The sequence below is a fragment of the Apis mellifera genome, linkage group LG13, assembly GCF_003254395.2.
Source record: "Apis mellifera strain DH4 linkage group LG13, Amel_HAv3.1, whole genome shotgun sequence".
Classification (NCBI taxonomy): domain Eukaryota; kingdom Metazoa; phylum Arthropoda; class Insecta; order Hymenoptera; family Apidae; genus Apis; species Apis mellifera.
The window spans coordinates 4189721-4762190 of NC_037650.1; the positions used below are offsets into that span (position 1 = coordinate 4189721).

At 39.3% G+C, this 572470-nt stretch overlaps 43 protein-coding genes, 2 long non-coding RNA genes, 3 other non-coding genes and 2 pseudogenes across 97 annotated transcripts in view; 29 read left to right on the plus strand and 21 right to left on the minus strand.

Annotated features, from left to right (window-relative positions):
* Window positions 1–206: 206 nt before the first annotated feature.
* On the plus strand, window positions 207–91116 carry LOC408411 (transcription factor Sox-2). Of its 4 annotated transcripts, XR_003305953.1 has the most exons (4): window positions 208–2546; window positions 49582–49647; window positions 76459–76585; window positions 81363–81522. XR_003305953.1 is itself a non-coding variant. In XM_026444696.1 (3 exons), the coding sequence occupies exons 1-3, from the start codon at window positions 1177–1179 to the stop codon at window positions 90939–90941; spliced, it is 1521 nt and encodes a 506-aa protein (XP_026300481.1). In that variant the 5' UTR covers window positions 207–1176; the 3' UTR covers window positions 90942–91116. The 4 variants fall into 4 exon arrangements, 3 of the variants coding, with proteins under 3 accessions (XP_026300481.1, XP_026300482.1, XP_026300483.1); XM_026444696.1 differs by lacking the exons at window positions 76459–76585; window positions 81363–81522 and adding an exon at window positions 90857–91116 and having other exon boundaries at window positions 207–2546; XM_026444697.1 differs by lacking the exon at window positions 76459–76585 and having other exon boundaries at window positions 207–2546.
* Mir9887 (microRNA 9887) lies at window positions 79229–79316 on the plus strand. Its single transcript, NR_127368.1, has one exon. It is a non-coding gene; the product is annotated as a microRNA 9887 (primary transcript).
* Window positions 91117–117412: 26296 nt separating the features above from the next.
* On the minus strand, window positions 117413–119107 carry LOC408412 (protein l(2)37Cc). Of its 3 annotated transcripts, none has more exons than XM_006559327.3 (4): window positions 118984–119107; window positions 118467–118565; window positions 117956–118377; window positions 117413–117872 (listed from the first exon to the last, which is right to left on the minus strand). In XM_006559327.3, exons 2-4 carry the CDS (start codon window positions 118549–118551, stop codon window positions 117564–117566), a joined length of 816 nt encoding a protein of 271 aa, XP_006559390.1. In that variant the 5' UTR covers window positions 118552–118565; window positions 118984–119107; the 3' UTR covers window positions 117413–117563. The 3 variants fall into 3 exon arrangements, with proteins under 3 accessions (XP_006559390.1, XP_006559391.1, XP_016771285.1); XM_006559328.3 differs by having other exon boundaries at window positions 118951–119075; XM_016915796.1 differs by lacking the exon at window positions 118984–119107 and adding an exon at window positions 118834–118852.
* Window positions 119108–119571: 464 nt separating this feature from the next.
* TRNAN-GUU lies at window positions 119572–119645 on the minus strand. The gene has a single exon. It is a non-coding gene; the product is annotated as a tRNA-Asn (tRNA).
* Window positions 119646–119858: 213 nt separating this feature from the next.
* On the minus strand, window positions 119859–125870 carry Vhdl (larval-specific very high density lipoprotein). The gene is given in 16 exon segments (NM_001331117.1): window positions 119859–120233; window positions 120343–120661; window positions 120747–121029; window positions 121104–121451; window positions 121521–121754; window positions 121846–121963; window positions 122043–122941; window positions 123024–123646; window positions 123732–124060; window positions 124155–124532; window positions 124629–124771; window positions 124843–125013; window positions 125080–125220; window positions 125293–125585; window positions 125686–125724; window positions 125825–125870. Coding segments are annotated over 16 exon segments (4524 nt in total). The 5' UTR covers window positions 125841–125870; the 3' UTR covers window positions 119859–120043.
* Window positions 125014–125081, minus strand: Mir6001 (microRNA 6001). The gene has a single exon (NR_127303.1). It is a non-coding gene; the product is annotated as a microRNA 6001 (primary transcript).
* A 1308-nt stretch (window positions 125871–127178) lies between the features above and the next one.
* LOC726205 (inosine triphosphate pyrophosphatase) lies at window positions 127179–128075 on the minus strand. 2 transcript variants are annotated; one of them, XM_003249429.3, is made up of 2 exons: window positions 127873–128075; window positions 127179–127782 (listed from the first exon to the last, which is right to left on the minus strand). In XM_003249429.3, exon 2 carries the CDS (start codon window positions 127779–127781, stop codon window positions 127209–127211), a length of 573 nt encoding a protein of 190 aa, XP_003249477.1. In that variant the 5' UTR covers window position 127782; window positions 127873–128075; the 3' UTR covers window positions 127179–127208. The 2 variants fall into 2 exon arrangements, with proteins under 2 accessions (XP_003249477.1, XP_006559389.1); XM_006559326.3 differs by having other exon boundaries at window positions 127857–128075.
* Window positions 128076–128419: 344 nt separating this feature from the next.
* LOC408413 (26S proteasome non-ATPase regulatory subunit 7) lies at window positions 128420–130389 on the plus strand. The gene is made up of 4 exons (XM_391960.7): window positions 128420–128658; window positions 128822–128914; window positions 128994–129172; window positions 129265–130389. Exons 1-4 carry the CDS (start codon window positions 128484–128486, stop codon window positions 129778–129780), a joined length of 963 nt encoding a protein of 320 aa, XP_391960.2. The 5' UTR covers window positions 128420–128483; the 3' UTR covers window positions 129781–130389.
* On the minus strand, window positions 130198–136756 carry LOC726248 (protein artichoke). The gene is made up of 10 exons (XM_016915790.2): window positions 136558–136756; window positions 135319–136489; window positions 134545–135251; window positions 133702–134026; window positions 133347–133613; window positions 132828–132981; window positions 132517–132729; window positions 131725–132445; window positions 131318–131649; window positions 130198–131252 (listed from the first exon to the last, which is right to left on the minus strand). The coding sequence occupies exons 1-10, from the start codon at window positions 136722–136724 to the stop codon at window positions 130765–130767; spliced, it is 4545 nt and encodes a 1514-aa protein (XP_016771279.2). The 5' UTR covers window positions 136725–136756; the 3' UTR covers window positions 130198–130764.
* A 2642-nt stretch (window positions 136757–139398) lies between these two features.
* On the plus strand, window positions 139399–141517 carry LOC410432 (L-threonine 3-dehydrogenase, mitochondrial). The gene is made up of 5 exons (XM_393912.5): window positions 139399–139618; window positions 139772–140035; window positions 140304–140564; window positions 140920–141186; window positions 141255–141517. Exons 1-5 carry the CDS (start codon window positions 139465–139467, stop codon window positions 141413–141415), a joined length of 1107 nt encoding a protein of 368 aa, XP_393912.3. The 5' UTR covers window positions 139399–139464; the 3' UTR covers window positions 141416–141517.
* LOC551739 (DNA primase large subunit) lies at window positions 141407–143986 on the minus strand. 2 transcript variants are annotated; one of them, XM_016915791.2, is made up of 8 exons: window positions 143679–143778; window positions 143549–143599; window positions 143105–143442; window positions 142800–143033; window positions 142542–142676; window positions 142106–142484; window positions 141890–142045; window positions 141407–141808 (listed from the first exon to the last, which is right to left on the minus strand). In XM_016915791.2, exons 3-8 carry the CDS (start codon window positions 143357–143359, stop codon window positions 141549–141551), a joined length of 1419 nt encoding a protein of 472 aa, XP_016771280.1. In that variant the 5' UTR covers window positions 143360–143442; window positions 143549–143599; window positions 143679–143778; the 3' UTR covers window positions 141407–141548. The 2 variants fall into 2 exon arrangements, with proteins under 2 accessions (XP_016771280.1, XP_624130.2); XM_624127.5 differs by having other exon boundaries at window positions 143549–143986.
* On the minus strand, window positions 143862–146012 carry LOC413491 (nucleoside diphosphate-linked moiety X motif 19). The gene is made up of 5 exons (XM_006559323.3): window positions 145789–146012; window positions 145197–145533; window positions 144849–145084; window positions 144589–144747; window positions 143862–144522 (listed from the first exon to the last, which is right to left on the minus strand). The coding sequence occupies exons 1-5, from the start codon at window positions 145861–145863 to the stop codon at window positions 144244–144246; spliced, it is 1086 nt and encodes a 361-aa protein (XP_006559386.1). The 5' UTR covers window positions 145864–146012; the 3' UTR covers window positions 143862–144243.
* Window positions 146013–146520: 508 nt separating this feature from the next.
* LOC100579038 (succinate dehydrogenase assembly factor 3, mitochondrial) lies at window positions 146521–147314 on the minus strand. 2 transcript variants are annotated; one of them, XM_026444709.1, is made up of 3 exons: window positions 147183–147314; window positions 146980–147100; window positions 146521–146742 (listed from the first exon to the last, which is right to left on the minus strand). In XM_026444709.1, coding segments are annotated over exons 1-3 (303 nt in total). In that variant the 5' UTR covers window positions 147185–147314; the 3' UTR covers window positions 146521–146562. The 2 variants fall into 2 exon arrangements, with proteins under 2 accessions (XP_026300494.1, XP_016771434.2); XM_016915945.2 differs by lacking the exon at window positions 147183–147314 and having other exon boundaries at window positions 146980–147162.
* A 6785-nt stretch (window positions 147315–154099) lies between these two features.
* LOC726371 (cysteine dioxygenase type 1) lies at window positions 154100–157274 on the minus strand. Its single transcript, XM_026444708.1, has 6 exons — window positions 157256–157274; window positions 156841–157177; window positions 154904–155045; window positions 154712–154817; window positions 154446–154615; window positions 154100–154335 (listed from the first exon to the last, which is right to left on the minus strand). Exons 2-6 carry the CDS (start codon window positions 157068–157070, stop codon window positions 154300–154302), a joined length of 684 nt encoding a protein of 227 aa, XP_026300493.1. The 5' UTR covers window positions 157071–157177; window positions 157256–157274; the 3' UTR covers window positions 154100–154299.
* A 9407-nt stretch (window positions 157275–166681) lies between these two features.
* Window positions 166682–172966, minus strand: LOC726434. The gene is made up of 16 exons (XM_026444792.1): window positions 172818–172966; window positions 172229–172379; window positions 171973–172132; window positions 171615–171878; window positions 171339–171552; window positions 170956–171271; window positions 170587–170894; window positions 170177–170503; window positions 169760–170098; window positions 169404–169518; window positions 168954–169274; window positions 168534–168835; window positions 167827–168468; window positions 167242–167752; window positions 166918–167163; window positions 166682–166807 (listed from the first exon to the last, which is right to left on the minus strand). The coding sequence occupies exons 1-16, from the start codon at window positions 172964–172966 to the stop codon at window positions 166682–166684; spliced, it is 4491 nt and encodes a 1496-aa protein (XP_026300577.1).
* Window positions 172967–180328: 7362 nt separating this feature from the next.
* Window positions 180329–196593, plus strand: LOC726456 (unconventional myosin-Va). Of its 7 annotated transcripts, none has more exons than XM_026444776.1 (22): window positions 180329–180881; window positions 187385–187809; window positions 187920–188220; window positions 188292–188609; window positions 188705–189193; window positions 189270–189476; window positions 189569–189688; window positions 189802–190100; window positions 190186–190804; window positions 190909–191100; window positions 191205–191570; window positions 191653–191952; window positions 192038–192143; window positions 192697–192883; window positions 192982–193008; window positions 193250–193448; window positions 193522–193615; window positions 193752–193808; window positions 194054–194224; window positions 194296–194971; window positions 195036–195318; window positions 195405–196593. In XM_026444776.1, the coding sequence occupies exons 1-22, from the start codon at window positions 180855–180857 to the stop codon at window positions 195522–195524; spliced, it is 5583 nt and encodes a 1860-aa protein (XP_026300561.1). In that variant the 5' UTR covers window positions 180329–180854; the 3' UTR covers window positions 195525–196593. The 7 variants fall into 7 exon arrangements, with proteins under 7 accessions (XP_026300561.1, XP_026300562.1, XP_026300564.1 ...); XM_026444777.1 differs by having other exon boundaries at window positions 192985–193008; XM_026444781.1 differs by lacking the exon at window positions 180329–180881 and adding an exon at window positions 181075–181090.
* Window positions 196594–196673: 80 nt separating this feature from the next.
* On the minus strand, window positions 196674–200125 carry LOC409825 (T-complex protein 1 subunit epsilon). The gene is made up of 7 exons (XM_393315.7): window positions 199863–200125; window positions 198976–199400; window positions 198707–198899; window positions 198116–198385; window positions 197632–197817; window positions 197072–197390; window positions 196674–196995 (listed from the first exon to the last, which is right to left on the minus strand). Exons 1-7 carry the CDS (start codon window positions 199968–199970, stop codon window positions 196862–196864), a joined length of 1635 nt encoding a protein of 544 aa, XP_393315.2. The 5' UTR covers window positions 199971–200125; the 3' UTR covers window positions 196674–196861.
* A 2521-nt stretch (window positions 200126–202646) lies between these two features.
* Window positions 202647–204602, minus strand: LOC726472 (prohormone-3). Its single transcript, XM_001122204.5, has 6 exons — window positions 204454–204602; window positions 203949–204146; window positions 203481–203607; window positions 203254–203403; window positions 202972–203060; window positions 202647–202904 (listed from the first exon to the last, which is right to left on the minus strand). Exons 2-6 carry the CDS (start codon window positions 204120–204122, stop codon window positions 202752–202754), a joined length of 693 nt encoding a protein of 230 aa, XP_001122204.2. The 5' UTR covers window positions 204123–204146; window positions 204454–204602; the 3' UTR covers window positions 202647–202751.
* Window positions 204603–204711: 109 nt separating this feature from the next.
* On the plus strand, window positions 204712–206409 carry LOC102656072. The gene is made up of 2 exons (XR_001705370.2): window positions 204712–205697; window positions 206227–206409. It is a non-coding gene; the product is annotated as an uncharacterized LOC102656072 (long non-coding RNA).
* LOC409826 (proteoglycan 4) lies at window positions 206280–222733 on the minus strand. 3 transcript variants are annotated; one of them, XM_026444783.1, is made up of 8 exons: window positions 222611–222733; window positions 213197–213284; window positions 208406–210951; window positions 207904–208345; window positions 207641–207827; window positions 207275–207540; window positions 207047–207201; window positions 206280–206965 (listed from the first exon to the last, which is right to left on the minus strand). In XM_026444783.1, the coding sequence occupies exons 1-8, from the start codon at window positions 222638–222640 to the stop codon at window positions 206804–206806; spliced, it is 3876 nt and encodes a 1291-aa protein (XP_026300568.1). In that variant the 5' UTR covers window positions 222641–222733; the 3' UTR covers window positions 206280–206803. The 3 variants fall into 3 exon arrangements, with proteins under 3 accessions (XP_026300568.1, XP_006559394.2, XP_006559395.2); XM_006559331.3 differs by lacking the exon at window positions 222611–222733 and adding an exon at window positions 218200–218897; XM_006559332.3 differs by lacking the exon at window positions 222611–222733 and adding an exon at window positions 215792–216065.
* Window positions 222734–225718: 2985 nt separating this feature from the next.
* LOC409827 (serine proteinase stubble) lies at window positions 225719–238370 on the minus strand. Of its 2 annotated transcripts, XM_006559334.3 has the most exons (12): window positions 237691–238370; window positions 237526–237634; window positions 234715–234820; window positions 231961–232283; window positions 230433–231822; window positions 229046–229192; window positions 228823–228966; window positions 228206–228282; window positions 227817–227917; window positions 227387–227658; window positions 227141–227295; window positions 226852–227016 (listed from the first exon to the last, which is right to left on the minus strand). In XM_006559334.3, the coding sequence occupies exons 3-12, from the start codon at window positions 234818–234820 to the stop codon at window positions 226852–226854; spliced, it is 2880 nt and encodes a 959-aa protein (XP_006559397.2). In that variant the 5' UTR covers window positions 237526–237634; window positions 237691–238370. The 2 variants fall into 2 exon arrangements, with proteins under 2 accessions (XP_006559396.2, XP_006559397.2); XM_006559333.3 differs by having other exon boundaries at window positions 225719–227016; window positions 237526–238368.
* Window positions 238371–240538: 2168 nt separating this feature from the next.
* NPF (neuropeptide F) lies at window positions 240539–243645 on the plus strand. Of its 2 annotated transcripts, XM_006559303.3 has the most exons (3): window positions 240539–240767; window positions 242646–242887; window positions 243138–243645. In XM_006559303.3, exons 2-3 carry the CDS (start codon window positions 242685–242687, stop codon window positions 243382–243384), a joined length of 450 nt encoding a protein of 149 aa, XP_006559366.1. In that variant the 5' UTR covers window positions 240539–240767; window positions 242646–242684; the 3' UTR covers window positions 243385–243645.
* Window positions 243646–244982, minus strand: LOC113218574 (mucin-2-like). Its single transcript, XM_026444639.1, has 2 exons — window positions 244864–244982; window positions 243646–244632 (listed from the first exon to the last, which is right to left on the minus strand). Exons 1-2 carry the CDS (start codon window positions 244868–244870, stop codon window positions 243854–243856), a joined length of 786 nt encoding a protein of 261 aa, XP_026300424.1. The 5' UTR covers window positions 244871–244982; the 3' UTR covers window positions 243646–243853.
* A 1821-nt stretch (window positions 244983–246803) lies between these two features.
* Window positions 246804–249578, minus strand: LOC100576248 (balbiani ring protein 3). Its single transcript, XM_026444638.1, has 2 exons — window positions 249507–249578; window positions 246804–249357 (listed from the first exon to the last, which is right to left on the minus strand). The coding sequence occupies exons 1-2, from the start codon at window positions 249511–249513 to the stop codon at window positions 247364–247366; spliced, it is 2001 nt and encodes a 666-aa protein (XP_026300423.1). The 5' UTR covers window positions 249514–249578; the 3' UTR covers window positions 246804–247363.
* Window positions 249579–250610: 1032 nt separating this feature from the next.
* LOC409829 (F-box/LRR-repeat protein 20) lies at window positions 250611–262048 on the plus strand. Of its 2 annotated transcripts, XM_393319.7 has the most exons (9): window positions 250611–250784; window positions 254127–254357; window positions 254576–254643; window positions 254895–255024; window positions 255282–255743; window positions 256077–256268; window positions 256368–256469; window positions 256568–256783; window positions 256975–262048. In XM_393319.7, the coding sequence occupies exons 1-9, from the start codon at window positions 250755–250757 to the stop codon at window positions 257080–257082; spliced, it is 1539 nt and encodes a 512-aa protein (XP_393319.2). In that variant the 5' UTR covers window positions 250611–250754; the 3' UTR covers window positions 257083–262048. The 2 variants fall into 2 exon arrangements, with proteins under 2 accessions (XP_393319.2, XP_006559398.1); XM_006559335.3 differs by lacking the exon at window positions 254127–254357 and having other exon boundaries at window positions 250618–250784.
* Window positions 262049–263812: 1764 nt separating this feature from the next.
* On the plus strand, window positions 263813–267795 carry LOC726598 (pre-mRNA-splicing factor ATP-dependent RNA helicase DHX16). Its single transcript, XM_026444565.1, has 11 exons — window positions 263813–264060; window positions 264145–264313; window positions 264397–264638; window positions 264701–264897; window positions 265004–265299; window positions 265431–265735; window positions 265821–265978; window positions 266081–266354; window positions 266423–266964; window positions 267110–267286; window positions 267422–267795. Exons 1-11 carry the CDS (start codon window positions 263898–263900, stop codon window positions 267551–267553), a joined length of 2655 nt encoding a protein of 884 aa, XP_026300350.1. The 5' UTR covers window positions 263813–263897; the 3' UTR covers window positions 267554–267795.
* Window positions 267796–271138: 3343 nt separating this feature from the next.
* On the plus strand, window positions 271139–279082 carry LOC113219205 (annotated as a pseudogene).
* Window positions 279083–279348: 266 nt separating this feature from the next.
* LOC113219206 lies at window positions 279349–282314 on the plus strand (annotated as a pseudogene).
* Window positions 282315–291808: 9494 nt separating this feature from the next.
* Window positions 291809–292968, plus strand: LOC107965436. Its single transcript, XM_016915877.2, has one exon. The coding sequence runs from the start codon at window positions 292410–292412 to the stop codon at window positions 292773–292775; it is 366 nt and encodes a 121-aa protein (XP_016771366.1). The 5' UTR covers window positions 291809–292409; the 3' UTR covers window positions 292776–292968.
* An 8-nt stretch (window positions 292969–292976) lies between these two features.
* Window positions 292977–293455, plus strand: LOC113218541. The gene has a single exon (XM_026444857.1). It carries the CDS (start codon window positions 293006–293008, stop codon window positions 293435–293437), a length of 432 nt encoding a protein of 143 aa, XP_026300642.1. The 5' UTR covers window positions 292977–293005; the 3' UTR covers window positions 293438–293455.
* Window positions 293456–293491: 36 nt separating this feature from the next.
* Window positions 293492–294209, plus strand: LOC100578886 (odorant receptor 46a-like). 2 transcript variants are annotated; one of them, XM_026444859.1, is made up of 3 exons: window positions 293492–293708; window positions 293788–293943; window positions 294026–294209. In XM_026444859.1, the coding sequence occupies exons 1-3, from the start codon at window positions 293514–293516 to the stop codon at window positions 294080–294082; spliced, it is 408 nt and encodes a 135-aa protein (XP_026300644.1). In that variant the 5' UTR covers window positions 293492–293513; the 3' UTR covers window positions 294083–294209. The 2 variants fall into 2 exon arrangements, with proteins under 2 accessions (XP_026300644.1, XP_026300643.1); XM_026444858.1 differs by having other exon boundaries at window positions 293788–294116.
* A 125-nt stretch (window positions 294210–294334) lies between these two features.
* LOC100578751 lies at window positions 294335–300562 on the plus strand. Its single transcript, XM_026444793.1, has 10 exons — window positions 294335–295397; window positions 295666–296001; window positions 296186–296390; window positions 296476–296631; window positions 296861–296913; window positions 298192–298563; window positions 298651–298992; window positions 299080–299281; window positions 299360–299515; window positions 299859–300562. The coding sequence occupies exons 1-10, from the start codon at window positions 295039–295041 to the stop codon at window positions 299907–299909; spliced, it is 2232 nt and encodes a 743-aa protein (XP_026300578.1). The 5' UTR covers window positions 294335–295038; the 3' UTR covers window positions 299910–300562.
* A 44-nt stretch (window positions 300563–300606) lies between these two features.
* LOC100578685 (odorant receptor 94b) lies at window positions 300607–302240 on the plus strand. The gene is made up of 5 exons (XM_016915872.2): window positions 300607–300996; window positions 301091–301429; window positions 301498–301699; window positions 301771–301926; window positions 302013–302240. The coding sequence occupies exons 1-5, from the start codon at window positions 300635–300637 to the stop codon at window positions 302067–302069; spliced, it is 1116 nt and encodes a 371-aa protein (XP_016771361.2). The 5' UTR covers window positions 300607–300634; the 3' UTR covers window positions 302070–302240.
* Window positions 302241–302848: 608 nt separating this feature from the next.
* LOC100578617 lies at window positions 302849–309204 on the plus strand. The gene is made up of 10 exons (XM_016915873.2): window positions 302849–303741; window positions 303823–304164; window positions 304238–304439; window positions 304513–304668; window positions 304942–304988; window positions 306402–306782; window positions 306914–307306; window positions 307388–307592; window positions 307801–307956; window positions 308042–309204. The coding sequence occupies exons 1-10, from the start codon at window positions 303380–303382 to the stop codon at window positions 308096–308098; spliced, it is 2301 nt and encodes a 766-aa protein (XP_016771362.2). The 5' UTR covers window positions 302849–303379; the 3' UTR covers window positions 308099–309204.
* Window position 309205: 1 nt separating this feature from the next.
* Window positions 309206–315065, plus strand: LOC408414 (tropomyosin-1). Its single transcript, XM_006560083.3, has 7 exons — window positions 309206–309343; window positions 311555–311845; window positions 312148–312281; window positions 312368–312556; window positions 312624–312699; window positions 312763–312895; window positions 314666–315065. The coding sequence occupies exons 2-7, from the start codon at window positions 311606–311608 to the stop codon at window positions 314746–314748; spliced, it is 855 nt and encodes a 284-aa protein (XP_006560146.1). The 5' UTR covers window positions 309206–309343; window positions 311555–311605; the 3' UTR covers window positions 314749–315065.
* A 976-nt stretch (window positions 315066–316041) lies between these two features.
* Window positions 316042–321342, minus strand: LOC724205 (protein AF-9). Of its 2 annotated transcripts, XM_001119975.5 has the most exons (4): window positions 321037–321342; window positions 320571–320956; window positions 320227–320495; window positions 316042–320153 (listed from the first exon to the last, which is right to left on the minus strand). In XM_001119975.5, exons 2-4 carry the CDS (start codon window positions 320707–320709, stop codon window positions 318336–318338), a joined length of 2226 nt encoding a protein of 741 aa, XP_001119975.2. In that variant the 5' UTR covers window positions 320710–320956; window positions 321037–321342; the 3' UTR covers window positions 316042–318335. The 2 variants fall into 2 exon arrangements, with proteins under 2 accessions (XP_001119975.2, XP_006560145.1); XM_006560082.3 differs by having other exon boundaries at window positions 320571–321342.
* Window positions 321343–321495: 153 nt separating this feature from the next.
* On the plus strand, window positions 321496–322391 carry LOC408415 (biogenesis of lysosome-related organelles complex 1 subunit 1). Its single transcript, XM_391962.7, has 4 exons — window positions 321496–321701; window positions 321786–321858; window positions 321924–322141; window positions 322221–322391. The coding sequence occupies exons 1-4, from the start codon at window positions 321641–321643 to the stop codon at window positions 322253–322255; spliced, it is 387 nt and encodes a 128-aa protein (XP_391962.1). The 5' UTR covers window positions 321496–321640; the 3' UTR covers window positions 322256–322391.
* Window positions 322392–322490: 99 nt separating this feature from the next.
* LOC410434 (splicing factor 3B subunit 4) lies at window positions 322491–324398 on the plus strand. Its single transcript, XM_393914.6, has 4 exons — window positions 322491–322598; window positions 322852–322935; window positions 323020–323294; window positions 323391–324398. The coding sequence occupies exons 1-4, from the start codon at window positions 322565–322567 to the stop codon at window positions 324237–324239; spliced, it is 1242 nt and encodes a 413-aa protein (XP_393914.1). The 5' UTR covers window positions 322491–322564; the 3' UTR covers window positions 324240–324398.
* Window positions 324399–324486: 88 nt separating this feature from the next.
* On the plus strand, window positions 324487–328541 carry LOC102656244. Its single transcript, XM_006560081.3, has 4 exons — window positions 324487–324767; window positions 324858–325247; window positions 325406–325616; window positions 326012–328541. Exons 2-4 carry the CDS (start codon window positions 325026–325028, stop codon window positions 326026–326028), a joined length of 450 nt encoding a protein of 149 aa, XP_006560144.1. The 5' UTR covers window positions 324487–324767; window positions 324858–325025; the 3' UTR covers window positions 326029–328541.
* A 1397-nt stretch (window positions 328542–329938) lies between these two features.
* LOC100578649 lies at window positions 329939–336054 on the plus strand. 3 transcript variants are annotated; one of them, XM_006560080.3, is made up of 6 exons: window positions 329939–330787; window positions 331051–331195; window positions 332114–332331; window positions 332664–332853; window positions 334855–334938; window positions 335421–335526. In XM_006560080.3, exons 1-5 carry the CDS (start codon window positions 330691–330693, stop codon window positions 334910–334912), a joined length of 708 nt encoding a protein of 235 aa, XP_006560143.1. In that variant the 5' UTR covers window positions 329939–330690; the 3' UTR covers window positions 334913–334938; window positions 335421–335526. The 3 variants fall into 3 exon arrangements, with proteins under 3 accessions (XP_006560143.1, XP_003249619.1, XP_016771441.1); XM_003249571.4 differs by having other exon boundaries at window positions 329940–330787; window positions 335436–335559; XM_016915952.2 differs by lacking the exon at window positions 334855–334938 and having other exon boundaries at window positions 329942–330787; window positions 335436–336054.
* A 2952-nt stretch (window positions 336055–339006) lies between these two features.
* LOC724378 (BMP and activin membrane-bound inhibitor homolog) lies at window positions 339007–360613 on the plus strand. The gene is made up of 3 exons (XM_001120213.5): window positions 339007–339514; window positions 358925–359197; window positions 359602–360613. Exons 1-3 carry the CDS (start codon window positions 339382–339384, stop codon window positions 359853–359855), a joined length of 660 nt encoding a protein of 219 aa, XP_001120213.2. The 5' UTR covers window positions 339007–339381; the 3' UTR covers window positions 359856–360613.
* A 63-nt stretch (window positions 360614–360676) lies between these two features.
* Window positions 360677–363398, minus strand: LOC408416 (suppressor protein SRP40). Its single transcript, XM_391963.6, has 4 exons — window positions 362939–363398; window positions 362119–362575; window positions 361544–362032; window positions 360677–361453 (listed from the first exon to the last, which is right to left on the minus strand). The coding sequence occupies exons 1-4, from the start codon at window positions 363145–363147 to the stop codon at window positions 361217–361219; spliced, it is 1392 nt and encodes a 463-aa protein (XP_391963.3). The 5' UTR covers window positions 363148–363398; the 3' UTR covers window positions 360677–361216.
* An 876-nt stretch (window positions 363399–364274) lies between these two features.
* LOC408417 (CTD nuclear envelope phosphatase 1 homolog) lies at window positions 364275–369447 on the plus strand. Of its 3 annotated transcripts, XR_001705430.2 has the most exons (6): window positions 364275–364760; window positions 365556–365622; window positions 365700–365901; window positions 366058–366275; window positions 367217–367391; window positions 367683–368062. XR_001705430.2 is itself a non-coding variant. In XM_006560076.3 (5 exons), the coding sequence occupies exons 1-5, from the start codon at window positions 364662–364664 to the stop codon at window positions 367826–367828; spliced, it is 732 nt and encodes a 243-aa protein (XP_006560139.1). In that variant the 5' UTR covers window positions 364276–364661; the 3' UTR covers window positions 367829–369447. The 3 variants fall into 3 exon arrangements, 2 of the variants coding, with proteins under 2 accessions (XP_006560139.1, XP_006560140.1); XM_006560076.3 differs by lacking the exon at window positions 367217–367391 and having other exon boundaries at window positions 364276–364760; window positions 367683–369447; XM_006560077.3 differs by lacking the exon at window positions 367217–367391 and having other exon boundaries at window positions 364285–364751; window positions 367683–369447.
* Window positions 369442–371602, minus strand: LOC552256 (peroxisomal membrane protein PEX14). The gene is made up of 4 exons (XM_006560079.3): window positions 371393–371602; window positions 370879–371202; window positions 370578–370813; window positions 369442–370090 (listed from the first exon to the last, which is right to left on the minus strand). Exons 1-4 carry the CDS (start codon window positions 371441–371443, stop codon window positions 369904–369906), a joined length of 798 nt encoding a protein of 265 aa, XP_006560142.1. The 5' UTR covers window positions 371444–371602; the 3' UTR covers window positions 369442–369903.
* Window positions 371603–372107: 505 nt separating this feature from the next.
* On the plus strand, window positions 372108–375398 carry LOC408418 (AP-2 complex subunit mu). The gene is made up of 5 exons (XM_391965.7): window positions 372108–372244; window positions 373060–373440; window positions 373540–373790; window positions 373868–374124; window positions 374263–375398. The coding sequence occupies exons 2-5, from the start codon at window positions 373101–373103 to the stop codon at window positions 374741–374743; spliced, it is 1329 nt and encodes a 442-aa protein (XP_391965.1). The 5' UTR covers window positions 372108–372244; window positions 373060–373100; the 3' UTR covers window positions 374744–375398.
* Window positions 375399–376462: 1064 nt separating this feature from the next.
* Window positions 376463–417309, plus strand: LOC724592 (calmodulin-binding transcription activator 2). Of its 9 annotated transcripts, none has more exons than XM_026444838.1 (16): window positions 376599–376874; window positions 385324–385773; window positions 386109–386385; window positions 397236–397327; window positions 404278–404466; window positions 404562–404960; window positions 405038–405817; window positions 405933–406268; window positions 406347–406594; window positions 406670–406869; window positions 407152–407259; window positions 408382–408539; window positions 408694–409193; window positions 409896–410051; window positions 410206–410230; window positions 410984–413556. In XM_026444838.1, exons 2-16 carry the CDS (start codon window positions 385540–385542, stop codon window positions 411077–411079), a joined length of 3798 nt encoding a protein of 1265 aa, XP_026300623.1. In that variant the 5' UTR covers window positions 376599–376874; window positions 385324–385539; the 3' UTR covers window positions 411080–413556. The 9 variants fall into 9 exon arrangements, with proteins under 9 accessions (XP_026300619.1, XP_026300623.1, XP_026300624.1 ...); XM_026444835.1 differs by lacking the exon at window positions 410206–410230 and adding an exon at window positions 382997–383175 and having other exon boundaries at window positions 376600–376874; XM_026444834.1 differs by lacking the exon at window positions 410206–410230 and having other exon boundaries at window positions 376463–376874.
* On the minus strand, window positions 417287–461831 carry LOC408420 (RING finger protein nhl-1). Of its 9 annotated transcripts, XM_016915808.2 has the most exons (15): window positions 458033–460793; window positions 440142–440323; window positions 439218–439451; window positions 434852–435201; window positions 432788–433063; window positions 430154–430475; window positions 428341–428555; window positions 426911–427176; window positions 426497–426812; window positions 425807–425932; window positions 419977–420507; window positions 419742–419900; window positions 419491–419647; window positions 419124–419405; window positions 417287–418258 (listed from the first exon to the last, which is right to left on the minus strand). In XM_016915808.2, the coding sequence occupies exons 2-15, from the start codon at window positions 440319–440321 to the stop codon at window positions 417827–417829; spliced, it is 3846 nt and encodes a 1281-aa protein (XP_016771297.2). In that variant the 5' UTR covers window positions 440322–440323; window positions 458033–460793; the 3' UTR covers window positions 417287–417826. The 9 variants fall into 9 exon arrangements, with proteins under 9 accessions (XP_016771297.2, XP_016771298.2, XP_016771294.2 ...); XM_016915809.2 differs by lacking the exon at window positions 425807–425932; XM_016915805.2 differs by lacking the exons at window positions 417287–418258; window positions 419124–419405; window positions 419491–419647; window positions 419742–419900 and adding exons at window positions 424321–425719; window positions 461316–461831 and having other exon boundaries at window positions 420112–420507; window positions 458033–458143.
* On the plus strand, window positions 436679–475483 carry LOC113218548 (cilia- and flagella-associated protein 251-like). Of its 4 annotated transcripts, XM_026444843.1 has the most exons (11): window positions 436679–437148; window positions 437888–438039; window positions 438132–438345; window positions 467832–467890; window positions 469584–469770; window positions 471960–472386; window positions 472949–473244; window positions 473446–473559; window positions 473650–473758; window positions 473857–473948; window positions 475152–475483. In XM_026444843.1, exons 3-11 carry the CDS (start codon window positions 438181–438183, stop codon window positions 475413–475415), a joined length of 1713 nt encoding a protein of 570 aa, XP_026300628.1. In that variant the 5' UTR covers window positions 436679–437148; window positions 437888–438039; window positions 438132–438180; the 3' UTR covers window positions 475416–475483. The 4 variants fall into 4 exon arrangements, with proteins under 4 accessions (XP_026300628.1, XP_026300630.1, XP_026300629.1 ...); XM_026444845.1 differs by lacking the exons at window positions 436679–437148; window positions 437888–438039; window positions 438132–438345 and adding exons at window positions 462008–467193; window positions 467273–467444; XM_026444844.1 differs by lacking the exons at window positions 436679–437148; window positions 437888–438039; window positions 438132–438345 and adding an exon at window positions 462008–467444.
* Window positions 475484–477889: 2406 nt separating this feature from the next.
* On the plus strand, window positions 477890–482543 carry LOC113219202. Its single transcript, XR_003305972.1, has 3 exons — window positions 477890–478116; window positions 478197–478450; window positions 478650–482543. It is a non-coding gene; the product is annotated as an uncharacterized LOC113219202 (long non-coding RNA).
* Window positions 482544–490133: 7590 nt separating this feature from the next.
* 5-HT1 (serotonin receptor) overlaps window positions 490134–572470 on the plus strand; it is a 106152-nt gene continuing 23815 nt past the window's right edge. For 2 of the 6 annotated variants that reach the window (XM_006560049.3, XM_016915677.2), the window contains exons 1-3: window positions 490134–490460; window positions 495645–495911; window positions 563900–564366. In XM_006560049.3, coding sequence (XP_006560112.1) covers window positions 564246–564366 — 121 coding nt within the window. In that variant the 5' untranslated portion in view covers window positions 490134–490460; window positions 495645–495911; window positions 563900–564245. Of the gene's footprint in view, window positions 490461–495644; window positions 495912–496588; window positions 496819–551703; window positions 551719–563899; window positions 564367–572470 lie in introns of those variants that run through there. The other 4 variants (XM_006560052.3, XM_006560054.3, XM_006560051.3 and 1 more) reach the window with 4 other exon arrangements.

Sequence of the window (572470 nt, forward strand, 5' to 3'; positions counted from 1 at the left end):
GCAAGAGGGAAATATACGTCGAGGAAGAAAAAAGTGTTCCCCAGTTCTCGATCGGACTTTGCCGTGAAACGTGCAGATTCGTGCATTTTCACCGTTCGAATCGCTCGCAATTACGAGGATCGAGACGTAGAGTCACGACCCACGAGGAACAGGAGGAAGAGGAGGAGAAGGTGGTGGAGGAGAAGGTGGTGGAGGAGGAGGAGGAGGAAGAGGAGGAGGTGGAGGTGGTGGAGGAGGAAGAGTGCGCGTCCAGAGGAAGAGGAATGAAATCGGTGTTGATATGAGGAAAGAAGAAGAGTGTTCGATGTTCGTTCATCCACTCGTGGATGCGCAACGTGGATGACTTTTCACGATTCTTCGAAAAAGAAAAAAAAAAAAAAAGAACAAAATCGGTGATATCGCAGTGATCGAGCGGAGAGACAGAATTCCCGTATTCCGATATAGGAATGATCGTGCGTTGATAATTCGTTAAACGAATAAGTGCACGGTGATCGTGTGCTCGATTGACTGACGATTAGTATACACGTACACATATATATATATATATACATACATATGTGTATATATGTATATATATATCGTCTGTGCTTGTTCAACGAAGTGAGTAGAACGTGATTAAACGAGGATTTATCGCACGGTGACTCTTTTTTATATATCGATCGCGGGCAAAGATTCTAACGAGACCGACGAACGAAAGGATAGAATTTCGTACACGTTCGCGTTTGTCGCGATCGTCGCTAACGCGAAAGAGGAAAAAAAAGAAAAGTGGAAGGGAAGAGTGTCGGTGCAGTGTCGCCGACTTCTCGGTGGTGCGATAGAGAAGGTCGAAAAAGGGCGAGCAACTTGTTCCTTCCTTTTTTTCCCCCCCTCCCACTCTTTTCCTTCTTTTTTTGCTTATGATCGAGAAAAGATCGGTTTCCATGCCATCCTGTTGCCGCGTGGAAGGGAAAAGAAGAAGGGTATCGTTATTCCTCGTCGCGTAGCGTTCGCGGGTAGCGCGCAACAGCGAACACGCCGCCGACTCGTTTGCCCGGCGTGGTGGATAACGGAGGATTCGGCACGAGTGATTAACCGCGTTGAACCGTGCACGAGTCCTTCTCGGCGTTTCGTCGAATTTCTTGACGTCGAGCGGTACAAGTAAACGGCGGCAAACTGTACGGGCACCGGGAAGAAGAAATGCTCACGATGGAGACGGACCTGAAGGGCGGCAGCCTGCACGGTCAAATGCCACCGCACCAAGGTGTATCGCCAATGGGCCATCATACCGGAGTTTCGCCTTACGGCAGCCTCGGCTCCATTGTGCACAGCCCGGCATTGTCTGGAAGTCCTCCGAGCACCGGAGGCCTGGGCCTAGGCTTGCCGCACCACCATCAGACCCCGCAACACCACTACGCGTCGATGCAGGCGGCGCAGCAACAGCAACAGCAACAGCAGCAACAGACGATACACTCGTTGGCCCAGCAAAACGCCGGCCAACAGCAGCAGCAGCACCAACACCACCCTCACCAACCCCCCCAACAACAGTCTCAAACTTCCCACCATCAATCCGCCAACAACAACAACAACACCAGCAAGAACAACAACATCGATCGCGTGAAAAGGCCGATGAACGCGTTCATGGTGTGGTCCCGCGGGCAACGGCGAAAGATGGCCCAAGAGAACCCCAAGATGCACAACTCGGAGATATCGAAGCGTTTGGGCGCCGAGTGGAAACTGCTGAGCGAAACGGAGAAGCGTCCCTTCATAGACGAGGCGAAACGATTGCGCGCCGTCCACATGAAGGAGCACCCCGACTACAAGTACAGGCCGCGGCGCAAGACAAAAACCTTGCTCAAGAAGGATAAATTCCCCCTCGGTGGAGGAGTGGCGGGCGTTGGTGGGATGTTGGGTGTGGATCAACGGCAAGTCGGCGGTAACGGCGGGCCCCAGCAGACCCAATTGTCGCGCGACGTGTACCAAATGCCCAACGGCTACATGCCCAACGGATACATGATGCACGATCCAACGGCTGCTTATCAGCAGCACGTCGCGTACGGGAGCCACATGGGCGGCGCGGCAGCGGCAGCGGCCGCTTCGGCGGCCGGTTATCCGAGGTACGACATGGGCCACCACATGGGCGGCGGTAGCCCGAGCCCGATAAACAGCTACATGAACGGTTACGGTGGTTACGGGAGCACCACCGTGCCGGGTGGATCGCCCTCACCTTATCATCAAGCGCAGCCGGGATCTCAAATGTCAAGCCACAGTCCCAGCGGTAGTAGTATAAAATCGGAGCCGACGAGTCCCGCGAGCGGTGGGATACACACACCGACGCCCACGGGCGCGTCGTCGACGGCTGCCGCCGGTGGCCAAATAGTTAAACGGGAATACATGGGCCAACAACAGACCCAACAAACTCAGGGTGATCTCAGGCAAATGATCTCCATGTATTTGCCTCAAGGAGTGGAACAGGGAGTCGTCCAACATGGCGCCGGTGTCTACTCACCTGGACCATCTCCCGATCCCTTGGCGCAGCATCACACGGCGATTCCACCTCTAACGCACATGTAAGCCCAATTTCTTTTTTTTTTTTTTACCCTGCCCCTTCCCCTAATATCTGTTACATTCTGCCTACCCGCGGGTGTACGACTTTTCGTATCGGCGTCTTGCCGGATGAAACGGGAGGATTAAAAGTTTCTCTGGAAATGGAAATTCTTTTAGAGTTCGTCCGGGAAGGCTTCGAGCTCGCATTTCTCTACTCCCTTTCTTCTACCAACGAGGGATAAACGGGATAAACGTTGATCGTTGAATTCGAGATTAAGATTCCAAGATTCTAACCATCCGTCCTCGATTTCCGCGCGATTTTACTTTTCCATGGTGGTTAGTCGAGTCGCGCTAGTAGTTCAGTTTTATCGCGAATTAGCGAACCGGTTTATCCCTCTCTCTCTCTTGGTAGATGTTAAGCTTGATCCAACGTTCGAGTTTTGATTTGTCGAAGGTATATTCGTGGAGAAAAAAATGTTCTTACTCGCTTTCCTTTAACGCTCGACGTTTAAACTCGAACGTTGGCACGATTATATGTCGCACAAACAACACCCTCGATAAAGCAATTCACCACGCTTTCTATACGCAATTCTTGCGCCTTTGCATTTGCATACTAACATTATCGCCACGACATTTCCACTTCTGGACCCTAATGATCAATCCTGAGTACATACGTAACAATTAGCACCGACGCGAGAAAAAGGGAAAAAAAAAAAGGAACCCTACCTCCACGCTCCGTAGTTCGAGCGTAATGGCGAGACCTACGACTGCGAGCAGATTTTTACGTAACGAGATAACGAGTCATCCTCGATCCAACGCTCGAATCGAGCGAAACGCATGATTTATTACAGTAGTAGCTGTGATTATCATTATCGTCGCTCTTTTCATTTTTATCGAATAATCGATCGATTTCGAAAGAAAAATATCTTAGATCTTAGATTAGTCAATTAATCGTCCCTCTTCTATTATCCCTTCTATTCTCCCCAAACGAAGGATTCGTTCGAACGTGAATTATCGTTATCGTGATAAATTAGAGAAAGGCGTTCCCGTACTTCTTCTCCTTCTTCTTCTTCTTATAACGCGTGTTTCTCGTCTCTCGAATCGGAATCGGAAGAACGATCGTCTTTTTCCAACGATTTAAGGTCTTAGATGGAACACGTAGAAATATTAGGACGCGTTTACCCGATCAACCAGACTATCGACTTGACGAGATTAATTCGTCGTAGCTAGGCGCGATCGCTAGGGTCGTCGCGCGCGAGATTAACGGTATTTGGGAAGATTTACGAGGAAAGTTTTCGACGACGACGGTCGACCGACGTGGTTGGTAAACAGAGAAACTCGTTCGATGTGGCAACCAGCACGATGCAAAGAGGCTCAGAGAAACACCTTTGTTTTCCTCTTCGTGGTCGAGCGAAACCCTTTTTCTTTTGTGTACATTTATACCTTCCTTATCTTCTGTTTCCAAGATTCCAAGTGTTTCTTCGATCGATCGAATTTTTCTCCATTTCGATTCGTTTCTTTCCATTATGCCTTTATATACTTTTCTTTCCTTTTCTTTTTCTTTCTTTCTTTCTTTCATTTTGTTTTTCTTGTTCTCTTTCCGTTTCTTTCTCCGATTACTTTCTCGTTTCGATCCGAATTTCGTGCGCGTTAGGGTCCAGAACGTAGGGAATTTCGAGCGGTTTACACTCAAGATTTATTTCTCGTGAGCCTCGGTCTATCAAGAGATAAATGTTGAGTTTAAACGTGTCGGGTTTCGCGGGTTGAGTCAAGAGAATCTCGTAGGCCGTTCTCCCCTTCCCCTCCTCCCTCTCTCTCCGCCCTTCCCTCCCCTCCTTCCTCCCCCTCAACGTTTACTTCGATCATCGGCATCGATCGTCGTTGTATCGCTCTTCGATTCCCCTACTCCACCTACTCGCGCGTTTCCTTTCGATTCGATTAAGATTTCGTCGTGGAAATGAACGAAATGGTCGATCGAGGATAAATAAATACAACATTCTTCGCTCGAGTTTTTTTTTTCCAACTCGCTCTTCCGATCGCGAGACGAAGAGGCGAAGTGAGAAATGGTGCCGGCCACCACGAGACTTTCTTCTGACTCATCCCACGTCGTCCCAAGTACAAATAAATATCCAAAAACTGCAATTAGCAACCTTGCAATTACCTAACATGAAACCAATAACCTCGTAGGATAGCTTAGATACAGAAGAGAGGACAACGTGCGTAACACTTTGGGACAACTTTGAAAGTATGAAGATGATGTTCTAACGAGAGAGAGAGAAAGAAAGAGAAAGAGAGAGAGAACGAGTACAAGTAAAAAAGAAAGAAAAAAAGAAAAAAGAAACAGAGAGAGACAGAGGAAGAAGAAAAAGAAAATATAAAAAAAGATCGACCGCGAGAATAACATATTGGGATTGTTATAATACGCTGATGAATTCCGGAGACCGTGGGGGCCGAGACGAGATCGTCGAAGATTTCTCGCAATCTTTGGAGAAACGACGAAGGACTGAAAGAAAAGAAAAAAAGAAGATAAAAGAAAAAAAAATAATAATCAAGAGAAATGAAAAATGAAAAAAAAGAAAAAAAAAGAAATTCTTCCTTCTCACGATTCAAGCGCGATCCGAAGAATTCAATCATCAAGGATTCGAGGAATTATTCGTGTACTATCTAACGAATTAGATACACGGGGAAAAAAAAAATAAAAGGAATAATCGCGTTCTCGAGCGATCGATATATATATATATATATATACGATTCACGGAAGAAATTATCATCGTTGGAATCGCGCGCGTCCTCGATCGAGGACTTCCGATCGTTTTCTTCCCAAGCTTGCGACGAATCTGCGCCCCCACGCTCTTTTTCGCGCCTCTTCTTCTCTGTTTTGCAGGGAGCGTTCTCTACTTTTTTTTTTTTTTTTTTTTCTTTTTTTTTTCTTCTATCGACGCGATGACACAGAGGAGGCACGATAAGTCGTTTCCTTGAATCCAACGGAGACGCGAAGGAAGAGGGAGGGACAAGAAGAAGAGGGGTCCTCGCGGAATAAATTCGGGAAAATGGGATGGAGATGTGATCGGTGATTCGCCAATGGGTGTTTACATTGTACACGGGCAAAATGCGAGAAGTAGAACGAGAGTAGAAAAAAAAATGAACGATAGAGAGAGAGAGAGTGTGTGAATGAGTTAGAGAGAAAGGGAAGCGAGAAGGAACGCGAACTGATTAAACTTCTTACTGTGATAAAGCATGAAAAAAAAAAAGTTGAATGCTGCACAATTTAGCTCGCGTGTAAGAAATAGCAGGGTATAGTCGCCGTCAGGGATTCGATAGGAAGGGGATGATGATGTGAAAAGTAGAGGAAGAAGTATATCGCGGGGGAAAAAAAACATCGAACGAGATATAACAATAAGCGTAATCGTGTGTGTGTATATAAATATATATATGCATATATTTATATATATACATATTTATATGCGTATATGCATATATATATATTGATAGATTATAACTAGAATTATATATTATACTATAATTAGAATTAGAATAAGAGATATGTATCATATTTTCTACCAGCAATATTCTCCTCTTTTCTCTTCGGCGACGTCTCGTTCGACGTCTACTACATTTTTTTTTTCCCTACCATTTTTAATCGCATCGTTCATCACTGAACGAACGAATATGTGTATGTATACGGAGAGCAAAGAGAGAGAGAGAGAGAGAGAATGAGTGAGAATGAATGAGAGAGAAAGAATGAACGAGAATGAACGAGAGAGAGAAAAAGTGCGCGTAGCGAGACTCGATCGCTAGAGATGATGTTGATGATGATTTAAGCTTGAAGAAGCGAAATCCCAATTGCGTATCGATCGAAAAAGGACGAGAGAGAGGAAAGGAAAAGAAAAGGAGAAAGAAGAAAAGGAAAGGGGGAAAAATGGAACGGGAGGAGAAGAAAAGAAGAAAACAATATTTATCGCGCATATCGTGCATCCCTCCCCCACCCTCCCCCACAGTCGATCCTGCGAGCGTAGTTCACATAGACGAAAGAATCCTTTTCGGTGTGATGCCGAGAAGAGTTTTGTGCGTTCGTATGCGAGAGTGGGAAATTGTTGTGGAAGTAGATTGGTCGTTGATTGTTAACCCCGGATCCTTCTCTTTCTTTTATGGTATTATAAAAACCTTGTGCCTTCTTTGTCACGCGAGAAAAAGAGGAAAGGAGAGAACTTCAAGGGTACTCATTACAATAAAGTACGTTTTATCAGCATATTATTTCGTTTACTTTATTACTGTGACGTCGTTATTAATGTTATTACCATTATCGTCGATGATTTTTTTTCCCTTCGTTATTATTATTAATATTATTATTATTATTATTATTATTATTATTATTAATATTATTATTATTAATATTATAATTATTATTATTATTATTATCTTTACTATTACTTATCTTTACCATTGTAATTATTATAATTATAATTATCGTTCTCATCTGCGACTCGGTTACACGCGCACCTTCCCTCCTCCCCTTCCTCTTCCCATTTTCGTTCGAGTGCCGCACCGCCATCCTTCGTTACCACCTTTCGATCGTCACACGATCGAGCAATCTGTGAAAACGCGCGCGTATATTCTTCCGTTTCTCTACGCTTCCCTGTTCCTCGCAGGGCTTGAAATACGAAGATTCGAAAAGCCGACTAATCGCCGACCGATCTGTGTCTGACGTTCAAACGAAGGGAGAACGACGGGATCGAAATCTGTTGCGCGAAACAACTTCTTCTTTCGTCGTATTTTAATAAATTCCCATCTCGCTTGTAACTCATGCCGTGAGTTACAAGAGGCTTCTGAAATCCCGGGATCGATCGTTCGATTCGGCCAAACTTCAACCGCGCGCAACTTTACAGATACTTGCCAGGGAGCCAGTTTCTCGAGTCCCTAGTTTTTCACGATTCTCGTTGGAATACGAAGTTCGGTATCGAGCTTTCTTCGAGTCGTCTCGAAATCCGATCGGCAGAAAGGAGGGCCCGATTTGTTTTTTTTATTATATTTCTCTTATATTTCCCCCTTTTATTCTTTTTTTTTATCAAGTATCAAGCAAGAGTATTTGTTCCTTTTTTTTTTATTTTTTGATCGCGTAGCTTGAAACTCTTCTCAAAGAGTTGATCAATTGTGTTGCCACGAGATCGAGATTTTTGGATTTGTTTAAGAACGAGTTTTTTTTTTTTAATAACAATAATTTTCACGATAAACGTTCGTGAATGCAAAAAGATACAAACGTCGTTCTCCTTTCTTTCTTTCTTTCTTGTTATTTTTTTTTTTTCACACGATATAACATCTCATACAACATATATTTACGCATACGAGCATGCAAAGCGAAAGAGAGATGGTTACGAAAGCTTTGTATAAATTACCGATAAACCGTAATTTTTTCTTTTCTTTTTAAATCGTAAGCACTGTAATGTAAATACATGTTTTGCCATGGCAACGAATCGCCGTGGTAACTTTCGAATATATTACAATATACATGTGTATATTAATCGAGAGCGTATGATTTCTTTGTTGTTTCATTTCTCAATTTTTTACCAACAATACAATTACCCAATTGAACGAAATATCGAAGAGCCGAAAGATACGAATCAGGTAATTCAATCTTCCACAGAGAAGAGCAACATCGTTACATTCTTGTGTGTGTGTGTGTATACTTTGCATGCATCATACTCTGCGTGGATCATCGTCTTTCGACTCTTTTTTCCTCTCTTCTCTATACTCTACTTCTCTTTCTCTCTCTGTCATTCGTTTTTCAATCATACACCGCGATACACGATGAAACGACGCGCGATAGATCTTCCAATCGATTTCGCGGTTGGCGAACTTTTTCAAGTGCTACGCGTTTAAAATTTTCAAGCAACCGCGTTGAACCGTGTTTACGAACGATTTTCCAAATCGTTGTCGAAGTGGATCGTTGGGGGAAATGCATCGTGATTACACACGCGAGGAAAATCTATGGACGATCAGGCGTGGAGAATGATGGAGATACGAGGGAACGAAGGAACGGACGAACGAGGAAGGGAACGGACGAGACGAACGGGTTTTTCGGTATCCTTTTTCCCGGTGGATAGCTGTTTTTATTCGCCAGCCCGGCTCGAATAGCCGCCGCGAAATGTCCTAATAAATATAACGCTCGCCACGGACGAGTGGAGACATTAATTCGCGCCAATAAATATTCCCATCGTTCCGGCACATAAACCTGGCGTTTGTCATATACACGCAGTCATTTCGGTTAAAAGGCATTCTCTCTGCCACTGAATGCAAATGCGAGTGCTCGTTGTGCGTGCCGTAGGGTTTCTAAAGTGCTTTCAATTACGTGTTCCACCTAACGTCCTGGCCTGGAGGGCCATTTTCCTATGTTTTGCATAACCGGGATTTTCAAGTGTTTCACGCCCCACGAGGACGCGCGACGCGCCGCGCCATGCCACGCCGCGCCGCGCCGCGCCGGTCCGCCAGCTATACGCTTCTTTATCCTGATTCTTTTCTCTCTCTCTCTCTCTCTCTTTCCGTCTCTCTCTAACGAGCCTTCCTCTAGCTTTCTTGCCGCTCTTTCGTCGCTGCTTTTCCCTTTCTTCCTTTCTTTCCTTTCTCTATTCCCTTGTTTTGTTTTCTCTTCACTCTTATCGACCGACAACCCTCCAAAGTGCGTGCGCCAATTGGGCCTCCCGCGAGGGCGAAACAATTACCCGCGGAGGGAAAAAAAAAGAAATATCAATTTCCAGGATTTTCGACCCGATCGACGCGCTTTGGCGATAAAGTTCCAAGCTTTCCAAATTCTTTTTTTTATTTTTATTTGTCCTATTTATCATGTTCCGTGTTGAGAATCCTTCTATCTATCTTCGCATGGATTTCATATTCTTGGATTTCACAATTTTTGCGACAGTGCGCTCGATTATTAATTTTTGCGAATCCTGTTCTGTTCTGTCGCATCGCGATATTGCTAAAGCGAGCGCTAACTAAAGTGCGCTCGATAAGGAGCACTTGTTCGTTGTTAATGGTAATGGAAACGACGGGGGAAACAACCACGCGAGAAGTATTCAAATTATGCCCTAGCGACGTTCGACGATCCGCCTTGCGGATAGAATCGGCAGACCGTTCGATCACCGAGGCGGGGAAGAAAGAAAAATTAGAGAAATGCGGCCGGTTTTTGTCGACGCGGATCAATCTTGATGAAACACGAGCTGCCGCTCGAGAGATACGTATCAACCGACCATGTTACACGCTACGATAACGCGGAAATCTGTCGTTTGGAATCAACCATCGTTCCCTACCACCATCGTAATACATCGTATAACATATCCCGATGCACTAACAAATTAATTATTATCTCGTACCGTAATCAAGTTCAATTGATCGAATAAAACCTTTTGATCGATAAAAGGAGAAGAAAAGAGAAAGAAAACTCACCGATATTAACCAGTATTCGTTCCTCGAGCGTATTCGTTTCTCTCCAGGACAACTTCGAATCGAGTCGAAACTGGAAAAAAGGAATCCAAATGCAAGATCGATCGATTTTTTTCGATTCGAGGAAGGAGGCTCGCGTCAATATTTCGATCAATGAATAAATCACGCGTTCATTCTTTTTCAACCGATCAGAAACGGTCAGAAACAAATCGTTATGAGTTACAACTCTTTCCCCGGTTTAATCCCCAGCCACGATCCTGCAATTTCGTTTCCATTTCGCTCCACGTTTTTCCACGCGGAAACCAACTCGCTCGGTGTCCCGGCCGGTCAAACCGCCATAACGCCCACACGGTGTCTCGCACCTGACTCTATTCCTCGACTGATTTACACTCGGCTCGGCCGTGCCTGCTCGGGGGAGGAGGGGAAGCGAGTGTGTTTGCGCATACACGAGCGAGGAATTTTCTCGGTTCGCGGGAAACGAGAGAAACGCGGGTGGCAAAGGGAAACGGGCATTGATAAAGCTATCTCGTGAATAGAGCCGGCTCTTGCTAAACCGTGACCGTTTAATTAATTGCCGGCCGGCAAGGAACGATCCGACGCGTGATTAATCTCACCGCGCGCCAAGGTCGTGGGCCCTCTTCTCTCCTTACCGGAATCGAAAAACTCTCTTTAATTGAAACGTCGCGCTCCAACCTCTCCTTTCTTTCCGATTTTAACTTTCCGGCCCACGCGGAATGCCAGCCTTTCTACCGCGCCAACTAATTCCTAAATCCTTCGTGTCATTTTGCTATTTTACGAGAGATTTCATTATACATTCGCTGTTCCATCTTAGATTCAAAAGATCGGTCGGAATAATTATTTTCTCGGATCGGCGGTCGCTACGTTTCCAGACGGATTTTCCTGGCGCCACGATTAATTTATAATTCCACCGATTCTTATATTTATGATTATATATCTATACGTAATCGATCGATTCGAGCAATGGAAATATTAATCTTGCAAGAAGAAAGCGCGAATCTGGAAATGGGTCGAAACGGCACGTGGGCGATCGACGAAAAAAGTAATCCCCCTCGTGAACGTAACGGTGGAAGGTATCGCGGTTTGGTTTCTCCCTTTCTCGGCCCGGGTTAACCTCCGGGTAAGATAATATTCACGGCCAATTACCTAAAACGCACTCCTTATGGAGGAGAGCGGAGTTATTGGCAGGCTGCCACCGGTGCAATCGAGTATCCGGTGTGAAACGACCTTGTTATTAACGTTCAAGTAAGCTTTACCAGCCAATAACCCCGCAAGCCACGGCCCGAAAGGATCCTCGCCGATCCTCACGCGATATTTTGCGCCACGGGGGCCGATTAGTCGATTACCTGCCAACTTCGGATCTTGTTACTTTTTCCTCTTCCTCCCCTTTTTTCCTCTCTCTCTCTATCTTCTACGAAATTATTCCACGCATTTCTGGAACAAAAACAAGTCGTCTTGTTGCTGGACCGAAGATATTTCCTTTTTGAGATCGACGATACTATCGGATCGGTGTGTAGCGGATGAATGAATTTCGAGAATTCGCTCGAGAAATATTCCCATCTCGCCGCGGCTTTCCTCTCGTCCCTTTTTTTCTTTTTTCTTTTTCGAGGCTGGCCGTGTTTATGGCACGAGCAAGACAGTTATGGCAATGAACGGCGGTCATCGAGAATCCAAAGGGACCCATTCCAATTTGTTAATTGGCACGATAACATACGCGATCGTATTTTCGAGCGGAAAATACCGATATACCTTTTTGCGTTTCGTGCTCGGCTTGCATTTATTCGCTGCTCCTTCTGCTCTGATTAAACTCTCGTGGCGTAAAAAAAAGAAAGAAAGAAAGGAATAAGAACAAATTTCGCCGCTCTTTCCAATTTTCTTTCCCAATTTTTCAAAATTTCTATCTAAATTTCCATCCTCGCCACCCACAGGCGAGCGAAGAATTCACCTTTCTCGAGAGGGCCACGCGACTCCGTTCCGCCGTTCCATTCGAATTTTATATCCCATTCCACGGGAGGAAATCTAATCCTCCTCCAGCGACATTCCTCCCGTAGTGTCCTAGGAGGAGGATAGGCGAGGGGCAGGAGGGATATGCTGCAGGTATCAGGAGGAGAGAGAAAAAGAGAGAGAGCAAGGGTGAAACGACGGTGAGAGACGATGGTTGCAGACTGGTTCGACTAGCTGCGGGGTCAGTTTATCGCAAACAAATGGGTTACGCTTGTTCGACGCCGTATTTCACCGAAATTTATTGTTTATTATTCCGCAGGCCCGGGATGATATAGGGCCGTGTTTGCCCCGAGTAACGTTAATGTCGTTAATAGCACCACCGGTTCGACTGCCAACCACCACCGGCAGCCGATACAGGGACAAAACTCTCCGAGGACGGGTTTCACCTCTCTCGTTCTCTCTCCCCCCCTCTCTTTTTTTTCTCTCTCTCTCTCTCTCTATCGTCTCCGCTTTCGTCGTTCCCCGGTTTTATTTTCGGATCGTCGCGCGTTCCTAGTGAAATTAACCAGCCTATCCCTCTATCCCCAACGTGGATAGGAGCGTTACTGTCTCCTGAAAATGACGCCGTTCTCCTTCTCCCCAGGTATTTATTGCCTGGTCGGGGAAACGATGACCCGTTCGTTTCGGTGTATCCTCGCTCGCTTACGCATGTATACGCGTGGAATGGCCGTGATAACAGGATGATCCGTGTATGAAGATATTAGAGCGGGCGACAAGCGATTGGAATCCTTTTTTACATTTTTTAATTTACGTAATGCTCGTTTCGAAATTTTTTGGACTAATTGTACGTATATACATATGTGTGTGCGTATATATCCAACGTGTCTCGAGCGTTTCGACGCGATTCTCGAAATTCAGGAAGGTTCGTTAACCGGGTGCGCGAGCGGCGCTAATCAGCAGGTGCTTTAATTAGACGTCAATCCGGTCATTACGATACTCGGAGCGGCGTACACGAGAGTCGATTTCCTGGATATTTTCTCGCCCTCGCTTTTCTCGAGCCGGCGCTCGGCACGGTATAGGCCCCCGCATCGCAGCCTGCATCGCCATGCCAATCACTTAACCCAACGTGGACTCGACGTTAATGCGACGTTCTTAACGCGACGAGGAGGAGGAGGAGGAGGAGTGGCGGTGGAAAGCATCGCGAGGACCGAAAACCCTTTCCCTTTTCGTAGGCCGAGGTTTCTTAAATTGACCCTTAGGCCTCGACGATTTGTCGCACTTCTGTTTAGGGCCATTTCCCGTTCGAGTGACTCGGCACGGAATCAAAGGGGATCGAAATGATCGTCTGGGTTTGGAGAGAAACTCGTTCCTTGGCCTCAGCTCTTTTCCTCTCCTCTCTGTCTCTCTCTCTCTCTCGGTTAGTCGTCGCCATGACTACGCTCACCAACGCATACCAACGCTCTCTCCCTCTCGGTATCTTGGCCATCGCGAGCGTTTATGCTTCCCCGCGCGAGCCAACCATAAGCCCCCATAAAAACAAACAAGAAATCGAAAAGCGAGCAGTGGACAGGGGCCATAAATCGCGGCCAAGGATCCCGGCAGCGGTTTCGCTATCTCCCCCTCGACCCTTTTTCGTATCCACATCCCTGCCCTGCCCCTGCCCCTGCCCAGCCTTGCGTTATTGCGCTAATAAAGCACTTAACAATTATTTTCCGGCCGGTGATTTTTCAGCCGGCCACTGATAAACCGGTGTCCCGGCCGATAACCCGGCCGCGCACCACCAACCCCTCTCCCCTCCCAACCAACTCCTCTACACTCTCCCGTCCATAACTCGACTTCTGCTACCGCTGCTTTCCGAATAAAATATCCAAGAGAAAAAAAAGAAGAAAAAAAGGGAGAAAAGGAGAAAAAATTGAATTCCACTCCTCCCCCCACTGTAACGATATTACTAACGTTATTCATCACCCTTTTGTAAAGGTAAATAATCGTTAATCGTCAACAACGATATATCTTTCCCCTAAACGTTGCAAGAGTTGGGTGTGACTTATGGCCGAGATTGTGCGCGCGGCATACGTGCACGAAGCAGTTCGAGTTATCGTTCGCCGAAACGAAACGAGGAGGTGGGGGAGGGGGCGAAGCCACCCTCCTCCCTGGCTAATGCACGATTCGCATGTGACGGGCCGTGGCGACGAATCGCGCCGCAACAACCGCCACCGGCGAGCCGAGAGATCCGTCCGGGTTAATTGAACGCGATCGCAATCGTTGTTCCCCGATTTGTCTTAATTTCGGTGGCTTTCGAGCCTTCTTATCGGTTCTCGCCGGTTCCGCAACCTTCTGCCGTGGAGCAACGCCTTTCTAACGGCGTCACGCGTCCACCCTTATCGCGGCTGGCCATCGTCGTCGGGGAGATCGCCACGTCGCGATTGGGATTTCGGCCCCGCTCGGACGCTAATTTTCGCCGGTGGACGAGCCCCTATCGAGCGATATAAACGGCGCGGCCGCTGTCTCAATTATTCCTTCCCTCCCTCGCCGCCGGATATCCTCCCGATTTCCTCTCCCACCCGATCCTTTCAGAATTTCCTGATGCGAGAATCAAGTATCCGCGAAAAGAGTAATCGAGAACTCGTGCATCCGAGAGATAAAAATACTCGGCATTGATATTTCTAGCGGACGGTCGAAGAGCGATTAAATTGTTTCAAAACGTGTGTGTGTATATATATATATATATATGTATGTTCGATAATTCGATTGCCACCTGTGGATCCGTGAACGAACAAGACTCGTCTCGATCGTTGGAAAAGGATCTTGAATTGTTAATAATTCAGGGAGGAATGATCGATCTTAAACGTTATTGGGAAGTGAGATTTGAATAAAAGGATCGTAAAGAACTTTCCTCGGCACAGTTTTTTGCTCGCGGAATTACCATTAATCAGACGGTGAGGAATATTAATATATATATATATATATATATATATGTATATATACACATACACATAAGTTGATGCGTACTAATTTCCATCGAGTTGCCGGAGTAATTTAACGAGTTCGTAGCCGTGTCTTAATTACGAGGCCGTCTAATCATCGCCGCGATGCGCGCCGCGAGTCGGAAAATCTTGCGCGCGAAAATCATCAACCTCTCCGAATCCCATTCCACTGTTTAATATCGATGATAATTGCCTTGTTCCGCGTTAGGGAAGGGGCAGGGAAGAGAAGAAGTCACTCAAAGAACAGAGAGAGAGAGAGTTTAACGTTAATTCTCGAACGAAAAGGAAAAAGAAAAAGAACGAAGCATCCAGAAAATCTGTGCTTTAGCGGCCGCCTCGAGGAGGAGATATATTAGCCGCGAAACGTGTCGAGATTCACGCCGATATCCCAGCTATATAGAGGCATGCTCTCTCACGAGAGGCTGTTACGAAAGACGCGCGTTCCCAGAGACGAGTTTGCTAGAAAGGCACGCGTGTTGGTACATTTCGTAGTTGCGTACGGCGTCCGCGACAGGCCGAACCGTGAGTGTCATCGTATTTAATTAAAATGTCACACGCGTGATAAATGTCGCGTGTGTCGCGTGAAAGAAATCGTCGTCGTGATCGTGGTCGTGGTCGTGGTCGTGGTCGTAGTCAGTCCTCGTCGTGGTCAGTCCTCCTTCTATGGCGCGTCCTTTCCACCGCGGCGGGGGCAGGAGGAGGCCGTCCGAGGCGAGAATAATAAATGAAATTTGCTATCGTCCTGACATCTATACCCGCGCCATCGAGTCGCGCGTCGAGAAAGAGGACCAAGATGGTCGGAGGGGGCGGAAATTAGCGAGACGAGCATTCATCTCTCTCTCTTTGTCACTTTTTTGCCCGCCAATTGCGCAACGTACAACCGTAATTTTTCAATATCCCGTGCTCACCTTGATTCGCCGCTTTCTGACCGCTCCTCTTTCTTTTTCTCTTTTCTTTCTTTCAACGTTTTAAACAATGAACGTTTCAAAGGAGGCTCGTTCGAGTTTGCCGGTTCAATTTGGCGAAAAGAAAAAAAAGAGAGAGAGAAGAGCGTCGATTTAATCGGTCGCGAAAATGGAAATAACGTTTCGCGTTTCCCTTCCCCGGGCATCGATCGGTGCCGAATCGGAAATTTAAATATTCGACGACCACCGGTTAACGTGTGCGGATGTCACAACACGAAACGATTATCATAATGTTCAGCCAAGGCAAGGTCGTATCCTGTGTTTGTATACGAGAGGAATCGATAGATTTCGAATATCGAGTGTCTGTATCGCTGTTTTCGTTCGAAAATCATTTATCGTCGAACGGAATTGATTATTTATATATATAAGAATATACATGTATATAGGAAGAGATATAGGGGGAGGGGTATTCTCCGCAACGAGGAGAGCAAACAAACGCGCTTCGTATCTTCGTTTCCTTCTCGGATTTCGATTTCGAAGAAAGAAGGGAAGAGAGAAAGAGAGAGGAAGAAAAGAGAGAGAGAGAGAGAGAGAGAGAGAAACCGACGCGGAGAGGACGCATCGACGCCTATTTCGAGCGTAAATGCACCGATGCGCGGCTGATGCATATTTATCGAGCGTGGCCCGCTCGAGGGACTCTTATGCAATTTTCCATTCTCTGGGTAAGCGTTAGGCAGGCTCTCTAGCTGCTCGCACGGCGACTCGACGTCCGCGTGCACTTAACACTCCGTGAAACGCCACGTAACACACCGATTATGCCTCGCTTCTTTCGGATAAGTGGGAATCGTTACCATCGAACGCACACCGGTGGAAACTTCTTCTCCGGTGTCGGTTTAACGGTTTAACGGAGTCGGCCGGCTAAATATTCTCCCGTATATAATATATATATATGTTATACGTGTATATATATATGTATATACACACACACACAATCTCGCAATAACAAGTAATTCGACCGAGTCCGCAACGATTTTTATCCTTTAAGTCGTATACCGGTCGAGCACTCGTTAAGGTTCAAGATCGATGAATATTTGTCGAGGCGGTAGAGCGACGATAATTGGCGAGGCCTGATCGGGCTCGTTGATCGGCGGGGCCGTCGATATCGCGCGCATCGCGCGATAATTTACGACGCGAGGATAACAATGATGCCCGGATCGATGGACGATCGGCGGAGAAAGCGCGTACGTATCTTTGTCCAAATAATTGTAAAATCGCGGCTTTGAAAACGGCGTATATTTCGCAAGGGGGAATTAACAAGCGATCGAACTTCGGCACGTAGTTTGAAAAACGTGAAATTTGCATACAGTGTTCAAAGATGAAACCTGTTTACATTCTCAAGCGAATAATAGGCGCGAGGAGACAAATTGCATTTAGTAGATAGCAAACGAATGTATATTCTGAAATTATTCGGTGGAAAAAAGGAGAGACCTACTTCGTGGATTCAACGATTTCACGGAATGCAAGCGAAATTCAGCGTGTATACGTATATTCATCGACGTATCGTCGAACCATAGCGATCCGTTCTAACGCGATTCACGTTACAACCCGCCGCTCGATGCCTGATGAATGACTTTGCAATTATATTCTCATCAACTCTGCCAGCGACGTTGCCGTTAAGAGCCGAAGAACCAGCGTGTCGTAGACGCGCGAGAAACGCGGATCGCGGATTCGAAAGCCTCGTAAATTATTTGTATAATTGATTCCCGCTACGATTCTGCTCGCTACTTTGCCGGTTAATTAAAGTACCGACCCGGCTACTCTTATATGGAGCACAATTTTCCCAAATGTTCCTCTCCACCCCTCCCCCGAACGATCCTTTTCTTTTCTTTTTCCAGCAACGATGATCGAGCAAAGACTCAGGTGCCCGCCTACAGATAACGCCGGGACAAGAGTAATTTCTTCGGGTTAATTATCGTCGCGACGTTTGAACGCGACGCGCGAGAAAATATTTTTCTCCCCGCAAAGTCGGGGAACGATAACAGTCACGATAACACACATCCATCGCTGGAAAAACGCGACGCGAAGAAAAACCAATCATTACGACGAAAATTATATTATATTATACTATAATGAATATGTTCGTGTTAATTGTTCGAACATGATCAATTTTCGAGAGGGAACGAGGGAGATTTCGAGATAGATTCGTGGTTAAGAATGGAAAATGAAACGAAAGTCGCTCGAGTGTCGCTCTTTTCCGACTTCTTTCGAGAAAAGGAGAAGAAAAAGAAAAAGAGAAGAAACAAATCTACATCCTTCCATCCATCCATCCATCCATCCGGGAAAATACGAGAAATTCGATATTGGAGAAAGTTAGAATCCGTTCGCGATTGGCAATTAAATATTCGATCGATCGATAAATGGGGGAAGAGGTCCGAAAACACGAGATACGAGATACGGTTCGCGACTGATAACGCAATTAATTCGCGCGCGCCGCCGTGTATAAGAAACTCGGCGACGATAACGGGATATTTTTCTCCCGGCATCGCGCCGCGTATCTCTGCACGGTGGACGCGTGTCGCGCGGATACGTGTCGTTTTATTCAAACGATCCGTAGGAATCGCCGCTGAGAAAAGAAGGCGAGAAAAGAAGGCGAGAAAAAGAGAGAGAGAGAGAGAGAAGGTGGGGAATGGGAAAGGAAGCTGGCAGTCTGGCAGAAACGGACGATGCTTACAATTAGTAGAAAGTCGCGCGAGTTGCGCGTAGCCGTAATTAATGAGACGACCCAGGCTCCGCTCGAATCTTAATTATTTATCGCTGCATCGTTGATTAATTACAGCGAGAGGCGAGCGTTCCAAGCGCGGGGTGATATATCGCGCGGGACGTCGCGCGGTGACAAATTATGCCACTTCTTTTCTTCTGTCCGTTCAACGTTCAACGGACAGAACGTCCCTCGTCCCGCCCTCCCCACTCCCCCTTTCAAAAGAATCACGAGAGGGGCTCGAAAAGGATTATCCTCGCGTTTCCGCCAACCATCTTCAACATCTTGCGTCACGCGTCCGTCACACACGGGATAATATTACGCATATAGATCAATGTCGAATACTTTCTACCGCTTCAACGGAAACTATTCTCCTAGTTTTCTTTCGATTTCGACTCCAATGTCCGAGGGGATTTCGCTCAAATCCTGCGTGCCTTTTTGTGGCCACCTTCTTTCTACCTTCTTCCGTGGGGACAAGAGGCGTAAAATCGCGTGATAAGTGCCGATACACATCTTGTTGATCGTTTCGTGGAAAGCGTGGTCGGTCGGTCGATCGGTCGATCGGTGGATGCTACTCGTCGTCCCCTTATCGCGGCCAAGTGTTTGCATTTACACGCGATAACGCAACGTTGGCACAGATGCCGTGGTATAATTAAGACATCGGTGCCGGGGATATATATATATATATATATATATATATATATATTATTTTGGATCGGAGCGCGTATGTTTGCAGCGTCCCTTCTCTCTGTCTCCAAAGCAAATTTCACGAGCGTGGCGTGATGTTTAATGACGTTAATTGAAAAATTGCCCAAGCGACTCGAAACCACCTATATGCGGAACCGTTCGCGCTTGCTGTTCGATCGTTCAACGTCGAAATTTATTCTCTCTTTGTGCCGGAGGAGGAATGATTTTTTCGCGATTTTTTTTCCTTTTTTTTTCTCTCTCGCTCCGATCGTTTCCGTTCACCCATTATTTCCCATTTAATTACTTCGCATTTTTACTTCCCTCTCCCTCTCTCGATACTCCCCCTCGTGTTTTCCCTCTGGCGAACGAAAATGCACTGTTTTTCTTTCTTCCTTTCTTTCTTTCTTTCTTTTTTTTTCGAGGGCGCGAAGAAAGGCTCGCTTGGAGGAGAAAAGAAAAGAGCGGAGAGAAGAAAATACTTTTCATCCATTCGACACAATCGCGGCACGGTTGAACAAAAAAAAAAAAAAGAAAAAAAAAGGAAGGAAGGAAGAAAGAGAGAAAGAGAGGAGCCCTTCTCTCCCGTAGAGATTCGATAAACTCGAATGACGCCCAGGCTCACCTAATTACGCAATAAATGCGTGACTGCTCGCGCTGGATGCACAGGGTGTCGCTGCTAATTACTAATTACTCATTAGAGCAGCACGTGGGCGCGAGCAACCCGCCCACTCGCTCCCTTTCTCCTCCCTCGCTCCTTCTGACCCTCTCCCGTCGAAGGTATACGCGAAAAAGTGTGCATTATCTTGCGCCGAGAGTGAGAGAAAGAGAGAGGCGCACAGTCAGGGATAGATAGAAAGAAACGAACGCCTCGGTTTTCACGTGGCTCGCGCGTATGACGTATAAGCTCGTCGACGTGTAACTTGCATCCACCTCCTCCCTCCACGTGCTCCTCGGGCCCGTTGCACGCCACTGTAATTTTTTGTAATTATTTTATGGTAATGAGGCTAATTAAAAGATAGAATGCCTCGAGGGGCTTCCACGTTCATAGAGAGAGAGTAGCAGCGTGAATTGCCAGCCAGAATATATATACCATATATATATATATATCGCGAAGTGGCCGCGTTTTTCTTTTGTCTTCTCTCGTCTCGGGGTAGTTTGGAAAAAAGAGCGACGAATCTCGAAAAAAATCTGAGAGGGGACGACTGTGTCTTTGTGACGAATCGTCTCGTTCCCGATCCGACGATTTCTAGAGTTTAGATTTCTTTCGTTTCGAATCCTGACCTTTGAAACCTCGTTTCTTTTCTTTTTTTTTTCTTTCGTTCGAGTGCGAGAAATTGGGTTATCTCGCGAATCGACGAACTCGATATCGACGATATCTCTAAGAATAAGAGGAAACATCGCGTAACGAAAGCGTTATCAAAGTGACGAAGTGGCGTTCTTATCGATGCAACGCAACTTTTGCTTTTCTTTTCTCCTTCTTTTTTTCCTTCATCGAACTTCTCTGCCGCGAGCGTTACGCCACGAGGCCGCGGGGAGGGGGGGGGAGGACGGAATAACGAGGGAGGAATGCACCGTACGCGTCGAAGCGGCGAGCTTGAACTCGCAACTTGCTCATTACACGTCCTAATACTCGACATAACTGGCACTCCTGGCACGCCTCTCCAAGCCGTCACCTCACGATGGTCCTTCTTCGCCTGAAAAGTGGCGAGGACGTCCGAAATATCATTTTATAATTACAATCCGTCGTCGCAATTATTCGACGAGGACGCGGCGCGGCAAGAGAAACAACCCTGTTACCGTTCCAGCGTCGCTGCCTGAAGAATCCTCTAGGAAATGAAAACGAAACGAGAGAGAGAGAGAGAAAAGGGAGGGAGAGCAAGAAAGAAATAAAGCGGTTGGTCGTGCTCGCGGAACCGAGCGAGCGAGCGAGCGAGGACGAATGACGCGCTTCCAGCTCGCGTACTAATTACTTAAACTCGCAATTAAGTGCACCCTCGCGGCGCCGGAGAAAGGATTCGCGGGAGCGTGATTCGCACCTTCTCCCTTTTTTTTCCGCGCTTCTCTCGCCTCCCTTATCCCCCTTCACCTCTTTCTCTCCCTCGCGCCTTACCCTCTTCCCTATATCCGCCCCCCTCCCTCCGCCCCTCTATTCGTCTTTACACGTTCGCTCATACGTGCACAGGTGCGCCGCGAGATTTTTCCTTTCTCCCCTTTTTTCCTTGCGACTTTCTTCCCGCCTCCCCTCCCCCTCTCCGCCTCCCTTCTTTTGAAGCATTTACCCACCGCCGCCGTCGCCGCTGCCCGGGTGTTAGAGTTTCATTTTTTAGGAAGCTTTCGCAGCTCCAGCACGGAGGGGGTGGAGGGAAAATCCTTTGACGAATCTCATTCGCGCTCTTTCTCTCGCTGACCTGTTACGTTCCAACGTAACAGCAGATAGATTCAATAAAGTCTCGAGGTCTCGAGATTTGTTTTTTGCAAGCGGAGCGGAATTCCTCTCTCTCTCTCTCGTATGAAACGTACATATCGAGATTCGTTCGAGATCCTCTTCTTCTACTATTCGAATCTTTGGTTGGAAAGGGGGAGGGGGGACTAACAAGGCGAGATAACAGGCAACGAGTAACAGGTTGAGCGTGTATAAATATATATATATACTCGGAGCTGTCGAACAGATGGCCGAGCGTCCATTCGATCGGTGGGTACGGTAGAGATAGGCAGAGGGGAATCACCGTTACCTCCGCCGATCGTTCGCCAGTGTGGTCTCGCCTATGCACTATCGGATGCACCGCGGCGTCTGCGCATTTGCATCGTGTGCGCATTTAACAATCGTACGCGCACACGTACCGGTGCACGTGAACGCGGGCCGTGAATGCGTGGTCACGCATGCGCCCGGAGGAGAGCCACTCGAGTCCGGATTCGCGGCCGGCGCGGCGCGGCCGGCTAGGAATGGAAGAAAAATGGCTTTTTTCTTCCTCCTCCTCCTCCGCTTCTTCTTCTTCTTCCTCTTTCTTTCTCTTCTTGTCTCCCCGCGTCTTGGCTCGGATCGCCGCGATATCGAGACGCGGACGAGTTTCTCTCTTTCTCTCTCTCTCTCTTCGATGGCGGAACGTTTCGTCGAATATTTTCCGCCTCGCGCCCGCCTCGAGTGCCCTCACCTTTTGAAGGGCTCAAGTTGCCGGCAAAAAAGGCCACCCCTAACGAGTCGCACGCGAATTTCTGTCCGTTAATATTTCAATTATTCTCTTATTCTGCTCGGAAATTCTCTTTCATCAACGCGGTGGATCGGAACAGGGCTCTATATATTATAATCATTGTGGAAGAAGAAGAAGTTCACGTGGTAGGACAGATTGAAAAGAGGGATGAAACGCGTATCTGTATATTCCTCCCTTGTTTCTCGTGATCGTTTTCATAGAGCGTCAATTATACCCCGCGTACGAATTCATCGTAATGAGAAAGAACAAAAAAGATAGGCGCGATAACAAGTTAACCTGCTCCTCCCCCTCCCCCGGAGAAAATAATGCATTCACCGTGTCGCGCCACTCTAACAATTTAAACCCGGATCCTCTCCTTTGCCAGCAAATGATCCATGCGCGTCACGCGTAATTGTAAACGTCCCCATAAAGACGTCTCGTTACCGTGCTGGACTACAAGAAGGGAAGGGGGATGAAAACGTTGACGTTATTAAATTCCCATTCCGGTCGTCGCTTCGTTTCGCGACGACAGATGGGAAAAAAGAAGATAAAGAGAGAGAGAGAGAAACGGCGAAGAAAGTGGAGGAAGTGGGGGTGAGAGGGGAGAAGGAAGGAAAATCGGATGCCGCGTCTGGGCCAAGCTGGCGCAAAGGCGAGTTTCCAGCGATCTCATTGTCCGTAACAGAGGCACAAAGGGGTGCGCGACATCAAAGACGAGTCAAAGTTATCGCCGCCGGCTGTACATCCCCGATATTAGCCCTGCGCGCGGCTAATAAACCTTTTCGCCTGTTCGACACACGCAATTCCGTGTTTCTCGCGATCGTATTGGCGCCGGGGGGAAAAAAGAAGAAGAATTTCGCTGTCGGAATTAGCGACGACTGGTTAAAAATTAACGTAGCCTCTCTCTTTTTCTCTCTCTCTCTTTTCTCTCTTTTCTTTCCTTTCGAAAGAAAAGGAAGAAACGGTCAAAGAATTTCGTCCGCTCGTGCGGTTTTCGCGAGGTTTTTGTTCGTCGGTTGGTTAAGCTTCGCCAAAGCGTTTGATGATGCGCTTTGTAATTCGATGGAGTTATTACTCGCCTCGTTCACCTCTTTCCTTTTCGTCATCGAATCGAATATATTCGATTAATCAGGGAAAAAGTATTAACGAATTTTCCAAGATTGGATTTCACTGGGCCCCCCCTCTTCGTTATCTCGATTTCGTGCACCGAAATGATTGATCGATCGGTCGAAGCTGCAACGGTTAATCGACACTCGCGATACTCCCGAAGGGGGGAGGACGAATTCTCATTGATTTAAATTAGCGTCAAATTGATTATACTCGACGTTCATTCGAAGCCTAATCACCCTTCGCGTATATCGAGATATCGGTTCTCGCGAACAATAGCCCCTCGCGACTATTTGCGAAGATATCTTATTTGCAACGAGCGAGTAAAAGGAATGTGCAACGTCGTACATCGGCATCGGGCATTAATTGCTTCTCTCCGCTCTTCTGCTGGACGATGATAATTCGTGACGCGACTCGAAAAAAATACCGATGACTCGGCGATCATAGTCCCATCCTCGATCGCACACCTTCTCGCTTTGTTCTTCCCTCAAACTTCTTAGGCCCGGCCTAATTAATCTCATTATCGGTTTAATCGGTCCGAGATGCGTATCAATTAATAACACCGCGAGTGTCGATGAGTTGCAGCTGTGTGCGCTCGCCTGCCCGAAACAGCCAGAGAAAGAGAGAGAAAAGAAAACAAGAAAAACGGAAAAGAATTTCGAAAAATTCGCGAACGCTTCCTTCGAATCGAATCTCGTAACTTTTTACAAATTATATTTACATCTTGTATGATTCAAATAAAATAAAAGAAAAGAAAGAAAAAAAAGATACGTATAAATTATTTACGAATTATTTCTTTCACCGCGAAACAAAAGATTCTTCCTTCTCGCGTCCAATTTCGAATTTCTCATTTCGTGTAATGACGACACGCTTCCTCCTTTCCTAAACTTCTCTCGTCCGAATAGCTTTTCGGTGGAAATACCTCGCGAAATACCTAGCTGTTCGAGGAGGAGGAGGAGGAGGAAAGTGGGGGAAGCACCGCTACAAATCATTCCCTCCGAAGAAATCTAATTTATACGGACGCGCACGGCTTAGGACTCGTCTAGAGAGGAGCCGGGCCCGGCTCGAAACGTGGGAAGTTGAAAAATGCGAATACCTATTAAAGATATTCGGTGACGTCCTTCGTTGGGCCGCCGAATTTACCGGTTACCGGTTTCTCGCCCGGCCTGATCGTGGTAATTTACTGGTCAGCTTACCGCGATTAGCCGGATCCTCCTTTGTCACTATTAATCCCGGCCGGCCAACACCGATGCTATTGACTCTCCCCTCTCCCCTCCCTTCTCTAAGTCGAGGAACGAAGAAAAAGCGCAGCGTGCAACTCGCCATTTTCTCCCAATTTCGATCGTAACACAAAACCCTAGTTTTCGTTTTCTTTCTTTCGTCGTTTGTAAATTCAATGGAAGGAGGAAAACAATCTTGTTAACTGCCTAATACGTCTATGTTCGGCCAATCTCTCTCCTGTCGAGAATACTTTATATATTTCTTTATATACCTGGGGATCCTTTCTTCTAGAGGTTGAAATTTACAGGCTTACAATTAACTGTTGATGTTGGGATTACGGTATTTCACGCGTATTTCTTTTGTATTATATTTTTCGTCGAGGAAAAGGAAAAGTGGAGAAGAGGAAAGAGCGAGTCCGAATTATCCGAGTACAGAAGATAGATTTGGCGGAACTGGGTCGGTCTAATCGAGAACGATCGATTCGACAGATATAACGAAGAGATCGCGATAACGATGAGGCACGATAGGCGCGAGCCTGTTCCCTCTCCTGTGAAGGAGAAGGAAAAAAAAAAGGAATACATCTGCTGTGGTAGGATTGGCGGCCGAGACTCGGTCACGCGTGGCCAACGACAGGTGAGAAGCAACAAGAAGGAAGAAATAGTGGCCCCTAAACGTACGAGGCGTTACATCGTCTTCTCTTTAGCGGCTATTTATTATTTCGCGCCGCTCAACGATCATCGTTAACAAATGGTGGCGCGAATTATGTGAAACGAGAACGATCGTACCTGATATACGAGTCACGTGGCAATGCGTGAAAAAAATTCATTACCGCTCCCTCCCCCTTCCTTCAACGCGGTCGATCGATTAACGATTTTTATTAGCCCGTCCCGCGCAACAATCCTCGATATTATTTCACCGGTCTGAATTTCACGCTTTTCACTCCCAGACTCCCCTCCTCTCTCTCTCTCTCTCTATTTTTCTCTCTCTATTCGCGCGACATCCAGGTCGAACAATGTACACGAATCGGCGGGTCTCTCTTCCGTCTGACGTAATCGGCCGTATTAAAATGCATGAGAAAAGGATTGATGCCGATTGACGTCATTGGCAACAAAAGAGAAAACGAGAGCTGGAAACGCGATCGCGGGAACATGGCCGAACTCGGTCGAAAGGTGACTCCAGTCGAAGCTTCAACTTTCGAACCGACGAAACTTTAAAGGCTACTAAAGTTTAAATTTCGCGGAAAAACAAATATATATATATTTTAATCGGCGTTAATTCGGTGGTGGGTGCGCGTAAATCTATCAGAAATTTCAAGGGACGCGCGAGGTCGGTGAAATAGTAGGAAACATTCCAGCATAATTCCCGCCGCTGCTCTTCCTGCGGAGGAGAGAGAGCGAGCGCGGCCGGGTCTCTCGGGTGGGCCGATATTATTTTTGAAAATCTCGCGCAAACGACGGCATTCCAGGGTGGGGCAGCCCCGGCATTAAATCATCCGGCTCGCGCGCCAGCAACGCCGGCAACGGCAGCAACGGTGGCTGTTGCTCGAGAGAGCGGGAGAGGCGAGCGGCCGGGTGTCTGGGTGCTAGTTGCCAGCATCGCCATAACCAACCTCACACCGTAACCTACCCATGACATACGGTTTATTGCGAATGTACTCCAGCGCCGTTAATAAATTCCTTTTTGGCCAGCCACCGACCTATTTGAACAGTGGCTGGCCGTGCCACCGACCGTCCACCTTTTTTTTTTTTCTCGTTTTTCTTCTTTTTTTTCACCGCCTACCCGCGATTTATCCATGCGCGTTCCGTTTCGTTTCCCAACTCAATTTTCTTCCGTTTTTGGGAAGAAGCGGCGTTATTTTTGCTCGTCGATAAAGATAAAATTTAACGTGGTTACGTTCGTCTTTTGCTTTCCTTCCCTCGACAATTCATTCGATGGATAGAACGGCGGAGTCAGATCAAAACCAGATTCAAAATTGTACGCGATGGAATCGGTCCAACCGCAATCCCTTTTCACCTGTTTGGATCATCGATGAATCGGCGGGGCCGGTTGTACAGAAGCGCTAATAAATTCTTGTTTCAAAAGTCGTTGCTTCCCATTGGGATGGGATTCCACTCGTGGCCTATCTCGTTTTTTTTTCCTCTCTCTCTTTATTTCCGCCGATTTACCGGCCGCCTCCCGTGTCGCTTTCCAACTTAATTTTCCCCTGTCAGTGCTGTCCATCGATAAGGTGAAAAATCTCGTCGATCCACCGTGTCTCTGATCATTTTCATCGATCCTTTATACCGCGTTTCGACGGTGAATGCCACGTCGACCGCTGTCTATTTCATTCGTTAGAGAGCATTTTGTCCGGTTTCAATGGTAATTCGAGCCTGTCCGCTCTCGCTGATGGTTTATCGGATGTGTCCTTTTTAGGTGACGATTCGTTTGAATATCGATGCGTTTTCGGTGACCCTTCATTCGGCTTTTACCGGCTTCTGCCCATTCACTCGCCACTCCCCTCCCTCTTCCCAAACTCTCTCTCATATTTTTGTCTTTTTCCCCACTCTTCTTTTAGCCAACGACTGTCCTTTTGCCCGACTCCTACCTCCTCTCCCCTCCCCCCTATTCCATCCTCTCGTTATCTCGTTTTTCAAAAATTCGTCAAATCACCCCATCCCTCTATACTATTCTCTTCCCTCCTCCTTTTTCCCTGCCACCATTCGATAACCGATAAATTTAACCGATTTAAATAACACGAAGAAGGAGAAAAAAAGAAGGAAAAGAAAGAAGAAACTCTCTTTCTCGATCGCCTTATTCGTTCATATCACTCCTACGACACATCTATATAAAATATTCCCCGATGCCGAATGATGTAGCAGAGGAAGCTCTCTCTCTTTCTCCTCTCCTCTCCTCTCCGAAACGAGAGCAAACACTCGTCCCACGGGCGATCGTTACATACGCGCGGATGGAAGCGTGTGCGCAACACGAAACGGAGGGCAAACACTCGGGTTGGACGTTGGTCGTCGGGCAAGGTTGTGGCCCGGTCCGAGCGTGGCGCGAGAAAACGCACGTGGCACGGGGGCCCACGGTGCATCGACCACCGCTCTCTGCCCCATACCCCTAATTAAGCTCGGTGTACAGGGGGTTTAAGTATCGCGGTGGAGTGGTGTTCGTCGACGTCGTGCGCGCTCCGTTCACGCGTGTTTGCTCGCGACCGTTCTCGCAACTTTGGTCCGGCGCATTGGTGGAGGGGGAGGCCGCTCGACCAGCTTTCGAGGATCCTCGAAACGCGGCTCGGTAGTCGGACGCGAATCAGAAATGCCCGGGGATCCGCGGGATGCACTTTGTTGGCTTTTCTTTCTTTCTTTCTTTCTTTCTTTCTTTTTTCCTTCTCTCGATCGTTGGTAATCGCGAGAAATTTTACGCGAGTAAAATTTTAAAGCTGGATGGATGGTTCGTTTATACGCTTCTGGTATTTGAACTTCGATTGTGTAAACGCGTAATGTAATGTAAAAGAAAAAGGAAAAAAAAAAGGAAAATACGCGTCTAACGGAAACAAGCGAGGAATCGACGATTGTTGGTAACGTTTTGGATGTCGGTTGCATTCGCGCGAAATTTATTTGTTTCCACGGAAATTTTTTTTTTTACAAAATTTTTGGTAGGTAAAAATAAAAAGAAAAAAGAGACACAAAATAAAGAAATAGTCATTCGACGGGATGTATGGAAGATTCAGAGAAGATTCGCGATTTTCTGACACGGTAAATTACGCGTTTCGAAGCACGATCTATTTCTGAATAATACCGTGTAGGTTGTAAATTTCGCAGCGTCTGCTGCGCTATATACATACGTGGGTGGAGTTGGGTCGAGTAGTAGCTTTGGGAGGATGCTCGAAACGCAGTAGTCGGCCATGGATTTACATAGGAAACGCTCGAACGTCGAAGATGGACTGGAGTTTGTTTAATTATTCATAGAACCGGGCACAAGTCTCTGGCTGTGTTTGCTCGAGGAAATTTCCATCCACTTTTAATTGTTTTTCCACGAAACGAATTTTTATCCTCGACATTCCGCGTTATATAATATACCAACCAACCGAGCCATCCTTTCCTTTACGAAACACAACGTTCCTTTTTTCCTCCACGTTCCGTGACCATAGCCATCGGGCTATTGATCTCTGGACAAAAAAAAAAAGAAAACAGGAACCAGATACTTAACCCATTGTCACCACTTCTCCACCTTCGCCCTCCCGTCCGTCTTTCTTTTCCCTCCGATCGTATCGATACCAACCAATCGATCGTTTCCTCCGCGAATCTCGTCTTCTTTTTTTTCCCATCCCCTCCCCCCCCTTCCCTTTCAGGGAGGGAAAGGAGGAAAGGGTCCTCTTATCACGTCCTACCGACGAATTCACAGGTGGCACACTTCGGTGAAAAGAAATTCGGTTTACGTGACACGGCGCTCCGCCCCGTGGATCGGCGGGATTTGAATTTGTAATTCCGAGGCCTTTGTCGATCCCGTGGAAATTGAATTGCGTCGCCTGTTAATAGGGAGGGGAAGAGCAGGGGACACACCTCGACGATACGACGGCGTGTTTGCACCTACGGGGACAACCAGCCGTTCGAATCGGTCTCCCGTGAAGGAAACGCGACAATTTACGTGTCGTCGAGTGTGTGCTCCGCCACGCCACGCCACGCCACGCACAAAGCCAACCCATTTCCCCTATCGATTCGATCGACCGGGTGTCTCAACTATCTCGCCTCGCCGGTTAACCACCGATTATCCATCCTGGTTCGTTATACAGAAACAAACGACATCGATCGATCGATCGATCGATCGATTCGAAAACGAAGAAGAATACACGCAATATATATATATATATAATCGAACGAAAGAAGGGGGTGGAAAATTAGCGGAATCGATTCAGCCTTAATTCCTCGATTGCTCTCGAGGCTGATGGAGAGGAAGGAAGAGGGGGAGAATCGTTGGCGGTAATTTCCGTGACAATCGGGGAAAAGTCGATCCCGGCCGGGACGAATACTCTTTTCCCGTGCATTAAACAAACTCGAGATTCACCGCCGCTCGAGAGGTCCCAACCCCCTCTCTCTCTTTCTCTCTCTCTTCGAGGTTTCTCCGCTCGAACGGATCGAGTTGAAACGAGAGAAACAAGCGTGGTACACTCGCGGTGAAATCACCGAGTAACAAGTGTCACCGTCGCTTCTAATTAATTAACGCGCCCGTCTGCCGACCGAGGGAAGCGATATCTCGTCTTCCTCTTCTTCGTCGCGCCGCCACTCGTCGGCTCGTCGTCGTCGTTGCAGCGATCGGGCCACGAGGCCCGATGTTTAGTCGACGACGGCTCTTTTCGAAAACGTCAACCGTTCCTCCCTCCGCTCGAGGGAGCTCGAGGGATCCTCGTGCTCGCAATGAAACGTGAAGTGGGAGACGCAAAGGGAGAGGAGTTAAGCGAGAACGAAAAGAGAAGGAATTAAACGTTGCTCGGATCGGTTGAACGGCGGCCGAGGATCAATCCGACGCGGCGGATTCATCCTTTTCGCTCTCCGCGCTTTTCGACAAATCCACGCTTCGAGTCGTTCGCACCAACTCGAATTCGATTGAATCTCGTTTCGGTTCAAGTTTCTCGCGCGTCTCCTTCTCTCGATAGATCGATCCCTCTTCCCTCCCCCCCGCTAGCGGTTCAACTCGCTCCACTATTCGCGTGCGATGCACACGCGAGAAAAAGGAAGGAGAAAAAGGAAAAAAAGGATTCGAAATGGCTCCTCCTCTGCCGGGACAAATTAACGTCGAGCCGTTAGTCTTCCACTCGTCGTGGCAGAGTGATAGTGACGTTAAATGGGATGCGACGACGAGTCACGTAATATTCCTGCAACTCGATATCGGTAAGGTTCTGGCCAAGTGTAGTAGGGACTAATGGTTCGTCCATTACTCAACGTCTAAGATTTCCAGTTCGTAGGACGGATGAATTTTTGGATTATTCCCGCAGCTCGGATTCTCTCTATGCCTATTCCATAGGTTTCGTTCCGATCAGATCCGTGCGATTCGAGTCGCATCGAAAAATTTGTTTCTTCTTTTCTCGCTTTCGATTTTTTTAACGGAAAGAAAAAAGAGCAAATACGCGATACAAACAATCACTGCGCGACAATCGTAGAAGGGGATTCAACGTTGGCCAAGGAAGATAAGACGCAACCGCGTGGGGAGGAGGAAGGCGTTAGGAAAGGCGAGTTAACCAGACATCAGAGACGTTACGAACAGTTTCGAGTTTCACCGGGACAAGGTTCTCGCTTCTGGCTCCTCGATTACGCGCGCGAGATGATGCTAGTTTTCTCTAACCCTTTTCTCCAACCGACCGACAAATTCATTGTCGTTGTTCGAACGAAACGTAATTTCCGCGAATCGCGAGGATTATTAAATCTTTTCTCATCTCGGAAACGCGGCATGGAATTCTATTCCTTGGATAAATATCTCGTTCCACGAAAATCTCACGGATTTATCGTCCGGTTTTTATGGACGAGTTATGGTGGCGGCCAACTTGGATTCACGGTCGAGGGCATCAAACCCCTCCGAATATTTCAAGCCGGCGAGTTCGGCTTCGTAGAAAGATCGATTCCACGGTTCATCGATGACTCAGGAGGCTCCTTCGAGGTGTTAACTGCCCAGTCACGATGCACATGTTCGGCCAACAAAACCTGGCGTGTTCTTTGGCGCGCGCGTGAACGCAAAGTGTCGAGTGTCTCGAGTGTCGCGCGTCCCGAGGTTATTGACATTATCGACCAAATATACCCCATGTCCATCCCGAATTCTCCTAATCTTCCCTCTTTCCCCCGCGAATTTTTCCCCTTCGAAGGAATTTTCCTCCTCCTGAAAAAGAAAAGAAAAAAGAGGACGCGTATTTTCGCGTGGAATTTCTCGCGTGGGAACGCGCCGGTTCCGGGATAAAATTACGAAGAATAATTCACGGGTGTCGGGGATATCGATTGCCGGCCGGCCGGCATCCGCGATTCACGGAAACCGGAGCGAAAGGAAGCGAGAAGGTATCAATGACGATACGACGACGGCGGCGATCCTAGGAGAGGCGACGCGCCCACGCACGTGTAAATCCGCGCGTGTGTCGGAGCGGAGACACGGTGGGTGCGTGTCGCGCGAGCAGCGTGACCGAATCTGAATCTGTGAAACACCGACACCACCGGCGTCATGCGTTGCCGGCGTGGTCGCCTCGACGATCCCTCTCTCGAGCCGTGGGGAGTCCACGCAAATTTCTTTCCTTCTTTCTTTCTTTTTTGAAAAAACTTCTGTATCGATCGCAACGATATAGATACTTATTTGTTTCCATTATTCGATCCCTCGATCCTCTTCTCGAAGATCGAGGGAAATTCGTGGGAGGAAGGAGGGAAGGGAAATCGGAGAGAAGCGAAAAATTCCAAAGTGTTTGCGCGTGGCAAATTGTGGAAACGAGACGCGGCTTTTTTTTTTTTCCCCTTACCAGGTTCACCTGTTCGCACCTGCATAAGCGCCACCGCGCTATCGGGCTTGCGGGCATAAGTGGCGCGAGAGCGATCGTCGTGTGTGCGACCCGCTCGTGTGCGGACTCGTGTGATGTGTCCATTGTGTAACTGGAACTCGTCGTGTTTTCGCAGGAAACGGAACAGGTGTACGCAGGTATATACGACACTGCATATGCAGTTACATCGGTTTCCGTGCTGCGCCTAGAACCCGGCTGGAACGCTTTCGAACGATGCAATTACGGAGAGGCGTACGGAGAGGGAAGAACGCGGTCACCGCGGTTTAAGGTTTCGTGGTCACGCGTATCGCGTTTAATCGTTTTTCGAAACACTTTCCGCGCCAGGAGAGAGAGAGAGAGAAAGAGAGAGGGAGGGAAAAATAAAGAAAGAGAAAAAGAAACCTTCCTCCTACGATCCCTCCTCCTCGATCCACGCGAACCAACATTCTTCTTCTCCGATTTTCAGAGCGGTTAACCAAAGCAGCTTCGATCCAGCAGCTTGCTCCATCATTCTCGCTGCGAATCGAAACGAAATTTTTCGTTTTCGAAGAAGTTTCTCCGTGACGCACCTTTTCTGCTTTCCTAAAAAAAGGACAGGTTAGAGGTATAATCGCGTTACAGTAGAGGCGAGAAAGTTCGCGTCAACGATCTCGACGATCCGCGAGGAAAATTATCGGCTCGTCCGCGGGATTCTCGCAATCGCGCCGTCGCCCGCCCTCTCGTTAACGCGCCCGCCGACTATTTCCCGGCCGACGAGAAGTTTGGGGCAAGGAGGCGGGGATTTGAATGGGAGTAAAATCTTGGCGGAGGCGAGGGCGGAATAAACTGGAGCGCGCGCGTTTCCTACCTTTTCGCCGCTATAAATTCATAAACTACAAGTTTGTAGTCCCTCGGCCAGGACTCGCGCCTCTTCCCCTACCTCCGGATCCCGCAACCCTCCGCGAGTTGCCGCCACGGGAGAAACTGTTGGAAAGTTTCCTACGGTTACCTTGCCGCGCTCGTACTCTCGAGGAGAGCAGGAGGAGGAGGAGGAGGAGGAGGAGGGGCCGGGGATGAGGTGAGAGGCGGCAGGCGAGAGAAACTCGAGAGTCTCGGTGCCTCGATAAATTCACGAGTAGTTAGTTACGGCAAGAAACTCCGCCGGTTTTGACGCACGGCCCGTGGAAGGAGGGAGGGGGCGGGGGTGCACAAGCGTGGGCGTCTTTCCCCGTTGTAAGGCGCAAGAGACTCGAACTAGCAGTAAATTCGGAACCGCGGAAGTCGAGTTCTCTCTTCCTACTTCTCTCCTACTCTCTCTCTCTCTTTCTCTCTCTGATAATTGATTCGTTTTTCGATCCCTTTGTGCGCCTTCTCTCTCCCTTGCCTCGCCTCTCCTCTTCCCGATTCCCTGTTGCTTCCGAACCGTCGTTCGAAGCGATGACCGAAATTCCAAGCTCGATTCAATCTCGAGATTAATCGCGATTACAGATTACCGATTCGTTCGTCGATTTCCAATTACAGATTCGATTGGCTATTTGAAATTCCGACGGGGGACTACTTTGTCGGCGGTCGAACACGCGGTATTATATAGCCGATATACCCGAGAGCTTTATATTTAGCGGCGCTCGGATCCTCCTGGAATCACGCGACGATTTATTCAGCGTGCATAGCGAAAGGAGAGATCCCGTGTTTCTTCTCTCTCTCTCTCTCTCTCTCTCTCGAAGAGAATGGTGGAATGAGTAAGTGCGCGTGGTCGGCATTTCTCCCCCCTGATTTCGAATTATCGAGAGGAAGGTATCGATGCGCGTGAGACGAAAGGCAAAGCGTGCCACGTGGCGCGGCGCATTAATTAAACGATCGTAAGCGATGGCCGGGCATGGAGCACGTAGGCGAGGCCGAGGGAAATTACACGAAAACGGGCACGTGCCATCGTACAGGAAACGGGAGTCGTTGATTACAGGGAAATCGGATCCCCTTCGCGGAGACCCGTCACGTAATTTTCACGTGGGAGGCTTTCCGTAAACCTTTCCGACAACCATCGGAGGACAAACTTCCAAGAACCGTGTACAAGCCGTTCCACTGGATTTCTTCCCGAGACGAGATTATTCCCCGTGTTGCGAGAAACGCGATTTGTGGGACGTTTATTCGCCTCTCTACGAGGGGGAAGTTTCGGTTTCTCGAATCGTACCGACGAGCTTTTACCTTAAAAATCCCTCGTACCCGGCCTCTTAACCTTTTTCACCGTTTCCCCGCCTCGCTCTCGCCGTCTCGCGTAATGAACCTTAAATCGCGCCCGTAATTGGCGTGTCCTGGTGCAAGGCACACACTCTTCGCGAGCGGATCGTTCGTACTTCCCTTCGTGCTTGCCACGAGAATCGCAATCGTAAAAACTTGGTGAAACTTGTTCTTCAAAAAATCTCCCTTTACCGAGAAAGAGTAGTAACTTGCTCGCGACAAACTCGATCGCCCCCCCTCCCCCGCCCTCTTATCGCCGTTTTTCGATACGAGCGAGGGAAACGAGGGATGGACCGAGGCAGCATTAACGGAATCCGAGGAATTGCACTTCCTCGAACGGATCCCAGACAGCCTCGTGGCGCGCGAGGTGGCCGTGACAGCCTGGAAATTACAACTCCATCGCGAGACGTATCTCTCTCTCTCTTTCTCTCTCTTTATCTCGCGTACCGCCCACATCCCTTTACGCATCGATGCACCCTTTCGAACTCTTCGTCTTCGTTTCACGTATAATCGCAATTATCGCGTTTATTTATTCGTATATATATATATATATATATATATATATATATAAGGAATGTTTTCCTTCCGAATTGTCGATTCTCTTTCCGTTTCGAGACGAGGAACTGATGGTCCAGGCCTGCGAGGATCGAAATATCGAAATAACCGGCTCGTCGCAGCAATCGACGAAGCCGTTTTGCGCCCTGTCGAACACAAACTCGGGTTGGGTCGACGTGACCGGGCGGCTACCGGATTTCATCCCTGGCTACACACTCTCTCTCCAATCCACCATATTTCTTAGACCTCCTCCGTTCTTATACCGCCATTTGATCTGGCCCGCGATAGCCGGAGGAGGAGAAGGCGCAATTCAGCTGGAATATCTTCGTCTCTTCGGGACGTTGGTTCCGAGCACCGAGACGAAACCGGGAGAAGAAAAAGGGAGAGAGAGAGAGAGAGAGAGAGAGAGAGATCGGGGGAAAAACGTTGTAGGTAGGACGAGAACGAGCTGAAAGAGACGGGAAGGAAAAATCATCCATCCTAACCGACTTCTTCTCCTCCTTACTTCCTTCCTTCGAGAAAGAGGACTCTCTTCCTTTCGTCCATTTTTATTTTCGGTTTCGACAGATTTCTCGTCAAATAGGTTTTATTTTTTCTTTTTTTCTGTTTCGAGTCTCCTCTTTCGAAATTTTGCCACGCTTCGAATCTTTATTTTCCCACCCTCCTCCGCTTCCAGTAACGCGGTTTCCTCGAATTCCTCGAACAAACTAGACCGTTTCCTCGACCGTGAAACATTTTCTTAACCGAGATAAAGAACGCTGGTGTTGGACCAGCTCGCGTAATTATTTTACCTTCCCCCCTCCTTGTCAGGGGTACAAAGATTCGTGGAATTGTTTCGACTTCGTTCCTAACCCTCCCCTTTCTTTCTCTCTTCTAAAACTAATTCCAATTGTTTTCCTTATCTCGAGACAAATACATATATATATTTCGTGAAATTTTTCCCGAAGAAAAATCCTGATCGACGGAAAAAAATAATCTCGAGGGGGGGCGAGATACCTGAATCGAGATCCGTATAGATCATCTTGTATAGATCTACAGCAGGAAATCCTGTACGGTCGTATGCGATCGTGCGCATGCGTTAGTTGCGTGATTCTGGGCGAGGCCAGGCCCGCGACCACGCTTAATTCAGTAGGCGGAGGACTGTGACGGAGGTTGGAGCTTTTCGATCTCTTCTAATCGAAAAAGAGACGGGAGGAAGTGTGGGTAGGTAGGGAATGAAAGAGACAGGGAGAGAGAGAGACGGGCAGGAAAGTGGGGGGCAGATGGGTTCGCGCGCGCTTGCGTGCCTCCGCTTTTGATTATGCGGCTCCACGATAGGATCTGACACCGGGCCATTTGCATGGCTATCAAGATACCGGCCGTTCAAGGGACACCAATACCAACGGGATCGCGCGCGCGTGTGTGTGTATACATATATATATATGCGCAACACGCCTGTTTTTCATTCCGAGCCAAGCTAGTTACACGAATGATCGGTCTTTTCCTTCACAAACACCGTGTCGGAGGAAGTTCTCGTTGCTAACTCGAACAGATGATTGCCCACCCCCTCTCCTCTTCCTTTATTCCTATCTATTACGTTCTTCAGATTTTCTAGAATCAGTTTCGGAACTTCTTTTCATCGTCGAGAAAGAATCACTCAAGGAGGAGATTTTTCGTCGATATTTCGAAAGGCCTCTTGGTAAATCCAATTGGATTTTTCGATGTTTGTGACTTTCTTTTTTTTTTAATTCGATTCGATTCTCGAAACGACGAGAGAAGAAGAGAGCGACGAGGAGGGATAGAGATCGAGATTCCTGGAAATTGTGGAGCGTTGTCGAAAATTTTCGGAGCACGGACGGGAAGGGTTAGAACGCGCGTGGTCGTGGGGCCGCCGGTCGTGGCCGAGCGATATCGGCGAACGCGGCGGGATGAAAAAGAGGCCGTCACGCACAAAGTGGAATTCCCTGGGTGCTCACGTACGTGCGATTAGCATGACAAGTGGAAAGTAATTGTTCGCCGTAGACGACCTGTAGACGAGTTTCAGGCTCGACCCGCCGGACCCCCGTGGCTCCTGAATCGAAACAAAGTTTCCTTTTCACCGGCCACACGCTCTCTCGGCTCCAATTCCTCTCTCCCCCCACCCGCCACGGTTCATCGTTCCTCAATTAATTCGATTATCGTACAGACGCGACACCGCTCCCCTCTGCGGTCAATTAAATTTGCAAATCGGCCCGGAGAGATACGTCGAGATACCGCCGGTTCCGTCCACCGAATTATCGTCCACCAACGAAATCGAGATACTCTCTCGCTCGTTAAAGCGAAAAGAGAAGGAAGAAGAAAAAAAATTCTCGCTCGAAAATGATTTCGTCCATGTCGCGCATGGAGCAACGAGTATTCTCTTTTCTCTCCTTGTTTTTCTTTTTTTTCTCCTCGAAGCAAACCGGCTCGAAAATCGATTACCCAGGTTTATCGATTCGAAGACTCGTTCCGGAAGAGACGAGATCGAGAAAAGGGGGAGGAGAGAAGGGAGGAGGAGGGGAGGGTTATACAGCCTAGATTTGATTTCGAATCTGAGATCATTGTGCCTCCCACTTCCTCGTGGAGGAGAAATAGAGAAAGAGAGAGAGAGAGAGGACCTGCTGGTATTCCTGTGATTTCCATACAGGAAGCTCTGTAACGAGAAACCACCAGTCCTTCCCCCTTTCTCTTTCTTACTGGCTGCCGCCCCTGTAGCGCGTCTCTCGAGCGCGCCACCCGCTCGAGGCTGCCGGTTCTCGGTTTGTCCCGGTGTATGATTACCAATTTCAGGTTACCAGGTACAAGCATCGTGCCGACGAGGCGTCAACCTCAGCCTCGTCGCTCGAATGAACTCGACCTGAGGGAAGGACCTCGACGGATTCGTGAAAACTTTCCCTCCACTCCACCTCTCCGAGTTGCAGAAAATCAGAGATACAACTTTTCTCGAGAATCGGGAAAAGAATGCGCGGAATAAAATGAAATGAAATAAAATTTTATATCGTTCTAAACTCAACACTTGAAAAGAAGCGAAAGAAAAAAGAATCTCTCGGTAATTTTTCGAAAACAATTATTTCGAAAAAATTATTCGAAGATTGAAATTAATCGTCGAGAGAAAAGAACGGGATCAGAGTCTCTCGACCGTGTCTTCGCGCGTAAAACGGTTTCGTAAAAAGGAGAAATAAAAAAGCTAACACCGAGATAGATTCGTATCGAGAGCGGAAAATCATCAAGAGATCGAGTCCGAGCATCCTCTGCCAACCAACCCTGACCAGGATCAGGCTCTCTGCGCGGCGACCAGGTGCGCTTCTCCTCTCTCGCCGAGGAGAGAGGCTCGAAGGGGAGGAAGAGATCAGGGTGTTGACGAGGATAGACCGGGATAGGGCCTCCCCTCGCTTCCCCTCCAACTCGAAAGCGGAGGGGGACTCGAAGGTTGTTAGGGACAGGAGGCTACCTGAGGTCCTCGCGTAGGACCTTCCCGGTACGAGGTTTGGGCGCCCAACTGTCTGCCCGATCCTTCTTCTGTACGCGTCGGTGGATCGGTGATTTTTTTTCCACCATTCGAACGGGTACCTGACCGACCTCCACCACATCCTGCAACTGTCGAATTTCGCCTTTTACGATCTGCGTTACTTTCGTCTCTCGAAAGAAAGAGGAAAGTGGACGAGCCACCAGTTTCTCTCTCTCTCTCTTCCTTTCTTTTTTTCTCTTTAAAAAGGTTAAATTTCAAATTCAAATCGGAAACGTTTGAATTGATGGATTTTTGAGATCGAATTTGAATTTGAAAAAGGGGGGGCAAAGTTGGCCGGCACCAGATTACCATCGAGACGTTAAATATCGAATCGCGCGAGGCTGGCTGGAAACGCGTGGGCGTGGACCGCGTATAAGTTGCACGTACGCGGCGAGGTGTCGGCAAACACGGTGTACGGATAACCTCCGGGTAAACGTGTAAACTCGGCTACCGGTGTTACGAAACCAAGCAAGCTCTGAGAATCTCCTCTGTTTCCCGTGTTAATATTTGAACAGAGGTGTTTCGTACTTGCAGTCGGTCGAACCGAGCCGTGCACGGCTGTGCCGATTCCTCCGCGACAACCAGCGACCAACAGCTCTGGCAAACTCTGCTTTCTTCTCTCCCTTTCTCTCCGCGCGCGATTAGCGATGAGACGAATCTTCTCGCGATTCTTCGAAAACGCGACACGAAACGTGCGTACGCCAAAAGCTCGGCTCGTAGATTAAACGAGAATCGTAGTCGCAATCGTGGAAGAGGAGAGTTTTCCTTTTCTTTCTTTCTTTCTCTTTTTTGGTTTTCAACTCTTTCTTCCGCGATGGATTTTCGAGAGACTGGTAATTGTTCCCGGTCCAAAGTCCCGTGGGAAGATAATCCTGACCGTGGAGAGAGAGAGGGAGAGAGAGAGAAAGAGAGAGAGAGAGAAAGGAAAGTTGCTTCTCTGGCTGAAATTCTCGGAAGTAGGATTTCTTCTCTGGCACGAGAAGGTTGTAGTTGCGAAGAGGTGTAGCTGGCTCAGCGATTTCACCGTTCATGCTTGCAGGATTTACCAGCTCCTTTCATTCACCGGCCCCGTTCTACCTCTGTGTCTTTCTGCCCGACCTAATTTTTTTTCCTTTTATTCAAACTTTTTTTTCGTCCCTGACCAAAGTGAAAACAATTCGATAATACAACCGTCTCGAATTATCGTATCGACAATTATTCAAACTAGAGATACATTGTATCATATTTTTATTATATATATGTATGTATTTTCAAAAAGTAGAAAAGGATTTGAAGAGATCGAAATAAAAAATTCAGTCGCGCGTCTATGAATATTTATATTTTAGGGGTGGTGGAATTCGTCAGGAAATTTCCACGTGACGCGCGGAGAGATGACGTTGTATCTGGCAGAACGGTTCTCTTCGGTGGCTTTTCTATGAGTCCTTCGTTACGTGGCCACCCGCAACCCCCTTTTCCAGGGGGCGGGGGATTATTTCCTATTAATATGCATTACGCCGAGGCCGACAAAAGGAGCGAGAGACCGGCCGTGCCACTGTAATGTAAATAAACTTAGGCTTCCGGATCTTCTTCCTCGAGGCGGACACGCTTCTTCTTTTGTAATTGCTCCTCCTTTGTCTCTCGGATTAATGCCGAGACCTCGGCCGGCCACCAAACATTTTTCACCCACCCCCGTATTCCCCCTACTCCCCCGATAATAATAACAATTGTCCAAATGGTGACCGAGAAACTCCATAGTTCGTTTCCACGATATTATTACGCGTAATAAACTACGTAAAATTGGAATTTTCCGCCGCTTATCGTGGAAACTATGTAGAAACTTTTTCTCGATAAGATATAAAATATCTCGAATCTACGTGATTGTTTACTCGTAAACAATTATATTTAATTTCGTTGCACGCTCCTCTTCTTCTCCCTCTTTCCTTTATTTTAAATAATCGGTTCAACGTATCGTATCCTGTATCCTATTTTTTTAACCGTTTTCGATCACCCACGAGTTCACCCGCGACGCGATAAAATATTATATACGACGAAATATTTCGCGACGCGAGTATCGTAACATGCGACTCGCACGACGCACGACGAACTTGTGCCTTGTTAATAAACAAACCCGCGTCTTTGGGCGTGTCGCTTAACGAATAATCTTTCCGAAATATTTCGTTCGCTCCGAATATAAATAATACGTGCGCTACGTATGTAAATATTGTGTAGCGCTATATTTCGACGCTTGCGTTGTTATCTGTCTTTCTATCGACGCGTACGATCGTGTAATAAATTTTTCTCAAATTATAATATATTATAAATTATTAAGACGAAAAAATATCCGTATATGATATTATTTTTTTTTTGTATAGGCGTTCTAGTGCATCGTATGCATCGTATGCATCGTATGCACAATCATTTGGGATTTTTTTTGTTGTTTTATATTGTTTTATATTATATATATATTTTTTGTTTGTTTTACTTATTGAAAAATCGTACGAATTCGATTTTTGGCGCAGTCCTCTTTTTTCAGATGGTTTTCATGGATAGATATTCTCTAAAGATGCATCATATGCATTTTTCGCTGTTTTATAATTGTATATTTTATTTATCGAAAATTCGTATATATGAATTAAATTTTTATTTGTTTTACTTATCGAAAATTCGTACGAATTCGATTTTTGATGCAGTCCCTCTCCTCTTGAATAGATTTTATCGGCAGATATTATAGAAAGATGCGGTGCATCGTATGCACAATCAATTTGGATTTTCTTTTCTCTCCATTTTTGTAATTGTTTCTTTTACTCATCGAAAATTCATATTAATTCGATTTTCGATGCAGTCCTTCTCTTCTTGCAGACGAATTTCATCGAAAGATCATACGAATTTTTCGCTGTTTTTTATAATTGTTTATTTTATTTATCGAAAATTCATATATGAATTGAATTTTTATTTGTTTTACTTATGGAAAATTCATATGAATTCGATTCATATTCGGTGCAATCTTCCTCCTCTTGCAAACAGATTTCATCAACAGATATTATTAAAAGATGAGGTGCATCGTATGCACAATCAATTTGGATTTCCTTTATTCTGTTTTATAATTGTTTCTTTTACTTAACGAAAATTCATATTTTATTAATTCATTATTTATTAATTCGATTTTCAGTACGAATTTCTTTTCCTTTTATAGACGGATTTCATTCAGCAAATATTACCGAGAGATGCATGCACGATCAATATGGATTTTCTTCTTTTTCTTTGTTTTATAATTGTGTTTCTTTTACTTATCGAAAGTACATATAAATTCGATTTTCGTTTGTTTCACTTATCAAGAAGATTCACGTATGAATTCGATTTTTGATCCCTCTCCACGAGAAATCTTCTCCGTTGGACGGATTTCATCAGCAGATATCCTCGAAAGACGATGCGCTCCGTCATTTATAAACAAATTCTCGAATCGTGCATCATTGTTCCGGCCGCCCCTTCTGAGGCGGGCTTACAAAAGGATCGTAACGCGGATGACAAAGGAGGGAAAAAAGAGAGGCAGAAGTGCTGGAACCGCCGTGTCGATGAGTGTCATCCTTCTGAATTGATCGGCATTTGAATAAATTCACCTGCACTGGTGGTTCTTGCGTACAGAGAGAAAGAGAGAGAGAGAGAGAGAGAGGACGTTCGAATCAATTAAGAGAGAGATTTGATTAAGTAGAGTCGATTCCAATCGTCAGATTCGAACGCCTCGTTTCGTTTGGAAACAATATAAATATACGCGCGAGATAAATTTTCGACATGCAAACACTTCTCTCAAAGCGAAATGCATGCCTGAGAAAAAAATTTTAATCCAACGTATAAACATCTTAATTTGAAACGTTTATTTATCTTTGACATTTTTCGATTCTAAAACAAAAATTATGATATACGAAATTATTTTTGTTCGTTCGAAGCGAAATAAAAATAGAACGAGACACCATCGTAATCTCGCTTCTTGAATTTATAACTTAATAATCAATATTTTTAGAATTTCGACTTTTAGAAAATAGATTTTTGCGAAAGATATCCAACATCTCGAGAGGATATTGCTTTTCACTCGACGAAACGAACAAAATCAAAGAATTAAAGAACGAATACACACGTTTGCAACATCTAACGAAAACGGTAGAGAATTAGAAACAAAAAAGAAGAAGAAAAACAATTATTCATTTTTACTGGCTCGTTGGAGGCTGGAAATCGTTGGCTAGCGAACGCTGAGTAACTGAAATCTCAGCATCCATCCAGACTAACCTCCCCCTTCGAGCGGGCCAGTGTGGAACCCGTGATGCCCCGCAACGACCCTCCGCCGGTGCGCTCGTTTTTCCCTCCCCTTTTTCATCCCCATGTCGGTGACGGGGGGGCTGTGGCTGCAGCTGCAGCCTCGGCCAGGTGTGCTCTCTCGCAATGTTGCCGCAAGGGTGAATTTCTCTTCTCTCGCCCCGCTCTCACCCCCTCCGCGACTGTTGGAGCACGGCAAGACGCGCGACGAGAGGACCCTCCGATCGTCGAACGGACGATTTCTGCCGTCCAAACATCTCCCCCCTCCCCTCCCCTCTCCGCAAACGGATTTCCCGATCCGAATTTTTCCCCAGCCTTGATACAGGGGGAATAAATCGATCGAGTAATGTGTTTATGAAATTATTTGTTATATAAAAACCTACGAGATTTCTAGAGATAACAAATTGAATTCGATTTCTCGCCTCTCGAAACTTGAACGGAATATTATTCTCTTTCTCTCTTTTTCTCTCTCTCTCTCTCTCCGCTATACGATTACTCGCGGAACTAGTTGATTCGCTTAATCGTACGCGGTCATAACACGATTATTGAGATTAATGAGATTAATAATCGGTTGAATTCATCGCGAGTCATTCAACGACCGTGAAAAACCAGACGGTAAAATCTTATCGGTTCGAAGCTTAAGATAATAAGCCATCGAGGACGGAGAAGGAGGAGAGGGCTAGGAGGGAAGAGGGGGTGAGGTAAGGTGAGGCGAAACGAATTTTTAAACGATCTTCTACCGTCGAAGCGATAACCGATTGAAATATTCGGATCGATGCGATGCGGGCGGATCTCTCGTGGAAACTCGAGGTATATTTTTATTGGGGGCCGTGCGAAACCAGCCGATATAGATAGGAAATTGCGGAAACGAGAAACCGGCGATATCTCGATAAGAGGTTCGCCGGGCAACGCTCTCATTGCCTCAATTTCCACTTCCACTTCCACTTCCACTTCCACTTCCACTTCCACTTCCGGCCGCGATCGCTTTTTCCCATCGGCCGAGCCTAAAAAACACGCGCGCGTCCCATTGTCGCGTGAAACCGTGAAGCAGTAAAAAAAAAAAAAGAAAAAAAAAAAAGAAGGAAAAAAAAGAAAAAAAAAAAATGGCCGGATCAGAAACAGGCATATGACATATCGACGATAAATGGAATCGTCATTTAAAATTATTTCCACGGTTGTAACATTCGTCTCGCGATGTTAAAAATTAATATTTAATTTAAACGATTCATTGATCGGAGCCGTCGAATTATTTCATCCACGAACGAACACTTAATTTTCTATTTTTCTATTTTTACCTTTTTCTTCTTCTTCTCTCTCTCTCTCACTCTTATTATCAAGTTACGCAAGTCAGTTACGGATTTTTCGCACGGATTTTTACGTCGTTCATAGGAAGGGGGGGGATCTCAGGGGCGTACCTAATGGCGACCCTGGCCGAAGTCAACGAGCCGGTACGTTTCATCAGCGGGTAATCAGTGCGAGCCGGCACTGTCCGCCACTGTCGTCGGTCGCCTAGGTTCCGCACCCTTCCGGTTCCGGTGTTCCGGTAGGCTTGCCTTCTCTCTCTCTACGCAGGGGAACCCCCGGTTTCCTGTTTTCAGGTGGGATACACGCTCAGCCGAGCGCCGTCACGTTTCGGATCCATGGATCCGTGGATCCTCCTTCCTCCGCCCGTCCCGCTCCGCTCTTTCGCCCCCCCCCCTCCCCGATCGATCTACGCCCCTGCGGATTCGTTTTCCTTCTTCCTGTTATAATTCATCCCCGCCGCTATTAGCCCATTTTCCAATTTACCGGACACAATTCCTTCCCAAATTTTCGAAACGGACGCCCTCCTCCGATTTCCAAACATCCTCTTCCTTCTTTTCTCTTTTCTCTTCTTCTTCCCTCGTGACGAACGAGCCACTCGAAGCGTACGAGTGGCTCGTACGCGTCCACAATATTGGCCGAGAAAACGATCCTGACGGGATCGAAGGGTGACGAAAAGGGTACGTTCCCCGAGTGCGAAACTGCTAATGGACTTGGAGCTCGAGGCTGGAACAAAACCCGTCGCCGAAGCCCCGTGAAATTGGCCGGCCAGCTACCGCATTAGCGGCTAAACAAGAGAGGGGCCGCCTCTCCTCCCCATTAGAGCTAGAAATGAGCGGAGGCGCTCGTGATTAAAAGGTCGATTTGTTACACGGGGCCGACGAGTCGCGCGAGTCGAGCAACGAAGGAAGTCGTGTCGTTCTTCCCCACCTTCCACTCCTCGATGCGGAACGACACGAGGTCGCTTCGTTTCCACTTCGCTTTTATATATCGGGGCTGCCCCCGATTCCGGTCTACTTAATTACTCCCCATGCGTGATTAAAATCGATACGATAACGTGTACATATGTACACATATATATGTATCTAGTTTCATTGAAAAAAAAGAAAAGAAAGGAAAAATTCATTATCGTCGATCGTATATATAGGGATAGGAGTTGTGAATGAAGAAAGTAATCGATGCGCGGGCAGTCGGCCATTTTATGAGAAAACCCATGGGCGCACCACCTGCCAAAACGGTTGATCACATGGCGGAGAGCGACGTGATTCGCCTGGTCGTTTAATGACGGCGAGGTTGTGGGAACCCGGTCACGGGTGGAGCGAGCACTCCCCTTAAGTACAGTGATTATCTGACTGGGGACACGGTACTTGCGTACCACTCGACGATTATTAACATGGATCGATTCGACTCTCTTTCCTGTTGGAAAAAGGAAAGAAAGAAAGAAAAAATGTAGCCGTGGAAAATCGAGAGAGGCGATGGACATTCTCTCCTCGTGCGTATCGAGGGAAAACGCGTATTCATCTCGAGCTCATATCGTCGATTTCGAATCTCGCGTTGATTTCCTTGATATTCTTCAATCCTGAACGAATTGTTATATCATGTTTCACATATAATAATATAAACGCAAAATACACCGAAGATCTGTCGCGAAGAATTTTCCTTCGAGTCTTTTTCGCGTTTCCCTTCGTTTTTTACTCCTTATTTTTTATTTCTTCCCCCCGGGTTAATGGAAGTAGAGGCGTTTGCCGTTTAGCTGGATGAGGCAACCACTCTTCCTGAGTGTAACGATTACGTCGCGAGGAACACGATATTTCAAGTCGACGACTTTTAGCCGGATTGCCGGTAGATCGGTCCTCGAATCCTCTTCCCTCCTTCGTTCCTACAATCTCTCTGAAACCCCTGACTCCTCTTTCTCGCGGGGAGACGCGACTCAACCTCCTCGTCCAAATTTAATTTTCTTCTTTCTCTCTTCGAAATACACGCACATATACACATACACACATATATATAAAATATCTCGAAAAATTCGGTCAAAGAAAAAAAAAAAAGAAAGAAAGAAAAACGGTATTTCGTCGCAATAACAGCGCGGACATCCAATCTTCGAATAACTTTGATCGATGACATCGACGTAACTGGCGAACGAATTCGCGTTTCGTGGAAGGGGTGATAGCGCGGAGGGGTGAGATTGCCTTGTCACCTTGACAAATGGTTGGAGAACGAAAGGTACCAACCGGCGTACGAGCCTCTGAAATTTTCGCTCCGTCTCGCTTCGGCTCGCCCCCTCTTCCCTCACCTGCTCGTCTCTCACGATACCCTCCAAGACAGAGGAGAGGACGAAATACCCTCCTGCTGACGGCTGGTCATTAACCATCGACAGACTTGACAAATAGCCACGGTTAGAATTTATTAAACGGCAACCGAGGGGAGGAGGGAATAACACGAAGGAAATCTGGCCGAGAAAATTTTTCTCTCTTCGAATCGGAAGCAATCGAGATTTTCTTCTCCTTTTTTTTCGAATCCATTTCATTTTCCCAATCTCCAACCCCTCCAATCTCCCTTTTAATCATGCATCGTCTAATTACTTTCCCGCCGATGAAAGCGGCTCGATTGATTTTTGATTAAAAGCCGGGCGCGCACGATCGATTTGGATTTTCGGGTGGTGCGCGAAATTTTATTCCCCGTTTGGCCGCGGTTGCATAATTGAAAGCCCTCGCGGAACGGTCTCGCGATTTCGGCCGCGAGCATTATTCTCGCAACCTGTCGACGAATTGAAACGCGATCCGATCCGCCCGCCCGTGTAAACTCCGTGTTCCTATCGGAGCACGGGCGATCCTTCTCCGGTTACGTGAATTAAGAGCCGCTCGTCACGTTCCACGATGGTGTTCCGGGAACACAAGCATCGCCGACGCATCAGCGATTCCTTTTCGTTACCGTTTCTCTTTCGCCCGTTTCCTCGCGGGATCAAATTCGACAATATTCCACGCCGAAATTATGCAACAGGGAGGAAGAGGAGGAGGGGTCTCTCCTTTCTCTTTCGGAATATTCGTCTCTCTTCATTTTAAAAAAAAGAAAAAGGGATCTTTCATGCTCTGAACTGTTTTTCTTGAACGAGATCGATCCATGTATCTCGATTTGTCTGATACAGCGAACAATGATGATGATATTTTTGTTTTGAGGAAAGGAGGGAAGGAGTTATTCGTGATTTTTCACAGTGAATAATTTTATAGTGGAAGGAGGGGTGTTTGGATGAGTGGTAATAAAAAAAAAAAAAAAAAGAAACCGCAAAGAATCGACGGGTTCAAACGTCACGCGCAAACCTGGACGCATAGCTGGAGGGGGCGGTTCACCCTCGTAGCCAAAAATCACATTCCTGCCGACCCCTCGGAATTACCACTGCGTGGTACCGCAGTAGAATTCGCATTCCCATACGCGCGCCAATGTACAGTCTCGTGCAATAATTATACATCGTTCCACACGCAAATAAGGGGACAGAGCTTGAAGAGAGAGAAAAGAAAAAAAGAAAAGGAAACTCCATTCAACACTCCTATCATCCTCTTCCTCTTCAATTTTCAAACGATCGATACTTTTTTGACCAACAAAAAAATAGACAAATAAATAAAGAAGGAAAATTAAGTAGAATTAAATAAAAATTCTTCCGTGAATATCAAATATTTACCTAAGAACGAAAAATGAAACATGTTGAAGAGGGCTGTACGACACGAAGAGTTACGCAAACTACACGAATAGTCACGCAAGTTGCGTGCACGGGCGCGTAATGCAAGCGCGCGCAGTGATTTCCACCCTCGATGACCGCCACGACGATCCCTTTCCACACGACCAGATGGGGTTCTCACGAGTCACCCTTAATACGTACGCTCATAATCGGGCCCGATAATGCGCGCTGTCACAACACGCAAACAATAGCCCGCGGCCGATTGAAGAATCAAAGAATCAAAGGATTACCCGGGATCTTCTCTCCTTTTGGGGGAGGAAAGAAGGAGAGAGAAATGGTTTCGCTTGAGCGAGAGAGAAATAGAGATAACGAGCAATTCCCCCGTGATCCAATTTGATCGAATAAAATATTTATACGTTTCCCTCCAACCAAGAGCTAAGGAAAAGGAAAAAAAATAAGAGGGCGGGAGAAACGGGCGCGTTTCACGTGCATAATTCCGATTTAAGGAATTAAGGAAGAAGGATAGCAACAAGTGTAATAAACCCAAACGATCCGTGCAATTTTCTGTCGAAGAGTGGCAGCTCCGCTCGATGCCGAACCGAAAGGGATGCAAGAGTTTCGAGCGTGGAAAAATTACCCCGTGAAATTTCACGATCCGCGTCTCTCGAACTTGTCTCGTCGCGAGGACAGCCGTCACATTTTTATCTGTCCCCTCGTTGTGATGGTGGTGGTGGTTGGTGCAACACGGAAACGTGTTTCTGTTCTGCGTGAGAGAGAGAGAGAGAGAGGGGGAGGAGGCTGACACACGGTTTAATCGACGATACACACGGACGACAATAACGGTGAAAACTCGCGGTATTCGGAAAAGGGGAAGGGGAAAAAAGACAAGAGGGAGAAGAAAAAGAGCGCGACAGGGGGGAGAGAAAAAGAAGAAGGAGAAGAATCGAGGAGGGTGGTGGATGGGTTGGGTGGGTGTGCGTCGAATAAATTTCCCGCGTGGATAATGTATCGTTCGCCGTGAATGGCCGACGAAAGCAGTGGCTCGTTTTATCGTAAAACCAACCGCGATGCGAATAAATTTATCGACACACGTCGTCCCGCTCGACGACGTGCCGTCCGCGTCTCGCCTCCGTGTCCATCGTCTTTGTCCTCCGTTCTATGCCCACTCGAGTTTTGTCGGCGCTGATAATGACCAGTTGTTGTTGTTGCACTGGTTGCACTTTCACGAGTGTGTATATACTTTTTCCTCTTTTTTCTTCCTTTTCTTTTCTTTTCTTTTTTACGACAACTTGAGATCATATTGGCGAGATGAAATATCGATAACGAACAGATGCTTGACAGCGATAATTAATTAATCGAACGCTTAATCTTCGATAATCTTCGAAAGAATTACTTCGAGGATCTCTAAAGTATAACACCTATAGTGTAGCAAAATTTCGTATTCGAAATTCGTTTCATGCTTGAAATTTGTTTTTTTTTTTTTAAATGATAATGATCACGTTACACGTCCTTCGCGAGAAGCATAAAATTATTAAACGTGTCTCGTGAACGTGTCTCACGATGCATCACCTGCATTCTGTTTGTATATATATATATATATATACATACGTGTATACAGTGTTCCAAGCGTACTCGTTACTTTTTCTCTCGAACTCAAACATTTCATCGAATTATTATTTTATTATAACGCGAGGCACAACGTGATGATTAATTTCGGATCAAAGGGGGATCCGAGAATTCAATTTTCTTAATTAATAATCGTATTTTTTTCTCTTCTCTGTTTCCAGGGCCGAGAGTGAGCGCAAAATGTTGAATCCAGAAACCGGCTGTTACTCGGAATCCGTTCGGGCATGGTGAGTAAACGCGATCAGATAAAAAAGAAAAAAAAAAAAAAGAGAAAGAAATCGGAATTGGGGGTTAATTTACTTTACCCGGGGACTCGGCCACAAGAATGCGTTCACGTTCGAGCCGAGACGCATAAGCGTCGCCCCCTAATCTCCCTCGAATATCTTGGCTCGCGTGCCGCGCGTGTTCTCATCGGCGCGTAATCTTAATTAAGTACAAATCGCTCCGTGTACGACGACGCGTCCACCTACCGGGGCCAGCCACCTTTTTAGATAATCGTTCAACCTTCCCTTCCTTCTCGCCGGCAATTCTATACTCGCCGGGAGTTTCTATACTCGCGCACGCACTCTTTTCTTTCCTTCTTCTTCTTTCCTTTACCGAGTAATTCTATCCATTATCCCGATACCTTTTCATTGTCACGACGAAATCGCGAACACTGTGAAGTGAAGAAAACGGAAAAGTTTTGAGATAGGAACGGGCAGAGAGTAGGCAGGAGCCTGGTGTCTGAGCGATTCACTGTTATTCGGCCGTCGTTTTATATTTAAATAGCGGTGGAGATGAAAGGAACATAATTATTACAAGAGTAAAGGAACTCTTTGTGTGTCAGGTCAAGCCAGGTCGGTTCAACTTTATGCTAACCAGGCGTGAATCGATTCTTCGAAACCAAGCTCAACTTTTGCGATTATCGCTTCTTGTTCTCACGTTCTTGTTCTTCTTGTCGTTCTTGTTGTTGTTGTTGTTGCGTTCATTATGTAATCATCATAGATTTTTAAACATCCTCCTTCCATTTTATTCTTCTCGTCTGTCTAGGGATCGATTTAATAAAGAAAGAAGAGGATCCAAGATTTGTATCGAAAAAGTTGCATCGGAAACGAAGTATCGGAGTCGATCGAAACTTGTATTTCTGGTTCGAATTAACGCGATACGTTTTCACGGATCGAACGAGATTCTCCGATTAACTCCCGTTAAAAAAGAGACAGGTTCGTTCAACGCGCGGAGAGACGCGTTCCTCTCTTTCTTCTCGTCAAACTCTTCCTCGATCCTCGTTACAACAATACGGCGTCTCCGTTGATATTGAATGGCCACGACTCGGCCACTCTTTTTTCCTCTTATCTTCTTTATATCTTGCGCTTAAAATCGCCGGAAATCTTTTCATCGTGGGGGGAAAAAAATGTCTCTCTTTCTGGCAGTTAAAAAACGCGAAAGGAGGAGAGAGGAGGGTTTAAAAAAAATTCCTTTCAAATTGAATCATTAGCGAGGTGGAGGAACGGTCGATCGGGCGCTGGTTTTCGGCTTAATTGAACGATAATTCGCGGAACGGTGCATTCCCAGAGAGAGAGAGAGGGAGGCGTAGTTTTCGCGTTGCGAACAGGAACCGGCCGGATCAGCCGTAAATATGCTGGCAAGGAAACAAACAGGGCCGCGATTCAGTCCAAATTGCGCGCATGAATTTTAACGAACGGTGGTCGGGCCGATTTTGCACGGCAGACTCGAAATATCGAACCGATTTTTCATAATTCAACCCGTGGCCAGGCGCAAAATTCAATCGGTCCCCGCGCGCCCACCCCACACGCCCCTGTGTTATTTCCGCGCTCGTTTTCGTGTTTTTTGCCATTATGCCGGCAAAGGTAATTTCCCAGCTCCGACCGCTGCTGATGTATTTATAACGAAACGAATTAAACTCGCCGGCCAGCGAATAGGTAACAAAACGCCCCTGGAACCGGACCCTCTCTCTCTCTTTTTCTCTCTCTCGCGGCCCGAAAATAAAATATCCAAATATTTGCAGGTTTAATTTGAACCACGCTCGCCTCCAAGCAACCAGTTTTAATAATGAAACGTCGTATTGTACCTGGCAAGGGAGGATTGCCCGTTGTTTGCCCCTCTCCTCCTGTTCCACCTCCTCTCTCGTCGTCCACCACCGTCGTTCGCCGCGTGATTTTTCAATCCCTCCGATTGCCCGCACTCTCCACGAGGAGGGTGGAAATTTTCCCGAAAAGTTTCGCAAACTTTTGGATAACGATCGATCGATCGATCCTTGTCGTCGAGAATTATTTGCGAGGAAAGAAGAGAAAAAGGAAGGGAAGACAAAATAACCGCTGTTACTAAATTAAAATCGAGCGATAATTTCGAGATAATTATCACGCCCGGTATTTATCCATTCTTCGAATTCATGGAATGCGAAAATAAATTATAAAATCCTTGGACGATCGAAATTACAATGAACAAAATAACAACGATAAATACCAAGTGTGATGCATACCTAATAATAACTGACGATTACATATGACGCACACGCTGCTATACACGCGTACTTAAAGCAAAATTCATTGTAGTATTAACAGCCATTTTGACAAATATCTTGAAAACTGACTGACTCTATATACATACATACATACACATATATATATATATATACAAGGAAAAAGTTGTTCGAAATCTCGTCATCTATAAATAATTTAAAAACCCACGTTATCCCTTCAGATTCTTTTCTCTCTCTTTCTTTTTTTTTAAACGCACGCTCTCGAAGAAACGGATAAGAAAAGAATAAGAGAGAAGAGGAGGGATGATTAAAGCGTTGACCCGGTGAAAAATTTGTTGACGCGTGTTTCGCCCGTTCATTCGTATCGGCGAGAAACCGCTTGGAACCTGGGGAGAGCAAAGAAATATATATTTAGGCGAGTTTGTCGAGGAGGGATGAAAGGAGGGGAGGGGGGATGGTCGATTTATCCGCAATCGCGGCGTTGCTTTTCTCGGGACATTAGGGACACACGATCACCGCCAGCGGGGGTGGCGGTTCGGGAGAAGGCAGGATCGTTGGCAGGAGGGGGAGGGCGGGGGTGGTTTCTCGGGCCTTAATGCGATTAAGGCCGTTATCAGATGTCGCCGATGGCGTTTCTTGCGCGATGACGTCGACGCGCTCGTTTGTCATCGCGCGACGTCGTCACGGGGGTTGCACGATTTACTTCCGCTTCCCTCCTTTCGCGCCCTTCGTTTCCTGCCGGCCATTTTCTTCCCGCCTACCCCTCCTCCCCGCGCCGATCTCAATTTTGACACGCGACCTTCCATCCTCGTCGCTGCAATTTTGTTTTTTCTTTTTTTTTTTTCGTAAGAAAAAGAAAGCGGTCGATTAATCTCTACAATTTTCTACGTAAATCTTCTGCAAATTGTAATATCTATACAAGTATCCAACGATTTGCAATGATGAAATCTTCTTAATAAAAGAGGGGAGACGGAAACGGTTCGAGAGAAAAGGAGGAGAAGAGAAGGAAGAGGAAAAAAGATCGCGTGCCGGAAGGCATTTCGAGATTCGTTAAACCTCGTCCTGGACACCCACCCTCAGACGCGTATAACGTCGCATTTGCCGCGAAGAATGGGGCTGAAGTCGTCCAAGGGGGAGAGAGAGAGGAAGGAGAGAATACGAACGAAGAAGGCGATATTTATTTTGCCCGAACGGGAGAAAGAGAAGGAGAGGAGGATCTTCTCGGTGGTCAGATCTCGCGACGAAGACGAGGACGACGAGGGTGTGGCCGGGAGATGGGGACGATTAGAAGCTACACCCCCGAGGGCACGGAGGGCGGAAAATTCATGGAGTTACTTAGCAGTCTTCTAGCGGGCTTCACTCGTTTATCTTGCCACCGGGGGAGGGGGAGATGAAGGAAGTCGTTACGTCGTCGAGAGGCAGCCAGCCCTACGGGGTCGAGGCTGTAATCCTAATTAATAATTAATTACCACGGTAGGGGAATAAATGGCCGATTGAATTCTTCCTGCGCGAAGGAAAGGGGGCCTTGATTTATCGGGACGATTTTCGCTCCGCTCAGAAACTCTACTGAACAACGAGGAATCCCCTCCCTCCCCGATTCATTAACGACACCGCTCTTCGCGTTTTCCCGCGAAATCAGATTCCACGGGTCGATTCGATTATATACGGATGTGCTTATTGTTAAACGGTCCACGATAATAAGATTATCCATTCGAGGATATTAATCTTCGACGAACAATTCGCGGAGGAATTTATCGCAATGATGTATCTTTCATCATCGAATCTAAGAAAGAATCGAACGGTGTGAGGAGGGCAATGAATTCGGTTCGAGCTGAATTCGGAGGAATTTCGTAACCGATTCCAACCCTCGGCCGAAACCTATCATCGGCTATAAATCCTGCGACAAATAACTACTCTTCCTCGCAGACTGCTTTACCACTCTCTTTCCAAGGAAAAAAAAGAAACCTCGGGTTCCAGGATGGTTCGGTTTGGATTGTCGGATCGAGTTGGAAGAACGGACGGGAAGAATGAACGGAGGAGAGGTCGCTCGTTTCAAAGATCTTTGGGCGGACGAAAAGTTGGTACGCGTGTATCCCGCGCGTAACCGACTCCTCCCAGAAGCACCCCAGTTTGTCAAGACGACCCTTCGGTGTCGTTTACAAGACGGCAAATTTGTCCGAGATAAGCGAAACAAACGGAACCTTCTCCCTCCCCTTTTATTTCTTTCTTTCTTTTTTTTTCTTTTTTCAAATTCCTGCCTCTTTCTGTCTCTCCTCCCCCGGTCACTCCTTTGAACAGGAGGATGCGACTGGAAGGGTTTAATTGGCGACTCGTTTCATCGGGGAATTTCCGCGTTCGACGAACTCGTTAGGAGATTTGCTTTTATTGGCTCGGACGTTCAACGAACGTTTGCCTGCCTTTGACCCTTCGTTTTCCATTCCATTCGAGGGAAGAACAAAAAAAAGTCGCGATTAGACAGCGATCGAGTAATTATCGAGTGATCATCAGTTGCGGTGATTTCGACAAGCGTGAAGCGTTTGTGGCGCGAAGATCGGCGAATATTCTAAATTATGGATCGATTCCGCGAAACCAGTGTTTCAACAACCATCCCGAACGCCGGCCCGCTGCGGGGATTTGCATACATTAGATTTTATCCTTCCGAGAACGTTCGTCTTCGAGATGCGCGTATTTATGGGATCCCCGCGCATTTATGGGATCCCGAATTCGGGAATGGAGTATCCTCTGTGATAACTTCATTATGATTTCCGATCCTCCACCTCTTCGTTTCGAAACGATCGTTCGCAAAATTTTCCGGAGGAAAACGTTCTTTCTCGCCAATTTTATTTAATTGAATCATTCTTCCCCCCGCGTAAGAGTTTTGAAGAAATGATAGTCAACTGTTGATCCTCGACTGTTTCTATTTTCCGTTCCACCAGCTTATACGAGTCATCCTCGTCGTTCTAACGACGATTTAATACACCCCCGAATAAAGCGCAGAGCGAATTCGATGGAGAAAGGATTACGCGCGAGGGTAGGGACGATAAAGATCGTGGAATGAGAGAGAGAGAGAGAGAGAGAGCTGTGCTCGATTAGCTCCGGGTGAAGGGGTGGTATTGCACAGCTGCGCGAAAAAAGGGGGATCTGGTTCGGTTCCACAGCTGCGAATAAGGTCATCGATGTCATCGTTCAGACGATTCGGAAACGATCGAGCGCGTGTCGAACGCGACATCGATCTGGCATTCCATTCGATCCGCCTCTCCTCCGGATCGAATCGAAATGTTTCATTCGGGTGAACAGGTGAAACGAACATGAACGAAGGAGACAAGATGCAAAGTGGTGTGTGTGTATGCGCGCGCGCATCAAGTTGAATCGGATTTTTTCTTTTTTTTTTTCTTTAATCGTTGTAAATTTCAATTTGCACCAAGGAAAACGGATACGCGATTACTTTTCTTACGGCGGATACGATCTACGCACGAGTTGTTGAGTCGAGTCGATCGAGACACGCAAGGGGTAATTCAATGGGTTCGTTTCACGGCCAATGCAATCACGCGAGTCGAGCGAGGAAAAGAGAGAGAGAGAGAGAGAGTGAGAGAGAGAAGCGATCCTAATCGCGATCACTGAATAGGATATTCTTCAACGCCTGGCATCAGCGAGATTATTAATTCGCCCTTCGCGTCCAGCGAGCACGCGCCTTGCCGTGCTTTGACACTTCAGACGAGATGCGAGAAAAAAATTGCCCGTAACCGAGAGGATCAAAATCATCGAGAGAGAGAGAGAGGAGAGAGAACGACGGAACGAGAGACGCGAGGAGGAGAGGCGTTAATAGGGACCACCGCGCTAGGGGATTCGATCGAAGGGCATTCTCCGCGTTCCTCTTGATGCAATATAATGCACGTGTAGACGTATACATACGTATATATGCACATATATGTATGTATATATATACATATAAACGTATGCTCCACGAGAGCGCAGAACCAGCCCTCTAGGGGATTGCCGAGGGGTAAACATGGTGTAACCATCGCGGGGAAAGAGCACGAGGGGTTTGAGGTCGATTGTGCGGCTTGCATACGATTCCATAAATATTTTATTGGCTCGTCATTCGATTTAATTAATCGGCGGCCAATCGAATGACGCGACAACATTACACCGCGCGCTCGACCGATCGATCGATCGAAATCACGGAACTCGCTTAAACGATGTCACATTTCCCCTCTCTCTCTCTCCTTTCGTTTCGAAAGGCGATTTCATCGTCGCGAATTTTCACCGTATCACCATTATCCACTTCGCGATTCCCGTAGAAGATCCATCGATCCGTCCTGGCTAATTCGTAGACGTGTCAACGCATCAACGTTGTACGACGAGACACGGTCCTCCTTCCGTTCACCCGGAAACTCGAGGGCCAATTTTCCGAAACTGTTCGCGACTCGTGACCGAGACAAAGGGAAATGAAGCGACCGGTGATTTCCTTTGACGCGTTTCGTGGAACTATCCTTTGGCGGCCGAACAGCGGAGAAAGGGGATAGAACCGGGGGAGGGGGAAGAAGAGGAGAGGGAGTGCAGAGCGGAGGCACGGAAAGCACGAGGATCGAGGTAATCGGGGAGGGAAATTTCAAAGGAAAACAGGCCGCTGTCTAGGCGATTTTCCGCGAGATCGCACCACACCGTAGTATAACCCTCGGCAGGAGGAGGAAAACATATTTTTCAGGATCCGAACCGTCCGTCGAAACGCCCTGCAATTTCCTTGGCTCCCTTTCCTCTCCCTTTCCGTCCGTGCGCGCTTAATTAAGCCGAGCCACTTAGTACCGTTGAATGCTTCTTGATTGGCAGACGAGGTAGCCGACGACGAGCGAAGCTGGTCAGGTACGTAGCTATCCGCGCCTCTGGCAGCCGCGAGTCGGCCACTCAGTCAACATCACACACGAATGCTGAGTTATGTCGAGGGCCCGAGCTCTTTTAAACTCGCCAATAAATCGGCTGCTTCTTCTCCACCAAGTTTCCACCTCCTCCTCCTCCTCCTTTTCTTCCTTCTCTCCCTCCTTCTACTCCTCCTCCTCCTTCTCCTCCTCTTCTTCTTCTTCTTCTGTTGCCGCGTTTTCTACTCCCCCTTCTTCTCGGTACTTCGCATTTTTCTTTCAAACGATCGTGTCCATTATTTTTCTACGAGCCCTGTGTCGTAGAAATATACCTTGCGGCGCTTATTTTTTTCACCACGATTTCTCCACGATTAGATGGCACGCCACAGCTCTTTATCTTCATTTACAGCGTTCCGCGTTATTACGGGTTTATCCCTCCCCTCCCTTCCTTCCTCTCTCCCTGCTTTAATCAATATCTCTGTTTGCTTTTGTTTTCTTCTTCGATTTATCTTACGTACTAGCTTTTTATACGCACACACACATATAGTACCACAATCTTCTTGAGAGGAGATTGTTTGTCTTTGCCGCAACTTTCCACCTTTGTCTCTATCGGATAGCTTGCTTGGTAAATTCTATCGACGTTTACCCGTTCGCTACTGCCTTCTTACCCGTATTTCTCCCAAAATTTTCGCGCTTGCCACTCGTCAGGTAGCGTGAAATTCAGTTGCAGACGCCTACCTGAATCGGTCGGTGGGTGCGAAGAAGGTGCGAAAATATCAGCTCGTTTGCCCGATGACCGAGCAACTTCCTCTTTTCCCCTTTCCTTTTTCTTTATTTATTCCTTTCTCTCTCTCTCTCTCTCTTTTTTTTCGGCCCTCTTTCGAACTGTTATCCCCCCTCACGACGCCTCGAGGATCGATTATGTTTCCGTTAGAGATTAGAAACGGATCTGTATATATATATATACACTATCAAAGCCTGTATTAATTTACTCGAGCCACCGCTGTTTAATTAATTTTCTGATCGTAACATTCGATCGAAACGTTCCTCGACCATAAATAAACTCCTTTTCCTCGAGTGTCGAGCGTTTAGAATAATGCTCTTGACTTGAAACGCGTGATAAAATATCGTTTGCATTCTTATAAAAAAAAAGAAAGAAAGAAAAGAAAAATAGAACGCAATTTCTTCAATTTCTTCATTGCCACGTGTAATTAAAATTTTCCTATCTTAGAAGGAAATTCGTTTAAAAAAAAAGAAAAAATTTGATCTCGATAAAAATCGTAAAATTGTAAAACATAATAAAGGGGTTGTACGCGGAACAATTTAATTTTTTTTTTAAATTTCGAGGCACTCGAAATCAAGCCTCCCCCTAATTTTTTTTTATTACTTTCTCATGTTCCCCATATACAATTTCACCTGGCATTGCAATTCAAAATTGTATTCTATCTCGTGCCATTACCTGGTTATATTTGGAAAAAAAAAAATAATACGGAAACTTTAATGATAGTTCCATTAACGAAAAAAAAAAAAAAAAAAAACTGCTTTGAATGTATCACTGGTTATACACTGCCAATGTTACTACGTACGAAACAAAATTATTATTCGAATGCAACTTATTAATTGAAACTCGCTTACAAAGATATCTCTGTACGTTCGATATTTCTTTTTTCCTTATTTCTGAAATGGAAAAACACGATCGAGAGAAAGAGAAAGAAAGAATCGAAATCGCGTATATATATATCGAGACGTGGACGTGGATCGGAATCTTGGCTCGGCGTCGTCACCGATTAATAATTACGACATTGTCGCCGCCGCTAAACGCTTTAATCAATGTCATCGGGCCAATTTCCGATCGCCGTTGGCTTCCACCAGCCTGCTCCCTCTCTTCCTCCATCACAGGCTGGCTACTCCGCAGGAAATTACGATCGAAACGCAGGCGGAAGTCGCAATTTATCAGTTTCCAGGCTGGACGCCGCGGCTAAACGCCGGGGATCGCGATTCCCGATTTCCCAGGTGTGGACAACGCGGAAAATCGATCGACTCGAGCCAAGTGTCGGCATCCAGTCTCGCTCCGTTCATCCGTCCCGGCCGCCTTTTGTTCAACCGCCCTGTTCAACGGCCGCGAAACCGTCGTCTCCTCGAAACGACTCCGAGCTTCGGCCGGTCAATTATTTACGCGGTAAATAATTGAAGGGGAATAACACATGATGATTTTTCAATTTATACACTAAGAGAGATTGCTATTTTTATCGCACAACGATAAGTGTGCGACGCTCGAGAGATCCCTTCGAACTCTCGACGAGTTTCAAGGCTCGCTCATCCTCTTTCGCTCATCCGGATAACGAGGTTTACTTCTTACTCGATCGCGCGGGCGGTTGATAATTAACGCCGACTTTCCAGCTTGCTCGTTCGCCTCTGATCTAACCGTTACGGTACCATAAATTTACACCAGGCATTTCCAACAACGAGGCCCTTATCTCTCGATCAACGATTCAACAGTTTAACAGTTTCTTCACCACCGTTCGTTGATCCCGCTTGTAAATTTTCTTCGTTAATTACAAGTAGCCTGGACGTTAAACGTTTTTCTTTTTTTTTTCCCCCCCTCCCCTTTTTCCTTTCTTCTTTTTTTCCACGGGAAACGGGGGCTGGTTGGCGGCCTCGATCGTGTTCGATCGATCGATCGATCGATCGATCGTGAAGCCGCTTTCGCGATTCATGGCACGGAAGAATCAGCGCGATCGGCCGGCGATATTTTCGCGACGGGATATAAAGAAAAAAAAGAGGAGGGGGGGGAAGAAAAGCGTGCACTCGACCTTCCATGCATGCGCATACGTTGGAATATCGCCAGTTCCGCTGGTTTCGAGTGGCCGACGGGTTATTCGAGTGGCTGGTTGCTTGTGCTCGTGAATATTGCCGGCCCTCTTATGCGAAACTCTCGCGAGTGTCTACGATTCAGTGCATCCTACGTGCAGTTTTGCACAGCGGTTGCGTTTCCTGAACGGCAAATGGCCGGCAGCGATGTGTCGTTCCGTCTCTTGATAAAATCTTTCCAACCGTTTTCTTCTGTCGATCTCCATTTGGGGGGGGGAGGAGGGAAGAGGAAAAAAAAATCCTCGAAAAAGGAGGGATTCCAAAAAACGCTCGACTCCTGTTTTCATCGATTTTCAGTGTATTCGGTAAAAAGAAAAAAAAATATCGTCGATGATTTTAAAAAAAAGAAGAGAGAGAGAGAAGGAAAAAGAAAAAAGCAATATTTCACGACGCGATGAACGGACGCAACTACGTACATTCGTGTTGTTGGAATCGTCGAGAATCTTATCGATCGAACGAATCGAATAAATTTTTCGAAAAATAAAACGAATAAACGGATAAAAACGGATCGATGCGCGACGCGTGCAACAATTGAACAAACGATAAAGACGCGTTTCCTTAAACTATAATCAAGAGGCGGAATTCACGCAGGCAGACAGGCAGGCAGGCAGGCAGGCAAGCAGGCAGGCACAAAGGGCTGCACCGTAAAATCGTCAATTTTTATCCGTAATTCATCGAGGCAGGCGCCCATTGCCCCGACGTTGTGAGAAAAACGGGTACACTAACGCTTATTCGCCAGGAACGCCCTGCTTGTGTAGCCAAACGAGTCCGTATAGTTGGTGCAACGAGCCTCCATTCAAACTGCAACGTCATCCAACCGTCCAAGAGTGCAAAGAATTTTCACGGAATTGCACGCTGCTTTAAAAGCTCGTTACAATCGGCCAATTCCTCGAACTTCATCCGTTGACTTGGCGGAATCGAGGGAAACGACGATTTTCATTGAGTTTTTCGTGACGCTTTCGACGAGCCAAGTGGCGAAATTTGAGACACACCGAGTGCCAATTGTCCGAAAGGATCGAGGAAACAGAAATCAATATTCTTCGAGGATCTCGTCGAGATCTCGTTTTCCCCGAGGAAGAGAAAGATTATATTCAGCAAGATTATCGAACAATTTCGTATCGACAATTTGTTATACACGAAGCACTCGAAGCGTTCGCCTCGAAACGAGGGTCTCGTGCTCTCTGCGCAAATAAATATTCGAGGACTACCTGTCGCAGGTGGCAAAATCGTGTATACACGACGTTTTCTACGACGGGAACGACGTTACCCTCTTCAAAGATGAGGAACCATCTTATCCTTACCGTAAGCCTTTTCGGTATTGCAGGTGGTAGCTAAGCCGATTAGACGCAGCGCCAGGGAACAATTTGTTGTTGACGAAACTTAACCCTTGTTTCGCGCCGGCTTTCCACCCTTTTTTCCCGAACGTCTTAACGCCCGATTGATTGATTAATGCTCCCGACGACATCTGTGGATCGCATTACTCGGATCTCTTACTCCTCTCCGGATTATCAATTGTTTGTTCCCCGTTTCGATTTTTTAATCGATCGATCGAGAGAGAGAAAGAGAAAGAGAGAAAAAGAGAAGAGGAAAAATTTTAATTTTAACGATACTGTTAATCGCGCCCGCGGTAAAAAGCTACAAGTCCAAGTATCCAATATATTTTCATCCAGTCACGGTAAAGACAAGACACTGTGAAATAGGTTAACGATTGAACGGTTTACGAGTAACCGCAGGATTTCACGTTCTTAAGAGGCGGTCAACAGGTTGTTCCTCGATCGGCCGACTTCCGGCGAGTCTTCTCTGGAGAGAAAGAGGAGCACGGGGGGAGAAAGGAGAGGAGCGACGCCTCTCAATTGCGAACGATTTAAAGCCGCCATTGGCCCCGACCTCCGTTCTTCCACGAATGAAAACTTTCTCCATCTTCTTCTCTTCCTTTCCTCCCTTCGTCCCCTTCTACTTCTCCTTCTCCTCCTCCTCTTCCTCTTCCTCCTCCTCCTCCTCTTCTTCCTCTTCATCCTCCTTCCCCTCCTCTCCTTCTTCTCTAACTCAAACGAGAAGAAGTATTCTCGCGGCGGAACTTCTTCGTCTATCCTTCGAGTTCTGCTCGGTTTCCTTGCTTCCGCGTGCGAGCTGCGGTTCGACGAGCAATTACGTTCTACGTAAGGAGGAGTGCTCGCCTCGAAATTCTCACGAGAGAAGCGGCCCAAGTCGTTGCCGATGCGGTGGCAAACGGCTCGAGAAAATTGCGTGGCAAGTTTTCGAGCGACGTCTTCGAGGAATTTCTTCTTCTTTTTTCCCTCTCCTTCTCCTTCCTCCTCTTCTTCTTCTTCTTCTTAACGCTTAATACGCGCGTTACACCGCAAATCTTCTCGACGTGTTCGAAAAATATCTCGTTCGAAATGTATATATATATATATATATAAGCGATTCTCGAGAAAATTCTTCTTCCTCGTATTCGTCGATAAGAACGCGTTGCGAGGACGATTGCGAAACACTCACGAAACGTGTCCGAAAAGAACGAAGTCTCGAGAGGAAAGGAAAGGAAAGGAAAGGAAAGGAAAGGAGACGTCGAAGATCGATGTATCTATCTATAATCACGCCGGCCGAAGGTCGCGGATGGGGGAAGAGAGAGAGAGAGAGAGAGAGGGAAAAAAAAGAAGGAGGGAAGAAACGGTAGAGGCGTCTAATCTGTCGGCAGTGATCAGGATCCAGTATCGATGATGAAGTCTCCGGCCTCTTTGAAGTCCGCCGTGGCTCGCAACGGGGGTGCTCGAAGCCGCCTCGAATCCCTCGATTCCTCCTGATCCTGATCCTGCAGCGCCGCCAGGACCGCTCGCTGTCTGTCCGTCTGTCTTAATGCGCCCGTCAGAAATTAAGGCGAGGGAACGGGGATCGATCGGAATGCTAATGACATCGATACTTGTCCATAATATCTCTTGGCAAGAGAGAGAGAGAGAAAGAAAGAAAGGAAGGAAGAAAGAGAGAGAGAGAGAAAGAAGGGGAAGAAAAACAAAATAAAACGAATCCTTGTATATTCGGACCGTTGAACGAGTGACGCCCGCGATTCGAGCGATTCGTCATCTATCCAAAAATATACCGAGCGAAATTTGAGTCGAATTCGTCGAGCTATATAATATCCGTCCAATTATGGAATCGGGCATGGAAAAGTACATTTTAAGAGAAGTAGTAGTAAAAATTTGCGTCTCGATTCTTTTTCTCCTTCTTTTTTAAATCCCAATCGAAGATTTCTCCCCTTTTCTCTCTTCATGCACAAGAGTTCCATACGACGAGCTTTCCTCCTCCCCTTTTTTCCAAAGCGAATCTGATCTCGCGACACGAGATCTCTAACTTACACGAATCGACTTACATGATCGGGAGGGAATATCTTTTACGAGGGAGGAGTGGGTGCTCGTTGGTTGTTGGCTCGTTCACGGAAGGTCGAGGAAAGAAGGACAAAAAAAAAAAGAAAAAAGAAAAAAAAGGCAGTGGGTGATCGATTGGGGCAATCCAGCCTGTTGTGAAACGTGGAAACGTTACGAGTTCCTTCTTTCGTCTCGCGTCCACCCTCCACCAGCGGTGCACAGCAGTATTCCTCCGCAGTGTCCCTGGTAGTCCCGCGGCGTGCCTCGTTCTTGCCCTCTTCTTCTTCTTCCTCCTCCTCCTCCTCCCTCCTTCCCTCCTCTCCCCCCCTCCTCTCGCCCCCACCCCAAAGGGCTGTATTGCAAGGATACTACGACCCATAACGTGGCCAGGCCGTAGCCTAGACAAAGCTGCCGACCATAAAAGTGTCCACCCTGATGCTCGATGCCTGGTTTATGGCCACCGTGCCAGGAACACCCGGGGGAACGAGCAGGTAATCGGCAAAGACTGGTTGGCTCCTCTCCGGCTCCGTCCGGGCATTGGCCATCCTGCTCGCGCCGCTTCTCACCGCTAATCCTTCTTCCCTCTTCATCTTCGTCCCGCGTCCGCTCGCGTCGCTTTTTACTTTACGCCGTCTTCCTCGTCGCCTCGGCTCCAAGCGTGACGACAGGACAGGCCACGCCTACGAGCCCTCGGCCCTGACTAATTGCCGTTAATCCTAACGCGATGAATTGTCCTTCCTTGTCGCCACTTTTGTGCCCGGGATCGTGCCGCGCCACTCTGCCCGCCAGAGATTCCGAACCATTAACCCTCGGCGGTGACGATCGGCGGGGTGAGAGAGCGCGAATCCTCTCCGCGAGCAACGATTAATAATTCTCTTCTTCGAGATTTATATCGGAATAATGATAAAAAAGAATTTTTCTTCCTCGAGAATAATTTATTCTTCGAAACCTTTATTTCGAAGAAGAAACAAAAGGATAGAAAATATTTGGTTCGATTGGTTGGGAAACGGAGGGAGGAAACGGAGGAGGATGTTGTTATGCAAATAAGGAGCGTTTAGGATTACGCAACGGGAAGTCCTGGTGGAAAACGTTTAGTCGTCGATTAGTCGTCGTAGTTGCCCCAGAACTTTCCAAAGTTCTTGGATGGGCCCGTCTCCACGGGGGCGATGAAAATTTGCCTGAAACGAATATCAGTGACGATGAGACGAGGGAGGGGGGAGGGAAAAGGGATCATCGTAAGGAAAAATAAAGATGCCCTGTTTTGTCCAAGACATCCGAGTCTCTTTGTCGATTGGAAGTGGATGGGCGGTGCTGTCTTCCCGAAACCGCAACGACGCATTGGCCGCCCGTGAAAGCTTGGAAAGACAATGGACAGGGTTAACGAGAGGATGAGATTGTTTTGGTCCAGAAAATGGTTGGAAGGGCGCGAGAGTTCTATCGCGCCCACCCTCGCGCGGCGCATAAATTTTCCAACTTTCCTTTCCACTTTCACCCGTTTTCTCGCCAGAGTTGCCTGCAACCCGAGCATCGAGAAATTTATTAGACCAGGTGCATCATTTCCGCGAATCTAAACGGTCGAAAATTCCATGGATGGATGATCGTTTCCTTTTTTCTTTCTTCAAAAAATAATCAACTTACTTCCACTGGTAATTCTCTCGCGTTGCAAGATTCGTGAAATTTTTAATTTCTCGATTAATGATAGTCGAGTTGTTTCGTAAATTCACGAAGAAGATCAGAGAGGAAAAAATAATGGCGAAAATTCGACGTCGATAACGATAACGTTCGATCGAGCGTTACGTAGGAAGTTGTGGTAGTCGGTCAACACTGGTATCCTCGTATCTCGTATCTGAAACTGACGTAAACTTTTCCTATTCTCCTATTCATCGTACAACCCCGATACCCTACAATTTCTCGAGAATATTCGCTCGCGTGGTCAAATTTTCTATCAAAATTTCCGACATTCCTGCAGCAACAACTGGCAACAATTTTCGATCGCGTCCATCTCCCTGTATATAAAAACATTTAAAATATACAACGTATATACATACATACATACATACATATACATATATATATATATACTTGTTGACCATCCCCTGACAAATTTCTGACGGTCGAAACGAAGCGGTCTCTCGGAAAATTCCATCGATGAAAATCGAAATTCCGGTCCGCCCAAGTCGGCCGAATATATCGGGTCCGACCAACTATCCTGGTGGCGGTGGCCAACTTCCGGCGATCGATATTCCGAGTGGCGAATGCACGTCGAGGGACACAGGACACGCGGAGAGGAGTGGAGTCGAGCAAGACAGAGAAAGTGGGAAGTGGGTGGAGGGGAGGGGAGCAGCACGTAATTTTACGCGGTCCATTGTATCGGGACGAATCAGATAGAGGCTACGCTGGACGAGAACAATCGAGCGGGAACGGAAAGTGTCCTCATCTGGCTCCTCGGTTCCTCTCCCTGAAAGCCGAGAACACCGTGTTCGTGGACCGGCTTCCATCCGGTATCTCGGACGACGACGACGAAGAGGACGAGGACGAGGACGAGGACGACGAGGACGACGACGTGGACGCGCGTTATCTGCCCCGTGAAATCGGGCAGATCGGGTTGGATGGACATCGACAAAGTTTTACGCGTCCCTCCCCTTCGTATCCGACGAATGCCGATTTACAGGCATCGCCGACCAGTTATCGCGTACCGTAGCCTCGTTATCGAGTACGTTTTCACGCTTGTCGTTCGATTCTTCCGCGCTCGTAACTTCCATCGTCGTAAAAATCACGCGCGTCGCTAGAACCGTGAAAAAAACGATTTCACCCCTTTCCGTTTTGCTCTTTTAGCGGCGAGCATTGTTGGATCACCGCCCACCCTTTGTGGATATTCTTCATCATACGTCATCGTTTTGTTACGCTTCTTTTTTTTCTTTTTCTACGTTTTTCCCTCTCTTTTTCTCCTCCCCTTCTCGTTCGCTCGATCGTATCTTTTTAAAATTGAATAATTATTATTAGACGATGCAACGAGAGATCTCTTTCTTTTTTCCTTATTCCCCGATACGATCGTAATTAAAAATTCGTTGCTTTTTTTAAAATTTCATGTGAACGTTAATTTTTAAAATAAAAAAGAAAAAGTTTAGATTACGTGTGTGTATATATTTTCGTTTCGATTGTTATACGTAAGACACGTAATTCAAAGCATAGCAGAGGAAATGCGAAATATTTCTATCGTGCGCGATCTCTGTTTGCGCAAACATTCCGGTGTGCTGGTCGAACAAGCAAGCTCCGGAAACGCGATAATAATTCCCGCGTTCAAGAGCAGCTGTTCGCTGATCGAAATCGGTGGAAAACCGCAGCTATCGGAACCTATTTGGGACATCAATCACGCGAAATGAGTTCTGGTAACAAGTCTGTTTCAACTATATATATTTCTCTTTCATCCCATCCCCTGAACTATTCTTCTTCGCGCTGTGTACACGAATATACACGCGAATTTCAACCCGTTCGAGAAATAAAGAGGCTGCTGCTTGTGCATGCTCGATCGGGGAGAAAGTATCGGGGAGAGAGAGAGAGAAAAAAAAAGAAAAAAAAGAAGAAAGAAAAAGAAAAAAGAAGAGAGAAGAAAACAAAATAAAAAAATCATTCGCGCAACTTTGAAAGCCGCGGTTAGTTACTCGACACTGCTGACGTTGCCGATTCTTTTCTTCTTTTTTTTCTTTTTTTCGCGACAACGGCAAGTTTATTATTGCAGAAACATTTGGTCGGGCGCCGAAAGACGAGAAATTTTCCAGAATGCAAAGCGTCGTACATTGTAGCGTCTGGTAACGCGGTGCAACACGAGGTGGTTGCAGAACACACAGCTACGACGTGGTGCACGTGTAGTCGCACGTACGATTTGTGCACGTGCGATGGTCGCGCGCGACGCGCGAACGGTGACATTTCGCGAAACGACAGCTTCTTGGAACCTATTCGTAAGGGGATACCCGCAAGCCGACCGCCGAGAAATTTGCTCTACGTTCCTCACCGTTCGCCGATTCGATGTAGGAATTTGCTTTGGTTACGACACGAGCTACCTCGTAATTTTTTCCATCCATCGATAATTATATACCGCGTCGAAAATACGGGATTTCAATGTTGAAATAATAAATTTTCCCTCGAATAATATTTTCTTCGAAACTCGTTCGATTTACGAACCAGTTAATTTTTACCTCGTATATTAATTTGTACGGAGGAATAAAATTCTCGAGAATTGATTTTTACGAATAATTCTTCTCTCCCTTCTCTCTCTCTCTCTCTCTCTTCTTCCTCCTTTTATGGAAAGAAAGTTGGCGAGGAGAAGCTCGAACGTACGTGAACATCGAGCTTGTTCACGGAACAGATGTTGTGACGGGACTCGTAACGTACGTATTCGAGTAATTTTCCAATGTCCTTAAGAGGAAGCTAACTTTTAAAAGAGTTTACCTCGAGGAGAATAGAATTTAGAAATAAACCCGTGAGGAGATTGTTTGTTGCATTACGAGGGGTTGACAACACGCGACTCAACGTTTTTTTATTATCTCCGAGGGGATGGAAAGCAGGACGGACGGCGGCCTGTGAACCACCTGGAACACTGACATTTTGGCACATGCGACTGGTATGCGAAACAGATGCTTCCAATACCCGGATATACGAGTTCGATTTTCATGCTTGCGCCTCCGTGAAGCTTTCACGTTAGAGAGAGATATTTAAAATGCGAAACGCGTACGCTCGTTCCGCTTTTGGGGAAGAGAATTTCGGGGGAGGAGGGGAGGAGGGGAGGGGAGGAAACGGAGCAACGTATCTATCTCGGACGGCGAAGGAATTGGATCGGTTTCCATCGAATTTCGTCGCTTTCTCCAGCACGCAGCACGCGATATTCCACAGAGACACGCAGACGTGGACTAACACAGGTCCCCGGCTCCGAGAAATCGTAACTTGGCGTGTTTATCACCGGCAGGCCGTGCACGGTCGGCGGCGTTAGCACGAGGAACGACTTCTTGCGTGGGGCGTTAAAATCATATGAGACTTTTTTAAAAGCCCGCGGCCACAGGGACCTCCCGTCCTGTTTGTCCCCACCGTTCGCTATTCTTTCTTAACCACCACCATCACCACCACCCACGTCATCGGAAATTTCGTAGAAAATTTCCGTCTTCCAGCGATAATCTTGCCTGTGTTGAACTGTGATTGAAAATAATTCTGCTCGATCGAGCATGACGGATCCTATTCGCCGTTTCAAAATTTTATATATTTATTTATTTATTTATTTATTCTATATATAGAAAAGAAATAGAGGGAAATAAATTTCCTTTCGAAAAGGAAAGGAAGATTCGCACGGAACGGAGAGATGAAGAAATTGGAGTGAAAGGAAGTGGCGATTAAAGTTCCAGGAGGAGGAAAAGTTCCAGGAAATTTGGAGGGAAGGCCAAGGACGGGCCAAGAGAGAACCAAGGATTCTCCTCCTCCGGTCTCGTCCTTCTCCGTTCGTATCCCGAAGGAGGGCCAAGAGTTCGCGGTGGGGCCGTTCATCAGCGGCAACTTGTCACGCCGCTGGGCATCGGACATAAATTCCACTCCGTAATGTGACAGGTCCTCGCTCCTACCCCCGAGAAAACCATCCTACGGCACTGCGCTACTATCCACCGGGTGTCCTGGAATTTTTTCCTCCGGCTATCCACACAGACGCCCGCAACTCGTGATTTCGATCGTCCAAATCTTTCCAAATCTTTCCAAACAATTCACCCGTTTATTATTCGCCCAAAAATTCCATTTCGATTAACAATATCTCCAATTCCAAAATACACGATATACAATTTTTTTCTCTAAATTTTCGATCAATTATATATCGGATCGTTTTTCTCCTTTTTCTTTTTTCGGAGAAATTTTCACCAGAGAGAATTCGAGAACGAAACTTATCCTGTTGGGGATAAGCAGGATGGTTCGGGAGCGTCGACTTTGAATCGATAACGATACCTTGCGGCCGGATAATGTCGTCGATGGAGTTTCCACCATGGGAAAGATGGATCAGAGTGGGCGGTTCGTCGCGACGCTTCCTCCTTTCCGCCGGAACCCGATAGCAATCGGATAAGCCAGCAGCGTAGCGCGTCCAGCGTAGTCGACGGACACGCGCGCCTTCCATCTCGATATATAAATCAGTCGCGAGCAGAAAAGCGCGCGGAGCTGATGAAACATCGCGCGGGAATTCTTCTCTTCCTCGTTGTCGACACTTCTTTACACGGCCCGATGATCGATGCTCGAATAATGATTATTTCCACGAGGAAGATTTGTACTTCTCCCAGACTAAAAAAAGAACGGAAAAAAAGAAACTCACTCACTCACTCACTCACTCCTCCTCCTCCTCTTCTTCTTCTCTCCGAACGAATATTGTTCTCTCCTCTTTTTCCAAAGTTGGGATATCTCTTCGATTCGTTTTTTTTTTTTTTATAAGTATCGTAAAATATTTTGAAATATTAAGTAAGAATGCTCGTAAATTTCCTCATCGGGAATAAACGTCGTTTGAAATTGTCAGCGTCGAAGAAAGGCAAATTACGCGGGATGCGACTATTTCTATTTCAACGAACGCTATTCCTCCGATTGAAAAATCAAAATCCCTCCGCGAATATTTTCCATTTCGATTCTTCGATTTTTTGGATTCGTGAAATATTTTGGAACCCTTTTTGATGAGTTGTTACATTCGAGGAACGAACGATGCCGTTGAAAAAAAGAAAGAAAGAGAAAGAAAGAAAAGAAGAAAGAAACGATGAAATTTACGTAGAAGGGTGAGGATTTCACGAGAGAGCGTGGTGGTGGTAGTAGTAGGTACGAAATGTATCCAGAAATCGCGGACACGTGGACGGGAAGGAAGAGAGAGTTGGAGGGAGGGAGCGGTGGTGCATAGAACTCCGGTAGCTCTGGTACCAGGTCGCAAAAGCGACTTAATGTCCCCATTTGTCCTCCGCCTCTCCGGAGGCGATTCATCCTCACCCTTTGTCCGTCCGCAGGACATGGCATCCCATATAAGCGACACACCGTATCACCTCCACCCATTCCACGCCCGCCCTTTCATCCCGAAAACTCGGTAACTCGGAAGAAATTAACCGGACTGGACGCGCCGTTGCTTCTTTTTCACGGCCGTCCGATTTATTTTTTTCCCTTTCTTTTTTTCTTTCTCCTCTTCGTTAACGCCACAACGTCTCTAACGTTCGAACGAAACGGGAAACAGTCCCGATACATTCAATGAATATATTTGAAAAATAGCTTGGGACGTTTATCTAAAAATAAAAATGTTACATACAGGCTCTGTCCTGTCTCTGAATTATTTAACGACGTTTTCAACAACGTCGTTTTTTTCGTTCTTTCCTTTTTCTCGCTCTCTCTTTTTTTTTGATCCGTCTCAAAATGGACGGAATTTCGCGAAACGTCCACGAGAGGCCAACTCGCCAACGCTCGGTTATTTATCGCCGCTCCTTTTTCTCCTTTATTCGAATTTTCAATTCAAATTATGAACGGGCAATCCGTTAAATAGGCTAAAAGATACGGGGGGGGGAGGGGGAATTTCAATGGTGTCGTAATTACATTATTTGTTTACCGGTTGAGCGGCACCTGTCGCCATAATGGCCGCCGTGGACGTGTCTATTATGCGGCTAGATACGCGTACATTAAGTCGCACCGCGTGGCGAACACGCGAATCGCTCATCAGAAGGATTAGGTCACTAATCTGGCGTTAAGACCCGACACTCATTAGCTCGAGAGACAAATCATTAAAGTGTGTTGGGCATGGATCGAGGGCCCCGTTAGGCGCTAGGCCAACCTGTCGACAGTTGGTAATCGCCTTTAGGCTAATTCCCTTAATAACTTTATCGTCCTTTCGCCCCCCCTCCCACCCCCTCTGATACGCCGATTACTACTCCGCGACTCCAGCGTACATTGAAAACTCCGCGACTTCTTTCTCTCTCTCTCTCTTTCCTCTTCTCGATTAATTCGATCGATTTTTTCAAAGAAAAGGAAAAAAAAGAGGAAGAACGCGCGTATCGATTTCCTGCTCGTCAAGAGAAGAATTCGATTCCGTTTCGAGGAAATCGTGAAAGAAATAACGTGAGAGGAGAATTGGAAAGGGGGACGTTGGAAGCGTGGCGGGGTTGAAACGAAAGTGAACGATACGTATTAATCTCCCGCGTTACAATGTGGCGAGGGCTCCGATCTCGGCTCCGAGTCGTCTCATTCTTCAGCTAGCTCCTCATCGCTCTCCGGACCGAGCCGTGACCAATCCGGAATAAATATTGGCGATTATTAACGCGGCACGCCACGCGGAGGAACGGGCCGGTGAGATGGACCGAGAGATGACCTACGCGGCTCCGATGAGATGCTTGAGACGTTAAGTGGGCCCATTAGCCCACGTTCCTAGGTGGACCGTGGCTCGATGATGGCATTCCTTCGATGGCCCTTCCTCACGAATCTCCCTCTTCCGAGACCACCACCCGATAGATTTCTCTCGCGTTGCTACGCGTACCTGCCTCTCGAGGAATCCCGCCGTCGACATTGTATTTTATATCTCGCGAGATCCTCACGAATATTAATCTCCCGAATCTAAATACACGAGTCTGCCTTTCTCTTTTCTTTTCTTTCTTTTTTCCTAATCTTTTTTCAACTTTGGAATCGACTCCAACTCGCGATTTTTCTCTCTCTCTTTCTCTCTGGAAGAATACCGGCAGAATGGACAATTGGAACGAAAGGATCGCAACCCCTTTATCGCGTAGACGTCGTTGGAGGATTAATTGCCTCGGCCGTGGCCGCTAATCACGGCGTGTTCGTATCGAACACAGCACGGGAGAGAGGGAGAGGGGAATACGTCCGCATAGACAAACCCTATTCACCCATACGATCGATCATTCATAAATCTCGTCAGCCGGGAGGGTGTCAAAGGGATAAAGTCGTCATCGTGGATCAACCGACGGAGAGAGAGAGACAGGAATTCGCTGACTCGGCCCAGAGGTCACCACCGTGGCTCGCCAAGGTGACATCTTCATCGTCTTCCTCCTCCTCCTCCTCGTGACCCGACTCGAAAAGGACCAAAGCTTTCCCCCTCGTCTCTCTCGCCTCTTCGTGGCGAGGATGACTCTGCCGACACACGTCTTTGGCCGCAGTTTCGATGCCAGTTACGCCGTCTTCCAAACGATCCTTTGTCGGCCGATCACGAGACACCTGGACTCCGGTTATCTTCTTCTTCTTCTTCTTCTTCCTCCTTCTTCTTCTGATTTGAGGTCATCGAAAGGGTATCCTCGATCTCGTCTCGAGGAAAAAAGCACGGGCCAGTTAACACCGCAGTGTCATTCTTTGCCCGTTGTGTTTGACCGATACTTTAGCCCCAGTTAACACACCAGGCGTTCGGCGCTTGTGATCCGCTCGAAACCAGTTCTTATCGATTCCTCTCCGATTTTCCGCTCACCCGATACTTTGGAAAGTGGAGAAAGGCGGTGTTTAAATTTGCTTAACCCGTTTCGAAAACATATATCCTCGATCGGAAATAGCGGTGTTTAACCAGTTTATCGCTACATCAGCGAATACAGTGTATATATATATATATATTTCCGTATTAACGTACAGTTAGAAAATCTAGGCAGAGGCAAAGAGAGGCCGTAAATCATTTTGGAACGCGTTCGAAAACCACGTTTCCCCTCCCCCTTTCGCGTGGACGTGCAGCAGCACGTGCAGACGGTACACTTATTTTCGAGCTTCTTCGGAAGATTAAATTTACACATAGTAGCGGCATGAAACAATACCGGGGACCCGTTTGCACACTCCTGCAAATATTTGAGCGTCGGTGTTTGCCTTCTATTCGCGGTGGCCAAGGCCCCCATGTGTACACCGATTCCCCTCGCGCACTCTTCCTGATCGAATGTTTGCCCCGGCCACTTCGCTTTAATTGCTCGCGAATCGCGCCGTAATGACCGTCCAATGAAACCGAGGTCGAATGCGAGACCGGGATGCAGTTTTCCTATTAGCTCCCCCATCCCTCCTTGTCCCCAAATTATTATAATTATCGTTACACGATCCATCCCCATATCCCCGCGTTTGGAAATCGTGGATGGAGGGAGGGGATGATTTTTACGACGACGAGAAAAGCAAAGATTTTCGTCGCTCGCGTATTCGAGCAAACGAGAATCTCGAGATGAAATGGAGAAATATCGGGGGATGCGCGTTCGTTGAACGCGTAGGTTAAATCTCGTCGACGCGACAAATTAGAGGGTAATAAAATGAATTTGAAGGGAGAGGAGGAGGGGGAAGGGTTATAACGAGAGACGATCGACGAGGCGGAATGCGGTGAAAAAGTATCGGGAGCGGGAGCCGGTAGGATTAGCAGAAAATAGAGGAGGAATGATGGATCGATGGCGATAAAAACGGGGCGACGAGTAGCGTGGTCAGTTATTAATGTAGCTGGACGATGTGACGGCCGATCGAGAATCGACTCGAGGTCTGGCAACGGGGAAAACGGAGTAAAAACGTGACTGGGCGTAGGATGGGGCGGTTTGGAGATGAGGTCGCTAGCCGGAAATCCCGTCGCACCGGAATTCATAAAAACTAGCCGCGCGGACCATCGTTCCGCGGATGGACCTTTCTTCCTCGACCGGCTCGTCGGGTTGAAAAGTCAGAGCGTGGCCACAAAACGTGGAAACCTCTCCTCTCCTCTCCTCTCCTCTCCTTTCCTCTTTCCGTTTCCTAGGAAAACGAAATTAATCGAGAGAGAGAGAGAGGGAGTAAATTTTTACTCGACTTGGTTGAAGATCGTCGTGAACTCTTTCCTTTCTTCCAGGGAAATTTCGAAACATTTTTTTTTTTCGAAGCACGTACCATTTCCTTTTTTCGTCCTTTGAATATCGATTTGAATATCGTGGTTGGGAATTCGTGGAAGAGAGAAGAGGTATGAAATTTTGAAAACGATCGAACGTTGGTATTCTTATTCGGCGGTAAACCAAGCGGTGCCCTCCTCGCGTGTTTTTTTTTTTTCTTTTTTTTTTTTTCCCCCCCGTCGACGAGGGGGAGATGTAAATTTCGCGATCGATCGGTCGCGTCGTCTCGTCAGGGTCAGAAACGCGAGCTCGAACGCCGACCGGCAGGGTAGTAAATAAAAGTCCAGAGTTAATTTTTTTCGAACAATGGACCGAGCTGTTGTGGTCGCCGGAGGAGGGTAGACACCCCCGCGTTTTTTACATCGGTCAGTCCCACCCAACTGGACGCAATCCCGTGTCGCCGTATAAATCGAAAGCTAATGGGATTCATGGCCCGGTCGGTTGTCCGCCAAAAAAGTCCTATCCCCCGAAAAACGAATCCATTTCTCCCCCCCCCCCCCCCCCGTGAAAAAATATCGATACCGATATTTTAATCCATCTTCCGCGATCATTTTTACAAACGATAATCTCATGAAAATCTTGCCAAATCTTTTTAATTTTCTCTAAAATTGATGAAGAAGATTCGACGAAAGGGAAAAAAAAAAAAAATCGGTGGATAATTTTCAAACTTTCGATCCTCGATTCGTCCAAGGATGAACGATCGCGAGATATTTTTTTTAAGAAACGGGGGGGCATCGTGCACAGCGACCTGAAGCGAATCGAGGAAAAATCGCGGAGAAGGCGCGGGGAAACGTGATTTTCGGCCGGCTCTAATTAACGGAGCCGCGAATCAAAGGGAAACGAGGAAAAACGAGTAAGATCGCGGGTTAAGCCGAAAACTGTGCGGTAGACGTCATCAAGATGCAGCGTTGCCAAGGATCCCGTAATTAGGGGAAGCTGATTTTTCATTTGTCGGGTATCATTGAGGTTCTGCTCATTAGCCGTCGGCGTCGACAGCGTCGGCGTCTACGGGTGCGCGCCGCTCCGTACCAGCTGAGCATCCGTAGCTGAAGGATGCCTCTGGTTGGTTAGCCTGGCCCCAGTCTGGTTGGTCTTTGGGCTGGCTGATAAAGGCGCATCCTCCTCTCTTCTGCTCTCCTTTTCTCTCCCATCTCCTCAGCCTCCTCTTGCTCCGCCGTGTCTCGTCTCGTCTCCTTTATTTACTCCCTTTTCTTTCCCTTCTTTCCCTCCCTTTTTTTCTCTCCTCCTCTCCTCTCTCCTCCTCCCTGCTCTACTTTCTTCACCGTCGCTTCGATCTTCGAGTAGTATTTTTCGAGTAGCCCGTCGTTACGGAAATTTTCTAGCGTTTTGTACATCGAATGCTTGTACTACGTTAATAAATAACGTTCGATAGATCGACGTCGTGGAATTAACATTAAACGTGATCCTCTCTCTCGATCCTCTCCGTGCGTACCGAGAAGTGTTATAACGAAGCGAGGATCGTTACTCGCTGTCACGCCGACGCGGCTGTCATCTTTCTCATCATTCAACAATCGAATTGTTGAAATTCGATCCTCGATCAAACACCCTATATAAATATTCCTTCCTCTTTCCCTCTCCTCTCCCCATCGAAGCAAAAGAAACAACGAAACAATACTACGTTGAGAGAAGAATTAAATAGACGCGTCTGGAAGAATAATTTTTCTTCGAAAATGATCATCGACGAAGGAAAAATGAGAGAATTTAAAATCTGATCGACGAAATAATCTCCCTCCTCCTCCGCCGCGAATTTATTAACGTCGATCGAATTTGTTTCGCGATCTCCTCTCCCCATCGAAGCAAAAGAAACAACGAAACAATACTACGTTGAGAGAAGAATTAAATAGACGCGTTTGGAAGAATAATCTTTCTTCGAAAATGATCATCGACGAAGGAAGAATGAGAGAATTTATCGAAAATCTCGAAATAATCTCCCTCGAATTTATTAACGTCGATCGAATTTGTTTCGCGAAACGCGACGTAAATACGGCGAACGATTTCGAGGTAATAAAGAAGGGGCGACGATGGGGGAGGACGAGAAGTTGTCATTCTCGAATCAATCTGGCCCCCTCGAACTTGTTTCTCGCGTGGGCGTGAAACGACTTGCGTGGCGTTAAGTAACGAAGCCGGCTCATTACTTCTTCTCGCGTGACGTTCGTCGAGCCGGGGAGTAAATGAAAGGAGGCGAGGAGAAAAGGAGTTTCTGCCTTCACACTCTCTCTCTCTTTCTCTCTCGTTACGGCCATCCGTCATTTTCACACCTCGACGAAGATCTATAACAAGGGGCCTCGAACGCGTGCTCGATCCCCGTGCGCGAGAAATTTTCAAGCTTCGAACTTTCCTTTGATCCAAACGATTGTCCTTGAACCCGATCCTCCATACTTCTCACGACGTTTATCATCCTCTCTCTCTTCACACGCGCGTGAAACGTAACCACTAACGAAAATTAAAGGTTTCAAATGTTTTAAATGTCGTTAATCGTTTCCACTAACGATATATATATGTCACTAATTTTCACCAAGATGACGTGTCTCTCGATCACGATGATTATCCGCAAGGAATCGACTGATCGCTCAGACGTGTTCGTGTGTGTGTGTTTCAGGGATTGGAACGCGACGAGCAACGTCCGCGTACAAGAATCCTGGCCCACGTGAGCGTCCTTCGGCACGGCCAACTCGAACCTCTTCAGCACCGAAGGATCAGGCTCCTTGATTGTTTCGCGCCTGGCGGTGAGTTTTCTTTTCCAATCCAAAGAGCGCCAACTTCGGACGAGCCACGAATATTATATCTCCCTCCCTAATTATTATCCGAATTTTTTTTTTTTTTTTTTGCTTCCCTTTTCCTACGATTCTCTATGCAACTCCGAATTACATAGATTTCTCTTTTCTCTTTCTTCTTTCTCTTCGACGATTAAAAATAAAATAGATGATGAAAAATGCGATACGAAACGACAGTTTGCTCGCGATATGTGTTATTCTAAAACGGGTTTTTCTTTCTTTTTTTTTTTCCGTTGGTTCGCATACGGCGCCGATCGGGGAAGCAATTACACGGGGATTAATTGATTCGAGGCAAGGGAACCGAAGCGCCTCGCGATCGGGATCACCGTGACATATCCGTGCATCTTCGTGCAATCGAACAACTGGCCGAAACTCTCTCACGCCGTGACCGATTACTCGAGTCGGATTAAAATCGCCGTTCGAGTGTTTTGCCTCAGTTTCGGGCTTAATGGAACGAGCTCGGCTTGGCTCGGTTCCGCTTGGCTTAGGCTCGCCACGATCGATCCAAAATTCCCCAACCCGTTTCCGCGCATTTCCAACGCTTTAATCCGCGATAAATGCAATAATAATAGTAATAATATTAATAATAATAATAATAATCGTTTCAACGACGCTTCTTTCTCGTGGAGGAAATTACACGCAGAAGAGAGAAGAATTATACAAGGTTCGAAATAGTTTTCTCTCTCTCTCTCTCTTTTTTCTCAACGCGAGGCGTCGAAGCCTTTGATTAAAAATTAAATCGTCAGGCAGAGCGGTCGAAGAGGAGGCGTGCTCGTAGCGCAAGGTGTCATCCGGAATTTTTTCGAAAGGGAAAGCCTGGAGGAAGGATGAGGGACGGAGGGAATGCGCCTCGTCATTCTCCGTTTGATACAGCGGGAAACCTTGAAACCGGCCTCAGAAGCTTCCAATACAAACGACAGCTATGAAATCGCCGATGATTGCCTCTCTCCTCTGTTTCATCCCCCGTTGGGGATCGATCAATGTGGCGAAGTTTCGCCGAAAAGGCGTTCTTCCCGCCATCGTAATCTCCTTCTAATCTCCCTCGTTACCACCAAATCCGTGGAATATTTATAAAAATTGCTCCAACGGAATGGAATACGACGGAGTCGGGATAGCTTCATCGATGATCGGCCCGGTAATCGATTTGCGCGCGTGACGATTCGATCGAGCGGCGATCGAAGGTTGGGGTTCGCGACGCCGATTTTCCTCGGTCGCGAATTTCCGCTGATTCATGGAAACAACAAGGTCCAAGGCGAGAAGAAGCGAAGGCTCGGCGGTCAGGCCGCAAAGGCAAAGATTGACTCGTCAGAGATGAAACATCTATCCCTTTGTCTCGCTCTTTGCTCCATAATTTCTCGTGTATACACGACTAATGGGTTATTTCAGGTAATTAGCCGCAGAGGCCGGCTTCTTCACCCTCCTCCGGGCCGGCAAAAAGCCACGGGATACACAGCTCCCCGGCGATTTCGCGCGTTCTCTCCGTACACCTCTCTATTTGCGTACACCGGCTCCATTTCTCCACGCCCCTTCCAACAATCATCTCTCGGACCGATTCCTTTCCACCTGGTTAATTGCGATACAACCTCCGCTTCGCCAAGGATATTAAACCGTCTTCCAAATTGTCCCGTGATAAATCGTTTCCTCCACACTTTTCGCTCCCCTTTTTACCTCGCCTCCAACATCCTCCTCTCCATCCTTTTCGAGATAATTTGCCAAATCGGCGCACACACATTTCCATCAATTCGCCAATTTTTCTTCGAGACCGATCAAATCAGATGACAACACCTCGAGTCAACAATCGATCTCGATCCTCTTTCCTGAAGAATCTAGATCGTGGGAGGAGGGGCGCGATCTCGATACGATAGGCACCGTTTATCGAGACGAGTCCCCTTTAGCAAGTTTCGCCTAGGGGTGTGAAATCGCGCCGATTAAGCGCGGCCGCGGCCCTCGGGCCCCGCTTGAATTTGGCAATTACGGGGCCCGGTGCTAATGACGAGCGACCCGACGCGAGGTAAAAAAGGTGTCGAAGGTGGCGGGGGAAGGTGTCGGGCACCTCTCGGAGGATCCAAGCCTCTGCCGAGTCACGGCGTGTAACGAACTTGAGCTCCAACTCCTCTCTCCTCCCCCCTTTATCCACGATGCCAAATCCCGGCTGACCGTTTCCCTGTCACAGGATGAGGAGGCGTCATTAACGTTGCCCCCTCTCTCCCCCGACACCTTCGAACGAGATTACACCTCGATTTCTCGATCCTAACGTTAGTTATTTTGTTTGCTGTATACGGATAGAAGGGCTATTGATTCGATGGCTCGTGTTTCGAGATTGGCCGGGGTTTAAACTCCTTCTTCGATCATTCAGATCAGAAATGTATTTCACGTTCGAGCGAATATTTTCTCCCACCGGAAGGAATTAATCTTCGATTAAACGAAGAAAAAAGAAAAAATTCTCATCTCGGATCGTTATTTCGTAGAGAATTTCCGACTGATTTTTAATCGTTGAGAAGATGGTTAGTTGGGGGGAGGGGGACAGTAGGGAGGATTCGTCGGTGAACGATTAAAGACGACGGTAGTAGCAAAATCGTGGAAGAAGAGGAAGGAGGAGAAGAAGAAGGGCTGGGAAGGGCGGAGAAGGCGAAGGTGGCTGGTTCGTTAATTACTGATTTTCCTCGGTCCGCGTCACTTTTTAATTGACGCCAGAAATTGAACCGGAGAGCGAGCTGGCACATCTCGCTCGATGCGGCCTGAACGCTCGTTTCTCGCCGAGTCATCCTTCGCCCCTCCCCCTCCTCCTCCTCCTCCTCCCGAATCATCCTGTTAGGATCGAAATAACCCGGCCGAATTCTCCAACGAGTAGCCCCTTTGGAGAACGAGAAATAGACGTATACTTGCTCCCTCGGAGCGAGTCGGATAAAATCCAACCCTCCTTCCACCTCCTTCCGAAACTAGTCCCAATCCGATAGTTGGAATCTCGATATTTCCAACTTGAAATCAACAATTCCGCCACTGATATATCGATTTAACGATATCCATCCGTCCATTCATCCATCCATCCAAGGGACACTGGTCTTTGAAGAAGTTACAGGAAACGAAATCCGCGGGCAAACAGAATTTTCAATCCGCGAGCACGTTTTCCAACATCCGGACAGGTGTTCGAGCCACGTGTCCTCCCTGGCTGTCAGTTCCCTTTCCCCCCCTCCCTCGGACAGGAGAGACGCACTGCCAATGACACGGATCCTCCTTTTGTCTCCACCGCCTTTTTGCACCCCCGCCTTCGAAGGAGCGGAGCGTAAAAAGCGTAGAAAGGGGTGGGGCCCGCCTCCACTACCTGTTTCACTCGGCCCGTGTCTCTCTGTTTGATGGAACGGTTCATTGGTTCGTACGGCCTTCGTACTCGCTTCGTGTCTCCGTCAGCTAGTTCTCAACCGCGAGGCTGTCAGCGGCAGCAGGCTTCTCACCCTCGTAAAAATAATTACAGAGGGTGGGCGAGGTTAGATCTGAGGAGAGAGAGGGGAAGAAGAGAGAGAGAGACTCCTCGATATTGCGGGAGTCTCGTTCATTCGTGGCGGTATTGTGCCAATCGGATCGGCTGATAAGCCGCGGTGGGACGGGGCTTAATAAAAATTCATTTGTCACGGCCCTTTGGAGATGATGCGCGCTTCTTATTCTACGTAATCTTCTTCTCCTTCTTATTCTCTCTTCTCGTTCCTTTATTTCGCTACTCTCGCTGCTCTTCTTTCTCCCCCTCCTTCCCCCTCCTCCTCCTCCCGTGTGATCGATTGATTTCTCTTTGCCCGTTTTATTGCAAACCCGCACGCTGTTCTTCTTTCTCGAATTTTTCTCGAAAAAATCGAGATTGCCACGATATATTTTTCCGTTATTATTTTGATCGATCGGAAAAGGAGAATCGAAAGAGAAGGATTTATATATTTTTATCATGTACAGAGGATAGAAATATAATTATCGAGAGAAAAGAAATCGATATCTTCAATACTCGATCGCGCGAGTTTTCTACTAGAACTCTGCCGAGGGAAAAGCGCGAGATCAATACCCTGAAATTCCGAAATCGCGAGGAACGTCATCGGGGAACGAGATAAGGGTAATTACTCGCAATTATTAATTACGGGATATACGCGTGCTGGCTGCGGAGAAAACGGCACACGCAACGACAGAGGAAGAAGCGTCGTCCCCGCGGGACGTTCGAACGGGGTTAATAATAATGCTTCTTGGAGATCAGATTCTACCCTGACGCCCCGGAACAATCGATGATCGTCGATCCGCGGAATCGCGAGGACGATCTTTCTTTCTTCTTTCTCTTTCTCTTTTTTCTTCTTTTCTCACCCTCGCTTCAGCTCGAATCCCAACGGAACGGGGGAGGCATTTTGCGATGGAATAAATTAATATTGCCACTTGGACGGTGGCACTGAAGGCTCGATCACCGATCGAGCGATTGCCTCTCGTTTGTTCGCGTCACAAAAGTGGAATCCCCGTGTTCCTTTCCTCCTCCTCCATCCCTCTTTCCGTCGTGGCTCTTTATTATATTGTTCGCGCGAATCTCGTCGCGCGTGAAATCTTTTTTTTTTTTCAACGAGCGTGTCACACTCGCTCACTTTAGTATTAGAACTTACTTTTTAAGACGCTTGTGTTAATTCGATAAGTGAAAAAAAAAAAAAAAAAAAAAAAGATTGAATCGAACAAAGACTAGTAACAATGTTGGTGCTTTTTTTTGTTTTAGAACGGAAACACCGTGCACCGAAGCGTCACGCGAAGCTGCCCCAGCCCAGAACCAGTTATGAACATATGATTAAGCTCGTTTTAATAAGTTTTTATGTAGATCTTACGCGTAAGGATGTATGATAAAAGTAAGTGTTGAATAAACGAGATACGTTGAGACAGGAGGCGGCCAGTTATTTCCCGTTCTCTCTTTCTTTCTCTCTCTCTCTTTTTCTTTCTCTCTTCGCGGCCACGAATAATCGTTCAACAAAACAAAGTAAGCAAGATGGAACAAGGTAGTTCGATTATTCGAGGAATCAATGAAGATCGTTCCTCTCCCTTCCATCCTCCTTCTCCATTTTTCGAGACGCTCCAAGTTCGGTTCACCATTTTCGAGGCGTTTCCCTCGAAAGACAAACACGGAGGGAAGCGGACACAAATATAGACAGTGGTATAGGCGTAGACGCAGGCACAGCGCGGAACGAGCGGAGAAGAAGCCGTCTTCGCCATCCGAGTCGTAACCCTGGCGACGAGACACCCTGGCCATCCTTCGTTCTCCGAGTTCCTCTCCTACAGGGATGAGCAAACTCTCTCTCTCTCCCTCTTTCTCTCTCTCTCTCTCGCTCTCTCTCTCCCCCCGCGGTGTAACCCACCCTCGGCGGATGGCAAGTTGCAAGGACGAGGGTTGCCGGCGAGGTCTCGCCTGATTGGCGGCCGTGGACTATCGACCAACCCGCGACCGGCCCTTTGTTTTAGCCACCACCCTTCGTTATATCGAAGGTACCCGAACCCGAGAACCCGAGCAAGATGAGCACTCTCTCGTGAACAGATTTCTTTTACTGGTTACGCTCAGGGAAAAATCTACAACGACCTGGACGGAGGAGGTTTTTTTCCACCCTTTCGAGTATTTTTTACCAGACAGATATCTAATCGTCGAGTAGAATAATTGGCCAGGATCGAAGAAGCGTTTTTAGAATTAGAATTCGATCCGATCTATTTCCGTAGTTGGAGAGAAGTTCGGTTTCTGAAAGTAAGAAAAGAAATATCAATATATATAAAAAAATAAAGAATGAAACGAATGCAATAAATAATCCCGGATTAAGATTAAGAGAAGGGAAGAGTACGAAGAGAGTAAAAGCGCGTGCGTAAGTCGAAGTTGACGAGTAGGGAGGGTGTGCGTGACGATAAAAAAAAAAGAAAGAAAGAAAGACAAGAGATTTTTCCAGCGACATTAAGGAATGATTAAAGAATCATTAGGAGCGTAGTTAGAGCAACGAAATCTTCATTCTTCCCTCCATCCCTCTCCAATTACGGAGGCGTCGATGCGCTCTCACCCCCTCGCTGTCGCTGACCAGCATTCCTCGGAGTCCCCATTTTTTTAATTAATAGAGCGTGCTACAACGAGCCGGGGATGCCTACCGGGTATACCGCACACACACCCACCCACACCCACCCACACACACACACACGCGTGTATACATCGGCGTACGCACGAAGATAGACGAGAAAGCGCAGCCGCGCGTCGAGCAGTTTTCAACGTCGGTGTTTGTCTTCGCGTTACCAACACTGGGACAATCGAGTCGTCGTCCATCGTCGTAGTCGTCTGTTGGCGCGCGAAGAGAGGGGGTGGTGCGATTCGAATTGAAGCAAGAGGGAAGAGAGGAGAAGGAAGAGGTACAACGAGAGCTGCAGGCAGGGAGAAAGGGGTGGGCCGCCAAGGGTTTTAATGAGGATGAGCGAGATAAACCCACCTCCGGCTCCGTTTCGCTTCCCATCCATCTCCACCACCTTCTCCTCCACCTTTCTTTCTCTCACACCTTTCCTTTACACCCTTCTTCCTCGTCCACCTTCTCGTCTCTCTTCTCCTTCCTTTCCTCCGCTTTCTTCTAACCGTAACGTTTCCTCTAAATTTATCCTTCCTATAGAATGGAAGAATTTTTTATTTTTATTTTATAGATAAATATATATATATGCGTTATATAATTATTTAATTAGACTGGAGCAAAAAGAGAGGAAGATCCAGGTATTATTTATTCACACGATTCTTCGAACAGACATATTTTTACGTCGCCAACTGCAATTATCGATTAATAAACATCGAAACGATGCATCGATTCGTCGGTTTAATTAATTTCGAATTAAAATCGATCTGGCCGATTTTGGAGTAAAGCCGACGCAGCAATGATTTGCAGCGAGCGCGTATTTAAGCCGAGATATCACGTATCTCCCATTCTTCCCCTCCCCCTCGATATTAATATTTCCATCGATACTTATATTTCCATTGTCCTGTAACAAAGGAAAGTCGTATTATATTTTGCCCGTGTCGTTATTTTCCGTCAAAGTTATTTTCCGGCTGTCAAGGGGTGCTGCCTACGTCAACGTTCACCAGTCGTATAAATTTCTTGTCTTCGTTGTCCACTGTGCTCGATGGTACTTTTTCCGCTTCGTCTCGCGAAATTCCAAGTATCTCGAACGTGACTGAAAAAAAGAAAAAAAGAAAAAGAAAAACTCGTAGCTTCGTAGCAAACGTTTAACTTGTCCAACTTTTTCCAATGTTAATTGACGGAAGGAGAGAAAGGGAGGGGGATGAGGGAGACGTCGTCGTTTTGCGTTTGCGGGAAAAGAATCTATTACGTTGCGGTATACAATCGATACACGTCGAAACTCGTGTACCATCTCGCGTTAATTAGGGGATACGATCAATAATTTAGCAGGCATTCTTCCCGAGACGCGCGACTCACAGCGACTCGAATAATTTAAAAAAGGAAAGAAGGAAACGGAAAAGAAAAAAAAAGAAAGGAAAGAAGGACGGGACGAAACGCATCGTGTGCATCATCGTTGCGCGAACTTTAATTAACGCGTGTGGCCGGAACATGATCGTGGACCAGCCATCATCCTCGTCACGCTTTCCTCTTACCACGGCGTCGAAATGATCGAAGAATTGTCAGATCGTAAAAAGGGTCGGAGCCGATCACGCGTCACGTCCTCGCCGCGTGTCTAATGAAATGAATCGACCGGGTGGCATTACACGCGCGATTTTGTGTCCCGTCGAAATCACTTTCTATCTTCGCCAATAAGATTCCCTCCTCCTCCTCTCTCTTTCTCTTTTTCTCTCGCTTCGTCTAAGGGAATGACTATAGCAATAAATTGTTTCATTTCATTCAAAAAGAACGATCCATCCAATTTTAATAATTCGATTTATAAGAAAGTTGAAAAATTGTTGCCTCGCTTTTTCCCCCGATATTAAACCTATGAAGTTAGAATTTTTTTCTCGTCGACAGGTGTCAAAATTGTTCAACAACGTAACAAGACGAGATATCGATTAATCTTTAATCGATCAATCGTTAAAAGTATATATCGAAAGATCTATACACGTTGGTACAGATACGTTGTAACGCGCAAAGTATTGTTGGCGTAGACGAGAAGAATGAATAGAAAGAGAGAGAGAGAGCGGGCGAAAAGAACGCCTTGGAGCGAAACTGACTGTCAATCAAACCCTCTCTCCCTTGCCAAATTACTGTCAAACGCAATTAGAATTGACATGGTGAGCCACAACTCGGGATCGCGAGGCAAACCCCTCGCTAACGATTTCAACCCCGGGGCCTATCTCCTCGCTATTTTCTCTCCCGCCACTAATTAATACACCTCTCTCGCGCGTGTACGTCAATTTTACCGCAACTTTCACTTTGCCTCTGCCTCGCCCTCCTCCCTCCTTCCGCCAACGTTTGCCCTCCCCCTTCCCATCCATCTTCTTCCCAAACGAATGAAATTTTTCCCTTTACCCACCACGAAGACGATACCACCGCCTACCTACCTCTCTTCTTCAAACGTTGAAAAATATCCGGTAAAAGGAACACGCGTATATATAAATCGTGTGGCGAAAATAAATAAGCGTATATCCAGGATTAACGATCTCCCCTTTGTACATGTGTGTGCGCGCGTGTATGTATAACAAAATATTCGGTTTTGTCGCGTAAAATCAAGTATTGAAAATCCAGTTTGGTGGCCGGCAGAGAAGTTTGCGGAGAGGACGGCAGAGGACAGAGAAATAGAGAAACCAGTCTGCGCGCTCGAAGAATACTGAATGTCGAGTGTTATTAATGCACGTGTCTAACGGCACTCCTGTCCGCGTGGTCGTTTTGCAATCACTGTTGATACTCGACGGTCTGTCGCACCGACACCGAAAGGGAGGAGAGAGGGGGAGGGAAAAAAAAAAAAAAAACTGTACCCTTCTCTCCATCAAACGCGTTCTACGAACCTGGTCGAAATATGATCGACATTCATTAATCTCGAATCGTTCCCATTCACCCCCTCCCCCCTCCGTAACGAGTTCACCTTTCGCGCACAAAGGAGTAGCAACCCTCGACGTCGCGGATTCACGGAGCGCGATTAAACCATCGCGTCTTCGACAATTTCGACGAGATCGCAAGACGACTCTCGACCCCGCCTTTGTTCGCGTTTTATACACGCGCACATACATATATACCTGGATTTACACGGATAAAAGTTTAAGGGTTGCCGTTTCGTTAGGAAAGAAGGGGGAGGGAAAGAAAAAAATCTCGATCCATTCGTTCCGTTTTCGCGCCACCTCGATCCTCGCGTCCTTGCCACTTTTTTATTCGAACGGAACGGGGCGCAGAGGCGATGATATATATTAAAGAGATGCTTTTCGGCAATAAACAATCGGCCGCAGGCAGTTAGCAGGAGCATTAGGGTGAATTATTCCGGCCACCCAGCGTAAAAAGTCTCATGAATCACGGGAATCATGGGCTTTTTGCCCCTCGTTCCCGGCATAGGATCTTGTTTCTCGCCGTGTGGAAGCGTCCAGACTACTACGTCTTCATTTTGTAGACACGACAATCTCGTATATCTCTTTCTCTCTCTCTCTATGCGTCCCTCGACCAATCCTCGAGACCGATTAACTGCTATCCCTCTTCCTCGTCGTAATCCGGGTTTGTCGAAAAATATGACAGCGAAGCGATTACTATCGCCCATCGATCGATCGATTTGGCCTCTTCGAAGCCCCATTCCTCGAAAGCAATTGAGAGATCGTTGCGAGATCGCGGCGAGAGAGGGGAGGAAGGCGTACATCCACTCGCGAAAGACGAAGACAGAAGAGATGTACGTACGTGGACACGATGGAATAGGAGGAGGAGGCATCGTTCATTCGAATTACCCGGAGACGGTTCTTTTTCATTACGGTAAGAGCCGATTGCATTTTTTTACGTCCCTCTGCGGCAAGATGAGGGGGCGGGGTGGAGGAGGGGTGTCCAATCCGGAGAATCATGTGGAAAGAGGGCCATCTAATCACTGGTGTTCCCGGCAATCGTGTCCTGCGTCCGCCTCCCTCGGCTTCCACCACGGCTTCGCGACCCCTCTTCGCATCTTGGACGCAATCCTGGCACAGAAAAGGAAGGAGAGGAGAGGAACGGCGGAAAGGGAGATGTCCCTTCTATTCGAGGGCCGTAGGGACACCATCTCCTCCATTTCTTTCCCTTCCTTTTTTTACACTTCTTCTTTCTCTCTTCTCTCCTCCCTCTTCTTTTCTCCTCTTCACGAGAGATCGCCCCCATCTCCCAGGATAGCGAGATCCCCTTCGATCGGCCAGCTTCGCAACCTTCGGCCAGCGTAATTAAACCTCGATTGAAAATTAATCATCGCGGATCGATTCCGTTCGCGGATCGTGAACTCGCGAACGGAGAAAGAGTTGGGGTCCGAAGATTGAGGCTAAGGGGAAGAGGAAGGAGGCATCTTTTGATGTAACCGCGCATTTTCTTCCCTCCTCCCCTCGTCGTACTTTCTCCGTTATAAGCTCCTTATGCTAATTATCTCGCGGCCGTAGAATCATTATTTTCGCGTCCCCATCGAATCGTGGGTTTCCCTGCGATCTCCTTCGCTACGTGCCAATCTTTTTTCAACTTACTCCTCCTCCTCCTCATCCTCGTCGCTCGCCTCTCCCTCCCCGTAAGAGGATCATTTCGTCGGTTTATGACGAGCCGTTGAACGAGAGGAACCGTCTTCGGGATTACTTGTATCGCGACCAAGATCTTCGCAGGGGCATCTTCGATAAAATCCATCTGTGGAGGAGGGCGGAGAAGGTTGGAAGAGAGAAGAGGCAAAAAAGATCGTCGAAACGGTGGAAGGAAACGGAACGTGTATTTTTAAGCTTATAATTGGGATCAATCCCGATCCCGCGTTAACGATGACCCTCAACGATGTTCGTTGAACGTGTATTATTTAAAAATCCCGTGGAAAGGGGAAATGGGATAGCCTGAGCCTCCGAGCCATCGACAGATTCGCCAAGAAATCCTCGCGATTACCGGCGGCCGGTGCCGGGCCAACCGAAGAACAAGACGAAATTAAAAATCCTGCAATTCGAGCTTCCGTGTCGGCCGACACGGAAGGAGAGGGGGAGGGAGGAGACTTAAAAATCCAGGATCCCGGTGCCACTTAACGGAGAGCGGGAGGGTAAATTGTCAGCCGGGACAATTCGACGAAATCACCGATCAGAGCGGAGCTCCTTATTTCGACGGGGAGCGTCCCCCTCCGTCGAACGTTTCACGGAGGAAAAGAATTAAAGTCTCGCGCTGGTCAACCAGTCTCTTTCTCCTTTCTTTTCTCTCTCTCTTTCTCTCTCCTAACCGATTCCCTTGGCGCAGACACGGGAGTCGAGGCAAGCAGCCAGCCAACTTCCTCCTCCCTTCCTTCCTTCCTCCGCCGAGGAAATCCCAATAATCCACGATGAGACACAGATTGAGTCTCTCCGGGAGAGACGTTGGAAGAGAAAGAAAAAAAAAGAAGAAAAAAAAGAGAGAAAAAAAAAAGAAAAAGAGGAAGAAGAAGGAAAAAAAAGAGATAGAATGGAAGAAGCGGTGGATGGAAGAGGGTGAAGAAGAGGGTGGCGTAACGGGAGAAGAAAATTGGAATCCTTCCGGGACGAAGGATGATAAAATTGCGGATGGCCAGGTGTTACCGTAATCCGGATCGAGACGAGCAACGGACCGTCCGAGGATGCTACGCGCACACACACCTGCAATCACTTTGTACGAACCGAGTATCCTATACCCGTTTCCTTGTTCCCGCCTAGCTCGCGTCCTTCTTCCCCCGCCACGTGGGATTAGAGAATCGTCTCGGTTTTGGCTCGGGAAAATAGAAGAGGGATTCGTTTTCGCTACAAACGCGCCCCAAAATTCTCCCTCCTCCACGCGATTTCAAATCGTTTCGCACCTCTTGCTCCGATTAAAATCAGATAAAAAACTATCTAATTTCGCAATGCTCGAAGAATTTTGAAAGAGATTCTTCGAAGATTTTTGATCCAGCAATGCGAATTTGAAAGAATTTGAAAGTCGCTTGAACGATCGATTTATAGAAAGCGCGTCCCTTGATCGTTCGGAGACCAATTTGCCTCGATAAATGTATCAACGCGGAGAATAGCGAATAAAAAGAAGGAAGGAAGGAAATCTGTAGCAACCATTAGATCGTTATCGAAGCAAACTGGTATCGAGGCGTGGAACTTTAATTCCGAGGGAACTTATTACGCTATCCGTGCGTATAAATCCTCGACGGGGAGGAGGACAACGATACGCGCGCCGATTTAAAAAAAGACGCGATCTCGTTCGGCCCGCTAACGGGCGGCGATTATTCGGATTACTCCAGCTGCGAAGGACGAGCAGGACAGCGGCGAGCATGCTTCGTAATTTGTTTCGAGATCTGTATCTTCGAGGCAGCAGGTCCCCGAGCGGCTACCGTCGATAGATATTTTCTCGGAACGATTCCAGATACGACTTTACGAAGGAAACGAAGGAGGGCGTATCACGAGTGGGAGAGTACGACGACCACGCGTGTTCCCGCGGCATGGAATCCGTTCGCGGTGGTAATCCATTCATCGATCGACAAAGACGATCTCGAGTTCGTTCTCTCGCTCAAGCCGCCGAGGTTGGTTCGAGGGACGGATTATTTCCGCGAAAGAAAATCACGAAAAAAAGGGTAGGGAGATAAATTGGGGATAAAATTCGTGTGTCCACACGAGGAGAAGAAGAAGAAGGAGGAGGAGGAGGAGGTTGGAGAGGAGCGGTCTTTTCGCGAACGAAGCAGGCAAGATCGGGTCCTGTATCGTATATCGCCACGTATCGCATCGAAAGATCGGTGTAAGCCGGTAGCGGTCGGTTCTCTCCTCTCCCGGGTCCGGAGAGAAGCAGAGAGAAGCAGCCAGCACCGCCACACTCGATGCGCACAATTAATATCGGCCCGTATCTCTGATCTCTCATTATTACCTGGTGGTTGGCGGTGTGTGAGGGTGTAGCCGTTCCCGCAGGAACCAGCCTCTCGGATGTCGGAGGCACGGGTGTGTGTTGGTATCGGCTACCGTACACCCCGGGACACCAGAGTCGGCCATGCATCACCCTAACGAGCCGGGCATCGCGTGCCGATCTGTATTAAGGATTTATAATCCTCCGGACGCGGGAGAACTCCTAATGTCCCGGCTGAGCGAGAGATATTTGCCTATAGCCTCGCACGATCGCGTTCCCTCGCGGCTTCCACGTCGCGGAGTGACGCCCTCCTCTTCCAACTATTGTAACAGCCGCTTCTCTCTCTTTCTCTCTTCTTTCGCGATCGAGACGTCCGCCCGTCATCCTCGATCTCCTCGAAATCGAGATTCTTCCGTTTTTTCTTTTTTTTTTTAAACGCCGATTCTATGAATTCGAAGGAAGAAGATCCTCCCTCCTCCTTTTCTTTTTAGAATATCTAACTAGCCGACGCGCATATATACATATGTATATATATATATTCGTATACATTGTCTTTGGCTAAACACATATTAATTAGACCCGCCGCCAGCAGGAAGACATAACTCGTGGAGGGATGAGTGGAGGGCGACGTGGTCGCGGTGCGGTACCCGAGTGTCGTGTTACGTCTACGGTGCGCGCCGTTTCCTCGGCTACCCCACCCGGTCGGTCGTCGGGCCGACCGACCCGTGGACCGCGATCGAGGACCCGCGGGTGGCCCCAACCCGGCCACGGGATCGTAGGCACCGTACGTGGGCTCGGAAGAAACCGGGCACGACGCTACCGGCGCATTAATAACACTGGTAGCCGGTCATATGTTAAACGTCCACCCTGTTATGCGCGCCGCTACTGCCACCGTCGGTGGGTCAGATCCACGGGAGGGGCAGGAAAAAGGAGGAAGGGGGGACAGGATGCCGTAGGTACGTTTTACCTACAGCGACGTGCCTCTTCGTGCAACGTGGCTGCGGCGCGGATCGCCTCCTCCCGATCTACCTGGACCTCCCCCGCCTCCCCCTTTCTTCCGCTTCTTCCGATTCGTAACCGTATCTTTCTCTCGTAGCATTTTCTTTCACAAACGTTGACGGGACGAAGGAGCCCTCTTTCGAGCGGTATTTCGTGTTTTCCCGTTCGTCGTCGATTATTTTCTTTTTGGATTTTCTTTCTTCTTTTTTTTTTTTCTTTAGATTGCGATCGATTCGAAAAATCAGTCAGATTTGATCGTGTGTTCCAGGTATCGATACATGTGGAAGAGGTTCGACGAGGATCGACGCCCGAACGTTTCCTCCTGGGATTCCTGTTATTCCACGGGAAATTAGGGAACATTAGGAGGAGTTAATAGTTCATCGGTGTCGGCGAGAGGCGAAAGACGATGATGGCCGGATGATGATCTGTCGGATCAACATGAGACGAACGACCACGTGTTTTTTCACGACCGTCGATCTGTGATTGCGATTAACGCCGCTATTATTGTGATCCGTCCAACGGCGAACAGTTATCATTACAGGGGAGGGGAGGGGAGAGGGTGGAGGGGGGCAGGATTCACGATTATCATTATCAACGGCGCGGCAAATGAGAGCTGCCGGTTGAATAATTCATGCGCCACTCACGACTTGCCCGTTCCTCTTTCTCTTTCCACTCGTTTCTTTTTTTTTTCCCCTTTTTCCCTCTCCCCTTCTTTTTCCTCTTCTTTTCGGTGAATTCCGCGAGCGCAAATGAGAGAAAGTACGTCGTACAAATGAGGGGGTGGGGGGGCCCCGAGACATGGTGGCATAGTGACTGTACGCATCGTTATAAATCAACCGTGTGTGCGAGGATAAATCGCGATGTTACCACGCTGTTTTGTCGCTCGTCCGCGTTTCCCCTCGCATTGTCTTCCCCTCCCCGCTGTTTCCTCCGCGTCTCCACCGATTTTATTTCGCCGAGAAATAACGATATCTCGTAAACTAAACCTGTGGTGTTTTCTGAACGAACGATGCTTGGGGAAAAAAAAAAAAAAGAAGAAAAAGGGGGAAAGAAAAAAATTATCGAGGAAAAGAAGGAAATTACTCGATGGAAGAAATATAATATCTTGCATCCCGAGATTGAAATAATAAAAGGAAATTTTATATAGAGGAAAGGGTATAGAGCGGAGGGAGGATAGCCGACGGTTTATTCCTGTCCTACCCGCTGCCTTCTTCTAGCGTTTTCTCGTTAATTATTCCAAGCGTGCGCGTATGCCGCTGGAATATACGCCGCGCCTCCTCCTCGCAGCGTGACGCTCGTAGCGTGCAACAGAGAGACGCACGCGGGCACACGCGCGGCTTAAAAGAATCGCGATTTCGCGTAGATTGAGATGGTTGGGTGAATAAAGTGGTATTGGCGAAAACGACATGTGGTCTTGATTTATTCCTTATTCCTTCGCTTCCAAGATTCCCAAGACGATTCCCTTTCGGAGGGAACCGAAGTTGCGTTGCAAGATGATCATCGAGGTAAGTTTGTATCTAGCCGAGCCCTAGCTCGGAACTGTCTCAACCGTGCCGCGGGTCGAGGCAATAATTAATAGTCACGGTCGAATCGCGTTTTGGAAAGAAAACGGTGGACATTCCTGGACCCCCCGAGCTCCTTGGATCCAGCAACATAAATAACGGAAGACGGAACCCGCGGTGGGTCTTCACGCACCAGGAGGAGTCCTTAAAATCCGACGCGCTCCTCCCTCGATTAATTGCAGGAGATCCCACCCCACACCCCGCCACGATTAACCCTTCGCCATATTTCCTCGCATTCCTGATACACCTTCTTCTCCTCTTCCGATTGTGCTTCGTTCTCCTTCTTCTTTCTTCGTTTTCTCGATCTTTTGTTAATATCGTTATTATTTTTTTTTTACGTGGATCAATTCGTGGAAAAAGGAAGAAGAAAGGGGCGAGAGAGAAATGTACGGTACAGATTTTAAATTGGACGTGAAAATGGGCTGACGTGTAGAGGGCATAAAACTCGAACACGAGAGGAGCAAACGTTATTTTTCACCTGACGTTGATAGCATTATCATACACGTCGAGAGAGTTTCAAGAATTGGCGGAAGTATCGTCGAATATACCGATGATGTCTCGGCCGTTCTTTGCCGCTGAATGGAGAGCGGAAGTCGGTAAATTTATGTCTGGAATTCGTTTACATGCACGCGCATCCGTTTCGAGCAGATAAGGGAGGGGGGAAAACTTGAAAGGAAAGTTTCGACAATGGGAAATTCTTTAATATTTATCGAAGTATTTATCGTTTATCGAACGGCGAGACAAACGGGTGTGATCTCGATCTTTCTTCTTCTTTCATTCGTGGAAAGAAGATTCGATAAAGGGAAAGAAAACAAGAAGAATAAACTCGAATAGAAACGATGCCCCTCTCTCGAGTTTCGAAGGAATTTTTCAATTTTATCGCAACAGTTCGGGCAGGGAACGAGCAGATGGGTGCGTGGAAAGTCCGTGTACCAACAGGCGGAAATAAATCGTCGGTGGTTAATAAGCTGACGCGTTGTCTTTCTGATTTATGTAGCCCGACGCCTCCTCTTCGGCCGGTAAATTGCTACACGCATATACGCGTGTACGGGCGGCGTAAACGCGTCCTGTAAGGACGCAACACAACGGGGGGACACGCGGAACGTGATCAGAACACCGGTATCCTGGAAGCTGTTACGTTGACACGATCCGGTTGGCCTCGTAAATAACGGTAGATCGATATCTGATATACACGTATACGCCGGTATATCGCGCCGGTGACAGTTTTTGATTTAAGGAAAAACCTGTGGCGCCAATTAACCGTACGGGGATCGTTTATCTCGCCGGCCTTCTCTTCTCTTCGTTCCGTTTCGTTTTCCCTCTCCACGCTTTATTAATAATTGTTTCCATATCCGTACAAACCCTCCACTTTCTACGTTTTTTACTTTCCCGATTAATCCAATTCATCACGCGTTAAATCACGAATAATATTCACGGAGATTCGAATTATTTTAAAAGTTAAAAATTGAGGAGGGATAAGATTGAGAAAAAGGAGAGGATTGTTATTTCGAATGTAATCCATCTGACGGACTATCGCAATCGTTAACCGTGAAATTAATAACTGTTCATATTTCACGGTTTTATCTAACGCATCGGCCATTTATTAACCGCGCAAGAAGGGGTGCATCGGAGGTTAATCAACTTAACGAGTTTGTTGATGGACTGGGCCGGTGGACTTCGATAAGTTCGCTAATGGCTCGCGCCACGATGCTCCTCGGCCACGGTCAATTAAGCCCATAAAAACGTTTCCGTATCTTTCCTATCGCTCACGGCCTGGTCTATCTGGAATAGGAAAGGACTTTTCCTACGAATTTTCCAAAGAGGTTTCTACCGAACCTTCATTAATTGCTTAATTGCCAGTAGCCGTCGAAGAATAGCTCGCGTCTATCTCACCCTCTAATGCGTGTATAATATATATAACCTCGTACGAATTTTTGAAATGGAAGCAACGCGATGGATCGATACTCGAGGCCATCAGCCGGCAAACGTTATGGATCTTTACTTGGCACCGAGTCGAAGGTGTCGATAATTGCTTAATTGACGGCAGTCGCCGATAACCGATCGAATGGTAACTATAATAAGGCAAGGATAAAAGGAAAGAGAGAGAGAGAGAGAGAGGGAAAAGAAAAAAGGGATCCACGTCGTCGTATCGATGGCCCCGAAGAGACGAGGTGCGTACACGGCTGACGTGTCTTTTCTCCCGGTGAACAAGGCTTCGTTGTGAGGAGAGGTGTTCCTCGTAGCCTTTCTCCTTCTTCTTCTTCTTCCTCCTCCTCCTCTTCCATCCATCCGTTCCTCACCGTCCAATATCCACTTGGTATTCCTCTCCTCCTCCTTCTTCTTCTTCTTCTTCCTCCACTTCTTCTCCTTCTCTATTCGGCGGGGCAACCGGAGAAGAGATATTAGAGATGGCAGATAGCTTTATTAAAGGTGAGACGATGCCAACGAGTCGGTCGCTTTGATCACACGAATTATCCTCCTCGACTCCTCGACTTGGCTCTTTGCTTCTCGCGACGCATTCGATTGTCCCGATTCGTTTTCCAGCTTGTTTCTCTCTCTCTAGGAACGTTTCTCTCATTATTTCCCTCTGCCTTTTCCTCCTCTCGCATTTTGGATGATTAATTTCATTCTTCCCTCTCTTCTAAACTTTCTTTAAAAGGGGTATCGAGAAAAAAGGAAGAGAAGATCGATGACGAAGGGCGAAATATCGCGGAATATTCTCGCAGCAATGAAACAGCCGGAATCGATCGTAAGTGGAATACTTGGAAAGTGATGGGCGATGATTTCGATAGGCTGGCCGATCAGTAACAGGAAAGCTGGTGCTCGAAACCACTCTCGAGCGTCTAAACACTTAAATCGTTTTTTGCCAGCACCGGACCGTTCCTAATTTAATCGAAGGCGTGTCCAGAGATCTGATCGTGGTATTTATGTCCACGCACCATTGTCCGCGCGTCATCGCCATTATGGACAACGGCTATGAACGGCTCGCCCCGCGTTCACGTCCGTCTTGGTGTCAGAATCCTCCAACGAAATTAGATCCCCTCCGTTTTGTCCGTTTTCATCCTTCTTCCCTGGCCACGGTTAATTACGCCGCGTTATCGCGTGAACTCGTCCACGAGGCGCTCGTCCGCCACGTTTTGGACCACGTCTTGACGACAATTCTCGTCAAATTAACGCGAAATCGCGGCATACGAAAGGGATTAATTCTCTTCTTCGTTACAAACATATTTTTATTCTCTGTCACGATCTTACGAAAGCGTGGAAATTGGACGAAGAGAAAGAAGAAACCTAACCTAATTATACATATTCATTTCTCGAAGCAACGAAATTTAAATATTCACACTTTTCTAATCCTTCTCTTCCATATCTTTATCATTTATTTATCCACTCATTCATTCATTTTCTCCTTTTCTCCTTCTTTCTTCCCTCCCTCTCCTATTTCTTACTCAATCACGTTTCTCCATCATATATATATATGTTCTTCATCCGCGTATTGGCGACGATCCCGCGTACCGATCGTTTCGTGGCTCGAATTGTGCTGCCTCGCCTCGCGGTCTGACAGCCGGCACGTCATTACACGATGACTCGACGATCGTCGGGGTATAACGTGGAGAAACAGAGACGAAGCGCGAGGGAAGAGCGGGTCTCGACCGGAGGGAGGAGAACGGATGATAGGTATGGCATGCACGAAGTTCGGTTCCTTCTCCTTCTCCAACGGGAACTCGAAAAACCTCGTGTATATATATATATACCTGACCAGCGTCCAGGAAGATGCGGCCGTGTCTCGATAAGATTATTGCGCGATTAATGCACGATCACGGGGGAGAGGAGGGGATACAATTAATGGATCCGTTACTTTCACGCTTCTTTTATCCCATTTTCTTTCCTGTCTTTTTTTTTTCGATGTTGTATTATTTTTAAATTGTTCTCAATTGTTTCTAAACGCGAGGATCCACGTGGACAGTGGAATTTGAACCGGGTTTTTAAGAAGAGAGACGCGTCGAATGGAAGATGCGAAAAGAAAGAAGGGAGGAAGAAAGAAAGAGAGAAACAAAACGCGGATTAATTCGAAGAATCGATACAACTGCGAGATACGGACGAATGCAATTTTGCAGCGCGAGGATAGGAAAGATGGGACGGTTTAGGCGGTGCAATTCGAGGCGTCCGAGGAATTTTATTTCGTTCACGATCCTGTGCAGGAGGTGATCCTGCGTAGTCATCGGCTACCTGGCTGGCCGGAGCTTGCCAAGGAACCGGCCGCGAGGTGTGAAGCCCGGCAGGTAAGCCAATCAAAACATCTTATTAGGAAAACGAAATGAGAAGGAGGGGGGGAGGAAGGATGTGAAATATCTATGCGATCCTCGCGTGTTATTCGGATTGACCAGAAGTAAAAATGTCCAATTAACCGTGCAAAAGTTTCAATTTCGAAAGAGCGTGTTTCGAAACGGCGCTTGTCGGAATAATAAGTTTCGCAACTCTCGTGTTTTCCCAAGAAATTTCCCAACGATAATTATAAAGTATAAGTGATCGATGATCAACGCCTCTCAAACTTCTTTTTTTCTTTTCTTCTCCTTCTTCTTCTTCTTTTTTCTTTTTTCCCTCCCACTTGGCGCAACGCAGACGTGACTGGCATCGAGAAACTTGGCGAACGATAGCGAAAACTGCTGAGACCCGTGTTAATCGACGAAACTTTGAGCAACTGCAGAAACTGTCGCGAAGAACTTTGAAAGATAAGAAGACGGCCCAAGCATTTTCGTGAATTAATTACACCGTTGATGAGAACCCGATGCCCTTAGATATTAATCATCCTCGCTTCCTCTTTCTTATCGTACTTATCCTCTCTCTCTCTCTCTTTCTTTCTTTTCCCGACGTAGCGGCGAAAAAAAATGGGAAGAAAAATGGGAACGCGCGTTATTTACAAACTTTCTTTCCAAGTTTTCGTTCCCTGATCACACAAGTTGCGGAGTATATATATATCGATACATCGATACCGCGACTCGTACCGTTAATTCGTTGGAAGAAGGAAGGAAAATGATCCGGAAAATTCCACGGAGGATACAAGTCTAAATCTTTCCAAGTTTTCGGGAAAGTTGGGAACCGCCACCCTTGCTGGACGATCGAAGCGAGAGAAATTGTAGGAAAAAGCAGCGGCGTGGAATCTTGAAAAATAATGAAAATGGAGTCGCGTGGAAAAGCGGGAAAAGCGGGGGGGGTGAAAGAAGACTTCGAAACGACCCGAGGGGAGGAGAGGGGGAGAAAAATCCGGGGAAGATGGAAGGAAGGCGGTGGGGGAGGTGGGGCGCGTTACTCGATGAAACTGGAGGCAGTTTGCTACATCCACCACCACCGTATTTTCTCTCTTCTTGCGAACGTTACTAATTAATTACTGTGATTAATCAGAAAAGTTCGTAATTAGAAAGTTTCTTGGGGAAATTAAAATGGCGGGGAGTGACGGAGCGAATAGTCTCGAGTCGCTTGCCTCCGGGCTGCCGTGGCCCAAGACCAACATCGCGAGAGTTTCCAATAAACTCATTAATTAAGGTGGATCGCCTCGCAGCGTTCGCAAGAAAGAGGGCGAGGATGTGGAACATGATAAAAAGGGCGGCAAGAGGGGAGGGATCGGTCGGAAACGGATGTCTCGACTGTTTCTATTTTCTTTTCCAAAACTTTCGGCCAAACTTTCTCTCCTCTCTTCCCATCGACCGCCTTCTTCTCGTTTCCACTCGGCGAGCATGATCGTAATTACGCTATTTCGCCTTACATCGAGTAACGATTTCTTGGAAACGAACAATGACAACGAGGGAGGGAGGGTAGGGAGAGGGAAGGCTTCGTTCTAGCTTCGCGGAAAAATCCTTTGATTTCGGAATTTCGTTAAAAAATCGACGGCAGAGAGTGCGAGGCCCTCTACGAACGCGAATATCGTCGCCAACGACCGCACGTTCTTTGTTCGTTTATTTATTTACTCACGTGTGAAAGGATGTCGTGGTTAAACAGGAGCGTTTTCGTGACACGCGAGCATCTCCACCTCGGTTATTGCTTTTGCACCGGCAGGGAATTCGGTGGTTAAACGCAGTCACGCGATACCCAGCCCTTGGCGACGTTGGCGACCACTTAGATAAACCGGATGTTAACTCGAAAATTCTGATAATGAATTAGAAAAAAAAAAATAAATAAATAAATAAATGAATAAAATATCGTTGATAAAATTTACATTTGATATGAAAACAAACGACACATGATACCGATCTCTCTCTCCCTCGATTAATCTAATGATTCTTCGAAAACCGAATTCGAAGACCGATCTTGTTCTCGCGTTTCTGAAATTTTTGCGCGCATCATCTATCGCGTATCGAAAATGTGTGTTTCAATAGACGAATTTGAAAGTTACAGAGGTAGTTAGAGAGGGATGGGAGGAATGGAAACGCAAATGCAGCTTGTCACCGTGCAACAGGCCGGTTGGTTGCCCCTGATAGCTGGTATCGTTCTGACCAGCCAAGTCGCGATCCATTCTTTTCCTTCTGTCGCCCTGTTTTCGCGCCATTTTCCCGACACGTCGCGCGAAATAATATAATAGAACGCCGGGCGAAAACACCGGGGCAGATTCCGTTTTGGAAAAAAATTTATTCTACCAGGCAGACCAGATAGGATTCGTCGCAAATGATTCGATGAAAAATGTATTTTATCACGAAGATCACAGGAATTCGTTTCATTTCGCGTTGTCTCGACTCGCTTCTTTGCGCGAGATTGATCTTTCGATTAGGTTTCCGCGTTGACAGATCGGTTTGGCGGAGGCTGGTGGATCATTTTTTAAGTTGATCCCGCCGAGCATGCGAGAGGGGCGCAATGAAATCACGGCGCACCCCTGGAGGGACACGAAGGGAGTTGTCTCTCGATCCACCCTTCATCGCTACCACCCTTCTGACCGCAGATTGAAATTCTTAGCCTCTCCACCGACCGCGGCAAGGGTCGAAACGAACTCGTTTACCCTTCGAGATTTCGTTATTTAGCATCGCATGAATCCACCAGCCGTGCGGCCGGACAAGTAATAGCCTCTGACTCGGTTTATGCCTTCACCCTGTTCCAACGGTAATTCAATCTTTCGGATGCAATCACGGACAAACAAAGTTTATACAAGTCCTCGACAACTTTGATTCTCGTGGTTGAAAAACTACCATGAATTTTCAAACGGTAATCCTTAAACGATTATTCCTCTTCCTCGTCATCAAACAATTATTTTTCTCCAATCCTTCTTCCTCCAATTTCCAACACTCAAAGTATCGTGGATAGTCGTGGAAATCGATAATAGATCATGCATGTGATTTCCAAAAAAAAAACACAATTCGAGACATTCTAAGAGGAGAATATTCTAAAGGGTTTAATTAACGAACGTCGCAATGGTTTTCCTGAGCGACGAAAAGCATCTAATTCCGTATAATTTAAAAAAGGGAGATTGGAAAAACGAAAGAAAGAACAAGGTCGCGTGAGCAGACACAGGCCAAGAGATTCGGCCCTTTCTTCCATTCTCTCCCGATTGCATCGTTACTTTTTTTTGTCCGTTGTACACGTTGTTGCGCGAATGATTTGCGGGGCCGCCGGCGCGTTTTAATTTTGGGATATTGGTAGCATTAAGCCCGTGGATACGGCTGATAGTCGGTCTCTGGTACGCGCTTCCACCATCCACAGGGTGTGTACGAAATATCCTTCCGTGGAAAAAATGATCCCGAGTTCAAAAAGAAACCTCCCCGAGATTGAGACCATCCTTGAAGATCCGTTCTCCCTTTATCGTCGAAGAGAAACATCGCATTTAACGTTGGCGAATTTGCAAGACACGAATGAATACAGATTCCGATTGCGTTTTCCACCAAGGAGAAGAAAATATCCTTCAAGCACGAATTGAGCGAGAGAAGATTTCTCCGTAAGAGGAAGAGAGGAAGGTGGATGTTCTTTTCTTTTTTACAAAAAAGCAAAGTATTTGACGAATCGCTCGGTGGAAGGATATATACTTTTCAGACACCCCGTGTACAGATTATAGTGGGTCGTAGTTCGGGAACGTATCTACCCCTCGTGCGACGAGATTTCATTCGGGGCTCGGGCCGAGATCTTTTAATTTGAGGCCAAATTCCTCTCGAGGATGAAATGCGGGGAGCCGCCGAAGTGGTCGTATTGCAAGAAGGGTGGCACGTCTGATGGTTGTTTGCTACCCAACTCTCCCCGCCCACCGATTCGAATTCTAAAACACCCCCTGTTTACGGGGTGTATTTCTTGGTCGATACCGCTGCTTTTGATCCGATTCATTTCACTTTTTTTTTTCCCAATCGAATCTATGCCGCGACACTTTTCCCCAATTTTTATATTCTTAATAATTACAATCTTCCGTGCAATCTTTCTTCCTCTTCTTCTTTCACTTCTTCTGTTGAACGATACGTATAATTAATATTTGTTATATTCTGTCGCGTTAGAAAGTATTATTACACTTTGATAACAACTCTTCCACGCGCACATGCACACACACACACGCGCGCGTTAAAATACGAAAATTATAAATATCGGGGCAGAGGCGAGGAGAGAGCGAAGCGAACGTTGGTGTCCTTAAAATAAGTATCGATAAACGTCGCGGTAAAATAGAAAGTAAAATCCTTTCGACCGCATTCCTGGAGGCCTGGTGCGAGCAGAGGGAAGAAAAATATGGGAGGAGGCCCCTCTCATAGGTGGCCCCGTGGCCTCACACTTTGCCAGGATGCTTCGCCTACGAGTTCGCTTGCGCTCCTGCAGGTGCGTTAAGACCCGTAATATATTGCTCCTTACCCGCAGTCGGTCTTTTCGGCATAATGAAATAACGAACATTTCGCATTTCTCGTTTCTCCATCTTCACGATTATTACAAAGTTAATAACACCTCTCTCGATCAACTCTCGAGCTCGTCTGAGGCGAAACTCGAGGAAGGGGGGAATTCGCGTTACGATTCAAAGTCGAGAAATATTTATAAAATGTACGGTGTTTACAGAGCAGGATTAGAGAAAGAGGCTCGAAACATAACACCGCGCAGTGTTATCGAAAGTTTTGATTACATCGATCGCTGGATGATTCAAAAACAAACGAATCCGAATTTAGAAGAAAGAAGAAAAATATCAACTCGATCTCTCGAATCTCTTCTTCTCCTCTACTTTTTTATTTTCGGTTTTCTTCTCCTATCTTTTCGTCTTCCCTTTTTCTTCCTCCTTTTATTTTCACTCGAGTCAGAGTTCGTCGAGTTCAACTTTTCTTCAACTCCCCGTAGAACGGGGAGCTTTCAACGGGTAATCAACGAGGTGAAATTTATCGAGCAACGTCGCTAAGATAATTCACGCCCCACATTCCAGGTAATAAAAAAAAGGAAAGGAAAGGAAAAAAAAGGATGGGAGGTCCTCTTAATTATGTTCCTGGTTAAACGACCCTGGTTGGTCACGCCCCGCACGAGATACTCCCTGGGAGCCTCGGGATTCACTAGCGAAAAAATCTTTCTCCAGCGAAAAAGTTTGCGACTGCTTTTAATAGGCTCCCGTATTATCCAATCCACTTCGATTCTCGAATACCGAAATTCTCAATTCGCTCGCTTTCACGAAGAATTGCACTTATAAGTCTCATAAGTCATCGCCGAACAGGGGAATTTTCCAAGAATTTTTTTATCGTTTTTATATAGGTTTTTTGAGGGGAAGAGAACTCCACGGATATTTTCAAAATCTAAGTATAAGTGGTGAGCATTAATTTTCTCGTTATGTTGGAATGCATAAGCGAGGAGCTTATTAGGAGTCGCCCACGCGCCGCCCACAGGAATCCGTGTAAAAGTCAAGCGCTCTACACGCGTTACGGGTGTTAAGTGGTTCGTCAATCGATGATACCGAATAACAGACGATACTTGTGTTATTTTTTTCCGAGGAGGAGGAGGAGAAGGAGGATTGGCCAATCCTCGAGAACACTTATAATATATATATATATGTTTGTATAATATGGTTACGATATTATATTTATACACGTCCCCTATTTTTCTTTCCTTTGAAACGATGCGCGATCCTATCGAAACGCGGGTACGCGTTTGGTGGACGAAGAAAGGAAAGGAATCGAATCGGGAGCGTGTTATCAACACGCACCACGTTTTATCTCCCTCGTCGTTGAAGAAGAATCTATTTGGTGGGCAGCCGAAGCAATAACGTAAATCCTAATGGAAATGCAAAGATTAATTAAGAATCCCATTCTGCCGTGTCCCCATGTGGGCGTCCCTAGGGAAGATCATCGGTTCGTCATTTTCTCTGTCTCCCTCTGTGTGAGTGTGTCCCCTTCCCTCCCTCCCCTGTCGAGCATTTAGGGTGAATTCACCTACTCTTTTCGTCGATTTCCGAGCCGCAAATGACAACCAGCCAGCGATAATGAAAACCATTAGCTCTCCCTCTAACGAATCGTCCGTGTACAATTCGTTTCGTGAATTTTCTTCGCCACGGTAATACTAAGCTAATAAAAAGAAGAAAAAGAAAGAAAGAAAGGTTGCTCTCTCAAAAGAATTCCACATTCGGTTTATAATAACGGAGATAAAGCGAGACGTTGGAAAAAAAAATAAATAAAATACAAGATAAAAAATAAAAGAAGCGTTCCTTCCTCGCGCTTGGATCGCGATTGGTCGCGTTAATTACGCTGTTAATTAAACGGAGGGAACAATTGCGCGCGTATCGTCGTAAATTACGATGTAACTGGTTGCATCGTAATAATAATAACGCGGGCAAGGAGCGACAAAGTGCAAGGAGTCCTTAACAAGGAGCCCCGAAAATCTCGACGGAGGGTGTCGACGAGAGAGGTAGCGACGAGATATCGCGATTCACCGCGTAATGAACGAGGGGGAGCGAGGGTGCGCGCGCGTGTGTACACGCGCGTACACACGGGGGAACATCGTGCGACACGCGCTCCACGTCAAAGGAAGCCGGAGAGCAGCCGGTCACCGACACAATGCGTGTCTCCTGGGACACGCTTATCTGAAATTACAACGTTACATACCTGCCCCTACCGGGCCGTCCAAGGAATGGAACCACCACCAGGAACCCGCAACCTCCTACAACGATTATTACTACACTCCGTGAATCCGTTCACGGAGAAATCTTTCGTGAATGGAAGGAGGAGACGCGTGTTTTTCCCTTTCACCAGTTTAATCCAGTCCTTCGATCGTTTGAAACAGAATGAAAATTTTCTCGTTAGAGGAGAATTATATATTTATATAGCTGATCGTTGGGCTGGAAATTTAAAATTGTCGACGAGAGATTTGCGATAATCGAACGCGATAATCACGTTTGCAAGTGGAAATGTTTTTTAGTGACGCAATCAGAGGTCTCGTCGCAAACCTAAGAGAGGCAGATTTAGATTTTTTCCCTATTTTTTTTCCTTCCTTTTTCGAAACGCTTCATCGCGCTGGCGAAATGAAAACGATTAAACGTGCCGCACAGTGGCTCGGCTCGGTTAAATCGCGTTCGTTTCGCGTGCATGTTTCACACCGTGAAACTCATTAAACGATCTCTCCGTCCGCCATGTTTGCATATTCAAGCGGCTCACCATTGAAACGCGTGTCGTCGCGCGTCACACTTTTTTATGCACTTTTCCACATAATTTGTCACCGCGGATGCGCAACGCTTGCTTGCTTCGTTCCCAAACCGCACCAACCAAACCATTTTTTCCCCCGATGGAAAAATGTGTTACGAGAATCAAAAGACCCGCGCTTTTCAAACTTTCCTCGCCGCAATCTCCTCTCCCCGCCTATTCTCCAAACCGCCTTTCTCGGACTCGCCTCTTCTCCAAACGGACCACTCTCCTCCGCTCGAATATCATCGTCTTCAAGACACTCGCCCGCCTCGTTAAACGGTTGTTTTTTCAATGCGACGCGCAACTCTTTTTGTACGTTTTGCAACGATGCCCCTTAATCCCCTTCACGGATTTCTTCCCGTTAACGATTCGTTTCTCGAGGAAACGAGGAAGGAGAACCGCGTCCGAGGAAAAAACTCTTCTTGAAACGAACGCGTTAACGCGTTACAATTAACCCGTGACGTGGATTCAAGTGTCACCGAAATTAATTAAATCGCCGCGATGATTTACGCCGCGTTATATGGCGTGCAATTCCTCTTTCTTTTCCTTTTCCTCGCGAGAGAGAAGCGTACGTAACGCGAAATGTGGAGAGAACGACGGGAAGAAGACGAAAGTAACGGTAATAAGCCGATGGATCGATAAGAAGCGGCGGAACCGAACACTCGCGGGGAAACTATTCCCCGTTCGCGCATTCTAATTGGAAATTAATCAATTTCTCTGCAGCAAAACATTTAATAGGATAATTGAAACGGTTGTCGGTAGCACCCGCTGGGTCTTATTAACGCCCGTTTAATCGGTCGACCAAAGATCAAAGGGAGGGAGGGAGGGGAGGCGAAGAAATTCCCGAGTAACAACTTTCTAGACACCGACTGACCTTTTTTTTCGCTCCATTCTTCGAAAGAAACCGAATTCTTCCCATCTCCGTCGCTCTCCCGCCGAACGAGCAACCATTATGCAAATGAAGAAGCACCTTCTTTTCGAGAAAAGAATCCGCGCGAAAGATGGAAGAAGAGGGGAAACGGAGAGAGAGAGAGGGAGGGAGAGGGAGAGAGAGAGAGAGGGAGGGTTCCTCGAGGTTTATTTATATTCAAGCTGATTTCCAATTATCGAAGATACGAAGGAACGAGAGCACTGCCGGCAGCGCCCGTACGAACGTACGAGGGGAGGAAGGGGGGGAAAGGTGCGTGATCAGGATTCATCTTTGTGCTCGCATGTCCTGTCGCAGTTTGCCGTCTTGCCTTCTGTTCCTCTTTCGCGCTTTGGACCGGTAGCTTCGCCCCGTCCTCTGCCTTCTTTCCTCCTCGTCGTCGCTTTGCTTTCTTCCCTCCTCTCGTGTTAACGTCCGCCGGCTCCCCCACGAATTATTTCGTAAAAAACGTACGCGCGAAAAAAAAAAAAAGAAAAGAAGAAACGAAAACGGAGAGAGAGTTTCTTTCTCCGTCACGCGCGAATAAAAATTATCCTACTACCGTTGGATATATTTTTGCCCATGTAAACCGCCCATTAAAACCTTCGATAAATCCATTCTTTCTCTCTTTCAATCTCCGTTTCTTCTCTCTCTCTCTTTCATTCTTCATCGAGCCGTATCGAGCGAAAAATCGAATCGATTCGAACGGATTTCATCGCGTTACCGATTTATTTTCAACCCTGAAAAAGAAAGAAAAAGACACGTTTTTAATAAAAACGTGATGATTCGACAAAGGAAAATAATTTCGGTCGATGCCTCTTGGTCGAAATTGAAAGAAGCGTAGAGTTTTCCAAGACAATCTCCTCGGAAACGACAAACTGAAACGAAAGGGATCTCTTAACTTCGTTTTAACCAATTGTTACAGCGAATGGCAAGACTTACCTCCCCCATAATTCCGTCCATGGATAAACGAGACGCGTATCTCCCCCTCCCTCCCCCCGATTAAAAATAACGCCCTACACGTACGTATATAATATAAATATATATACGCACACACGAGGATAGGTACAAGAAACCCAGTGGTCGTTCGAGTGAAAAGAGCGCGTGGAGAGCCGCGGCGTTATTATCATATACCTTCCTTTTTAATAGGAAACTTGGAACGGACGGTTGGAAGAAGGCTCGCTGAAGGGTGAAAGGGGTAAGCGATGCTCCCGGGGGAAAGCAATGACGGGGAGGGATGGAGAGTGAGAGAGGGAGATGAAAAATGCAAGACAACCGCGATTCGAAGAAGCGAGACAGATCTCGTAGTAACGGAATGGAAGGGAAGATGAAGGAAGATAGAGAGAGACGAGGACTCTCCCGCGATTAATGAGCGGTGTTTGTTGTTAATTGCTGCCGCCATTAGGTTGGCATCTCCTCGCGAGCTTCCCCACCACCTCCTCCCCCCTAACCTTCTTCCTCTCCACGTCTCTCCTTCCTCCCTTCTTTTTCTCCCTTTTCTTCTCTATCTTCCCACCTTCTTCTCCTCGCGCTGTCACCCAACTGCGGAGGAGGAGGAGGAGGAGCACGGTTATACACACGTACACGCGATACATATACGTGCACACAGATCGAAACTTCGGCTACCATTCCTCTGTGTACCATCCGTGGATCGGTACATAATGCCATCCAGCTATATACATTTTTTCCTTCTGTTTATATAGAGTACCAAGATATATACGTATATACAGCACATCTAAAACTCGCCGAGCTAAATCTACCACCGAGTCACCCTCCAGCGGCTCCTCGAAAGCGGGGCGCGCATGTTAATGATCGCCCGCCGCGGCCTTTATCTTTTCCACCTCATTTGCGCGCCACGAGTGGGACGCCAGGGAGTTTGCGACTCGCCAGAGGAAGGGAAAAAAAGGGAAGGGAAGGAACGACGACTTCATCCCTCCTCCTCCTCCTCCTCGACTCATCCCAGCCGCTAAAATATTTGCTCGCACCGTAGAAGATCATCGTGCTCGAGGAAAGGTGTACGTGTATCGCGCGCGAGAAGTTCAGACCGAAGATGAGACTCGCCATCCCCCTTCCATTTTTTCGAGTTCAACCCCCATCCCGACCACCAGAGCTGAACAGAGACTTGGACGAGGACGATTCTTACAGGTACGATTCGTGTGGGTGAGCACGATGAGAGGGTGGCGCGGTTTCTCCGTCTCTCTTCTCATCTCGCCCTCCCTCCCCTTTTCTTTCCCCGGGTGCCGCATGGTTTCCCATTTCTTGCTCGAATGATGACGCGATTTACGGAGAAATTAAGACGCGAGAGTTAGGGTCATTTCGACCATTATTCTACTCTTCTTCTACTTTCTCTTCTTCGAGTTCCCTCTTCGGAGAAATTTAATTATTCGTTCGCTATTTCTTCTTCTAATTTATATATACACGTGGAAATTCGGGGCTTTCTGCTCGATTCGAAACGATTTTCCATTTTCTCGACGTAGAGAGAAAAAAATAAGGGAGTATGGATAAAGGGAAAGAAAGGTGTGTAAAGGTATTATCAAGGAGTAACGGCAACAGCTTTCGCAGCAACTTTCTTCTCCAACAACTAATGCGATAATTACTTAAGCGGAAGTAATAAAATTAATCTTGGTGGTGGTACCGCCTCATCGCGTTTCCACCCCCCTCCCCTCGACTCCTTTTAATCCGCCGTTGAATTTTGGTGGCTCTGCCCTCTTATAAATCAAAGCCAGTTTAGCTTTTAATAATTCGACGGAGGGGCGGATAATATACGCCCCAACTTCCTCCTTTATTCTCAGCACCACAAGAAGAGTGTCCCGTTAATATCCCGCGATGACAAAGTGATTCGTTACGCATTTTCGCGGGAAAAAACGCGGACGGAGTAATCTTTAAGGAATATTTTAAAAAAGGAAAAAAGAAAAACGAGAGCTTCGCTTTACGTTCTCGATCGTTGGGAAAAATTTGTTTGCCATCCGAAATTGCGGATACGAAGAGAGGAGTTGAAACGAGTCGGAAGGTCGAAACGTTTGTCTCCTGGGAGCGGAGAAAAGTCTGAGGGTACACTGGGTAGGTTGCTCTGGGTAGGTTCTGGACATCGAGTAAGTATCAGTAAATAATCGCGGCGGACGTTACATTACTCGGCGGAATTTATGATTCGGGCCCGTCCGGTCACGTTTGCCGGAGGGCTCCTCCTCGAAGAGACGCTCCGGAAGAGCAAAAAAAAAAAGGAAGAAAAAGGAAGAAACTTTGCCGAGGAGGGAAGAGGAAAGAGCGAGGAGAGAGGGAGAGAGGTATCCCGGAACGGGACAAGGGGGAAAAAAAGGTCGAGGTGATGATAAAATCCTAGAATAAGAGAGACAGCCTTTGAAAACACGATCCAATTTGCCAATCGTGCGCTTTTTCCTCCCCAACTGGCTTAAATATTGAGGCAAATTTACGCGCAATCGAAACGCGTGCATCGAACATTTCCCCTCCTCTTGGTTTTGATTTGATAACTGGAGAGGGGGGGAAGGGATGAAAAATGGTGAAAGGGAACGAAGAAAAATGGAAGAAAATTGGAGGAGATTGGAAGGAGAAATGGGAGGAGAGATGGTCTCTCGTGCACGATCGCTCTTTTAAACGCGTCCCGAGCTAATTTGCCACGGCATGTTCACGAGGTGATAAACACTAGGAGGATTCGAGTGTAAACTCTAGCTCGTATCACGATTCACCAGCACGAACGATTCTTTAACGAGTATCATCCGGTTCGAGTGAAATTGGAAAAGAACGAGAAGAGAACCGGTTATCTCGAGATTTCGAAGCGTCTTCTGGAAAGGGGAGGGGGGGAGGAAAGGAAAGGTGTTGAGGAGAGACGGTGACACGCGATTCGCAACAATGTATTCTTTCGTTTCCGTGAAAAAGATTAACGCAACAAATGAGATGTGAAATACCGAATTCGCGAATTTTCTTCTTAAGAAATTTTAACAGGGAGGAAAATCTTCACGGATAAAAGCAATTAAGTTAAAAGTTATCGCGGACCGACCATCTCTGGCAAGATTAATTTAATACCCGAGTAAAATCAATCAACGAGAATTGATGTTGGCTCGAACAGTGGATGCAGAACGACTCACGGGTCGGCTGACCAATTGTCGAAGCCAAAGAAGGAGGAGGAGGAGGAGAAGAAGAAGGCAGTATTTGCTTTGCGACGTAGCGGGGCCCGTAATCAGTGTAAATCAGGGGACACGTAAATCACACCCTCTGCGGTAAGAGGTAACGGGTAGTGTAACGCATGGCAAGAAGAAATAAGTGATCGTACGCCAATAGTAATTTAAACTCGCTCCCGTAATACTTCGTAGCATAGTATTTGAATACCAATTTCCCCTTCTTTTTTCATTCCTCTTCGTTTTTAATGCGTTCCACGATAACGAAGAATTGGTAAATTATTATTAAACGAGTATATTCGACAAAATTCGCTATTGTATTATTTTCCCCCGATTACGAAATCAATCGATTTAAAAGAATTCCACGGCAAGGGCGGCGATCGAGGCGAAGTGGTATACAATAAGGAACGACGTACTCGTATTTTTGGCTACGTGATTCACGTCAGCGGCTTGTGTGGTCGCCGGCACCGCCCCCGATTGCTTTCCAAACCCCGTTGCAAGAGAAACGAGAGATTCGTTACCACCTGTTAATCACGACGTACAACTGATTAAATTATTAATACCCGGATAATTACACCGTCTCGTAATTAATATATTTTCCTTATCGATCCGTTACATCTCGATAATTGTCGTCCGACCCCACCAATCTATTCGTCGAATCGACGATATATACATCTAATTCGAAGCAAAAGGAAACGATTCCCGGATGAAATTTCCCAAGTCGTTCAATCTAAAAAGTTCTTCTCGTTTCAACCTTATTGGAATGTACTGCACTCGTATTTCCCCCCGCATCGTGTGCATACGTGTGCATAAAGCACGCGCGCCTTCGTGACTGATTCACTACACGCTCGAGCACGCTCGAGGATCGGTCGGTGCAGAGAGGATCCGTCGATTGCAAATCCGTAAATCATCGGCAGGAAGAGGCGTTTACGCGCAAACGAATTAATTGAAAAGCCACCTCTTTCTTCCCTCCTTCTCTCTCTCTCTCTTCCCCTTTTCGGCCCTTTTACCTTCTTCCGCTTTCACCCTTCTGCTTCCACTCCATCTTTTCTCCAATTTTTACCTCTACTCTCCTTTCTCGTTCCTCCCTTCTCCGTTTACCTTTCCCGCTTCTTTTATTTCCAGATATAACCAAGAACAGTGGCATTACCTGTCTTTCTCAAAACCAACGATTGATACAATTAATACAATAATTGATACAACGATTGATACAATAATTTAATAATCCTTTTCGATCGAATTTATTATGGAAACGTATATTTAACAAGGAGGGAAGGAGGGAAGGCGAGAGTAATTGTTCGCACAGGGATCCCCGGCTTGATCCCTGCACGATGAAATTCGAATCGGGGAACGATCGTTTCTCCGGTGTTGATCCCTCTTCTTTGCACACCTACATCTTTCCTCTCTCTCTCTCTTTCTCTCTCGCGCGAAACCTACAGTATCGGGCTATCTATCTTCTTCAGGTTCCGCAACCCGGTCAGATACACAATATCCCGATACCTTATCGCCCGCATGATTTCTGGTTCGTCTACGTCCAGAAGAAACACACGCACGCGCCCTCTCTCTTATATCCCGATGCCGAGCATTCCCTTCCCTGGCCCCTCCTCTTCGATGGGCGCCAACAAGTAACACGGTTCTCCTTCTCGGTTTCTCGCTTACCATCTCAATAACGCGAATGACTGAATGGGCCTGGAGCCTCGAAATCCCGACGAGATAACCTTTATTGTAATTACAATAAGGCATTATGCGCCGAGATCCACGGGGGTCGGAGGTCACACTTCGGCTGAGATCTTCACTCTCCTCGAATCTCTATTTTCCATCATCTCTGTGTCTATATTCGTTTCTCTCTCTCTCTCTATCCATTTTAAATCTATCGAAAAAAATTCTCGTATATGCGTGTATGGAGCTTGATACCATAATTTCATGATAATTCTTATTTCGTGCTCCTCGTATTTTTTATTACGATAATGTAAAGAAATATCGAATTCGTCGAAATCGATTTCTCTGTAAAAAAAATTCACGAAAATTCAAGATCCCTTTAATCTTTGCTTGGCGAGGGATCGATCATTCGAATTAGATTCGATTAGAAGAATAGAACTTTTTATTCGAGAGAGAAAGAAAAAAGAAAAAAAGAAAAGGTTTGAGGAACCGGTGACTTAATCGAAATAAATTTGAACGGTTGAAAGGAACGAATGCGTCGAATGCATCGAAATCGTGGCAGGACGAATCGTGGTGATATTATCGAGAAGGAGTGGCTGCTCGTATGCACGTATCGCGTTTCATGGCACGGCCATCTTTATATATGCAGACGGGCCACGCGTGGAAGGTCTGCGGTAGGCGACATGTTCACTGGACATGACTTATTGCCTACAAGCGCCACTGTAAATCTCGGCGTTACAACGTCTGCTTCTGCCACCGAGGCGCAAGGGCGGCAACCGCACACCGAGACACACGGAGATCTTTGAAAAGATGCTTGGGGTGGTGGACCTCTTTTTCTCTCTCTCTCTCTTTTCCTCTCCATTCAGCGTGAAATTAAGCTGGTTGCACTCGTTCCAATTAAATTCCAAAACAGGATAATTTGTTTCTAAATTTCTTTTCCTCTTTCTGATCATTTTCTATTTAATATTGGAAACGTATGTTATTTCTTTTCTTCCTCTTCTTTTTTTTCTACTTCCCCTCCTCTTCCGCCGGATAAAAAGTTGCCACGTGAGAAAGAGGACGATGTTTCTTCGATTGACGTCACGGATTTGACGAAGATTCGGTTGAAATTACGCAGAAAATTATAGGTCCAACTTCCGGTGCAACCAGCGGAAACGATCGAAGGCGCAACCCCTTATTCTTATAACTGTAATCAAAGATGATTGACAAGCGCGATCGATAAATTCGATTCGAGTGTATTGTTGGTAAATGAAATAAATCAGGAAAATTTTGGTTTTTCTTACTTTGCACGATCGAGCTGCTGATACTGATCGAACGGGGGCAAAATCTAATGATAAGGTAGTCCTAATAGCCGACTGACTATAGGTCTCTCTTCACGGCTCGATTCTAATTGAATTAGAAGATCCGGAGGATTTTCGAGGCAGGGACCGGGAGGAGCAGGTTAACCCACCATTTACGAGCAACCCTTCATTTCGAGAATAGCGAGAACGCCAACGAAGATTCAGAAGCACCCTCGGCCAGGTCTGTTTGCTTGGCAAACGATAAAATAATGAATCCCCCGCGCTGGGCGTTCCTCTCTATTGGACTCGAGGAATTAAAATCTCGTGCCGAATTAAGAGCACGATTCGATAAATAAATTATAGGAAGAAGAAAGAATCGCGTAACTTCCTCCTTCGGAAAAGTTGTTCCAAAATTAAAGGAAAATAATAAAGCAGGTGCATTGTTAACCTTGCTATACGCGTCACGCCAATCTTTTTTCCCTTCTTAATCAAGATTTATGATATATAATCACGCTTTCGTGGTTCAGATTAATCTTGATATTAAAAATTTCGATAAAATAGTATCGTTATTCTCTCTAAAAAGCTTCGTTTGTACTTAATTTTAATAAAAAAAATAAAACCAATATCAAGTTTAATCTTGGTGAAAAGCGCTATTATATTATTTATATCGTTATGAGATTTCTTAAAAAACCTATGCCGTATTACACAAAACGCAGTACGAGGTAAAGAAACTCACGGAATCGTTAATTCCGACGTACCTCGGGCGTACGTCAAATTGACATCCATCTTCACAGGAACCGTCAATTTCACGACGATTTGCACCCGCGGGAATTCGTCTTCACGTGCAACGAGTGACCGTTCACGAAAAAAGCTCCAACAAAAAGGAGGGTCGGTTTGAGGAGAGAGGGAAGAGGAAGAAGAGGAAGAAGAAGAAGAAGAAGAAGAAGAAGAAAACAGGTACCGATGACCGCGGCACGTCGCGTGACGGAAGAACCCATGATCACAGGCACACGCACGCGCGTATTTGCATCTTGCATTCGCGTCTATTCACGATGAAAAAAACCAAAAATTTGTTAACTAACCCGAGAAATAATCTACCTATTCAAGACTGAGAAGAGTGCTGACTCTTGGAACTCAAGAAACAACTCTACGCTCTACGAAACGAATTCGACGATTTTTAATCGGTGTTAAATTCGTTGGATGATCCATCAACGTCGTTGTAACATCTCTGTAATAAAATAAACAAAATAAATTAAATCGAATAATTCGAATTTACCGTGGATTATCAACGATCCTGTTGTGACGATTTTTGCGAATTTTTGCATCATAACGCATGAAGGTAACAGCAGCATCTGAGGATGTAGCAATTACGTCTGAACTCCTTGCCACAGATGGACGGGACCGCAACCACGGAACGCCCCTTGCGTTACACACATGTTACAAGTTCCCTTCTGTCCTTCTTCCCTTTCCTCCTTGCCCCTCTCCCCTCCCCTTGCTGCTCATTCCTTCCTGACCGAATTAATGTTCGTACGGTCAGCACGAAAAGACGCTCCTGTGGGAACAGCGAGACGCGGCTTTGTCCATCCTGGTCGGGGAACGCCTTGGTGAACGATTACGGACGGGGGAGAAGGGGAAGTAAACTGGAGCAGGAACACGAGTAGGAAGATGAACTTGGAGAACGGTTAATGAGGACAAGCTGAGTAACCAGCAAGGTAAACTAAGAGAGTATCAGCTGACAAGAGTTGCATTGCGCTTGCTATTCATTAGCTAGATAATCTTGTGTACAACGCTACTTGGAAACTGATACTGTATGAAATGAATGATAATTTAGACGGACGGATTGGTAAAAATTACAAATCAATTACGAGATGAACCCGTCAATTCGAGTCTCTCGTTATGTTATTTCGTTTGTAAAAAAAATTCCGTTCCAGTTTCAATCGTGTATGCAAGATGATCGCTGGATAACGGTGACCCTGAACAGCGCGGCAGGTAACCCCATAGCCGTGAACTTTCTTTTCTCGTGTGCCGTTGACAATGGAGAACCGACGATCGTCTCGCGGAGTTGTGCACGCGATGACCCGCGTACTTCCTGAGCACGCTTGAGGAGGAAACGTCCTAACGGGAGCAGTAGCCCGGCTTTCCGTTCCAAAACTTCGCCCTTTGTTCCACGACGTTTCACCGGCCCGTTCAAACTAGCCGAATAGAGACACGCGAGAAAGGAAATAGAAAAAAAAATAAAGGCGTGGACACGATTGTTTAAATCGTGGCGTGGGTTAAATCGAGCCCAGTTGGCCGACTAATTCACGCGATATTAAGCGTAAGTTGGTTACCTCTCGTCAAGAGGGCTCGTAACGCGCCCTGGAGGTCGTGAAAGGGGATGAGACGGGCAGTGAGGTGTATTCTGCCCGGCATAGTCGCGAGATTACAGGCCGGCTCGAGGCTGACTGCGATGTAAATCAATCTGCCACGGAACTTCCCCGAGGGCCTGGCTTCTAAACTGTTCGCTCTATGGCGAAAAGTGAATGGCAATCGTACGAGGTGTCGGATGTTCGAAACTAAATTTTCTTATTGCCGCTCTCGTGCGTCAGCGCAACAACGTTTTCGAGCCTAGAGAAGAAACAAAAAAGGGAGAAAGCGTTAGATGAATGGCGGGACTACCGTTGGTCGTGCATCAACTAGAAGAGGATCAACGACAAAATCGTGCCAGCTGCATTTATTGAAAATTACTCCTCGCGTGCGAGCCGCACGAAAATGAGACGGACGAGGGTGAAGAGATGCAGCCGATCCCAACGTACGATTATGCTAACCGAATGGCGCTTTCTTTAATAAGTTGAAACACTTTTAAGATGCAATATATCATTGTATATGTATCGGCCCTCTGAATTTCTAATTTTATCTTCGAACGATAAACTAATGGATAATTTGATAAAATATCGAGTTTGATGAGAGAAAATACATATATACATATATATATAAATGGAGAACGGGGACGAAATTTCGACGTTTATTGATCTTTCTTACCGAAAATGACTAGCAGTGACTCGCAGTGAATCTTGCGCATCCGTAAAAGCGATTAATGAAAACACACGAAAGCAGAAAATATGGTTATTTAACGTCGTGACCCATTCAATTTTCTGGACTTTAATTCGGACGATGGTCAATGTGTTTCATCATATGCCCTGAAGTCCTATATTCTTTGTGTGTAGAAAGAGGGATGTAATTATGAACCATCGAGGGATGTTTTCGTTTCCCGGTTTAATTAACGATATCCGTACAGTGGTCCAACGCTAGTCCCTTCAAAGCGGCGATTTCTTTAGCATGAACGAACAAAATGCTGCGTGAATATTCGTTATCGTACGTCGTGATTCGTGATTAATTTCTACAATGAGATATTAAATGAAATAGAATAAAGTACGAATATACATAGAATGAAGGATAACGAACGAAAGCGCATTTTATATAGAGGATATTATAAAAACTATCACCTTAGTTTCTGGATATTTACGAAATTCTTCAAGTTAAGAACTCTGGAAAGGAAATTATCGCTTTAGGCGATCGTGTCTCCGAGGAAGGCCATCGGCATATGCGGCTCGCGTGCATCAATGCAACTGTAGGATCGGCAGTAACAGGTGCAGATGCAGAGGAAGCAATCGTCAGCTCGACAGCCCGCGGTGCATGTGCGCCTATTATGATTTCTTTCGTAATTAGTTTCCCTTCTCTCGTTCTCTACGTTCCTCGTACGAGCGTCCGAATGCAGCTATTTATTTATTTCGTTGTGCATATGCACGGGCCGGCAAATTGTGTCCAATTCTTTGCCATTTGCGGTACTTATGTCACGTTTGGAAATACCTATCAACATAATCCTGAATCTTCCTTCAGAAATTTTATTACGTTTTTAACACATTCTTACACAATATTGCACATACTATTATTTAAAAGCGCATATCATTTCACGTGTCATAATTTTGAGAATACCGCGAAAATTTCATCATTGCTCTTCGCGTTTCGTTCGCCGTTTATGACGATGTAGCAATTTACATGTTTGCATTAGTATCAATAGGTAAATTGCTTACGCTTACAATTATTGTCGTTTCGAGTGAAAATTTATCGAAAATACGGTATATTACGGAAAACAATTAACGAAAGCTATGAACTAGTAACTTAGTAAGTAATCCCCCTCTAAATTTATGACTTTTCATATTATATAAGTCATAAATTAAAATTTATTAAACTACGTTTTATAAGTTGACTGTGTACAATTAAAAAATACCTGTAAAATAGCTTCTCGATCCATCATCTGTTCATAGAAACGAGGTAATGTTTAAGTTATGGGATGGTCCTAAGATCTCGAGCTACTACATATATCCGAGAAAGCATCTTGCCAAGGGATTTCACCGAGGGTTGGCTGTTTGCGCCTCTCGACAAATAAGGGGAAGTCGTTATCCTCTGGATGGGAGGAGTAATTAACTGCTTCTACCTCCTTTCTATCCGTCCCACCTCTCACCCAGTATCCTTCCTTTCCGGCTTCGGCTTCTACTCGAAAGAGCAGACTTAAGGAGACCCGCTTAGGCTTTCACGCGGTCGTGTCTTCATTATTCACGCTAATCTGCTTTTGCCTCCTATTACCCCTACCGCCTCGATCTTGCTCCCTTTCTCTTCAAAACTCACTTCTCCCGGATAATTCGTTATTTATTTCATTATAAATACTAATCAAATCTTGGATATTTTCTTCAAATTGTATCTATACTAAGAAAAGCAAAGAATAGAAAATCGATTAAGTAAAAGACTACTACGGATTTTAATGTAACGGAAATTGTGTTAATCTCACAAATTTTGTTAACGCGATATTTCCAATTTCGACGCAAGCTATAAAAAGAAACCCCACAGTGTTCGTCAAATTCTGACAAATTGTTTTCTTTATTAACTGGTAATGCCGACAAACGTTGAACCAGAGGACCCCGACTGCGATAATCCTTCATTAATCTTTGGTCGTTGATTGATCGTTATAATTGATTGGCGGCTCGAACGAATGAACGACTGAGATAAGATTTCTAATGTCTTTTCTGATTAAAATTTTGTGATAAAATAATTACAATTAAATATGGATACAATAAAATATTATATAATTTCTAAGTATAGATATTTCTAAAGAAAAGATTCAATATTTGGAAATTGAATGAGAAGCGAATGAAATAAGATCTCCTAAAAACATCTACTCTGAAAAATATAAAATTTAAATTGATAAATTTTTTACATATTAAGCTTTGAAATATTTTACTAATTTACAATTATTTACAAATACACCATATATAAGTACGTAGTAGGTGTATTCGATTTATCCAAATTATAATATAAATTTTACTAAAAATTATATATTTCCTGTAAAAATGCAATATTCATTATTTTGATATTTAAACAAATACATGCGAATTATTAATTTACTCGTATTTGATAAAATAATTCTGAAATAAAAAAACGACCTCGTAAATAGTTAAATATTTCAATTTTAAAACGTTGTTTAAAATTTTTTAATTTAACTTTAAGATTTTTAAATCAAGGAATCTTCTTCTGGAAAATAAATTGACCTAAAACTAGCAAAAATAAATGATATCAGTTTTTCAATTTTTTAATCATTACGTAACTGTGAAAAAAACATGTTCAAAATAATTAAGAATATAAACTAAAATTCTAGAAAAATTATTTTCATTTATCTATCTAAAAACATTTTTGCATATTAAAATTTTTCTATTGATAATACACCATTACTGCATCAAAACTCATACATTACAATATAAATGCACAACTTATATATATAATTTTTATTCGAGTTTATATTTTTACTGCGGTAAGTTAAGTAGAACATTTTGACCTGGGGGCAAATAAGCTACTTGACGAGATCTAGAAAGATTATGAGCTATGTCTTCTGCAGCTTCAATTCTTCTAAGTTCAACTAAACCATCGCCTGCTTCACCAAGGGACTTTGCAATTAAACTCGCGGCTTGGGCATCTCCTTCTGCACTAATAATAGCAGCTTTCTTATGCTGTTCTGCTTTTTCTACTAAGAAACGGGCCTTTTCTGCTTCTTGCTGTGCTACTTGCTTCATTTCCACAGCTTGAGTAAATTCTTTTCCAAAGGTTAAATGTGTCTGAAATAAAAAAGATTATAAAATCAAATAAAGTATTATTCCATATATCGGCTAGAGAACAACAACAATTATGATGTACTTACAATAGAAATATCATCTAAAATTAATCCAAATTGCGTAGCTCTTTCTGTTAAATCTTCCCTAACCTTTTGAGAGACGATCTCCCTCTGCGTGATTAATTCTCCTGCATCAAACTGAGCAACTACTGCTTTTAATACTTCATTTGTAATAGATGGCAATACTCTCTCAGCATAGTCTATACCAAGAACGGTATAGATCTTCGGCAAAGAATCTGGTATGGGTCTGAAGAGAATACGAAGTGTGATGTTTACGTTTTGCAGATCTTTACTTCCAGTGATTACAGGAATATTCCTTGGTCTAGATCGAACATCAAATATGATAGGTCTCTGTACCCAGGGAATAATAAAATGTGTTCCTTCTCCTACAACTTGGTTTTTTATTCCAGTAAATCTATCAAAAATAACAGCTCTATGGCCTCCATCAACTAAAACAGATAATTCAAAAAAAATTATAAATAAAATTCAATATATATCTCACAATAACTTCGTCATAATAATAAATGTATAAACTAACCATTGTATAAAGCATTATTAGCAACGATACCAGTCAAAGTTAAACCCAGACCGAGTTGTCCTAATCTATTCCAAAACATAGCCATTTTTAATAAAATACCTGAAATAAAAATAAAAAATCATTTGAATAAAAAAAAAATAGATAAAATGTATGATGCAACACTAACTAATTTAATTAAAAGCGTGATCAAACAACTTTAACCTATAAATTAATAATATTATAATATGAATTTAAATAATACGAAATAAACGTGAATCATTATTTTTATCGAATTATAAAGACATAATTATATCAAAGAAGATAGTATTTGATCAATCTATGTTACAAAAACAAGTAAAATACTTAAAAATGCTATAAAAAAACCAACCACATGCGGTCTCAATCGAATCGGTATATAAATAAAAATACGTATAATTAAAAATAGAAAATACTATTATATTAAGTAATAATTAACGTTTTTCAAATTGATATAGTTTATTCTTACGTAATAAATGCTGTCTTTCGAATAAGAACTCACTTTTCTTCTCGTATTGCGTATGGGTGTCGGCAAAAGTAAGATGGAGTCTAGCCAAATTTCAAGCAAGTCGACAATAGCGCCACTTAGCTTTTCGGAGGTAAATTTAAAATGCAAATATTACGAATAAAGAAATATAGAACAGTCGCAATATTCAATATATATGGAAAATAATTAAAATTTAAATGAGATTACATATATCAAGTTATATATTATATAATTTATACTTCAGAGTTTTATTCTAGAGTTTTATTTTATTATTTTTTTTTATTATTTTCTTTCCATAAAGTATTTTAATATGTAATTCACTCGAGAAATTTATTGATTTATCAGAAGAGGTTAGTACATCATTATTTTCATTACGTGAAATTAATTTAATATTAAATAAATTAAATTTTTTATTCTTTTTAAATTCTTTTTAATGGTCTTGATGCAATGCTTATTAAAATATTAAAAAATTATTGCCACATTACATTTATTTATGTAATACAGATTTTTAATATAAGCGTGTATATTATTCTTGTCAATGAACACACAAAAATTATATTATTCCGATTTTTGCAAAATTAATAATAACGAAAAAAAATAATCCGCCCCCGGGTGGGCTCGAACCACCAACCTTTCGGTTAACAGCCGAACGCGCTAGCCGATTGCGCCACGGAGGCCACGTGACGAACGTGTGCAAATTATAAAATTTAAAATTCATTATATTTAAATTTCTTTTTCTTATATTTATAAGATAAATTTTAACATTTCTTTTTCTCTTTTAATTTTATCATTTCTTTTTCTCTGATAATTAATATGATACAAATATATACGTATATCGTATATTATAATAAAAACAAAAATTAATGATAATCTTTGTAAAAAATTAAAAATTTTCCAAAGTAAAATTTTATTTTTTTATTCTTTGTAACTACATCATCATTCCATATTATCCTAAAAAGAAATTATTGATTGTTAATATAATTATAATATTAAAATCAATAACTGCTGCTAAATAATGACACTAAACATATTTCATAAGATGGAAAATATGATTAGATGATTTCATTTTATTTTATTAGAGATATGAAACACTATGTACGTCTGGAACTTCATCTTTATGCATAACATCCATGTTACCACAGATTCCAGTTACTCGACTCTGAAGATCAGTATGCAGAGAAACAGTCACACTGTCTACTTTATAGAAAATATGAACTGGTATCGTTTGTGAATCAATTACTACATAGTTATAGGCAGTGGTTAATCTGTATAAAAAAAAAATATATATATATATTATAATTATAATATACAGGTAGAAATATCTTTAAAAAATGAAATTAAAACAGAATAAATTTATTGAAAAATTAAGTTTACCTCATAGGATAAGAATGTGACTCGTTCTCGGATACTGTAATACCTTTTTGATAATCATCAATAATTTTATTATCTATTTTCACAGATACTTTTGCCTCAAGAGGCATAATTTCCATTTCATGTTCACCGATATAAACTCTTAAAGCCAATTTCTTATTTTGTACTAATTTCACAAAGATGCTATACGTATGATGTATGTGATCACCAGACATCAAGATCCATTCGTCTGATCTGATAAATTGAATGACACCATTCCAATTAATAGTGATGGCATCGTTAATAGTAGGATTAAGAAGTCGAGGATAAATTGTGCACAATCCTACAGACAAAAATGTAAAAATATGTTTAGCAATTCAGCATAATAATTGCAATTTCTATAATGATAAATAATTAAAGAGGCTCACTAATTTTTTCATTGAAATAATCATTCAATATCGACGTAGAGTAATGAATATTATTCATCCACATATTCCAAACTGGATTACCAAATGGTAATTGAACTAATTCGTAACTGTGTGTCGGAGTTGTAACAGCCGCATTAAGAACGGATGTCAAGTATGGGAATTCTAAGACAATCTTCGCGTTTCCAGGCTGTACATGATTCCAAGTATGTTTCATATGATCGAAGAAAACAGCACGCAATTTATCATGAACTATATTTACAACCGACATTATTTGCTGAGGTACCTATAAAATAAATAATAAAAATTATTCCCATTAAACTATCATCGCTATCAATCTTAAACTATAAAAAAATTTACCTTTCTTACGGTCATATCTAAAGTATATTTCCTCAAAGTTGAATGAAGTATATCTTCTTCAATGCATTCTTTAGTCTTAGGAACTTTCGAACTCTTGGTATGGAACAAAGGATTCTGACTTTGATTGTAACATTCAATATACATGCTGTCATAGCTCATTTGATTCTTTTGTTCTTCTAACATTTCGCCTTTCATGATGATTGTGACATCCATTTCATCGCGTACACACTTATCTTCTTTCGTTTGTCCCATAGTAATCGTCATTTTTGTATTAGTTTCCTTCTTTCCATTAACTGTTAATAAATCATCAGTAATCTCTGGATATTCATTCTGTGCCTCAATACATATCTAAAAGAATATATCGAATATTCTTCTACTGAAAAAATGCTTCACTTAGGAATTTTAATTCTTACAAACCTTTAAATTTTTCTCTTCTGGTATGGTACGAGTAATCATAATTCTCATACTATTATTAACATGTCCCTGAGACAATACAATGTTAAGATTCATATCCCATTGTCTTATAGATTCATTAGTGGAAGCTGCTTTAGCATTTAAATTTCCACGAATATCGATTCTCTTACTGCGTAAAAGATCCATTTTTTGTGTCTCGTGAAAATCTTGAATGCTAACTTTTCCAATTAAGTCGATCTAATGAAAAAAAAAAAAAAAATATTAAAAGAAAAATACATGCGTATTCTGATCGGTTATTATAAAACGTGAAAGAATTTTTTCAATTTACCACCGAAGTAGGATAAATGATACTTGGTTCGACTTTATAAACGAGAGAACAACTTTTTCCTTGTCCCAAAATTATATCGTTCATTATTTTATGACGGAACGCTATAACAGCCTGTATCCTGTATAACGAAAAATAAATTTTTGTATTACTCTTTTTCCTTGTTTTTTTCTTTATCATTACTTAAATTCAATACTCACATACTGTTTTCGATTGTCTTTGACTCTGAAAGTCCTATAAGCCATTCATCCACGAGAGAAACCGGAATAAAATCATTGTCGCAATGATATTGCATCTTAAATCGAGTTCCAATATCCTTCGAATCGAAAGTATTCTCGTACGTTCTCAAATTGACGTTATTAGTAACAACTTCATAATGATGGCAAGTAGAGCAAGACTTTTTCAACAGGTCATGCTGATCGTTCAAAACGGTGATATAATTTTTACCGTGAATCGATATTCCTGCAACCGAGAAATCCGTAACCGGCAATCTTGGCCACGTAACTTTAAGACTCTTCGTTTTCCAGTTCCAGCCAATGGTCATCTCACATGGTGCAACGATATCGAAAGACGACGTCTTGTGAACAGAGTGCCATACATCAGCTACAGGATTGTAAATTGACATCGTGTGTTCGCCGTGCATCCATTGCTGGTATTTAATTTTTGGTTTCAAGATTAAAAGATTTTTATCTTCGGAGACTTCGAAGCTTCCTACGAGGGAGAACAAAGAAGGTATTTTCGTTGACAAAATGGCTGGTACACCGAGATCAGTGGTTACGTGCATTTCGTGATAATCGTGATATAAAACGGTCTGCCAATTGACGACGTCCATGTATTCGGTGATCAATCTTTTCCACTGTTTCAATTCGTTGAGAATTTTCTGCCAATTATTCTTGGTGCAATGGAATATCGAAACAACATTGTCGTTCATCGTTAAAATCACATTAACATTAACATCTTTAATTTTCGGCATGATCTTAGCCGCTGAAATTAATACGTTTTTCACGTTGTCGTTTTTGATCGCTTGTACGACATTGCCGAACACATTTTCATCGATATCCTTGACAATCTCGCTCAAACCATCTATATTCCAATGGATCTATGATATATGGAAATATAATTAGATGATATTACAAAGAATCTTACATATTTTGTATAGTAAAATTTATTACGATACTCACTCCTAATTTAGTAACAGGTTTGCGCGCTTTAACAGATGCGACGTGCTCGATCGAGCCGATGTACGGCAAACCAGATGCGTGATCCACAATTAAGGAACCTTTCACTCTTTCGTTATATTCGTACTTATTATCCACGTAATCGACGTAAAATTTGCGCGATAATGGACCGGTAACGTTCCTTACTCGAACGATCTTTAACAATTTCTTAGCCAATTCTCGAGCCTGCATCAGGCAAGGATCTACCGAGGTGGCAAGTCCTTTGATCGTATCCACGTAATAATTATAGAGATGTTCGTTCTTTTCGTAAACCATCAGCCAATAAACGTTTATAAACCGTTCTGATTGAGGCGTTTCGTTCATCAATACATCAAACGCGGCTATTCTGACTGCTGTTGGAAGGATAACGTCGGTAAGAACCGGCCATAGCAAGTTGTAACAGTAACGGGGATGTTCGAAGACCACGTTTCTCATGATCCAAATAGCTTGCGCTCGAATGTTGTGCGGTTTATCGGATACAACCTCGTCACCGCGGATGATGGGCTCCAAAAATTTCAGGATCTGAGTTAATCTTACGTTTTTCATCGCCATCATGTACACCATCTTCATGTGATGCGTCGGTTCGTCTGCACAACATTCATTGCATTATCGATTAGGAATAATCAATTAAGAGAAGAACGAGGTATTACGAGAAAAAAAATTGCACTATACTTCTAATATGCTCCATGAAGTGATGCAAGTATTTATCCAAAAGAGGATCTATAGCTCCAGTCTCCTCGTGCTCAAATGTTTTACGTATCAACGTAGCGAAACAGAATATACTTGCTTCCTTAACTTCCACGGAAACAGAATCGTCCAAGTTAAGAAGTTCCTCCATCTGCACGAGCAGTTTTTTCGAAGGAACCTTCACATGCATCGCGAGGTTTCCAAGCATCGTGATCGCGTTCCATTTTGGAACGCTCTTTGTTCGCACTACGTTTCGCGTGAAAAAGCAGGCAGCCGGGGTCCCTACGCTCGACAGTATCCCGAGGAAAATATTTCTAATAGAGGAAAGAACGAGAAGGTGAACAAAATTTATCCAAAGATATATCTCACGATCGATCAAAATATCCAAAAGAGGATCTCTTAGCGTACCTCTTCGCTATCTCATTGGCATCTTTGCCATTTTGAATCTCGCTGTACACTCGCTCCAATGACGCGACATCCATGTAACCCATAACGTGTAAAATCCTATTGATCGTTTGATCGTGTTTCCAATCCGACTGTTTCTTCTCGGTTTGGCTCTCTTTTAGATAACCAGCAACCTCGTCCAACATCCTTCTCAATTTTAAAATAAGATCGTCGAGTTTGACGATATGTCGACCATGGGTTACGTCTACGTCAGCTTGTGGAACGTACGAAGTCGTAGGTTCATCGTAGATAACATTCTCGATGATCGAAGGATTTAATCGTGCGACGTCTGATAAGCGTGACTCGGACACAGAAACAACGTCTTTGAGATGCAACGTTTGGCTGAAAAAAACGGATATATTATTCTAAAATAAAATTATGATATTTTTGAATCTATATATATACGTATATTTATTATTTATTCGTTTTGGAGATTACTTGGTCAGAAGGTGATGCGCCTCTGATTCGGCCGTCCATGGTAGATAATTGATCATTCCATGACCGATTAATTTTTTTATAAGAACCTCATTGTCCTGACTTTCCACCACGAAAATGCGTCTACTAGCAGTAGTCATGTCATCCTGTATGGAATTAAAGAGATACGGGATTAAAATTGTTATTTCAGAAAGGAATAAAATAAAAAAAGTCTTACCCATTCATCTACGTGACATTTCTCAGAATCAAAATGGTTCGTCTCGTGGTAAGAGAAACGAGTACAATTCTTCGATTCCTGAATCTTCGTAACTACGAATTCTTTGTTAGATCCTACATGGTCCAATGGATGAACATTATAAGCTACTTGGCAAGTACCGTGAACAGTTTCCTAGTGGTAACAACCAAAGAGAACATTAAAGAAAATCTCAGAGTGTTCCCATCAGTCGTTACCTACCTCGTGAGTTATGAAACTGTGCGATTTCATCGGTGTTTGAACACGAATATTAGTCATGTCCAATTGAAGCATGGAAACGATACCCTTTTTCATGTTTCTTGACCATCCTGCCTCGTTCTCCACAAATTTTACGCCTTTAAGCTAAAACAGATAGGGATAAAAACGTTTAACGTTTAATTCTCACGATTCTTCTATTCAATTTTATCCTCTTACGTGTCCATTTTCGTCATAAACGACGAGGAAAGGATTCAGAATCGCATCTGCCACGTCGGGGATCGATTCCATAACAGACGATGATTCGTAATGTTTCGAAAATCCATTGTACAATCTGTATTTCACATTGGTCAAATTAACGTAATAAGTATTCTTCGAGTTTGTGTCGGTGACATGTTGTACGTTGAGTAAACATTCGATTCCATAATTGGACGCGGATAAAGACGGATCGACACCAGCCTTCACATCGGCGATGTATTTGTAAGTTACAAGTTTCCCGTGTGGAAAAGGAGCTGGAATAATATTAGATAAAATTATTTCTACAATTCAAAATTATCACAGAAATTCGCTTCAAGATTTTCTTATCTGAGAATCTTCTTTATTTTAACGTACCCGGAACGGCAATCACCGTAGTTAGGATTCCCAATAATACTACAAATTAAAAAGATATATATCATTTCAAATTATTGACAATATTTTTGAAAATAAAATTATGTAGGAAATTTTTTTTCCTTCCTTTCTTGTTACTTACCGATTAGGGTATTCATTATAGTGTAACCCTTGTTAAGAAGACTACTAAACGCTGCTGTGCTGCATTCTCCTTTTATATGGCGAAAAATCTGTAAATCCCGGTAGAATAAGAAAATGCAAATATAATGATAACCCCTCTCGAAAGGGTGTTGCGAACTGGCTATGCCGGTGTAATCAATGAGGAAGATAACCCGTTCGTGCACCATCGCAAGTTACATTACTACGTGAATAATTTTTTAAAAATATTATCAGAATCAAGTTTAACCTGACTCCTACTTTTTATACTTGATTGTATATATTTCTGTATATTAAAAAAAATCTTCGTTCTTTTTTAATTAACGCGTCCATGAATTATATATGCTTCATTGGATATTTGGATATTTCTATCTTATTTTATAAATAAAGTTGCATATAGGGATCGCGTTATTCAATTCAATTTCATTAAAACTATTGTAGAACATCTTTTTATCTAACAGTTATGAATGAAAAAAAAAAGATACTTGTAATACTATTTGACTCATCATATGCATACAGATTTTATTTCAATTTTCATATATCGTAAAAGATTTTTATGTTGATACGGAGTATCATTGATTAAAAAATTGATTGAAATCGTTTATTCTTATTACTAGATAGAGAATTGATTTGGAATTTTCCTTGAGATTATTTTTTTTACACATGTAAATTACAATATTGTTGATTAATAAGTATAATTGACTTTATCAATAATGTTTAAAAAAACAACAAATAAAATTCGATTGCGTGTTTACCGTCGCACATGACAATCAACAATATAATTGCAATGATTACGTTATACCATTTAAGTCGATGAGCAGAAATTAATGGTACTATAAAATAAAGACTTCCCCTTCTTTGTATCTATTTATAGAATTTAAAAGATCGAAAACTTAAATTTTTAAACCGATAAAATAATATAACACAATACAAATACAATACTAAAAATGATTGCATCATTTTACAAGCATTTAGATAAATATATCGTCAGTATTTATAATTTGTGGAATGTTGATTGTCGGAATCAGTTTTTAAATTATTTTCTTGCTGTTTACCGTTAACTTAAAAAATTCTTCAATAACGAAATCTATCGGCTATCTCCACTTCCAGCCAAAATGTATTTTAAATGCTAAATCATATTTGATAAAGCCAGGATATTACGTAATAACGCTAACAAAATTCTGTGTTTCGATGATACATAATCATTCATTAAAATATATATATATATACTTAAATAAATAATAAACAATCAAGAGACAATTGATATATTTTTCAATTATTTGATAATTTCTAAATATAATTATTAATATTTATAGGAATTATAAAAATATAAACAAATATTGTACTTTCAAAAAATATAATTTATTAATTTATTGTTCGACGTTATTCAAAAAGTATTCTTTTAGTTTTTCCAGTGCTTTACTACGATGAGAAATTTTATTCTTAATTTCTTTCGGTAATTCCGCGTAAGTTTTATCATTGTCCAAAGGTTGAAAACACGAATCCCAACCAAAATCCCGTGGACCTCGAGGGCTCACGATAGTTCCTTGCGTTTTGCCTTGAAACAATAAAACTGGATCTTCCAATTTTCCTGAACAATAAGCAAAAGTGCAAACTGCTTCCGCAGTTTTATCTTCCCAACCATTAAGCATTTGGTATAATCCTTCTGGTCCTAATTTGTCTAAAAACCATTTAATATAAGGACCAGGTAAACCGTTCATTGCATTAAAGCATAAGCAAGTATCTTCAATAATAACAGGACCTTTTATTAAATCAGCTGCTGCTCGACATTTGTTTTTGCAAATATCATCTATTTCTCCTTGATATTCTGGAAGATCAATCTTTTTACTTGTAATTTCTAATGGAAAATTTTTTCCCAATATAGCCACAAACTCCTCTAATTTCTTTACATTTCCAGTTACAAAAACTATTGGTTTCGACATTCTGTAAAAAAATTTGAAATATAAAATTTCGCGCCTTTTTTATTCGATTGGTTGGTAGACATGCCTATGTTATACCTATAGATGTGTATACCTGCTATGAAGAGAAAATATGAAATATGTTGGTTATCTTTTCAACTAAATTAAATGAGATTTTTATTAAAGGATATGATCAAAAGATGAAATTTTATGAATATTATATTTGTTACACTTTGTTAAACAATTTCTATACTCTCGAATAAAAACTATTTTTCAATATTTAGTAATCGAATCGAAGCATGTGAAACAACATGTTTTCTCAACAGTGTTGCAAACTGTAATTTTTATCCCGAATGAAAATATATTTATAATTTAAAAAAGATTTATTTTAATCTTGTAAAAGCTTTATTTTTTATTTTATTTCACTAAAAAAAAATTGAAAAAAATTATATAAAAATTAAATATAAAATTTTTTTAAATAATCTTAAGAGAAAGATATTCCTGAATTTTGAATTCAATTATTTCTTTAAATATTATAATATTTTTACTTTTTAAAGATATCTTTGCAATTTTAATTTTTAACATGATATAAATTATATATTTTCTTGGAAACGGCATTTATATTATTTACTTTGGGTAGAAGGGTCTTTCATGAATGATTCAGTGAATAACTTTAGATATTTCTGCTGTGGCTACGTTCACGAAAGTTAAAGGAATTGCTCAAAAATGCCGAGTCAAGAGGTTGTAACAACGAAAGTTGTGGTGCATCCTTTAGTTTTATTAAGTGTAGTGGATCACTTTAATCGTATGGGAAAAATTGGTAATCAAAAAAGAGTTGTTGGTGTTCTTTTGGGATGTTGGAGGGCGAAAGGCGTGCTGGACGTGTCAAATAGTTTTGCAGGTTAGATTGACACTACTAATATTCATCATTTCCTTTTGATTTTTATAAATTTTGGTCATAAATTTATTATTTCTTCGTTAATTTATTGTTTTTATAATAATTTTTATAAATAAAATAAAGTTATTTTTGTTATAAAATTAAATATTATTATTTTTATTTATAGTTCCTTTTGATGAAGATGATAAAGACAAAAGTGTGTGGTTCCTTGATCATGATTATCTTGAAAATATGTATGGAATGTTCAAAAAAGTTAATGGTACGCATTTATTTGTATGCATATGAATTTGAAAGCAATCAAAAATTTGAATTTTATATTTTTTTCACTTATTATATAGCTCGTGAAAAGGTAGTAGGTTGGTATCATACTGGACCTAAATTACATCAAAATGATGTTGCAATTAATGAATTAATCAGAAGATATTGCCCCAATTCTGTTTTGGTCATCATTGACGCTAAACCTAAAGATCTTGGTCTTCCAACAGAAGCATATCAAGCTGTTGAAGAAGTTCATGATGTAAGTTTCATAATATAATTGACGTATTTGATGATGTATTTATATCATAATCATTAATAAAATATAATAATAAATAAAATTATTATATACAGGATGGCTCTCCAACATCTAAAACTTTTGAACACATTCCTAGTGAAATTGGTGCAGAGGAAGCAGAGGAAGTAGGTGTAGAACATTTATTAAGAGATATTAAGGATACCACAGTTGGTACCTTAAGTCAAAGAATTACAAATCAATTATTAGGTTTAAAAGGCCTTCACGAACAAATTAGAGAAATTAGAGATTATTTACTGCAAGTTGGTAGTGGTAAATTACCTATTAATCATCAAATTGTTTATCAGCTACAAGACATTTTTAACTTACTTCCTGATATGACACAAACTAGCTTTGTTGATTCGCTTTATGTGAAAACAAATGATCAAATGTTAGTTGTGTATCTTGCTGCTCTTGTTAGATCTATAGTGGCATTACACAATTTAATCAATAATAAATTAACTAATCGTGACGCTGAGAAAAAAGAAACAGATAAAAAGGAAACAAAAAAGGATGAGAAGAAAGAAGAAGAAAAAAAAGATGAGAAAGATAAAATAAAAAATAAAAGTCAGTGAACAAAGTGAAACTGAAACTAATTTGTGTGATTGAGACTGTTAACATTACAGAAGTTCACAATTGCAAAGTTTGTTTATACATGTACAAATGTATTTTGTGCTTACAAACAATTGGTATTTCAAATTAACACCAAAATAAAACAAATGACGAATGTTTTTAAAGTGTTCTATCACATATACATTAAATAAAAGATATAATGGTAGAGATGCAGTTACACATTTCCACGATTTATAGCAAACACAAATTATATTAATAATTTTGCACAATTATTAAGAATTTTAATATTAAACGTTTATGAGATGATATAACGTAATAACTGTGTAATAACGGATAAACTTTTTTTTCTAGGAATGAGCAACTGCCTCAAATTACCTTTAACTTTTATATAATGTATTAATGGATAAAAAATTTCGTGATTTTTTCATGAACCATGAATATTATTCAATTGTCATTAACGATACATTTGAATGTACCGAAATTTTCTATATTATCTGAAAATAGCAGATAAGATTCTTATAATATATACAGTCCTTAGATATTATGAACATGTTTTCTAGAGAATTTAAACATTCTTAATCATTACATTACGTTACTAATAAAAAAAAAAATCGATCAATTCAAGCTTATAATTTTATTTATTTTTCACGAATATATAAGAACTCTATAATATAGTCATCAAGAGATGCACAATGTATCAATTATGCATTTCTTTGTATCATAAGAATTCACATTTGATCACGAAATATGAAATTTTAATCTAAAAATAAGTTTTTACAGTGCAGGTATCTGTTCAGAAGATGTAATCTCGAATAAACAATATGTTTTTTATTATCAAAACATTTAATATAATCTCATAACACTTGAATTTTCTTCATTTCGTTTTCCACCATTCAGATCAATCGTATTAAGAAAACTATTAAGAAAATTTCAAAAATGAATTATTCAATAAATTAATTACCGAAAATATTTAATCTTTCATGTTTTTATATGAAAATGTATAAAATAAGATATATTTGACTTAATAAAGTCCATCGAGCCACACTTGTCTTTTCACCTCCACTATATGCTACACCAACAAAAGGTTCTAAATTAGTATCGTTATAATGTTGAAAATACCAATTAAATGAATTGTCTTCAAGAACTTCAGCATTCTCATTGGAAGATCCATCTATTCCGAATAATTTTTCCTCCTCATTTTCCAAATTTCGTTGAACAGCTTCAGCCATAGATTTCTGTTTTTCTGGTTCAGCGATGAGGCCAATTCTTGGTGATGGAACTTTTGTTATCGTTGGTCTACCTAACGGGCGCAAATTTTGGATCAACGAGGGTATTTGACCTCCTGGAACTAAAAACGCTGAAAGCGGTGATGCCTCTGTTTCTCGAGAAGCTTGAGATGTGGAATTCTTCCGATTTTCCGAAAATGTTGAATGAAAAGTCGAAGAACGTTCCGTTATACCAGCACTCGAATCATCTACGAATTTAATATTGAAATGTTAAATTATTTGTTTGAAATTATGATAAAAAGTACAATTTTACCAATTGATTCGTTTCGAACGTTTGTCGCGACACTGGACGTTTCTTGGAATTCATTTGCCTCTGTATCCCAGTACACATGTTTCTCCCCTTTTAATATCTCCGTCGATGTCTCTTTGGATAAAACATCTTTCGTCGCTTCCAAGGTATTTTTCGGCGTAGTCCAAACGATTCTACTCGCGACTTCCACTTGTTTTAATTTCTCTTCGTTTTTAATCGCTTTCCTAATCATTTCCAGATTTTCTCCGTTATAAGTTTCAATAGAAGTTCCATTCCCTTCATGGTGCAGTTCATCTGATGCAGTATTCGAATCCTTTGTTGAATTTGTGGCAGAACTAGAAAAAGATAGGTAAAATATATAATGATTATTTTTCTATACATGCATCTCTATCTAATCATTCTCTGTTTACCTAATCTTTTTCACGCCATTTATTTGCCAATGAAAATCAGATTCATCGACAGATATTGTGGATAACTCTTCCCTTTCTTTCGGCCCTACCTTAGACTTGTTTGTTCTTAGATAAGTTCTTTCAACCTTTGCGATTGTCCCGTTTCCGCTCTTCCACCGTTTCCGTTCTTCTTGCGTAGCGTTCGAATTCTTCGAGGTTTCATTTCTAATTTGTCTCTCGTACGTTAATCTGGGATCAACGATAGGCACAAATCCACCCTGTCCTCGGGGTAATGGTACGAAACCTCCTCTGTGAATTTCTGGTTCCGTGGGCGGAAACGTTCTGTAACGACCTCTTTCAGGTCTTCCCGAAGAATCCTTCCTCTCGAATTTTCTTCTCGAATTTCCCCACAGATTGAAGTTAAGACTAGGCAAAGGTACCCCGAAGAAGGTGAAGCCGGAGCTGCTAGGAGAGGGAGGCATCGAGGTAATTTTCTTTATAGGAATGGTATTATTCGTCGTGGTTGAAATCTTCTCCGTCGTTTGAACGGTTTTCTCATCGCTTGTTGATACAGTGGTTAATTGAGTAGATGCGAGTGTCACGTTTGACGTGTCATTTTTACTATCTTGATAATCAGGATACTCGTAGAAATAATCAGCATCTTGAACATTGGGTGGGGTTTTTCTCGTCGAAGACTCCTTTAAATTCATCCTTAACGGTACCATCTCCGTTGCCCCAAATACTAAGAGAGACGTATTCAATTCAAACGCATTGAAAAGAAAGTGATAATTGAAGCCAATAACTGTTACCCACTAGAAGAGGAGACAGGATACGGTGCAATGTCGATCATTTCCGCCTCGCAGCCAGGGTGAATCGGATCGATTTGTCTTTCCCGTTGACAATCCTGACGCGCCAATCTAATTTCCTTGAACAAAGATCCATCCGCGCATCTTGGTCCTTCGGAGGAAGCTTGCTGTAACCATCCTCTTAACCATAACATTCCACAGGAACACGAGAGCGGATTACCTTTATCACGAATAAAATTATTCTTACAAAAGAAAAAGAGAAAGAGAAATTAGTAACGTCTGTGCGTGGAACGATAGACAGAGAAAAAATTGAACTACCATCGATATCTAAGACGGCGATATTCGATCTCAATCTTTTGAAGGCCGCTTCCGAAACGGAAGCCATTCGATTGCTTCTCAAGCTGAGAACCCGAAGCCTCGGCATTTTATCGAAAGGCGAGCCTTGGACAGTGCAAATACGGTTGTTGTCCATCTGCAATTAAACGTGGACAACGTGTATGTATGTATGTATAACGATCCGCTATCTTGTTAATTAACGATGCTGCTATACAATTATGCTCCGCCGGCATAACGAGTGGCCTCGCACCACGGTTCGTGGCCAGGTTTCACTCTCGACGAGAAAGTATTCCTCCTTATTACTAAAGACTAAATCCCTACTACTATCATTTGCCCGTTAAGTACAATGGTTACGAAAAATCCATGGATTCTTGCTTTCGAATTAAGAGTTTAAAAGAAAGAGTTATCACAACAGGTTATTAATCGTTTTAATTAGCGAGTCGTTAAATGAATCCAAACGAAGCAATTCTTTCTACTTTCACTCTCAGTTTTATTACTTACTTTCAATTCGACTAGCCATTCCATCGATGATAAACTGTTGCTGGATACTCTGGATAATCGATTATTGCTCAAATCTAAAACTTCCAGGGAACGCAAGCTGTCCAAACCAATGTAATCCAACGAAGGTAAATGATTGTGGCTTAGATTGAGGAAGAGAAGGTGAGGCACGTTAATGAATGCATTGCTAGCAATTTCCTGAATCCGATTTTCCTGAAGTTCCGCGCTTTGCAGTAATGGCAACTCGGTGAAAGCTCCGCTTGGAATTATCTGTGCAATTTTTTTTTTTTTTTATTATTATTCCAAATGACGATTTTAATAATTTTTAAGAAAATGTAGATATTTTTTTTTCCGCTACCTGCAATCGATTCTTTCCAAGTCGTATCGCTTGCAGCTCTGGCAAAGCTCTGATGGCGTTTCTCTCGATAATCCTCAGATCGTTATTTTCCAGATCAATTAACGTTAATTGCGGCAGGCCGTCGAAGGCTCCCTCGCGCAACTCACGAATACGATTCCTGACAAGTTTGAGCTCGAGCAAGGCCGATAGACTGCTCAATGTTTCCGGTGACAGGATGTTCAGCTTGTTAAAGCTCAAGTCTAATACTTGAAGAGCTGTTAACCCGTGTAACGATCCGGGTAACTCGGTCAAAGTATTGTGCGACGCGTACAATTCACGAAGGTCTCTGCAATTAACAAACGTTTCCTCCCTTTGATACGGAATCATTAACGGAAGCAGGTGTTTCGTTAATTCGTCTGTTTAAATTTAAGATTTAATTTAATATCGTTTAAATAAATTTTATAAAAAATTGTTAGGTTTCGAGAATCTATAAAGAGCGTATTATTGCTATTAATATCTAAATTCAGTTAAATAATGATTAATTAATTAATAATTTTTTCTTCGATTTAATCGATTAAAGCTCGCTTGTTTGTTAAAGTAACGCAGACTACATAGTAGAAAATTAACGATACGCCAGGATAGTGCTACCTAACAACTAGAAAGAGACGTTCAACGCGAAGAACTTTCTAGGTACCAATTTGCTAGTGATGCAACCATATAACCACAAGTGAAACTGCTTTTCTATTCGCGTGTTGACGTGCAAAAAAATGGCGCATCTTAATATACTTTTGTACGCAATATGGCAGCATTATATAGTTGCACACAAGAAATTGTAATTTTTCTTTTTTCAATGGATTATATTACCTGGTATTGGAAAACGTTGCGTGAGGTATTTGAGCGAGATTATTTCTGCTGAGATCTATTCTCTGCAATCGAATATTTTCCTGGAAGATGTCTGGCCTTAGAACTTCCAAACGATTACCCCGCAAGCTCAAATCCATCAGCGATCTCAACGGTCTAAAACTTCGCCCATGTAGGGTGACTATTCGATTGTATCTCAAGTCCAGTTGCTCCAATCTCGACAAACCTTCGAAAGCACCTTCCTCTACGAGTCGAAGAGAATTGTAGCCGAAGTTCAACTTTCTCAAATTCGGCAAATCGGTCAGACTGCCTGGAAGTATCCTCTCAATTCCGTTTGCGCTGAGATCCAAGGATCTGAGAAGCGGGAGGTCCAGATCTTGAGAGGATATTGCTGGTAAGATAACCATGCGATTCATAGGCATGTAAAGGTGCTCTATGTTGCTCGGTAAACCGGGAACTATTTCGAGCATTCGATTCCAACCGACGTCCAACTCGTAGAGATTAGCCAAGTGATTGAACGTCAGTGGATGGACAACGGAGAGCGCGTTTCCAGAGACGTTCACGTGCTCCAATAACGGCGTGCCCAAGAATGAATCGGGCTCTATAAGTCCAACCGCATTTCCACTCACGTCCAAACGTCTCAAACTTGGCAAATTCGCTAATAAACGAGGTTCTATATGGCGGAAGTAATTTTCGGAAAGATCTAGTCCCTGAAATTGATAACACGTCACGATTATCGGAAGAGATGAGGGAACGTTTCGACATAGGATCACTTACTTTCAACGCTGGCAAGTTCCAGAACGGCGCTTCCAATAAGTTTGACAAAGAATTATTTTTCAATCGAAGTTCCCTGAGAGCGGGCATCGCGGTGAAGGTTTCCCTTTGCAAAAAGGCCACTCTGTTGTGATCAAGGTGAAGCCTCTCCAGCGTAAGGTGTCCCCTTAACGATCCAAACGGTATCTCTTCGATCTGATTGTGGCTAACGTCGAGGAATTTTAATCTGGGCAATGCTTCCATTATAGATCTCAGTTCGGAGACGTGGCTCAGATCGTTGTTGATTAACCACATCTCCTCCAATACGTTCCCAGATCTGTGCGGGAAGAATTCGGGATGCACGTGATGTATAAGATTGTGATTCAGATCGACAATTTTCAACGCCGGCATTCTTTGAAATGCTCCGGCGAACACTTCGGTGATATAATTTCTCGACAGGTAGAGGCGGGAGAGGACCGATAAATCTGTGAATGCGCCTTCGCCAAGACGATTTATGCGATTTCTGTCCAGGCGTATCATCGAGAGGGAGGGCAGATCCATGCAAGCACGGCCAATCATCCCCGCGTCCACGATCGAATTTCCGACCAACGAGATCTCTTTCAACTCTGGTAAATCTATCAAGGCTCGAGGATGGACCCAGTGAATTCCACAGTCCGTGATATTCATCAACTCGAGCCGCGGTAGACCCCGGAACAGACCAGCCTCCAAACGTATCAAACGCGGACTACCGAACACGTGAAATTGCTCCAAGTTAGGCAAGTCTCGAAAATTTCTTGGGGCCAGTTCTAGCAGGGCGGGTGAGTTAATCTGGAGATATCTGAGTTTCGGCAGTCCGGAGAATCTAGGAAGCTTCTTCATCGCTCTGCTCTGCAACGTTACCGCCTCGAGACCAAGCAAATTTTCGAGGCTGTCCACAGGTAACGAACGTAAATCCGGTTCCACGATAAACAATTCTAGCAAGGAGTCGTGAAGGCCCTCTAACCACCCTGACGACACTCTTTCCAGACGATTGTTTCGAAGCATTAAACGAAGAACGCGCAGACTGGCAAACACTTTGCCCGGCAGACTAGGTAGATTATTGTTCTCCAGGATCAACTCGTCAACCGGTCGATCTAGATAATGGCTCACTGCCTTTAATCCCTCGAGAACTTTCGGCAACTCACTGTGACTGCACCTATCGACAACAAATAAGAGATGAATCTTGATTCGATGATTTTTCTTCTCTTAAAGCGTGACACTTGCCATATTTGAATCTCCATGTCACGAGTGGAACATCTACAAGGTAGAATCCTCTCTTGAGTAGGACACCCGTACTCGGAACTTAACTGAGCACTGACACTGATCAAGGATAACAGTGTCAGAAACCAGCCAGTTATAAAGACGCCTCTACCCCACGGTAATTTAATCATAGCGCATTTGGATCTTGGTCTACGACCTTAAACACCAGTCCCACATTTTCTGTAAGAATCATTTTATCTCTAACTGTTCAATTTGTAGAAAGATATGAATATGAATATAATTTCTTTTTTCTTTTATCAGAAATTTGGATTATTGTAATCAAACTGTTAACTGTCCTGTCATGTTCTTTTGAAACATAAACTGAAAAACTGTGTATACATGGTGTCTACACGTCACGGTCGTAGACGACAAAATTAACGTTTCATACCGTAAGCAAAGTTAAAGAAGACCGCTAGGAAAATCTTTCCCCGCGTTAATTACCGCGTCACCCGAAATTGCTACGACACGGCTACGTCTTGATTAAATTGACAAAGCATTATTGTATTAATCGCGACGTTTTATTTATTTCACGAACAATAATGTCGAATCCTCTTATCGCGATCATCGAAAGAACAAAGGTATTTGAGTAAGTAATTTAAGGGAATCGATACGGAAGAGGAAAGTCTTTTTACTCTATCTGATAGAACGAAAACAAAGGTTTTCTTCTTCGAGGATAGTGTTCACGGGTGACTACGTGCGTTTCATAATGCGCCTTCCGTAAGTGGAAACAATCGAACGACCTAAAAATGCATTCGGACGTAAGGAATGTTGATATGAAGCAATTGTTAATTAAAATATTTAATCAAAAAACTATATGTATGTATATATATATACACATATAACTCGTAACCATATGTTTTGTTGAAAATTTAAGGGAGCGCGTCAGAATCCAGATATACAGGTCGTTACACTCACGTGATTACATTTGCATTCCTCTAAACTAGATTAACCTGATTGTTACCTGATAATATCTGAACCTATTACCTGATTGTTAGGAAATCGGTTTTCATCGTTCAGTGAGCTTTAAAATTGTACCGTACAATTTGACGAATGAACTTTTCTATGAACATTCCTAGTTAAACGAGTCTTCGCGTGACGCAAATTGCAAACGGTTGACATAATCCTTTGTTGTATATCCTATTAGTTACGACTTACAATGCGTATAATTGATACAGGTGCAGCACCTTTTTTTTTCTTTTTTTATTGTTAATGTCCTGTAACTGTGATTGAAACTATAGTGTACGATCAGTACACGATACCAGTGAAAGTGATATACGTTTCCTCTGTCTTGTTAGTTCTTATTCTTTCTTTAAACTATGGCAAGTAATTTTATGCAACTTTGAAGTAGACAAGTGTACGTACATTTTAACAAATAAAAGTAAGATTAAACGATGAAAATCGCATTATTCTATTAGTTATTTTTATTATTTAATCATTGCAATTTAAAATGTCAAAACTACTCGATTCTTCCTATTGATTTGCGAGGATCATTCCTACCTTTTTTAAATTTCTCCTAGCTGAGCCAAAAGTCTCGATTTATTCCCGAATAAAAAAACGTTTCTTGAAATCGATCTTTTTAATTTAATTATTTATACTTTCTAGAGAACGATGTGATTAAGTAGCACTGCCACTATTCACAGATCAAAAAGCAACACGTCGCGTTTGGAAAAGTTGGAAACCCGGTACTCTCGTTACGAACGGATACGAACTAACTACACGAAGAAGTTTTGTACAAAACGTGCTGATGCACAAACTCGAGGGGAGAAGATGACTGTGGCGTGGGTGATGGCGAGCGGGACGAAAAGAGAATTGCGAAGTGCTGTGTCCAACCACCGTGAAGGCACGCTTCCAGGAAATTCTTCCCTTTCCACCAAATCTTTACGATCTACCAAATTGGTGACAGTGACAAATTTCGGATTTAAAATTGGCCGTCTTACGAATTTTTCAGGCTTCAAATCTATAAGAAGATATAAAAAAAAAATTAGGAACGATTTTAATTATAGAGATATTTTACAAAATATTGAAACGATGATGTAAGAATAAGATTCGTAAAAAATTAATATTATTTAATTGTAATATCACTGTAAATAATTTCAATTTACGTTCACAACAATTCTTTGATTTATATCGACAAGAATCACGATTTCTATAATTTTCTTGAAAACGTGCAGCTAAATGTGTTCCAGTCCAGATGATATGAATACCATCTTCTTTTATTCGCTTTTGTCAAGATGTAGGAAAATGTACATTAATTCGATTCGAAATAATATTGAAAAATTTTCCATTCCTCGAGAGCTAACCAGTATTTAATTGCATTAATCATTCAGATACAGCATTTGAATATCTTTTTATCTGTTAACATCTAAAACCTGTATTAAAAAATAAATTGAATTAAATATTAGATTATTTAAATGAATAATTCACAATAATATATGATTTTTAATAATAATAACACACTATATAAATTTTTATTATTAGAAATAATAAATATATAAGTATAATAAATATATGAATGCTTACTTTAACTAGATTCATAGAAATTAAAAATTCTGCATTTATTAACGCACAAATACAGAAAAGAAGAAATCTGTGTTGCAACTGGTTTTCAGAATCAATCCTGTTATAATATTATGATTATGCGAGTCTACGACAGTCATTTAAAGGTATTGAAACAGAAAAGTCCTTTTAATTTGATATATTCCTCTGAGAATTTCTTTATGCAGATAAAAGTTTTCTTCGAATTTTTTTCAAATTTTTTTTTTTTTAATATATCTAACGTGACTGTAACTGGAAAAAAGAAGAAAAAGAAGTATATTTCATTAAGAATTGCCACTTTTTTTTGATTGAATTTTTTATTTCGAATTTCAAAACATGTGGTGCAAAAATTTATTAAAAGTTTATCAATGGTTTTCAAGAAACGCTTTAAGAGATTATTGCATCATGAATTGTTCGTCTCAAGAAGTTGAAAAAATTAAAATTAATAAATCACGTATTGTCAAAAAATCACCAAGAACACTTATCACAGGTGTGTGTGCATGATTTTAAAATATCAATTAAAATATTTGTTCCAAAATTAATTATTTTTTACAACAAATTTTTGCACCTTATCTTGTCTTTATCTTATCACCTTATAGATTTACATAAAAATTTAATATTTTTTACATTTTTGTATTATAAGGTGGTCTGGGGCAATTGGGTACCGAGTGTGCAAAACTACTTCGTAAAAATTATGGAAACGAAAATGTAATTTTATCCGATATAATCAAACCGACAGAAGAAAATTTATCAAACGGACCTTTCATTTTTGCCGATATTCTTGATTTTAAAGGACTACAACAGATTGTAGTAAATTACAGAATTGATTGGCTTATTCATTTCAGTGCTCTTCTTAGTGCTGTAGGTGAACAAAATGTTCCTCTAGCTGTAAGAGTCAACATAGAAGGTAAAATAATCATTAAAATTCTATATAGATTAGATTAGAATGAAATGGAATGTCTTATTAAGTGAATCTTATTAAATATCTTATTAAATATCGTAATAATTATATTATTAGCATAATTATGAAAGAAAGTACATTAGAGAAAGTATGTAGCTTTCATAGATATCTTCAAAGAAAATATTTATGTAAAATTATTTAAAATGTAAAAATTTTTTAAAACCTAAATTTTTCATAAAAAAAATTTCTATAAAAACTTAATACTTTATATTAGGAATGCATAATGTTATTGAACTAGCAAAGCAATATAAATTAAGAATATTTATTCCTTCGACAATTGGAGCATTTGGTCCAGATTCACCACGCAATCCTACTCCAAATGTAACTATTCAACGTCCACGAACAATTTATGGTGTTAGTAAAGTTCATGCTGAATTATTAGGTGAATATTATCATCATAGATTCGGTCTTGATTTTCGATGTCTTCGATTTCCGGGAGTTATCAGCAGTGATCCACCAGGTGGTGGTACTACAGGTATATATTTTGTTATTATTTTGATCTTTTATTATCTGTTATTTATTTTTATTTTCTAACAAATATATTTTATTATAAAAATATTTTCCTACCTCAAGAAATGGAGCATTAAAATAATTGCATAATAATGCAATTTATTGGTCTTTAGGGACAATAGTATGAGTAAATTGTTGAACGTCTCTTGATCGCGAACCGTGAGGTCGTTTCTTGCGTTTCCCTTATTTTCTGAAGCGTAAATCTTAAAATAACAGCAAAGCAATGTAAAACATTATGAAAAAAAACCATATAATTTGTGATAAAGTAATATTTTTAATATAATTAATATTTTAATTGTATAACTTTATTTTTTTGATAGACTATGCAGTAGCAGTTTTTCACGAAGGATTACTCACTAAAAAGTATGAATGTTATTTAGAACCTTATACAAGATTACCAATGATGTACATAGAAGATTGTTTATCAGCTCTTTTTCAATTTTTAAATACTCCAAGTGAGCAATTACGAAGAAGAGTATATAATGTTACTGCCATGAGTTTCACACCTGAAGAATTATTTACTGAGCTTAAAAAATATGTTCCTGATTTAAAGATTTCATATAAACCGGATGCAAGGCAACATATTGGTTCGTACATAATATTTATAATTATTAATCTGGAATATATATAACAAAACAACATATTTAAATTTTAGCTGAAAATTGGCCACAAGTTTTCGATGATAGTGATGCTCGTCGAGATTGGGGTTGGCAACATAAGTATAACTTAGAAAAACTTGTAGAATCAATGGTGCGCGATGTAAGAAAAAATTTTTCAAACAAAAGATCCTTAAAAGAAGTTAACAGCTATGTATAATATAATTTAATTGATATAATTGATATAAATTATATTAAGTATGAAAATATGATATAATTATCTTAAGTATAAAAATATTATTTATTTTACAACAAAAACGAAATATAAAACTTAGAAAATATATTTTTTATAATTACATATCTTCACTCATTAATTTTTCAATATCTTCGTCATTTAGATAATTTTCTATTCTTCTTGGAGTTGGTTTAGATGTTCTAACTGGAGTCATGTTCATTTTATCAATTTTTCTCGATGGTGTAGCATTTCTCTCTGTACTTTTTGGGGTAGAAATATTTCTTGAAGGTGTATTTCTATCAATACTGGGAGTGCTAACTCTAGGAGTTCCAACATTTAATTTTCCAGTTTGAGAAAGTTTTTCTTTATTGTCAAATTCTATAAAACAAAAAAAAAAAAAAAAGAGACAAATTTATTTGTTAAATTCATATATCTCTTTAATTTAAACCATTATTGTACCTGCATCTTTAATCAATATGGTCCGACTTTCTAGGAAATATCCATTTGGATGAATAATAGGTTTATCCGGTAAACGATTATGTAAAACTTTAAAATATGCTGTACAAGCACCAAAGTAATTATCACTTTTTGCTAGTTCTGTTATTTCATTAATACCTAAAATATATAAAATTTTAAATATCATTACAATAATAAAAAGAAAGACAATATACTTACTTGCTGCAGGTATGCCATAACTAAACAATTTTTGTTTTAATGATGCATTATCCATATGTTTATATGGACAACCATTAAATTCTCCAGGACTTTGAACAGAAGACATAATTTTTTGACATCCAAGAGGAGTATAGTTTGTTTGTCTACCCTCTTTACCATAAGTATGTCTTATAGTATAGGCATATTCCTTATCAAATTTTACTGAATCAATTTTTTTTGTGAACTCTGTTTTCCAAAAAGACAAAGAATCTTCCATTGTTACACCAATACCTTTTATAAATAAACCATATTGTATACGCCCACTGTTTTTTAGATGGTGGTTAGATTTAAGTGCTTCATGTAATATTCTCATGCACATAGGATATGATGTTTTTGATAACTGAAAATTATATAATATTATTCAAGAATAAGAATATATAAAAAATAAATAAATTACCTCATCTAATTTATCTGTGGGTGTAGCAGAACTAGTCCAAATAACACATGTTTTATCAGAAATATTAGGTACAGATTTGAGATATGATTGTATTCTATCATCACCATGCATACGTATAATAGACATTTTTGCAGCCTATACATAAGATTAAATTAATCTAAATAATCTAAACGTAACATTTGAGTATATACATTATATATACATATGTATATACATAATAATGAAAAATAATATAAAATAAATATAATATAAACTTACCGGCATACCATCAAGTAAATTTTTTCTAAAATAAGAAAGAAACAAAGATACTAAATCTATTTGTGGTATATATGCTATTCCTTGACTTAGATAAACTCTACGTGATCTAATTAAATCAGAAACTCTATAAAAAGACACTTTATAAAATTCTGTCATATCAATATTTAAAACTTTTATGGATGATGTAGATAAACGAAGTTCCTCTCTAATTTCATCCTTTTCTTCTTGTGTAATCTTAAAAAAATAATAATAAAGAAAGTGATCATAAATTTAATGAATTATTTTACTTTAGCTCAATTTCTTACCTGTTGACAATCAATATTATGCATACTAAGTAACTTTTCTATTCCTTCTTTATCTAATGAACTAAATCTTAATTTAAATAATTCTATTTCTTGGTTAATAAACCACATTTGACGATCTGATTCTTGACAATGTGATAATCTTGATATAAAATGTGATATATGATCTTTTCTTCTATATTGTAAATCTGTTTCTGTTGGTGATTTGCAACCTTTTGCATATAAAAGATGTGCAAAATATTTAAGGCCATCTTTCATTAAAGCTGTATGTAAATTTTGTTTACGGTCTTCTTGTGTCTTAAAATCTGTTCTTATTGCATTGTTTTCCACATGTTGTAAAACTAATAAAATATGATGATCATATGATATATATACAATTATTATTTTATTCATAATAGAAATTAATAATAATCATAAAATAACAAATTAATTTTTTACAAAACTTACGTTTTAATCTTTCTCTACCCAATTCCTCAAATTCTGTAAGTGAAATTTCTCCTGTTGGAGGAAAATCATACATGTGTAAGTCATGTTGATAAATATTTTGAAAATCAAAATAATCAATATTATTTCTAACATTAATTGTATAGCGTCTTCTTTTAGTATATTCCATTTTCCATAAGAAAATATATTCACTTTTCTTTTATTTAAAATGCATTCATAAACTTACGACAGATCGTTCAAACAATTTTTTACATAAAAAAATATTGTATAACATTTACAGTTAACAAAACAGTTAACAATAAAAAATAAACATATCTACTTAATATTAATTTATTTATGTATATACAACTATTGCTAACATATTTTGAATGTAAAAAATCTAGTATTTCACAAGAAACTTAAGCCGCCATTACTACCATACTATCTTTCCCGCGCTTTTTTCCCGCTATTTTCTTACAAAAATAATTTAACGATTTATATACTATTTATATGTAAATATATATATATTAGTTTTTTTTTTTTTTGAAAAACAATATCAATATATATTTATTAAAACTTAGTATATAATTCATCAATATCTTTTGATAAAATGAATTCTTGATTATAATATTCTTGATTGAATATAATATACAATAAAACAGTACGTATATATATATATATATTAAAAAGATACTACTATACATCATTGAATAAATCTATTATGGTTTAATTTGTTTATGTACTATTGCAGTAGAAATATCTTTTAATTGAAGAGGCGCTAAATGGCCATCGGCACTATCAAAATTTTGTACATAAAGTTCTTTCACTTGAATATTGAAAAATTCCATTCTATTTTTTATAGGAGATATAGCTCGAAATTCATGAATAGTAATATCATTTCTATTAATAATTTGTTTGTCAAGAAAATTAACTTGATTCGGATACATTGAATCTCCTGGTAAAACATGTACAATCCCATCCAACAATTCTACTTTTACCTGATATAATAGATGTGTTATTAAAATTATTTTTTAATATATATTTTTTAAATGTTTTTTACATACTGGTAGATTTAAGAGTACTCCTATTTTACTCCTATCAATTGCAAAATCCAACAAATTGTCTATACTTTCAAACTTTGCTATTCTTGCAATTTCATATTGTTGTGGTGGTGGAAATGCAATTTTTGGAATTGAAAATAAGAAATTTCCAGGCATATCCCACTAAATTAAAATATCCCATTTAATATTATTACAATTTTTAAATATTAATAATATATTCAAATAAATTATATTATATTATTCATATATTAAAACAACTTTACTTTCAAATCTTCTATTTCTGTTGGCTCATGAAAAGTTTGAGGTAGAGAAGAAATACAAGCTAAATAAAAAGCAGTATTATAACGTCGTCCAGTAAAGTAAGTCGGTGTTAACCAATTGCTCCATTCATAAAGAGACCATAAATCTGGATAACAATTAAAATTTTCACATAATGTATAAAATTCTCTAGCATCATTATGCACTCTTGTTTGCCAATTATGCAATTCACTTTTAGAAACTATATAAAAAAAATTGAAAATTTTATAATTATTATTTATTTATTTTAATGAAATAATTTTTTATTGTAATATAAATATTTTTGCAAATATTTTAAATTTTAATCGAATTACTTTTTATGTTCTGTGCCCAACCAAAAGTATCTTCTCGAGATTGTTTGCAAATAAGTATACCACATTCTTCAAAGGTTTCACGAATTGCAGTAATGCGTAAAGAAATTTCTTTTGGCAATTCATTCGATTTGAATTGGAAAATTTGAGGACGAATAGAAGTATTTGGAGTCAAAGATGAGAAACTATTAGTATCAAAACCGAAAGTAGTAAAAAGATCATGCCATTTTAAATCAGCATCGGACGGATCTATTATTCCTCCAGGAAATACATATGTACTCGGTAAAAATTTGGAATTTTGATGCCGTTTCAGGCATAGTAGATTATAATTATACTGAAACTAAATAATATTTGTTAATCTTTTAATTAGTATTTATATTATAATTGTTTTTCTAATTAAAAGTATAATATAACAATTTAAATTCTCGCGCGTATTTGGCGTATGATTCGATTATCGATATTATTATATTTTTTAATATTAAGTTAGGTTATATTTTATTATTTTTTTTTTTTGTTATAACAGAAAATAACCAATATATTTATTATGTACATAATCAATATCTTCTTAATCAAATATATTTAATATATTACTTACATTTGTCAGTGATGAACGAATATATTTTTGACGTGCCATTAGCATTAAACTTACAGATTCTTTCCAAGCCTTCATTCTTTTATTTAATGTATTTAAATTTTATATTATAAATTGTTATTTAAAGTATCTAAATTTTATAATATTTGTAATTTATAAAAAATAATTGACATAGTTATAATTCCATAAAATGTACTTATAACCTATAATTGAATAAATATACGTCCATATTTAGATTTAAACATTAATAAAAAAAAAACAATTAAATAATACAACGATTGTATATATATATATATATTCACCGATGTCGTTTTGTTCTAAATAATTATTAACTGCATATTTTCAATACTTTTTTTATTTGAAGAATTATTAATTATTGTTGAAATTGTATTTTTATGATCATATTTAAAAATTGTTTAATATTATTATTTAATTTTTTTATTATAACTTTTTATTTATATTTTATGTTTAAAATAAAATATTAATATTATTATATTATTACATATCAGTGTAACGAACTTATTATTTCTATATAAATTTATCAAATATTATTATCAAGGAATATTTATTAGAAATTTAAAAATTATAGACTATTATAGAAATTTTTGTTCAAATATAATAATTTATAATTTATATACATGATATTACATTGATCATATTAATAAATTATATTATATTATAATATATATAATTATAATATATATTAATAATATATTATATATAATATTATATCTTTAATATTATTAATAGTATACAATATATTTTAGAAAGAATAAATTACGTATCTTCTGTATTTTTATTAATTTTACCAGTTGATGCAATCATTAGTTCATATAACTGATATAATTGTTCATCCCTAAATTTGTTAAAATCTTCTTCTTTTAAATTTTCACCTAAAGGTTTAGCTGTATGTGGTCCTTTTAGCCCAAGTTGTTTTGTAAGCATTATAGCATACTCCTATAAAGTGAAGTAATTTTATTATTCATTTTAGAAATAAAAACTTTTAATAAACACATTTACATTTAATTAATAATATTTACATTTACATTTACATTAATAATAAATAATAACATTTTAACAAAATATGAAATATTGTTTTTTATTTTATATTTATTAATTTATGTAATAATAAAAATGAACATAACCTAATGTTAAAAAGATTAGATTGAATTTATATAATTTAATGTTACTTACTGTCCATTCGTTCATAAATATAATTGCTATATCTTCGTTACAATTTTTATGTCTTTTAAATTCATCTCGAACATAATTCGTTCCTAAGACTTGAATTTCAGGTGGTAAACCACGATGTAACCTTAAAATTGTTTTGTACAATATTCTGACTCGCTGTACATGAAATAAATTGCTCATAATTTATTTATTAAAAGAATATATACATGCTAATGGATTGATATATTCACTATTACACTTTATTAACAGATAAATTAAATTAGAAAAGATTTTAGTAGAATTTCGCACTAAATATTACATATTTTGATGTATGAGTTGATGAGTATGAAAAAAGAAAGAAAAATTATATATACTTGTATTCGCAATATTAGATTCTATATTAAGATATTAATTCTATTTTGTTTGAATATATTGTTTTATAAAATTATATATACAAATTGAATTATGAAATTTGATAAATATTTATAAATATTTAACATATATGTTATTTTATCATATATTTTATCATCATTTAAATATATTTATCATATATTTATAAATATATTTATAAATATATATCATATATTATAAATATATTAAATATATGAAAGTAAAATGATATTAAAATAATATGATATTAAGATAATTAATATATATAACAGTATAATAAAATTAAAATTATAATTAAAAATTTTTTAATTATTAGATTTTAATAAAAATTATATATAATCTTGTTTAAAATATAAAATGTTGTGTATTTTGTTATATAATATTATACGAATCTTTTCTTGTTTTCAAATTTTATCAAGAAAATAATTTCTTACGATAATAAAAAAACTTGAAAATTTAAATTATTAAAGTTGAACTTACATATTTGTTTGTATCTTTTTTTTTATATATTATTTTATATATTATTATTATTTTTTATATATATTAATAATAATAATATAATATATATATTATATATATTATTTTTTATATATATTAATAATAATAATATAATATATATATATTATATATTATATATATATATTATATATTATATATATTATTTATTATATTTTTTATAAGAAATTTTATAAAGATTATTGATATTTGTTTAAAATTTATTGTAATGGACTGATTTTCTAAATTATATTACGTTATAATGATTTATTATGATTTTATCTATATTTTTAAATAATCCTTTAAAGATTTTAACCAATAGCAAGTATTGAATCTTTTTACCAATCACCTGTCTTCTAAGATCCTTTAATTTATTTAATATATTTTTATTAATTTTTTAATTTAATATAAAAAACAAAAAAATATAAAAATATTTTGAATGAATTATTATAAAAAATGCTTTCTATTAATTTTTCATGTATAAAATTTCTTTTATAATTTTTATAATATTAAAATATTTTATATTTTACCGTATATTTTATGAACTATTTTGCGTAGGAATTGCGTCTTCCGCGCGCGTTTTGACCAATCAGAAACGTTTATCTTTTCTTCCTAATTACGTCAGTATTGTTGAACATTCGTCGTTGTACCCTCGTCCTGTTAAGACGCTTGCGTGAATTCGATTTAATTTTCAATTTTATTTTTTGTTAAGTGATTTAAGTGATTATAAAAAGAAGAAAAGATTTATTAAGAATTCTAGGTAAGAAATTTTATATATAACTTCTCTTTTACGTAAAATATAACTTATGTAAAACGTTTTTATTCGAACAAAAAAAATTCGTACTATCTTCAATTCGTCTTCCAATTTTTTTATTATACAAAAGTTATATAATTTTTATAAATTTCTTAATTTTTTAATTTTTTTTTCAAATAATTTGCATTTATTTTCGTATAAAACATATTTAGAACGATTAGAGTGTAAAATTCTAAATTAGATATATTGTTTAAACTAAAATACGTTAATCCGTCTACGGGGTTCAACAACCCTTTTACACGGAAAAGTCATTTTGGCCATTTGTAAATTGTTAGTTTTAATAATCTTTTATGCTTTGACCTCCATTTTGAAAAGTTTTTTAGTAAATGATTGTGAATTTTCTTCTTTATATATATTAATATATTTTATCATGAATTTTTATACTTTACAATGAAAAAAGAAATATAACAAAATTATTGTTTTTTGTTATAGAATTAAATTATGAAAATAGGAAGCTTATTTGTTGAAACTACATATTGAGATTGATAAAATATATTTTTGTAACAATTTCATCGAGATTGCTGCATATATGTGAGTAAAAATTATAATTTGAAAAATTATAATTTGAAAAATTTATAATATAAATAATATTGAATTGTGCTAATTATAAAAATTTAATTTTCTATCCATTATTGAATAATTTATATCGAATATAATTTTTACATCAAAAATATTTTTTCGATTTTTATAACTTAGATGGATTTTTCATGTTTTTTAAATAAAATAATAAATTATTAAATATTTGCTTTTCGATAAAATAAATAATTTTTACGAATGATGATCTTTTATCATAAAATAAAAATATAAAAGCAATGATGATTTTTTTTATATTTTCATATTTTAATATTTTAATATATTTATAACAAAAAGAAAAATATTTGAAAAAAATGTGTGTTTTTTTTTTATTTTCCTCTTGTTCCCTTTTTAATATTTATTTCTTTCAGCAATTTTGTGATCGTGCGCAATGCGATCTTAGAGTCAGTGTTTGATACGCAGTATAATTTGATTATTTAAATATCGTATAGCTTATATTTTTTAATTGAATGTAAAAGTAGAGTCAGTGTTTTTTTGTTATTCAATATTTTATTTAATCTTAAATTCATAAAGATTTCGGTTGTCGCGAAATTAGAATCAAATCTGAGTGAGGAGAGGATCTCCTTCGGGCTATAATGAAGAAAAAAAACGTGTAAGTATTGGAAAGTAGCATAACTTTCTAAAATATTTAATTAATTTTTATCTAATTGACTTTTTGTTTTAAATCTATTTCAGAAAAAGAATAAACAGAAATTCAACAAATATAGATCAATAATAATCACAATATTATGCTACATGACTATATTTGTAAGTTTATTTCTTTACAAATAATATAAATAATAATAATCAAAATCATTTTAACTATATTGAATCTTTTAAAAATAAGATTAACGTAGTAATTTTGAATATTTTTGATTGCTTTAGAAGATTTTTATTCTACATTTTTCCCTTATTTCTGATCCAGTGTTTACAAGTGCATCTGTAGAGTTATCTCAAATTTCAACCTTGACAAATAAGGAGCATCAACCGTTTGTTATTATGGCATTGTGTACATGCATTCAACGAACGGTGAGTCAATACATATTTCAATTTATATATATTAGTTGCATGTGAGCATAGTGATTACAAAAATCTTATTTTCGTTTCATATATTAATATTTATTTGTTTTTTGATTATGTTTTGTATGTATTAGTTTAGGTTAGAATCTTCTTGTTTCTTTTATGTAATTTATGATAATAGAGTAGAAGTCGGATGATCCTCCGATTTCACAATAAATATTTATTTTTTATTCTTTTAAATTTATAATTTGTAATAAATACTTTATAATAATTTTGTTTTATAGTAAAAAAAAGTAATATTATGCTTGGTTACATATATAAAATATATAAAATAATATTATTATGAACAAGAAGATAATTCGCGATAGTTAGATTTTAATAACAAAGTAATAATTAAATATTCCTAACGTATGCATATACAAATTTCAAAATATTTATTTTTTGATAGAATCAAACAAGAATAATAAAATAAAATAAAGAATAAATATCAATAATTAAATAATATATATATTTTACAATGTCTAAATTTTTTAATAAAATTTTTAATAAATTCGGCATTTTTCATTTTTTTAAAATATTCATAAATAAAAATATTTCTAATATTTCTAACAGAAAATTAGCTCGCTTAGATATATTATTAATCTATTTTTTTAGCTTAGGATTTTCAGCATGCAATAAAGGTACGTGATAATTATTGTTGTCGTGTTCATTTCTTTTTACCTAAACTTATAAGCGGGCTCAGGTGCTTCTCTTATGAGTAAAGGTGGTGGACACGATTTAATTATTAATATTTATTTTTGGCGGCTGACAATTCTTAGCGTTTGTGCACGATGTAAATTTCATAAGTGTGAGTGTGGAATTTGTTAAGTTTATGAGATTTACATCGAATAAAATAAAATAATTAATTTAAAATGATAATGCAAAAAAATATATAAATGAAATTTGAATTTAAAAAAATCATCTGAAATTTGATATTGAAATAAAGATTATAAAATATTTTATTAAAATATATAAATATTTATAATATATAATATATATACATATCATAATCTATATATAATAATTTATGATATATGTAAATGCATGAATAAATAGAAATATCATATTATGATAAAAATATAATTTATCATACAATTATAGAAATACACAAATGTAAAACTCAAAATGAACTGATGGAATAAGATGAATATTTAATGAATATAAATGAATATTTAACGCAATATTCGCTAATGTTGTCAGTCGATTTCAGATTATTGGTACGTATTCTTAGTGTATGAAAGGTTGTATGCTACAAGCTCGGGTGACGGAGGCGTCCCGGGACGTATCTCCCTAGTGTAGGCATTTGCACCCGGGTGTTATGAGAGAGAATCGTGGTATGAATGTATTGGTATAAATGATTTTGCTATATTCTTTTTAAATATAGAGTTAGGTAGGTAGGTAGTATACTTCTGGTATGAATGGTTTAGATTATAAGTAGGTAGGGCCAGGAAAAGCAGATTATCATTTCTTATTTCGGGTAGGTTATTTGATCGTATGATATATCTGCACCTGGGATTCAATTAGAATCAATTAATTTTTCATTAATTGATTTTAATTATTTGTTATGGTTCGTACCTAGTTTTTAAGTACGTTCGCGATTCTAGATCCGAACGAAAAATGAAGTACATAGTGTGAAAGTGATTCCTAAAAATTCATATTAAAATATTGTACATCAGCTATTCTTCTAATGGTTGATTGTAATATGATATATATAATTTATAATAGTTTTTTTTTTTTTTTTTTTTTTTTTTATAATCAAAGTTAAAAATAGTGAAATAATATAGTGGGGTTAATGCAAGAAACCCGAAGAAAAGATTAAAAGCTGAAGATATTAAAGAATGCCTTTTCATCATTTGATGGAAAGCCATTCTTAAAATTATTATTATGAAGGTATTTATTAATTTATTATTACATTTTATTTATTATTATCACTATGCTCACAATATGTATCGATACAAAATAAGCATAATATAATTGTTAGTGATAAAATACTAAAATAATTTGCAAAAATCATTTTTCGAAATAATTTATGATTACATTTTATTTGTTATTATCAATATGTATCGATACAATATAGGCGTGATATAATTATCAGTGATATCGAATATTAAAATTATTTGCAAAAATTATTTTTCAAAATAACTTTAATTTCAAATAAAATCTATATTTTCTAAAAATTGTATTTAAATGAATTAATATTTTTTTAAAAAATTTCTTTTTAAAAAAATTTATATTATTGAAAAATTTTTAGTATACTGAAAATATTTTTATAATAAATATAAAGAAACCATTATAAAAAATAGATAGATGAATATAAATAAATATGAAATGAATTGATTTTGAATTAAAAAAAAAAAATCATCATTGCAATAATAGCTTCAACAGTAAATTTTTAATGAATAATTATTAATGACTTTTTGAATTAATACTTTAAAATGTTATATATATGAAGATATATAAATTATAAATATTTTATTATTGCAATAATTATTTAATTATAATAATTATTATTTAAAATATATTCTTCAAAATATGATATAAACATGAAAAATCTTTTTCTATAGTTAAATTTATTTATAGATACATATTTTATAATATATTATTAATTATATCTTAATTATGTTACATAATACATATAATTTAAATTAATAATATAAAAATAAATTTTTTTTTGTTTTATTTTTTTTATATTTTCTTTATTGATATTTTTTATAATTAATTTTTTTCTGTTTCAGTTTATATATAATTATTTTTTATCTTTTCAGTTTTAATATACATATTTATTTGTTTCAGATTTTTCATAAAAATTACAGGTAAAAATATAGATAAAATATTCAAAATTTTAAATATTAAAAATATTAGCTTTTCAAATATAAAAATTTTAATTGTTTAATATTTTGTTTATTTGTACTAATATATCTATATATTAATATAAATATTAATTATAATACATTCTAATATATTTTCTCTCAAGGAGATTTTTATGTATTCAATTTAAACACATTGTTAAATATGTTATTAATTTATATTAATGAAATTATTATTATTATTATAATGATTATTTTTTATTTTACATAATATCTCATTATTGTTAAAAAAAAGTTTTAAATATTTGTATCATATAACATATTCTTTTGTTTCAGAAGATATTTTACTCAGGTATTTATACTTTTTTTTTCAAATTGATTTTTACTGTTTTACTATTATTAAGAAGTTTTAAATATTTGTGTTATATAAAATAATATATATTTTTCTGTTTCAAGAAATATTTTATTTAATTATTATTCTTTTTTTATTCAAATTCGTTTTTTATTTTATTATAAGAATTTTATTTTTAATAAATTTATGTTTATTTGTTTCAGATATTCTATTATAAGGTAATTATGTTATATCAAATATACTATGTTAATATATTATGTGTCCATATGGTGCATGTATTTAAAAATTTATTTAAAAATTTTTGTTCAGAACAGATTTTAATAAGTCTAAATATTTTTAACTTTTTTAGATTTTATAAATTTGTAGATATTAGTTTTAACAAGTCATTATATATTATATATCAATGTTAGATTTTCAAAAATATATATCATTGGTAATTAGATGTTTTATGTATATTATTATTATTAGATATTAAACAATATGATTTATATTGATATAATAATATAAAATATATCTCTTTATTTTATAAAATTTTCCACTAAAAGAGGAATTTTAAATATTTTTATATGAAAATTAAATATATACATATTTTTCTGTTTCAGGAATTTTATAATATTTTTTTAATATATAATATTAATATTTCAGATTTAATTATTTTGTATATGTATTGTATTATTGTTTGTATTATATTATTATATAAATTGAATTGAAATTAAAATATTATCTAAAATTTAATCTAAATATCTTTAAGTACTTAATTTCTTTTTTTATATTATACAATATACGAAGAACTAACATTTTAACATTAACATAATTTTTAACAAATTGTTATTATTAACTTTAATTTTGGAATATTAATTGTCTTCAGGACATCTGGCGTCTTGAATTTCCTGCAAGATTAAAAGATTGAGTTGCAATTAATTTTGATTATTTTGATAATATTGATAAAAGAATAAAAACAGAAGAAAATAAAGTAAAAAAAGATGGATAATAATTATACCCGGTTCCGTTTTTCTCCATATTTTGACCAAAATGTAACTTTACACGAAGTCTTTTGTCCAGTTTGCTTATTGAAGACGGAACATGAAGAAAATGGGGGTGAATATAAATGTAACGAAACAGCAGGATTTACGGTACTCGGATTTTCAACTCGATGAAGTCCTAAGGAATCTATAAAAGGTAGGTTTTTCTTTTATCTAGTTATTCTTATTAATTATATATATATAAATAATATTACACGATTCTGTATTATTTATAAAAGCATACCATTAATATAACATATTTCATTGAGACCGAGAGTATTTCTTTTCAATTCTTGTAGTTCTTCTGATTCTTTCATTTCATTGTTATTTGTAGGCCATGCATATCGTGTCTATGGGAATAATTAGGTTAAAAAAATTATTCATTAAAAAAATATATATATATATATATATATATATAAAATATTTCATTTAATACCTCACAAAGTTCACCTTGAAGAATTTTCATTATACAATGTGCATTTGCATGATCATGTATAGCTGAACCATGACCTTCTCCCCAACATAGAACCATTAGATTAAACCTTCCATTTCCTTCATCAACTAAATTCCTTGTATATCTAGGCACAGTGATTCATTTAGTTGTTTTCTTTAAGAACCTTTTATGTATAATTAAATTGTATTAGCATTAGAATGAATCACGTAAAACGAAAAAATAAAATTCATTAGAAGATAATGAACTATATTTATCGAGTACACGTTGAGCATAGATATTTTTTCTAAATCTTTTGGAACGTTTCATCGTTCGTTGCTTTCGATCCGGTGTCGTGTGTCAAAGAACCGATGTTCTGAATCAAGTGTAACGTAAGTTAAAAGAGGGGGGCATACGTGGAAAGTGTGTATAACCAGCCGTTCACCGTACAAACACTATTGATTCATGTGCAATACACATGGACACTAAAGTGTTCCGCATACTTAGGTTTTGGTTGCAACGATTTTAAAACTTTTTGATCATGTCTTTGATCGTAAATTGTATTTGAAATAACGCAGGGAAAAAATAATATTTCCATACAGAAAAGTATAAATAGAATGAAATTATTATTGCATTTATTAAATAAATGAACAAATATTAGATATTGTTTATAAAATATTTGGATGAATATTTTTTTAATCTTTATTCGTTTTTCATTCGTTCGATTAATATGTTCTATTATTCTTCTTTTTAAATGTCCTATATAGTATGTTATGCATGAAATATAGTTTTCATACTTTCGCCACTTTGTCATGTGGAAATCGACATGTTAGCAATTTCGTGTAATGCCATATAGTCATATGTTTTATAACGTTGTCATTATTATTTTTATAATTGACAAAAGAATATTCATTCAAATTTAGTATTTTATTTTATATGAATAAGAAAAAAATTTATTTATCTTTTCAACTTTCCAAATTTTAATTTTTTTTTTCATTTTTAAAGAATAAATAAATAAATAAATTCAAAATCATTTAATTATGATTTAAATATATCATGATTGTGACATTCTATTTATATTTATTTTAATACATTCCTATATTAATTCATAAACTTTAATTAACAAAAAAGATTGAGTTATTGATTTATAAAATTTAATTAACATACAATAAAAATTAAGATGCAAACAGATTATTAGGTAATATTATTCGTCGGATTATTACCTGCAATAGAATTATCGCATAGATCATTATTCTCATTTTTCTGGAACAGATTTCTAATAGATTCTTATTTATTGTTTTCATATCGATAACTTTCGAATGTACATATTATGCCATAGTATTATTGTAATAGCAGTATATAGTGCGAAGTACAAGATTGCTGCACAATCTTCCAATATATATGTTTTTTTAGATAAGACCAACGACGTATTCAGTAAATTTCACAGACAGTAAATTTTCAAATTTTTATGACTTCTATCACATGATGGTCTCTTCTTCATTTTTCTTAAGGTCATTTACTTTATGTTCGCGTGTCAATTTGCGCAGATAATACAGATACATGGATGTTGAATTCATTACTTAAGATTGATTGTGTTTTGAATGAAACAAAATACGTAAGGCACGATTAGGGTTAAAGAAACAGTAACGATAACCTATCGTGAATTTCGTCATATTAATTTTATTTTACGATTGCGATGTAGTTGTGCCATGTTTTGTTTGTATGATGTCCGATAAAATATTTACCAAGAAACTCGATCATTCGCAAATGTAAGACGCGTCGACCGATTAAATACAAGAAAAAAAATCTTAAATTTTTATTTTTTCCTAAATTAAACGCTTAAATCCCTTATAATCGATATTTTAATTCAATTAATTAACAGTTAAATTGCGCGATATATATTGAATAATAGTTTGTAAAAAATTCTAAGCTTATCAATTTACCTGTATCTATCAAACTTGGCATATTTTTTCCATTCCAAAGGGTTGCTTCTGTACGAGGCCATTAGATTTTGAACCTCGTCTATGTTCACATGATCAGTTTTGAAAGCTTCATGCAAAGCATCAATAAGTTCACGAAGAGTTAAAGAAATTCGTTGGCGTGCATTCTTTTCGTTCAACAGTTTGTCACGAGAAATACAAAGTAATCTAGGATCTTCACTGTACACTTGCATTTTTTTTTCTATTAGTCAGCTTTATCTTTCTTCTTCACTTATATATACTCGCGATGAGAATTAAGGGAAAAAAAAATATATATATATAAAACAGAAATAATAAAACACGAAACGAAGAATACAATAATATATATATTTAAATTGATTCGCAAAGGAAAAAAATAAGTTGTTTAAAAATGAAAGCAAATGAAGAACACGATTAGCAGTGGAAGAACACGTTGTCGGTCTACGGCTCGCACCGATCTAGTAAAACAGGAGACAGCGTCTTGTACGATACCTAAGATACCCCCTACTCCCACCAACTCTAACAGTTTTAAATATTTCGTATATGGTTGTGAGTTAAATCTCGACTAATTTTCTTTCTTTCTTTCTTTCTTTTTTTTTTTTTTCATTTCGAATAAAGTGGAATAATATAGCAATACGTATATTCTTAACATTTTATTAAAAATTTTATTAAAACAATTGCACAAAAATTTTCTTATAAGAAAATGTTAAAACTAAAATAAAAGACACATTTAACATCCATGTTATTTAGCCATATCACGATATATTTTTACTCATTTTTATAACATAACAAATTACTATATTTAAGCAGATTTCTTTTTCTTATAAGAAAATTAATGAAATTTGATTAATTTAGTTTTAATTATTAAATTTTTAATTTTTTTATCATTATTTATTCACTATTTATTTCATTTATCTTGAAAATTTATGTGATAGAAAGTATTGAAGTATCGTGGTATTATTAGGTTATATTAACGTGCATTATAATTTACGAAATTATATTTTATAAATACATCTTAATTTTTCTTTAATTATAATATTTTGTAATTTATTAAATGCTCTGTCGTAAATATTATAGCGATAGAGTGTTGTAGGTCATAAGATATAATTTAACAGAATAAGAAAATATATTTTTATCTAAACATTTTTACGTTATTATAAATTTTGATTAATTATATATAAAAAGAAAAAAGAAAGACGTTGGAAAATTTCTTTATATTTTACAATCGAGAGCGGGGATTTTATTCGATAATGGATTAAAAAAATGTTGCCTTATAGAAACAGAAGATCAAGAGTGCAACAGAATCATATAAATCGTTATAAAATAAATAAACAATATATTATACTTATGAACTTCGTTCTAAAGATTAACATATGAGATTCATTTCACAATAACGTAAAGAACATAAACAATATTTTTAGTTTTGTTTAAAAATCTTGAACATTGCATTGTACTTCTAAGTCAAGTAACCACACAGGTGTCATATTAGTGCACACAAATTGTCTTTTCGTCATTGTTCTTCGGTTTCGTGGATGTTTTTCCACATGGAACGCTTTCCTTTTCTTTCGTACGACAAGGTGAATCAATGCACCTGCATGGCCTCGACTTGTTGCGCTCTCTGGCCGTAATGCAGCTGTAGCAAAGAATGTAATAAAAAAATCAGCAACTGGAAGTACCAGATCTACGTTCGGGGCGATTAATCGAGGAAATTGTTGAAATTTCGAAATTTTTCCCCCTTTTCCTCCTTTCGTTATAATTATTACATATATAAATCCGTATAATTATTAGATATACTTACTCGCAAGGCGAATTTTTGCAATAATAACATTTCACTTTTAATTTTTTCTGAGTCGATTTGTTCTTCTTGCATCTACAAGGTGATGCTTTGCAAATACGACAAATTAGTATTATTTTCTTCTGTTTGTCACTTCTCGACGTGTGATTCGATTCGCATTTGCAAATAGGTAATTTATTTTTTGATTTGTCGATACATACCGCGATGATTTTTCGTCGTGTTTTAGGACTGAAAAAGAGAAAGAAAAGTATCACGTGGTATAACATAATTTAATTAAATTTAATAATTAAATTTTGGCCAAAGATATTATACCTGATGCAATATTTTATCTTTCTCTCCTCTCTTATCTCGTCTTTTTCCATATTACAACAGCAAGGAATTTTTTTGCATCGCGTACAACATGTGGACGCGCTTATTTTTTGTTGTAATTCATCCATCACGTCGGAAAATACGCTCAATCGTTGATAAGGTAGATCAGAATTATGCGATTTGAGTTTTTCACAATAACGGCATTCATTCACAGACTCGGTTTCATGTTCGATTAAATTTCTGGAAAAGTAACGCCGTACTTCTTCCCTAGGCTTCCATGCAGTAACGTACATGGTACGATCAGATTTGTCAGATTCATTCATGATCGATCTTCCATCGTGCATTATTTCCTGATTATTACATGTACACAAATCTATAGGCAATTCGCAGTACGAACACTTTCGCACGGGCGCCCTACACGTGCATTTTTCACGAGGATTGTCGCAATAAAGACAGAACATAGATTTCATGTATCCAAAATTGTTTTCATTTTTTTTAATCGCTTTATAATTCCACTTATTGGGATTATTGGGATTATTTGGAGATTTGTAATAATCCGTCTGTCTATAACTGTTCAATTAATAATTAAATTTCTAATCATCAATGATATATATATTATGATAAAAGATAAAAAAAATTTACCTGAATTCATTTCGTGATCTGCAAGGACCGCCGTAAAGGATTTTTCTTCTACAATTACAATCGTCCCAATTTCTATCGTAATATGAATTTCGAGCACTTTCTTGAGAATTGATTGATTGAGAATTGATTGATTGAGAATTGGTATGATAACATTGCTTTTCCATTTTTAAACAACTTTTGAGATAATTTGTAGGTTCGGTATTATCATATTGTTGTACGGGTGCATTACAACAACAACTACATCTACTTTTTTCGGTGGTAACACCTTCGTTATTTGAATACTTTCCATAATTCGAATCTGTGCATATCGTGTGAGATTCTATCCCGGAAGATTTTGTACATACCGTTGAAGTTTCTTTTTCGGAACATATATCGAGATGTATTTTTTTAAATGGTTTCTCTTCTTCTTTTATTTCATTTACTTTAGTTTCTTTCTTTTCTTGAATGGCAGGTTTTTCAGGTTTTTTTATCACCTCATTCTGAACTTTATCTCGAACAATGTCTCGAGATTCTCGAGGTTTTTCAGGCTTTTTTAATACTTCTTTTTGAACTTTAGTGACATCTTTAGATTTTCGAGGTTCAAGTATCTTTTCAGGCTTTTCAGAATTTTTATGCGTTGTTACTTTATCTTTATTTAACGAAACAGATATGTCTTTATCTAGTAACTTTAATTGATTTTGCTTTTGTTTATTAAAAATTTGTTTTTCTTTATTAGAAATTTGTTTCTCTTTATTAAAAATTTCTTTTTCTTTATCAAAAATTTGTTTTTCTTTATCAGAAATTTGTTTTTCTTTATCAAAAATTTGTCTTTCTTTATCAGAAATTTGTTTTTCTTTGTCAGAAATTTTATTTTTTGCATTATTTTTTATTTCTTCGTTTATCAACGGAGGAGAATTGGGATTATTCTTATTACTTATTTTATTTATCTCATTTGTGGTTTGATAAGGCGATTTTATTAGAGGATTTACAGGATTCGGTTGAAATTTCTGATTTCTCTCTATTCTCATCATATGTGGATTCATCACCGTATATGGATTCATCATTGTATTTGGATTCATTTTATTGGGAGTAAATTTTACTAATTGTTCTTCTGCATCTTTTATTTCAATTTTAGTATTTGCTTTAGTTTTATCATTTTCTTTCTTTGGAATTTCATCAGTTTTATCTCCTTTCTTAAATCTTTTGACAAAAAAATCTTTTAATTTTTCTTGGAAAGTTTTCTCTCTTTGTTTTATTTCTAATATTTCTTTCTCTTCTTCTGAAATAGGTATTTTCTCTTCTTCTGGAGTAGGTATTTTCTCTTCTTCTGGAGTAGGTATTTTCTCTTCTTCTGGAATAGATATTTTCTCTTTTTCTGAAATAGGTATTTTCTCTTCTTCTGGAGTAGGTATTTTCTCCTCTTTTGGAATAGATATTCTCTTTTCTTCTGGAGGTGGTATTTTCTTTTCGTTTGGAGGAGATATTTTCTTTTCGTTTGGAGGAGATATTTTCTTTTCGTTTGGAGGAGATATTTTCTTTTCTTCTGGAGGAGGTATTTTCTTTTCGTTTGGAGGAGGTCCCATCTTTTCTTCTTCAAGCATTTTTCTTTCTTGAATAGTTAGTCGTCTTGGTTTTTGTTTGTATCTTTTTAAAATATCCGACGGCTTTATTGGAACTTTCGGTGGAATATATGATGGAATGAGTGCAACCATAGGTTTTGTTGTAGGTTTTACTGTAGGTTTTGTTTTCAAGAGTTGTTTAAGCGCAAATGATTCGGGTCTTACTATTTTTGATGGTAAAATTGATACTTCATCTACTATTGGCGGAATTTTTTCTTTCTCTTCTATTTCTTTTTCTTCTTCCTTTTCTATTTCTTTTTCTTTTTCCTTTTCTATTTCTTTTTCTTTTTCCTTTTCTATTTCTTTTTCTTTTTCCTTTTCTATTTCTATTTCTTTTTCTTTTTCTTTTTCTTTTTCCTTTTTTATTTTTTCTTCTTCTTCTTTCTTTTTTATTTCTTCTTCTTCTTTCATTTTTTCAATTTCTTTTTCTATTTCTTTTTTTTTTTCCATTTCTATTTCTTTCTCCTTTTCAATTCTTTCTTTTTCTTTTTTTACTTTTTCTTTTTCCTTTTCAATTTCTTCTTTTTCTCTTTTTATTTTTTCTTTTTCCTTTTCTACTTCTTCTTTTTCCTTTTCTACTTCTTCTACTTCTTTTTCCTCTTCCTTTTCTTCCACTTTTTCTTTTTCCTTTTCTATTTTTTCTTTTTCCTTTTCTACCTTTTTTTTTTCATTTTCTACTTTTTCTTTTTCCTTTTCTATTTTTTCTTTTTCCTTTTTTATTTTTTCTTTTTCCTTTTCTACTTTTTCCTTTTCCTTTTCTATTTTTTCTTTTTCCTTTTCTACTTTTTCCTTTTCCTTTTCTATCTTTTCTTTTTCCTTCTCTACCTTTTTTTTTTCCTTTTCCACTTTTTCTTTTTCTATTTTTTCTTTTTCTTCTTCATCTTCTTCTTCTTTCTCTTCTTCTTTTTCTTCCTCCTCCTCCTTTTCTTCTTCTTCTTCTTTTTCTTCTTCTTCTTCTTCTTCTTCCTTTTCTTCTTCTTTTTCCTCCTCTTCCTCCTCCTCCTCCTCCTCCTCCTCCACCTCTTTCTTTTTTATTTTTACTTCATCTATTTCTTCTTCAGGATATTCTTTTTTTACTTTACTTGGACATGGTACGCATTCTACAAATTTGTCGACAAGATATTCTGGACATGGTACAGATTTTATGTATTTTTCTTCAAAATATTCTGGACATGGTACAGATTTTATGAATTTGTTTTCAGAATATTCTGGACATGGTACACATTCAACAGATTTATCACTAGAATATTCTGGACATGATACAGATTTTATAAATTTATTTTCAGAATATTCTGGACATGGTACAGATTTTATAAATTTATTTCCAGAATATTCTGCACATGGTACAGACTTTATAAATTTATTTTCAGAATATTCTGCACATGGTACAGACTTTATAAATTTATTTTCAGAATATTCTGGATATGGTACAGATTTTATAAATTTATTTCCAGAATATTCTGCACATGGTACAGACTTTATAAATTTATTTTCAGAATATTCTGCACATGGTACAGACTTTATAAATTTATTTTCTGAATATTCTGCACATGGTACAGACTTTATAAATTTATTTTCAGAATATTCTGCACATGGTACAGACTTTATAAATTTATTTTCAGAATATTCTGCACATGGTACAGACTTTATAAATTTATTTTCAGAATATTCTGCACATGGTACAGACTTTATAAATTTATTTTCAGAATATTCTGCACATGGTACAGACTTTATAAATTTATTTTCAGAATATTCTGCACATGGTACAGACTTTATAAATTTATTTTCAGAATATTCTGCACATGGTACAGACTTTATAAATTTATTTTCAGAATATTCTGCACATGGTACAGACTTTATAAATTTATTTTCAGAATGTTCTGAACATGGTACAGATTTTATAAATTTATTTTCAGAATGTTCTGAACATGGTATAGACTTTATAAATTTATTTTCTGAATATTCTGCACATGGTACAGACTTTATAAATTTATTTTCAGAATATTCTGGACATGGTACAGATTTTATAAATTTATTTTCAGAATGTTCTGAACATGGTACAGACTTTATAAATTTATTTTCAGAATGTTCTGGACATGGTACACATTTTATGGATTTTTTTTCTTCTTCTTCTTCTTCCTCCTCTGTTATACATTTACAAATTAATAATGATTCTTTATCAGTTATTTTAGATGAACGCCTTTTACGACAATATTTGCATCGCATATTATACCTACTACTTAATTTTTGATCTTTTTTGCGACATTTGCACAAACTTTTAATAATTTTATCATGTTTCGTTTCACTTTCGCAAATATAATTCATATTAGGATCTAATTCTTCTGACCAAGAATCAGGTAGAAAACATTTTATGTCTCGATTGCTGTTAGTCGATTTTGAAGACCATCCTTCACTTTCTGAATCCGATAAATTTTTTTTAGGATATAATGTGGAACAAGGTTTTTCTATTTTGTCACATATGATGAATTTAGGCCCTTCAGAAGACGTATCGGAAGATTTTTTAACTGTCACACATACATCGCTAATACTTGGGTCTTTGCATTTACACTCGATCAAAGTAGATTCGGTTGTTGTCGAGCTTTCATCTTTATCAAGATCGTGACAAATTTCAAGAATATCACTACTATCTACTTTTATCGTGCTCTTTGAATCTGAAAGTTTGGAACTACAACATATAACGCTGCTATCATTACTTTTATTACTTTCGTCTTTCTTCGAGAGACTGTCCAATGAATTTTCTATAGATTTTTTACGTTTATTTCGAATGCAAGTGAGAAGCTTGCTCGACGAAATTTTTGATGATTCTGTCGTTGTTTCTGAACTAGATTCAGCGCATGGTTGAGGTGTTTCTTCCTTCTTACCTTTTTCCTAACAAATAAAACAATTAATTAGAATATTTCTAATAAAAACTATCTTCAATAAGGAAAAAGATGTAATTACTTGTGCATTCTCAGTAGCTTCCGAACAGATATAAATATTTACATTTCCAGTCATTTTACGATTATCAGTTTTCATATTGTTCGATGATTTTGAGTGTTTTGATTGTTTCGTGATTTTCTTTTTTTCCTCTTCAAGTGCTTTCTTTTTTTTACGCAAACGTTTTATATGTTCCTCGTGTAATTTTTTAAGATTCATACGAGCAATGTTATATTTTTCTTGAAGACGATTCGATTTTGTAATTTTGCAACGATTATTGTGATGATCTTGACACGCCTGAATCCCACGTGCTCGATGTTCACGCTTGATCTTCACTGGAATTTTCTTAACGTAACAGATCGATCTGTCAATCTTTTCTTCCGGATTCTTATTAATAATATTCTTTTCTTCCAACTTCTTATCAAGATTCTTTTCTTCCGGCTTCTTATCAAGTTTCTTTTCCTCTGGCTTCTTATTAAGATTCTTTTCTTCTTTCTGCTTTTTGAAAAAAAAAACATGTATATATATATTGAAATAATTACATAATTCTCTTCATTTTATTTACATATTTTTTTACATATAAATAGATAATAAAAATTTAGTAAAAAATTTAAGTATCTTGGATACTTGCATCTTAAATACCATTCTACATTGCTCCACAATAGTCTGCATCGCTTCTTTAATCGAACTATTGATCATTTGTGTTAATTTTATAGGGCTGATTTTACAATCTGATTCACATTTAACAATTTCTTTTACTAAAGGACTTTCACAAATTTCAGGGATATATTCAGGGATATATTCAGGGATATATTCAGGAATATATTCAGGAATATATTCTTTCTTTGGGCAAGTTTGCAAATTGCAAATATTATTGTACTCATCCAAATATATTTTTTCATCTTCGATTTCATCCACCATTTCATCTTCGATTTCATCTTCGATTTCATCTTCCACTTCATCCTTTCTAATATCATTTTCTCTCCTAATATCATTGATTTCCCTCTTAATATCCTTGATCTCCCTCCTTACATCGTTGCTTTCCCTTCTAACATCATTTTCTCTCCTAATATCATTTTCCCTCCTAATATCATTTTCTCTCCTAACATCATTGATTTCCCTCTTAATATCCTTGACCTCCCTCCTTACATCGTTGCTTTCCCTCCTAACATCATTTTCTCTCCTAATATCATTTTCCCTTCTAATATCATTTTCTCTTCTAACATCATTGATTTCCCTTTTAATATCCTTGACCTCCCTCCTTACATCGTTGCTTTCCCTCCTAACATCATTTTCCCTCCTAATATCATTTTCCCTCCTAATATCATTTTCTCTTCTAACATCATTGATTTCCCTCTTAATATCCTTGATCTCTCTCCTTACATCGTTGCTTTCCCTTCTAACATCATTTTCCCTCCTAATATCATTTTCCCTTCTAATATCATTTTCCCTCCTAATATCATTTTCCCTCCTAATATCATTTTCCCTTTTAACATCATTTTCTCTCCTAACATCATTTTCTCTCCTAACATCATTTTCCCTCCTAATATCATTGATTTCCTTCCTAATGTCGTTGATTTCCTTCCTAATATCGTTTTCTCTTCTAATATCCTTGCTTTCCTTTCTAATATCATTATTTTCCCTCCTAATATCCTTGCTTTCCCTCCTAGCATCATTATTTTCTCTTCTAATATCGTTGTTTTCCCTCCTAATATCCTTGTTTTCTCTTCTAATATCTCTTCTAATGTCGTAGTTTTCCCTCTTATTATCTCTGTTCTCTTTCCTCTCATTCGTATTAATTATGTTTTCATTTTTGTTTTGAAACGTCCTTGGATTTTCAGACTTTGCAATTATAGTTTGAGGATTAGCATGCACTGCTGCATCTAACAAAAGTGGAGGAGGAAAACTCGTTGCTTTTTCGGTATGGAATGGATAGATTAAATTTTGATTGGTTGGATGATTTGGAAATTCTAATTTTTCTGACGGAGATAATGCATTATTTTCTTTTACCAATGATTTTAATTCTGAATCCGGAGTTTTATTCCGATGGAATAATTTAGCAAGAAACATTTTAACATATGTTATAAATATCTAGTATTTTCTATTCTATTTCTTCCTTTTACATTTGCCTTTGTCAAATTTTATATATGTATGTATATTGTTCTCCAAATATACACGTCCTTCTTCGTTTTTTGAGAAACTTTTGCATTTCTTTCGACATCGCCGAAATTTATTTATATTTCAGAAAACAATAATTTTATTTCATCTCAAATTTATCATAACTAACATTTTTATTAAACATTTGTATTAAAGGTTATACATTTTAATAATACATAAAGTTTTAAAACAATCGAAAGTATTTTTCATCGATCAAAATCCGAAATGAAGTGTGTCGTATATGATTTACTTTCGATAATATAGAAGTGCATAACACGTACACAGTGATTGAAACAAAATAAAAAGCGATCATATATTTTTATCCGGAAAAATATGTTTGAAATATATTCATTGTTATTTGTCGTTTCATTCGTAGGATATATAAGATTTATGTGGCACAACTACAAGCGGAGGATGTCTCGGTTAAAACTTCTGAATCATGTGAGCAATCACAACTTTTCACTTGTTCAAACCTTACATTTGCTTTGTGCATCTTATGTTTGCATCTAGGCGACTAAAAAAGAAAATAATAATAATTAAAGAACACGTAAAAAGATGTATAAAAATTACAGAATCGTAATAATTAATATCCAAATTTTTCACGTTAATTTTAAATGGCGTTACCATTTTATGAGTGAATTTTTTCAGATCCGATTTTCTTTCACATCGACTTTTGGCTGGATAAAGTTGTTTTACGCGTTTACTTTTATCTGCCTTTTCAGACAAACATATCAATGGTATGCTTTCGCCAGATTTATGACTTTCTCGACATCCGATTCTTCTTTGAAACTCGCTCAAGACATTTTTATAAGTCTGCGATTCCTGGTAAGGATATCTGTCATCTTGTTGAATTGAACTTTGAACTTTGAACTTGAAGCGAAATAATTTTTATTTTTATAAAATTCAACGAGTAATCTCATAATCTCAATAATTTCAATAATATCTTACTGAACGTTCAGATGCAAGAGAGGGATTGATCCTTTGAGTCTCGATTCTACTGCTCGTCGAGCTGTCTAAACATCGGAAAGGGCTTCTATGTTTTCTCTTTTCTTTCTCTTGAATTAATTTCATTCTGTCGTGTCTTTTCAACTCTTCGATTAATTCCGGAGTCTGGTACATAGGTAAATATCTTTTTACCATAGGCATTTCGGATCTTCGCGTCGTTGCTTCTGGTTCTGTCGTAATAAATTCACGAGGAATTTCAGAACCACTCCTTTTATAAATATGCGTTCTACAATTTCGTGGGCAACACTCGCACTCGTACGGGAAATGAATATTTTCGTACGATTCCCATTCTCTTATCCGTCTTCTTTCTCTACTAGGTGTTTCACAGGTATACCGACACGGTTTCTTTAATCTGGATTTGTATTCGTATGTTTCTTCGTCATCCGTTAATATTGATTCCTCTGAACAACTGGATCTTCTTCGCCTCGAACGGCTACGATGATGCCTCTTGCACCTAATTAATATTCAATTCATTTATTAATCGTTGAAAACGATATATTTACGTCACTTTTCTATTTTAACATTTACCTTTCCCGATATTTCTTCCTTTCCCTGCTCAACTCTCTTGGAAGTTTACTAATCTTTCTTGCTTCTGTATTTCTAATATCCAGTTTACCATTTTTATCTTCTTTATCGTGTTTATAAAACTTTGTTTGAGCGAATCTGTTTTTATCTGGTAGTAAATCTTTGTCAACTTTCATTTCTATGGGCTCCATGTCATCGTGTTTCGTTTCTTCGTCTGTATCAATCTTTTCTTTAACTTTCGACGACCAAAGAGTTTTCAAAGGCTTCATAGTTTCCAAAGGTTTCATGACTTCCAAAAATTTACAGCTTTTTTCAAAAATTTTAGGCTTCTTCCTTGAAATTTTACCTTCCTCTTTCGAAATTCTAGGCTCTTCTAATCTAGTTGCTTTGTTTGAAATTTTAAATTCTTCTTCCGAAATTCCGGATTTTCTTTTTGTAATTTCGGTATTTTCCTTTTTAGGATATCCTTTCGAAAATCTAGGATACGCTCCCGAAGTCCTAGGTTTCCTTCCTGAAATTCCAACATCTTCTCTCGATAATTCAGATTTAACGTCTTCCATTTGACGAACACACTTTCGTGTACGTAAATTTTTAGTTTCATCTTCCTCGAAGTAACACGTGTCTTTCACAGCGGATTCCAAATGCCTGTGTATTGTATATTCATTAAATATTGAAAGATAACTTTTTTTTATTTTAATATATAAAATTACTTTGGTAATTGTTTAGTGGCGAATCTTCCATAGGGGACTATCTCGCTAAAATTTTCGTCACAATCGTCTTCCGTGATTGATCTTTTGGTTCTTCGTTTAGCGAAATATATATTCCCAGTGGCCCTGTCCTCTATTTTTAACAGACTCTCGTTTTCATCGTCACAGGAACACGAAGAAGTGGAATCTTTTATCTTTCTAACCCTTCTGTACGATTGCATCGGCATCGATTCCTTTCTCGTAAGCATGCTGACAATTTTATTCATAAGGGATGGACGTTTCTTTTGCAATCCTTTGCACGGTTTCTCGTCAACCTGGCAAACCGATAAAACTGTATTTCAGCGAGACTTTAAGTCTTCGGACAAATAACGATAGAGAAATATGGGAAAAATTTGAAAGATTTAGAGGTGGTTCTCTTCATACTTCTCCTTTACCGAGCCAAGGAATTCTTGCAACCGCATTGACGATTCTGTTTATACGACCCAGTTTCCTCTTATCCCGCCGATCCCTTGGGAGTAATTCTTCATCGTCGTCGCCCACTTCTATGTGTATCACTTCTTCCTCGTCCACTATCTCGCTCGTCCAGGATTCCGTATCGGCGATCGAAGTAGACGAATCGGAATCTTTATCAATCGGTCGTTTCTTTATTTTGGCACACACTTTTCTACGTGCCCTCACAACGAAGGGAGAAATCAATGATTCACTGCTCGAGGATGACAGTTTTACAAACGGTTGGTTAAATATCTAAATAACATTTTAATGAGAGAGAGAGAGAGAGAGAGAGAGAGAGAGAGAGAGAGAGAGAAAAGAAAAAAAAGGAATTTTATAAATTATAACCATAGACAATTTCATCATTTTGATGTTGAAACGCACTTGAATTGTTACGTCGTCCCTTATTCTTTGTGCTTCCACATCTTTGAAAGGTATTTTCCGTTTTACAATCTCTGGAGGTTCCTCTGGAGGTTCTTCTTCCTGATATTCTGAGACAATTTAAAACAGTTTTTTTTTTAAATTAGTAATTCTAGTAATCTAATGAAATATATATTTGAATTTATATGTTTTTACCAAAACTAAGGACAGGCTCTACATCTGGTTTTTCGACTTCTACTACTGGTTCTATTACTGGTGGTGGCTCTATTGGTTCTACTGGTGGTTCCTCTACTGGTGGTTCCTCTAGAGGCGGTTCTTCTACTGGTGGTTCCTCTACTGGTGGTTCTTCTACCGGTGGTTCCTCTACAGGTGGTTCTTCTATCGGTGGTTCTTCCTCTATTTCTTCCTCTATTGGTGGTTCTTCCTCTATTTCCTCTGGTATCATCTCTTCTTCCTCCGGTATCATCTCTATTTCTTCTTCTGGTATCTCCTCTTCCTCCGGCATCTCTATCTCTTCCTCCTCTGGTATCTCAATCTCTTCCTCCTCCGGTATCTCTATTTCCTCTTCCACCGGTATTTCTTCTTCTTCCACAATTTCTTCTTCTATTGGTATCTCTTCTTCTTCTATTATTTCCTCTTCCTCCACTTCTGGTTCTTCAGGCTCGGGTAGTATTAATGGTTCATCAAGTTCTGAATCTCTGATATTTAGAAATTATTGATTGATCAATATCGATTGATAAATCGAACGAAGATATTTTTATCGTTAAACGATTTACTTCTCCTCGCTCATGTCGGTCAAATCACCATACTCCACCGGCATTCGACAAATTGTGCACAATTTCTGCAAATCGGCGAAACACTGCGTGCAATAGAGACCAACGCAGCCAGGTGTTGGGCATTTGATATGTGGTTCATGTTCAGGACGTTCGATCGCGCCACATAGAAGGCATGCAGTTTGTTTTAATGGGAATAACGTGTTCAAAAATGGACACATAGCCCACAATTTCTCCTTTAGCGTCATTTTTTCGACAACCTCGTCTCCGCTCAAACCGAATTTTCGGCGCAATTGACGTCTAGCGAACTTCAAGAAACTTACTCTTGACCTAGTGTTCATGTTTTTTAAAGATGAAAGTAATTTAATTTAATTCTTCTTTCCTTCAACAATAGAAAAGGATATTATTTATACCTGATTATATGATTGTACAGCCAAATTGCTCTTTGTTTCGCTCTGTCAGGGTAATACTGGCACATGACCACTTGTCTTAATCGTAAACCGTAAGGTTCAAAGAAAGTTATCAGCCAGCATAAAAGTATTATAGTGACGATTTGGACGTATACATCCGTGTTAGGAGGTATAGGATCCGGGAGACAAAGCAAGGTGTCTACTTCCGCTTCATTTTCATGAGGTGTAAACGATTTTATGATGCTTCTATAAAGTTCAGCTAAATATCCATCACCGGCCACGTGAATAGTTATCACGCTTGGTCGTTCCACCTAAAAATTATTATACGTTATATAACATTATATAACGTTATAATACAACTCGTTGTTTTACCTTACTTTGATACCGTCCATAGATTTGGATCATTTTTAATATCCAATAAAGACTGTAATCTATCGCCATGAAGGTGATTAGTTTCATCGTCGCCATGCTTAAAAATATTAAAGATCTAGCTAATTTAACCCTTTCGGGTTTGATCAACTTAGTAGATGTTAACGACGCGAATCTTCTCTGCTCTCGCGGATTGAGCGGCAAAACTGTCTCTTTCTCTTGCCGCGCCCTTATCAAATCGATGGTACGTATATCATTGGTTATGTATCGATTGTCGTAACGCTCGCTAGTCAACCATTTGTAACGATAATGCAATACTCTGGAAAATATTCGATATGTATTCGCAGTTTTGTAATTATATATTATACGGATCGTAAGTATCATACTTGAGTATTATGAAGAAAAAGAAGAAGGTCGTGGCGAAACTTAGAACATCGAAAATTGCAAAGATTTTGTCGGTCCTCGACCGTATCTCCTTACCAATGCTCGTGGTCACTTCTTTTATCGTTTTGGTTTGATTCGTTTCGAAATGAAACGAATGGGAGAACTTAACTTTAACGTAGAACATCGCCTTCATGTGCATTGTAAACTTTTTAATCTCTACGAACAGGATTGAATGAATTAGAGATGATCGATTGATGTTGTATTCGAGCATAACTCACTGTTTCGTACGACACCGACTACAGCGTCGGAGATATAAGAGACAAGCATGCAAATAAAATCCATTGGTTTCACTATGTAACACAGAGTACTGACTATGTATGTTATATTGCAAACCAGGCCGAGATACGGTCCTAATTTCGCTTTACAATCGGCCACCGCGCCTTCGAAAACGTTTTGACACCTCTCGAAAGGTGTGCCCAACTTTTTATTACACATATTTATAATACTTCCAAGCCATTGAAATACCGAACTGATAACTCTAACTAAAAGGAGAGAGAGAGAGAGAAAGAGAGAGAGATAAAAGTTTTTTCCAATAAAATAATTATGCATATAATACGTTGAATTTATTATACTCACGAATACTGAGAACGATCCTTTTAATCGCAATTAGAGTTTGCTTTATCTTCTTTACGACTACTTTCACTGACTTTACAACTTTCGATATTGCATCTCTGAGAGCGTAAAATGGCTGCTTCGCTAAATCAACCACGGTCTTTATCGCCTCTTTTAACTGTTCCTAAAACACAAACGAGCTTCTCGCGATCGATTATACACACATACGATCGATTGCGAATCGAGGATTAAAAGGTAGTGCAAGGTAGTATTATCATACTTGCGCGCAAGACAATGATTCTGACAGTATACCCATGTTGTGCAAAGTATTTTTCACCGGTCCGGTTAAAGCTAAAATAAACGCGTACGCCATTAAGGCTTGCTTTCCTCGTCTTGAGAACAATTGTGGCAATAATAGAAATACAATGCAACTGAAATATCGTTGAAACAATTAATCGATGTTACATATTTAGAAAATTAGGCATAGGCGTACCGAACTCGAAGAGAGAATGCGAGGCCAAGGGTGAGAATCGTTCCTATTATGGTACAAAGGAATGTTGCGGACGATAGTTTAAAATGCAATTGAAAAACGAAAAATATGAAAAAGATATACGTTAAGAATATTCCGCCAAAAAATCCGACGAAACTTTTGAAAATATAATTTTCCAATGTACCATCGGTACGAATCGCCATTATTTTTTTATACGTCCAAGAATCTTCTCGGAGAAGATAAGTAAGGATCTTTTTACCCAGAAGTTTAAACTTCCTTCTAATCCTGTTTCGATTTTTCAAAAATAATTATAGATAGATAGATAATGAAATAAATAAAAATTAATAATGAAATAAAAATTATTATATAAGGGTCGAACCATAATTTTCTTCGGCGAATTCTCTGTTTTATTGTAAATCGATGCTCGCCACTTTTCCAAATATCGATCGATGTCAATTTTTCATCTTCGTAAGCTTTCCTTATTTTTTCTAAGTGATTAGCATGCAGTATCAATTGGAAAAATGCCATAATGGAATTGTAATTTGATAAATCACTTTGTAATTGAAATTATTTTTTCGACAATGTCAATTAAATTTATGGTTAACGATTAATATTTATCGTTTATGAAAGTATAATTTTATTTCTTTCCCTTTTTTTATTCGATCTAATAAAATATACACTATATATATAAATCTTATTGTTATCTTCAATTTTACTGATCAACATTCGTTTTAGATTATTGTATTTTCTATCATATTTATCTATCCATATATATAACGACTAAATCTTAATTAAATGTCTAAAAAAAATTTATTATGTCGTGCCCTCTATGTTTCAGTCGCGATAAAATTAAGAATCGTACGCAATCTGGCCATTATAGAAATTATCCTTTACCCTTAGTATTTGTTAATTTTTAATTTTTCATTACGATTAAATCGAGAAAAATTTTTCCAATCATTATTTACTCGTGTTTTAAAAAAAAAGAAACTGTACACGAAAATATTTTTTAAAATTTAATTATATCGAGAAAACGGTTTCTCTATATTGTAAAAAACACCGAATATTGTTTATGGCCGTATCGGGATTTCGTGGTTTCGACAAAATTTGGAATAACGTGCGTATTCCAATTAATAACACGTAAATTAAAGTGGAAAGGGAAACCAAACGCGCCGCGCGCCGCGCGCCGTAGTGTTGTCATTCGGTTATCGAACTTTGTCGAGGCAAGACGTATCACCTTTATTATGGCGCGTAACCTCAATTGCGCGCTTTTTAATGTTTTTATCGATACTCTATTACGGTTTATACACTTCTATTAATTTTTTTTCGCCAATACGCTTTTATCTAATTATTTTCACATTGTTGAAATTTTTTACATTAAATATTATCAAAAATCTCTTTGTTTTTTTCTTCCTATTTTCGTTTATTTATCGTTGAGGTTATTTTTAACTCGTGTTAAAAGATCCCGAAATAGAATTTGAGTTCAATTTTTATTATATTTCGATGTAATTGATTTTAATTTGATATCGATCATATATTATATTTATTATATTTATTTTAATCGAATCTTATCTTTGATTTTTACAGATTATTCGTTGAATGCAGGAATTAATTTGGAAAAACAGAGATTCGTGATGATTCAATTTATTTTTTCACGCGAATATGGTAACACTTTTTTATTTAATATTATTTAACAATAATTCATAATACGATATATCAAAAGAAACAATAATTCTATGTAATTTATTGAAATACTGAGATGAAAAAATTAAAAAGTTATCCGTATAATTTCTAAATTTTTTTGAATTCAGATTCTAAATTTTTATTTTATTGTATTTTAATAGAAATTCTTTATTATAATAATTTTTATTATTTTCAAGTGATTTTTAATTGATTATTAAGATATATGTTTTGAATATCAAATATAATTTTTATATTACATTTTGTTTATTTTATTTTTAATTTCAGTAAATTGTTAACTATCGCATAAGCAAATTTTTTCAAATATTTATAAATCATGATAAAGTTTAATTGTGATAACGAACATTTACAATATTATTCTTGAAAATTTATTGCATTACATTAAATAATAAATATTTGGCAATGTAGATAAATATATTTCAATTCACAAATAATATTTTAAATACATACAATTCATTTTTTTAAGTAGTAATTATAACATTCTTTTATCGATAGAAAATAAACAATAATTGAAACAATTTTAAGGAAACAACAATATTTTTTCCAATTAATAATTCAAGGAAAAAGAAAATATAAAAAAAAGAAACATGAAAATATTTTATTTCTTTTTCGTATTCCATCTCTCCCCGGCAAATGATCTTTAAATTTCAGAGAATATTTGTGATCGCGCGCAATGCGATCGTTAGAGTCAGTGTTTATTGCGTAATAGTATTTTTAATATTTTTCAGAGCACAACAGCTCTAACATTAAATTTTATTATAACAATTATACGCGAAAGTAGAGCCAATGTTTGTTCGCCGATTATGTAACATGAACGGACGCGATAATAGCTTTTTATTTTTTTATTTTTATTTTTCTTCTTGCAAATATTCGTTTTCGGTAACAAGGTAGAGTCAGTGTCAACAGTATAAGGCGATCATCCATCACGCGAAGAGGTAATCATCTTTGCATAATTTTCCATACTTTCCACTTTATTTTATTCCTCGCTTTAATTAAAGACTCCTTATTAATTAAGGAGTAAAAGAAAGGAGTTAAAGATATTGAATTATCGATATGGAAAATTTAAATTTTATTTTCATTCGCTTCGTTACAGATTTCTTCCAGCCTTGACATCCTCCCACGAGTTCCTCTTTGGCCCGAGGCAGCATTCGTCGCATCTAATGGTGAGTCGCATGCATTTATGTTCCTCTGGTCGCTCAATCATGTCGTAGGATGAAAGGTCCGAATCGACACGGGTGACTGGTTGTATACGTAGATTTTTGCACGAGCACAGTGAACACGGGTATTTGTTATACTCGTGAATAGTAACATATCTTTTTCTGTGTTTCATTTATTAGCTCAGGATAGGATCTTCTTGCACGTCGTGTTTTTAGATATTAATAGATATTAATATATATATGTTACGATTAATTTTTTATTAATAGCAACAATAAAGCAATAACATTTATTAAAAACAATGTTGATAATTAATTCGAATTATCATGAATTGGAATTATTGTATGTGTTTACCAAAGTTATTTATAAAATCGAAATATATTCAGTATGGATATTTGCAACATTCATAAATAAGTGTACGTCTTTAAATAAAATGAGGAGATAATTTCGATTAAGTGTTTCATGTAGCAGAGAAATCGGATACCCTCCGACTTCGTTGCTGTAAAAATTAGAATTTATAAAACAATGATAATGATACGATACGTTTAATCTATGATTATAATTATAAATAAACGTGTTATATTAAATATAATTTAGAGATATGAGAATATCAAAATTTAATCCGTTTCGTGAAAGATTTATTCAATTTCAATGTGCAAGAAGGACGCTTCGCGACAGGTAGATTTCAGATTATCAAAGCAACAAGATTTTTTTTAACATTGCTTTAATAATTTCGAATAATTTGCATTGATGAAGAAATCGCCTGAGGGCTTTCCATTAATATTTGACTTAGAGTTATTTGTTATTTCATATCAAATTCATTTCAATTTCTTTAATCTTTTGATATTAAATTTTCATTAATTTATCAAATAAAGTAGTATTATAAAATTTGAATTATCAAAATTTCTGATAAAATAATAATATGCAAATGCAATTTTAATCCGTTAGATAAAAAAACTAATATATCTTTTTAGCTCAGGATTTTCAGATTTAATCCTTTCCGTGCCTATTGCCAGGATCTCACTCACGTGCCCAGGTGCTACTTGGATGAGAGAAAGGCGATGGGCATGATGACCATAGATCATAAGCTAATGAACAATTTTCTCGGCGACTGACGATGCGTTAGTGTATCGTGCACGATGTATTTTCCACATTGTGTGTGTATGTGTGTGATTAGGCTGTGGAATTGCGTCGTTTCTACCAATCCAATCACATGAAACGATTAAAATATTCATAATTATTAATTAACATTCGCGCAATATTAAATAAAATAATATTATCTCCGCTATTAAATTGCGGATTACAAACGATAATCTTATCGATTCTGCTATTAACTTATAATAGTAATACGAAATAATAATAATAATAATAACAATCACATAATCCATTAACCTAATTTCTTTGAAAAGATGTACGTATTCTTTCAATATTCACAATTATAAAATGGACACTTTTGTCTGTTACGCAATGGTCGCTAGCCATCGTCAGTCGATTTCAGGAAAAAACGGTACGTAAAGTTAGAGTGTGAAAGATGTATGCTACAAGCTCGGGTGTCGGAGGCGTCCCGGGACGTTTTCCCCAGTGTAGGCTTTTGCGCCCGGGTGTTATGCGTGAGGATCGTGGAGAGAATGTGTTGGAATGCCTGTTTTGCCATACTTTTTAAATATAGGGCTAGGTAGGATAGGTAGTATACCTCTGGTGTGCCTGTTAATCGTAAGTAGGTAGGGCCGGGCAGGTTGTCACAGTCTCTGGTCGGGTAGGCGCGTTTTCGCGTGACAATCTGTTTCAGGAAATTTAATTTGAAAAATAGAGGATGAAGCTGGAATATGCGAATAGAGCATGCCATTCGTATTTGGCTTTATTCGTCGATTTTTCGAATTTCCGCGGTCGCGGTCGTGAGAAGTGGTCTCGAAACGAACGTTACGCTCGAGATTCTGTGCATGTAACGGAGAACGATCGTCAGCGATCGTTGGTCGTTTCATGTGCATTTAGCTCTCGCGATTTAGTCCTTTTTTTTTTTTTTTTTTTTTTGATTTGCGATTAGTGAATCTCGAGCCTAGATTTTAAGTTTCAGCGGGCATCGCGCCCGAAGGAGGAAGACCGAAGAGGCCTCGACAAAGTGTCACGAAGAGGGGCTGCAACGAATGGTTCCTCATCTTTTGGATCTGTTTTTTGGGTCCAAAGGATGGGAAGTCATTGTTACTGTTTTGTCACTGTGCTCGTTTTAGTAATATGTAGTAATTGTTGTCTGGCCGATTTGCATGCCGGCCCATCATCCTGATATAATCATCGTGGGCATCGCGATTTTTTTATTAGTGTTGCGATTGATTAATAACGGGTTGAATTAGTGTTGCGTTGAAATGAGAATCGCGTTTGCATTAGTGTTGCGAATTATGAAATATTACGGTTTCTTTTTGTTATAAATTATTATACAGTTTCCTTTGTTGTAAAATATTTAATCATAAAAGTTATGTCTTTTGCGGTTAAATTCATTATTTTTATTTATTTTATTTATATTTATTAAATGGTAACTTTCTTTGGTCAGAAATAATAATTTCGATTGAATTCGTTTTAAAAAGTAGTGTTGCGTTCATTTAAATAATCGCGTTTATTGAAGTAGTGTTGCGGATATTGAATGCCCTAAATTTCTTCCACTGAGATTGTGGAAATACTTTCGTTCCTGAATCATCTTGAGTGGCTAGAAAAGCTATTCGGGTGACTACGAGTTCAAAAATGTGGAAATACCAGGTCGATTTACATTTGGCCCATTCATGAGTAAGTTACAATTTTAAAAAATTATAATTTTATTTTTTTATGTACTTGGAAATTGTTGTTTCTAAAAACAAAACGGATATTTTGATTTTAATTGATTTTTCATCTCAGTATTTAAAATAAATAGTTACAATTTTTTTTTTTTTTTTAATTTAAATTCAAATTCAAATTTTTACTTTTGAATTGAATTGAATTTTAAATTGAAATTGCTTTTTAATTATCTTAAATTTTCATAATTTTTATATTAAAAAAATAATAGAATTTCAAGTCTAAATTTTGTTTAAACACTAATCCAATATAGAAGCTTGTTACAGATTTATTAACTTTTAGAAGGTATTTATTATATGGGTACATCTATTTTAAAAAGGTATATGTAAATATCATGATAAAGAAATGATATGTATAGTAGAAAAGAAGTAAAATATTTGTTAAAAATTAATCATACATATATTATAGAATTTGATTAATTCTTTTCTTTCTAATTTTGTTTCAGGAACCATTATTAGATTAATAGAAGATTCATTTTTCATACAATATCCCTTTTCCTCTTTCCCTTATCAAATTTAAATTTTTTTACAGGTAGGACATAAGTATAAACAAATGAATTTATTTTAAGAAGAATGTGATTAATGGAAAAAGAATCCATACATAGAATATCCTTTTTTTTTTGTCAAATTTAGATTCTTTAGTTTAACATATTCTTATATGTGTAGATAGGGCTGAAAAATTTGTAATCTTTAATTGGTATACTATTTATAATATTGGTATAATATATATATATATTGGTATAATAATTTTGGTGTATATTTAAGCAGAGTGTATATAGTAATGTGTATAGTATCCTTTTTTATTATTATTATTATATAAATTTTTATTGGGCAAATTTTGTAAATATGTTATGTAACATGTTGTGTAAATTGTTTTAAGTCTGTTTCAGAAATTTTTATAAAATTTTTCAGGAAAAAGGTATAAGTATTTCAAAGTACATCAAAAATATAATCAAGGTAATATATATTCATTCTCTACAATATCCCCTTTCTTTATTCCCTTCATATTATAGATATTTATATAAATTTATGAAAACCAACAGTTTTAATAAGAAGAGACTAATAGATTAAGTTAAATTTATAATGGGGAGGGTAGTTATAAGTTAAATTAAGTTCCTAGTTATAAGTAAAATTAAGATAAAGAATATTTTTAAGATGCTTTGTAGTTTGGTGTGTGCATGTTTAAGCTGCATGTTTTGTAATGCATGTTAATTAAAAGTAGTTTACGTAGATAAAGTAGTATGCTTTGTGGGATGCTTTGGCTTATGCAATTATTTTATGATTTAATTTAAATTTTATTTTCAGATTTAGCTTCTCGCGTCGCGTTTTTCTTAATAACTCCTTTTGTTATTTATTTTGCACAATGATCAAAGAATTGAACATTTTGCAAATGTATACCAAAAGGAGAATTCATTTGAAAATAAATAAATTTTTTTCGTAAAAGGAGGGTGGATGGGACGTGGATAGGGATAGGTCTCCAATACGCAGCAACCTCCACGAGGTGAGACCTGGGCAATCATTATTATTTGATATACAATTTATAATCATATCACTGTATAGTTGTATTATCCATTATATTATTATAAATTATGTATCAAATAATATGAGCTGATTGGCTGCGAACGTGTAATTTTAAATTAATAATATCTTCAATTTGTTTTTCTTCGAATATAAGTAGAAATTTTTATTTTATAATATTTGGATAGTTTAGAATATTTTTATAAAATATTTGAAACAAAATTTTTACAATTTATTTATATGCTACATTTTTAAATACGAATATTGAAAACAAACTTAAAGTTAAAGATATTTTTCAAAAACAATGAAAATATTATTAATGATTTTTATTTATCTACAATACCGATAACTTATCGAAGGAGCTAATTAGTAATTGTTTATAACTAATAAAAATCATTATATAAATATTTTATTATTTTTTTTTTAATTTTAATTTCATTCGCTTTAAAATTTATTTATTTAATGATACGACTTTATAATAAAAGATAAATAAATTTAACATGTTTGCATATTTATAGAAATATAATAATTTACCGATATAAGATAAACAAATCCGCATCTAGTTTCTCGATTTGTCTGCGAGATGGCGTTAAAGTCGAATATCGATCGTTGAAGAGAGATGGCAAAAGATAGTACACATGTGAAAAACAAGGAAAGAAAAGGTTACTCAGCTCGAGAGCCGAAGGATAGTTGTCGTGCAAGGTGACGTAGAGGGGCGCCGAATCTAAACCCGATAACGAACCAGCTGGTGGCAGTGCCGTCGTGCGACGTTTACGTGGAAGTACGGCCTTCGCGAAAATTCATTTTCTATTGGTCCATTGTCGATGATTTGTACGGAAAAACTAAAAAACGATAGGGGCAATATCGTAGAATTGGAAACTGTTAAAACAGTGTGCGCGAGTCTCGTTGTTGTATCGGTGATACGTCGATTTTCGTTAGGATTGCTGAACGAAACGAAAGGAAGAGAGGAGCAGAGAATAAGAAGGAAAAAATAAAAACAGAAACATGCCGTGACCGCACCTCAGGTGACATCAAAATGTATCTTACAGTCGAAGGAAAATCATTGTGCTTGTAGTGCGCGTATAACTTTTAATTGGACGACAAATGTCGTAGGTATTCTTATCTGTGCTAAGTGTGAGTGTGTGAGTGAAATCGTGTGTGCCTGTGGGTGCTGCTTTTCTCGCTTGTACCTGACCTGACCCAGGTGAGCACCTGGACCAACAACGATGACTACGAGGGAATTATACGTGAAGGTACGAACCAGTTTAGACCATCGCAGGTATTTACTCCGATCCAGTTCTGCGATGGCAACTAGTTTAGTAACATTGCGACCAGTTTGCCTGTTGACATTTCGAATTGCCATTTCGTGAAATTTCATTTAAAAAGTTAGAAGTGAAGGGTTTCTTCCATCGAACATCGCAAGAAATATTATTTTACCTTGGATTTGTGTATCGCAAATATCGTAAGTCAGATCTATCTATTCTTTTAAAAAAAATGAGAATTCGTTACGTCATTACGTTTGTCGAAATTAATAAACTTTAATCTCAAATGTAGTTTGCAGATGTTTTCATTACTAATGTATAATTTTGTATCATTGTGCAGAGTTCATCCTGATATTTGCATATTCTTTTTGAAATTCCGAGAGAAAGAATTTGCTGTCGTCAAACAAAGAAACAGAGTTTCTTGGGTAAATACTTGGGTGTAGTAGAATACGTTTGTATAAACATATGTGAAATTCTTTCTTGAAGTTATCAACGTTTTAAAAGAAGCAAATACTTTCATTCTTTTTTTTTTTTTTTTTCGATTCAAATTATTAGTATTGATTCTCGTTTTCGAATAAACAGCTGACACCAACAGTGAATTGGCCATGATTTTCGATTTGTTTATTACATTATTATATTTCTGTTTAAATTTATTATATGAATTTACGTACGCGTGAACGCAATATCGATTTTTACGTTCAGAAAACTTTAAAGCACAATCGTTAAATTTTGAAACGAAGGAATGAGATTTATTTTTGAAAATTGAAGATAACTTTCTTTCTTTCTTTTTTTTTTTTTTTCCATCGCCGATGCACACAATGAATAGAAAATTAATTATTTGAGAAAATTATAGACAATATATCGCTCTCAATTAATTGAAGGATAGTACGCATCATTGATTCGAGCAAAAGGTGTCTTTCCCAAACTATGCTTATTAGCCACTTTCACGGAAGATATTCATTTCTTTGGATTTTTACACAAGTGTCTTCAAGTCTTTGACTATACTTTCTTTATGTTTACAAGAAGAGGTGAAAATCCTCTGCTATTTAAATCACATGTCAGTTGTAATTCTGACTCATAACGGAAAGCAATCAGAGAATACAGGGGACGAACATGTTTAAAATCTAAACGAACATCTTTTCAAAACAAAAATCAATAATTGCCGTGCGGATGGTTGGAGGCTCAAGACCTAAATTTCACTTTAAAACCAGGTGCTGCGATCACAAGTAGGTTGACGGCCACGATAACAATTATTGTGTATAAATGAAGTGTTTCTTGACAATGACACTTATTGCGTCGAAAGCATTCGATATCTCTAAACATGAAATACCGAAGTCTCTAACGTTGATCTATTAAAATCACTGATATCCTCCGATATCGAATCATTGGAAACAACATTTTTCACCAAGTTGATACGTAATTTCGTAATTAATAAACCTTCCAAATACAACATCTGAAAACGGAATTATATAAAAAAGAAAAAACGAATGAAGATTAAGACGCGACGCTTCAACTTAACAATATTCTTCGAAAAATGTTACATCTGTACTGTGAGAACGATTGAAAATGCACGAATGTAAAAGGAATATACGCTCGTTGTCGACGAGAAGGAGAGTTTAATCCAACTCGAACCTGCCCCTTTAAGGTCGTACCGTGGCTCTCTCCATCTTGGCTGATTTATTGCCTTGGTCAAGTGAACTATACGAGGGTTTGTCCGAGGTCGTATAACAATTTTTGTCGTTTCTCAAACGATATTGCTTCTTTAACGACACTATTTACTAAAAGTAGAATAAACGTGGAATAAAATATACCCGTAATGGTTAACGGGTATTATTACATCTGTTGTATAGTTATTTGTAAAAGTCAGGGACAAACAGCCATTGCAATCGCCTGTATTGATTTAGAAATCATCCTTCGCGAATTTTATGGGAATCGAGAAATGCAAAAATCGTGCATTGCTTTTTCTCAACGATGATCTCGCAATGATAATTCTTTTCGATAATCGGTGTTATATAACACAATAAAAAAAACATTTTACGAACCAGTTTCGAAACGTGTATATAGAAGTCCGTGCATATACGTGACAGGCGAGCCCGAATAATAAAAATAAACCTGTCGTCGTCCAGATATTATTCTAGCCGGTTTCGAGCTTCACAAGGAAATAACGAAATTACAATTATGCAACACGATTGAAACACGAATCGTAGCCCCCTCCGATCGCACCTTCACATTTAAGAGGCCTAACCCTATTCGAAAACTGTTGCTCGCACGATCAGTTCGAAGAACGTGATCGCCAGACTTCGCTTGCGAGCAAGCTGTTCCCTTTCTCCCGGGACACAGAAAAGCAAACGCGTCTTGGAATAGGTCGTTCTCCTCGCTTCTTCTCGTCTGCCACGAGGAAACGGCGGAGGTTACTTGTCGTAAATTCCATTTAGCGTTGGAGATTTTATCCCGACGAAAGGTCAAGGAGGATTTCTTTCGAGATTCGTCATCGTTTTCGTCGACGACGGCCGGCCAGAGTTATTTTATTCCGGATGTTACGTTTTTCTACGAGGGAATATCTTTTTTTCCACGCGCGTTTTCTCCATTCTTCAAAAAAAATGACGTTGCCGTTTCGATTTTAATGAAGTTTAATCTGCAGGACGAGCTCGACACAATAATTTAATAATCGCGGTTGGTTCAAACGCGATGTCACGATTGTCCTTTGTGCAGTCTCCGTGAAAAGGGAAAAGAGAAAAAAGGAGGAAAGGAAAGGAAGATTCCTCGTGGCAATCTCCCACGAAGGCATCTCGCGATCTTACTCAATGAGGATGAAAGTATGCATAAGCTCTCGTGTTCTCACGCTTGTAAACTTAGCTCGCCGGAAACCTCCATTCATCTATGGATTTAAATTCATAGCAACTCCAACTTCATAATTGATTTTGTTGCGATGCATTTGAAAAATAACAATGGACTTTGATAAACTTTGTGTTAGTCGACTGAAAGGGAAACCGCATTTGAGGGCACATGTGATGGGGGATGCCAATTTCGACGCGTGCACGTGGTAAAAAATATACGTGGGCGGGAAACTTGACCCGGTTATTCTCAATAACGGAGAACCCGCCACCTTTCTCAGGAGCCTACGACGATCGATCTTGCGACGACAAACACGACGCGACGTCAAGCGGTTTCCAAGTGTAGCAAGTGATGCTCTAAATGCACTTTAAATTCACTGCTCGAATCGTAATAGCGGTTAAGCCTTGGCAACAGAATCCATGGCCAACCATTTCCCTCCAAATCTTTTTTCCTTTTTTTTTTTTTTTTTTTAACTGTGTTTTCTCTCGAAAACCCAACGTTATTAACGTTAAAAGTTAAATGGAATAGATTGGAAAAATAATATTTGATATTTGTATCTTTTCTAACTGAAATTTACCACTCTTCACTCTTGAAATGTTAAAGTTCATTATTGTTTTATGCACAGATGGCACAGATAGTTAAAGGGCAAGCATCGGCAAATATATTATATTAAAAACGACGGTAAAGTGGTTACACGAAGCATGTCGAACAAACGAAACGTGCGATCATAAATTATGTTGGGAACCAAGGCTGGAATGGAATACGACGCGTTGCAATTTTAAGCATATATGCATTACCAACGCATGTTTATACCAATTGTGTTACTTTATTACGTTACGGTCTTAATTTCAAGAGAAAGGTTTCAGCCGTGTCCTTAGCTTTCATTTTGATCAATAAACGAACAGAACAATTCGAGATGCGCGTGCAACAGATTCTTTCACGTTTTCAATTCGATGAATTTCCCTTCCCGTCATCGTTATATCTGTTTGTATAATATTTTGTGGGAGTACTCGCGAAATGATTCATCCTGGAGTGGTTTCGCCGCGGTAGATAAGATTATAGGCCTTTTTATCTTCCGTTTTCTTCATTTACATGAATATATATATATATATATATATATATATATAAATTCGATATTGAAATAGTGTCGGCGTGGAATTTTTAATTTCATATAAATAAATAAATAAATAACAATGTAAACAACTCTTACAATCATTCTTTGGATCGTTGTTACGATTATCAACTACTTAAATACGTTTCGTTATTTTTTTAATTCATTGTTAATATGATATCGAAGATGTTTTTCTTTTTTCTTTTTTACAATATATGATAAAAATTCGCCACGAATATTGAATCGTGAAGGTGGAACGCGACAGAAGCCATAGATCAGTAGTCGGTTGGCAAAGTTCAGACACAACATACGAATAGATTGGTGCATTTACAGGCGCCAAAGCTTCCCTTATATCTGTGCAATACGACACCACTACTCTTTTCGTCAATTCTACATATATTTCTTGATATGGAAAAAGAAGAAAAGATATTAATCGAGCACGAAATATTCAATGAACGAAGAATTTGCCTATCTAATTACGGGGTTATATAATAATTAACGAAGAACTGTGCGAGAGAAGTCGAGGGAACGTTAATTAATTCGAAAAAAAAAAGAGAGGAAAGTGTATTATCATCTTCGAATTTAGCGATTCAACCGCGTGCACCAGCAGCTCGCTCTCTCACTCCGTCCACCTTTTCAATTAACAAGCTGCGTGGGAACCCCGTGCAGGATTTTACTTTTTCTTTTCCCTTTGCGCGGGTAAAACACACTTCTGAGAGTAATCGTTATTTGGTACGTAACGTAGAAAGCATGGGAATCGCGATACGCTTGAACCAAGTCAACCGAATCGAACGTTTATTCGAAGAGAAAGGATAGAATTTATTTCGGATTAAAGTGATAGGATCTTTTTGCGAATCATCGGCCGCTCACTCTTCGAAAAGCAAACAGCGGAGTGGATTTCTAAAATACGTGTGAATTCGCGTATGGCGAAGAGGGTTAATCGGTCAATTTTTATCGATCAATATTTCCCTTTTGATAACAACGTTATACAAATGTTTTTCGAATATCTTCTTCGTTCTGATTTTATTCGTATGTTGCGGATTATTAATATTCGTAGATAAAGTGTTTATTTATTAATTATATATAATTGATTTGCGAAGATTCGTTTAATGCGGTTAATTCGAAAAATTGTGTAATTTAAGATCGCAACGTCAGATCGTAAGATCGCAATCGACTAACCTCAAAAACGGAAAAATAAAATAATTATATTAAACGCGACGTAGCATTCGTATTCGTTGTTAAATTATAGCTAGCGCGTTTTACGGTTGAACATCTAAATACGGTGATGTTCACAATTTCGAGGTTAATCGTTCCGTTGATAATTTCATGGAAGGAAAAGTATTCCACTTTGTTGTTGAGAAAGTTGTAATTATTGGCTTTATTATAGCTTTTTGATAGAGATAGCTTACGCTGAAATATTATATTGTAAATTGTTCTTAATTAGAATATCGATGCAATTTTTAATATATATTAAAAGATCCTAGAATCTTTTTTTTTATCTCCTTTCTTCGATCAAACATTATTTTTCAAACAACGTTTCGCGTAAATGATCGAGATCTAATTGTTCACAATTACTTTTCATTTCTTCAGTACATAATTAATTCAAAGATTACTGAATTTACTGAATTTACCGAGTATCACTGTCCTGTTATATAAAAACATTTTGTCGCCTTCGAAGCAGCTTTCAATTACAATGATAAAAAAATACAAAGAAGTTGAAGAAGGCAGTGAACTTATATACCGTTGCTTAATATTTCTTCAGATCACGTAATCCTTTTTCCGTCTTTACACTTTGCTCGATAACAGTACATTTTGTCTCTCATTTGTATAATCTTGAGACAATCACGTTCGTTTCAATACCGTTACGTGTATTTCTTCATCTTTTGGAAAGAAGAAAAAAAGATCGTATTCTTGAAATATTTCGCATCGCCTTTTGAAATATTTCTTTGAAGACTTTTTTTTTAACCTGTCATAGTAGTTTCGTAATTATTATATTCGCCATGCTCCTTCTTTTTTTTTTTTTTTTTTTTTTTTTTAATATTATGGAAGCGATATTCGCGATAAAAGCGTAATGACAGTTCTAACGCGATAACCAATCCCGATTTGGCGCATTCGGCGTCGAAATCGATATGCCATATTACCGACCTCATTTTCATACGTACTACTCGCGGAAAGGGGAAAACGGGTCATCTTTTGAAAAGAAGGAAAATTAAAAGACGCTAAGTAATTAACTCGCGCTAGCTCGTTCGTGTTCGTACGAGAAAGAGAAAGAAAGAAAGAGAAAAATTTACCTACTTGGACCTAGCATATCTCGAGGCGATATATGCTTCCTTGTTAAACCGTAAAACTTAAGTTTATGAAACGTCTATGATAATATTTTTCAAACTTTTATATCGGTGTAACAATTCGCGAGGTATATCCTCGGTTGATATATAATTGACTTGACCTTAATGAGAATGGAAAAAGAAAAAAAAAAGAAAGAAAGAAAGAAAGAAAGAAAAAGTGAATATAATAATTCAAAGGAGAAAAAAAATTGTGTGTTCTTCAGGGTGGTAGAGTATGGGTACCACATCCGGAAAAAGTTTGGGAAGGCGCGGTGCTGTTGGAGGATTATAAATTAAACCAGCCAAGTTTGAAAGTTCGCACGGACGAGTCGAGTCAAACGAAAATCTTGGAGATAAAATCGGATACCGATTTGCCACCGTTGAGGAATCCCGATATACTGATAGGGGAGAACAATTTGACATCGTTGTCGTTCCTTCACGAGCCAGCTGTCCTCTACAATCTTCAGATACGTTTCCAACGGCACTGTATTTACACGTATTGCGGTATCGTTCTGGTCGCTTTCAACCCTTACAATGAACTGCCGATTTACGGGAACGACACGATATGGGCGTACAGGGGGCAGGCGATGGGCGATTTGGAGCCCCACATATTCGCCGTCGCAGAAGAAGCTTACACGAAGTTGGAAAGGTTCGAAGCAAATTATTATAAATTTTTCTTAGATGTCGTACAAACATCTGTGCGATTGTTCTCGATGAGATTTCTAAGAGGGAGATATTTGCGTGGTAAATTTTGCGCAGGGAAGGGCACGATCAATCCATCATCGTTTCTGGAGAATCTGGGGCCGGGAAAACGGTGTCCGCGAAATATACGATGCGATATTTCGCCACTGTCGGCGGTTCCACGACCGAGACCCAAGTGGAAAAGAAAGTTCTTGCCTCTTTGCCGATCATGGAAGCCATCGGCAACGCGAAGACGACGAGAAACGACAATTCGTCGAGATTCGGCAAGTTCATCGAGATTCAATTTAACAAGTACTATCACATCACAGGGGCCAGTATGAGAACGTATCTGCTCGAAAAGTCGAGAGTCGTGTTTCAGGTATGCCGATTAATTGTTGAATTAGAATTGGAATGGAAATGGGTGAAATGTAGACTAGATTAATTTTCCAGACGCACGAGGAAAGGAATTATCATATATTTTATCAAATGTGCGCGGCCGCAGCGCGGCTTCCACACTTGCATTTAGGCCATCAGAATAAGTTCCACTATCTGAATCAAGGAAACAATCCTTTCATCGATGGCGTGGACGACTTGGTGTGTTTCGACGAGACGATAACCGCCCTCACCATGCTCGGATTTTCGTCCAAACAACAGGACGACATGCTTCGTATTCTCGCGGCTATAATACATTTAGGGAACGTGAATATAGGGAATTGTGATAACCAAACGTTGAACAACGAAAGCGACACCGAGACCAGTTATATTCACGTAAATATCTATATCATCTCGATGGATAAGATTTCCACTCGACTTATTGTACATGGCTTATTGTCGTCTCTTTTTCTTCCTCTTCTTCTTTTTAGCCCGCGGACAAACATCTTTTAACGATGTGCGAGTTGTTGGGCACCGATGTGAACGCGATGAGGAAATGGCTGTGCCATAGGAAAATCGTGTCGATGAGGGAGGTGTTCTTGAAACCGATGAACGTGGAACAGGCGATCGGCGCCAGAGACGCGCTGGCCAAGCACATTTACGCGGAATTGTTCAACTGGATCGTGACCGGTATCAATAATTCCCTCCAATCGCAGAACAAACCCCAATGTTTCATCGGTGTTCTCGATATTTACGGCTTCGAGACGTTCGAGGTGAACTCGTTCGAACAATTCTGTATAAATTACGCGAACGAGAAGCTGCAACAACAGTTCAATCAACACGTGTTCAAGTTAGAGCAGGAGGAATATTTCAGGGAGGAGATCGAGTGGACTTTCATAGACTTCTATGACAATCAACCGTGTATCGATCTTATCGAGACGAAACTGGGCATCCTCGATCTGTTGGACGAAGAGTGCAGGGTAAAAAAATAATTTTCTCCGAGCGATCGCTCCGTGATTTTTATTTTATAACGCGTCAATTATTGTATATCCGCAGATGCCGAAAGGCTCGGATAACTCGTGGGCGGAGAAACTGTACTCCAAGTGTGGAAAGTCGAAACACTTCGAGAAGCCACGATTCGGCACCTCCTCCTTCTTGATTCATCATTTTGCCGATCGCGTGCAATACGAAGCGACCGGTTTTTTGGAGAAAAACAGAGACACCGTTATCGAGGAACAGGTCGACGTGCTGCGAAACGGAGATGTACGTAAAACGATGTGCATAAATGACTTTTACGAAGAGAAATTGTTGGGACACGTTTCTTATTATACATTTTCCCTCGTTATTCCTTTCAGAATAAATTATTGAAGAAATTGTTCAGCGACGAGGATCCGAAGCTTGTAGTGCCGAACGTGAGAGTAAAAGTATCCGCTCAAAAGCCGGTATTAAGCACGCCTAAGCAAAATAAAAAAACGGTAAGTTTAACGAGGAGGTAGAGAGAGAGAGAAAGAAAAAGAATTTCAATCGCAAATCCCTGGTTAATTATTTTAACCAATTAACAAATATAAAATTTGTACGAAATTTTCAGGTGGGCTCGCAATTCCGTGACTCGTTAAACATGCTGATGTCGACGTTGAACGCGACCACTCCGCACTATGTGCGCTGCATCAAGCCGAACGATTCGAAGGAAGCTTTCGAATACAATCCGGTCCGCGCTGTGCAACAATTACGAGCTTGCGGAGTTCTCGAGACAATTAGAATATCGGCGGCTGGTTTCCCCAGTCAAAGAACGTATAACGAATTCTTTCTCAGATACAGATGCCTGTGCAAGTTCAAGGATATACGACGTGACGATCTCAAAGAGACATCCCGTCGTATATTGGGAAGGTTCGTCGCCCTTATCTTCTCCTCGTATATATTATTATTTATTTTCCTGTCCGATCTCGATCGAGTACAAAATTTCTTACATCAGGTACATCAAGGACGATGATAAGTTTAAATTCGGTAAGACGAAGGTTCTTTTTCGCGCTGGCCAAGTGGCTTATTTGGAAAAATTACGGGCTGAACGGCAGCGAGACGCTTGCATCATGATCCAGAAAACGGTGCGCGGGTTGATCTGTCGTAGCAGGTACAAGAAGATTCGGCGGGCTGTGCTCGGTCTTCAGAGGTACGGCAGGGGTTACATCGCGAGGCAGAAGGCTCAAGCCGTGAGGGAAGAAAGGGCAGCGATAAAAATTCAGGCTCGCGTCAAAGGTTGGCTGAAGAGGCGCCGTTACCTTCAGATAAAGCGCACAATTCTCGGTATTCAGATATACGGGAGAGGAAAAATGGCGCGAGAAAGGTACGAACGGATGAAGGACAATGCCGCGGCAATCGTGATTCAAAGATTCGCCAGGGGATATCTCATAAGGATGGCGTGCAAGAAGAAATTGAGAAATATTGTTATAGTCCAGTCTTACGTAAGGAGGTATTTGGCGAAAAAAGTGTTCAAGAGATTGAAGGCTGAGGCGAGGAGCGTGGAACACGTGAAATCTCTCAATAAGGGATTGGAGAAGAAGATCATGACGTTGCAGGAAAAGATCACTGAACTTGTATGTTTTAATCGTTCGTTATTTAAGAATTTAAAGATACATATATATCGGTATCTCGATGCTTGAAATGAAATGTTTGGATCTGTTCTTTTTCCTTTTTTTAGACGAAGGAGAATCATGTATTGAAAAATCTTCAAAACGAAATGATAGATTTGAAACACAAACTCGAAGGATTGAAATCCGTAGATGCGGAAAATAAGAAATTAAACGTTATATTGGTGGAGAAGGAGAAAGAATTAGAAAAAATAAAGAATATAGTGAAAGTTGAAAGAGATGAAAAGATGGATATATTACAGGTATTTTTGTTGGAAAATCTTTTTCAGAAAAATTGTATAAAAAAACAAAAAGAAAAGAAAAGAAAAATCTAAATTTTTATTTTATTTTATTTTATTCTGTATAGGACAAAGAGAGAAATGTCCAAGAAAAAGAACAACAAAATATAGAGCTTCAAAACGAGATTGAAAAGTTACGAAAAGAATTGTCGATAGCTACTGAAAAGTTGAAGAACAATCAACGCGGTGTTGAGGAGGATTTGAAGCATCGTTTGGAACAAGAGAAAGATCTTCTCCTGCTGGATCAAGATCAGGATCGTGGCGCTTATCAAAAATTATTGAAGGAATATCACGAATTGGAACAACACGCGGAAATGTTGGAGCAGAAACTTGCTATGCATGTACCTGCGCATTCTCGTTCTCTTAGTAATGCTTCCAGCAGCAGTGGGCAAATCGTCGGATCTACGGAGCTTCCACAAGACGATCAAAACATTGTAAAATTATTTTTATTATATATTTTTATCGAGATTTATTTTACTTCCTAATGTTTCAACGTTTTACATTATTTTTTCGAAGGATTTGGGTTACGGATCGGTAAGATCTACCGCCTCTTCTTCCGCTCCTTATTCACGATTGGAAACGATCGATTGGAATCAACAGAGATCGGACAGTCCTCCCGATGGGGAAGTTCAAGCGAATAAATCACCGTCTGAAACAAATGGACCGACACATGCACCGGTAGATATCGGACTGGTCTTAAAATTACAACAAAAATTGAAGGACGTTGAGAAGGAGAAAGGAAGATTGATCAGGATGGTAGAAGATTTGGAACGTGATAGCCCTGAAGAAACTTCTAGGATGCAAGATACATTTAGGGTAATTTTATATACCAATATATATATTGGTTAGTAGATCACAAATGCTGATATTGAAATAAATATTTTTTTTTTGATTTTATTAGCTTCAAGAATTGGAAATGGAGAATGCTCAATTGAAGAAAGATTTAGGTTCGTTGAGAAAGAGTATGACTTCAGCAGGTGTAACAGGAGCGCAGCAGAATCTCATGGGTAACTTATTAATTTACATAGCTAAAGAGTTTATCCATTATATGATTTATCGATTACTGTAATTTGCTTTCTTTTTTTCATTTGTGTTTATTTAATCTATCGTTAATATTATATAATATTTACGTTCGTTTAATTTTTTCACTGTTGCTTTTCTATTTTCCACTGTATTAACCACAAAGCTTGGTTTATATGGTGATGTTTAAATATACATCTTCATAAATTTTGCTTTTGTTTTTCTTGTTATCCATATACTTCGTATGTATATCAACGTTAATAAAAAAAAAAGTTAATAAAAAAAAAAAAAAGCACAACTCTCGCCTTAATAATAAAAGTTCATATTACATGCTTTACCTCTCTCGATGTTTAATTATTTATAACGTATAAAAGCAATAAAAAGTTTATGGAAAAATTTGTTCTTTTTTTTGCTCTTTCATTTTATTTATTTATTCATTTATTTATTTATTTTGTTTTTGATCATATATTATTTTTGGAAATATAAATCAAGTAAAAAAAAGAAAAGAAAAAGAAATACGATGAATAATTTTTATTTTAGGACAATTCGATGCACTTCAAGAAGAGCTTGAAAGAAGGCGGGAAGAATGCATTCAATTGCGCAGCGTACTGGCAGATAATACGCGAAGAATGAAGAGCTTAGGTTCAAATTATGGTCGTGACGTGGACATAATAAATGAAGATGGAGAATTAGTACTCGCTTTCGAAGCGCAGAAAAAAATTAACAGGTAATTTGAGATTTCTCAAACTGTCTCTGATTTTTCTTTTCACGGAAGGAAAACAGCTAATCGTGTTTTGTCGTTTGTGCATGCAATTCAATTTTCAGTAGACTTAAAACAATGGCCTCAAGAGAGTGAGTTGAGCAGATATTTTGCCGTGATTAATCAGCGATCCATTTTATATAGCGATCTTTATATAGCGATTCATAATTTCGGGATCAAATCAGCGAAATTTATTATTAACGCATTAAATAATATTTATTGCTAATACATTGTTCATTTATTATGATTTAGTGCTAGCTTTTTTTTTCAGTTCTTTTCGATTAAAATTGATCTTTTTAAAAATGATTTTTTTTTACATATGTCTATTTAAAGGCAATTAGAAGATGAACTTCAAATGAAAGAGAAAGGATGGAGATTGCAGAGAGATGAATGGCGAGCAGAAATTGATAGATTGCAAGAGGAAATCGAGAAACAACAGAAATTACTTTCTGTAAATTTGAGTAAATCGCCACAGACTCAGACTGAGGCATACATGCAACACGAAATTGCCAGGCTGACATCTGAAAACTTAGTAAATATTGTTTATCAGAAAATAAAACATCAATAAAATGTTTAACATTAATACTAATTAATATTTCATATAGGGACTGCAAGAAAAATATGATAAAATGGCCGAAGAATGTAGAAAGTTCAAGAGACGATGCAAAATACTTACAAAACGTTTGAAAGATGCAGGCTGTAAGTATAGATTATTTATACAATCAAACGAAATTAATTTACTTTGTTTTAACACTCTAAAAAAAAGTATTACGTATAATAAGAAATAATTCAAAATGTAGTATTAAAATTATGCAATATTTAAATGCTTTCAAAGATGAGGGAGATGATGCTAAGGAACATAAAGATCGCTCTTATATATTAAGGGGCTCTGGTGAGTGTGTGGTCGATTTACTTTCATTGAATTTTGCGAACCATAACTCACCCTGGCTCTTATCATTTACATAAATACTTAAAAAGAAACTCATTGTTCACGATCAAAAATAATTGTTACATGTATTTTTTATTTTATCCTTCAATTATTTCAATTTATGCACATTTTCTTCAGTCTTATTTTTGATGATAAACTTTAAATAAATTAATCATTTGAACAATAAACATTTAATATCCGTTTTATAGTACCAGATACTACAGAATCTGTAAACGATTCCACAATAATATCTACTGGCAATGGAACGGCGGATAATGGAAGTAATTTGCCAGTAATTCGAAAGAAAGAGAGAGATTATGAGGGCATGTTCGAGTTTAGAAGAGAAGATATTAACGTAATAATACGTCACCTTGTTATCGGTAAATTCAATTAACTTTTTGCATTTTTTAAATGCTATCAGCATTTCTCAAATCATTTTCATTCTTTCTAGACTTAAAACCTAGAGTTGCGGTGACGTTACTTCCTGGTTTGCCGGCCTATATCCTCTTCATGTGTATAAGGCATACAGACTGTATAAACGATGATGAAAAAGTGAGATTGCTGTTAACAGGCTACCTCAATGCCGTAAAACGTGTAGTTAAGAAACGTGAAGACTTTGATTCCAGTGTGCTCTGGTTCAGTAATACATTAAGATTGTTACATAGTATGAAACAATATTCCGGAGACAAACCTTTCCAAATTGAGAATACTCCAAGACAGAATGAACAGTGTCTTAGAAATTTCGACCTAAGCGAATACAGGGTTGTGTTAAGCAATGTAGCGCTCTGGATTTTCAACAATATTATAACGAATCTTAAAGAAAGAATTCAGGCTTTAACAGTGCCCGCTCTCCTCGAACACGAAGCCATATCTGGTTTGAATTCTAATAAACTTGGTAGACCCAGGTCATCTTCTATGGGAGAAGAGCCAGAATCAACCCAGCAAAAGCTTAACAAACTTCTCGATGAACTCACATCAGTGTATAAAACTCTTCAATATCATGGTGTTGATTCTGAGATCGTTATACAACTTTTCAAACAATTGTTTTATTTCATGTGTGCTAGTGCTCTAAATAATTTGCTTCTGAGGAATGAACTTTGTCATTGGACAAAGGGCATGCAAATAAGGTTTGTAAAAGTTTGCTATATTCATTTAACGTAATTACTTTATCATTCTTATTTGATTTTGTAGATATAATTTAAGTCATTTGGAACAATGGGCAAGAGATCGAAGATTGGAACCAGCATCTGAAGCGCTTCAGCCTATTGTGCAAGCAGCACAGCTTTTACAAGCTCGTAAAACAGATGATGACGTAAATTCCGTATGCGAAATGTGCAACAAATTAACTGCGAATCAAATAGTCAAAATTTTAAATTTGTATACACCCGCTGACGATTTTGAAACGCGTGTGCCAGTTTCGTTCATTAAAAAAGTACAGGTTAAATTGAGTGAACGTGGTGAGAACAACGAACAAGTAAGTGTGAATTTTATCTTTAAATATTATTCTTCGATTTATTAATTACATTAATAGAAAAATAATTGATTGGAAATATTTTTTAGCTGCTAATGGATCTTATGTATTCGTATCCAGTAAGATTTCCATTCAATCCATCAGATATTCGATTAGAAGATATCGAAATACCGGAAGTACTTCATTTACCCATGCTCAAAAAAGTTTAATAGAAAATAGAAATGGAAAAAATTAGAGAGACCCTATTGTGCATATAACTTTTAGTTGAGTAACAACCTAATAAATAATATAGCCTATTTATTAAAAAAAAAAAAGAAAAAAAAGAAAAAAAGAAAGAAAAAAAAAAGAAACAGATAATAAGGGCTTACATTACTTTTGTCAAATTAGATAACGCATCGAGAAGGGTCATCGATACATTTTATATATTTTTTTTTACTCATGTAATTTGTATTTTATGAAACATCATTCCTATTCTTCCCTATAAAAATATTAAATTAAAAATTTCGTTGTGACAATTTTCGTTAATATTATATAAAGATTGTACGTCAAGATTTAAAAAACGATGTTGAGATAAGGCTCTGCTGGAGCTTGCAATTTATATAACATGTGAATTGGATAAAAATGTTAGACGTACGGATACACAACAAGAATAGTGAGATATACGAATGCAAATATAAACGATGAAACGAAGTGCCGAATTCTGTATCATAAAGTACAGAAACGTTGTTATCAAGATTAAAAATGTTTAAGAAATGTGTTGTTTCTCGGTATTGTTAGTCTATCAAAAGTTATTATGATAAAATATTGCAACTCCAAGCATGAACTTTATGTATGTAAGAAAAGAAATTTATGGAAGTATGTAAAAGTTATTATGTAAAAAAAGGAAGGCAAGATATAAAGTTATGTTGGGATAGATTGTATATTTTGTGATACGAGGAAATCTGCCTACGAAGTCTATTTCCATAGACTCTAGGGGCAATATAGAAGAAGGAGTAAAGATAGAGGTATATAATATTGTTATAATATAATTTATAAATGTGCAAACAATTGTATTTTGTGCCATTTTATTAGTAGAACGTAACTAAATTCTGTTTCTTACGTTAATCGATCTGTACTTACGTTTCACAAATATATTCTATGGAATAATTTCTAACGAAATTCCTATAAACCCGAATTGTACAGAAAAAAAAAACATCTGTCTACACGATTATACCTTGACTCGATGTGACAAATTTATTTGTTCCTACAATGAAAATAAAAACGAACGTTGATGAAAAACATTGATGTCCTATTACTATTTAATTAACATGTTGTATATACTACTAATAATAACAAGGAAATTAAAAAATAGAAACAAATTCTGACGAAAGTAAAATTATTTATTTCGTATCACAATGCTGTTACATAAATATCATTTTTATACCGACGATAAAATGTTAATTAAATTTAATACATCAATTAGAAATGTGAATGAAGCTTGGAAGAAGCAAGGAAGGTGAAATATTGAAAAATCCAATAATATTGGAATAAAAAATATGCAATTTCTTTAGGCAGCATCGCCGGCATCACTAGGTGAACGTATATCATCAATTTTAAGTATCATTTTGACCAATTGTGTAGCTAATAAAATCTGTTGTGTTTTACTCGTCAATGTTTCGATAACATTTTGTGCTCGCATATCTGAAAAAAGAAATAATTATTTATTTCTACGAAATAACGTATTATAACGAAAAATGATTGCAAGTTCAATACGTACCATAAGTGCCGCGATTTAAGCAATCTACACCAAAAGCAGAATTGCTTTCGGCTATTTGTGCTGCTTTAATATCAGCTAAAGTATTTACAGGTGAAAGGCCAGAATTTTCAGCAAGTGCCATAGGCACAGCATCCAAAGCTTCGGCAAATGCACGGAATGCATATTGTTCCAAAGTGCTGATCTTATTAGCTTTATCTGCGCATGCCAAAGCACAAGAAATTTCGGCAGCACCTCCTCCATATAAAATTTTCTGATTTTTAATTACATTACGAACTGTACACAATGCATCATGAATAGCTCGTTTTGCTTCTTCAATGATCTAAAAATATAAATAAAAAAATTGGATATATATTTATATTGAACAAATAAAAAATATAGATAATAGTAAAAAAATGTAACATCAGAGAAAAAAGTTCAATTAAATTGATTTAAATTGAACAACAAAATAAATGTCATAATGTTTTATTCTTGCAAGGTGTCTGGTCAATTAGATATATCTGAATATCATTGAAATTCTCCTTGCTTTCATTATTTTTATAAGAATTCTGAAAATTAATTACCATTTTATTTCCACCACGGATAAATATGGTGACTGCTCGAGAATTTTTACATTCTTCAATAACAAGCATTCGATCTTTAGTAGTACCAAACGTTAATTCTCTAACAACGCCTGCATGACCAAGTTTCTCTGGTGTCAGTTCTTCAAAGCGAGGAACAATACGTCCACCCGTAGCGATAGCTATTAACTGAAAAAAATTTAGTATTATTTTACGATTTTTTTTTTTTTTTTTTTTTTTTAACAAAGAAATTAAGCCCTCAGATCTCATAATCTATTGGTCATTAGAGTTATGATAAAAGGAAGATAATTAACTAATATAGATATGAGAAAATTTTATAATTATTCTTACAATTACAAAACACTAATGAAATGAAAAAATTAAATTACGAAAAATTAAATTAGCTTATTATCTTGACTTTTATCCTCTTTCATTGCACTTTATCATCATTGGGCAAATTAAATAATCATATAAAAGCAAAACTTACTTCGATTTCTGGGCCACCAACCCATCTAACAGCAGGTAATTCATTCTGAAGAAGAAGATGATTAGCTTCATCATCAAATCCCCATTGACAAATGGCAAGTGTTGCACCAGCATTTTTAACCCTTTTCACCATTTCAGTAAATTTTTCTTGTTCGTATTCACGTAATGCTCTATAATCATCAACTGAAGTGACATCCAACTTATGCTTGGTTTTTGGTTTGGGAGGTTCAAATGGGCATGTTAAAATAGCTAATTTAACATTTTCCAACCTCTGAAATATTTATTAAAAATTTTATTATCCAATAGAATATTTCATTAAAAAAAAAAAAAAAAAAAAATGCCTTCAGCTCTCATAATCTTTTGATCATTGAAGCCACTGTGAAGATCAAATTATTCAATAGTTACTTGAACAGAGACTTTTATTTTTTCAAAAGTTAACAAAATATAACTAAAGAAACAATTTAAAGTCCCAAAAACAAGTAAGCTAAAAAATTTATTTGAATTTTCACCCTTCTCTGTTCTCTTTTTCATCATTAGGCAAAATGAAATATCTTTTCAAATCAATACATATTATTTTTGCAATTAATTATACCTTAGGCATTTGAGGATGGCTAAAATCTTTATCAATAACAACACCACGAACAAGGACTGTATCTTCCAATCTTCCTCCAACTTTTCCTTCTATTTTTATTAATTCAAAATTTACATCACGTGCAACAGGATCTAAAACTGCAAATACAGCATTTACAGCTATTTCTGCCATTTGTCTATGACATTTGTTGATACTAAAACAAACAGAGAAGCAATTATTCTTCCTTGTCCATAAATTAAACTTAAATAATAATAAAATGTTTTTCTTACATTTTAGAACCAAGACTGGTCATTGCAATTTTTATATAAGGTTCCAGATTGTCTGGACTACCTTCAAAATCATGTACAATCATTTTTAAATGATCTGTTGCACATTTTGCTGCCATTTCAAAACCATCTGCTATTCTGATTGGATGAATTCCTTTATCTAGTAGTTGTTCTGCTTGTTCTAAGAGAGCACCCGCTAAAACAACTACACCAGTAGTACCATCTCCAATCTCATCATCTTGGGATTGAGACAATTGAACCATTAATTTTGCAATTTCATGATCCACATCCATATTTTTTAAAATTGTTGCTCCATCATTTGTTACAGTAACATCACCATCAGAACTAACCATTAGTTTATCAAGGCCCTTAGGACCTAATGAAGTTTTCAAAATATTGGCTACATCACGAGCTGCCAAAATATGTGACTGCAAATATTCAACATTTATTAAAGATATTATTAATATATTTTATACAAAACTTATGAGGATAATATTACTCAATAAATTTCAAGATTCTATTGAACTTATTTCAGAAGAAGCCATAATATCCATATATGGATAAAAATCACAATCAACGAAATTTATTCAATTCTTTAAATTATTGAAACATTAAATTTATGAAAAAAAAATTATAATAATAATTATAAAATACAATTTTTAAATATATATAATATATTATTAATTCAGATTATACATTTTTACGATATTTCTATAGCTATTTTAGAATAATGTCGCCATTGCCGTTTCACGTGGTCAGTTTAATTAATCGTTAACAAAAGCTTTTAATTTTTTTAGTTCAATAAAATCATGAGAAAATATTGAGAAAAATTTTTTATTACTTTTCTAATTGAAATGAAAAAAAAAGTTATTTAAATAATATAACAATACCTTGATGGCATCAATACCGGTTAAGCGTTTTTGCTTTTCCTGGTTACGAAGAATAATAAAAGGCCGACCGTATTCATCAAAGGCCACAGTACCAGGTATTGCAGTCATTTTGTTCCAAAAAACTTGGACTTTACGTTTAAAGTAGTTGTAACGAAAAGATTTATAAACTTACAAACTTACGTTTCTTTGTCGTCAAAACTACACGACCATTTTGTTGCCCATAACGGATGTTCATAAGCATGTAGTGCCATCTATTCTCGAATATTCTGGGTTAGGTATGTTCGAAAATGGAACTTGAAAACGAAAATCACTATCATAATCTACAAATTTTTTTTTTTAAATTATTTGAAAAATCTTTTGCAATAAATAGTTAAAAAGATATAATCTTTTATTATAAAAGAGAAATAAATAGCAAAAGGTAAATATAATATATTTAGCTCTTCTCGTTTATTCAAATTGTATAAAAATTTAATAAAAATTTTTTCAAATATTTGATTTAAATATTTTTAAAAGATGTAATAAATAAAAAAAAAAATATATTTTATAGAAATGGTGAAAAAAATGAACAAAAGATAGGTTTAAATATTTTATATGCATCACAATTTATTTGACATTAAACTATTACAACTTTGTATTATAATTTTGAACATTACATATACATAGTTATAGACATATAATTATTTTGGAATTAATTCATTTAATGAGAGGTACTTTCTTTTAACTCCAGGCCATATTGCCCGTAATTCCTCAATGAGTCGTACGTCCAAACAATATGAATTTTGTTTAAATTTTTCATATTGGAAGGAATTTACTATTCTATAATGTGTATATATATATGTATTACTTTCATTCATTTAGTAGTTCATAGTTTTCTTCTTCATTTTCAAATAATAATTACTGAATGATAAAAATAAATACATACAGAATGAAATTAATATGATAGTAGATTAAATTAAATTTAAATTTCACGCAATAGATATTCAGATATTCGACTTGATTTTTTATAATTATAAATTAATCATCTCGAATAAAATAATCGATTAATATGAGATTACGCACGACACATTAGAGAATAATTATATTTTGTTATAATTATATGTTTACGGAAAATATATGAATATATAAATATGTATATGATGTTTAGGTATACATATTGATCAAAGATAAAAATATAATTTCAATAAGATATATCTCATAATATATAACATTCACATTTAAAACTTTCTTAATGGATTAGGCATTCATATAGTATATTAGAATTCTCTTATATAATAAAAGATCAACGCTGGAAGTATAATATCGTGTAACGAGAAATATGTTTTCTTCATTTTGTGTGTTTGGACACTCGACTAGCATTAATAGCATAGAAACGAAGAGTTGTCCAAATTTCGCAACAGGTACTTTACGCATCAAATAGTTCTTCGCAACAGTGTTTAAAATAACACTGCGGTTTCTTGTAAATTACAATTATAACGTTTGCTTCATTTATCTTCATAACTATGTTCGTAAGTAATACTTTCTCTCGTCATGTATGTATCTTTTAAAATCTTGATTCTCGGTAACATTTAACGATTTTCATCTATATATATCCAGTTTTAATTATATTATATTTAATAGAATTTCAATAACATTTAACGCGAAGCGATCTCCACATTTTTAACGTATTCGATATAGAGCGATTCCCACAAACAATATTTAGAGATTTCCACAATAAACGTTTAATCGAGTAATTCACATTTGAACGAGTTTTTCTACTAAAATTCTACGTACATACGTATCTCTAATAATTTAGAATCTATCTACTAGACAAAGCAAAACTTTATTGCTGCAACTTTTAATTTCTTTCTCGATTCATGTTAATCAAAATGTTTTGCTTTACTTGTTATTACTTATTGTTAGTAATATAATTTACGTTTGTTAGACACCGACGAAGATTTTGAAAACTCTTCAGATTAAATGTTCGATACAATCGAGCGAACTCTCTCATACGCGATTCACGTGCAGACATTTATCTAATAGTGTAACATCACTTCAATATTTTCAAGTTTTCCTCGTGAAAAATATATAATTCTATCACTGGTATCAGGATATCATTTGATCTCTTTCTGAGAATTAGAAAAATTAAAATATTTTATTTTCTGTGCGTTTGAGTAATTCGAGTAGAGATATCTTAAGAGTAAATTTAGGGAACTTTATTCAGGAATCTTTTATAGATTTCGATAATGAAATAAAATGAATAAGTACAGAGTGAAAGAAATGAAAGCTATTTTTTTTTTTTTTTTTTCAGAGAACTCTCGACAAAATTTTACTTAAAATCAATTTCTAGAATTATGATTTTACAATTAATAGTAAAGTAGTACAACATTTTTCTAACATTTTTATCATTATTATCATCATTTAGATCCGAGCTATTCAATTCCTATCTATTTTAATTTCTATTTTAGTTTAACCAGACTAAGTGGGAAAAAGTAAGAATAGTAAAAGTAATGGTAAAGAGGAAACTTCTTCTCTTCTATCACGCATCCAGTACGCATTATTCATCGATTATTAAATTCAATTTTTGAAATACACGCTGTATAATTCTTTTCATTAATATTTAATAATACCTTATAACCTTATAAGACGGACTATTCTGATATGTATCGTATTTTTTTCAGTCGTAATATTTGGAAGAAAACAATTAAAAAGCGCGTTTGTGATTTCTCTCCACTCTTGACAGACTTACGAACATCGAAACAATTTAGGAAATTTCGAAATAACAGACTTATATCTTATCTTTTTTTCTTTTTTTTTTTCTTTTTTTTTTTTCAGTGTAATGACAAGAGGGATTTGATTTATCTAGACACGCCTTTCATTTTCACCAGTTCATGAGGAACGATATATAGCTTTTTAGGCGAAGGGAGCCTTAAGGGAACGTTTAAAGATACGATTTCCCTGCCCAGTGATCCGTTTTTCGCCAGAAGTGTACTGGACGATCGATTTTATTTGGTCCGTTGCAACCGGTCCGATGCAAACCAGAGGATCTTTGAAATACGAGCAAACCTAGCGAGAAGAAGAAAGAAGATTCGTAGGGGAATGATCCTTCTGCATGTTTTTAAATAAAAAATACCTTTCTTGGCGTTTGTCGATGACGTCTCTGAAGCTGACAGCATAAACCGCGACTGATATCGCATTCCCCGGACACGTTACACTCCTCATCTGTGTAATTAATTAAAAATATAAGGATACTCTATATATTTAGAAATGGAATACACGTATGATTCTTCAACGTGAGATTCATTTGACGTAATTATTTTATCGATTATCTTTGAATTTTTATCGCGTAAAAGATATTTTCTGACCGGTTAATACGTCGATGACGTCACTTGCCGTAGATTTATATTTTACTTACTGTATAATTTGTTCGAAGTTATTGGCACCTGACACGAACGAGTTTCGCTACCGGCAACCTCGGCGCACATTAAACCAGTTTCGCAATCGTTATCATTCCTGCAAAGTTCTCCCTGTTTCTGCCCCAATTCGAAAACGCAGTGGCCAACATCTATAATTGAAGAAGATGAATTTGCGCCTTCTAAAATCATTTAACAATGGAGGGGGGGAACGAAGAATGATAGTTACCTCCATCGACATTCATGCAAATAGAACCCGGACAACAGTGCTCGTTAAGCGTACATTTTCTTTCATAGCATGGTATAACTTCTTCCAGAGAGTCATACGAATACCCATAACTGGTAGATAATGGACGCTTGAAATGAAACGCATGATATTTTATTATTATTATAATTATGTGAAATGGAAAATAGAAGAAATGATGGATAACATATATCTTTTTAATTTGTACATTAGAGATAAGATATTTGAAACAATTTAAAGCGGATTAATAATCGATTTCAAAGAAAATTTAATAATATTTCCCCTGTCTTTCTATGGTCTGCAAATAAATGTGTGTGAAAAGCGCACAATTCTACGAAAATAATATATCGATCGTACACCGGTAATACTGCGGCAAAGTTGCAAACCAGTTATTTGATGTGCGAAGATATCACTGACATCGGAGAAAACTTGATCAAAAAATTTTTTTCATACCTGATACAATCCTGACTTGCTTATATGATCACCGTGACTACCGTAGCCAAGGTTCGATAACATTTCTGGGCTGAAACGATTAAATAGACCACCCCATGCCTCGACACCAAAGTGCATCGTGCTTACTAGAGCAACGACGGTCAGAGCAACACACGTGTACATTTTTTGTCCCATGTGAGTATATCGCTGTTGAAACCTCTGAAATTCAAGTAATTTTTAAAGATATTTCAAGTCCAAATGTAACATCACACGCGAAATTTATTCAACGATTCAAATATTTTACATCTTGAAATTGAATAATTTTTTTTTTTTTGTTTACAGAAATCAAACAACCGATAAAAATTATTAACAATGGAAGAAAAATACATGGAAATGATATTTTCGTGACAGTTTTCAACAATTGGCGAACATTTTTGTCGAAGCAATTTTACAAAAAGTTTCTCGAACAGGCAAGTATGGTTCCTTTGTATTCGTTTTTGTAAATTTAAAAAATTCTCGAACTTACGAATTATTTCTTCACTTGCTAGTATTTCTTTAAGTAAGCGGAGCTGGAAAGATCGACTCTTGTCTCTTCTCGGGGATCAACAAGTCCTCAATGAAGCTTGCTGGAGGACTGAGTCTGAGCCGTGCTTGCATTAGCAATCTATACTTCTACGTTGTTCCGGTTTCCCTTGTACAGGCTTGTGCAAACATCCGCGCAAGCGCATCCCTTGACTTTTTTTTTACGCACATGACCTAGGTACCATTTTATCCATTCAGATTTCAAGCTCAGTATTTTTAGTTATTTATAGATTTATTTCTCTCGTTCAAGATTAAATTGGGAAATTTTTTTCTTTTTTTTCTTTTTTTTTTTTTTTTTTTTTTTTTTTTACGATAAAAAATTTTCAACACAAATCTTTGCAAGTTTATCTAATTATGAGAAACGTGAAACGTGAAATCAATGGCAGAACTATTCTGCGTGTTTACCCTGGGAATTTTCCTGGAAATTTTGTTTGCCTCGTAAATGCAATTTCAATTTAATTAACAATCGCGCGTATTGTAAATATCCTTGGGGGAGAATATTGCGTGTTGTAAAAATATTTTTATAAAATCATCTTGAAAGAAAAGATTTAAACGTGGAAGATTTTAACGTGGAATTATAATTGTATTTTACGCGGTATTTCATAATTATTTAGAAAATAAAAATTTCCGTGAAAATTATATCTCGCTTCAGGATAGCACAGCAGCGCCATTCTCGTTGAGCACCTCGCTTTCACGTGGGTGTTTAGCTCTTTCTTCGTCATTCAACCCGAATGTCATTGTTTTCATCTCTGTTGGTCGTATTGATCCGGGATGTCCTGATGTTCCACAGGGCGGTCGATCCTGCTCTATATATTCGTTTCCTAGCCGCCTCGTGAATACTTGTATATGTAATAATAAAGAGGATGCACTTAGCTTGAGTAAAACAATATAATATAACAGTGTGTCATTTTATTTTTACTTTGCGCGTTTTCTTTTTTTTTTTCTTTTTCGATAAAGAAAATTTCCTCTCGTTTTATAATTGAACGGCAAGGCAAAGGAAAAAAAAAAAAAAACGAATAAGAAATTGCTCTTCCGAGAAAATATCTTTCCCTGAGAAAATTTTGATTTTATATCACAAATCTTATGTTTATGTTTGCAGATCACGATTCAAGTTGTTCCTAACATTGTTAAAGAGTTATCGTATCGTATGCACCAATACACGACCCATCTGTCTGTGAAAATGCCAAAGTATGTAATTTATATTGCATGTGTAACAACTATTTATAACATGTAACAACAAGGTCCTATATAGTTCTGCATAGACCTTTTTTTTATATTTATAGAGAGTATCTAAAATCAAGATTTATAAAAAATTGGAGAAATTAGATATACGTGATACAATGATAATTCGTTGTTGATTAATCATTTTTTATTTTTACTCTCTATCAGGTTTAAACTATCGGTAGTTTAATCATTCGTGCATGCTCAGATTAATTATAATTGCGTTCGTTTAAATATTTTCATCAAGTAGAAATATTACGTTAAATCTCGATTGTTGCGTGCTAATGCAACGTATAAAATTGTGAATTTCCAAGAAATTTCCACGATTAAACTTTTTCAACATTATATTATAACTCGCTACGAGTCGTTAATTATTACAAGTTCGTTCGAAGGTTCTTGAAAAATGAGTTTTCTCGTCAATCATATCTGTAATTTTTATTTCATACTTTTATATACTCTTATTTTTTTTTTCTAATTCTTATTCTTTTTTTTTCAGGTGTGTATCTTCCATCGGCGCGTGAAAAGGATAGAAAAGAAATGGTTATTATCTCGTATAAAAATGAGTTTAATAAATAACAGCTAACAACGAAATAAATAAGGCTCACACTTCGTAAACTGTATACATATAGCACGTGTAACACGTACTCACGTATATACAATACATGGAACACGCAATACGTTCAATATTGGATGCACATAAATACACGGTGGTGAATTTTCGTATACCGTTAATTATAAAATATCTCGATTGTAATATAATATTTTCAAAATTTAAACAATCGAGATACAAGAAAATAATTTATCCATTCTAACAAGTATCTACTTGTTAAAAAAAAAAAAAAAAAGGAGAAGAAAAACGATAATCAGATGAAAAGAAAAATTATTTCCAAAATTGGAAATTAAGTATACGAAACGTATCCATGTTCGTATTCATGTCCTTTTGGTCAATTGGACGATATTCTTCAATCTATTCCGAAGGAAATAAATTAATTCTTCCTTTGTACATTTATACAATTGGCACGTAATCATCAGTGCCTGTCACCTTGTCCAGGAAACACACTATTCTCTGTCTTTCAGACCCCAGTGATACTTTGTAGCCAAGGTTTGAAGTAAGTCGTTCTCATGTATACACCTGGAAGATAAGGTGCGGCACATGTTATTCCGTGCGATACGGTGCCCACCAAGAACCATCTTCCGTCTGGTCGTTGCATTACCAATGGACCACCACTGTCACCCTGTAAACAAATTAAACAAAAATAGATGGCGAATAATTCTCAAACGCGAGAGAGAGAAAAAAATGGAAATTGTTATAATACCTCGCAAGAATCTTTTTGTCCATTTGCATAACCCGCACAGAGGAAGCTGTCGAGAATTAATTTAGAATGTCCAGCTGTCTGGAACATTTCTTGACACACGGAATTCTTAATTATAGGCACTTGAACTTCTTGTAGAACAGAGGGTACACCACCGTCTGCAAAATTAATAATTATTTATTAAGGACATTAATTAAAAATGAAATAGCGAAGAAACAGTGGTGTACTGACTGTATTTCAATCGTCCCCAGCCAGTCACGGTAGCCATTCTACCAGTGAAATCTATACCATCATTGGGCATACAAATTGGGATTATGTGAACGTCAAATTGTATCGGTGATTCCAGCTCCAAAAGTGCCAAGTCGCTCTCGAACGTAGTTGGATTGTAACCCCTGTTCACGATTACTCGACGAACGTTCCTCGTCATGCTTCGCTTTGCTTCCAATTCACCGGATAGATCGAACTCTCCGAAAACGGCGACCAACGTTGCCAAAAATCTGACGACGATATTTAGATCATCAGGATGATGATACACAAATACTTTATTCACGTGTTCAAAAATAAAAGAAAAGGATTGAAAAATATTGAAGCACCTACCCTGGTTGACAGTGGGCAGCAGTGATGACGTATTTGTCTGTGATAAGAACACCGCCGCATTTATTTTTGGTAAAGAGACCCAACCAAGTTGCCTCTCGAACCAAAACTTGCCACGGCCATTCGCCGAACGTCGCCGCTTTACCACCGACGATTCTCCCAGATTTGACCAAAGGTCTTATGCCGCATTCTGCGAAATTCAATGAGGGAGTATTCACGACGAGACGAAGTCGAACTCTTAAGAAAGATAGAACGAAGGAACTTACGAGAACGAAAATCATTGGACGAGGTGATCTGGGGACTGGTGGTGGTTTCGATGGCGGCGGAAGTACTGGTCTCCTCCTCGATAATTGTCCCTTCCGTGCTTGTCGCCAACGTCGTAGTAGGCCTCTTGGTCGGTCTCGGACGTTTCGTCGTAATCTGGGGTTTCCTCGTGGTCGCGCCAGGCACCGTGTTCGGTTTTGGTTTCAGGGTGGTCGGTTTCGAAGGGCGAACTGGTTTCTCGGATGATGCGAAAGGTTTCAAAGTAGTCGGCCGATTGATGGACGGCCTCTTCGTGGTCGCCGGTTTCTTGGTCGTGACGTACGAAGGTTTGACGGTCGTAGTTGGCTTTCGCAACGGTTTCCTCGTGGTGGATATGACAGGCCTCTTGGTGGACGTTGGGGCCGACGTCGCGTTGGCTCGATTGTACACGATATCCTTGAGATCCTGAAGCAAAATTATTGCAATATCGACCGTTTAAATTGATGACAATTATTAAGTGGTTACCTGGAAATTGTCTTGCAACGATTGCATGATCTTGTTGACGAACGTGTCCACTTTGTTGGTGAGCACGTCGTCCTCGATGAAGGTTGGCGTTGGAATGTCGTTCTCGCTTAATATCTCGATGTCTGGATAACCCGTGTTATTGAAGGTCTCGACGATGGTTGGTTTCTCCTGTTGCGAGATCGGAGTCGAAATATTGAGATTCGGATTTCGAACCGGAGGGAAATTGATCAGGTCGTCGGGTGCGGCTGTCTCTTCGTCGCAATGTGGCGGCACAGAGGTGGTGGTCGATTTCGGATATATCTCGGTTGAAACGGCAGGATCTTTGAACACTATCGTATGAACGGGCTGTCCAACGTTCTCCTCGGTGAAAATTATGTTGGAAGGAGTGGACGGTTTCAGGTGGAAACTCGGTTTCTCGGACCACGTGGAGAAGGTGGTCCAAATCGTGGGTCTTTTCGTCGACAACCTCTCCGAGTTTATCTCGGTCTGAGAGGTTGTGGATTTCGTGTCGTAGCTACTGTCCACCACTGGCTCGGAAGTGGTGCCGTCTTTCACGTTGACGCTGAAGAAACTGGTCGAGACCACGTTGTTCGTAGCCACGTTCGAGATAACCGTGCTGACGTTGTGAGTTATGGTCGTGGAGACACTTGGCTTTTTCGTGGTGAGCGGGCTCGGCCTGGTCGACTCGATCGTAGGCTTGAAGATCACGGTGGACCCGACACTTTCACCTACCGTCGGTCTCCTCGTCACCGTTTTCTGAGTCGTCTCCGTGGTGAATTCCGTGCCTAGTGGGCCCAGCACGATGACGGTCGGTGCAGGCGGATTCGTCGTAGTCACTTTGGCGGAATAATCGGAAGTCGGGGGGCTGGTGAAAATTGATTGAGTGGACGGTCTCGAGGAATGCGCGTTCGAGGTTGAATAATACGAAGCGTGAGTCGTATCCGTGGGTATAGTTTCGTAGCTGTAATAATTGGACGATTGTTGTCCCGGTTTGTAGAAGGTGTAGGGGAATGATTCGGCAGTGGTCGGTGGTTGAGAAACGAAGGGTGGTTTCGTGGAGATTCGGACCAACGAAGGTTTCGAAGTTTCGTCGATGCTCACCCACTTATTAATGGACGAATTCGGCGTTTGAATCGTCGTTCCCGTTCCCGGCTTCGTGTCGTTCAAGATTGATATTATGTGATTGATCGCTATTTCCTCCTTATCTATCATATCGTCCTTTTTGTTTCCGGAGGGCGCGTCGTAAGTGATGGTCGGCACTCTAATCAATTCGTTCTTTTTGTCGCTTGGAATGGTCGTCATCGGCGTGGTGGTTACTTTGTTGATCGATTCATCAGCCTCCACGTCCTTGGTCGATACCCTTTCTTCCAACGTGCTGATCTTTTCGAAGTTATCGATCGCCGTCTCTTGGGGGAGGGAAGAGGTCGTGAGCCTCTGCGTGTTGGCGTACAATTGAGTGATGGGCAATTTCGACGACGCGCCTAACGTTTCATCTTCCGCGGAAGATGAGACGTGCATCGAAGGCGAGGATTGATCGGGGAATTTAATCCACTGTGTCGTCGTCGATGTGCTGACGCGATGAGTGGTGTCGTCGTGCACAGGCCTCTTAATTTCCGTGTACGACACACTTTCGGTCACTTTCGGCCTCTGAGTGGTGGCGGTGCTCGAAGTTTCAGTCACTTTCTTCTGATCGACGGTCGACTCGACGTTGGGTTTGAACGAGAAATCATCGGGATTGTTGGTCTCGTTCAACATAGTCCCATTCTCGTTCAATAATATCGTGTCGGGCGAGGTGTGGTTGTTCTGGCCCAATCCTTGGGAGAACAGGGCCGGAAGTTGGTCAACCGGATCGGCTATCTGAAGTATCTGATCCGGGCTTAGCAAAGTGGTGACCGGATTAATGACAGGATTGCTCGGACGATTCTGTATGTTGTTATTCGAATGGGTCAACAATCCCGGGAGAGCAAGATCGTCCAATATGTTCTGCTGGCCAAGCAGAGCCGGAAAATCTTCCTCCAGATGGGTTACGTCTGGTTGTACGGGTAATTGTGGCTTCTCCGAGTTTTCAACGCTGTCTTGGATCTGCCCGTTCCCGGATATCGACTTGGTCGTGGTCGAAGGGGGGGCGTCGAACGTGGAAATTTTGGTGTACGTGATTCCTTGGTTCTTGTTCACTTGGGTGGACGCGTGATGATCGATAATATCCATCTTGACGGTGTTGTCCTGGGACACCGTCATCCCGACCGGCGTCCCGTCCGAATTCAACAAGATGGGAATATCCGGGACGTGATCGATTTCGTGCACGTTGAATATTTCATCGTTGCTCGGAACGTTTTCGACGTTGGTGCCGGTCAAAGTTTTCAACGGCAGTTGGCAGCACGCGCCGAAAAGGAAACCGTCCATACAAGCGCCGACCACTTGTCCATTTCGTCGCGAGCATTCATAATTGAACATGCATATAGCTGGCTCGTTTGACTTGACCCGGGATGGTATTGTGGGTTGACACGCTTTCGGTACTATTCTATATCCGCCGAATAATCTCCTACCTGCACGAACAGATTGATAATCGTTATTAATAGAAATTTCGTTCCGTTTCGTTTCTTTTTTTCTAGTTTTCTTTTCTGTCTCGCGCGATAGCGGTTCGCGAAAAACAGGACGAAGATCTTATTATTCGAATCGCGGCGTGCCGGTGCAATTAGTCGAGGGATCTACAACGGTTCACGATGAACGAGTTGAAAACGAAACTAACTCGACTCGTTTCGTATTCGGAATTTAATCGGAATTGTACGGAGATGCAAATCGGGGAACAAGTTGTTTAAAAATCGTGTTCCAATTTTTTGGGGCATGAATTTGAATACATTTGTCGTAAATTAATTTTGTTTTCTTCTTCTTCTTCAGGTTGAACGTGAAATACGTTCTAATTTAATGGAAATTCGTCGGTTCAGGAAAGTTTTCGATTCAGACAGACAGAATTACAGTTTTAAACGTCTCTTTATGCCTTTATATTTGTAAAAGTCAGTATTTAGTGTGATCGGTTATGCTCAGGTGACTAAGCCATAGGCGAGCAAGCATGTAGGCTTTGCACGTGCCTCCTTATATGCCTGCATACCGCCAATATAATGACCTACTCCGTGAATCGTCCGTAGAGCTTGTCAGGATTCTTCCAGCGTTCCAGATTTTTTTCTTTTTTCTTTTTTTCTTATTTTATTTTTCACGGACTTTCGTTTCGCGTCGAACTATGTCACAAGCGAGATGCCAATATTTTTCGAAATTTATCTTCCATAATTATCGTTACATTCGTCTTGATTTATTCGGAAATTTATTGAAATGTTATATTATATTAGTTATTTTTTTTTCTTCCCGAGAATAACTTGCGATTAATCAGATTCAATAGCGGTTAAATAATCCGCTGTTACACGAAAACAGCGAATTAAAAGTTTTTTTTGAAATTCTGTTGTTCTAATTGCACAATTATTATTTCTATCGCGTTGCTTCATTCCGGCACGCGTAATTATAAATTTTAATTAATAGAAATTTTAATTAATATCTTAGCATCGAATCAGATCGTAATATCAATTACCATCACCTTGGCTATCTTAAACTGCGGTAGCATAATCGAGGTAATGTACCATTTAAGTAGAATAAAGACTATTGCGTGATGTACTTGGACGAGAAAATGGAAATGAGAAAGTGATAAGGATCTTGCGTGAAATAAACGTCGGTAATATCGATCGATAACGATTCAGAAAACATTTCTTGGCCGAGGAAATCGATCGAAATTTTTTTTCTTTTTTTTTTCTCCCCGTTTTCGTTAAACCTGTTTCTGTAGTGTTGGCTAGTTCGAGATAGCAAGTGTGTATCGCTATCGTTATCGATATACACGAGCCGTGCATCACGTCGTGCTCTTTATTTTAAATATTCTCGAATATTTAAACGACGGGTGAAACAATATAGCGTGATACTTTATAGCGATGATCGAAATTTCTGTCGTTTATTGGGAACAACGTGCATCTGGAATGAGATACGCACACTGCTATAAATACGCGTCTCGTGGAATTCACGACTTTCGAAAAGGAAGTGAGTATGTAAGTGGAATTTGGTGTCAATGTTGGTAACGTGCCTGATTGGTAAAAAGTCACGAACCTACGTCTATAAGGGTACGTATATGTATATTCAAACAGATGATATTCGAAACTAGACTCGTGGTATAATTGATAATGGATGAGATTAAAAAAAATTCCACGAATAACTTGGAAGTTGGGAGGAAAGAAGAATGCGTGGGAAGAAGAGTGCGTTTGTTTTATCGGGTTGACACATGCAATTACTGGTGTAAAAGACAATTGACGCGTGAGGAGGCACCGCGTGTTATCGGTTAAAACGAACGCGTGTAACGACGCGGTGAACCGAGTCGTGGATAACAGATTATGGGATTCCACGCGATTGAAACTTTTTCATCGACCTCCGACATTTCCTTCTCTCCACAATGGAGATACGCGGCACGGGAAAATAAACGTTTTTCACGCGTAATTAAGGGAAAACTAGTTCTGGAAAATTTCCTCCCAACTTTCCTAATGGATTGAAATTTATCGCGTCGTTCTTTCGATTAGAAAATGCGGGGAGAAAAGAAATTCTTGGAATTCAACGAAGATATACTTATGAGGATTTATTAAATTTGTTTAAATGGAAGATTTAAATGGTTAAACAATTCGGTCGAGGATTAGGAATCTATTCGTGTGTCGAGAATTCGTTAGCCGATTGATTTACACTATAGTTACATAATGTAATTGTTACCTGTGGCTTCGGGCACGTAAGAGCGTGAAACGACGGACATGGAAGAAAGGATGACGAGCAATAAATGGATACTCTTCCCGACAGTCATCTGTAACAAAAAGACGCGATGAGAATTATCAAACGATTCATTCATTCGGCAATCAGAGGAAAACGCGTAAATTCTTACGATTTTATATACAATGGCATTATAATATTTCTAATATAAGTAGGAAGACGAGATGTATCGATCGTTATTTTAAATCAACCTGCATTACACACATATATAACAGTGTTTCGTAACGGTACAAGAAATTAGTATCGTGCGTGCGTCTCGAAAGCCACGCATTATAAACGAATTTATACCCCATTTTAATTTGCAACTCACCTTTCTGGGTCCGGTTAAAAATCTATTAAAGATAAAAATATTTTTCAACCACGATTTTTTTAACAACCGCGTTATTTTTTACACGATATTGTTGCGCATATTATTTATCGTACTCGAAGCAAGAAACGAATAAGAAGAGGAACGAGATCATTTTCCTAACGAGACAATTAGACGAGCGGATTCTGGAACAAGAAGTAATAATAAAGATAGCATCGAGATTCGAAGAAATGATCAAGATTCAAGGTTTTATATATATATATATCATCGCTCTCTCGGTTTTCCTCATCTCACCATACTTTCCGAGATTTACACGCTCACGTGCGTGTCTCGAAGCGCATGGTATCCCTTCGGTGTCCCGAAATCCCGTTATACAGTCAGTCGGTTTCAGAGAGGCTCAATCCCTCTCTCTCTCTCTCTCCTGTATCACGGCTGCGTACAATGCTAAACAGAGATGCGGGGAACGGCGATGATGATGAAGAAGAGTGATGAGAAAACGAGGAGGAAGAGACGGGACCGCTCATCTTGCGAACGAACGAAGAGAGGAAAGGAGGCCGTGAGAAAGACGAGGAGAGCAAACAAACCGATTGCTCGAACGTTGCTTCACCGAGCCACCGGTAACCTAGTTACCAATTCCCCCTCACTGTCCTTACTATTCTCTTCCTCCCTCCTCTGACCTTCTTAAGAATTATTAAATTCGATCCTGTGCGTAATTCAACGATTTGATTCGATTGCAAAATGAATCGATGCGATCGAAGGAGACGCTGACTATTTCCGCCTGTGTGCGTAAGGAATTCACGTTTCTTTCCTTCGTTTCGTTTTCTTCTTCTTTCTTTCTTTCTTTAATCCGCTTCTTCTTCTTCTTCTCGACGAATAGTGGAATAGAACGGGAGGAAGAGAAATTCAAGAGTGGAGGAAGATACCGGTACTAGAAATTATCAATTCCTCGTGTTATCCATTGACTTCTTTTTTTTCTCTCTGTCCCGGAATGTCATTACGCGCACGCAACGCTTATATATGTATATATATATGGATATACATATATGCGGGAACCAATTCATTGGAAATTCGTTTTCTATCGGCCGGTAATCAGAAACGTCATGCAAAACTATGTAGAAAGTTCATCCTTTTCTGGTATTCAGGACATTATCTGGTATCAGGTCCGTGTGAACCCTGCACCGGGTGCTCAACGTTCCGATACCATGATCTCACGGAGAAAGTATCGTATCGTTTCGACTTGGCAAAATCGATTACACGACGGTGATTATGAGATACCGTGAATAATTTCACGGTGTGTAGCGGTGATGTTCGATTCAGGATGATTTTGAATAATACGCTGATAACAGCTTTGACAATAATTCCCTTTCGTTCGTCTCGTATTCACTGTGCACACGCGTGTAAATATATACGCGGAAGTCACTTTCCTTCGAATCGTTCCGTTTCTCGGCTTCTTCTTCAAGTCTCAAGTTAATTTCGATCGCGACAAAAACGAGAGAGAAGTTGGGAGATGAGGGCAATTATCGTTAACGATCATTTCTTCGTTCCTACCTACCAGCGTGATTAACGGTTGGTTAACAATCGGTTGGTTGAAAAAAAAAAGAAAAAAAAAAGGAGAGAAAGAAGGAAAGAAGGAAAGAAAAAAATGTCGACTAAAGAGACTCGCGGCGATAGATTTAACGAGACTTTTACTTGTTACTTGTGTGTCGTAGATAATTTCACGTGACCAATCGTCCAATATAATTTTTGCATACGCGGCTTAGAAGAGATTAAAAGGCGTGACGAATTTTATAACACGGATGAATGAAACGACTTGTTGCGATAAATTATAGTTCGAAGCTCGATTTCGCGTAAAATTTTACACGCACGCGCATACACGGCTACACACGCGTGTTGTAAAACCCTGCAAAAGGATAGGTCACCGTTACTTCAATGGAAAATCACGCGTTTCCTTTAAACGCGCTTGAAACGCCGCTTCAAACCTGCTCGACAAACTTTCAAATGCAAAGAACAGTCCTATACAAATTTCAATAGCGTACATCCGGGTACGTTGGCATTATTGCACGTGTTAATATTTCTCAAATCGATCATCTCGCAAGAGTATCGCGTCTTTGGTCGGCCGAGAAGAGGAGGAGGGGGGGGGGACACCCTGTGTATGCGCGCCAAGATCCGGACACGGTCACGATCTCCTCCGCGCGGCGGATAAAAGAGTCGAGGAGAGTTGGCTCTCCGAGTACCTCGAAAATTCTTCGCCGTTCATTGGCCGTTCGTCAGTAGCGCGAGGAAGAAGCCTCCTGCCGAACAACACACGGCTGCGTGAATGCAGGTATGCACAGGATTCTGCGCGCACACGTAAACTTGGGAGAAAGCCTCGGTTCGACTCTTCTTCTTCATTATTGGATCTGGGTGACCCGATTGGCTTGCCCTCGTCGACCAACCGAGAAATTTCCTCGTCATCGTCATCGTCATCGCTCTCGTCGCCCTCTTCCGCGCTCCACCTTCTTCCTTTCCCTCCGATCCTCCGATCCTAGCTACCCGATCGATCGAGTACAGTTGGCTTTCGTATCAAAACATTTAAGTCATATTTGTCTGCATTTTAATCGAAAGATGGAAAAGTTTCGTCAAATTATAACGAAATCGGTGCAACCGATGATCGATGGATAAGTTTCATTCCTCGAGGGAGAGAAAAGATATATAAACAATTCAAAACGAGGGATATTTTGAAAGGATACGAGGAGATGCGCTTTCACTGAGTCACATCGCTGTTTGATCGTTCGTGCAAAACCGATCGCCGCCTCCGCCTCCGGTTGTTCGACTCGAGCGATCGTTACACGCCTATCTCGCTCGCGAATTGTCGAAAGCGAAAGCGATGAATTATTATACATTTCGCGTCGAAAAATGTAAATAATATATCGAAGGAATGAATGGTGTTGGAGCGATAGGAATCGGCGAACAAAGAACGATTGTATAAATTGGAGTGGAAAGAAATTATTCCACTTTCTTCGCGTCGTGCGTGGCGAAATAAAGGAATGTTTAAAGGAAAGAATGGGACAAGTTGGAAAGGGACAATGCGCCGTTTGCATTTTAACAGGGGCCGAAAAGTGGACGAATGTAGGGCGAGCAACGAGAACACACAAACGCGTTAACCTGCACTAATCCACGCTGACAGAAGCCGATCGTTATAAAGTCGTACTTCCTCGATAAAGTAATAATTACGGGGGGAAATAATAAATGCGTTAAATTACATTACACGCAACTTGTCACGAGTCTACGCTTTTCCTCTGTTATTTTTTCGTTATCCGTGCAATTTAGATTTCTGTGCTCACCGCTTGTGTTGTAACAACGTATCATTTGTACGATGGCGGCAATGCAACGCTTATCAATCGCGAAACATTTTTATTATCCATCTCCTCCGATTCTCCCGGATTCGGTTGTTGCTCCGTTTGGAATGAGGAGGAGGAGGAAGAGCGGGGAATCAGCGTTAAACGTACAAATCAACGGCTAAGATTGGAAAGAGTGACACGAGGCCGTCTGTGTGCTGACAACCGTTACCAACTTACCACTACCTGGTGCTGTGGCATACCTAACTTAGCTACGCACACGCAGCTGCGCGCTTGTACTACTCGAAGCTATGTGTCAGACCGCCACTCGGGGTCAATGCGAGGAATCTCTCATTCTCTTCTCTCATTCGCATCTTTCTCAAAAGTTTCACGAGATCACGCTCGTTCGACGGGGAAATAAATGGAAACGATGAGAGGTGAACCGAGTTATCTTTCACGATCGAACCATTCCTCCGATCGATATTATTGGATCGTTGTTCGCGGCAAACTCTTCTCGCGAAGAGTTAATTCGAAGATGGATTTCTCGATCGAATATTTATGAAATTCGAGAGTACATCCAGAATTGAAGGCTCGAAATTTTAATTAAATAAAAGCAACCGTGTAGTTGGAGCATTGAAAATATAATTTGACTCGGTCGTTTAATCTCGAGAAATGGGATTTTAAAGAGGTACAACGTGTGTAGGTAACGACGCGTGGATGAGATCAGACCGGGAATGGAGCATCAGAATGAAGAAAGAAGAAAGGGAGGGGAAAAAAAAGGAGGAATAAGGATGCGGTGAAGCAGCGGAGCATGCCAAATGATCTTCTATGTATATCGCCCCGTTTACTACGGGCCAAAGTCGGAAAGCCAGCTTTCTCCTGCCTCCACGGTCAGGTTACTTTGTGTACGATCGTACCGATTCCTGATCACGTCCTGGTTCCGATAAACGATTCGGATTGACCGATATTTTTTTTCGTCCTTGCCACTATCAAACTTTCTACATTAATATTTATCGCATTGTTTCTGCCGCTTGTTCTATCGACGTGGAACGGAAAGCACGTTGGACCCGGCAAAGTGTCACTTGCGAATCCGTCCACGTGAACCAAGATCGAGGTAGCTCGATCGATGCGCGGAGCCGATCGAATAAAAATTAATCGACAAATTCGTTCGAAATAATCATTGTCTCGATTGTTTGCCCGCTTCGTTTAAAATTGACACGCAATTTATAAGCGTGATGTTGAATACTAGATAATAGAAATTGTCGTCGAGAATGTTTACCGAACGAACCTTTCGAATCGTTTGATTTTTAACCAGCAACACTTACCGTGTTAACGTATTAACCGTGATACGTTCGCCGATTCGTCAGCCTCGTCTCATAACGTTGCCTTAAATCCTCTGGACGGGAGCCCCTCGTCGGTCGTTTCCCCGAAAGAAGAAAACACGACCCTTTCTCACGTCACGTCTCACGAACGTCTCTCAAGTTCACACGTTCTCACCCCGATTTTTCCGCACTTGCTTGGCACACAACTTCCTCCACTTCCCTTTCCTCGATCCCCCTCGAAATCGTATCATATACCAGGAACGAGTACCGAACGCCTGCTTCAGAGACAGACGGACAGAGAGAGAGAGAGATAGAGAGTGAAAGAGAAGCCAAATTTTCCGCAGGAATCGACGGAAAAGACGAGGAGGAAGACGACATGCACTCTAACAAATCGAATCAAATCCACGTTTTACACCTTCTCTTTTTTTAACTCTCGATCGCTACTCGTCGAAACGTTGCATCCGATTGGCATCCGATATATACCCTAATCTGTGGATCGAGTGTGGACAGTGTGGACGATAAGTCTGTGACACTACGACGGAGGCTCTTACGACCGGCAAACCTGTTCGATTGAACTTTTCACGCGATCTCTAATGCCGATCTCTTCCGCGCACCGTTCGCCCATCCGGTTAGCCAAGTGGATGGTGGCTGTCTGCCTGTTGCACCTCGTGCCACGGCATGTGCTGGAATCGCATGGCTAAGTCATAAGCGGCGCCTTCGAACAGGGATCGTGCGATGATGGTGGTGGTGGTCGAGGAACGAACGAAGTGGTGGAGGTCGATTATGGTGGAGGCAAGCGTAGCCGAGGAAGACCGGCCGATCGCGGCGATCCATAAAGTGGTGGGGGGAGCATCGGGCGTCATCGGGGAGAAGGAAAGAGACAGGCGAAGGAGGAGGAGGAGAGACCGAGCGAGGAGAAATCGAAGTGGGCCAGTGACCAGGTCACGTGGAGAAGAACGAGGCCCAACGCGCACGACAGCGACACACTGTCCTACTCATCGGGATCGTCGCCGAGCCTCTATCTGTCCATTCAGGAAACGCGTCGCGATCGGCGTTCAGCCTCCACTCGCGGCTAATTCATAGTTGGACCGATCTGAGAGAGAAGAGGGAATTGGCGATGAAATGGCGAGAGAAATATCGGAAGAAACGGTTCCTTTTTTTAATTCTTCTCTTCTCGAAAGGAGATGAGGAACGATAGTGATATTCGATTATGTATATATATATGGAGGATTTTGAGATCGCTTTTTTATCTATATAGAAACAAAGGAGTTTATTTATGAACGGAAAAGTTTCGACGAGGGTGCGACGTTTCGAAAGTTCGTGACGGACGATTTGATTTGACGGACAGGAAGGTGATTGATCTCGTAGTTAAATAATTGCGAAGAATTCAAATTATACGGGTAAAAATTATGGGACAGAGCCGGCTAAATATAACCAAGTTTATAAAGGAGAATATTTAAGTAACTGGTTTCCTTTGTTTAAACATGTCTGGTAAATAGAAGATTTCTCTCTGCAAGTCGTTTGGCAAAAGGAAACGAAGGTTCTTCTTTTATATCCATTTGCTGATTAATGCGATGGCAATAATTTTAAATAAATTACACGAAACAACTTTCGGAAGAATTATTCGATTTTTTCGATTAAATTGAATTCGAAATTTCCACTCGTTATCATCGAGATAATCGTCGATCACGCGGGTTGAATAAAATCGGGGAATTAAATAAAGATATTGAATTAATATCGAAGATAATATCATCCGTTTGGTATCGAGCCTGACGTATTGATAAAAATACATCCGTGAAATTGGAACAAAAGAAAAATTGACATCGAAGATAGAAAAAAAAAAAATTAACGCGAGACCAAGAGAATCTCAATTGATCGAATTTCACTTCATTTCGGAGTCAGATCATTTATCTATGTCAACCGGCTTATGACGAAATCGTATCGTATATATTCCATTTCAAAAACTGGACGTACGATTATAAATTAAACGCGCATAGAACCGCGTTAAGAAGTTGGAGGTGTGGAAAAATTATTTCCCTATTTTATAACTGTATGACAAGCGTATCGCAATGATTATCATTTTGACGCTCGTTTCCGTGAAAGAAATTCTGAATAACTCTGGTATCGAGCAATTTTCCACGAGAGAAATTTGATATACAAACGTGTAAATTATCGAAATGTTTATTTATTTCTTTCCTTTTTTTGCCGAGAGAAACATTGGAATAATCGTTATATATCGGAGAAAGTCCCGCTTTTCCTATCATTCCCGATCCGAAACTAAATTGATATTCGAGGCGATATCACGATATATCCAAGATTCGAAATCTCACGAGGTCGAAGTGTGTCGCAAAGTGTGTCAAACTTGGCCTTTTTACGGTACCTTCGCGATTTAAGAATTCCGGATAAGATCTCTCTCGTCTAACATCTTCGTCCTGTCGTCGCAACGCGCGGAGAGCACGCAGTGGTGGATCTCTTTGGGATAATTATGCATCTCAGACGCGGGGCTACCGCACAACATTTAGAGAGTGGATAAAATTCAATTCTTGATCGCGAACGTGACTCGGCCTAAGTAGGCCAGGACCTCTACCTTTCAGCGCACAATGTTTTCTTTGACGCCGATATGGCATCCCATTTATTCAGAAATACAATCGACCGAGAGTGGATATAATTGATTGGCGAATATCTCGGATCAAATTATTGTTCGAGGCGAGCGAACGCGTGGAAGTTGAAGAAGAAATTTACGGATAAAGTTTAATGTATTTTTTTACGAGTATCAATGAGAATGCTGGGACCGTACATCACACATGTTTATCTGTACAGTTATTTTTCTACATACGCTTATTAAATACGATTGTTGAAAAGAGATGATGGATGCCCTCCTCGCCGAAGGAAATTATTCTTATGGAGAAGGAATTTTTCTAAAAAAAAAAAAGAAAAGAAGAAACACGAGTTACTTACGAGAAGAAATATTTGACCGTGATCGTGACTCTGGTCAAGTAGGTTAAAACTTGCTTGTCTTTAAATGGATTTTACACCTTCGTGAATTTACAAAGAATACCGTCGGCGTTACGAGTAACGATTAACAAATTTTTCTTAATTAACGTCATTATAGCGATTAATTGCTTGTGGCGTATAACGATCGTCGTCATAGAATGCTTCCATTGCTTTGTGAAAATTGTGATAAAGAAATAGTAACGAAATTGTTACGTAAAAAGTAAGCCTATCTTCAAGCAGATTGATTTAAAGAAAATCTTTGGAAGACTCGCGAATGGACATTATTCATTCAAATGAAATACTTTGCGCGTAGGATTCCAAGAAGAAGAAGAAAAAAACATAAATCAGTGAGCGCAAAGGCATAAAACGATTTTATTTTTTTCTCATCCTTCATTCCTTATCGTAAAACATTTTTAAATGGCATAAATTTTCGTCGATTGTTGCAATATCTAATTCCGGTATATATAAAAAAAACCCAATCGAAGAGCATTTTTAGGTCGTGACCCCATAAGCATAGGAAGAGACACCCGAAGAGAAGGAACGAGGAGAAACAATCGATGGTCATGACCCAGGACACGCTTGACAAAACTAGGTCAGAATTTAGTTACGTCTTTTCACGTTCGGCGCATCATTTTTCTTTACCGTTGCTCATACGAATTCATCAGGCACGCGACAACCTTTCTCTCTTTCTCTTCTTCCTCGTCCCTTCTTCTTTTATTCCCAATTTTTCCATAAAAAAAAGAAAAAAAGAAATCATCGTGGTTTCACTTTTTTTTTTCCAAACACGGCTGCTCTTCTTAAAAAAATATCACGAGTCGTTGTTTTCATCTTGTCGGAAAAACGTAACTTAATCGATCGTGATAGAGGATCAAGAGTCCTTGACTCGGCTAATTACGCGAGTAAAATCTCGGGATCTCGTGTCGCGTAGCTACGAATGGTGGAGTACTATGTTGCTGACAAACCTCGTGACGTCATTGCAGAGTAAGGTCAGACCATGACCCTGTCCGATTCGAACGAAATCTGTTGATCGATCAGTGGCGTGCTAGGGCGCCGACGCGCCTCGTCCCTCGTCGTCGCGCTCCTTCTAGCCCGGATAAGATCCTTCTCGCGGCGTACCACTTTTCTTTACACTCTGTTTGCATGCTGAATCGTAATATCACGCGATACGTAAATTGCTGCTTTCGTTTTGGCAAATGGAACTCGGATGGAAAAGAAGGGAAAAAAGAAAGAAAAGGGAGAAACGAAGAGAGAAGGAAAAAGCTGAGAGATAATCGTACTGTTTCCGTATTCAATTATCGTATCTTTCCACGTGTCGTACATCCTATCATCGAGGAGGGATTATAGTTGGCAGAAATTTTGCGCGATTATTTTTTGTTTTTGCACGATTGGTGGGTGAAGGCCGTCAATGGCCGTCTCTTACCTGTTCATCCGCGCAGTTTCGTGACTTCATAAGGAAAAGGCGGAGGTAGCTGGTAGCTTTCTCCAAAGCCACTTAACCCGGTCCAGTAACATCCATCCATGAACCGTCACGCCTGTGACATTTTCGATCGCCTCGTATCGTAAGCGCGGTAATCCCTTTTCAAAACGATTGCGTTTTCGTTCCCTTCTTCGATGCCTGAGCTAGAAATCGATGAAGATAACAACACGTGATTCTACAATACGAGGCGGCCGAGGCGTGGCAGGATACATAAAAAACTGCTGCGCCAACAGGAATCACGAATGATTATATTGTTTTCTCGAGATACCACAATGTATTCCATGCGGTTTGTAACAGTTACATTCCTCCTGTTACCGTTCCAATTAGGGGTTACACACGGGGCCCGAACACCTTGGAATCACTCACTTTTTCCATGAAATTAAAATAAAATTACTTTTTTCTTCCTCTCCTTTTTTTTTTTTTTTATTATTTTACGAGCAACGATAAAAGGTTGTATGCGGAACAACGATAAAAATTGTTTAATAGCGGGAAATAACGAGATGAAAAAACGTGTGTGCATTTTATCTTTTTGAAATAGTATAGTCGAAAATTAAAATTCATGTTATCAAGTATTTATGAAAGGAGCATCTTCAGTGAAGAATATGAAGCAAACATTTTGACAAGGATTCGCTTCTCTCATCTTCGTCTTTTGAAATCGCATTAACCAAGCATCATTAGTTGCCCAACTAGATGAAAAGCTGCAGGAAATTTTTTTCAATTATTATCGGGATTGATTATAATAATGGTACAACACGAGAAAGCAAGAAAAACGATGATGTTAAATGGCGGAACATGAAGTTAAAGTTAACATACCGATGAAATGGCGTGAAAGGAGAGAGAGTTACATTCTCGATGACATCGTAGCACAATTGGGCGCGACAATCTGTTTGCCCCATTCAACCAAGTTTAAAAACCGCGATACTTTCTAGGCCAGGCCACTGTCTATCGGCGAGAAAACTATTGCCGATTGTGTCTTATTGACTTCTTTTTCTTTTTCTTTTTTTTCTTTTTTTTTAATCCATATAAAAACATTCGATTATCAATTATGAAAATTATAAAATAAATTTGACTACGTAGATTATAAAATTAGACATTGATAATTTCGACTTCTTCCAATCTTGATCTTTAAATTAATCAAAATTCATTATCCTATTGATTAGAGATTATTCAGGAAAAATTTTATATATACATCGTAATATTTATATAAAAAATACTACATACTTCTGATAAAAGTGTTTATTAGTGATGCATTGGATCAGGAAATCATCTGTAAGCACATTTCATAGTTTTGGAAATTCCATATCCAACTACTCTCATTTACAATCGATAAATATGATAAATAATTGATCAAAACAAAATTTGAATATTAGATAATAAAACTTCACGATAGAATCAATGTTTATCTTTATTTATCATTAATTGATAAATTAAGTGATAAATTTAAACGAACGAATCGCAAATTAGTTGATCTATTATTATAAGATCGAAGATCCTACATAATCGAAGAATATATATATATATATATATATATATATATATATATATATATATATATATATTGATCTATTATTATAAGATCGAAGATCCTACATAATCGAAGAATATATATATATATATATATATATATATATATATATATATATATATATATATAAATGAATTATTGAATCGATTTTTCCAATAATTAATATCTCGATGAAAATATTTATAAATATTATAAATAAATATTTATAAATATTAAGATATTTTCGTTCTCCAAGGAATTTTCTTCAAGGATTATTGCCTTTCATAAAATTCAAATTAAATACAAATCTCGTAGAATTTCAATCAGAAGTATGTAGATCATACCCGTTTCACGTGGTTGTTTTCTATTATTTGTTACGATTTATGAGAGCAATATCACGCTATAATAATATATATCGAAAAGAGTTTTTCTTGGAAGAAGTTATCAAATTTCATAGGCGAATATTTTTAATATTCGATATCGAATACTTGTTGTAGAAAGTTTTAGAAAATCGTTCCGCTTCTTCGAACATTTTTTATATATATAAAAAAAAAAAAAAGAAAAAAATTCAAGCCAGCCATCTCCAATCATTTACTCCAATCATTAAGAAGATAAAGAAGTTCTTCGACACGTGGTAGCTTCATCATTGCTGTTTTCTCTTCCCACAAACACGTTTCACATCACCTGTTTAACACGATGTGACACTTCAATCAAACAATATATAACTATCCTATTGTCCTCAAATTTTGCACATATCCAACACGGTTGTATAAAATCATAGCCAGTGGAGGAAGTAGGCGTTGCGTGTAGGTGAGGTTTGAACTCTCACTTGAGACTGGTTGATAAATATCAACACCCACGTTGATTGCTCGAGAGAGGACAAACAAAGTGGATGGACGAGGAATTGCATTCGACAAACAGGTAATCGCTAAGCCCTTTCCCGATGAAGAACATCGATTTTTTTCTCTTTTTTAATACTCGATTGATAAATACAGACACCGAGGGGAAAAAAAAAAATGTGAAAGGGATAGTAAAATTGTAGAAAAATAATAGAGTGTGATAAAATATAACACGCACTACACAAATTGATCGAGTATTTACAAACTCCTCGGAGTTTTGTATTTTTGCAGCCCCAATTATAACGTTACATTAATAAATTATTTGTTCGCATAAACGATTGACTATACGCGCGTGTGTGTGTGTGTGTGTGTATTACGTTTAATGAACACACATATGTATATATATATATATATATATATATATATGTACATATACATATATATATAAATTTTTATATAAATTAAATTAAATGTGCCCATTTTTTTTTCTCATTGAACTCACATACATTTTTTTATTACGTCGTTTGTTTAATTATAAAAACGCATATACGCATTCAATTTGAAAAACTTCAGAGATAATGAACACATTTTTAATGGATCGATCATTGAACGACACTTTTGATAAATTACTTTGATAAGTTTTGAAATTTGCAACAAGTCGAGTTCAATATATCAATAAATATATATCGAAATAAAATTAAGTTCATATAAAACGATTAATAATCTTTGTGTAATTCGATCAAGTTTCATATCATGAGCAATGATTACAGGATAACATATTGGCTATTAATCTCTTGTATGCACTTTAATATTTTTCTAACAGATCTAAATGATCTTTCCGACGCTCTGCGCTTTTATACAATACAATATTATTCTAATTGTTACAGATTAAGCATTTCACCACTGCTTAATAATGTAACGTTACAGAATGACAACAATATCGTGGATTATAAGTATCTTTTGATACTTGAAGTATTTGGAAGACGTAAAAATGATAAAAAAAATCTGTTAAATGTATTTCCTTCGTCTATCCCTTAAAATTCGTATTCGTTTTATCATCGTTGATGAATCTGTTAATGAATATCTTACAAGGAATATAATTAAAATGATATTTAATTGCATCTAATTTTGCAAAAATTCTCAATCGTAAATGAGAATATTGCAAAAATTTCTTTCTTTATCATCAGTCGATCAGAATGAGATTCATCCTGGTGATTTGTATTATTATAAACGATAACGATATAATAACGAGAATGAAAAATAAAATAATCCAAAAGTATTGATATAATTTTATCGATAACACGTAATTATATAATATTTGTTGATATCGTAGAACGCTATTTTGTCGACCCAATGTTCGTTCGAGATTCCATTTTGTAACGAAAGATGGCATTACTTGTTCACTTTGACGTGCATAGTCTCGCATTTGAAATTACGTAGCACGTATACACGCAGTGAACCATTGATACGATCGACTCCAAAGTCCATTACACCTGATTAGCAATAGGATATATCGCTTAATACAAAACGTTTGTCTTGCCATTTGATTTCGTGTTTGATAAAATTTCATGGAAAATATATTACAGGCGAGTACGTATAACGCCTCGTATCCTTTCCTCCTCTTAATTATTAACTTGGCATGCAAAGTTTTCCTTGAGAAAAACTAAAATTTGCATGCAATATTTGTATAAAATATATTATGTACATGCGTAAACTTTTCTCACTATATTCAACCTATATTTCTCTTTCGAAATTAATCGAATTCTAAAAATTTCGTGTCCCCTCGCCGCGCAGTTTTCACCGCCGAGCATCAATTTCAAAAGGACGTACAGAACTTCAACTCAGAATTGAAGAATTTGATTTATCCACTCTCGAAACTCGGAGATACGCGTATAAACTCCCGGTTGGTTGGGCACGGCGCATCCAATTCCCCAGCTGATAACTCCGGCAAGGATCCATCGTTTATCGCGTGCTCTTCGAATTACCATCGGTCCTCCACTGTCACCCTGCGACAAGTATAAATTCCACATATTCATCTCGAAATAATTCATTAGATGAATGGAATTACATTACTTCCGTTTTGTGCAAATTGTATCGAAGAAGAAAAAAAATTTATTTCATTCAATTCACCTCGCACGAATCAAATCCTCCGTTCTTCCAACCGGCGCAAATGAATATGTGGGGAATATGCTCGATGTATCCAGCGTTTCTGTACATAACTTCGCACATCGTGTTATTGATCACCGGCACCGCCACTTCTTGCAGAGTAGACGGCAATGGGCCCTCTGAGAATTAAGATTCGATCGATATATATCCGTTCAAATTAAATCGAGGGAATTGAATTTGTTAAAAAGATGTGATGATGCAACGATTTACCGTCGTAAAGTCGACCCCAGCCAGTGACGTAAGCGGTACGACCAACGTAAGTTTCGTCATCATCGGGCAAACAAATGGGTAGAACGTTTGGTTGAAATGGCAATAGAGGCTCGTAGAATCTCAGCAACGCAAGATCGTATTCGAAGGTGCGAGGATCGAATTGCGGGTGGCTTGCCACGATTTGAACTCTTCTTTCTTGATACCCGTAAGGCTCGTCTTCGTTTGCAAGATCGTGTTCGCCGATCCTTAACAATAAATCGCTAGGTGGCACGCTGTCGAGTTAAGGAAGAGATAATAAATTAAAATAAAAATTTAACTTTTTAACCTATATAATAATAATAATAATATTTGTAACGTATCAGTTTCGAGATTGAAGCGACGAGGAAATAAAATTTATTGGGAATAATCCGATGAAAAATATGATACCAACTTTTCGACGCAATGGGCTGCGGTTATGGCCCAATTTTCGTTGAGCAAAGCTGCACCGCATTTGTGCAGATACGTCGACGTTCTCCATTGTCGTAACGAGATCTGAAAAGAAAACATTGATCTTGTTTAACAAAGAATGACGTTTAGCGTTGTTCTGTGTATCAATTACGCGAATACTCCTCGAGAAAATCATGAATTACGTACAGAGAATACGATCGTTCTTATATATATATATATATATATATACACGGTGATGCAACACGATTTAATAAAAGCACGAGTAAAAACACCGTGGAATTAAATGAGAAATAATTCGAGATTTCTATTTTAAATTTTATAATTATGATAAAACGAAAAAAATTAGCTTTACAAAAAATTTATCGTACTTACTTGCCAGGGCCATTTCCCGAACGAGCTACGAATACCACCGACAATTCTCGATTCCGGGAACATTCTTCTTCCGCACACTGCAAGAACAAGCATCGTCGAATTTAATCCCTTCAACAAATTCATGAATCTCAATGACACAGCCATGTTGGGGAAACGAGTCTTCTATATTCGTCCGACTGGATGAACCGGTATCATCGCCCTTTCCGTTTTTTTTCTTCTCTTCATGGCTCTAATTATGCATACGATTCTCGTTCGCGTTCAACAAGTGAAACAGATCGTCGCACTTTGCGACAAGTTACTCACGGCGTACCGATGAGATCATGAATGAAAACGACTCGTCGATTTAACTATTGCAACGCTATTCGCTTCGCTTTTATGTAATCATGCTTTTTCTTTTACTATTCCTTTTTGTTTTTTTAAACGCGTATTTTTTTCCGGTTTATTCAGGTCTCTGTATTATCGACCATGGATTCCCTCTTTGTTACAATACCGAGGTAAGATTCAAATTCGATTATCAATACGAATAATTTGAAAGGATCGAAATTACGTTTGATTGAAAAATATCGTTTGAATTACGTTAAAAAGAAATTAAATTACGGATTTATTGATTTTTTTACCTTGCTTATAATCCGACATGTTGAGGGTTTCCATCGGTACCGGAAGTTCGGTATCTATCGTCACGCTTGCAATTGTAGATAAGGTTGTTAAGATAGTAGGTGTTTTTGTCACCTGTTCCGTATCTGCTTCTGTCGGTGATTTAACTAAATAATCGTGGATCAAAGGAAGGCGTTTATTAAAAAAGATGCGTAATTCTTAAAAAAATTAAATCGTCATCCATACCAGAAGTCGTGGCGGATTGCATCGTGGATTCGAGAATGGGCTTATCGGTCGTTTCTTCTACCGTCTGCGGTTTTTTCGTGGTGGGCGATTGAATCATAATCCAACCGTCTGGAGTAGTTATCGGCGTCCAATCGCTTTCGGTTTGATCTGCAAAATCATTGAAAATATTTTATCGATAAGACGAGGAGAGGGGAAAAAGGAATTGCGCGAATTGAATCGAAGGATTTCCTTTTTTTTCCGCCGCGAAATAAAATAATTGAAAGTAAGCGGTAACGTTGAAAACTGGAACAAAGTGCAGTTATTGGAATATAATTTGACTCGTTTAAATTACAACGGAGAGAGAGAGAGAGAGGGAGAGGGAGAGAAAGGACGAGAAATGGATGCTGTTCACCACGAAGTATTCGAGAGGAAAGATTACGGTGGACGGTTTAAACCGTTACAGCATACCGACGCAATAGAATTTCATCTCCTATCGATGCACGAAGAATACGACCTTTCATTCTTTTAATAAAGTGCCAGTTTCTATACACGATTAACGCGACCCTCGTTATATACAGAGAAAATTTCATTTTACGCGTTTGTCTCACGTGCGTTTGAGATGCAGTTATTCGCGGCAACGTATTCGAAGCAACACGTCAGGATTTTTTTAACCGCATTAATCGTGGTCAACGTGAATTTGATAATATAGCAAAAGTGCTATATACGCGGAAATTATTCGTACAATGTTGAATTACAACCGTGTTTATTTCGTTATATCTTTTATACGATTTAACACAACACGTAGATTTTATTTCGCGATCGAATTATCTTTCCAGAAATATTGATCGGATCTTTGATCGACGCATAATGCCTTATCGTTATTACAATTCAGAAATATCGAATACGAATATAGATTGCAGATATTTCTTCTTCTAAATCGCGATAACGCGATGGAATGAAACAATTAAAAATTATTGTCGAGTAAAGCGCAGACGATTCCGCGGATAATCTATCAAATTCACCAAGCTTTCATGATTCTCTTCGTGATAATAGTTAATGCAAGAGGCGTACAACACACCTCGACGTGAATTGCCACCGAGATGATTTCCTATTGACGACAAGGCAGACCGTCACGTTACACAATGGATATCCGTTTTCTTCGATTTCACCTAGCCAACGGGTAAACTTTTCGTTCGGCATGCGAATGAAAAATGCAAATATTCCCCCGTGTATAATATTAACCACGCGTTTATATCACTTACGAATTATAAAATTATAAAATTTTAATTATATCTAATCACATCGTGTATATCATCTAAAAGTCTAACTATAGTCTAACTATACGCCCAACTTAGCCATTAATTCAATTCAGTCATTTCGAAAATTCATTATCAATAAATTAACTCACCCAGTTGCGGCGTGGTTGCCGAAAATACGTCTGGAATCTTTGTAGTCGTGTCATCCGAGCTCGAGGTCCACGTGACGAGACCAGGGGGATAGGTGGTGTGAAACGTTTCCTCCAACGTTTGATTGACGACAGGTGGCTTCGTCGAGGGCACGTACGACGACGTTGCATCCGTATCGGTGGAAAACGAAGACGTGAAACTGGTATCCGTTACTATGGAACTAAGAGTCGGGGAAGATGTGGTGGTCGAGGAAGTGGTTGTGGGCTTGCCGAACGGTTTCGTGGGTTTCGACTCTACCGTTGGCCTGGGTTTCGTAATGGCAGAAGACGTGGCGAAGACGGACGACGACGGGGGTCCCGTTTTCTCGGTGGTGGTCGTCGTCACCGGTTTGGATACCGGATTCGAAGTAGACGCGGGGATCTTGGTTGGGGGTTTCGGCCTCGCGATCGTCGTCGACGGCTTCGAAGTGGTGGTCGGTTTGGTGGGTTTGACTTTTTGCGCGGGCCTCGTTGTCGCGATGGTGGTGAACTTTTGAACGGTCACGGTCTCGGTGCTGCTAGATGTTGGAGGAGTTGCCTCTGTCGACGAGAAAGAGACGGTGGTCGTGGCCAAGGTTGGTCGATGCTTGACGGACGTCAGAAGAGGTTTGATCGTCGTGGAATTTACGAACGGTTTCGGCGAGGTGGAAGAGGGCCTCTTCGTATGCGTGCTCGGTTTCTTCGTGCTGACGATCGTCGGCCTCTTCGTACTGCTGCTAATCACTGGTTTCTTGGTACTGGTAATAGGTTTTCTAGTTGTCGCGTGAGTAATGGGTCTCGCTGTCGTCGAATTTCGTGGTGGGAACCTCGTGGATGGAACTATTCTCTGAGTAGTGGTAGCTACGATTTTCGACGTTGTCGACTCGGTCGTGGACGATAAGAAGGGTTTGGACGTGGTTGCGTTCAACGCCGGCCTATGAACGGTAGTCGAGTGGATTGGTTTATGAACGGTGGACGAATCAATTGGCTTTTTAGTAACGGGTTTGGTCGTTTGAGCGAACGTTTGCACGAGGGTGGATGCAGGCGCCCTCGTCACGACCTCCATGGTCGTTGGACTTTGCGTTATCGACGAGGTCAATGATGATTTGCTCGTGGTGGTGGTCGCTATTTCCATGATCGTGCTCGACGGTTTTTGCGCCGTTGGTACTGTACTGCTCGTGATCCTCGGCGGACTTTTTGTGCTCGAATCTCCCTTCGATGAGTTTAGCACGGTTTGAAAGGTCGACAACCGAACCGGTTTCGTGGTCGTTTCGATGCTCGTCATTACTGGCTTCTTAGTTACGAGTTTTGTCGTTTCTTTTACAGTGGTTGATTGCGTGCCAACACTTTGTGCAGCGTGCGTGGTAATTGTCTCCTAAATAGAATTGATAGAGAGAAAAAGAGATCATGGAATTATTTTATCGAATTTATTATATATTCATTATCGTTTGAAAGGAAAAAATCCGCAAAAATAAGATATCTGAATAGGAATCCAAGTCGTAGCTGCTCTTACCTCGGTCGAGTACGTGGTTCCAGGTGGTTTCTTCTCGTTGATCGGTTTCGGCCTTGAAAAGTACTCGGGTATGTCGTTGCTCTCGATGGATCCATAAGTCGTGACGAACGGCCTGGCCGGTGGTCCATCGTCGATACTGTTATCTTGAGGGAATATTTCAGGCTCCTCGTCTATCTTGCAACAACTGCCGAAGTAGAAGCGATCGATGCAGGTTCCTAGGTGGGTGCCATTTGCCTTGGCGCACGTGAACGCAAACATGCAAACCCCAGTCTCGCCGGTTCTTCTAGACACGCATGGCAAATGCCTGATATTCCTTCCTATACCTGTGGATATAGAATAGAAATAATTCTTCGAATGAAATCACTGTTTTCATCGCTTCGAGGATGGTTTAATCGAGATTCGTTTTAAAAAATGTTAAATGAAAGGCGATCGAACTTGAATCGAATCGAGCCATGGTTTTTTTCTTTTCTTTTCCTTTCTTTTTTTTTTCTCGAGAAGGAAAGGAGATCAACATCCTCGTTCTGTCTCTAATCAAGTTAACGTCCTTTCATTCTGTGTAACTGTGCGTTCGATACTGCGCGTTCCACATTCTTACATCACGCGATGCTTCGAACCAGGCATCATCATCCATTCGTAATTCCGCATAATCCGCCCTATTGTATCGTAGCCCATTGCTCTCCCGTCCCCGGATAATGAACGACACCGAGAATTTAATATGATCGATTAATATGATCGCGTCGAAAGAAGCTGTAAATCGCACGGCGGAAACACGTGTGCCGTGTTCCTCCTATTTAATTGCAACAATCCATTATGGAGCGATTATTGCTCCGGAACAGTGGGCACAATTACTTTAATAGAATTCGCGTAGTTGTTAAGGAGGGGGGGCGAAACGGAACTCGGCGAAGAAAACTATTCCCAGGATTTAGGCGAATATTTCTAATGTTGTTGTGTTTTATAAAACGATGACTCGACTCAAGGATTCAAAAAGAGAAATATTTTAATGCGTAAATTTTTATCAACCTCGATTAAAATCTGTCGCCTGTATCGATGACTGTTTGTTAATTTCCAATCCGATTATGGAACGGCGATTATATGAATATATATATATATACATGTCTATAGTATACTCATAACGTAGCGGGTGTTATCGAAGAACGAATTGATGTCAGGTAAAGCAAAGCATCTTGGTACCGTTACATTTCGATGTATGAGCTAGTTGTCCGACCCAAAAGTCGGTCACAGTCATAGCCTAATGTAACAGCCCGTTTTCCTCTAAGACACCTCACAGTCTCGGCTTCCATTCTCCTGTTAACCATCCAGCGAAACCCTTGCTCACGAATTCCAACACTCTTTCTGATTGAAACGTTATTAAACGAAGCCAATGGAACGGATACACTCGTCCCTTATTAAAAACAAATCGATCTCGTTTTTTTTTTTTTTTTAAAAGGATCGATAGAAATTGGTTTAAAATTTCCGAGGCGAGATTGTTACCGATCAACAATGCGGTTTTCTCAGGATATTTACTTTCTTCTTGGCATTCGAGGTTGATGGCCGTGGCGAGTGAAAATCGACCGTAAAATTATATACAAAGTGTTGGAGCCAATCCTTTCGGGTCAGTCGGCCAGAGTTCCCTTGTCCAAGGCGTCGTGTCCACGCGTCCTTCCGTATAGAAAATGTGTGCTACCGGAAGTGTCGTGTCTGAGTCACAATCGAAAGAAAGAAAGAAAGAAAGAAAGTAACCGATTTCGTTACGTACTTGTCGGAATTTCGAGTGGTGGGCATATCGAGCATACTCTCCTATCGTCGGCTCGAAAGGATTTCACTACTGATGGTAATTAAATATTCCATCGTCGTGTGCGTCGAAGATGAATCGAACGAAAAACAAACCCGCATTTGTTGAAACGAATATTAGAACGAAACTTTCCATCTTGCGAAAATTGGGAGGGGAAAAAAAAAAAAAAAAGAAAAGGGACGAGTGAAAATAATTTTACTCGACAAAAGTAACCTGGCAACCTGTTGCGCTGTGACCAGCCAGGTATTCCACATCTGGAATCTATGTATCGATTTCGGATTTTCGAGCCGATAAACGATTTCACCTCGAGCGAAGAAGCGGTTGGAATACCGATGAGAACGAAGATGACGGGAGATCGGAAAAATCAGTGTAAGTCGTGTGCACGGCACCGATGACCGGGACTGACCCACTTGTATAGAAAACTGACCAGTCCGCCCACGTCCCGTACGAGCTCGAATCCAAGGTAGGTTCAATGTCGTCCTGCGACTCGGACAGGTAGACGGACGGTGTACGTGTATGAACCGTGTCGGAACACACGAATTCTCGAATACGGATTGGAAATATACACACAGTGCGCACACAGGTTCAACTCTGCCCATCCCAAGTATTTGCGTACCGATCCGTTATTCAGCTGACACTCGAGGGAAATCCAAGGATCAGAGGAAAAAGAAAAATGTGCACGCACAAAGAGGGGGGAGAATTTTGAATCATTTAATCATTTCGATTAAGGATTTTATAGAATGAATAATAATAATATGCATTATTACACGAAAAATTATCAAGAATGATAATTTTTCTCGGGTTCGATGTTTTCTTTCTTTCTTTTTTCTTTTCTTTTTCCTTTCGTCGAAAACTCGTAGACGTTTTACACACGCGAGTTTCACTTGGTTTTCATCGTGATTGAAATATATATATATATATATTTTTTGAATTTTGACAATATTCGAGAGACGACGACTTACTTCCTGGAATAAATTGTGGGACGTAGATCGGGGAAGCGACCACGGTATTCAACAGGACGTTCCCTAGGAAGACGACGATCCAGCTTTTTCTTTCTCGATCCCACATCTGGAAGAAGAAGAAAAAGAAAAAGAAAGAACAGGCGAAACAAAAATGAATTTCAGATTTGCTCGTATATAACGCTCGTGCCATGCAAGAATGTTGCCATTCATTTCATGATATATATATATATATATATACACACATGAGAAAATTCTCATGAAATGAAATTAAAAATCCCGTTCCCAACCGATCGTTCCAACTTTTTAACAATTTCCCCGTTCTGGAACAAACGCGTTATTTTTTTTTTTCTTCTTTTCGCGATACGGGCTCTTAATCTCGACTAAATTCATGATATACCGTGGATGAAAAGAAAGAAAAAAAAAAAAGATATCGTAATAATTCGTCAAAAATTATATTGCGCGTATAAATAAGATATAAATCAATGTTGCTACGAGTGGAGCAACGCTAAAGGCACGCTTAAGTTAGCATAAATTATTACGCGTTGCGAAAAATATATTAGAAAGATAATGGAAATGTTAAGAGTCAATAAATAATAATGGCGAGAATGGAAAAGTGAACGACCTTCTGGCAATGAGAGTAGACGTTCGATTTCAGCGATAGGAATACAATCGTACGAAAGGAACAATACAAGAGAAACAAATCTAATTAATTTTCAACTATACTACTTTCCAACTATAATAACCCTTTCCTTTTGCTCCCCGTCCCGACGATGTGCCGCCGTTCGCCGATGTATTTGCGATTGGCTGACACGATTTCAAATCGAAAACGATCATTCGTTGCGCTAAGGATCGAGTTACAGTTACACGCGTTCTACGGAAAACAAGAATTCGGGTATATAACGTTTCAAATCTTATCCACGGTTGAATCATCGGATTGCGTTAAAGCCGGATCGCTTCAAAAGAACTACCTCTCTTCTTTCCCCTCTTCCTCGATCCTCACTATTTCCGGTTATATATATATATATATCGAACAAACAAGAAAGATAAAATATATCGAATTGAGAGAGATGGTGAAAAACGAATTTTTTTTAAACTTCGTTTTAACATTCAAATAGGTGCGCGATTTGTTCGTTTTCTTTTCAAGAAGAAACGCGAGTGATCTCATCCAGTATACGCTCGCTCCTCCTCTTCGAAGAGGAAGTGATAAAAACCGTTACAGTTACCCAGAGGCAGGAATTCGGGTGGATGAAGCAACAAACGTCGAGTTGTGTTGGCTTGTCGATGGTCAGGTTACTGGTTTCCTGCTTCTGATTAGTTAGGCGACAGTTATCTTCCTCCGTCTCGATTTGGAACAGATTATTTCTCCTCCCCCCTCCCTTTTTATTTTTCTCTTTCGAGAACTAGCGCGCACTTTCTTTTTTCTTTCCTTTTTTTTTTTTTTTTTTTTTTCTCTTTAGAAAATAAGTTGAAGAACGTGATCGAACGTTTCTTTTTAACGATTTAAATTACTTCCTTCGAACAGTCGCGAGTAACCATTGAGATTATCTTTTATTACCGTCGAGTTAACTTCTATCTTAGTATTAATCCTTAAGTAACGTGATTTGCGATGATCGGAAATTCTCGTTTCGTTCCTAACTCGTTCCTAACTCGTTCGTTACGAACATTTAATTCATCATTGAGGATCAGAATATCTGATCAATTTGCAAAACGTCGAATTCGATTTCAGTCTCGGAGATTATTATTATTATTATTATTTCGTAATTGGAAGAAGACTCGAAGCCGAAACCGGGAGTGCTTTGCGCGCACACGTGTACAAACGTGTCCGTGTATAAAAAGCTTTTGTTGTAGCCTAGTGCGTATGTTGTAACGGTACAAGCCACTTTCATTTGTACGCACGTATCTAATACGAGGCGCACATGTGGGTTGGCGCCGAAGTACGGTTCAGTAGAATAAAAAAGTCGTTTGGGAACGAAAAGACGATAGTGTTATTAAGCAGGGATTCGTTGAAAGTTTACGAGTTTGCGTAAAATAGTTCGATTGTTAATTGATGGATGGGGATAATTTCCGCGAGGATGACCAAGTATCTCAATCTATTTTTAAAGAGAGAAAAACGTTATGATCGGCTAGAAGATTTGTCGATGATAAATCAAACGTTTTACATTTAAAAATAGCCCTCTCGATATAACAATAATTTTAATCGAAATGGTACAAGTATCTTGTATTAATTTTTATTATATCTTATGCGATTTAATCGTGAATGCGGCGTCTAATGGAAAACACGATTATATACTTTGGCGTGAATTTTATCGACTTTTTTTTTTCTTATTCTTTATTATTATTATTATTATTTTCATTTGCTCGTGAATCACACGTAATTATCGAACGAAACGATATCATCGAAAGAACGACACAACCCGTATTAAAATCGCGTTTGTTTGTTTGTGAAAGTTTGAAGAATTCTGCTGAAGAAGGAACGAATGGTACCGCTATTCGTGAACGACATACGGTTTCATATTGGCAAATTTGCGACGCTGGAGTTTAAAATATTTTTTTAATCAATTTCGAATAATACAAAAAACGTGTTTAAACACAATCGTTTGATAAATTATAAGATATATATATATTTTTTTTTAACATTCGCGAGAATATTACTCATAACATGAAATCGATCATTGTGATCTACACAGGAAATTAATTATCCATCCCTTCCGACCAAAAATGTAAAAATACTTCGTTTCGTATCGCCTATCTTTTCCTTTCTCGTTTCTTTTTATCACGACTTTTATTAAGATACAAGGTTGATAAACTTACCTTTCTTAATAGCCGGCGACCGACTGCAACGATGAACTGCTACTCCGTTGTCAAACTTCGAAGGACATCGTTCTCTCCCCTCTTCGACGAACTTAGAATTCTCGCCCTCCTAGAAACGTATTTACGCAGCTTAGGTTGATCCTGGGGCACAGGATGAAAAATCACCTGCTGGAACTCCGTCGTCGAAGCGGAATTTCGCCCGCGAACGAGCAAGATACGATATGAAGCTCGGCCGATTTCCTGTTTCGCGCGCGGATCAATCGACTCGTCATCGAACGAAACGAGCCGCGACCTCGAAATGGACCACCTTTTCCTTTTCTTTTTTTTTTTTTTCCTTTTCGATATCTCCTTTTCGAACTCACGGACGGTTGGACGGGTCGCAAGGCCGCAAGGATGAGAGAAACTCTCGTCGTGGAAAAGGAAGGCGAGGAAGAAATTTTGACCTGTTCGCCGTAGCTGGCACCGATCGAACTGGTTTGTCGGTGATCTTAGCGTAGTTCACGACTTCTGGATCACCGATCCAGGTGCTCTCGGGTGCGCTCCGCATGCACGAATCCCAGCACGACGCATCGTTGTCCGTGAAAGCCCCACCATGACCGATAGAACGAAGCCAAGCTAAACTACAGGACAATTCCGCACAGTAGATCGTGGCAGGGTCGAGGATATCCCACTTCCCGGGGACTTTAGCACTGGCTCGAGGTGAGGTGGTGGCAATGACCGTTCTCCTCCGTTGCTCCTCTCCTTCTGAACCACGGGATTATCCCTCTTTCTCTTCCGCCAACAGCAACCTTCGTGCCTCTTCTTCTCGAGGGCCTGTTGGTTGACGCTCTTCTGGCCTTTCAACGTCCCCACTTCGACCTGGTTGTCGTCGCAGGTCGCTTTATAGCCGAGGGAAAGAATTGTAGTCACTTCTTTGCGCGCTATCTTTGCTGCTCCTTTTTCTCGCCCAATTCTTCTTCTTTTCCTATTTTAATCTCGAACGAATCTTTTTTTTTTTTCTTTCTTTCTCTCTTTCTTTTCCCCCCATCAACTTTGCAATCTTGCTGTTATCCATTCGAATCATATATTTCTTCGATCGAACGATATCTTGTTCCCGTTCGAATATTTATAATTTTTTAACGATCGAAGAGAGATGGATAGATGGATAAAAAATATTATATATGTATATTATTTTTTTATTACAAATTAATCTAGAAGAGTTGTCACTCGTTGTTACTTATCTTTAGAAGGTAAGTCTTTCACCTGTTGGATCGACCGTCTTGCCAAATGACAGTGATTACAGCGCCCTCGTAATTATAGATTGTTGCGAAACAATCTGTTGATAATCTTACTTCATAATTTGTTTGTTTCGTTCGATGCCGTAAGTACATCATATGGAAATAGTAATCAATGGAAAATATAACAGAAGGGGATGCAAAATTATAATCGTGTATACATATATATATATAAATCAATCGACCGATAAAACCCACTGACAAATGTAAGATATGAAAATTACATGAAACAGATATGGATCGTCGGCATACTTAAAATTTATCCTTTAATAATCCTTTGATAAATGTACTACGCCCTGCAAATTTCGTATAATTTTCATACGTATATATAGCGTTAGAATATCGAAAATACGAGGAATCACGAATTGTAAAAAGGAAGAAGAAGAAAAAAATAATATTGTCGTATAATATTCGAACGAGCGTATTAATCTATTGAGAGGGAGTGTGTAACCCTCGCGAAACACGGTTAAGATCGACAAATAGGAACATATGTTCCTATTCGAATTAAGAGAACAGTTATCGGAATGACATTTATTCTTTGGTTGTACAGGAATTATTCACGATTATTTATAAAAGAATTTTATTGTATCGATCGAGCGAAATTCACGCTCTAAAATCCAATATTACGAAACTATCCCGAACATGACGTATAATTTCAACAATCGAAGTGACCTCGCATAGAATATCGGGATAAAGATTTCGTGGCTCGATAAATAATTTTCGAACAATTTTTATGGATTTTTATGGATACATTAACGGAGAGGATATCTTTTTGTTAATAGAGTTTTCGTTCCATTATAGACATTTTTCTTTTTCGTCTCATTTAACCCTTCTATTGACACGTTCATCACGATTCCATAAATATGTATTATAAATATATGAGTATTTTATTCCAATATTATATCGATCTATTTTTATGTGTATCGAAATTCCTAACTTTTGAAAATCCTTGAGTCTCGTATTTAACGATCTTAAGATTGGCAAATATATCAGCTAGATGTGCTTTTTAAAGGGTGGATAAATATTCGAATATATTACTCGTGACGATGGGCGGGGTCACGATTCATTTTAAATTTAAAATTAATCGAGAAACACGGATGATTCCGCGTAAACTTTAAATGGATAAATTCTTACGAAAATTGATGGAGAAATAATAATGTTAACGGATCGATCCTATAAAGTGATTGTCGTGGTTTTTACTTTATAAAAGAATACGAAATTCGTTATATTTGCAATTTTTATCAAAAGAATACAAAGGTATATATTCTCCTTATTCCCCTTTTACTTCCTACACTGTATCTTGGCTTGGTTGAAACGTTTCATAAAATCCATGTGGCATGACTACGTCTACAATCTGATTACATTTTTGCAGAGCGTGCTTTTATTACTCGGAAAGAAGGGAACTGCTAGGAAGGAATGTTTATCGTGAAATAACAAAAAGGTTCGATGTAGTCATCGCCTTTAAAAAAACCCATCCCATTCTTTCATCAAATTTTATACGTTCAAAATATTTCTTTGCGCTCACATTTCCGCCAAAAATAATTCGGATCGATTTTCATTGATCCAAATATCAATGATATCAAATTTGTAGAAAATCGAATATGAGATCGATCTTCCTCGTTGATTCTATTAGATCGAGTCAAATCGAATTGCTAATTGCTAATTGTGATATGTAAAGTGTATGTAAAAAAAGAAAGAAAAAAAAGGAAAGATAGAAAGAAAAAAAAAGATCGAAGGGAAAGGATCGACGCAAGGATAGTGGAGAAAGAAGACTGGTGGGGTTGAACCTCGTGGATTGGCTGCGCGATACACGATTTGTTGCCGAGGGGATGCGCCAGAGGGTATGTCCCCAGGTATATATACTCTTGTCCTGTGCCACGAGCGGCCGATTCGATTTCAACTCTTCAATATTTCGAAAGGATACACACAGGAATCTTTTCTCGTCACGACAGATTGCTATCTCGACCGGTGAGTATACATTGCGAATATAATTTGTTTTGTTATACAAAAAAAAAAAAAGAACTCGAAAGAATTCAGGATTATGCGTCTCGTTTTATCTTGGTTAACTATAATAATTATTCTCATCAAAGTGGTGATAATTTGAGAAAAAACATATTTAAAGTTATTTTCAACGCGTAGTTGTATTAATTCGGATTATTTCGAGAAATTAAAAGCTGATATACGTTTCAAATCGATTCATTTTTTTACATCATTCATTTATTTCGTCCGTATCCACGAAGAAAATACAATTTTTAATCTTCGATTGTGACAATTTTGATAATTGAAACGTATCGATAACCCAACATTTTATCGCGTAAAGTGTTTTTTTTTTTCAAATAACGTATTTTAAAAATACGATTAAAAGTAAAAAATATAACAGTGAGTTTCTGAATTTCAAGAATTAATTCGAAATTATCATCGAAAACAAAAAAATACGTTCAAAAATTATATACTTTATCAATCAATCTGATAAATCACATTGTTTTTCATTTTTTTCGTCGCATGACATCGCAATCAGTTTTACATATTCAATACAATCAAGTACATATTAACTGGTCGATTCGCGGCATTTCTCTTTCCATGAATATGAATTTTATTTTTTAATCACGATGCAAATGTCGATAGATAGAATTGAATTATCGTGCGTAGTTAATGTCCTTCTGAATTTTCGAGTTAACATTTTCTTCGATTAAATCGATCTTCACATTTATAATACCGACAATATAAAAGCAGTATAAAAAGTTAATATATTTGTAAAAAGGCGTAATATGCAGCGTACGAAATCCTGTCAGGATATTCGTCCTCCCCTGCAAGCAGCTTTGTTGCTGGATTATCAAGCTTACGAGGATATCTTTTATGTAGTAGTTTGCACCAAACGATATATATTCTTTTAGTCTTTCTCTATAAAAGTTCTCTATAAAACGAGAAGATAGGCTATTCGAATTTTTATGAATACTATTCCGTATTATTAAATTAAACAAATTAATCTCATTTATCAAGAACGCATATATATATTTTTAATGAGTTAAAAATCGTCTGATTCATTTCTGAATGAAATCAATGAATTTTTTTATCGAATACATATATTTTTTTTTTATGAAATTTTAGTAAATTTCGATTCGTAAAAATCATTGCCAATTTATTGCGAATGAATTTTCGAATAACGATCTACACGATCAAGTACATTTCCATATTCAATTTTAAATCATTAATTGCTCCCCGCGGAAAGCATTCGATTATCGATGGAGTGATATCAAACGAGCAACAGGTAACTCGAGTTTAAGTTCAATTTCTATTCGCACTTAATATCTTGCATCATATAACTCAGAGTCATACTCAAAATCGTTTTCAAAATCTAATTTAATCGCAATTTATATTGCATTACCACGTGATTTTTTACACGAATATGCCAAGTAGGTATATTTTTAAAACTTCAATAACGCGATTACATAAATATATATCAAATTATGCGTGATATGAGAAATATATTTGAGCGTAATGTATATATAGTTATAACGAATATGATTACCATATTTCTATGGATATATTGAAACACGTGTGAAACAATTTAAATATTTTGAAATTAATCAATTCGTACAACTCTTTTCAAAATTGTTCAGATATTTATATTATGATAATGAAATATTCGGAATGGAACATTGAAAAAAAAAAAATGAAAATAAAAGTTATATTTATTAAACCAAGTGTAATTAATTTAAGAAACAGAAAAATTTAAACAGGTGGATAATGGATAACGTATAAATTTATATTGATTTATAATTTGCACGTTTTTTATTATGTAAATCGAACATACGAAATTTGTATAACGAAATCGCACTTTTTCAGGAAAATTTCGAAATTTATTTTCTTCCCAACAAATATCCGATGACTTGTAAAACGACGATGCAATCGTATTCCAATACCATCTACTTGTATCTTATCCTCTTTATTTTTGGAATTATGATTGTTCACGGTGAACCGGAACCGATGGCCAGACCAACACGGCCAGAAATATTTACAAGTCCGGAAGAATTAAGAAGATACATCGATCATGTCAGTGATTATTATTTACTTAGTGGAAAGGCAAGGTAATATTTACGTTATCTAATATTTCGTAATATATACTATGGATTTTTCGATTGATAATTGATTTTTAGCAAATATATATATATATTTATAGATTTGATAAAAAAAATTGCAGAAAATGAAACTTTAAACAGATTTAGATATAAAAATTTAAAAATATAAATTTTCCAGAAGATAATTCGAATATAAATATATTTGTATGCGATATGATTGAATAATTATAATGTTATGATATTCCTGATATTTGAATAGATATGGAAAAAGAGGAAATGTTCTATACTCTGTGCCAGATGTTAATTATCCTTGGGATACGATGAAAACAGTGGTGGAGAATTCTCAACGATCGCAGCAATTAAAGTTGGAGAAAAGGAAGCAGAAAGATAGTGAACTTTTGGGTGAGCACGAAACCTATGGCGCTAAAAAGGAAACATCACGAATCGATACTCGACCTTGTCACGTGTTAGACTCGATTGAAAGATACTATGATGATGTGCAATAAAATAATTTGCATATCTTGCCTTGTCTATAACGTATGCATCTCGTTGTTGTTTGATTCTTCGTCACGTGTTCCATTTTAATTGCTTATCAACTTTAATACTTTCCTTTGTAAAAGAAATTTACTTGAATTTTCAATTGAAAATAAAGAGTGCCTCTTCGAATTGAAACAAGGATAAAACGACAGTTAATCAGTTAAGCTTTTCGTTAAAATTTATACAAACAACAAGAGATTTTAAATTTAAATAAATAATATTTCACTTGATACAATTTTGAATGTTTTATTTTTTTTAAATCTTGCTATCACAATAATATTCTTTAATTAATGTAAAAACACAATCATTTTCGTAAAATACGTAACACGGTCAATTTTTGTTGCAGTTTATTATTTTTCTCTCTCTAGAAATCGTTTCAATATATTTCAACAGCATTGCCAAAATTCAGAAAAATTTTCTTCCCCATTATTACATCGTTTATTTTCGAGGTGGAATTGTCGTTGAACAAGGATAATTTGCTGGTCTGTCGCAATTTTCGATTATCGGATTGAAAACGAGTCCTTCTTGGCATTTCTTTCTCCACTTTTTCCCAGTTTTGCAATCATATTCAAAATAGTACCTGCAATCTGTTTTATCCTCTATATTCTTCGTGCCTGTACAAGGTGGTGTAACTAAAGTCGTTGACGTTGTCGTCGTTGTCGGTGTCGGCGTTGACGGTGTCGTCGTTGACGTTGTCGTCGTTGTCGGTGTCGGCGTTGACGGTGTCGTCGTTGACGTTGTCGTCGTTGTCGGTGTCGGCGTTGACGTTGTCGTCGTTGACGTTGTCGTCGTTGTCGGTGTCGGCGTTGACGTTGTCGTCGTTGACGTTGTCGTCGTTGACGGTGTCGTCGTTGACGTTGTCGTCGTTGACGTTGTCGTCGTTGTCGATGTCGTCGTTGATGATATTTCTGTTGAAATTGATTGCCCTGGATAAACGCAATTTGGTAGATTTGGGACGTTAAATGGCCAATCGCAAACTTGTACTTTCGGATTGAACACTAATTGATTTCCATTGCCATAGTGTGGACATTCCTTTGAACATGCCATTCCTCTTGTACATTTAAAAAATCTGTGGCAGTTGTTATTATCAGGAAGATGGACTGCATATCCATCGTCATTTAATGGACACTTCGAATTTGGGGAACAACCACTGGGTAATTTGAGATTTAGTGTATTTACTGTTGCCATAAGCATGGCAAAGAATAATATGTATAAGCCTGAAATTTACGAAGAAGAAACGAACTTATTATATTTTTCCATTGCAACTTTATTGAAATATTCAAATATCGCGATTCAAAAAGTTCGAAAATAAAATAATTGGACTCTTTCGTTACAATTTTATTTGAGACAAGATCCTCTGCTCTTAAATTTTAATTTATTCTATATTTATCGTTATTTTATTTATAAATTGTTGCGAGAAATTGTTCAAAAAAATTCGAATCACTTACCGGTCATTTTAACACGTAACTGTTAAATTTACGAAGTTACATACGTTATCGTTTGAAAACTAACAAATTTTATTAGCAAAAATCGATTTTTATAGTGTCTTATCATTAAGGTATTATTTATCTTATCAGATCTAATATATACACACATTCCATTTGATTCGATTGCCGAAATTTTGTTTGTTCATCACTATTCTTTCATTTTCTTTATATTAAAATTTGATAATGATCTTAATTTAAAATTTTTATTTTCTTAAACGAATATTTACATCGAAATGAAATGTATAATTCATCAATTAAAATTCTAATTGTTTTTATTCTAAATAGTTTTATATATATATATATTTATTATACGTACTATGTTACTTTATTAGAAAGAACAGAGAATAGATTTAATATCATTTTGACAAGTATTTTTATGGGAATGAATTGTTTATTTATTGTTACAGTACTGTTACATTAGAATACGAAATTCTTGTTATTAAAACAATTTTTCCCGATATTTTTTTTAAAAATTGATTTAGTCGAATTGATCTATAAAAGCATAAGCTTTTAGATTTATAAATAGTAATTTTTTAGATAAATTGTGTCTTAAGATAACAACTTGTAAAATCATTTTTAATGTTTAAATTTAAAATTTAAAAAAAAATTATCATTATATTTCAGTATATATACTCCATGATTTAATATTATTTCTATCGTAATTAATAATTTATTTAATTTGACAATAATGTATCAATTAATAAATAAATTTTTTTTTATTAAAAATATATATATATACATATATCAAGAAAAATGTAATATTCTGTTTCGATAAAATTTATGTATTCATTAGAAAAAAATATATCGATTAAAAAATAAAAAGAAAATAAAAGATGTATCTAAAGTCGGACAGAGAAGATCTAAAAGTATTTATTTGTTTCAAATAACTCTATCTATTTTTTTCATTTATGAGATTTTATAAATCCCACAATTTGATTTTGATGAAATTGAACCAAGATAGTAATAAGAACATTGTACAGATTAAGAAACATAAGAATAGTATTGTACAGATAACACGTCCCCTATATGATTTAATCCAAATTCATATTGATAAAACAATAAATTTTTCATTGATTTCAAAATATACTTCAAAGAAAAAATTATCGTGTTACGACGATAAAGAGTTAACTAGTAATCGATAAAAATTAGATTTTTAGATTTTTTTCCAATCAAATTTAAACATTATATTTTATTTAAAAATTTTGATATCGGTTTTTTTATCGATCTTTTATTTCATATTTTTATTGTATATCTTTTTATTCATACAATTCATAAGTTTACAGTTTACATACATTAATATGAATGATACGAAATTGTAAAATATAGCTATAATTCATAATGAATAAAAAAATGAATAAAAAATTTTGAAAAATATAGTTTTTTTGCGTAATAATGATAGACAAAATATAATAATTCACATATTTTGTATGCAAATTTAATAGATTAATATTTATTTCAACGATAATCAATGAAGAATTGTTTAATATTTAATTTCAACTTGTCTGATTGAAAATATTTCTAATAATTTCAAGCATTCAACAAATATAAAATTCCTTTAGAATTTCATAATAATTTAAATTTTATTGTAATTATTTTCAAAATTAATTATAAATCCAACAAATTAATGAATTACTTATAATAGAATTTAAATTTTCCACATTAATACACGTATTTACATATATGTATAAATATTAAGTAAATAACATCAATAAATGACATAACATAATTTCAAATAATTCTCTATATTTTAAATATTAATTTTGTTATTAATGTTTATTACATATTAATTAAATAAAATATAATTAAATTTAAGAAATAATTTACTGAATATATATTCTAATCTAGTTCATTCTGCAAATAATGCATTCTATAAAAATCTATTGTAAATAAAAAATAAAAAATACCTTTGACGTGATTCTTTTTTTTATTATTTCTAATTACAATTGAAAATCTATATTTATATTCTTATTCATTGTAATATGTTCTGATATAAAGAACGCAACATTATATATAATTTTAATGATGCAAGAGATGCAAGAGAAGGTAGAATTGAACAAATACCAATGTATCCCTTCACTCTTATATCGTTTATAATAATTCAATAATAAACAATAATATATAATAATAACAAAAATCGATTTCTATTTCGCGTTTGAAGTACATAGTCAAAATATAATCCTTTGTCACATTTTTTTAAAATATTTCCTTCCATTATGACATGCGTAATATTACAATATAATTACTTTCACGAGGTAAATTTTTGTCCTTATCATTCATTCATTCGAATAATTTGCGATAAATTTAAATAAATTTTGTATGTTCTCAGGTCAATCCTCTGTCCTCGTCATAGAGATTTTTGGGACACGAGATTCTTCCCGTTCCATTTTCACATTTACAACATTGCATGCAATTATGAAGCTTTGGATATATGGAATTATAAACTGGTACAGATTCCGTTGCATTACGGTTCTGATTTTAATTTTTTACCGTGATAACAATGGGCCTGATTAATATCAACACAAATTTCTTTTTCATAATCAAAGTATTTTCCTTCCTCGCAATTTTCACGGTATTTCAATCCATTTCTGCACACGAAATATTTATCACAGTGACATTTATGAGGAAGATTATCTCCCTCGGAACTGGAATCGCATGGAAAAGGATCGCACGTCAAATTCGCCACGTTTTCTGGCCACTCGCATCTTTGATTCTTTGGATCGTAGACCTTCTTCTTAGGGCATTTAACGATATAGGGATGTCCATTTTCGCATACGCAATACTTGTCACAATCTTTATGAAGTAAATATTCCGTGGAATAAAACGACGAGCAAGTACCAATACAACCAACTTGATCAACTTTGTCAGGACATTTCCCTTCTTTACATATTTTTCTGTTCCGATCAAAGTATTGTCCCTGCGGACATACCCGAAGCACTTCGTACCCGTTTACGCATTCGTAATATTCATTGCATTGACATTCGTGAGGACGTTTCTCACCCTCTTTGCATTTCTCGCAATTCACATTTTTCGGAAAATTGCAAATCTGATTCACACTGTCGTAATGAAGGCCTTCGGGGCATTCCTTTAAAACTTTTTTATCATTTTCACATTGATAATACAGGGAACAATTGTGAAGATCGGGAAATCGGGTGATACAATTGTTGCAACCACATTCCTTGCATTCAGAAGGTTCCTGCGGTATACTACTATTAGAATTTGGCGAATTCTTACAATTTACATTCCAGGGTAAGTCACACGATTCGATTAAATCGTTGAAATAATGCCCTTGTAGACACGATTGCAGACGTTTGCGACCATTATTGCATTCGTAATATAAGGAACAATCTGTTTCGTGAGGTATGCGTGCATTACCAGTTGGTGGACACTCAGAATTTCTGAGTGTAAAATCATAATTGAATTTTTGGTTTTTACATTTGGCACGATGCGGATAATCGCAAACTTCTCGAGTGTGATCGTAAATCAGACCGTTCGGACACGTTTCACGGAACAATTGCCCATCCTTGCACTCGTAATACACGGTACAAGAGCATTCGTGCGGAAATTTCGCAGCTTTCTCCTCCGATCCCTTCGGCGGACATTTTCGATTAGTCTCCACTTGCTCGATCGCTTTAGGTGTAGCAGCCTTCTTTGGTTTTAACGATTTCGAAGAGCACATGCTGCTTGGCGGCCAAGTGCACATGGAACTTTCCTCGTTGTAAGACAATCCAAAGTCGCAAATTTTCTTGCTTTTCACCCCATTCTTGCACACGTAATACGAACTGCAATCGGTCTTGTCAGCGATATATGCGATACCGATTACAGGACAATCATTGACAGTCGTCGCGTTGCATCCCACTTTATGAGATAAAACGCATCTCCTACTTTCGACATCGAAATCTTCACCCTTCTGGCAATATCTTTCGACGAATTCTCCGTCGACGCATTCGTAATACAGAGATTGACATTTGCATTCGTGGGGCAAGAATACGGGATCAAATTTACCATTGGGGCATACATATAGGTTACACGTCGCCTTCTCCTTAGCCACACATTTCATAGTTTTGGAATCGAACAGCTCTCCTCCTTTGCACGAGTTTTCAACTTTTTCACCGTTCGTGCATACGTAGTATAAATTGCAGTTGTAAGGATGGGGTTCTACGTAACCATCGGTGAAACAATCGAACGTTTGGGATACGCATTTTGATTTCCATGGTGGAACGCAAGATTTAGATTCAGCGTCAAAATGCTTCCTATGGCCTGGGATATACGGTGGACAATCCATAGATTGTTTTTGTCCGTTAAAGCATTTGTAATATTTGGTACAATCGTGTTCGTGGGCAAGCAATGTGGTTTCGTTCAAAGAATTTGGACATTCCGTTGAAATTTCGTACGTTTTTGCAGAAGAAAGACTTGTCACTGCGACAAAAATGGCAATTGCGATTGCCATCAATAATTCTGAAATTTTTAGAAAAATTGATTATTTCGATTTTATCTTGATTTTATTTATAAACTATTCGTTAGACTTATTATGATTTTTTCTCAATTATCGCTATTATTTACTTTTCTAATCTTTTGAAAAAATAATCACGGATCAAATTACTCACGTGTCATTGTAAAAAAGATAATTCTTATGATTAAAAAACAAATAAGCCTCTCTAACGTTGCTTATTTAAAAAAGACTGACAAATTAAAGATAAAAACTGACTTTTATACTCAATGAAATGTTATCATCATCAAGATACTAACTTTCTCCCTTCGATATTTTAATCTGTTTGACTTAAGCAATCGATATACGCTCATCATAATCATGCCCTCGTATTCAGGATTACATTTTTAGATTATTTTTAAATAATTTTTTGCAATTCGAGAGAATTGTAACTGATAATGAAAAATTGAAAAATATCGAGAAATATTATTATAATTTCTATGATATGAAGAAAAAGAAATATAAATTTCCTCAAAGATTTAAAAGATTATAAGAAGAGTGGCTAATAATAGATGTAAAATACATTTCTAATAAATAAAGTTATATATTGGAAAAAAAATCATGACGCAATTTAATCGCAAAATATTTTCCTTAATAAAAAAGAAAAAGATATTATTCATTGTAATCATTTTCCATTTATTTAAATATATTTTCTATTTTTTTTCTTAATTTGCGAAATTGTTTTTTTAATAATATTCGATCGAAGAAATAAATTATACTTAAGTAACTTAAATAGAAGGTAAATATATTTGTCCAAAAATTTTTTTTTTTTGTTTTTATATATAGAAAAAAAGAGAATCAAATTAGAACAAATTCCAATTCTATTTTTTTCGTTCGAAAGCATATGTCCGACTATGATAAAGTTACTCTACTGTTGCGCAATAGATGATTATCATTGCAATGTAATCTCCATTGTGAACCCAATTGTGAAGATATCAATGATCGATAAAAACATATTCGATATTTGAAACGTAACAACGGTCGATCATGTAGTTGTACGGATAATGTTTCACGAATGCAACGCTAGTGTCTCTGGCATCGCTGCATCAGTGGTACATGTCTTCGTCGCGCTCTCTCAAAAATAACGATCCAATAAGAAGCGTGTAAACAATGGTTGGAAGGCATGCGATTGGCGGCGTTGTCGCCAAGTCAGGTCAGAGCAGCCAATCGGGATAGATAAATTTCGATCCAGCGGAAGATGCATTGGTCGTCCTTTCCCCCCACCAGTGACGGCGGCTCGGCTCATATTCAGTAGACTCGGCCATTTCTCTCGCGAAGCGTAGTTATTTGCTCGGTCGCGACATTTTTTTTCGTAAAACCGTGCGGGTATTCCCGTAAGCTTTGCAAAATAACGCGACGCAAAAGGATGATACACTCCGGGCGCACCAGGCTCGAGGTAAGTCAATGCATCGTTTGACAGTAAACGAGTTTGCTATGAAACGCGCGTCAAAGTCACTACGGGGGGGTCGTGCGTGTGTCCAATGTTGTCATTGCCGAGGCGAACAGCTGATCCGCTCCCCTGGCCTCCGCAATGCTTGGCAACATTTTCTCGCTCGGTTCTCGATCTTCTGCCATGACGACAAACTGCGAAAGCCAATAGTGAACAGTACGTTTCGATGATGCGTCGTTCGTGAAGAGTTAAAGGAGTTCTTACTTTTAGATCGCTACCATTTCGCGTATATCTCCCTTCTCGCTCTCCTTCCTTCTATTTGCCTCTCTATCATGTTCTTACTCTTTCTCTTTCTGTGTCTCTATTTCTGTCTCCTTTTCTCTCTCCCATTTACCGTCTCTGTTTCTCTGATCGACCAACCAACAACCAGGCAACTCCATCCTTTGTTCTTCTTTCTTTTTGTACCTTGATGCGTTCCCTTTCAGTTTCTTCGTCTTCAACTTCGTTAAGCTCATTGTCAGCATCGCCGTTACTTTTATCGCAGATCATCCTGATTATGCATTGCATACAACAGTATATTCGAATAATATTTCTCACATTTTGTTTATTATCTTTTTTGTTTATTTCATTGCTATCGTCGTCATTTTTATCCAAATTGCCGCTATTCTGATAATTAATATAATTATTTTGATCTATCTTCGATAGTTGCATTGTATACAAACTTGAGGAATATCGTTGTTGTCAACGAGGTCTATCCCCTCCTCTCCCTCCCCTCCCCTCCCCTCTCCTCACCCCCTCCTCTCTCTCTTTCTGTTTTCCCCTTCTTCCGCTTTCTCACTTTAACTTATCTATTTGTACCTGTCTCTCTCATACCCTGTTTCTCTTTTCTTTGTCTTATTTCATTTCTATGTTTCTATCTCTTTTTCTCTCTCTACATTGTATCCCTCTTACTCATTCGACGATCGTTACGCGTTATTAGAATGTCAATGAGCATTGTCCTTCTCATCGGTCAAACAGTCGAACAGTTGAACAGTTGTCATGAAAAATCGACTCTTTTCGAATTCATACTCTTTATCTTGTCTCTCTTCTCTTGTTTCTTTGTCATTTTCCGTCTCCCCACTTTTACACATCCCTTCCACCCTTCTATTTCTTCCTCTCCTACCCTTCTGCCCATCTGTACAACGTCTCATTTATGTGGGTGCTTCTACGCTCACTGATCCTTGTTTCGCGTTCGAAGTTCCGCGGATTGACGAATTGAATTCGCATCGTATTTATCATCTTCTATGTCATCGCTCATCTTTCATCTCGCAGAAAATAGTCATCACATATATAATTGCTCGATTGTTGCAAAAGCGCTGTTTTCAATCTCGTTGATTTGGAGGGAAACTGATGGTCCAGTATTATATCTAGCTGGCAAACGTGACTCGTATGTAAACAGAAACGGCGCGCGTTGCGAATCAGAGATGATATGCGTTTTTTTCGTAATCCTGATCGTATTTTTCTATTTAACAATTCATCTATAATATTTTTCTCGTGATAAATTCATAGAAATTAATATTTTTTTTTTTTTTTTTTAATATCTATCACATTCAATTTTAACAATTTGAAACATATACGTTATGAATTATAATTCCTGTAAATATGAAAAATTTTAACATCATTATATCTAATACTCTTAAGATTTGGTTGAGTATTTTGCATTTAGATAATAAACATGCGTCGTTATTAAATCGCACGCTATTATGCGCGCTATTTGACGCAATGATCGTGTTAATTGCATCGATCTCGCCGTAGTGCATGAGAAATCGTTATAAATTCATCGACCCCTAATGCATTTCGTGCTCGACTTTCTCTCGAAAACGGGAATAAACATCATTCACAAGAAACACTGTTCCGTTTCATTAAAAAGAGATATTTATCCGTAGAGAAGTAGGAAGAATAATGCGATCGTACATGTAAACACCGCGATAATCGATACGATGTTCATATCAGATTACGCAATACATATTTCTCAACGAAAAAATTATTTCGGAAGAGAATTTCATTGGACAATTGTATTGGCGAATGATTTTATATATAAATTATCGATTGATAAATGATCGATCGAATTTCTACGACGGCGGTCGATACGATCATTTTGAAATTTTTAGATATGTTTTCACGTGATTGGAACGCTGATCGAAAATGAGTTGTGTGCGAAGAAAAACCATTGAAAGTAAGTTCGTTAAATAAATCTTAACATCTTTGTTTAATCGGGGTGCTCAGACGAGTTCGGTGACCTGCTTTGCAAGGTCATCGAAGGTCACGTGTAGAAATGATATGGTAGGTGATCGAACTTCAAAGTATTCTCGTCGTTGCACGATATTTATATAAACTGGCACGAATATAAAGTAGACTAAAATTTCAGGTATGCCTCATTTCTATATATCTCCCATCGAGACGCGACGAAAAAATTTTCTTTTTCAAATTTAATTATTTTTTTTTTTTTTTTGTATCGTTCGAAAACTTTGAAAAGTCGCGCGTTTTTCCGCTTCTTTCGATTTTTGATCTTTTCGATGGTTTTATAAAATGCAGAATTCTGTTTTTGAATTTTTTGATGGCATCATCGATGCGAACGCAAAAAACGCGACCTCATTGAGCAAATCCATTAAAAATTCGATGAACGTTTTCGTAATTTATCGAGAGAGAACATTGACGAGAGAAATCGATGAAATTGCATCGGATAACTGTTGCACTGTCTTCGATCATTGGGATCGATTTTCCTTCGCTTCATCCCTCGATATTGCTTTCTGGAACGTTAAACGAAGTTATCAAGTCAAGAGTATATCCGTTCTTGAATCGAAAAGGATTCCCATTTAGCCAATCGAGGTTATTCTTTTTTTTTTTTTTATTCGCATTAATAAGAACTGCAAGACAGTATTTATAGAGAAATCGATAGGCGGCTGATCGCGTTGATTTCACGAATGTTCCATCTTTCGAGATGTACTATCATAGAAATCGGAATAAAGACAATATTTTTAACTCGCGTTTCTGTGCAATTAACTATTTATTAACCATGCCTGGAAAATCGATCAACCAACGGTTCATTGCACTACTCCGATTTATACTTCGACGAAAGATATTATTTAAGAGAATGGAATTGTGAAAAAATTTTAACACAGAAAGAGGAAAAAAGTTTTGAAGAAGAAAAAAAAGAAGATATACATATATTTCTTTTTTTTTTTTTTTTTTTTTACAAAAAGACTCTTAAACGTAACAGATTCACAATTATAATCGTAGATTTCTATTATGGTCTATGGTAAAAAGTTTTCGCACATTCGTGACCGATGATGATGATCGTTTTTCTAGAAAAAAGTAAGTCGCGTGGGCGTGGGAGGAGGGGGCCAGGTCGGGCAAGGGGTACAAGCGGTCGAAGATTCCGGTGCAAGCGGTCAATGGTGGAGGCAACAGCATCCATCGTATCATCATCATCATCATCACCAACATCATCACCATTATCATCATCAGGCCGGTTATTATACGTCGCAATCGCTCTCTCACAACAACCCTGTCACGACCATGAAGCAGTCTTATATGCAGGTTGGTCAACTTGTAATGTCACGCATGTCACTTTGTTCTCGCTTCGCGTTATCATCGGCTAAGCGCTCTTGTCCTTCGAACACCATAATCGTGTTCACGTAACGGCAAACTGGACAGCTTGTCTGATCTTTTTATCAGATCTCCGACATATACAATCTTTGTCTCTTTTTTGGAACGAATTCATCCGGGTTTGTTTCTTTTTTTTTTTTTGGTTACAGCTAACGTGGGTGTTTCACGACGACGAGGCGCAGATTAATAAGAAACTGCCAAAAGAATTACTGCTTAGGTATCGTAATATGTATATACTTACTCTGTTTCCGATTTTTTCCGCAAAATATTTTAATCGATCTATTTTGCTTTACCCTCTTCTTTTGTCGCTTCAATTTCTTCTCTCTTTTTTATTCATTTATTTATTTATTTATTTATTTATTTTTTGTTACTATTAGTTTTTCTCTTCTGATGGTGGTCTTGACGTGTGTCTTTTTTTTCGAAAAGAACGGTAAAACGAGTAACACATAATTGTCATACTATTGACAGAATCTTCTCGTATCTCGACGTGGTATCACTATGCCGGTGCGCGCAAGTAAGCAAAGCTTGGAACGTGTTGGCGCTCGACGGATCCAATTGGCAAAGAATCGATCTCTTCGATTTCCAACGAGACGTGGAGGTAAATCGAATCTTTGACGTTTTGCTTACCATTTTTCGTCCAACTCTATCATATTCGATTTTATTCGCCAATTATCTCTAAGAATCCGAATACATTGGAGAGATTCGAAGAGAATAATATTTCTATTATGGTAAGCAACGCGTCATTCGCGCAAAAAAAAAAAAAAAAAAAAAAAAAGAAAAAAGAAAAAAAAATCATTCTCGCGTACTCGTTCGTTTGTCGGAAGCTCTAATTGTGAAAAAATGTTCGAAACACAGGAATCAGTTATAGTAAATATATCGAGACGATGCGGTGGGTTTTTAAGGCAGCTCTCTCTCAGGGGATGTCAGAGCATTGGGAACAATTCAATGCTTACATTGGCTGAGTCGTGTACTAACATCGAGGAACTGAATCTGAGCCAATGTAAAAAGATCTCGGACGCTACCTGCGCGGCCCTAAGCTCTTATTGTCCGAAACTCCAACGACTGAACTTGGACTCGTGTCCCGAGATATCGGACATCTCCATGAAGAACCTCTCGAAAGGCTGTTCGCTTCTCACTCACATTAATCTGTCCTGGTGTGAGTTACTTACCGATAACGGGGTGGAAGCACTGGTGAGAGGTTGCAGACAACTACGTAGCTTTCTATGCAAAGGATGCCGTCAGTTAACGGACAGAGGTGTCACATGTTTGGCTCGTTATTGCACCAATTTGGAGGCGATCAATTTACACGAATGCAGGGTACTTGCAAATATCAATTAACATGATTTCACTGTTCGTATGATTTGCCCAGCAAACCTTGTCACTCCGACCGTCAGAATATTTTGTCGATCTGATTGATCGTAAGTTCACCCGCGTCACGGGCAAGTATACGAGTGCAAAAATTATGGGTTTAGCGTCGTAAAGTAAAATGTAATTGCATTTCTCGCGCGATGATGGATTTATATAATTTTTTTCAATCGGTTGGAACATCGGTCTAAATTCTTTTCTCTCTTCCGATGCTGAACCTGAAATATTAGTTACGTAACTATCTTCTATCTGAGAGCGCGGTTTATGAAAACAGATTCGTTGCAGAACATAACAGACGATGCGGTCAGAGAACTCAGCGAACAATGTCCAAGATTGCATTACGTTTGCCTATCGAATTGTCCAAATCTAACGGATGCGTCTCTGGTCACGTTAGCGCAACATTGTCCGCTCCTTAGCGTGCTCGAATGTGTGGCTTGCACTCATTTCACCGATGCAGGCTTTCAAGCTCTTGCAAAAGTGAGTTGATCGAATTTGTAAAATTGAAAAATCTGTTGTAATCTAAAAAAGTGTAAATGCAATGTTTAATATCAACGATACATTTGTTTCGTCTTTTAGAATTGCAGATTATTAGAAAAGATGGACCTGGAAGAGTGCCTTTTAATAACGGATGCCACCCTCATTCATTTATCTATGGGATGTCCAAGATTGGAAAAATTGGTAAGAAAATTTAATCTGATTATCTAATGTTAGACGCACATCTTCTCTCGAACAACGAAGAAATTCATCCTTCGAATTGATAACTTTCCGAAACGCAGAGTTTGTCTCACTGTGAACTGATCACCGATGAGGGCATTCGACAATTGGCCCTTTCGCCGTGCGCAGCCGAGCATCTAGCGGTGTTGGAATTGGACAATTGTCCCCTTATCACGGATGCTAGCCTTGATCACCTTCTACAGGCCTGCCATAATCTCGAGCGCATCGAACTATACGATTGTCAACTAATCACCAGAGCTGGCATACGTAGACTCAGAGTATCGTATCATAACATCATTCCTTCTTTCATTATCTATCTATCTATCTATCTATCTATTCCGATAAAATGAAAAATGTTATACCGAGTCAAGTGCTACGTGTCAAACAATCATCGTAAAAGATCTAGATAGATCAATTTCGTTCGTTCAACTCTGATTAACCAATTATCCGTTTGTTTCTTTTATTTCAGACACATTTGCCGAACATTAAAGTTCATGCGTACTTCGCACCAGTGACACCACCTCCAAGCGCGGGGGCATCTCGGCAGCGATACTGCCGATGCTGCGTCATTCTGTGATTCGCATAAAAATGACTCTGATGCAAATCGTCCGATGTACCACACTACCGGTGGACTTTTAATTTCGATAGTCGCCGATTCACGGCGATCGTGGGACCTTCTCTCTTCCGGCTACCAGACCGAGACTCTGGTCGCCTGTCATCAACAGTGAGAATAAGCCTCGTCGTGAATGGAATCGCGAAACCTTCGATAGATATACCAATTCGACTCGCAACACACGCAACGAGTACAAAAGAACAGTACGTCATCATCTATATATATATATATATATATATATATCTATATATATGTATATGTATATGTGTATATATATATATTTATATATATATAAACACACACACACACACAAAACTACCAGCTGTTGCTGTAATTGTTACTAATGTGTCGCTGCTACTACCGCTCACTAACTGTTTCTATCACCGGTGTCGCGGTCTACAGTGATATCGTTTTTAGAACTCTATTCATTTCTTTTATAGTACGTGCTTTGCTAATTATCGTGGTCGTTTCGTCACGGATGTAAGTGATCGTTCAACGAAAAGGAAAGAAATTTTAACGAGTTCCGATCGTTTCATTTCCGATCACATCGATTTCTTAAAAAAAAAAGAAGAAAAAGAAAAAAAAACGAGGAAAAGATACGGGACGACAAATATTAAGATTAATGAAAATGGATGAGGAAAAAGATGACGATGCGCGCGATAAATTGCGGGCATTTCGTTCTTTTTTTATTTTTTATTATTATTACTTTTTTCTTTCTTTCTTTCTTTTTCATCTTACAAGCGACACGGTCCGCTCGTATGCGGGCTAAAACACGATCGTACGTATCGATCGCGAGCCTGAAATTTTTCGCGGTTGGATGTTCCACGTGAAACAAACCGATAGGCACATATACATACGTATATGTATGTATTATATATATACATATATACATATATTTTTTTAGTACGACGCATTCTCTCTTCTGCTAAATGTAAACGTTAATCGTCAAAGAAAAGAAAAGAAAAGAAAAGAAAAAAAAAAAAAAAAAAAACGCGCAATCCGTTCCGGATGGTAAATCGCAAACAACATGCGTCCAGTGATCAATACTTTTCTCGAATTCAGAAAGGATTAATAATTAAAAGAAAAAAAAGAAAGAAAGGAAACCGTCGTCGCGTTGAACGTGTTTCAAGCTACGTATAAAGGTCGTGCTATTATTCTAGGCATTCAATTTCTATCGTGTGTGTGTGTATATGTGCGCGCGCTCGCGTGTGTGCGCGCGCACGTGTGTGTATGTGTGCTGTGCGTGCTTGCGTGCATGCGTGCGTGTGTGTGTTTCTGTAGCAGTTTCTCAAACGAACACTGCCTATTATAATGTTATTGATAGAAGAAAAAAAAGAAAAAAAAGAATTCTCGATGGAGAGAAAATGTGGTTGGAAAAAAAAAAAAAGAAAAGAAAAGAAAAAGAAAAAATAGTATAAGTAAAAAAAAAAAAAAAGAATTGAAAAAAAGGAGAGAGACAGAAAGAAAAGGGAAGAAGGTAGATAAGAGAGTCGTAGAGATGATTGCGGATTTTTTTGAATCTCATCGCAAAATCGTAGAACAATTATATAACCCGATCTTCATTTCAATACTAATTGTTCGATACTAATTGTTCGTGAAAAATGAACGATACACGGGAAGATTAAAAAACAGTTTTTCCTCTTCTCGTCTATTAAATCGAATATCACGATCTCAGATGCGCGATTGATCAAACCGCGATACCTGTAAAATTATTTTTCTTTTTTATGCGAGACGCGCGTATACATTGCGAGAATAACGTAACGAGAACGGAAATGAAAAATAATGATATAACGAAAAATCCAACGCGGTTGTTGACTTCTCTTTTTTCTAGGAGAAAAGTCAAAAAAGAAAAGATAAAATAACGAAGAGAGTGAAAAGAAGAAAAAGAAGAAAAAGAAAGGAGAGAAAAAGAGACAAAAATGATAGTTCGTTGTATTTGAAGCTCCCATTTAATTGATGTTTGATGATGCATTTTACGAGGACTCGCGAATATTGGTGGATAGATGGACAATTGACTGTGTTCGCGGATCACATTTATCGAGTCTCAAACTATATTATATTCTATCTTCCAACGACCCAGACATCCATATCATACATCTTTTTTTCTTTCTTCTTGTTTTTGTTTTAATTATTTTTTTTCTCTTTCTCTCATATTGTAATTCGTCATGGATTAGGAGAGCACAGACTGATAAAACAATTTAAAACGTTGAATACGTTAAATAATCGATTTATTTGGTCCCAGTGATCGATTTACTGGCCAATTCTTACTTTTTAAGTCTAGGTTTATGATATGGTGGCAATACGAAAACCGTGAAGTGGTATATAAGTCTGTGGCTTACATTGTAGATGAGCCAATACGAAGAAATTTGTTTGTTCCTTGATTTTTAGAGACTGCGGATATATATAATATATACAAAAAAAAAAAAAAGAAAAGAAAGAAAGAAGTTAATTTCGTAAAATAAGGAAAAAAAAAAAGAAAATCGTGATACATAAAATGTATCGTAATCTGTCTGTTTCCATTTGTAAAAAAAAAAAAAAAAAAAAAAAAGAATTAAAATTTGACACGATGTTCAATCGTTTGGAAGTCTGGATCCCAGGATGACAAAGCGTATATATGTATTAAAAATCAATTCCTATCACTCGCATATATAAGAAGAAACAAAGAGTTAGACATTTTCAAGACAAAGTTCTTATATTCTTATTCGAGTTTGGTAATGGATGTTTTAAACAATATCTAAAAACATTGCGTTGATGCGAGAACACCATCCACCCGTATTTTTTTTGCAATAGCTGGGAATAACCAACGATGAAGAAATTTTATTGTGTCATCTGGAATAATGTTCGATGATAGAAATAAAAAACGTTTATGAAAAAAAAAAAAAAAAAAGAATAATTATGACGGTCCATCCCGAAGTGCAATAGAGTCCGCACGTACTCCGTTTCTCTCCTTCTCGTTATTTTGATGAATTTCAAGGAACCAGCCATGTAATGTACGTAATTCGCGTGTCGTTGCGTCGTGTAAAACATAGATTGTTAATCCTTGCTAGGATATAAGAACCGTACATCGCGTATATATTTAATATATAGCGTGTAAACAGAATACCGGAATGAAGGAACTAGATATATATATATACATATATATATATATAAATACAAATACAAATATATAAAAAATATATATATATATTAACAAAAAAAAAGAAAAAAAGCAGTAAAAAATAAATACATAGATATGATATGTTTTATACGCTGCATGTCATCCTTAGAAGGAAGTAACGTGATCGTTGTAATGTGTCGTGTCAGAAAGTTGAGTCATTTATTTTTTTCTTTTTTTTTTTTCTTATTTCTTTTTTTTTTTTTTTTTTTTTTTTTTTAGGGATTAAACGATGCAAAAAGGGATCGGCAGATGTTTCAGAACAGATCTTAATGTGAAAAAAAAAGACGTACAAATTATATACGCCATTGCATCCATCATTCGTGAAACGATTTCTGATGTTTCGCGAGTATCATTAAAAAGAAATCTTTTTATTGTTTCACGATATGCTATTCCTTGAAAATCTTTCGATTAACCAAAATAACCGTGATAAAATAAAATATATAAACGTAATGTATGACTGTCGGTTAACGCCTCGTTTGATCAAGTTCGGTTCAAATTATAAAGTCAATCTCAGTGCCTGACCCGCCACAAAATTTGTGAATTATACATGAATTGCATAGAGCCAAAATTTCACAGTTAATTACTGTGTGGCGGAGAATATAGAAGATTTAAAAGAAATAATAATAAAACGAAACAAAGACTCTCTGTATATGACAGCTGCTAAGAATTTTTGAGAGTCTCTCTCTCTCTCTTTTTCTCTCTTTTTCTCTTCTCTCTCTTCTCTTTTCTTCTCTCTCTCTTTCTCTTTGGCTGAAACGAAACTTGTCGAGCGACCGACAGTCGTGCATCCACGCATAATTAGTGATATTTAGCGATGGACATTCGATATTCTGCCAATTGTAAATCAAGAAAAAAGAAGAATTTCCGATTTTAATCGATATCGAAGCGATTCCAAATTGAACTAAAAAAATGAGAAACTTTTTGGATACGGTCAAAAATTTAATAGCAGAATTTTTTTCCGGAATATTTTGACGTTCTTTTATATCATATATGAATTTCGATGCATTTTTATGATATTTTATTTTAAGTTATGATGAGACTGTTAAGTTATTCATAGCTTTTAATCCACTAGACAGCATTTAATTGCGAATCGAAATTGTTCAATTAATTCGGTTCAATCGAAAGGAAAAAAAAAAAAATAGACACATGTCCATCGCTGTTACACGATTCTCGATATTCTTTGGAACTCGTTCAAAGTCGTTCGTGGCAATAAAAAAAAGAGAAAAAAAAAAAATAGGAATGAGAATTGACAAGAATAAAACTATCAAAATGTATAGTTTCCTAATTTTGATAATCGCTTGTAAAAATGTTATTTTTCATAAATTCGTTGATGATCGATGATCAAAATTCGTGACATGGATTCATGATCGCAATTTAATTTGATGATCGATTATTATGATCCATAGCTTCGTATATCGGCGTAATTATTAGTAAAACAAATTGTATGTCGAATAATAGAATCGAGTCCCGTTACGTCGAAATATAGACGCAAGAGCCTGTCGGAAATCCCGTTGATCGGGCGTTAGGAAATCGTGACCAATTTTCAAGAATGGAAGAATTCATTTGCTGTTGAAACGAAGAATTATCGTGATGACGAATTGAAGATTTGAAAAAGAGAAGCAAACTAGGATTGTAAAAGAGAAATGGAAATCGATCGCGGTGTCGTAGTCTATTGGTATAATAACACACAATGTATGTCGCCGTAAAAAAGAGATCGTGTCATAACGACAATTGAAAGGAGTAAAGTGAAAAAAAAAAAAAAAAAAAAAAAAAGAAATGAACAGGAAGAGGAAGTTGAGCAGGAGATAAAACGAAGCTTTTAAAGCCGAGTGATCGAGCAAGTGTTTGGCTGTGCTGTAGAATAGGAAAGAGACAGAAAAAGAACGATAGAGAGAAAACGTGAGATTCGAGAGAAAGAATGAGAGAAAGAGAGGTGTGAACGAGAGAGATAAAGAGTTCAGATGTTAATCGAAGCCAGCGAAATTATCAAATATTATAAATTGTATATTCAAATTATGTTTTTTTTTTTTTTAAATTTATTCCACTTGTGAATATCATTTTCGATTCGGAACAATATTTTGTCAAAAATTGAAAAGAAAAACTCTCGATCACGATCGAGATCTATTCGATTCACAATTGAAAAATCGAAATTTTAAAGGACTTAACATATATTAGAGTCACATAGAATCCAAGATAATTAACTCCACCGATGATAATTACTTGATTTTTAGAAAATAAAGTGTTAATCGTGTATTCTGATATGAAAAATAAAGAAATTATCAGAAAGTGGAGTTAAACAATTTGGCTTCTTTCACTGATTGACTCATTTAATGATCTAAGCATAATGTCCTATTAATGTCACGACGATCTTTGCTTTCAAGTAAAGTGAGTCGCAAGTATAAATCGGGGAAAAAAAAAAATAAAAATTACATATATACAGATTCATATACGAATACTGTAGCTGATTATAAATTGACATTTCGCTGCTTCGACAAGCTACAGTCTACCATGTATATATTTTCATTAATGTATGTATAATAAAAAAGTATATTCGAGACAACGATCGGCTCTGTTTAGTGTGCGCTGTCTTGTCATTCTTTACGTGAATTATATGGTCGAAAAATCGATACGTATTTGGAATCGATCGGAACTATTCCCGTTACGGAGAATATTTTTGGCTTCTAAATAATATATATATATACATATATATTATCGTAACGACGTATTTCTTCTAGAAATAAATTTTAAATGAACAAATTTCATAAGCTTTTATATTATGTAAAACGTTACCTATTTACATTCACCATTTTCAATAAATTTTCGATGTTTTCTTAATATTTTATATTGCAACTATAACTATATTCCAATTCTTTATATTATAAATAAACGATAAGTAAGTATGTATCAGTGCAAACAAAAAAAAAAGGATATATATAAATATATATATTTATAGAATACAATAAAAAATTGCTACATTCGATAATGAAAAAATAAAAAAATAAAAGAATAATGAATGGTATAATGTATTTCTTTATTCAATGAACTTGAATGTATTGTGCATCATGTGACACGCCATGTGCGTTGCATAGCAATGCATTTCATTCGTATATATAATTGAATTAATTCAACTAGAAATAATAAATAATAATAAAATATAAAAAAAACTTTATGTATCTATACACTCTTAGAGAGAATAACATTAAATTGTATTTTATAAAATTTATATTAATAAAAATATATCGATAATTTTGATATCCATTTACAACTATCGATGCAACAAGATGCAATCTAGATATAAACGTACCTGATATATTATTTGTTATTGATAAGGATTTGGATAAATTTTTTTTGTTCTTAATAATTAAATCCCTGAAAATTATTTTAAAATCATTTGATATTAAAATAAAAATATAAAAATAATATAAGAATAAGAAATCAGTGATAGAAGAAAAATATAGAAAGTAAAAGAAGAAAGTGTTTTATCCAAAATCTGTTAGAGGACTCGTCAGTAGGGTTATTTAGATAGATTGTAGGCTGTTTTCTGTATATATGTAATCAAAGCTTTTCACGTGATTCTTTGACAAAAAGTAAATATAACCTATATTTTCATATCAAGTGCAAAATGAGTAAATACAGGAAAGAAGAATCTTCAAGTGAAAACAGCGATAGCGAAGAAGAAAGACGTAAAAAAGATATCAAAGAAAGAGATGAATTTGCTAATCGACTAAAAGCTAAAGATGAAAGTAAAATACGAAAGGTAGCTATGCCGGCTGGTTCAGGAGCAGGTGAATGATTATCATTTTATTTTCAAATAACTAAATTTATTTTTATTTATTTTTTAACACATGTAAATATTATTTCCTAAACAGCGGAAGCTGCTAAGAGATTGAAAATTATGGAAACTGATATGCGAGAAAAATTGGTACCAAAATTGCGTGTTGAATCTCGTCGGAAATATTTAGAAAAACGTAAAGATGATAAGGTGGCCGAACTAGAGGCTGATATAATTGATGATGAATATCTTTTTGAAGAAGAAATGTAATTCTTTATCTAAATTTACAACATTATATAAGAAAATCATACAATAATATATAGTAATTGATACCTTTAATTAACTTTAGATTAACAGAACGGGAAAGAAGAGAACGGGAACATAAAAAACAATTACTCCAGTTAGCTAAAGAACATGAAAAAGCAAGAGAACTTGAAAGAGTACAACGTTATCATATGCCATTGGAAAAAGGAAAACTTGAGCCAGAATTAGAAGTACATGATAATGAACCACCACAATCTGAACAGAGTAAATGGGAGTCTGATCAAATGTCATCTGCTGTTTTTCGATTTGGTGCTAAAAATAGAAAAGGTATATTTAATATTATATCATATAAAAATATATCATAATCATTAAATAGTTTTTTATTATAGTGCAACAAGATTATGATCTTCTTCTGGAAGATGAAGTGGAATTCATTCAAGCATTACATATGCCTGGTACTGAAAAAGATAGAAAAGCAAGTCCACCACCGCAAGTTAAGGCATTGCAAACTATACAAGAAACAAAAAAAAGTTTACCAATTTATCCTTTTAAAAATGATCTCATTCAAGCTATAAAAGATCATCAGGTATGTTACTAATATATAATTAATATATATATTAATATTATTTAAAATAAATGCTGATAATTATAAGCTAATCAATGAATATAATATATCATCTATTTTGATTCAGGTATTAATTATTGAAGGAGAAACAGGTTCTGGAAAAACCACGCAAATTCCACAATATTTGTATGAGGCTGGTTTCGCAGAGGATAATAAAATAATTGGTTGTACACAGCCTCGAAGAGTAGCTGCTATGTCTGTTGCGGCGAGAGTTGCTCATGAGATGTGTGTAAAATTGGGTAATGAAGTTGGTTATGCGATCCGTTTCGAGGATTGTACTTCTCATCGTACTCGTATTAAATATATGACAGATGGTACATTGCATCGTGAATTTCTCAGCGAACCGGACTTAGGCTCTTACAGGTATCAAGATTCAGAAAGGATTTATACAAATTTATTCGTTCTATTATTAATAATGATCATTAACGTTTGAATTGATCATTCAATTATTAATCAATTTCCTACTTGCTTTAGCAAAACAACATTATTTTTAGTGTTATGATCATTGACGAGGCACACGAGCGTACTTTGCACACCGATATCTTATTCGGATTGGTAAAGGATATAACAAAATTTCGAACGGATCTGAAACTTTTAATTTCATCTGCCACGTTGGACGCAACGAAATTTAGCGAATTCTTCGATGATGCTCCGATTTTTAGGATACCTGGTCGCCGATTTCCTGTCGATATTTATTATACGAAAGCGCCAGAAGCGGATTACATTGATGCCTGTGTTGTTTCTATTCTTCAAATACATGCTACTCAACCACCTGGTGATATATTAGTGTTTCTAACAGGTATTTTCAGTATTTAATCAATACTTGATAATTAATATCAAGTTTTAATCTTGTAATTTTAAAATATTTAATGAATTTCTGTTAGGTCAAGATGAAATAGAAACATGTCAGGAAATGTTGCAAGAGAGAGTGAGACGATTAGGTTCGAAATTAGGAGAATTATTGATTCTTCCCGTATATGCAAATCTTCCAAGCGATATGCAAGCAAAAATATTTCAACCTACTCCACCAAGAGCGAGAAAGGTATGATAAATAAATTTATTTTTTAAATTTTATTTAAATTTTCTTTTTCGTTAAACGTATTAATTTCTCTGCCTTTATTTTGATATTTTTAATTATTAATAGGTAGTTCTTGCTACGAATATAGCAGAAACATCATTAACAATAGATAACATAGTATACGTGATAGATCCTGGATTTGCAAAGCAGAACAATTTCAATTCCCGTACGGGCATGGAAAGCTTAATGGTTGTGCCAATTAGTAAAGCTTCTGCAAATCAGAGAGCTGGAAGAGCTGGAAGAGTAGCTCCAGGAAAATGTTTTCGATTATATACAGCTTGGGCTTATCAACACGAACTTGAAGATAATACTGTACCTGAAATTCAAAGAATCAATCTTGGTAAAAACTGTTATATCATACTTTTTTTCTGTAAATTTTCTTTATCTAATCAAATTATTAAATGCTAGGCAATGCCGTGTTGACCCTGAAAGCTCTGGGAATAAATGATTTAGTCCATTTCGATTTTCTGGATCCTCCACCACACGAAACATTAGTTTTAGCCTTAGAACAACTATATGCATTGGGAGCTTTAAATCACCGTGGAGAATTAACAAAACTTGGTCGAAAAATGGCTGAATTTCCATTAGATCCTATGATGGCAAAAATGTTATTGGCCAGTGAACAGTATCGTTGCTCGGAAGAAGTAGCCACGATCGCCGCTATGTTATCAGTGAATGGAGCTATTTTCTATAGGCCTAAAGATAAGATTATCCATGCGGATACTGCTCGAAAGAATTTCCATGTACCTGGTGGCGATCATTTGACTTTATTGAACGTATACAATCAATGGCAGCAAAGTGATTTTAGTACTCATTGGTGTTATGAGAATTTCATTCAACATCGATCGATGAAAAGAGCTAGAGATGTCAGAGAACAATTAGTTGGTCTCATGCAACGAGTTGAGATGGAACTCGTATCAGGAATTACGGAAACAGTGAATATCCGAAAGGTGAGTTTATATAAAAGTTTATATAAAATAATAAATATCACCATCTTTTTTCATTTTTTACAAATTAATTTGCTTTAATTTTGAAAAATAACATAAACAAAAATAGGAGAAACAAACTTAAAGAATTGAATTGATTAAATTTTAGGCTATAACATCAGGATATTTCTATCATGTAGCGCGATTATCAAAAGGGGGACATTACAAAACTGCAAAACATAATCAGACAGTTTCAATTCATCCTAATAGCTCACTGTTTCAAGAATTGCCACGTTGGTTACTCTATCATGAATTGGTTTTTACTACAAAGGAATTTATGCGACAGGTGAGTTATTGTAAAATATTTAATAATACAGTATTTTCAAAATTATTTTCTTTTCAAATTTTTTTAACTAATTTATGATAATCATAGTTATAATTTTATAATTTATCTAATGTAATATTTAATATAATTTTATAGGTAACAGAAATCGAGAGTAAGTGGCTTTTAGAAGTAGCTCCCCATTATTACAAAGCAAAAGAATTAGAGGATTCTACAAATAAAAAAATGCCAAAAGTCGCAGGAAGATCGCGTCCAGATGGAACTAATTAATAGTTCAAGTAATTAAATGTATCTAGTTTATATAAAAATAAATTGTACAAATAATCATGACTTTTGTAACTAGTTTTTAAGATGTATAAAATATAAAGATAAGAAATTTTATAATGTACAAAATACAGTATATCATACACACATTTGTAACCAATCAATTAGTTAAGAATTAAATTAATTTATGTATCTTTTTATTGTAAATATATTTTATTTTAATAAAAACATGAATGAAAAAAGAAACAGTTTTCTTATTTCATTTCCTAATTCCTAATTCCCTTAAATTTAAATAAGCTATTTAAAAATATTTAATTCTTAGAAATAAGTAAAAATAATTCTTGGAAGAAAAAAGAAGTAAAAGATAAGTAAATATTAAATTATACTTACAAGAATTGGAAAATAAAATTCAAATTATTAAAAATAACAAAATAATTGAACAAAGGAAATATTCGCCAAAAATACGATTTTTTATCAGGAGAACATGAGTTGACACGAAGTGGCACGAGGAATTCTTCTAAGAATTTCAGCATTTCTTGGAAATGACGTCAAATTCCCGAAATTATCGAAACTCATCAACGAAGGAAACTTCTGTCCAAAAATTTGATTTTGCTCTATCGGTTGCTGCTTTAAAAAATACATGATGTTAGTAAAAAAAATACAGTTGTGCTTGAAACTTTTTTATTGGTCAACCTACTAAAAAAACGAGAGCGTCAGGATATAGTCCCGTCGAAACCATTCAACTTTTATTCGAAACATTTTTTAATATTCTGAATAATAAGCGAGATATTCAAAAAAAGGTAGAAAAGAAATTTCGGCGACCGAAGAAAAATTTTTGGCCAAAAATTCGACTTTGTATTAGGAGAACATGATATGACAGGAGGTCGACCTCCTACAAATTTTTAATTTTCGCTATATCTTTTAAACTATTGGTTTTTCGCTATAAGTGGGTTAATACTTTTTTATAGAAAATTTTACGCTTTATCGATTGGCGCATTAAAAAATACATGTTATCAGTAAAAAAAACAAAGTTGTGCTAAAAAAGCTCCTTATTGGTCGACTTACTAAAAAACTGAGAGCGTCATAATATAGCCCTTTCGAAACCAATCAACTTTTATTCGAAACATTTTTTAATATTCTGAATAATAAGCGAGATATTAAAAAAAAGGTGTAAGCGTCGAAATTTCGGAGACCGAAGAAAAATTTTTGGCCAAAAATTCGACTTTGTATTAGGAGAACATGATATGACAGGAGGTCGACCTCCTACAAATTTTTAATTTTTGCTATATCTTTTAAACTATTGGTTTTTCGCTATAAGTGGGTTAACACTTTTTTATAGGAAATTTTACGCTCTATCGATTGGCGCATTAAAAAATACATGTTATCAGTAAAAAAAACAAAGTTGTGCTAAAAAAGCTCCTTATTGGTCGACCTATTAAAAAACTGAGAGCGTCATAATATAGCCCTTTCGAAACCAATCAACTTTTATTCGAAACATTTTTTAATATTCTGAATAATAAGCGAGATATTAAAAAAAAGGTGTAAGCTCGAAATTTCGGAGACCGAAGAAAATTTTTGGCCAAAAACTCGATTTGTATTAGGAGAACATGATATGACAGGAGGTCGACCTCCTACAAATTTTTAATTTTCGCTATATCTTTTAAACTATTGGTTTTTCGCTATAAGTGGGTTAATACTTTTTTATAGAAAATTTTACGCTTTATCGATTGGCGCATTAAAAAATACATGTTATCAGTAAAAAAAACAAAGTTGTGCTAAAAAAGCTCCTTATTGGTCGACCTATTAAAAAACTGAGAGCGTCATAATATAGCCCTTTCGAAACCAATCAACTTTTATTCGAAACATTTTTTAATATTCTGAATAATAAGCGAGATATTAAAAAAAAGGTGTAAGCATCGAAATTTCGGAGACCGAAGAAAAATTTTTGGCCAAAAACTCGATTTTGTATTAGGAGAACATGATATGACAGGAGGTCGACCTCCTACAAATTTTTAATTTTCGCTATATCTTTTAAACTATTGGTTTTTCGCTATAAGTGGGTTAATACTTTTTATAGAAATTTTACGCTTTATCGATTGGCGCATTAAAAATACATGTTATCAGTAAAAAAACAAAGTTGTGCTAAAAAGCTCCTTATTGGTCGACCTATTAAAAAACTGAGAGCGTCATAATATAGCCCTTTCGAAACCAATCAACTTTTATTTGAAACATTTTTTAATATTCTGAATAATAAGCGAGATATTAAAAAAAAGGTAGAAAGGAAATTTCGGCGACCGAAGAAAAATTTTTGGCCAAAATTCGACTTTGTATTAGGAGAACATGATATGACAGGAGGTCGACCTCCTACAATTTTTAATTTTCTATATCTTTTAAACTATTGGTTTTTCGCTATAAGTGGGTTAATACTTTTTTATAGAAAATTTTACGCTTTATCGATTGGCGCATTAAAAAATACATGTTATCAGTAAAAAAAACAAAGTTGTGCTAAAAAAGCTTATTGGTCGACTTACTAAAAAACTGAGAGCGTCATAATATAGCCCTTTCGAAACCAATCAACTTTTATTCGAAACATTTTTTAATATTCTGAATAATAAGCGAGATATTAAAAAAAAGGTAGAAAGGAAATTTCGGCGACCGAAGAAAAATTTTTGGCCAAAAATTCGACTTTGTATTAGGAGAACATGATATGACAGGAGGTCGACCTCCTACAAATTTTTAATTTTCGCTATATCTTTTAAACTATTGGTTTTTCGCTATAAGTGGGTTAATACTTTTTTATAGGAAATTTTACGCTTTATCGATTGGCGCATTAAAAAATACATGTTATCAGTAAAAAAAACAAAGTTGTGCTAAAAAAGCTCCTTATTGGTCGACCTATTAAAAAACTGAGAGCGTCATAATATAGCCCTTTCGAAACCAATCACTTTATTCGAACATTTTTTAATATTCTGAATAATAAGCGAGATATTAAAAAAAAGGTAGAAAGAAATTTCGGCGACCGAAGAAAAATTTTTGGCCAAAAATTCGACTTTGTATTAGGAGAACATGATATGACAGGAGGTCGACCTCTACAAATTTTTAATTTTCGCTATATCTTTTAAACTATTGGTTTTTCGCTATAAGTGGGTTAATACTTTTTTATAGAAAATTTTACGCTTTATCGATTGGCGCATTAAAAAATACATGTTATCAGTAAAAAAAACAAAGTTGTGCTAAAAAGCTCCTTATTGGTCGACTATTAAAAAACTGAGAGCGTCATAATATAGCCCTTTCGAACCAATCAACTTTATTCGAAACATTTTTTAATATTCTGAATAATAAGCGAGATATTCAAAAAAAGGTAGAAAAGAAATTTCGGCGACCGAAGAAAAATTTTTGGCCAAAAATTCGACTTTGTATTAGGAGAACATGATATGACAGGAGGTCGACCTCCTACAAATTTTTAATTTTCAGAATAAGAAATCAAGTGATAGAAGAAAATATAGAAAGTAAAGAAGAAAGTGTTTTATCCAAAAATCTGTTAGAGGACTCGTCAGTAGGGTTATTAGATAGATTGTAGGCTGTTTCTGTATATATGTAATCAAAGCTTTTCACGTGATTCTTTGACAAAAAGTAAATATAACCTATATTTTCATATCAAGTGCAAAATGAGTAAATACAGGAAAGAAGAATCTTCAAGTGAAAACAGCGATAGCGAAGAAGAAAGACGTAAAAAAGATATCAAAGAAAGAGATGAATTTGCTAATCGACTAAAGCTAAAGATGGAAGTAAAATACGAAGGTAGCTATGCCGGCTGGTTCAGGAGCAGGTGATGATTATCATTTATTTTCAAATAACTAATTTATTTATTTATTTTTTTAACACATGTAATATTATTTCCTAAACAGCGGAGCTGCTAAGAATTGAAAATTATGGAACTGATATGCGAGAAAAATTGGTACCAAATTGCGTGTTGAATCTCGTCGCGAAATAATTTAGAAAAACGTAAGATGATAAGGTGGCCGAACTAGAGGCTGAATATAATTGATGATGAATATTCTTTAAGAAGAAAGTAATTCTTTATCTAAATTTACAACATTATATAAGAAAATCATACAATAATATATAGTAATTGATACCTTTAATTAACTTTAGATTAACAGAACGGGAAAGAGAGAACGGGACATAAAAAAACAATTACTCCAGTTAGCTAAAGAACATGAAAAAGCAAGAGAACTTGAAGAGTACAAGTTATCATATGCCATTGGAAAAAGGAAACTTGAGCCAGAATTAGAAGTACATGATAATGAAACCACCACAATCTGAACAGGTAAATTGGAGTTGATCAAATGTCATCTGCTGTTTTTCGATTTGGTGCTAAAAATAGAAAAGGTATATTTAATATTATATCATAAAAAATATATCATAATCATTAAATAGTTTTTTATTATAGTGCAACAAGATTATGATCTTCTTCTGGGAAGATGAAGTGGAATTCATTCAAGCATTACATATGCCTGGTACTGAAAAAGATAGAAAAAGCAAGTCCACCACCGCAAGTAAGGCATTGCAAACTATACAAGAACAAAAAAAAGTTTACCAATTTATCCTTTTTAAAAATGATCTCATTCAAGCTATAAAGATCATCAGGTATGTTACTAATATATAATTAATATATATATTAATATTATTTAAAATAAATGCTGATATTATAAGCTAATCAATGAATATATATATCATCTATTTTGATTCAGGTATTAATTATGAAGGAGAAACAGGTTCTGGAAAACCACGCAATTCACAATATTTGTATGAGGCTGGTTCGCAGAGGATAATAAAAATTGGTTGTACACAGCCTCGAAGAGTAGCTGCTTGTCTGTTCGGCGAGAGTTGCTCATTGAGATGTGTGAAATTTGGGTAATGAAGTTGGTTTGCGATCCGTCGAGGATTGTACTTCTCATCGTACTCGTATTAAATATATGACAGATGGTACATTGCATCGTGAATTTCTCAGCGAACCGGACTTAAGGCTCTACAGGTATCAAGATCAGAAAGGATTTATACAAATTTATTCGTTCTATTAATAAATGATCATTAACGTTGAATTGATCATTCAATTATTAACAATTTCCTACTTGCTTTAGCAAAACAACATTATTTTTAGTGTTATGATCATTGACGAGGCACACGAGCGTACTTTGCACACGATATCTTATTCGATTGGTAAAGGAATTAACAAAATTTCGAACGGATCTGAAACTTTTAATTTCATCTGCCACGTTGACGCAACGAAATTTAGCGATTCTTCGATGATGCTCCGATTTTTAGGATACCTGGTCGCCGATTTTCCTGTCGATATTTATATTACGAAAGCGCCAGAAGCGGATTACATTGATGCCTGTGTGTTTCTATTCTTCAAATACATGCTACTCAACCACCTGGTGATATATTAGTGTGTTTCTAACAGGTATTTTCAGTATTAATCAATACTTGATAATTAATATCAAGTTTTAATCTTGTAATTTTAAAATATTAATGAATTTCTGTTAGGTCAAGATGAAATAGAACATGTCAGGAAATGTTGCAAGAGAGAGTGAGACGATTAGGTTCGAAATAGGAGAATTATTGATTCTTCCCGTTATATGAAATCTTCCAAGCGATATGCAAGCAAAAATATTTCAACCTACTCCACCAAGAGCGAGAAAGGTATGATAAATAAAATTTATTTTAAATTTATTTAAATTTCTTTTTCGTTAAACGTATTAATTTCTCTGCCTTTATTTGATATTTAATTATTAAGGTAGTTCTTGCTACGAATATAGCAGAAAATCATTAACAATAGATAACATAGTATACGTGATAGATCCTGGATTTGCAAAGCAGAACAATTTCAATTCCCGTAGGCATGGAAAAGCTTAATGGTTGTGCCAATTAGTAAAGCTTCTGCAAATCAGAGAGCTGGAAGAGCTGGAGAGTAGCTCCAGGAAAATGTTTTCGATTATATACAGCTTGGCTTATCAACACGAACTTGAAGATAATACTGTACCTGAAATTCAAAGAAATCAATCTTGGTAAAAACTGTTATATCATACTTTTTTTCTGTAAATTTTCTTTATCTAATCAAATTATTAAATGCTAGGCAATGCCGTGTTGACCCTGAAAGCTCTGGGAATAAATGATTTAGTCCATTCATTTTCTGGATCCTCCACCACACGAAACATTAGTTTTAGCCTTAGAACAACTATATGCATTGGGAGCTTTAAATCACCGTGGAGAATTAACAAAACTTGGTCGAAAAATGGCTGAATTTCCATTAGATCCTATGATGGCAAAATGTTATTGGCCAGTGAACAGTATCGTTGCTCGGAAGAAGTAGCCACGATCGCCGCTATGTTATCAGTGAATGGAGCTATTTTCTATAGGCCTAAAGATAAGATTATCCATGCGGATACTGCTCGAAAGAATTTCCATGTACCTGGTGGCGATCATTTGACTTTATTGAACGTATACAATCAATGGCAGCAAAGTGATTTTAGTACTCATTGTGTTTATGAGAATTTCATTCAACATCGATCGATGAAAAGAGCTAGAGATGTCAGAGAACAATTAGTTGGTCTCATGCAACGAGTTGAGATGGAACTCGTATCAGGAATTACGGAAACAGTGAATATCCGAAAGGTGAGTTTATTATAAAGTTTATATAAAATAATAAATATCACCATCTTTTTTCATTTTTTACAAATTAATTTGCTTAATTTTGAAAATAACATAAACAAAAATAGGAAGAAACAAACTTAAAGATTGAATTGATTAAATTTAGGCTATAAACATCAGGATTATTCTATCATGTAGCGCGATTATCAAAAGGGGGACATTACAAAACTGCAAAACATAATCAGACAGTTTCAATTCATCCTAATAGCTCACTGTTTCAAGAATTGCCACGTTGGTTACTCTATCATGAATTGGTTTTTACTACAAAGGAATTTATGCGACAGGTGAGTTATTGTAAAATATTTAATAATACAGTATTTTCAAAATTATTTTCTTTTCAAATTTTTTTAACTAATTTATGATAATCATTAGTTTAATTTTATAATTTATCTAATGTAATATTTAATATTAATTTTATAGGTAACAGAAATCGAGAGTAAGTGGCTTTTAGAAGTAGCTCCCCATTATTACAAAGCAAAGAAATTAGAGGATTCTACAAATAAAAAATGCCAAAAGTCGCAGGAAGATCGCGTCCAGATGGAACTAATTATAGTTCAAGTAATTAAATGTATCTAGTTTATATAAAAAAATAAATTGTACAATAATCATGACTTTTGTAACTAGTTTTAAGATGTATAAAATATAAAGATAAGAAAATTTATAATGTACAAAATACAGTATATCATACACACATTTGTAACCAATCAATTAGTTTAAGAATTAAATTAATTTATGTATCTTTTTTTGTTGTAAATATATTTTATTTTAATAAAACATGAATGAAAAAAGAAACAGTTTTCTTATTTCATTTCCTAATTCCTAATTCCCTTAAATTATAATAAGCTATTTAAAAATATTTAATTCTTAGAAATAAGTAAAAATAATCTTGGAAGAAAAAGAAGTAAAAGATAAGTAAATATTTAAATTATACTTACAAGAATTGGAAAATAAAATTCAAATTATTAAAAATAACAAAATAATTGAACCAAGGAAATTTCGCCAAAAATACGTTTTTATCAGGAGAACATGAGTTGACACGAAGTGGCACGAGGAATTCTTCTAAGAATTCAGCATTTCTTGGAAATGACGTCAAATTCCCGAAATTATCGAAATCAATCAACGAAGGAAACTTCTGCCAAAATTTTGATTTTGCTCTATCGGTTGCTGCTTTAAAAAATACATGATGTTAGTAAAAAAAAATACAGTTGTGCTTGAAACTTTTTATTGGTCAACCTACTAAAAAACGAGAGCGTCAGGATATAGTCCCGTCGAAACCATTCAACTTTATTCGAAACATTTTTTAATATTCTGAATAATAAGCGAGATATTCAAAAAAGGTAGAAAGAAATTTCGGCGACCCAAGAAAAATTTTTGGCCAAAAATTCGACTTTGTATTTAGGAGAACATGATATGACAGGAGGTCGACCTCCTCAAATTTTAATTTTCGCTATATCTTTTAAACTATGGTTTTTTCGCTATAATGGGTTTACTTTTTTATAGAAAATTTTACGCTTTATCGATTGCGCATTAAAAAAATACAGTATCAGTAAAAAAAACAAAGTTGGCTAAAAAAGCTCCTTATGGTCGACTTATAAAAAACTGAGAGCGCATAATATAGCCCTTTCGAAACCAATCAACTTTTATTCGAAACATTTTTTAATATTTCTGAATAATAAGCGAGATATTAAAAAAAAGGTGTAAGCGTCGAAATTTCGGAGACCGAAGAAAATTTTTGGCCAAAATTGACTTTGTATAGAGAAACATATGACAGGGAGTCGACCTCCTACAAATTTTTAATTTTTTGCTATATCTTTTAAATATTGGTTTTTCGCTATAGTGGGTTACACTTTTTTATAGGAAATTTTAGCGCTCTATCGAAGCGATTCCAAATTGAACTAAAAAATGAGAAACTTTTTGGATACGGTCAAAATTTAATAGCAGAATTTTTTTCCGGAATATTTTGACGTTCTTTTATATCTATATGAATTTCGATGCATTTTTATGATTTTTATTTTAAGTTATGATGAGACTGTTAAGTATTCATCAGCTTTTAATCCCACAACAGCATTTAATTGCGAATCGAAATTGTTCAATTAATTCGTGTCAATCGAAAGAGAAAAAAAAAAAATAGACACTGTCCATCGCTGTTACACGATTCTCGATATCTTTGGAACTCGTTCAAAGTCGTTCGTGCAATAAAAAAAGAGAAAAAAAAAAAATGGAAGAGAATTGACAAGAATTAAAACTTATAAATGTATAGTTCCTATTTGATAATCGCTTGTAAAAATGTTATTTTTCATAAATTCGTGATGATCGATGACCAAATTCGTGACATGGATTCATGATCGCAATTTAATTTGATGATCGATTATTATGATCCATAGCTTCGTATATCGCGTAATTATTAGTAAAACAAATTGTATGTCGAATAATAGAATCGAGTCCCGTTACTCGTCGAAATATAGACGCAAGAGCCTGTCGGAAATCCCGTTGATCGGGCGTTAGGAAATCGTGACCAATTTCAAGAATGGAAATTCATTTGCTGTTGAAACGAAGAATTATCGTGATGACGAATTGAAGATTGGAAAAAGAGAAGCAAACTAGGATTGTAAAAGAAGAAATGGAAATCGATCGCGGTGTCGTAGTCTATTGGTATAAATAACACACAAGTATGTCGCCGTAAAAAAAGAGATCGTGTCATAACGACAATTGAAAGGAGTAAAGTGAAAAAAAAAAAAAAAAAAAAAAAAGAAATGAACAGGAAGAGGAAGTTGAGCAGGAGATAAAACGAAGCTTTTAAAGCCGAGTGATCGAGCAAGTGTTTGGCTGTGCTGTAGAATAGGAAAGAGACAGAAAAAGAACGATAGAGAGAAAACGTGAGATTCGAGAGAAAGAATGAGAGAAAGAGAGGTGTGAACGAGAGAGATAAAGAGTTCAGATGTTAACGAAGCCAGCGAAATTATCAATATTTAAATTGTATATTCAAATTATGTTTTTTTTTTTTTTTAAAATTTTTCACTTGTGAATATCATTTTCGATTCGGAACAATATTTTGTCAAAAATTGAAAAGAAAACTCTCGATCACGATCGAGATCTATTCGATTCACAATTGAAAAATCGAAATTTTAAAGGACTTAACATATATTAGAGTCACATAGAATCCAAGATAATTAACTCCACCGATGATATTACTTGATTTTTAGAAAATAAAGTTTTAATCGTGTATTCTGATATGAAAAATAAAGAAATTATCAGAAAGTGGAGTTAAACAATTTGGCTTCTTTCACTGATTGACTCATTTAATGATCTAAGCATAATGTCCTATTAATGTCACGACGATCTTTGCTTTCAAGTAAAGTGAGTCGCAAGTATAAATCGGGGAAAAAAAAAATAAAAATTACATATATACAGATTCTATTACGAATACTGTAGCTGATTATAAATTGACATTCGCTGCTTCGACCGCTACAGTCTACCATGTAATATTTTCATTAATGTATGTATAATAAAAAGTATATTCGAGACAACGATCGGCTCTGTTTAGTGTGCGCTGTCTTGTCATTCTTTACGTGAATTATATGGTCGAAAAATCGATACGTATTGGAATCGATCGAAACTATTCCCGTTACGGAGAATATTTTGGCTTCTAAATAATATAATTATATATATACAATATATTATCGTAACGACGTATTTCTTCTAGAAATAAATTTTAAATGAACAAATTTCATAAGCTTTTATATTTGTAAACGTTACCTATTTACATTCACCATTTTCAATAAATTTTCGATGTTTTCTTAATATTTTATATTGCAACTATAACTATATTCCAATTCTTTATATTATAAATAAACGATAAGTAAGTATGTATCAGTGCAAACAAAAAAAAAAGGATATATATAATATATATATTATAGAATACAATAAAAAATTGCTACATTCGATAATGAAAAAAAAAATAAAAGAATAATGAATGGTATAATGTATTTCTTTATTCAATGAACTGAATGTATTGTGCATCATGTGACACGCCATGTGCGTTGCATAGCAATGCATTTCATTCGTATATATAATTGAATTAATTCAACTAGAAATAATAAATAATAATAAAATATAAAAAAACTTTATGTATATACACTCTTAGAGAGAATAACATTAATTGTATTTATAAAATTTATATTAATAAAAATATATCGTAATTTTGATATCCATTTACAACTATCGATGCAACAAGATGCAATCTAGATATAAACGACCTGATATATTATTTGTTATTGATAAGGATTTGGATAAATTTTTTTTGTTCTTAATTTAAATCCCTGAAAATTTTTAAAAATCATTTGATATTAAAATAAAATATAAAAATAATATAAGAATAAGAAATCAGTGATAGAAGAAAAATATAGAAAGTAAAAGAAGAAAGTGTTTTATCCAAAATCTGTTAGAGGACTCGTCAGTAGGGTTATTTAGATAGATTGTAGGCTGTTTTCTGTATATATGTAATCAAAGCTTTTCACGTGATTCTTGACAAAAGTAAATATAACCTATATTTTCATATCAAGTGCAAAATGAGTAAATACAGGAAAGAAGAACTTCAAGTGAAAACAGCGATAGCGAAGAAGAAAGACGTAAAAAAGATATCAAAGAAAGAGATGAATTTGCTAATCGACTAAAAGCTAAAGATGAAAGTAAAATACGAAAGGTAGCTATGCGCTGGTTCAGGAGCAGGTGAATGATTATCATTATTTTTCAAATAACTAAATTTATTTATTTATTTTTAACACATGTAAATATTATTTCCTAAACAGCGGAAGCTGCTGAGATTGAAATTTATGGAAACTGATATGCGAGAAAATTGGTACCAAATTGCGTGTTGAATCCGTCGGAAATATTTAGAAAAACGTAAGATGATAAGGTGGCCGAACTAGAGGCTGATATAATTGATGATGAATATCTTTTTGAAGAAGAAATGTAATTCTTTATCTAAATTTACAACATTATATAAGAAAATCATACATAATATATAGTAATTGATACCTTTAATTAACTTTAGATTAACAGAACGGGAAAGAAGAGAACGGAACTAAAAACAATTACTCCAGTTAGCTAAAGAACATGAAAAAGCAAGAGAACTTGAAAGAGTACAACGTTATCATATGCCATTGGAAAAAGGAAAACTTGAGCCAGAATTAGAAGTACATGATAATGAACCACCACAATCTGAACAGAGTAAATGGGAGTCTGATCAAATGTCATCTGCTGTTTTTCGATTTGGTGCTAAAAATAGAAAAGGTATATTTAATATTATAATATAAAAATATATCATAATCATTAAATAGTTTTTTATTATAGTGCAACAAGATTATGATCTTCTTCTGGAAGATGAAGTGGAATTCATTCAAGCATTACATATGCCTGGTACTGAAAAAGTAGAAAAGCAAGTCCACCACCGCAAGTTAAGGCATTGCAAACTATACAAGAAACAAAAAAAGTTTACCAATTTATCCTTTTAAAAATGATCTCATTCAAGCTATAAAAGATCATCAGGTATGTTACTAATATATAATTAATATATATATTAAATATTATAAAATAAATGCTGATAATTATAAGCTAATCAATGAATATAATATATCATCTATTTTGATTCAGGTATTAATTATTGAAGGAGAAACAGGTTCTGGAAAACCACGCAAATTCCACAATATTTGTATGAGGCTGGTTTCGCAGAGGATAATAAAATAATTGGTTGTACACAGCCTCGAAGAGTAGCTGCTATGTCTGTTGCGGCGAGAGTTGCTCATGAGATGTGTGTAAATTGGGTAATGAAGTTGGTTATGCGATCCGTTTCGAGGATTGTACTTCTCATCGTACTCGTATTAAATATGACAGATGGTACATTGCATCGTGAATTTCTCAGCGAACCGGACTTAGGCTCTTACAGGTATCAAGAATTCAGAAAGGATTTATACAAATTTATTCGTTCTATTATAATAATGATCATTAACGTTTAATTGATCATTCAATATTATCAATTTCCTACTTGCTTTAGCAAAACAACATTATTTTTAGTGTTATGATCATTGACGAGGCACACGAGCGTACTTTGCACACCGATATCTTATTCGGATTGGTAAAGGATATAACAAAATTTCGAACGGATCTGAAACTTTTAATTTCATCTGCCACGTTGGACGCAACGAAATTTAGCGAATTCTTCGATGATGCTCCGATTTTGGATACCTGGTCGCCGATTTCCTGTCGATATTTATTATACGAAAGCGCCAGAAGCGGATTACATTGATGCCTGTGTTGTTTCTATTCTTCAAATACATGCTACTCAACCACCTGGTGATATATTAGTGTTTCTAACAGGTATTTTCAGTATTTAATCAATACTTGATAATTAATATCAAGTTTTAATCTTGTAATTTTAAAATATTTAATGAATTTCTGTTAGGTCAAGATGAAATAGAAACATGTCAGGAAATGTTGCAAGAGAGAGTGAGACGATTAGGTTCGAATTAGGAGAATTATTGATTCTTCCCGTATATGCAATCTTCCAAGCGATATGCAAGCAAAAATATTTCAACCTACTCCACCAAGAGCGAGAAAGGTATGATAAATAAATTTATTTTTTAAATTTTATTTAAATTTTCTTTTTCGTTAAACGTATTAATTTCTCTGCCTTTATTTTGATATTTTTAATTATTAATAGGTAGTTCTTGCTACGAATATAGCAGAAACATCATTAACAATAGATAACATAGTATACGTGATAGATCCTGGATTTGCAAAGCAGAACAATTTCAATTCCCGTACGGGCATGGAAAGCTTAATGGTTGTGCCAATTAGTAAAGCTTCTGCAAATCAGAGGCTGGAAGAGCTGGAGAGTAGCTCCAGGAAAATGTTTTCGATTATATACAGCTTGGGCTTATCAACACGAACTTGAAGATAATACTGTACCTGAAATTCAAAGAATCAATCTTGGTAAAAACTGTTATATCATACTTTTTTTCTGTAAATTTTCTTTATCTAATCAAATTATTAAATGCTAGGCAATGCCGTGTTGACCCTGAAAGCTCTGGGAATAAATGATTTAGTCCTTTCGATTTTCTGGATCCTCCACCACACGAAACATTAGTTTTAGCCTTAGAACAACTATATGCATTGGGAGCTTTAAATCACCGTGGAGAATTAACAAAACTTGGTCGAAAAATGGCTGAATTTCCATTAGATCCTATGATGGCAAAAATGTTATTGGCCAGTGAACAGTATCGTTGCTCGGAAGAAGTAGCCACGATCGCCGCTATGTTATCAGTGAATGGAGCTATTTTCTATAGGCTAAAGATAAGATTATCCATGCGGATACTGCTCGAAAGAATTTCCATGTACCTGGTGGCGATCATTTGACTTTATTGAACGTATACAATCAATGGCAGCAAAGTGATTTAGTACTCATTGGTGTTATGAGAATTTCATTCAACATCGATCGATGAAAAAGCTAGAGATGTCAGAGAACAATTAGTTGGTCTCATGCAACGAGTTGAGATGGAACTCGTATCAGGAATTACGGAAACAGTGAATATCCGAAAGGTGAGTTTATATAAAAGTTTATATAAAATAATAAATATCACCATCTTTTTTCATTTTTTACAAATTAATTTGCTTTAATTTTGAAAAATAACATAAACAAAAATAGGAGAAACAAACTTAAAGAATTGAATTGATTAAATTTTAGGCTATAACATCAGGATATTTCTATCATGTAGCGCGATTATCAAAAGGGGGACATTACAAAACTGCAAAACATAATCAGACAGTTTCAATTCATCCTAAATGCTCACTGTTTCAAGATTGCCACGTTGGTTACTCTATCATGAATTGGTTTTTACTACAAAGGAATTTATGCGACAGGTGAGTTATGTAAATATTTAATAATACAGTATTTTCAAAATTATTTTCTTTTCAAATTTTTTTAACTAATTTATGATAATCATAGTTATAATTTTATAATTTATCTAATGTAAATTTAATATAATTTTATAGGTAACAGAAATCGAGAGTAAGTGGCTTTTAGAAGTACCCCCATTATTACAAAGCAAAAGAATTAGAGGATTCTACAAATAAAAAAATGCCAAAAGTCGCAGGAAGATCGCGTCCAGATGGAACTAATTAATAGTTCAAGTAATTAAATGTATCTAGTTTATATAAAAAATAATTGTACAAATAATCATGACTTTTGTAACTAGTTTTTAAGATGTATAAATATAAAGATAAGAAATTTTATAATGTACAAAATACAGTATATCATACACACATTTGTCACAATCAATTAGTTAAGAATTAAATTAATTTATGTATCTTTTATTGTAAATATATTTTATTAATAAAAACATGAATGAAAAAAGAAACAGTTTTCTTATTTCATTTCTAATTCCTAATTCCCTTAAATTTAAATAAGCTATTTAAAAATATTTAATTCTTAGAAATAAGTAAAATAATTCTTGGAAGAAAAAAGAGTAAAAGATAAGTAAATATTAAATTATACTTACAAGAATTGGAAAATAAAATTCAAATTATAAAAATAACAATAATTGAACAAAGGAAATATTCGCCAAAATACGATTTTTTATCAGGAGAACATGAGTTGACACGAAGTGGCACGAGGAATTCTTCTAAGAATTTCAGCATTTCTTGGAAATGACGTCAAATTCCCGAAATTATCGAAACTCATCAACGAAGGAAACTTCTGTCCAAAAATTTGATTTTGCTCTATCGGTTGCTGCTTTAAAAAATACATGATGTTAGTAAAAAAATACAGTTGTGCTTGAACTTTTTATTGGTCAACCTACTAAAAAAACGAGAGCGTCAGATAATAGTCCCGTCGAAACCCCGAACCAATCAACTTTTATTCGAAACATTTTTAAATTCTGATAATAAAGCGAGATATTCAAAAAAAGGTAGAAAAGAAATTTCGGCGACCAAGAAAAATTTTTGGCCAAAAATTCGACTTTGTATTAGGAGAACATGATATGACAGGAGGTCGACCTCCTACAAATTTTTAATTTTCGCTATATCTTTTAAACTATTGGTTTTTCGCTATAAGTGGGTTAATACTTTTTTATAGAAAATTTTACGCTTTATCGATTGGCGCATTAAAAATACATGTTATCAGTAAAAAAAACAAAGTTGTTGCTAAAAAAGCTCCTTATTGGTCGACTTACTAAAAAACTGAGAGCGTCATATATAGCCCTTTCGAAACCAATCAACTTTTATTCGAAACATTTTTAATATTCTGAATAATAAGCGAGATATTAAAAAAAGGTGTAAGCGTCGAAATTTCGGAGACCGAAGAAAAATTTTTGGCCAAAAATTCGACTTTGATTAGGAGAACATGATATGACAGGAGGTCGACCTCCTACAAATTTTTATTTTTGCTATATCTTTTAAACTATTGGTTTTTCGCTATAAGTGGGTTAACATTTTTTTATAGGAAATTTTACGCTCTATCGATTGGCGCATTAAAAAATACATGTTATCAGTAAAAAAACAAAGTTGTGCTAAAAAAGTCCTTATTGGTCGACCTATTAAAAAACTGAGAGCGTCATAATATAGCCCTTTCGAAACCAATCAACTTTTATTCGAAACATTTTTAATATTCTGAATAATAAGCGAGATATTTAAAAAAAGGTGTAAGCATCGAAATTTCGGAGACCGAAGAAAATTTTTGGCCAAAAACTCGATTTTGTATTAGGAGAACATGATATGACAGGAGGTCGACCTCCTACAAATTTTTAATTTTCGCTATATCTTTTAAACTATTGGTTTTCGCTATAAGTGTGGTTAATACTTTTTTATAGAAAATTTTCGCTTATCGATTGGCGCATTAAAAAATACTGTTATCAGTAAAAAAACAAAGTTGTGCTAAAAAAGCTCCTTATTGGTCGACCTATTAAAAAACTGAGAGCGTCATAATATAGCCCTTTCGAAACCAATCAATTTTATTCGAAACATTTTTTAATATCTTGAATAATAAGCGAGATATTAAAAAAAAGGTGTAAGCATCGAAATTTCGGAGACCGAAGAAAAATTTTTGGCCAAAAACTCGATTTTGTATTAGGAGAACATGATATGACAGGAGGTCGACCTCCTACAAATTTTTAATTTTCGCTATATCTTTTAAACTATTGGTTTTTCGCTATAAGTGGGTTAATACTTTTTTATAGAAAATTTTACGCTTTATCGATTGGCGCATTAAAAATAACATGTTATCAGTAAAAAAAACAAGTTGTGCTAAAAAAGCTCCTTATTGGTCGACCTATTAAAAAACTGAGAGCGTCATAATATAGCCCTTTCGAAACCAATCAACTTTTATTTGAAACATTTTTTAATATTCTGAATAATAAGCGAGATATTAAAAAAAAGGTAGAAAGGAAATTTCGGCGACCGAAGAAAAATTTTTGGCCAAAAATTCGACTTTGTATTAGGAGAACATGATATGACAGGAGGTCGACCTCCTACAAATTTTTAATTTTTACTATATCTTTTAAACTATTGGTTTTTCGCTATAAGTGGGTTAATACTTTTTTATAGAAATTTTACGCTTATCGATTGGCGCATTAAAAATACATGTTATCGTAAAAAAAACAAAGTTGTGCTAAAAAGCTTATTGGTCGACTTATCTAAAAACTGAGAGCGTCATAATATAGCCCTTTCGAAACCAATCAACTTTTATTCGAAACATTTTTTAATATTCTGAATAATAAGCGAGATATTTAAAAAAAAGGTAGAAAGAAATTTCGGACCGAAGAAAAATTTTGGCCAAAAATTGATTTGTTTAGGAGAACATGATGACAGGAGGTCGACCTCCTACAATTTTAATTTTGCTATTTTTAACTATTGGTTTTCGCTATAAGTGGGTTAATACTTTTTATGGGAATTTATGCTCTATCGATTGGCGCAATAAAATACATGTTATCAGTAAAAAAACAAGTTGTGCTAAAAAAGCTCCTTATTGGTCGACCTATTAAAAACTGAGAGCGTCATAATATAGCCCTTTCGAAACCAATCAACTTTTATTCGAAACATTTTTTAATATTCTGAATAATAAGCGAGATATTAAAAAAAAGGTAGAAAGGAAATTTCGGCGACCGAAGAAAAATTTTTGGCCAAAAATTCGACTTTGTATTAGGAGAACATGATATGACAGGAGGTCGACTCCTACAAATTTTTAATTTCTGCCTATATCTTTTAACTATTGGTTTTTCGCTATAAGTGGGTTAATACTTTTTTATAGGAAATTTTACGCTTATCGATTGGCGCATTAAAAAATACAGTGTTATCAGTAAAAAAAACAAAGTTGTGCTAAAAAGCTCCTTATTGGTTCGACCTATAAAAATGAGAGCGTCATAATATAGCCTTTCGAAACCAATCAACTTTTATTCGAAACATTTTTTAATATCTGAATATAAGCGAGATTTAAAAAAAGGTAGAAAGGAATTTCGGCGACCGAAGAAAAATTTTTGGCCAAAAATTGACTTTGTATTAGGAGAAACTGATATGACGAGGAGTCGCCTCCAAAGGGCTATATTATGACGCTCTCAGTTTTTAATAGGTCGACCAATAAGGAGCTTTTTTAGCACAACTTTGTTTTTTTACGATAACATGATTTTTTAATGCGCAATCGATAAGCGTAAAATTTCCTATAAAAAAGTTTAACCCACTTATAGCGAAAAACCAATAGTTTAAAAGATATAGCGAAAATTAAAAATTTGTAGGAGTCGACCTCCTGTCATATCATGTTTCCTAATACAAAGTCGAATTTTTGGCCAAAAATTTTCTTCGGTCGCGAAATTTCCTTTCTACCTTTTTTTAATATCTCGCTTATTATTCAGAATATTAAAAAATGTTTCGAAATAAAAGTTGATTGGTTTCGAAAGGGCTATATTATGACGCTCTCAGTTTTTTAATAGGTCGACCAATAAGGAGCTTTTTTAGCACAACTTTGTTTTTTTTACTGATAACATGTATTTTTTAATGCGCCAATCGATAAAGCGTAAAATTTTCTATAAAAAAGTATTAACCCACTTATAGCGAAAAACCAATAGTTTAAAAGATATAGCGAAAATTAAAAATTTGTAGGAGGTCGACCTCCTGTCATATCATGTTCTCCTAATACAAAATCGATTTTTGGCCAAAAATTTTCTTCGGTCCCGAAATTTCTGCTTACACCTTTTTTTTAATATCTCGCTTATTATTCAGAATATTAAAAAATGTTTCGAATAAAAGTTGATTGGTTTCGAAAGGGCTATATTATGACGCTCTCAGTTTTTTAATAGGTCGACCAATAAGGAGCTTTTTAGCACAACTTTGTTTTTTTTACTGATAACATGTATTTTTTAATGCGCCAATCGATAAGCTAAAATTTCTATAAAAAAGTATTAACCACTTATAGCGAAAAACCAATAGTTTAAAAGATATAGCGAAAAAAAAATTTGTAGGAGGTCGACCCCTGTCATATCATGTTCTCCTAATACAAAATCGATTTTTGGCCAAAAATTTTCTTCGGTCTCCGAAATTTCATTGCTACCTTTTTTTTAATATCTCGCTTATTATTCAGAATATTAAAAATGTTTCGAATAAAAGTTGATTGTTTCGAAAGGCTATATTATGACGCTCTCAGTTTTTTAATAGGTCGACCAATAAGGAGCTTTTTTAGCACAACTTTGTTTTTTTTACTGATAACATGTATTTTTTAATGCGCCAATCGATAAGCGTAAAATTTCCTATAAAAAGTTAACCCACTTATAGCGAAAAACCAATAGTTTAAAAGATATAGCGAAAATTAAAAATTGTTAGGAGGTCGACCTCCTGTCATATCATTTTCTCCTAATACAAAGTCGAATTTTTGGCAAAAATTTTTCTTCGGTCTCCGAAATTTCGACGCTTACACCTTTTTTTTAATATCTCGCTTATTATTCAGAATATTAAAAAATGTTTCGAATAAAAGTTGATTGGTTTCGAAAGGGCTATATTATGACGCTCTCAGTTTTTTAGTAAGTCGACCAATAAGGAGCTTTTTTAGCACAACTTTGTTTTTTTTACTGATAACATGTATTTTTTAATGCGCCAATCGATAAAGCGTAAAATTTTCTATAAAAAAGTATTAACCCACTTATAGCGAAAAACCAATAGTTTAAAAGATATAGCAAAATTAAAAATTTGTAGGAGGTCGACCTCCTGTCATATCATGTTCTCCTAATACAAAGTCGAATTTTTGGCCAAAATTTTCTTCGGTCGCCGAAATTTCTTTTCTACCTTTTTTTAATATCTCGCTTATTATTCAGAATATAAAAATGTTTCGAATAAAAGTTGATTGGTTTCGAAAGGGCTATATTATGACGCTCTCAGTTTTTTAGTAAGTCGACCAATAAGCTTTTTTAGCACAACTTTGTTTTTTTTACTGATAACATGTATTTTTTAATGCGCCAATCGATAAAGCGTAAAATTTTCTATAAAAAAGTATTAACCCACTTATAGCGAAAAACCAATAGTTTAAAAGATATAGCGAAAATTAAAAATTTGTAGGAGGTCGACCTCCTGTCATATCATGTTCTCCTAATAACAAAGTCGAATTTTTGGCCAAAAATTTTTCTTCGGTCGCCGAAATTTCCTTTCTACCTTTTTTTTAATATCTCGCTTATTATTCAGAATATTAAAAAATGTTTCGAATAAAAGTTGATTGGTTTCGAAAAGGCTATATTATGACGCTCTCAGTTTTTTAATAGGTCGACCAATAAGGAGCTTTTTTAGCACAACTTGTTTTTTTTACTGATAACATGTATTTTTAATGCGCCAATCGATAAAGCGTAAAATTCCTATAAAAAAGTATTAACCCACTATAGCGAAAAACCAATAGTTTAAAAGATATAGCGAAAATTAAAAATTTGTAGGAGGTCGACCTCCTGTCATATCATGTTCTCCTAATACAAAGTCGAATTTTTGGCCAAAAATTTTTCTTCGGTCGCCGAAATTTCCTTTCTACCTTTTTTTTAATATCTCGCTTATTATTCAGAATATTAAAAAATGTTTCAAAACAAAGTTGTGCTAAAAAAGCTCCTTATTGGTCAACCTACTAAAAAACTGAGAGCGTCATAATATAGCCCTTTCGAAACCAATCAACTTTTATTTGAAACATTTTTTAATATTCTGAATAATAAGCGAGATATTAAAAAAAAAGGTAGAAAGGAAATTTCGGCGACCGAAGAAAAATTTTTGGCCAAAAATTCGACTTTGTATTAGGAGAACATGATATGACAGGAGGTCGACCTCCTACAAATTTTTAATTTTCGCTATATTTTTTAAACTATTGGTTTTCGCTATAAGTGGGTTAATACTTTTTTATAGAAAATTTTATCGCTCTATCGATTGGCGCTTAAAAAATACATGTTTCAGTAAAAAAAACAAAGTTGTGCTAAAAAAGCTCCTTATTGGTCGACTTACTAAAAAACTGAGAGCGTCATAATATAGCCCTTTCGAAACCAATCAACTTTTATTCGAAACATTTTTTAATATTCTGAATAATAAGCGAGATATTAAAAAAAAGGTGTAAGCGTCGAAATTTCGGAGACCGAAGAAAAATTTTTGGCCAAAAATTCGACTTTGTATTAGGAGAACATGATATGACAGGAGGTCGACCTCCTACAAATTTTTAATTTTTGCTATATCTTTTAAACTATTGGTTTTTCGCTATAAGTGGGTTAACACTTTTTTATAGGAAATTTTACGCTCTATCGATTGGCGCATTAAAAAATGCATGTTATCAGTAAAAAAAACAAAGTTGTGCTAAAAAAGCTCCTTATTGGTCGACCTATTAAAAAACTGAGAGCGTCATAATATAGCCCTTTCGAAACCAATCAACTTTTATTCGAAACATTTTTTAATATTCTGAATAATAAGCGAGATATTAAAAAAAAGGTAGAAAGGAAATTTCGGCGACCGAAGAAAAATTTTTGGCCAAAAATTCGACTTTGTATTAGGAGAACATGATATGACAGGAGGTCGACCTCCTACAAATTTTTAATTTTCGCTATATCTTTTAAACTATTGGTTTTTCGCTATAAGTGGGTTAATACTTTTTTATAGAAAATTTTACGCTCTATCGATTGGCGCATTAAAAAATACATGTTATCAGTAAAAAAAACAAAGTTGTGCTAAAAAAGCTCCTTATTGGTCGACCTATTAAAAAACTGAGAGCGTCATAATATAGCCCTTTCGAAACCAATCAACTTTTATTCGAAACATTTTTTAATATTCTGAATAATAAGCGAGATATTAAAAAAAAGGTGTAAGCGTCGAAATTTCGGAGACCGAAGAAAAATTTTTGGCCAAAAACTCGATTTTGTATTAGGAGAACATGATATGACAGGAGGTCGACCTCCTACAAATTTTTAATTTTCGCTATATCTTTTAAACTATTGGTTTTTCGCTATAAGTGGGTTAATACTTTTTTATAGGAAATTTTACGCTCTATCGATTGGCGCATTAAAAAATACATGTTATCAGTAAAAAAAACAAAGTTGTGCTAAAAAAGCTCCTTATTGGTCGACCTATTAAAAAACTGAGAGCGTCATAATATAGCCCTTTCGAAACCAATCAACTTTTATTCGAAACATTTTTTAATATTCTGAATAATAAGCGAGATATTAAAAAAAAGGTGTAAGCGTCGAAATTTCGGAGACCGAAGAAAAATTTTTGGCCAAAAACTCGATTTTGTATTAGGAGAACATGATATGACAGGAGGTCGACCTCCTACAAATTTTTAATTTTCGCTATATCTTTTAAACTATTGGTTTTTCGCTATAAGTGGGTTAATACTTTTTTATAGGAAATTTTACGCTTTATCGATTGGCGCATTAAAAAATACATGTTATCAGTAAAAAAAACAAAGTTGTGCTCAAAAAGCTCCTTATTGGTCGATCTACTAAAAAACTGAGAGCGTCATAATATAGCCCTTTCGAAACCAATCAACTTTTATTTGAAACATTTTTTAATATTCTGAATAATAAGCGATATATTAAAAAAAAAGTATAAACGTCGTAATTTCGCCGACCGAAGAAAAATTTTTGGCCAAAAACTCGATTTTGTATTAGGAGAACATGATATGACAGGAGGTCGACCTCCTACAAGTTTTTAATTTTTGCTATATCTTTTAAACTATTGGTTTTTCGCTATTAGTGAGTTAATACTTTTTTGTAGCAAATGTCATGCTCTATCGACTGGTGCAATAAAAAACACATGTTATCGGTAAAGAAAATAAATTTGTGCTTGAATATTCTTTAGGATTGCTTTAAAAAGTACATGATATATTTAGAATTTTGAATATAAATATATTCGAATATTTGTAAAGTACTTACCTTTACTTACCTTTATATACTTACCTTATTTTAAAGATGATTTTTCAACAAGAGAATGTTTTTTTAAACATTTTTTTGAATATTTTTTTAAACATTTTACTTAAATCTAATTATAAAATATATATAACTTATAAATAAGTATACTTTCCTATTTTGTACTTTTTTTACTTACCTTTTAAACATTCTTCCGTATAGAGTAAAGAATTTTTGTCAATAATTCGATTTTTTAACAGTGGAATATAAATTGATGTTAGATCGATTGAAATTTTCGGCAATTCTTGGATATGACGTAAAAAAATAGGATTATTTTAGGAATTTTGGAATTGGGAAAATAAATAAGAACTACGGTTTCTTACAAGAATTGGTGTCTTTATTTTATATTTTTTACATTTTTATATATTATTTACATATTATTACATTATATTATTTACATTTACATTTATTTACATTTTTTTTTATAAAAATTTTCGATAGCTTTAAAAAATTATTCGCATAATATTTCCTTCTGCTTGCCTTGATATACTTCTTCCATTTTGAAGATGATTTTTCTGCAAAAAAAATATTTTAAACATTTTAATTATAGTGAATTATTAAATCTAATTATAGAATATTATATGCTTACCTGTTTTATTCTTACCTTTTATATATTTATTTTTTAAGCCTTTGCGCTCTTACGGTGACTCTCAGTTATCATTCGAGTTAATGCCGTAATTCCAGCGGACTCTCCGGCATCGAACGCACCGAACGCACTGAACACACTGAACGCATTGAACGGATGAGTTGAATCATCTAATATTACTGGTTCGGTTGAGCGAAATACAAAGCGAAGTACAGGCCCGGAGTACAAAGAGTTAAAAATGGTTTCAATTAAAAATTATACGATTCCATTTAAAAAAATAGAATAAACGAGCATATGTAACGAAAAAGATTAGTATCGAAATTTCCTGAAATATAGATATAAATTCACAATTCTTTCACAATTTCTGAGAATAGAAGATTTATTTATTAAAAATTTGTAATATTATATTTTATTTATGATCTTTATAATTATATTTCTTTTTGTGATCTTATATTTTTTTTAGTTAATTTTAAATCGAAAGTATATTGAAAAATTTAATGTTATGCTAAAATTAAATAAATGAAATTTATATATGCATATTCATTATTCTCTTTTCTAAATATTCACGATACATTATTTGCTATTTTACAGTTTTACAAAGAATCTTCAATTTTTCCCATCTATTCTCGTTGTTTTATAATTTAAAACTTCCTCCGAATGGACAAGTCGATTTTATTCGAATATAATAAATGATAAAAGATCCTATTCCTTAGATAAATGTCTATCTAAGAAGGTTCATAAAAATATAACATTATAACCAGCATTGTAACACAGTGTATATTATGATAATGATACGGTATGTGCATATCAAGGTGGAAAATTGTGGACAATATTTTTCTCGTGGAAAAAAAGCTTTCTATAGTCACCGTTTACTTACAATAGTCAGTGTTTTATAAAATTTTTTCGAATTCTCTCCTTAAGCAACTATTATAATTCCTTGGAGACAAAAATATTTTCTTTAATCGACGAGTAAATGTCCAATTATTTATTTTGATCAAAATTATCTCGTTAAACGATAAAGGGAGGAATCGCAGAAATTCTTGTACTGGTATAATAGGATTAATGAAAGTATTTCTTCTATTTTTTCTTTTCATTATTTATCGGTTGAAAAATGACCATTCTGCAGCCAATTTTTAATATACTAACAATTTGCGGATGTCGGATGCCGTCCTCGTGTCGGACATCGTACAAGAGGATGCTGTACATTTTGTACGCGACATTTGTGCTACTTTTGCTCTACAGTTTCTGTATCTCGCAATTTTTAAACGTGATAATTAACGTGAGAACAGCAGACGAATTATGCAACAGTTTTTACATGTTCATTGCGTCGCTTTTATCCTGTTGCAAGATCGTCGCGCTTCTGATGAATCATAAAGCGATTAAAATCTTTAGAAGGAAGCTCGAGGAGGAGCCTTGTAAACCTACAAACACCAAGGAGGTTACGATTCAAAAAAGTTTCGACAAAAATATCGGGTAAACGTTTAAAGTGTATCCAAAAAACTGTTCTTTCATTTCGTTCTTTTTCATTTTTAATTAAGAAACTGCTTTTTTTCAAGTGAATGACGAAGCTTTTTCATAATACATTTGTATCAGACAAAATTCTAAATTAAGCTATTCAAAATTATTCAATTTAAATCATATTTTTGTTATGAAAAATTTGGAAAAGAATCGTGCTCACTCTCGATCAGCAACGAAATAGATGATTGAATGACGAGCTTTCATCAAACGGTTGACAGGTCGATCACTATTTATTATACGGTCATGGTGGAGTTTACGGTATTTTGCATGATCGTATCTTCATTGGTAACCGACTTCAGAAACCAGAGATTGGCGTACGAAGCTTGGCTACCTTTCAACTGCTCTGCACCAAATTATTATTACTATTACATCGCATACGTTCATCAGATCATCGCTCTGATTGGTACGTCGCTTTTAAACGTGGCCTGTGACGTGACCATTTGCGGGTTGTTCGTCCATATGTACAGCCAGCAAGAAATATTGAAGCATAGATTGAAAGAAAGCGTAAATGTTGAAAATAGATTGAATATTGGAAAGATCGTGTATTTTCACAATTATCTATACGGGTTAGTTCGTGTTCAATCTAAATGTCTCGAAGAGAAAAAATCGAAGATATCATAGTAAAAGATTATTTATAATTCTTCCTTTTCCCTTTAATTTGTGAACAATTTTCGAACGAACGTATAGATACGCTTTTATGGTACAGGAGAAATTCAAGAAAATAATAGGTATTCAACTTTTGTCGAGTACTCTGGTAGTGTGCTTTATTCTTTACAAATTGGCAAACACGTCATTGATCAGCACTAAATTTCTGGAATTCGTCTTATATCTGGCGTGCATGATGACACAGATCTTCGTTTATTGCTGGTACGGGAATCAGCTCAAATTAAAGGTAAATCACGTTCTTGTTAAAATTATGCGAGTCTCGAATTTCAATTTCGTAATCCACGCTCGAAAATCTCCACGATCAGAGTGTCGAGGTTGTGGACACGATTTTCGAATTAGATTGGATCTCCCTTGACAATAGAAGCAAGAAAGATTTGATAAATATAATGAGAAGAGCGATGAATCCGATCGAGTTGACCTGCGCATACATCTTTACGATAGATTTGAGAACTTTCGTGACCGTTAGTATAGATATTAAAACAATATTAATGTTAAAAAATATTTTTTTTTTCAGATCTCAATAAATGTGCACTCTTTTTGCAGATATTGAAAATGTCGTACTCGACGTACAATTTCCTTCAGAGAACGAAAGTAAATTAGAAAGTTTCGATTAATCTTTGCCTAATCAAAGATTGATCTAATCCGTAAATAACTCGATATCAAAATTTTCAAGATCAAGAACGTAGAATTTTTTCTAATCCGAAATTTTGTAATTACAACATTTTAAAATTTGACTTAAAATCTAAAGTTTAAAATTATAAAAAAAAAAGTCGAATTTTAATAAACTATATAATAAAATTATCTATTAAATCGTATGAATCTCAGTTTAAAGTATCAAAGTATTTATCTCACCTATTCTATGTATCCTCTTTTATGTTCTTGCGAAAGAAAATTCCTCTCCACTTCTTTGTTTGAAACAGACGAGATGCATAGAAGACCAATTTCTTTGATATTCGTTAAATATTTATTCCAACTCGATTATTCCTGTCCTTTTCCAACGTTAAACGACTATTGAAAATAATATAATTGATGGAGAGAAAATAAAAATTGACGTTTCTCGAACAAATTTTCCACTTTTCCATTTTTTCTGAAATTACAACACATAATAATATAGCATACATAAAGAAAAAAGTTTCATGAATGATAATCTACGCGCGCGCGCATATAGATAACCGCTCATTTATTTCACCCAAAGGTAAAGGTAAAGAATATATTGATGCCCGCTTAAATATATTATACGCCAACGTATTTCTCCCTTTCTTTTTCCTCTTCTTCCATCTTATTTCCGGTTATTTATTATTATGTCGTAATAATATCGAGTACCGAAACGTCGGAAGCATTGTAGAAATCGAAACGACAACGTAATTGTTAAAAATTTTACAAATTCAAACTTAAAAGCGACCGCTTGCTTTCTTCATCCTTGAAAAAATCCGAATAGCAAGCCGAGCAATGATTAATCGAAGGATGATTGAAAACGTGGGAGGAAAATTTTAAGTCGAATTTTAATGTCGAGGGAAAAAAGTTGAGAAAAAAAAAAAAAAGAGAGACGAGAAACGATGCAATTGTTACGAACGATATATCATCTTTTGACGTCGTGCGCTTGTTGGCGACCACCGTTCTTATCCCCATTAAAAAACTTCGCGTATACGGTTTACTATTGCTACGTGATCCTATTGATATACGGAGCCACGTTTTGCCAATTCGTCGATTTGTTATTAATCGTGGAGACCGAGGATGAATTTTGCGACAATTTTTACCTTACATTGGCAATTTTTATCTCGTGCCACAAGATGTACAGCATGCTCGTCAATCGTGAAAATATCATCCTCGTAAATAGGATGCTGGAAAGCGAACCGTTCCAGCCTGAGACAGAGGAAGAGATGGATATGAGAGACAAATGCGACAAACAGGCCAGGTGAATATTTTATTTAATATTTCATTGTTCAACGATACCTTTCCTTTCTAGAATGTTATTAATGTTATTCTGTGAGAATTAGAATATTAATATTACATATACAGACTGAATCAGAAAAGAGGATAAAACAGATATAATTTTATAAAAATGATTGATCTAAAAATAAATATATTTGCAAGCTAAATATAAACCATCTTTCTTGATTCATCCTGTATTTATGTTAAAAATCGGATACACACCGAATATCATTGTTTCTTTAATGATGCAGATTGAACGCGATTTATTACGCAATTTTAGTGGAATTGTCAGTGATGTCGTTGTCATTCGGCGGCCTGCTCAAAGCTGAGAGTCACAAGCTACCGTATCGAATGTGGTTACCCTACAATTATACCTCCTTATCCGCACATATTTTTATTTACACGCAACAAGTTGTAAGTCTGATCGTTAGTGCTATGATACACGTCGCTTGCGACAGCTTCATCTGGGCCTTGTTGATGCACATATGCAGCCAGATCGAGATTTTCAATTGTCGGTTAAGAAAGATCAAGCACGAAAAGAACGAAGTTACGAAATTGTGCATACATTATCATAATCTTATATATCGGTATGTCCCTTTCTAACTTTTCTTCTATTCTTTTAACTGGGCCAAAAGATACAAAAATCTTCTTAAAAATTTTATATTTTCAACCTGAAAAATGAATTCGATGTTACGAGCGAACAAAAATTGGTCGCACAGTTAAGAGATCGAATAAATCGAGAAAAATTATTTCTAATTCAAACGATTTCAGATTGGCTACGACGATAAACGAACAATTTAAAATGGTGATTTTCGTTCAATTCACAGTGAGCACGTTAACGATATGCGTTAATCTTTATATATTAATGGGAACACAGATTACGTTCGAGAGGATTATGCAATTAGCGATATACAGTAGCTGTATGTTAACGCAAATATATATTTTCTGCTGGTACGGCAACGAGGTTAAGCTTAAGGTATATTCTTTTCACGATAATAACGAGTCAAATCCAAGTATTCAATCTGTTATCTCGTATTTTTCTTTTTTTTATCATCCTCCAGAGCCTGGATATTTCTAACATGATTTTCGAACTTGACTGGCCGGATCTCGATAATACAACTAAACGTGACTTGTTGATGATCATGATGCGTGCGTCGTATCCCATCGAAATGATTAGCGTTCATGTGATTACCATGAATCTCGATTCATTTGTGATCGTTAGTACGAAAAAGATCGATTTATTTTTCAACTTTCTGTATTCGAAAGTAGCACGAATGAACGTTAGATATCGAATTTCTCGTTCTAAATATCATCAAGCATAATATTTTTTTTTTTTCTATATTTTTTAATAAGATTTTTTTCTCGCAGATTATATATGCATTCTTTTTTATTTCCTTTGTATTCACATTGCACAATTTGTTATTAATCTTAAACACATATTCACAGCTGTTAAAAACTTCGTATTCAGCGTACAATCTGCTCCAAAGTAACAGAGAATAGCGGCGGATGTTCCTTCACCAGTGCCTTTGGCCACTTTTATAGGATGAAACGTGATTTACGACGAAGAGGAGTGAAATAACTCGTTCGCATAAACCACTTAACGCTATGAGAGAAGGTAGTGCAGAAAGAATACAATAAATGAAACAATAAATGATATTCTGAAACGGCTAGGTTCATAATGGAAGTCTTCCTTTTCTTTTTCTTTTTTCCTTTTTATTTCTTTTTTTTTTTCTTCTTCTTTTTATTCCTTTGCTCGAATTCGTTCACAAACAAACGATCACCGCATTATTATTTCACGAGCTTTTATATCTCAAGCTCGAACCGTCTTTCATCGAGAATATGTGAATTTCCGGTGAAAAGAAATGGAAAATACAAGAATGAGAGGTAAAATTATCGATGCTATTGTTGGAAAAGTAAGTTACAACAACTGTGCACACATTTATTATAATTATGATATTGAATATTGAAAATTCTCTTGCTAATATCTCCAAGAATCTCGAATCTTTCGTTGATCAGTTTCGTATATATTTTAACTTACTTTAATAATTTAATTAATGCAACGCACAATAATAAAAGCAAACAATGTTCTTTTTAAAAGAAGAATATTGAGGAATAATAAACGAAACACTCACCTAAGATCTTGTACAAATGTTCTCCCGTACAACGAGCAATAATAAATGTAAAATGGCTCTGTTAAAATGGCATTTCCTGAAGTTACTTTTTCTTTTTTTTTTTTCTTTTTAATTCGAAATTGAGATGAAGACATTCCGTGAACGACTGACTCTCCTCGATCAGTTAGATAAATAAATGATAATTATCATTTCGTGTCTTTCACGATCACAATTTATATTTCAAACGTAGTTTAAAGGATAATTTTAATATGAAATGTCAGAAATAGCCAGAATAGGGGAAGAATACTACCACGATGTTTTTAAAGATAGATTTTCTGTTTCTAAGATAGGCCTTTGCATCATTAACAAACATAATGACGTAGAACGCATTGGAATAGAAGAAATAGCTTCGTCTACTAAAAGGGTTGAACTTGTCGATACTCCGGGATGGTCAGTGGTACTTGAAATACTTAGAATTCGACTTTTGCAAAGCTCCACTTGTGTCGACGATTCGCTTTTCGCTATATTAACAAAAAGAAAAAAAAATTATTTTTCCATTTCCACGTACGAAATAATTACTTTCGTTGTCTATACTTCTGTTTCACAAATAACAATTGAAACGATGTTAAAATCTTAAGAATTAAATGTAAAAAAAAATTGATGAATTTTCACAAAAATGCAAGCGTTGCAATGGACACGTTTCCTTCTCTCGGTTTGCGGGTGCATGCCACCTACGTCGTGGAAATCGTCATTTAAAAAATCGCTGTACAATATTTACACGTGCGTTATATGGTTGTTAATACTGAGCCTTGTATCCACCCAGATATTAGATATAATTATCAACGTGAAAAATAAGAATGAGTTCATAGAGAATTTTTATATCACGCTGGTTGTATTCGTAACAAGTTGCAAAATGACCATTATATTAAGGTATCGTAAAAATATTTTATCTTTGATGGACGATCTTCAACACGAGCCTTTTTCACCGATGACACACGAGGAAAACGAGATCCGTACGAAATTTAACAAAATGAACGAGTAAGTCTTTATCTATCTTTCAACGCTCTCGAAAAATATCCCTTGCGAATTTTCAAGATCAATCTTTTTTTCTTTTTCTTTTTACAGGCGGACTTCGATTTGTTACACGATTCTGGTCTTAGTCTCCGCGACGTGGATATTCGTGAGATCGTTCTTTACCGATTTCAAAAAGAGAAAACTGACCTTTCGAGCTTGGCTACCGTACGATTATTCGGAATTGTTACCATTCGCGTTGAGTTACGCTCACCAAGCGACAACCTCAATGTTCTGCTCTTGTCAGAACATTTCATGCGACACCCTGTTCGCTGGTTTCTTGGTTCAAATTTATTGCCAATTCGAAATACTTGAGGAACGTCTGAAAAATGTTCAACAAGACGAGTCTAATTATTCGGCGAAACAATGCGTTAAACATTATCACCAAATATACAAGTTTGTTTTCAAAACTTTTATTTTTTTTTTTTTTCAGAAATTTTACAGAAAATAGTTCGATAAATATTTCAAATTAATTCTCAACAGATTTTCTAGAACGTTGAACGAGAAATTCAAGGTAATACTCTTCTTGCAATTTTGCGCGATCGCGTTCATACTCTGTTTCAATCTCTATCGAATGACCACTATAACGATGATTCCTAAATTACTGGAAGCGTCCCTGTATTTAATTCGCGTTTTAGTTCAGATATTATACTATTGTTGGTTCAGTAACGAAGTCAAATTAAAGGTTAGTCGTTGAGGAGAAGAAAGGAGATGTGTAAAAAATTTTTCCTAAATATTTTGCGATTTTCTTTTTTTTTTCCAGAGTCTCGAGGTGCCCGGCATGATATTTAAAAGCGATTGGACGTCGTGGGATGACAAGACGAAAAAAATCTTTCTAATAATCATGACACGAGCGACACAACCTTTCGAATTTACCAGTGGATATTTGGTGACGTTGAACCTTGAATTTTTCGTGGCGGTTAGTATCGAATAATACATAAATTTGATATTCTATTTTTATTCATGCAATTGTTTATTATAAAACTTAATGTAATTAAGTATCTAAGAATGAAAGTGTCAGAAATGCAGATAAATTGTGGTTAAAAGTTTAGAACTGTATCAATCCAATAATCCTTTCAATAGTATTAGAAATTATTATAATTAATGTAGAATAGAATAAAGTATATTAAGAATTAATTGCATGCATGGATTAAAATAGGACGACACGTTATGTGATTTTGAAATGAAATGATTTTTAAACTATCATCTAATTCTAACTGAATATAATACTTTATTAGAGTTAATAATTTTTTTTATTACAGCTAATAAAAGCTTCGTATTCCGTCTTTAATTTATTGCAACGAACTAAATGAAGATCTGCCCGTCTTAAAATTACTTATTCCAATCGAAACAGATGCATGTAACGATACGGATGGCTGAAAACGAATTTCGAACGAATCTCATTAACCCCGTTAAACCATTTTGTATCACGAAACTACAAGAGATTTATAAATAAAACTGGTATAAATACTTACTCGATGGTAGAAAAAAAGAAAAATACTCTTCTATATTTATTTCTCTTCCTGTTGAAAAGATACGTATCTCATTCTTCAACCAACTTATCGCTAACGTTCCTTTTATTTTATGAAACATATATAGAGAATATTTCGATATAATATAATATAGAATATATATATATATTCGACTTGCAACATTGCATCACGGATAAAAAACTATATAATAAAACTATGAATGCAAAAGTTAAGACCATTATTATTTAAATTGTACTTATACATAATAAAATGCAACTCACGATACTATTACAATAATGAATATGTATATACCGAAGGGTAAACCCTGTACGAAATAAACTCGATTCGAGGGCGCACGACGGATATCGATATTTTCATGCAAGCAATATTCCAAACTATCGTCGAGCGATAGTTATGGTATAAAGATATATATATCTATACCCTTTTCGAATTTGTCCCTCTATACTTTCGATAATTATTGTTGCGATAAGGTCTAATTGAATAAAAAAAAAAAAAGAAAAAAAGAATACACGTAAAGATTTTGTCTTTTTTCTGACATCGACAGAATGCGCATACTGCGATGGACGTTTCTCTTGTTCGCGTTATGCGGTTGTTTCCCACCCTCGTCGTGGACAACGCGTCTGAAAAGATACTTGTACAAGATTTACGCGGTATTCTCATTCGTAGCGTTGAACAGTTTCTTGCTCTCGCAAATATTGGATATGGTGTACAACGTAAAAGGGACGGACGATTTCAGTGACAATTTCTCGGTAACTGTGGTGGTATTCGTCACGTGTTTCAAACTGATCACTATACTCACGCGCCGTGAGAACATTCTACTTTTGTGCAACATCCTAAAACAGGAGCCACTTTCGCCTATAAACACGGAAGAATTTGAAATTTTCTTGAAATTCGAAAAGCTCACCGAGTAAGTTGATCGTCTCTCTTCGTTTACAATTCATCTCGAACGTAAGATCGAAAGTAAATTTTTCATCTCTTTTTTCTTCGTTTTATTTTTCCAGTTGGAACACGCTTGGTTACTTCATCCTACTCATGTCTTCTTCGTTGTGCATATTGATGGGATCGCTTCTCGCAAATTTCAAGATCAGAAAATTAGCGTTTCGAACGTGGCTGCCTTACGATTATTCCACAGCATCTGCATTTCTGCTTGCCTTCGCTTACCAAGTTGTGGTAGCAACCGTGTGCACGTTCGCTTGCGTCGCCAGCGATACTTTGTACAGCGGCCTGTTGATACATATTAGCTGTCAATTCGAGATACTGGAGCATCGTCTGAAAAACATTGGATCGGATAAAAATTATACCATGAAACAGTGTGTTCGTCATCACAATCATATATACAAGTCAGTTTATGGTGAATTTTGATAAGTTAAGCAATATATATATATGTATACATTTTGGAATTTTACAGATACGGAGAGATGGTGAACGATGCATTTCAATCGATCATGTTCTTTCAATTCTGCACGAGTCTGTCAATGATCTGTTTCAATTTCTATCGAATAATGCAAATAGAAATGGATTCGAGATACGTAGGGACTATTCTCTACATGGTGTGCTCGTTAATGCAGATATTTTATTATTGTTGGTTCAGCAACGAAGTCAAGCTCAAGGTTCGTTATTGCCAAGCGAAGATTATCACACGTTGTGATTTTTTTTCCTTCTTCTTCTTTATTCTATATAGAGTTTGGAACTTTCCGATATGATATTCAGAAGCAATTGGACATCGTTGAATAACAACGTTCAGAGGGCCATTCTATTGGTAATGAGGCGTTCAATGAAACCCATTGAATTTACCAGCATTTACATTGTATCCGTGAATCTCGATTCCTTCATGACAGTCAGTATCCGAAAAATTTGTCTTATTTCTTCCTCTTACACGTACCTGCGGTTAAAAAACAATTGTACAACATATTTATATTATAGTTATTGAAAAGTTCGTACTCAGCGTTCAGTGTGTTGCAACAGAGCCGAGAATCGTAAAAATGAGCAAGAAAATTTGCTTAACGTAGAGCTTTCTTTCTTCCTTATGGAGTAGATCAAGAGAAGAGAAGAAGATTCCTAGATGATCGAATAAAACACTCTAGTGAAGTATATAAAAATATCGAGAAGTAAATTTTAATAAATCATGTGGAAATATAGATATATTACGCACTTGTAATAAATTTCATCTTCTATCAATTTCTCTCTTTTCTTTCACTTTTACTCGAATGTACAATGGCCACTTATCTGTTTCACTCTTGAAAAGCAACTGAACTCGTATTAACTCCGTGTAAATAAAACGATACGCTCGGGAATAGAAATTGACTGGTATAGATATAGATCCCGCGTTGTTATTAAAAAGGTAATTACATAAGGGTGCATCTAAATTACTCGTGTCGCTTGAATCGTCGAGTTGAACTTCAGTTAAACGGTAGGGATGCATCGTAACATGCACTGTAATGATCGTACGGTCGTACGTAATTACGATAATTACGCGCATTGAGGAAAAACAGGGAAGAAATATTTTATACATCGATGGCGTGAAATGTTTAAAAAAATAAAAATAAACGGAAAAGCAGTAAAAACAGAAAAGCTACGTTCATAAATTACGATTAGAATGAAATGAAGTATCAATGTTTAAAAAACATTCATCTAAAATGATTTGCATTGAACGCTTTCATTTTCTTCATAATCGTGATTCGTAAAAAAATTAATCCTCGAAAATCATCTCGAAATTTTAGTGCTTAATTTTTCTGTTTTTACAATAGAAATATTATTAAAAAAAAAAAAATATCAGAGTAATTATATCTGCTTGCAATTGATGTAAGCGGAAAATAGGAAGAAAAAATGACGTAAAGGAATATAGAAATCGATAACAATAAATACTTATGCACTTACAGTTGTCAACTTGTTTTTAAAAATGTAATTCCTCGCGTTATATCGTCGGATCGCAGTAATGTCAGTAATTACGATAATTGCATAGGGGTAAATTCCAAGGGAAAACTGTCCCATTTGACAGAGCGCAAAAAATATCGACATCTTATAAATATGGTTAGTAGCACTTAATGAAAGAGCTATCCTCTAAAGATACCCTTTGTTTTTATATATCATTAGAAATATAAAATAACTCGTTATCGTTTAATCGAATAATAATTTTCCTTTCTCTTCATTTTTTAAAATGTATTGTATTATCGAAAAATCTTATTAGCAGAATTCATCGAAATGTAAACAGGAGAAGAAGCTATTGAAAATTTTGATTATTTGATCCCGATTTGCAAAGAAGAATAAATCGTATCGACAAATAATTTAAAATGCACTTATTGCGATGGACATTCAAGCTTTTCGTTGCCACTGGATACTTTTTATCACCGAAAATCAAGTCTCCGAGAAAACGATTTCTCTACAATGTGTATACCGTCGTCGTGACGTTATTTTTATTAAGTTTCTTGCTCACGTTAATTATGCAAATCGTTTTCAACGTGAGAACTGCGGATGAACTCAGTGAAAATTTCGGTATAACCATCACGGTGTTCACCACCATTTGTAAGTTTATCAACTTACTATTCCGACGAGGAATTATCATAAGTTTATTGGATTTGTTGCAAAAGGAGCCCTTCTTGCCCATGGACATAGAAGAAATAAAAATTCACACGAAATACAACAAGCTGATCGAGTAAGTTTTCCCTTCTTCTTCTTTTCTTTTCTTTTCTTTTTTTTTTTCGATATCAAACACATTTTTTATTTGTTTTTACAGGAAAGTCAGTATTTTTTACACGTTGCAAAACGTATCCTGCCTGGTCGCTTTGATTGGCGCAACGTTAATCACCGATTTCAAGAAGAAAAAATTAACTTTCGAGGCTTGGATACCTTTCAATTACACCGCCTCGTGGTTTTTGTTCTCTTTAACTTTTATTCATCAGTGTGGATGCGCGGTGGTCACTTCCTTTGGTATCAGTATTTTCGATACCCTATTCGCCGGCCTTCTACTTCAAGTATGTTGTCAATTGGACACGCTCGTATACCGATTGCAAAATATCAAAGAAGACGCGATTCAATCGTTGAAATATTGCGCTCGCCAACACGAATTAATATACAGGTTTGTGTATACGATTAATAAAATGATGATTAAAAAAGTAAAAAGCGATGAAATGATATTTGCTTCGTTTCAGATTCACCGAATTGATGAATAAATTGTTCAGCTCGATATTGTGCTTGCAATTTTTGATTAGCGCGGTCGCAATATGCTTTAGCGTTTATCGGGTAATATATACGAAAACCGATTCACAATTTGCAGGGGCGATAATATTTGTCTTTTCCGCGTTAATTCAAATCTTTTACTTTTGCTGGCACGGGGATATAGCAAAGTACAAAGTAATTACGATCTCTTTTCTTCCTTGCGGAAACGATATTTCAAATCATTTTTTTCTTTTTTTTATCCACGCAGAGCCTTGAGATTCCCGACATGATATTTAATAGCAATTGGCCGAATTTGAGCAACGAAGCTAAGAAAATTCTCTTGATAATCATGGCACGTTCATTGACGCCTGTCGAGGTCGTCAGCGCTCACATAATACCCCTCAACCTGGAATCTTTCAAGCGTGTCAGTATATATAAAAATTATATGCATATTTTATATTATATATTCATAGAATACCTTTTAATATTTTTTAATATTGTAACGATTTTAGAATTTTGGAACAGTATTTCCTTTTTTTTTTTTTTTAATCTTTTAATCGTTCAAGCAATCTTAGATTCGTTATAAAATTTTATCTGCGCGTTACTTTCGAATAATTTTATAGTATTTTAAAAATTTTCTCGATCTAATTGTTACAGGAACTATATTCTATAACATATATAATTCCGTTTGTTATAGTTAATAAAAGCTACTTACTCGGCGTATAATATGCTGCAACAGACTAAGTAGAATTTATGGTGGTTTATGGTGTCGTTAGTGGCAACGTTTTCTTCTGTTCCTTCGTGGTGTATGGAATAATGATGATAAAAGAGAAGGGAAGCTGTTCGAACAAATAAATTATGTAGCTTTCAGATGTAATAAATTTACTATAAATTTAATATTCAAATGAGATTTGAAATTTCATAATGGCAACTTATTATAAAATTTTGAAACAATTTGAATGGAGAATTATTCATAACCAAGTGAAAAATCATAAAAAATTTTATGAAAAAAATTATTTCAAAATTCTTAAATAATAATGAAATTATATTTACCTGATTGATCATAAAATTTGAACGAAAATTGATTATTAATTTGCTTTCAGAATAAATTGTTTGAATTTTTCTCGCTTATTTAATGAAACCAATATAAATTATAATCTACAATTCGTAATAAGAAATATCTTTCTCATTAATAATTTGCGCTTTCTGTTTTACAAAATTGTTCATAAAATATCACAAAGAGTAATATCTTTTTTTATAATATTGATTAAAATTTTTTTTACAATATTTTTTTAAATATCATAAAAAATAATATATCTTTTTTTTATTACTTACAAATTTCAATTTCTCGTTCGTCGATTGTTTTTATGAATTCTCATCAATGCAGCACAACCTTCTGTCTCCTACGAACGATAACGGTAAACTGAGAAAGAGAGAGTCTTTCGTATTCCATACTCTATTGTTTATTAATTTTCGTTGAGGGGAGACGTATAATAGTCGATGACTCCATTATCTATTTCCGGTTTCACAAATTCGACCCTTTCTTTGTTCATCGACATGGTATTTCGCCTTCAGTCGATTTATATTGGAAAATTCTTTCGCGGAAAATTGAAAATACATCTATGATATATAATCGTGAATAACGATTATCAACGACGATCAAGTCGACGGTCGTCAATTGCGAGACTTTAGAAAAGAAAACTTCGATTTCGATTGCAATTCTGTCCAACTGAAAGTTTGAAACCAGGAAATAAATTATCTTATCTATATCTCATCGTAACAATGGTGTAAGTATATGTTATGTAATAATAATTACGATGCATTAGGCGAAGGAAAAGATGGATGGAAATAAGACCGGTCGAATCTAAGAAACGGTACGCAGTCGAAAATAGTTTGTTCATAGTGCAACTATTAACAAGTATTTATCGAGTGTGATTAAACGCCTCGAATCCGCACAATTAAATTTTTTCTACGTTTCTATTTGTATCTTCTTCCTATTGAAAAATAAGAAGAAAAGAAGAATAAAGATATCGGTTTCAAATCCCTCTGACAAGATTCCTTTCTTTCCACTAAATATTATAGAGAAAAATTTTGATACTTTTCGCATCGAATAATCTTCATCGAATCTAATTTCTATCGTCTCTTTAAGAAAGTTTAAACGGAAATAAGTAACAGAATGCACAAACTTTCTCTGTCGTTCGCTCTTCTCACTTACGGTGGCTATTGGAGGCCAACAAAATGGCCGGCTTCCTCTTACAAATATCACTTGTACAACATTTACTCGGCATTCATGATTTTCCTCTTATACTTCATCACGTTCTGTACTTGCGTGGATTCATTGATCAGCAAAAACTTGAAGACAATGAGCGAAAAATTTTCCCTCTGCATCTCGGTCTTCGGTGTTTCCCTCAAAGTGGCCAATTTGTTCCTTCAACGGGGGAAAATTATAAATATAATGAACAGTTTGACGAAGGAGAATTCCATTCCAAGGGACGAACAGGAGGAAATCATTCAACGGAGGAACGACAATTACGCGAGGTTCTTTTTTCCATTAAATCAAAATAAAATTTCTTCTCTGTCAAAATATCTTCTTCGCGGATTTACGGATTTATTTCTTATTCGATCGTTCAATCTGTAAGTATAGACTCATTAAAATTTTTTTCTTCCAGAAAAGTGACCATATATTGCGAGATTCTGAACGAATCGGCAGTGTTCTTCGCGACAGTGGGTCAATATAAAAGATTCATAAATACCAGAACATTACCCGTATCCGATTGGATACCGTACGACTTATCCTCGACAGAATTGTACATTATATCCCTGTTGTATCAAACTGTTGGACTGTTGATCTGTGCGAACGCGAGCGTGGGCAACGAGACCCTGATTGCCGGATTGATGATACAAGCTGGCGTGCAGTTCGAGATATTTTGTCATCGAGCACAAAATCTGCCCTCCCTCGTGTTGACGGTAACACGAAACAGCAACGTGTCCAAAAAGGATCTGAGGATAAGATACAATAAGATTATTGGGAATTTCGTTCGATATCATCTTGAAATATACGAGTAAAGATATATAAACCATTATTACTAATAGTAGCTAGAAAATTAGAAACGATCTCGATGTTGCGACGATTGCCATTACAGATTTGCCGAAACGGTGAACACCGTGTTCCAGTACATGATTTTTCTACAGTTCACCATAAGCTCGGTGGTTCTATGCCTGAGTATCTATAAATTTTCAACGGTAGATCCGTTGAGCATGAACTTCGTCTGGAGCGGCTTCTATTTGTGCTGTATGCTTATGCAGGTGTATTTATACTGCTGGTTTGGGAACGAGGTGACGTTGAAGGTTGGCACTATCTTTCCTTTCTACTCGATTATTATATGCACGAGTAACACGAGTAAAAAATTGACAGAGAGGTGGAAATTAATGTTTTCTAATAATAACAACAAACGTTGATTAATTGCACGAGAATAATTTGTCTAACGTGTTAATTTTTTTTTCTTCTTTATTTCTTTTTTCTTTCGTAATCAATTCGTTGGTTATATATTTATAGAGCAATAAAGTAAGCGATGCTATTTACGAAATGGATTGGACGATACTTCCTTCTAACGTAATGAAGGATTTATTGCTCGTTATAGCAAGATCTAAGAAACCGGTGAAAATAACCAGTGGTCAAATCTTTATCTTATCCACGGAATCTTTTATGAAAGTTAGTTGAATAGAGTCAAGAGAAGAAAGCTTGATTAAGCTTCGTTCCGTTATAACGATTTCTAATCAATTGTAATCCATTGTAGATCATGAAAATATCATACTCCTCGTTCAATATTCTGAAAAATTCAACGATGAAGTAAGAAAATTCAATTGTTACCTATTTCAATTTTTACCGACGATATATATATATTATATATATAATTGTTCTCGCTCCAATTGTACTTTTTTACAATTATCATAAGGAGTATTTGTGTATCCTTTTTTATCGTTGTGCATTATCACACACTTTCATCGATGTACCTACTCGTCACAAACAGGATTAAAAAAAAAATAATAAAAAGAATTCATCATCAAGAATTGTATCGATAATTAAAATTAGAAAAATCGGTCATCGAATATCCGTCCATACAACTCTACCATCGTTCATGGTATTTTTTAATTTTATCGCATTGTAATCCAAGACAGAGCGAAGATTTTTAATAGAATTATAACTATTTCCCTAAATTTTTTCCGATGTTTTGTCTGACGCCCGGCTCACTTATCAAAGCCGCCATATTTTTAAACATTAAGAATTTTTAACGACACTTTTAGAATCACGTTACGCAAGTTTATTTATCGTTCTGATCGATTGCTCGATCGTTCGGACGAATAGCACGAAAGAAGGATAACTGGAGGAAAGTTGTGATGAACTGATTCGAGAAGCATTTGAAGCATTCAAAGCATTCGCTTTGGAGGAACATCGATTTCTTCGTGATCATCGTTAATATTACATTTATCGCCTTTTTTCAAGGTTGGTTACGCGAGCTTACCATTCCAAAAGTTTATTGTTTCTGCCCCTCCGACTTGTAACAGTTAAAAGTGTGCAGTGTATATAACCGAAATACTCGAAAATAATAACGATCGACGAGACGAGTCGATTTTTTTTTCGATCGTGCGTCGAATGGCCGGCAAAAAATGCCTTATCAAAAATTATAAAATAAATCTCCTTCTAATTATTCATTAGATACAAAACTATATCATATCTTATCTTTATATAACCAAGTATATATATCTCGAATCATCGACGAAGATAACTAAAAACGTGGTAAATGACATCAGTTTCAATTTCTCTCACATTCGCAACACGTCGATCTATATAAATTCGATAATATCGATGGATCCAGTTACTAGCCTGTTCCGATCAAAAGGTGAGAGAAATTTTCGAGGAGGCGCGAGCAGAAAATAAACGTGCAGGGCCCCACCCCCGTAGAACTTTCTGTGGCGGTCCATTTTTGGGCTCCCCACCTTGGGAGCTTCGCTTCGATTACCGCGTCCTCGCCGAGGAAGAAGCTTTTCGAAGCACCCTCGGGACACTCGACTCGCGCCACTCTACTCGCTCGGGTTAGGTAAGTGAATTATCACGAAGATTCATTCTCGGCGATCGCTTCTCCTCTATTCTCTATTCTGTTTTTCTTCGCTTCGTTATTGATGATGCTCGGCCAAGCTTGTTCCGGTGTTCGCGACGCGAGTGTGACAGAAAGAAAGAAAGAAAGAAAGAAAGAAAGAAAGAAAGGAAGGAAGGAAGAAAGGAAGGGAGGAAGGAAGTATGTGAATGTGCGTGGGATTTTCACTCGCGCATAATTTACAAACACATGGAGAGACGTTGAAGACTTTGATCTTCGACGAGAGGAGCTTTGGTGAAAGAAGAGTATAATTCGACTAATCGTTAACAGTTTCGTTGCCACGAAGATAAACGACTGCTACTAATGGAGCTGCTTCGACGACTAACAAGCTTCTCAATCTCGAAAAAGAGCGCTCCGCTCGAAACAGTGTCACAGTTTAGGAAGGCTATGGATTTAACACGCTTTAACTTCGAGGAATTTTCATCTCGAACGCTTCGCTATGCAAAGCTTTGATGTTTCGCTTTGACAATGTTTGTAAGTAGCGTGATAATCTTCTAATCCATCGCTTAACAAAATTTCTTCAAGTAGTAAAGCTATTTTATACGATAAGATTTTTTTTTCTCTCTCTCTTCTAATCACGAGATAACAAACCAGATAACAAAGATATTATCGATGGAAGCGTAAACGAAAAATCTTGAAAAGAACGAAATGTTCTGTTCCACTTCGCGGCAAAAATAAACCGGTTGCCATCATCCAATCGTTTCGTTTACGTCTGCTATTTTCAACCGCAGAACATTCAACGCTTTCGGTCACGATTCCGTTGAATCGCGGCTCATTTCGAAAAACTAAGATCGATTGTGATTATCGATCGATTAATCGCAATCGATGTTGGTACAAGTTTATACGGCAAACTGCTCCACATCGATCGAGCCACCAGTTTTAGTGATTTAAATGCTTGCAGGAAGATCGACAGGAAGCGGAACGCTTTCGCCACATATTAACCGCTGCCAATTAACAACAGCATTTTTAACAGCTTCGAGCAAATTTGCTTTCGGATTTAACGTAACGCAATGTCGTAAGTAGCATTAGTAACAATTCAATCTACCTTAATTAATCCCTGAAATCCCTCGGCCATTTTGTAACGCGATCAAAATCCATCCAACGATATTAAATAACTGCCCGAGATTGAATAACTCGAAGAATCCGTTATTGTTATTGACCGTCAACCGATCCGCTTTATTCCGTCACTTTGCCACTCGTGGATGACCAAATGTTGAAACTTTCCAGGTGCTATTAATATCGAGAAAAGGGGGTCGAACGTAGCCCCATTCACCCATTCGAAATGCTTCTTTACTTATCTCCGGAAATCCTATCTATCTTTAATATCGAATCTCTTAGACAGAGTTGTCCAAACGTAATTGTCCTCGAATAAACAAGAAATCGATCTTTATCAGTTTCAAAATAATAATAAAAATAGAACGTGATGAAAAATTTGTGGAATCCTAAGAAACGAATATGCAGGATCGCGAGATCGCGACGATGATTTCGTAAATGCTATTAATACGCGGCAGTTAGATCGAATGTCGGTCGTTGGTGGCGGCCAAGTAAAGCCCGTTCTTCTGGGTTACGCTCGTGCTTTTTGGCCTCCTCGTCCTCTCGCGTCCTCTCCTCAACGTCGGCCGCCGTCCTCTCTTCGTCGTTCCGCGCATATTTATAGAGCCCGCCTATGGATGCTATTTCCGTAGACGCACCGATGTGCCCCGTTCCTCGTCATCGCGAAGCCGGACGAGATATCATCTGCCTCCGAGATTATGACTCGCGCAACACGCTCAATTCGTGAAAATATACGCGAGCCGATTCCGTCCTCCCGCGCGCTCCTCCCGCCTTATTTCAAGGTTACAGTCATCGCCAATTACTCCATCTTTCACGCGATATTTCGAAAGAATATTCGAAAAAAATATTTACGACATTTGAGGACGACGATTATCCCGAAACGTTTCGATTACCCATTCTCCGTTTCCGTTTGGAAAGTAGCCAAGTTTCTGATCCTTGTTGAGGATTCTGATTTCGTCACTAACGTCATTAACGTGGGGAAAAGGAATGCGCCATACCTGACTGCCGTCATTTCCAACTTTCCTGTATCTCTCTAACTGAATGAGATCGTACGATATCCATGGGGCGGTCGTTAAACGAAAGGAAAATGGAAAATTTCAGCGAACTCGATAGTTTCTTGAAGGAAGCCGGCAGAAGGGAAAAGCCGCCACCATGGACGCGATCAAGAAGAAGATGCAAGCGATGAAGCTTGAGAAGGACAACGCGATGGATAAAGCCGATGCCTGCGAGGCGCAGGCGAAGGAGGCGAATATGCGCGCGGACAAGGTGAACGAGGAGGTCGGGGAATTGCAGAAGAAGCTCGCCCAGGTGGAGGGCGATCTCGAAGCGAACAAACAAAATTTGGAACAAGCGAACAAGGATCTCGAGGAGAAGGAGAAAGCTCTGACCAACGTGAGTTATATAGTCCTCTCCTTAATCTTCTCCCCATTTTCCCCCAAATTTTTTTTTACCCGAGCTCTCCTCAAACTCGCTCCAATTTATCTTGGACCAGATCCAAATGAATTTTTCGCCGGGAAATTTTATTTATATTTATACGATGGTTCCTTCAAGATCGATGAATCACACGCGGTTTTACGATGGCATGGATTCTTACGAACGGCGCCTCGTAAGAATCGTTCCTTCGATCCTCTTTGTTCCTTCGTTTCTTTTTTATTAGAGGGTCAATGAGTCACGGGAACGTGTTTTAATTTCAGGCCGAGTCCGAGGTCGCCGCTCTCAACCGAAAAGTGCAGCTGATCGAGGAGGATCTGGAAAGATCCGAGGAACGATTGAACACCGCCACTGCCAAATTGGCCGAAGCTTCTCAGGCCGCCGATGAATCCAGCCGGTAAATGTTAATGAAATATCAATGGATCGTAATGTCCCGTCCATGAGATAAGAGGTGGAGCTACGATTAACGAAATGCAATTGCAGTATGTGCAAAGTATTGGAAAATCGTGCACAGCAGGACGAAGAGAGGATGGATCAGCTGACCAATCAGCTAAAAGAGGCACGTCTGCTTGCCGAGGACGCTGATGGAAAATCGGACGAAGTGTCGCGAAAGCTGGCCTTCGTTGAAGATGAGTTGGAAGTCGCTGAAGATCGAGTCAAGTCTGGTGAAGCGTAAGTCTTCTCAATCCTGCAGGACCAATGAATAATTATTTCCACTTAAATAGTTCCATCCTTGCAGCAAGATCATGGAACTGGAAGAGGAATTGAAAGTCGTCGGTAACAGCTTGAAATCACTTGAAGTATCCGAGGAGAAGGTAAGGTTTGTCTTCGCGTCTCTGCCATTTCCATGAAATAATTTTGGATTGGGATACGATTAGGCCAATCAAAGAGTCGAGGAGTTTAAACGTCAGCTCAAGACTTTGACGGTGAAACTAAAGGAGGCCGAAGCTCGCGCTGAATTTGCTGAGAAAACTGTCAAGAAACTCCAGAAGGAGGTCGATAGGCTCGAAGGTAAGCTTTTAATTTTTTTTTTTTTCCTGCATTCTTCCGTTACATCATCTTTAAATATAATACTCAAGTTTCAAATAAATTTCAAAGCTCGTTTTATAAATATGCGGGTGGATTTTTTTTCTTAAAAAAAAATATTCATTATTTTGTTACCGCAGAATATTTTCAGAGTGCTTTTGTAACGAATTTAAACGGGTATCTGATGTAATTTGGCAAAATGACAACAACACTTTCATTATCCGGTGTTCTCTACCGAAATTGAATATCAAAGACTCGTAGTCAATTTGCCAATATTGAACGTACGATGATTAAGATCTAGATCTTTGGAACGAATATGCTTAAAAAATTGATTTGAAGAAAGAATATCCTATTATTATCCACTTTTACTCGTATTGCTTTATAATTACAGAGATTGCCAAGATATTTGTTCGTTAGTAAATATTCGTGTTAATGAACGACACATCATCGAGCAACATCACTGATTTTCTTTACAGACGTATTGCACCAGCAGAAGGAGAAACGCAAAACGATTTGCGAAGAATTGGACAAGACATTCTCTGAGCTTTCTGGCTACTAAAAAAAAAAAAAAAAACAAAATACTACTCGCACTCATACAAATTTTCTCATTTATTCCTATACACGAAACATATTCTATCTCTATTATTTTGTCTTTGTTTTAAAAATACATCTCTGCTTTAGCTGTCTTTTTTTCTTTTCTGCTGCAATAGCTTCCAAAATTGGGCTTATCGTTCTTTATCGTCGTTTTGACATAAACTTTTTTTTATAATCGAGAAATCAAGCTATAAAAAAGCCACTTTACGTTTTTGTCCCTTTTTCTTGCGTATTCACACTCACATAAGACGAACATTTTTTATTTCTTCTTTTTTTTTTTTTCTGATCGATCATCTTTAAAATTTGTGCTCATTTTATATTTAATGTCTCGATATTTAATTTTTTCTTCATCGTCCGATTTGGGAGCGCTTTGCTTAACTTTTTTTCTAAGAACAGATTAATTAGTAATTTGTCGTTGAGCATTGTCTATTAATATAACGCGTACAAGAAACACAATAGCACACAAGGCGCTTAACAGAATAAAAAATAAAACAAAAAAGCTTCGCACGTTTATATGGGCCATCATCAGGTACATTTGCCAACCCCTCGCAAAACTGTTTGCCTTACATTCGTGCAAAGGTATACTACACCTCACGATTCTTGCATGCTTCGAGTAAAAAAAAGTTTATTAACACTTTCTTTAATGTTTGCCTTCACACGATGCTTTTTGTGTCTGTGCAATTTTGTATCGTACAAGCACACTATAGACATACACCGCGTCGTTCTACGACGTTCTTTAAATTTTTAAACGAGGTTATATCATAAGTGTGCACTTTTTCTTTTTCTTTTCCTTTTTTAGGACGAATGTTGTTGCATCAGATAATAATTTCTTTTCTTTTTCCTTTTTTTTTTTCTTTTTTTTTGCGTAGGGTTTAACACATCCCTTCGATAGCGAACAAACAATGATTTTTAAGCTCATTGAAAGAAGTAGTTTATCGATTCGTGTTTGACCGGTAAACGAAAATTCGTAATCCCTTGAAAAAATCATTTTCAATTCGTTTCCGAAAATCTGAATCCGTTTACCGGGCAAATGCACAAGGATCGAATAGAAAATACGTAGGATTGTTATTTCTTAGATGTAAAGAAAGTGATTAGAGGTTTAAATGAGGTGATATACGTAAAAAAAAAAAGAAATCAATTATTCTATATCAACTTTTCCAGACGAATTGGGCATCAACAAGGACAGATACAAGTCGCTCGCCGACGAGATGGACTCCACATTCGCCGAATTGGCAGGATATTAAGTTACTTTGTCCTTTTATGCTTCCTATATTAATTACAATGTGTCATGCGTGGGGATGGAACTAAAATGTTACGCATAAAGGACTCTAAAACACGACCAATCGTTGCACGAAATCAGCGAAAGGGGTATAGGCTGAGGAGATAGATCGTCGGATATCATTTCGTCTAATTATTACGACGTTACCGCGACGAAGATGGTCAATGTATGGAGATCCGTAAGGAATTTTACTCTGTTACACTGTTGTACGAAATATTACACAAGACCCAATAAACTGCTGTAATGTGGTATGCGTTACTAATTACAAGGGCTTTCAATAGATTCTTTTTTTTTTTCTTGAATTGAAAAATTACTTTTACCTTCAGCAGGGTTTCTCTGTTTCTTCCGTCTCTATCTTTCCGTCTCTTTTTTTATCTCTCTTTCTCTGCGCGGAAAGTATTATCGTCGTGTCTATCTGTGGAAAGAAACGGTGAGTATAGAAAGAAAAAAATTAAACAATTATGAAATACAATAATTAAGAAATAAAAATATATTATACGATAAGAAATAAAAGATAAGAAAAGAAAAATGTATAATATCTTATAGAGGCACAGTTATATGAGATATTTATTTAGTTACCAAGGTACTTATTAAATGTACACTGAATGTATAAATGTACACCGAATGGCATATCAATTCAGGAGTGCTGCTCTTGTACTATATCTTCGAAAGTCATGATTAATTATATGCACGTTTTTTCCTCTTATCTACTATTTACACTTGATAATATCTTAGAAACGTCATTTTCGCATAATTGTGCATAATTTTTATACAACATTAGTCTATTTCAACGATCCACAAATATTCGGGACCATTTCATTTTGATGAATGTACCTATTTAGACACATATGACACGCCAGATATCTAACTCATAGTTAAAACTCAAGCATGCAAAACAAAAATATACAATCTCGCCTGTAAAATATGAATTTACAAAACAGGAAAAATAAAAAAAAAAAAATAGCACACATACATTCAGGTAATTATCATTATTGTATACAAATATATATATGTGTGTGTGTATATATACACACACACACACATACACACATACATACATACATACATACATATATATATATATATATATACCAAAAAACTATAACAGTCAAAAACAACGAATACGAACAATTCAGACATTCGGCAAAAAAATCTTTCCCGTTCATCACATTTATGACATATTTATTACTTCATCGATAGAATGAGAGAATTCAAATTACTTCGTGATATACATTTTAAAATAAGCACTCGAACATTCTTTTTTTTTTTTTTTTTATATCTCCATTAGTAGAGGATTGAATAAAATATCTTTTACAACAAACGGCATTTAAACTCTTAACATTTGACTAACAAAGGATAGTATGCTTTTTTGTAAAAATTCACGATTCGAATGACCGGTTTAAAATTGTTTAATCAATAACAATATAAACGATGTATCGATGATCTGAATCTAAGATCAGAGTAAACATCCTGCAGGTTCTAATAATGCCCTTGCTCTAAAAGAATTTCTTTTTGATTCGTAGCATGCACTTGGCGAATACGTTAACAATAAAATAAATATAAATTGTACGAAATTGTTTAAATTTGTACATAATACGGATTGGAAAAAAAAAAAATTATTTCAACATCTCGAATGATTAATCAGTTCAATTTTTCAATTCAACTTTTCAATTTGCTTAACGACAACCTCATTAGTCTTTGTTTCATCTCGATTTTCCTCGATTTTCTAACATTAATAAATTAATGTTATTAAAGTTTTGGCAACGCGTTGTTCGAGTGTCGCAAAAACGAGCATAGAAAATGCTTAATACACACGATGCCAATTGGCACCGATTGAAATACTTCCTCGTTTAATCGACAGTCATCCCTTTTTCTAATACAATAAATAACTGTACTGCAAAAACTATAAAAACTACGACGGTATTTATCTAATATACAATCTTCATTATACAAAACATTAGACTATTTGGTGTATTAATTGCACGCAACATCATGACCGCTCTGTGATGTCATTTTATGATGAAACGAATAATAGTATGAAAAACAAAAAAAAAAAGATATTTCTAATGCCTCGATAATACATTCACACGGTACGAATCGGATGTATCGATGTAATTTTCGCGGTACTTAACTCGAAAAGGATGAAAAGACATGACAGGTACGTGCTGTATTTGTGAAACGAAATATCGATTTTCACTCGAATTAAATTCAACTTCAATGCATCGTGAGACGAACAGACGGATGAAACATTGACGCGTATAAAAAAAAAAATTCATAAAGAAATTTATGATATAGAATATATTAAAAAAATTAAAATTATTTCTTTTTTTAACGGTTTTGATCTTTTTAACGTTGACGTATCAATGTTATTTATACTCGACCGAACTTAATAATACTTAAAAAATACTCTGTACATGTGAATAAAAAAAAAAATTGCATTAAATGCATTCTATTACCGCGTGTCAAGTATTTTTGAAAATTTCTTTTTATGAAAATTTGCGGAAACAAGTTCAATCACGTTTCCAATGTAAAATAATAATAATAATTATTATTATTATTATAAAATAATAATAAAGGAATATGCCGATGATCACACTCTTTCTAACATAGGATATAAATTACCAAATGATTCTTTCGCTCACTCTTACATTAATTATATCGCGTACGAAAATATCAATAAATATAATAGGTGTCTTCGGTTCAGGCAGATGAACCTACGCTAAATTCTTCGCGAAATATCAAGAATATATCTATGTTACAAGGCAATGTGATGCACAAAATCTTCAAACGACCCGACTCCACCCAATTACCTTAAAAAATCAACATAATTTTTTATATTTACGACGTAAGAAATCAAATATATATTTATAATATAAATATACATATATGTAGGTGTATATATATATATAAATTTATATATGTATATATATATATACATATATATGTCGCGTCTACATAACATAAATAAATGCACTGTAGACCCCATTTTAGTATTCCCCAGAAAAATGGTAAATACTCTATAATATTATACAACAATATAATATCACAATCTATGTGCATTATTACACATATATTATACATTATACATTATTTATGTAAAAATAACAAATATTAGAAACATGTAAAAATATATATAAGAAAAATAAACTGATGATAATGAACAATGAAGAACATATAAACGATATATTACGTCTCATTGCGATACATAAAATTTTGTTTTTATACATATTTTCATAATCTAATTGAAAATATGCAATTAAGAAATTAAGACGAAATTTGAATCATATCTTTAGATAAAAGATAAAAGATAACTTTCTTTTCTTTTTTATCAAGAAAATTAGTATTTACAAAATTCTTCTGGGGTCTTACTTATTTTTATATATATATATGTATGTGTGTGTGTCTATATATATATACATACATACACACACACACATATATATATACATAATATGCGAAAGAATTTCTCTTATAAGTTCAAATAACTTAACGACTTAATATACATAGAATAACAATGTATATAATAAACGATGTCATGATTTAAGCAGATGGTCACGATGCGAAGAATTGTTGGAGACGCTGTACCGTTCTACGGTCCAGAGCACACAAATCAAAGTCAAATGTTTTCTTCGTAATCTCGTATTGACCAGTTTCTGCGATTACTTGAACAACTCTTTGTAATTCTTGATTATCTTGTAAAGTCATTATTTTTTGTTGCAAGTCTTTTAATTGAGACACATAATCTTCCGAAAACACAGGTGGTTCCCCCATATCAGAATCAACCAAAGTACTATTCGTGGAATCAGGTGCCACTTGTTCCACTTCTGCTTCGATATTTTTTTCAACCATTTGCTCCATGACACCACGATCCTCTTTGTCTTTCATATGAACAGTTTCCTGATCTACCACAACGGGTGATTGACTCGAAGAAACAGGTTCTAAGGGGGGTGACGATGAATGACCCCTATCCTTTTCTCTTTTAACTACATGTTCGTCATCGCCTTTACTATCACTCCTTCGTTTTCTCTTTCGGGTATCCTTCTCTTCCCCTTTGCTTCCTTTAGGTCTCTCCCTTTTACTTCGATCTATCTTTTCTTTTTTAATATCTGGCGGGATTGTCGGTGAAAGAGCTTTCGCCATATCGGTTGGCGGTGTAGACACTGTTATATTTTCTACTTCTTTCTTAATGACAGGCACTGACAATTTTGATTCGGTAAAAGAATCATCATCTACGGATGGCGCTGAATCGCTACTATCTCTTTCCGGCATTTCTGCCAACAGAGTTGAAAGAGGATTAGCTACTGAAACATTAGGCACATTGTTTTGCTTCTCCGTTGAAGATTTTATCCTATCGCGTTTTTCCTTTTTATCCCTATCTTTACTACTATCCCGTTTATCTTTTTTATCCCTTTTCTTATGCTTATGTTTCTGCCTATCCTTGTCACTTTTACTATCCTTCGTTTTGTCGGATCTTTCCATTTTCTCTGATTTTTCTATCTTTGGCAGCTTATCGTCCTTTGGTTTGTCACTCTCCTTCGGAGGTCTCGGCGATTTTCTTCCATCTTTCGTAGATTTATATTCTTGACTTTTTTCCTTCTCGGATTTCTCCGATTTGTCTGGCTTATCATTTTTCTTTTCTATTATTTTTATAGTTTCTTTCGAAGAAGACCGTTCTCCTTCTTTATATTTATCTTTTCGTTCCCTATCCCGATCTTCTTTATGTTTTTTCTTGTCCTTTTTTTTTTCACTTTTAGAAGAATCGGTAACACTCTTACCATTATCTTTTATTTTATCTTTTTCTTTATATTTATCCTTATCTTTGTCAACTGTTATTTTTTTTAATTCTTTTTCTTTTAATTTTGGAGAAGACGGTCTCTTTGCCGGAGGAAGAGAAGGACTAGAAGGTCTTTTTAATGAGATTGATGTAGGTGAAAGAGGTCTTTTATTAGAAGGGCTAGAATGACTTTTATTTCCAGGACTCGGAGGTCTTTTTGATTTTTCTTTATTACGAATTTTATCTTTAGATTGATCTCTGATTCTTTTATCTTTTTTGTCGTCTACTTTCTCTTTTTTATTATCTTTGTGAGGGCTCTCTTTGAGTTTTGTTTTATCCACTTTATCAGACTTTTCAGTGGTAATTAATGATTTAGAACTTGAGGATTTTTCTGATTGTATAGGTTTTTTAGGATCTTGAATAACTTTTGTAGGCTTTAAAGGAGTTCCAAATAGTTCAGCAAAAGAATTAGAAGTTTTTGATTCTATATTTTTGTGCTTTTTTGTATCATTTCCATTGATTTTTGGTTTATTAACCATAGTTAATGCTTTAGTTTCACTTTTTTCAACTGAATTTTCAGAATTAGATATGAGAACCTAATCATATAACGTTTATTAAGATTTATATAGTGATTTAAGAACCTGTAAATATAAGATTAAATATACTTACACCACCACCTTTTAACAATTTCCTTTTAAAATCATCTGAAGGATTATTAATTATTTCTGTATGCTTTATAACACTAGTAATTGCAGGACCACTTTTTTGTAAATTAAGGTCATATAAAATTTCTATTTTTTTACTACCTTCATCCTTGTTTTTTAAATAAATATGAATTGGAATCTCAAAACCAGCATAACCAGATTCTTTTATCACAAATGGTGGTTCTTTTATGATTCTCTTTGGTTTTGCAAATGTTTCATGTAATTGAAAAACCACTGGAAAATAAAATAAAATATATCAGAAGATGATCCATTCTGTATATTCAAGTATACATTCAAAAATATATTTACCTTTTTCGACATAGTGGTGAATATCAGCATTATCTATACCCCGCACAAATACTTCCCAATCATGAGTGTATCCTTGTGGAGTGGTCCGCATACGTAACATTGATGCGTGTCCACATTCTAATGTGATACGAATTGCCATTCTCTCATATGAAATTTTTGATACACACTTTTTTAAAGAAAAAATAGTGGAAGTTAATTATGCGGGTAAACACAAGAATTATATTACATTTTTATTGTGAATGAAAATCTTCACTATCAGGTCCTTCACAGAGTATTTGTAATGTTGTAAACCATTATTCAGCAACTTATGCTAGATGTATAAGTTATGACAGTAATTGTTTCCTAATTTTCGTACTTTTAAGATTCTGGTACATCGTTTGGTTACACTTGTTTTACATAAAAAAATGAAACACCACATTAGTGTGGAATATTATGTTAAATGAGATATTTATTAGAGGCAATTTACCTCGTAAGAACTATGGTAATTCGATAATTTTTCTTAAGCCAAATTCGATTCGATTATCAACAGGTAAACTTTACATCAACTAGAACTAGTCGCCATACTCGTCATTCCATATATACTATACTAGAACAAAAAGCTCGAATGTGTCGCCATCTAGGAAAATTTCTGTCCTCCATTAAACAATACCAATATCAATTCTTGATTTTATACAATTTTGTCCAATCCTTGATTGAGCACACACAAATGACATATTGTTTATTAATAGAACATACTATTCTCACATATTTAAATATTGCTTGTTGCTGAATTTTAATGTATGTAAATTGTTAAGACATTATTTATATATTATTTAATAGTGTAATATCTTAGTTTTTATATTTATATTTAAATTAAAATATAATTTCTTTTGTTTTTTAATAAAATTAATAAATATGTTAATATAATGTATTATAATCGTAAGTAAATTTATTACAAACAATATATATTTAAAAGAAATACTTAAAGAAATCAATAATATTATTTATAATTTAATGAAGAAAGAGGATTCTAATCTTTACTATAAATGTAACCTACTGATACCTTATTAATACAAATTTCTTTATAAAAAATGTTATCTACTATTGTAAAAGAACACCAAAGCAAACAAGCAGCGAGAAAAGAAAGACAAGGTAAAAAAAAATGAATTTTTGATTTTATAGAAATTGAATAAAATTATATAATAAATATGTATATATAATAATATTTTTTAACAGAACAAAAAAGAAAAGAAGCTGTACAAGCTGCAAGTAACTTGACACAAGCTTTGGTTGATCATCTAAATGTAGGGTGAGTTCAAGATGTTCTTTGATAACAAATATAATTATTTATTGAATGTATATTTTATCATATAGTGTGGCACAAGCATATCTCAATCAAAAGAAATTAGATGCAGAGGCAAAACAATTGCAACATAGTGCAACAAATTTTGCAAAACAAACACAATCATGGTTGAATCTAGTAGAAGCATTTTCTAGTGCACTAAAAGAAATTGGTGATGCTGAAAATTGGGCACGCAGCATTGAAGGAGATATGAGAACTATAGCAACTGCTTTGGAATATTCTTACAAAGGTAAATACAATCATTTTTGTTATTAATTTTTTATATATATACATATATTATATATAAAATTTAATTAATATATTTATAGCTACTCAAGAAGCTCAAGGGACCAGCACTTCTTGAAAGCACTTCAAAAATGTACACTGTTACAATAATATTTAAAAAGAAACTTAACAATAAGTGTTATAAAATTTAATATTTTTATGTTTAATGTTTTATGTTTGTATTATTATGTTAAAATATATGAATTTATCACGTTTTCTTATGTTAAGAATTTATTTATTTAATATTATTAAAGTTTAGAATTAAATAGAATTAAAATAATTAATCGATCACTGTCTAGGAATTTAGTTTAATAATGTTTTTTAAAAATCAGGGTTACCAAATAAATTTAAGTAAATTTAAATCACTAGAAATATATAGATAGTAATCATGGCAGCGGGTCCTATTGCCGAACGTAATCAAGGTAAATTAAAATATTTAAAATATATATAACAATACTTTTCTTTTTCTTGTTTTTTTAATTAAAATATTTATTGTAATTTAATTAATTTTGATTAAAAATTTTAATTTTAATATATTAAAATTAAAAATATACCATATTAGGTTATGTGTTCATAAACACTTTGTAAATTAGCAATTCTAGAAATTTCATTTATAAAAATTGAATGTAAATCAGTTTTTTATATCTCGAATTAAATGTTTTCCGATACTTTTAGATGCCACAATATATGTGGGTGGATTGGATGATAAAGTTACAGAGTCCCTTATGTGGGAATTATTCGTTCAATCAGGACCAGTAGGTATGTGTTTTATATATATATCCATTGTTATATTTTCTAATTTTTAATATTCGAATAATTAAATTTTCTTTATAATTTTTTCAGTAAATGTCCATATGCCAAAAGATAGGGTGACACAAATGCATCAAGGCTATGGATTTGTAGAATTTATGGGAGAAGAAGATGCAGATTATGCTATTAAAATAATGAATATGATAAAATTGTATGGAAAACCAATAAGAGTAAACAAAGCAAGTGCTCATCAAAAAAATCTAGATGTTGGAGCTAATATCTTTATTGGGAATCTTGATCCGGAAGTAGATGAAAAACTTTTATACGACACTTTCAGTGCATTTGGAGTAATTCTTCAAACACCAAAGGTAATATACGTTATATATAACAATAAAAATTAATCAATATCTTGGAAATAAGTAAAAATTAAATTTAATATTATTATTATAAAATATATTTTTCAGATAATGAGAGATCCTGAAACAGGAAATTCAAAAGGTTTTGCATTTATAAATTTTGCTTCGTTCGATGCGTCCGACGCGAGTATAGAAGCAATGAATGGTCAATATCTATGCAACAGACCAATTTCTGTTTCGTATGCTTTCAAACGCGATGCGAAAGGTGAAAGGCATGGTAGCGCGGCTGAAAGATTGTTAGCTGCTCAAAATCCACTAAGTCAAGCAGATAGGCCTCATCAATTGTTTGCCGATGCCCCTCCTTTAGCACCCCCTCCAATTCCAAATTCAAATACAGCAACTCATCAAACTACTCATCATCCTCAACATCACGTAATGCACGGTATGGTTGTACCACCTCCTCCTCCACCATCAACACCAGGGCCTCCAATGGGTCATCCACCGCCGCCACCTGTTCCACCTCCACCGTCGAGTGGTTTTCCTCCAGCGAGCATTCCTCCGCCACCTTTACCCCCAATGTCTATGGCAACACATCCTCCTCTACCACCTGGAATGCCACCTCCACTGCCACCTATGCCCGTTCCAACGTCTCAAGCACAACAAACAACTCCCAGAATGATAGCGCCACCACCTACTGCTCATTGGGGCGTAAGCGGACCACCTCAAGGTCAATTTCCACCACCACCACCTCCTTCATCCACTGGTGCACCTCCACCCCCACAATTTGGACAATTTCAGCCACCACCTCCCCGACCACCTCCAACCTGGAGGCATCCACCACCCCCTCCAGTGTCTCAAGGTGGACCACCGCCACCTCCACCTCCACAGTTTCGACCTCCCTTCCCACCAAGAGGTCCTCCCCCTCCACCGCCACCTCACGATTCCAGTCAATATTAAATTTATCATTTTTTCCCCTTCTTCGATATGTTTAAGTTAAAAAACGTAATTTTGACTGTGTTCAAATTGATTAAGACAAATTAATAATTAAACACTAACTGATTGTACAAATATTCTGTAAGGGACAAATTCACAATAAATTTTTTTAATTTTATCTTATTTTTTTTTTTTCAATTCCCAATTCCTTTCCTTATTTTTACAATAATAAATAGTTATTAATTCAAGTTATTAATTTATCTTAATTTCTTAATCTAATTAGTTAATCTAGCGAATAAAAACGCGGTCATTTAATATATCGATTAGGGAAGTCGCGTGTGAATAAGGACATGCCAAGTTTGTTCTATTGATTATTGCAAGCTTGACCAGTCCAGTCAGTGATAACAACGAACAGACAAATGAATAGCAAAACAGTTGTCTACGAGCTTGTCATCGCGTCGAAGGGATTCAACGTTGTTTCGTTTATACGGAACGGAACGAAAGGTAACAAGTGAACGTAAGGAAGTCGTAGGTCGCGTATCAAAAAGCCGGGTAAGTAAGGGGAACAGGTGTCTGAAGTGGAGTAAATTAAGAGCATCGGCGACACTGTGCATTCTGAAAATAACGCGATTTTTTTTTTAGATCGTTCGTGACTCGATGTAGTTTCATCGATCCATGGAACGCATCCTTGCTCGCCTCTTAATGAAATCGAATCGTTTTCAATTAATTTTGAGATTCTGATTTTGAAATGGTTACCCATCTACCCAATATTCTTCTATCCAAAGGAGGGAATCATGTTTAACTCGTAACATGGCTCGCTTCTACTACGAATGTAACACAGATTTAAAAAATTACACGGAAGACAGTGAAACTATCAAGCCCTACGCTTGCACATCTGACAAATATTGTTTGTACTGTTGTTGTAATTCGCAGTGTTGTTTATTGGTACAAAAACGGCCTCCACGACACTTTTGGGAAGCCTGGTACTTTTGGCTAGGCATTGCTTTACTCGCTGTTTTTATCGTATCTTTGGTAAGTGTGTATTCAATCATTCAATCATCGAAATTTGTTCGTTTATCTGTTTAATGATTGATCACCTCCCTTAGTACTAACTCCTTTACTCGTTTAATTTCCCTTTCGACTTTCGTCAATTTTCTAAGGGATTTTTCGATTCCTTTTCTTAAAATTAGGTGAGCAGTTACATAGTGAGTAATTGCAGACATAACATTCAAGGTGTACCGCTAAGACATAGCGCACATGGGAATCGACGGAACGATCGTGGCGGTCATTCGACAAACAACCAAAATGAAATATCGATAAGCATAATCCCAACCTCGGAATTTTTCCCGTCGCACAGGAAAATGTTCGTGATCACCTCTCAACCAGCCGTGAATCATCTGAGTGAGTAGAAATCTATAAAATTTTTTTCTTCTTCTATAAAAACTTCAGCGCCTCCTCTGTTTAAACTGTGTTCAAACTTTCGAACTTTCTGATCGAAACGCAGCCACGACGTGACGATACTGCGTTCCACAAACTGCATAATTACGTACGATAAGGCATATAATGATGTTAACAAATACATTCCGTATCGAGCAATTAAGAAGGGCGAGGGAGGGGGGAGACGTAATTGCGAGCGATCGCGAGAAGAGGGACGTAAAAGAAATCTTCGATAAAAGGGGAGGAGGGGCAATCATTTTAATCTTGCCGAGATTCGATTAAAGTTGAGGACTGATGGAATAATTTCGTGCAATCTCGCGATAATAATAATTTTGTGCATGCATTGATTTATATTGCAGCCCCTGTCGTTGCGTGAAGTCGTTTCATTTTCATCGGAGCGATTATGTCGGCGAGAGGGAGCAAAGAGCTGGTACATCATTCTATGGCGCTTTACGCTGCGATACTTCTTGAAAGACCACCGCGCGTCGTCTCATCGGTGGTTTGATCATCGGCTAGAAACATCATGGTCGTTACATCGCGGGAAATATTTACGATAAATGCGTCTTTTTTACTTGGCCCCTTGAGGATGCAATAACTCGGTAGCGCGATTTAAACAGGCCGGCCACGACACCAACATTCTTCCCAAATGAGAAACGATTTTACCTACGAGAATATTACGTGCTTCGTAATGATCAATTTGACACCAAGGCTGGTTAGATCGCGATCATCCTACCTTTCGTTTCGCCACACGCGATGCGATCCTATATTATATCATGGAAACTTCCGGTCAGCCTGTCTACGATTAAGCGATTTACCGTTTCAAAGATCGAGATGGAGGGTGAGAAAAGAGAAAGAGTTTGAAAAGTATTGCAAGAATATAATATTTTTAGGATAAGAAATAGGATAACATCATGGATAAAATTTTGTACGATCGATTTAACCGTTTCCAGAGTACAAATCATTGGATCTGTATCAGATTAGATCCAATCGCTTCCGATATTTTATATCGAAGTAATTTAGATTTTTTTTTCCTTTTTTTTTTTAATGGAAATCCTGATTCCATTTGGCTGGGCGGAGCGCAAAACTCGTTCTCGAGAATGGAAGTAACTACCATTAACAATTAAGAAGACACACTCCAACCAGGTCGACGTATATCTGACTGGGTACCAAGAAATCGGGGGCTAATTAAAAAGGACAATCGAGCGAATACAACTCAAGGCGACGTGTACTCTTTTATCTTCTCGCGCATCTCCCTTACCCTCTCCTGCTCCCTCTTTCCGCGCATCCTTTACATCTTTCTCTTTATCCGCTCAATTCCTCGTCTTCCCTTTTCCCTGCGACTCGTTCCTACCGCTCTCTCTCTGTTCTCAGATCGATCCAGCGATAGCGGTTAATCGCGGTAATCTTCACAGAGGAGAGGAATCACGAAAAAAACTTTGCCGCTCGTCGAATCGTATCGCGGTGAACGCGGAAACATGCACGCGTTTCTCAAAATGATAAAATGAAAATGATCTGAATCTGAAAGTTGTTCGATAGATATTTCTTCTTAGAATCGATCGATGCTCTCGAGATTATAGATCTCTGTGCCACGTGCTTCGAATCACGTCCTTCGGGAAATGAAAGGATTTTCAATGTAAATTTTCATTGTCTTGTTCCATTTGCGCAATGATTGGCTGTGGACAGTGTCAATTTGAAACAACGATTTTTCGCCAACCAGTCTTTTTTTTCTTTTCTTTTTTTTCTCGAAATGTTAGAAAACAGAAAATAATACGTTTATTTTAATACGAAATAATACGTAGATTACAATGTATAGTATATATATATCGATCACGATATCTATATCACACGCGAGAAACTGTATTAATTAATATGCATCGAAAGATACAGCTACACGTTTGACATTTTGCACAAGTGTGATTGTAATTAGCTGCGTAGGATGGGAGTGGAAACTACTGTGCGTGATTACCATAAAATTCTATAAATACGCACGATTTCCATGTGTTGCGATTTATAATAATATTTTCTAACCTTCTTTTTTTAATTTTTCACGAATCCCACGCTACAATGCGGTTGCCCAATGTTGCAACACCAACAGAACTGAAAGATTTCTCGCTTCTCGAGAAAATCCAGTTCTCACGATTGATTTAATTCGGGTTAATTAGACTGTCGTGGGTTGAAATTTTGTAAACGAAAAAACTAGATTCTGTCCCTAGGATTCTCAGAGAAATTATGATCGGTCGAAAGAATATATAGTTTTCAACTATATATTTATCAGGCATGGACATACGTATATGCGAGAGGAATTTAAATTGCCTACTCTTCACCTCGTCTTGAAATCGGTCTATTCGGAACGATGAACGGTTCGCGATACATCTCAATAAATTATCCGCGTGAAAGAAATCCTTGTGCTCCCTGTAAATCTTTTTACTGCGAACACTTGATCGTTCGCGCAACAAGAAGTAGCTGCGGAGCCGACTGCCGGCGATCTCGTTCAACTGTAACGAAGTGTCATTCCGATAACCCAAGCCAGCTTTTACTGTCATTCGACGGATGACGATAAAGAAATGTGCAACCAGCGGGGGCTCTGCTTAACGTTGCATGGACAGGAAACCGAAGCGGGGAATTAAACTCTCGTCTCCTTTGCCAATAACCACGATTAAGACGTTCGATCCACCACCCTCAAATTCTCAATCATTCGCGGACACGAAACAATTTTTATCGTTCATTCGTCTCCTCGATTATTAATCTCAGATTTTATTTCAATCGTTGTATTTTGGAAAGAAAATAAAGATGAACGAGTTGGATTAACGGAGAGTTGTTATTTCCATAGATTCCTCCCTTTTTCCTTTTTTCGATGCATGCTTGTTCCGTTTCATTCCTCTCATCTTTCGGGTAATAAAAGAAGTTTTTACAACGAAGTTTTCAATAAATAAAAATTATAAATAAATAAACGATGCGAGAAACAAAATTAGAATTTAAATAACAAGTAAATCTAATATATAAAGAAATAAATGTAAAATTAAATTTATGTAATGAAACAAATATTGTAATATTTAATGCAAAATATATATACGTTTTCAACACACTGTGATAAACTTAACACAGTTTTATAACACAGTATTATAGGTAGTGTTATTCTATCGAATAAAATCGGTTGCATCTGGATGGTTGGAAATACTATATCAAAGAAAGATACGAACGTGCATCCAGTTCAGATATTATTGTTCCAATAAATCGGACGAATTTAGGGGATTTTTCGAGGCAACGAGCTCCTCTGAAAGAAAAAAAAAAAAGAAAAAGTGGAATTCGTCGCTGGAATTCTTTGAAAGCGAGACATCCTAAGTTTCGAAATCGTATAAACAGGATGTGAGAGAAAATTAACCAGCGAGAAACTTGAATGTCGAATAAAAATCGATCGCGATTAAATAATTATTAAGCTACTGAATGAATTTACGTGAATTGTCAATCAGGATAATCGAAATCGAAAGAGTTGATTGAAAATAAAAAAAGTTCGACAAAAAATTCCAATTCCTTATATCCCGATATCCAAACAAAGTTGTATACAAAGAGGAGACACATTCCTTCATCTGGAAGTCGTTTGTGAAATGCATCCTCTTTGCTGCGTGGTACACGAAACCGTGATGTTGATCTAATAAATCGGGTTTAAAAAGAGAGTCAGCGAGAAAAGCGAGAAAAAAAGGAGCAAGAAAATCCAGCGCAAGCGTGAGTATAAATTGCGAACACGAAAGGGGGTTAGCCGAAAATGATAACGCCTCTTGGAGCGAGGCGACAAAAGACAAAGAGACGAAGAAAAGGAAAAAGTATCCAAAAAATCGTACAATCGATGCAAAGGATAAATGTTGAATAATTGTCTTAACAGATACATCACTCTTACGACTCTTGGTAATGATCTCTCTTTTCTTGGTTGGACGTTCGTCGTGATACGTGTCGTTCGAAAGGACAACAAGTTTTATTAACTCGAAAGAATCGCGAAAGAAACGATCGGAAAAAAAGAAAATGTTTCTGGAAGGGAGCGATTGTAATATTTCGTCGCCTCGATGACGAAAGCTACTACTAGCTGTGCATGTTTAATATCTTCGATGAGGGAATTAAAATAGAATATATAGAAATAAATTTTTAAGGTGTGAAAGAGGCGAGAGAGGAGGGGAGGGAGAGGGGGGAAGGAGGTCGAAAAGAGAAGAAGAGAGAGAGAGTGGTCAACGTGTAAAAGCGAAAGAAAGAGGAGGAGGATAGGTTTTCTGTGTTCCAGTGGGAGGAGGTACTAAAATTAGAGGAGCCCACGCGGGTAACAGTTTCTTCTTCAAGCTTCCTTCAGACATTTTCAAATAGTCCTTTACGCCGATAACACAACGTGTTTTCGCGACGTCTCGCTGTCAGTCGCGACTCGGCGCCGTGATTCTGCGTTCGATTCGATTGGCTTACGAGTGACTTCCTCGGGAGACACGGTTCCCTCCTTGTTGGAACCCATTCAACGTCCAAGTGACTCCAAGAGTATTTCCAACTGGCAAACGAAAACTTTGAATAATCGTCCTTTCAGTCTTTTTTTTTTCTTTTTTGTTTTTTTTTCTTCTTCTTCCCGCCAACGATTATCGTAATCGATGATTCTCGGTTAAAAAATGAGAATCGAGGAAGATCGATCTCGCCTTTCCAACCGTTTATTTCAATATCGTCGAGTGACTACGAAATAATTTCAATAAGTAGCCAAGAAGTGGAAATCGAGTTTCTTTCACCATTAATCGTGGTTGTCTCTAACGAAATTGCCTCCAGCGTTTAACACAAGCCAGCCTTTCAAGACGATAATATATATCCCCTGTCTTCATGCATGCGTCTCTCAAGTGACTCTCCTGCGAAGATAGCCGGCTCCTACACTACCTACTTCATCAATTTCCCTTCGCCAATTTCCTTATCAATGAAATTGTCCTCCTCCAATCCTCGCCGTATCCCACCGTGACTTTTTTTTTCTCAACATTTGTTGAGAATCTCTCCCGGATTGGCCGGATTCCGTTAAGGCCGCGGCATGTATTTCCATCGATCGGATATCGGCTCGTCAATCTGCATACGTCTCGTTCTGCTATTCCTGATTTTTCTATCGGCAAACATCGAACGAATCGAAGGTAAGGTTTGTTGAAGTTCGATCGAGAAATGTTATCCAACGCAATTTTTTATCCAATGCAATCGTGTCAAAACACGACATACTCGTATCGACCAATCAACGCGTATATTCGTGAAAAATATAAAGTATATATATATGTAATGAAGCGTGGAAAGAACGACGCACCAAAGAGAAGAGTGGATAAGATGAACACATTTGCATATACTTATACGCCACGATAAACTCGTTCGAGCTAAATATAAAAAAATTTATTGGAATTGGCAGGTAGAAAATGCGTGTGCACGAGCAAGGACTGCAAGGCAGCCGGGGTGGACACGTGCAAAACAAAGTTTTCCTGTTACACGGAGTGGATTTTGACCAGGAATCAAGAATTGGAAGAGAACGCTACAACCAGGGGATGCACGTACAGGTAGATATCCAACGATGTGATTTCTCTCTTTATATTATATTCTTTTAATATAATTTTAATACTCAACCACGGATGTATGTATATGTAATTGGATATTTTGCGATATTTATATTTAGCATATTTTAGAAAACAGAAACTGGTTTGATACGTAAATATATTTCGTGGCTCGTTCGTTTTGATTCCGAGCAAATAATATTCGTCGAAAGATAAAATGGAATTCGTGTTTTAAACGAGTTTTTACAAAACGATTATGAAGGTAAAACATTTTGGTAAAAAAGAAATAATAATCTCTGACCTTTCCTCTCTCGTTGGACAATAAATTTCAACGAGTCACAAGTCCGGTTTATTATTATTCGAGAACGATTTAATTTGCTGAATTTCGAATCGATCGGCGCACCGTCGTTGTAAATTCACCAGAGCCCCGGCTGAAACGGATAGCCTTGAGGAGATAATCGACACGAGTTTTCGCAAATTCTTCTCAGACGTGTCAAGATGACGAAACGTCGAAATCGCAAACGAGTTTTTATCGCTTCCAAAATTAAATCCTCGAACGAGTTATCGGGAAGATAGAACGGCATCAATCGCCTCTGAGATGGCTAAGGAGAGGAGAGGAAGAAAAAATTAATTTTTACCAACGATAACGTAATTCAAACCATCGTCCAAACTGACCCCCTTTTTCGTTCAAATTCCTCCACCAGAGATATTATAATAATCCGGCCGCGAGACGATCGATTCACTCTCTCTCTATCTATCTCTGTCTCTCTTTCTCGAGGCGCGATATAAGCGTGGAATATTGAAATCTTGCGACGTAAATCGTGGAAAATGGTTATTTAAATCCTGGCTATCACCGGGGTCACGGAACTTTATCGTGGAGTGGCTATTTTATCGGAAACGTTTGTACGTTGTGCCATTGCCCAGGTTTGCCACGCCATTGTTGTGCGAGACAAAGTCCTGGGTCACGAGGTCGAAGTCGAGCGACAACGTGGACCGATCGTCGGCCGCCTGGATCCGCATGCAAAGATTGAAGTGTTGCAACAACCACGACTACTGCAACGCTGATCGCAACGTGAACGCGTCCACGAGGATCCACGACAAAGACAGGCCCGATCCCGTCAATTCTACTTTAGACTATAACGGTAAATAAAATCCCTTCCCGTGCTCTTTTATCATCTCGTCGTTTCTTACACGTATTAAAAGTACCATTAAAAACGTCCTGTTATATTGGAAAATATATTGGAGGAGAAACGAGCTTTATCCCAAATTCATACGAGGTTTGGCGCCGGTCAAAGTATCTACCCGGATATATCGCAATAACGATTTTCAGCCGTTGAATTCATTTTAAACATACGGTTATCGATGCAATTTACGATACGCGGTGATTTAAATGTGGAAACATTCAAAGACCTATATCATTCCCCTGTATTATGAAAGTGGATTTTTCTGATCCAATCTCGCATTGTGCATGAAGGTTCCTTTAATGGGATGTCGCCGAGCCGAGACGTAATGGGATCGATCGAGCCTGATCCGATTGCCGAAGGACGAGAATCGTCAGATTTCCCGTTTCACGAGAATCGCGTTAAGCCGCTTCTCGTCGCAGCTCTGGTCTTGGCGATCGCTGCCCTCACATCGGTCCTAGCCGCATGCTACGTTATTACAAGGTCTGCAAATTTGTATTATCCCGATTACCATAATGTTCTTCCCCCCTGTCAACAACGAGTCCCGTCGCGAGAGAGGATACAAGGAATTTCACGCAAACCGATTTTTGCAGTCTTTGTTTTTGCCGTACATCCGTTGGGCAAGGTGCATCAATAAAACGCGTATTTTACGACGGCGACCACGTATACACCGTATAGATTATCGCGAAGGAACATTTGCCAGAAATATTCCAGACGTTCTTTTCTTTTTTTTTTCTTCTTCTTTTATAATAGTAATAGCCGCGACTGGTTACGAATAAGTAATTTTTAATCGTTCGTTGTGTTTTTTCTTCCTTTCCTTTTCTCCTCTGTAATATTTCTCCCCATAATATTTTTCTTTCGTCTCGATTCACACAATCGAGAAGAATAATCCTTGTATTTTTGCCACATTCCTTGACACGTTGCCAAGAATTTGTTCACCTCTTTGTTAAGAAAACAACATTCATATGTAAGTTCGTGTAATTGTAATTGCTTGGCATACGTTGGCATACGTTGGCGTATACGTTCGCGTACTTGCCGATCCTCCAGCGAATCGATCCGCGCGATTTCTCAAATTCGCGAGTACCAGTCGAAGTAAAAGTTTCGATCCGCTCGATTTCTGATGACGGAACAATAGGCGCGCTACGGAAAAATCCGAAGGCGAGCTACTACTGCCTTTTATCGATACGGTTGCGCGTTCGCAAACCGTTCGAAAAGTTCCTCCATTGGAAAGCAACGGCACCACGATGAAAAACCTTGTGCTAATATTAACTCGGCGACCCGTTAACAATCACCGTTCACGATGTTACAAACCGCAACTTGTGTCTCGATACTCGTCGATGCTCGCACGCTCAATTGACCGCGAGCACTCGTCGAAAATCGGCTCGAGATTATCGGATTTGAAATATTATTACCGATATTAATACACAACGAGTTCTCTCATTCCCGATCCGTCAAGCATTGCCTCCATACTTCTCGATAAAACGATCGATCCTTTCTTGTAAACGCAAATTTCCAAATTGGATCCATCTCTAATTATATTCCAATTTTCGAAAAGGAAAGGAAGTACAAAACGTCTCTTTTTCAAATCGAATCGAGTCCCTTCCTCGAACAACCACTTCCTTTCTTTCAACCACTTTTTTTATTGTAAACGCAAATTTCCAAATTGGATCCATCTGCAATTACATTCCAATATTCCAATTTTCGAAAAGGAAGTACAAAACGTTTCATCCTTTTTCAAATCGAATCGAGTCCCTTCCTCGAACAACCACTTCCTCTCTTTCAACCACTTTTTTTATTATATCTGCCCACAAGTTTTTCCCTTTTCCTTTTCTGAACAGTGGGCCGATTTCGGGCCGGTTCGCCGCGGCCGAGCATTAAAACCCGCCCAACTGCCTTCTTATCAACGCTCCTTTTTCTTCGGGGGCCCGTCGAAACAGATAGCGAAGCCCGAAAAGGGGCCCCTGCCCTTTACCTCCCTAATCTTCGCCCACCGAACGGTTAAGTGCGTTTTCGAGTTTGGGAACGGGGCTGGCCTTTTCGAATCGCGCACACCTTGGCGGACGTGTCTCTCCCTTTCTTCCTTCTTTATCTCGGCTCCGAGCGTGTATTTCGAGCGTCGCGGCGAGGAGGGAGGGAGAGAGGAGGCCGCGTTCCTTTCCCGATTCCCTCGATGTTTCACACGAGCGGGAACCTTAACGTTTTCTTGTAATGACGTTGCCTTGTCACGACGGATAATGCGCCGCCAATGGAATCGGTAGGGACGCCTCTTTATCGCGGAGGGTATGGCGCCTCGAGTGCAGAGAAAATAGAGGCGAATTAGGATAAGAGGCAGCCCGATAACCGTTTCACCAACGCGCCTTCCCACTTTCCACCTCGCCTTTGTGCCTTTATCCGTGTATTTTTGGATAATCGTTTTAACCACAAGTTCGCGCGTATTTTTTATCAATTTCGTTTTATCCTTACATTCGTTTCGCTCGTTTGCAGATTATTGAAAACGAACCTGTACACCGTCAGAAACGAAGAATTCATTCACGTGTCTTAGGGATTGTGTCGAATCAAACGAACCAGGTAAGCCGATTGTGCATTATCATAGTATCGTTTGAGCAAATTACGTATCTCGCACGTATATATGCATATCCAAGTTAAATCGGTTCGAAACGTTTGCTCATAAACGCTCACGGATACGTTCCGGCCTTTAATCGACTATGCCCCTGATCGACTAACGAACGCGAAATATAAATAGATGCCACTATACAGGAGATAAGTGTCGCCGACAAGCCAAACGAGTCTGAGTACGAGAGAACAGATTTTTCTTTCCGATAATATCGAACCGAGCCCTCGGCCTCCTGCTCCAGTCCATTGTCAGACTGTCGATAACGCTGGAGACAAATAGTTTTATCGATATCGATCTTCCCCCCTCGGAAATTATAATCGACTCCATGCCATTTTACTTTTATTTTTATCTATTTTCGTTTATATATATATAAATTGTTAATTATTTGTATATACACCCATTGTCTCTCCTCCTCGAATACTCGAACGTTCTTCAGGATGTGTTTGTTCAGGATGATGGATCGTGCGGCGCCAAATCGACGAGGCGAGGAAACGAACGTGGGATATCCTGCGGTTTCAAGAGTCATCGAATGCATGACGAAGCTCGGCGAGGGACAGTTTTGGGCAAACAACTCGGTGAAATCCTTTGTTTCCAGCTGTATGATGACTAACATCGAGCCCTCCTCTCTCGTTCGAGTTCCGTCCTCCCTGTTGCACGGGCTTTGAAGCACCAGGTGCTTCGGCTTGTTTCGATCGCAATTAGTCATCCTTAAAACGCGCGCAAGGAAACGGGGGACACGCACCAGGAAGGAAGGAAGGAGAGAAAGGAAGGAGAACGCGTGTGGAAATCCGTGTGAAAAGTCGGGCACGGGTATTTTCGAATCGTGTCCCGTGTAACGAATCGCGTGTAATACAAGTGTGGTAAAATGTCGGTTGTGCAAGTGAATTTAACTGTAGAACCAACAACTGTCGAAACCGATGCGCGGCGGTATCTAACGCGATAAGATAAATTATTATGCGTAAAACAAACTGCATTCCCGTTTTACAGGATTTACTGTTCTGCTGTGATTGTACGTCTGATTGTGCGCATAAGAAGCTTATTAGAATAAAGCGGATCTTGATTTACATATACGTTCTCTGTAATAATTTTAAATAATGAGTTTGATTCACGTGGCAGGAAATACCGATAATGTTATAAATCTCAAGGATTAATTAACATATATATATATAAAGAAATAGTTGTTCGTTAACCGTTAAGTTGTTTCGCGATCGACAATCACGTTTACAGGGGAATGAAAAAATATTTTTTTCAGTGCCTTCAATCATAGGATGACGGACAGTCATCTCAGGATGTTGGAAGCATGACAAACAATAGCGTATTCCATTAAGTCTTCCCTGAGAACTATCCAGCCACCCGTAACCAGGTGCTCGTCGGATCCAACTTTGGATCTAACTCGACCGCCTTGACCACCATATTCGTTGCGCCCGACGAAAATCAATCACTCGGTTAAACGAATAGGCTCGATTCGTATAGGTAGACGCTCAGGGTCCCCTCCTCCCCCCAGGCATCCACGAATGACCAAATATCTTAGATAAATATCTTCAGCTTGTCTAACTGGTTCATCCACGAGCCACTAACAAGATACTTCTCTTTCTCTCTTTCTCTCTCCCCTCTCTTCTCGAGTTCCTCTTCCTTCACGTTTTGTTCTTGCTCTCGTTTCGAACAAGTTCAATCCCCTTTTATTCGCGAAACGATATTCCGCAAACGTTCTCTCGACTTCTCTACACGCTGCATAATTAATATAATATAATAAGCGATAATAATTCTTTCTCATTTGTATCATGGTGTCAACGAACTACACCACGATACTTGCCTCGTTGTGTTATCTGTTTCGCAGCGTTGAAACAGTGAAACGCTTTGAATTCAGGAGGAAGAAGCTGAACCGATAGATTTTTAGCGAACGATAGAAGACGAAAACTGTTCGAAGAAACAGGATTTAAAAATAATATCTCGATCGTGCCAGAAGTATATTTCATTTGCGAAATGTCCGGGTGACAGCGTTCAACATTGAGCGCGTCACTTTGGATCGGATTATTCTCGGCGAACATACCGAAGATTCGGAAGAGGGCAACGATGCATTTCTCGTGTAAGAAATAAGCAAAAATAGGAGGCCAACGCCGTGGCGCCAACGAGTTAATAGTTAATTGGCTAATGCCCGGCTGAAAATAAACTTCGACTTACCGGTTCACTCTCGGTGCTTATATTCAAAGTGTCCAACGAGATTCTGATTCTTAAATCGCGTAAACAATTAGAACTAGCGTTCTCTTCCTTTCTCTCCTCTCCTTTCTTTCCTTTTTCTTTTTTACGATCGGCCTAGGAAAGAAGGGAGGATCGAACAAACGCGAGACGCGATATATATATATATATATATATATATATATACATATATATATCGAATGAAACGAGGCACGAGTCGGGAGGGAAATAAAGCAGAAATGAGAGGCCGGCGAAACAAGAAGATTGAAATCGGCGACGAGAGATTGTACCGTCTGTGAACGAAATACCATCGGCTCATTTCGAGGAAACCACTTAAAGCAACGAATTAGCCGAGCGGATTTAATACTCCGTTCCTTCCTCCGCTCTGTCCGCGGCGCGGCCGGCAACCGGTCGTCGATCCAGGTGACGATCCCTACCTATCGATCCCCGCCACCACGAAAGAGATCTCGCGCTTAAGTGAAAAGGTCTATCGAGGGCCACGCGTATGCATAATGCACGCTGAAAAGGGGGGAGAGGGTCGACCGATTATCCGGACAAAGGCTGATTTATTTATCTCGTTTATCATCCCCGTTACGCGAGCCGATCTTTGCCTAGGTGTCGACACTTTGACGCGCGTACAATTGTTGGACGGAATAGGTTGGAACGATATGTTTATGGATCTTTATATATACACCATTCCGTCGCTATCGTTGGCACAGCCAATTTTTCATTTAACACAGGCTCGGATAATGGCGATCCTGTTCGAAGAGATCCGATTCGATTCGCGACGACGAAGCGTTTAAAAGCGGTACTCGCGCGTTATTATTCCGTAAGCAGGGAAAAAGAGCTAAGCGGAGAGACGAGCGAATAAAAGCGCACGACAAAAGTTAAAAAGGAGGCCGGCTGTCAGGAGGAAGGAGCTGACGATCCACAGCAGAAGTGAGTTGCTGCTCTTTTCATCGTCCCTCTTTCCTTCGTCCAGGACGCACGAACCGTGTGCTCGCGCGCGCGCGTAAGAGAGAGAGAGAGAGGGAGGGAGGGGGACGGGACATGTGTGCGTACCGTGAGCCGACCCACAGACACTCACCCACACCAAGGAAACGTGGCGTCTCTGCCTCGGGGCTCAGGCGCCACTGTCTCCCTTCTCCCTGTCCCTCGTTTCCCTCACCAGCCGCCCATTTCCCGGCGTCGATCCGCACTACTCAACCTTTTACCAACACACGGCTCTACCGGCCTGGCCGCATACTACGTTCTGGTACAGTGGCTGCCATTAACGTAAGTGGCAGAGGCCATGTGCGCGCTCTTGATCCGATGGCTGAACTCCGTCGAATCGCTTCGATCTGCGATGATCGGCGCGATGAGTCGCGCTGCGAATATCGTGACGATATTCTGGAAACGTGGATAGGAACGGCTGTCCCATGCTTTTTCGACTTCACCTCGCTTTGCAAAATCATTCCAATCGTTCCATTCTACTGAAACTCATTGTATCGAGTTATCAAGTTTCGTATTCGAGCGAGAAGAGTAAAATTCTATTTCTATCCCATAGAGCAGATTGGAAGTAAATTTCCGGATCTATCCAGACACTCATAGTCGAAACGATTTCGATTGCCAAGTTACGGCATAAAATTAAGCAGAAATCGTGTGGTATACGCCGCTAGATCACAGATTGAACGACAGCCGTTGAACGTGCGTTGTATTGTATGCGTTCACGGTGCGTGGTTCACCGACAAGGGGCACACTATCGCAGCCGGAGGCGGGACTCGTTTAAAAACTATCTGGCGAGTGTTCTTCGCCGGGTGCCCCTGGTGCGCGCCAGCCGCGGCGGAGTCGTCCGGCTGCACGCCGTTTGCTTTTCGAGACCGAAGTGAGTCAGTCAGTCAAGCGTCGACCATCGTCGGGATTGGACGCTCGTGAAAAACCACTTCCACCAGTCCCCCGTATCTCGCGTCTGCCGCTAAACCGTTTTCCTTTTTTTTTTTTTTTTTTTTTTTCCTTCGATCGTTATGAATGTTCGAAACGGGATCGCGACAGACACGAGTCGTGAGTAATAATTTCCGATCGAATCAATACGAATCGTATTCGATGGGGTTTCGATCGTTTCGCAGCGAACAGTGTCGAAAGTGAACGCTCACGTGAACCTCAAGTGGACGGGATTCGCACGAATAAACGAAGTAAAGTGCGTGTTGCGAGATTGAAATAAAATGTTGTCGCGGGACTTGTTGACTTTCGCGACTATGGTGTCAAGTCTAACTGCGGCCGTTGGCGCTTCCGTGGATCTCGATTCGGGGGACTACGAGGTGCTGGCCGATAACGAGGGGAAATCCGATGACAACGGTAACGTTACATTTTGAGTGGATGATTTCATGGGAAAGTCTGGGGAAACTGGGTCCGTGACACCAGCGGGCGGGCGTCGAAACGACCGCGCGAACGGGTGTGCACGTGGGTGGCGCCAGACACCAACGAACAAATCGATGAAAATAATGGAATTGTCGTTCCGTTCCCGGTCGAATTTCAATTCGTTCGTATCGGTTGGTGTCTCGATCGATCCAGAGATTTGACACGATTTTTGCGCAATTTTTATCGATCGAGTTGTTCCGTTGCATTACGTTTCCTAAGGCTAAGGTTTATCGTTACACGTGGCCAGCGCAGCTCGAACGTGTATATCGGAATATCATTTATTCTCGATACGTGTCTTTTCTTCCGGAGGCATTTTATCCGTCGAGCGATTGAACGTGAGCGATTCGTATCGATACCGGCATAATAAATGAACTTGCGGCGTGTAGTTGTTAAGCTTTAAAACGAGCTTGATATCCGATCGATGCGAAGATCAATTAAGACGGGGAATGCGATTATTTTCTTTTCCCTTTTTTTTTTTTTCTCTCTTCGACTAACTTAAACGCGCAGAGAACGGCGGTGGCGCGTAGCATGTGCGAGGAATCATTTTTCTCGTCCTCAAAAACTTTTCGACTGGCTGCCACTCGACTTTGACGCCAGAGTAATAAAAGTCGGGAAACGCCGCTCTCTAAATTAAGACCACTGAAGTCACTGAAGTACATTAATTGGCTCGGCCTTTTCTGCATGCTCCATGACACTCGGGATTCGTAGAAATGACCCTCGAAAATTCTGAACGCTTTGTCAAACTGCCTCGAATTACAAGGTCCGCCAGTACGGCGGAGCCACATCGAGTTCGAGTACATCGCGTTCGAAATTTATAATTTGTAAAGGCTAATGAAAGGCTCGATAAAGGATCGGGGAGGGTTGGTTTTATCGTGGAACGTAACCAAGGGGAAATGGCAGGGACGCATAGGATGCGTTGAATGGTTGGAATCGTTTAAGCAAGTGTCCCGACGATAAAAGGGGGAAAGGGGGGACGGGAAAAAAGTGAAGATAAGAGGGAAGCAGATGCAGCCGTGGTGCGGCTACGTCATACGGCGGCTCAACCACGATAATTGCAAAATTGTACGTTCCCTGAAACGTAGAAAAAAGAAGAAGAAAAAAAAAAAATAAAAAATAAAAAAAGATTTACACCAGCATGCCATTTTAAAACTCGTTTTTTGTGGCGGGCAAGCAACGCGGGGCAATTAAGGACGCGTGCAATTTCAACGTTTTATCACGATGCACGTGAGTATTCGAGTGATAATAAGAAAGAAAGAAAAAATAAATAAATACCGGAGCTTCCTCCCCTTCCCTTCTCCTTCCCTTGCGACACAAACTGGGCAATCTTGTTTTCTCGGAGAAAACGGGCAAAGCAAAAGTAAAAGGAGAAGAAGGGAAGGAATGCAGGAAGAGAACGATCGCAGGATCGACGAAAATCAAGTCGCTGCGACAAACGCGGCGAGAAGAGGATAAACGGGGATGTTCGAAAACGGTTGAAATGATTCGATGCGATACCGATCGATATCGATTCGAACTGGCGCCACCTGGGATGCGCGTCCCGTGGGATTAATAGGCGGGGTACGTGGCCAAGCCGTACGAATTCCGGTCAAACGTGGCGCGCTTGCGAAATAATAAATATTTAAATTTTACCGTTCGCACGATACCGAGTTTAGAAAGACGATAAAGTATGTGTCGGGCGCCAGCTAGGCGCGCGGATAGCGGAGTACATAATATAATGCCTATGTGCACGATACCCACCTTCCGACACGCTTGTCCGCGCGGTCCTCGCTTCACTTACATCGCTACGCGCGATTCTTCTTCATCCGTGCAATTCGAGAAATCCCTCCCCCCCCCCCCCGTTCGAAATATTTGGCCAAAACTTGGCCGTTGCGGATAAAAGCAACGTTTAATTTTCGTTTCTAATCTGCCCGATAACGAGATAGAAGAGTCTCCTTACGTAATCGTACGATACAATAAATCATAGATTATGCATTACGTTGCGTTATTCGATGGATTACCTAACAGCTTCATCCAATTCTCGTATACCGAATATAGTGGAGGAAATGGTCGGCGATGTTCGAATTTTCGCACGCGAACAGTGGAGGGCTGTTGATGCGTCGCGATCCATACGTACGCGATGGGATGGGATTCCGGTTCACGGAACCATTTCACTCCGGCGTTATAGTTTCTCAGACACATTCGCATTCTTCGTCCCGGGAAAAATGCTTCTCTCCCCCGCTTCTCTCTTCTTCTACCGTTTCTTGGATCGCGAAGAAGCCGTTAATCTAATGCATCCGACGAATCCGGGGCCGTTTATCTACTTGAGCCTCAGTCGATCCCTCGTTTCGAGGAAGAACGATCCGTGCACAATTTTATATTTATAGTGCTCGCAGATTAGAAAGTTCGTCGCGTTTTTCCCGGAAATCATTACATCCCGAGATCGGTTTGTGTATCGACACGCTCGAGAAACTCTTCGATCGATCGATCAAAGTGACAATGCGTGTCGGTTTTTAACGCGCGCATCCGGCGAGTCGTGCGCAGAAAACATTTTTCTCGTATTTTTCAAAGGTTGATTAAGAGAAAAAGAAAAAGAAGAGAGAGAAAAAAAAAAAATTACGTAAATCTCCGAGGTTCGAATCTCTTATCTTACGAACGAGTTACAAACAAGTTACGGAATTGTGATAATTCTCTTGGTTCGGTACGTTGCAGCCGGTTGCATATTTATAGACTAGCGAGGTCGATTTTACGATATGAGTCATTCGTTTCGAATCGCAGACGCACAATTGTCAGTTTTTAACAAATGTTATCGAACGATTGTTGAAGAAAGGGGGTCCAAGAGTTATCTACTTCTTTTTTACACGCGCGAATCGATTCAAATTTTTCTCTTCGAGGAACGATAATCGATCGGAGAAAAAGCGAACGTTTCGTTGTTCAACTTGAGAAATCGTTTCTCACCGGCCGGAAGTGCAAACGCGGTTCAAATCGAGTCGAGATAGAAGACAACGCGTCCCAGAAATAGAGAAAGAAAGAAAGAAAGAAAGAAGGAAAAATACGAGAGATGTCAAAAATTCGAAACGAAACGAAAACGCTCTTGTCTCGAGGGAAGTAACCGCGTCGAAAAATGCGAGCTCATCCGCGCGCCGCCGACAAACGTAACGCATGCACGCACACGCGGGTACAGCCGGTGTTTCACGTGTTCACACTCGGCCGAGTTGCAGCTGGTGTTACGTGCGCTCGTCCACACACACACACACATATACAAGCGAACACAGAAGCGGCACGGTGGCGCCTGTCGGCCACACAAATGTGCATGCGTGCGTGACGAGTTTATACCTCTTTGTCTTGCGCACGTCCACGCGTACGTAAATACACGGTTTGCACTCATACACGCGCGCAAACACGTACGCCGAACGCATTTTGCGCCGCGTCAAAGTGGCCTGGCGGGTGTGTGGGTGAACCAGTGATCTCGTTTCGTTTTGACAAAGTATAAGAAGCAATAAGAATGGAGGAAATTTCTCTCTCGCCGGGAATAACGAAAAATGGATCGTTTATTCTCGGTCGACGAAAATTGGAAATCGTAAATTCATCTCTTCAAATCCCCTCCAATCGATTGCAAATTTTCCTTCTACGGCTATCTTGGTATTTCATATATCTAGATATGGACATAAGTGTACGGAAGTGTCGATTGTCGTTTTTACAAGTTGAGATATTATTATACGTATATGGTTACACCATGTAATCGCAACAGAGAACAACACCCGGACGTGGATAAAAGTTAAGACATTTTTCTTGGCGCCCTCGCGCTCCATACAAACCACCCACGTATCAACCGCTATCTGCTTCCGAATCGGGGCCCAACGAGTTATTTACAGCCACTTCGCTATCGTTCGAATCGTATGCTTAAATTAAATTCGATCGTGTTGCGGGAAAAGAAGAAGAAGAAAAATGAATCGAATCGCGCTTAATTCGAATTAATCGGGAAAATTAATTCGTGGGAAAAGGATGAACTCGATTGCCGCTCGAACTGCTTGAGATTTATTTAAAAGAAAAAAATTAATTGGAATCAACGCATTTATCTTTCTATATATATAATTTATAAATCTGTGAAATGTCAACGAGAAGGGAGGAGAAAGTTTTATTCGTGAAACGTTTAATTTATGGGTGAGCGTGCGCGATAATTCATTCACTCGCTCCTTTTTATTTATTTCTCTCTTTTTTTTTTCACCAGTCATTCGATTCTTCTCTCGTTATTAATTAAATATAAAGAGAGATTAATCACGTTAGATCGGTTACGTCGAGAAGTGACGGTGATACTTTCGCTTCGACGGTTCGCAATCATTGTCCACGAATCGGATATATTCGATTCGACGTGCACGACTTTAATGACTTTCGTTTTGCATTCAATGCAAAACGAACGAAAGAGAGTTCCTCGTCCCAAGTTCCTCGCGAATAAAACTTTTTATTCATTTTCGCGGGGCGCGTGAAAAATGCGCTAGCATATTTCGTTACTCTCTTCCTCGAACTTGACCTCGTTAGCAGCAATAATGTAAAAATGGTTCTCGTTATCGGGACGATTTTTCTCCTCGAATTGCACAACGAAGACGACGCATTCAACGACCCACGAATAATCGTTTATAATCGTATAATCGTAATATTTTTCTCATTGAATTTCATCCATCAGAGGGAGATTAAAAGAAACTTGGAAACTTTTGGAGCGATTCTAATTGATCTTCGTTCGGTAAAGTCCGAAGAGACACACGTGTAGACACACGTTGGGGAAAAGGAAAGAGAGAAAAAATAATGACTCAAGGGGGGACGAATATAACTTGACTGTTTGAAACCCGTGTCCCGTCCTATCGACCTTGTTGAAATTCAAAAATGGTTGCAATGCACTCCCGACCGCTCGATGCACATGCATACGATAAATATGCGTCAAACGATACGCAGCGTGCATTATTGCATCGTGAAATTCACATGATCGTGTATTCCGCATCGTTCCGTAATAAGCATGGCTGAAGTTTGCCGAAGTGGCGTGTATTAAAATTTATGCAATCAAAAAAAAAAAGAGACGAGGAAAAAAGGAAGAAAAAAAACACAGCGTTCGCGCACTCTATGATAAATAAACTTCTATCATAAAACGTCGTCTACCAGGCGTGGTTAAGCATCCAAAGACGTCACTAGACCGACACGTAATGAATATTTTTCTTTTTTCTTTTTTTTTTTCCTTTTTTCCTTTTTTTTTTTTCCTCCTTTTTTCATCGGTGGCGCCAAACGGCCATAAATTCTTCGCTCGTCTCATCATAAATGCAAGACGTATCGCTGCTTGACTCACTGTCATACGCCTCGATCCTCTACGATCCGAGCCTTAAGGCAAACACGCTTTAAATTCAATCAAATCCTTCCTGTTCTATCCCGTGCCTGGAGATATCCGTGAACGCGAATAACACCCCTTCCCTCCCCCCCTGCACCGTTCAATGATGCAACTTGAATTCGATTATACTTGGAAAAGAGCGTGTCCCGGAAGCTTTCAATCTTCTGGAAACACCGCCGACCCCATTACCCCGGACACTTTTCCTTTCTCCGTCCCGTTCCCGATCGTCGGTCGTTTCCCTCCGTCGATTCGTTCGATTCCTCTCCCTCGGCCTTCGCTTCGAAACGCGCTTGATATTCCGCGAGGGTACTCTCTGAATTTGATTTGTCGACGGTACGCGTCGCGCACAAAAGGATTCCTTGGACGTGGATGGCGCCTAAGGAGCAATATAATCTCCGTGGTGGTGGTGGATATCGATCGATCGAGAATGCAAGGCGGCGCTCATCGTCGGATGATGATAATCGGCAAGCGGAGTAGACGACAGGGAGGCCCGCATACAACTGCGTTCCGTTTACTATCGACTATCGATCAAAAAAGAGAAAGAGAGAGAGAGAGAAGGAACTTATATTCGTGGCATTTCGAAGAGAGGCGAGGACGGAGGCGAGGACGGATCCGCGCGAGAGTTCGAGGCTGAGTCGCGGGCGTTATGTTAATACGGTGCTTCGTATGCGCCATGACACCGCGTGCAGGCACGCACGCACGCACGCATGCGGCATGCATGCATCCAGTGCAACCGAGGATGCGTCGAATTCGAAATGAACGGGGCTTACCCGTTTTGTGCCAACCACACTCCGTTCGTTGCCTCCTCCTCCTCCTCCTCCTCCTCCTCGCGCGAATTTCGCGTCCAATTAATCGTGAAAGGATTAGGAAAGGAGGAATGCATCCTCCGTTGCGAGGATTTATCTATCTATCTTTCACGCACGGGTGAAAAATTTATTACGAATAGAGTTTGCGTGAGTTATCGTTATTATCGATTATCTCGAAGGAGGGAATCGAGAACACGCTCGTTAATCGCGTAATCGGTAAATGTTTTCTTGTTATTCAGGCAGAATCGTTTAGAACCGTTTCGTGTTGTCCACCGGACGGGTGTACGTATCGTTTTTCGAGATAACGCAACTTGTTAAACGACTGAGTCACGGTAAATAACGATAGTTGTATTACGTATGTCTCGTTTTCGATGCGAGCGTAAGTAAGTATCAACCGCTCCTTTTCCATCGCGCGTCCATTTGCATGATGCATTTGTCGCGTGTGTGTACATCTGGACATCTTTATTTCATCACGCGCCGTTCCAAAGGCAACGGAATTCAATTAATAGCGGTAGTCAACCTCTTCCTTCTTCGAGGAACTCGAATTAACCATAGGTGAAGTCGAGTCACTTCCATTCTCGGATGGAACGCCACGTGTCGCGGCCGGATCGAAATCTCTCTCTCTTCGCTCGTTCCGGCCATTAGTTTCGAGCCATCGAAATCATCCGACACTAGTCGATGATCCCCCTCCCCCCCTCCCCCATTAACAGCGTGCTCGACTCTCGATCAATTAGCCGCAACCTTCCTCCTTTGGAAAACAGCAAGGAACTTTTTATCCCTCGTTGTCGTTCGTCGCTACATCCGAGAACGAAATTACACGTGACTCGCGAGTCAATCTTCCTGATTGATCGAAATTCTCGATCGAGAAACATTTGATTTCGAAATTTTCGTACGATTGGAAGAAAGATTCGATAGGGAGGAAAGATAGGGAGAGCGTTCGATTTTTGCGTGCATTTAATTACGACAGATGGTTATCTCCTGGTTGGCGCTATCGATCATCGATAAAAGCATAAAAGCTGACGCAATTTCCGTATGATATATGCTCGTTGTATTATACGTACCTATCGATACGTTGTGCAACTCTCAAATGCATTTTCTTTTTTTTTTTTATCGTCGCAACAGCAGAATGTTGCTACGAGTTTTTTTATCTCGCACGCACGATTGCTATTTCCTTTTCTCGCAATGATTTGCTGCCAAATTACGCTCGAGCGAGGGCACGTCGCTCTTGGCTACAATTTTCTTGCACCATTATATATAACCACCACCGGTTCACCTTCTTTCCAATCTATGCCGTTCCAATTGATTGCATAAAAATCATTTCTCAATGAACGCTGTTCATTAAAAAAAATGTAATATCCTTCGTAAAAGAAGAATTTTTCAGTTCCATGTTTTGTCACGTAGTTAAGTTTCATTAAACTAAGTAAAATGATTCCATCCTTATTTTCCTTCCCTCCCCTTTTTCGAATTCGAAAATGCGCATGCATTCTTTCCAGTCTCTGCAATTAAGACGTTTATTAAATTAACGATGAATCATTGTAATTTATTCGTCGGTTGGCTATTTAACGCGGAGAAAAGATTCTTAATAAAAAAAAAACTTGCAACGACGTTATTCGTTCCGATAGATAATAAAAATTGGATCGATTAAATCCATCGCGGTGCAAGAATGTTGCCAAGATAATTAATGCTCAATAGCGATCGAGTTAATTATAAAAAAAAAAAAAAAATAGTTACTCCTCGAAACAGTTATTCCATCAAATAGATGATCGCTCAAATTAAGCAAGCAGCTTACTCTTTATTTAGATTATTAATTACGCCCGATAATAAAAATTTCGATTAGGCTCGATGATGTTCAATGATGTTTTCGTAAAATACCGATCCTTTCTCGAAAATTATTATTCTTCGTATTCTTGTGTAATTTTGCGCGATGGCGTATCAATTTTCAAACCGGAAATTAATTTATAAAGTAATTTATAAAATATTGGCGACGATGCAATTTCATTTAAATGGTCGTCCCTCGACATACACCGAGTGATAATAATCTAAGCAGGATCGAGCAATTATCGCGCTCCTTGACTATTAAACAGTAGAAATCGTTTCATAGCGGGGAATATAGTGGAAAACATAATAGAGAAACGGGCGTTCTATGCATTAGCTATGCTTAATAGCACATTCCTACTCTACCGTAATTACAATGAGCCTCTATATATAGCCGATGCCGTGACAGATTTGCAGAATCAATGTCAACGATTCCAAGGAGACGCCTCTATAAATACTCTTGCCTCACGGTATTTCACCTGGGTGCGAATACAGGTGGAGAAATACAAATCGATCCGTTTCAACAGAATTGAAAGAATGGAGATCAGGCGATTCAGCTCGCGCACGCGTATCGATTTACCTCGTCGTTTTACCTCGTTTCCTCGATGAGAATCGAAAATACTTTTTAAACGACCTTTCCCATCCCATCGATATTTCGATGAATACTTTCTCGATCTCGATCCATCGTTGAGATGATAATTAGAAAGACGTGTCACGCGATCTATCAGAAGCAAATTCCTTCGCGTGTACATTTCTCGTGGTTGAAAAGAAGCGAACGTGCTTCTCGAGCGCGACAGAGAATTGGCGGCGTCCAAGCGTGAAAAGAAAATGATAAAAAAGGAAAGGAAAAAAAGAGACGCACGTGAAATTTATTCCTTCCTGCGCGACGATTAAAAGAGTTCGGCGCTGGCCAAGTAAAACAAACATCGATGAGAGAAAAAGGAAGAAAGTCTTTTGTATTCGCGTATATCGAGGCCGTGCCGCGTCCGTATATCGGCGACGCGCGTTGCCTCAACGATCCTCAGTGATCCTTTGTGAATCCCGTGCGCGCACATTTTAAAACCATTATTAGAGATTTTTCCACCCTCATCCTCGTGATATTCAAAATTCCACGCGTTTCATGGAAACACGGCTCGTCGTGTATTCACCCAAGACGTGGCGTGTAACAACCGTGGCGAACGGGGAAGAAAAGAAAAGCATTGAAAAGTGTCGGTTGTATCTCCCCGAGCGGCGTACGCGCACGTGAGTTCCCTAACGTACGTGCCATGTGAAACAAATTGGCCGAAGGACGGAAAGCTAGGAAACCGCGCGCGGTGGAGCTGCGGACCTGTCGCTTTCTTTTTTCATCTTCTTCTTTAACGATTAACGCGGCAAATACACCTTTGACTCGCGGCTCCTTATTCAGTTTTAACACCCGTCTCCGTTATTCCCGTGGAAAAAGATTTAATTTCGATTTTCAAACGGAAATTCTATTTTTAGAACAACTTTCGAAACGAACAAATGTTTGAGAGAGAGAGAGAGGGAGGACAATAACTGCGGAAAGAAACTTTTACCTTTTTGCATTTTCCAACAACTTGATGCATCCGTATACGATGATTACGAAGCGTAGACGTACACGCGCCATTTGTATCCCGCGTTCTCGTAACAATTTTCAATCGTTTTCGATCGATCCGTGACTCGTGATACGATTCTTCTTGATCCATTCGGTTACATACCTGAAAGAAACGCAATGAGATATTGCATCGTAAACACTGACGTAAATACCAATGTAAAACCTGCTTGTTAAACTTCAATGCAACTGTAATTATACTCGACGCGACAAATAAGGAGGCACACTCTACGTAATTATTAGTATCCTCTCGTTGAAGATAGCAGGCAGTTGTTAAAAGCTAGCTTAACTTATTAATTTTTATTTTCTTCTTCTTCTTCTTTTTTTTCCAAGTAGCAATGCTATTTCTAATTGACTTTGGAATCCATCTAAAAGAATTATGTTAACGTGAGTTCGTGGATTCGATAGAAACGTTGAAATCCGTGAGAGAAAGGTTTCACTTCCTTCAACTGAGGAAGACCTGTTCCGAACGATCGAACTGTACTTCCTTCGTGGTTGGCCGACGGATTCTTTGTTTCTATAGTAAATCATCGGATACTTGGGTGACAGGGAAAAAGGCGTCCCGCTACCTGGACGATCGTGCCCCCTTTTTCTGACTACCTATTTTTCCAACGACCAGAAAATATAAAAGAGTTGGTGATTCTTCCTAATTCTATTCAAACCTGTTAAATGTTGATGCGAATATTATTTCCTGAACGCGAGAAGATGGCGTTTCATTCGATAATTTCGACGCGTAACAAGACTAATCGAGGATCGTTGCATCGACACGCGAGCTAGTTTCAACTACAAGTATTATTTACTCAGCCAACGCACTTAAAGAATCATCGTTCCTAGCCTCAACCGTTCAATTGAGCTGAAGCTTCGAACGGACAAGCAAAGAGGACATTTTACTTTACACGTCCACGAGCTATTCGTCAGAGTTTACTTCATCCAACACTTAAACGCAACGCCATAAAATTTCGATCTGAATCGGGGCATTTCTGCGGAATCGTAAAAGGAAAATGGCACGATTCGCTTTACGAGCAACGAACAGATATTTAACGAGCGACATTTCGTTAACGGATTCAAAGATTCTTTCTCCTTCCTTCGATACAACTTGCTATCACACGATACGATTCTTTCTCCTCCTTCGAAACGATACATAACTTGGTATCACACGATACGATGAAGAAGAAGAAGAAGAAGAATCGGATATGGAAGGTTACCTGGTGAAAAAGAAGAAGGAAAGAAAAACGAAACTCGATTCGTTTTATCGAATTTACGTTTGCGTTAGTGGAAATTGGAACGGAGCCGGGGAGTAGCGATAATTAAAGGTGGCTCTTGTATATTCGGCGAAGCGAAACGACCAAGGATTATCATAAAAGGTCCGCGATCCACGCATATAATTTGGAGCAATTTGGCAATTGCATGTAATTGATGAGAATGCCTTTTACTTGACGATGGCCGCACCGCGTCCACGCAGCCAAGTTAAGTAGGGCTAATCACCGGTTTGCCTCTCTCGAAAACATCAAGAACCTGCCTTCTAGCGCCGAAATACCAAAGCTCGCGATACGAGCTACACGCACACGGGCGCATGACAAGACAACGGGGTTATAGTCTAAAATACATATACCTGGCCCCTGGAATGGCGGGACCCAGAAGGAGGGACCCTCCTTCCTTCCCAGAAATAAGGGCCTCCAGGCCCCTATTGTTCTTGCTAATTGCCACCCCGCATAACCACCCGTCCTTTTCTTGCCTTCCCTCCCCTCCCCTTTAATGGCCAGGTACTTCGGGGATGATAGTTACAGGTCCCAACGCAAATACCAGCTTCGTACGTAACCCCTTTGTGAAACGAAAATTAGCCGAAACCCGTAGATATATATACCCCCTCCTCCCCTCGCCGGGGACAATTTTTCGAGCAAAGTATTCGTTACAGGAGAGCTGATTGCCTTCGGCTATAACCTTCGATGAGAGATCTTGGAACCGTCGGTTTATGGCTCGTCCGTGAGTATAGTTCGAGAAGATCGAAAGTATGTACAGGATACGGTTTCTGGATCGACAGTTTTCGACCCTTTCGAAATTTGCGGTGAACGAAAATTCGAAAAATTCGCTCCATTCGAGTATTCTTCAATCTTTATCGCTTCCGTTTGATTTAAGATCCTTTATTCATTATACGCCATTAGGCGCCATAAATTTCTTCGTTCGCATAACCGAGATACGATCGGTGAAATTAGTATCCTCGATAGCGAATGGGCCAACGAAATGACCAAGTAAAGCTTTCTCTTATTTAATTGACTCGAACCGTTGATCCGTTGGTAACCGTGCAGAGTACAGAGAAGTTTTGTGCCGTGTTCCAAGATCGTATCGTTGATTTTCACGATGATTTAATGCTTTCCGTCCGATCGTTAACTCGGCGTTAATTTAACTTTCTTGTCCCCCTAATCGACGGATCCATAGCGTACGCGGAAATGAAACGATTTTTTTCTCCCTGTGTGTCGCGATAACGTCTACACCTATTATAAATTAATGCTAATTATCTTTACACGTTTCTGCATAACTATCGTTTTCTATTCGAACGATATCGACGCAATTACTAATGCGACACGGTTTCGTCAACGACGTCGTATTTCGTTGCATTTCGCCGTTTATAAGAAAATAATCGCAGTTGCTCGAACAAAATATCTTAACGATTCTTCCTTCCTTCCTTCCTTCCTTCCTTTCCTCGCTAACCTAAAAAATGATCCTCGTAACGTTTTACGAGCCAATATCGACAGAGAGTTTACGAGAGTTTTGAGAAATTATCGAAGCTTCAAAACAAAGGCATAAACCTCGCGTAATTCATATTTGCCCATCTCTTGGCAAATCATTCGACGCAAACACGGAGGATTGAAAAAAATAGTTGCATCTCCCCTCCCAATTTAATTCGTTCTCCTTGCCTCGTAAATCCGTGTGACCTAACGTGCCAGCCCTGAAAGACCGTGAAGGGGGAGGGAATATTCCAAGTTCCAAAGAGACGTAAAGAGTCTGTTCTGGAAGATTGCGACACCTGAGAAAGCCAGCCATTCGCGAAATTGATTTGGCTCGTGTCACCGTCAATAAAGAACTTAAGTAGCCCTTTCTTCCATTCGACGTGGAATCCGGTCGGGCTCCCTTCTCCAAGCCCTCCTCCCCTTCTCCCGGGGAGGACTTCGCAACATCACGAAAAGCAAAAGTTTTATTGAGCCAGGGTTCCCGAGTCGTCAGTCGTCCGCCTGAGAAAGGAAGAGGAAGGGAAAAAACCGGCCCATTATGCGGGTGCACTTGTCGTCCGTTCGGCCAACCTTTTTTGCATCGTTGCATCTACTATAGATATATCGCTCCGCTCCGTTACTCTTATATTTTATCATCCGTTCTTCTGACGGAACATATATTCTTCTACATCCGCACGATAGAGCATATATATACCGTCGATCGAGAACGCATTCCATTCGGATGCTTGGCTTAAAGATGCTTGGTAAGAATATTAATTTCGTTCTTAATAACAAGGAGAAAAAATTGCCAAGAATATATTTCTCTCCTTCTCTCTCTCTCTCTCTCACGACGTGAAATTCTCGGGAGGAGAAAAAAGTTTAATCGATGCCTTGTTCTTGGCCAGTCATCCTTATTAAAAAAAAAAAAGAAAAAGAAACGAGGGAGAAAGAGAGAGAAGGAAAAAATCCATTAAACGGATGCACTGTTGTCTTTTAAGATTATATATAACGTTGTATGTACCTTGGTGATTCAATGACCAATCCACCGTGGGTCAAAATATCTACGCAGCCGCAATAAAAGGTATCTTAGACCTCCTGGGGAGAAACACGGGGCCATCTTTCGTTGCAAGTCAATGAAGAATCGGCCAAATTCATGCTGTATCCGGCCCCGTTTAATGGGGATCATTAGTTACAGCTTTTATCGGTTGTCTGTCCACTGTCCCGATCGGAGCGGCATGCTCAAAATCTCCATAAAAAAAAGGATATATATATATATATACATATTCCAAGTTAACGAACCAATTAGCCCGTTTCCCATTAAACCCTACTAATCTCCACCGATCTTGACAATTGATAGCATAACTGTGTCCTGTTTACAAGCATTCGGATATATTTCTCGTACTACTTTTTTAATCCAATTCGGCCAATCATCAAAATTCTCAAATAAAATATTCTCTCAAGGCTTCTGCAATCCCTATAAATTAAAGCGTGTATATTAAAGCGCCGTCGTCGAAGAATTCGGCCGCGATCCAAAACTATTTCACCGATATAAAAGGGGTACAGGAAATTTGTTCAATATCCGATCCCATTCATCGCGGATCGCTGCTTAACCTTCTTCCCGCGCATCGATCCGACGACCCGTACAGTATTCGAATACCACGAAGACAGCGTGCCGCCTCGACCAAAGTTTCTCACGAATCTTTCGAGGAACTGACCGGGGACCGGTCCTTCTGTTCTCGTCCTCCTTCCTCCTTCCCCTCCACTTTCTCCATCCTCCTCCTCCTCCTCCTCTTCGTCCTCTTCCTCCTTTGGTGGCCACTCCTTTCGGCCTCGGCGTCGATGAGGAACCTTCCGTTCCCGAGGACCTTTTTGTTTTCGTATAACGTCCGCAGGTTCATAGCCCACTCGCGGCCAGGATACGAACAGGTGTCCCGCGGTGGATCATAGAACGTGACTCGTTTCGCCAACCTCTCCTTTTTTTTTTCCTTCCCTCCGTTTCTTTTTCTGTCCTTTTAAAAACCGTTTATAATTCCCACTGCTACCTTAATACTCTCGCCGCCCGTTCCACTCATTTTTCGGCTCCGATCGCGTGTCCCAACCATCCTCGTCCAACCATTTGTAATAAATCGTCATTGTTCGTAGATGGGAATAAATTGGATGTTGCGATGAAAAAAATAATGAACGTAATGTATGATTTCATATGCATTTGTAACAATTCGTTTCGTTACGATTGTCTGATTAAAGTTCGATAACCTGAGTCTCGAATTCCGTAACGTGTTTCGCTACGAGCGAAAGATCGGTTGATCGACAGGCGAATAGACCTGCTTCCGACGAGGCACGTACAAAAGTCGGTGTGTACCATTGCCAAGAGATTGAGAAACGACCCTTCCCTCGTGCATCATTCGTCTTCCATGCGCGCGAACCAGCAGAGTTTAGATAGTTCGTAATCTCCGCTGTAATCCCTGATCGTTGTCTTCTGGAATATATATATATATTTTTCTTTCTTTCTTTTTTACAATGACGACTTTCCTTCCTGGCATGGTGGATGCAAAGCGAATTCGTCACCACGGGTGTGCTCCTGTGTGAAATTCAACGCTGACACTCGACCACCAACGCGCTTTATGTCCCAGTGGAATACTAATTGCGGCAATTTAGAACGGTGGATGTTGCTAATTAGAAATTAAGATAGCCCGAGTCATTCCGTGTTTTACAATTACCTCGTAACGCGGTTACCGGAATGAACAATCGAGCATACCACGGTCTAAACTTTCTCTCTTTGCGTCAGACTCTGAATAACATCGATCAAAAATGTAATAAACTGAGAGAGAAGAAAAGAAAAGAAAAATTCATCCTATTATCAGAAAACTTACCTTTCCTTCATTGAACAAATAAGAAATCGTGTAGCATGATCGAATCGGGACTTCGATAATCAACAACTGCTAATTGCATAACGCATTAAGGTTACTCCTATTAATTAAAAAATCCGATAAATTCGTATTGGATCGGTTAGACGCCATTAGATGCTGCAACTCGTCGTTCTTACTCGACTCCTTTACAACAAAATAAAATTTACGGGATTTAAATAAATGTGCGCGGGTATACGCGAGGGGCGTCGTTACGCAATGTACGCGCATTACGGATACACTTGAGGGAACCAAGAGAAACTCATTAGTTTCATCATTGCTGTCGGTGGTGTACGCTCGGCTACGACGCAACCCGTGCATGTATACATATACATGGGTCGTCGCTCTTCTAATTGCATATACAACGGGGCTCGTTCAAATCAAGTTTCCGTCGAGCACGACTTTCTATCCTCGGGCATGTTGCACGAGTCGTTTGGATAAACGAATCGTAACCCTTCGTACCACGCTTTTAGCGACTCGTTATCGACGCGGGTATCGATTATCTTTTTTGCTCGTTCAATTCCGCATCGATCGAGCCGAGCTTCGCCGGGGAGCTTCTTATTTTGCCGGGTGAAATTCTAACGAACCGTAACGAGAAAATAGTTTCTCGTAGAGAGAACGTTGCGGTTAAGATATATGTATATTTATGGATTGGCAGAGATTAATAGAAATAAATACGAATGAATCGAAAAAGAGGAAGGAGAAAAGATTTGGTTAATTAGCTAATTTTCGAACGTACAACAGGCTGAGCGTACTTCGAGTTCGTCTACATAAATGAATATTTAATTCATTAGATAAGAAGCGAGTCGAATGAACCCACGACGCCTGTTGTTGTAGTTTCAACAAATAAACAAGTTTATCTGAGAGTTACAAGTAACCAGCACGTGTATCTCGTTAGATTATATCCAATGTCCCGGCCGGTTACATACATACATATATATATATATCTAACGTCAGTAAGTTAAAGGTTAAGCTTCATCGAAAGCGTGTTATATAGTGTGCGCGTCGCTAAAAGCTTTTATCGAAGAGATACGAATACCATCAAGCGTATATTCGCCGATCGTGGCCGAAGAAATCGGACAGTTTTACGAGCGCAAAACATATTAGAGAGAACGTTCGTCAAGCGTTTCAGACGTGTCTACCTTTTTACCCGCGACACTGCGAATTATATATTTTTCTTTCCCCCCTCTCTCTTCTCCTTTCTCCTCCTTTATTCGATTCGCGAAAAACAAGAGCAAGCATTTACATAAATTATAGATATAATCGATAACGCTGTCACGTCGAGGCCAATTTGAATCTGGAAAAAGAATAAAACGTATGTTATTTTGGAATAGAAAGTAAAGAAAAGAAAGGACTTACTAGTTAGCTTCTGGAAATTTTCAGTCCATTTCCAGTAAAATAGTTTCTCGTAGTGGGGAGGGGAAATAATATAGGGAATCGAAGAGCATCGATTTACTTTCATGCTTCTCGAACCTGTAATCGTTTAGCAACCGAAGGAAAAAATGTAAAACAAAGAAATACGAGCAACATGGCCGGAGAATGAGGGAGACAGGGGGTAGAACCCGTCGGGAAATAATTAATATGCCATGGACGCATAACGAACGACCCCGCGAAGCAGTCTGTTTGTTTTCGGACGGGTCTTCTTCGACTCCAGGCATGTCGGCCGTATCTCTCTTTTGCCCGGGCCTCCTCGACCTCCCGCTGCTTCCCCTTTTCCCTTTTTATTTTAAACGCACACGAGGCCCTTCTCCGCGGCTCCCTATTTCTTTCCCTCTCTCTCTCTCTCTCCTTCCTCCACGAAATACAGTTCTCTCTTGTCTTTTCTTACCCGTTACTTCACTGCTCCGTTTGAAAAAAAGAAAAGAAAGAAAGAGAGAGAGAAAGAGAGAAATGAAACTTCAAATTACATACCTCATAATGAAAAAAAGACACCGATCGTTTTAAGAAAAGGAGTCTTCGTAGAGAGAGAGAGAGATAAGAATACTTTGCATCTAATTGAAATTTCTACAAGAAGTTTATGCAATCCGGAGAACAGCAAGAGAGAAATTTTTCTTAAAAATCCCTCTTCAACGAGTGTTCTCTGTCGCTCCGAAAGGCTCGTGAGAGCCGACCAACTGAGCGAACAGCGGCTCGGCAGCGGTGCACACACAACGAGAGGCCGCATGCCTCTCTCCATATATTCTCTCTACTTTAATCTTTCTTTTGTGACTCGGCTGTTTTAACGTTTTTTATTCCCCGATGAGCTGGGCCTCGTGGACCAAACGGAGAGGAAGATGCGCGACGAAGGAGGAGGGAACGAAAGGGCGTAGGGGAGAAGAAGAAAGGAGATTGAGAGAAAGAGAGGGGAAAGGGTACCGCTACGAGCTTATTAGCAAGAAGTAAGGAGAGAAAGAGGAGGACGCAAGAAGTTTCGTCGAGGGAGAAAGGATCGTTCAAGGAGGGGAAGAGAGAGGATTCGGGGGTAGACGTCGGGGCAATATCTTGAATAAAGACGATCTCGCATTACCATAATAAACAAGTGTGGTGCGGCTAATCGTTGCAAAACCAATGTTCTTTGTTTCCCCGACGAAAGGGTTTGACACGCTTCAAAGTAATTTCAAAGTTCCATCTTGATCGATTCATCGCATCTCTTTGTGGCTCGATGACAAAAGGCTAGAAGAACGTTCCAACGACAATTTCACGAGAATTATCGAGGTGACGATATTCGATCGTGCCTATGAATTATTCCATCCCGTTAATAAATTTTTGTTGCGGTGGAATCAACGTACGTGGCGGATCTACGTGCGTGTAAAATAAATTATATTCCATCGGGCGAGAGAAGAAGTAAGGGGGAGAGCCTGAAAGAAGGCTAAACTGGCAAGAATAAAGTTACGGATAAAAAGATGGCTTCGCATTATCATAATAAACAAGCGGTACGATGGTTAGTCACTGCGAAATGCTCCATGTCTCTCTGTTTATTTCATGCAGCTCTCATTAACACACCGCGAGAGAGAACTCTACTCTCTCTCCGTGTATAATGTATATTTACGCTATGTCAAGCACGGTCCCAGTGTATCGAGCCTGTTCCTCGAGGTAGATTTCTTCCAGACCCCCCCAGTTGAAATCCTTTCAACCAGAAGATCTCAAAACATTTCTTTTCACTACTACCAAAATTTTCCATCACTGTATCATTTATTTTGAAAAATTTCCTTTGATTAACTAAGAAATGTATATACACACTTTGCTCCTTTTTTATTTTCCTAAAATTATATATATATATTTTTTTTAATTATTATTATATACCCAAAGAAAATTACAAGTCTCTTTAAAGGAATATAAATAAACGAAGGAATAAATGAATAAAAATGAATAAAGGCTTGGTAGCCGGCAGGTAAATGAAAGTATATATAGCATTATATGTATACCTGTTGCAACGAGCAGGGTATAATCTTTTATGACTTTAGTCGGGGTTATTCATTAAGGAAAGCCGCCAATTATATCAACGCTGTTACATTTAGGGTGCTTGAATGCTTGAACATGCTTAACGATCCTAGAATTATATTGCGCGAATTGTATTATCAAGTACAAGATCTATAAACAAAGATGAATTTATAATTAATTAGTAAACCGAGTAATGTATTACCTGAATTATATTAATTCGTTGATTAAATCTCATCACGTTTGAAACGTTTGAACTGAGGCGAATACGAAGGGAACGTATGTGGATGACCCCGTGATGTAACATCATTAGTCAGAATGATTCATTGATCAATCATAAATGTCATTATCTAAAACATATGAAGAAAAATAATGAAAAAGAAAAAAAGATTTTCCTCGAAATAGTGTCTTGCTGTCTTTATCGCACTTTCAATATTATTCCAATTCAGAAGAACATTCTCTGACCTCAAAGTTCTCTCCCTCTGTTCGAGGATTTCGAATTTCGATAACATTAAAGATTAATTTATATAGCGTTGATCTTGTAATATTATTTTTCTTTCTTCATGGACGCTATTCTTCCGTGTAACGTGAACTTGATATCCTTGCATACAATTTTATCCCGTTCGCTGGTTTTTAATTTTATCAAATCTTATTAAAACATTAAAACATTCCGTTTGTAGTGGAAAAAAAAAATTAATTAATCTCGTTATCGTTTATCTTACTTCTTTTCATTTCACAGATTCGCCGCACATCCGAGAAGTGAGGTGTTACTGCAATCAACCAGAATGCGTACCTCAAGGATACATGTGCCGCGGCAAAGGCTGTTTTACGGAATTACCATCCAATGCAAATCCATCATTATTAAGGGCAGAGCATAACGCTTACAGTGGTTGCCTGGATGAAAACTTCAAAGAACGGCAATGTCCCACGGGATATCTTTGTTGCGAGCAGGATCTTTGCAATCACGTGGATAGTCCAGCCATGAGAAACAGGCTCAACAAGACTCTTCAAGGTTAAATGAATATATTCTCATTTCAATATCGTTGAAATTGTATAGATTTGATGCAGTGCTTGATCGATGCTTTCCATTTTTTTTATGCATTTCATCGTTTATTTTGTTATTTTACATTGCAAAACTGCTTTTTAACGCTATTAATTCCACTGATCAAATTTTTTTTACATAAATTATGAAGAATTTTTTTTCACTTGTTCCATATACATATAGATACAAGTTAAAGAAGCGTACATACAACTATACAAACTTCTATTTCGTACACATATACAATGTCTCGAATCGTTGATTTAAAACAATAGCGAAAGTTGAAGGTTGTATGAATTTATGAATAATGATACCTTTTACATAATTTATTTCAAACAAGCTCGTGTATATAACGAAATACTTTTTATTATTAACAGTGTTGGTGGGTGATCAGCGACCTTTTCTCGGCCCGGTTCAACCGATCAATCATGGAGGTCAGTCAACAGATGGATGGTTCAAGACTGCCACAATCGCTGTACCGATTTGCGGTCTAATCGTTCTACTGATACTGGCCAGTCTTGCCATTAGATTACTTCAGCCTGTACCGACGCAAAGCGACAAACTTGGACCACATCGGATGCCCGATAATGGGCCGCCATTATTAGGACCACCAAAAGTGCCTCTTGTTTAATTATCTCGCAATACCCCAAAGACGTTCGATAAAGCGGATAGACATTAGTAAGACTAATTAGAAAGCTAGCGGGCTTATATAGCTCCACTTGGCTGTGAATTTTGTGAAAAAAGAAGCGACTGCTATAAATTATAACATTGCGTGTTGTGCATCGATAGATTGCAATTCCTCGAAACGACGATCAATCGTCATAAGATTGAAGAGTGAGAAAAGGCCAATGAAATAGGACCTTTGTACATGACGTTAATTAAAAAGAAGAAAAAAAAAAAAAAAAAAGAAAGAAAAAAAAATGAAATGCATGATATCGCCTTTATTATATAGCATTGTAAATAGATTATGTATTTTATATCGTGTATTAGATGATATCGCTTATTTAGGCGGCGTACAAATTGTAATGTAATCGCGATTTACGATATCGTCGAATTTTCCTAGATCGATCGAAAAATAGATCAGGCCGCAAGATCATGATAATGTTACGATATAATCTCAAGGGATACACATATATAATCCTGCAATAAGAAAAAAATATCTTTTCCATCGAGGAACAATATCGATAAAAAAAAAATGAATGAAGAACACAAAGTCTGATTGTTTTCTTTTTAATCGTATAAGATATCTTTTTTTGAAATTCTATTATTCTGGTACATCGTGTACTCATCATATAGCAATTATATTCCATATAAATATTATATTGTGATAGTATGACATAACTCTGTGTATGATAATTATATTATTAAGTATGTACCACAATTGTTTTACAACATGTGTTACTCATGAGGGATAAATCGATGCGAAAATCGACTTAAAATATATTGAAATAATTTTTCAGTAATCGGTCTCTATTTATTTTCTCCTTTTATCAATTACATACACGTACTATATCGATACCCGATATATAGGAAGGGTACGTCATTATTCCGTAAAATAGGTAATCTATTTGATCAGCTCAGAAAATTTGTTTTGTTTCGTTTCGAAATAGTAACCATAAAATGTTAGTATAATATAAATGTTTTGGCATCACAGTTTAAAATCGTACAATTTTCACATTCCTCGTCTCATTACAATTTCCATTTGTCTCATACCTTGTTACACATTCACGATCCATGTCACTTCCTTTTTATGGGAAAAAGTGTATTAGCTTATAAAAATACTGCTTAAGGTATGTATCTTTATTTGTATCTACGATTTGATCTTCCCAAAAATTGGGACATCAGTCACGTTTAATTGAAATTCGAGCAGGACATTGTGTTCCATCTATGTACATGTAACACAGAGATACTATAGGTTTTGCTCGATGTTATCAGTCGGCCGTCATAACCCGCATGACGGGTTTCAGCTACATCAGTTAACAAGTCATTGTTCTAGGATAGTATTTCACCAAATGATTTAACGTAAGCTTCGTGAAGTTTGTTAATAAAATCTGGATCACTCCTCAACAAATAATTAAAAGCTCGAAGAAATTGATTTTTTGTCAGTGGTTCTAATGGTCTAGTTAAAGGTTCAGGTGGACTAGGAGCAGCAAACATTACAGGAGGAATTAAAGCTGGTGCTGATCCTCTTCCCGATAAAGTAGGAGCCGTAATGATATCTTCTGATGCCTAATTAAATTAAAATCATATTTTTAAATTTTCCACTTATTGATACTTATATAAAAATATCAATATGAATTGATGTACATATCTACTTACCGTTGTCGCAGATGCATTAGCAAATAAAGATGCAAGTGGATTTGAGTTACTAGAGCCAATAATATCTGAGGCTTGATGATTTGTTGAAGTAGAAGATGATGCATTAGTGGGTGATTGTATCCTAAGAAATCCTGTAGTACCATTTGTATCACTAGTACTTTGATTTATAGATGGTAAAATTTCTTGAGTTAGAGATGCAGGTGTAGATATCATTGAATCTTGTTGAGATGCAGTCCTACTTCGTTTTTTAGTTCTGTTTGAAGCATTAGTATTACTAGCATTATTAGCAGTTATTATAGCAGTCGGAGTTGTTTGAGATTGTTGTTGAGTAGCTGGCTGAGGAGTTATAGATCTATGTTGTTTTTCAATATGTTCGACTGTATGAGCTGTTAGATGTGACATTAATCGAGCAAGAATAGGATTACTTTCATTTGTAATAGTCCCTCCTGAAGTGGGTTGATCTCCAGCTTTAAAATGTCCAGTATTAACCTGAAAAGATATTAAAAATTAATATATATTCTATCTTTTATTTTGAAATCATAAATACGATTGATCGCAAATTATATAATACTAACTTTTGCCTTTGCAAAAAAATCCATTACACTCTGTGAAGTAACATCTGGACCTAATGGTGCAGCTAATGGTCCAGACACATCATCTGCTGCAGGAGTACTTAAAGGAGACTTAGTATTAAGCACTTCTTTAATACCTCCGCTTCCACTGCTACTGTTATTTCTATTAGTATTAAAATCTTCTTGAGCTTTGCTAAGCATACTGAATATATCAACATTATTCACATTAGGACCACTATCCTTTTTCACATTAACGGTAGGTTTATTATAAGTCTTGCGATTTTCCTCTGATTCTTTGATAAGTTTATTTAACATTGCACCAATGCGTACACATTCCTCTTTATCATAAAACCAAATACCATAAATGTTGCATCTAGAATTTCTATAGAGTAAAAAGGGTTCTTGAAGTTGTAAATCCAAACCCTGTGTAACTGGTTCTACTAGGTTATTTGTATTTAATCTGCAAAAAGGATATAATTTATATAATAAATAAAGGATTTAGTTATAATTTATAATTAATTTATTTCGTTAATAAACAATTAAAAATAATTTTTCCATATAAGAAAATTATAACAAATATTAAAATATTTAATATTTTAATTAAAATATATTTTTTGAAATATTATCTTTATATAAATACCACAAAATACAATGAATAATACGAGCGAATAATACGATTTATATATCTATATAATTCATTATATATATTTATGTTATTCATTAGTCTTTGAACGTTTTTAAAATATTCAAAAAATATAGACAAACATTTATACATACAAGTATACGTGTATGCATATATGTATTATGTATGTATATACGTTACCTATTCATGATCAGAACACTGTTATAGGGCTCGCCATTTCGTGAATATACAAATAAAGCACCTTCAATATTAGTTTTTTCCCACTCATTATTAATTGCGTTAAAAGTATAAAGTGCTACGTGTGTTGCAGTCTCTAGAATATCTTTTACATAGGGGTCTACTCGTTTCAGAGCGGCCACGTTCATTCGTAACCCTGTTAAATCCGTCATCGTGTTTCTACAGTTTTTTACAAGTAGTCTATATCTTATGAGATATAAGAATAATCACTCTTTTTCTAATTCAACTGAAATTTAGTTTAACCGTTTGAGCCGATCACTAAAAGCACTATATTTTAATATAACGCAAGTAGCTGCTTGTATAATAAACGTCATACTAGATTTTAAGGTTGATACCGTTGTTATATCTGTGGGTTAGTAACATCAGAGAATGTCGACGCTTCCTTTCAGTTTGCTTCAGTGTGTGTTTTTGATTGGTGCAAAACTAACCAATCACATAGATTGAAATAGACATTCAATCCTAAATGGAGGATCAAACAATTATATATCCAATCAAATTGTTAGAAATTTTGAAAATATGAGCCAATAATATGACAATAATATAATTATAATGCTTTTCATATATGTTCAAACGTATATAATTGCAAATTACAAGCCCCGGAGAATGTTATTTTTAAGTTTTCACTTTTACGGTAAGTTCCATTAATCCAAAAAAAGAGTGATCTAAAAACGAATGATAATGTTTTCTTTTAAATTCCTACTAAACAATAATTCATGTAGCTTAATTAATATTATCTTAGATAGCAGAATGAATTAGCAAATTTCTAGTGAATTTTAATATTATTTTTTCGACTTATACAGAATGACAATATAGTAATAAAAGAATTAAATATTACGTCATTTTTGTAATAAAAAAAAGAGAAAAATGACCGCGTGGTTCAATTTTTGGATAAAAACTGAATATCATGCTTTAATATTAATTCGATATAATTGATAATTGATTTTTTTTTTATAAAAAAATAAGATACTTATTTTTACTTATTTTTAACTATTTTAATCTATAAAAATGACAGATGTACTTATTATTGCATATGATATACAGTATACTGAATACTGAATACCGGCATTTTTTGTGACATGTAATTATATACGTACTTATACATTATGTACATCTTTGAAAGATTAAAAAAAATAATATTTTAAATTTATAATTTGTTTCTAAATTTTTAAATAAATAGTTAATATCTTTTTATTAATTATATTAAAGTATATATAATTTAGCTATTAAGTATATTTCTCGATTTTCTCTTATACAGTTGATTTGCTGAAAATTTAAAGTGTATATAAAATAAAATTTTGAGAACATCATGCGTGCTAGTGTAGCGCATGGAAAAATTGGGTCGATGTGCGAAAGATGGCGGCTACTGCGTGGTGTGCGTGAAAAAGATTCGTGCGTAGATTTTGTCTGTAGTTTTTATCAAAACATGACAAAATATGGAAAAATCTATTTACATGTGCACAAGGCTATTATAGGTGGAAGATTCGTAATGTTGATGAATATTCAGATTCCATGTTTTCCATCCGCGTAAAAATCGTTTGTTTACGATAAAGTTTGTATAATACTTCAACGTGAAGTGAAGTGTTGCAAGGGAAAAAGAGACCCTAACATAGACGAGATTGGAGATAAAGTGCAGCCGGACTTCGGCCCGGTAAGAAGATCAGTAGAGATGCTGAAGCAATTGCAGATGGGGATGAGAGCTTTTCTCTTGATGGCCTCCCGAGTGTGGACATGCGTCTTCTTTCTTCTCAAGAAGCAGGTTAGAGCCGTAAGTAGGTGCTTCGCGCCTCTATCAGCTTTTGTCTTCTTTAAGATTTTCATAACATAACATCTTTTATTATATTAATTTTCTAATTAAATAAATTAATTTCTTTTTAATTTACAATAATTTTTTATTGATCCTAATAAATATTTATCATTATCATATTGTGATGATACAGCGTGTTCAATGATACACTGTTGTCTACGTTAAAATATTCTATTTGAATTTTATATTCTTTTTCTCTTATTAAAAAAATTTTTTTTTAACATTATTATCTTGTTTTTTTTGTACGATATTAATTTTTGTATAATAAGTTTAATTATCCTTATTTTTTTTTTAAAATTTTATTTTTGAAAAATTTTAATAGTTTTATATATTTTTTTATTTTCTATATTATTATTAATTAATATTTTTAATAGTAAGCAAACGATATGCATATTAAATTTGATATGCATATTTATATATAATATATATGCAATATAAATGCAATATAATATATATTGCATTTCTCATATATATATATATATATATATATATATATATTGAAATTGGTATATATATTGGTATATATGTATAATATATATTATATATTATACATTATATTACATAAGTATTTTATAATAGCAATGTAAATAATGACATTTGTTTATCACAAAACAAATGAATTTTTAATGGTTATTTCTTTTATTCTATATTTTTATTTTTGTAACTTATTTTATGTTATTATTCTATGTAAAACCTAGAAATTGTATATTTTATGTCAAATATATAATTTTACTTTATAATTGATTAATTTTTTAGATATCACAAATGCAACCTGTTAAATATGAAATCTTCCCATTATCTCCATTATCAAGGCACAGACTTAGTAAGTATTATTTATGTTTTAGTAATTGCATGTGTTAAAAAATATTATTGTTTATATATAATTAAAATATATTATAGGTATAGTTAAAAGGAAAGTATTAGTATTGGATTTAGATGAAACATTAATTCATTCTCATCATGATGGAGTGGCAAGGCCAACAGTTAGATTTGGTACACCACCAGATTTTATTCTTAAAGTGAAGATAGACAGACATCCTGTTAGATTTTTTGTCCACAAAAGACCACATGTAGATTTCTTTTTAGATATTGTTAGTCAATGGTAAGTTTAATTATTATAAAATAAATAAGAAAATATCTTTAAAATTATCATTAAAAAAAAAGAAACAAGAAATTAAATCAATTATGAGTAATTGATATTTTTAATATAATTGATTATGTATATTAAATATTACTATTTATTTTTTTTTTCTTTAAGGTATGAATTAGTGGTTTTCACTGCTTCCATGGAAATCTATGGTGCAGCTGTTGCAGAAAAGTTAGATAATAACAGGGGTATATTAAGAAGAAGATATTATAGACAACATTGTACACCAGAAATGGGTTCCTATACTAAAGATTTATCTGCAATTTGTTCAGATTTAGCATCAGTCTTTATACTTGATAATAGTCCTGGAGCCTACAGAGCCTATCCTCGTGAGTATAACATTTATTTTCCTCATTTTAATGATATTAATTTCTGATTACTTATAATTGTAGTTGCTTGTTTAAATTTGATAAATTATTTTATTTCATATATATTAAAAATAATTGTGAAATTGTTTAATTTTAATCTTGTGTATGATATAACAATAATTATGTACAAATTATTATAAATGTACAAATAATCAATAAAAGATAAAATAGAATTTTATGTATAATATATAAATTTAATATTTTTATTTATGATATTACATTTTTATAATTTTAAATTGCTGTTGTTGTATCATATATCATGTATTTCAACCTGTAGTCAGAACTTGCTTACATGAGGACAATTATGTGTAGTGGAATAATTTCCTATTTTGATCTAAATTAAAAATTTAAATAAATATTTAAAAATTATTTTTAAATAAATTTTAATCAATTTAAGTTCATAAAGAAATTGAATACAAATATTCTATAATTTTGTTTGTCTATTTTAATTAAAAATATATTTAGACTATTAATCACAATTTTTAAAAATTCAGAAATTGGTATTTTTCATCTAACTTCTTTAATACAAAATTCTTTCTAAAATATGTTATTTTATAAATTTGTTTATCTATTCAGTTATCAATATTAAATTAATCATTGTGATTTTATTTTATGAATTAATTTTTGAAATTCATTTAATATGTGAAATTTACTATCAATAAAAATTTAGATATATGTGTAATTTCAGATATATGTGTATTTATTACTTTTATTGTCTTTGTAATTATTTTAAATAAAAGATGCTGCATTAATGACATGAAAGATTGACATATTAGTTTTGACAAGTTTTGTTTCAAATCATTTAATTTTTAGACTTACAACTTTATATAGTTTGACTGGATTAACAAATAATAAAATTGAAAGTTGAGATAAACTTTATTGAAAAACATATCTATTTGCAGCTATCAGCGTTGATGTTCTGTAAGCAAGCACTGAATACAGGCCTATGGATAGATGTAAAATATGCTCAATTGCCAATGCTCCTCCACTTGAATAAGCACTGGACACTACGCCGAATTGGCAATGAACTAATTTCAACTGTTTTAATCATTTTTTTTAATAATTCCTGTGTATCAGGTACTAGTTTAAAGATTAGATTTTATTTTTTATATTCAATATTTTTTTATCTACAACATTCAAGAAAATCATAATTTAAAATTCATCTATCTAAACTTAGAAGTATATCAATTATTATTAAAACAAAATACTATATAATAAAATTTTCTTGGATGTTATATTGGGCAGCTATAATTTTATAAGTAATATTTAATTTTTAGATATTTTAGATCTAAAATCTTATTCATGTGTTAAATATATATTTTAGATAACAATTATTTATACCTATATTTCTTTTTTCTGTTATCGCAGATAACGCAATACCAATAAAATCTTGGTTTAGCGACGCGGGAGATACTGCGTTGTTGAGTTTACTTCCTGTTTTGGATGCTCTTCGTTTTACACAGGATGTACGGTCCGTTCTTTCAAGGAATTTACATTTACATCATACTTGGTAGCATAGTTTGGATTAAGTAATAAACTAGATTTATTAGAGATCGAGCTGCAAAACGTTTAGCGTGTTTAATCTAATAGGGTTATTGTTATTGGTAATAGATATAGGATGCTGACTAAATGATGAGACGATGATCCCTGACCCCCTGTCCTCATTTTCTACGCTCGTTAGAAAATAAAAACGTAGCGAGTAAGTCTGAAAGGGAATGGGACCTTTAACCAAACTATTTACATTAGCACAAAATGTCCTGATATTTTCGTTATGTTCATGTGTGCGCAATAATATATATATATATACGTATGCGTACACAACACATATACATACACAAATCGAGAGAGAGAGAGAAAGTGGGCTTTCTTAAAAAAAGAAAAAATGTATTTGCCAAAGATTGAGATTTTAAATTAATATAGATTTATACGTATATTTCACTTGAAATAATTTTGTTCTAAGTGAAAATATTATACAAAACGTTTTAAGTATTTTGCCACACATGATAAAAAAAGTGTTATATTTTTTAAACGAATTATTTCTGTTATATATAATATTATTAAACATAAAGTATAGTATAAAAAAAAAAAAAAAAAAAAAAACTAAAAAAAATACTAAGTCAGTTTAAACGGACTTTGCTGTAACTCACTGTATCAGTGAGGCAGCTATCCTGAATATATCTAATAATAAAAAGAAGTATTAATGAACTATAAAGAAGCGATATTTGATTTCAATAAATTTTTCGAAAACTGGAAATTGTTTAATGTTATGTACGATGTTATACATCAAAAAGAAATACGAATGAAGTAACAGTAAATAGATAAAATCGTGCATATATCTGTATACTTTATTTGTTTATTTCATCATTCAAAAATACTATTGAAAATTATTATGGTTTATACAATGGTGGGAAATGTATTTGTTGCAGAATGATGATTGAGTGAATGAACAATGTAATCAAGCGATTAAACATTTTACATAGCATTTATACATGTATATTATGTATATATATATATGTATAAATGTTAGTTTTACTTAATTATAAAAATTCAATTTAAAAAATATGCCCATGTGCACAAGAAATAATGATACTTTGTTCTCAAATAAATTATAAATAATTGAGAACATTTGTTTATTTATTGACATATATCAAACAAGTTGCTCACATGGATTTATATTATTAATAGTAATTTATTCCAAAGTAAGAAGAGCCATGGGTAATAGATATAGGATAAGGCAGGATTATATTACACTCAATAAAAATAATGTCTTTCTGTACATAGTAAACTTATATGTACATGTATGGATGTTCTGTTATCACATACATGCAACTATATGTATATGTTAAGAAAAAATATTAATTTTTTAATTTCAAATATACAATAATTGCAAAACAACTTGTATAAACATAGTCCATAATTAAATATGGTTCTATGTATCGCGATTGTCTTTTTAAATTCAAATATGGATTAAAATGTACATATTTAGTTTATAAAGATAAATTGTATTTTTGGTTTTTACCTTTCCCATAATATTGTTAAGTATTTTAAATAGATTATTTATTTTAAGTAATTAATAATATTAAATAGTAATGTACTTTCTTGCGTTATGAATAATATTAAGAACATATTCTTATTTTGTATTTAATTTTTTATTTTCATAAAAATTATTAAACAATATGTGAGGCCTTTAACAGCAGAGATGGAACATCGACGCTAATAATCAATGCGGAACAAATACTAATTCCTTTAGACTTTTCTATATAAGAAAACAAAAAATTAAGTAACAATTACCATTTCCAAAAATTTAATATTATTTATAAAATAATGCATTATATGTATCTCTTTGCTTTATAATCAGCTTTAAATAGTTTTTTTTTAGATAAAACAATTATATCTAATCTGATTTTGTAGTACAAAGTTAAAATAGAATTAAACGAAACAAATGAATTGATAATACAATAATTATAAGAACATCGATTTTCAATATATATTACAAATAATCATGTATTCCTTTCACGAGACATCACAGAGTATTTTATATATCGAAGACTGTTATGATGGAAGTGAATTTTTATAAATTATTTTAATTTTACACCTTAGGTGGATCTTCACGGATCATTTCTAGAGAACTATCTGAGTTATTAGCGCTACTTCCACTTCCAGCATCATCTTCTCGTTCAGTTGCTTTTTCTTGACTTGTACCTGCAGCATCTAATTGCCATGTTGGTATAGATATAGATGTTGGCACTGATGTTGGTGCACTTGGAAATTGTTTTCTGTTTAAAATTTGAAATTTCGGTAAATATACGAATATTTATGAATTCCTTAACTTTCTATGTACAAATTTTATAGAACTTTGGTAATACTAAGTACAAAATTTTGCAAGAATATTAAAAATATAGAATCTGTGTTTTTTATATCTTTTTTGTCAATCAATCATAATTTGATTGATATATTTTATAGTTCTTTTATTCAAAAAATTTTTACTTTTGTATTTTCAAATAAATATATCTGAGAGATTGAATCTGAAATATATACATGTTTGTATGTGTGTGAGTCAGTATAAAAAGAATAAATATAAACTTTTGTATAAAAATTATATCTTAAGATTAATATATAAATTTAAAATAAAATAGAATATGATGTATAAACAGAATGATCATCTTGTATAGCAATAAATGTTATTATCAAATTGTTGATTACATATTGTATTCTAATGTTTCAATATGTAATTATATTAAAATACATATATGTATATTATACCTTGATAAAAGTAAAGATTTGAGACTAGCTAAATCTTGTTTCAATTCTTGTACCAATTGAGGTATCATTGGATCCATAGATTGATTTTGAGTCAATTTTTGTACATCCTCCTCGACTTTTGAAATAGATTGTTTTACTTCTTTCATAGAATTTTGAATACTCTTATCTAACTCAGTGACTGAATCTTTTATACTATCTTTCTTTTTCCGGCCAAATAGTAATGGTTCAATAAATTTCTACAATAGAGTATGTTCAACTTGTATGATTTTAAAATAACATTTGTATCATATACATTTAATACCTTATAGAACCAATATACGCAATATATAGTAACACCAATTAAGGCAGTAGCATTGAAGAATTCTTTTATTCTTTGGAAAATAGTTATTTGGCATGGGTATATTTGTTGAAAGCACGGGTACATATGACCTTGTGGAATAGGAACCACGGTATAATCCTTTGAATTATTGACATTTTGATCAATTGTTATATCTATAGAAGCTAATTTGAATGCTCTTTTAATTTCTTCTTCAGTTAAACCTTTTCTTTGAAGAAATTCTTGTTTACGTCCTATAGGACTATTTTGTACCTTAGGATTTTGTAGAAATTCCACTGCAGTTTTTACCTTAAAAAATTTTTGTTAATTAAAATATATGTATATATATGTATATCAATGCTTATATAATAGATCAATGTATGGTTTCATAGTTATCGATATTCTGAAAAATATTAGGATCTCTAAATAAATATACATACATATATACATACATATATATATATATGTATATATAACCCAAAGAATGGTAGAAACTTACTAAATTTTCCCTCAAAGTAAGGTTATTATTATTTCCATCTTGGTCACTCATTGTTTGTACTATGAAGTACTATATAGAAGAAGAACTACGAACGAAATATTCAATTCTTTCATATGCAAATCATTTTGCAATACTGGGTACACATGTATCCGAAAATATTACAACGCGCAAGCGTTAATATAAACACTTGGTATACTATATTTTGACTATTAAAAGAGTTTTAAATATTTATCAAATAAGTTATTGAACTTTGTATTTTATTCGATTAAAGTATAATTTATACATAATTATAAAACAGAATAAATATAAATTTTATATTGTATAAATAATATAATAAAAAAGTATAGAATTATTTAATGCATATATTTTGTTGACTATACTATAAGAGTAAAAAAAAAAAAATAGAATCAACATAACCAAATTTTTTGAATATACAAAGAAACTGTTGAATGAGTAAATCTTTTACAAATATAATTCAATATCTTTTTTAATATTTTTATTATAGTGATTAAGCATATAAATGTACAACTACCGGTTTTGAAATCAATACAACAACCTTATTTGTCCTATAAATATATAATTAAGATATTTTTAAACATAATGATAGATAGATGAATTTAAATTTAGGAACAATAATTTCTTGTATTTTATATCAATTAATTGTTATTTCAAAATAACATTTTAATATTGTAATATTATATATCTCTGAGACACGTAGTATAAAGAAGTGGGTGTTGCTTTCGTCATTTGATAGTTTGCACTTGTATCAGAAGGTTGGTACTGTTACTGTACGTTTCGGAGGCTGATACAAATTAGCATCTCTTATTTTATTAAACGCACTAGAAGTCATGCGTAAGTAATTTTTCACAATCTTGAAATTCATATTTGTAAATATTTGTATATTATAATTTTCAAAAAATTCTTGATAATATTAATACCTATGGTATAGGTCGTTCATTTCCGATCAATAATACTAACCGTTTACAAGACATATTAGAGAACCTCAAATGTCATTTAAGAAAAGGGGCGTTATCCTTTTATACTATGTAAAAAATATATATTAATTTTTAAATAAATTAAATTTTTTATCTTTTTGAAAGATAATTATTATGATATTCAGATGATATATTTTTGTTCTTAAAAAATATTTTTATCATATTTTGCATTCATTGATTTTTGTACTATTTTTTTAATAGATTTTAAAATATTTTTTACATGTTTATTTATTTTATATTGTACTTATTATAGGTTATTATTGTATTAAAAATTATAAAATTAAATAGGTTAAGATTACATTTAAAATGATTTCTAATACGTTAAATATTAAACATATTTTCTATAATTCTATATAATTTATAAACATATTTTTTAAGCAATTCAATTTATATAATAATTTAATAGTTACAATATATTTTATTAAATTTTATTATCTTTTTATTAAACTTTACTAAATTTTATTATCAGTTGAGAAATAAAAATTTAAACCTAAAATTTATTTCATCATTCAAATATAAGAATAATTATTTTATTTTAAATATTTTATATATTTTTTTTATTTTTATATATTTTATATTTATGTATATATTTTATATATTTCTTTATATTTTAATTTTTTATTGATACATAAATTATAATCCAATAATAACAAATAAATTATTTATTTATAGGTTGATTGTAATTGAAGTAATAAAAGGTACCCTCTGTCAAAATGATAGGGGGTTTATTTGTATACAATCATAAAGGAGAAGTACTTATCTCCAGAGTATATAGAGATGACATTGGACGAAATGCGGTTGATGCATTTCGTGTTAATGTTATCCATGCCAGACAACAAGTACGCTCTCCTGTTACTAACATTGCCAGAACATCATTTTTTCATATAAAACGGGCTAATATTTGGTTGGCTGCTGTTACTAAACAAAATGTTAATGCTGCAATGGTTTTTGAATTTTTATTAAAAATCATTGATGTTATGCAATCATACTTTGGTAAGATTTCTGAGGAAAATATCAAGAACAACTTTGTGCTAATTTATGAATTATTGGATGGTAAGAATTATTGCATATCCTATAAATATTCATATTCATGAATATTTTATATCTAAAATGAATATTTTATGCTAAAGTATAATTAAATTTATTGTCTAGAAATTTTGGATTTTGGATATCCTCAGAACTGTGACACTGGAGTATTAAAAACGTTTATTACCCAACAAGGTGTTAAATCAGCAACAAAGGAAGAACAAGCTCAAATAACTTCACAAGTAACTGGTCAAATTGGATGGAGAAGAGAGGGTATTAAATATAGACGGAATGAATTATTCCTTGATGTACTTGAATATGTCAATCTTTTAATGAGCCCTCAAGGACAAGTGTTAAGTGCACATGTTGCTGGGAAGGTTATTATTTTAAAGATAAAAATAAAAAAAGCTAAAGTATTAGGAAATTTATTAATCTAATACTTTTATTCTAATAGGTTGTGATGAAATCTTATTTATCTGGAATGCCAGAATGTAAGTTTGGAATAAATGACAAAATTGTTATGGAAGCTAAAGGTATGAAAGGTGGAAGTGGTTTGGGAGGTGGTGGTGATGATCCTACAGGTGCTAGATCTGGAAAACCTGTGGTTGTAATTGATGATTGTCAATTTCATCAATGTGTCAAGCTTAGTAAATTTGAAACAGAGCATGCCATTAGTTTCATACCTCCTGATGGGGAATTTGAGTTGATGAGGTAAACATTCTTTGAAAGAAATATTGTAGAAAGAAATTAATATGTTTAAAATTATTTGATTTAAATTGCATTGTAATAATAACATTATAAATTATTTGATATTTTTTTGATTAAATATTTTGATTTAATATTTCACAGATATCGTACTACTAAGGATATATCATTGCCATTTCGCGTTATTCCATTAGTACGAGAAGTAGGACGTACAAAAATGGAAGTGAAGGCAGTATTAAAATCAAACTTTAAACCTTCTTTGTTGGGACAGAAGATTGAAGTTAGAGTACCTACTCCTTTAAATACTGCTGGAGTACAATTAATTTGCTTAAAAGGAAAAGCAAAGTATAAAGCATCTGAAAATGCTATTGTATGGAAAATTAAGCGTATGGCTGGTATGAAAGAAACTCAACTATCGGCAGAAATTGATTTACTTGAAACCGATACGAAAAAAAGATGGACCCGACCACCAATATCTATGAATTTCGAAGTACCATTTGCACCTTCTGGATTCAAAGTTCGTTATTTAAAAGTATTTGAATCCAAATTAAATTATTCTGATCATGATGTTATAAAATGGGTGAGATATATAGGCCGAAGTGGTCTATATGAAACACGATGTTAATGTATCATCGCATTAATTGTAAATGAGTAATCTCAAGGCATAAATACGATTTTCTCAAAATCATCTCTTTAAAGCGCATATTTATAAAACAGTTTTTCTGAAATACTCAGATTAACTGATATATGATTAAAAAAAAAAAAAAAGAATAGATACCAAGAGGGGAAAATCTTTGTGCCAATGTTTTTTGTAATCTGATTTTTTTCGTGTACATATTATATTTTATTGTAATATGAGTGAATTCTTTTTAAGAATCTTTTGTACAACATTTTATTCTATCTGAGTTTTAGTAAAATTCCTACTTACGTGAAAATTAATATTGTCATTTTCATCGAATTGTAAATTTTAATCTTGAATGTAAGTGTATTACATCATATCTCATTATACATTAATTGTATTTTTTATTCTTTTTATGATGAATAAGAAAATATGACCTAAGTTATGAAATAAGAAAATTCATGACCTCTTTGGTATCATTATAACGGAGAAATTTAAACATCGCAATATTTAAAATGCGCTCAAGAAGTTTAGATTATTGAAAATATTTGTTGTCATTTATGAAAATGAATAGAGAATATCCTGATTCATTGTAAAGGAATGATTTTGTCTCTCTATGTTAAAATTCATATGCATAATAAAGTATGTATGTAATTTAAAATTTTATTATTTTTCATAAATAATATTAATTTTTAAACGATTGATTTCTATATCATTAAATATAAATTAGTTTTTATATTATTCATTATGAACTTTCGAATATAAGTATAATAGTAAAATGAAAAAAAAAAACAATACAATTGTAAAAAAAATGTTATAAGAATCATTTTTGAATTTTAAAATATTTAAAATTAATATAAATCTTTTATAGTTCTTTTTTATAAAATTATCATATATGATTTTCATTTTTTGATAAAATTTTTATTTTAAGTATGAAAATATTCATAAATTCATAAATTTAGAAATCAATCATAAGATGTAATAGAATATTAAAGTTCGAAATTTTTTTCATTATCATTTTTCTTATTTCACTAAAAATTTTTGTAATAATTAATAATAATTGTATAAACTCACCATATTACATATTGTTTTTGCAGTGAGGAGGTCAAGAATTGTGATATCATCTCAAACTTCTTTTTTGAAATAAACTGCGTTTCGATAATGCACTTGTAAAAATCCGCGAAATAACTAACGGATATAATTCAAATTGCAAGTAGAGTCAAATCATGTAAGTCAAATCGACGCGATTGGGTATGCGCAATGATTCATTAATATCGATTGAAATTAAAATTAATCTAATGTACTATTTAATATATATTTTTTAACTTGTTATTTGAATTTTTGCAGTTTAATAAATATTTTTTTAAATTGGTTTTTTATATAATAGTTGCAATTTACATTTTTGAATAGGAAGTTTATAATTACAAATTTATATAGACATTTATACCGGAAGTCAAGATTATATGTCAAGATTTAGTTTTGCTTATTTTTCAATAAAAATTATGTCGTGATATTTTTACTTCATATTTTAACGAAGAAAAATAGGTACGTAATAATCAAAATAAATTATAGATTTAATTATTCTTACAAATTATTCGTTAAAATTAAAAATTATATTTTTTCATAATTGATTAAGTAATTGATTTGACGCACAATAAATTGAATGCTGTCTTGAATACTAATGGTAAAAAAAGAGGCAAAGGGACATGTCCTAATTAGTTTTAATTTATTGGATTAATGAAAGTTTCGAGTGTATATAAATCAATCGGTGTGGATTTGAAATAGAAATTTAAATTCGAAGTTTAGTTTCTCATCTACATATTACTCGTTTGCTTTGGTGGTAGAACGTGATAACTTCTGCTTTGGCGCATGCGGCTCGTAGCCATACCCGTGTTCGTACCTGTCATGGATTCCAAGGATCGACCGCGAGCGCAGGCACGCGTGATCGCACGATTTTATGCGTGAAAATCAACGATACATCGAGAAATCCGTATACAAAAGTAATGCACGATTATGAATCGGTGGTAAAGTGGTGATTTTGCACTGATCCAAGTGTTGGCGCCGTGTAAATAATCGTTTCAAGATGAATCCTCTTGACACGGGTTACGAGTCTTCTGTCACACGGAGCATAGATATCGTGAGTATTTGATAAAATGAATCATTTCATTCGATAAAATATATATTTAATCGCGATAAACGATACTATATACGTTTTATGCTACGATTCATATCTATATTTTATATATCGTCTCAGTGTCGGAATGTCTAATTTTGTAGAAATTTTTTCGAACGCGACCGATAATTTTTCTACCCATTACTTTTCGCTTCAGTAATTTTTCGTGGAAAGAAAATTTTTTGATTTTTGATCAGATTGTTAGTGTATAGGTTACATACGCGGTTGCGTATTGTATGTGCCACGTCTTCGAGGTCTCGTGGCGATTTTCACCGAGCAGTTTTATGGGTACCGCTATTTTTAGTACATACCGTAAACCTGCAACTCTGGCATAAACGAAGGTATTGAGAATTTTATAATTTTTGTTATATACCGGCACGTGTTATTTCTCGAATCGATGGCTCTGATTATATCAAACGAATAATTGTGATTGGTATGTTCGTATCGTGATTATATGAAACATCTTGAAAGTATTAATAAAATACGCGATAGAATTTTGTTAGTGATAATTCATTGAGATAAAAAATGAATTATCTTTGAATTATTATTTTTGGCGGGAAATGGAAGGAAGTATTTATAATAATATATCGTGTATCGAAATGTCAGCATGCAACGTGGTTCATTAAACGACGACCATTGTGTCTGGGCGAGCTCATCGTAATCAGCTGTTATCAAGAACGTTGTTATATGTGTTTCCTGCCACTTGTAGTTCTACTATTCTATTATCGTAACCGATACGAGTCATCTTTACGGCTTCATTCTGCATTGAATTGTTAACTAATAAACCAACATCGTATTATCTCATTTTTATACATTAGATATTTTATCATTCATCTTATCGCGCTACATCGGAAACGATAATCGATATTCTACCAGTGAGACGGTTGAAATTTTAAGTTTCAGCAGAAACTATTAAAAGACAAAACGGACAGTGGTGCCTTAGAGGTGAAAAGCTGGTCGATTCAAAGTATACTTAGAAGCCAAGTTATAATCTTCTGTTTAAGGAAACCTTGTGCCCAATGTACACGTCGTGCGATGAACAAAGGAGTGAATATTTTTTAGGGAAAAACGAAAGCTACCGATATTTGATCGTTTATCACATTTTATATTAATTTTCTGTGATAATAATCCGCATGAATATTATTGCTTGGAGGATATGTTTGTGAGTTATTTGAATAGCAATATAAGATATTGAATCACTTTTTGAATTGCTGTAAATAAGTGTTATTTTTTATTTTAGTTTAATATTTATTTTACTTTTGATTAATTATATTAATTTGTTTCTTTTTTTTATATTTTTTTTTAGTTAACAACAATTGTGTATATATATATATCTTATATATATATCTTATATATATATGTATAAGATTTCTTGGCACGGATAATGCAAGTAAAAGTAGACACAAACTTCTTTGGACTTGTTGAGTCCAATATATGTATAACCGGTATTGTGTCTGGCATTGTGTAGGACGCTTAGAAATTGTACACAATACCAAGATTATACAGCGTGACTACACAACACCTGCACGCGTACTCTTGTCATATAAATTACGATGAGTGTTGTGCGCAAATGTGCATTATTATTAAAAAGCAAATAAATATAATAGACCATTATACGTGAGACTACTATCGAACATATATATAGCGGTTATCTGCCGATAGAACGGCACGTGCAACGATAATAATAGAACTGTAGGTGCATTCACATACGGGGGATACCTGTTGTGTAGTATGTTAAAGATACAAAGTTTCACGCTTAGGCACACTTCAATCATCAGCGGAATTAGATTCCGATTAAATCGATAAATCCAATCGAGCTATGGTGTTAGGAATACGCTTTTGCCTCTCAATATGTATCTTGGAACGATAGCTTACCAGAGTAGACTATTGTAACCTCTAACATCCATATTCCATTGTTTGACGATCGATAAGTGTTCAATAGTTACTATAATGAGTTCTCGTAGCTTGGTTTTATGCCCAACTTTTGTTTCTTTTTTGCGCCTTCCAGATAAAGTACATTTTTAGTATCCTCCAAGGTATCGATAACTTGTTTAAAAGGAATTAGGTCGACGTATTGTCCACGGAACGTCAGATTTGATCACATTCAGAATTAACCGTTTTGTATCTTAGGTGGATATTAATTTTTTTTTTTTTTTTTTTTTCATTTTTGAGATATAGATAAATCTGTGACGTCATTTTGCATTTATATATCACGAGCGCTTGTCAACTGGTTTTGTGCCCAAGGCTATGCTCGTACAGTGATAATCAAATTCCATTCCATTTGGAAGGCGTGTTCTAAAAATTCATTATATCTAGTTCTCTGGGTTTCTAATTATAGAAGTTCAATTACTCTAAATGTCCCACGAACAATCGGTTTGATAAGGAAGATAGTGAAATGACATATAAAAGGTCGTTAGATAAAATGATTTAAAAATCGATAAAATCGATCTTTCCTAGTATCGTTCGTACTTCATTTAATCGCATGTTTCGTTACAATTTTATTCCGAATTGTCGTTTAGTCAATATAGTTATTCATATTCGATCAGTGGATGTCAAATTTTAGATTTTTTTTTCGGTCAGATCATATCTTTTTATATCTTTGGATTGCCAAATTAATAGATCTTTACTGCTAAAATCTATGACTCCATAATATAGGTTGGATCAATGATAGGGAAGGTTGCTAATCACGTGGCGTTGAAGCAGCGATAATTAGGGAATGATAGTTGAATCGTGAGGAAATTTTATTATAAACTTTCTAACGCAATCTCGTAAATTAATTCTATATATAAGTTATAAATATAAAAATTAATTGTCCTATTTTTTTTCTTTTTCTTTTTTTTTTTTTATTAAATAACGTTAGCGCAACTTTTGTATCGCTCGATGCGGAAACACGCATATCCGTTATCATTTCCTGTAATGTCATTGTAAAACATATATGGTACAGTGTATCCTGGCTCCTTTCGTGACGAGAAATACGCTTTGTGAAACATTGTGAATGGCGTATATAGAAATGCATCTACTTTGTCCCATCGAAATAAATGCCGTTCGGCACGCGTTTTCCGCTCGTTTTCGATTCGCAATAACGTTTATTTTATCGGAATGACACGAAAGTGTTCAGCATGTATCGAATACGTGAATAGCGTGTACGTATGGTATTTTTGCACGATGCGCGTGTGAACGATTTGCAGAAAAAAATCAACGTAATGTAACGGTGATTAAATACGTTAATGGCAATTTGGTATTTCGCTTTGGGAAATGGTACTGGTGGAAAAAGCCGATCTATTTTTGCGTTGCGTTAAATAGAGGCGTGCGAGGTCATTTTGTTTCGCCATTCTCCCATAATCGCCCTGTTTCCGCACGATTTTCATTCTTAATATGATCACCGTTAATGTACCATTACAATGTTACAAATGGCCAATTAACGTTATATCCTGATACGTTAAATGATCGCACTTTTTCTGAAATCGATTAACAGATCAGATTTTCCAAGATCAATATCCGAATTTTCCCCTTTCAAACAGGAGAAATTAATATTCACGAACGAATGGTATAAAATTAACTTATTCAAATTTATTTCGAATACCCAATCACGTGTCGAGACTTTTAATAATTTCGATAAAAAGAAAATCGCAAGAAATTTTATTTTTAACGTCCCCTTTCGATAAATCTTCGAAAATTTTTGCACACGACGTATTTATCTCGTATCTCGTAGCTCTCGACATTTTATGGAATTTAGAGGTTCCTATGAGTTTTTATTTACTGCCGTTCACAATTCCGCTTCCTCGTTCGTGGAGTAATACCCCACCAAACTCGATCAATTTTCCCTGGCCAGCGTTTGTATTCCCGCTACGATTTTCAACGTACGTACGTTGAACGTACGAGCGTACGTAACTTGTTGACAAACCTCTACACGATTCGGGACGACTTCCTTCACTTTCTCGACTGCCCCGCCGCTTCCTATCTCAGTCGAGGTCGAGCTTGTGAACGATTCACCTTGCTCTTGAAAGTATTGCTCGCGGAAGTTTATCGTCGACTTTGGAAAACAGGGACATTCTCCATTCTCTTTCCGATAGCGGTACGTATCGGTGGTGAATATTGTATTTGGTCGACGCAGTTCTTCTTCTTTCCTTTTTTTAAACTCGTGTGTGTTAGTGTCGTGCGTGGTGTGTAAGTGATATCGAGTTTCAAGAGTGTTTTGTCGAAGAAATTAGTTGGTAACAAACTCCTCGTGGAAATCGTAACTTCCATCCTGTAATAGTCTGTTGGGTTAAAAAACAGGGGAGATAGTCACGATTTCGTGTGCATTTTGTTCGCGATATTAATGTTGGGCAAATGTGTGGGCAAACTTGGACGAGTTTGCATCGTATAAAATGTTCCACTCTTTCGCGTAAACTTTGTCCAGAGATGTTGCTTGTTCGGGAGAAGAGCGCAAAAACAGCGAAAACGGTTTTTGCGCCACGAATGTTACCTTGCCTTCGCGGAACTAATATACGTAAATTGTGTTGCCTTTAACGAGCTGAATCAACGCGTGTATCCAAGGCATTAATTTAACAATGCATACTTTTAATTGCGTTGTGTAGTCGAATTACCAATTATCGTGGCAACGATACATTTACGAAGGATCCTCTCCGTGAATGTATCTCTGTGTAGTAAAGTAGAGGAGGGGAAAAAAGGGGGAGAAATTCTGTCGTTTCGAAACTCTGGCTTTTTTTTTTTTTTCTCCGATTTAAATTCAATCTTCTCGAGTGGACTAGTATTATATACTCGCAATTTTTGCAGTCACTCTGTAACTTTTATCCGGATTCGCACAAAAATACATACATATTCAAGGTAAACGAGAACGAAATCCTTTGTAGAAATACATGGGCGGACTTTTCCAAAATTCACCTCCATCGCCATTCCCATTTTCCGGCCCGCGCGTGTGTGTGTGTGTGTGTGTGTCCATCTGGAATGAAAACTGGGTCGGCTCCTCTCGAAGGTGGAATAAACAAATAATGGAAGGAACAATAAAGGCGGACGATGTATCCCAACCGAGAGGAAAGAAACGCACTTTGTTGGCAATTCCAATGGTACGCGTGGGAGTTGACTTGTTTTTCGCGTAGAAAAATAAGCGTCTTCTCCATCGATTTCTACACGCGAAATTCCATCCACAAACTTCCATCCCGAAACGAACATGATTTATTCGTTCTCCTCGATATTCGGAATTCATCGGTAAAAACGGAATGGAAATTTCGGGACGGAGAAATCGTCCCGTTCTCTTGTTTGCAAACTCGTCAGCTGTTGTATCAATCGACACGCGACACGCGAGATTGATTCGGCATTCCACGAAACGTAGTTTCAGGAGGTATCGTATCGTATTTGCGCGTGAAAGTATATCTTGTTTAGGAGAATCGCAAACAACGTTGCATAATTAACGGTTCTGAATGGCTGCCTCGAAGCCATTCTATATATCCATTTAAGACGTACACGTCATCGGGAAAATTTCGCGGGAATAGTATCTCATTGATTCATCGGTCGTTTTGAAAACGTTTTCAAAATTCCACGATCAACGGCGCGGAATTTTCAATTAATTCGTTATTCCGTAGAAGAGGAAGGGAGGATATCGTTTCCGATATCATATGTTATTCAAAAGCGATGTCCCGAGAAGTGCTCGTAAACTGGTTACGAAGGTGTATCGCAGGCGTCTTTTTTCAAAATTCATGCCTCGAATTTCCCGATTCACGAGGAGAAGGAAACTGGGTCATTGCGTCTCAAAGGAAGGGTGGTTGGCTCCAAGGTGAATCGCAAAGTTAAAGCGAGCGAGATATATATATATATATATATTAAGAGGCTGAAGAGGAGGGTATAATGGGGCGGAAGGGCGTGGAGGATGGTTGAACGATCGAGGAACCATGACGAAATTCCTCGTAGATTGCGTCCCTTTGTGAACCTACGTGTGTACGATTCCAACGTCTTTTGTTGTACGAGATTATCGGCGGCCGCTTAAATCGATTAATTTTTTCTCGAAACAAATAGTAACTTTGTCCCGAGTTCCAATACGAAATTTACCATACTTTTCTAACTTTTCTAACTTTGTCTAATTACAGGTAGGAGCAAGTTGAAAATCTCGCGATATCGAATCAAGAAGCGTTAACTTGGGTGGATTATAGGGGAAGATATCGTGACGTTGCCGCGCGGGATCGTGTTTTACGAGGGAGTTGAAATGCGTTGGAGAATTAGGTCTCTGCTCTCAAAGTGGGAGCGCAAGAGGGTAACTGTCTCCAAGGTGAATCCCAAACTCTCGAGTGCAGTGAAGATAGAGAGGGAGAGAGAGAGAGAGAGAGAGAAAGGAAGAGAAAAGAGGGTGGAGAATGACGAAATTCCGAGTAGACAAGTCTCTTCTCTCGAGTACTTAGTCGTTATGGACTTTGGAGCGAGAAGGGAAATTTCGCGGGAAATGCGATCAGACGGCATTGTTTCGTGAATAGTTTCACCTCGTCAATGGCCGATTTAACGTCTATAATTTAATTTCTATCCGATCTATCCTGTTTAATACTACGAATTTAAGTAAGTATCGTCGAGCATTCTAGATTTATTCTACGATTCGAACGTTAGATCGATTCTCGTGAAACATAACTCCGAGCCGGAAATTAAGTTTGTTTTCCTCAAAGGGAAGGTAACTGTCGTCGAGACGAAGTCGAAGTTTACCAGGAGGGATGAGGGATAGGAGGGAGGAATAGGAGAAGCTGAAAGGGTGTAGAGGATGAGGTAGAAATTCCGAGCGAAGTGGTGTTCCTTTGTGAATTATCTTGTCGTCTTCTCCTCGATTTTCGGACGAGAGCAATGGATGTCCTCCATCCTGACAACATGTTCAAAGGGTGTTTCCAAAACTTTTTATCATTTTGCCATCGTCGAAACGATCGAGAAAGTATGTTTAAGTTAATCGGTACCATTACGGGGGATATTTGTTTCGGAATACACACAAAGCTCGCCACTATCGATCGGTGAATCCGCAAATGTAGGACACTCGAACATGTTGTCACAACTATACCATGTTGAACAGGTGAAGTTTCATGATTTTAACACAATTATAAAATCGTTGTGATTATTTTTTATATTGTATTTTATATGTATATTAGGTGTATGTTAGGTGTATCGCAAAATGCATTTACAATAAGAGAATGTAGGAGAAATTTGTGTGGAAAAATCGTGAAAATCCATCGAATTTGAAATTGAATTAAGAAGAAGCAATGGATGACATAACTTTAAATTTAAAGAAATATCATTATTAAGAATTAAGAGACGGTAGTGGAAAATCGATTATTTTTCAATCAAAAAGATAATTCGTTTCGGAATATTATCTTTGAAATTTCATCGAAAAACTGGCAACGCTTCTACCCCCCTATTCGAATAATTTCAAATCTCTCGTGTGATGGAATCGTTTTTCGGAAGACTTTGACTCAGTTTTACTGGCTAAATCTGTGATAATGGCTGCCAAGAATCGCATATATGATAATGGCTGCCAACTAGAATCAACTTTGGAAAGCCAACCGGCTACGAGATTATAAAAAATAGAATTGCATTTTTAGAGATCCGTACACGATTGTTCGAAAATTCGGAATAACAGAGGTAAATGATAACCGATCGATCATGCGATCCGATACACCCGAATATCAAGGAGAAATCGCCGATATAAAAAGAAATATTAATTTCAAAAGATACAGTTTTCTCCAGATGTGATTTTTCGATACAACACGCAACACCCTTGCGTGTTCCTGATCCAAGAACTTAATATCGCGATGTTATTTGGAGCGGTTTCAAATGCTCGAGGCTCGTGTATATTCATTTCTTATTTTTGCGAGCAATCCATCACGAGTCCACGAAATCTCCTGTGATAACTGGCCATTAATATATTTCATTCCCAAAATCTTTTTCGCCGTTTCTTGCTAAACATTAATTGTCGCGAAATAATCTAAGAATCCATCGGTTTCGAACGGACGAATTTTCGATTCGTAATAAATTAATTATTATAGAATTAATTATAGATATTATTCCCGAACAGTTTATTATATACATTAGATTCGGAAAAATTTCGAAATGTTTCGGAGCTCGTGGTAATGTCACATGTTTACTATCCCGTCGAACGTATCGGATTTAAAATGGAGCTATTCAGTAACTGGCGTTAAGCGTAACCATCGATACTTTAGCAAAACGGGCTGTAAAAAACGATCGTCAAAGGTAGACACGGGCGGGTGGCAAAATAATCTCATCGATTCGCCTTTCGAAAGAAGCCACGCTGGTACACGCTTCGGATGACACGTTCGTGAGAGAGGGAGAGAGAGAGAGAAAGCCTTGACACGGAATAGGATGAAAGTAGGATCATCCTTTAAGACGACAGCTTTAATATCGGGTATCTTGGTGTACGTGTGTACAGGAGGAGCAGGTGACAGCAATCGCGCTGGAGCTTTAAGAACCAAGGGGTGGAGAAGGCTGGAGAACGCATTTCCCGTCGGATACTTGGATCAGCCGAGGAAGGAGGATCGTTTTCAAGGAAGCTCTCGTGCAACCTGTGCACGTTCTCCTCCTTCTTCGTCGTCGTCTGTGGTAACGAGCAAGAAAGACTTAAAAGAGAGAGAGGGTGAGGGCGAGGATGAGGCAAGTTGTCGTGTTGGAGCCGGCTGGCAGCGTTCTGGTGATCAGGCAGACTTCCCTCGGTAGTAACGTCACTACCGGTAACACCAATTCCAATGCTGGATCCAACAACGCTCACGAGACCCATGGGCTGGCCAATCACGCCGCCGTGTCCACCATTGCCTCCAACGATCACAATCAGAATCGTATCGTGGTCGTACGCTCGTCCTCCTCGACCTGCATGACTACCACGGTGAGTAGATTAATTTCGTTTGGAACGAGATCAACTCGAATATTCCTATCGGATATAACAACCGGTTGACGACCCCTTGCATCGGATATTTTTCTCTTCGAGAAGAAAACACGCTCATCTTCTTCTTCTTCTTTTTCTTCTTCTTCTTCTTTTTCTTTTTTTCCTTTTCTCTCCTCCTCCAGTTTTAGTTGCAGTAGAAATTAGCAGGATTTCGTTTTTTTTTTTTGTTTTTGTCGAGTACATGTTGGTTTGTAAATGTTTTATTGTGATGAATAGAAAAGTTCTCGCGATGTAACGACAAGGTTCCATAGAAGACATCCAACATTTTTCACCAGGCTGACAATCATTCATCCGCGAACGGTAACAACATCAATATTAACGGCAACCTGAAGGGGAACCCGGGGGCAATCGGTAGCAAAACGTCGACGAAGGTTGTGGTTGGTGGCGGAGTCTCCAAGTCGAACGAGAGAAACGATCATCTTAGAAACGATCACAAGAGCCAAGATGGGATCGGTGAATCGAATCCTGGATGTCGTCCAAGGACGAGCAAGGAAGCCGCACACGAGAACGTTCCCTTAGACAGGAAGCTCGATGGCGCGGATCCCATCTCCGGTAAGTACTTCCGCCATTACTCCCTTTTTACCTTTGACAGAACAGATCTTCTTTACCGATCTTCCCGTGAATTATTTATCTATCCCCGTGTCGGACGTACTTCTTTCCGTGCCAATAATTTACCTTGCTGTTTATTCGTTGAAAGGAAACGACTCTCTCCAACTCGACTCGACGATCGTCAGGTCTCCAATCGATGGAAACGTTTATGAAGTTATAGCTTTATGTCCCTGTTTGCGAACGATTGGAAACGATCCTCGTTGAATCGTTTTATTCGTTGTTGATCCCTTTAAAAAGGAACGATACGATGCGATCGTGATTTCGGTTATAGTCGATCAATGTGGAAATATATTCGGGGAAAGTGCGTTGATTTCCGAAGAAATAGGATACAGAGTATTTCTATTTCTTTTATTATATCAAGTTCGATAAACGAAGGTACGTAGATATATATATGTATGAAATATAATTTTTTGTTCTATTATCCTTTCACTGATTGTTCACGATCTTTTTCTCTTTGTCGTTAGGAAACGTTGTTCGGTTTAAAAAAGAATATTTCCAACGTGGCAACACGATAAACCATTTTAATAAAAGTTTCTGGCAAATTGGCGATCTCGTGACGATGCGATTCCGTTGTGTACGTATTGGTTAGATTAATTAAAGAGATAAGACAAAAGAAAAGTTTGATACGTTTTGGAGGCACGGAACGAAATGATACAAGTATTACGTTTGACTCGTAAAATCGAACATCGCGAAGGAGGAGTAACACGTGTAAATATATATTTTCTTTTTTCGAGGAATCATTTTATTATTTCGACGAATCTCGAGTTATATGCGAGAATTATTCGGAATTCTGGAACCATAAAACACCATCGAATTTCACGGAATGGAGGCGAGCTCTTTAATTCTTTCCCTTTAAGTCTCCCCTTATTTAAATTTTAAACGAAGTTGATCGATCGAATTTCGTTTGGAATCAAAACTGTTTAAGCCCGCATGAATTATACATAGTTTATATTAACTTCTATGACAGGGGAAACAATTACTTTAACTTTGTATTAATGAATTTTTAACACGACGACGAAGGGAAAGGAGATAAATGTATTAACCGTTCGTACGTTCTTCCTCCCTTAAATTAATTGTACGCGTATATATTCATCGATTCTGAAAAATCTTCTGATCCTCCGTGGAAACAGTTAAATTGTTATTTAATTAACGTTTTTCAAAGTTATATTTCTCTCATCTTTCCGTTCGGTCGCGTTAAAAAACGTTGGAGTTTAAGCCAAAGGGGATCGTTTCTCTTTGGCTTTTTTTTTTTTTTTTTTTTAACGTCAAGGTTGAGTTACTTGAAGCAGGAATCTAGTTAAACTTTTGAGAAAAAAAAAAAAGAGATCCATTTCCGAGACCTCCTTGAAACTTTTTTTTTATCCGGCTTACGAGAGGCGCGCGCGCGCTATCACGGTCGTATAATTTTTCTTCACTCTCTCTTTCTCTCCCTCCTCCTCCTCCCCTTTTCATCCTTAACTTCGACGTCACGTGTTCCATTCTTTCGTCGTCAAAGGCCTCTCCTCCTCCCTCTTTATCGCTCTCCGAAGTGACTCGCTTGTCCCATGTTTCCAGAATTGAATATATGCACGTGCACAGCCCTAGTTACACACACAAGTCGTCGGAATATATACATGGCGTGACAGAAATACACGTATCCGCGTTCAATTCGTCTCGAAACGTTTTACGAGTGTGTGCGTGTATTGGTGCATGAGTCAGAGAGGTGATTAGCGGCGAACGATAACTATAAACAGGAAGTTAAGTTTCCTACTTGCAAAGATATATTGCGAGAATTGTGCGAAGGTGATAAAAATCGAAACGTTCTTTTTATTTTTTATTTTTTCTTTTCGCAGCACGAAGAATAGATCGGGATCGTGGAAATGTACGTGCATGCGCCTATTTTTCATTTTTCTAGTTGTACGTACGGCGCGGTGGGAAGCGCAGGGGTTGAGAAGAAAAAAAAATGTTTTGCTTCGAATCCACGCATGTAGGTCCGTATAATGCTTTTACCGAAAGTAGGGCGACCGTTTCGATCTTGAAACCACCCTCTTCTGGAACTCGCTGGAATTTCACGATCTGATGCGTTTTTGAAACGTTTCAACGTCGCCTATATACCACCGCCTGTCGCGTATTTCTTTTTCTCGGATATATCCAATATATAGAACAAAAGGGGCCTCCGACGCGGAAAGGGAACGAGATAAATGAGAAATAAATAGGGAACGGTAGCACGGGAATCGATATCGACATCAACTTTCCACGACATGGAAGGAAGGCTCGTAGTTTATAATTTTTAGACTTGATCGTTAAGAAGAGGCATAAGTTTCCTTGAAAAATTCTTTCTTTCTTCGCCGAGGGAAAGTTTCCCATCTATGATAAGTATGTTGTAAGTAGAATCTTTCATTTTCATTCTGTTGTGTTCGTTTCGTATCGCCAACTTATCGTGGTGTATATAAATAAAAAATTAGAGCAAAGGAGGGAATAATAAGGGAGATGGAGTGGAATAGAATAAATTTGAAACGTCGTAATAAATCCATCGATTCGCCAGTTCTCTCTAACACGAATCGTTTTTCTCCTATAGCAACAACTATACCTGTTACGAGGAATTATACTTCCTTCCCGGAAACCATTGTTAAACGGGCTGTCTTCCTTATCGACTGGTGTCACAGCCCGGCTTGAACGGGTGTAGGACTCGAGCTCGCAACCCTCGATCGAAACACTCCCGAAAGAACTGCGCCCTGGCGGGTAAGCCCCGATGGGGGATAATTCGTAGTTCCGGTAATATCCGCCAGAGCGGCGATCCCGTCATCCATCCTCCATCCATTCTCCCTCATCTGCGTAGGTAGGTAGAAGGACAGAACAGCTTAACAATTTTTCTACCCTCGAGCGAAAGGTCTTTCCACTGTTTCCTTTCCCCCTTTATCGATCCCTCCCAGGGATCCCGTTTCTGTTTCTGAAGGTCGAGCCGGCCGGCCAATCGCGGGGATCTCGAATCGTAATTTCTCCGCCGCTAGACGACGACTGATCGTCGGAATTTAGTGGTTGGTATTCAGAAATTACTATCCTCGTGCAAACGTCGGAATGCATCCCCTGTACAAGGCGCGTCGCTGGTTGGCTGCTCGCACAGACACGCGCGCACACCAACGAGTCTTTCCTAGTCTGTCCCTCTCTATCCTCGGCTATCCGATTCCCGGTGACTAGGGGTAGATAGGTAGGTAGGTAGGTGATAGGTATCGACCCCACGAGATATCAACTTCCTTCTTCTCCCTGTCCTCGCCTTCCTTCCTATTTGTTTCTTCTTCTATAAAAACCTCCCTTATCCTTCCTAATTCCCCGCTCCTCCTCCTCTTCCGTTTATCTTTACTTTTCTCTCTCTCCTTTCTTCCGCCATTCTTCGTTCCTTCTCTTCATCCATTTCTCTCTAGGCCCTATCCTAATTCGGTACGTTGCGTTCAACGACGATAGGCCACGGACTTAGTCGTTAAACGCGAGCTTCTCTGGTCCCTGGCAAGAAGTACCGAAGCAACTCGACGAATCCGAGCACGAGCTCCTTCGGACCCGGCGATCTTATTGATTGTCTTAGCTTTCCTGCCGTCGTGCTCTCTCTCTCTCTCTCTGTCGCTCTTCCTTTTTCATCGCTTGGGAATACTTCCACACATAAAGAGACGGTCTCTATCTTCTATCTGTCTCTGTTTGATCCGCACTGGTATAGGTACACAGGAATTTTCTTTTCTCCTTCCCCATCTTCTCTCCTCTCTTTCTTCCACTTCCACTTTCGACTCTGTTCGACATCTTGCCGAAGACTCTCTTCCTCTCAGTCTCCCTCTCGTTTCTCTTGTTTTCCTCTCTTGGTAACTCGACGAGCTATCGTCGTTGACGACTAACGACCGGCGACTTACGTGTCCTGCTAACTTTGCCCCGTGTTCCACGAAACGAACACTTAGGTGATAAAGGAACGAGAGAGAGAGAGAGAGCTAGGAGGAAGCATAAGGAGGGAAGGGAGAGGGTTTGAATAAGAGCGGAAAAGAGAAAGCAAAGGATTGAAGGATTGGCCGAGGGAGAAGGAGGGAAAGAAACGGAGAGGGGAAAGGGATAGATAGTTGGACAGGAACCTCTGCCAACGTTCTATTTAAAGCCGTGGGGGTAGCAGCAGCTAGCTGACTGGTAATTTACGAGCTTATACCAAAAAGTTGGACACCTTGGGGATGGCTCCGCACTTTGACACGTGACCTACTTTTATCGGGTTACGTAATTGATCGTCTCGCGCTTGCCCCGTTTGCGTCGCGAATTCTACGAGGGCGAATCCCCTTTCTCTTTCTTTCCATCTTCCCTTGTATCTCTCTTTATTTTTCTTGGTCATCACCTTGATCTTACATTTCCTTCTCCCCCCCTCTCTCTCTTCTATTCTTCGGTAAACAATATTTTTCTTTTCTTCTCGTCCCACCCCCTTTTCAACATCGTTTTGAATCAATTACAAAATTGTAGTCTCTCTCTTTATCTCTCTCTAAAAATCTTTTCAATTAAATTCATCGAGAATTTAATCACTCTCCCATTTGCGAAAAAAAATTTACAAGGCTGGTGTACACCCTTTTAATTCAAATTACTTTTTCATTCTTTAAGGTCGTTAGACACGGCGACGGGGGATGAGCGAGCGACAGCTCTATTTATATCGCATTTAACACACGAGAAGACCTTTGGGTTATTAGCCCTTTCAGCTTCGCGTGCTGACCTAAATGACGTGCAATTTAAAATTCGTGCAACATATCGATCCTCAAAAATGTTACCTCCTCCGCGTGTACTCGTGTAGCGCGATTTAATTATTTTTCTACTCAATACGTGGCTCGCGCTATGATTTATAACCGTTGATCGTTTTGCCTGTATATGTATGCACGTAAAGAGAAGAAGCTCCCCTTCCTATCGGAAACGTCGAAATGCAATCTGAAAACCCGTGGCAATTTCCCGTTCTTCTATTGGCCAAAACGATAAATCTGTCGTAAATGAATTCAGCTATAACGTAACGTTCCATTTCGATGGTTGGTCAGAAATTATGGAACGTACGGAGTAAACTCGGCGCGATACCAAAAATTAGTTGGCGGTCCAGCTCTGGGAAACAATACCGATCATCCCTGACCATACGCTGGCCGTAGAGCTCGTGCACCTTAAAGTGTTCCACTTTTGGCCCGTGCTCGTCTAAAAATAACTCACCATTTTCTATTTCCTTTGATCTCCTCTATTCTCCTGTTATTCTTCCCTCGCGCGTGGATACAAGCGTGGACCGAACGCGTTTCGAGCGCGTGTAAATGCCGGATTGTTTCATGAGGGGTGGAGAAAGAAAGAAGAGGAAAAGAAAAAAAGAACGGAAAAGGAAGAAATATGAAAAAAAGAAGTCTCGCAATGCGGATACGAAGAGCAATACACGAGTTGATCCACTTCTTGCAAATATTGTATCCAACGGTATATAATAATATTCAATAGGGAGAGAAGTAAATTTTATCGTATCTTCGTGGGAGATGGATAAAAAATAATTTTCGTACGTATAAACAACAGCTATAAATCAAACACGACGAGGAGGGGAGGTTAGGTGGCCGAGGATGAAGTTGTTCCAGAGAGTATCCCAGGCTTATTTCATTTCGTCGGCGTGCACCTAGTTACGAGATCCGCTCAATTACGAGTTCGTGGATAAATTACGAGTTTATGCGAGAAAATGTACGACCCCGGTGTGCAAGTGCCACCCCTCTGGTGCTCCACTCTGGTGCGCACATGCTCCGCACACGTCCGTGTAAACAGACCGCACACGTTTTCCCAAAGCCTAATTCAGATCTAACGGGTTATACACGCGAATTCACACGTACGCTTCCCCGTGCTGCGTGCGTTGAATGTGTGCGCGAAAGCGCCGCTTAAATCCATATAAATACATGCCCATGAATCCATCCATTAATCAGATTCGCGATAGGGGGGAGGAGAGAAAAGGGGAACTCGGGCTCGACGCCCGAGTGATTTCAACCCCCATCCCTCGTCTCTCTCTTTTTCTTTTTCCCTCCTTTCCGTTTTTTTCCTCTCTCTCTCTCTCTCTCTCTCTCTCTCTCTCTCTCTCTCTTCCTCCCTTCCTTTCATCGATATCTATAGAAAGTCCAGTTGCAAGGGTCACTAGGAGATGGCAGCACCTCCATTAAAATTCGACGCGAACTTTCTGCGAGAATCCGATGTATGCTGTGTCATGCCCTGCTTATAGCTCTGTACAGCCTAGCTTGCAAGTCTGCAAAGGTACGGGGGCTGTTTCGTTCTACGTGTGGAAAATACGTGTGTAGGCGCGAAGGCAGCCGGTTATAACCTACGACGACGACAACGACGACGACTCATAGGTTGTGAGTGGAATATGGTTTAGAGGATTGGAAGGGGAGGACGAGGATCGGAGGTTGTGCCTGTACGAGAGTCCCCAAACGGGAGAATCTGTTCAACATTTTTCTCCTCGATTCTTTTTTCTTTCTCTCTTGAGAATTCGTACTTTCCTGCTCTCTTTTATATTTCTCTTCCTCTGTCACTCTCTCTCTCTCTCTCTCTTTTTTTTATTCTCACGTCGATTTGTTAACTGGTAACATTTGTTTGATTCGAAATATTCCTTTTTTCTTTTTTTTTCTCTCGCCCTCGATTGGAAATACCTACGCCTGAGCGCAAATATTGATGGCAGCTCGTGGAAACTTCCCCGTTGGCAGTAGATAGGATGTCAGGTGTTCGATAAATGCTGAATCACTGCAATTTTGCATTTTTAAAGTCCTGCCCCTTCTGTCCTACCCTATTTCTCGCAGACCGCGCTGCAAATTTCCTGGAAGAGAAGGAAACGTGGATTATCCCTTTTCTCTCCTTTCTTTTTTTCTTATCCCTTTCCTTTCTTCGTTCCCTTTTCCTTCTGCCCCTCCACTTCTTCTTTTTCTATGCTCACAGCGCAAAGCCGATTTATCGCCAAATTCGAGAGAACGTTTTCTCGCTTGTCCCAGTTAAATTAGCTCGGCTAATTAAAAAAGAAGGAAAGGGCGGAGAGAAGAAGTGAAAAAGGAGGAGGAGGAGGAAGAAGAAAACGAAGAAAAAAAGAAAGGGAAGTTGTTTCTCCAACCGCGTATTCCTCCTCTTCTTTTTTTCTTTTCTTATTCCCGGATACTTTGCACCGAGCGGTTCTCGAGGGTTCTCGAGGGGGTGAAAGGTGGTAAAGCCTTATAAATCCGGCGAGGAAGAAGAAGGAGAAAAAGAAAGGAAAAAAAATCAGCATTTTTAAAAAAAAAAAAGAACACGAAAGAGATTCGTTCAAATTATCCCGCATGCCGTTCTAAATGCCGCAGAAGGACGGATAACAATCGATTATCGTGGCCCGACACGGAGCAACACTCGAGCGTATTTCCAGCGTGCAGGATGATCCTGCGTCGGAATGGAAGGGTAGAGAGAGAGTAGAGGGTAGAGAAATGTACGCTTAGGCATTAATTTGCATTCTCGGTAATCCTTAATTTACAACTCCACCGGAGTTTTCCAGAGGGTAGCATCGGCGAGTTCTCCGCGGAATTGGCTCGGTGTGCACCCACACCTTGCCGAGTGGAAGCACGTAGAAGGGAACGGATGCTGGTTCACGGGGGCAGGAGGAGAGGGGTGGGGGCTCGAGTGCAAGGAGGGGTGGTGGTAGCTAAAGCGAGGTGGTGGGGTTCGGATATCGAAGTAGTGGAAAGGAGCAAGAGGAGGGTGGAGGGTGGAGGGATTCGGTAGACAGGGGCTGTGGCTGGGGTAGTCGGCTGGCCTCGTTGGTGGGGGTTGGAGACTATGAAATGGCGGAATGGGAAAGGGGTAGGGGACGATGGTGGAGGATGGAAGGACGAGAAGAGGGGCGATGGACGGAGGTCGAGAGTCGCGGGTTGGCTCACTCTGCGGCTCCCGCCGCTCGGGAGCAGACACGCGGGGCCAAAGACTAATTTGAACCTATTTTATTAACAAAACAAAAACATACATATTTGTAAATAACACTAAATAACACGAAGTAATACACACGTCTCCTAAAGTCTCTTTATCTACTCTAAATAAAAAAAAAAAAGAATAAAGGAAACTCTTAGACCTCTGTAAAAAAAAGAAAAAGCGAACAAACAAAAAAGAACAAAAGGAACGCAAGCGACAAAGTTAATACTATTTCCAGTCCCTAAGCGAATCGTTACGAAGCCTATAACGCGACGGAAACGAGGATACGTGTGAGGATAAAGCGAGGGAAAGAGAGTGGCCTAGAGAGAAAGAGAGAGAGAGAGAGAGAAAGGGGGAGGCTATCGGTGGTGTCGGCAAGAGAAAGGCGCGCGTGCGAGAAAGAGAGAAAGATAGAGAAGAAAGGAAGGAAGGAAGGAAGGAAGGAAGGAAGGAAGGAAGAGCGGAAGAAGAGAGACGAACGAGAAGGCAAAGGATCGAACGTGGTTAAAGGCGATCGTAAAACGCGTCAGCTGTGGGCGAATCTCTTTTTAAGTTCTCTCTGTACTGTGTGACCCTTACATTATTTTGTCCCTCCAGGGACAGGTTCAGTGTTGTAACTTAGGATATAAGAAGAATAAGAGCTCCTGGAACGCACAACAAGAAAGAAAATTAATAAAAGGGAAGAGTTGAAGAAAGAACGAGAGAAAGAGAGTGTGTGCTTGTGAGAGAGAGCGAGAGAGAGAGAGAGAGAGAGAGAGAGCGCTTGCGTGCGTGCGTGTGTGTGTGTGTGTGTCAGGAAGAGAAAGAGAGAGAGAGAGAGAAAGAGAGATTCGAGAAAGGACTGAGACTGAGAAAGAAAGAGAACCAAGGTCGAAGAGGTACAGAGAACACTAAGAGATAGAGGTAGACGAAGACGGGAGAAGAGAAGAAAACGAAGAGAAGATTGTCGTCGAGAAAATTGTTCGTTGAATTAATCTACGAGAATAAAATGGGGCTCCAGTTTTTTGTACTAACGCGAACAAGTATTTGAAAAACGAAGAAGAGGAAGAGTACGGAAGAGAGAGTATATAATATTATATAGATCGAGAAGAAGAAGAAGAAGAAGAAGAAGAAGAGGTTCGATCTTTATCACGGTGTCGGGACAGTTTCTATCTCCACGTGTGTTGTCCATTACACGACGTCGCATCGAGAGAGGGAGGGTCGTCTTCAACGTTTGATCGTGAATCGTTTATCTGTCTGCTGTGACTCTTGATTCCTTTAGGGGAGAAGCGGGCGCGGAAATAAATTCGATTGACTTTTGAAACGAGGGTAGAATAATTCGAACGAACAACCTGGCTCGCGTACACGATTCTTTGGGGGATATGTCCTGCCGTTCTAAGGGGAATCACCACCCACGTGCACGAGCCTCACGCAGAGGGCAACGTCAAGCGAGTCGTGTTTCCATCCTAGAACCCGGCAGCAAGCTCTCCTGACAAAAAGAGTGCCGTCGTAGCTTGTCACGGTCTAGAATCACCGCGAGCACCGACCATTGTCGAGTCGCCATATCAGCCGCACACTCGTCCAAATTCACGAGGAGCCTGGGGATGTCTGCGAGGGCACAGAAACGGTCGCGCTACGCGTACGTTCAGGGACGATGACGATCGGCCACGATCGGTAAGATCCAAGAAGCGGTCGCTCTGACGAGCGCCACGGAAATGGCGGGCTACAATCATTCGAATCCACAGCGTGTCGTCTATCATGCGACCTACCCGACGCCACTCGCACCAAGTGAGTCCTTTATCTTTCGTCCCACGCGTCCACCGATTTTTTTCGTATTACTCTTCCCTCTATCCTTCGATTTGACGGTTTATTTCGATGTCTTATTGATCTCCATTGATTCATCATCCCTTGGTTGGTGATGATCCTATTTCTTTCGAGTTTCCGCTTCGAAATATTTTTCATCTTCGATTTGGATGAAATTTTTGTACGATTGCGTAAAAATGCGCACGTTGGGCAGAAGGTATCGGCAATAAATTGTCAGAGAAAATAGAGTTTTATTATCGGTATCGATAATAACTGTTCCGTGGTGGCAAACCGAAATATTTCATTCGACGAACAACCGTTTCCTTAATATCTTGAAACGTCAATACGCGTAATTTATTAGTAATAAAGTACACATTTAGCATTTTAACGAGGAAACCACGAATTCTTCGCGATTATTTTCAAGGAATCGTGATAATATTTCTTTTTTTTTTTTTTTTTTTTCTTTACACGAATTACAGAATTATTAACCAATGGTACATAATTGTAAAAATGTATCACGTGATTCTGACAGTTAAATCATCGGATTGAATTCATGTTTAAGTTTTTTTTTATCGTTCCTTTGAACATGAAAAAAGAGGAAAATTGTTTTCTTGGCCCTACTTTTTTTTTTTCTTCTTTCTTTCTTTCTTTCTCTCTTATACAGTAAATTATGCGTTCATATTCCCGGGAAAGTAATATTATGCACGTGAAAAGTGCATTACTTTTAACACCACTGTTTTCTTTCTCTCGTACACGAGTTGTGTTACGATCGATAGCATACTTCGATCCGTTGCATATAAACACGATTAATGATGTGTTATGCAAACATCTAAGCTTTTGTCGAAGTGAATATATGTGAGCGCAAATTATTAGTAACTCGCACGATAATCGGATTAACGATTGAGAAAGAGTTAATCGAATTGAATGATATAATTGATTCGACCATTAGGATATTAAATTTCCTTGAATTTTTCGAAAAACTCGTATATTTTACGCGTTTCGAAAAAGAGAGAAAAAAAAAGAAAAAGAAAGAAAGAAAAACGTTCGAATTGGTCGAGAGCAGATTTTCATCGAATTCTTTTTTTTCTTTCCTCCCCGTTTAGATGGAGATCCGATAAAACTTCCGGAGAATTTGGAGACCTTGCCACGAGCTGAACATTTTCCAACTCAGAGGCACCGATGGAACACCAACGAGGTGAGTTTGAAAACGATTATTTTTTAACTGGAAATTCCATAAAAAAAACGTTCTGTCCGCTACTTCAACTTCTCTCGATTAAGGGGAGAAACAGAGAGAAAGAGAGAAATAGAGAGAGAGAGTGAAAAGACCGTACACGAGCGTAGAAAAATTCGAGTGGAAACGGGCACGCGAGTGAAAAAAAAAAGAAGAAAAGAGAAGAAAAGAAAAGAAAAGAAAAAAAAAGAAAGAAAGGAAAGCAGGTTAGAAAAAGTAATGTCTCGGTCGAATTCCAACAAAAGAGCATACAGTTTCCTGCTAGCAGCACCAACTGGATATACATTTACACGGCATTTCAGTAGGCAACTGGAAAGTAAATAGCGACGTCGCAACGCCGTTGGTGGCTGCTCGTACGTAGCGTCGGTGGTTAGAGAGAGGATAGATGCTGTCCGTCCGTGTGCAAGCTCGCTCCTGGTGTGCACGAGTGCACATACCAACACGTGGAGCACCCTGCCACTCGTAGGTGTACCGATGTAGTCCACTGCTACTCTGACCCCGGTCGGCCCCCGATCAATAGCTGGAGCCAGCTAGAGAGCTCAGCCGAGCCGAGTCGAGTTGAGTTTTCAGTTCCGTCAAGTCGAACCGAATCGCGAGCCTATGCTTGCCCTCTTCCCATCCTTTGTCGATGATAACTCTCTTTTCATCCGTTTTTTCCCTCCCCCTCCCCTTATCCCCCTTCCCCCTCCCCTTTGTGGTTTTTCATTTTTCCTACCCTCTTTCACGGACCCATCTTTTAAACATCGTCGAAAAAAAGGAAAAAAAAAAGAAAAAAAAAAGAGGAAAGAAAGAAAGTAAGGGATTATATCGATTATTCCAGAATTATTCCTCTTTTTAATGTCCTCTTTGCTAAGATTAATCTCGTGAAAAAGGAGGGGAAGTTTGTTTCCAATCCTCGATCTCCGCTGTTTCAAAAGTTTGATTTGCTTTTCTTCGAAAAAACTTACTATTTTAACCGAGGTTTCGTCGAGGTTGAACTATTCAACTCGGCCTGCTCCCTTGTTTCGTTTATCTATCGCCGTGTAATATGCATTGCTAATCAGGTCATCTCGAGCGCCGCATCGTCTATCGTCTAAATTTTGACGTAATTTTGACGTTGAATTATCGGTATCATAAATATGAATGAAGCGAGCTCTATTATCCGCTTCTTGGAACTTCGAGCAGAGTATTCCTATTAATATTACGTCAATTCATTTTTCTTCCCTTTTTTTTTCTTCCTCTTCTTGTTTCTTTCTTCTTTTTTTTTTTTTTTTTTTCACTTACCTCGATGAACCGCGGAACGGATGAAAGGCCGGCGCATTAGGGATTCATGCTCGCGAAACTATTCATGAAGGATGAAGTTCTTAGGAAGTTAACGGAGCAACTTTTTGTACCGCGAAAAAGTTTAAAACCTCGTGTACGCAGTCGAAATCCTTTGCAGCGAGGGCATCCCTCGCCGTGATCTTGTTTTCTTGCCTGCTTTCTTCCCTTTCCCTCCCTTCCCTCCCCCCTTTAACTTCTCTCGACACGGTACCGCTCTTCTTCCTTCCACGCCATTTCTCTCCTCTGACAGCGTATACGAGCGCGTCGTCATCCGGACTTTTTGAATTGTCCCATCTTTCACGGGACAATTATGGTGAAAATGGTGAAAATCCCGGGCGAATAAAATATTCCTCGGCGAGATAAACGGGGGGAGAGGGGAGGAGGGGTGCGGTAAACTTTCGGTACTATACTTTTGATTGCGAACCCTAGCTCGGCCAGGGTTTAACTAACCGACGGGTCAACTCTAACTTTGGGAATGGAAATTCGGTTTACTCGATTGACGTAGCAAAGAGTCCATTGTTCAGACCCGGGGCTGAATTTTTATTGACTCGTTGCCAAATTCTAAGTTGTTATTGGAGACAGGTCGCAATCAAGTCTAAACTTCGCACAAAGTAGCTCGACGTGTTTCCCTGTTCTGTTTCCCGAATCGAATCAATTCCGTTCCCGGCGGTGGAATTCTTCCACCGTCCAAACTTTTCCTATTAACTTTTTTAATAGCCTCGATTATACGAAGCTAAAATTTATTGCCCAGAAGGAAAGGAGAAAGAAGAAGAAACAAAAAGAAAAAGAAGGGAAGAAAGGACGTGTGTAGCCTCAGGTTGCTTTATCGATTATTATATACCCTCCCAACAACGCCTCCGCTCCTTTTCTCGCATTCCTGTCCTTTTTCCTTTCTCATCGCTTCGAATCGATGCTTTCCAAGATCTCTGATTCGTGATTCTTCCTCCATCGTTGCCTGATCGAATCCCATTTGTAACGAGACACACAACGATGAATATATATTCAGCTAGTGAAATTATAGTAATAATTTTTACCACGTACCTAGGAAAAGCATATCGTTTGTTTTGCACTTTTAGCATCGGTAATGAGGCTTAATCGCGGTGATTTATTAACGCGTGGTATGCAGTGGGCCAAATAATTTGAAAATTCCACGTAACAGTGTGTGTGCATCTCTATAAATTTTATCTTTAAATCGGGATGCCACCGATTGTTCCGTGTAATTTTCTACGCGATTAAAATTGAATTTTTTTAAAGAACAACAAAGTGACATTTCGAGATATTTGAAACACTTTTTTAATTTTACCGATCGCGATACCTTCGTCAAATTCGTGCGATAACGTTTCATTTAATTGATGAGCATACGAAACCGCACGACCTATCTGTAAGCGGAAATCGATCCGAAAACAATGTTTCTGTTTGCTTATTGATTTCCGATTGCAGCGCAGTATAAATGCGTTGAATAGCTACAGTTTACCTGGGCATACAATGACAGTCGACGCAATTAAACGTTAGTTTGCACTGTCGGTAATGCAATTTCCGATTCCACCGTTTTTCCAGCAAAATTGTGTTTGGATGTAACACCGAAATTCATTTCGGCAAATAAGGCTATTATTATTGCACGGTCAACATTTGCTTATATTTCTGACTCCGTTCGTTTCCCCGATTTCCAATGCTCAAATTAAGAAAAATTATTTTTATCGATTCCATCTTCAATCAGATTATTATATAATTCACTCACTTTTTGATTCGAAAATGCTCATCGAAAATTGGCTAATTTTTTTCCTTTCCGCAACGGAAAGGAAGCAAACTTCGTATGTATGTGGGTCGCATCGATTGCAATTTCTCAGATGGATTTCACTTCAAACCTTTTGCATTTTGAATCAAACGCATTTTGTGGTTTCAGGAAAATCCAATTTCCAAGAGGATACGGTTTTACCACTTATCGAAATTACATTTCTCCAAGCTTTTTAAATTCAGAATACCACGATTCTTCAACGATAATTAATTCTTAAAATTTACTCTTTTTTAAGAGGATGTATTTAACCGTCACGGATTATTAAAACTGCCGTTTATATTTCTTAAAAAAAAAAGAAGAACTCGCAAGCGTGTTTTGGATATCGTTGAACGAAAGTTTTCGATGTTGACGTTTTTACGTCGCGTGCTCTCGTCGCTTCCCCTTGTCTGAGCAAATACCGACATATACCACTGACAGCGACTTCGAACTTCGAAGCCATTCCGAAGTGATGTTTATCTCTTCATAAAGTGGCTTTTTACATACGAGAAACTTGCGAAATATTTATGTACTCGCGACGAAAAAGTTGCCTGTCAAATTGCACGAGTTAGAGTTCTCCACTGTTCGTCGACGACGACGAACGTGTCACTGGCTGCTCATCATTCCGACTCACGGAACACGGAAGTCTCCGTTTCTGCCTTTACCTTTACCCTAGTTTCACGGTTTATCTTTCTCGATATATTCTCGATTATCAATCGGCGATAAAATTGCCAAGATACGTATTTACGTATTCGTAAAATACGAAGAAAGCATTACGAAGGACGTTGCATCTTCGTTTCGGGTGTCGGAAGGAGGGTCGATTTATCGGTCCTTTTGCATTCGTAAATCAAGGAGAATACATCCTTTCCGGTAACACGTGGGACAGAAGGCGTCTCGTTTACGTATCCGCTAAACCGAATACAGGAATCTATGGGCTGTTTCATCGTATCTTGAAAGATCTATAGATCGGTCTCGGTTCAAAGAGTAACGCCGGCTGACCTTCTTCGCTTGTGTGGATTCGTTACGAAACAGAATTTACACGCGTTTGAGGAAAGGGAAAGGGAAAGAAAAGGAAGTAAAAGGAAAGAAGAAACGGAGAGTTTGAATATTACGTACGCAATTAGTATCACGGGTAGTATAAAAATTTTTCCGAATCTGACTGGCGTTGCATGGTAGCCGACCTTGCACGCAACATAACGATATGCACTGTCAGACGCCGTCTTTCAAGTTAAACTATTCTCTCCACGTTGCCTGACCCATTTCACGTCTGGCACGTTGCAAAATATGGTAAACGCATAGAAAATCAATTTACGTGGGCGCCCTCGCGTGAAGAAGATTTCGTGGCTTTGATTCCGTAAATCGATAAAAATAAGATAACTCGAGTTATTATTAATCGTACTTACGGATGAATATGAACGCGATGCGTGCGATCTTTCGCTCCTCTCTCGTCGCCTCTTACGTAACGCGTTATCGCGAAAATAGATTCGAAAGGGATTTCGGATACGAGTGAAATGAAAAACGAGCATCGATCATCCAACGATGCATCCAACCTTCCCTCCCTCCCTCTTGATCCCACTTGACCTTTTCTGCGATTGATCAACGGGCCGCGTGAGTAATTACGGGCAAAAGGGAAATTCGCGGTGGAAATCGGTGTTACGAATTCTCCACAGTTTCTACACGGAAATATAAATATATTCCCGGCTGAATGCAAATGATCAATTAACCACAGTAGTAAATCAATGCAACATAGTGGGGAAGCAAGCTTTATCTACCACCTTCTTCTACTAGTAGCACTGTCTACTCGTACTTGGCTCTAATGGTTGGTCTACGCCGCCCTCTTATTCCGTTTTCCCCTCTCCACCCGCCACTCCAGGGCTTACCCCCTACCCGCCCCTCTCTCTCTCGTCCATCCCTCGTTAAGAATATTTATATCCAGGCCACGTTCACTGGAGAACCTTTGGAAACTCGAAGGCCCACCCACGGGAACGGGGTGGCAAAAGATATTAAGCACTCCGAACCATACCTTTGCTCCTCTTTTTTTTTCTCTCTCCCCCTCCTTTTTCTTCCTCTCTCCCTCCCCGCCAATTACCCCTTTTCTAACTTAACGAGACAAAGGTTCTCTCGGTAATTATCGCGTCTACCTTTTCTTTCTTTTTTTCCAGATTACACGGCGGCTTTCCTCGCCATAATTTTATTACGTAATTCGACTTGAACGTTAACGAGCGCACGGATCCGTCCTCCTAGAATAGAATGGAATCGCGATGTCCTCTCGATGGAACCGCGCCACGAGGGCAATCTTGACATACCTAATTCGAAATGTACGATTTGTGGGCTGAGTTTGGCAACCGAGCAACCCCAATCAGGAGGGTAACCGTCGGTGGAAAACGTATCGCGGGATTCCTCGATCATTGCGGTCGTGTAGCTTCGATTATTCCACGGTTAATCCAATATGTATATACGTACACGTGGAGAGAACATTTGCAGAATCTCACGGGGTGATCTTTAACGCGAGAAACTCGTTGCATTAGTATTAGTATTAGTAGCATGGTGGTGGTGGTAATCGGATTGATCGCGAGTCGAAGGCGACACGCGAAGCGTCTCCCCGACTGAACTTTATTATATCAACACCGGGAGAATTTTATTGCCGGCCACGTTTCCACGGTTAGAATCAGCTGCAGTTTGGGGATTTCGATTTGCATTGCACCACGTGAGATCGCGTGTCGTGCATTCTCTGATCGCCACGTGTACTTATTTCACCTTACTTTTTCCTTTTTTTTTTTTTAACCCGAGGGGTTGCCGCTTTCTTCAATCCATTCCATCGTCGACGGAAGGAAATTGCGGATAATCATCTCGGCCCTGCTTCCTCGAACGTTTACACAAAATCGAATTCTTTCTAATCCTCGTGCCCCTTTTTTTTTTCCTCTCTCTCTCTCTCTCTTCTTCCCGTCTTGTACACGTCCGGCAACGGTTTCCTTTCCACCATGATTGCGTGTCAACTCGCAGAGTATTTACATACCGTACGTACGAGAACGATGTATCGTGATTAACTAACCGCGAAATCCGTTCACCGATTACATTTTCTTTAACTCGCGTTCGAGTTCTCCTTTTCGTTTCGTTCTCACTTTTTCCGTCTATCTATCATGCGTTTTCGTTTTTCCCAAGATTCGTATTGTATATATATATATATAGTTCTCTGTACGAGGGAAATCGATAAAGAACAGGTATATAATAACCGAGTTGCTATTATTAGTGGTAAACATGAAAGAAACAAACGCGTGCATTATTTTTCGAGCGTGTAACTAGGGTAGAAAAACGATTTGAAACGATTTAATAAAAGGCTAAGCTCGAGAACTTTCCCCTTTTTTCATTGATTGGAATAAAAGATTCGTTGAAAGAAAGTCGGGTTCCCTTTGGACACATTTGGAAAGAATTGGACGGAGGAGTGTTGAAAATTTTCCCCAACTCGTCTCGTTTTATCGGTCTTGTTTTATCGGTTTACTCGCGAGGACGAGAATCGAAGGAAGATTGAAAGATGTATCGGTAAGATTTGCAATAGTAAGCAAAATCGTGAGAAGGAGCAGATGTCAGCAAGGCTGAACGACCGACAGCCGTCTACACGTTCTCTCGAATTCGCATATCCTACTTCTGCCGAGCTTGTCTTATCTTCGTCATCTCGAGAAGTTTCCAGTTGCACTTTGAAAGTGCATACTTGTTAGAAATCTATCGTCGCGTGGATCGGGTTAGAGATAGGACGAATTAAATAGAGAATGTCCAAAGCGAATTCTTTTCTTTCTTTCTTTCTTCTTTTTTTCTAAATCGAATGGCTTGTTGCTGTTACCAGGAGATTGCTGCCATCTTGATCAGTTTCCAAAGGCACGCGGAATGGCAAAGTCGGGAGGTGAAGGTACGACCTCGAAGTGGTTCGATGTTACTGTACTCGAGAAAGAAGGTCCGTTACCGGCGGGACGGTTATTGCTGGAAGAAACGGAAAGATGGTAAAACTACACGGGAGGATCACATGAAGCTGAAGGTAGTTTTTCATTTTCATGGAAGAAAAAAAAAAAAAAGAATGGGAGAACGTTGGAAGGAGCGTTGTCTACAGAGAGCGTTCGTGTTCGGGTACAGGTGCAGGGAGTCGAGTGCATCTACGGCTGTTACGTGCACTCGGCGATCCTTCCGACGTTTCATCGGCGATGTTATTGGCTGCTACAGAATCCAGACGTCGTCCTCGTTCACTACTTAAACGTTCCTTACCCGGACGGTGATGCAAAGCTAGCGGCGCTGCCACCGTGTCTCGCACTGCCGCCAGACAAGAAGGAGTGGACGCGCGACGAGCTGGCCTCTCAGCTTAGACCTATGTTCCTCGGTGGAGACGACGATCCGAACAATCCTCACCTTACCCAACACTCGAATCATCCCGTCGACATGATAGTTTCTCAACTGTTGGACAGACAGAGAGCATCTTCCACTTCCTCCACCACCAGCACTCAGCTTGCACCTAGGAGATTAACGCCGGACAATCAGGTGCGTTTGCTTCGATTCGATCCTTTCTTCTTAGATCTTTAATAGTAATACCTTTTTTTACCTTTAATCCTCTCTAGGTTTCTTCGACTACCGGAGGTCAGCAATCGTCGACATCAGCCTCACCGGCTCCTCGCGTATACTCGAGACATTCCCACACGACTCAAAGCCAACAACCGGCTCCTTTAGTTTTAAGTTTGCAACAGATCCAAGGTGGTGGCGGTCTTCTGATACTGAACAGCCAACCGTATCACCACCAACAACAGCAGCAGCAGCAGCAGCAACAACAACAGCAGCAGCAGCAGCAACAGCAACAACAGCAGCAGCAACAACAACAACAGCAGCAGCAACAACAACAGCAACAACAGCAAAGCCAACAAGTGGAAATGCAACAGGTTCCGGAGCAACAAATTGTACAGCAGACGAGCGTGGACAGGGAGCAACAGACCCAGCAGGAAATAGAAGCCCAGGAGAGTATGGATCGCAGCACGGTGCAATCGTTGCCGATCGGCGGCGCAGGGCCCGAGGTCACCGATTTCGCCGAGACTTTGGACCTGAGTCAAGAGGACATTCAGCGTACGTTATCCGCGAACATGGTACCACCATCCCCGTCCCCCTCCCCGGCGGACAACAGCATGATCAATCCGATGGATTTCATCGACTCGTCGGACGACGTCCTCGTCAATTTGGACGCGTTCGACGTGTTCGGTGATTTGCCGGAGCTCCACGATTTCGAGGCTGAGCAGACTAAGGCCGAGGAGAGGGGAGGGTCCGATAACGACGTGGGATGCCATCCTGGAACAACCGTCCATATTGCGGAGTACAGCCCGGAGTGGAGTTACACGGAAGGTGGTGTAAAGGTGAGTCGATGATGTTGGCGATGATTGGAGGGGATGTGAATAGCTTCGACGTTGATCGAACTTTGAGATGGAGGAATTATCGAGAATGATTAGGAATTCAATTCTTCGTTTGCAGGTATTGGTCGCCGGTCCTTGGACCGGTGGGAGTAATTCTCAATCTTATTCGGTGTTGTTCGACGCCGAACCGGTTGAGGCGTGTTTGGTACAACCGGGAGTGTTGCGGTGTCGTTGTCCAGCTCATGCTCCGGGGATAGCGTCTCTTCAGGTGGCGTGTGACGGTTTCGTCGTTTCCGACAGCGTTGCTTTCGAATATCGGCGAGCACCGACAACCGAGCCAAGCCCGGAACGAGCCCTCTTGGATCGTTTGGCGGATGTCGAGTCGCGTTTGCAAGGGCCGGGTCCACCGTCTCCCGCAGCGCATCTGGAAGAACGACTAGTGGCGTATTGTCAAGTGAGTAAAAGCTCCTTCAATTTTTCTATATTTTCTTTCCTCTTCGACCCGTATGAATTCGATCATGTCTGCTCTTAGGATGCTGTTGTCCGTCCGTGGCGAGCCGGAGCGGAACCGTTACAATCCGGCGGCCCCACTCTCTTACACTTGGCCGCGGGATTGGGCTACTCCAGGTTAGCTTGCGCGCTCCTCCACTGGAGGGCGGAAAATCCTAGCAGCGTGTTAGACGCCGAGGTCGATGCCCTGAGGCAAGATAGCGCCGGTCTCACGCCGCTCGCTTGGGCTTGCGCGGCAGGCCACGCGGATACTGCCAGAATTCTGTACAGGTTCGTATCCGCTTTGCTCGCCCACTTTTTTTTATTGGAACATAGCATTTTGGGGAACGTCCGTTTGCTGCACAGATGGAACGCGATGGCGCTTCGCGTGAGGGATTGTCAGAACAGAACTGCGACCGAGTTAGCGGCGGAGAACGGTCACACGGCGATCGCTGAAGAATTGAATCGACTCGAAGCGAGAAGACAAGACGAGAGGCTTTTCTTGCGGCCTGCCAGCCCTAGCCCTAGGAGGCCATCTCAAGACAGCGGTCTCGATCTGGCGTTGTGTTAGTCTCGTTTGCTATTATACTGCCCTCTTCCGTATATATATATATATACACGCACATACATTCACGTCCAACACGTAAATCACACGTCCCTTTCTCCCGATAATTATTACCCGCGGCATAAGAATCTTCGCTCCCTCCATCCATCCCTCCCTCCCTTCGTCCCTCCCTCCCTCCCTCCCTCCCTTTGCCCCTCCTCCTGTAAGATTTAGAGTACAAGGTCATGCGAGCGTAAAATTAATCAGGAAAACGTAGCATTAAGGGGTTTATCGAAAAACACAGGTGGCTCGCCGCTGCTGGACAACATGGAATTGTTGCAAGAGGATGACTCGTCATTAGCCCTCAGCGAGCAGGGAATGGAAAGCGCTCCGACCCCTCAGGAGACTGTAGGTCCGTACCTTCCTCGTTTCCCCTTCTATTTGTCTGTCTGTCTGCCTGTCTATCTGTAAATATGTATATATACGTGTGTATATATATATGTACACGTGTATATATATATATTCGTAACTCTGTCTGTTTCTAACTACTACTACTACACTTATATAGATTCATCGGCCTAGATAAACAAGTACTGCGCGGGCTGTGATCCGTAGTATTCCTAGCTAAAACTGCGTCCCTTTATTCTCTTTCTTTTTCTCTCTCTCTTTCTTTCTTTCTCTCTCTTTCTCTATCTGTCTCTTCTGTTCACACATTATACATACACACACTTACACACACAGTGTTCTTTTTTTTTTTTTGTCTCTCTGTCTATGCGTACGAGACGACCGGACATGGTCCAGGCTCACTGTCCTCTAACTCCTCTGAACTCTTGCAGCTTAAAGCAGTATTGGTGTTGCTTGGCCTTCGTAACTGCTGGTGTTGGATGATTGCTGTGTAACGTCTAAAAACTTTCTTAGCCGTCTATTATCGGCTGTCGACCAAAATTCCTCGAGAGACAATCTCGTCTGGGTTATGCCGACAAGTTTCTAAAGCGGATATCCGTGACAAAAAAAAAATATATATATATATATATACATATATAAAATAAAATAAAAATAAAATAAAATTTGGAAGCTACGAGACAAATTTACACGAGAACACGTGATCTGTACAGCTGACTAAATCCGCAAAAAAAAAAAAAAACACACACTATATATATATACGACGGGCTGCGTATATAAGACCCTGCGTAGAGCAGAAACATTGAACAAAGCCTGAGAAAAATGTCTACACTCGCCATCTGAATTTACCTGTTTGAAGACGTTCGATTCGTGTCGTGTAGAAAAATCTCAGCGACATAACAAAATATACGAAATAATCCGCAATTTTTGGTGTCACATGTTATATTATTAACATCCGATTTGGTTCATCATCGTATAAAAATACGTTCACGGCTTAAAAAAAAAAAAAAAAAAAAAAAAAAAAAAAAGAGCAAACAAAAAATAAAAAACCTCGATGTTGTGATCAATGTGATTTCGGCGGTCCTGTAACACGTTTTTCGAGTTTGGCTAGGGTGGTGATTCCTTTTTATAGGGGAAGAAGACGCGAGGGTGCTGACATTGGCTGAGCAAATTATAGCAGCGCTACCGGAAAGGATCAAGAGAGCGGAAGGTGATTCTCCGTCTTCTTCCTCGCCACCTCCCCCGGCACCGCCCTTGTCATCTCTGGAGGATGCCCTGATGGAACAAATGGTAAGCGTTCTTCCATTTTATCGTATCGTAGCAATTACAATCAAATCAAACGTTTAATATTATTCGATATTATTTTTCGCGACGTTAATGGAGATAAGTTCATTTTATCACGCGATGATGATGATGATGATGATGATGATGGTAATTCTTATAGCCGCTCGATTCTGGAGAATTGTTCGACTCGTATCGCGAGTGCAGTGGAGGAGCGGCATCGGTCTCGGATGCTGACGCAGATGCTAGTCCATCGAGTCCATCCAGCAGCTGCCTCACGCCGGACTCGCCGTCCCCACCGCCCACGACGGCCGACTTCTGCGAATTCTTGCAGCTGCAGTTGCAGCTTGACGGAAGTAACGGCCATAACGGCCAGTACTATTCGGCCGGTGGGGATCGAAAGTTCGGTAACGGCGTGATCGGATCTGGGATTTGCGGAACTGTGACAGGTGGAGGTAACGGAAACGGTGATGGGGGCGAAGCGGATCTGAGCAGGCTAACTCTTTCGGATCGGGAGCAAAGGGAGCTTTATCACGCCGCCAGAATGATCCAGAAAGCCTACAGAAATTACAAGGGGCGGCAGAGGCAGGAGGAAGCGGAGAGACACGCTGCTGTACTCATCCAGCAATATTATCGTCGACATAAACAGTACGCTTATTTTAGGTAATCTGTTTTTAGCTTAACACCCCGCGGCCGTGTATTGTTCGCTCTTCTTCGTTCTATCTTCTCGATTTATTATCTGGACACCGACCGACACCGGTCTACGTTTCCGTCGTTTTACCGTGGGACGCTTCGGATTGAAACTAATAATAATAATAATAATAATAATAATAATAATAACAACAACAATCGAGATCTGTACGCCACTTCTTCGGATCGTCACGTTATATCCTCGAGTTTGAGCATTTCGCGAGTCGGAACCGTTAGTTTTAATAAGCGGCAATTAATAAAGAGGGGGGACGCGAAGGCGGTACCGTCGTGGGGGTTAATTTAACGATCCAGTTAAATCGGACGGATTTCACCAAAGTTCGTTCCATCTATCTATCTATCTCTCGGGGGGTATACCGAGGGGGGATGAACTTTTAATTGGGATCGTAAATAATTCGAAAACTTGAGCAAGTTCCTTACCTCCGCCGCGAATGTTCCGAATACAAAATTAACCTGGCATTAAATTAATACGACTTTTGTTTGAGATGAAAACGCTTACCCTCCCCTCTGCTTCTTTTCCATAATATATATATATATATATGCATATACATAGCGCATCCCCAGAGCGTGTCTTTGCGACTTGTTATTTCACGATGGTCTATTTCTCTCTTTTTTTTTTTTTTTTTTTTCCCCCTCCCTCTCTCTACCATTTCGCAGACAAGCTACGAAAGCTGCTCTGGTGATACAAAGTAACTACAGGAATTATCGGTCGCGGCCTGGCTCGGCAAGCTCGAGGCAGCAGGCGGTTCATCAGCAGGCTGCTCATCAAGCTGCGAGGAAGATTCAACAGTTTATGCGGCAATCGAAAATCAAGTTAGTATCCGTCGGTGCACATAATTGCATTTCCTGTTGCAACGATGTGCACGCATTATTAGTTATGTAGACTTCTTGTTAGCACACGAAAGGCTTATCGTACGAAAGACATCTAAAGTTCTAAAGTCTCCCTCTTCTGTGTGTACTAATGCAGCTTGTCGTGGGACGATTCACGACCGGTAAGTAACGAAAACAAGTAGGGCGATTGTCGCGCGGCAAACACTGCTCGTTTATCGCTCCTGTATCTCTTTTTTAAAAGGATACTCGCTCTTTTGCTTTCACCAGGACGATCAGTGCACCCTGTTTCACGACCCCCCCCTCCGAATAACGAATAATCTATTGTTTCCGACGATACCGATAATTAATATTGAATTTAGCTTCTGTGTTTATTATTACGGAATGTAACCGGTGCTTTGTGTTTTCTGTTTTATATGTCTTAATCGTGTTTTTTAAAATACGGAAGTAACCAGTCCATGCAACGGTCCATCATTTACGGAGCTTCTCATAGAGACGAGAAGATATTATCTTCAATTATCACTTTGCTCTCTCTCTCTCTCTCTTCCCCTCTTCCCTGTAGTAGAATAGTTCAATAAAAAAAAAAAGAAAATAAAAAGAAAAAGAATTGAAGTACTTTCCCTTACTTGAACAAAATCAAAAAAGATGAAATGATGAAATTCAATGATCAATAATTACGCTTGTATTCGAGAAGAAGAATACAAAGACGCGGTCAATTTGAGCGAATTTTATGCAAAAGTACTTCAATACGATCGAGCAAAGTGTTAATTGCAGTATCACCGAGTTAGATGCGCTCGTTTGTTTCGTAGTTGACGTGTTCCTCAGAGTGCTTGATCATTCAGTGTCATGTATGCACATTCGCAGTAGCTTAGCGAGGTTAATACGATCTACATGAACGAATGCATTTCTCGAATTAGGCTGCAGAACGCCAGGGCCGCCGCAAACGGGAACGGGAGGCCGCCAGCGGGCATTTTACGGGCGGTTGCTGCCCCCCAAAGCTCGCCCTCATCTAGCCCAGGGGCCAGCCTAGTAGCCGCCAACCCAGAGGTCACTTAATCGACTGTCGATCGAACGGCACGCAAAATGGCGACGACACGTCGGACGCAAAGTAACAGAGAGCCTAGAGAGCAACCCAATTTTTAACGAGTGGTTCGCCATGGTTTACGGGCCAAGTTATATTATCACGGGCCGTCGATTATAGGCCCGAATATCGTCGAGGTTCGCGAAAGAAAGAAACGAAACGAAACGAAACGAAAGAAACGAAACGAAAGAAACGAAAGAAAGAAAGAAAGAAAGAAAAAAAGAAAAAGAAAAAAAAAAGGAATTCCAAGGAATATTACACACGTACGAAGTCCAAGAAAAATCCTTTGACGATCAACAACACGACACGGACACGCTTTACTCTCTTACATCCCTGATCACGTACCTGCCTTTCGATCTTAAACGAAAAATCTCTCCACCACATCTCTTTGACCCACGGTTCAGACGATTCAGGGGATTCGTGTCGTCATCCCGTTTCTACCTTTTCGTTTCACTTCAATTTATTCCGAAGCTGCCGTTTTAATATATCCATTTCCTGCATTTCTTCTTTCCTCGGTCGACATGACGCTAAGTGGTATCAGAGGTAGGTGGTCTATCATGGTCTCTCTGACAAGTTCGTATATATATATATATATATATGTACATATATGTGTATATATATATATATATATACGTGTTGCAAGGCGATTCAAGCATAATAGATAATGCATTCATTGATTTCGAATCATTCGTTTAAAATCGGTCGAATCGTAGCATTAGAATTGCCGTTCGTGGCATCCAATTATCCGACAATTATTTTTCACGATTAACAGTACAAAAAGAAGCTACGTTTTTTGTTTTTTTCGAAATCCTTTTTTCTTTTTTTTTTTTTTTTTTAATTTAACTAAGTATTGATTTACGCGAACGATACAAGACTCGATGTAGACAACGACGATGGAGGAACAGTATTGTTAAAAAGTATGTAGAAACGTCGTTAGAATTTTTCTTTCTTTTTTTTTTTGTATGATTCACACGCATACACGCATACACACACATACAGATATAAAAATACTTGCGTATTATATACTATTTTACGTTTTCCCATATTAATCTCGGAGTGAGAGAGATGAAAAAGAATATATTAATATATTTATATCGCGCGTTATTTTAAACGAGAGAACTTGAAGACGTTCTATTTGTTTTTGCTTTTTTTTTGTTTTTAACTTTTATTAATATTATTTAAGTATTTAATGTTTATAAAAAAAGCGATCGAAATTCGACACGCTAGTCTTTTATTTGTAGCTGTCGTATCGAACGCTTTTCCTCATTTATTTTTCACTATATATATATGCATATGTATATGTGTATATATATATATATATATATAGCTTTATCGCGAAATCGAATTTTCGAATTTTCAAAAGAGATTCGAATCTCGTGTCATTTTTTTCATTTCTTTTATTTTCTTTTCTCTTCTTTTCTCTTCTTTCTTTCTTTCTTTCTTTCTTTCTTCTTTCCTTTCTCTCTTTTTTCTTTCTTCTTTTTCTTTTTTTTTTCTCTTTACGATCGAGCATGATGCGAATATTTTGATTGCCGTGACAACACGGTGCAATATCCGTTGTATATGAAACTGTACTACTTTTCAGAAGATATTTACGATAATACTGCATAATCGAAATTAGGTGGCAGCAATGATCTCTTCTTTGCACGATACAATTTCTTTGTTGCTTTAAAATAAGAAGATAGTCGATTCAGGTCGATGAACGATGAAGAAAGACATCTTATTTTCGCTGAAGTATCTGGTGTATTTGAGATCTGAGGAAGAGAGAGAGAGAGAGAGAGAGAGAGAGAGAGAGAGAGAGAGAGAGAGAGAGAGAGAAGGAGAGCATGGACGAGTGAGCGTGAGAGGAATAAAATGAACAAAAATAAAAATAAAAAAAAAATGTGAGAACTAGAGAGAGAGAGAGTTTAAACGAAAGAGTAAGAAAGAGTAAAAAAGCAACTTAAAAAAAAAAAAAAAAAAAAAAAAATACCATAAAAAAATCAAGAGCCCTTTCTCTATTTAAACGGGGGGGCACTTCATCCACGGGCTGTGCTTAAAGTCACAGTATAATCAACTTTGTAGAATTATATTAGGATAAGAAGATAGTCGATTACATTGTTACAAAACTACCTACCGTTTCTCTCTCCAGTAGGGGATTTTTTTAAAAGGTTCTTTAGATAAAAAAAAAAAAAAAAAAAAGAAAAAATGTGGGGGAAAAAAAAAAGAAAATAGTGGTAAATAAATTAAGGTGTAGCGAGGAAGGCGGAATATATATGCGCACGGGGGCACAGCCGTGGTACCCGCGTTCAAATTCATTTAAGAAGACAAAAATCTATTGTGATAAATTAATGGTGATCCAAGAAAGTATTTCCGCGGAAAATACTAAAGAAAAAAAAAAAAAGTTACGCAAAAAAAAAAAAAAAAAAAGAATCGAACGTCTCGACGTCCATCCTGGAAGGAGAAGGAGGAAGGGGGGGGGGGGAAGGGGACACGAGACGCCGAGACGAAAAAAACAGACAGACAGGCAGACAAATCCGGTGATGATCAGTTTTGAGATTAACGCCGTCAGATCTGTCGGGAGAAAATCTGTTGATAGAAGGACCGATTGATCCTCGTCTTTGATATATATATATATGTATTAATAATATAATTTAATATAATATAATATATATATATTAAAGATAAAAAGTAAAAAAAAAAAAAAAGAAAAAAAAATTAATAAGAATCCTGTGTTGATCCTCCGGTGTTTAAGAAAAAACTATGAGGTTTTTGTAGCGAGATAATTAATTGTGCGGAGCGCGAATGGGAGAAAGAGAGAAAAGAAATGAATTATGATAAAACTGTACACACGAGTCAATTCCAACGAGCATTTTCATGCCATTAAGCTTAAAGAATTATTAGTTGATAATGAGAAACAAAACAAAGAAAAAGAAAAAAAAAAAAAAAAAGAAAAAAAAAAAGAGACGATAAGAGGGGAAGGGTGCGAATGGAAGAAAGAGAAGGAAGAAAGAGAATAACAAATTCTTACACTCTTTTAATCATTGTTAATTAATTAATTAATTAATTAATCACGATCCTATCGATACTTAAAATGAGACGAGTAAAATAATAATTATTATTATATACACAAAACTATTATTATATTCATATTTTTGCTTATTACATATTTAAGAAAATATTAAACGAGGGCTAGCGAGTATAGTATACATTACTAAAAGAAAACAAAAAAGAAAACAAAAAAAAAAAAAAAATGATTAAAAAGAAAAAAAAGGGGGAGCGAGGCCGATGGCGAGAAAAGGAAATCTCACTTTAGGAATATTTTTCAGTCTGTCGGGCTTGTGCAACTTTCGTGCGTGGCAATCAATTTTTCGAATTTTACCATGTTAATGTTAATATATCTTTTTTCGAGAAGAAGCGAAAATAAAAGAAAAAGAGAGAAAAAATTAGAAACTTTGTACTTTGTACACGCCGAGATAAATGGGTTTTCTTCTTCTTTTTTTCCTTTTTTTCTTTTTTCTCTTCCGAGTTTCCGAGACAGTGGCCCGATCTTCGAATGCAGCGGTTACGTCGCTTTTCCGATATTCGAGAGCAAGAAAGAAAAAAAAAAAGAAACGAAAAAAAAAAGAAGAAAAGAAATATCGAAACAGGAGATATAATTAGAGGAAATTAGAGTTCAACGAAAGAAAAATTTGCACACAGTATTTTTCGGCCGTGATTAAGAAAAATGTTCCCACATTTGGATGGAAAAGGCGACGCCGCGGACAAAATATTTCAGAAGTTCCCCGTTATTATTCTTAGAATCGCATTGAATTACCACGTACATCAAGATTATCGAGGTATGGAGAACATGGCGGGATTGAAAATAAAAAAAAAAAAAATGAGAAAATGCTAAAAAATAATATTAATTAAAAAGACATCGCTAGGGTAGGCGCTTCGAGGATACATAAACTTTAAAAGTCACTTAATAAAAATTATTCTCAAAATAATAAAAAAGTTTAATAAGTAAAACAAATTTTTAAATCTACGTAAGAAAGCCAAGAGTCAAAGACGACTAGATGATAGGAGCCGCATGGCCTAACTGCTGCCACTTTAATTAATTATAAATAATTAATTATAACTTTATTACTACTTAATTAAACTCGATACAAATGAGAAAATATGTCATGCCACTTTTCAAACTAAACTTTCTAGATGCAGAGACGAATCAGTAGGTATAGAAGACTATTAAAAGGAAACTTCTCTTCTAATTGGGAATGATTGATTCGCGCTATAGATTCGAATATTTCCAATTGTCCAGTCTCCAGAAAATCACACGAGATATATATATATATATATATATATATATATATATATATATATATACGCGTGTAAGATGCCTCGTTATAAACCAGCACGACTGTTTGTTCACACAGGAAAATTGGCACATCAAATTGCATATATCTAGGAATTCGTTATCTGTCCTCGAAGAAATACATACAGAAATAATCAATTTTCTTTTTTTCCAAACTGAGCTGAGAAAACTCACTATCGGCATCATATACTACGTGTTTCTTCATCTATCGGTCGAAAAAAAAAAAAAAGAAAAAAAAAGAAGAAAAAAAAAAGAGACGAAAGCACGGAGAAGCATGGCGAGATTGAGTTCATAAGAGAGGAAAAAGAGAGAGGAAGAGAAAAATTGTACAAAAGAAAAAAAAAAAAGAATTTTGCATGTCCACGCGTTTTTTACGACGAGATACGACGAGCTTCGATCTTGATGTCATGTTGGTGTATCACGGGTCATCCTGTAGAACGTTTGTATCACGATGTCGAAAAGGTCGAAACGATCGGATATCGGTGCCTAGCTCATGTTCTACTCACTGTTCCTTGATTAAGACGGTCACTTTGTACCTGCTTGCTGCCTGCCTGGCCCGTGCGTTACATTAAACATATTTCTAGTCTTATCGAGGTGATCAATCCTCTGGTATTTTACTCGATAATAACGTCCAAGCATGTCGCGTACTTTCGTTGTGATAATCCGACGGCGTGGCGTCCCTTGACGGCCCTTGCCGCCGTCCATGCGGTTTTTCTACACGATATCGAGGAAGTGTGACGCCGATTAATTATTTGTTATATCCCATTCGATTTCGCGAAGAGCAACTATCCCGGAAGGTTGATGGTTTCGACAGCTGTTTCGACATCTACATCTACAGCCGACGTTTGAATATTCACGTTCGAAAATTCACGAAGCTGATTTTCTTGGATACATACATACATATATATATATATATATGTATATATATGTATATATGTATTTATATATACATACATACATACATACATATTTCCTTGTCATCGAGCAAGACGACGTATAACGATATGAATAACGATGATGATCGATTGTCGACACGTGGTCAATCCGTGGTTTCCAAGGGAATCCATTCTGATCGCGTGAATTTTGGAACGATGGCTGCAATAAATTTAAAAACAAGTTCGTGCTACTTTTTAGTGGAAACGAATAATGGTATAAATGGCTCCATCTCTTGTAATATTTTTATTATCGCAAACGTAATATTACATTATTATTATTATTAAATTATATTATTAAATAAAGGATTACGCCACTGTTTATTATTTATTGACTAACGTTCGACTAATATTGTAAATAATAACGAAAATATTTTATCTATATTTCCGATCCGGGGGTGTTGGGCGGGGCAGCGTATTATTACACTCTTGTCCGCCCTTATGGCGATCCTACGATCGCCGAATTCGCCCACCCCCTATTGTTACACCATTTCATCATTGCATTTAATAAATTATATATTTATTGACTCACTTACCTTTTGACTTACCCCCGCTTATTTGTCTCTATTCTAGCTATTCTAGGCAATCGTCCAACATATACGCACACACACACACAAACCTCTACCGTCCTAATTTCCACGGTTGGTTTTTTAAGAGCAAGGTCGGCATTGGATTGAGAAAAGAAAGAAGGTGAGATTTTGTTCTTTTTTTTTTTTTTGTCTTTCTCTTTTATTATCATTCTTCCGCAACAATTTGTTTAAAGCATACAAACGGTACAAACTGTATGTGTATTGTCATTTTTGAATATAAATTAAATTAAATTAATGATGTATGCGTACGAGGAAGATGGTAGAATGAGAGGAAGGGTGTAAGACGAGAGAGAAGTAAATGATATTCCCTTTTCTTTTTTTTTTTTTTCTTTTTTTTCCTTTTTCCGTTTTTTTTCTTTTTAAGCTAAAAACCGACCGACGTCTGAGAGACTTTTCACTCGGTTCCAGTATTGATTTTCCGTCCCGACGTATTAACGAGGTTTTATTATTATCATACATCGGAGAATTGTTGCCAAATCCATTCAGATATATATATATCCCCCTGGGAGAGAAAAGAAATCGAAGTTATTTATCGTTTGTGATCACCGATGGTGACAAAGGGCTTCCCCGTAAGAAGATTAGCTTAGCGAAAAAAACAGGCTACGTTATTTATTAATTCCTAACGCAAACAAGCGGTTAACGTCGTCTCATCCGTTCATCCGACTCTTCCACCCGATTCGGAGTGGAAGATACTTCCCTGGATCGTAGATAGAAACGGATTCGAAACGAAACGAAATCGATCCCTCGTCGATCGATCGCGTTGTGCCGACAATGAATTGAATCGCGGAGAAGACGGAAATGATGATAAAGACGGGAAAACGAAGTCAGAAGACTTGGACGCGATGATTCTCGCGATCGCAGACGACGATGTTACCGGTCGACGTGACGGCAACACCCTCTAGACCCTTGAATTCACCGTCGCCGCTACCCCATCCGCCGAAGGACTTGAGGAACGCCCCCTCTGGGCTGAATATTTGTATTCTGTTGTTGCCCGAGTCGGCGACCACGATGTAACCCTGGTCGTCGACAGCGACACCCCTTGGAAACTTGAACTGACCCTCGTCGGAGCCCTCTGATCCGAACGAGGTCAGCACACGACCGTTCACGTCGAATATCTGGATACGATGGTTGTTCCCGTCGCTCACGATCACGCGATTCGTGTTGCTCACCGCGATGTAATGAGGATGTTCCAATTGGCCACGTCCGCTTCCGCAGGAACCGAATTTGCCCACGAACGTGCCGTCCGATTGAAATACCTGCGAAAACACGGACATTATATTGTAATGGAACGATATATCGTTGAATTGTTACAACCATTTCGTTAGAAGGATTATTCGTTTCTACGTTGATTACAGCTTTTTTTTTTTTTCTTTTTTGTTGGATTATTTTTCCATACACCTCGTTACACACCGTTAGCAGATGATAGACCTTACATTATTACCTACGATGCGAAAGTGCGAAAACGCAAAAGGATTAGAGAAGAAAAGAAAAGAAAATGAAAAGAAAAAAAATCGGGGAGTTTTTAGTTTCTCGCTTCGCTTTTCGTAAATCACTCACGCTTACGCTCCATTGTCGATTACTCCGTGCCTCGGTAAGTAAGAACCACCATTTTCCCTTCTCCCACTTTTTCCCGCTAACTTGATCGCATTTTTTATTTAGGAAGGTTTCTCGGTAGCTGGGCTCACACGTATCTCGTATATCATCGATGTTTTGGGAAATACAAACAGAGAATTAACTCGAAATTAATCGTTGTTGATTGCAGAGAAAATTTGCAGGCGTTTATTTCAAGGATCAAACTATACAAATTCTAGGTGTTACACATAGTGGAAGAATCGAATATGGGGGGGGGGGGGTAAATAATTAACGACTGTAAATTAAACACTGTAATTAATTAAACACATGTCATATCTGTATCATTATCGTATGTTCACAGTAGAATACAGGCGAAGTAAAATCCTGACCATATATAGCGACAGATCGTTCGAGGGGCGCGCGGTTTGTATGGTCGCGTCGAAGCTGCCGACGTTTCGTGTATTCCTCTTTACTTTTCGCCAGATCAATCGTCCGGATTATAATGAAAAGATAAATGAATATCGATAATATCGAAGCGAGGCCACGTACCTGTACGCGATGGTTCTCTTTATCGCACACATAAATAAATCCAAGAGCATCGGTGGTGATTCCCCAAGGATAATTAAACCGACCGTCTGCGGTACCTTGGGAGCCAAACGCTCTCAGAAAACGACCGGAAGGATCGAGAACCTGAATTCTGTGGTTGTAACGATCCGCTATGATGTATTGCCCGATCCTGTTCACCGCTACCCCGGCCAGGCAATCGAATTCACCCTCGCCGCTGCCGTACGATCCGAACTCCTTCATGAAGTTCCCATTACAGTCGAACACCTGTGCCAATTTCGATATACGTCAAAATGAGATTGTCGTTTTCGCGAGAAGATATTCTTTCAAAATATGTATAAATCTCGATTACTTGAACACGATGGTTAGAGCTGTCGGCCACTACGATGGAGTTGTCAGGGCCAACCGCGAGGCCTCTGGGCCAAGTAAAGCATCCGGGTTCGCTCCCCCGCATCCCGAACTTGAACAGCTGCCGCCGCTTCAGCAAGTAGTGACTCCTCCGCCCATTGCTGTTTATATTTCCAATAATCCATATTTAATGGTAATTGTTAAAATTTCGTATATATATATTTATTTTTTAAATACAACCAAGTTTAAACTCACCTAGTGGAGGAACCTGCTGCCGCGGGTATAACGGGAGCTGCCGTAGGGGACGTGGGGGAGCCTGACGGGTTTTTTTGATCGTCGTCAGAAGATTCGAAGGACGTTTGGCCACCGTGCCTCAAAGGTAATCCGAGCGATAACCTCCTCGAGGTGCTTCCACTGTTTTCCAAAAAAAAGAACGGAAAAATTCGATCCCCTCCCAAATTAACGATCATTCTCAATCAATCAATCTCACCTCGATGATGGAATCGTCGAGGCAGAGGACGAAGGCTCCTTATCTTTGGTCGTTCGATTCCCGTACTTGTTCTTCAAGTACCGTGCCCACGAACTTAACGCAGCCCCATCCTTCTCTGCGCCCACCCTGTCTCGCTCCGGGCTCGGCTCCCTCGATTTCAATGCGTGAGTGCTCCGACTCCTGGCCAACTCGGACCCGGCCCCGTACTTGGCTGCCAAGTAAGCGTTGGGCGACTGGGTGGTCGGAGAGGGTGGCTCCTCGTCCAGGTCGAGGTCATCTCCGCCGAAATTGTGCGAGCTTCTGGACCGAGCCAGCCGTTGCCTTCTTTCCTTCAACGCGGCGTACCGCGACCTCGTCGACAGCGGCGAGTCGACCTCCGCGTCCGCGTCTCGATCCCGCTCTCTCTCCCGCTCCCTTTCTCTTTCGCGTTCTCGTTCTCGTTCGCGTTCTCGCTCTCTTTCGCGCTCCCGCTCCCGCTCCCGCTCCCGGCTGGCCATCATCGCCGCCTGGCTTCTGCTCTTGTTCAGGAACCTGCAACATCCCGGAACGAAGGTCGGCTCGTTCAGATCGGCCTTGTTAATCGGAGAAACGGAGAGGAGGGAAAGGGAAAAAGGGAAGTCTGTTACTGTTCGCGGATTAAATCGGGGACGTAGGCGGGGGAGGAAAAACATGGACAGGCCATCGATAGGTTATCGATCATTTCGTACGAATGAACGACGCGTTTGTTCACATGCGATCGATTATTATCCGCGTTATTTGGTTATTTATCCGAGTGCAGAAAACTGAAGCTTTCGAATTTCTTCAAATCTTGTTAAGTTAACTTAATGATAGTGTGATGATAGTGGATAATTTTACGTGACGTGGAAACGAATGAATCTTTGATGGATACCGTTTTACGAGATACAGGCTCTCAGGTCGAGGATAATAATTTTATCGGACCATCTTCGTATTCGTATTCATTGATAACCGTACGTACGTTCTATTCTCCCGTTATATATGTGTGTATCGTGTGCTTTTCTCGCTATTGAATCCCTCTAAGTGTTAGTATCATTCCATAGCGAGGGGATATAGTGGCAATTAGTCACAACGCGGCGTAAATCTGGCGTGCAATCAACCGGCGTGTCTCTATGGTGTGCACGAGTAGTGAAAACGGATGGGGTGTCGGTGTGTTGGTACATCAATCTGTAGCACTTGATATGTCACTTCTTTATCACCAGGACCCATAAATCGCGTGGAGTGATTAGCGAACGTCGGGATCCCTGCGTCGTAAGCAATTTTATTTCCCGGGTTATCGAAAATTTTCGTTGCTTTTAATCGATAGATTTCTCTTTTCTTTTCCTTTTTTTTTTTTCGTATCAATCGTTATCGAACAATCTATTCATCCACGTATAAAAAAGAGACGAGATTTTACGAGATTTTACGAGAGCGCGAATTTCCAATATCTTTTTTCAATCGAACGTCTCTTATATATAAAAATAATTCTTCTTTTCCTTCGTCGAACTGTTTGTATTTGGCATTCCTCGGAATCATGCCCCCTCCCCTCCTTTGAGCACAACTTTCGACCACGCTTAAAAGCTTTCTTTTTTTAATATATACGCGGCGAACACGTATATGGGCACACCGGAGTTACTGCGAACGGTAGTCGTAAAATTTTAAGACCGCTATATTTTCTCCATCTTCTAACTTTGCTCGTCGATGCTCCCTAGTCGATGCATCGAATTTTCCAAAATTGCCTTGCTTATATGATTATTTTCATAATATTTTGAAATACACATATATGTGCACAATTTCTCGCGAACGAGAATTTTTCGTTCCGTTTTCGTTTTAAAATTTTGGAATGACATCCTACCGTCACACGGTTTTAATGGAAACGTTGAAAACGATAAAACGTATTGGAATAACATCCGTGTTTCCAGTGAAGCGGATTACAGACCGATATAGCCCCGCTGACTATCCGAGTTGTAGCGGATATTTAAAGCAACAAACGGGTTATATTTAAACCCTTTAGTGCATGCCTGACCACTTTCCGTGTCCCGTACAATGCGGTCACATTAGTTCCGTTTGTAATATCTGCCCGGTGTAATATCCCACTCTCATTTGCATTCGCGATTTCGCGGGATTACGCGTGTATTTAATTATCGATAAAATGTATCGTTATTACAGAGTATAAACCGATCGAACGGGGTAATAATTTGATCGAATTTTGAAGAAATCTCTTTATTTCGAATTTCGAAGCCGCGTTCTTCTTGTTAAATTTATCCAAGTGTTGATCGATTGTCACGTTTCTCCGTTTTAAAATTATTCTCTCTCTCTCTTCTTTTCGAATTTTTTTTCACGTTCGTCATACACCTTGGACGTCATCGTGGCTGTGATTATCCCGTGGTTCGATATCGCGTGGATCGATTCTTTTTTACCTTCTCCTCCCATTTATTATACGATATTGCGACGAGTGCGTTGTTGTGAACTCGTGGTATGAACTCGTGCGTGCATCTCGTGCGTGCGGTGCAACAGAGGGGGGAGAGGGGAGTGGGTATTAAAAATAAATTAAAAAAATTAAACGTATGGAAAGGAAATCCGAGCTGCTCCTTCGTGGAAATTCTCGAACGAGAGGAATATCGATTTCGATTTCGATTTCGCGAACGATTTCGATCTGTTAGTGCAATAAATAAAGATGCATTTTTTTTTTCCACGTATCAAAGGAAGTGGGCGGGCGACGAATATACAAACAAGAGGAATACGGAATAACAAAGATTCGTGGAGAAAGTGGGGAGGGGAGAAACGAACGGAAATAAAATCGAATAAAAATAAAAAAAAAATGAAAGAAGAAGAATCGAGACAAACAAGAGAGACGAATAACGGATAATATGCTATGAATAACGGTGGAATAAATATAGACAAATAAATAAATAAAGAAAGAGAGAAGAAAAAAAAAGTAAAAGAGAGAAAATTCTCAGGGATACGATCTCTCTCTTTCCGTTTCTTGTTCTCCGTTTCTCAATTCTTAATATAAACTGAGGACAAATTGAGAGGGAAATAAATAATACGAGTTATCACAAAGAAATGCAGTTTATTTACCACACCAACAAACTGACGCAAACCTATTCACTAGGAAAAAAGAGTACAAAAATTTCAATGGCGTGTGAAAATGCGACGGTGTAGCGGGAATGGCTGGTCACCGATAATAAAATAAAAAACGCGCTCAAACGTGTGAGAATCGTAACCGTGTCGTGACATGCCATTAGCGCGACCGTGTATCGAATGGGAAACGAATTCAGAAGCGATTCAATTCGGCATGGATTTAAGCTGCTTTGCACGGAGGACGGTATCTCTTACTCTACGCTTACTTTTTTTTTTGCCGATTAAAAGCGATGCTATTCCCTTTTTTTTTCTTTTTTTTTTTTTTGTTTCTTTTATTCCCCTTTGATTCGTGTTGTCTAAGAAGCTACGTGTATTGAGCAATGCAGGGAGATTGTATATATATATGTATATATAACGATCAACGATCAAGGAACAAAAAGTTTACATTTACGATCGTACGTACGATTATCACAATATAATAAAATGCAAGTTTTTCACCATACAGTAATTACGCGAAATCGAGATTAATTCTAACCACTCCGTAACTCTCTTAAATCATTTTCATTCTTCGAATATTTTGCGACGTGTATGCATGTATGTATATATGTATATATGATGGATCGATGAAATGCGATATCGATTCATGAAAGTCGTTGGAGAAGAAAAAGATCCAGGGGCAGCAGTTTCGCGACAGTAAGACGACGAGTAAAGACGATCGATCGATCGAGAGCTAGATACGGCCGGTGGTGGACGATCGAGAGGTAAACGAAAGTTTGTGGCGCAAAGCGTCCGAGGAATTCCATTCTTTCTCCACCACCACGCTCGATACGCTCGGTATCGGTGTGTTTTTCCCCTTTCATGCTTGGGAACAAAACGTTTCGACGAGCCGGCGTCCATTCTTGGCACGAGCGAACGAACCGAAGCGAGGATAAAAATAACGAAAAAATGAAAAGAAAAGAAAAGAAAGTGGAGGAAGAAAAAGAAACGAAAAGTGGTAGAAACTGCTGCGTCGGATCTCGGTGTCGGAGGCAGTCTCGTCTGTATCCGTGAGAGCGGTCAATTGCAGTCTTTTTTTCACCGACTAACACCGACGAACAACGACAAAAAAGAAGAGAAGAAGGCGAGAACGAGAAATACAAAGAATGAGAGATGGGTAGAAAAAGAGAGAGGGGGAGGCCCACGTGTAGAGTAGAAGAGGGGGAGTTACAGGAACAGATTGATTAGAACGCTGTAACACAGTACGGACACACAGAAAACGGTGGTTACCATTTGCATCGGTATAGTGATATCGACACCAGGCGTGTCCTCGTGCTCGTTGCAACTTTCGGTCTCTTTGGATTGGGTAGCGTTCGCGACTAATGCACCGTTCTCAACGTTAGTTCTCGCCACGAGGTCGGTCGTTTGGGAACGAATCGTGCTCGTCTCGTCCATGCTTTCCCCCTCCTTCCCGCTCGACGAGTCGTTCACCTTGTTCAGAATCACCCACCCGTTCTCGTCGCCGGTCCACGAGCTCTTCTTCTTCTCCGCCCCGATCCCACCTTTCCCGTCGCTCCCATCCTCCGCCAACGACGACGGACTCGGCATCCTCTCGTCATCCTCCCGATTCCTCGTCGTCGCGTCGTCCATCGGCGAGACGGTCCTCTCCGACTCGCTCTCCGACTCGTCGGACATCATCCAACCGTTCTTCCCGATGCTACTCTCCCCGATGTATCTCCTCGACGAACTTTGCGAGGACCTCGAAATAACGGACTCTCCACTCGTCTCGACCTCGTTCGACGCGATCGTGTTCTCGTTACCTCGAACCCCCTCCTCGACCGAGAAACACTTTGCAGAAACGTCGCGTTCCTCCTCGCTCGAGGAGGCGGCTGGCTGTTGAAGACTTTTCGTTTGCCGATTACCCGGCTGGAGATCCTGCTCGGTAATCACCCATCCGTTATCGTCGAACAACTCCTCGATACTTTTCTCCTCCAATATGGAACTTGGCCGCTTCACCCCGACATCGTCCCCGTATCCGCCGTAATCGAAATGAGAATTGGACGATGTTTCATCGCGTGTATTCTCGCTCGTCTCGTCCTCGCTCGTCGATCCCTCGTGGCCACGATCCATCGGCGGATTCTCGCTCTTCTTGTCCCTTATGTTGCTGTTCTCGTCCCTGGACTCGTCATCGCCCCCTTCCTCCCCTTCGTCGGTGCTCTCCGTCTCGCTCCCCCCTGCCGAATCGGTGGTATTCGCGTCGTGGATGGAACGGGCGGCGGAAGTCGTCCAATTCGTAATCTCGTCCGGCCGGTGATGGTCTCGGTTGGAAGGCGGTGGTGGTCGGGCGAACGATCCCCGGCCAGGATCGGTTAACGAAGAGTTCACGTCGTTCCCCGAACGACCTTCCATTAACGGGTGTTGCTCGACCCCGGTGCGGTTCTCTACACGACCGTCGTAACCGCTACCTTCGGGACTCTCGAATCGAACAGTGGTCGCGGAGGAGGAGGAGGATGAGGTGATGGTTTCGTCGGTGTCCGTACTATCGTCCGTGTGGTTTCGTTTGTTCGACTGCGGTTTAACCATCGATCCGCCCGCACCGTGAATATCGTAATCCGCGCTCTTAGCCGCGTATTCGTAATCCTCGACACGGTCGGTTGACGGTTCATCGTGTTCGTCACTAAGAAACGTCCTAAAACGATTACGGTCGTGGGGGTTATTGGAGTAAGAGAGACTGGCCTGATGATGAGTCTGACCGTGATCTACGTGTGCTACGAACCTGCTGGTGTAGCCGGCCGGCGTTGTCAAGCTCGCGGCGCCGCTCGTTGCCGTCGTCATCGTCGTCGTCGTCGCTGTCACCGGCCCCGTCACCGAATGCGCGGGACTCCCTCTCGGCGACGAATACCTGACGAGACACGATTTTATTCATCCCTCGATTTTATTCTAGTTTCAGATCCAGTTTCACGATCCTTTCGCGTCGCCGAGCAATAATAAAATCTCCGACGATTGCATCGAAACCGAATCTCCTTTTCTTATTTTTTGTTTTTACGTATCTTTTTTTCTTTTTACGCGATTCACAACATTGTCGTGGAGACGACAAATTGTCGACGCGATCCTATTCCGATCGATGGAGAGGAAACTTGCCGCGTCGAATTTTCCATTCTCCCCGAAATTTCCTCGTTTTCCCTTCCCTTCTTTCTTCCTTCCTTCCTTCCTTCCCCCAATATCGCAACAGAGGAAAAAAAAAAGACGATACACTCGCGCGAATATCTTTTCGTCGCGCATGGAAAAAGAAAAAGAAAAAAAAAAAGAGAAAAGAAAGAAGTTACTTCGATCGAACACACCTAAACGACCGACGTAATAATTGGTAATTCGATATATAAAAAAACATACATTCGATGTTACTTGTTAATAAGAAATCTACGAGATCAAGTGAATTGCGGGTGGAAATTGTCGTGTATATACTCGCCTGGTCGTTGGCGAGTCCTCCTTGCTGCCTCGTCTGGCCTCCGCGCTTCGAGCGAGCAGGGGTCCGATGTCCGTCCTCGCCATCGCGGAATCGTTCCTTTGACGGTCCTGTGCCGCGGTCGAGGGCGTCGTCGAGGTGACCGCGGCCGAGGGATGGGCATCGGTTTCCGACTCCTCCTCGGTCTCGGATTCCGTCTCCTCCGAGGAGCTGCTGGTTTCCTCGTCCTCGTCCTCCTCCTCTTCCTTCTTCGTTTTCATGCCGCTCTCCTCTCGTACCGCGGGGGGTTGGCTGGGTGGCGGGGGCGCTGCACGATTACCTGAAGTGGAAGAGGAAATCGAGATCTCGAAGGAAATCGTTTGAGAAGAAGAAAGAAGAAACTCTTTCTCGAGAGAAGAGGATAGAGATGATCTTCACCTGTAGCTAAAAAACGACTCTGGAAGGAGCGCGAGGTGGGGCTGGCGGTGTCTTTGGGCGTCGGGGGTGTGCCGCTGTGCGGCGACGAGACGGTGGACGTTGCGCTGGAGGCCGGTGCCCTCGACAAGTATTTCTGCTTCATTTCCTCGGCGGTGAACGGCGCACCAGTGCTGCGGATTCCGGACCCGGCCGAGCTCTCCGACCCCGTGCTCGAGTCTGACGAAGCGCTCCTCGTCGCGGGGGCGTGGGTATCCGTCGATGTTCTCCTGCGAGCAACGATATTTCAATTAACGACTTCCTCGAGTCGGTAAACTCCATCCAATTGCGTGTACTTCGTAAACCGTAATTTCGTGTACCGATGATATTATTGCTTTACACCGCGACTCCCTTTCCCTCTTCCTTCCTACGCGCAATAAGGAATTATGCAGCCACGATTCACCCATTTTCCTCCATCAATATTATCGCACGTGAATTTCCAACGGAGAGAGAGAGAGAGAGAGAGAGAGATGGAATGCGCAACGCGTGCTCGAATCGAAATCGTATTAACGTATGTACACGTTGACTCTGTTCGTTAATTTGCACGCGAAATTTGCGAATTTCGAGACGAGTAATTTTAAATTGACGGCAGCGATACAATTGGATGGAATGGAATTTCGGAATTAAAAAACTTTTGTTGCGTGTATTTAAAAGTTTTCGTGTACCGAAACACTCGACGTTACAATTTCAACGACGACAATTCACCGGATGAAATATTTGACGTTGCTGAAAGGAAGAAAGAAGGAAGGAAGAGAAAAAAGAAAAAAAAAAAAGGAGAAAACGATCGAAATAATAAACGTTGACCTATTTTATCCTATCCACGAATTAAAGGAAGAGGAAAAAAAAATTACAATTAAACTCGCATAAACTCGGAACGAGATGAGTATTTTTAAAATTAAAAACCTATTTTGTCTATGATACGATGTGAACGAATAATGACGCTTGCTCGAATAAGATTTCCCTAATATTTCGCCGATGCTATCGATTCAACAATTATCGCGCAACACTGTATTAAACACGAGGTAGAAACAGTTTCTAGAATCGGGGGGGGGGGATATATTCGATCAGTTGCTGCACCGAATATACATAAATCAGCTTGTCCGACTAGATATGCGCCGCTACTACTGAAACGTGACTAACCTCGTCTACCACCAAGCCAAGATCCCCTTGTGACTTAATGTTAATGGTGTTGCGGTGAATTCGATCGCCTTGTATATTTTGCCATCAGTCACAGACGCCTAAATTGTCACCCCGATTTGCTCACCTCGTTAATAAATAAGGGGAAGATCGAAGAAGGAGGTGGTGGAATGGAAATTCGAATAATTCGAAGATACGAAGAGGGAGAAATTTAAGAGGGTGATTAATCGGGCATAATTTTCGATTGGAATTTTTACCTGGCAGGCATCGGTCTTCGTGCAGGTTCTTCGGGCTCTCGTTCGGAGGGTGGTTCCCTCGGGGGTGGGTGGGCGGGCGTAGACGTCGGCACCGGTTGTCGTTCTTCCACCGTTTCGGTCGCCGCCGCCGTTTTATTCTGCTTTTTAATTCTAGAAATCTCGTCGTCCTCGCTGGTTTGCCTCGCCATCGCTGTCGGCATTTTTCTCACTTGTACCTAGGCGATAAAAAGATATATTTAACGAGTCCGTCGAAACAAAAAAATTCATCCTCCTCCTCTGGTTAATCCTTTTCCCCTCGCTTTCTCGTTTCTTGTTATTCCCTTCCGTTTTTTTTCTTTACTTTGTTTCTCTATTTTCTTTACTTTCTTCCTTCCTTTCTTTCTTTCTTTCTTTTTTGACACGATACGTGTTAGAGGATGAATTATACGCTGGTTATTATTAGCTTGCTTGTAAACAAGTCGAGATTTTTTTTCTTTTTTTCTATTCTGACCGCGCGTGTTTTTCTTCTTTTTTTTTTTTCTTTTCTTGTTTTTTTTGCTACACATGCGGTTACATGGCGCGAGATGCATTAAAATGCTAGTCTGATTTTACGTTCGTGAATAAAAAGCGCGGTGCAGAATGCATAGACGTATGGTGGTTACAGGACAAAGAGAGGATTTGTCGCAAGTGAACACGAGAGATTAATTTTTTGTTTTTCTTGACGAGCAAAATATATTCGTGTATTCATACGTTTCATTTGTGTTATAATAGAATTTCGTACAAAAAATTATATTTATAGTATATATATATATATACACACATATGTACATATATACAACAGAGCTAACTACAAAGTAGATTTCATTCATTCGTGCCTCGAATTATTTACACATTTTTATGAGTTGAAGTATACATTTCATATTGCGGCACACGTATCAAATGTTATATCAAATATTGAATTACTTTAAAAATTCGTCGAGATTTATTTCCTTTTCGTGTCCATAAAGGGAACGATAGATGTTTTTCTTTTTTCTTTTTTTTTTTTCTTTCGTGCGACTCGTACTTCGCATCGAACTTTTCGAAAATTTTGTTAATTGCCGGATGAATCGGCATCCAAGCGATTTCATTTCGACGCGAGATCTCGAGATCTCTACTTTTCGTCGAGCTTGCCCATCGAACTGCCCCTCACGATCCATTTCCTGTATATCGCTTGCCGTAATAAGGGAATCCGTGTGAAAATTCTGTGGTGCGGAATCACTGTCAAAAACAAATACGTCCGTGTGAAATGAAACGAGTCCAGCAGAATCTACGATTCGATTTATAAATGGAATAATTCGATGAATTTCGTCGCTCGAGAGAAAAGCGCGAACGCGATGAACGGACAATCTCTGATAATAATCTCGAATAATTATTAAAACCTCGATTCGTGTATCTTTCAATAGAATCTGGGCGTTCGATTTCTTCTTTTCGTAACGCAAAAAAGAAAAAAAGAAAAAATCATAGAAAATGTAGAATAAAGTTCGAAAGAATGGAATGCGAAATTGACCGAGAAATGGATGAATCGTCAAACTGTACAAAGTGAATGGAACACAGAAGAACTTTTCGGTTGCATTTTTCAAATTAAATTCGCGCGTCGATATAACAATGCGTGTACACTGTTTTTCTTTCTTCTTCTTTTCTTTTCTCGCATTCGGAAATCGGAATAGAAAATCAACGGAACAGAAGATAACGAGCGTTTCACCGAGAAAAAGAAAGGGAAACAAAAAATGGCGCTCCATCCGTTCGCGATCATAGTCGAGAAGGGGGGGTGAAATTGTTTTATCGTTCAATTAACCTGAGGCTTGGGCGGTTGAGGTTGTTGAACAGGATGGGGCGGCGGTTCCTCCTTCTTCCTTTTCCCGGCCCTCTCGTACTCCTGAAGCTTTCTCATCACGCGTGGCGAGTCGGTGAGCCGAAAAATGCCGGAAAGCGGGCCGCGCGCCGCGTCCTCCGTGTCGAGGACACGCTCGCGGAGCCCCGACGACTCCTGGGGGGTGGATGTGAATCGCACGGTGGATCTCGAATCGCCGTCGGAGTCGTCGCCGTCCCGATGCCGCATGAATCGACTTCTGTACCTCGACTTGTTCCTCGGCACCTCGTATTCCGGCGCGTCGTACCTGATAATAATCACATTTTTATTCTTGCTTCATTCTTTTCTTTTCTTTTCTTTTTGGAAATAAAGGGGGGCGCGAAAGACTTTTCAAAACAAAATTTTGTACTCGCCAGAACTAATTTCTGTTTTGAAAGACTTTTCAAAATAAAATTTTTACTCGCCAAAACTAATTTCGAGTGGACGATGAAAGAGGATAGAGATGATGCAATATCGTCCTTCTCTCTCTGGATAATAATTTCGCTAGAATTTCAATCGAACCGATGTAATCTGACAATTTAAACGCGTTGTGTTTCGATATCAGCGCGATCAGGCGTCTCCCTCGACGATCTCGAGCGACACGTGTCGCCAATATTTTTACACAGATGTAACGGATAGCGAAGCTTTTTCTTTTTTTTTTTTTTTAAGCGATATTACGATGATATCAGTTGTAGAAGAGACGAGGAGAAAAGAGGAGGGGAAAAGACGTAATTAATTCACGATGAATTTTTTTTAACAACCATTGCGATATAATCTTTCACGCGTCGGAACGACAGCTATTTTTACCTTCTTAACGATTAATCTCTGTTTGAATGAAATTTTTGGCACGAGCGAGGAGAACCATTCCTTTCGCACGATTTTCTGGAACTGGGTTATCTGATTTTCGAGGGAATGCACGACGAGAGATTGATCCAAGGATTTATCCAAGTTTATTATCGCTTAATTATCGTTTCGCATGACATGGGTTTGCATAACGAGAACGAAGAAGAAGAAGAAGAAGAAGAAGAAGAATGATCTTCTTCTACGATGAGGATAAGATTGATCTCCTTTGGAAATATGAAATTTTCGAATCAATTTGTTTAGAAGAAATATTTAAGAATCTCCGCAGTTTCGATAGAAGGAATCATCATTCAATGGAAACGTGATTTCATCGAATTTTGACGCAATTTTCGAAGGGGAAACGGAATAAAATAATTTCGCAACGATCCAACTATTCTACTCTGTTACATAGAACGCCGACTATATCGTATCCCAAACTATTAATATCGAAATTTCTACGACGAATGAATCGGTAAATTTAGATTTTCGATGCTTTTACTCCATAAATCAGCTTCGAACGCAAGTAAAATTCAGCTCGTTTCCCCAAAGTTAGTTTGGGAAACAAACAAAAGCGCGAATAGTTGCTCCGGCGAAAATTCTGAACGATGCACGAACGTGGCACCGACGAATTTGCACGCCACCGTTTCTCTTTCGAGTAATTACCCCCGATTATCAGCGAGGAGAACTATCAGTGAGGTATCAGCGACAATCGTCATGCGACGAAACAAACAAATTTTAAATCCACCTCCTCCTCCTCCTCCTTCTTCTTCTTCTTCTTCCCTTCGATTCTCGATAATTAATTTTTAAATTTCTTCTTTTCTTTCGTTTTTACGTCTCGATTTAATAAAATGCTCGCGCGTATTACGCGAAACGAAACGGTAATTAAACTCGACCATGCCTATTTCGGCCTCGAGGAAGTTGTTCCCCGGCCCACGCCAGGAAAAAGATACAGCCAGTGGAGGCTCGTGTATTTATAACATTTGCTAGAATAGATATGTGGGACATCGTGAAAAATGTATGCCCACCACGGACGCCGTTTGGCAATATTCCAAAGTAATCTACATCCACGGTCAAACACGTTTTTTTTTACCGGTCAGCTAGTTTTTGCCGACCAAATACCTCTTTTCTTCCCTCCCCTCCTTTCTTCCTTCTCTCTTCAACTCACGTACTTTCTCCCCTCCCCGTACGTTATCCCAGATTCGAGCCAGACCTCGGTCCATCCGTTTCGACGGATCCAAAGATTCGAGACTAGTTTCTAAACCGGCCCCCCACACTTTTCCACTATTTCGAACGCGCGTGTCATTTCCAACCGTACTACTTTTGCGTAAAGTGACAGGCTCGACGACTTTTAACACGTCTTCTCTCGAAACTCGTCTCGCAACTCCGATACATTTTTCTCTTAAGCTTGAGAGAGTGGTAGTCCCGTAACTCTTTGGAGAATATATCGGAATACCAGAGTAGAGAGTAGGCTTTCCATCCACTTTTCCTCGTCGCGCGAAAAAAAAGTTAGCGAAAGAAAAAAAAAGAAAAGTGGCACGAGAGCAATTTTTCTTCCTGCCATACGCCTATATCTAGCGCTTCTATTTTTGGAAAAAAATCGAGCTTCGAGTTAAGAGGTCAGAAACAGACAAGTGGAAGATCTACGTTCTACGAATAATGGACCAGAATTTTTCTATCGTTGGAGAGAAGATGGATAAATAAAATAGGAGGGTAGCGAAACCCTGCAAAAGGGATAATTACTCGTATTCGGGGACGTATCGATTTCTCGCCAGCCGCTCCTCCTCTTGCTGCCTGTACTGGGAGGCCAAGCGGTGGTCGCTTTTGCTTCTCATCAGGCCCGGTGATCCCCCCGGTGGTGCCAGACTGCTCGAGCTGCCCAGCAATCCTCCACTTCCGGTCTCCGGCTTGATATTCAATTCGCCGTAACCGGCTACGTGTAGGACCAGCTGATTCGGATCGTGCGCCATCACGAAACGCACCCGCCGACTGTAATCCCCTGCCTCGTACTCGAAGTTCCTGCCAACCAACCAACGTAACATGTAAATTAACTTCACCGAGTAAATTATCGTATCTTTTGTCGTGTCTTAGTGGCCAGATTATGACTGATATCAATGCCACGTGTTTCGAGGAGAAACTCTCTCTTCTCTCTGTTTCGTAAATTGGATTCTCTGCCCCTGGTCGAAGAAAAGAGAAAACTATTCTCATGAAAAATGAAATCACGAGGCTCGCGAATCTTGAACGTTTCGATTATACGTGTGCTGTATAAAGAAGAGAGAGGAGATTTCTTTTTTTTATATTTCATTAAAAATGTACATCCTCTTTCTTCCCTTGAAAAGGATCAGCAAGTTTTGCAATCTTGATGATATCACCTCTGCTCCAAAGGATATAACCTTTGAATTTTGCATGTGGAAAAGTTGATCTTCCCTCTTTTCTTCGTCGTACGTTTTTTTTTCTTTCTTTCTTTTCGTCGACGATTTGTCACGTCATCGAGAGGGAGGGAAGGCGTTAAATATTTCTCCTTGCTTTTCCACAGCGTTGCTCGAGGATAATAACCGCGCCGGGGAGAGGATCGTTTAAAAGTGAGTGGGCACAGGTTTTGGTAATGGTGTCGCAAAGTTGGAAAAAATCAAGATCAGAATTTCGAGAAGTTAAGGAGAGAGAAAGATTCCATTTATGCGAGATGATGGAAGATCGAGCGTAAAGAAAAAGTTGTCGCGCCTTTCAACGTTTTCCATTCTTCCCGATGGAAAAGTTGGTGAGATATCGGAGAAGCAATTTGGAGAAAGGAAACGTAGAATCGACGGTGTATCCCTCGTCAAATTGCTTTTATTCATTTTCCGATTATTATTATCAATCTCCAGGAATCAAAACTCTTGGATTCTTTAAAAAAGGAAAACGAACGAACTTTAACGATTCATTAACAACGTTGTACCTTGAGATTTGACCAAGTTTCAATATTTAATTTATAATAAATTGGCTAAGGAGAGACCGTTTTCGAAGGATCGTTCGAATTCGTTGAACGAATTATTTTTAATGTAAAGTCTTTAAAGCCCGTACTTTCCACGCCGCTATTTCACTTCATATTTCTATACCCGAGCTTCCTTTACCCGTTAAATCCATCCGGGGGACTAATAAATACTCTTTTACTACTCCCAGCTGGCGAATTTTCAAATTCATCGCGTGGAGATTGTACGAGATCGTTGAATGAAGAAAAATTAAAAGATTGGAGAGGGAAAGATAGAAAACGGCGAATTACGTTTCGACTTTCCGTGTAATTACGCTTTTATTTTTATTTTACTTCAAATTTTTGGAAGAGAGAGAGAGAAAGAGAGAGAGACAATATCTCCAACATTTTGATTATTTAACAAGAAAGCTTATTGGGTTTGAAATTTGTTGACTCTTGATTGAATATTGAGGGAGCGAGATACGGAGTGGTGGAGGAGACAGAAACGAGAAAGATGGCAATAATTTTCGAGATTCCGATCTGTCTTGACATTAAATTCCACGCTCGACGAAGCACGAGAAACGAGACACTTTACTCTTCTACTTTTTCGGAAATTGATTCTCCGTGGATCAAATTCAAGTATATATACTTAAAGTAAAGGAAATCGTTATCTCTGTCTACAAATTTTCTACGAAGTATTTTTCCCTCGAGAAGATTCGAACACTTTTTTTTTTAAAAAAACGAACAAGATATTATTGTACCCGATTAAATCGTCCAGAAAAATATGAAAATGGTGAGATATTTCGCGGAGAGGATTCGAGTCAGGCGTAAAAGAGAAACGACGAGATTAGACGACAAACCTGATGAATTCCACCGTACGCAGGAAGAGTTCTTTTGTATCGAGGAGTTCCGAGTCGTCCCAGGGCACGTTCTCGTTGATGTGAGCCTCCGCCAGATCGCAGTTGCTCTGAATATTCGCGATCTCCAATTCGAGATTCTCTTTGAGTTGAATCAAGCCTCTGAGCTCGGTGCTCAGGTATCGATCGACCTCGTTACGCAGATGTTCCGTACGGTCTTTCAAAGCCTTGCTCAGCCTCCGATAAATCTCGTCCACCTCTTCCGTGACCGAGGCGCAGTTTGTTTGCAGACCCAATGTGTTTTTCTCCACCAGGGTGAGCGCGTCTTGCAACCTGTGCAGCCCCCTGCGAATCTGCAAAAATAACGTTTGTTTTTAATCCGACGTATATATTTAATATTCCTCCGCATACGCCTCCCTCCCTCCCTCCTTCCTGAAAACCATTCATTTCGGTGGATTTTCAGATTTAAAATGCTGTTATATCGCGTCTCTTTGTAAATAAAATAATAATCCTCGTCGTCCAATTTGTTTCGGATTATAATAAATATTTGAAAATATTTCGGAAGGTAAAAAAGATGAAGATCTTTTGGAATTTTATAATTCATAATTTTGATTTTTAATCAATCGATAAACGAAGAACGGTAAAGAAAGAATTTGTTTCGGATTATAATAAATATTTGAAAATATTTCGGAAAATAAAAAAGATAAAGATCTTTTGGAATGGAATTTTATAATTCATAATTTTGATTTTTAATTAATCGATAAACGAAGAATGGTAAACAAAAATTTATTTCGGATTATAATAAATATTTGAAAATATTTCGGAAGGTAAAAAAAATATAGAATGGAATTTTATATTTTATAATTTTGATTTTTAATCAATTGATAAACGAAGAATGGTAAACAAAAATTCGTTTCGAATTATAATAAATATTTGAAAATATTTTGGAAGGTAAAAAACATAAAGATCTTATTAGATCTTATAGAATGGAATTTTATATTTTATAATTTTGATTTTTAATTAATCCATAAACGAAGAATGATAAAAAAAAGAATTCGTTTCGAATTATAATAAATATTTAAAAATATTTCGAAAGATAAGAAAAATCTTTTGGAATGGAATTTTATAATTTTGATTTTTAATCAATTGATAAATGAAGAATGGTAAACAAAAATTTATTTCAGATTATAATAAAGAAAAAAAGAATTTGTTTCGGATTATAATAAATATTTGAAAATATTTCGGAAGATAAAAAAGATAAAGATCTTTTGGAATGGAATTTTATAATTCATAATTTTGATTTTTAATTAATCGATAAACGAAGAACGATAAACAAAAATTTATTTCGGATTATAATAAATATTTGAAAATATTTCGGAAGGTAAAAAAAATATAGAATGGAATTTTATATTTTATAATTTTGATTTTTAATCAATCGATAAACGAAGAATGATAAACAAAAATTTATTTCGGATTATAATAAATATTTGAAAATATTTTGGAAGGTAAAAAAGATAAAGATCTTATTAGATCTTATAGAATGGAATTTTATATTTTATAATTTTGATTTTTAATTAATCCATAAACGAAGAATGATAAAAAAAAGAATTCGTTTGGAATTATAATAAATATTTAAAAATATTCCGAAAAATAAGAAAGATTGGAATGGGATTTTATATAATTTTGATTTTTAATTAGTGGAAGAATGATAAAAAAAAAGAATTCGTTTCGAATTATAATAAATATTTAAAAATATTTCGGAAGATAAAAAAGATAAAGATCTTTTGGAATGGAATTTTTTTAATTTATAATTTTGATTTTTAATCAATCGATAAACGCAGAACGGTAAAAAAAAAAAAGAAGAAACGAATTTTTAATTAAGCGAAAACGTTGCCGCGATAAAAATCATGCTTCTCTCGTTCGAACACGATTGCGATAACGCGTGTGTTTCGCGTCGCGTCCCGTTCCCGTTTAAACTAGGAATTCGTATCGCGAAAGGAAGCCGTTTGTTTTGGAAACATTAGGAGAGGGCAAATATACCGATCGGATATTTTCGGATTGCGCATACATAGCGCGTTAGTTATACGTAGTATACGCGGTTATGTTGACCTGAATTCGTCAGTGTTCATTCGAAACGAGTTGATACGCAGTTCGCTTTCCATATTTCCGTGACTATTTTAAAAATTTCAAGATCGATCAGCGTAATTTACGCCGTAGCAGCATCGTGTTGGAGGCGTTGCAGAAGCAGAAATCGAGAAGTACTTTGGAAGTTTTCTCATCAAGTTGGTCGTGTTGCCAAGGTAGGCAGGTATTCGAGAAAAACGTTTTCGATTTTCGCGATTGTTCGCTCATTTGTCAGCCAATTCCCATAACCTAAATCGTTCATCGTGAATTCGCAAACATGTAACCATACTTTCTCTTTTTTATAAATTATTAAAATTCTGCAAGAAAAAATGACGACCCCCCCCAACAACACAACAATTTCAATATTTTCATCGTGACCACCATTCTTCATCACCATGTTTTCCCAATCTTGAAGTTTTTTTCGCACACTGAGAATGGAGTGAGAACACGTTTATTCGAATCGTCTCTCGTACTACGATATCCATTTTCCTTTTCTTTGCGAATAATAATCGTAACGTCTCCGTTTCGTTTCTTTTCTTTTTCCAGAAATTTCCCACCGAACTTCGTCGAAGATTTCCTTAAACTGCACAATAAATATCGAGCTTTTCACAATTCCCCCCCGTTAAAAATCGACGATGAGGTATACACGGGTTTCCTCTTATTTCCTCGGGAAATATTCTTCTCGCAGCGTGGGACTAGCTTTAAACTTACTCGGGCTTGGTTTCGGTTGAAATGAAATATCGTGCACCGTCCGGGGAACCGTCATTGTAGATTTTTTATTATATAAATCCGCGACGAGATTCCGATTCGTAGCGGATAAATTTCGAGACGAGGTTGAAACGTAAACCGGTCAGAATGGAAATATTCCCGAGGCGAATAATTCCATAATCGTTAACGAGTGGAATTCTTTTCAAGTTGAACGAGTTGGCGCAAGAATGGGCGGAGAGACTAGCGAGAAAGGGTATTCTTCAGTACAAATCGGACCCCAAGTACGGCGAAAACATATACATATCCCCGTGGAGGAATTTGCCTTACGATATCAAACCGAAGGATCCATTGGAATCTTGGTTGGTTGAATTCACGTATCTCGAGAAAGAATTACCTTTTATTTCTCTTTTTAAATTTACGATGTTGATTAAATGGTAATAATTTAATTTAGGTATCGAGAGGGTGATTACTACAAATACGGGGATGACGATGCGAAAGGTATGAACGGTGTGTGCAACTTCACTCAACTGGTATGGAAGGACACGAAATCGATAGGACTTGGGATAGCCATCGCTATCAACGGGGCATTTTACTTCGTTTGCTTTTATTATCCCTGTGGCAACATCGTAGGCCAATTCAAGGAGAACGTATTACCACCGATCAAGGTATATTTTTATATATCAATATTTTCAACCAGATATCGTATTTTATTTTTTTCCTTTCTTCAAAATTTAACTCGATTTTCTTCTTCTCCTTTCTTTCTCGAGATTAAATCGATCGCGAAGATTTTCGATCGAAATTAGAAAAGAAAATATGAATAAAGAAGAAGGAAATCGATGAAATCACAGTGTTCGCGATACTCGATGCAGGGGAGGGAACGAAAGTGATAGGAAAAACGGTAGGAATTTTTTGGCAGGGCAAATCGAATCGCGAATGTGTTCTCCAATAACTTTTTGATCGGTCGGGACGATGTTGAATTTCACGAATATTCTTTCCTTCTTTTTTCTCTGCCCCCAAACAGCAATATCCACTAGCTGTCGATATCGTAAACTCTCTCTTTCTGTCTCAAAGACGATCGAGGCGACCGAGTTTCATTCGCTTCGAAATAGATGCGAATCATTGCCGGGGCTTAGCGTTTTTCGGAGACCAGGATCCTTTATCCCTCCAATTTCGTCTCCCTTCGAATTCTTAATGGAGAAGAACTGGATCTACTCTGCTCGAGTCTCCACTCTTTTTAATCCCCATCGACAATGATCGTGCAGATTATTCCACCTCGCGTTTTCGGATTCCCTCGTTTAATCCTCGAGGGAGGGTTTCTAATCGGCGGGAAATTAGAAGGAACCGAGGGGTAGTCGAACCGTGAAATGCGCGTTTTCTCCCTTAGGTAAGTCGATATTTCCACTTTTCCTTTTTCCCATCTCGTCTCACACCTGCTAAGAGATAAGAGCTCGTTTCTCGAACGCGATCGAGAAATAGATTTTCGTCCCTTTTAATCTTGATCCGTTTTCTCCCCCCTTTCGAGATTTTCGTGGCTTACCTGGGAATTGATGCGCGTTATTTCGCGCCTCAGGATGTCCATGTGAGCGTCCTTGCACTCGGGGCAACATTTTTTCTCGCAGTGGACGCAGAGGCTGCAGTAGCTTTTCTCGGAGCAAACGCCGCAACGTTCCATGGTTTGGCCGCTGGTCGGGTCCGGCAGCTCTCCCGTGATCTCGATGTGCAGCTCCAGGAATCGTTGCAGGGTAACGTTGGTCGGGAACGCTTGGACACCCTGCGCGATATATTAACACACGGGGAGTTAACTCGTCTCCTCTCGATCGAATAATCGAATGATTCTCCTTCCGAGAAACGAAAGAAAGAAATTCGAAACTGAGGGAGGGATGGGTAACTTTGATCTCGGGACACGGCTTTTACCTGAAATTGAATTTCATAGAAGGAGAGAGAAAGAAAGAGGGATCGTTTCCAATTGCATTCCTTCCTTCCTTCCTTTCTCCTCCTCCTCCAAGCTTTATCCAACGTTTGTCGTTCGCGTCGCCGCTTTTAATTAAGGACAACCGAGTTACGTTTGATGTCGGTCCACGCTTTCTTTTTTTTTTTTTTACATGTACCGACTGTACACAAGGATATAGAAAGACAAATGGTCGAGAGGCGTCGCTGTGGAGGAACTGCGTGAAATTTTTATCCAATTTAACGAGGGATCGTGCGCGGATCCGTCGTTGAATAAAGACGAGGAAGGGCACGCGAGTTGGATTGGAAATCTTGTTTATATTTAATTTTATACGTTTTATTATTTCAGAGACGAGATCATCGCTGATGTTTTTTCCCTTCCACGAATTTAAACACGTCTTTTCTCTTCCTTTTTTTTTCCGATCGACGCCGTTCGACGAATTTTTTTTTTCTTTTCGTTTTTTAACACGACGAAAGAAATTGGAAAGAAATCCGGATTGAATAAACCTCTCACCTGGTAGGGTATACGATGCTCCGCACGGCATTCCGGGCATTTCACCTGTCGACGCACGTAGTCGACGAGGCCGTCCATACACGGTTCCATGCAGAAGCTGTGCTGACATGGCAATAACTTGGGGTTCCTGTACCGGTCCAGGCATATCGCGCACGTTAGCAGTTGTTCGAACTGCTCCATGCCTGAGGGACATGAAAAAAAAGAGAGAAAAAAGAAACGAGTTTTATTTCGTTATCATCTTCTCGTTAAAAACCCTCTGTCTCGTTAAATCGTACAAAACGAGCGATCCTCGTTATTATATCAAAAAAGGGATTCGTTTTAGTCACAATTTCAACCAATTTCCCTGCAAAAAAAGAAAGAAAAATCCCTTGCGCCACTCCTCGAAATTGCAAAGTCACTCATCCTCGTCATAGCTAATAAATAGTTCAAACGGTGTAATTCACGGCCTGTTGCAATTCGAGATCTCCATTGTGCCAAGTCGTTATTCATCGTGTCGCGCCCGATATCACATTCATTTCGATTTAAATATTTTCTTCTTTTTCTTCTTCTTTTTCTCGATTCGACATCTGGAGCTCGACTCGAGGGAAACATCCCCCTAACCGATTTCCTTTCGTCTTTTCATCTCAAGTTTCTAACCAAGTTTAGGCGTTTTTTCTACCCCTCCTCTCCCCCTAATTCCTCCTCGCGGCCAACGAGACAATGTCAAGTTCTTTCAGTGTCGTTTGCCTCTTCTATTTCGAGACACCGTTATTCATCATCGAAGTTGTCGCCCGAGGAAACAAGTTTGAGCTGTCAAATTTTTACGCGAATCATCGGTTCAATTCATCGGATCGCAATTGGATCGGCTTGGCACCGAATCCACCATTTCGTTACAAAATTCCCTCGATCGATTTATAGCCTCGACAGATCGGTTTCGAAAGAAGCCAGATTAATAATAATCCCCTCGCCCCTCTTCGATCGATGGATGATTTCATTTCTACTTTTCGAAAACGTGAAATCTCGAGCCAAGCAAAATAACGTCCATTAAATCTTCAGAATATCGATTCGAATGGACCTCTTCTTCTTTTTATCCACTATCATCGATCATCATTCACCACAGAAAATAATAATTCTACTTCACATTCGTAAAATTCGTCCCCCGATCATCGAAGAAGAAGAAGAAGAAACATCCAACGAAATGGTTAAATATAAAATCGTGGAAGCGTCGAAGTGTTATTATTCGGGTCGGAGGCAAATCCCATTCTTTCCACTATCGTCGATCATCATTCACCACAGAAAATAATAATTCTACTTCACATTCGTAAAATTCGTCCCCCGATCATCGAAGAAGAAGAAGAAGAAGAAGCATCCAACGAAATGGTTAAATATAAAATCGTGGAAGCGTCGAAGTGTTATTATTCGGGTCGGAGGCGACGATCGGAGCCAAATCCCATTCTTTCGCAACGTGGAGGATACGTGGAAGGCCGTGCCAAGGACCGATCTCTCGAAAGTGGCCACCGCGAAACAGAGGCGGGCCGCCTCTACGTTAGAAAGCATTGTTACACTTAGACCGAACCACTTGTTGATCTTAAAAGCGAATTGCGAGGGGGGGTGCAACAGGCGGGTAGCGCTGTGTTACCAACTTTCATGGATGGAGAGGAGCGTGGTTAATCCTGACGAGCTTAGCCTTAGCAAGCTTTGGCGACTTGATTCGGCTTCCACGAATCTCTGTCTATTTTGACAGAACCGGTTACCTTCGTACGTTACGATGCACCTCCTCGAGGGGAACGAACGTTTCCTTCCCTCGTTTTGCTTTTCCACGAAAAAATAACGAGTCGAAAACGCGAGATCGTTTCATAGTCTCCTCGATTGGACGGGATCTCGAAGCGAAACGATATTTTTGGCAATCGCGTTTGTTCGGAAAGCGACGGAGAGGATCGAGCGCGTGGCTCACGGGAAAATTCGATGAAAAATACATATTGTGGAACAAAGAATGAGCGTATACTTTTGCGTGTTTATTATATTCGACGATACGAAGAGGAATCGAAACGAGGTTGTCGCCTCTCGTTATATTTTCAACGACGGGATTCGACGAGGAGAAATTGTTTCTTTTTTGGGAGAGGAAAGTCGAAACGAGATTTTTGATGATTCTGTTGGATGACTCGTGGAGAAAATACTCGTAAAGAGACGTGGCACGTGGCACGTCGCGTTATTATTTTCGCGCCAAGCGAAAATCGAATGCGGCGTCACGAGCTGATTCAGCCTTTTCCTTTGTCTACTTCGAAACCGATCTGAAATTGTGGGCGTCGTTTCAACGAGTCACGATCCAAATTACTTGGTACTTCATATTTTGTTTGGCTCGACGCGTGGAACACGTGAAACGGGATATTTCTGTTTTATTATGCTTTGGTGCGCGTATATCGTTGTTTGTCAATCGGGATTTTCTCAAATTCTTTCGAAATCGAAAGCTAACTTTGTAGCGATTCAAGTTTTTCTTTACTCACTTATAAGCTGGGAGGAAAACGTTTATAAATATTTATATATATATATATATATATATATAAAAATTCAATTCCTCTTTGTTTCGTTCCCCAATTTTTTTTTCGAAAAAGTTATTCTTCCTCCGACCGAGTCTATTCTCGTCGGAAGCACTTCTTTAAATAACGAGCAATAACAGAGGCTCGGATCAACGGTATAGAGTTTACTTGGAACATACGTACCCAGAGAATTATACGGTAAACTCTCTCCTTCTTCCTTGAAACCAAGTTTCAAAGCGCCGGCATAAAATAAATCCGAGTACTCTCTCTCTCTCTCTCTCTCTCCTCGTCGAACGATAAAAACGGAGCACAGGGAGGAGGAATAAATGAAGAAAAAAGAAAAGAGAAGACAAGAAAAGAAAGAAAGAAACAAAAGTCCCTATTATCGACGAAAACTCCGCGTCGCCTTGTTTGCCGAAGAAGAAACTTTGGCCGAAAGTTTTTCCCCTCTCCTCGAACGAAGAAACTTTATTAAAAAAAACGTGCACAAAATGCTGTATTCACACGCGACACACTCTACGCTCCCATCGATCCATTCATGAACACTCGCCGCTATTCCCTCGGAACCGTTCCTTGTGAAAGAAAGAAAGAAAGGAAGGAAGGAAGGAAGAAAGAATGGAGAGAAGAAAGGAAAAAAAGAAAACGATTAATAAAAAACTGGAAAGTCGAAAAGACTAAGACGCGATCTCGGTCCACGAGATACTGATACTACACACACCGTGCTCGCTGGAATCGGTCGGTCCAGGGTATATACCGACACTTTTCGACGTCAGCGGGGCAGACTTACGCTAGCGAGCCGGGTTCTATACTTAGACGGAGACCTTCGATTTCCGCCGCTACGTTTTCGACGAAAGATCCACGCAAGGAACACACGCACACTTTTAGAATCCACGCACGCGTGCGTGCTCGTTCGTTTGGACACTGTTTGTGGATTTCGAATCGATCGATCTTTCGAAACGAAATTTCGATCGTCAGACGAAGACCTGGACGTAAATTTAACCGACCAATCTTTGAATCGATCTTAACAAAAGATAGAGAATCAATATCTCGAATATATATATATTGAGGAATTGTTGTATTTATGGGGAAAAGGGGTTTGACGATCGGTATGGTTGTTATTAAATTGCGCCCCCCTCCCTCCCTCCCACGCTCGTAGTCGTTGTCAGAATTCCCCGCTCGGATGTCGTTCACTCTAAATTAGCCGCGACAATACCGGATTTGATTTCTAATTTCCAATTGTCCCGTTTTGTAGCCGGAGAGGGGGGGATTGACGAGGGCCGTGTAACGAGCGCCATTTAATAAAGCCTTCTGTTTAACGTCAGCATTAATATGCATTTTGTCGTTTCGACGGAGATCGATGGAAATTCCTATTCAATTTCCTGTCACGGCCCCTCCTCTCCCTCCTCCTCGTTCTCCCTCCCTCCCCCCGCGTATCGAAAATCAATAGGGGACGTGGGTGAAAGTGGACCATCGGTTCCTGCCATTGTTATTTTTCCGCGTCTTTAATTATCGTTCCCGATTTAGAAGGTATTCGCACGTACAACGCCTCGTCTGCCCGTCGCCTCGTGATCTATCATTTATTTATTAATACGTCGACACGTTCGGATAAATTTAAACGGGACGTATTCGCCCGTTCGAATTCGCGTCCCGAAGAGTCTCGAAAAATTCGATGTATTCGACGCTATTCTTTTTTTCTTTTTTCTGCAGAAATTCTGCGCGAAATATTTCGCTCGCGCTCGAAACGAGATCGATCGGAATCGATCGCGTTCTTTATTATCGTGTCGCGCAAACGTATTATTCGCTTGAATGACGGGAAGATTTGTCCCGTAAAAAATGAAAGAACGAAGGAAGGAACGCGTCGTTCGAGAAACGGGTCGATTGGAAATGTTGCGAGTTAACCCGTTTTTTAATCGGAATTAAAAAAACTTGGATGGTGGGGGTGGCACGACGTCACGACGTGAATCGATATCAATTATATTCAATCTGGCGGCACGCCAAGCACCGAGGCCAATATTAAAGGCTAATCCAGATGATCGGATACAGTTGCGCGAGGAAAATTTCACAGAATTGCCCGATCGACTTCTCGTTTCGACATCCGTTTCGATCAACGCGAAATCGAAACCCTGTTTCATTGTCCGTATCTTTCGTACGAAGCATCGTCGACCATAACTTTTTTCCTCCTCTTCTTCCCGTCGATAGATCTTCCTTTATAACCCCCATTATAAATTTACCTCCCAATTTTCGACGTTACACTCGTTCCATTTAACCCCCTCCTCTCCCATCAACATCGTTAACCCAGCACGAGCAAGGAGAGGAGTGAATCCGCGTTGTCTCCTCTCCTCCCAAACAAGATAAATTAGAATTGGAGCAAATTGGTTGAAGGTATCCCTTGGTGGGACATTATTAGGCGACCGGTTACGAGGTTTGGAGCGCGAAAAAGTTTTCGGTGCCAGAAATAGTGGCGTTAGTTGTTTGCCGATCGCGATTCAACGTTCGTTCCTATTAGCGTCGTCGAAGATCGGAACGAAGATCCGATGCTAAAGTTAGCAGCCGCGCCTCGGCCTTCTCCAGCGCTGCGTATTCTTCAGGGCGGAGAAGCTCTTAGAATAGACCCGCCAGCACCGCTCCGCTTTTCTTATCGACCCGAGCCTTTTCTCTCGTCGGCAACGCAGCTCTCTACACGCCAGTTTACCAGGTGGCTGTTTTCGACTCCGGCCGGCAAAAGCTCGGTCGACGAAGGGGTCGATAAGCGGGAATTTTCTTACCTAACGGTGGTGCCACGGGGATAAGTTTCGTTTAATCGAATCCCATTGTGATCATGTTAAAGGAATAACGAAAGCTCTATTATCGCAACAACTCTTCAAATTAATCCTTTCGACTGGAAGTCGTTCATTTGGAAACATCATTCTTTCAATTTTCGGAGATCGAAGAGAAGAGATCGTGAAAGTATCGATCGATAATTCATCCAGGTGGGATGGAGTATCTAGGAGGGAGCACGAAATAAAAATTGCTCGTGAGGAATTTCATACCGAAGATCCGCCCAAGAATTTATGGAACGCCTGTGACAAAGTTGTGTAACATCGCGGATACCGTTGTATCGTCGGTTTATAAAAATCCCCTACTTTTTTTTTATCGATCCCACAGTTTTTTGCATAATCGTGTCGCGATACGATATTCGAATTCGATCGACACGTACGCGATTTCCTATTTCCTTATCGGATTCGAATCGAAAATGTTTCCGCTTATACGTTCGATCTCGGATTCGCTCGACGAATTGAAATTTTCTTTCCGATTTTCTTTCCCGTTACGAGCGTGTTTCATCCATCCAAGCCTCTCAATTCCAAGATATAATTACGAGAGAGATTTGGTCGAGTAGTGTCGTTGATTCATTATGGATTACGTTAAATATTCCTGTCGAGCCGTGGAGGGATCGAAAACGCTCGACTCGAAATCTATTTAACAAAACTACGTCTATTTATCAGCATCGACGAACCATTGTTTCCACGAACCATACGTTTCAACCAGCCTCCCTTCGCTCTCCGTATCGATTTCTCTCGACGAGAGAAAAAGAGAGAGAGAGAGAAAAAATTCTCTACACGTCTCGTATTTTGTTGCCCTTTCCCAGCTTTCTAATTGACAAATGCCCGGCCCGAACGTAGTAGTCCCTATCCAGGATAAATCTATATGAATTTTTCCACTGTCGAAAGTAGCAGAGGCTGAAAGCTTACTTTCCCCGCTAGCCTTTAGCCCCTTCCCCTCTTCCTTTTCCCCAGCGTATTTTCTCGCCTTTTCTTATACTTTCTCGCTATTTTTCCCTCTCCTCGCTCGCGCTTCATCCTATCCCCCTCGCTTTATTTCACTCGTCACATTCAATTTCCGCGTTAACGGGGAAACCATTACTCATCTCTTTTTGCGTATCTCATCCCCCTATTGGCATCGATCCGTTGATCATTCGAAAATTCTCTTCTTAGGGGATAAGTTGATCCGCGCCACGGTTTCTCTATTTCTTTCTCGAGTCGACTCTCCTCTTTCGTTTCGTTATTATACGCCTCTTATTTCTTCTGAATTCATCTAATTTAAGCCGTTAAAGTTTGCATAACGATTGTTATAACGATTAACGTGTGTTGCAACTTCTTTTCTACCAGCTGTTTAGAGTTAAAAGAGGAGGAGGAGGAGGAGGAGGAGGAGGAGGAGGCGTTGTCTAAAATTGCAGAAAGGATAATCGAGAATTGCGTGCACGTATAATTCGAGTAATTGCGAAAGTTTTCCACAATTCGTTCCCGCGAATTGCTATCTTTTCACGACGAATTTCGTTCGAATAACAACCGTGTCCAGCTTCTTTTTTCTCCCCTCCTCGCCAGGGGGCAGTTTCCATTGCGAGTCAAAGTGGTTTCGCTGCAGTGTATTTCGTACCTCCCCTCCTCTCCCCTGGAAATGTTTTTTCAACAATTCGACTCGAAATTCCGCTGGATAAAGAGGAGGGAGGGGAGGAGAGGCAGCATTGCTGGAGGGGATATAAATGGGCCCCGCAATTTTTCACCAAAGGAAAAGATAAACACGAGTTACTACGCGCCGTTTGCTTTTCTTCTACGGGTCTGTTCGTGCGAATCCATCGAGGCATGGGACGTTGGTAAGAAAGTTTTCTTCCCGGTTTGGTTTTTCTTCTTTTTAGCCTTCTTCTTTTCCCTTCCCCTTGGGAGAGAGAGTGGAGAATGAATTGTATCCACGGTTTTTTCGAGGCGGTGCGTTATTATCGCGCGCGACAATCGCACGCTCGAGAAACTTTCTCAACGCGTTCGAGAGAAATCGCTTTCGATTCCGCCGCGAAATCTTCGTCTAATCTTTTCTTCTCTCAGTGTGTTGTTATATTCATCGAAAACGATGCATGCAGAAGATGTCTTCTACGTCGAGGAGCCTGTATAATCTGTAAAGACTGTCCTCTTTCATGGATCATCGCACGATGACTTTTTTTTCTCTCTTTCTCGTTGGAAGACCAGAAAAGCGATTCAGTGGAGGCAACAAGGTGTTTTTTTTATGATGAGAGTATCAAGGAGAGGAAACAACGTTGAGGAAGGGGAAGATATATTGCAAAATGGAGAAATATCCGTGGAATTAATTCGAGAAGACAGGCTTGAAATCCTCCTCTTCGATAGGATTTTCATTATTCGTTCGAACAACTTGGAAATATTTTCAACGTAGTCATCCGGGTTATAAAAAGATTGAAATTTGACAGAAGCATCGGCGAGAGGAAACAATGGTCGAAAAGCAACAGCTTTGATTTACGTTCCAACAATTTTTTCAAACTTTCGTCGAACTCGTGGCAAACCTCCATAGACTGTCTCTCGTTTCTCTCTCTCTCATTCCTTTTTTCTTCCCTTCCTTTCATTTTTTCCCTTCCCCTCGCCACTTCGTTTGATAACGGAGGGTCGGGCAATATTTTAAACAACGTCACATCGTTTTGCCCGTCAGCGTTGCGGAATCGTGGCATTTAATATAAAAAATCCTACTCTCTCTCTTTCTGTCCCTCTTTCTACCCCTTCCTCACACCCTTTTGCCTCCTTTTTCTTTCTTTTTTCCTTCCCTCCGTTCCTTCGCGGAAATCATCCCTCGCACGGCCACGTGCAAGAAGAAGAGGAAAAAGCCAGAGGAGAAGAAAGAAGAAGAAAAGAAGCGCTATCGCCGCAGGGCGATGGTGGCACGCGATACGAGGAAGGAAGGAAGATTTGCGAGCGCCGCTGGCCGCCGCACGACGCGATCGCAACGGCGCAATAACAAAACAAAGGAGATTTAAAGGGTTGTTTGCCGGCTTTGTTTATCGCGTTACGAGCTCCGCTTCTTCCGTTTGCACTTTCTTTCACCCTCCGGAGAGGGTGCGGAATAAATAGTAGAGTAAAAATGGTCGGAGGAATCGCGGCGGGGATGTTTGCCCTCGGACAATGATAATTTCGAGAGTTAGGTTCCGAGAGGTTCGTTAAGGGAGCATTCGTAATGGAGTAATTAGAATTCACGTCAGGTCCCGTTTAATATTTCACCACTCTCTCTCTCTCTCTCTCTCCCGTGTTTCTGATTCAAACAGCCTGATTTATCTAAGTTTTCCGGGCGAAGCAACCGTTTTGGTTGAAAAATTTATTACGTTTCGTAGCCGTAAAGGGTGAGGGAACGAGGACTATGTTTCAAGCCACGCCGTTTCCCTCTGTTCTGTTCTGTTCTGGACTCTGTTATCGAGGAGGGGAAAGGAGAGAAAGGGAAAAGAGAAAGAGAGAAAGATTCGATAAATTATCGTAACCTAGCTTTTTTTCTTTTTCTTTTTTTCTTACGACGCTATCCTTAATCGACAGTGGGGCGTAAATTGCGACCGATCAAACTTTGAACGACACAGATTCGTTTATCCGCGAATCTTTACCCTCTTTCCCTCTCATTTCTCTTTCCCCCCTCCCTCATTTTCGATAAATAGAACTCGCCGCCCCTATCCTCGAATGTTTAATTACGAGATGTTCCAATATTGACGCTCGTTCGACGTACCCGATGTCGATGAGTTTCCAACAATGGGATCTTATAACTTCCGCGTATAATTTCCGTGAAAATCATCGTCAGTTCGAACTTGAAATTTCAGACAATTCAGATGGGGACAAAAGTTGAAGCGGACGATATTCCGTTCTTTGCCTAATCGCGTAATCATACAAACCTTCTTCTTTATTATATATTTCTTCGCATCAACGAATCGAAAGAACGCGATTGATAAGAAGACTGACTTGTGCGCGTTTTCTTTTCTTAAACGTGAGATTATCCACGAATCAAAAAACGAGGGAGGGACGATTGATAACGAATCGAACGAACGCGGTTGATAAGAAAACTGATTTCTGCGCGTTTTCTTTCCTCCCCCTTTTTTTCTTAAACGTGAGATTATCCACGAATCGAAAAACGAGGGAGGGTCGATTGATACAAGAAAGGAGGAGGGGAGGAGGGGGATTCAATTAATGTCACGGACCAGCTCGAGAAGTCAATTAAAAATTTCTCGAGACTCCGCGATTCCGTGTTCCTTCCCTTTCGAGGAAGAAGTTTTGAATGGATTCTTAATTGGATTATATGACGGATAGTTAATTAATTTCGCGGTGGAAGCCACGGCCATTCGTGAAATGCACTCGATTAATATCGAACCCGGTTATAAAACGAGGCGCGGCCATTTATCTCGAAGCTCCCCTTCGCTCTTCTTTGCAATTCTAATATTTCTCTTCCATCGTCCGTTAATTACTCGTTGTAAGTAAGTAAGTATTTCACTGGAGAGGAAAGAGGAATGGAGGCGAGGATAGAATTGAACGCGGTTGATCGTTCGATCGCGATTGATCCCTGATCTCCACTTCTCCCTTCTTTCCAAAGAAACTCGGAAACAACTTTCATTCGTCTTAAAGAGATTTTCGCCGCGGATGATTTATATTTTCGAGGTGCCCAATAATTTATATTTATTGTAGAGTTTTTTTCCGATTAATTCGACGCCATTGTGCGAACTTCTTCTCTTTATTCGGAGGGAAGTGGGTCGTTACGACAATACGCCAGAATCGAAACTATGCCGAGTCGAGTCGGAGAGGAGGAGATAATGATCGTGCTTCGCATTGTTAATCTTAATTAACGGCTCGGCGCGGACGCACAATATCGGTAAGAAGTTGTTGCCGCCTTTTTTATTCGAACGAAATTGCACACGGGGAAAGTTTAACTTAATTGGACGGAGGCCACCCCCGAGAAGGCTCGAGATAGAGATTCTCCCTCGAATAAAGTGAGAGATCTCTTTCTTTTTTTCGGTCGGGATCGAGGAGAGGGGGGAAAGGAAGGGTCTGGGACAATAACCGTGGACAAAGACCGTCGCTTCTCGGCCATTTTCTATGCCGTTCTCCTCTTTTGTTTTCATCGATTCGCTTTAAAGCGAATACCCTTTCTTCATTAACGATGCGCGAACGATTGATCGTCGATAGATGAGAGAATCCTTGACGGAAGCTGGATTAAAAGATGGGAATTTCCTCGAATAATAATAATAATAACGTTTCTCCTTCGTATTCCACGCGTTTTGTGCCTCTTCTCGTCCCGGAAATATTCGAACGAACGTTTATCGAAGCGAATCGACGACGCTAATTCGTCGTCTTCTTCAATCCTCCCTCTTCAACCCCTTCTCTCGAGAAAGTTGTTACACAGCTATAGCGGTTTTCGTTATTGCTAATGCAAGAGCTCGAACATCGGCCCGTTTTAGACAGATTTGAATAATGCATAAAGGATCGTTCCCTTCCCCCCCCGCTATCGTTCGTATAAAATTATTCAGAAGAGCAGTCTGTTTCGCTTTCGCCGCTTATTATTGCGGAATATAATTAAATCGTCGTTTTCTTTAACAACTTTATTATTATTCGAGCAAATCGAAAATCAACTAAATACGATTCATCTACCATCCTGAGAAGAGGTGAATTCCGCGATTTTTCCCCCGTCGTCGAAAAATTCGCCTCACGGAATTGCATAATTGCATAATATTTACAAACTTCCCCTAGCTTGGGGTCGATTATTTATTTTAATTTACATCTCTCCGCCTTGTTCCACGCTTCAAACATTGTAATCGATGCGAATTAATATACGCTGTAGGCCAATAAATTATCGAGGAGGAAGAGAATCTCCTCCCTCCATCATTGCAAAAGTATAACGCATTCGTGTAACGGGATATTCCTTGTATATCTCGCCATTATATTATTGTTTCATGGGATTTTCGCAATGAAGACGAGCTTTGTTCCCGATCGATTCAACTTTGAAAAGTTCGAGACGAAAGGGTGAAGAGGAGTAAAAGGAGAGAGCGAGAGAGAAACAGAATTCCCCTCGACGCGTTAAGCATTCAGAGCTTCCTTGGCGAGCACGCGACTCGTTCAAAGGGCGGTGTATCCCCCACGAAGGGAGCGCGTGGTCCGTGGTTGTAGAAATAATAAGAGGGCAGCCTCCCCTCTAAGATTCTTTGAAAGAAAGTCGCGCGTTAAGTGAAGGCACGCTTTGTAGCCTTTTCGAAGCGACGACGCTCTATTATTCCGGAGCGTTTCTATGAAAACTCTCTGGTAACTGGTAACCAGAGAGGGGGATGCGAGTTTTTAAAGAATAATGGCGGATGGATAAAACACATGGGGGGAGGAGATGTTAGTCTTCGTCGTTGAACGTTGAACGCTTTGTCGCGTTGTTCTGGGCGAAATAAAAGAAGGAAAGGAAATGGAAGAAAGAAGGGACATGTTGGAGATGAAGAGACGCGTCGTCCAAACGCACGAAGGGATGATTATATCCGCGTTTTACGTCACGGCTTTGCCACGTCCTTAACTCGCTCTCCTCAAACGCACCGCCGTTCAAATATCGATCTTCTATTTTCCATCAAAGCGGAATCTTACGTGCTTTTGTATTCACCTCTCGCGAAATTTCGAACGATAACTTCGGTTCGTCTCGTGGAAATAAGCTTTACCCGGTTTCTTTTCTTTTTCTTACCTTTACTCCAAAGTTTATGCGTCGATAAAGGTTCAACAAGTCGATCGTTCTCGAAAAAGAAACGAGCTTTCCTTTAATAAGGGAAGGAAAATTAATTTTGGAGAATCGAGTAGAATGGAAAACGCGCAATTTCCAGCCGCGTTATTCATCCGTTTCCCTTTTTCATGATTGTTCTCTCTCTCTCTCTCTTTCGATTTTCTAATGGAAAGATTCGTTTGGAACGATTTCGTTCAATTCATTGTAATTTGTGGCCAATGTTCGCGTTCTTTCCATCTCGATATGACGATATAATTACATTTCCCCGCGGTTAATCAATTAAATCTATTATCCTGAATTTACCCAATTCAGGATACTTGGTGGATTAACCAGAGGTGGAATGAAGGCATCGTATACGCACCAAGACTCGCTGCATATTCCCCTGCATGCACGATTTGCATGAGAATCGGAAGAACGCGGTAAGCCTTGAAAGGAATCGAGGGAAGAACGTCATAAATCGAAGACGGATCCTCCTCCTTCTTAATTTCCTTTTCAATCCTTTTCACTAATCCTCGGGGCAAAAAAAGAAAAAGAAAAGGAAAAAGTAGGGTATCGTGTCAGATCGAAACGGTATTTTTCGTTATTTCGATATATCTAGCTCTTTTTTCGATTCTTCTTTTTTTTCCTCCCCTCCTTTATCATCGATTTATCGTGATTGCTCGAGGAGAGAGGGGAGAAGAGCAGCGTAATTCAGAAGAAAAAAGAAGATGGAGGATATAAGCGGGCTTCTTCGATAACGATCGTGACTCTATCATTAGTTGTATCGCGTTGCAACGTGAACTTAGCCTCGAGCGATTCGTTACAGAGCTGTCGCTTGTCCAGTATCTGGAAACCTGTGATGAATCCTAACACCCAGGATAATCGTTGAAATTTTAGAAATGATCCTATCCCCTGATACAATTCGCATGATCGATTTTTATATATGTTTAACATTCGACGTACAAGGAAAACGTTTAACACGTTTAACATATTTCGCATGCATGCTCGTCGCGTCGAGCTTTGAAATTCGATCTTTTGTCTCGATCGCAGGGAAGATGGTTTCCCGAATGTGAAACGCAACTCCCCTATTTAATTTGAAATTTAAAAATGTTGAAATTCGGGTGCTCGAAAAACGAAGGGAGTAGTAAATTTAAATTTTTATCCAAGTTGAATTTAAATTTTTCAACAACGGTCGAATTCTTTTAAAATTTAAATTGAAATTGGAGGCAGGGGTCCCATCGGCGTGCGCGAGAGCCAAATTGGCGCAACACGTCCCCGACGCCTAAATCTGTACCCAAACGGATACAGGGCTGGTTTAAATCGGCCAAAAATTGAATCGTTCCACGCGCATCCGACGAATACGAGTGGATAAACTCTCGAAGCGTTCGCCCTTTTTCACGCTCTTTTACCGCTTTGCTTCTTCCCTTCCCTCTTCCTTTTCTCCTCCTCTCCCTTCGTGAGAGCATCGCGAAAGCATTGGTTGGAGCTGGACTGAAAAGGGTGCAGTGGACTAACGAGGTGTAGCCAGCCGCGTAATAAATGTCGCGCGAGAAAGAAAGCACGTGCAACTTTTCATCTCGCAGAAAAAATCTGGATAATCCGAGATATTATTTAGAGAGGCGAATATTCGGCTTTTCCTTTGCATTCCGTTTTCGTTTCACTCTCTTTCGCTCTTTCTTTCTTTTCTTCTTCTCCTTTTCCCTTTTAATACGGACATCATCATCGTAATTACCGCGTTGCCTCGTTGTTTTTTTAACGTTGCACCGTGCCAATTTATTCATCGATCGGGAATGGCACACTTCTCCCCCGGGGTGCCAAACGTACACAAGTGATTACGTTTAATTATTTCTTCGATTGAAATAATTAATTTTCATTCATGATACAGAGGGAGCGAAATGCATCGAGTTGATTAAACGGATACAAACGAACAATGAATACGAAGCCGAGTGATTAAATAGGGAAGAATGATAAGGGCAACGTGTCGATAGTGGAGGGAGGCACGTTCAGTTTGTGCAATTTTCGAGTATCGATGATTGTATCACGAGGGAAGAAGAAGAAAAAAGAAAGAAAGATCGAAAAATCATCGTTTGAAATTGATAATAGAATTTTTATTCGTGGTCGAACGAGCTGTGTTGTTAAATTAATACAATAATAATACGCGAAATATTATTAATCTCACCGCCGTATTGTGTTTATCGACACAGACTCGGTCTATAATCTATAATCCCTATTTCTTTCGTTTCCTTTGAAACGAAAGAATCATAATATTTACGCGATTCTAACTGCGTAGTCGCTTTCAGTATTCGGATTTCCATCGCAAACGGAACACCACGTTCCCCGGAGTGAGCGTAAGAGGAGCGAGTAAAATTTGAAATCTGACCGATTTTTTCGCCATCTCTCCTCTCGTGCATTCGTCTCGTTCCTTGCGGATTTATTACCGCGTCGGCTTCCTTTTCGTCTTCGCGATTCTCTCGATCGGTTGAAAAATCTCACAAATTGGGTGAAGGATAGAGCCGAGAAGGGACTTGTCGTCGGGAAAAGAACTCGAATCCTCGACTAAAACTCGGTTAAAAAAGCCCATCACGAGATTTGTAAACGAATTTCTCAGATTCTTTAACAATTAATAAATGAGACGAAACTTGGTTTAACGAAGGAGGAATTCGGAACACATCCTTGTCTTTGATGATGATGACGACGACGATTAAAGGAAACGCTCGAAATTATTTCTCGTCGAAGCTCGTAAAGAGATTTACGAAAATACCCACGTTTCTATCGACTAATATACAAAGTGATTATATTTCGAAGTTTCGTGATATTAAAGCAACGATTTCTTTCGTTGTCTCTCTCCTTCCCGGAGCAAGAAAATTAAATGGAAAAGGAATTTTTCACGCGGAGAGGATTATGGTCGGGAGAGGAAGTCGTCGAAGATTCATCGGAACCACCGGAGTGTTTTCCTTGATGAAAAATGGATTTTCATCTGTACGAATGCGTCGCACATGTCCACCGCGAGCACCGAATACAAGGAATCTATTTTTCTTCCTCGAATCGACTTTTGCCTCTCCCCTCTTTTTTGTCTGGGAATGATTTACAACCAAGAATCGAAATGCGACGTAACGTTTGACGAACGTCCATTATCCTTTGTTAATATTTCAACGTAATAAATTACGCGATAAAAACTCTCGAATTCTTGGAGAGAAAGGAATTAATAAAGCTGGAAATTTAATCGATACATTAATTACCCAATTGATCAAAGCCGGGATACACACTAATAATATTCGTCTCGAAACGGAAGAATGACGTTGAACGAAGAACAACTTGTTTGTGTCGAATGAAAGTAACCATCTTCTAATGTGGAGTGCAACGCACTCTGGTTAAAAACTTTGAATCGAGGATGATATTTGGTGCGTGTATTGGTGAAAAAGTGCAATTTCTTTCGTGGAAAAGAGAAGGAAGCGAGAGGAGGTGATATCGGATCGGTGGCGCGTGGAAACTTAATTCGAAGGATAATTCAAACGCGGGGAGGGAATTTATTTTCAGACGGAGGCGCGCGATCATACGTGACTTTTGATGGATCGGTTCGATTATCAACAGTTCGGTACGTTCATTCTTATCGGGGAGGAACGGGAATTGGCTTTATATAAAGCGGACTGGGTCACGGGTAACGAATGTACGTACACGTGTAACGAATGTTTAAATTCGAATTGTAGATTCCCCGGATGACGTTTGTCTTTGAAACACCCTCCCGGAGCTGAATTTATCCCGCTCTGTACGCTCTGCTGCATTTCCCGCGAAAGCCTTTCTTTTTTTTTTTTTTTTTCTTCTCCGCGTCGGATCGATCGATCGTTAAACGTTCGAGCAAACAACTTTTAGATCGGTCGGGAACGATTGTCTTTAAAATTTTTCCTTTCTTGTGCACCTTTTTTGCGCCTTGTTGGGAGTAAGGGTCGAATTAAGGGTGGAAATCGAGGGTAGAAAAAAGGAGGAGAGAAAGGGAAAAGGGGGAATTAATTAGTGAAATGGGACGGTGGCGCGTTTAAATGCGCTAATTTGGGAGGGGGAGGGGGAGGGGGGAGAAGTTTGCTCGAAACGCAACCTTTCGCGTGTGCTGTTTTTTGCCACCTGTTTAATGGCAACTTTGAAATTCAACTCTCGAGGCTTGCTCGAAAACCATAAATTTCTCCATAGTTTCTTTTCTCCCTCCTTCTCCGTACCTTTCCTCTTTATTCCCCCTTTACCTCTTTTTACTTGTTCACGCCCCGATGGCGAAAACAAAAATTGTCCCGCTAACTTGGCGACCCAGCCAAAGTTTTTTTTCCCCCTGTTCGAGCTCGAAACTGCGCTCGAAACTCGTTGATTCATTAAGCGACGAGCACCAGCACCGGTGAAAAATCAATTTTTTCGTACACCTTGGACCGGACTTTTTTCCCACGTGGGGGTGTCAAGTCACGTAGCAAGTTGGCTGAAAATTACAGTTTTTCGCGATGAAGGGATTTAAATGCACGGCTTTCTATGAAAAGAAGTAATTAGAGCTTCGTCTCGTCGAGACGAGAAAGAAGAAGAAGAAGAAGAAGAAGAAGAAGATTACGAAACGAAAGAAAATTAATTAGCAACGTTTCCTGTTATCGAATCCTGCTTTCGTATTTTGATAAATAGAGGAAAACGAAAATGTTATATACTTGGCTCCAGATTTGAAACTCTGGAATTGGAAACTCTGTATTTTATCCGTAGTTTTGTCCTCAGTTTTGTCGAAGATGAGCGAAAATTTAAAATTTTTCGTATTCAAATTCGAATTTTGATATCGAAACGAGGATAATTAATAATTGTCAACGACTTTGCGCGTCTTTTATAAATAAATAATCGCGGCGAGAGTTAGAGGATTCCGCTCGTCTCGCTTTCCACTCTCGTGTTCGAGCGAAAACTCGAAACAAAGAAAGGTGTGCGAGCGTGGCAATGGTATCGAAAATCGATATTCACGCTCGAAACTTGTAACTGTACGATGATTTCTCAAATTGCGGGGGCGGTGGTTGTAACGTGCAGATTAATCAAGCGGGTCGGAACTTGGAGAGGGGTGAAATGTTATTTCAGCGGAAAAAGCATCGAACAGAATGGCGCGAGGTTCGCTTAAACGCGTGGAAAATATTGTCAAGCTCGGTTTTAAACGGATTTATCGGCCGCCACGTTTGAAAGAACGCAAATTTCCTGAACACGAGATAATCGAATCCGTATGAAAAACACCACGTTTCCACCGCACCGTTTTTCCATTTTACGCGCCTGCCCAACGGACACTTTCCGATAATGTTTTTCCAAAACCGATACCCGCCATTTCCAATCAGCTGACCGGCCTCGTGCTCACTCGAGCCCGACTTTTAACCGTGTCTCGTACCAGATAAATCGCGCGCATCGAACGATCATCCGATCGAAACGTTTCGTAAAAATTCTCAAACACGAAGACAAGAAAGAGTTAAACGCGTAAGGAAATGATGGTAAAAATTTAATATACTTTCGAAGCCTATCTCGGACGAAGATCGATAGTATTCGTTTCAATAACTCGAAAGCCAGCTGGTTAATATCATTATCAAACTCTCCAACGTTTCTTCGATTGACAAGGATCTAAACGCGAGATTCAGAGACGAGGTTCATCAATTATCTCGACAATTTTTTCATCATCGATCATCCGAGGGAACGATATATAAAAATCTTCAGGATAAAATTCTTTTGGGTAAATATTTCTTTTCACCGCCTCCTCCCTTGTTCCCCTTTCATTTAATTCACAATCACAATTGCAGGCAAAGCGTGAGGAAGAACAAGCGTGAATCAAACGAAAATTAGCACACAGGTTTAGAGAAATTAGATGAGGGAGGCACTCACCTGATGATAGATGGACCGCCTTTCGGCGGCCTGTTCCGGTTGGGGGCCCTCTCTATGGGGGCCCCAAGCGGTACCCACTCGTTCGTTCACCAATATCCGGCGCTTTGACAGCTGGAAATCAAATCACCACTGTTAAACGATGATCACGTGGCGCGAGCAAAAAACACGAGGCGAGCAACGTATATGAACCCGGCGCGATCATGGCGTACTCGGCACGCGAGAAAATTGGGAAACACGTAGCATTCTTCTTTCCCGGTTCCATCATTATTGTTTCCATCAGTTTATCGTGCAAATATCGTGGAGACGAGTTTTGAACACGAGCGCGAGAGAGTAGATCGTATCGGTGAGTGGCCGGACGAGAGTGAGGGGGAGGACGAGTTTCAAGTAGACGAAATATATCCCTGATCGCGTTAACTTTAATTTTTTCGATTGTACGAGAAGGGAAGAAGTGTGCACAGGTAATTCGAAATGTTTGTTCGCGGACACGAGGCAACAAAAAAATTGTTCGTTATTCAAAAAGAAAGAAAAAAGAAGAAAAATTTATCGCGTATCCTTTTTCGTTCTAAAATCTTTCCTCTAAAATTGATCCTTCTATTATCAGTCGCGTTTTATCACGAGCGATTAATAATTAATACACGCGAGTCGAAGTATCAAGAGTATCGCGAGAATATCGGAGGGCGTGCTACTATTAGATTCACTTTGCCGGAGAATAATTAACGGATAATCCGGGAATCAACAATTTCCTTAGCGAAAAGGGCGGGAAGAAGTTACCGCCACGTGGGGATAATCCAGTTCTCCCTTTCTTTCTCAACTTTAATCCCCCGTCTCGCCCCCTTAACCTCGACGATCCCCTCTCCGCTGCCATATATTTTTAATCGCTTTCTCTCTCTCTCTCTCTCGAGACGGATGTTGCGGTGGAAGACGGGTCGCGCAACAACGACACGGTTTCCCAATTTAAATCGCACGCCGGATCGATTCCGCCTCGCGTGGAATGAGACGTTCGCGCGGAAAAAGGCACGGCGTGAACGTTGTGCGAAGAAGGGAAACGTCGCGGGGAGGGGAGAGGAAGGGGCTGGTGGCCGCGACGCGGAGGAAAAAGCGGAAAAATAGGGGGGGGGGAGGAACGTCGCGGCGCTTGATGAGGATCTTTTCTTCGTCGCCTTCGCGTCGTGGAGTGGAGCGCGTGGAAAAACTGTAGCTGGGAGCGAGGAGCGGGTAATTGGACACCGGCCGGCCATATTAGAGCACGGAGAGACAGACGAAGATAGTGGGATCGAAGGACGGAACGTGAGAAACGCGGAGAAGAAGGAGTGGAAGCTGCGCGAACGCGGAGGAATAGAGAAGGGAAACCGAGTGGATAGAGAGAGGGAGAGAAAGAGAGAGAGAGAGAGAGAGGAGTATGCGTGTGTATGTGTATGTGTGTGAAGTGCAAGATTCTTCAAGAAGAGAGGGAAGGGATGGAAAAACGGGAAGGAAGAAAGAAGTGAATCGGGAGGGACGAGTGACGAAGAGGAAAAAGAGTCTCGCGGGAAAAAAGGAGAAGAGAAGAGAGACGAAGGGGAGGAAAGGAGGAGGGGATAAAAAAAGAGAGGAGAGCCTCGAACGATTGTGCGTGAAGAGAAGCGGATGATGATACGAGGATGAATCGCAAATTAAAAGCGCACACCGAGCATAGATGAGAAAATAAGACGATTCCGATGTAAATGTGGTGGTAGTATAGTTAAGTGTGGCGAAGCGATAGAGAAGAAGGAGAAAGCTGATGGGCGCGTAAGCTTTTCAGAACGGATAGAAAAAAAAAACGGAGAGAACGAAGAGGCAGAGGCGTGGATGAGAGATCACGGCGGTGATGGAAAATCCCCTGTCGTTGGAGCCCCTATCCCCTGTATTTTCGTGGTGAAATCACTATTGAAATCCACGAATTCTTCGTTTATACTATACGAATAAGGGAGAGGAAGAGAGTATCTGCCCTGCGTGGAGAAGAACACGAACTAGTTGATAAGTCATTCTTGAAAAGATAATGGTTGAAGTAATAATAAAAAATAGGTCGATGCTAATAGATAGCGTGATGAACCGCCTCTCAGCTTCGAAAACTCGGTGAGAAAATCGACAACTTCCCACACCGTTCGAAATCGCTAAGATTTCCCATTTTCCCTTCTTTCGGGCTACAAAATACCTCGAATCGAGGATCGTTTCGGGGGGGGATATCGAGGGGGACGCAGGGCTGGTAGACTCATCACCACCGTGCACCTTTCACCACACGCTCTTGTTCGCGTCCGGCCTGTTTTGGCGGGGCAAGGCGGTGGCGCGCGAGCAAGCGTTTCCACGCCAATGCTAGCGCGTGAACGTGAGCGTGCGCGCTGGCCGAGCGTGTGCATCGCCGCCGCTGTACCGTTTTAGTAACGGAGCGCACCGGTGCGCACCGGTGTGCATTATCTAACACTTAAAATTAGACGGCCGATGGCCACGGCGAGAAGAGAGAGATGCTATCTTTCTCTTTCTCTCCCTCCCTCTCTCTCTCTCTCTTTCTCCCGTCCAATCCGCGGATTCGCCGTTTCTCGATTTCGCGCGAGCGACACCACGTCGGGATGCACACGAACAGAAGAATTGGAAGAAATTCACCAAAACACTCGATTCGATACGATATCACACGTGATATACTTGGCCGAAATTTCCCTTTCTCCAGTTCTTTTCTCTCTTTTCCTTGCCCCACTCTTTCCCTCTCTCACTCTTTCTCTCTCCTTCTCCTTCTCCTTCTCCTCCTCTCTTTCTCTCTCTTCTCCTTCTGCGTTTCTTTCTTTATTTCTTTCTTTCTTTCTTTCTTTCTCGACTCTTAATATTTCTCTCTTTTTTCCAGAAATCGGTCGATTACTCGCGTTTCATTTTTTTCTCTTTTTCTATTTCTTTTCCCTTTTTTTTCTTTTCTTTCTTTTTTTTTTTTTTTCTAACGAACAAAGTCTGGAGTTCGAGAAGGTTGGAACGAAGGTATCAGCGATGGCGATCACTTTGCAGAAACTAGGACACCAAGAGATGAGATAATGATACGCGACTAGGTATTTCCACGGCACTCTCTCTGTATATAGACGCGTCTAGCTATATATTTTATCTATATATGTATATATGTATGTATGTATATATATATATCTCCGGATTTCACGATTGTCACGGTTCTCGTTGATCGATCTCACACGTTGCCTCGATACGAACGATTTGTGCAGTGTTATCGCGTCGATGAGGGTGGTGATAAGAATAGGTGACGATTAACCGAGATTATACCGAGACGCACCGCGTTCGTCCGGGCCGGTTGGCCGCCCGTCTTAGAGTGAATGTCTTATTAGTTATTTCTGGCCAGCTACTTCGTCGCTCTGTTCCTCCGCCTCCTCCTCCTCCTCCTCCTCCTCCTCCCCTTCTTCGTCTTTTCTTGATCCTCTGCCCGAGCTTTCGCACCCCACTCTCTCTCTCTCTCTCTCTCTCTCTCTCCCTCTCCCTCTCCCTCTTTCTCCTCCACCTGGTCCCGTTTCCTTCCTCGATGCCTCGACGTACGATGGGGCCATCGGTGTCGTCGAGCACGATCCCCTTTTCAACGCCAATCCCTCCTCAGTCGGTTCTGCCCCCTGTGCTGCTCCACCATGGTCGTCCTCGAGGACACTTTTTCCGACCGACGTCGAGCGTCCTTGAACCCTCAATTCTCGTTTTCAATCGTCCCGCCGCGATTTCGAAATTTGCATGCCAACTCGCGATAAACTACTCGCGCGTCTTCGTCACGGGATAAAAATGGATCGGTTCGAACGAATCGGTGTTTCGAAAGTGCTACGACGAGTATATCATCGAATAGCTTTTTCCCACTTCCGTCCACGTTACGCTTTCGTTTCAAATCGTCTCAGTGAAATATATATATATATATATCCGTTCGTTTTGTGCAATTGATCTCCGTTTATTCATCTGAACGAGCGCGGAGAGAATCGGATCGTCGAAACAAACGGCACGATCGTCGAAATCTTCCTTCTTCGAAAAAACTGTGAACGTGTTCGATTACTCGGAAATCATCGAGAGCCCTCGTTTCAATTCTTCTCAAAGAGGGAGAGAAAGAGAGAGAGTTGCAACGGCATTGCTTTCGAGTTCGTTAACTTTGAGAGAGACAATCTCTCTCGAGATTTTAAAGTCGTGGTTTCTTCCCTTCCGCGGTGAAGGAGGGAGGATATCGCGTTCAATAATAATAATAATAATTGGCCATCTCGTGGCCCAGCCATTTGCTCCGCGCAAATCGCAAAGAGCACCAACTTTCCCTCGGATTAAAGTTTCCTTCGGATTTATCATTTCTGCGGAGATAAGCCGGATCTTTTAATATTCTCGGTGTCAGTGGTCTCGTGGCTCGTTTAACGGGCGAAAGTTTTCATCCGCTTGCCTTCTTCTTCTCGCCGTCGATATCTCGTCATCGCGAGAGAACGATGTTTCTTTTCGCGAAGATCGATAATAAGAGGCAAAGACAGAGAGAAAAAGAGATAATAGGAAGAGAAGAACGAATAATACAATTTCTGCAAAACGGTTTCTCCAATTTATTGCGATCAACGAAGAAACGAAGTACAATCCGTCGTTAAATTAATTCTTCCATCGTAGCAACGATAATAGTAATACAAGGAACGCGAGAAACTAGAATTTTCGTGAAAAGTTTCCTCTCTTCGAAGAAGAGATTGATCATTGGAACGGGGTATTCTCGTGGAATCATCCCCCCTGGAACGACTTACGTAATTCATCGTATCGGAACAACACGCGAGAAGAGTTCGCGGTTTTGTCTTCAACCGAGGTGAACCGACGCGATGAAATATCGACGGTCTGCTCTTGACTTTGTTTCGAGGCTGACACGACGATCTATCTTCCGATTGGATGCGATACAACGATACCCACGATGCCAACGACGATCCAAACCGCGTATAGTTTGCGGTCTCGCGAACCAACGCATCGCAGGCGAACCAATGACAGAATCATAATTAAACGTTGAATTATTATCGGTGGTCCGTTGTCCGTCCTCCTGAAAATTTCTCGACGTTAAATCGACGATTGAAGGGACAAAATCGAATTTTCCTCTCCGCCCGTAGAATCCAATCGTCCCATTGCGATGTCTCCGTTCCGTTTTTCTTCCCTCGATCGAATGTTGTTTCGAACGTGTATTTCGGGCAGAATAATTTTGAAACGTTGTCGACTTGATCCGAGACGAGATGATTTCGCTTCACAGGGATTCTGATTCTCCTCCCTATTATTTCGAACGATAGCGTAATTTTTTATTAAAACCGTACACGGTTTTGTGAAACGTAGGAGGAGGAGGAGGAGGAGGTTTCACGCATAGTTGTCCGGTATTTTCTGACTCATAACTCCATACAAGCACTCCTTAACTAAAAATAAAAGCGTTAGATGATGAACGGAGGAGATGCAATGTTGGCGTGTTCCCCTTTAATTTTAGCTCGACGTAACTTTCTCCGAGATTGACAATGTTGCGTACAACTCTTCCTCCTCCACCGTAAACAGCGTTTAAATCTTCGATCGCTCGGTTTCTCGGTTTTTTGCCGATACTTTGCGAAAGTTTTCAACGAATTTGGAAGGAAATATAGAATAGAATTGATCTTGAACGTTCGTTTCAGAAATCATTGACGCCTTCGACGTCAAGTTTCGATGGATTTCGATGGGTTTTTTAAAATTGAGAGGAGGATCGAAGGGAGGAGATTTTTCGAGGGTGTCAAGTTTCGTTTTTCTTCGTTAATTAAACGATTAATAATCCGCCGTTTAATCATTCGGAAGGAAAGTTCCGTGGAGATAATTTCATGGCCACTTAGTGGGATTACAGTTGCAATTTCAAGATGAGGTTTCGTTACCACCACTCGGCTCATTAGTTGTCCCACACGTGTCCCACGATAAATAGCGCGACGTGATTCATCACGTTCTCTCCGGCTGTTGCCGAAAATTTCGAAATAATCTCCGCAGATCCTTCCTTCCAGTCCGTTTCCAAAAAAAAAAAGAAAAAAAGAGAGAGCAAACAAGTTTCATCCATCACAATTGTTCGTTCTCGAGAGAAATTAAACATCTTTGCGTTTAGTCTACGAAAAAACGGGAGAATATATTTTCTTTCTTTCTCTCTTTCTCTTTATCTTTCACTATCGATTCTTCTTCGTTTATCGAATCGTCGTTCGAAACGGATATAAATCAAACGAAATTCCGCGTTAGAAATTTACCCGGCCTCGGATATAATTTATACGTTACACGCGGCTTGGTCGGCGTATAAAAATTCGTGGCGTGACATTCAATTTATCATCGACAAGGGAGCTCATTCAGACGCGGGATCCAATGCGTTCCGTAATTTCCGCGCGTGATACTCGCCACCAACACAAACTCTTTCTCCATTCCTCCAAAGGTTTAACCTTTCCCCCCCCTTTTTTTTTTCTTTCTTTCTTCTCTTTTAAATTTAATCCTATAATTCACTCGATATCGAATAATTTATGGAGATAAATTGAACCGTATCTTTCTAAAAACTATTTATAAATGAATCTTTAATTAAATATACGAATTTTTCGTAATTCGGGGGGAAAAGAGAAAAAGGAAAATTTATATGAAAAACGAAGGGGGAAGGATTCGTATTCGTTGGGTGGTCGATTTGTCGAAAGCGAAGCGCGGCTAATTTCGCGTCCTCGTTCCGCCATATCGATCCTCCTCCTCCTCCATCTTTTCCTTCTAAGACCGAACCGATAAATCACCGATCCGCTTTTGCCCGCCAATTCTCGCTCGTGAATCTTATTCATTTATTATCGACGTTGCGAAATGAACTCTCTTTCTCGTTTAATCGATGAATCCTTCCGATCTTTGTTAAAAAGGTTCACAGACTCGAGGATTTTTCTGCCGATTCCGAGGGTACCGATCGTCGACCCCCCTTATTCTCGAAGAAAGGCGGAGGAGGGACGGGGATGGCCGCTATGAAATTAGAAATTTCAGAAGGGGGAGAGAGCGTGGTTTATGCTCGGCTTCCAAAATGTATTTTAAGCGAGCCAGGTACACGTTCTGTTCCACGATGATTCATGGTGGTGATTTTTGGTACGATTCTATTACGAAGCTTGTAAACCTGGAGACTTTATTCGTTACTTTGTTAATTAAAATCTGGCCGTGACGTCGCCTGATTACGCCCCGTTTTATTAATAAACTGGAGGCGAGGCTTTAGCTAGAGGAATTCCAAGTAAATCCATTGGAACTCGGAATTTCTACTTCTTATACCCCCCCTTCCCTCCTCCCTCCTCTTCAACAGTGTTAAGAGATTGTCCCGCGAGCTAACTTCGCCGATCCATTTCCATTCCCGATGGATTTTTTCCACTCGTTCTTTTTGACGAGGGAAATATCCGTCCCAAAATAAGAAACCCGTCGGATGATTTATTTATCGCGAGAGTAATCGATCCATTTGCATCGTGAAACGATGAGATTGCACGTTCGTTACAACATTCGGTTAACTTTTCGATTTTTCCTTTGTCGCGTTCCGATTGTTCCTCATTTCTGGGAGGATTGCGCGGGAATGAGGGAGGTGGCACGCGTTCCGTCTGTGACGGAAAAGAAAATTCTTTGGAAAATTGCGTTTTTTCGCGCGGGGAAAAAAGAACCAGGCGAGCGATAGTTGGAATTTTCTTGATTGAAAAGAAAAAAAGAAATAGAAGAAGAAGAAAAAAGGGAATAAAAGGGCAGGTTGGAATGTTGGACGCTTTTTCTCGTGGTCGAAAGCGCCAGTTTCGGTTTCGACGTTTCAATTTCTCTCTCGCTGCGTGTTTTGGGAATTGAGAAAGTTGGGCGAAATATTATATCGCGAATTAATTTCCCGGAAGTATCGAGAGAAGGGAGGGAAAGTTAATTTTATTCGAGCTCGTCCTCGCGAGAATCCGCCCTCTTCTTTCCAAAGTATGCAACTTTCGTTGAAAGAATAACAATTTTTAACTCGATCCAGGAACAGGAGACAAGCGGTGCAGTTCTTTCCGCGTCGAAGATTCGAGTTAAGTTAATCATTGATATAAAATACTCGTTAAAAAGATGAATTAAATCCTTCCTTCGAATTTTAATCTCGTTTCCTTTTCTCCAGGAAATTTTCATATTTCCCGCGTTAGAAGATCGGCGGGAAGCATCCCAATTGTCACGGCCCTGGCTTCTATTTTTGCTATCGTCCGCGCGATATTTATAACAACGGACTTATTTCACCGTCGACACGACTTCTGTCTGTCGTGGACCGAGCTCGCTCGGTTTCACGCCGTTTCAAACGTGCCGCCTCCAACGATTTCTCCCGCCGTCGCGAAAAAGCGAACGTCCCCTCTCCATTCTCCGTTTTCGTGCAATTGGAATATTGGAAAGACGCGTGTAGAAGAGAGAGAGACGGACGGAGAAGGAAAAATCACGCCGACTTGGAGGATCGGATCAAATCCGGGTTAATTAATCGCGATAGGCGTCCGATTTCAAAGGCGACAGATTAAATTCGTTATCGCCGAATCATCTCCGTCCCATTGTTCCCTTAATTAACCCGCTTCATACTTACGTGCTGACGGCGAGGGCTTGCGTGTAATTAACAGCGCGCATCCTATTTTCCCCCGCATTTCGTATTTTTCCCTTTGATCACGATGCCGCATCACGTCGCATTAACTCTTTCTGTCTCTTCTTCTTCTTTTTCCTTAAGCGGCGTGCAAAAAGCGTGCTCAGATTTACCGTATCTCATCCGGATGGATTAATACAGGAAAGCCGAGATGACGCGTAACGGTAGTCGAGCGTGAATTAACAATTATCGATGAATTTTTATCCGTGCACGATTTCGTTTGGCGGAGGATCGATTCGTGTTTTATCCGTGAAATATCGTTTATCGTTTTTCAATCGAGAGATTCGTTAATACGCACGTCTCGAAAGAAGATTGGTGGGATATTGGAATATTGTATTGTGGAGGAGGATCCATTAATCGAGACAAATTTTCCGGGTCCGAAGATGGGTCGAATCGAAGACCAAGTTGTTACCAAGGCTATCAACAATTTTACGATCCATCTCGCGGCCGCCAAATGTTACTTCGAACAAGCCGTGGAAACGCGTCGTTGAGAAGATTAATTTGGTCGGGACACCGTGGAATAATTTCCAACTATCTCGCGTTGTTTCCCACTACGCGTCACGTGAGCGACGCTCATTGTTCCTTCTTCACCACCGCAACGAACCCGATGAAAATTCATTAACTCGAATATTTGCGAATAGGTGTCCGCTTAATCAGCATGTTCTTCGCTTCATTAATTTTCCAACGTTGAATAGCCCCGCGACGACAACAACATCGTGTAACCACGGGATAAATCTTTTCATCCAGGTCTTCCGGACAGACTTCTTTTCTCGTCGATCGTTCGAATGAATTACTAATTGTCGCGATGAAAATGTGAGTAGTTTCTTCTTTCTTTTTCTTTTTTTCGAAAGGAAAATGTAATTTTTATTTCACGGTGTGAATAACGCGAGGGTTGGATCATTCGTCCTGGAACTCGATCGTTGAACCGTTAATAACGTATTACGAATCGTATGACGGATCGATGATCTATTAATCTATCGATATATAATCGTATCAAATGGAATCGTATAACGTATGGTCATTAATACGATATCCCATAAATTTCCTCGAAATTTCGCCTCGAAAATCTTGGTCTTGGACTCGATCGTCCGATTGATCATTTCGGGTTATGTCGGGTTTTATGGTTAATGAAATCCGTCTCGAGCATTGGACGGTATTAATAACAGGAATAATAATCGTTCTCTCGTTTTTTTTCAACAGGAGGAGAAGGAATTGACCCCGGAAGAAGCGGAGTTCATCCAAAAAATCAAGTCGAAGATGTGAGTGGAAATCATTGTTTATTCGTTTTTCTTCCTTTTTAATATCCGCGCGAACAATGTTTCGATATAAATATATAATCGAGATTTGGGCAAATATAATAGAATTTCATAAACACGGGTAAATATAAATCGCAGTTGAGAGTTTAGTTTCGCGTTCGAATTTCGAAATTGACCGAGAGAGAAATTCCGAGGGGAGAAAAGTCGAGTTTGAGCCTGTTACTCGTGAATCCGATCTCGAAATAGTTTGATGATCGCTGAACCGTAATTTTAGTCTAAAGTGTAGGTTGCATGACGCAAATCGTGGCTGTCAGGGAAACAGGAAATCGTTGCGGATATTTTGCCGATTTCGCGATAATTCCTCTCGATTACGACGCCTCGTAAGAACGTCCAATCAATCCAAGTACTTCCAAGTTCTTTCTATTCTCGCCATTTTATTCCCGAACGAAGCAAAACGAGCTTCGAAGCACGAGGGTATGTATCAAGCTTTCCTCATCACGTTGGAAGGGAAAAACGAACCAACTTATTTTTCATCAACCCCGTTTTCTAAAAAACTATTGCACATTCGTCGAAATAATAGCGGTGGTATATCGTGTAGATCTCTCTTGTTCTATTTTTTCATTCAAAAAACATTGCAGAAAAATCTCTCTCTCTCTCTATCTCTGAAGAAATCGATACAATCATGTTGATCACCACCACTATTATTATTACTATTATTATTATTATTCTCTTTAAGGGTATATAAATAAGAATAGGAATTCTAATTCTGAAACGAAGTTATTCTCATTCATTGACGTCACCAGAACGTGTCATCGTTTGAACATTCATCAACTCGTTATATTCATCGTTTTAATTTTCCACGCGAGTCTGCGTTAAACAGCTTAACGAAATCCCTTTATGGAAAAAAAAAGAAAAAAGAAAAAAAAAAAAAAAAACGAAAATCCGGCTTACCTTGACATTTTTCACGTCATTTCGTTTCGAGACGAGAGTTTTTGTTCAAAAATTTTTACACGAGAATATTATTACGCAAGAATATTATATACACAAGAGTATTAAATCGAGCCGAGAGGAAGGAAGGAAGAAGGGGAGGGGGGAGAAAAAGCCCAAGTTGAATACATTTTCTCGCGATAATTCCATCGGAAAAATGTCTCTACCGTCCGTTCTAACGCGATTCCGCGCGCTCGAGGGGAGAGACGAAATTAAGAACTCGTAGAGTAAGTGCGTTGGTGGAAAATCTTTTTATTTTTAGTTTAGACGCGCGTGCACCTCTCCGTTCCTTTGACGCGGCTCCTCTCCACCAAACAAACTTCTCCTCTTCTCTCTCTCCAAATCTCGCAACACTGTTTCCTCGTTTGTTCCACCGTTTGCACAATTTCGAACCACCTTGGAACCACGAGCGTTTATCGCGTAACACCTCGAGCCGAGGGACATTTCAAAATTCGCTTCTAATTTAACATTATGGTCGAGCGAAATTGGGGAAATTTCGACGATAACGTTTCCCCAACAAACGCGATTTCACTTCGATTCGATTCGATTCGATACCCTCGTTTTTTATTCTCGATCTCGCGTCGTCGAACGAACCTTTTTATATCAAATAATTTCTCCGCATTTGGAAATAGAGGTACGTGGATTTTTCGAAGAATATGACATACGTACGGGGAATATAAATGACCGGAAATGTGATATGAAATTGCAGAAATGTGGTACGATCCATGGAACGCCTGTACGCCGTGCCGTCGGAACAGCTGCGTGTTTGGTTGATCTGGCTGTCGAAAGTGGGAGACATGGCTGACGAATGGCACAAATGGTTACGCTCTCACATCGACTTCGTTCTAAGATTGTCGATAGAGCTGCGTGCGGCCGAGGAGGTTTTAACATTGGAGGTAAGTTTTAACATCGGATGTTGCGACGTATTTTCAATTTTTATCAAGGAGATATAACGAGAAACGATGAAGAAGAGGATGCAACTTTGTTTTTGCCTGGGTAATTGATTAATCAATCGATCAATTAATTAATTAATTAATTAGCGGGTGTTGCACGCAACGAAATTATGTTAGGGCGAAATATATTTGATACGCGTTAAATTTTGATGTAAATGAATTAACGTTGAGCATTCCGTGGTAAAAGGATTCCTTGGTAAAGTTAAATTAATATAAATGGGAAAAGTTTCCTTTTGGGAGATTATTCGTGCTTCTTGAAATTATCCCTCGAGATTCCCCGTGGAGCGAATAGCGTTAAATCTCCGGGCGAATCGATGAGAAGAAGTTGCCGCGAGGTGTCATCGTCCTCGATTTCACAAATTCGATCCAAGATCCTCGTCCACCTATCACAGTCTATCAGATATCGCTTTTCAATAGTTTCGTGCTTCGTGTTACTCGATTCCGCGTCGCGTTGCGTTCTCCAAACTTGCGATTCTCCTCCTCCTAGTCGGACAAGCGTGGTCGTTAACAAAAGCCGTGTAACACTGTACGCGCGTGGCCGATACGCGTTAACTGCGTTCCAACCGCTCGTAAATGCACACCGAAGTAGAATTCCGATGAAACAATGACGCCTCCGCGATGAAATCTGAAATCTGAAAGCGTAAATTAGTCGAAAGAGTTCACCTGTCCCTCCTTCCCCATTCGAACAGGGGGACGGACAAAGATTTCCTCCCGTGGATTGCGAAACTTTCTCCATTCCTATCTATTCGAATTGAAAATTCGTCAAGGATTCCTTGCTACCTCGTCAAAATTTCCATCTCTCCTTTATCATAGAGGATAGAGGCCGATCCCCCTTCGAAAAATCCGCTTTGAAACTCGTCCAAACTTAATTCCGTCCGACTTGTTTTCGTCCTCCAACGGCCGTTGTCGAAGATTTACTTCGCGAACGAACCGCTATTCCCTCGGCTTCAACCTTGAGCTTTAACCGAGTCTGCCCGCTTTTCGAAGAAGACTCAGGTGTCGGCCACGATTTTTCACTCCCGTTTCCCGAGATTTATACACACGAGCACGCTCGAACGGCGCGGGGAATGCGTTTAAATCTTTCTCGTCTATCTTCCCGTGTGCAGCCGAGTCCTCGCGAGTGATTTAGCAAAGGAAAAATGGAGGGAAGGGAAGGGAAGAAGGAGGAGGCAGAAGCGTCTCGAGAAACTTACGTTACTCGCGCACGTGTTGCTCGTTTGAGCCGCGGGGGCGGTTGACCTTGGGGACCAAAGTTAGTCGAAACGGTCGGTGGACGATCAATCGTCGCTACGTTCAGTAATATATTTAGTGTAATGGTTTCTGCGAAGGCCTTCGAACGGGAGAAAGGCGGTCACGGCGAACCATACATTAAAATTTGGTGGTGGAAATTAGGGATGAATCCGGCCGAATATCGATCGATTGTGTATCGAATCGTTTGGTTAGCTATTAGCGGGAACCGCGACCGATTAGGAGATCCACCCTCTAATCCAAAGTGCATATTTGCCGCGTAAATTCTAAACTGTCCGCCGATCGATTTATGCAGTTCGACCAACGCCGTCTCTCACGTTCCTCTCGTTCATCTCGTGAACCGAAGCTGGCAAGATAAGCTTAATTTTCCATTTTAATATGCATTACAATCGATCGAAACCTTCTGTTTGCGCGAGTCAAACTTTCAATTTCGGATTCCCACCCCTCCTCTTTCTTTCGTCTTCTTCTTCTTTTCTCCCTTGTTTTCTCACCCGGGAGGGGTTATAAATTACATCGGTTTAAGAGACAGGGACTAATATAATTCTGTCGTGGTGTGTTTGCAGTTTCGAAGCAAGCTTCGGAAAATAGTTTTCCGAATACGGGATGGGGATAATGTCGCGAAGGATCGCAGATGTTTCCGAGTTGAAAGGTTGGCAAGAATTATTCGAACGAAAAGCGTTCGATACAACCGCGTTAATTTCTTCTTTGCTTTTTTCTTCTCTCTCTCGAAATAACAGAATATCGCGGAATAAGAGTTTCCTCTCCCTCTTCCCTATATTCTCGATATTTGGCAAAGGAATCGAATTGGACATCGAATCGTTTATGCGAGAGAATTTTTTTTTCATTCCTCTTAGAATGTTCTCACTCAATTTTTTCTTTTCTAGCAAGAAAAAGAAGAGGAAATAGAGAAAAAGGAAATCGAAGTGGAAACCAAAGTGGAAACTAAAGAGATCGAGACGGACACGAAAGAGGAGACAAAGAAGGAGGAGGTGAAGGAAGACACGAAGGAGGAGACGGAGGAGACGGAGGAGACGAAGGAGGAGACGAAGGAGGAGACGAAGGAGGAGACGAAGGAGGAGACGGAGGAGACGAAGGAGGAGACGGAGGAGGACGAGGAGAAAAAGAACGCAAACAACTCAGGACCAGGGAACTCGAACAACCCAGGATCGGAGAACTCGAACAACCCAGGATCGGAGAACTCGAACAACCCAGGATCGGAGAACTCGAACAACCCAGGATCGGAGAACTCGAATAACCCAGGACCAGAGGACTCGAACAATCCAGGACCGGGGAATCCGAACGACGAAGAAGGTAAGAGAGATGTAATTTATATAATTTAATCGAAGATTTCTCGCGTTTCTTCTATTCGAGGCGACGCAAAATAAAGATACGAGCCAATTTAACTGTGAAAGGTGTATCTTATTCCTTGGAATCGCGAAATAAATCCAAAAGCGACTCATTTTTTAATATTTTAAACAGCTATCACGAGAAAAGGATAGCAGGATTATATCCAGGATTACATCCCCCTTATCTTGGAATTCCATGTATTTGAACGAGCAATATTACGCGCTTAAATTTCCACGCGCTAAATCGTATTATATACGCGAAAAAAGAAACGAAAGTTTCTCTTTCTGTTTCGTCCCCCTTCCTTGCTTTGTTCACGATGAAACGAAAAAAAGAGCCGCTTGACACTTTTTTCGTCGCGATACAAAAAAAAAAAAGAAAAAGAAAAAGAAACGGGCCCCGAAAAGTTTGTCGTTTTTGACTGTTTCAATTAAGACGATTTGTTTATCAACGCGCGACTAGAGTCGAGAGGATTGTCTGTTCCCCTCCATTGATTTGGGGAACCCCCTAATGGTTTCCGTTGTTGCAGAGGTTAAGGAGGAAAGAGAAGAAGAAGAAGAAGAAAAGAAGGAAGAGTTGATAACGGAGGAGGAGGAGAAGGAGGAGGAAGAAAGAAGAGAAGAAGAAGAAGAAACGGTAGTGACTGAAATAGTGGAGGAAAAAGAAGACGTAGAGGTGAAGGAAGAAGAGGAAGAAGAGAAGCCATCGATAGTGATAACAGAAGAGGAAGAGGAGGAAGAGAGGCGAATTATGAAGGAGTGGCCTGTGGGCATTCCGTGGGAGCATTTAGGGATAGAGGAAGAAGAGGAGAAGCTATTCGACGATGTAAGAAATTCTCTCCTCCCTGTTGTTTAAAGATATCAGCCGCCTTTTATCGCGACCCACTCACTCGCAATCACTCCAATCTTACGAGCACAAGTCTCGCTAAACTTTGCCTTCTTTCCTCTCGAAACTTTCGTTTACACGCTGTAAACCGTTGTAAAGAGAGAGAGAGAGAAAGAAAAAAAAGCGAGAGTTTCTTTGCAGCGATTGCCCATACCCAAGAACGAGGTGGAGATGAAGGATTTCTTGAGGAAGTTCACGCACGAGGCGACCATCCATCGATCCTCCTTTAAGCATTGGAAGGAAACCGCTGATCAGGTAACGAATAAATTGTCTTTTCTTTTCTTTTCTTTTCTTTTCTTCTTTTTTTTGCTCGCTTGATTAAAGTCGAGAATCGTTCCGCTTCAGGCTGTCAAGGAAATTGGAAACAGACTGGTTATGGCTACGTTCCTGGTGCAAGGGAAAGATCAGACCGGAGAGATAAAGAAACCAGCCCCTAAAAAAGTACTCAAAAAAGGTAAGAAATCTTTTTGTAAATAAAACGGTTTAATTTGTCCACGCATTTGAACGCAATGGAAAGTGTTTGAATATAATCGAAAAAAATACTGTCAACAGTAAAATCTGTCCAAAAGAAGAGCAAGAAGAGGAAATCGCCCGTGAGGAAGGAGGAGGAAGTGGAGGAACCGGAGGATTCAAAACTGGAAATGGTACGATTAATTTGCAATTTGTTTCCATCGTCGTTCCATTTTTCGTTTCAATTTTGTCGAATGATTATGGACCCGATTCTCGATTTCATCGTGGAAAAAAAAAACATTTTACTTCTCATCGAGAGAGAAAAAAAAAAGAGAAAAAAGTCGATCGATCAGTTTCAGATCAGAAACGGTCGACCAGATGGTTTTCTTTAGAAATGTAAAAACCTAGACGAATGGATCGTTTGCGACCGAAAGGATCCGTTTTTATCCCCGTGTATTATTGTATTTGCCCGCTGCTCCCTTTAACTCCCTTTAGAATTCTCGTCTCACGTCCCCCTTCCCGTTTCTAATTTTGTTCCACGTTTGTCCCACGACCGGGGGGACGTGTGCTTCTTGATTTTTACTTTCTTGTCATGGTTTTTAACCTCCATTAAAACCGACGTGACGAGGGAGGGAGGGAGGAAGAAGGGTAACAGCGAAGACGGAACAGCGGTGGTGGTTTTTGCCCGCAAGTAGAAAGAACCGGCAATGGTCGGACGGACACGGACACCGGTAGTCGCGCTCTATAAATTGTAGGGAAATGTTTTTCCTTTTTTTCTTTTTCCATTTGCAAATGAAGAAGATAGCGCGAGGTTGTTAAACGTTTGGTAGCAGCTTACTCGATAGCGCGATAATTACAAAGAAATAGAAGAAAATTACTTTAATCGCAATTTTCTTTCAAATTGGACAATTTTTGGGTAATGGGTTAAGAGTGTTTGTTAAATCGAGGAAAATTTTTCTTAATCCTCTTCTTTCCTACATTTTTATAACATTTTATATACGAAAGGATCGAGAGAAGATATCAAACTTTCCGAAATTTTTAATTTCTTCCCGTTAATATCGAATCCAGTTATCCGTATTGCAACAAACGATCCATCCATTCGCTCGTTCTTCCTTTTTTTTTCTTTTTCTCTTTTTTTTCATTAATTCTTCTCCCTCGATCATCGCTCGATCGCTTGTAATGTTCAATTTAACGTGATCTCTTTTGACGCGATGTTCGATTTCGATGTCGAAATTGGGGATTAAGGGGAAAGTTGGACTCTTGTTCGAAGTCAATTTTCGATTCTTTTTTTCAAAAAGCTTTTTTTTATATATACACATATATATCCAATTCCTCGCGAATGGAAAAATTGCACGACTGCTTCCCCGTTTTACACCTTGTTTTATTAATATTTACAGACCTTGAATAGAAGGGATTTGATCCGCAAAATGATGGAAGTAGACGCGGATGATTTGGTGAAAGACTCTGCACGTGGAATGGAACCGTTGCCGTACATCTTCTACCTGAAAGTGGAGCCGGACATCGACATAGCTATTGAGCACGATGACGAGAATGTGATCCTGGCCGACACCGAGCGCGAGAACATAACCGGCGATTACCAGAAGCTCTACTTCAATCTTTCTGACAAACCTTGCAAAGGAGGGAAACCGTGGATATTATAGAAGGAACATTGGAACACGTGTCGAATTAAAATAACAATAATAAAATAAATTCTTGCAGCAGAACGTGATCAGATTACTGTTAATCGAATATTCGAATCGGATCGAGATAGGGGGATCGATGGAAAGAAGATAAACAGTGGAATAATAATACGGATAATTGATAAATATTTTTCATCGGGAAATTGGATGAAAGAATGAAAGAAAGATAAAATAACGAGTCAACCGTGTAATGAAAAATAATAATACAGCTGCACAGAGGTAAAATGTTTACCCGATCTTCGAGGTATATAATTCACACGGTTCGCTCGTGAAACAAATATCCGATACACCGGTGGAACTAGGAGTGAAATGAGAGAGAGAATTCCCGAATGAACGAGTCGGAGAGGGGGAGTTAAAAATTCGCTCCTGGTATATCGAGAGGATCGAGAATACCATCGTGAATTCTCAAGCAGGATTAAATTTTCCACCAATCTAAATATATTCTAAATATATTCTCGTTCCCCAACGAGATTTTTTAATCAGTTATATACAGTTGGCATGCGTTACAATTGGATTTGAGCGACAATAACGACGCGTGAGAGAAAAGTAACGAAAGATGGAAAATAATCTTCGACAGGAATCGTATAATAAAATTCATCGATCGGCGAATGCGGGAAAGTTGGGAAACTTTTTCTCCGCCGATTATATTTTTCGTACGGCAGCTTTCCTTCTCCGAGGAAAGGGAGCTCGCCCAGGTGACTCTTGGAGAGCGAATTCCACTTCGGCTGCATTTAGATTCCGTGTAATATCTGGATTCGACATCAAAGCTTTCCTGTCAGAATCATCCGACATAACCCGGAGTCGGATCCAGCGTATGGCCAACAGCTTATTATACAACATCAAAGCTATCTTCCGTGTTCGGTATCGTAGCGCCTTGTAGGCCGTGGAATTTTACGTAACGCGATTTCGCGCAAACATGTATTTTTCCTTTCTTTTTCGAATCTGTTTTTATCGATCATCATCACGGACTCTTAATTAATTTAATTCCAATTCTTCGAGTCCATGCCATATAATCCGATTCGTAAATCAACGAACATCAATACATTATTTTTTTCCAAAGATTGAAAATCGAATTCGACTCGAAGCTGGATCCGTCTCGATCCCTCCACATTTTTCGAATTTGTTTTTATCGATCATCATCACTCTAATTAATTCTTCGAGTCCATGCCATATAATACGATTCGTAAATCAACGAACATCGATACAACATTATTTTATTCCAAAGATTGAAAATCGAATTCGACTCGAAGCTGGATTCGCCTCGACTCCTTCACATTTTTCGAATCTGTTTTTATCGATCATCATCACGGACTCTTAATTAATTTAGTTCCAATTCTTCGAGTCCATATAATACGATTCGTAAATCAAGGAACATCAATACAACATTATTTTTTTCCGGACAAAAATAGAAAATTGAATTCGACTCGAAGCTGGATCCGTCTCGATCCCTCCACATTTTTCGAATCTGTTTTTATCGATCATCATCACTCTAATTAATTCTTCGAGTCCATGCCATATAATACGATTCGTAAATCAACGAACATCGATACAACATTATCTTTTTCCAAAGATTGAAAATCGAATTCGACTCGAAGCTGGATCCGCCTCAACCCCTCCACACTTTTCGAATCTGTTTTTATCGATCATCATCACGGACTCTAATTAATTTAGTTTCAATTCTTCGACTCCATGCCATATAATACGATTCGTAAATCAACGAACATCGATACAACATTATCTTTTTCCAAAGATTGAAAATCGAATTCGACTCGAAGCTGGATTCGCCTCGACTCCTTCACATTTTTCGAATCTGTTTTTATCGATCATCATCACGGACTCTTAATTAATTTAGTTCCAATTCTTCGAGTCCATATAATACGATTCGTAAATCAAGGAACATCAATACAACATTATTTTTTTCCGGACAAAAATAGAAAATTGAATTCGACTCGAAGCTGGATCCGCCTCGACCCCTCCACATTTTTCGAATCTGTTTTTATCGATCATCATCACGGACTCTAATTAATTCTTCGAGTCCATGCCATATAATACGATTCGTAAATCAACGAACATCGATACAACATTATTTTATTCCAAAGATTGAAAATCGAATTCGACTCGAAGCTGGATCCATCTCGACCCCTCCACGTTTTTCTCTACACACTTTCCCTCGTTTGTGTGTGTGCGCGTGTACAGTTAGAAAATTTTTCGAAGCATACGGATCAAGGAAAACTCGAAGAGAGAAGTTTGTCGCGAAAACTTGATAATAAATTCTGGGTTTGTCTCGTGCGGCGAGATCAAGTTACCGATGTCGCGGCAAGCGTTCAACATCGATCGGCTCCGGCCTCCGATATAATATTCGGTCGTTGGTCGCGAGCGAATTTCGAATAGAAGCGGGGAAAGAGGGAGGGAGGGAGGGAGGGAGGTCTAATTAAGAAGTACACAGGTGTAATTACGAGGAACACGGGTAAATGGTGTGCGACGTGTATATATATGTATATGTGCGTGTGTACGCATGGATCGGTTGGCGCATTATCCACGGGGTGTAATTAATTTCCAACGATAACAAGTTTCGAGGTGTCCATGGTTACGACGACGTCGTTGCGTGAGTCGGTGTTTTCTGAGTCGAGCAAAGGGTTAACACGAAGTGCCGCGAAGAAAGGTGAGAGGCGATACTCGGAACTCGGTTACCTCCCCCAAGTTTTCAGGGGTTGGTTATTTGATTTCACGTTGAACTTTCAGCTTCTGCAGAGATTCTGGACAATCTGCATGAGCTCCTTCTCCTCCTCCTCTTCCTCTTCCGTTTTCTCGTTTCTTCTCAGAAGTTTGGGAACGAAAGTAGAAAGGGAGACTTGATGTTCGTCGCAGAGGATAAACGAAGCTCGATAACGATTTCTTTTCTCTTTCTCTCTGCACGAATCAAGTTTTGGAGAGAGAGAGAGAAGAATGATGATAAGAAAAGAAAGGAAAAGGAAGAAATTAGCCAGCTCTTCAAGGTAAGAGGATATTTTTAACGATTGGCGAAAGAAAAATTTTTCGAAAAAAAATTCCTCTCCCTGAAAGTTTTCGATATTTAACACTGTTCCCCTCTCCTTCTTTCTCCTCCGCCCCTCCTCTCCGTTATTTCTCCGGGCAACTTCTATCCCCCCGTATTTACATCTCATTAATTTTAACGACTACTGACTTTTTTTCCAGCCGGGGCGACACACATCGAGTGGGTTGGAGTCGAGAATGGCCGAGGCACACGATCGAGGTTGCCTCGTTCAAGGCTTGGGAGATTACTTTTCGGCGCGTATAATTTTCAAAACAAATTTCCTTGGAGAGGGGTGAATAAGGATGACCGATTTAAAATAGCCGGGGACGAGGCGGGGGAGGAAGAGGCTAATAAAGTTCAAAGAGTCTGTTTATCAGCCAGGATATTACGAAAGCCTTTTATAACCGTTCCTTCGTAGAGAGCGCGTTTTATTTCGCTACTCTCTCTTCTGCCTCCTCCTCCTCCTCCTCTTCCGTTAATTTCATTTGCGTCGAAACGATTCGAGGACCGAGTTCGAAAAAAAAAAAGGAAAGGAAAGGAAAGAGAAAAAAAGAGAGAGAGAGAGAGAGGAAGCGCCTCCTCTTTTCAAGATCTATCACGATACACACCGTGTCCAAGCGTGATTTATCGTTGAAAAGTGGCACGAATTCGTGAAATAATGACGGGCGCGTGGAATAATTTTTAAATCTACGCGCGTATCCTCGAGGCACGAGGATTCGTAGACAAACAGAGACGGTCCATTCTGTATTAACCGTATCGGTATGAAGCGTGATTTACAACCGGCGGTATAACAGTAGTACTATCTGGTATTTTCTGAGCTCTCCGTTTGATTTATAATAGCTGCATCGGTTGTAGATGCTTGCAAGAATCGTCGATCCCAGACAACGATCGATTTTATCGAGTTTCATAATGGGAAAAATAAAACCCTCCCTTCGTATTTATATTTCTCCAAGTTTTAAATTCTTCTTCTTCTTCTTTTTTTTTTCTTTCAGACGTTGTTTAATTGGGATCTATTGTTCCTACACGAGAGCGGGGCCGCTCTCGACTTTGAAGTGGCTTGCCAGTTTAACTGGCTTTGCAAACGTTTGCTCGCGAAACACACGACATACCGGTGAGAAATGCCCCCCGAAAGCGAGTCCGCTGTGAAAGTCTGCCGGTGGAAAAACTCGAGAAAATTGGATAACCGTGCGTGTGTAAACGAGGGACAAATAACAATCACTTTTATCCTGTCGAAATTCCTGTGAAACGTTCCCGTCCAAAACGTTCCAAGGATCGTTGTTTCCCTTGTAAACTCGGCCATCTCGAAAATCGGTCTCGCTGTTGGGCGTGGAAAAATTATTATTTCGGCTTCGGCCTGTTTTCCTCCGGTTTTGGAAAGCCGGAGGAGGAGTATTAATACGATTCGAGCACTGTCGAGCTCGCGGTGATTTATTGTTCCAATCGCGGCGCACGAAATACGGGGGAAAAGCAGTTTTGAATCTAGGCTTATCGATCACGGAGCCGAACTGCATGGAGCCGAGTCTCTCTCTCTCTCTCTCTGGAACAGTAGAAACAGACGGTCATATGTTAGCCGCATTAGTACGACGAGTGACTTTCAATCAAGTTACGCTAGCAACCCCCCCGTTCGCTCATAGAGAGCACACCTCAAACGTCGATATTCGAATTCGTGTCTCTCCCCCCGTTCATCGATTCCCGAGCACGATCGAACGAGCACAGTGTCCTTTCGTAACTCGATTCCGATTTCCGAGATCGGGAAGAATTTATGAATCCCATTTATAGGATAGCGCGAAGCATACTCGATCGTGTGGTACTTATTTCTCGAATCGTTTCTTTCTTTTTTTTCCCCCCTCACCGAATCAAAAGAATCGAAATGGTGTTCAGATGTAAAAATTCGGATCGTTCGAAATGAAAATGTTTGCGAGCCGTGTCTTCCGAGCAAATAAGTCATCGCCGCATGCTCCAGTTCCCGGACCAAGGGGTAATAAGGCGTAACGAGAAATCGATATTACGATGAAAACGAGTAAACAAACTCTCGTGAACGAAAAGGAAATTTTTTTATCCCGAGGCTTTCGAGAGGATAATTTATAATTTTTCGGATGTATAAATATCGATCCTGGGAGGAATCGAATATAAAAACCTGGATGGGGGGCAATTTGTTAAAAATTTTTCGCGGAATCGCGGTGAAAAATCTGGAGAATCTAAAGTGTAATAGTTTCCTCTGTTGCTCCTCTGTTCACCTCCAGCAACCCTAGGAAATTCGAGGGTTCAGCAGCTTATTAAAAAACGTGAAATCACCGCGATATCATCGTGCTGAAGTCGTTGCAAACTTAATACGATACTCATTAACCAGTTATCGCGGCTGAAATACGTAAGTGAGATTTATTAACGTTTCGTGGCACGGTTGGGATCGTACGTGCTGACTGCGCCGTCGGTATCACGATTTTTTTCATCTCTCCAGGCTTACCTTAACCATATAGGAGAGAGAGAGAGAGAGAGAAAGATAATTGCGTTATCTCGAGTAAAACTAGTTGATTGCGATGATACCTTTTCGTTTTTTTTTTTCTTCTTTTTGTTTTTCAAGATAGCGGATCTTGTTTATCATCGACGAGATTGGTCGAAACAAAAGAGGGGAGGAGGGAGGAAACGAACGATAAACGGAGCACGGAGTGGGAAAAACGATGCCTCGATCATTTTATCGTTTTTTCGGATCGTTAATTGTAATTCCCCCCAACGATCGGATGGAATACAATGGAAATACACCAGATGCCTTTTCCCATAAAAAATTTTTAAACGTTTCTCGACTAATTACGCGAGAAACATTTCGTTCCCGTAACGAAATTTTATGCAGGGTAATCTCTGTTCGTTGTTTTAACGCGCGAAAAAGGAAAAAAAAGATACCGTATTCCGTAAGTAAGTACGATCCACAATTTTTTATTACACTTATTACACATACTTTTTTCCATTTTCTTTTCAAATTCAACGCTCTTGTTCGCGCTCTTCGATCGATCATCGATTAAACGCGCGACTCCGTCCGCGGATTAATCAAAAATAAATTGTGAAACAAACGTTAAATACTTATACATTATAAATATTTCATGGATCCATTGCTGTTATCTCTTATTCTCTACGATTTTTATCCGCAATTCCGTTACGCGGTTGCGAAGTTTTTTCACAATTCTTAGCGATCGGTCGAATTTGCGGTCGCAACGATCCGACGGAAATCGATGTCTCGTTAGTTCTGGCGCAAAAAAGAAAAAAAGAAAGAAAGAAAGAAGGAAAAAAACGGGGCCGGGTTATGAACGGTTTGCGAGAGAGGAGGGGGAAAAAATTTCGAAAAAATCCACGGTTGGGACCGGGAAAAGCGTGTGCAATTTTCGAAAGTAAAAAGTTCTGGTGTGACGCGCCGCCTCTCCTTTCACCTCTCCCCCTCCCCTCCCCCCTCGTTCCGCGAAAATGGGGAAAAAGTTTCTCGTTCCCTCGAGCGAACGGAAGCGGATATCGACTATTATACGCCGAGTCGAATTGAAACGCGCCTAGAAACTTTTCGCGCACAGCCGCGCTTTTAAAAAAGGACCGTTCTTCGGGATTTTATTGGAATATTTGATAAAGCCACCCCCGGTGGTAAAAAATAAAGAGCAATTCTATTCGGTTAATGAAATACGATTCCTCCGTCGAGCGCTCTTAAAACCGCAACGATTCTCCAATCTCGAGTGATCGATCTCGATATTTAAATTCTTGTCTACGAAAAAAAAAGAATAGAAAAAAATAGAGAACAATAGAAGAAAAAAAAAGAAAAGAAAGGGAAAAGCATCAAAGTATCGGAAAAAACAATGGTCGAAAATTCTTCCCCATCTCGAACATCTTAATATAGAACATCTCCAATCTCGAGTGATCGATCTCGATATTTAAATTCTTGTCTACGAAAAAGAATAGAGAAAAATAGAAAAAAATAGAGAAAAATAAAAGAAAAAAAAGAAAAGAAAGGGAAAAACATCATCTTAATATAGAAATCTCCAATCTCGAGTGATCGATCTCGATATTTAAATTCTTGTCTATGGAAAAAAAAATAGAGAAAAATAGGAGAAAAAAAAAGAAAAAGAAAGGGAAAAGCATCAAAGTATCGGAAAAAACAATGGTCGAAAATTCTTCCCCATCTCGAACATCTTAATATAAATATTTGATCTGCTCCGTTTCATTATCCGGTTATAATTGGGTTCGCGGTATTTGCCAAGTATTTAAAAGGTAATCGGGGGGAAGGGAGAAATTGGCGCGAGATCTCGTATCATCACAATAATTAAATTCATAGGAAGAGAATTTTATTGAATTCGAGTTTCGATTCGAGCAATTTCGATTCGTCTCTTTTTTCCCTCCCCTCTTCTATCTCTTCTCTCTCCTCTCCTCTCCTCTGACAAGATGAGAGAGGTCGTCACGACGAGAAAGACACGACCTACGAACTTCCAACCTCTCCTCCTCCTTGTTCCTCGATCTTCTCCCAGAAGGACGGGGTCGAATCGACGAGGGCGCGAGATTCAACGCAAGTTCCAACGCAAATTAATCGATCTCGAATTATCGCGGTGGGGGGATAAGTTTGGATGGGAATTGGGATCGATAATCCACGCCCCGTGGAAAAGGGGGCATTAACTCGAAACCTGTGATGGTCTTTCCGCGGCTAGCCGCACACTATTTTCGTGGCCAAATTGGATGGGTTCTAGGACTGGAACGCGTTACAGGACAAAGTTAATCAACCTCCTCCTTTGACAAATTTTAATTCCATCCCGGAAAATTTCGCCCCCCTCTTATCTATCCTCCCTTATAATCACGATGATCACGTTATCCTCTTTTATTCCGTGTATAATTTGTTTCCACAGGGATCCAATAATTTCTTCAACTTTTCCTTTTTCTTTTTTTTTTTTATTTTCTATGGGAAACGGGTACATCGATCCGCCTCGTCTCGATGAAGAAGAGGAATCGATTACAGCCACTTTGGTAATCGGCTGGGAATCGAATCCTCTCCCCTCCTCCCGGGAACAAGGAAATTTCGTTGAAAAAAAGATTAGCTTTTTAACTGTCGTGCAAAGGAATCCGTCCAATCGATCCGGAATTGATCATTTGCATGTACGAGTTTCTCAGTTTTAAACATTTGCATAAATTTTCCAATTCCTCCATAGTTTTTTTTTATTACGCGAGAAGCAAGCGTTAGAAAGCTAGTAGAAGAAAGGAGGAGGAGTGGAGAAAAAAAATCTGGAGGAAGAGTAACTCTTTTTTTGCGGATTTAAAGCGGTATAATTTTCATTCCTCGAGAATGGTCGTCTGTTTCTTTTCCTTTTTTTTTTATTCCTTTCTCCAACGAGAGAATCGTCATAAAAAAATTGAACCGCGCTCTTTGAAAATTAATACAGGAATATTTTCTCGAGTATCCTCGAGTTCGAGGAAGAATTTTAACAACGCGACGTGATCTCCTGCACTGCTCGTCGTGCACTCGCCGTGCCCGAGTAATCGTTCCGTAATGTCGCGGAGAAAACGAGGCTACTTTACGAGGCCCTCGTCGCTTGTTAACGCGTGCAAGGGGAGAACCCGGAAGCAGACCGAGAGGCGTTAACGAACGCGCGTTATAATAATCCAAGGAATTAATAAGAGCGAGAGAGAAAGAGAATGAACTAGCGAGAGAAAGATTAAACGGAATTATGAAATGGAAGTAGTCCACTTTCCTTTATATTTTCGCCATCGTTCCTTTTTCCATTTTTCACGTTGGAAATCTTGGAAACGTGACCACATTTCCCCGGTCAATTTTCTCCCATAATTTCCTCTCTCGCGATTCATGATCCTTTCCCCCCCTCTCTCTCTCTCTCTTTTCCTCGTTCGAACAGTCAAAGTTGCGTAATGGGGGACACTTACTTTGGATTAAATGTTTTCGTAGGACGAAGGTGTAAAGCTGCGTGGTGGGGTGGTCACGTCGCCGCGATTTGTCAGGATAATTAAGCGGCGCTTATTCAACCGACGAAAGAAACGTCGATCGGTGTTCCAGCAATTCGCCGACTCATTACCACCAAGCTTTCATCGCTCCCGATTTTAACGCTGTGGTTTTTGTCCGCAACACGACATTTTAAACTTGGTTAACTCCTATTAATATTCCTCCCTCTCTTTCTCTCTTTCTGTTTTACAGTTCTCCTCTGATCTGAATAATTTTTTCGTTTCAGGAAAAAGGAGAGAAAGGAATGAGCAGGTATTGGAGGCAATGCGATCTCGAGTTTCGACACTTGTTTGAAAGTTTAAGAAAGGGATAGAATCTATTTTTATTGTTACTATCTTGTACGTTATTATTTCGCAATAACGGAGGGGGTGAGAAAGATAGGAAGAGGGTCCGTGAAAGTCCAGCAAGTTTAAATCGTCGATAGGGTTTGGATAAAGTTTCGCATACACTGCTATGCACGCGCTGCTGTTCGATTTTAAGGAAAGGATTTTGGAGGAGTCGAAGCGTGTTTCCCCGTTTAACGTGACATTAGAACTACCTTGGATTTTTCCTTTCCACGTCTTATACAGGTGGAATAGTTGCGCGACATGTGTTGCACACGCGAAAAAAATGAGAAAGAACGTGGAAGTGGAGGAAAGTTGGCCGCCATCGAGAGGATTTTCTTCGAAATGCGCGATGCTCGGTTTAAACTTATCCCTGCCATTTCGCCAACCGACCACGTTTCCTTACGTTTATGAAAATCTTGCTGGATAAATCTAATGCTTCCTCCGTGGAAAAATGCTTCCTCCATTTTCTTTCCATTCTTGCATTTCACTTGTCTCCACGAGGATAGGCAGCGATTGGCGATAAAACAACAGAATCCCGCTTCAAAAAAAAAAAAAAAGAAAAGTAAGAAAGATTCAAGGGTGAAAATGGAAGGAATCGCGTCGAGACGACTTCGACGCGCGATAAACGTCGTGAAAAATGAATTACGCCCTAAAGGGTCCACGTGTACAACAAGTTTATCGCCTTCGACACGCGATACCGCCATAACTTCTCGTCCAAGGCTCATCCTCTTTGACCAACGGATTAACCAACTTGACGTTATTTATCATGCCAACCTCTGCTTCATTTCCTCCTTCGTTCGTTCCATGCTCGATTGCACGATCGAATATTTACATTTAGGGAAGAAAGGCTTGCCTTCCACGATTTTATTTTCTCGCGTGTTTCGTCTGAATTGGAGGAAAACGAAAGAGAGATCTTCGCTTCATCGCATTCAAAGCTATCGATTCATTCATTCATTTCCTCCAACGATGGATAAAGCTCTGTTATCGGGATAGCTTCACTGTTTAACTGAACACTGTTACAACCACAAAGAAGGCGACGGTGGATCAATGAATGATAATTTATTATCTAACCCTTGCGTAATTTCCTCGAACCAAAACATTCCACGCTTTGTAACGTGGTGAATTCATTCGCGAGCCAAAGGAGAAAGGATAAAAAAGAGACGATAAAGGGAGAGGAGAAAGCTCTCGTTCCATCGAGCAGACAAAAAGTCGCGGGGGTTGTTACACGTTCGAACACGTTGTCCGGCGAACGATTGCCAACGGCGTGCAAAATCGAGGCGTCGCGAGAGCTCTATTGTCGTCCACCACCGTTTAATCCACGTTAAATTTCATTCCCCTTACCCGAGTCGGAAGAGTAAAAAGAAAAAAGAGTACAAAAGGAAAAGAAAAAAAGATCGAGCGATTTATCCACCGATCCAACGAAGCATTATTGCAAGACCCTCCCTCCTCTCCCCAAAGTTGGGTGCTTTCGTCGGCCGGAAAACCGATTGTTCGATCGTCCTCGATTTTATAATCATCGGGATTAACGGGCGCCGGAGGGGAAGGTGGATGATCCCCCGGATACGGGGACAAGCAGGTCGGCCTAGCCGATGAATATGTATATAATCGGTAAACATGCATGGAGCGTGAATCGAGCCCCAACGTTTATTGGCACGCCAACGAACGTGCACTACAATTTCGATGATTAAAACCGCCCTACTTTGCACTTTCCCTGCTCGATCTTCGAGGCTGTGCGGATCGATCCGATTTCTGCGACTACAACAAGTGGTCCCTCGTTCGTTCAATCCTGTTTATTCTCTTTCGACCCGGGGATAATTCGCGAAGAAGAATAATTGGGCTGATCTTAACCTAGGCTTGTTTGCTTTCCATCAGGGGGGAGGCGGAGGGAGAAGGGAAGCAGATTTTTCTCGACGACGAAAAACGATGGTAAAAACCGTGGTGAGATCGTGCGAGCGAATTTTCCCGGATATATCGACTTTTCGCTGCAAAATATTTGCCTTTCATCCGAGGAGTTGCGGCATTTATTGCTGCAACCGCGTCCCACCGCGGGTTATATTTTATATTTATTTCGCGACGCGATGATAATAATTCAGGAACGGGGAGGGGGGGATAATCGAAACGACAAATAATGCGACGATAAATTTAGAGATCGCCCGTTTCTTTCTTTCTTTCTTTTTTTTTTTTCAACCGATTCAATCCTCGACCGCGAAAACATTTCGATCGCAAATATCCATTTTCGAAGAAATGGATATTTCTACAAGGATTCCCACCCCGACAATGGAATTTTAATAACGGCGCGGCTCGAGCGTAAAGCCGACAACTAATTTGTAACCGTACAACCTTTGGCAAGTTGAAACGCGTATCATCTTTTGCATTAAATATAAGGAGAGGCGGAGTTCGAAGTGGTGTCTCTCCCCACGTAACGAGCATGCTGCCTCGACCTCGGAGGATGGTCTCGGTTTCTTCGTCGATGGAATCGCGATAGGGGGTGCACACGAGTCGATGGATCTCTTCGCACCCTCTCCACCCTCGTTTCCAGCCCGTTGAACCGGCTACCTTGTTTCTACCCCTTGTCCACGTTCCACGCAGCTAAGCTTTCGCTGGATTAACGAGTGGTTCCAGTAATCTTATTAAACGGGGTTGCGTTTAGCGGGGTTTAATTCGTATATCGTCGGCTTGAAACGAGCCCGATCCTTAACTTTTTAGCGAGTGAACGCAACTCGGGAGAGGAGAAGAAGAAGAAGAAGAAGATTCGATATCGAAGGAAACTCGTTTTTATTCACATTTGTCGATTTTGATACAGCGAGAAGTTTTTTTCTTCGGAAGCCAACACTTGTGGATTTATTTTTGAAGAATAGAAACGAAAGAGAAGACTCTCACGTGTTTCGTGGAACGATATTCCGCGACGCGAGGTTCTTTTTAATAAAGAATCCGAAGAAAGAAAGGCGGAGGAGACACGTGTGGATTTCAATCTCGTTCCAAAGATAACCATCGGAAGAATTCATATTTCTAGGAATTATTACTCTTCGTTCCATTCTCTGGTGACGAACTCGAACAAGAATCCACCTTTTCGAAATTCCCGCGCGCGTTTCTTTTTATCCACGAAGGGGATGGAATCGAGATCGCGCCAAAATTATTGGCCCTCGATTTTCAATCGATAACGAACGATCGTTTTTCTTTCGTTTGAATCGAAAGAAAAACTGGGGAACTGCCTCCTGACAAAATATCGAGAAGTGGAGCGAAATTGGGGATGCTTGAAATTAAATAATGTGTTCAATAAAAGGCTCAATAACATGCGACATACGATGCAATCTTCCCCTCGTATTACATAAACGAATCGAGCCAGCTTTTCGAAGCCGTCCAAACTATCAAATTGGGCGCGATCGATGATGTTGTCGATCGAACGATTTCAAATTAAATTACAAGGCTACAAAGTGCAGGTGTATTCGAAATGTTGGAGGGGATTCTGAGGCTGAGGTTCCCTCCTTCTATATAAGCTCGATATAAGGTTGCCGCGATTTCAAGCGTGTCGAAGTGGGATCCCATGAATCGGCGATGATTGGATCGAGTTGGAGCGTTGGAAATAACGGCAGATTTCTGCAAGTTTGAAGCAAGAGAGATCCTCGAGAATTAGGTGAGATCCGCTCGAGTTGCAAGGAGTTGCAACGAATTCGCGCGGCTAGTTTGCAGCGAGGAGTTGGAGTGAAGGGAAAAGGGAAACGCTTCCAGGACGCGTGACACTCGCAAAGAACGGACAAAATCTCAATCGTTAATCGATTTAACAATTAATAATCTTGGTCTTACTTTACCCGATCGATCGTAACACGTGCGTTCTCATATATATGCGTCAATCAGGCTCGAAGCTAGGTGATTAAAGGGCACCTGAGGCTTGGTCGATTCCTACGTGATAAAGCTCCCTATCAATATATATATATACCCAGAAGGGGAATATCGGAAATAGAATAAGGGTCTATACGCGACGACGTTGATCGTGAATGGGAGGATTCGTATAATATAGATCATTCTAAGCAACGACATCGTGGCTTCCATTGATCAAAAGAGGAAATAAACGATAAACGAACGAACGAAAGTCGAAAAGCGATGCGTTTTCGAACCCTCGTTCCGTGTACCGATTCGTCCAACACGCGGAACATTTTACAACGTGCACGTTTCATACGCGAGGCTTGGAGGATGGCCAATGTCATAATCGAGATCCGATAATGGAAAATTTGGATAATCGAATCTCGGTTAACCGAGATGTTATTCCGCCTGGATCCCTCCCCACCGGAGATCCGGAATGGGCGTTCGTTTCGACGCCGCGCCACGGAAAATTTATTCGCGCGAAAAACGCACGAATACCGTGTGGCGCCGTTCGATCGAGCCGCGTTTCCATCGCGGGATCGGAGATCGATCGAAGCGTCGATCTGAGCGAGTGGAAAATTTGTTTCCTCCCTCGACTATCGGAGATCGGAGGTTTGTCTCAATTAGCGAGAAGTCGAACGATTCGGTTATATTTCCAGCAGGACGATTCGATATCATCGAATCTTGGGAAGCTGGGGGAAAGATGGAAACGGCGTGGCAAGGTTGAGGGACCGTGCCTCTCTCCCTTGGGACGGAAGTTGATGGAGTATTCAGAGGAAAACGGGGAACAGTGGTGACAAAGTTGATTCGACGCTTGTAATTCTTCCAGAGAATCCAAACTCTGAACGTTTTCTCCTCCTTCTTCTTAATTTTTTTATGTTCCATTCGAACGAAAAGAGGAGGCCGATATTAATTTGGATCAGACTCGTTACCTTCGCCATTATCTCATCCTCTAAGAAGTTGAAATATATCGCGAATACTCTTCGATATCAAAATCCCGTTTTTCGAACGAAACTTTTAAAAGAAAACACCGTAGATCGATCCGTATCCGATTTAATAAAATCCCTCTTCGAATAATTATTCTAAAAAAATCTCTAATGAAAAAAAAAAGGAAGATAAATAAAGGAATAAGTAAGCAAACAAAATATCGAAGGGGTCGGATCGATATTTCGTGGCCGTGATAATTAATCCGTGGTGCACAGGTCGCGAAACAGGACATCCTCGAACGGGTGAGGAGAAGAGAAGATAAGGCGTTCCGTGGATGGGTGACGGTGTAGGTGGCATCGCTGACCGTGTAGGGCGGCTGAACACTCGAGTTTAGGGGGATTGTTAGAGGGGGAGGAGGTTGCCGCCGAGCCGAGCCGAGCCGAGAGTTGGCGCCTGCGTAATACCGTCCCTGCCTACTTGTCAGCCAAGCGGAGCTGCCACCACCCTGCCCGCTTTTCCTCTCGCCGCTACTCGATAACAAACTTCGCCAGTACCAGTACTGGCACGGTACTCCGGACCGCCGTATCGTTCCAAACATCGCGCCCTTCTCGCCGCTCTCCTCGCTTTCGCCACTGGATATCGATATTCCTCCTCCTCCTCCTCCTCCTCCTCTTCCTCCTCTTCCTCCTCCTCCTCCTCCTCCTTCTTCTCCTCCTCCTCCTTCCTCCTCTGTCTCTCCCCCTCCCCCCGTCCCCCCGTTGTTTACGCGTACGTCGAGGACAAGCAGCAATCGTTTCCCAGTCGGAAATCGAGCGGATGGGGCCCCGAAGATCCGGCGGCGGCCTGGATCCGTGACAACTTGGAAGCCTGTTCGAGCTACGACCACGGTATATCGTCCTTTTCATCCACGGTTCATCCACCCAGTGACAAATTGTTCGCCTCCTCCTCCTCCTCCTCCCACGTTTTTCCTCCGCCCGATTTCCGCGTTCCGCGCTGGCCACGGAATTTCGTCGTGCTGTTTTTGTCGCGTGATTCATCGTCGGTGACGGTCAAGATCCCGCGACGAATACTCGCGGAAGAGAAGGAAAAGATGGGAGGAATGATGGAATGGGAAAAGAATGGAGAGAGAGGAGATTTTTGGGGGGCGTCGAGCATCGTCCGTCTCGAATTTCTTTTAGAAGAGAGATTTCTCGAGTGAAGAAAGGACCAACTGTTTGCGAGGGTTGCGTTTGTTATGGTGTATAACTTGTTGCTCGGTTTGTTGCCCGCAGAGTGGCCGGGATGATCGTGTCGTCGCAATTTTAAACTTATCGCGAGTCGAGGGATCGGTTTCTTTCCTTCTAATTCCCTTGCTTCCCTTCGGCCTCTCTTTCACGGCCGTGGATCGTGTTGAATGATCGACAAGTTTGGATCGACGAGTTTGGATCGACGAGTTCGATCGAAAGTTTGGTCGATAAAGGGCGGAGTGAGTGGTGGATCGACGGTGTTCTTCTCGGAGGAGAGGAGAGGAGAGGAGAGAAGAAGAGGAAGGATTCGTCATCGTGGACGAAGCTTCTTGTTATTCGAGGCTTAGGATGGCAAACACTAGCTTCCTTCCCTCTGTTCGCGATATTTGCTCGTTGGATTGTGCTCCGTTTCCACCTCCCCCCTCTCGGACAGATCCCAAGAGAAAATCGAAAATTTCTCTTTCGATCGAAAGTTCAGTGACACGAGAACGTACCTTTCGCACCTTCGTCACCGTTCAACGAGCCTCGTTTGAACTTGGAAGAGAGAAGAGGGAGGAGAGGGAGGAAAAAGAAAAAGAAAAAAAGAAGAATGACCGATAATACCCTCCTTTCGTTCCACGATTTGCATAGCGCTTAAAGCAAAAGGGACAAAGTACTCGAAGGAAGCGAAGGAGCAACGAGAATTGTTTGATCGTGCTCGACGAAAAAGGTGAGAGAAGGGAGGAAATCTGTGCGTGCATCTCTATCTCTCTTGCAATCTCCGATCTTCCGTTTCTCGATCTATATGCACGATCCATACCACGATCGTGATATAGGAGGAGAAAAAAAAAATCTCGTGATAGAGAGAAAAATCGTTTTTAAAATATCGATTTTAAAATACGCACTCGTATGTATAGTCTATTTTTTTTCTTTTTTTTTCTTTTTTCTTTTTAATACTATTCTGCAATTCTGATAATTTCTGGTGGTGGGATCCACGGTGAAAGAGGTTATTCACTTGCACGGGCGCGTTTCAATGGCCATCCACGTCACAGATATAAAATGGAGTAAGCGACAGGGTTGATCGTCGCTTCGAGGTGAGATGGTCACGGGTTTCAATTTCACGCGTCGAAATTTCGTGCTCCGTAACTCGCGTCTTCTCTCTCTCTCTCTCTCTTTCTTTTTCTATCTCCTCCCTAAAAAGTCGATCCCTCGAATCGGCCGACAGATTGAATCTTTCGTTCTCAGATCTCTCGTTTGTTGGCGAACGAATCTCGCAAAAAAAAAAAAAAAATAGAAAGGGATATGGCCGGGACAGAGAGAGAGAAAGAGAGAGAGAAAACATTCCACTTTTGGAAAGCTTTTGAATGAAACGCTTTATCGTTTTCCTGCCCTTTTTTCCCTGCCCTTCTCGTTATTTTTAAATGGGAATACGATTCGCGGAATTTGACGAGGCTGGCACTGAATCTCGTACCCGAATTTCATTCCTCTTCTCTCTCTCACGAAAAAAGGTTAACATCCTTTGAAGAACAATCGATTAGCCACTAATTTTTACACGATGATCGAAACTTTCCGACCGCGCGCTCCCATCATCTTTAATCCTCTTCCCTCCTTTCGAGATATTCGATTTCGGGATTTAGCCGCCCGATAAATTGAATTTATTCCGAGTTGTCCTCCGTAAGGGCGAACGTTTTTATCTCGTCGTCCACGGGATAAAAATTCCAGCGGAGGAAAGAAAGATCGTCTCGTATCAATGGAGAGAAGGGAGAAAAGGGAGGGAAAAAATCGAATCCTTGCGATCGCGAATACCGTTATCCACGAAATTATCAGATTTCGATTCTTTCTCGCCGCGAATCGCATCGTTCCTTCTTTTGATCTCGAGTATCAGTGATCTAAATCTCATGGATCTCCGAATTTCTCGCTCTTCCTCCGGCGGCATCGGATTCATAGATTGTCGGTCAGCTGACAAATTGAATTTTTCTTGGACCGAGAGGAAGGGTTCGTTTTATTTATTAAAATCCCGACGATCTTTGACCCTTGCATTTTCGAGTCGAGGACATAACATTTAGATATCCAAGTTTCATTCTCCCGAGAATCGAGCAATTACAATTACAATTACCTTCCCTTTTGACCGGCCTTTTTCCGTCCGTCCTTCTTGGATCGCAATCTCGTCTTTTCCCATCCCTCTCCTCTTCTTTCACTACGCTTTTCTCGTCCGCGAGCTCCCCCCCAAAGCTCTTCTCCCGAAGCGACAGCGGTTGTAACCACCGCTATCTGGTGAGTTTTCCCATTAAAGGGACACACATGATTGCTGTTTGCCCTCGCTTTCTCGAATCACCCTGGCCAGATTCTTTTATTCGTGGTGTAGAATCGCGCACACATCGTAATTACCAGTTTCAGAGGCCCCTCGCGGGGCCAAGATTCAGCGAAATCGTTCCATTTGACGAGAACCTATTGTCGTTTCCCTCCCAAGCTTCGACGACCGCAACTTGGACGATTAATCGAAAATTGGTGTAGACAGACGGTGGTCTTTCTTTATGTAATTGCTCGATTTTTCCAAATATTTGATCATCGGACAAAGTATCGCTCGTCGAACGAGTCAACAATTTTCTTCCCTCCCCCAACGAGAATTCTTCTTTCGTTTAGTTTCTCCGGTTTAGTGGGTCAATAATCTTAACGAGATAGGGGATGATGTTGGACATGATCGTTTCTTCTTTATCGATGAAGATAAGACTTTCATTCGGGAAGAATAATTTCAATTTCCACGATATCTGCAATCCCTGCTCTTTAAAGTTAACGAGTCACACTTTTTTAAACTTTTATGAAGAGATTTCTTTTTTTTGTTGTGGCTACGTGAAATATTCCTCGAATCCCTTCCGAGATACTCTTTCCGGATCTCGTATCGTTTTTTAAAATTCCATCGCGGATCCTCCTCTCCGATGCATCGTCGAAAGAATAAGAGAAATTCGATGTGAGGCCGATGGGCTGGACCCTTTGTCAGCCTCTCGACCGGCGATTATTAAAATTTATTGGTTTATCGAGCATGATAACCCTCGCTCGACGGAGCGTAAGGTGGTGATCGGTGGATTAAGAAAGGTCGTTAACAGGGTCACCTTTGTCCCACCATCGCGCGCTAGAAATACTTGAACGTTTCCGACATAAGGGGAACAATTACGCGTTGCATAAGGTGTTGCGATGACTCGATCTTCAATTTCATCTCTTTCAAAAAAGAAGAAAAAGAAAAACAGAGAAAGAAAGAAATTATCGAAGAGAAATTTTATCAATTTTCATTTTTCTCAAAGTTTCTACTCGGCTTCGTAGAAACGAAGGAACGATATAAGAATATTTTAACATTCCTCGTGCTTTCGTCCTATTTGCCTTTCGTTCCGTTCATTAACCGCGGTCAGAAATTCCTCTCCTTGATCCCCTTATCGGATTCAATTCGCCTTATCGGCCTACAAAAATTCCTGCAACGACTTCATTCCCGAGGAATGATTTCCTTAATCCACGAGGAGGGGAGGGAAAATAGAAGAAAAATTGGAAGAAGAATTCGACGTTGGAAGTCCGTTGTGATGGACGATTTTAAATCGCCACCGAGCAAATTAATCGAGGGAGCCCTCTCGAATGTTGAATAATCATCACATCGCCGACGTGTATTAATTGAAACTCGATGAGAGGATTAAGAACTAAGTGGCTGGTTGACCTTTTTGCTCGAGACGTCTTTTTCGTCGGACTGAATTTCAGTCTTTTCTTTTCTCCTTCCTCTCTCTCTCTTTCTTCGTTTTTCATTTCGACATATGGCTCGTCGTTATGGCTTTTCGTTTGATCGAAGCGAGGGAATTGAAAACTGTAAAAGTTAATTGCAAGCTGAATCGTCTACTCACCGATTCGTTAGAAAGAGGATCTTATCTGGTGGAGTGTATGATATTTGTAAGAAGATTTTTCGAAAGATTTCTCGAGCGTAGATATTTTCCTCCTAGGATGGGAGGATTTCGAGACAAGCAATAACAAGTAATAACTTTATTCCGTCTATTTCGCTCTCTCCCTCCGAAAAAAGGAAAAAGGGAAAAAGGATATCTCGAGATTCAATCGAGAGTTTTTTCGATCTCCATGAAAAGCCACTCCTCACCGTAACGGATCTCCGTTCAAAGAGTTATTTCCGCGAACGATTTCGAATTCCATCCGTGAAATAATTTTCCCCGGCCATTCTCTGGCGGAGCAAACATCAACACGTTCACCTCAAAGCCAACCCGCCCCCCTCTCCTCCCCTCCGCCTCCGCCAAATCTGCCGTGCTTGGTCACAAGTTTATGAGGTTGAACCCTTCGTTTTCCACGATAAAGGGAAAGCTGTGGCCGCAAGTTTTAACAACTCACCTTTTCGAAAATCAAAATCACGTTTTTCCGAAAACGTACAGAAACGTTACCTTTTTATAGGAACCCTGTGTAAATCCTTTTCCTCTCTCCTCTTCCCTCTCCTCTCTTCCTTGAAACACTGTGATTATTCTAGAGAACGGATGGAATGCCTCGAAGAGCAACGCGATTATCTAATACGCATAGATGGCAACGGATATCCCGTAGAAAGAAAAGGGTTGGAAAGATAATGAATCCGTTCCTCAATGCGATGGATACGATTTAAAGAATACGATTTCGAACACACAGATTTTGAAGAAAGTCTTTTCTCTAGAACAGTCTCAGCGGATAAAAACCCTTTTTCCACCGCGTCCCTGCACGTCGAAGGGGGAGGAAAAGGGGGAGGCCGTGGCTGTTACTTTCAGCTGCCGCTAAAACGGTGGCCGACACTGTAGATTATCGGCCGTCGTGATTGGGTATTCGTCCGAAATAAATGGCCGCTAATGGTATTTCTGGTAGGTGTCTCGGCCGATAATGCGGCACGGGTTAAGCGTTTAAAGGGACGAAAACGCGCCTAAACCCGTTCGTGGTCCCGCTAATGATTCAAACGTTTTAAACGTTTAATTTGTCCACCCTCTGCGCGGGTGTGGGCTCTGGATCGTCGTTCACGGATCGACGTGGCAACGGAACAAGGCATCCCACGAGGCGAGGGTCGTGACGGATCGGACACCAACGATAATGCGTTCCGCCGTCCGCTGAGATTGGACCGCTTCGTCGAGATTTCAGGTATGAGATAAATTTTAGGAAACGAGATGCTCGCGTGATTCGTGATTTTTCGCCCCCCTTTTCAAACGAATTTTCGAACGGACGAGACGAGAAAAATATCGGGGGTGAGAAAATATCGAAGATGAGGTTCGTACTTTTTTCTTTTCTCGAGGAATTAATTTAACTTTGAACGGAATTCGGTATTTCTTCCGGAAGAATTGTTATTATTTGTTTGAAAAGAAAATTATATTTATTTGTTATAAAAGGGAAAAATTTTGCAGGAAGTGAATCGTGTAAATATGTTAAAATTATTGTTAAATTTAATGATGGAATGTTAATACTTTTTTATCGCGTGTTTTTTTTCCCCATAATATTTTTGTAACGAAAAATCCGAGGATCGATGGCAAATCGGTTAAAGGGGAAGAGAAAAATACACGCATAAATTGTGCGAGATCCGACACCTGTGCTCGAAAAGTGTAAAAATCTCTCGAGCCGGTAAAAAAGACGCGTTCGACGAACCGTGGCATCGTATCATTACTTGTCAACAACAGAGACATTCCTTTTTTCCTTATATATTATATCGATATCGAAGTCTGTTTCGGTTTCCGTGTTTATCCGCTCGTTAATAATTCCACGAATTTCGAGCTCGAGGCGAAGGTCGTAACCATAATACGTCGCGACCGTTCGGTGTTTAGTCTTTGTCGAGACATCGAACGGTGCGGACCGATATATTTCGTCGCAGTAAAATTTTCAAATATTCGCGTGTGCATCGCGTTTCTTTTTTTCTTTTTTTCTTTTTTTTTTACGATTTAATTATTTTTTTATCGATTGTTCACGCGTCAAAAGTGTCGATTTTTTATACACGAGTGCGTAGTGCGTCGATAATGCCGCCCCCTTCGACGACGTTTTTTCGTCCGTTTTTTAATCGGTACGTAAATATTCGATCGACTATTTTATAATATTCAATATCGATACGTTTATTTTTTTGATAAGTTATTCACAACGTACGTTTATTCTCGTGGAAAAAATTGTCGAATACGGGGATCGCTCGTTTTCTCGAACGAATATTCTTATTAACCTTTCATGCAAATCTTTTAATTCAAAGGTAAAAAGCGTATATACGATTTATAATATCTAAATAGTTTCGTTTCGAAAACGAGATTTGTTATTTCATTAAAAATTTGTTATGCGACGTTGAGTGTGAAAAGGTTAAAAGAATCCTTACCTCTCTCTCTCGTTTGTTCCCGTGGAAAATATCGTCGAATCATCGAGCATTTTTTTATTTAATCCTTTCATGATCGAAATTTTATTTATTTATTTATTTATCTCCCCATCATCAATAGTAGAAACACACACGATAAAAAAGGCTAAAGTTTTTTATCGAGAGAAAATTTGTTGCTTAATTAATAAATAGTTACACGCAACTGTTGAGCATGAAAGGGTTAAAAAAAAAAAGAAAAAAACGACGTATCTCCAACAAATAATCCCGAACTAAATAATTAGGAACAAATATTTTTTTTTTTCCTCCCTTAATCGAAAAAGAAAAGGAATCGTAACAAATACGAGCGTTCGTTTCATTTAGAGAGAATCCCTTCGAATCGAAACGAGTCTTTTCTCTCGCGTTTTTTCCTCCCTCCTCCCCCTCCCCCCCTCCTCCCCCACGCTAGTAACAAAGAAATTTATGCGTTCTAGTTCGAAGCTTTCATTCATTCATTCAAGCATCGCCTTCCATTTGGCCGTGCTCGATCGAGAGAGGCGTCCGGTTACCAATTCCAAAGTCAACGAAGCTTTGTTATTCGCGGGGAAATCGGCTAATTGCGTCGATAGCTCCGTTTCATTAGCGACCAAGCTATCAAACCGCTATTTCGCCATTGAATAGCGGGGATTCATCCCATTTGAGCTAATAATAAACGGGATTTTACGCGTTCTCGATTCGGAGGATAGGCGCAAATAAGCGTGTGAATTTCGTAGCGATCTCTCGCGCGAGTTGTTTGTAGAGATCGAAGGAAAAATCCTTCCCTCTTTCCTCTTTTATTCGATTCGAATCTCGTTCCTCTGTTCTATTTCGATAGTTTTAGTATCGTTTTCGCAACAGTTTCGTAGAATTATTCTTCGTAGGATTATTTAAAACGATGCAACTTTATTCGGTTTCGATTGAAATTGGAAATCACGTGTTCTTACGCGTAATCGTCATTTCGTCTTCGAGAATAAAATTTATCTCAAGATAAAATTGAGGGGTCCGGTGAAAGTAGGATACATATTTATAAATGTTGGAAAATTTTAGATTAATTGTGGCATCTCCTGCTGCCCAATCATTATTTCATTTTCCTTTTTTTTAAATTCATAATAGCGAAATTTCTGTTTCTATTACAATTATACACGCGAACGACCGTTTCCCTACTTTTAATTCCAGTGCAAGAGAGAAATATCTCGCGGAATTTTCGTTTTAATTGAAACACGGTTTCGTAAAAAGAGAAAGAGGAAGAAGAAAAAAAAGTAAATGACAAAATATAACTAGTACTATTATTTTTCATAAAACTCTCGAAACCTCGTAAAACTATTATAGCTCTTTCTCCCCTTTCTCTCTCTCTCTCTCTCTCGCACTAGATCCCTCGATCAAAAACAAAGAAAATTATGACTCACGACTCGTTGTAAACGTTATAAACACTCGAGCAAAAACACTGCCAGCCAAATAGCTCTATTTCCAAGAAATATCGTAGGAACGAAACAAAACCCAGGTTCCCACGAATATATTCCACGAATTATATTCGTCAGCTTGTGTACATCTTTCGAACACATCGTCAACAAAAAAAGACGCACGATATCGTAGTCGATGAATCATTTATTTTCGCAAATTTTCCAAATCGAACGCGTTCGTTCTATCCCTTATCGCAACAAGGCAGGGAGGAGAGGGGAAGAAAGATGAAGGGAATTTTCTCGCGGAACGCTCGTTCGTTCGGGGGGGATAAAGAAGAGCGAGGTATCCGTGCGCCGACAGCCCTTATTCCTTTAATCTAGATCTCGCGCGTTGCACCCTTTTTTAAAGCCCTCTCTGGAAAGAAACGAAAAGAAAGACGGCTAACTTGTTGAATCCACGCGTTTCGAAAAGATGAAGCTTCGATTCTTCCTTTCAAAAGTCACTCAGTCAATCAATAATATATTCGAATAGTTTTCTTTTCGGAATTTTCATTTTTCGAAAACAACATGAAATGGTTGTAAAAATTCGTTGCAAATTTTAATTAAATTCGCGCAAGATCATCTTTTCGATTCTTTCGAAAAACCCCTCGTGAAATTTCTCCCCTCTTTTTTACGAATAATAATAATAATAATAATTCAACGAGGTCCGATGTCGCGCGTTTCCAATACCTACTATAAAGGGATAATTGGTTCGCCCGATAGAATTTGCATCAGAATTCCATTGCAATTCGGGGGAGGGAAAAATACGGAGGAGGGCAGGGGATGCATTGTATTCATTCATTAAGAGTTCTGAAATCTCGTTCACTCGGGGCACGGATGATACAATTTCGCGAGGCAACAATTCGATGATTTCTCCCCTGCCTTTTCCTCTCTATTTTCATTTTTCCTCTTTATTTACGCTCAATTATGGGGGAAAAAAATATCGAAAAATTCGTAGACAGAAATTTTTAGAAATTTCTATTCCATTCGCCCCAATGTCGAATGATATTTAACGAAACAAACGAATGAACAGCGTTTCAAGGCGAACAGCTTCCTCCTCCTCCTCCTTCATTCGTTCAAATTCTCCAAGATTCCTTGTTGCTTTTTATGCTTCTCTATGCACGTTCTTTCGTGATATCGTCGACGTAAAACTATAAAGAATCGGGATAGAAAAGGAGAGAGAAAGAGACGCGTTGACTTCAGATCGACGACGAGTTTTATCACTGCTAGTATCAACTCGTGAAGGGAAACTAGAGATTAGAGAAGTAATTTTTCGATATTATTTTATCGTCATCCATTCGCAAAATAATTAGGGGTTGATCGCGTCGAAATATTATCGATAACGAAAATTTCCAGCCGACTCTTATCGGGGTGAATGTAACTGTTTATTTAACCCGTGTGCAACGTGGCAAGTCACAGGTTGGACGTGTAGGGTGTAGCGTGTAATTTAACGGGCAAATACATTCGGAAATTTATTAATCAAAGTCATCCAGCATTCGTCGATGCACACCCATCGTGACCTATCGATCCCGCGGCGCGAACGGTGTTGGCGGATTATTTCGATGCCTCGTTAAAATAGAACTTGGTACTTCGGGAATAATGTAGCCTATCCAGTCATTCGCGAAAATAGATCCTTTCCTCCTTAGAGTTATTTACACTGTGGATTTTTATACACGCGAATATATATATATACATATTTTCACGTGTTACGTGTTTTTTCGATGTTAATGTTACTTAGAATATACACGTACAATATTATAAAAATCCGCAGTCCAGTAATTAACAACTTTTTCGGTTAAGGAGGAAATTGTGTATCGACTGTAATTAGAATAGAAATTATGGGGGGAGGAGGGGAATAGCTTGTATTTTTCTATTTTGCTTTTGCAAGGCGAGCTCGTGTAATTATCGTTGGAAAAATAAAAAGGAAAAAGCGAAAAGCAAAGAGGGGAAGGGCATGAAGTTTTCACGCGATCGCGCAAGCGTGGTGAGATCCTCGTCTCATAAGAGAATTATCGTGACAATAAATAGCCGTAGATAATGGGAGGGGGAGGATGAAACGAGAATACAACGACGCGGCATAGCTTTTACGAAACGATATAGAAAGTTTACAACTGGGAATTAGTAGGGGCGGTCACCACCGAAATGCATGGATACGTTGCATAATCGATACGGCTATTGTACCTTTTCCAACGATAATATCGGTTACACCGCGTATACGAGATTTCTCTTCAACGCAAAAACCGTTGCAATATAGAGGCTCTTTCTCCCTTTATGGGCCAAATGGCTGACCCTTCCCATCATCCTATTTCCTTTTATAACTTGGACTAACGTATAGAAGGAGGAGGAGGAGGAGAGGTTTGTCCACGGAAAGAATAATCAAATATAAATAAAGGATTCGGTAGAAAAATAGTAGAAATACATTTTCTTTTCGAAATCGAAACGGATACAAGGAAAGAAGAATACGTTGTTGGGGATTTTCTTTCTACAACTTCTCAACCCTTTATGAATACTTTCGAATAATATGTTTCGAAAAAGATATATATTTTTTCCAACTAAACATCTTCTTTTCCATTCTCTTTCTCTCTCTGAAACGGAAAATTTCACAACGTGATCTATCCTCGAAACGATGGTTTCTCTTTACATCTTTAATTATCTTCAATCATCGTCCAAAGATATTCCGTGCTCGCCTCCTCTTTCCTCTTTTCCATCCGCGTTCGGTTTGTGTTTTCCATTACCGGCCGATTCCGCGAAACAGACGAGCCTTTTCGAACTCGTCACAGTAATTATCGACGTATCGATCGTAGAAAGTGCATCGAGCATCAAACAACCCCCGAATTATGGGAGCGTGGTCGAAAGCGTTCATCGATCATCACGGTTATATACGAGCACTTTGACGTGGCGCAATTCGCCGGGAATAAATGCGCGATATCGTAAAATAGAGCCCCGCGGATACGGTACCATTTCCTGGAAAATATCTCGGTTTTTCAGAGCGGACGTTACTTTCGAAGGCCGCCTATCACAAGTTTGCTAGAAGAAATCGTCGGCAACTTATTTTTCGACCAAGTTTCGATTGCTCGAAACTTTAAAACGACGTATCTCTTCTTCCCCCCCTCGAGAATATTAAAATTATTATCTTATCTTCAAGAAACACAACACATTCCTTTTCCATACAACATATTAAAATCCGGGAAACGAAACATTTTATCCGCTCGTAATTCAAAGATGTTTCTTTCCAAACTTTCATCCCCGGCGAAACTGATTCTCATCTCTCGTCGTCGAGATGAGAACGATCTTTCTCAAAATCTTTCTCCTCTTCTCCCTTGGAAGAACGAAATCTTGGAGAAACGTTAGGAACAAAATTCATCATCCCCGAATCTGGGGATCGCGACAAATTTCAAGGCCGTGATTTTCTGCTCGTTTGAGCGGAGTCGAACGCTCATCGATCACTCGGAAGTTAAATGCATCGGTGCGTGCGTCTCCCCTCCCCCCTCTGCCCAAGTTTGCCCGTGCAAACTCCGTGCAACAGACATTGCGTCAGGAAATCGATTCCAGGTAACGCGAAGGTTCGATGTCACTCGTACGACGGCGATGGAAACGACATTTACCTTGGTGAAAATTGGACCGTCGTGCCACGTCCCGCCACCTTCTTCTTTCCCTCCCCTCTCTCTCTCTCTCTTCGTCGATTTCCCGTCGTGAACCGCGTCGAGCGTGTCGTTCCCCATTGTCGAAAAGACGGAACACGGTTTTCACATTCGATTAAACGGCTCCGCGCGCGGAATAATGGATTCTCGGATTTCTGCCCGTTATAAAGTGGCCCTTCGCCGCCCATTTAAACCTCCCTCTCTCTCTCTCTCTCTCTCTCTCGAGAGAGAGAGATCCCGTTTAAACGGGACGTTGTCGTAGGATGCCGTTTCGTGGACCGTAAAGGTGCTAAACCACCGTGCGTGTTTTAAATCGGCCTTACTTACGGTTACTCGTCCTTTACTCGTGTAAAGCAAGTTCTCTCGTTGCCGTTGGGAGTTTTAGCTCAGTTTGTTCCAGTTGTTTCGCAATTGCGCGGCTATGTTACGCGGTTCTCGTTGATCGTGTCAAGCATCGGTATTATGGAAGTTGTAATAGCCGCGTTAATTAGTTAACGAAACGTGTTTAAAGTTTGACGACAGGGGAGGAGAGGGGGGAAGGAAGGGTTAGGCCATGGATTATTAAAACCGGTGGGTTGACGCATCTGTCCGAGGAGGAAAATTGATTAAAGTTCAAGGGGATGTAAAAGGATTTACCTTTTATTGTATTATCTCGTTGAGAAGTATTCTTTTCTTTTCTTTTTTTTTTTTTGTAAGTAAAGGTATATAAAGGTATCTCCTCGTCGAAATGGATTGTTAAATCGCGAAAATTGAAGAATCATCTTCTATCCGTATGTTATCCACCTGAAATGGTTGTCACGCGTGAATGTGTGTGTGTATGCGATTCATGAATTTTTTATATTTGCCGCATCCTGGCGATACGGTTTCGAATACGGTTCGAATCTAAATAGAATATATAGTATTTTATCCGTGGAATCAAGCGTGGAATGAGGTAAGCCACCTTTTCGAATCGAAAAGATACCTTTTCTCTAGACGTGGAAATCGAACACGAGACAAAGGGAGAGAGAGAGAGAGAATCTAGAAGAAAGAAGAAAAAGAAGAAGAAGAAGAAGAAGAAGAAGAAGAAGAAGACAGTGGATCTCGGATATTATCATAGAAATAGAATTTTTCGAGCAGGTCGAAAACGTTCTCGAAATATAGGCAACTCGAGTTAATTTATGCGCTCGTTTCGTTTCTCTCTCTCCCTCTCTCTTTTAAATATGCCGTGTACCGAAACGATACAAATTTTTCAACCGTTCCTTTAATTTGTCGTGAAAACGGGTGAAAATTCATCCACGTTCGGATAAAAGTAAGAGAATTTTTATTTCCACCGCATCCACCGGTCGCGCACCGGCCTCTCCAACCGTATCCTTTAGTCGATTACGCAAATTATTTTTAATGCTCCCCTCGCTCCGCTCCGGAAACTTTTTAAAACAAGCACGCCCCGCGATAATTTTTTAAACGCGGCCCGCGTATCAAATTAAATTATCGGACGAAATATTCCACTTAAACATCACCGTTCCCTTCTTTCTCGACCATCGGATCGGATAAACTTGACAATGAATTATCTTCCCTTTCTTTTTCTCCCTTTTTTTTTTTTTCGATACGTCTATTAACGAACATCCCATCGCGTACGTACGCGGCATAAAAAAATCGATGAAACCAGCGTTTTTTCTAAATTTAATTCCCGATTTTTTCTCTCTCTTTTTCAACAAAAATTCATCGAGGTATATATATATATATATATATATATATATATATATATATATATATTTATTCACTCTCGACTCTCGTTTCATCTCGACTTCGCCATTACGCCATTACCTTTTATCACGCGGTCACAACGATTATTCCTTGGACAGAACGGAATTCCCCAGAAATGAGGGGCAGGGAGGGAGGGAGGGCAACAATTTCTCCATTATACGGCGCCCAAAAGTCCCTATCTCCGGAAAAGTGGACTCGTTTCGCTTGATTTTCCGCCCCAATTCTGCCTCAGCTGTGAATGGCGCGAGACAATTGCCGCGGATTTCGCTTCTAATTATTGCGGTTACAGTAATCCAGACCGTTGGCGCGTTTTACGCGAGCCTCTGGATTTACGAGGATTCGCGGAAGGAAGGTGCCAGTTGGACGTACCAATTTGTCACTGGCCGAGCTCCAGCCATCTTTTCCACGCGATTTTCCCATACATATTTGTCACCCCGTGTGAGAAATTAGTTTAAATCAGATCAACTTTTCGCTCGAATGCTCGTTTTCGAATTTCTTAAGGAGAGGGGGATGGATAGAAAGATTAATTAGAGAAGAAGAAACGTTTCCTCGAGGATCGAAGAAGAACAGAATTTGGAAATTGGACGAACAATTTTCAAGAGCGTATTATATATTAGTTTAAATTAAATCAACTTTTCACTCGAATGCTCGTTTTCGAATTTCTTAAGGAGAGGGGGATGGATAGAAATTAATTAGAGAAGAAGAAACGTTTCCTCGAGGATCGAAGAAGAACAGAATTTGGAAATTGGACGAACAATTTTCAAGAGCGTATTATAAATCGATCGGAAATAGTCGATGGGATATGGGACGCGTATATAATTTGACAATCAATTACCGGTAATTCCCTTACACTTTGCATCCCTATATTTCGAATTAAATTTATCTACAAAGTGATGTGATAGTTGATTCGTTGTTAATTAATATTCGATTAATCCGTATCGTTTAAAATTAATTAATCGTGGGGGATGATCCTGTTTATTTCGAAACAATCGAAACGAAGGAACGACAGAACCGACAGATGCAAGATTCGTGGGAACGGAAAGATTCCCAAGAATCCCTTCTTTTTCGAGACGCGACTCAGCTTGGATCTCTCCGTTGCCAATTTCTCGCTCGATCATCGTTGCCCTCTCCGATGTTTCTCCACCACGTTTGCGGTACATGAAATTATTCACAGAGCGAGGGGGGAAACGTCGGAGATTCCCCCTTTTATTAAATCGAGTCCCTCCTCCATCTCGGCCTCGTTTAATCTCGCTGTTGGTCCAGCGGAGACGTGGCGTGCGTGAAATTCTTAGCCGCATTCTGCATTCTCGATTACGCGTTCCCGAGACTCGTCCAATCCGCGAATCGTTGTTAGTCCGCCGCGACGATGAACGCGTTTCTCCGTTAATGGAGAGATGAAACGAAATTTCTCGTATTTCGTCACTAGTTTCGCTCTATTCTCGACCGAATTATTTCGTTTTCCATTCGCGGGCAAACCCTGTTAACCACGACGATTGTTTAACGAGAGGAATGGCTGTTTGGGAAAATCGTCGGACAATGGGCGAAAGATTGGAATGGGTTAACGGTCGAATGAACGACGAACGGTGGAGAGAACGAGTACAGATTTGAATTAGCGACAGGAAATATATTTGTCCGTACTTTAAAAACTAACCGTGCGACTTGTCGATGAGAGGAAGCAAAGAAATGTCGAAGGCCTTCGCGAGAAAGGAACTTCGTCCAACGAAAATGTTATCCCCCTGTTATCGTCTATGTCTCTCCTACGAGGGGTCTACGAGGGACAAGATACCCCAATATCGATGTATCGTTAATACTCCATCCCAGAGTCGATCAAACTTGGTGGCTCCGTTTCATCAGCGTTGCCCCGGGAAAAGGGGAATAATTAATGATCCCGCTCCTCCCTGTGTCATTTAAATTAAAACAATTTCAACCCCCACCCTCTCATGTTTGCCGGAGGATCGTCACAAAGCAAAGGGCAAACCTGGTTTAATTTAATAAATTCTCCCCGGAATCGACGACTTGTATTAATTACCGTTGATTATCGCCCCATATATACATATATATATATACACGTGCGTGTAATCGGCTATCTATTTTCCGGCCGACGAAACGATACACCCCGTGTCAAATAATAATAACCGTCACCTGGTAATTTCCTTTGAACAGGGCAACCGCGATAAATTAATTTGCTCGAGACAGGGAGAGTTTGCAATTTCGGCAAGCGTTTACACGATCCGTCTCGCGGATGGATGCTGGGGATCGGAAGTGGAGAATTATAAAATTCGATCATTCAATTCCGCGGAATTGTCGGTATCGATCGCACGAGAATTCGTTGCTCGTATTAATCTGCCTCCACCCCCTCTCGCCCCCTTCTCTCGTGTAGCCTCATTGTTTAATCGAACGACGCGACGAAATTACCGGATGGTTATCATCGTTGAGAGTCACTCGGTCGAATGATTAACGAATAATTACGCGTGGAAGTAATTCGCGAGCGAAAGTGTCGATGATAGAAACGGTCGTTCGTTTTTCACGGTTGAACGAAGGAAAGAGAAGAGAAGAAGTCGCGGATGATTTCGTCGTTTCCTTTTTCCTTTCACGTCGAGATGAACGATACCGCCATTGTACGACGCGACGAAATTTGTCGCTAACGTCGTTCCCTAGTTTTTCTCCTTTCTTTCTTTCTTTCTTTCTTTCTTTGTAAATATAGTCGTATCGAATAAATGTTGCGCGTAACGCAAAGGGGGAGAGGAGAATGTGTCGTGACACGAGCGACGGTGTGAAAAATGCTGGAACCAGAGGGGCGTGAAAAGGTTGGGTGTGACTGCGAAGATGGGGATGAATGGCGGGAATGACAGGGATATCTCGGGGTTGAATCGACGTTGAATTTTTTTCGGCTGACGATTATATCGTGTATTTTGTATCCGTATATTAGAGAACAGGGAAAAAAGGAGAAAGAGGAGAGAGGAACGAATCTATGGAACGATTAGATCGACAATGTCGAGATCGTGCGATTTTTTCGGGGACGAAAAATTGATTTGAAATCTCATTTCCGATGTAAACCTGTTGAAAGAAATTGAAGGCGTAATTGTTGCGAAACGCACACGGCCAATAACGCGAAAGGGCAATAATTATAAATTGGATCGGGGCCAATTTTTGTAGATTAAATTAAACGAAAGAGAGAGAGAGAGAGAGACAGTAAAAGGTGCTTGCGTCGAGATTCGTTTTTCCATTTATTATTACGTAACAGAGTTGTTAATGGTTATTTAATATATTTATAATTTAACGTGATATTTTAACTGGATAGCAGAAACGTAATTAAAACGTAACGCGTTTAAAAGTCTTTCTCAACAAGTTTCCAGAATTTCTAATTATACATTTTTCGCGATCGAAAATAATAACGGATATAATGGTTATGATTATGATGATGATGATGATGATGATGATGATGAGAATTACGGAATGAGAGGAGGAGTGAGAGAGAAGGAGAGGATGGAACGAAGGAGTTGGGAATTGGAACTCTTTATAATTGTAAACGGTCGTTGAAACAAAGTTGAAACAGCGATCTATTCTCCCCGGACAAGAATAATTAGAATAGCTGACCGGTTAATAATAGGTAACAGCTGGTAACGGTATAATCTGGGGATTGCTTACAGATACAGTTGCGAAGATATATAGTAATTAATAGGGAATGCGGTAACCACGATAACCCTTTATCTATCCTTACCACCGATTAATAGGATTAATCGTAATAATAATAATAATAATAATAATAATGGTAATAATAATAATCATCGCGTTGGTGGTTATCGCAAAAACTTACACGTGTCACGCGTTAACATGGCACATAGATATTATTTTTTTCACGATCGTAAAATCGATAATTGTTAAAGTGTAAAACGGAAGGGAAATTTCTTTCTTTTTTTTTCCAACTAATTCGTTTTAATTGGAATTAAAAAAGAAAAAAGAAGACTCGTTATGAAAAAAAGTATTCGACGATAAAGAGAATTTCCGAGATCGATGTGGGCAGCATCGGCGTTTTTACTAATTTTGGAAAATAATTTTCGAAATTAAATATCCGTTTGTTAGAATTTGCGGGAACGAAAACCGGTTTTATAAATTTTGTAAAGGTGTCCCTGGAGCGTGGCATGGACAAACACGCGAGCGAGATGGCTACTACGCGTGGCTTTGGCTCCGTGATTGGAACGTTGTGTGTGTGTGTGTGTCTGTGTGCATATATTTTTTTAAACAAATTAGCTTGTAACGCGCGAGAATTTGTTACATATTTCTGAAATTAATTTCGAATGTTTACGGATCGATCGTAATACCAGAAAATTCATGATGAAAACGGCGTGAACCCATCGCGTATATACGCGTAGATGTGCGTGTACGAATGAAAAATAATTTCGAGAAACGAGACGAATTTTATTCTCCTCTGTGTGTGTGTATTGTTTTAATATGAACCATACGTGTATACGTGTATATATACATGTATATATGAAAATTGTTTCTCGATCATTGTTTCACCTTGCGTGGTTGTTATTTAATCGTCTAGCTCGCGAAACAATTGGACGGAAATAATTTTTACTCATCCAGACATTTCTTCCTCGTTGATAATTATCGTTCTGACCGTTCTCTTTCTCTCTCTCTTCCCGTGAAATATTTATTTCATGCGCGAAATGCTCTTGTAGAATTAATTGTGGGAATAATCTCGATACTTGTCGAACCGTAATTACAATTTCGCATATTGTTAGCGGACCGTATCGAGGGTTTAATTACCATAGGCAATGTTAAAACGTTTCATCAACGATATTTCAAGTTACAGATCTCGATTAAGTGTTTATCGTGCATAATTTCTCGATATTTCTAAACACCGTTTCCGTTTATCAAACTCTCAATTATCAAAAAAACTCGATGGGAACTTATTTTCGTATCCGCCCGCGGCGTCCTGCCTTTCAGTCTTCTTAAATTCAATCTTCGCGCGACAAAAGGAAGAAAAGAGGGAGAGAGAGGAGGAAAATCAAAAATTACCTCACCTCTTTCCAATTATTCTTTTGTCAAAAAGGCAATAATCCCTCTCGCAGCTCCCATATCGTTTTTTTTCATCTCGTTCTTTTCTTTTCTTTTCCTTTTTTTCTCCCCCCTCATCCACAATGGACGAGCGTAATAAAATCGCATAGAGGAAATCTGCCGCTCTCTTAGCCGCATCATAAAATGTGGTTTTGCATTTTAAACGAAAAATAATGCAAATGAGTTGGCACGAGTTTGGACAAACCGCGTTGAGGCCGCGCGACGACACAAAAATTTCGTACACCGATGCTGTTGCACGCGCGAGAGAAAAATCGTTTGGAAAAATTCTTCTTCGTCTCGAGAGAGAGAGAGGGACGAGCTTCTATTTTGCCACTTCCGTTTTCCTTTTCGGTTGGACAACACGATCGGCAAACGATCGGTGTACGCGAAGGAAATATAAAAATGGAAACGTCGAAACGTTGAATGTGTGCATCATCGTCGTAGCAACCTCTGAGCTCTCACGTCCGATGAAATACGAGTTCGTGATCGGTAATACGTTAAAAGCGATCGTTGAATTTGTTATTCATGAGATGGTCTGCGCACCTCTCAGCTGTCTGCCACGTTACTCGTTCGGGCTTAATTACACTCTGGTATCACGTTGCGTTTTCATTGAAACGTGGCACATAGAAATTGGCGGGGTAGAAATGAAATTAAGAAGATTGATTAATGAATACGTTCGATGTATAATAGAGCGCGGAATTTTTTCGAATGCGCGTGTGCACGTGTGTGTATATGTTTTAACGAGAAGAATTATAAGCGAACGAATAAACAAAAAGAAGAAAGAAAGAAAGGATAAAAAAATTAAATGGAAAATGGGTTATTATACACCGCGTGAAATAGGCGAAACGCGGGAGGGAATTTCTAGGAGGAGATTGGAATCAATAACTTTCAATCTGACAAAAGAGCGTTTGCCTCTCCCTTAGGGGGTGTTTAGTTTCCAGGGTGAATCTGATCTCCTCGAATTTCCCATTAACCACGTAGCTCTGGTTTTTGTGCCTCGGACACTTCCTGCTACTCTGCAATTCTCTCTCTTCCTTTCTCTCTTCGAGTTATCACGAAATTCTAGAATAATAGAAATTTTTTGAAAAAATTCCACATTGAGGAGATGTACGAAAGGTGTATCAATGGAAATAAGCTTTCGATCGAAAGTTGGAGAATTGTTGAAGGTTCGAGGATTATATATTCGTGAAGAACAATAAGAGAGAGAAAGAGAGGGGGAAGTCTAATTCTCGAGAAGGTCTCACGAACTCTCATCCCGATAACCGGTTAAATTAACAATTAACAAGCGTGTTCGTTAACGAGTAACGAGAAGTCCGCGTGTAATTTATCCGATCGATGGAGTTAATTAATAAAGTATCGGAAAAGTTGGCCGCAAGTTCGTCGCGGGAGACGGTTGCATCGGAAGCTTGGCTCCACTCGAAAACTGGGAGGAGAAACTGTTTGGAAAAGACTTTTCATCGAATCCGTCCAATTAGCCGCCTCGATAAATCGACGTATAAATCGGCGAAAAGATTGCAGAATTTCCGAATCGAATTGGTCTTGTCGGCTTGTTAACGCGGCCAAAAGGGACGGATCTCTCTCTTCCCTTCCGCTTTTTCAACAGTCGTTAAATCACCGACCGTTTCTTAGCCTTGTTCCGTACCGGAGACGACCAAGAAGTTTGGAAGAAAAAATCCTTGGAAGCAAAGTTTCCAACCGACCCGATTCCCTGAATCGATCGATCGATCGATCGACGAGAAGATGACGCGAGATTGAAAAAGTGTGAATCGAATGAAAAAAATTTCGAGGCGAATATAGCGAGCCAATTCCAATTCTATTTCTCGCGAGTGGGAAATGCGAATGTGTGCATTCTCGGGAAACTTGGAAAGGAGGGCGGTGATTGGTCAAAGGAATCGAACTCGTGAAAATTTCATACCGGCGGAGAAAGGGAAACATTTTTCTTAATCCGATCGAGGATCGAGAATTGTGCTCGAACGTGTGACGAGTAAATCCGTATTACTTCCCCCTTGAAAAACAGGAAAATATAGGGGGCTGTCATAAAGCCGACCCCCTCCGTCCCCCCCATCCCTTAACACCGGCCACACGTACAAAGCTTTGCCCGATGGCACGTGAAGAATGCGATAGATCAAGCCCGATCGATCGATTCGAACCGATAAATGCTCGCGAGAAAAATCCAACTACTTTTTCGCGACTCTGCGCGAGAGATATGAGATTTATGATCGCGAATCTCGACGAACATTTCTCTCTCTCTCTCTTCTCTTTCTCGCGATCCTGTCCTGTCACGATATTTACTTGATCCTTGACGTGTACGGATATATCGAGCAGAAAATTGTCCGTGTAACCGCGGCTATTTGAATAAATATCTCGCACGCGAGGGACGGGATAAACGACAGGTTGTGGCGGTGTTTTAATTTTAATGATATCCGGCGTTCGATCGATTGGAAAGAGGGGAAGGTTGTCGTGGAAGGACACGATGGAAAAAGTATGTTTCCTGGAGGGATGAAGCCCTGTCACGAAGAATGTCAAACGCACGATAATAGAGAAGAAAATGGTTTCGCTTTTTTGCCTCATTTCGATATATATCTTGTCGAATTTCTGCTCAAAAAACAAAGAACGTTTTTTTTACCGAGATCGGAGACGATTATATGAATTCTTGGAAACGAATTGCGCCAATCCTTGGAGTGTTTACGTCAAATTTAAAAAGTACAAGATTAAAAAGAAGATTTTACACGTTGATTTTTGCGGATACTATACAAATAATTGACGGACTAATTAAGAGACGACGTATCGTTGGAGTCTCCCTAATTAACGCCTCCTACGCCTAAATTGATGGAGCATCGATGGTAAATTGTTTATAGGTCTTCGTTACGTCGCGTTTACCAGCGTTTGCGGCCGGTATTGAACACCTCTTAGCTTGTACCTGATCGTGCTGAACAGCTAACTAACGACGCTCGACACTGTAAATACGCCGCCAGTGTATCTTGCGTTCTGATTGAGCCTCGTGCACATGCATTACTTGAACCTGTACGATATAACGCCACTCGATGAATGGGATCCTATCCTGCTGTTAATCAAACGATTCAAATCGTCCCTATTCACGAGTCGGATCGGAAAATTCCATCCGAAGAGGCGACGAGACGACGACGAACGTTTATAAATTACTAGACGCGTCACAGTTTTTATATATGGGAGGGAATGTTGTAGGCGATATATGAAAATCGTGCACGACTTTTGAATATTCCTGGAAAAGTCGCCCTCGAAAAGTTTGTCCGTCGCATCCGCAAACAAAAAAAGAGAGGGCTCGGAATAAAATCGACCGGATTCTGTTTGGAATAAGTATTATAAATATTTGCTGGAACGCCATATTTTCGAACGCGGAAAATATAAATTTCACGGACTCGAGTTTATTGTTGTGAAAATTGATGAAAATTTGAAAAGTAGGAGGATTAATTTTCATATATTTCAACTTGAAATCGCGTTCGAATAACCTTAATTACCGTACAAAATTTCGAACGAAACTCGTACGCAAAACGAGCGAGTACGTTGTCGAATCGAATCTTAACTACGGCTCGATGAAAAGACAGAAACTGATGATACGTCAAATGTACGACGGCGTGAAAAAAGAAAAAGAAAAGAAAAAAAACGATACGTTGAATTTTATTATCCGTTATCGAAAAGAGCGTGACTCGATTCCTATTTTCTCTCGCTTGCGAGATCCTCGCGGCCAATTATATCGGCGGCCGCACTTTAATGACGCGTAACACGATCACATTACGGTCGATGTAAAAATGTCAAAGACTCGGGCAAAGTTACATAATGGCAGGGGGGGCAGCTTCCCTGGCAATTATACTTTTAAAATCGAGCGAATTCGAGACGCATTCGGTGCCCTTTCTTCGAAATCCCCTTTGAAAAGGTCGCCATAATCCGGATGTGTTTTATCATTTACGATGGGAAGTTTTATCGAGAAAGGTCGTTAATTTCAAAGTTCACGAAATAAAAGTTGTCGCAATATGATAAAATGCATACTGGGACGGGAAGGGGAGAGGGTCGTTCGAATCGTATTTTCAATAATTCATTACTTTATCCCATTTACATTTCTGGTTTCTCTGCCGAGAAAGATGAGAAAGATGGACACGCTCGATCGAATCTGTTTTTCTTCGAGTTACATTCACTCGTTTGAACGTCGAGTGGAACTCATTGTTGGGAAAAAAAAGTTATTCCCCGTGACGTTTATCGTCGTCTCTCCCCTAATTTTTAATTCGATCGAAACTCCACGAGAGAGAAAGACAGAGAGAGAGTCTATCTTTTCGAAGGAAGTATAATTTTTCGTCGACTATCCGGGGGGGAGGAGGAGGTTAACCAGACTTCTTTCGAGCGCGAGAACTTGTAAATTAAATTGTTGTTTCCTCCCCATTGAACGGTGGAACTGGGTCGAACGGATGTTATCGAGGGGTGTGAGGTAGCCGAGGAGAAGCGCGAGAAGAGAGTTTTGATTGGATTTAGGACAACCGAAAAAGGGTATCGACCCTTGCGCGATCCGTGCCCTACTTGTCTCGCTTCTAACGCCATTCAACGTTCGTCTTCGTCTCGCGCGTGTACGATTCGAGAAAGAGAACAGGATGACACCCTTTCCTTCCCTCGAATCTTATCATTCGCGAATCCGACCATGAGAAAGATATCTGGAAAAAAAATATGGCTTTTCCGTGTAAAGAAAAAAGAATCCTTTCCTTTGGAAATTGTCTCTCATTTTCTCTCATTCCTTGGTTTCATATTCGCGGCGTTGTGATCGTGAATATTATATTTGCCTTCCTCGAAGAAAACCGTGCGATTGCGATGGACGGAGGGAGATTCCTTTCATTTCGTTTCTGAATCTAATAGCGCGTCAACCGGTCGAAAGGTTTCCAAAGGTATCGTTCGTTGGAGAAGATGGAGGAATAAAAAAAAAAAAAAAAAAAGAAAAGGAAAAAAAAATACGAGACACGTGGAAGAAGGAAAGTTTATCTGTAGAAAAACAGCGAGGAGAAACCTTGGATGCACCTTGGAAGCACCTACGGGACAAAGTTGGAAATTGCTTTCCCGACCAAATATTTTAAATCGAATACAAGCACTGGCTAAATTGCCCGCTCTCTCTCTCTCTTCACCGTCAAAGTCTTTTGACTTTTTCCACTCTCGCGGCCTTCTCGCGTTGCGGAAGGAAGATTAAACGATCCCTCTCTCCCCGACGAGTTTCGAACAAGGGGAAACTGTTCAGTTTTCTACAACGATCGTTCTTACTTGCGCGTGGAATCGATCCTTTTTTTCGGCCACGCGTTTAACTTGCAACGAACCGCGATATTCCACGTCTTGAAACTCGCCGAATATATTTCTTCCAAGTTTCTCTCTCTCTCTTTCTATCTCGCGTTGTATCCATTCGTGGAATCAGGGGTGTTACAAACCTAAACAATAGAAAATCGAGTCTTCGACATAGAGTTTCTACGAAATTTAAATTTATTTGCGTCTCTTTCTTTCTTTTATTTCTTCTCTCGAAAAACTTTATGTGCGATTCGTATAAAAACAATGTGGAAGGAAACGAGAAACGTGGAGCGAGAAGTCAGATTTATGAAAATAAGGGAGGGATTCGATTCGATTAACGCGGCTTATACAGATGATTTTTTTTTTATTTTTTTTTTATTTTCTCGCATCTCGAATAATAATCCAGTCCGGGAAAAGTGTCGGATTTACGCTATGATTCAGCTCGGCCATAAAAATTGCGGATCAAACAGAGCCGTCAGAACGATGGAAAAACAGCTCGACTGACCATTCCGACGATCGCAAAATCCGGCTTGTCAAGCTTCTCTTTTATCGCCCGTCCTACGATCCGCTTATTTCTCATTTTTTTTTCTTTTGCTTTTTTTTTTTCCCTTCTTTTTTCATACGCGACGATTATCGAATGAGGTATGGCTCGCGACTGTCCGTGAAAATACCGCGCGTGATTCGTGATTTATGCGATATCTTTTGGTTGTTGCCCCGTCCCCCTCTCGATTCTCCCCTCATCCTCCCCCCGTTTTTGCCTGTTGCTCGTAAAATTCTGCTTTACGTCGATCAACCACGCGATGATTATTTATGAGGGGAGGGTTGGATTGGCTGGCGGACGATTCGATTTGAATATGAATAAAACGATAATACACCGAAATATCTTTCCTTAATCACTGTCCATTCTTTTTTTCCTCTGATTCGAATATTAATTTTCTACGGGGGATCGGTTTCGAAATATATTCCGTAAATCCAAAAGAAAAAAATGATCGAAGTTTGCTCCTCTTCTTTTCTCCCTTCCAACGCAATATCGCGTCGCGAAATATTTCGTTTGTACGATATTGCGAGAGTGAAGTTTGCGCAAATATGGAGGGATACGTATCTGTAAATCTGAATTTAGAATTTCGCAAGAAATCGGGAATTCCCTCCGCCATTTATTACAATTGTTCCGCACGAGTTTAAGAAACTGGCAAAGAACAAACTGCCGACGAAACAAGGTTAATACAACAGTGTAGTATCCCAACTTGCTACTCCTATGCAATTTAAGCATGAATTTAAAACGAGGATTAATACAGTTTGACCGAGTTCCACGCATAATGCAATCGAGGGTGGTACGGGAAATCTTCCCTCTAACCTCTGGACAGGAAGTTTCCGTTTTCGTTCTCCCTGTCAAACGAAAAAAAAAAAAAGGAAAAAAGAAAAAAAGTGTTCAGCTGGTGTTCACCCGACGTTCAATCAGGCCGTAACTTATTCAGAGAGATTGAATTTAGTCCCGAGTTAGAAAATCTAGCGGGATTCTTCTTTTGTAAGTAACCTACGAACAGAAGAGAGAGAGAGAGAGGTTGAACAAGTTGCACGGTATTAATAAAAGCAGGTCCCCGAAGACCGTCCCTCATGATCCATCTCCAGGTCCATTTCATTGGCAAACTCGAACCAATTTCTATCGATCGAAAGTTCCTTTTTTTCTCCCCCTCCTCTCTCTTTTTTTTTAAATCAGCTCCATTGGAAGTTGACCACTCGTTCGAAAGCAATTTATCGTCCCGATAATTGTTTTTCCGATTCGTCTTCCAGGTTTCTCTGTTCGTTCGGACGACGTTACATGCTCGTAATTCGTCTAAGAAATTTTCGCCTGGCCGAATAACGACCGGAAGTCGTCCTCTTGTTTCGAAGGAAAACGAACTTTTCTACATTCGAGAGCGAAGTAGAATCGATACATTCGGGATGATAATAGAAGAGCAGCCGTAGACTTTCTCGAAAATTCCCTCCCCTTCTTCTGTCTGAATGAAAGAAGAAGAAGAAATAGTATCGTCGAGAAACTTGCGCGGAAAACTTGTGGAAGCTCGAAAGATCCGTTCGAAATTCGAAAGATCTGCCTCCTCCCTCTCTGAGGAGAAGAAGAATCTATCATCCATTGTACGTGCGTTTCACGGGCGCGAAAGTCATTTGTTGTTCCGATTCCTCTCCCTCTCTCGGCCCGAGAAACTTGCCTCTCGCGACGCGGATCCGTTTATTGTTATTCTCCTCTCGGGAGGATCGACGAGGGAGGGATGGACAGGCAGATAGAATTACGACGAGGGAACGAGGGGAGGGGAAAGAGAGACGAGAAGATCGGTCGCTCGATCTCGAAGGGGATGGGTTGTGGGAAAGATTGACGCGCTTAATGGGACCACGTCACCCCGGTAAATACCGGCGTTACCCCGCTTCGATCGAGGTTAGGCTTGGCTGTGAGCCTGGCTGTCGATGTCGCTTTACGTAATTGCGCCCCATCACCTCGCATCTGCCCCCCCTCCCCCCCGCTGGTAATTAGAAAAGTTATATCGCGACACAAAGGAATTCACAATGGGATAATAAATCTAGCCTCGCGCCGCAACGAGGGAGGAGGGGAGAAGTTTGATCGAGGCACGCCGTTGGAATTACGTGATCGACTACCATCTTAATCCCCTCCCTCACGGAACTGCGCGATGCCTAGTATCACGAGGAATGTAATTTCAATGGATCGAAGTCGTCTGTAGGAGAGGATAGTTCGGCCAGGATCAGAATTTTTGCGTATTTCGTATTTATTGTTCGAGCTCGGATCGAGAGGAACGGTATAACAGTAGTGGTAGAAATAGTTATCACTGTTTTAATAAATATACGTTGGTATGTTGCGAATAGTTTGGAGGATGTGGATGGAACGAGGATATATATATATATATTTCGTAGAACTCTTTTTAGATCGCTTTCTCACGTCGTTGCCTCCTGTAATGGATCGTTGTTACGATATTCTGGTAACAACGTAGCGGCTGTTAAATAATTCGGCCTATTTAAATATTGAAGCGTATCCGAACGAGAAGAAAAGGTTTTTGATAAAGGGAAGGGAGGAGGGGAAGTCTTGAAAGCGAATCAAAATTTCAGGAAGATTAGATTTAATGAAAGGAAACGGAGGGAACCCGTGTTATTTATTCCGTTTTGACAGCATCTTTATTCGAACTGTAGACGAATATCGTTTGAAAATATGGGAGGAGCGGATTGAACAGATTGTAGAGCTCGAAAGAGGATCGAAAGAGCGGATGGAGGCGGTGAATATAGATTGGTAGAAAAAAATTGAAAATAGCAGGGTGCCGAACAGTTTGGACGAATAACTTTTTCTCGCTATTGTTCTTGCATATTTCATAAGAGGGAAGGAATGTATAATCGGAGCGGGGTCAGAAGCGAGAGGAACGTTGTAGTTTTAGTTTTAAACGAAATATATTGTCCGGGAGGAGGACATTTGCTCGAGCAAAATAGACGGCAATCTGCGAGAAAAAAGGATGAAACTGGTTGAAAGGGATGACGCGTTTCTCTCGTTGAAAGGAGCAATTATTCTCAATTGCTATATCCATTAAAAAATTACGCGATTGTCCATTCCTTATTGGAAAGAAATATCTCCCGTTGTTTTCTTTCTTTCTTTCTCTCTTTCTTTCTTCTTTTTCATCCTTTAAATGCTGGTTTCCAACCGATTAACGACCATCCAGATAATTCAGCTCGTATTTGCGAAAACGTCTGCCCGACGAATGAGAAAACGTTGATCAGGAATTAACGCTTTCGAACGAATTCTTCCATTTCCTCTCTCTCTCTCGAAAACATTCCAATCTCGCTATTTATACGAACCGAATAATATGAAGAATAAAAAATAACGTGAATAAAAATCGCGCGCGAGACACTCTTCCTCTCCTCATGGAATTATAATAATCGAACGGATTGCCGGTTCCCCACTCGTGTCCAACCGAGAGGATCGCCTGTGCTCGAGATGGAATTGGTATTTCGGGCGTACGTGCCGAAATACCATAATTCAAAGAATAGCGGGACCGTCTCGAGCATCTTGGCACCGCTGAAGAGGGTTCGATCAACCGGCGGTTAATAAGGGTGTGGCCGTGGCTCGGTTAAGCACGTGCCAAACCAGTTTCACATCGGTTCGAAGCCAATATTCGTCGCGATTCGCGATTCAGTTTCAGTTCGGACGGAAATGGATTCCGGCGGTCAATTTTGCGGCGGAACGGAAGAGGAGGGGGAAGGGAGAGCGTTTCGCGATGCAACTCTGTGACCGAGACGAATCTTTTAATCCTGTTTGCGCCGCCACGGGAAAAAAATTTAATTAAACGAAAAATTCCTTATTCCCCATGGAACTATGATGAACGTGGACAAGGGGAAACGCGTGGCGGGGGAAGGAGAAGAGGGTGAATAATTTTTCTAGCGAAATATCTTGGAGGACATTTTTGCCTCGGTTGATCCTTTTCGTTGCTTTCTTCTCTCTCTCTCTTTTTCAACGTTCCTTCCGTAAAATAATTTAGAAAATACTTTCCCAACTGGGAATCGCTCCCTTTTGAGGTTCGTTTCTTCATAAAGAAGGGGAAAAAGAAAGGAAACAACGTCGCTGATATTTTTCTCGCAGTTTAAAAATTTCTCCTAATTAAAGAAAACGGTTCTCGGGAATAATCCTTGAAACTCTCGTAGAAGAAAATTTTTTTCGTTGGAAGAGGGTCCGTTTCTCTTATTCCATTCTTGGTGTCTCCTCGATCGGGGCCATCGAATCGAAGCAAGTGTGGGAGGGCAGTGTGTTTCCAAAATTGTTGACACGTTGAAGAACGTCGAATACGTGTTGTATTCCCAGTTACGTTTAGTGACATTTATTAAATTGTTGCGCGTCATAAATCACCGTGCCCCCTCTGCACGCGTTGAATGAACTGTCATTGTACGTTACTCGCATTCCATAAATCCCTGTTGTGTCGATCATCGTGTCGCGAACCCGTATCGTTTTCGTTCGTGCCAATTGTCCCATCAAGCGAGCGAAATTGCATTTCGAACAAAAAAAAAAAAAGAAAGAAAGAAAGAAAAAGAAAAAAAGAAATAAAAAAAATCCGGATCGTTTATGTTTCAATTAAATCGCGTCGAGATCGGAGAAGAAAGTGCAACGTGGCGTTCCACAAGCGCGCGTGCAAAATTGCAGAGGTTGTGGTATAACGCGATGTTGACATAATCCGATGATATCGCACGGTCCCTCGTTATGGGGATTGTTGCTCGCTGCGTTACTTGGCTTTATCGAGTGCGAAACATCAGAAGCTGCAACACGACGCTGACGACACAGAGAAAGAGAGAGAGAGAGAGAGAGACCTCGTTTTCGTCGAGAATTGCAAATTTCTGAGCGAAACTTTGTCACTTTGGCGAGAACTGATACGAGTGGAATCGAGATCTCGGTTACCCCCGAAATGACGAAGATTCGTATATTTTACTTTGGAGTTAGTTTTCAATATATTTGCTCCATCGCTTATATAAATTATAATTTATAATGAAATTTTCAATTTCAATTCTCCGTGAACGAAAATGAAAACGATCGAAGAGATGTTAATTTTTCGACATCCGAATTCGATTTTTTATTGCGACTCAAGGATTAAATTATTCGAAACATTTCGTTTATTCTTCCGTTTATTCCACCGATGGTTTAAGCCTGGAATATTGCAAATTTCTCTAAGGCTCTCCTCCTTAACAGGAGATTGTCATTGCTGAGGTGACCAAACCAAGGTGGTATCGTGTGCACGTGGGGAATGTCGCCCGATAATTCACCAGATAATCTCTTGACCCGTTTAAGCAGAAATGCAGCGGGATCCTCGAGCTATTTACTCGTGGAAAAAAAGGGAAATAGGAGAGGAAAAGTATCGATTGAAATTAAGCACGAAGAGGAATTTGCCACGCGTCCGGTTTTGCAACTAATTAAATCGACGTTCGATGAACGATCTCCTCTCTGAACAAAGTTCAGCCCCCGATAGGGGGATGATTAGCCATCACAATGGAACGATATCACCGCCAACAGCTTATCATCCACGATGCTTGCTATCCTTGCTAAGTCGGTGAACGACGATGTAGATACAAGGAATTATGGACGTCAATAATTACCGCCAGATATTCTCGTCCCCGCTAAACAATTAGCGCCCTCGAACAACTCCGATCCTCCCTTTCGATTCCCTATCGCGTTTTCCACCCGATTAATCCCATTCTCCCACCGAATCTCTCTCTCTTTCTCTCCGAAACTTTTAATCCCCACGAGCTTTTTCACCGCGCCGTCCTTTCTCTAATTTTCAATCCCGACTTAGGGAATTTCGATCGAAAGTTGAAGGCGGGAAATCTTCGTCGAAGGAAATAAGTAGACGTTTCAAACTTGGATTTCTTTCGAATTGAACGAAAGAAGATTTTTCCATATTCCACGTGTAATTTCAAGTTTGCCTAATTCCTTGTCTTCCTCGATTTCGAAATTTCGTGGGATTAAGGGAGGGATTCAATCGTCGATCGACTAACGAAACTAAACTGCTAGTGTTTCCATCTATTCGAGATTCGATAAATGATCGAAACACGATCTCGAAGAACTCGATATCCTCTCGGATCGGAAATGGTTGGTTTCCTCCAAAATCGGGCTCGTGTGACGACGTTTAATTTCATTTCTCGCGAGACGTTCGTCGATCCGCGAATCGAATCGAATCGAACAATTTCGTTGAAGGGATACGTAGATATTCGAATCCCTTAAATCGCGGAAAAACTCGAATGTAATTTTAAGCTTCTCTCGATTTTTCGAGCTCGTTCTCTCTCTCTCCGAAATTTCGCGCATCGATTTCGAGAGTTTATTTTTTCTTTTTTTCCCCCTTCCTTCTTTCACTCGCAAATCGGTTATTTCGATCGAACGGGGAAACTCGGGGAGGGGGAGAGAGGAGTGAATGTAATCGAATATTCGAATTAAAAGTTTCGCTCGTGGCGCAATCGTGCAAGATGGACGTTTTATATTTGTTCGCGTAAATATCGGGCGAAACGTCGGATGGGACGTCGGATTGACGTACAAAATTGGTTCGTGAATAAAAAAAAAAGAAAAAAAAGGAAGAAAAAAAATGTCGCGCAGAAAGAATGCACGGGGAGAATTATTAGTTTATGCGGAATAATGTGTATATATGTACATGTATATATATATATATATTCGCTTGTAATGGTGTAATTTCGCATCGACCTTTTAATATCCCGTAGACCGATATTTAAACGTTATCGTTGTATAAATGGTATCACAAGTTGCATACACGAGTTTGTTCATATTTCGCCATGGCGCATCAACAGCTGGTTAAACCGAGGCTTCGCTATCTCGCGCGTTTTATTGGCATTCGTCCGGCTGATAGCGGAAGCCTCGCCGGGAGTTGCCTATCTCTGTGTCCCATTCGACGTGACGTGAAACTAGCAATTCCAACCCGTTTCCAACCGCCCCTCTTCGCCCTCGAAACCTATTATTATTCCAATTTTCCTGGCGATGCTTGCTGGCCAACTTTAATTAAAAGAATATTCGGGGATACGGAAAGGAGATTGGAACAGATTAAAGCTCGTTTCAATTAGATATCCTTGTCGCCGGATGAATGGCAAGGAGGAGGATCGGGGAGGAATTTCGACGATTTCGCGATCGACATCGATGATGATCGCTCGAGGAGAGCAAGACGCCTTTTCCATCGCTGCGTACGGTATTTTTTTTTATTTCAAGGATCGATAAACGATCGAGGCGGGTTGATTGCAAATAACAGGAAGGATTCTGCTTTGCGCGCGGAACGGAAAAAGTCGGTTGATCGGCATGCACAATGAAATAATAGGAGTTTCCGTAACTCTCTCTTGCTTTGATCGTGGCTTTTCGAACAATCACGATCCCCTTCGTATATTTAAATCGCGATCCTTCGCGATTTTGTTTATGCCCGATGTACGTTTGACCGCGTTGTTCTCGTCTTTTTCTCTTTTATTTTTTTATTATATCCTCTTTTTTGTCTATTATCCCTTCTCGATTAAAGGGAAGTAGCAATCGTAATTTAATTAATAATCGATCGAATTAACCCGACTGTGGTAATTTCATTCCTATCCTACCGATATAAACAAGATAATAACTCGATCGAACGGGTTATGATTTAAACCGTTTTGAAACTGCATATATCTGGAGTGTAATATCGTTTAAATATCGCGTGATTTTAATCTAGAATTATTAAATTTGTATATTATAAATTATCTCCAATCGCGGATGATGTATATTTTATTTTAGAATTATGAATACACCTGTTGGAGGAAGAATAAAAATTAAAATTAGAAGATTCGTAGAGACGAGAGGGGATTGAAATTTCCGCGTGAATATTTTCACATTTCCAAGATTTATTACATTATTCATTCCTCGTTAAGAAAGGAATCTTTTTCTATCTTCGAAATATCCCTTCTTTTTTATTATCGATGTGTATTCCCTTTCCATTTTGTTTTCCATTTTCTTCTCTTCTGATCTTCCTGCCAATTTATCCAACTCGTAGAAGATGTGTATCGCGAAATCAACGATGAGCAGCGAACGTATTTGCTGGATTACCAGGTTCTGCTCTTTCTTCATACGCTTAGGAATAATGGATGCGACGGATCGACCCTATATATATCTTTTCTCTTGATTTTTCCACTTCTGTTCGTCTCGCGGAACGTTCTAGAATCCTAATCGATCCCTTTTCCGGTTTTATCTTCACTTGTAACTTCTCTTTCGTGAGATACAACTGTGTAGAAATTTTGTTATCTCTTTGTCCCTGCTCCTCTCTCTTCTTCTTTTGGGATGACAATTTTCCTTTCCTTGCACACATTTTCAAGTTGTTTCTTTTGAAATTTCAACGAGTTTTTCGAATTCTGTTAGACCTTTAAAGAGAGAGAGAGAGAGAGATTGTCACGTAAAATCGTATCTTAGAAAGATCGTAGAAAGAAAGAGACAGATCGTGTGTCTGGATTTTATTCTCCTTCTAAAGCTGACATCATATCTTCGTCCCTTACAATCCTCCTCCTCTCCTCCTCTTCTTTCTTGCTCAGAAGCAAGGACGACACTTTTTTATTTTTCTTTTACTCCCCTCCCTCCTTTTCGTGATCTCTTTCTATACGGGGGTTGATTCTCATTCCATCTATAGGGGATGAATACATACGATGGAAGGGAGTCGTCGGACACGTTCAAAGAACTTCTTTTTGCTTCGAATCTATTCGTGCACAGATACTGGGTGAGGAAGGGGGGGATATATATTGCATCATCGATAGAACTTATACGTAGAGAAGGAGGACTTTTCACACATATCATTTTCCTTCCCTTATACACCTTTTCTCCCAATTATTTCTTTCTTAGGAATTCGGTTAGACGGGATGATGATAGGGTGTTGTACGTATCTTTCCTCCCTCCTAAAAAGGCTTGGGGTTAAATCTTCCCCTTACTTCAGTTATCACCCTTTTCTCGCTTCTGTACAGAAGAAGGGATATAAATACGATGGCGATCATCGTATCACTCTTTTCCATCCCCTTGTTTTCTTTCCCTAGGTGTCAAGAAATCCCAAGAATTTATCCACAGACTGAGGAGGGCAAGTCATCATCAATTTTTTTGATGGGCTCAAAAACATCGAATTTTCAATTCAATTTCTAATTTCTTTCCTTCCCCGTGCAAAGGTAATAAGATAATATATTATTCTCTTTTTTATTTTCTTTCTTTCTTCTTTAATGACGAAAAGATTTTTTTTATTTGCAGTAGTAATTGGCTAATCTCAAGAATTTCAACAATTTGCGCCCATCATGATTCATTGGGGATGAAAAAAGGTTTAGAAATTAACTTTGCAGGGGGTGAAAAATTTTTCGGGCCTAACCGGAATCGAACCCTGGCTCAACAAATCGGTAATCTGACGTTTTAACCACTTTGCTATTAATCCTTTTTAAAATTCTCGTTTTAATAAGTTAATATATGTAAAGGTGACAAAATCATCATTCTTAGAAATAGTGTCCCTTAGATGCCAGAAGTAGATTCTTAATTTTAATCAAGTATCGGAAGAAAGAAGAGGTATTTCGTTGGTAATTTCAACTTTTTCACCGCGTCACTCTGATTCAGACATTGACGTATAACGGAACGATCTGGAAGAAAATTTGAGCCAATTCGGGGGCCGATTCTGTTCTCCGTTATTGCAAAGATTTTGCTGTTATCGAAGAAGGATAAAAGTTTCATTTGTACCGATATTGATCTTTCTACGAAGGGGAACGGTTCGATGATATCGGTAGCCGATGTTTTGCGTCTTTTAGCAGTGGGTCGCGAGGGAATCGTCTAAGGAACGATGAAATTGGACTGAAGGTACCGGGATTGAACGGAGAAATTTATAAAAATGTTTCCGTTTCGAAGGAAAATTTTAAATCGCCACGATTTTCACTGCACTCTTACACTTGAATTCTTGAGGAAAGAGTATTGGACTTTTCTTTAATAAAACAGCAAACGCCCGATGATAATTTTAATTCCCACCAAAGAATACGGCCATTTCTCTTCAAGATAATCGGCGTTTGAATTAAATAATGGCTCGAGATCAGATTACAAGAAGGCGAAACGCGGCGTACCTTAAGGATTGCTTTAACCAGAAAACAAATGGACCGCAATTAACTTAACCTTTCATTTCGAGGAGAAAGAAAGACAAAGAGAGAGAGTAATCCAACCGGAGGGAAAATTCGTGGCCAATTCGTTTCTTTTTCGTCGTTAGGAAATTTTTCATTTCACTCCTCGACGATGGAAGCGAATCACCGTGCTTAAAATACTATGTCGTTACTACGTTATATTAAAATCGTTCCGTGTTTTGACGTTTCAACGTGGCCAAGTCTCTGTTTCTCTACGTCGAGTATAAAATATTTCTGATCCGGACTACGCACGAGGAAAAATTTCCGGGGAGAAAAATATACGCTCGATCTCTTCGTGTCCCACCCTCAGTGTCTACGACAGAAATACGAAATTTTTTTCATTCGCGTTTCACGACGATTGGACGGATAATTTCGGTCGCGTTACATTGGAAACGGTACACGCGTGCGTGTATAAAGTCGGTCGTAAAAAAAGGGAAGAAAATGAGGGTGGATAAACAACTCGAGCATCACGTGGTCGATATTTCGACCGAGATGTTTCTTTGAATATTCTCTCTCAGATTTTTTCTTTTTTTTCTTCCTTTCTCCCTTCGTTTCTTCTCTTATGACTGCTCGAAATAGCGTGTTCTTTTTTTTTTCCTCGAAAAGTGAGGCGTTAACGCGATAAATATATCATCATCGCGATGCCCGATGAAGGGCAGATATTCCGGGGGCGAGTCTCTCTTGTAACTCGTTTTGAAAAATTGCATTTTACATTCTATATATTCGCGTGAACTCACGAAAGAAACGGGGAAACACGCAACAAGTTGAACTGATTTTTAGGGGAGCCACGGCTAACGATGTTATCTATCACGTCACGTGAGTTATTTAAAGCTCACGGCGATTCTCAAAGGTGGTGGAATAATTATGATACAACAGGTGGCAGAGTTTCTTTTTACCAAAGCGCAAAAAAAGAAGAGAAAGAAAGGAAGGTATATCGTGATGATTATTATCGGGAGAAAGGGAAAAGCGATGGGGGAAATAGTGCGAAAATTCGAATTTCGAAATGGGGGAGTAGATAGATGGATAGGTGTAAAAAAAAAGAGAGAGAGAGAGAATAGGTGATATTTGACGAGGAACGTAACACGTTGTCATAAAGGGACCTTTCCAATGGACCAGGGGCAGAATATTTTGACGTACGATATACATAAATGACAAGTCTTCCATCTTGTTCACGTCGCTGTCGATAGGGATCGCATAAGTTTCTTTTTTTTTTTTCTAGGTGTGAACGTGATATCTCGATCTGTCACAAAATTTTACGATTTTATTATTTATACGTCGCATCATCGATAAATTAACGCGGCCCGATTTCGTTCGAGTCGAAAATTTAGAATGTTGGGGAAAAAAAAAGAAAAAAAAATTGCCCGACTCGTTTGGAAAAGTTTCCACGCATCCACGAAGAATTTGCGCTACTTTCCGTCCCTTCGTCGTTTCGTCGAAAGTTGCACCGTTCGACCTGTTAATTCCACGAAAACTTTTCGTAACGAGAGAGCCCTCCACTTGCGTTCTTTCTTTCTCGTCACGGAAATTTCCTCTACGGAGGAGAGAACTGAAAAATTTGCCAAGAAAAATTTCGCAAAGATTGAACAATAGTTCTCTCTCTCTCTTTTTCCCTTCTTCAAAAATTTTTCATAAAATTCTCTCGAGCTCTATATCTCGTTGGAAGGAGGCGTGCAACGGAATCCTCCTCGTCGTATTTTTCCTCCAAAAAAAAAAAAAAAAAAATTCGTAACACGGGCGGAGGGATATTAAAACAAATTGGATTCAAACGGTGGGATAGGAATTTTTCCATTATTTCGCGACATATTTTTCATAAAAATTTACGAATATTCGCCGGCTCGCGTCGCGGCAAAATCATGGCGAATTCCCTCGCCCTCCATTATCCAATAACGCTGCGATGCAACATTAACCGCGCATTCTTTCCCATGCGTTTGTTTCCCCCGTTTAAAGGGCGGAAAATAGGTTAATTAGGGTGGTGAGGCCGCATACCGACATACTTTAGTTGGAAATTTCTGAGAGCAACAGGTAGCTATGGAATTTGATACGGCCTGTCCGATAGGCTTCTATATTTCGCGATACGTTCACAATTAAATACGTTACAGCCTATCGGATTCGAATTATTGCGACGAGCTCGTTTGCCTTGACAAGAAATTCCATCCTCTGTCCGTACCATCCGCGATTTCGACCGTTCATGCATCGTTAATTAGGATAAACCTTTGGAAATACGATAATCCTTTAACGGATGAAACGAGCCGCGAAGCGGAATCGAAATTTCCGTAATGGCCGTGAAAGTTAATTTGGAGGAAGGATTTATAGTTTGCTCCATATCCAGAGGATTGAAATTCGAATTTCCGGACTCTTCAAGCCGACCTCTCGACCGATGCTTTCGATTAACGATTACGTTAACGGGATCTGGAAATTTCCAGTATTATCTGTTGGTTTCGCGCTCCTTCGTTAATCGTAGGAAAAGTGGACGGAAATAATTTCAGGATGGATTTCCTGATTCCTCGTCTCGAGGGATGGGTGTACATTTCTGATTTCACTTTTCGCGTGGAAATATGGATTTTTCGAGCAAGGAAAGGGAGAAGAAGAAAAAGGAAAAAAAAAGGAAAATATCCGTTCGAGAAGGTGATTGGGGGAAACAAGATGGAGCCACGAGTTCTCCTCGTTGAAGAACACTTGGACACAAGTGGTTTATCGTTTTGATACGTTCGATCTGTTGGAACTGTTCAACGCTGGAGATGAACAACGTGAAATGTTTTTTCTGGTATAAAGAAAGTTCGAGGAAGAAACGAAGGCAATGATACTCCGTAACCTTTGAACTAATCGAGCTACCTCAAGATTTCAATGTAATTTTACCAACACTTTCACAGGGTTAGGAATCGATTAAAATACGATATCAGTTTTGGTAATTTTCTGGACTAATTAAGAAATAAATTTAAGATAAGAATTTCGAAGATGCAAACGAAATCCTATCAACTATCTATCTAATCTACGAACCATGAAAATTGTTGGATTCACTCGAAAAGATTTTTACTTTTAAAATTTTATTCAATTATGCAAGCACTGTATTATTCTCGCGAAAAGATTTCAAAAATCTTAAACAAACGTCCCATTTCTATTATCTCGAAGAATCTTCTCTTTATTTCCTCCGTTAAATTTTTTCTATCACTTTTTGAGAGAGAGGCAAAAGAAAACACACAACAAGTCGCGACAAACGGAAGCACGAAATATCCGAGACATTCAGCCCATTATGCCTCCCTATTTTTTTTCTTTTTTTTTTTCGTATACCTCCCTCGAAAAACGACGAGTCGAGAAAAATGGTGAAAATTTTTAACCTGTTAGATCACGACAAGTCACGAAAGGATTTTTAAACAACGGGGCGTATTATACGCACGCAACGAAGTTTAAGTAGCCTCGACACGGAACAACGTTTTGAAGAAAAGAAGCAAACATGGTACGTGTACGTGAGGAGGGTGGAAACGAAAAAGAAGAAAAAGAAAAGAAAAAAAAGGACAAGAAGGAAAAGAAGGAGGGAGAGAAAGAGAAGGAGAAAAAGTTTACGTGGCGTGACTGTTAACCAAGGGGGCGTGGGGGAGGGGAAGATGCATTTTAGGATGGAAGAGCGACATAAATATCGAAGTTATGTCGCATAACTCGCACTCCTGGGGCCGTATATTAATGAGAGAGTTAGATGGGCTCGTTCCACTCTGGCGGAGTAATTTCGAGATTATTTCGACCGCTCTGGTAGCTTGGAAAAATTTAAGCTTCGCGACCGCATCCGTTAATTGACTATAATTCAACCGGCCGGCGAATTAACGCGACGAAAATCGAATAAAATCGTATCGCGTAAATGGACGGTCCACTGCCTCCCCGCTGTTCCGTGAATATCTCGTGCGGTTGGTCAGAAAATTATCCCCCCATCCCCCTCCCTCCCGCAATTACCAGTGAAATTTCATATTAATTTTTCGTTATTTATTATTATTATTATTTCGTTTCGTTTCGCGATAAATATAATTATTTAAGAAGAAAATACGATATAAAATCTATTATATTATTTTATACGCGGTCACGCAATCAGATTGGATTAGAAGAAGAAAACTCTCCGCGAAATTTGCAATGATTTGTTATGGCACAGAAGATATTTCTTGCTGTAATTCAACGTGATCGCTCTTGCTCCTCCCCCTCCCCCGATATTTGTTGCCAACGCAACGAACAACATTCGCGATAAATTTCATCCCGAGTGGTCGCCCTCGGCGTATTTCCGGCGGAATTTGCGAAGGCGGTCGATCATCTTGCAGAACGTTTGATTAATCGCACCCTCATTAAGCAATTTCAGAATGTTATCCAACCGCATAAATTGCACGACCGACATACCTGCGAGAGGGATTATGCCTATAAAATAAATTCCGATTAACCGCTTTCTTTAATGAACTGGCCGCGAAACCAACGCCTCCCCCTCGCCTTCCAATCGAATCCCTATCTCCACGTTCCACGGAAGCGGATTACAAAGATTCACAGAGCGGAGGAGGAGTAGAAGGGAGGCCTTATGATAGATAGAAGAGGAGGTGACTTTTAAGTGGAAAGTTGGCACGCGGAGGATCTTTAAATCTCACGAGTTGAAGCGTGTGCACGGATAAAAGCTAACGTGGCCTGCCAAGTAAGCAACGTTTTTTCCGTGGCTCTTGGTAACACACACACACACACACAGACACACGTACGCGCGCGATTAGAGCAGAGATGATCGATCGAAGCTGAATTTGCGAAAGTTCGAACTCGTTCAGATGATATTCTATTAATAATAATCTTCAACTGTTTCTGGAACAGTGAATAGATTATAATAATGAAAACTTTCAGCGGATCGATGATACGTCGTTTATAAAATAGATTCAATTTGGATTCGCGAATTCAAATTATTGGGAGGGAAAGAAGAGGAGACGCGAAGAGGAAGGGTGGGGGGATGGATTTTGGCTGAAAGTTTGGCTTGATCGAATGGTTGATCGCGCGAAACGCGTTCGATCGAACGCCAACATACGTAACCGCGCAAACATCTCGACTATCCGTTTGCACTGTGATCATATTAGTTCCCTCTGTTTTCTTGCGTATTTGCATAGCCCCAATATCCTCTTGGCCGCGTTCTAATATACCGCGTATGCAACATAATTTCTCTTGGGGGTAACAACATTTCGATATCTACGTTCCCATACAATTTCGATATCTTCCTAATTAGAAGTTATTTTCGTCGGTGGAACGAGTCGTGCTTAATAAACGAGCTTTGATTGCCGGCCTGTTGCGCCCTTATCTATATCGGATTCCGCGAGGAATTGGATTTCTTTTTTTTTTTTTTTTGCGCGCGCTTTCGTTCGATTCCAACCCGATTCGTTCTCTCGAATCTTTTCGCCTTTGCCGCGTTTTTTTATTCATTTTTTTTTATTTTTATTCTGCAGAAAGATATCCAGCGGGACACGTATGCTCATGCACCATGCAAATCGTGTGCGCTGGCAACATAAAAACATCACACCGCGTTTCCACAGCGCGTACACTTCATTACACTATCGATTTCAATCGCCACGACCAGCCAATAGTTATCGGGATAAATCCTGGGCAAAAGTCTGACGTTGGCCCGTCGGACGATTCATTCGAAAATCTTTATTCGACCGTGTTCGAATCGACGAGGAGTGGGAACAATTTATTCATTTATCTTTTTGTTGGTATATTTTTATTTTCTTTTTTTTTCAGAAAATTTTTACACGTTGTACTCTCTCGAGGCCTGTGATCGAATTCACGAATCGGGAGACCTGTTCTGTCATTACGTGTTTGTCGTTACTGTACACCGTCAACGTGTAACAAACCAACGGAGCAGCGTAAAAAAAAAAAAAAAAAAAAAAAAAAAAAGGAAAAAGGAATATGGATTAAAAAAGCCACAGGCCGTGAAAATCTCGTCCACGTATGGAGCGCGTATTTTTGTGCACGCTATTTAGGTCTCGCGGATGGCGTGTCATCGTGAGAAGTTAGCATCGAATGTAAAATCACGGGCCGTGCTTTTGTCATTTTTTTTCTTCTTTTTTCTATTGTGAAACACGCCGACGTTAATTCGACGATATTTATTTGAAAAAAATTCCGGAATATTCACGTCAACTCGAGAAAGGAATCGATCGTTACTTTAAACGATGCGTGAATCGTATCGCTCTCTTTGATTCGATGAAAGGATCGTTTCTGAAATTTTTGTCCTCCCCTGGATAAGAAAGAAACTAGGTTTAGAAGATGAGAATTATTTACACGAGAGTGTAAACGCGATGGAAAGGCAGGCGTTCTCTTATTCTTTCGTTGTCAGACTTATATCTGTCGTGGGAAATCGTTTTTGATAACGAGACAGGCGAAACGCAATCAAAAGTGGGAGGAAAAAGCAGGGACACGCGGGATTTTCACCGCCTTTTGGATTTGCAAGAAGCGTGTAAGCGTGTTCGTATTCGCGTCAGTTGTACATGTTGACTCGAAGGATGACTCGAGCGAAAACCCCGTTGAATATTTTCGACTCGGTGTCGACAGATGCGAGGACATGTATCTGCGACGTGAATACGACGTGAAAAAAATATATAAATTTCATTGGACGCTTCCTACTTCTAATTTTATCGGTACGACTTGATTCCAATATTAATATCCTCAAGAAGAAAGAAGCAATAATCATTGTCCCCGACCAATTGAAAGGATTGAACGAATAATCCGTTGTAAAAATCCATCGTACATCTAAGTACGAGTGATACAAGTCAACCACATCGACATCCATCGTTGAAGAAATTTCCTTTTTCAAGACCGACTCCTCTCACATCCTCGATAAATAAACTACCAACTATAAAAACACGAAAAAGAAAGAAATCGCTCGAATCGAAAAATCGATAACCAAGTGTAAAGAATGATTCTCGATCGAATCGAAATGATACAAGTCAATCATATCGGTGTCCATCGTTGAAGAAATTTTCTTTTTCAAGACTGACTCCTCTCACATCTTCGATCAATAAACTACCAACTACATTCAACTATAAAAATCAAAAAATAATATAAATAATATTCAGAAATCGCTCAAATTGAAAAATCGATAACCAAGTGTGAAGAATGATTCTCGATCGAATGATAGAAGTCAACCATATCGGCATCCAACTGCTCTCACACCCTCGATTAATATACAAATAAACTACATTCAAGTATAAAAATATCTACCAAAAATAATATAAATAATATGCAACTCGAATCGAAAAATCGACAGCCAAGTGTATCGTAAAGAATGATTCTCGATCGGATCGAAATCTAATCGACTTGAGGTGATCTATATATAATTTCTCCAAACCACGGCTTTTCGAACAATAATCCGAACCAACTCGTGGGGACTCGTTCAAGTAGCTCATTAAAGCTCGAGTTCCCGGAGGCGGCACGAAACGTTGATTGCGCACGGGCGAGCCGTCCACACTTGGACGATCGACGACGTCGACGACGACGACGACGACGACGACGACGACGACATACGTTAAGTCAATAGCAGCTGCCCACTTCTATCTATTACAGATGTCACGAGCCGAGTTTCGGGCTTCTGGGTCAATTGCACATTTGGATCGAGTTAATCGGAAGTAGTAACCGCGCCACCGATTCTAAACCGGGGGAACAAAGGCGCGGCGATCACCGCGCGATAAATTAATTAAAGTCCGATTTAACGGTGACCCACCTGTCCACGACCGATAAAGTCGTGATAAACTCGTCGTGAATTTTCGATCGTGCACAAAAAAAAAAAAAAGAAGATTTACGCGGTTGTCACATTTATCGCCGTTTTAATCGGATAATGCAGGGCAGAGAGGAAGCACGGTTGAACTCGCGACGTGAACTTTTTACGCTCTGACGAGGATCTCGTCGTACCGTGCGTTTCAAAATATTTTCCTTCCGAGTTTTTTTTTTTTTTTTTTTCTATTTATAATCGGCTCGATAACGACGCGAAAAATATATCGCCACCCACGAAACGGATTCTTTCACTTGAATTATAATATTATCGATAAATTATAACTGACGAGCGGATATTTTTCGAGGAGATTGCGAGTACGAATTTCGTCTCAGTCAAGTCGATAAGATTCTCGATTCGGATAAGAAGAGAATTGATGGAAAGGTGGTGCGGGTGTTCAGGTAGACGGATGAACAGGTTGAAATATCTCCAAGTTATCGAAGGAATTGTTCTTTTGAAACGAAACGTTTCGCTTTCTATATCGTTTCCTCGAGGAGGGGACGATATATACTTGCGACGCACGAGTTCAGTTTGTTTGCTGTTGGAGAGAAATTCTTAATAGTCGTAAAAATGTCGGATTCAGGGAGCCGTTGTTCAAAGACCAGTTGTTTGAAACACCAGTCGGCAGCAATCCCATTGCTCCCGTAATTAAGTTTCTTGATCGATCTTCCTCTATCTTTCCACTTTTAAAACGCGCTTCTTTGAGAAGAAGGTGGACAATGGAGGAGGACACACTGTTGAGGAGGGAGGAAACTTTTCTACTTTCTTATCTTTAATGAATTTTCCCCTGTGGTAAACAAAAGCGACAAGTGTCTAAAGAAGAGGTAGATAGGGAAAAGTGAGCTCGAGAGAAGCTTGAGAATTTGTTTCGTCGAGAAGTTGGTACGAAATTCGGGGGGGAGGGGGGGGCGTGTACGTATGCGGGATGCTCTCTCTCTCTCAAGAGCGCGTTCGAGTTTGAGTTTGAGAAAGTAGAAGGACTCTTAACGTCTCTTAATTATCCATCTATGGAACTATGAACTGGAATTGTTTCCTCGTTATATACGATGAAGAGAGTATCTAGATTTTTCTCAATTCGCGTCAATTTGAAAAGTTCGATTATCGATCGGATGTTCGTATAGATAAAGATTCTATTCTTTCCCCCCTTTAGTAACTTTGATCAACTTTGATCACGGGTGAAACAGTTTTTATCGAAGCGAAAAATCGTTCCTCCTTAAGACTCGACTGGAAACTTGAGTTTTCCATGTTTAGTTTAAGAGTTAGATACAAGAGGAGACCGGGGACTTTGGCGAACCCTTTCGAGAGTTATTTTTCCCGGAGAGCGAAAATTACTCGGATAACTCGCGAAAAATAAAAAAAAACTCTCTTCGAGAATGCAGTTGGTCGAGAATGCAACGTCCATCGGTGAAAAATATTCTCGAGATCAATCCATTTCGGGGTAAAAGTATTCTCGAAAGTAATTTCTCAGCAAGTGAATATTGCATTCAGAGCGAGATCAACTTTTTACTCTCGAATGTATTCGCTCGCTAAGAGATTGAAACTCTCTCTCTCTTTCTCTTTTGGCGAATCTCTTTCAAGACATTTATTAATTTATTTATTTATTTTTTTCGCTAGTGGACCACGTTGAAAAGTAGAAATTATTCTTGAACGATCACTGTGAAGAGGAGGAAGAAAAAAATATCGTATTCATTTGTATAAAAAAATCTTTGGGAAAAGATTTCATCCAGGAAATGGAATGACAATCAGAAAGGGGATACCCTCTATGATCTATGGCGAAGTGAAACACGAAGCCCTAACGTTAGATTTTCGTCTGTAACCCGATTTACATTCGACGTGGTTTACCCGCCGGCTACGGTAAAACCAACCATCCGTTTCGTACCGTTGTTAAGCATTATGCACAGAAGAAACCGCAGCTTCCGTTATACAGCTTTGTGTTTTAATGAATTTAAACTGCACGGGGCGGCGATTCATTCGTATTCAACGAGCCGTGGACCGAAAGCCACGGTGGAGAATTTTGCGCTCGGAGTGTATATATGGGTCCAGGCATACGTTCTGGGAGAATATATACAGGTTTCAATGTATCAACGTCTGGTTAAGGTTAGATTGATTAGATCGTGTTTCAACTGCGCCCCAACTGTTCACCGTACTTGTTCCCCTCGATAACATTTAATCGTCCTCTCCGAAGATTAGACGTGTTAAAGTTTCACTCGTCCCCTCTTCCACTCGTTCCCTCCGCAAGGAGGGCTCGGTTTCTTTAAAATTTCGCGTCTCGACACTCGTAAAAAACTCGTAAAAAGAAGAAAAAAGAATCGAAAGAGATTGTTTCTCCGATTTCTCTTCTCGAAACGTACGAGTCAGAGAGAGAGAGAATCTCTCGTATTCCTCGAGAGTAGACACAGTGTGTAATATCCTCCTAAAAGTATAGTCGTGGATATTAGAAATTCCTGCCGACGGAGGGGAAGCAAAACTCGCGGATGGAACAGGTGTCCGTGTGCACGCACGGTTTGTAACGGCTTCGTGTTACAACCGATTTCCGATACGCCGACACGGCGGGTCCGTGAAACTTTTCCAATGCTTGGATTCCTTGGAAACGCTCTTGGAAGCGCTCCCTTTGCACGGGATATCAAGAGCTCGTTGTTGAGTTGAATCGAAACTGTAGACGTGGTATATATATCGAATCACACTCGCCAAGGATCGGAGAAGCCTCGACGTCGCTTCAATCTCCAACGAATTAAAATTACCAACCATCGATCACCACCGTTCCTTTGCTTATCCATCCCCAAATCCCCCTCTGTTAATCCATCCTCTGTTCTCGAGGGAGAAAGCCAAGATTTGGCGTTAAATTTGTCGAACTGGGTGGAGGAAATTTCCAAGGACGAATAGCAAATAAAAGATGTATATATATATATATGTGTTTCGCAAATAGATATTCGGTCGTAACGCGAGCCGTATTTCGATACGATCGCGTCGATATCGATGGAGACGGGTCGATATCGATGGATGCAGTTTCTTGCACTCGGGAAGAAAACGTCGGTTGGTGCGGATGGAATGGAAAACAAGGAAGGACGACTCGGTTCGATTCTGATGCAGTTGCGGCTGCGTTCATTGATATTCAGCAGAATTTACGAGGGCGATAAACGTTAACGCCGTGCCACACCTCTATCTCTCTCTCTCTCTCTTCTTTTTCCACGATCGTGTCGCCTGTATTGCCGTTATCAAGTGTTGGCGGCTGTTTAAATAAATATTAAGATGGAGATTTATCGGTTGACGCCGACTCGTTATATAACCGATGCTTTCGCATCGATGGTATAAATCACCACGATTTTATACTATTATTTACCCGCGGAGCATCGGTTACCAGGGATTTATTGTATCCAGTTAGCGTCCAGTTTGTGTTTTTGTACCGGAAATTACACGGATCTTTACGTTTCCCCTTCCCTTCGTATTCGCCCGTTATTGACGATAATGAAAGATTCTTGAATATTCGCGATAAAAGGATTCACGGCATTCAGGGAAAATGGGGAAAATCACATTTCTCCAAGAATGAACGTACCCGTCCCGTTTATTTCCAAACCACGTGTCTTCCGTGTTGAAATAATCTAACCAGGTAACACAACGGTCGCGTTGTAAAATTCACGAAGCGCAGCGAGGGAGGGAGGGGTGTTGCGCAACATCGTATTTCTTTGGTAGTTGTGTGCGTAGGCGTTATTATCAACCATGTGTATATCTCGAGGGTGGAAGAATTTGCGAAATTCCGTCTTCGCTGCGAGTTGGCATAATTTTCCACTTCTTCTTTCTCTCTCTCTCTCTCTCCTTGTCTGGAGATCGTTCGAAATCCCAAAGTAGAAGATTTCCTTTCCTCGCTGCTTCCCCGTCACGGGCAAGAAGCTCGTTCGTAATTTTCAACCGGTCGCCGGCCGGATTTTCCTGTTTGCGAGTGGTAACAGTGAAAACCGAAAAGTTAAACCGTGCGAATCTAATTTAAGTTTCTCTAAGTAATAGGAGAGGAAGGGAGGAGGTCTAACTCTAAAGGGAAGGAATGAAGAAGAAAATGGATGGCACGGGTTTAACCACGGGAGGACCGACCAAGTTTCGTTAAAACGTGCTGGTGTCGTGTGCCGCGGGATACGTGGTGGTGGTGGCGCGCCGTTAAGTTGAAAATATCCCTGTCGCGTGATAATTGAAAGGGGAGCGAAACCACGACAAAATCCTTCCCTTTTTAGTCCTAGCCCATTACCCACGTAATATGGAACGTAGTTGCAATTTATCGAAAGGCTTTTCCCAAGATAAATAAATCGTGCCTGCACATCCCCAGATTTAAAAGTATTGTTTCCTGTGTTGTTTCTTTTCATTACGCGATAATAAATCTAGACGGGATTTACGGAGGATTCGGGGAGAATTGAAAATTTCGAAACCGAGACCGAAATCTGACGGTTGATTATTCTCTTCGGGGTCGAGTCTAGTAGTATCTCGTTCTCGTGTCTCGGGAGATACAGTTGGCCAGGGCGAGGTGGGGAAAGGTAAGAGGAGAACTCGTAACACTTGTCACTGGCACGCGATACCGCCAGTTTTGTATTAAGGAGAATGGGGTTGAGGATGGAGGACGATGCCTGACAAATGCGGGCCCCGTACTACTACCTCGTCGAAGCTTTACTTTACTCCTGTCGCGTCGCTAAAAGTGGTACAAATGGAACGTCTGTTTTCCTTTTTTTTTTTTTTTTTACGCTATTACCGGTAAGATCTCTACCGGGATTGTGCAATATATCAGCCGGAATATTTGTCCTGCACGAAGTTGGAAAGCCTTAATTAAGAGGGAAAAAAATATATATATGTATGTACGTATATATTGTACGAGCTTAGCCGCATCGTCCCAAGTTTATCAAGGTTGAATATATTTCCCTCTTGCTGCTTTTTCGCAAAAATTTTCCAAACGAACGTTCTCGTATATTCTCTAAATGATCTCTAAATTTTTCGATCAGTCGAAAGATAGAAATCGTCGCGTGATTTTTAATTTTCAACAAAAGGGTGATAAAGTCTTTCTTTTGGGAACGGAAGAGAAACAGTGGTCGATTCGACGGACGACGACGGACCAAGCCGCGTTTCTTGACTGAGCAAAAGTTTCGGATTGAACGTGAATGATGCAGTTTCGTGAAACGAAACGCTAAAATGCTAAATCAGCAGGTTTACAAATCGGGGATTGTTATTAATCGGTTAACTGGAGCGCGTTTCCAACGTTGGGATGCGATTAATTAGTCGATTTTTTGGGGATAGAAAATTTAAATTTCGATATAATAATATTTAATATGCGTTATTTTAACAAAGCGGGGAGATATTGCGGAAATTTTTTTTCATTCGGCGCATCGTTACGTTAAAAAGACAGAGTGTGGGCTGCATCCAATAACCCACGCGCGGCCCGGTTTTTCGATGTCCTTTTTTTTTTTTTTTTTTGTTAAACAATAAAATTGGGAATTGGAATACGCGAATTTTGGTTCATTTAACGGGGAATATAAAGTAAAACACCAGCGGCAATTCAGTTTGAATCCGGTTTCGGATCCGTATAACGGGACGCATCGAGCCCAGGAAATTAATTGATTCGAACGAATATCATGGCGTTTGCGGTTGTGCAGTCGTTTAATTCTACCTCATTTACGGGTCACCGGGTATCCAGTGAAAAATAACACCGGCCCGAATCGAAAGGATCGAACGAGCAGATGTCATTATTTCCGTATATCAGAAATTTCACACTTTACACGGTCAATCTCCACTTTAACGCAAACAACCGTTTGTTCCTATCAATTTGCATTTTATCAATTCCGAATCAAATAGCGATAAATTAATGACGTTTCGGGTGAAACGATAATTATTCCAAATTTATTCCAAATAATAACGGACGCTTTCAATAATTTTCAAAATTATTCGCGGTTTTATGTCCGATTGGAAAATTTTTATTTTTAACGAAAATTTTATTACTCGAATTGCACATCGATCGCGTATTTATCGATAAATTTTTCTCGTCGACGACACGATTTAGAATACCATTTAAGGAAAATTCTACAAACCGTTGATAACAATTATCAAAGTATCCGATTATTTTCGCAAAAAATCACGTTCCAATTTCGCTTTGAAAAAGAATATTGAATCCAACGGGGTATTATTTTGGGGAGAAGGAAGAAGAGTCATCGTGATTCACAGCGATTGGCCACGAATATTCTCGAAATTAATTAATTAATCGAAAATATTTACTCGCGAAACGCTATTCGATTTCGAAATCGTCGTTTAAAATTTTGAATACGATAATTAATCCTCCACCTAAGGGGATTCATCCTTTCCTCGAATCATATCTTTCACTTTTCCTCCGGATCGCGAGAGAGTGAATTTTCCCCCCCGATTCTTTCGCTTAATCCTTTCACCTCGTCCTATTTCGCCACGCGTATATAACGTATATACACGACGAATTGAAATATCAGATTCAATTTAGGATCGAGAGAGACTTATCGGCTGTCCGGCCAGATTTCGTTCTTCGAGTGGGACGGGGATTCCTCCCTCGCCGACGAATATATCCGCGCCTATTTTTCCCCTCTTTTTTTTTTCTTATCATCTTCGAAAAATCCTGGCCAAGCGAGGCGACCTCTGCAAATTGAAATCCGGGAAACGGGAAAGTTTTCGTTCTCACGAGTTGAAACGTCAAAACGATCACGAATCTGATAATAATAAATAATTCTCCTTCCTCTCCCCTAATGGAAAATTATTGGTCGACAAGAATTATAAGGATAAATTCGTGATTCGAGAGGGAAAAGATTCACGCGTCCACGAAATTTCCCTTCTTGGCGTGGAAGGAAAACGTTGGATAAATATCTGCTCGCGATTAGAGTGCGCTTCCAGAGTGATCTGGACTGAGAATTGTAAATGCACGCCATCGTGGATGTGGCAGCAGCGTCGATGTTCGATCGGGGGAGGTTGGAGGGAGGGAGGGAGGGGGAGTACGGCGGTGGCGAACGGTGGTCGGAGCATCCCTGCCTTATCTCTTGGCCTTTGTGTCCCAGGGACACTTCTCATTTGAAATTTAAGCGGGTTCCAAGCGGCCGGATCAAGACCGAGGCGAGGTGGTTAAATTGAAATTTAAGTTCCCCGTGGAAGTTCGAAATAAAAGCGGCGGCAAATTGGACGGACAGTGAAACGCGTGAAATATCGGGTATATTTGGTAGGAAAAGTTCTGGCCGATCTTGGCTGATTTTTCACGGGATTGTCCGCGGATAACACGCACGGTGTTTCGACGCAATTCAATTTTTTAAAACTCGGTGCCGTTCGGAAAAGGAATCGCGCGCTCAAGGAAATTATTTGAATGGAATTTTGATATTTCTGTGCAATTCGCGTAGCCGAGAGCTGATATTGCCCGAAACCTTTCCAAAAAATTGATTCTGGCTGCCCGATCCCGATAGGAATTACAGTTTTTCGATCGAAATTGCTTGTCGTCGATCAAAGTTTCGCCACGCCGGCAGATATTTTTTTTCGGCTGATGCCATTTCCAACAACAAGTAAAGAACGAACAATTTCATCGATTCCTTTGTACGTACGTGCGAAATCGTTGTATCGAATCATTCTCGAGCGGATGAACGTGATATAGGAACTAGTCGATTGGAAAATAAAAGATGGAATATATAAATAAGCAAAAAGATTTTAATCTCTTGCGCGATATAAAGAAAAATACGTACAAAGGGGAACGGGATCAATCGCTTTCGAACTCACGTTTTTCTTAAACCTTTTATCGTTAGTCGTATCAAGAAATATTAAGACGTTGGTGTCATTTTCGTTAAACGTAATTTCGCAAAGTGCGCATGCTGCAAAAAAAAAACTCCACCCTTTGAGCTCCACCTTTTCTCCTCTTCTTTTTTTCTTTTCCTTTTCAAAAGACAAAACGTTCCAAGATTCCTCTCCTCTGTGCACGGTTGAAACCGTGATATTCCCATTGCGATATCCACACGGAACGCGTTAACGAGTCCAATGGGTTTCGTAATTTTCACTCCGATTCTTGGCCGAGTTAATTAATAAAGTACGCGGCGCGAAACGATCTCTAAGCGCACACCTTTTGAAAGATAAAACGTTTCCAGGATTCTTTCTCTCCCCGTATTAACACGCGACGAAAGGGCGAGAAAACGTTAACGAGGGTCGGAATGAACGTTTCGCGATTCCATTCCGAGTTGTATCATAATCGTTGCGAAACTTATCTCTCGATGAAAACCGAAAAAACTGTTTCTCCTCCTCGTTGCATCGAGATATATTTCTCCATCACGGCGCCAAACGCACGGGGAAGAGAGAGAGGGGTTAAAACAAATGGATCGGGAGAATGGATTTTCATTGCACGAATTTCCCTTCCCTTCTCCTCCCCCTCCCCCCTACTTCGATAGAACACGAACGTTCTCGAGTTAATGTGTTTATAATGTGGGCGGAGCGCGAACGGTAATGAGCATTAATTAAGAACAAAAAAATTGATCGGGATCCGCGGGGATATTAATAGCCGAGCGTGCCAGGTTGTTTCCCGGCCAATCATTAATACCAGTTTCGCGCAGTTTGACCAACGTAATTACGATGAATCTTTTGATCAACGCTCCGATTATTCCGGCTCCGGCCAAATGGCCCCCACGGTTAAATTGCTCGTTTCGAGGTTATCCTCGTTATTGGCGAATAAAAATTTACCAAAATTTATCCCCCTCTCCTTCTCCTCTCATATACCGTTTGACAGACGTGTCGACTGCGTAATAAAATAGTAAACTTAAACTAGGATAAAATTATCCCTTAAAAAAAATTCCCTACTGCAGGATTTTTTGACAGAGAAGATTCGTAAGATTCGTGAACAGAATCGCGTCGAGAGAAAGGAGAAGAGTGGCAAATATTTTCGCAGAGAATTTATTATTAGAAACCGTGAGATGTAAGATGATGGTGGAAGGGACGGATACGACAGTCCTCTTCCCTCGCCGAGAAGGCGCCAAGAATTTCCTTACTTTTTCGAAACGGTTGATTGTTAAGAATTCATAAATCCTGTCAGCGAAGCGATATATCATCGAGAATAATTGGAACGAGGATCTTTTTCATTAGCGGCGAGGAAACAATGGTAAACAATGCGTCGTGTCCAAGTGAGGAGGGAAGTTTCGCGGCGTGGTGTGTCTAGTCGCGAGAGCTTAGCGTTATATACGCGCCGTAGACCGTGCGGCGCCGACCATTTTGGACCATTTCTTACCTAACGAGAAGAGGACTCCTCCTCGTCTGAGTGAGAATCTTCAAGTTCCATCGTTTCTGGTAGTTTCGAACAGTTAGAACAAGTCTTCTTGGGCCGATCTCCATTTCGATTCAAGCGTAGCCTCTCTCTCTCTCTCTCTCTTACTTTATGTAAAAGGAAAAAAGCAACGCAAAGGAACGCCAAGTTTTTTCAAAAGAAAGCTTAGTTATCAACAATCGTATCGAGTAGTAATGGTAGATTCGTGATGAGAAACGAATGCGAGATCGATTAAAAGGATTCTTGGCTTATAATATCGAAATACTTGCTTGGAATATTTGTATTATGTGAAGGATCGCGGAGTTGGTGGTTCATTAGGATCGAAATTTCCGGCTCTCTGTCGGTTTTCTTGGAAGAGATAATTCACGTTCCGAGAAGAGAAGAAAAGAGAACGTGGTTAGGTGATTTTCAGAATCGTGAGAAATAATAAATTCATCGTGTGAGGTGTTTGAAAAGGGGAAGTGAGAGAGAAAAAACGGTGGTATTCGACGAAAGTAAGAGAGAAGAGAGAAACAAACTCACAAAGGGATCCGTCAACTTTGCTCGCCTCGTTGCACTTTTTCCCTTATCCCTCGCGATTTTCCACGGGGACAGCCACGACACTTCAACCCTTTGTAACACTCGACGATCCATCCCTATAGAAGCAGCGAGCTGATTTATTTTTATTGCGGCCGCTCGTCAACTATCACTTCCCTTTTTATTTACCTGCTCGCTCGTTTAAAAAAAAAAAAAAAAAAAGAAAATAACGATTGAACGTCATGACGAACGAGTTGAACGTTTAATGGGTCGTTTCGCGTCCGCGTAACGCGAGCATCACGCTTGATTGCCCACGCTTGACGCTTGCCCGTTCTTTTTTAAATTTGATCTTAAATACCGTTTTAAACGAACCTTTCCATATTCTAGCTCGTCACTCATCGCGTACGAGCGCAATTTTATTTTGTATCTGAGATCCCTCTTCCCTTCAGGAAGAATTCGAATGAAATATTAAACCATCGATGACTCTCGCTTTGATAATTCGATTCGTGTTTAGACGAATATACTTTATACTTGTCTTTCGTACTTTTCCATGAAATTTCGTGGGAATATTTCATCGATACGATATGTACTTATCTCCGTTAAAATATATATATCGAGATTTTTTACAATTGTTGCTGAATAAACGAGTCAAAAGTTTCACGGCGACGTAAAGATATGGAAGGGGGGGAGGAGGAAGGGGAAGATAAGCTCGGTGATAGAATTTCATCGTTATCGGATTTCTGGCTGTACGAGTACAATTGAAAACATGGATGCAAAAATGTTTGTCGAGATGTGTGCCGTATCCATTTTTCCCCAGACCAGACAATCGGAATCGGACGAAATTACGTTACTTGTTACGTGGAATATCCGCGTGCTCCTACTTATAATAATACTCGATGCGATTCGATTCGATACGGGATTCCGTGCATTTTTCCGTTCCTTTTTTTTCTCTCTTCTATATCGGACAAATGTTTTAAGATACTTTTTCTGTTTTCTTTTTTTTAAAAGAATTTAACGACGAAGTCGATATGATGTTACATAAATGTTTCGTATGGAGAAGAATTCGGTCGGAAGGAACGGAAAGTTGCTCTGAGAAATTTGTAACCGCGTGATTGAACGATTTCGAAATTGGAGATGTTGGCTTTCGAATCATCGAAAGCTTGCTGAAAGTTCGCTTTCAGAAGTTGCGGGAGAGAACCGATTCTCGGATCCGTCTTCGAGTAATGCGACAGTCGAGTCGCTTACACGCGCTGATTTATTTAAAATGTCCCCAAACATTTGAAAAGTTGGATGCAACGTGCAAAATGAACAGGAAGTCGAAACTTGTTTCCATGTTACCCGTTCGAGAAATTGTTGAACTTGAACTTTCTTTCTCTATTATCGTTTCTTCTTCTTCTTCTTCTTCTTTTTCTCTGGCAACGATTGAACGAATGAAAGAGTAAATTATATGGAGGAGAGGATAAATTCGTCCCTAAATTTGAACTTTTTTGATCTAGCGCGTGTTGTTTAAAACGAAATGTGATGAAATGCGGGGTAGTAGAAAGGAGAAAGTGTGAAATTACGTGCGCGGTTTATCCCTTTATCAGGGACAATGGTTGGACGAGCGAGCAGGCCGCCAAAGGTAAATTTAACCAGCGAATATCCGGTCGAAGCGCGTTCATCGTTGATTGATATCTTGGAAACGATAGTCGATTCGAAGGAAAATTGCGTTCATTACGCCGCGAACAGGATTAGCCCGCGATAATGAGATCTCGAAATTAACGATTCCTTGGGAATGAATTCTAATTTCCATCGATCAGAGAAGACCACCGTTCCTTAAAACCGTCCTATCTTCCTCCCCCTTCCATTCTCCCTTTAATAGGGAGGCATTACGTTTATCTCTTGGACGAGTAGCCGTCAATGATATCGGGGGGGACGAGGGATTACAAATGAAACTCGCAATTTTCCCAATATTTCTTTCCAATAAGAATCGCATTACCAGCGGCAAAAGTTTGGAACGGGAAGCCTATATGAATCGATTCCGCATAGTCACACGCCAATAAAAGTTTCAATTTAACATTCGAAAAAGAAAAAAAAAAAATCAATGTTGTATCTGAAAATTCGATTCGATAAAAATTTTATTCGTTTTCATACAGATTTTCAAATTGATGTATCTTTTTATTAATTCGGTACGAAGGACGATAAATTTTTATTACGTTTCGATAGATTTTTTTTTTTACAAATTCGATTCGATGTTCGAGTTTTTGCGAACAAAAATTACTCCGATTATTTTATTTTTCATTCTCTCTCTCTTTCGTTCAATTCTTGGGAACAAATCGGTGACACGAAACTTTTTGCCCGTGGTGTACCGTTGGATGGAACACCACCGAGCAATCGCGCGTTCCTCCTCGTTTCTCAATGGAATCGCGTCGAAAAATGCGACGAATTCCAGGATAGTAATCACCAGGCCACGATATCCAAGGATTATCGATATCAGGGAGGGAGGGAGGGAGGGAATACATATCTATAGCCATTATTCGACGAAATCATCACGATCGTGCGCCACGATACGCGTCATCGGGATTTCTCGATGGGAAAAATGCATGTTAATCCAGAATGCTCGATTGTATCACGATGTTCTTCCTCTCTCTCTCTCTCTCTCTCTCTCTCGAAATGGAAAATGGAACGGTACGCGTGGACGATTGCACCGCACTCGATGCAGATATATATATATATATATATATATATATATATATATATATACACGCACGTTAAAGTCGTTTCCTCTGATGGAAAGAATCTCGCGCAAAAATGAAACTGGGAGCTCGTAAATTATGCCGAATATTCAATCGAAACATTCGATGGCGGTTGCGGAAATACATGGAGAATATTCCCTCTCAATTTTTCCTTGAGATTAAATCTCAAACGTCAAAATTCTCGAATTTTATTAATATATCGAAGGATACGGACGTGAGCGGACTTTATTTGCTTTTGTTTGAACGAGAGACAAGGATCTTGGATCGAAATACAACTTTTCGTAGATGATAAAACGTGTTTAGAAGAACTCTCGTGCGGGATGATATAGGATGACGAATGAAAGAATTTTGCGGAAAGAAAAATTATAATTCCGTGACGAGGAAGGAAAGGGACAGTTCAGAGACGGATAGTCAACTTTTCTTACATAGCCAATTCTAACAAATCACGTTGAACGCGATAAATTGGCCGGTTGATCGTTGAATACTTGCTATACCTGTTAAGTTATCAAGAGGATTGATATCATCCAACAAGTGTTTCGCATCGATATCCGGGCTGAGAAACAAGCCGCAGGGAGTGGAATCCATCGGCATGGACTGAATCGGGGGCGGAACTATCGGGCCGTCTGTGCATGAAACGCGGTAATCGCGTTTCGTCGATTACCGGGTCAGGTCGCTGCAGGTAAAACTAACGTCGACCCTTGGATCCGGTACAATAGCCCTTTGTGTCGCTATTGCGTCGTTGTTCGGGGAGATCGATCTTGTCGATAGGCAGACGGGAAAAGGAACAAGTTCACCGACATTTCGACAATTGGCCGCAAATAGGTGATCCCTCCTAGGTGGTGGAAAATCGATGTTTCTCGATTGATAAAAAAGGGACAAATTCGTGATGAACGTTTTTTAGAAAATGAGAAATCTACGTAGAGTGTTAAATTTGAAGGAACGAAATGCTTCTTGCGTATATATATTAATACATACGCACCGATATCGAAAGAAGCCTTTGCTCCTTTTTCTCCGCGAACAACTAAAGACTTCCAGACTTTTCTTAAACTCGATACCTTCACCTTTGCTCGGTGAATTTCTCTCTTATTTTTTTCCCTTCCTTTTCCTTTTTTTTTTTTTTTTACAAAGGTTCCAAAAGCGTTCCAAAAGCACCACCCCGTTGATCATTCATCGAACGTGACCCGCTCACGTTTCATTATTCTAAAAGCCGCCTCCGCTCCTCCAAAGATAAAAATGAGATCTCCGTAGTAGTTGCCGAGCAGCATTTTAATCTCGCCTACATTTTATCAAATCCCATTTACATCAACCCCCTCGTATTGTCTATCTCCCCTCGTCGAAATTTTTCGCGATCCCCTTTTTCGCACCCCTCTTTTCCCATCCCTCGTCGGTTTATACACTTTAAGCGGGGGGGGGGAAAAAGGAATAGCGCAAAGTGTTGCGAACTATCTATTATCTATAAAAAAAAGAATTCGTAAATTCTTGGACATCGAGAAATTTCTCCCTTCAACCAATATCACTTTATTACGAAAATAAATCGTACGAGAATTTTTCTAAAGTCCTTCGACATCGAACGATTATTTATTGATTCATTTTCTTACACGGTTTTTCAAAGAGCTCGCGAAAGAAGAAACGCTGATTATTCGGCGAAACAAAGGGAATAATTACGTACCATTATTTCATCGTAGCATAGAAAAAGAGCGAGAGAAGAAGGGAAGGCTAGACCTCTCCCAGTTTAATTCCATTGTCGCGCATTAAAACGCAAAAGCTGAAGCTTTCGAGATCGCGGTGTCCCATTTCTGGCTTGACCCCCTCCTATATAATGACAACGTCACGCCGTACACAACCGGTTGTCACGTTTTTTAACGAACCGTCCTCGGCTCCATCGAGTAAAAATACACGCCACCCACGACCCATCCCGTTGTTCGTTTCGTCGAATCCCATTAATCATTATGTGATTTGGTTGGAGAATTTGCTTGCTCGTCGATCGAGATACGAGCGTACGAGCATATCCCTATCTTCCGAGAGCGTTGAAAGACTTTTGGTCCATTTAGATAAGGAGGGCAGATCCGATCTGGACAGGGTCGATTAACCCAGCTCGAACGAGGCGTAATTTGGTCGATCACCGAGCTGGCTTCGTGGCTTCGAGCCACGTCTTATCGTGTTTCAGGAGGAACCGGTGCTCCTCCAGGAAATTTCTATTGTACGAAAGAATGGATGGGTCGCGTTAACGCGACGCGGTTGTTGTTGTACAACGTGTACAACCGGAAAGTGTAATTTTTCGAGGCTCGTTGACTCGTTCTTTCTGTTAAGGATTATGATGTAACGTGAAACATATTATTTGGGAATACACGTATCGAATACAGAATGTTTTTCAGGAAACGATCTTTCTCTCTGGTCTCGTTCTTGCTTTTTCAACTTTGAGTTCCGGATGATGAGTTTTTTCCCCGACTATTACACCATGGCTATGCTATGACCACGTGTTTTCCTGCCTTGCCTTTTATCTCCTTTTCACGGCGATTCTCTGCAGGATCGTTCACCATCAGAATCGATCCCACGCTTTGTCGAATGAAATTCAGAAGAATCGAATTTTTCGAGGCTTCGTTAATAATGTTAGGAACAACTTCTGAATTTTCGTGCGCTCGAATTTTCCTTTGTCGAGTCTCTTCTGAGGAGATTCTAAGGATTTTCGTTAGGAAGGGAAGCAATTCTCGAGGCGGCTTCGCTATTTTCAACGATTCTCCGAAGAAGACGCAATAAAATCGCAGCGAGGATCGATACATCCGCGCGATTCGCCAATTGTGGATGTCGTTTATTCGATTCTTATCGAGCAGGTACGAGCGATTAAACGGAAGAGTTACGAGGGGACGTTGGTCGAATTAATTGAATCGAGTGGTTTTCGGGGATGACATGAATTTAATGAAGATTCCTAGGCGGCGAGAGGAAATAAAGGAAAAACAAGAAGAGGAGCGGGAAGTAGGATGACTCGTGCTCTGGAAGAAAAGTTGGAGAAGACGGGGAGGGAAAACGGTTTTAGATTTCTTTCACTTTTCTTTCACTTTGACCCCCCTTTTTTTTTCGCCCCTTTATCGCCCCCAGTTATCTCTCCCAGCTCTCTAGCGTGTTTTTTCCGCGTTGCACCGGCGCCAAGTACCTCTCTGTGAACGTTCTTTTTAATCCCCGTGAAGGTCCACATGGAGGGAGCAAAGCTCAAAGATAAAAGAACGTATCATTTCGCGCGGCGATCAACTCAAACCTGGCAAGTCATGTCAGTTTGACGACGGTTAGAGTTCTCTCTGACAAGTTTTTTTTCCTCTTCCTTTTTTTTTCTCCCTCCTCTCTTTTTTTCTTTTTTCTTTTACTTTTTTTTTTTTTCGTTTTCTAACAACACTTTTGCGGGGTAGATTTTCGACGGGTGTCGGTCGACAGGTGTTTTCCGCCGACAGATGTCGACGCTGGTCCCTTTTTCGATAGCTTCGGCCCGGTGGCTTCGCATCGATCGATCGATAGATCGCAGTTGCGTGAAGTATTTTCTTTTTGAACTGAATTGCTGTCGATACGCGGCTTTTTTTTACATTCGAGGTAAAGAAACGTGGGTGTAAGAAAATATTGTTGGAATTTTCGGCAATTTGCAAACAAATAAATTTTATCCAACGAGGACTGGGTGGACAAAGTGGACGAAGCAACGCGTGTGTCCCGGCGGTAATAAGAGAAATCGTTGCCGGATGAATGACACTCGTGCAATCTTTTGAGCGAGTGGAGTAGAATAATGTTATGATTGGACCCTGGAGTAGAACGCTTGATGGGATAAGTAGAATGAAACAATTATGATCGGACAAGGGATAGAAGGCAATCTTGCTCGGCGAATGAAATAAACGAGTCGTGATGAAGACAAGTGGAGCGAGGCGGATTCGCTCGAGTAAATGGAATAAGTTGGTCAAACGGGTAATATTTTACGTTATTATGATTGGCTTTATTTATGCGTTTATCGATTCGACAGAAACTGGCTGACAAAATGGAACGAATGGAAAAGCGGGGGTCGTATCTTTGCGAGAGGAACAAGGAGTTGCCCCTCTCTCTTTCTCTTCCTTTTTTTTTTTTATATATCGGTCGAGGAAAATTAAATTATGAAGTGGATTGCGACCACAACGGATACGCAACGACGGGTGAAGTGGAACAAATGACTCTCCAGTTTGCGACGGTTGCTTCACGAGAACTTCCTTTGAATACAATTCCGCTAGGTTGGACAGCTTCGATATTTTTCTCCAACACACTTTATCACCCCCCTTTTATCCTGTTGCTTCCTGCAAATTTCGGTTTTGCTCGAGGTGGGAAATCCTGGAAACTCGTTTTATCCGATTCGTGGGAGGTTGATGCAAATGTCCCAAAATAACATTTCCCCGGTTACTACGAAAATTGGACGGGTTTAAAATCCACTATCCGAAGTCGGGAGTAACAAACTCGGACAACACGTCGTTGTTGCTCGTTTCAGAAAGGAAAACTATCCGGAAAACTAACCTAACTTAACTTCCCCTTGGAGAAGAAACAATCACTCTATTCTGAATGGATCGAGCGAACGCACGACGATCAATTCGAGCAAAAATCGTCCATCATTTCTTCTCTCCCTGCCAATTATCGATCGATCCTTTCTCAACGAATAAAATAGAACGATACGAAATCGAAGAGAGAGAGAAAGAGAAATTCCATCGAAGTAGTAAATTCTTGAAACTTGTGAAAACTTGCACGTCCATCGGCGACATCGCCGAACCGCGACAAGCGTCGAACCGCGTTGCGATTTGTCATCTCCCTTCCCTTTCCCCATGAAAAATGTAACGCTCGCCCACTTTTCAGAGAGAGAGAGAGAGAGAGATAAAAAACGGCCGCCAATTCGTCCAAACGTTACAACGTTCCGTATGTAAAGTGTTGTCCTTCTATCACCGCCCTATGAATATTTCATCTTTGCGGAACTTGGTTCGCCCGGGAACGGGTAATTCCTCTTGTATCCTTGCAACCGCCGGTTTTCCCTTTTGTGGGAGGGGAAGAATGGCAGCCGTGGGACGGCGACGGGCGGACGTGTCTGGTCCGGTTATTGCTGGAAGCGGACCGCGGGTCTTCGTATTTCCATCTTCGCCTAACAAAGCAAGTTTTTCCCGTTTCGTTGTTGGCCGAGCTCGCGAAGAGAAATTCGCGAGCTCGGTTATATATATATACGGTTTCGTTTCGGGATCCTTTTGACCGGGTCCCTTGTTGCTCGGTTTTTTGGTAGACGGGAAATTTATGAAATTTAATTGCGCTCTTTTGTTCCCCCTTTGACGTTGACGTTTTGTGTAACCCGTGCATCCCGCATTTACTTTTCTAAAGTGTGAATAAAGGGGAACGAGAAGGGAGAGTTTATATATTCGTGGATGCGAATCGGCTTAAAATTTGCCACGAACGAATACGAAATTTCCGAAGAATTTCGAGACTTGGTTTCGAATAGCGTTAGTTCATGAGCGACGCGACGAAGCATGCGTTCGATGCTTTTTTTTTTTTTTTAAATAGATGAAGAAACGTATTTTCACACGTTAACGTCGAGATTTCCGTTCGTTGGTCGAAGGAAAGGAAAGAAAGAAAGGAAAGAGACTCTGTTGTATTTGCGCTCGAAATTTCGATCACGCGCCGGAACCTGGACTCGAATAATAATTTTACCAAGAGTTGATGGGCCGTTTTGACGACAGGTTGAAAGAAGATAAAAGGAAATCGGAACTGTATCATCCCCCAAAATGTTAATTTCTCCGGGCGGAAAACTTGCGCGACAACGGTGAAAATTTTAAACTCCACTTTTCTTTCCTCCGGTTGGGAAATCGGGGGAAGACACAATGGGAGGCTCGGTGAATTAATCCGTATACACATCGGCTCGTGCAGTTGCACGCGATACAACGCGCGTGAAACCTATTTCCCTCTTGTGTCCCTCATCGTGTTCCTCCGCCGTTCACCCCACTACCCGAGCAAATCCGCTTCAATTGTCGCGGATCCCCTTTCATTAGCATCCGTAACGAAGTGGCCAGTTTTTCCTTAGCCCTTGGTATCGGCTGGTGTCGACACGAGGCCGGAAGAAAAGTCGACCGAGCTTCTGCAAACAAACCTGCTTTTCAATCGGTGCCCGCTATTTCTCCACTCCACTCTTCTCGTAATAAACGGCCGTTGTTTTCGCGGATCGTGTTCGTTTCTCGATTTTACGTGCATCCAATCACGTGTTGTCCCTTAAAAATTTTTTCCCCCTCCCCCGAGGAGAAGAGCTTCGAAGAGGAGGAAGAATCTAAGAAATCCGTTTCGAGGGAGATTAATCTAGGAATAACTAGGGAGATCGCGGGAGATATAAATTGAAAGAAAAGGTGATGGTTTGATAGACGCGATGGATTTCTGGACGAACGTTTCGAACGGAGGGAAATGGAGTTTTATCGGTGTGTTGGGAATCAAGGTAAGGGCAATCTTTAAAAGTAAACCTTATGTAATCCCCATTGGCCGATTATTCGACTTTGAATCAAAAAGAGAAGCTTTCCAACGATGTATAAGAAGACTCGAAGGTAGCTTTTAACCGGAAATGTTTCCATTCTCATGATTCACCGATTGCGTTTAGATCCTTCGAAAGATTCAGATACAAATTTTTTCTACTTTTCAATTATACGTTATCATAGTTGTTCTGTCTATTTTTCCATTGGCCGATTATCCTACGATTCGACTTTGAATCAAAAAGAGAAGCTTTCCAACAATGTATAAGACTCGAAAGCTAGCTTTTAACCGGAAATGTTTCCATTCTCATGATTCATCGATTGCATTTAGATCCTTCGAAAAGTTCAGATACAATTTTTTCTACTTTTCAATTATACGTTATCGTAGTTGTTCTGTCTATCCACGCGTTATCATGGTTGATTGATTAAAATTTTCGAGAGGGAAATAATAACGTAGGATTCGTCGACAATTTCTCGATAGAGGGGAATAATAGGTAAGAATCTCGTCCTCGGCGAATATTCCGAGATTTCATCGTCGAATTGCCAGCTTCTCGAAATACCAAAGTGCCAAGCTCGAAAATTGAATTATACGCGGCGCCTGTGGACGGCGATAACAACGATGCAACGAGCATCGTCGTACCGACAGGGGCCATCGTGCGCTCTCGTGTGTTAGGGTCGATCGGAGCTAGATGTTTGCCGCTATCAAACGGAGAATCGAGACTCTTGGCCTTTTGAACGGAAATCCGCGAATTTCCGCAGTTAAAATTGTCACGAACGCGCCCTTCTTTCTTCTTCTTCTTCTTCTTTGATCCGACACGATTTTACATCCCTTTTTAGCAGAGACTTTCCCCTCCATCCGTGCCAATTTTCCAACAACAACGAACTAATCGCGATTAGGAAAAGTTGTTACCTTCTCTCCTTTCATCTCGCGATATTCCAAGGCAAAGAGATATTTTTCGAATATCTCTCTTTTCGATAAGTTGCTCGAGGAACGAAAAGAAGACCATCGTTGTCAAAGTATATATATACACATATCTATTTAATATTCGATGAGGAATAAATCTGTCCTATCTTGTCTGGCCAAAAAAGAAAGAAAAAAGAATTTGAAACGATAAATCCTCGTATTTCGAATGTCAAAAGCAGATGAAAGGTGGGGGGATTACTTATGGAACAGTCTGGCAACGAAGACGTTGGAGAACAGTCAGCATGCAAATGAAATATTTCTTCCTTTTTTTTTCTTCTTCTTCTTCTTCTCTTTTCCTTCCTTTCCGTTTCCTTTCTTTTCCATTCCCCGGGCTAGCAACGATACTTCATAATTCGGTCACGTAACCGGACAAAAACTGTATAGAGCGTACGTGCCTGCACTGTCGCGAGATATATTTGAACCGAATCTCCGAGAGGTTTAGCTTCCTTCCATCCATCCGTGAGATATTCGACCGGTAACGTAGATAAGAAGTTGAATTTTTTTATTATTATCATTCGAAGGGATTGAGCGCATACCGTCGATGGCCATTTTCGATTCGATCTAGTTGAGACTTCTTAATCGAATTACACTTCCTGGCGCTGTATAACGTAACCAACCGTACGTAACGAATCGTCATCGAAGGTAACGTGATACAGATACAAATTCCCTCGGAAACGTCCCCTTGGAGAGACATTTTCTTCGCCTCCTCTTGATCGAGTTAACTCTTTTCCTCGATTCCTCTCGTTCCTCGATAGATAGATAGAAGGTAAATAAATTCGCACAATTGTCCCTTCCTCTTTTTTTCTTATCCAAAAACGGGGTTATCGAAGGCAGGGAAAGGTTGTCGGGATAAAATATTTATTCCTGTGAGGAGGGGAAAAAGAAAAAGAGAAAGAAAGGGAAAAATTATTAAACGAGCGAGTCGAGGATAGGGAACAGGACACTGTTCACAACAAGGGGAACAAAGTTTGTTTCACGAAGCGTGTATCGTTCGTAGTTTTTTAATTACGTAATGTGACGGTCACAGGCGTCTCTCTCTCCCTCTCTCTCCCTCTCTTCTCTCTCTATCTGTGTGTACATCCCGGTTCGTCGTGGTCACGGTTAACGCAAAGACGAAGCTCTTTTTCCTTTTCTCTTTTCATCTTTTTCTAAAGCCACGGCGCACGGTGCGAGAAAAAGCAAACGCTTTTTCGCCCGAGTTTCATTAGACTGGATCCAGGCCATTTCCTCCGTTCCTGGACTCGTTCCGCGGCGGTCGAGGATAGAGAGAGCCGCGTTGCTCTCTTGATTAAGGGCCTCGAGCAGGTATTAAAAATTCCGCGGCTTAGGGTTAAATTTAGACAGAGTGGGCGACAGGCTCTAGAGGAGGGAGCCAGCTATTTCGCTCTCTCGTGAAATTGCCAAGTGGAACGGATTTATCGGTCGACCTCTAGCTTTTTCTCGAAAATTTTCGAAAAATTTGCGCCAATTTGCGTTCGAAAGAATGTCGACTTGGAAAGAATGAACTCGCGTCACGATCTTAATAATTATTTGAAGTTGAACCCGTTTTGTTGAATCGTCGTATTTCTCAACGACGATGTCGACGGGTGTCGTCGTTGAGCGCACACGTTGGGCGGAATTACGACGATAGCTCTCGCGAAAGTTTGAGCGGTTTCCGTGCAAAAAGTGGAGGGTGGGGGGTAGAGAAACTTTGGCCAATTTATGGGAGGCGAGTTTGTCCCTTAAACGGAAGCGACTGTCACCGGCATGAGATCGGTTCTTCGGATGGAAAAGCGTGGTTTCGACGTGGTTGAACGTTTTGGACGTGGTTCTTGATATACAAATTTCTCGATACAGATTGATATATCCTTCTGCGAAAGATAAAGTTTACGAAGGGTTACTTTCTCTCGTTGAATTTCTTCCTGAAAGAAATATGGAAAGGGATTGTGTCGAGATTTGCTCTTTCTCTCTCTCTCTTTCATGTCTGCACAAAATTTATCCGCGGAGAGATAATCCGCAAGGAAAACAAAAGAAAAGGGAAGAGAAAAAAAAAAGAAAAGCATAGCAAAGATGTTGGTAATACCGCGTTTATCCGAGGGATGCTTCCCGCTTCGTAGCGAGAAACTTTGATCATTTAAATGCAGATCAACCTGTACATCTTTGTTTGCACAGTCACAATTCAAGCCCTGTCATGGAAAGTACGAACATATCCATTCATTCACGCTTACAGCAAATACGAGCACACGAGGCTTTACGAAGTTAACTCTGAAGAGAAGCGAGAGAAGAAGAGGCGACATCTTACGCTCCGACGAGGAAGGGGATAGGGAGCTTTGTGATCCCGCGTGTAATTCGGTATCATTTGATTATCTCTGATTATTCAGCGTCTCCCTTTCTTCGCTCTCCCACCATTGTCTCCCACCGTGAAATTGAAAGAGGGAAGTAATACTAACAATTACACATCAAGTTCCATTTATCTCCAACCTTTACGACTTCCACTTAATAATAATTCCATCGATTCCAAGATTCAGATATCGGCCCGACTTGAATTATTACAATCGAGATCAAACTTGGACCATTTGGAAATGGAACAATATTTGAAGAATAAGAGATATATAGATGGAAAATAATATACGAATTATCTGTAAATTTTCTTCTGGTTCGTCAGAAAGATTAGAAATTAAATTCGCGTAATCATTCTCGAATCGAGAAATAGTGAAATTTTCGAGGATATTTTAAGATCCGCGAAAAATAAATAATTATGAGGAATCGAAAGGTTTAAAAAGTAGGTAAAAGATAGTTTGCCCTTGATTTGGAGATTCGACAAATCGTACACACCGTCGTGTCATCTGGTTACGAAGGCAATTTTCGTTACGCTTGCCAAACTGCATTGCCATTGTGTACTTAGGCTGCTCTATTAACACCCTTATTGCATCGCGGTGATGGTGGTGGATAACGTTTGCGTGTGTCGTTTAATTTATGCGCATAATCTTGATGATTAAGTAAACAGAGGGCTTCTGTTCGACGTTCGGTCTTCTTCTGGTACGTCAAGTATCTCGAATAGGGATGGGGTGAGGAATGTCACCGGGGGTTGAATTTATTATATAGATATACTACCCCTTCCACGGGTATATCTGACACTATTTTGGGTAAATGAACCGGTCGTAATTACGAAAGCCAAGTTCAAAAGGCATTAATCCAGGTAGACGCTTGTTTGTTAAATATTTTATTATAATCTATTTTAATAATAAGTATCATGGCTGGGAAAGTAAGGAAACCTTGGAAACTTGTGGACGGGGATGTATTTCTGCCGAGATCCATTGCATTAAAGTTAATTAATAATCGATTGGAGAGCGAGAGGGTGGAAGAGGGTCGAGCTCATCAAAATTCTTCCACCGTTCTTCCACCCGGAGGAATTTCGAATTTTCGAAGGATTTTAAAAACACAATCCGATAATTATCATTATAATCTAAGATTAATCTGAAAGTAGGCAACTTTTCTTACACTTTTCTTCTTCTTCTTCCTCCTTTCTTCCTTCGTTCGCTTCGATCGATCTCGAAATAAAGAGCACACTTTCTTATCGCCGAGACGATCCGAGAGGAAACGAAACGAACAGAATCGAGCACCGCCTCTTTAGATCGCGATCTAAAGATCTTCTCGAGCGAGGTAAATAAAACCGTATATCAATGCAATCAAAAATGATGAAATCGAACGTGAAGAATTGAACGGGTTGTATATTCTATCCGTCGTAATGGCGATGGTGCAATTTCTCTCCGCGCAGATGCATTAGTATCGCGGATGTAATTTCTCCCCGATTTTTCCAGATATTTTTCCACTCCCTCCCCATCTTTATCAAAGTTACTTTCAACGCTTATAAAACATTCTGAAACACGTACGCGGTGTATATAGGGACCGTGGGTGGTGCGAGCCACGTATCTAGGATGGAAGAACGTCTGCGCGCTACTATTTTGCGTATGAATAAATCTTGGAGCCGAGGATGCATTATTATAATCGCATTAACGCGACTTTACGAGACTGTTGGAGGAGTAAATTGAATCGAATAAATCGCGCGTTTTCGCGTGTATATAAATTGGCGCGGAGGGAAGAAGGGAGGATTCTTTGAAATATAAATTCGTTGATAATGTGGGGCAAAATAAAGGCCGTTCGTGGCGCCTCGCTCGAACGTTGAAAATATCGTTGAAAATAACTCTTTGAGGTAACTTCTTTCCCTTGAATTTAACGCGGTAGAATTTTAGTAAAATCGCGATGAATCTTTCCCCCGATGATTGTATTTGGAATCCGTCCAACCTCGAAAGAATCGTTGAAAATTTCCTATGGCAAGCGACGCCATAGTTTTCCGCTTTCTGCGTAACGCGATGATTTATCCTCGCTTCCATGTTGTTCCAGCGTTTTCTTAATCGTTAAAAAAAAAAAAAAGAAGAAATTCACGGGAGATAACGGCAGAGACAAATCGCGGCCGCGCGCGATTTATCGTGGCTTAATCCACCGATATCCAGGCATCCACCGATACTCGACGATTTTTCACACCGACCGACCGCGGATCTATCGTTGAAATTCGGCCAATACCCCCGCCACCAGCTCGAAACAACGAGGAGGAATTTTTCGCCCGAAAGAGGGGGATAAAAATAGAAATAGACGATGGCCGCGTCTAGAAAAAAGCGAGGAATTTCACGCGACGTCATGACACGTTCGGGAGATCCGTTCGTGGGAGGGGGGGAGGAAATGAGAGAGGAACAGTGGAAATACAAGCGGCCGCGAGGCGATAAATCGTTCTCTCCCTCGGCGTTCTCTCCACCCGGTCGAATACGGAAGAAGCGGTGTTCTCCGCCACTCGGCGTGGAGGATTACCGAATCTCCTATCGAGTCGATCGATTTTTCCACTCTCTCTGGGGCTTCGAAATTGCCTTGATTCACGCCTATAATATTCTCCCCGGTTCTTATTAAACCTTCGTTTGCCTTCAATTTTTTATCGAGAGAAAAAAGAAAATTCTCGCGTTCAAATTCTTTCGCAAATTTTCCAAAATTCTCTTCACGAGAAGAGACGAACGAATGCTTGCTCCGTCGTCTTTGATTTATGCAACGGAGAACGTTGGAGAAAGGGAAGGTACGCGATGACTATTACTTGATTAAAAAATTTTAATCAATCCGATTCGAATATTAACGTTTATTAACACCGGGTGAATAAATCTTTGACGATAAGGTCCCGATATCCAGTTTGAGTAGTATCGCGGAATAAGCAAACTGCTCCGATATCTTAATCCAAACATCCAGGTTTCGAAGATCGGGCTTCGTCGCAAATATCGGAAGTACTTCGCGTCCCCTATCTCCTCGTGCATATGCGCGTCCTTCTTCCCTCCTCTCTCTTTCTCTCTCTCTTCCTCTCTCGTCCTCCTGATACCAAACTTGCTCAACTAAGTTCTTGGTGAATGCGCTTAACAACCACGAGACTTGTCCCTCCCTTTCCCCGGACCGTCTGCCCTATGATTTAACGACAAACTTTGCGGTCTTATGTGTGAACGCGGTCAAATTAGCTGGATACGTATCTTATTTAGACTTGCGATAGTAATTTTAAAGTTTAAGGTATGGTACTTGTAGGGGGATAGTGACGCGTCAACGTGACTCTGCTTCTCCGAGACGATGCAAGAAGAGAAGCTCCGTCTTGTGTGTCTTCCAACTTCCTCTGTATGTGTGTGTGGGTGCGTGTTTGTGTAATGCGGTCAGATTAGCCGAAATACGGGGGTATTGCAGCCGGTTATTTAGAATTACATTTGACAGTTTTAAAGTTTGAATGGCGCGGGTCAAGCGGGTGCGCTAACTTGACTTTAACTTCGGGATTAATTCCATGGGAGGAGGGGGAGAGAAAGGGGGACCCTATGTTTGAGGTTTTGTTGGGCAAATTCGTTCGGTCAAATTAGCTGAATATTGTAACCGGTTATTTAGACTTATACTTGACAATTTTGAAGTTTGAAACGGCGAACAAAGCCGTGATCTCTCCGCCCGGGGAAACGGCAATCCTGGCAGAAATTAGATGTCGTCTTGCTGGATCAAACTTTGCTGTTTTGCATGTAAATGCGGTCAAAAATTAGATAACGTACGATTATTTCCACTTCGGGTTCGACAATTTCAAAAGTTTTCAATGGTGACAAGGGTCGACTTCGAAGGCCCTCCCCCGACCGGAGAAGGATATTCTTTGGAGGGAGGATTTTCGCGGAATGGGAGAGGATGCTCGAGAGAGGTTTGCTCGCCAGATTATACTCGCCCTTGATACTCGTTACGCGGCAAGATTTTAAGAATCTCGGATGATCAAGATATATAACGGATACAAATATAAGGATTATTTCTTTATCTTTAAACTTGCTCCCCGTGGAAAAAAAAATAAAGAAGAAAGAACGGAAAATCCATTCCTATGATGACACAGTATATTTTCGTTTCAATTTTACAAGGCTCGTAATTCTTACTTCGAAGATCTTCTGTCGAAATGATTCATTCGAAACGAACCTTTGATCGATCCTCTTCAATCTCTCTCTCTCTCTCATCGTGAATATTCAGAATGTTCAAAACGATCGTTAGACACGTCGTCGTCCGTTGGAAACTGGAAACCCGTTTCGTTTGTTTCTCCTCCTCGTTCGATTCCCACGCTGTTCCACGCGCGAAAGGAAATTATTGCGCAATTTAAGAATCGACGGGGATGCGCGCGTTTCCTTTATCACGCTCCATGCCCGCCCTGACAGGGATGAAAAATTACGCGCCCTCTCTCCTCCCCTGTAACACGAAATGAAAACCCGTCCCTCCACCAGGAAACCGCGTTTCATTCGCTAAAAACACAGCGTACACACACACGCACACCCGGATTGATTCATATTTTATTCATGGGACGAGCAACCGGTACCGGTTTCTCTTCCGACTTCTCGCGAGTCGTCCTCTCCCCTCCCTCTCGTTTCGCTTCGCCTCTTTTTCCCAATATTGCGGCGGCCGGTTGTAATGTTCCGCGACAATAACGCGCGCCACGTTTCCAACCAGCTTTTCGAGGATTTTCCCGCTGTTTCATAATTCAAATCGAACGGACGAAAATTCTTTTAATGGATTTGCGAGAGAGAGAAAAAAAAGACACTATTCCGCGACGCGGTTTTTCAGAACCGTCGATGATTATCGGCCGACTAGAAAAATATCATCGACGAAATTTATTTATTATTTGAAATTTTCTCTAAGTTTAAAGTTTTTATTGTTTTTGTGTGTGTGCAAGCATTTTATTCTATTTCTCGCGAATATTTTATCGAGTAAGAGTTTCACAGCTTCGAGAAAGTTGGCACTTATATAAAGCTAGCACTTATATTACGAGCGACGAGTTTCTCTACGAGGCCGAGGAAATTGTTTGAAATTATCTCTGATCGCGCGAATTGAATGGATTAAAAAAAAATAATAATAATTTGGCAAAATTCGAAAATCAAGGCGGATTCTATCTGGGTTCCCGTTTAATTAAAACTTGTGAGTTTCACGTGGCGGGCGGTGGAGAATTTGTTTTTCAAGAGGGTGGAAAATAAAGTTTGGTCGTTTATGGCCGGCCCCTTAATAATGAACATTCCGGCGATTAGTCGACCCGATACGTCGAGTCGACGGTTCTTGCATTAATTCGTATTTTGGCCGCAATCGACCGTTTTGCTTGCAATTGCAAAAAAGCTGCAATGTATTTCGAGTACGCGGCCGAATTTTGAACGGATGATCATTAAATAAAAGAAAATGTGCTTATGTTATTCGGTGTGGCCACTCCAAAAATCACGAGTACTCTCCTCTTTCGAGCGCTCTTGCTCCACATCCCCGTCCATTCATCGTTTACACCTCCATCGTTCCTCCCCCTCGAAACCCTTATTTCGCCCCATAAAATATCTATCTCTCGAACAATTTCGTTCGTTGGAACGTCCAGTGGTCTTCGAAAAATCTCCATTTGAACCGCCATGCGGCTGGATGAAACTATTTAAATTCGAGTATCTCGAATTTGACGAACGATCGCAAAAAATGTTCAGAATCGGGATACGAGGATTCTTTTATTGCTCAAAATTCTCTTTCCTGTCGCGACGAACTTGGGTCGAGCCACCACGCCAAGATGTCGAATTGATTTACAGGGAAGCCGGTTCGAGTTCAAGCCGTGGTTGGTCTTGGGCAGAAGCCGACGACACGAGTAACTCGGTATTTCAAAATTAACTTAACTTCCGCACCCTTAATTACGTTTCTTGGCCCGGCCAACTTTATCACCGTGTCGCTGCCCATATTGTTTAGCCCCGTCCTTCCTTCCATTAGCCCCCGTGTAACTAAGTTCCCTCCCCTTCGACCGAGGACTTTCCGTTTACACAAGCTTACGAGATCCGCGGATTACGGGCTGGCTCGCCTCTTAGCCGCCTCTCGAAGCCCGCTCAAAGCTGCTTAGAAACGCCCACACGCGTCTAAAACCGTCTCTAATTCGATCCAAATTTCCCCGGCAAATTCCAGCAAATTTTCGAGTAATAATCATCATACTCGATCGACGATTTCGAAGGCTGTCTCTTTCCAAACTCTCTCGTTTTCTCTTCGAGCCATTCGATCGCGAAATGGAAACGTTGGTTGTTTTTAAGCGATTTTCGACTCGAAATTGATATATATTCTCTCTTGATAAGCGGATAATAAGCGATTGAGAGGACAATCGTGGTAGATTTTGAATGATTCGATCCTCGAAAGATGGGTGGAAAAAATCATCGTTCACTCGGCGACGTTCGTTTTTTTATTAGCGGTGAAGAAACTCTGGATGGATTCTAAGATGGATTTTCGATTCGATCGCCCTCGCCTCGGCGATTAATTAATTTCGTGCCCGCGATCATCCGAGAATTTTATCGAGGCCCGTGCAACTCGACGAGCGAGGAAAAGAATCGTCGTTCATTTTCATTAGCGGCGCCGGAGAAACTCTCGAGCCGATGGATTTTTAAGGGATTTCTAGATTCGATCACCCTCCATCTCGACGTTAATCTCGTACGCATTTATATTCGGAGAATTTTATTAGGATCCGCGCCGATTTCTCTCTCTCCGGGGCGGGGAGAAAGAATCATTTGCGATTGGCGATAATTCATTTTCGTTAGTGGATTCGGCTCGTTAGTATCTATATAAGAGAGCTCTCGAGCCGATAGCTCGCCGAATAAATTAATTAATACTCGCTTCCAGTCGCCTCGAGTCGCTACTTTATTCGATTAACGACATCTTTGGGACAATAGTGCAATTAAGCACCTCCCCCTCCCTCTCCCCGCGTCTCCTCGAACAACTGGTTGCAGCAATACGCTCGATTCCGCGGATACCTTTGTCTCGTCGCTTTGGAAACTTTGATGCGTTCCCAGAATGCGTGCAACGAAAAACAAATCGGGGTTGAACGGGGTTATTATTTCCAGAGGCAAGAATAATTTAATCTGGGACAGGGATTTTCGTATCGACGCTTTCGAAAAAGTGGTTATAAATGATCCATGGATTGTCAAGATCCTGGGATGAAAAAAAGATAAGTGTCGGTCGTTAAAGGAGAGAGAGAGAGAGAGAGAGAGGTGGTCATTAATGGTGGGCGAAGAGAAAATCGGAAAAGTTGGTTTGAAAGTCGTTGGTTTCTCGACGTTGTCCCCTCCGCGAAATTGATGCGGGGGAAACGGACGGGAACCAGGCCGCCGGTTTGATGAATTTCTTCGGAACGAGTTTTAATTGAAATTTATTTTTTCCCCCTCCCCCCGCGTTCATTACGAACGCGACGGTAATTGCGAATAGCGGATTCGACCGTTCAAATTATTTCTCGAGCAGTGTTCGGGCATTAATCGCGTGCTTTATGGCCGGTGTTTCGCATCTGTCGTCCAACCGATCGCCCGATAAAAGAAGCGATTATCGTCGATTCGATTCGAACGAAGGATTGAAATATCGTTTAATAAATTCAATGCTCGTCAAAAATTGAAGAGAGTTTGTTCCTCGTGCTGGAGTTTCACCGTGGAATTTTTCCGGATCCCGGGAACGGTTATGAAATTGGTGCAAAACGCGATCAGGTCTAAAAAAAAAAAACAAAATTGCGTGTGCATATTGATGGAAACATTCATACGCGAACGTGTTCAGAGAAGAAATATCGGATATGTAATAAAATATATATATATATATATATATGTATATATTTCTTGAAAAAAATTCATAACGCAACATCGGTCAGAGCATAGGAAAACTCATCGTGATACACACGCTCGCGTCATCTGCAACGAATGTGTCAAGCAAAGAGTTGGTCGATGAACAATCACGGAGAGGGGAAAAAAAGAAAAAAGGAGAACGAGAGGCTTTTTCAACGTGAAACACGAACCGACCATCCAAAACGAAATCAACGTTAAATTTATTTCGACAAATGGCCGCGAAAATGGCCGAATCTTGTTCTTCTTCTTCCACCCTCTCTTTCTCTTTCCTGTACTCTTATTCCCCTATTTTTTTTAACTTTCCTCCTCTCTGGGAGGAGCGAAAATTTCTCGACACGATTCCTCTCTCCCTTGATTCATTCTCTTTTGCCCTGTGTGCAGTGCCATCGACGTCACTTTAATTCGCGACACGACGCGTTGGTATTTTTCCGGATGCGGGCGGATCCGACCGACTACAAAATGGACGTAGGACGTCTGATCAAGTATTTAAAAGTGTCATCGGGCGGGAATCCGCGTGGACGATAATTCACGTGGAACGTTAATTCGATTTCGGGCGACAATTGAATCTAGACAGAGGAAGTCGGGGATCGTTCACAAGCTCGAGTTGATGAAACGTCTATCGAAAAATTAAATATAGCGCGCGTGATCTCGACAAGCAATTTATGATGCTTGTTCATCGCGGACGCGCCTCTTTCTCCCTTCCCGCTTTTTTACCCTTTAATTCCCCTCTTCCCTCTCCTCCGCCTATATTTATAATCGAGCCGAGAGCGCGCACACAAACGGTAGTCATCAATTGCAATAATTGTCGATCGATTACTCCAATTTCATCACGGTTCTCGCGTGCCACGTTGAAAGTGGATACCTCTCGTTCACATCCTTCTCCCTTCCTTTCCAAAGACAACTCGACAAAAAAATATATATATATATAATTCTCTGATTGGACGGGATTCTCCTCTCCATTCGTTCTCACGCAAATGATACATGTTTAATTGACATTTTTTTTAACTTTTTATATTGCAGGCTCGCTGGAGTTGAGAAGGAAGGGGGGCGATTCGAAGGGCAAGGGACGTGACGCGCACGATCGTCCGCGAGATGGATCCCGGCGAAAGTTGCGGAAGGCGAGGTTACGGGACAACAGTGGACCACGAACTCGTTGTTATTAAAATATCAGTGAACACGAATTAACCCATCGCCGTTGTGTGTAGCGTCCGTTTTTCTATTCTTTCCGAATAACGGAACATTGGTATCTGTCGGATCTGGTGGACGGACGGACCATGCCACGTTTCTTGAAGAGATGATAATCGACGGACATTGACAGTGCCTGCCTGCCCGCCGGATAGACAGAGAATACGTTACGTCGCGCGTAATGGAGGAACACGTGAACCAGACCTCGAGAAACTCGTCCTCGGACGGGTTGGTTTTCACGGATGCCTCGATCATTCTCAGAACATTGGTGCTGGGTCTCTTGATACTCGTCACCGTTGTCGGTAAGTTCTTCCAGTCCCTCTTTCTCTCTCTCTCTCTCCAACTTGCTCGAACAAAACTCGACAGGTTGTTAAAACGAACTTACCGGCAAAGTTTTATTTGTTTCCCGCTTATCGAACAAGTATCGTACAAAAAAAAGAAAACTATCGAGTATAAAATGAGATTCGAAACACGTTTTGTCGATATATTAAAAAAAAATAATAAAAAAATAAAAGAAGCAGTCCTCAAAAGTTTCCCATGAAACTTTCTCTCTGAAATCGTGGAGCAAGAAAAAACAAGAAAGACAATACCAAAGGTATCGCGATAAAAGAACGAAATCTAAAATGACAGGAAGGAAGGTCGGTGGAAGCATAGATCGCAGAAATCCCAAGCGTCGTAGCACAAAAAATACGGTTAAGGGGAAAAAATTTACAAATCTAGAATGTTGGATTATTTATAACAAGACTCGTGGATAATTCAATGCTCCTCTGCTCCTTGGTATCGGTGGAAGGATCGCGACCTTCCGCCACGAGGTGTGAACGTTTCTCGATTCCGCGCGGAGTAATTGCTTTCGGATATACCCTCCCGAGGGGGATGGATCTGTTGGAAGTTGGTTGGTCCCGATTGATTCGAAGCCGTCGAAACGAGGTTGTTCGATACCCTCGAAACGAAATGGACGTGGTAAAGCGACGTTTTCGTTTCTCGTATTCGACCTACGCGTGTCTTTCGATCGATCGATCGATCGATCGTTCGTTCCTTTATTATACGTGTAGCGGCATCGAATCTTCTCGTTCGAAGTTGGTTTGACGAAAGTCGGTGTCGGTTGCGCAATTTCGCGGATAGCGCACAATTGTGAAACGCGCAGGCACAATGGAAGATTAATCCAAAGCTGACACGTTTCCACGCCGTTCAATGTATTATCGGGGGTGATGACGAGGGTGGGACGAGCGTGACGCCTTGGAGCGAGGATTTACGAGGAGGAAGGTGGAGGGATTTGGAAAGTTGGGGAGGAATATCCGGGATCCGCGGGTGAAACGAGTTGGAAGAGTTATCAGGTGGTTAATGGTTCGATTGGAATTTCATGAGGCCTTGGTCGAACGCGATGTTTGACATTATCCGCGAAAAATATCTAAGCCTATTATTTTTTATTTCTTGTTGGATCTAGATAGATGTAGTATTTTCTCTTGTTGTGAATATTATTGCGGGATGTTGATATATATATATCGGGGAAATATTTTTGAAGAAACAGATTTTAACCGGTGGAAAAAGAAAAGAATTAATAGAATCCGTTTGTTAACTGTTCGATTATGCATTTATACGTTAATCTGTTACGTTAGCATCGGGTTCTATTTTCGCTTCGGCTATAGCGAATTTGCGTTAACTTATAATTCAATAAATTAACTTTATCTGACATTTTTGCTGCTCGTTTGGCATGTAAAATCGATCCAAAAACGTTTCATTATATTTTCTGTTTATTAATCACTGCGATTACATTCACGTATGCGGCTCAAAGGCAATTTGCATTTCAATAGCTTATTAAACTTGCAAAAAAATGCAAAGTGTAACAAGATAATTATGCAGAAACGATATCTTTGAAATGTGTTTATTTCAGAATTCAATTATCGAGTTTCGATTTGTTGTCGTTCATTCGTTCGATCATTCTTCTCGTTTCTTATCGAGAGAATTCGCGCGTTTTGCCTTTTCTCTTTTCGTCACGCGCGATCCAAAGATACATTCGACGATCATTCGACGAGTTTAAAAAGAAGAAATAAGGAATATTTTTAGATCGGTCTTTGTTCCAATGTACGATACATAGGAACAATACGTTTGATAAGCTGCAGATTACGCAATCACCTGTCCGCTCCAAGTCGAATACAACTGCTTCGTCCTCGAGATCTTTCCCGTTTCTTCAGAATGGTTAACGAGATTCAGGCCACCTTGAAAGGATTGTTAATTACATTTTTTGCCGGCACCTCCAATCTTCTATTAACTTTCCTGCTCTCGAATTATAACTCGTATAATTCAAGAGATTTTGATCGAGAAAAGAAAAAAGAAAGCGAGCGAGGGAAGGGAACTCGCGACGAGAGAAAAGGGAATAAAAATTAGAAAGGAAACTCGATTAAGAAAAAACGAACGAACGAACGAACGAACGTTATCTCGCCAAATTCGGGCCTCGAAGCGGGCAATTTTATCATCGAACGTTGTTGCTTCAAAAAGCCATTTTTTGTTATGCCGTGTCTCCGTTTTAAATTAAGTTTACGAGATCGAAAATGAAAAATTCATGGGATTTTTTTTTTTTTTTGATTTTTAACGAGTTTTGTTTTTTCCACCGTGATTTATCGGCGCGATTAAATCGAATCGCCGATCTTGGAACGGTCAAGCGGGGTCAATATTTTGAAAATCTAATTACCAGATCGATATTTCGTATCTGCGGTTGCCAACCACTGGTGGGATATTCCCTCCGAAATCCTGTGAAAACTTTGATAATTAATACGGTGTCTCTCTCTCTCTCTCTCTCTCTCTCTTTCTCGTTTGATAATTAATAACTTGGCATAACAACGAAGCAACGGTGATGATTGTTTCATCCATAATGCCTAAATCTATCGACGTAGGTAGGTTAGATCGTACGCGCGAGTTGTTCGTCTAATAGTTGTTAATTAATTCATTTCGTCAGCCTCGTCATTAGCGAATTGTTACATGATCAAATATTGGACGTAGGGCCAACACGTAATTGAAACACGACACCGCGTGTCGATATAAATGAGCAAATTTTTGCCCAGGAATTTCACCCAGGGTGGAATTCATTATCCGCGCGAACCCGTGAAAATCTGATAATGAAATTTTGCCCGATTCCAAATGGGATCGATCCCATTTTCAATCGGTGAATTTAATTCGAACGAGGGATTGGCTTCGATTCCCGCCATCCATTCAAACGGGGGGGATGTTCTCTTCCTGGGCTGAAATAATAGTGAGAAATCACAATGAAAGACGATTATGGAGGATTGAAACCTTACTTATTATACACTACCCGTCGATGAAATAATAATATTTCTTCTATACCCGAATGGCAGAATATTTCTGCTTTCAAACGACATATTCGATTCTACGTTTCGACCAGATACGAATGAAATCCTACGATATTTCTTTATATATATATATATATACATATATATATATTATATAATGGTGCTTTCTCGAGAGAAGGTTGGACGTCTTTTTCACGTGGAGGAAAGGCGCTGCCCATATCGACCGCGTCTCTTCTTCTATACGTCTGCAGTGGCCGAGTGGAAAGAAGGTAGTTTAGTCGTCCAGGATATTGAATAGCCTATTTAAACTGTATAGAAAAGGATCGTAAACCTTTATGCCGTTCCATACCGGATTGTGCCATCCCACCGCGAAGGTATTATCGTTGAACCGTTGGCCGATCGATCGACGTCCGATGATTGAAACCGAAACATCCAATATTTTTCCAGTCCACGATCAATTTGTCTAATTTTCCACTCGGACGAGTTATATTAATAAATTTTAATACATATTATATAAACGCGTCGACGAGTGAAAGGAACTATAAATTTCTGTCTGCTGTCGCCGTCTTCCTTCCGCGAGACTTTAGTTCTCCTACCTTATCTCGGACATTATTAATTAATCCGGGATTCCTCCAGGAGTCGTTTATCATTCTCAATTCATCGTATCCCCGATAAATCTCATTGTCGTTTCCAAACGAAACCACGCTCGTCTCCCGTCGATTTCCAAACGGGGAGACCTTCACGGACGTTGCATATCCGTTCTTGTAATTCTTACAACGTGATTCAAGATGACAACGATGCCGCTCTCATCGTTATTTAATTTTCGAGAGAAAGAAGTTTTCTTCGAGCGGCGCAACTTCCTTCGAGATCGATTAAACGCGTAGTAATTTTTATCGATAATTGAATCTCGCAAAATTCGAGTAAAATATAAATCAAAATATAAATCTTGTAAGAGAAAATAATAATAATAATAATAATAATCGTATCTGGACTCGATTTAACACATTCCGATAATCGTGGATGAAGACGAAGAGGAAGACGATGAACGAGAAAGAGGATATTTTCGAAATATTTTCCCGTGGGGGATGGAAGAGTAAACGGCGAAAGGATAAGAAAAGTTTCTGGGGATATGAGTTGCGGGTAGTTGGATGCAACCGCGAACTACTTTAATTAGAACGGGCCGGGCCGGTCGACCGGAAATTCTTTGGAAAAGTTACGGGAAATCAATGAGTTTTGCCACGAAAGAATTCAACCATTAAGTGTATATATATATATATTCACGATGGAAGATTTTTCTCTTGGAACGTTTATTTGACTCTCGGGTCAGAGAGAGAGAGAGAGATGGGAGAGAGTGGAACGGAGAATTCGATTGTTACTTCGATACGACTATCGCGTTCGATAGGGAAATTGTAACGCGCCGATGAACGTTCCGGAAATAAATATGACAGTAAATTTCCGGCTGCTAGTCTCGCGCCAACGCTCGAACGAACATCGCGATATTCCTCCTCGATATTCGTTTTTACCAAATGTATCGCCGATTCGTGACGAAACATCTCCATTTTATTCTCGCGTCGTTTTATGTATTACTAACCCCCTCCCTCTTGCGCCGATATCCCTTCGAAAGATTATTAGAAATTTATTACATTTAAAAAGAAGATCTCCAAAACCTTTCGATTAGATATTTCAAGCTTAGAATTCGTTTCCCTGAAGAATCATTGAAATTAAGTTAATAAAATTGGATTATCGACGTTTAATAATAATCGTCGACGGCGCTGAGAAGAAAGGCTCCATTTATGAAGGTATTCGAAGCTCGATATTAAAATCACGGATAATTAAATATTTTCCACGTCGCTCTTTCGAATGGATTTTCGAACACGCCAGGCAAACGAAGATACGTAGTTCCATCCGGAGAGGAGGGGGATCGATGATTAATTTGATCGTGTTATCAGAATCAAGGCTCAAAGCTCGTTCACCGCCCCCGAAACTTGGCTGCTGCTGGCAGCCAAGTTCTGTTATTTACAACCAGGTGACGGCAACGCTTGCATTGCTAACGATCGGCCTCGAAAATCGGGGCGGGAAAAGTTTTGAGGGCGAAGTTTCTTCGAGTAGCCCGATCTAATAATTCGCGGCCCACGTCAAACCGAGACGTCGAACGCGATTAAACGTTGATCTCGTGGAAAAGTGGCACCGATTAGGGCGTCGTCCACACGACGACCTGATTAAGAAGGACGTTGTCAGTGATGGGGGCCATGCATATTCATACGGACGCGGACCACCAACCAGTTGTTTCCTCCACCCCCTTCCCACCCCTTTCTGCGAGTTGTCTACCGATTGTAAATTCACCGTTGTTGGTACAATTCACCGGCTAATCAACGATCCGTTGAACGCCGCTCGATTCTGTGTCCAATGACCAAAGAGTAATTTTACGCTTGAAGCTTGATGGAAGCTTGGAGATACTCGCCCTCGAGGAAAATTCTCGTGCAACGAAACTGTCGTGTAATTGTTCCATTCATAATTTCCTTCTTCGTTAAACCGCGGAAAAGTTTTGCCATTGATGATGTGGCGTACGTCAAAGATCAAATCCGCTGATTCAAGTGGCGCGAAAATTATTATTTTCCGTCTCGTTGCATCGAAGAGATCGGTGGTTCGTTTCGTATTTTTCGAGTAGACCGAAACGGGGCTGTTTAAACTGGTTAAACTGCTGCTAGGAGAACTATATAGCTTATACCTATAATCCTCCGTATTACGGTTCAATAAATATCGAATTGGCTACCCACTCGATACTTTGCCACATTTATTGTCCAATAATTGCCTGTTTGATAATAAATAGCCGTTTGATTTTATCTTCGCGGTAAAGAGATATTTACTTGTTTCTCTCTTTTTTTTCTTTCTTTCTTTATCTCGACTCGGATAACGTTTAATTCATCCACTTGAAAAAAAAAGAAAGAAAAGAAAGGAAAAGAAAGATGAACGATAAGATCGAATTTTTCACCTACAATCAATTCCAATTATTGTTGCTTCCTCTTTCTTTCTTATCGTTTCTTTAACGTGTTTCTTCCCATTTCTTCGATTGTGTTTTTTCACCCGTTTGAAATATTCCGCATACGTTTCGTGTAATAAAACACGGGAGAAACAGATAGGGCGATATCCTTCGATTTTTCTCAAAGGGATTCTCAAAGCGCAACGATGATGTATCGCGGTGGGAAGAGAAGACGATTTGCAATATCGGAAAATTTTCACGCGTGCATTTCTCTCCTCCCTCGCGGGAAGAGGAATTGAATAATTTAAGAAGAATGGGTTTCGACCACCGACGCCTGTTACATATTCCACCTGCATTCGCCCATTGCGTTCGCCTTGAAACCAGAATCAGGAGCATCGCCGCGCAGTTTAAACGCGGCCGGCGTTTCCGCTTTCGCGTCACGCATTTTGTACGGGTCGTGTCACGTATTCGTTTATAATAAAACATCGTGGCCACGATTAACGACGGTTCAATGGCCTTAACGAACCGGTTGAATAACGGCGCGCATATTTTGTTACAGGAAAGAAGCTTTGTCGACGGAGGAAATTTCGTCATTACGAATGAATGAACAGGCAAGACAGGATAAAGGATGAAAGGTGTATCTCGATTTATATACACGAGGATGCAATATACAAGATAGAGAATAAGATCATAATTCGCAAAATATATATATGAAACCGTGAAAGTTATTGTGTTTAATTTATGAAAAGAGGGGAGAGGGAAAATTCTATTGAGAAAAAAAGTAGGTTATCGCCCCCGTTAAGAATGTAGAAAGTTGTATTTAGATTTCTCGAACAAGATTTCTCAACTCGAGAAGAAACGTTGATGCAATTTTCAAAGGTCCTCTCGAGCGATCTTTTAAATCGAAACGTACGGTCATTATCATAATTGACGACCCACCGTCGTTTCTAAAGTGACGTAAAGTGAAGTAATATTCCCGCGAAATTCCGTATTCTGAAAAGTATACCAAACTTCTTCTCTCGACCGACCTCTTTATCGAATTTACAAGCTTCGCGGGAAGAGGAGGATTCAAAAATCTTGGCGTAACGTTGACTTTAATATTACGATCTTCCAGCGATCTCTCCAAGTGGAGCATGCGCCCCTTAAACGAATTTGCCACCGCCGAGCTTGCAATCCTCGCACGATCTTTGCCCCAACTTTCCTATCGAACTTACGATCACGCCACGAGTCTGAAGAGAAAAGGAAAAGAGAAAAAGGAAAAAGAATATCCAAAAGTTCCATGTTCCATCGCGTACAATCATCTCCCCGAACAAGGAACAATTTTAATACCGTTGAGAAACGGAAAGGGAGGGAAAAGAGAAGGCTAATTTGAAAACAACCTTGCCAAGCACCGTTCGTTTAAACGTATTTTATTGCCGAGTCTCCAGTTTTTCCAGTGTCGTAAAAACGCTCGTGTGTCCGCCACGATCGTTGAAGCTTGGACGATTTAACTTTCGAAGGAGGAAAAAGAGGAAAAAGATCCTTTCATGGATCGGTCGCGACTTTCCTCCCCATATATAAATCCTTTCGCGTCTCGCTTTACATCCACGCTTTACACGCCCGAGAAAGAGGTATCTCTTATCGTAAAAGGGAAAAAAAAAAAGGATTTAGAACGGGAGGACATCAGGGAGATACGTGCTGGAAAAACGTTGAAGGTGTACGTACGCACGTTCTACCCGAATGGAGTAGAAAACCGTGTAACCCGACCGATTGTAAACCGTTAATCTCAACATTGATTTAAACCGTTCTAGAATTTAACCCTCGCCTCGATTCTTGATAAAAATTAAAAATAAGCGTGAGTATTTAATGTTTGATTATCCGTGATGATCGATCTCGATCGTTGCAACAGCTGCGCGCCGTTTTATTTCATAAACCTATCCGATATTATCCCCCTGTTTCGGCTCAAGCGAACGATAGATAAATTCCCAAATTTCGTATAAATTCTCGCGAATATCGCGGGAGCTTTTTATCTCCTTTTTTTTTTTATGTCGAGGGGACGTTTTTTCGTATCATTATTTTATTTTATTGTCCAGCGTTTACGCGCGTTTTGCATGCGAATTAATTTTTCGCTTCGATCGATCG

Bases quoted from the DNA above. Each gene is read 5' to 3' on its own strand.
- LOC408411 (XM_026444696.1), top strand. From the start codon at position 1,177: ATGCTCACGATGGAGACGGACCTGAAGGGCGGCAGCCTGCACGGTCAA. The intron at 2,547-49,581 runs GTAAGCCCAATT...CTCTGTTTCCAG, and splicing joins ATTCCACCTCTAACGCACAT to GGCCGAGAGTGAGCGCAAAA. The intron at 49,648-90,856 runs GTGAGTAAACGC...CGTGTGTTCCAG, and splicing joins TCGGAATCCGTTCGGGCATG to GTATCGATACATGTGGAAGA.
- LOC408412 (XM_006559327.3), bottom strand. From the start codon at position 118,551: ATGGCTATGTTTTGGAATAGATTAGGACAACTCGGTCTGGGTTTAACT. The intron at 118,378-118,466 runs GTTAGTTTATAC...TATCTGTTTTAG, and splicing joins TAATAATGCTTTATACAATG to TTGATGGAGGCCATAGAGCT. The intron at 117,873-117,955 runs GTAAGTACATCA...TTTTTATTTCAG, and splicing joins TTTTAGATGATATTTCTATT to ACACATTTAACCTTTGGAAA.
- LOC726205 (XM_003249429.3), bottom strand. From the start codon at position 127,781: ATGTCGAAACCAATAGTTTTTGTAACTGGAAATGTAAAGAAATTAGAG.
- LOC408413 (XM_391960.7), top strand. From the start codon at position 128,484: ATGCCGAGTCAAGAGGTTGTAACAACGAAAGTTGTGGTGCATCCTTTA. The intron at 128,915-128,993 runs GTACGCATTTAT...CTTATTATATAG, and splicing joins AATGTTCAAAAAAGTTAATG to CTCGTGAAAAGGTAGTAGGT. The intron at 129,173-129,264 runs GTAAGTTTCATA...TATTATATACAG, and splicing joins CTGTTGAAGAAGTTCATGAT to GATGGCTCTCCAACATCTAA.
- LOC726248 (XM_016915790.2), bottom strand. From the start codon at position 136,724: ATGATTAAATTACCGTGGGGTAGAGGCGTCTTTATAACTGGCTGGTTT. The intron at 136,490-136,557 runs GCAAGTGTCACG...TGTTGTCGATAG, and splicing joins GACATGGAGATTCAAATATG to GTGCAGTCACAGTGAGTTGC. The intron at 131,650-131,724 runs GTAAACAGAGAA...ATCTTTTTCTAG, and splicing joins AATGGCGTGAAAAAGATTAG to TTCTGCCACAAATTCAACAA.
- LOC410432 (XM_393912.5), top strand. From the start codon at position 139,465: ATGTGGTGCAAAAATTTATTAAAAGTTTATCAATGGTTTTCAAGAAAC. The intron at 140,036-140,303 runs GTAAAATAATCA...ACTTTATATTAG, and splicing joins TGTAAGAGTCAACATAGAAG to GAATGCATAATGTTATTGAA. The intron at 140,565-140,919 runs GTATATATTTTG...TTTTTTTGATAG, and splicing joins ACCAGGTGGTGGTACTACAG to ACTATGCAGTAGCAGTTTTT.
- LOC551739 (XM_624127.5), bottom strand. From the start codon at position 143,714: ATGGAATATACTAAAAGAAGACGCTATACAATTAATGTTAGAAATAAT. The intron at 143,443-143,548 runs GTAAGTTTTGTA...ATATTTTATTAG, and splicing joins GGGTAGAGAAAGATTAAAAC to TTTTACAACATGTGGAAAAC. The intron at 141,809-141,889 runs GTACAATAATGG...TTTGTTTTATAG, and splicing joins CATATTGATTAAAGATGCAG to AATTTGACAATAAAGAAAAA.
- LOC413491 (XM_006559323.3), bottom strand. From the start codon at position 145,863: ATGAAGGCTTGGAAAGAATCTGTAAGTTTAATGCTAATGGCACGTCAA. The intron at 145,085-145,196 runs GTAATTCGATTA...TTTTTTATATAG, and splicing joins TTGGGCACAGAACATAAAAA to TTTCTAAAAGTGAATTGCAT. The intron at 144,748-144,848 runs GTAAAGTTGTTT...ATTTTAATTTAG, and splicing joins CAGAAATAGAAGATTTGAAA to TGGGATATGCCTGGAAATTT.
- LOC100579038 (XM_016915945.2), bottom strand. From the start codon at position 147,156: ATGAGCAATTTATTTCATGTACAGCGAGTCAGAATATTGTACAAAACA. The intron at 146,743-146,979 runs GTAAGTAACATT...TTCACTTTATAG, and splicing joins TATTTATGAACGAATGGACA to GAGTATGCTATAATGCTTAC.
- LOC726371 (XM_026444708.1), bottom strand. From the start codon at position 157,070: ATGCAAGTGTACAGTGAAGATCCTAGATTACTTTGTATTTCTCGTGAC. The intron at 154,616-154,711 runs GTATGCTTTTAT...TACCTTTTATAG, and splicing joins TGAAATATGTTATATTAATG to ATTCCTTAGGACTTCATCGA. The intron at 154,336-154,445 runs GTATAATTATTA...TTAATCTTGCAG, and splicing joins ATGGAGAAAAACGGAACCGG to GAAATTCAAGACGCCAGATG.
- LOC726434 (XM_026444792.1), bottom strand. From the start codon at position 172,966: ATGGCATTTTTCCAATTGATACTGCATGCTAATCACTTAGAAAAAATA. The intron at 172,133-172,228 runs GTATGATAATAC...TTTGTGTTTTAG, and splicing joins AATCATTGTCTTGCGCGCAA to GAACAGTTAAAAGAGGCGAT. The intron at 167,164-167,241 runs GTAAGATATTAT...TTTCGCTTCAAG, and splicing joins CTCTTGCATCTGAACGTTCA to TTCAAAGTTCAAAGTTCAAT.
- LOC726456 (XM_026444776.1), top strand. From the start codon at position 180,855: ATGACTACGAGGGAATTATACGTGAAG. The intron at 188,610-188,704 runs GTAAATATCTAT...TCTTCTTTTTAG, and splicing joins CCGAGACCAGTTATATTCAC to CCCGCGGACAAACATCTTTT. The intron at 189,477-189,568 runs GTACGTAAAACG...TATTCCTTTCAG, and splicing joins ACGTGCTGCGAAACGGAGAT to AATAAATTATTGAAGAAATT.
- LOC409825 (XM_393315.7), bottom strand. From the start codon at position 199,970: ATGACTGCAATACCTGGTACTGTGGCCTTTGATGAATACGGTCGGCCT. The intron at 197,818-198,115 runs GTAAGTTTTGCT...AATTTTTTTCAG, and splicing joins TTGGTGGCCCAGAAATCGAA to TTAATAGCTATCGCTACGGG. The intron at 197,391-197,631 runs GTAATTAATTTT...TTATATTTTTAG, and splicing joins TCCGTGGTGGAAATAAAATG to ATCATTGAAGAAGCAAAACG.
- LOC726472 (XM_001122204.5), bottom strand. From the start codon at position 204,122: ATGGGACAAAAAATGTACACGTGTGTTGCTCTGACCGTCGTTGCTCTA. The intron at 203,608-203,948 runs GTATGAAAAAAA...TTTCATTTCAAG, and splicing joins GCAAGTCAGGATTGTATCAG to CGTCCATTATCTACCAGTTA. The intron at 202,905-202,971 runs GTATTTTTTATT...TCTTCTCGCTAG, and splicing joins ATCGACAAACGCCAAGAAAG to GTTTGCTCGTATTTCAAAGA.
- LOC409826 (XM_026444783.1), bottom strand. From the start codon at position 222,640: ATGAAGTCACGAAACTGCGCGGATGAACAG. The intron at 210,952-213,196 runs GTAACAATTACA...CTGTTCGTGCAG, and splicing joins TTACGTGCCCGAAGCCACAG to GTAGGAGATTATTCGGCGGA. The intron at 208,346-208,405 runs GTAACCACTTAA...ATTTTGCTTCAG, and splicing joins CGTTGCAAGACAATTTCCAG to GATCTCAAGGATATCGTGTA.
- LOC409827 (XM_006559333.3), bottom strand. From the start codon at position 234,820: ATGTGGGATCGAGAAAGAAAAAGCTGGATCGTCGTCTTCCTAGGGAAC. The intron at 231,823-231,960 runs GTAAGAGCAGCT...AATTCTATTTAG, and splicing joins GAACCACGTACTCGACCGAG to GAGACAATTACCACGCACGC. The intron at 229,193-230,432 runs GTGAGTTAATTT...ATGATTTTGCAG, and splicing joins GGCAACCACGCCGCAACTGG to ATCAAACCGAAAGCGATTGG.
- NPF (XM_006559303.3), top strand. From the start codon at position 242,685: ATGACTTGTAAAACGACGATGCAATCGTATTCCAATACCATCTACTTG. The intron at 242,888-243,137 runs GTAATATTTACG...ATATTTGAATAG, and splicing joins TTACTTAGTGGAAAGGCAAG to ATATGGAAAAAGAGGAAATG.
- LOC409829 (XM_393319.7), top strand. From the start codon at position 250,755: ATGATACACTCCGGGCGCACCAGGCTCGAG. The intron at 254,358-254,575 runs GTTGGTCAACTT...TTTTGGTTACAG, and splicing joins TGAAGCAGTCTTATATGCAG to CTAACGTGGGTGTTTCACGA. The intron at 254,644-254,894 runs GTATCGTAATAT...TACTATTGACAG, and splicing joins CCAAAAGAATTACTGCTTAG to AATCTTCTCGTATCTCGACG.
- LOC726598 (XM_026444565.1), top strand. From the start codon at position 263,898: ATGAGTAAATACAGGAAAGAAGAATCTTCAAGTGAAAACAGCGATAGC. The intron at 264,314-264,396 runs GTAATTCTTTAT...AATTAACTTTAG, and splicing joins TATCTTTTTGAAGAAGAAAT to ATTAACAGAACGGGAAAGAA. The intron at 266,355-266,422 runs GTAAAAACTGTT...ATTAAATGCTAG, and splicing joins AATTCAAAGAATCAATCTTG to GCAATGCCGTGTTGACCCTG.
- LOC107965436 (XM_016915877.2), top strand. From the start codon at position 292,410: ATGACCATTCTGCAGCCAATTTTTAATATACTAACAATTTGCGGATGT.
- LOC113218541 (XM_026444857.1), top strand. From the start codon at position 293,006: ATGACGAGCTTTCATCAAACGGTTGACAGGTCGATCACTATTTATTAT.
- LOC100578886 (XM_026444858.1), top strand. From the start codon at position 293,514: ATGGTACAGGAGAAATTCAAGAAAATAATAGGTATTCAACTTTTGTCG. The intron at 293,709-293,787 runs GTAAATCACGTT...CTCCACGATCAG, and splicing joins GGAATCAGCTCAAATTAAAG to AGTGTCGAGGTTGTGGACAC.
- LOC100578751 (XM_026444793.1), top strand. From the start codon at position 295,039: ATGCAATTGTTACGAACGATATATCATCTTTTGACGTCGTGCGCTTGT. The intron at 298,564-298,650 runs GTAAGTCTTTAT...TTCTTTTTACAG, and splicing joins AAATTTAACAAAATGAACGA to GCGGACTTCGATTTGTTACA. The intron at 299,282-299,359 runs GTTAGTCGTTGA...TTTTTTTTCCAG, and splicing joins GTAACGAAGTCAAATTAAAG to AGTCTCGAGGTGCCCGGCAT.
- LOC100578685 (XM_016915872.2), top strand. From the start codon at position 300,635: ATGCGCATACTGCGATGGACGTTTCTCTTGTTCGCGTTATGCGGTTGT. The intron at 300,997-301,090 runs GTAAGTTGATCG...TTATTTTTCCAG, and splicing joins AAATTCGAAAAGCTCACCGA to TTGGAACACGCTTGGTTACT. The intron at 301,700-301,770 runs GTTCGTTATTGC...TATTCTATATAG, and splicing joins GCAACGAAGTCAAGCTCAAG to AGTTTGGAACTTTCCGATAT.
- LOC100578617 (XM_016915873.2), top strand. From the start codon at position 303,380: ATGCACTTATTGCGATGGACATTCAAGCTTTTCGTTGCCACTGGATAC. The intron at 304,165-304,237 runs GTTTGTGTATAC...GCTTCGTTTCAG, and splicing joins CAACACGAATTAATATACAG to ATTCACCGAATTGATGAATA. The intron at 307,307-307,387 runs GTAAAGATATAT...TTGCCATTACAG, and splicing joins TATCATCTTGAAATATACGA to ATTTGCCGAAACGGTGAACA.
- LOC408414 (XM_006560083.3), top strand. From the start codon at position 311,606: ATGGACGCGATCAAGAAGAAGATGCAAGCGATGAAGCTTGAGAAGGAC. The intron at 311,846-312,147 runs GTGAGTTATATA...TTTTAATTTCAG, and splicing joins AGGAGAAAGCTCTGACCAAC to GCCGAGTCCGAGGTCGCCGC. The intron at 312,896-314,665 runs GTAAGCTTTTAA...CAACTTTTCCAG, and splicing joins GGAGGTCGATAGGCTCGAAG to ACGAATTGGGCATCAACAAG.
- LOC724205 (XM_001119975.5), bottom strand. From the start codon at position 320,709: ATGGCAATTCGTATCACATTAGAATGTGGACACGCATCAATGTTACGT. The intron at 320,496-320,570 runs GTAAATATATTT...TTTATTTTCCAG, and splicing joins TCACCACTATGTCGAAAAAG to TGGTTTTTCAATTACATGAA. The intron at 320,154-320,226 runs GTAAGTATATTT...TTATATGATTAG, and splicing joins AATTGTTAAAAGGTGGTGGT to GTTCTCATATCTAATTCTGA.
- LOC408415 (XM_391962.7), top strand. From the start codon at position 321,641: ATGTTATCTACTATTGTAAAAGAACACCAAAGCAAACAAGCAGCGAGA. The intron at 321,702-321,785 runs GTAAAAAAAAAT...ATTTTTTAACAG, and splicing joins AGCGAGAAAAGAAAGACAAG to AACAAAAAAGAAAAGAAGCT. The intron at 322,142-322,220 runs GTAAATACAATC...ATATATTTATAG, and splicing joins TTTGGAATATTCTTACAAAG to CTACTCAAGAAGCTCAAGGG.
- LOC410434 (XM_393914.6), top strand. From the start codon at position 322,565: ATGGCAGCGGGTCCTATTGCCGAACGTAATCAAG. The intron at 322,599-322,851 runs GTAAATTAAAAT...CGATACTTTTAG, and splicing joins TATTGCCGAACGTAATCAAG to ATGCCACAATATATGTGGGT. The intron at 323,295-323,390 runs GTAATATACGTT...TATATTTTTCAG, and splicing joins TAATTCTTCAAACACCAAAG to ATAATGAGAGATCCTGAAAC.
- LOC102656244 (XM_006560081.3), top strand. From the start codon at position 325,026: ATGGCTCGCTTCTACTACGAATGTAACACAGATTTAAAAAATTACACG. The intron at 325,248-325,405 runs GTAAGTGTGTAT...TCTTAAAATTAG, and splicing joins CTGTTTTTATCGTATCTTTG to GTGAGCAGTTACATAGTGAG.
- LOC100578649 (XM_016915952.2), top strand. From the start codon at position 330,691: ATGTATTTCCATCGATCGGATATCGGCTCGTCAATCTGCATACGTCTC. The intron at 330,788-331,050 runs GTAAGGTTTGTT...TGGAATTGGCAG, and splicing joins AAACATCGAACGAATCGAAG to GTAGAAAATGCGTGTGCACG. The intron at 331,196-332,113 runs GTAGATATCCAA...GCCATTGCCCAG, and splicing joins ACCAGGGGATGCACGTACAG to GTTTGCCACGCCATTGTTGT.
- LOC724378 (XM_001120213.5), top strand. From the start codon at position 339,382: ATGTTGTCGCGGGACTTGTTGACTTTCGCGACTATGGTGTCAAGTCTA. The intron at 339,515-358,924 runs GTAACGTTACAT...TTCATTTCACAG, and splicing joins GGGGAAATCCGATGACAACG to ATTCGCCGCACATCCGAGAA. The intron at 359,198-359,601 runs GTTAAATGAATA...TATTATTAACAG, and splicing joins GCTCAACAAGACTCTTCAAG to TGTTGGTGGGTGATCAGCGA.
- LOC408416 (XM_391963.6), bottom strand. From the start codon at position 363,147: ATGACGGATTTAACAGGGTTACGAATGAACGTGGCCGCTCTGAAACGA. The intron at 362,576-362,938 runs GTAACGTATATA...TCCTTTTTGCAG, and splicing joins AGTGTTCTGATCATGAATAG to ATTAAATACAAATAACCTAG. The intron at 361,454-361,543 runs GTAAGTAGATAT...TAATTTAATTAG, and splicing joins CTAATGCATCTGCGACAACG to GCATCAGAAGATATCATTAC.
- LOC408417 (XM_006560076.3), top strand. From the start codon at position 364,662: ATGCTGAAGCAATTGCAGATGGGGATGAGAGCTTTTCTCTTGATGGCC. The intron at 365,902-366,057 runs GTAAGTTTAATT...TTTTTCTTTAAG, and splicing joins TTAGATATTGTTAGTCAATG to GTATGAATTAGTGGTTTTCA. The intron at 366,276-367,682 runs GTGAGTATAACA...CTGTTATCGCAG, and splicing joins AGCCTACAGAGCCTATCCTC to ATAACGCAATACCAATAAAA.
- LOC552256 (XM_006560079.3), bottom strand. From the start codon at position 371,443: ATGAGTGACCAAGATGGAAATAATAATAACCTTACTTTGAGGGAAAAT. The intron at 371,203-371,392 runs GTAAGTTTCTAC...AAATTTTTTAAG, and splicing joins TTACTTTGAGGGAAAATTTA to GTAAAAACTGCAGTGGAATT. The intron at 370,091-370,577 runs GTATAATATACA...AATTTTAAACAG, and splicing joins AAATCTTTACTTTTATCAAG to AAAACAATTTCCAAGTGCAC.
- LOC408418 (XM_391965.7), top strand. From the start codon at position 373,101: ATGATAGGGGGTTTATTTGTATACAATCATAAAGGAGAAGTACTTATC. The intron at 373,791-373,867 runs GTTATTATTTTA...TTATTCTAATAG, and splicing joins GTGCACATGTTGCTGGGAAG to GTTGTGATGAAATCTTATTT. The intron at 374,125-374,262 runs GTAAACATTCTT...AATATTTCACAG, and splicing joins GGGGAATTTGAGTTGATGAG to ATATCGTACTACTAAGGATA.
- LOC724592 (XM_026444834.1), top strand. From the start codon at position 385,540: ATGAGGCAAGTTGTCGTGTTGGAGCCGGCTGGCAGCGTTCTGGTGATC. The intron at 397,328-404,277 runs GTGAGTTTGAAA...TGCTGTTACCAG, and splicing joins ACCGATGGAACACCAACGAG to GAGATTGCTGCCATCTTGAT. The intron at 404,467-404,561 runs GTAGTTTTTCAT...GTTCGGGTACAG, and splicing joins AGGATCACATGAAGCTGAAG to GTGCAGGGAGTCGAGTGCAT.
- LOC113218548 (XM_026444843.1), top strand. From the start codon at position 438,181: ATGAACGGTGTGTGCAACTTCACTCAACTGGTATGGAAGGACACGAAA. The intron at 438,346-467,831 runs GTATATTTTTAT...TTTTTTCAACAG, and splicing joins ACGTATTACCACCGATCAAG to GAGGAGAAGGAATTGACCCC. The intron at 469,771-471,959 runs GTAAGTTTTAAC...TTTCTTTTCTAG, and splicing joins AGGAGGTTTTAACATTGGAG to CAAGAAAAAGAAGAGGAAAT.
- LOC408420 (XM_016915805.2), bottom strand. From the start codon at position 440,321: ATGGAGCAGTTCGAACAACTGCTAACGTGCGCGATATGCCTGGACCGG. The intron at 433,064-434,851 runs GTTTGTCGTCTA...GTTGGTTGGCAG, and splicing joins CGTACGGTGGAATTCATCAG to GAACTTCGAGTACGAGGCAG. The intron at 426,813-426,910 runs GTGAAGATCATC...CTTCCACTTCAG, and splicing joins GAGTCGTTTTTTAGCTACAG to GTAATCGTGCAGCGCCCCCG.